This window comes from Ischnura elegans, chromosome 1 (genome assembly GCF_921293095.1).
Source record: "Ischnura elegans chromosome 1, ioIscEleg1.1, whole genome shotgun sequence".
In the NCBI taxonomy this organism is placed as follows: domain Eukaryota; kingdom Metazoa; phylum Arthropoda; class Insecta; order Odonata; family Coenagrionidae; genus Ischnura; species Ischnura elegans.
In genome coordinates, this window is record NC_060246.1 from 16,878,615 (window position 1) to 17,350,285 (window position 471,671).

At 39.4% G+C, this 471,671-nt stretch overlaps 4 protein-coding genes across 6 annotated transcripts; 3 read left to right on the forward strand and 1 right to left on the reverse strand.

Annotated features, from left to right (window-relative positions):
• Positions 1-21,641: 21,641 nt before the first annotated feature.
• Positions 21,642-253,084, reverse strand: LOC124156335 (guanine nucleotide-binding protein subunit gamma-e). 2 transcript variants are annotated; one of them, XM_046530840.1, is made up of 3 exons: positions 252,766-253,084; positions 113,861-114,084; positions 21,642-24,719 (listed from the first exon to the last, which is right to left on the reverse strand). In XM_046530840.1, exons 2-3 carry the CDS (start codon positions 113,947-113,949, stop codon positions 24,614-24,616), a joined length of 195 nt encoding a protein of 64 aa, XP_046386796.1. In that variant the 5' UTR covers positions 113,950-114,084; positions 252,766-253,084; the 3' UTR covers positions 21,642-24,613. The 2 variants fall into 2 exon arrangements, with proteins under 2 accessions (XP_046386796.1, XP_046386787.1); XM_046530831.1 differs by having other exon boundaries at positions 113,861-114,087.
• Positions 253,085-331,824: 78,740 nt separating this feature from the next.
• On the forward strand, positions 331,825-407,219 carry LOC124156344 (globin). Of its 2 annotated transcripts, none has more exons than XM_046530853.1 (4): positions 331,825-332,016; positions 384,644-385,024; positions 405,263-405,488; positions 406,704-407,219. In XM_046530853.1, exons 2-4 carry the CDS (start codon positions 384,840-384,842, stop codon positions 406,851-406,853), a joined length of 561 nt encoding a protein of 186 aa, XP_046386809.1. In that variant the 5' UTR covers positions 331,825-332,016; positions 384,644-384,839; the 3' UTR covers positions 406,854-407,219. The 2 variants fall into 2 exon arrangements, with proteins under 2 accessions (XP_046386809.1, XP_046386818.1); XM_046530862.1 differs by having other exon boundaries at positions 384,649-385,024.
• Positions 407,220-407,324: 105 nt separating this feature from the next.
• Positions 407,325-421,569, forward strand: LOC124156356. The gene is made up of 4 exons (XM_046530875.1): positions 407,325-407,400; positions 410,936-411,169; positions 419,623-419,835; positions 420,558-421,569. The coding sequence occupies exons 1-4, from the start codon at positions 407,367-407,369 to the stop codon at positions 420,839-420,841; spliced, it is 765 nt and encodes a 254-aa protein (XP_046386831.1). The 5' UTR covers positions 407,325-407,366; the 3' UTR covers positions 420,842-421,569.
• Positions 421,570-431,354: 9,785 nt separating this feature from the next.
• LOC124156361 (hemoglobin subunit gamma-like) lies at positions 431,355-471,461 on the forward strand. Its single transcript, XM_046530889.1, has 3 exons — positions 431,355-431,781; positions 468,898-469,123; positions 470,785-471,461. Exons 1-3 carry the CDS (start codon positions 431,609-431,611, stop codon positions 470,947-470,949), a joined length of 564 nt encoding a protein of 187 aa, XP_046386845.1. The 5' UTR covers positions 431,355-431,608; the 3' UTR covers positions 470,950-471,461.
• Positions 471,462-471,671: the final 210 nt, after the last annotated feature.

Genomic DNA, 471,671 nt, shown 5'->3' on the forward strand with positions numbered 1-471,671 from the left:
GGAGTGTTGTTTCGCATTTTTCTTACCTCGTACTGAAATCGTGTTTAAAGCTATAAAATCCGTTCTGCAGTGGCTTTTCGTATTTTTCTTACATCGCACTGAAATCGTGTTTACAGCAATAAATTTGAAATCTGGAGTGTAAATTCGCATTTTTCTTACATTGCACTGAAATTGTGCTTAAATTTCAATTCTGTAGTGTCGCTCTTTTTTTTTACATAGTATTGAAATCGTATTTCCAGCAATAAATTTCAATTCTGGAGTATCGATCCGCATTTTTCCTAATTTGCGGTGAAATCGTGTATTTAGCAATGAAATATTATTCTGAAGTGTCATTTCGCATTTTTTTTACATCGCACTGAAGTCGTGTGTCTGGCGCTAAATATCATTTCCGGTGTGTCATTTCGCATTTTTCTTACATCGCACTGAAAGCGTGTTTCTTGCGCTAAATATCATTTCTGGATTGTAATATCGCATTTTGCTTACATCGCACTGAAATCGTAATTGTATTTTTATATTTCAATTCTGGAGTTTCATTTCGCATATTTCGTATTTCGAAATGAAATCTTGTTTGTAGCAATGAAATTAAATTCTGGAGTGTCATTTCACTTTTTTCTTACCTGGAACTAAAATCGTGTTTCTAACAATGGAATTCAATTCTGGAGTGTCAATTCGCATTTTTCTTACATCGTGCTGATATCATGTTTCTAGCAATATAATTCAAATGTGGATTGTCATTTCAAATTTTTCTTACATCCCAATTAAAACATGTTTCTAGAGATAAAATTCAATTCTGTGGTGTTATTTCGTATTTTTCTAACCTGGGACTGAAATCGTATTTCTTGCAATGAAATTCCATTCTGGTGTATCATTTCACTTTTTTTAAGTCGCACTGAAATCATGTATTTCTAGTGCAAAATATCATTTCTGTAGTGTTATTTCGTTTTTTTCTAACCAATCGTGTTTCTGGCAATAATTTTTAAATCTGGAATGCCATTTCGCATTTTACTAGCTTCGGAATGAAATCGTATTTCTAGCTCTAAATTTCAATTCCGGCGTGTCATTTCGCATTTTTCTTACCTCGTACTGAAATCGTGTTTTTATAATAAAATTGAAATCTGGAATGTAATTTCGCTCTTTTCTTACATCGCACTGAAATCGTGTTTCTTGCGCTTAATATCATTTCTCGCATTTTTCTTACATGGCACAGTAATCGTATTTCTAATAATATATTTTTCAATTCTGGAGTTTCATATCTCATTTCGAAAGGAAATCGTGTTTCTAGCAATGAAATACAATTCTGGCGTGGCATTTCGCATTTTTTTAATTCGCACCTAAATGGTGTTTCTAGCGAAAAATACATTTCCGTAGTGTGATTTTCGCATATTTCTTGCATTTCTCTGATATCGCTTTTATGAAAAATTTAATTCTGGGGTATCATATCGTATTTTTCCTAATTCGCACTGAAATCGTGTATTCAGCAATGAAATTTAATTATGTAGTGACATTTCGCATTTTTCATACATCGCAGTGAAATCATGTCAATAGCATTAAAAATCAATATTCGAATGTCATAACGTATTATTCTTACTTTGCACTTAAATCGTGTTTATAGCATCAAAAAGTAATTTTAGAGTGTCATTTCAAATACTTACATTGCACTTAAATCTAATTTATATCAATATAATCGAACTCCGGAGTGTTATTTCGCATTTGTCGTATATCGCACTTAAATCGTGTTTATATCATCAAAATGCATATTGGAGTGTCATTTCGCATTATTTTTACATACCACTTTAGCCTGGTTTGTATCAATATAATCCAATTCCGGAGTGTTATTTCGCATTTATCTTACCTCGTTCTGAAATCGTGGTTAAAGCAATGAAATTCATTCTGGAGTGGCGTTTCTCATTTTTCTTACATAGAACTGTAATCGTTTTTCTAATAATAAAATTTAAATCTGGAGCGTCATTTTGCATTTTTATTACATCGCACTGAAATCGTGTTTCGTGCGCTAAATATCATTTCTGGAGTGTCATTTCGCATTTTGCTTACATCGCACTGTAATCGTATTTCTAATATTATATTTCAATTCTGGAGTTTCATTTCGCATTTTTCGTTTTTCGAAATGAAGTCGTGTTTCTAGAAATGAAAGTCATATCTGGTGTGTCATTTCGCATTTTTCTTACTTCGAACTTAAGCCGTATTTCTAGCAATGGAAGTGAAATCTGGAGTGACATTTCGCATTTATGTTTAATCGCGCTGAAATCGTGATTATAGCAATAATATCATTCTGGTTGTCTTTTCGAATTTTTCTTACACCACACTGAAATCATGTTTCTAGAAATAAAATTCAATTCTGTGTTTTAATTCGTATTTTTCTAACCTAGGACTGAAATCGTGTTTGTAGCAATGAAATTTAATTCTAGAGTTTATTTAGCATTTTTCTTACTTCGAACTGAGATCCTGTTTCTTGCAAAAATATGCAAATCTGGTGTGTCATTTTGAATTTATATTACATCGCACTGAAATCGTGTTCCGTCCGCTAATTATCATTTCTGGAGTGTCATTTCTCATTTTTCTTACATCGCACTGTAATCGTACTTCTAATAATATATTTCAATTCTGGAGTTTCATTTCGCATTTTTCGTATTTCGAAATGAAATCTTGTTTCTAGCAATGAAATTCAAATCTGGACTGTCATATCGCATTTTTCTTACTTTGAACTAAAATCGTGTTGATCATGCAATGGAATTGAATTCTGGAGTGCCATTTTGCATTTTTCTTAAATCGCGCTGAAATCGTGTTTCTAAAACTTGAATTCAATTCTGGATTGTCATTTCGAATTTTTCTTACATCGCACTGATATCGAGTTTCTAGATAAAAAATTCAATTCTGTGGTGTTATTTCGTAGTTTTCTAACCTAGGACTGAAATCGTGTTTAAAGCAATAAAATTCAAATCAGGATTGTCATTTCGCATTTTTCTTACATAGAACTTAAATATTGTTTGTAGCACTAAATTTTTATTCTGGGGCCGTATTCTGCAACTCCAAACCGATTGGTGCGGCACCGATTCGTCGGGTGCGACGTCACACCGACTCCCGGCAAGAAGTTGTGCGATTCTGTACGAACCCGATCGGTGTGGCACCGACGTGAGGACGGGAGATTTTCGGTAGCTGTACCGACAGCAAAAAAGTGTCGGTACGGCCACCGACTAGTGGATTTCATGAACGAAGTGGGTGCGCATTGTACGTTTTATTTTGTTTTTACCTCTTCACCGAGTAAATGATGAGGTTTGCTGCAATGTTATCTTTTTCTGCCCCTTCGAATACGCCTCTGTAATTCACTGTGTCATCATCTATATTGATTACCTTGACAAAAATATAATACATTGGTTAATAAACATGAGGTTTGCTAACATATAATGACTTTCTCTCATTTATGTTACCACTTTCACTCGCTTGTAATAAGCTTTATTTCTCTCTATCACCATTTATTTAATTGTTCCTTTGACATAAAAAATATATTTTTGATTAAATATGAGTTTTGCCGCAATGTTATCACCTTATCTCACTCTGAAAGGGCAACTATTATTTCACTCAATCATCATTTGGCGTTTCTCTCGGCATAGAAATAAGATCTTTCTATTTAAGTATGAAGTTTCCCACTACGATATCAGTTTCTTTCATTTGTAATTAGCAACTATATTTCATTTTATCGTCAGCCATTGATTCCCTCTACGATAAAAGAAGATATTTGTTAATAAGTATGAGGTTTGCCGCAATATTATCATTTTTTCTCACTTGGAATGCGAAACTTATACATATGTATTTCACCCAATCACAATTTCTTTACTTCCTCGTCATTACACTTCTTTTGATTACACCCAGCTCCATATTTTTATAACAATTTCCTAACTTGTGCCTCTAATATGACATTTACATTTGCTTTTGAATCCTACGTTCACGTTCCATGGTATGTGATTTTCGTCTGCTACGGTGCCAATGGCATAACCTTCCGTTGATAACATTTAGACGGAACTTACTTAATGACAACTATATTACCAAATCATGAATAAATAGGAATATACGGAACCAATATTTAAAAGAAACTACGATCTCAAGGATAGATTCAATAATTCATTCCAGCAACAACAATCTCCATCACATACAAACTACAAACTTTATTGTGATGTTGTAATATTGTTTCCTTCGATTCTGTAGGTACAGCATTACTACCACACATTATGTAAGCATTGTTAACAAGTTATCCAATATCGATTATCTTAATCTAGCAATAAGTCGTAATTTTCGCAAATAAAAAGATTGAGAATGACGACAACAAACTGTGCCAATAAGTCTTCACTTGTTTTTACCCTTCTTTCTTTGGTGGAGACACGTTAGATGACTTTTAACTTCGGATATATTCGGATTTTCCCCGCTTGAGAAGGAGGGGGAACCGCACCGACTGGTTTGATACCGACGACCATACTGAATCGCTGAATTTGCCGTCGTCGGTATGGAAACCGTTGTCGGTGCGGAATGATGTGCTGTCGGTGGGCTGGGAAGGGAAACCGACCGATGCGGTACCGACGAAATACAGAATACGGCCCCTGGAGTGTAATTTTGCATTTTTCTTACATCGCACTGAAATCGTGTTTCTAGCAATGAAATTCAATTATGTAGTGTAATTTCGCATTTTTTACATTGCACTGAAATCTTGTTTATAGCATTAAAATTCAATTCTGAAGAGTCAATTCGCATATTTTTTACGTCGCACTGAATATCGTAGTCGTGCTTTTAGCAATGAAATTATTTTCTGGAGTGTCATTCGCTTTTCTCTTACATCGCAATTAATTCGTGGCAATAGCATTAAATTCACTTCTGGAGTGTTATTTCGCATTTTTCTTGCATAGCACTGAAATCATGTTTCTCGCAGTAAAGTTATATTCTGAGGTGTCATTTCGCATTTTTCTAACGTCGGACTGAAGTCGTGTTTCTAGCAATGAAATTCAATTCTTGAATGTCATTTCGCATTTTTCTAGCTTCGGACTGAAATCGTGATTCTAGCACGAAATTTCAATTCCGGAGTGTCATTTCGCATTTTTCTAGCTTCGGACTGAAATCGTGATTCTAGCACGAAATTTCAATTCCGGAGTGTCATTTCGCATTTTTCTTACATCGACTTGAAATCGTGTTTTTAGCAATTAAATTAAATTCTGGATTGTCATTTCGTATTTTTCTTAATTTGCACTGAAATCAAGTTTCTAGCATTAAAATTTAATTCTGGAGTGTCATTTTGCATTTTTAATATTCCGCGCTGAAATCGTGTTTTTTGCATTAAAATTCGATTCAGGAGTGTGGTCTCTCATTTTTCTTACATAGTACTGAAATTGTGTTTTTGGTAGCTATTAAATTATTATGGTGTGTCAATTCAATTTTTTTTACATCTTACTGAAATCGCTTCAAGAAATAAAATTCAATTCTGAGATGTCATTTCGTATTTTTCTAACCTCGGACTGAAATCGTGTTTATAGTATTAAAATTCAATTCTGGAGTGTCAAATCGCATATTTCTTACATTGCACTGAAATCGTGTTTATAGCAATGACATTCAATTCTGGAGCGTGATTTCGCATTTATCTTGCAACGCACTTAAATCGCATTTCTAGCAATTAAATGCAATTTTTGAGTGTCATTTTGTATTTTTCTTACATGGCACTTAAATGTTGTTTATAGAAAAAAATTCAATTCTGGAGTGTCATTTCGCATTATTTTAACATCGCACTCAAATATGGGTTATATCAATATAATGCAGTTCTGGAGTGTCACTTGTCATTTTTCATATATCGCACTGAAATCGTATTTATAGCACGAAAGTTGAATTCTGGAAGGTTATGTCGCATTTTTCTTACATCGCACTGAAATCGTGTTTCTAACAATAAAATTCAATTCTGGAGTTTTTTTCGCATTATTGTAACCTCTGATTTAAATCGTGTTCATAGCAATAAAATTCTATTCTTGATTGTCATTTCGCATTTATCTTTCTTCGGACGAAATCGTGTTTCTATCACTAAATTTCAATTCCTGATTGTCATATCAACAATTAACTCAATCTAACAATAAAAATTCAATTCTTGGGTGTTATTTCGCATTTTTGTAACCTTGGACTGAAATCGTTTTTATAGCAATGAAATTCAATTCTGGAGTGTCATTTCGCATTTTTCTTACTTCGAACTAAAATCGTGTTTCTAGCAATGGAATTGAATTCTGTGGTGTCATTTTCATTTTTCTTAAATCGCGCTAAAATCGTGATTCTAGCAATATAATTCAATTCTGGATTGTCATTTCGTATTTTTCTTACATCGCACTGAAATCGAGTTTCTAGAAATGAAATTCAATTCTGTGGTGTTATTTCGTATTTTTCTAACCTAGGACTGAAATCGTGTCTAAAGCAATAAAATTCAAAGCAGTATCGTCATTTCGCATATTTCTTACATAGCACTTAAATCTTATTTGGAGCACTTAATTTTAATTCTGGAGTGTGATTTTGCATTTTTCTTACATCGCACTGAAATCGTGTTTCTAGCAATGGAATTCAATTCTCTAGTATAATTTCGCATTGTATTTACATCGCTGTGAAATCGTGTTTATAGCATTAAAATTCAATTTTGGATTGTCAATTCGCATATTTTTTACGTCGCACTGAAATCGTGTTTTTAGCAATAAAATTCATTTCTGGATTGTCAGTCGCTTTTCTCTTACATCGCCATTAATTCGTGGTAATAGCATAAAATTCAATTCCGTAGTGTCATTTCGCATTCTTTTGCATAGGACTGAAATCATGTTTTTTGCTGTAAATTTATATTCCGAAGTGTTATTTCGCATTTTTCTAACGTCGGACTGAAGTCGTGTTTCTAGCAATAAAATTCAATTCTTGAGTGTCATTTCGCATTTTTCTAGCTTCGGACTGAAATCGTGATTCTAGCACTAAATTTCAATTCCGGGGTGTCATTTCGCATTTTTCTAACATCGCACTGAAATCGTGTTTCTAGCAATTAAATTAAATTCTGGAGTGTCATTTCGTATTTATCTTAATTCGCACTGAAATCGAGTTTCTAGCATTAAAATGTAATTCTGTAATGTCAATTTGCATTTTTTTTACATCTGACAGAGATCAATTTATATCATTAATATTCAATTCTGGAGTGTCATATCGCAATTTTCTTGCTTTGGAGCGAAATCTTTTTTCTCTAACTAAATTTCAATTCTGTAGTGACATTTCGCTTTTTTTTACATAGCATTGAAATCGTATGTTTAGCAATAATTTCAATTCTGAAGTGTAATTTTGCATTTTTAATATTTCACGCTGAAATCGTTTTTTTTTGCATTAAAATTCGATTCTGGAATGTCATTTCTCATTATTTTTAAGTCTTACTGAAATCGGTTTCAAGAAATAAAATTCAATTCCGGGATGTCATCTCGTATTTTTCTAACGTCGTACTGATATCGTGTTAACAGCAATAACATTCAACTCTGAAGTGTCATTTCGCATTTTTCTTGCAACGCACTCAAATCGTGTTTCTAGCAATTAAATGCAATTGTTGAGTGTCATTTCGTATTTTTCTTACATTGCACTTAAATTTGTTTATAGAATTGAAATTCAATTCTGGAGTGTCATTTCGCATTATTTTAACATCGCACTTAAATATGGTTTAAATCAATATAATCCAATTCTGGAGTGTCATTTGGCATTTTTCTTACATCGCACTGATATCGTGCTATAGCAAGAAAATCAAATTCTGGATTGTCATTTCGCATTTTTTTTACATCGCACTGAAATCGTGTTTCTAGTAATTAAATTCAATTTTGGAGTCGTTTTCGCTTTTTTTCAGTTCTAACTGAAATCGTGTTTCTTGCAATAAAATTGAATTCTGGTGTGTCATTTTGCATTTTTCTTGCTTTTTTCTGAAATCGTTTTCATAGCATTAAAATAAAGTTCTGGGGTGTCATTTTAAATTTTTCTTACTTTGTACTGAAATCGTGTTTATGGGAATAAAAAAATCTGAAGTGTCGTTTTGCATATTTCATAATTTGTACTGAAATCGTGTTTGTAGCAATAAAATATTTCTAGAAAGTCATTACGCATTTTTCTAACCTTGTACTTAAATTATGTTTATAGTAATAAAATTAACCTCTGGAGTGTCATTTTGCATTTTTGATACTATGTACTAAAAACCGTGTTTATAGCGATAAAAAAATTTCAGGAATGTCATTTCGTACTTTTCTTACTTTGTACTGAATCCGTGTTTATAGCAATGAAATTAATTTTTGGAGCGTCATTTCGCATTTTTTTACCTTGTTCTGCAATCGCGTTTACGGCAATAAAATTCAATTCTGGAGTGTCATTTCGCATTTTTCTTTCTCTGTATTGAAGTCGTGTGTATAGCAAATAAGTTTTTTTTTCTGCGGTGTAATTTTGTATTTTTCTTAGTTTGTACTCAAATCGTGTTTAAAGTAATGAAATTTATTTCTGGAGTGTCAAATCGCATTTTCTCTTACTTTGTTTTGAAACCTTATTTCTAGGAAGACAATGCATTTCTGGAGTGTCATTTCGTATTTTTTTTCTGTGTACTGAAATCGTGTATATTGCAATAAAATTCATTTCCGGAGTGTCTTTTAACATTTTTCTTACTTTTTCCGGAAATCGTTTTAATAGCAATAATGTGCAGATTTTTTTGAGTGTTACTTTACAAAATATAATTTTATACATGCTCACAAAATTGATCCGCAGATTGAAGTCGATACATTATTAGGGCACACCAAATGTAAATGATTTTAACGCAAGTTGCGGGAAGTGAATTTCTTAATTCTTTCTGTGGATAGGAAATTATTTTAAATAGTGATTTGAAAAATTGTATAGTAATATTTATACAATATTCAACCACAAATAGCTTAATCTTTAGAAAACGGAAGATTGAAATGATTAGAAGGAAAGTTGTGAGAACTTCTTTCAGCAATCTTCGTGCGAAAACGCAATATTTTTAATTTGTGACTATGAAAAGTATAAAATTTTTAATATTGACACGAATTTTTAGTTTCGCAAAAGTTCTTGAAATTATTAGGACAAAAAATTTAATTTTTTTAAACGAAAAATGTGGAATGTTAATTAAGAATTCGGATTGAGGATGTGAAGAATTTTAACATGTGACTTTAAAAAATATGACGTTTTTTATATGTTCATTGAATTGTTGTGTAAAAGTGAATGTTGTGGGTAATTTAAATGTTGAAATGTTTTGTTTTTTGTTGATTTGTTGCTATGTACATGGGGATATGTATTGTATGAAAAATGGTATTTTGAGGGCTTTTTAAGTTTTTTAGTACGTAAAATTTTGTTTTGCATTTAGGTTTATGCTTGTATGATTAAACCTATCAACCAAGCTATTACTTTGCATTTTATATTTTTGTCTTAATGTACTTCCTGACTTTATGTTACCACCTGACTTCATGGTCGACGTGTAACAGTTGACGTGATAATAATTCAAGCTAAGGAAGAATTTGCTAAATTATTAGGATATCAGAATTTATAATGATTAGAACGAAAAGGTTAACAAGTTATTTCAGTATTCTTCTACCATATAGGCAGATTTTCAAATAGTGACTATAGTATAACATTTTTAGTATGCACGCAGCGTTTAACCGCAATAAGAAATCGCTAAATTTAATGGACACACAATATTTCAATAATTTAAACGAAAGCTGTTAGGAGTTATTCCTATTCATATATTTAAACTTAAAAAATATAGAATTTTTAATTGCACATAAAATTCGAACGCAGGAAAAATTTTCTAAAATATAAGGACATCAGAATTTTATTGATTTGAACTAAAAGGTTAACGACCTATTTAGGCATTCTTCTGGCAGGAAGGCCGAATTTTTAAATTGTGACTTTAAAACATTGAACATTTTTAATGTGCAAACAACATTCTATTGCAGTGAGAAATCGCTAAATTATAAGGACCTACACTAATTCAATAATTTGAAAGTAAGCTGTGAGGAGTTATTCCTTTACAGATTTTTAAACCTTGACTTTAAAAAATATAGTATTTTTAATATGCACACAAAATTCGAACAAAGTAAGAAATATTTTATTTATTAGGCAACATCAAATTTAAAAAAATATTATCACAAGTTGTGAGAAGTTGTTTCTTATTAGAATTTTTAAATGTTAACTTTAGAAAATATGTTTTTAAAGTATGGCCACAAAATTGATCCGCATGAGGAAATCGCTAAATTATTAAGTGACATCAAATTTCAATGATTTTAAAGAAATTTGCCAGAAGTTAATTTCGTAATTATTCTTGAGGATAGGAAATAATTTTTAAATTGTGAGTTTAAAAATTATATTTAATACGATTCACAAAAATTCAACCAAAATAAGAAATCGCTAAATTAATGCGAAACACCAAATTTAAATGATTTTAACGAAATTTGTGAGAAGTGATTTCAGCAATATTCCCTTGGATGCGCAGAGTTTTTAAATTGTGACTATGAAAAGTATAACATTTTTAGCATACATAGAAAATTCAAGGGCAGGAAAAATGCACAAATTATTAGGATGCAAAAATTTCACTGATTCGAACGAAAGTTGTGAAATGGTATTTCAGCATAGAGTCTGTGTAATCGAAGAATTTTTAAAGTGGACGTTAAAAAATATAATGTTGTAATATGTACACAAAATCAACCGCAGTAAGAAACCGCTTCATTGATAGGACACTCCAAGTTTAATTGATTTGCACACAATTTTCGAGAAGTTATTTAAGAATTTTTTTGAGGATATGCAAATTTAAATATGTGACTTTTAAAAATATAACGTTTTTTATATGCACACATAATTCAACCGCAGGAAGAATTTGCTAAATTATTATGACATCATAAATTCAATGATTAGAACGAAAATGTTAACAAGTTATTTCAGATATGTCGAATTTTAAAGTGTGACTTTAAATAATATAACATTTTTAATATGCATACAACATTCAACCGAATCAAGAAAACGCTAAGGGCAATCAATATCTCAATGATGTAACCGTAAGTTGTGAGGAGTTATCTCTATGCAGATTTTTAAACTGTGACTTTAAAAAATATAGTATTAATTATATGCACATAAAATTCGAATGCAGGAAGAATTTGCTAAATTATAAGGTCATTAGAATTTCAACAATTTGAACGAAAAAGTTAACAAGCAATTTAGGCAATCATCCTTCAGTTAGGCTGAATTTTTAAATTTTGAATTTAAAAGGGATCACATTTTTAATACGCACACCACAATAAACCGCAGTAAGAAATCGCTGCATTATTAGGACAGACAATATTTCAATTATTCAAACGAATGTTGTGAGGAGTTTTTTCTATGCAGATATTTAAACCGTGACTTTAAAAAATATAGTACTTTTTAACATTCACATAATATTCGAACGCAGGAAGAATTTGCTAAACTATAAAGACATCAGAATTTCGTTGATTTGAACGAAAATATTAACAAGCTATTTAGGCATTGAGGATGCATTCAATGGTGTCAGGCTCAACTTTGTGGAAGTTGAAGTTCACAAATGAAAAAACGACTTCGTTTTCTTCCACTAATTTATTTTGACGGTACGACATGTTTCGACCTTGAGCGGTCATTTACGAGTACCTTTACGAGTACTCGTAAATGACCGCTCAAGGTCGAAACATGTCGTACCGTCAAAATAAATTAGTGGAAGAAAACGAAGTCGTTTTTTCATTGAGGATGCAGTTAGGCCGAATTTTTAAATTGTAACTTCGCAAAATTTATCATTATTAATATGCATGCAACGTTCAACTGCAATAAAAAATCGCTAAATTATTAGGGCACAACTCATATAAATTATTTGAACGCAGGGGTTGAGAAGTTATTTCTACGCAGAATTTTGAAATTGCGACTTAAAAAAATTAACTTTATAATATGCACACTAATTTAACAGTAGGAGGAAATCGCCAAATTACATGGACACTCCAAATGTACAGGATTTGAACAAAAGTTGTGATAAGTTACTTCCACATTCCACCTGTGGATACGTAGAATTCTTAAAGTGTGGCTTTAAAAAATATAGCATTCTTAATATGCACACAACATTCAACCGCATAAAGAAATTGCTAAATGATAAGGAAACAAACTATTTCAATCATTTAAACGAAAGTTGTGAGGAGGTTTTCCTATGCAGCTTTTTAAACATTGACTTTTAAAAAATATAGTATTTCTAATTTGTAATTCTAAGTATTTCTAATTGAACGGAAAGGTTAAGTACCTATTTAGGCATTGTTCCTGCAGTTAGGCCGAATTTTTAAATTGTGACTTCAAAAAATTGAACGTATAATTTTTAAATTATGACTTTAAAAAATATAACATTTTTAATATGCAGACGAAATTCAACCATGGCATGAATTCGCTTAATTATTAGGACTCTCCAAGTTTAAATTATTTGAATGAAAGTTGTGAATAGTTATTTCTTCACAGAATTTTTAAAGTAAGACTAAATAAATATTGTTTTATAATATGCAAACTCAATTCAACCGCCATCATTGATTTGAACGGAAATGTTAAGTACCTATTTATGCATTGTTCCTGCAGTTAGGCCGAATTTTTAAATTGTGACTTTAAAAAATTGAACATTTTTAATATGCACAGAACATTATATTGCAATAAGAAATCGCTAAATTATAGGGACCCCCAGTATTTCAATGACGTAAATGAAAGTGGTGAGCAGTTATTCCTATGATGATTTTTAAATCTTGACTTTAAAAATATAGTATTACTAATATGCACATAAAATTCGAACAAAGTAAGAAATATCTCATTTATTAGGTCACACCAAATCTTAAAAATATCAACACAAGTAATTGTAAGAACACACAGGGTTTCGTTGATTTAAGAGAAAGTTGTGAGGAGTTATTCCTACGCAGATTTTTAAACATTGACTTTAAAAAATACAGTACTTTAAATATGCACGTAAAATTCGAGCGCAGTGAGAAATCGCTTATTAATTAGCGGACACCTAATTTTAAAAATATAAACACTAGTTGTGAGAAGTTATTTCTACGGAATATTTTCAAGTAGTGAATTTAGAAAATGTTATCTTACAATATGCCCAGAGAATTGATCCATGAGCAAATGGCTAAATTATTAGGGCACGCAAAATTTAAATGATATTAGCGTAATTTGTCGGAAGTTAATGTCATAATTCTTCTTGTGGATATGAAATAATTTTAAATGGTGAGTTTAAAATTTATAATCAATATGACTCAAAAAAATTCAACCAAAATAAGAAATCGCTGAATCAATACGAAACAAAAAATTTAAATGCTATGAACTTCCTTTGGATTATAATTTAGAGAGTTCTCACTAAAATGGAAATTATGTGTTTCCGTGCGAAAATTTATGTACTAATCAATGAAAGTAAATGTGTTATTTTAATGGACAGAGTTCTTACGGAGTGTAATTTTAGTGCGTTGTAGTTATAATGTTGTATGTAATGTGACATTTTGGAAGCGTCAGAGTAATTCAATTCTCTATGCCGAGGGGGAGAATGCTTCAGTAACATCCAATATAATACCTGCTCATCAATGAAAAGCGGCATTTAATCAAGTTTTATAGAGATCTTACCTCGAAGATTATTTCGCTTGTTTCCTTGCCAAGATTTTATGTTAAATGATATTTTTGAACCGTTGAAGAAAAAATATTTTCATATTTTTAGAAATTTAACGTGCTCATCAATGACGTTTGATATGCATCTATGATTTTAAGAACACTCATCTTCAGTGCAAATTTCGAGAGTTTTGCTGGAAATATTTTTACGTTAAGTGAAAGTTTTGAAGCGTGGTATAGTTAATAATTTTGATTTTTAACGGGAAGAATGTTTGAGCAACCTCGGACTTATTCCTTGATCATCAATTTGCTGTGAAAAAATATTTTTAACTTTTAAAATATTTTCTTTACCCGGTAGAAAATTTTGCGTACGTAAAAATACTGTTTTGTGGCTTGTTAAAAATTTTTATCTGAACGGGAAGAACGTTAGAATTAATTGTAGGGTATTACGTGCTCATTAATGAGATTTGGTTACGTTCAAATTCAATGTAAGTTGTAGTCGCCATCTTACTCCGTAAAAATACTTTTATGCGCGAATGAAAAGTGCATAATTAGAGAAGTGGAGTTTATACATTCTAAGAATTATTTGATTTTTATATCCACATCCGTAAGAATTATTTGAGGGTTTGGCAGCAACTTTGGATATATTCCTTGCTATGCAAAAATAATTTTAACTTTTAAGATATATTCTTAACCCGGTGGAAATATTTGTGTTTGTAAAAATATTGCTTTATGCTTTATTGAAGTTTTTTTTATCAGAAAATAGGCTTAATTTCGGCAGGAGAATTTTTTCTTCTACATGGGCAGTTGGAATACTTTCACTCCCGCATAAAAAATATATTTCTTATCCCATTCCCTCCCAGAAAACTTTGTGCTCGCGATTGTGAAGATATTTGAGTACGTTGCTCTTATGTTCGTCTTCAGTAATCCATTGAAATATTTTATTGATACACCAACTTGTTCCTTTAGAACGATAAATAGCCGCGTAGCTACAGAGGGTGGTAACGGGATGAGAATTATGTTCAATTTCTACAAGTGACCTTGATAGAAAGGATGAATCTTCAGGGCATGAACATCTTTGGATGAAAGAAAGTGAAAATCATTTATACAATGTCATTTACTCTTAACTTTTATGATTTTTTCATGTTATTTACTGACGCTTGGCGGCCATATTGAAGTTCTGTTTCGCACTCGTATTTCACCCGTGTTTTTCTCTCCGTCAGTTATTTATATTTCTCCGTCAGTCGCCATACGACTTCGACTGGCTTTAATAATGAAGTGACATGAGTATTAGCATTTTGCAAGCTTCTACAACATTTTTTCGTCAATTTGACAGCAAAAAGGAGTGCGGGTTTTTTTCTAGAGCCTCTTATGCTCAGGATGGTAGGATGTAGCCACATGGATACGGTGGTCGCAAATGCGTTCTATTCGCCATTTCTAAAATTTCTTTCGCCCCTTCACTTGAATTTTTAATTTTTTTGCTTCTGCACACTTTCAACTTTTCTAACTGGTGAAAAATGATACTAGCCTGTTCACCTTTCATTTCAATCGTTTTATCCGGGGCGCGGGTATTTTGTATGTGAGAAATAAATGCGTTTCCTCCTCGTGAAATATATTCTTCAAACCCGCACACCTTCCCATGGATCAAATTTAAGCTATTTTCTCGATGGAAAAAGTTTTAAATTTGATCAGTGGTTCGATTCCCGGTCGAAGCGAAAACTTTCCACTTTTTTCGGCCATCACTTTCCTTCTCTCCGCTGTGTCTACGTCATATATTTGTGTTTATTTTCTTATTTTTGTTTCAACTTTTATTTGTGCTTGTGTGTCTATATTCGCTCATAGCTACCTGTGGAACGTGAAATGTATGTACAGACTGTCCCATTGATCGTGTGTTATTTTTTACCTTTAACTTTAATCACTTCGCCTCGAGCTGTGTTCATGAAAACTGGCATACTCCTCGGAAAAGGTCATATTTTTAGCCAAGTTTTACAATTTTGAACTTTTGGCCTCACAATGTGGGTGCACTTCAAAATCTAAAATTTTCCTCATGGGGTTTCAGTGTTTAAATGTCAAAGTAGAAATAAGTCCTAAATTAATTGACAATTATCTGAATTCTTAGGTTTTCGGACACGAGAAAAACGAAAAAAAAAACTCTTTTACATACAAAAATTCAATAAGTACGTACCTATATTGGGGAATGCCGATCCCAGCGAGAAGAAATCAGAAATAGAAAGAAAACATAGAAGGAGACGAAATAGAGAGGAAACTAGAAAAAACATGATGACACGGTGGTGGCACGGAGATAGATAGGCCGGAAACTCATGGATAAAATTTCTTACAGACCGGAAATCGTACCATGGACGACCTTTTTTCTAGATGGACGCTCAGACGAGCAAGCTACCGAGATTACTTTTATTACATTCCGGCGGAGGGTTTTTTTATGCAACCAATTCCACCCAATGTCGCCTAATAATGTATTAGCTAAGAGATGGCTGAGAGGAATGATTTCCGCCACCAGAGAAGAAATACACAGAAGAAGAAATTAAAGATAGACACATTCGCTGCGGCTTAGGATAGATTTTTAGCACATGAGTTTCGTAAAACGTCGATCCCAGCGTGAAGAAATCAAGCATACGTAGATAGCTGTAACAATTCTCCTTGACGACGGAAGTAAACAATGGGAGTCAAATTATACAGGGCAACAATTCTGGTTGACGACGCGAAAATAAACAAAAAGGGAGTCATGTAATGAAAATGGTGGCGCTCGGTCATACGCATCGTCGCCTCCCATTTTTGTCACTTACCAATTTTGTTACTCATCAATTGTGTTTGCAAAGTGTGTGTAATTTGAGTTGTGGTGTGATGGTACGTGTCGTAACTGCCGCTTTTCATCTTGAGTAATTACACAGGGAATTTGTGTCTATAATTTGTGTTAATTTGATTTGTGACGTAAAAGTACGTGTCGTTGGTTCCGATTTCCCTTCGTAAATAATAACCCAGGACAACTTTATTAGTAATTTGTACTTATTTTATAATTTGTGAAGTAATAGTGAAAATCACGTAGCATAACAGGGAACAAGATAGGAGACAGCATTATATTCCCAATAATTTCAAAGCTATTTACTTTGATAATTAAGGTAATCGATACACTTATAAAGTAGGTATTCGTTTAATTTTATGCCACAAAACCATATTTCCATAGAAATGTGAGTCTGCAAATGTAAACATCAATAGTTGAGTCACATTTCTTAGTAACACACGAGTTACCGCAATAATAGTTGTCATTAATTATATCGAGTCATGGTAATTATCAAAATGAGCATATCCGAGTGGGTACGTAAGGCAGAGAAAGATTGAAACTCTTCTCTCGGAGTGGAGTAAGTGTAAAGGCTCGAAAAAGTGTTAAAAAAATGCAGTTTCCCACTTATTCCCTAGGACGAAATTTTACTTTCCCTATTCTTGTTTGATATTCTAAGAGCACTCCAGTGGATAGAGGAAAAATAAAAATTTGTTTACTCCTCTATCCGAAAAATGCACAAATGAGGATACTCATATGCAAATACCGTGATTCATCGCCATAGTAAATAAATAAATTTTTACCCTGAAAAATGTTTTCCTTCTCCTTGATCTTTGTAATATTGAAAATGAATACCTCCCGTGAGGATAAAAACATCCTCCTCACTGCAAATTATTTCGACCTTCTATTGCACGGCCTTCAGTGACGCACAGCAGTAGCCAAAGTGAAATATGATCAAAGGACATGCATCTCAATTCACGAGGATTGAAGAGTACACATCATCAATATCACCACTCAATTCGTTGGGAATCTTTTTTGTTGCACTGCGATTCGCCGCTTTCAGTACCCAGTAGTCGGCGATGGCGTAAAAGAGCATACTCTCATCCTCGTGACTACCCTTGACCACTTCAGACATGATTTCCACGTTCTGGACTAAAACCAATACCTATTTCGCGTCATTTGTCCCATGCATAAGAAAAAAAATGATTCGGCGTGTTGCGGGTTGTCGACCCCACAAAACTGCTTTCGGGGGTAAGATAAAATGCCATTTTAGCCGACCTATTTGGTCTATAATATCAATGAAAGACCAATGTTATATCACACTGTAAAAAAATGAGTGCTTGTTAAAACCAAATTGAAATTATTTACATTTTTTTTTCGTTTTTAGTCACAAATCTCGAAATTTCAAGACAAAATGGCGAACTGAAGGATATGTAGTATCTTTGTTCTGAAGATTTTCTAGAGAAAAGTATATCCGGCACGTTCTTTGTATTCACACTTGCCGCTGAAATAAAAAATAATCAAATTCACAAACAAAATTTTAAAACATGCGAAAGAATTTTTTCTCCTGAAAAAATTGAAAATTTATTTTGGTGTCATTTCATTTTAGTAATACTACTTATGTAGTTGATAATCAACTGGAGTATATCTCTCTTGAAATTAGCAGTCCATATTCAAAATTATTAGCGACTGTTGTATACAGACCACCAAAGACAAACGGATTGCCCGAACTCGAAAGTTTTCTTGGAAACACTTTTCCTAGTTATGTAAATCGAGTAGTCATGGGTGACTTCAACATCAATCTTTTAAAAGAAACAGCTGATAAAGATGGCCTCCTTAACCTATTACAAGTGTGTGGTTTGAATATTGTACCAACTATGCCAACCTGTCATACGAAGAGCTGCAGCTCTCTTCTAGATATTATCTGTGTTGATGACCTTAATAAAATTACGTCATCTGGTCAAACACCGGATCCGCCACTCTCATGCCACGACCAAGTCTTTGTTACTTACAAAATGTTAATTCCATCATTCACGCCAAAAATTATAACCTTCAGAGACCTCAAAATTTTGACGAGGAAAAGTTCATCACCGATCTATGCCAGATTAACTGGTCTTCTATCAGCAGACTGATTTCTGTGGACGACAAAGTTAACGAGTTAAACTCCCTCCTACTCAACACACTGGACTCGCATGCTCCAATCCGAAGTGTACGTGTCACCCATCCCCCGACACCATGGCTCACACCGGAAATTAAACTGAAGATAAAAGAAAGAAATATTACTCGAGCAATGTTTCGGCGATATAAAGTTCCGGCTACTCTCACTAGATACAAAACCCTACGTAACCAAGTGAAGAGTATGATACGCAATGCAAAAAAAAAATTATTTCAAACGCACTCTAGGAAAAAAGGGCGATCCTAAATCTATGTGGAAATCCATTTGTAATCTCGGAATCTTACCTCCTAAAACCAATAACAATATCTTAAATATCCATCCAGATGTCCTCAATAATCAGTTTGTCAAAAGTGAACCGCAAATCTCCCTCGAACCACATATCCCACGTCCAGCAAATCATAATCAGTTCTTCTTCTCACATGTCTCATCGTCCTCAGTTTTTAGCGCGTGCAAAAGAATCACCTCCAATGCCAAAGGACACGATAAAATTCCCATTTCTTGCATTAAGAAGGCTCTACCTGTCATTTTGCCCTCGCTCCTAAACATAATAGATGCCTCACTTCAAACGGCACACTATCCTGCGACCTGGAAGCACTCCCTTATACACCCAATTGCTAAATGCCCCCAGCCCTCTACACCTGACGACTTCAGACCGATAGGAATTTTATGTGCCTTTGCCAAGATATTTGAGCGGATTGAATTTCAGCAATTAAGCTCATATACATCCACTGCTAACTTACTAAACCCCTTGCAGTCTGGCTTCCGTGGTCGACATATCACTCAAACTGCACTCCTAAAAATTACCGAGGACATTCGCGAGGCAATGGACAAACGCCAGGTGACGATCTTAGTATTATTCGATTTCACCAAGGCGTTCGACTCCGTTTGCCATGAATTGCTCCTCCGCAAGCTGAGTACCCTAAATTTCTCAAAGAGTGCTGTTGACTGGTTTAGATCTTGCCTCAGCGGTCGCACTCAAGCAGTGGTGGTCAGTTGCAACCTACAGTCAAACTGGATTCCTAATACCGTGGGGATGGTACAAGGCACAGTTCTTAGCCCAGTTCTTTTTTCTCTCTTTATAAACGACCTCCCTGATGTCCTCATGCATTGCGACTACCACCTTTACGCCGACGATTTTCAAATTTATCGTCATTCATCGCCGTCCAATATTATTAATTCAATCGCACTTATCAATGAGGACATCAAGAGAATTAACAGTTGGGCGCAGGCCAATCATTTGGTTCTTAATGACAAGAAAACAAAAGCAATAATTATAGGGAGCAATTGCTTCTTTTCCCAATTAGACCATGAAAATCTACCAAAAATAAGAATCGGCAGCCACAATATACCTTATGAGGAAACAGTAAAAAACCTCGGAGTCATATTCGATCGAACCCTTAGCTGGAAGCCTCAAACCCATTATGCAAGGCATACATTTTTGGGATCATTGCATCAACTTCTCAGAGCCAGAGAAATACTTACACCCGACATACGAATTTATTTAGTTAAAACACTAGTCTTCCCTCACTTGGATTATTGTACAGCCTTATTCACTAACCAAGACGACGCAAACAATAATATACTCCAATTGGCCATGAATTCAGCTGTAAGATTTATTTACGATTTAAAAAAATGGGACCATATTAGTAACTATTACAACCGCCTTAACTGACTTAAGTATAAAGAGCGTCGCACCCTTCACATAATAACTCTAGCCTTTAGTGTCTTAACGACCGGTTACCCGCCATACTTGTACGAGAAATTTGTTAGAAAATCTGAGGTTCATAATATACCTACCCGTAATCATACCATTGACCTCCATATTCCAAAACATAACACGCCTCATATGAACAAATCATTTATAGTAACCGCCTCACGAATATGGAACTCTCTCTCAGCACAAATAAGAAGCAGTACAAATATCAATAGGTTTAAACATAGCGCTTATGGGTTTCTAAAGAATGCCTCCTTAACCCCAAGTTCTTTTGTTTATATACACTTTCTTATGTTCATATTTCTTGTTTATATTCACTTTCTTATGTTCATATTTCTTGTTCATATTTCTTTTGTTTGTCACCTTAAATTTTGTAATTAGTGTGTTGTATCTGAATGCGATTATTTATTTCTTTTTTTTGTCGAAAATATTGTATTTTTTTTCATGCACTAGGCGATATGCACTGTTCACATTTGACTGTATATATATATTTATTTACTTTTTGTCTTTTATTTATCTATCTCAATGTGAAATGTAGAAAGCTGTACTTATATTTTCTCATGGGCCCCAGTGCCTACGAAAATAAACAATATCGTTATTATTATTATGTGTTAATTTTCTAATTTATTATAATTTAATAATTTTATTATAATTATAATAAAATAATTTAATTTTCTAATTATACTGTGTTAATTTTCATTGCATTCATTTTTGTAATTTGCTGGTGACTTAATTCTGGTGACAATAGACGTTGGAGACCAACTTAAGCTCCCTCCAATGTGCTTTTTACCAGCTTTTACGATCAAAATTTTGGTAGTAAACTAATTATTATTACTACTATATTAATAAAAAAATAAATACTTTGTAATAAAGAAATGGAACTAAATATGGAAATAATTTTATGGACAGGGTTACAGAGACGGTGATTACAATTCGGTCGTCGAAGGGTGCCAATAATTAGAACTTTCAGACAACAACGTTTTTTTTTCAGGAATTGGATACACACCAACATTTATTGGCCCAAAAAAGAAGTTAGGTACACAAATTATTTACAAATGGTCCACAGCAATTGATTGTGGTAGTACAATGAGACAATAGAGGCAACAAATTAACTCACCGCACCGTGAGCACAAATATTAATTATTAGTAATCATGCCATCATTATTATTAATATTGGAAGAGGGGATAACAATAAAACCAAATGTTTATCGAGAGTACAACAATTTTCAGGAGAAAAAGATTACGAAGGATCAACAACGCAACATTCAGGATGGCTTTGATTTTGGATGAGGTACAGATACTGACCAAGAGATTGTAGATTACATGAACTACTAAACCAGGAAGTCGATAATTGATCCGTTTAAGCACTCAGAATCACACAATAGGAAATTAAAGATATAGAGGACAATGTGGAAGGGTTCAAAGTAAATGAAAACAATAAGTCTAACAAGTTAATAGGATTCATTTTAATAATTAATGTTAAGATGATAAGTGAATGACTAGATTTCTCACTGCTTTGATAAAAAGAAATGACTAGATGTATCGCATAAAGCCAGCATTAAGGTGCTTGTATTATAACAATATTATTCTTATTGATGAGATCCTATGTATTATTATCAATGGATGTGAGTTCTGAGAAGAAGATTTGTCATGAATTGGAGTCAACCATTCTAAGACACATTAGTATCAAAAAACACCACTTACTATTTTTTTAACGCATCTCAAACGCGCTACGCAGCTTCTTAATTTTTGCGATCATATGAATGATCCGTATCCACCTTCTGACTCGTTCTTCTTGGTAAAAAAACAGCATTTTCTCGGGTAATGATTTGTACAAATTTCCATGACGTGATTGCAACGCATTGTGACGAGAGACGCCAGAGGTCACTACTGTCGATGATAGAGGGTTAGTTTCCCGGATCAGACGGAAATCATCGGGAGGGCGCGTCACTGTAGTCCTCGATAAAAATCACGCGTAGTTTAAACTTGCTTGTTTTATTGCGTCTCGACCACAAATGGTTTCTCGAGAGGGCGTTGGTGCATTAAAAAAGTGAAGCCAGCTGTTGGTTGTTTATCATTGCGGCTGCCATAGAGATACACCGAGCTATCTACGCTTTTGCCGTTAGGGAGCGAGTCAAATAAATGGTAAATCTTTTGCCAAAGCATTCAGAAGGTGTTTTACAGTGATACATTTGTCAACGTGATGGATCAATGTAACCCACCACTCATCCAGCTAACTTTGTTTTCGCAGGTGTTCAATAAGGATAGTCGTACCGCATTTAAAGAAATATTGAATTTGGTCGTCATATGGTACCATCATAGTTCGTATATTTATGCTTCAGCTGAGATAGAACAATATGGCGGACCCCTAGCTTAATCTTTTGACAGCAGTAGTTATTGGCAGCGCCCTCTTCCGAAACATCTACAGTCTCAACAATTATCTGACTCGGTTATCCGTAGAAATGTACTGGGTATGTAAAAGTGATTCAAAGTGACTGAAGACACGAACAATTTTGCGAGTCTAAAAAAACACTAGAAATCCTTCGCTTCACTCAAGCTGTAATTTATTTGGGTGGTTGTTTGTCATCGTCACGGCTTCTTTGAAATAATTTGACATCCATTGAAAGTCACGCCGATCGATCAATTACAATGATATGATTCATGAAATTTTTTAAAGCTATCGTATTCTCCCAAACTTGAAAACGATACTAACGTCCCCTTAAGCAGAACCGATATGGTAAAACCTGTCTAAGGAATTGCATTAAACGACGGCTCAGGGAGAGCATCCGAAAAAAAACAACGCTAACTCTTCGCGACTTCTAACCGTCACCTTTTGAAGTTGCCATCGCACGAAACACTACAAAAATTCAGTTGAAAATTATCATTGTAAACGCTCATTATTTCAAAACGTCGATGAATTTCGAATATCTGCGTGAATGAAGATGAGTTTTGGAAGAAAACGTCCACGATCGCGCAGCTTCAGCTTTATCAATTCTTTGATGGCTGAAATCCTTCCCAAACTATGGATTAATTCGCTAATTGTAACGGCACAAAAATTTCATTGTCAGTTTTCTAAGTTTGCATTATCGTTCCCTTTTATTATTCAAGACTATTTCATTTAAGAACCGTTGCTTTAATGGCTACGCTCACTTCTGAGTTTTAAGCGTTCTTAAAAAAATAATTTCATGGAATCAAATGTCTCTATCGCACAAGAAATGGAATGGAACATAGATATAATTGATTTTCAAATTTTTTTTTGCTTTTTTGGGTGTTCTTTTTTTATAGTGAGCCTCAAAAAGAGGTTTTAATGATGATGATGACGATGCTTATGAATATGACAAAGTGGTTTTTGAGATTGAATCCACAAACAAGACGGATTCAGGAGAAACAACCATCCGCCGAAAACAAGGAAAGTACTTGGAGGCCCCTGCCGCCCCTCGTGCAAGTGAGCACAAACACTCTCCACAATCCCACTTCTGACAGCGGCGGGTATATTGCTCTGTTGATCGCTTGGGGGCGGCATTAGATTTCTCAAACGACTCCTCCGCGTCGATGTATCGCGTCGAATGCACCCGCTGCACCCGCCAACCTGCGAGATATCGCAAGAGGTGCGCCGATCACAGGTCGAAAGGCCAGTTCGAAACGCCGCAGGAGAGACTCAAAGCCCCTGGCGGAGCACAGATCTATCCAGGCGACGCCTTCAACTGTCTCTCTACCAATTCGAAAACGACAGATTGTGTCACACCACTCCCCCCATTTTATGATCATCCCCACTGGCACTAGATCACAGTCGTTTTGAGACGCTGGCGATGATGGTGGTGGTAGTTGCGCTGCTGATCGGGAGATGTCATTCGCCGCATCTGTTGCATCCATTTTTCGGGAGCGGGCAGAGGTGACGTGAGGGCGGACGCAGAGGCGGCGCGGCGGTGCGGCAGGGTCTGTCTCTCTCGACGATGTTCGAAGGATGTCGTCTCGAGTTGGGAGTATCGGTGGAGTGATTTTCGAGGTTTGATGGCGAAGAAGAGGATGACGGGAAGGGAAGGAGGGAGGGTGGGGTGAGGGGGAGGGGGCTGGCGTCTCTCTTTCGTTCTTCTTTCCTTTCTCTCCACCCCTCTCAAATTGATGACGACCCGCGCGAGGGCGGAAGGGGTGGAAGCTTCCCTCACCTGCCGGGGGCGGCGCTGGCGGGGGTCGTAGCGCCCTCTAGGTCCACCAAGCTCTCCTCTTGCCCCCGCCGCTGCCCCCCGCTGCCCCCGCCTGCCCCTTACATGATGACGCACTTGCCCTTCTCCGCCCAGGGGTTGTTCTTCTTGTCGGGCGCGTGGATCAGAGGGTCGTTTTTCTCGTTCTCCTCCACGTATTCCCGCATCCTGCAGAAAAAAAACGAGAGCGGATGTCAGTAAAAAAAAGAGCAACACTAATTCAAGATGAGTGAGTGATGGAAGCTATTTATTTGAAGCATCTGAATTATGCGGTTTGATTTGATGCTCCCATACTTGGAGTCAAAACATGGAGGCAAAAGCACAATAAATTTTTAAAAAATACTAGCAACAGTCCAGATATAACCTATGTAGACGAAAAAAACTGGAAAAGTTATTACAAATACATAGCTGTCACAAATAGCCCCCGCAATATAAAAAAAAATCAATAAAGAAAAAGATACGAAAATGGAATAATCTGCCTGACGCTATGAAAAAATGTGGAAAATTACCTCAGTTACCCAAAAATATAACAAATTATAATATCAGGCACAGGAATAATATTAGCTAACTCAATTGTGAACCTGAGTAAATTACAACTACCAAAATTTACATTTATACAGGGCGTTTCAGGAAGAATCTGCAATACTTCAGGATTTGAAAGAGGAGACAATTTGAAGTATTTTTCGTCCTGTAAACATGTGGTCGCAACTACTTAGTTACTGAGCCATGGAAACGCAAAAATATTTTGCATGCACTTTGCAGTTACCATGAGAACGGTTTTTCTTTGACATCCAGCCTTATCCACTTTTAATTAAACACTCTGGATTTTTAAGGACATTAAATAATTAAGGTTAGAAGAAAATGTGTTATTATAATAGTCTCAAACAATTAATCGCAAAATGGGTGATATTGCAAAATCATATCGTTGATACCTGCTCAAAGCTTTTGTTTAATTAAGGTCAAAGATTGATGGCTACAGTGTATAAAAAGTCATTTGAATCAACTTATGACATTAGACTCGGCTGCTCCCGTTTAGAATTCACACACGTTCAAAATGCCTCTAAAAACTCGAGTGTGAGCCACAAAGAACAAAAAAGCCAAAGTTTTAGGATTTAATATCTTCCGTCAACATAGCGTGGAGTATTCTGGGGTATTACACGAGAAATCTGATAATTTGATGCAAATGATGATGGTCCACAGGGTATAGACTCATTTTAAGGTCACTAACAGATGGTATCACATTCATAATGACCTCTGATATGTCATCCTCCTAGAAGAATGCCCAAGGCCCTGATGTTGTCAAATATTTGAATTCGAAACATTGGCTGAAATTAGTTGCATTTAGCCTTATGAATGCCCTAGTCTCGATATATTGAGAGTGTTATTAATATGAGATATCGAGATGAATGATGACGTAATCCAAAAGCATTCTACAAGCTATTTCCGAAATCGCCATTAACCGTTTAGAGACCGAATTAACTTACCAACTGATTTTTATCATTTCTTGCATGCCTATCCAATTTATTTCACAACTAATTAAGAGATATCATGAAAGAAAAACAGAAAACATTTTAAAAAAAAATGCATTTCAAGCATGTTCCCAAATGGGCACACGCCAAAAAATTGGCCATTGCTTGAAAAACAAATATACACTTGACCAAAAAACTAAGTTTAACAACGTAATATATATTTTGATCTTTTGAATAAATGAGCATTTGTGACTTGAGAGCGAGTGTATGAGAAAATATCGAATAAACCGCATACTCACTGCAGAGGTGATGAAAATAACCAATTTTGAAAAGGTATAGTTAACGACCAATGTATACACAAGTCATGCGATTCACTTAAAAAATACTTATATACTTTATTTACGTAAGAAAAGCTACAAAAGTAATCACGGATACGAAATATAATTTTCATGAATTTTTAAATGTCAGTTCCCAAATGGGAACATTTGACTGTAAACGGTTAACCTTGTTGAATCGATATCAAGTTTACTTGATGACGTACAATATAGTTTTCATGCGGCTATATACGACGGTACCTCCTTCGGAAGAGACATCAACAGCTTAAAATCGTGTTTTACTCTTTGAAGCCTGAGGTATTTCCTTGTGCGGGTTGCGAGAAGCCCAGAGTTTTTGTTGTTTTTTATAAAATTATTTCCTAATCCGAAAAAGTATAATCAGGAGTCGCTAAATGACAGCACCTTCCATACAAGAACACCATATAGCTAAAGAAAGAGGTTAAATGGTTCAAAATAGACTTATCCGTGAAAATATGCACCCTGATGTATACTCGGGCTTGGGCTTCAAAGCGTTAAAGAAATGAGAACGTAATTTCCAAATGTACGAGGTGTGTTCAGATAGTAACGGGAACTAAATTCCTCGCGAGTTTTGAGAATTCCGATTGTCAATTTTTATAATCATGTCCCTGAAACATGATAAAAATTTCGGTTGCATAAATTGCTTTTCTTTGTCCGAGGAATCCAAAAATAATACCGCCCCAGCCTTCTTAGTTCGCTAGAAATGGCTGCGTGTGAATTTTTCCAATTTCCAAAAATAAAGAGAACCTTAAAATGGCCGTTGTTTTACAAGCATAGATGACACTGTAAGAGCTAAAGGCTATCCCAAATATCGAGTTAGAAAAGCGTTTTGAGTATTGAAAGAAGGGCTGGCAGAAGGGAATAATATTATGTAATGGATACTATTTTGTAGGCATTAATGTAGACGAAAAACTATTTAAAATAATGAAATTCCCGTTATTTTCTGAACACTTCTCGTACTTATAGTACCGTAGTAATTAAAGCGACGAGATGTCTGTTCCGTTGGAGGAGGCTCGCAAATTATCATTGGAGATAGTCATCAAGTGAACTGGAAAGAAAAGGGCCGTTTAACTTGATTATTGGCCCTTTCGAACCCGCCCCGAACAATGACTGATGATGTAATTTCCTCCTGAGATACTTTCCAAGCCCTCTTTTCAGAAGAGGCATTCCATTTCGAAGAATTATTATCAGACACAGGTACATTCATTACGTTCGACCTGAGCTCGAGATATTGTGAGTTATGAATATAAGTCCAGGAGAACGATGCAGCCGGGATCGGGTTGGTGTGGTGGCTAGAGTATCGTTTTCCCACCCCGGGGGCTTGGGTTCAAATCCCGGCGGTGGTAGAGAATTTTCAAACTATGACCTGACCGATCCCTGCTTGAATGTTATGTCGAGGACATAAAAAGCGCTATACTCCGTCCGTCGGATGGAACGTTAAGCCGTGGTCTCCGGGATTTTCTCCACCCTTCCTTCCGTACTCTTCCCTGAACAAATATAAACAATGAAGCACAAACGGATCACTCTCACTTCCACGTCGACTACGGACATTTCTGAAAACCGGTTAAAAAGTAATCTAAGCAGAAACCAAAATCAAGGTCTAAAGGTGTTGAATGATTTATATATAGACTTTGCGTGACTTTGCGTTTATTAATTAAACAGTCATCGACGTGACACAAGCGAGAAAAGAAACAGTTAAACTCCAAGAACACCAACTTATTTACTGGTTACCAACCAGACCGCACCGACAATTAACAATCGATAGTATCGATCAAAGATATCGATACACCCAGTATCACAAATACATAGGAAATACATACATCACCAAATTTATGCATTCATATTTTCCAACAAAAGGAACTAAGCCTTCTCTGTGCAGTCCCCTTGAATGTATGCAATGAGAGGAATAAACTACATTTGAATGACTGTATTATACGTACAGTGGTATTTAGAGAAGGTTACTGGAAGCTGAGGTCATTTTCGCCATTAGGGAAGGGTGCGGAAGGAGGGGTGGAGACAAACCCAGGGACCACGGCTTAACGTCCCATCCGACGGACGGAGTGTTGCGCATTAAGTGCCCTCCACACAACACTCATGCAGGTATCGGGCAGACTCAGAAAATACTCTGCCACCGCCGGGATTTGAAGCCCAGCCCACGGTGTGGGAAGCCGACACTCTAGCTACCACACCAACCCGATCCCGGCTGTATCATTCTCTTGGACTTATATCCGTAACACTCACAATGTTTCGAGGTTAGGTCTAACGTGATCAATGTACTGATTATGTTTCAAAATGGAGTGCCTCTTCAGAAAAGAGGACTTGGAAAGTTCCCTGGAGGGAATTACTGTAGTCATATTTTCATATCGATGAATGATCCTTGACAATTTAATATCGATAATCTTGAGGAAAAGCAATGAAAAATCATATTTTAGACGGAACATATAATCTGAAATAAAATTTTTGGTTACAGTTCATTTTAAATATCTTTTCGACCGAGAGTTAAATACAAATTTTTTGGGGGGGGTCAGGGCGCAGGGCGAGTGACTTCCAGGAAAAAAACAAAATGCGATAGGCGGGTCATAGACTCCTGGAAATTCAGTCGCTTTCAGACGTCTGTGGTGTATGCTTCGCGAGTATGTTAGCTGTGTTGCCAGGTGGGAAGAGGGTTTTTGACGCAGTCCTTCGTTTCTATGCATTGACAAAGTCTTTTGAGGAAACATGGCAACGCCAGGGGTGTCATACTGGTTAACAAAAGACACAATAGTCAAATAACAATTTTTTCAATTTTGCTACCTCAAAATTTCTAATCTTCTCATTCGTAGCCAAAATGAAAAATTTTGTAATAAAATTTAAATAATAAATTGTAATAAAAAAGATTAATATATCACTTCTAAAAAAATTATGGGAAGTCCGTTCCGGCACTGCTAATTTTGCGATGACGTCACTGGGCAACGGCCGCCTCTTTATCTCTGCCCATCGCACACCCTTGATGTCTTAGGTCCCACCTCCTGCCGCGACGCCACTCGAAACATTCCGAGCTTGCACGAACGGGCCAGTCGCGAAGATATTTGAAAATGATCATAGTAACCCTCATTGTTGCTTATTTCTCCGTGAAATTCGGAGCGCTCCTACCGTGAGGCCCCTTGCACACACACCGATTTTGGACGGCCGGTAAAATATCGGCCGTCCACATTCCAATAGCGAATAATGGGATAGCGTGGGAGCTTGCACACGTACTGACCACGCGCCGGCACCGCCAAATTGCCGGTTAGCTGCCGGCCATTGTCACTGTGGAACGCCGCGCCGACGCCGGCTCAAAAACATAGCAAGTTATCGTTTGACCGGTAAAAATCCGGCGTGTGTGCAAGCATCGCTTCGCCGACAAAATATCGGCCGGTATTTTACCGGTCGTCCAAAATCACTGTGTGTGCAAGGGGTCTGAGCTACGCGAGTAGCGACAACTGTAAACACAGTTAAATGTGCGGCGGATGGCAACACAAATGATGCCCACTGGATATATTCTGTTATTCAGTAACATTCGTGGATACGAGAAGGGTAACACGGTACAGGAACGTCGATTGTTCCTTCCCTGCGGCGACGTAATGAGAAACTCAGCCGCTTGGAAAGGTAATATCATCCCGGTTAATTCCCGAAATGAGGGATTGCAAATCACCTCCGTGGCCCAGCCTTGCCGTCGCGTCGGCTCTCTCATCTCCAAAAGCATTTGTTTCGTACGAAATGAGTACCGACGTAATTCGAGCATCAACCAAGTTCATTTTTTCCAGAAGGTCCAGCTCCCTGAAATCTGCCAAATAGTCCAAAAATAGTTTCGAAAAGAATCAACTCCACATGATAACGCTGACCTCATTGATGGTAAAGTTAGGAACAAAATCTCAAGATTTTTTAGCAAGACAATTGATGCATACGTCCATCAAACGTAAACAATAGGTTGCAGAACCTTAACGGATTAGTCATTAAATAGGAAATTTAATTGTATTTAAATTTTTTTTCAGTTAGCTTTTATGACAAAATGATGAATTTGACAGTATGTGGCACTGTTAAGTTAAGGTTACGTAATCGAGTAGCATACCCTCCACGATGACTCGAAATGCATAGGCCCTATAGCATTTCAAAATAAATGTACAACTGCTTTCCAGCATTTTTTTCCATTGCACCATATAATTCATTATAAAAGGGTAGGTAAACTGGTTCCTTTAAAAAAAATTCCATTCATCAGTATATAAATATCAATACTTTGTGTTGTTTTTTTTAAAGGCGACCAGTAGAATGGAAACGAAGTCATAAAATCGAATGAGCAGCCTGAAGTGGATCATAACAACCCTTATCTTAATAGTCTTCAAAGTCGAGCGAGAGGTCTGCAACGGTAGTAGAAGTAACCACGTTACGTTTCGAGAAAAATGCAACCTATTTCCTGTAATTTAGAAAATGACTGCAATCCATATCCGAACGTCTGTGGCCATGACTGAATATATAGTGGTTGCCATGGCACCCACTAGAGATGTCCTAGGGGCGCAAAAGTAGCCTTGGAAGATCAAGCAATGTGAAATTTATGACTTTTAATTCTTATGATGGTTGTTATCCTTTGTGATATTTAAAATATCATGTAATAATGGCATATAATCATTCATTCATGCACGCATGTCTGTATATTTACGTTTTATAACTATTAAAGGATTTAGATTGGTATTTATTATTGCATATACTATCATTTAACTGCTCCGTTGTCATATAAACATAAAGGTCTCTGTGAGTGGGTCCTAGAGACAAAAAGCTTACGCTTTCTGAAGTCTTATTTTTATATTTATTCCACTTACTGAGTTTTGGAGGACTCACCCAAACATGAAGCACCAATAATGAGGTACCCATTTTGACGTAATAGTTTATTTTAAAATTGCATCGATTTGGTAAAATTAGCTATGAGATTTAAGTCTTGTACCCTCGTGTGATTCTTTTCTATGTTGGTAGCCCTGAAGACGGAATTCATCAAATTCCGAAACGTTGGAAAAGCATGATTTTTTTAATCTCCCGAACTGACGACATACTCTCGATATTTTTAATTAATATATAAATCGAGACGTCGAGGAAGATACTGTGCAGTGCTTGTTGAAGGGATATTTTGTTACTGTTAAATGTAAATAAAAAACCTACTAGTGTCCCAAGTTAGAGTACTTAAGGTTTAACATGGAACAGGTATTAGAAAACAAAGGTGTCCCAAGTAAGGGGGAGATATTCTTAACTTGGGACAACACAAAAAAGAAACAAAAATAAAGAAAAAAGAATGGTGTGTTAAAAATTCCTTATTTTCAAAGTGCAAGGGCTCTTCAGATTTTTGGTTTACATTTACAGCTGGTGGTTATTTCTAACAATATTTTTATTTATGTTAAACACAAAATCTGTCCTAAGAATGGGCTACTGACTTTGCTGAAAATTTAAACTTTTTCCTTGGAAACCAAAGTTAAGAAGCACACAAAAGTTGTATCTTAAAATAAATAGGTATGTGTTATTAATATGGGACATTTTCTTCACAAACATTTCGATAACAGGCTAAATTTATAAGGGGGAAGGGCGCCAACTAGTACTTTGGGAACCCACTCCTAAAACACGCCTGTCTTGAGGCCAATAATAAAATGTCCGCGCCGCAAGATCTCTTCCGTCGCCGTGGAAACGCAGCCTCCGAAGTGAGTGCGACGACGTAAGTAAAGGGGCCAGATGAAGATGGGATCGAGGGTGGTATGGAGACCGGAAGCAAACAGAAAAAAAGAAACAGAGGAGGAACGAAAATGAATGCGCACCACTCAGATGATGATGATGTGTCCCGAAATAGCAGAAGGGGGCCTAGAGGAGGGATTCACGCCCTAAACACACCTCCTTCCCTCGGAGACGCAACCACTTTTGGCGAGAGGCGATCCAGGGGCCAATTCATTCATTTCGATCATCGGGAGGCCGATCACAGAGCGAAGGATCTGACGCCGATCACGAGGCATACGGCGGCGTTGATTCCGCTTCCTCCGTCGCTAAGGGTCACCGTCGCTAGGGCTAACATCATCCAGCCATTAGACGAAAAGACAACAATGGTAGCCAGGCACGTGTCCGGGAGGGCGGGGGGTGGGGCATTGTGGTCTTCAGCCTCCCCCTTCTCTCCTCTCGCAAACAGTAACCTCACCTGATCGAAGATCTGTAATAATTACACGATGAGGGTGTGTGGACAGGATGTAATCCCATCGACTTTTGTTACAAATGCGATGTTTACATCGTTGATGCTCCAAGCACAGGACAAATCATTCGGTGACATGCCGAGGTAAACTTAATACTGACGCAAGATCGATGGTACTCGCTTACTCTTACTCATTACACAGGATCTTTCGATTATTTACGAGATTTTTATTAGGTCGCTCCTTGCGCCCTTAGCGCCATTTTGTTGTGCAACCACGGTCAATCTGCAGTTTTTTTGCGTGAATTTAAGCATAAATAATTATAAAATTAAAAGTTTGGGAGGGTATCCTCTAAAATCTGGGAGAAAGGACGATTTGACTCTCCATAGTAAAATAAACGGGGCGAAATAACGTGAAACACCCTAAAAGGGATACAGTCGTGGCTCAGTTTGCATATCCACGGATCCAAGAGCAAAAGACGCCATTGAAGCAAATTACGAAAGGTTGACTTTACGAGATTAATATTCCGCGATTAATACCGAGTTCGGAGGGATTAAAAATTCATGAACTGACGAAAATGACGAGACAACTGTTTGAACGATGGGGAAGTAATAATAAGGGTAGGGAAGAAGAGGAGACTTATGAAACATTTAAGGAAAAACGGATAAAATTAAGCAGACGTATCCTGAGGTATGATGGCCTTAAGAAGACAATATTCGAGGGATAAGCGGATAGCAAGAGTGGAAAAAGAAAAACCTAGAATAAAATATTTATAGCAGGTAATGAAGGAAACGAAAACGAAGAGAAACTTAAATATGGAAAGATAAACTGAGGCAGTGAGTGGAGAGCTGCGTCAAACCCATCTTTCAAGATCTTTGAGCAGTGACGGTGACAATGAACAAGAATTACACAGATATAATTACATAGACAGATTTTTCATAGAAAATAACTTTCAAAATAATGTCAATTTTATATTTCAATGTTTTTTTACGTAAAAAATAATCCTTGGAAATGATAATATGTTGGTGAATATTTATGGGGTGTAATCAAAACAAAATGCTAAGAGGACATTCGCAGATCAGGTTCCATTCGTATTGATTTTGCGGCAGTGCGTAATTGACCCAAACAATTGAGGTCAATCGCACTTGTTTAATTGTTTGCGATAAATAATGAGAAGGAGGGATTTAAAGGCAATGAATTCGGCAAAGGGTTCAATTATTATTTAAAGTATTAAATGGAAACGTTTAGTTTGCGCGACTCATCGATTTTTCATAGACTTTAGTGAGGACTAGGAACTTGCGAGCATCGATATAGATCGAATTGTTGTTGAGAGTGTAGTGGCAGGGATGTAGGTCGAATGCTGCCGTCGCAGCGTTTATTGATCGGTGGGTTGAATGCCGCAGTGAAGGGTCATTAAACTACAACGAGGGCAATTATGATGGTCAACTTGGGGAATGTTATAAAGTGTATGTTATAATTCGCGAAAGTTTGAACATGTGTTCTCATGTTTGTAATCTAGCCACAAACTAGTAACAGGAAATCGACTTTCCATGTTACACCTTCCGGAAATTTCACTGAAAAATCCATATTTATCAATCCAAAAATCGTCCTAATTTAGTAACTTTGATCTAATTGTCGTATTTATTACACGTTTTACATGGAATTACCTCCTCTCTCCAGTTTTATCATTGGTTTCTTATTAACGAGTCCCAAAGATACAAGTGTTTGAGTTCGCTATCAATGCTTGCTGACATTTGATTTTACAGACCACATACATCTCATAAAAATAACTTTCGTAATGATGTCAATTTTATATTTCAATGTTTCCATGTAAATACTAATCCTTGGAACTGATAAAATGCTAGTGAATATTTGCGAGGGATAATCAAAACAAAATGCTAAGACGATATGCCTTTCCAAGTAAATATATAATACGAGATTAGAAAAAAATTAAAAACACACGTTTTACATAAAAAAGATTTGAATCGTTTTAAAACTACCACGAAAAAAAGTTTATTGTCCATCACTTGTCATTAGAACCGGTATGATAAAGGGATAAACGCATGGCTAAGGGTGAATGATTTTTAAAGGAGTTATCCATTCTCTTCCCCTGCTGGCCCAAACTGGGGCGCTAAATTCCGAAACAAAATAATCGTAATTTATTGAAAGAATTCGGTGGATGGAAGGGAAATATATGCTTGACTACAATACAATCTTTCCAATCCAGCCATTTTCCTATACATTTTAATTTTAAAAACTCTGATGTTGTCGCCCTCTTTTCATGAGTTGGTGACGATATTGCCGAGTTCTGGCTCGTTTACTCGTTCAGTGCGAAAATGTCCTTGAGGGAAGGAAATCACACCCTAGGGGAGGGTACACAGCAACGAATTACGTGAGCCTGATGCACAAAGCCTGAAAGTGACTGAGACGCGGTAAGCAGCTCGACAGGAGTTCGTAACGTGTTCAACTCATTGATTAATTACAATTAAAAATGTTTTAAATTTATTCTTAATTTTAATCTAAATTATCTAGAGATAACTTGTAGTACATGAAGACAATACAAAATATAACGTAACCGGTAATGCAACTTAAATGCATAATGCGTAATGCAACAAACTATTTTAGGAAAATGGGCAATAACTGTTTGGATGAATGGATATGTTAGAATTCCAAGAAGTTGTGCACGAAACAGCTCTCTATGATCAGCGAATTATCTGCGAAAGAGATAACACGGTCTGTTTCTCATCTTGAATGGGAAAAAAATCAGGCAAAGGATCGAGAAACAGAAAAATGCGCGTATCTATACCTATATATTTTTTAAAACTTTATCAGAATGTAAAATTGTGCAGAATGGCTATTGGATTTGAGATGATCGGTGGGGGGGCGCCTCGCTCAGTGAATGAGTGGGTTACGAGGGAATGGGCGGCGAGCCAAAGGACGATCGGAAATAGAAGAAGGGAAAGGATGAAAGCGAAATGATTCGGAGGCGACTTGACGGCGAATGACCCCTTCCCTCGCGCGGGAAGGAAAAAAGAGATTCCAAGTGCTGCCGCCGCGTGTCGCCTCGAGCGGACGCTCCTCCCAAGAAAGAGAATTTTCTCACTTTTGGGAAACTGCGTCCAAATGATTAAGACAAGCCAAAAATGCCAAACTTCAAATATGACGACCATAGGTGATACCGTATTTTATATTATCACTATCGTCTCACGATCAACCTGGTGGAATTTCATTTTATCGTAAATGAAAAGAAAAACCTTGTTATGTTGATACCTTGTTATTGTGATGAATGGAATGAGATGCTATGATTGTTTTATGTTAGTTAGTGGTTTCATATTCTAAATGTTTTTCTATATATATATTATGTTTACATACTATATATGCTTCATATGCTAGGGAGCTTATAATTTCTCAATACGAATGATTCAGCAAAGTAACATTTTTTGTGTAATTGTAAAAAGCACTCTGACTGAAGAACGAGTCGGTAACCCCAAAGCGGAGTGCCAACTCCAAAGGGGTAACTATGTTCCTGTAGCCATGTATTTCTTAAAATTTATATTTGTGTGGAAAAATAAACATAATTATTATTATTATTCCACTAATTTATTCTCAGGTACGACATATTTTTACGCAGCAGCGTCATCTTCGGGTATTTTTAATACGTATTTTATTACCAATCATTGTAATTTACGAAAATGCAATTGCGCTGAGCCGCGCGAACCGTTTTCCCAAGTTTTTCGGTATGCGACGTGTGCTTTCACCCATATCATTGGGTGTTTTCCATTCATGCGACTCACGCGTCCACTAGTGTCGATTCACTGAAACTGGTTATAACTCCAAAATTCTTTCGCGTAAATGTTTGTTGACTTGTGTAACAACAATCGGCGACACACACAGAATGGAACACGAAAACCGCGACACAAGTCGACCTGTGTCGACGTATATCGATGAATGGAAAGCACCTATCGAGTTCGCTCATTGGCATTCGTTTGTTTTTTGTTGTTTGGTTACTTGTGACTCTTTATTCTCTATGGAATTGTTTATTTAGACTACTAATTCGATTAAGACTTCGATTAAATCTAAGAGATAATGAAAGGCCGAGCAGGAAGACTAAGTGGTGATACGTAAATCTCTGATCACTCCCCGTGTCGTTCTACTACGAGTATTGCCTACCCGTAGTTTTTCCTCATCTCCTCAGTTTTCCGTTTCCTAACTTTTTCCCCGCCTCACTTCTGTTTTCCACCCCATCTTCAAACTTGTCAAATCTTCTTCACCTCTTCCTCAAAATTTATAAATCTGACATTTTCCTGTACGTTGAATGTCTTGTACCAGATGATGATTCTACAGACTGTCCCAAGGGTCGTGTGTCATTTTTGACCTCTAATTTTAGTAAATTCCCCTCGATAAATATTCTTGAAAATTGGCATACTTAGAGGAAAGGTTGTAAATGTTGATTAGTGTAAGCCAAATTTTACAAATTTGACCTTTTGACCTCAAAATGTGGGCACAAACCAAAATTTTTAATTTGCCTTATGGGGTTTCAATGCAAAAAAAATTCGAGATAGGAAAAAGTCTGAATTTAATTGACCAAGATGTCAATTCTTAGGTTTTCGGACATGAGGAAACAGAAAATAACACTTTTATTTACGAAAATTCAATCGTTGACCGTAGGCAGAAACGCGTCTTCGCGTCGACTCGCATTAAAATAACTGTGGGAATGTTATTTTTATTTAAATGTGTTGAGCTTCCACTCCATCTTGCCTTTATCGGTAGAATTTAAATTTTATGGAGATATCTCTCGCTCGCAAATGCTCAATTGTTTGGAAGAGGAATGCACCTGTGGTTCGTTTCGCCTCTTTCATGTTGGCGGCGGCGGCGGCGCGGCGGTCGCAACTGACTCAACAAATGAATGGGTTGCCCACGGCGACAGCTTCAGCGTGTTCCGTAAACAAACAGTGCATAGAACCAAGAGTAGGGATTAGTAGGGGGAGGGTTGCTAACACCCTATTCAGTAAACACACGTGTGGCCATCATATTAATCACGCCCCGGGGGGAATTTAAACAACATGGAGCTCGGGAGGAAAAATTAGTCACATTTCAAAACTGATACACTCTATTTTAAAATATTTTCCACTTTACTCACGCATGATAGTTCACCGAGCTTCCCTTGAATGATTTTTCTTGGTACACAAATGCACGGAATTAGTGCAACATTTCGTTGATCGTATGCAAGCCACGTGACGCAACGCCATGTTACCGTTCAGACGATCGAGGTGTGTTGGTCCAAACTAGTGACGTCATCATCCCTCTACTAATCCTTACTCTAAGGCAGCGGTTCCCAAACGTTTTCTTTCCGCGACCCATTTTAGCTCATTCTTTTTAGCCGCGACCCCCTAAAAATGGTCGTCCAAGTTTAAGTACGTTGTTCACCATATTATTAGTATCTCGCGACCCCTTTCCGAACGGCCTACGACCCCCTTGGGGGTCGCGACCCCCACTTTGGGAACCGCTGCTCTAAGGCAAAGAACCATAGAAATCATGGGGGACATATTGCGCGAGTGGAAACGAAATCGGCGAAATATGTAATTTTAAAAAGACAGCGGGAAACAAGCTAATATTGCGCGCTGATTCCATCTTTTATCGTACCCATGGCAAAGCGGGAGAATTTCTCAGCATATTCATAACATACATACTAAATTTACAGTAATTTCATTCGTCATGTCACTCACGTCACTTAGCGGCAGACATTTTCCAAATTGCTGGGACGCAGTGGCCCATGCTATTAAGCCAACGCGAGTCTTCATTTTCCTAATGTCTAAATCGCCTAAGAAATGAATTACTAGCGCTACCGCTCCTGCAATTAGACATTATTATCACGAAGTTATTTTTACGGAAATCCGATGTTTTTCTTCCATTATCTAGCATATTTTTTTTCTTAGAAAATATGAAATTGCTTGGGTATTTCGACACAGGAAAGAGTAAAAGAGAATCGCCGACGATGAGATGAATTCATCACTATATCATTAACCATCTTCGTCTCTGATCTCATATCAATAACGGTCGCCGCACAACTTTTCATGCAAACATAAATATTGAAATCAATCAGGTGCTCCAAATTCATCAGTCTGTTTGCTTTTAACGTTAGCGCCTTGAAAATGCTCCAAAAAAATATCCACAATGATTGATTTTTCAAAGCCAATATTCGAATGGAAAAATATGATGCAAAAAAAGTCAAAGAAAATATACTTAAAAAACAGCCATCGATTATAATGGTGAATCTAGTAACGAATCGCAAAAAATTCAAAGTTTTAAGTTATTTGTGTAGCTGCAATTATTTAAGTACTGAAGAGCTAGTAGTTTAGCTTTGCGTTCAAGTAAATACAAATATTTGCAGTAAAATTCAGTTATTTCCATTGATTACATGATTATTGATCAATTATAGGTACTTCCTAGTATTAAGTAATTATAATATTTTGGTAATGATTTATTTCTAGAGAATGTAGCCTCGAAACATGCATGTGGGGTGTTCGTAATGTCCACCTCGGTAATGGAATGTGAAGTACGAGGAACGTCGCGAACTGGTCATGGTTATACTGAATATAGTAAATGCCTTTCTCACCATCCACGTGGGGAAATACGATTTCCTATATCCATCCGTTCGGCAATATGTCTTCCTTATTTTATCGTTTCTGTTGAACCTACAACCAAAGTGACACTCTAAGATGGCATTCTAAAATGGCGCTCTATAATATTGAGTGCCCAGTGCCAAATGTCGTCGTCGAAATCTGACCAATGATCAATCTGAAATAGAATTGGTGTATTTGATTATTGGTGAATTTGAGCCGAAGGGAAGTCGACCGTTGCGAGCAATGGGAATGACGGTTGGTTGAGTCAGGGGGTGGGGGGGCAGGGGGGATGGACAGGACGAATTGCCCTCGCCCTATGACCTCTGCTGCTCCGCACTCTCAATGGGATCACGTCGGCTGCGCCTCCAGACAGTCTTTTGTCGCGATCGGGCCGCTCCGTGGTCCTTCATTCACTACGGTCCGCGAGAGCGACCCTAAGGATTCTTTCGACCGCCAACCATTGATTCACCACATTCAGGGCTTTCAAAAGGTCATTTCAAAGCCATTCCTGGCCACACACACACACGATAGGAGGACTTGGAAAAAAAAACCACGGGCAAAGAGAGAAATTGGCCAACTTGAGGCCATTATGCAGCAAACAGTAATTCACTTCGCAGGTCAAATGCGCGAGAGCTTACATTGTCATTGCGGCAAAAATTGCTGGGAAGTTTTCGTCTGCGATCATGATTGGCAGTGTCTGCAAAAGCACTGAGGAAATGTGACTGGGCTCAATTACTATTACTACGTAGAAAAAGTAATCAGTTTCGAGTAAACGTAGAGAATAGAAATCAATTAGGAGTAAAAATGACTGATTAAAAAAAATAATTAGTAAAATTACAGCTACAATTACAATTATTTATTACAGGATTGTCCGTTTTAGAGACCACCTGGAAACTGTTGAATATTGGAATAAAAATGTGGAATAATCGAGTCACAGAAATTGCCTATGTTGCAATTTCACGTGTGATGTATAAAATTATTACTTCTGTAACGACACAAGGGGTGTAATATTTTTTTACCCATCATAAGTAGCCTACAGCATCAGGGTGATTGAAACTAAGCAAGCAAATTAAGGTACTCAGGGACCCAAAGTTATCTGTAGGCTCAGGTAAATCAGAGAAATCAGTAAAGTAGAAATCTACGATTACGAGCGAGTAGTGATTGCAACAAAAGTGACGGTTCCTCTTTCACTGTGAGGAGAAAAATTACAAATAAAAATTACATTTCATAAAAAGTAATCGTTACAAGAAATCAGCTTACTTTTACTCCATTACTTACCAACACTGATAATTAGTCATACGCTTTCCGAAATAATGAGAAAACGAAGTAAAAAAAATCGCTGATGGCACGTCCTCTTTAGATCTCACTTGACAATATACCCTGCTTGTGAATACGGGCTTATAATGTTCAGCTCCACTTACGAATATTGCTTCTTGGCTTACATGACTGGGATTGTTTTAATTAATCTGGAGTGAACGAAGGCCGGTAGTCACTTCTTAAACCACATTACCAATGCTCTCCTGATACCAATTTATGTACTCAGATTAAGGATATAACTATATAACTTAATATACAGTGTGCGTATTTTAGGTATTGAAAATAAATTAATTCAGAGAAATCCATGAGAGATATCGCTACAAAACGCTAATAATCTAAAAAAAAAACATTCCTTCGTCATCATTGCACTACTGCAGACAATTTTTCCACTCTTCGAACGCTCCGTGGAAATAAATAACCGAAATTGTGATTGAAAAAGTTAGTCAAAATCGATTGTTCGAGCAACCTATTTTTAATCGAACTGAAAAGCTCGACTTTTCCACAAAAAAAACGAAATTTGAACGTAAAGATTGATTATTGAAAAAGATCGACGGTTCTTTTTCGAAAAATACACTTTCTATTAAAAAAATGTTAACTATAAATTCGAAAAACTCTCAAAATACATATTGGAGAGGTAGAAAAAAACCCAAAATACTATCTTTTTCAAATTCAAGCTTGAATCGTTCGTAATAAAAATTTACAAATGCACGTTCATTATAGTTTTGGGAACACCACATGCAACCATTCGGCTTCACTAAACTTTTTAAGAACTATCAACTGATTGAGAAGATTTATCGATGATCGAGGGCGTGCCTTTCCAATTTTACCGCCCTTAGAGAAAAGTATTGCACATGGGACGGATGACATTATCATAGGCCGGCAGTGACGCCGCTGAGATCAAACCAAATGGTGAAGGTCGGAGTTGAAAAAATCGCGTTTGGATCGAAACTGGAAGGCCATGGATCGATTAGCCAGCCTCGGTGGCGGCGTGGTAATATCCTCGACTTCCGAACCGAAGGTCGCGGGTTCGAGTCCCGCCTGGGTAAGTTACCCTTATCCAGGGCATGGGCGTGTGTGAATGTCCTTCATTGTTATTTGTTAATGTGCCATTATAAAGGCCGTAAATGTGCTGTTTATGGGGTAATGGAAATAAATAAATAAACAATCTCGTTTTCCTCAATCTTTGATTATCAAAACTCGATTTTTGATTTTTCCATCTCTAAACCAAAACATCCTTCAGAGCAGGGGCGCAGCTAGGAATTAAGCACTGGGAGTTTTAAGGCGCAACAGGTAATAAAGGGTCTGGGGGGAATGGAATACCCTCCAGGGTAAGCGGGAGGTCCGGATGCCCTCCCCCACAAAGATTTTAAGATAAATGGTTCAAAATGGTGAGTTTTACGACTGTGTGAATAGTTTGATGTTTTGTTTGTGTGTAATCCATCTCACTAATATTAATTAGAAAATTTGTCACTGTAAAATGTTTTGATAAAAAATTCTCTGAGTTCTGATGGAGGGGCTTATACACTAAAACCCCCCTCGCTGCGCCACTCCTACAGAGCAAGCCGCTTTGAATGCATCCAGGGATCGTGGTCACAGAGCACCTCGCAAAAAATTGCATCACAATGCATCTTAAGGGTTTCCCATCCTCCCTAAAGCCCATATCTTGCCAGCAGACTTTTTTCCCCAAAGTGAAAATGGCCCTCGTGGATCGTGTAATTCTTAGCGGTTTGCACTCACGGCCTGCTGAGTTTTTCGATTGCTCACTTCCAGGGATGATAAAAAGCGTTGAAAAATGCAGAAGTGTATTGTTGCTGAAGGAGTGTGCTTTGAAGAGAACTACAGTTTTTTAACGATACTTCTCATAAATTTTTTAAAAAGAATTTAGTCTTTTTAATTCAAATGCACACCCTGTCCAAGCTAATTTCTTCCTAGCTCGGTAAGAGCAAGGCGAGAAAAACAATGTAAATTTAGTACACAAAAATTTGGAAGACTTTTTTAAACATTGATAAAATCCGAAGATTCGAGCGTGATGAAGTGAATTTTTTCATATTGAAATTAATACTTGCAAATTTACGCGATTATAAAATTTATAAGAACATAAGTTCAAATGTTACTACAGCATGTTCAAGGTGTTGATTAAAAGGTGATGTAATTACATTGAAAGCTAGGAGGTAATAAATTTTAATTTAGGGAAAAATTGCAAGTATTATTTTTAACATTTTAAGCAATAGCTTAAAAAGAAAAAAAAACTGAAAGAAATACAAAAAACATAGAAATCGATGTGAAAACATTTCGCTACAAACTAAAAAGAAAAGAAAAAACTTGACATAAAACAACTCAAAAATTGCTTCTTATGATACTCTGATGGTTGGAGAAGGGTGCAAAATCGAATTTGAATGTCACTCTAAATCCTAATGAAAACAAGAGCAACAGAGAGTTCACTAACTCAGGAACTTTATGAATGGAATGAGATTAAGCGTGCTACCCTCTCTCGATAAATCCAAGAAACTCTTCTTCATCAAAGGGATACTGAAAGCTTGAGGATTAATTCATTAGTAAGGCGAGTGGGAAGCAAGCTATCTCTTAAGAGCAATGACGAATTCTCTTTCATCTTCAAACTAACTACCCATGCCTCGCCTTTGTTTAAAGAAACATGCACTGTCCCAAGGCCACAGCAAAGAAGGAATCAGGGTTTCAAATTCACCCCGAAATTAAATGGGAGATACAATCTTATGGGCCACTCCGATCAACCCGTCATCATCTTGAGTTTTATTTCGTGACGTAAAAATTATTTAAAACTTACGCATACAAAAGAGGATGGCCGTGAGGAAAATTTCCCACAAACCACAGATCTATGAATATAATCTTAAAATTTTCTGAGTATACAGAGAATTGCTTGGTCAACATTTCCCGGAGACAAAAAAATTTTTTATAGCGTCTCTGATATAAAATTTTCAAATTTGAGATACAAAAATTTTTGCAGAGGGTCTATCTTGTATTCCCTTGAAATATCAATACATCAAGCTGTAGTCGAGTTATCCGGCATTAAAAAAACAGCAACCGAACAGAAGTTATTCGTCCCCTTAAGTGTACCTCTTTCGCGAATTAAAGTTTGGGTGAAGGAGTCTGGGAAAGAGTTTAAGTGAGTGCTCACGGTACTAGATATTTAAAGCGCCAGGCGAATATTTATATTGGCGCCCGAAAATGACGAAAAATCCAAAGTATCTAGCGACCTCTATTGCAACAAGACATACCAACTTAACTGGACTGGTAAATTATTAATAAGATAGAATTTCACGAGGTTAAACCCGAAAAGACACACTATATACGTAATACTGTCATTCCAATCCCGGCATCTGGACAGACTTTTTACCTAGATGTTTGTGTGATACGACAACTAAACAATTTTTTCGCACAAGTATCTCGTTTTACATGAAACGCAGAGGAAATAATGAACATTTATTGTTAAAAAAAACTTAAGAACAAACATTCAGAGCGAAACGAAGAACATTATCACAGAACCTCACCTTATATTCAGATTGGACGATGAATCAAGAGAAATACTTTGCCTAATGGTTTTGTCTAGGAATTCGTTTCTTCCCCGAACAACGAACAACTTAAATAAATACGAGTAAGGGAACTATGGGGAACACGCATGAAATTTGTTCATCATGCTAGTAACTCTCACTGAATAGACAATTTTCTCGCGAGTCTAAATACCGATAGCCAATATAGCCAATACTCTCCTAGTATTCCAGAAACGTCATTAAATTCTAAATAAAAGTGCTCGAATATCGTTTGAAGTCACGTGACCTGAAACGCCTTCTGACGTCATCGGACGGTACACCATCCATTTCGCTAAGAGAGTAGAGCGGTGGAACCTTGAATGCAAGATATCAAAGTAAAAATTGCAAAGTTTTTCGCCAAATTTTCGTTTAAGCCCCTGTATAGACAGATTTTCTATCCACTTCCTCAGTCTGTCATCAGTGGATACCGTACCGTGACGTCACGATGACGCCGTCTTTTCAAGCAGCCGATGGAGATTAATTTTTAAAGACTCATAACTCAGCTACAAAACATTATTCATCCGCCAGATTTTCGGCGAGTACATTTGACGTAGGGACCTTCTTATTATAATACTTTGAGAAAATGTGCACGTTCCCCATTATCTTCAACGCGCAACTTCTTTTTTAAAGTCAATATCAAGTGCCCAAACATCCTCCGTCAGTGTATAACGAAATAATTTACCTTTCTTTGAGCATTATACTTATTTTTTTTGACTTGAAGAAAGGTACATTTCAAGCCTTGGCTGGGCTTTACGTTGATATGTTGAAGATGTGATCAGAAGTTTGGGTGAAGGTTCGTTCTATACGCGTATTGAGGTAGCTTGCGGGATAGCATGTATATGCAGAACTTTGTTTTTGAAAACTACTACACTTTGTGGTAATCGAAGATAGTGGGCAGGAATATTAATGTTCAGTCTTCAGGCGAGTCTCGTGACGATGTCCAAACACGAAGGGATCAAACGTTCGGCTCGGCAGTTAAGTGCGCCACGCAGAAGTCATCTGAATAATCATCGATGCGCTGTAACACACGTTGATTGACCCTGAAGTTGGACATAGTCACGTGAGTACTACCACCATTGGAAATAATTTTACTATGAGCGTATTCCCACGACGCGCGCTTAATGCACTTTAACTTCAGTAACTAGAACACGCACATACCGAGAAATTTCGCCCAGTAAAATTCTAATGCCAATTCGGTAAACGTTGATTTTATAACTGTCCGAACTTCTTGTAGAGAAAATTGTTTTAATTTAAAAACATTTTTAGGTTGTTGTTATTTAAAAATTGAGATTTTTTCCTTCGGGAAATGATTAAAAATTCCTCTGGAATGCTATACCTGCGATCTGTATAGGCAATAAATCACAATAAGAGAAACGCAAGTGCCGAGGACCGTATAAAATTTAAAATATACAAGGTAAGCACCGCGAATGCAAGGAACGAAGGAAAAATTGAGTGAAATTGAATGAAGAAAAGAAGTGAATGGAATAAAGCACTTTTTCTCGCTTAAATTGAGTGTAAATGTGCGTAATTTCTCTTTCACCGAAGCAAAATAGTCGAGAGAGATGTTTCCTACAAAAAAAACGAACCGAAAATGGCCAAATACGTTAAAAGGTGCTATTTCAGTCTCCTTCTAAATATATATTTAACGCTTTGAATGCATCAGAGAAGATTATGCAATAATAATTTGATTTCCCTTCCAGTTGAAAGCAGTCCCTGCCATTACCCTGGCTCTTGAGCGCCGTCCTTAAAAGCGGGACATGATTGGGTGGGCGTCTCAGGGACGGATGATCATAAAAATGCAAAGGGGTCGAGACGTAGGGTTTGATGGGAAGGGAGGGGAGGAAGCAACGAGGAGAGGAGGGGAAGGGGGAGCTCCAGGAGTTCATGAGTGAACCGCTCTTTGAACGAACGAGTCATCAGCGTGGACCGAATGACTCCCTTCCTTCAAATTTCGAGACGACTTCGCACCATCATCTTCCGATTGTTCAATCTCACGTTATGAACGTCGAACCACCTAGTTATCAATGAACAGATAGTTATACTATTTATTTTATTGTAAATCAAGGGAGACTACTAATTTTAATAATTTTTGTCTTATTATAATGAATTAAGAAAAAAATTCAATTAAGCAAAAAAAGGTGGCATTACAATGGCTTGTTAGAAAAATTTCTTTATTCAATATACATAGGGTAGACCGGGGCACGTATACGCGGATTTATTTAAACGAATTTTCTATTTTTTATGTCATAAATAAGGGAATTTTAGACATTGTGGTTTTATGAAGCAGTTAATAAAGTCAACATGTTATGCATTTAGTTGTTGGCCAATTTTCATTTTTAACCGTGAAAAATGTTTTAGGTCCAAGTCTTCCCAACGTTCTCGAGGCAGGTTGACGCAACGCTGGACCGATGCGTGACTGACGCTCAATATCCCGTGAGATTAGCCCCTAAGAGAGCAGCATTAATATTTCATGACTTGTGGCGCACTGGATATAACTCGGTTCGGAAAAGTGCGCTGCGTAAACCTGCCCCAGTTCCGTAAACGTGTTCCGGTCTACCCTACACATTCGGCTTTATTCACTTGAGTCAAGTACCTTCTGATATACAACAGTTTTTGTTTTGTTACGGGGCGGAAGAACAAATAAAGCGGATGCCTTACCAACTCGTGAACATGCAACTTACATGAGAAAAAAATGACGTATCTAAATTCAGAGCACAAGCATTCACCATTTAATTTGATAATCGTCATCGCGAATGCAACACGACATGGAAATTGAATTCGTTTCAACTCAAAGGGCATATCGGTTGGGAGCATGGGAATTCTCGGAATGAGAACTTCCTCATCTTTGAATTTTCCTTAGAATATAGTCGCGTGAATAACATTGATCATAAGTTTTTTTAACGCATCAAACGCGTTCCATTGCATAGTTTTGGTTGGTTTAGGTTTCGAAGCGTCTTGAAAACCGAACCTACCTTCAGCTGTAAATTGTGCCGTGGTAAGCCACGCACATGTAAGTACTTTAAAAAGGGTCTAGCAGGTTAATATGGTGAAAAGTGCCCCCCGATATTTTGAGAAATAAAAAATATACACTTATACACAAAAAATATACAAGGTGCATCCAAAATTATGAGTTTATCCAAAGTTTCAAACCTCAACAATGGAAAATAACCCCAGGAAAAATTGAAACACGATTTTTAGTTTTTTAACCATATCTCCAGTTTTTATTGTTGCAAAATCGTTTTCTTAATTTTAAATTGTGTATACTATTATGGTCTACAATTCTGATTTTTTTCAAAATTTTTGAACCGAAAATTAAACATTTACATAAGTTTGAAAATTTCAAAATTAAATTAAAAATTTTAGGAAACAATAGACACGCCGAAAAATATATGTTGTTACCCCTATCTTAAAGTATAATGCTAATTTTTTTCAGATTTTTAAAATTGGTGGAACAGGGTCAAAAACACGAATAACTACTTTGCGTCATTTGCTTCTATGCATTCCAGGAGGATATTTTGCAGTGCTACCAACTCCTGAAAAAAATGACTAAGATCAAGATCAATTTTTTAGTAAACTTTTACTATTTTAAAATGTTATTTTAAAATTCTGTTATCCGAGGCTAAGACGAATCCAAAAAAACAAATATCGTTAAAATTGGTACGGCCGTCCCTGAGTTATAAATGGTGTAACTAACACGATTCTCGACATTGTTTTATAAATATGGATGTCGAACTTCCTCCATATATCGCCTGAATCTGTAGAACTTATACTTACCAGAGAATGGCTGAATGAGGAATATTTTATTTCCGTCGTAACTAATCCTTTCCTTTCCATAAACCGAACTCTTCTAATGAGTCGTGATTCCGTGTCTGAGTGAAAGAATCCGCACAAGAACGGATCCAGGTGGGATATGACCTCTGTAGCAGACCCACCTTCGATATCTCGACTTGCATCCTTCAATATTTCGGGCAAAAATATTTGAAAAGGATCATAGATAAGGTAGATTCTTCTTAGTTTCCCTGTTCAGGGCATTCTACTCTGGACGCAACCTTTAGACAGTGAAAAGAGGCATCAATTTTTTAAAAATTAAAACCTTTGATTTAACAAAAGGATTAAAGCGATTGTAGCGGTCTATGCTGAGCAGAAATCCATTATCACAGAAAATAATTAAAAATTTGCCTAAATCAGCCAATTAAGTACATATTAATAATTTCTTCTAAGCCAACATGTTTCACTGCACTGCAGTATGAACAGTATTGATAACACAATCATTGTTGTTAGAAGGGTTCGTTAAGGGTATTCTGTACTCAAAACAAACCATCCTAGCAACGGTAACTATGTATTTAGTCCTGATGATACTGAAATAATATGCTGACTATAATAAATTCTTAATACGTAATGAGTTGATTTTTGTAAAGTTTAATAATTTTCTGTGATAGTGAAAAACTGATTCCTCATCTTACCCAGTGACTGCAGGGTATGTATGCCTCCCTTGTATATCCACTGCTCGTGACATATTTCGTCATCATTGATACCGAATCAGAAAACTAGTTGACATCTAAACATTATTATTTTGTGCTGCATTACATTGATACAGTCTTCCAGGAAATCTTGGAGGTTAATTAAAATCCATACGACCATTCACGAGCGATTTCGCCGGAAGAAATGTTCGAAATGAGAGACACACAAGCGACATCATAAACGCGAGTGACTCCTACCCAGCATGCCTTGCAGTAAGCTCGTTCGTCTTGTCCCTCCTTGAGACAGATGATTTCACGAAAAGTGCATTCGCGAGCACTGCATGAACGTGAGGTGAGTGGAGTGAGTCCTTTGAATCCCGCCTCCTTCTGAGATAGTCCGCCAAAGGAGAGACAAAGGTAAGATAAAGCCATATCTGGATAAGATAACAAGCCGCAAAAGCACTCGCAAAATCTGAGCATGGGAAAATTCGGCGCACGATAATTAGTGTCGGCGCATGAATTCAGTCCAAGAGGATGAGGCTCCGTAGCAACAATGAAGGTTATGCCGGGGGGCGATAACAATACCTGCTATTGTTGGCAGGTGAAGCCGGGAGTCCACCATATTGTTCTATTGTTGTGGTGAAGTAGAAATACACAGTCTTCTACCACAAATATCACCACGAAAACTCAACATTGACTCAAATAATAGTGCAAAAGTCCCTCTTTTCAGAATTTACGCGAAGAAAGTTAGTTGGTTGTGTGGCCTAAAAAAAGGTATTGATGCATACAAAAATATTGCATAAAGATATGCATATAAAAGGTATTAATCGAATCTCAAAATAAATACGATGCGTTACGATATTGAAATGAATAATTTTACGGCTCCGACACCCTGCTGTACGTCAAAATCAACGACTAACTCAACACGCGCGCTTACGGGAGACACTACAAACGCGGTAGATCACTATGGCGGCCGAATAGGTGAAAATGCTTTATCTGGCTTCACTAAAATGCATATATCTCTCCCTATCCCTTACTGGAAACCTCCATTGTGGCGACATTTAAGGGGCTCAATACCTCATCATGAGGCTTCTTTTCAGACCATCACGACGTTCCATTTCTTTGCTTAACCTTGGCCATATCACTGTTTAATTTTTCGGACGTACTATGGTAAAAGTGAAATTAACGCTTAAGGTCAAGGTAAATATACATAAAAATAACGTTTTTCCCGGATTATACAGGTATTCATGCAGTTTATAATTCAAATTTAAAGATATCAGGAAATATCTGCAGCCATATGGACATTATCATCGAATGTAACCGGCATGCAGTAGTTTATACATGTATTAATAGAAATAATTTTAAAAACAATGTTTAGAGATTTTTCGAAATTTTAACTGATTTTTGCACGGTATCATCGAAAAAAACTCATATTATGTGTTGGTATATCTATTTCACAGGGTATATTTGTTACATGTATAAGTGGTGCATTGTTGAGTTGTCATTGTCCATGGTTACAGGGTGCCCACGCAATTCCTTCCTGTAGCGGAGTGGGGGGGGGGGGGGTAGTTGGGAAGGCGAGAAAAATCCCACACTTCTAAAACTCAAAAGAAAAAGGTTACTCAAAGAGTAATCGTTATTAGTTTTTGGGGTAATCGGAGGGGTTGGTTCAAACACCAGCGCCGTCAAATTCCTTTTTAATTTGTTATGCTCAGTGAACCTAACAAGAAATGAAAAAAATATTTGTCTAGATGTTCAAAACTATAGAAAACAAACTGAAAGTACACCGATGTTTGGAAATTTTAGTGTGCATACCTATAGATGAAATATTGTTACTCTAATTGTAATATAGCTATATTATTCGCATATTAACTGTGGAAAAGAGAATAAGAAAATGAGCTTTAAACTGGGATGCAACTTCTGCTGGTTTTTCCGGGTATTCTTCCGCGTTCATCCATTTGTAGGACGATATTTCGCCAACTGGAACGTTGGCGAAATATCGTCCTACAAATGGATAAACGCGGAAGAATACCCGGAAAAACCAGCAAAATTCATCATAATCTCCGCGGAAGCCTACTTGATAACTTTGGGATGCAACTTGCTGTGCTTGTTTGAATTTTCGAATCCAGCGTTATCAAATGTTAGCTTTCACACTGAATGGATAAAAAAAACTTATTCCTTTCAATTCCTTTGAAAAAATATAAATATTTTTTTCCTCAGCATTTTTTTAAAGATGATTCAAATGACACGTTATAAAAACCTAGAAATACAAAAAGACATGGCCTATGTAATGGTTTGCCAGGGACAGAACTAATATATATTTTCATTGCCCGAATAATAATCTAATGTAGCTACCTTCAGAAAGCTGTCAGCAATAGGACACATCTATCTACAGAGTCAATACGACGGATTTTCTCCATCCTCTCCACGCCCAATAAACCTTTCAGGTGACTTAACCTATGGCCTTTTCCCGAAAGATGCTCGCTCTGCAAATGCTGTCCTGATCAATTTTCTCCGTCCACTCCCCATTGTGAAAGTGTGCCAGGGAGCAGGAAAAGGGTGCAGGCCGAAAATGTGGAAGGGTCAGAGGAGAAAGCAGCGGATTGGGTCGTCAGGGTCAACTCCCCCTCGAAAGTGGGGTGGGATGGGGGGGAGGATGTATGTACCCTTTTCCAGAATCCGTCTTTTGTGCTTTTGGGATTTCCCGCGAGAGGCCTCCAGCGGCGCACGTCCGCCTCCCAATATCCCGTGAGTGAGCGAGGGCCAATCCATCTCTCCCATTTGTACTTCGGGCCGCCGCCGCACGCAGCGCTCGTGGCGCCGGGGGGAAGGAGATAGGGAGCAAAGGATTAAGCTCGGAAAGGCGATTACGAGGAAGACGGAGCGAAGAAGCGACGTAGAATGAGAATAGGAATGGAGGTTGAAGCAGCCGACGGTCTCGATCCACAAATGAGGTAATGCATAATAGAAGGAGCACCTCCGTGAGCTAGGGCCTGAATTCTCGCCACTAACGCTTCTATTTGCCGAGGACACAGCTGCATCGTGACGGGCGGGTCTTAAGAAATGGATAATGTTATTTCAGGCAGTGCACATGAAGATAAAACTGGTTTGCAGAGGCTCTCTACCAGTACCTCGTTACCCGTAATTGAAGTTTTTTTTTTAAACAGAATTTGAGAAACAACGAGGATCACGAAATGATTGCGTATTTACAATTTCTTTACTACAAGACGATAAGGCGCAGTATCAGACAAGGCGTCATAAACATTATATTGCCAAGTAAATAAATCTCTTCGTTGCCATTTTACCCTGTTCCATGAGCGTGGCTGTAGAATAAAAAAACAACAATAGAGAAAGTCCAAATTCGTCGGAGAGGATACGTGGCGCCGTTCCATTCACTGGGACACTTTTTGACCACCAATAGTAGAAATGTAGACAATGTTGGGCAATATTTAGCCCATCAATACAATCCCATGGACCAATTTCATTAGAAAAGTGATGCAAATTCGTACCTCAACAATGGAACAATAGTACAATAGCCTGAGAGGAGCCTGACTTAACCTATGACCTTTTCACGAAAGATGAGCGATGCTCGCTCTGCAAATGCTCTTCTGATCAGACGCAAATTGTGAAAATATGATTGGCAGCGGGAAATATTTTCCAACTGATAACTTGAAGAAGAAGCACGTTAGGTTTCAAGCGTCGAATGGCCCTAACTAAGGCGGCGTTCCTAGCAAATAGGCCGCTACTAAGTTGGAAGAGCGTAAGACAGGAGACCAGGAAAGAGTGCGTGAAAGCATACGCGTGGGCGGTGCCAGTCTATGATTAAGAAGCTTAGATGTTGACGACGATATGAAAATGGAACAAGGTGCAGATTATGGCCGTAAATTTGAAGCAAAGGTGGAAATAGGGTGGTTTCCTATTATTTTTTAATTGCCTAAATCGAAAGATTATTATTCCTGGAGTACGAATTTCACACTTTTAGATTTTTAAATGACGATATCTATTTGTCGCGATTTAATGGAAAGTGAAACTTTTCAAGCGCGCGAAAACGTGACAGCTAAGTATGAATGCTGGGAAAAGCCCGTGTGATGTATTTCTGGTTTACGCCGAGCTTACGCCGTGTGAGGTGACCTTGGGGCGAGGATATGTGCGCCGCTGCGATACAGGCTGCTAGCAGGTGGCAGAGTACCCTGCTTGCAGGTAGTTCTTGGCTTAAATAAGTATTATTCATACCAGTGGCGGAATGTTGTTCGGGGGGGGGGGGGTCCAAAACCAGGGGGGAGAATTTTTGAAAAACAGGGTACTAAGTAATGGAATTTAAACCAATTTAAACACTTTAATAATCGAAAAAACTTAATTTGTTAAAAATTGTTTTTGTTAATTCATGATTTTTTAAATATTTAGTTTTCCTTTATGAAGGAAAATAATTGTGTTTTCATATTTCGGGAGGGGGGGAGGGTCCAGACACCCCGGACCCCCCCTGGCTACGCCACTGATTCATACCTTATCAAACGATGGAAATTTTCCAACCATTGCCAATTTTAATAGGTGATTATTAAGAGATGTTTCCCTGAGCTCTGAGCCACGTGCATGCATTGGTAATCTCAGACGATGAAAACTCCAATCTACTCGTGTAGAAACTAGGTCCCTGTGACGTCACGTGGAGTGGAATCGCATGGGCGCCAATCTGGCCTTTTTCACATGCGGTTAAAATTGACCATTGCCATTCGTCTAAACTGGGATTTCTAAAGCCAAATGATTTGTACATTATGAATACACTAATGGTGGGTAACGAATCTCAATCTATGCCTTTCGTTTTCTTTGATGAAGGAAACTAACCTATTCCACTCTGCCATTTCTTGAGTGTCATCGTTCAATGGGAAGAGGACGGAGGCGCTCGCCAGGAGAATCGTTTGCGAGCAAGCGATGCGAAGAATGTTGGGAAATCGGCCTCTCAAGATGCGCTATGGGAGGGGTTTGAACGGATATTTGCATGTTTGCGAAGTTAAGGGCAGCTGCGTCGGAACGGATGGAAGAGTAAACGATTGGACGCGTCTTGCTGGAGAGGGGGATTGTTGAAAGAGGCCATTGTTGGCGAGGGGGTGGATTTGGAACGGATGGAGGTGTGAGAGAGTATCCTGGGATCGCCTGTTACTCTCGAACCTGTCACCGATTAAATCGACACACTGATCACACACGATACATTCCTTTCCTTCCGATTTTCGAATGATACAAATATTACGATGGAATACACCGCAGTCGGCCACAGATGTGCTTTCACTAAACGCGGATTAATATAGGTTTTCAAAAATAGTCACTCGCGTTGCTGAATGCATAGCGATCCCAATTTCATGAGTAAATATGCTAAAAATTACGGCTGCTGACCAATATCCATATTGGTGATGATGCAATTTATCGAATGCATAACGTCGCATTATTGTATCTCGCGATTGAAAGTACCCCTTAGCAAATATTTTGAATTATCGCTCTGAAATCCGCAACGCAATTTAATCCACAATAACATTTCATTTTTCTCTAATATTGTTGTATTCACTGTAGCAATATTCGCGGTTCATTTGGTCAACTTTTTATCGCCAAGTATCAATTTATATCAATGGAAGGAATGCCATCCTTATATTTGGTGTTTCCGGAGGCATCTGCATTACTTCAAGAGGTAAAGGGGAGACAATTTCAAGCACTTTGTGTTCTATTAAAATTGGCTTCCAATTCCTTAGTTACTGAACTATGGCAACGCAAACATTTGTTTTCGAATGTACTTATCAATTACCATGAAAAAGGTTTTTCTCGAGAATCCGGCCGTTTCGACATTTTATTTAATACTATGAGTTTTAAGGACATAAAATAATTTATTTTGGACGAATTTGCCGTTATAATTATTCGAAACAATTAATATTAGAGCTTCATTAAACGCGAGTATCAACAATACGATTGCGCAATCTCTTCCATTTTGAGATTGTTTCAGAAAATTATAATCGCTCACTTTCGTACAACCTTAATTATTTAATGCCTTTATAAATCCAGAGCATTAAATAAATTTTCGGAATGCTGGATACCCAAGAAAAACCGTTGCCATGGCAACTGGAAAGTGCATCCAACCTAATGTTTGCGTTGCCATGGATCAGTAACTAAGGAGTTGCGACCACATGTCCATTGTACAAGGGATGCCTAAAATTGTCTCCCCTACCACCTCCTTAAATATTTCTGATTCCTCCTGAATCACCCTGTATGTAAAAATCGAAGTCAGCTCGTTCGTCTCGCTAAAAATCGAGAACGACTGGGCCGATTTGGCTAATTTTCGTTTTACAACTAATTTTTTAAGTCTAGGGGAAGTTTAGAAGGTGAGAATATTATTCTGCAGGGCCCATGAGGCCCTGAAATGGGACCTGAATCTTTTCCATAAAAATACATGTAAAGTTCGTTATTAATGACTGCAGGTCTTTTATTCTTTGGCATATTTAAATATTTGAAAACGTGTACATAAAGTTGGAGCATATATCATTGGAAAGAAAACAAAACACACATTCTTACTCTTGCAATCGATTTTCGTTTTCACGGTGAATTTTTAGAAAACATTCATAAAAATGCTGACATTTTAGCGTTTTCGGATTACTGTCCCCTTGACCACGGTCAGTATTTCTTATGCTGTTTGAAATCGCTTTCTAAGTTTCTTCACAAAATAAATCCTTTATCTTAGTCGTAAAAGAGTTCCAGTCACTATTTATTCACAAATTTTGTGCGCAAAAATTTTCTTCACTTAAATTAAGCTAATTTCTCTATTGACCGTTTATTTTGTATATTAAGACTCATTTATTTTTACAGTTTGACATGGCAACATATATTCCGCTAAGTGCGCGAGAAATTTCTTTTCTTTGATTATTTACGCAACGCTAAGGACCTATCTTATGTCGCCGAATTCAATGAAATGAGAGACGACCCATCTTACGTGCTAACACTAATGATGACCAGCGAGAGAGAAAGAGAGAAAATGATAGTCGTATAGGAATGGCAGAATTGCGTTCTACAGCAACAGAAAATGAAGCGGATCGGCTTAGAATACAACGAGTTCGTGCACATTAAACACAGAAACAGCGAGCAAGACAGTGGATTCGGGGGTCCCAGGGCGGGCCCCGCAAAGGATACGCTCTCGAGGACCGGGAACCAAGTCTGAGACTTATACGCCCGTGCCACTTCGAGAGGGGGAGGACAGAGGAAGGATAAGGATGGGAGGCATCGCCGCGATGAGAGCCCGACGACACCTCCAAGGGAAGGATAGGAAAGGAAGGGAAGGGACGAGGAATCCCGCGCCGTCACAAAGGCGGGCGGGCCCTACTATTGGCGAAACCAAGCTTACGCAATTAATGTGACAGCGATTTTAGTGGGTTTTCCTATGAGGAAGAAAAATCCATCGATCAAATCGCAAGACACAATGAAACTGGGCAATCCGCAGGCGCAGTGCTCCTGTGATCCTGGGACGAGAAGCATTCAAATACGATCCGGAAGCAGATTACTGTGCCGACAAATCAGAAACGTTTGGGAATTTGTTTTCTGCGATTGGAAATGATTCTAAACATCTCTTGTCCAACATTACAAAATATTACAGTTGTTTTCACATGACTTCGTTTGGCTCAACGCATATTTTGCAGATTTTTGCATATATAGATAGATGGAAGCTTACTGGGTCATCTAGTGAGTCAGTGAGTGAGTGAGAAATTGACCGCTGAAATACCAGATAGCATCTTTATGCACTTTTTAAAATCAGAAAAATGCTCTTTCCACTTCCCAATGAAATCGATTGAATTGGCCTTTTTCATTTTGGCTGGCCATTTGTGCGGTTCAATTTTCAGTCAGTTTCATTCAAATACTTTTGCTTGCATGGGACTAATAAATAAATTGTTATACCACCACTGGGGCTCCGTACTCTCTCTGCTATTCAATCAGTCGACCCGAAGTGTCTCGAATTCAGATTCGGATAGGTATGGGTTAAGCGCCATTACCCTCTCTGGAAATTTGTGGACTGTCGGTCAAGGCGAATGATTTTTTCTCTGTGAAATTCGTGCATTACGGGTGACTCAGTGAAGTTATCTCCGTGGCTAGTCCCGGTACACTTAAATTTACTTGAGGAGTAAAAACGAATCCTCTGGACTTCCGTTCTTTAATTCTCACTTTTTATGACATGCTGTTAAATTTTTTAAATCAAATTTTGGAATTAAATTTATGATAAATTAAAGATTTTAAAAATTTATTTTCTTTCATTTTAACTTAAATATATGTAAATAAACATTCCAATTTCCATCCAACTTTGCAGGGAACAGCCTCTATTCAGTGCTAACGAGTCTGCAGAAGCGCTCTCGTCCTTTTGCATTGTTTGCGCCTCCTCTATTGAGTCGAACTACGCTGTGTAGGACACGCTCCGTCGCCATCTTCCTCAAATCAGTTCCCCTCCGGCCACGTGGGCGCTACTCCCAACAATGCACAACAATCGTCTCCCCTCTTCCCTCCGCGAGAGGGGCGGCCATTTTTCTCCCTCCCGCCTTTTCAATCTGCCCTCTTCTCTCGCCTCGCGAACGAGGAGCCGCGCGTGCCGGCCCAGGGCTCCACGGAACGTGGTCTTCGAGGGGCGGCGGCGGCGGCTTGGGCATCGCTATAAAGCGAAAACAGCAGCGATTGGAGTGGGGGGATGTCGTTCATTCATCAGGGGGCGCGTGAGTGCGTCAGCCGACTGAAAAGGAAGCCTCGAGTGAATATACGCTCATTAAAATTTGCCTCCTGGGTTCGTAGACGGCATAGACGGCTTCTTCCCCGATCGGAGCCGTGAGCCCACACCTGCCCTCTTCCACGTGCGTCGTTCCTCAAGAATACTATTCTTTGTGAGAGCTTCAAGGGTTTCGCACGTGGGTTTGTGCTTCATTCGCAGCCGGTATAACATCTAATGAGAAAAAAAAGAGATAGATCGTAATCAAAAGAAGCTTGTTTCGAGGCCTTTCTTTCAGTAACTTCGAACACGCTCCCTTCTTGCCGTTGGCTTTTTTCTGCTTAGAAGACGACGGATTTGTTCACCTGCCGCTACTACTGTGGCCAAAAACAGTGCAATGGGCTGCTATGGCATTTTCGCGATGTTTCTGTAAATTGGCGATTATTAAGGCCTGGTTACACGGTACATGAGAATGTACAAGAAAATGTGAGAATGTCTGAATCTCAGAATGAACGCGAAAATGCACCGTGTAACCACGCAAAATGTAAGAATGTATGCATTTCTGAACGCCTGCTCTAATTTCATTCAGACAATCATACAATTTGAACTCAGAGTCACCTGGTGGCAGACTACAAAAACGACACATTCATTTCATCTGGCTTGTATAGGCGACTTCTTTGTTTACGTACGGCCCCGATAGTTATTTCGATATGATATGATCTTGCTTGACTTGGATATCTCACAAATTGGATATGGGTAGCGAAAGAATGGAACACAAGAAAAGGGGATGGGTAAAAGGAAGGATCAGATGGAAAGGCGCTGAATGTATGAACCGCGAGAATTGTCCAAGATTGAGATCCAAATGATAGTTAAAAGGTCATAAAAAAGCATGTGATAGGCAAAGAAATAAGATTCAAGTACTATTTACGCTGTATTTACTCAAGTTCCTGTTTTTGAATCGCGACTGACTGCAAAACGAGTCGAAATTTTAGGTGTTGCGTTGACATGCAGCGAACGTTATGGGCATCGCAGTAATAAATATTGAATTTACCTTGCCAAAAGCCTCATATTTCTCGTATATTTCTGTAGCGTGCGCCGATTCATAGGAGAAGGATGGAGAGAAATCACGACACACTCGCTTTCAAGTCTAAAATTCAACTGCCTTTATTATGTCCTGTTTATTATATCACAAGGCTTAAGGGTACGAGATATTTTGAAAATGTGCTTTTATTATGGAACACTACTATCCAACAAAATTTTAACGATATCGGCGAAAGACACTTCGTGAATATTCCTTGTTAGGGGCTCCTTGTGACGAGAGGCCGGCCGCCCATTACATTCCTTATTTTTCACCGTGGTTTAATCGTAATCAGTATTTATTCTCGTAAACAGCCACTTTTCTTATAATTTGATCCTACAATGGGTAGAATGATAGGTACATTTATAGAGTTGTTTACAAAGTGAAATAAGTAACTTGATAAAATCCTGCGGTAACCCTGATTTAAGAGTGTACTTACGTTGAGAATATCCCGTTGACAATATAGATAATGTATTTGACTCCATTCTTCATCAACCACTTATTCCTCTTATTTTTGTCCCTTCAAACACAAGCAAAAAACTTCTCCGGCGAGTAAATAGAGGTACTAGACGTGGGGGCACTTTATATGGTTTTATGGGATGCACGATTTATATGGTTTTCACACGTTTTTCTATTGAAGGTCCATGCTGCAATATACTTACTGCATTAAGCAAATGATGTAGGTGTGTAACGTAGATCACAATCTGCAATCAACTTATTTGAATTTAATCTTTCCAAAGCCCCCCAAACAATCGCCTTTATTTATTTCAACAACGCCTTGGCAACCCAATATATTCACAATCCGAAGTTTGACATTAAAGCAGCAATTATATTCGCCAAATTTGCGTTTGAGTCCCTACATAGACAGTTTTTCTATCCACTTCCTCAGTCTGTCATCAGTGGATTCCAGGCCGTGATGTAACGCGCGCACGCTCCGTCACGTGTTTTCAAACAGTCGATGAAGATTATTTTTAAAGACTCATATCTCAGCTATAAAACATTATTCATCCGCGAAATTTTCGGCAAGTACATTTTAAATAAGGATCTTATTATTCTAGTACTTTTAAAAAAGTTTGCATGTTCCCCATTGGTTTATATTTGAAGTTAAAATAATTTGTTGCGCATTAAAAAATGTACGAAAAAATGTCCGAAAAAATGTACCGTGTAACCACCTACTCGTGGATCTTGTCCATGAGAATGTACAAGAATCTGTTCAGAAAACCATTCAGAAAAATATACAGATTCTTGTACATTCTAATGTACCGTGTAACCAGGCCTATATAATGTTTTAAAACAAAGAAATATTTACCTATTTCTCGACCAATCGCTTCTTTCTAACGATTCGTAACGAAAAACCGATATGAATTTAGCCTCTTTTACTTTCCCTATATTTCAATCTTATTTCATTTACTTTTTTCAACGTCGTTCCGATCTAATTATCTGAAAAAATTCTCTTTTTCTTGATGCTAACTTTATTGTAACTATGTTTTTTCATAGTGCCTTTCATTTCCTTATACGTTTCCTACTAATCCTTTGAATTATTTTTTAAAGTTATAAATTCAGCGAGATGTTAGGATATCGTTTATTTTTATGTTAGAAATGTACCCCTTTTGCTCCCAACAAAAGGCTTTAATAAGCCTTCATGTGAGCGAAATTTTCTAATGGGCTAAGAGCAGTCCACGATAGAGAGTAATGTTTTTTTTTTTTAATCTATAACTACTAATAGTATTGCCTTCCAACCGCCAATCTCTACGAGAATGGCATATTTCTGTAACAGCTGAAATATAATGCCCGATCATAAGAAAAATAATGGTTTTCTATTTCAAACAGCACTATCACCATTTTTGAGGCTGTTATATGCAAGCACTGTTAATGCAGAAGTGAAACAACTTTTTTCAATGCATCGAGGAAAATTCGAAACATCAAATGCATATTGGTGCATTATAAAATTTTCCAAAAAATCCACTAACCAGTATGTAGAAATAAATTACAGGTAACCCCTACTCAATGTGCTGCAATCCCAAAGGTGCTCATGTGGTTAGGCTTGGGCTTGCCCTAAAAAAACTATAATTGAATATTGCAAAACCTTATCAAGTATACGTTCCTCTATGATTTACAACGAAGTTATGAGATTTACTTACAAATTTATGATTTTGAAACGAATCATCGCTCATATATCTTGCGGCAGCCTTTATAGACGATTCATTAATACGAATTTATTAAAAAGTCAAATCACAAAACAATAAAAAGAGACGATGAATCATCGCCAGAGCTCATTCAGATGACAAATGTTTGATCGAGTAATCAGGGAAGCCTGTGTTCGCCCTCAGCAGTGCCCATCACAAGCGATTTGAAGTGCCATGAATTAAAGAAAGCCATGGGCAAATTGGGGCAAAGCGCGACAGACGATCGAAAAAACCATTAATCAGGGATGCCTGCAACTGGAAAGCGGGATTAATTAATGAGTTACGCGAACTGATTAGCCCTGGGATCGTTTCCACATGGATTTAACTCAGTACTACGCAGTCATCGTCAAAGCAACCAGAAAAATAATCCCAAAACAGCTGACGCACATATTGATAGGCCACAGTCACGTTCCCCTTTCACCGCCAAGCCACGAAAAATGGCCGCAGGCAGCGTTGGCACCGATTTGAGCATCGTTTGGCATGGCAACCAATGGACCAGAAGCGGAAAAATCCGTTATTTGAAGCCGTATTTGAAGTGAAGTACGGCAATACAGCGGAGTATTCTTCGGCCGGCAACAAGATGAACTGTCACCAAATGCGCATTTAAATGTGCTTAAATAGTCGCCATTCGATGTATAATCCATATAATTTGCAGGCTTACCGTATAATAAAATAATACATGCGTATCATATCAACTCACACAAACGATTGACTAGGAATACAGAGTTTCTCATACTCTCCCATTTCTGCATTACCTACAGTGAACGTGAGATCGGTATTCGTCACTTTTAGCCGGAAGTGGAATTCTTAACCCGAGGAAGTGGTGTCTTACGTAATAAAAGTTCAGGAAGCAGCTCACTAGTCACCTGATATTATAAACAAAATTATAGCTCACTGCAATATAAAATATCAAAGCATCTTGTTCATATTGTCTTAAGATCTATTTTTTGAGCAAGTATATTGTGCTATTTATTTAGAACGAGACTATTGACAAAGATGTCAATATTTTTATTTTACAATCAAAACGTATCAAGGGGGGAAATATTCTAGAACTTTAAAAGATGCACACATCTGATATTTTCTTATCTCGTCCAAATTTCCGAGAATACATTTCGACTTATGGCAGTATGTACATATGTATTACATTGTCGGTGAAGTTCTTTACTTGCTCAATTAATAGGCTTAGTAGTATTACGGCAGAGTATTCTTCAGGCGGCAGCCGGTTAGCCTGCCACCAAATGCGCTTTTAAATGAGCTTGAAAAAGTCATCACTCGATATTGAATTAATAGGGCTTACACAATGTGCAGATTAGATACTGACAGAACTTGATGGAATACAAACACTTATCAACTTAGTAACTGGAAGAAATTTCCAGACAGTATTTGTGTTTGTTATTTTATTTTATCTTTAGGCACTAATGGGTGTTATTGTGACGAGTAGATAAAATGATCAAAAGAAATATTTCCAAATTAGGTTTGAGCAACAGAAAGATGAAAAAAGAGCCGTAAAAATTAAAATAACTCTCTTGTTTCTCTATTTCTCCCATCATTCCCCTCACTTCTTTTGGAAAAAAATGCTTTCTTGACCAAAAACTCCCAGAGGAAAGTAAGAGGAGCTATAACTTATAATAATTGGTCAAGAATTGATACATCATGTCTCTTGGTGACGTTTGGACCGAGGAATGTTTGAAAGTAGGTACTTACGAGTATGCGTACAGACTCAAAATATATAAGCTTAAATGGAGGAAAAGGTGTAGTTAGTGATGATGGACCCAGAATCGACACTTACCTATGGAGAAAAGAAAAAAATATAATTAGTTAGGATATCACAACGACCGAAAAAAGTTACATCCACGCTTAACATAATATTTGACACTATGATTCTATGATGAAAATACAAATAAATTGATTGCATTCATGTCACCTGTTTACAGTAAGAGCTATGGAGAAGATACAGACTTGACTGGAGAAAATTTAAAATAAAAAATTGAAATTTTTCTAGGCAACCATCATTCATAACTAAGAATACATACAAAAAATAATTTAGCATAGAAAACAATCAGCGAATGCCATCCGAGCGGCACAGCACTATATAATATCTCCTCGAAGAGCAATAACTCCGAACACCTTCGACAAATCATCTTCGTTTAGAGCAAAAGGTTATTCAATTCAAATTTAATTGGAATTTAGACATATTGCATTCATTTAAGCCAATCGGTGGCTCAACTAAATCTTTCTCATAGTCAAGGTTCATTCCTGAAAATTTTCTCTGAAACGCACATACGCAATACTTAGTTCGAAGAAGATTGTAGTTCAGGACGCACTGTCTCATTTCTCGCGTGGAAGCTATTGACTCACATCGAAGTGCTACAGTTCACATCTGGAGCCACAGCTGCACATATGCACAAATGTGAGCACAATGGATTGAGTGCTAGCCTTGGTCTCTTCGACTGGCGCCATCTCGAAGCGATTCAATGAGTCCTTGCGGTTAATCATTCTGTCACATCATCTCCTCGGAACCTCCCGTCTCCTAAACGCCACATGCTATCGATTATCGCCTCAAACAAATGAAATACTCAGCTTAACTACCAACCTAGATCACAAATTCCGTTATAAAGGACCATGATTAACTGCATTGAAACAATGAAGAGAAAATTAACACGGTAGATCATTTAATTACACGGTTCCAAAAACGAAAGAGTTCCTGCTCGAATATTTTTTTAATACAGAAAATAGGATGAACTCATTTTTATGCTTACACCATGAAAACTCAAAGATTCTGTTCGTAGTGGATGTTTTGGCAAACAATTTGAATCGTGCGCGCACGCATATTTGATAAATAGTGTGAATGAATTTATTTCAAATCAATTGATTTATTGTTTTCCCTTGAAAGAAATATTTCAATCAAAAATTTCTCCAACAGAATGTACGTCAGAACAACGACCGAAATTGTAAACGCAATCCATTATCTGCATCAGACGATGCTGCAAGATGTCACAAAGCGTTTTTTTAAATAATTAAATACATTATTTTAGAGATCATGTAATCATTAAAACTATGAATGCGAGGGTCGTTTTTTTCAACCTCCGACAGCTCAGCAAAAGCACCATACAAGCGACAGGCGGGTACTGTACGGATAGGGCACCACACGCTCAAGTCATTTCTGACCGTAAGTGGCTAGTTTAAGATAAGTAGCAATCTCATCAACACCACTGCCTCAATTGATTCTCCCGCAAAATGTGCACTGCGGAGCGACACTAAGTCCGGCTGTCGCTGCGACAGTCAGAAAACTCGTCCAATGGCTTCAGCATTGATTGTCTTCACATTTATGCCGATAAAAGAGAATTTTTCTTTAATGTACTGCGGCTAGACTGTGAAAAAGGGTGAAACATTACGTCCATTCCCGTTCAAAACATAAGAAGAGACATGCCGACTTCTGGAAGTGCTCTGATCCATGACAACGACCGGCGTCATCTCAGCGCTGATGCAGCTCAACTGCTCCTTGAGCCATTTCAATGGGACATTTTCGATCACCCACCGTGCAATGCCGACCTAGAGCCGTGCGACTTCAATTTTTACGCCGAAATGAAGACGTTGCTTGGAGGGGAAGCGTTTTCAAACGGGAGATGAGCTTCCGGACAAAGGCATAATTCATTGGAAATCATAGGCGGCGACATCATATGAAGAAGGCATAGTAAAGCTAGTCTACATCCACGGCCTATTCCTCGATCGCCGAGACGATTATGTAGAGAGCACACCACAATTGTACTAAAGATTTCACAATGAAATGATGTTTAATCAATAATTTCGTCTGGCCCATCGGAGCTTGAAAAAACGGCCCTCGTATGATAGGTAAAATTCTTAAAATTCGATTCCGAAGCTGCCGATTGTGTTAATCAAATCAAGGATCCACGTTCGTAATAATTGAGGAGTGGACTCCACTACTGATAGAGGGTTGATCTCTCCCCCACCCTTCCCTATCCCCTCTCATCCTCATCCCAATCACACTGTGTGAATATGCGGTATAGTGCATGGTTACCAACCTTCTCAACGTTCGTCGGTACCATCCGCAAGCATATTTCACGGCGATCAACGCTACCCCCTGACAGCATGTGTGGAAGGGAAGGGCTTCCGTCATGTTTGCGGTGGATGTATGTATTTCTAAGGCAAAATGCTGGTGCCGAGAATACACCCAGAGGAGATTGGGCCGCACCAACCACGTCACGCGCTCACGTCACCTAAAGCCGTCTCCTAGGAGCTATCTCTATGTGAGGATGTATATGCGCGCTGAAAGAGAATATCAGAAAATTTCAACAAAGAGAATTCTTCCCTAATAGAAACGAGGCATTGATGATGACGGTAGTAGAGAAATTAACGGCTTATGCTTTCGAAATGTGGTGCAACAGAAGAATTAACGAAAGCAATTTGATTGACCGAGTGAGGAATGTATAAGGAAAAGACACACTTCTGATAACTCATCGGTGACTTGCTTTCGCCATCAAGTTGATAAGATAGTGAATGGTGGACAAAGTATACGAAAGAATTTCATTAAATTAATTCGCCTGTTTCTTCCGCCTCGTCTCGCGGAAAGCAGTTTATACGCATGAGCCTGTGCCCTCTGAACCTTCCCTCTTCACTCAAAACCGCAAACCGATATCTCACAACAGCATCCTCTGCAGACCACGTATTGACAGCACTGTGCTGTGTTTCCAAATAAAAATCTGGCTTCATTAAGTGCCATCTCATTGGAAGGACACCTAATTATTCCGTAGATGATAGTCAGTCAATTTGACTTATAAATATCCAATTATACCATTTCCAGCAGCTACTTCTTGCATAATATCATTGAATATCCATTTATCAACGCAGCAAATGTAGAAAGATACTCGCCATGCTGAGGGCAATTAATATAGATTTTGGGATTTCTGCTATATATCAATGAAGATGTATCTCCTATACGGCCACGAACGTGGTTGAAAACTAAACGAAAATAATTATTTTAGTTGAATAATACGTTCCAGAGTAAAATATAGATTTTTTAAATGTAAATTATAGATTTTTCCCAGATTATTTTACGTTATTTTGTCTACCAAAATGCTCTGCAATGCCAAGTTTTCGGATTCGAATATTTAAAGTGTACTGAAACAAACATTCCGTTGAATATGGCCACGGAGTCGCGGGGATTGGCTTACATTCGCGATGTCTATTCCGCCCTCGCTTCATCGCGACTGGAAATTCTCAGCATCGTGTCTCTTCCGTTATTCGTTTTTTCGTCCTCATCCGCCAGATGGCCGCCCATCGAGTATTTATCGTGTCGCCCTCCTTGGGGGTAAAACCCTTTCCCTGTTTAGTTCTCTCAAAAATCGATGGATGGCGTGCTTTTCACCACTCACCTTCCGACACCAAAACGATGCCATCGCCATAAGACCTCCCTGGAGAGTTTATCAGCGAAAGTGGCGACTCCGACGGCGCCTCACACCCCTCCCCCCCGACATTTTTTTTAAGAGCCGACGATAAACTTGCAGTATCGGTTTCTTTTTTTTTTATTTCAACGGAGCTTTGAAAGGGTAAAAGAAATAGCTCTCAGTATGAGTAATGCTGAACCGGAGAACTTCAACATGCAGTCATCGACCTACTGGGCATGGTAAAACGTTGAGACACTTCACCTATTTAAATAATTCAAAGCAGACTTCATTGAGAAAATGACCTTCAGACTGTTACGTGGCAGTTCTTGAGGCTCTTCTGATGAGTAAGTGATTAGGCCCACATTTATATTCTTGTTCACCTCAAAAGTTAACAGTTTTTTTTCTACACACAAAATTTTTTCAAACGTCTCTTGTGGAAAAGAGCTACGCTACTCAGATGATAATGTATGGAATTCGAAGATAACTCGCTCACAAGATACTAAGGTGAACTGATATGATAGGATCACAAGCCTCTTACTTGCGCGAAAACCCGTATTTCTTTAAAACATTGTTACTTTGAAATATTATCACTGAAAATAATAATTTTGCTTAGAGCACGGCCAAGTGACGTAAATTTTGAGGGTCGAGGAAGTCAGCAGTCCTAGCCACCAAAGCAACCCGATACTTCTTTACAGGTTAAAAAAAAACCTTTCAGGCAGAAATAAAAGATAGAAAATTCAAGGATATATCATTGAAGAAAAAAATAACTTGGCGGTGCCACAACAATAACTTACTTCCAATGAACCTTAAGAGCAAACTTACGCAATCGAGTACACGTGAACAGGGAGAATGAAATGCGTGGATAGGGTGAGGAAACTTTGAGACACAGGACTTGTCAACTTGATCGTAAAATGCAAAAAGTAAAACTAATTTCGAGAAAGCTTAATCTTAGAAGACGTGATCGATAGAGTGTAATTAATAAGCTTTAGTTTACACGTGTTCCAAGCGCACGAAAATTGTTCTAATTATTCATTCCGGGATGTACATTCCGGTTCTTTGGATGCTAACATTAAATTATAAATAACGGTAGCTATTACTAAGAAGATGCATTGAAAATTGAGGCTTAATTCACTAATATTCTTGGTTTGCGTGAGCTAGCGACCGACGAAAGCAAACGGGCAAGTCCTCAATGCGCCTCAAATGGGAAAAGTGGAGTTTTGGATATGTACTAGCAGCACATCGACATGATTCACCACTAACTTCCTCACTACTAAGACGAGTGGCAAAGTATATTAAGAATTCAAACGTAACAAAAAAAAGGAGAGGAGATGTGCTTTAGAGTTAAGTGACCACTGACTCCCTCCTAGTCTTCAATTGTTTGTGAGCTGACCTTGTGGAATTTGTTCATCGCCATCATAAGTCAGAAATCCTAAGTCAAAACTCTCCTCAACTGTGCTATTCTACTGACTTTTTCTTTCTAGTTTCGTCTGTCATTGGCAATTCAGCTTCATGGGTAACAAAGTCTTTCATTACTTCAAGCTATAGTTTTCATAATTTTATGTTTTTCCCAGCCTCATATGTGTTGCTGCATATACATATAGTTAATTAAATAACTTTGTCTATTCTACACACTTTTTTTGGTACACGTCGATTGACGTCAACCCTCCCGTGTCATTTTCTGGAAGAAGTTCTATTTTGAACGAAATAAAGTATGCAACAGATATAGTTATCAACTTCTTTAATTCATCCCTCTTAATATTTTGCTTTGGAGTTTTTCTCTGAAATTACTTTCTTCCGTCATCGAATTATCGGCAGATACGTTTCTGATATTTTCATATATCCACGTAGCATTACGCCAGCTGCCTCAATAGGGTGGGAGGAGTTAGGACATGAGCAGTTTACGAAGCCAGATGAAGTAGGTGATTGTTGGAGTGACTTGACTTTAAGTTACGCCAATCAATTATTAAAACTCTTTACCATTCAGGAGCAAAACGAATTCCTATAACTATACCTTCAGCAAAATAGCTCCCTTATTTCAGTTGGAACTACAAACATATCGAGCTACTGCAATGACGACCTCTGAGTTGCTCTCAAAGATATCTTCTCTTAATATCTCAAGCAATTAAGGACTAGTACGTAGCCTCCCATTCTCTAACCGCTTCCAGCCATTTAAATATTTCAATTATAATCTAAATATTTTTCCTAAACTCAATTTTGAAATCCGAAAAGTCTAAAAAAAAAAATCAGAATGTTTTTTGAGATATGAAGTGAAACACTTTGCACTTTCCGCGTAAAAATTTATTAAACTTGACATGAAAATATACGTTCATGAATTTTTTTCAGATTCTTTTAAAGCAAAGGATCGCTCAGGAAATTTTTTCTAGGAATCTAAAAATTTCGCTCAAGGGGTTTCTGAGTATTTAATTTCGAGTGCCTAGTCCCAAATAAGAATACAGCGGAGTGCAGATTTTACAATTTCATCCCGCTATAGCCATTGAATAAAAACTCTCTGCTTCCTCTTAATTGTGAGCCTACCTGAGGACACCGACTAGGGAATATATTTTATTTTGCAGTATTGGAATGATTTCCAAAAGGAAGTCGACAGCTTCCCCTGACTTAAAGCCACTCTTATGAGATATCGCAATGAGAAAATCGACGAAACATAACCTCCGCTCCGTTGCGCCGCTGTAAAGTTAACGGAGGACGCTTAGAGAATAGGAATGAGCCCCCTGGCATTGAACTGACATCCGTGCAGCAGCGGCGACACAGTCGATAGGGATCCGATTGACGATGAGAGAGAGAGAGAGGAAGCGGAAGGCGCGCGACTCCGTGATCGCGAGGAGCCCCTGCGTCACTTCCGTTGGAGGTCGTTGCCGCGGGCGAGGGTTGTCGCTGGCACCACGGGGAGGCGCATCAATCGCCGATTGGAGGGATATGTGGGGGGCACGGGACGGTGGGCATGGAATCTCATCTACATTTCCAAGTCTCAAACACACATGCGCAACAATTTTTTACGTTTTTATTAATGTCGGTTGTGACTGGATTTGAGAAACAATTGATACTACAGTAGTTTTCCTTTTTTCATTCTGTGTACCCCCACTTCTTGAGCTATTCGCGACGAAAAAACATCAGCCTTTCTCCTTCCGCATTTGAGTTGATGACGCCAATGACTCTTATCTAGCAGGTCATCACGTTTCAGCCATAGCATGTCCCGAGGGTTTATTTTCCGTTTTCATCACTTTGGGCGATGAGCGTCTCCCTCTCAACTGGTTAATAACGATTCCGCGCTTACATGAAGTCACTAATTCGTGAAAAGTTGCAAACGTATGTGGAATACCACACGAAAAGGGGGCATATTTTTCATTTCGAGGTTTTAAACGTTTTATCGTATTTCATGACATTTCAAAGGGTTTCCATTGACTATGTCATAACAATTCCAAATTTATTTCAACGAGTGCATCTCTATTTATATTTAAATTTATAATTTGTAAAACTTGTCAAAAAACTTGTCGGATTCGGTGGCGGCGGGGATGAGTCCTCGTCATCCATACCGAAGGTCGCGGGTTCGAGTCCCGCCTGCATAGGTTGCCCCTTGCAGGACATGGGTGTGTGTGTATGTTGTTCTGCTATTAATTGCTTAAAACACCCGATGTAAAGGCCTCATTGCGCTGTTTTCGGGTGTAATTGAAATAAATAAAATAAAATAAATATATATCAATAAAAATCTGATGTGATAAAAAACATTAAATATCCGTAATGCATGTCAAAAGTGATATGAAATACAGCTCTATGGAGCCACAACTAATTTCCTGATGCGATCAAAGAAAAACGCTTGGCATTACTCTGAAGTAAAAAACTATTGTAAGGCCAACACTCCAGAGAGGACACAGCATGCTCGAAAACAATAAATTTCAATACGGAACAAGTGCACAGATAATGTAATAAAAAAATTACTGGTTCCAGCCGTGAGTTTTGTTATTGAGAGCCATGCTCAGGCCTAGGTGAAAGCGGAACTAGCTTGCAACGTCTGACAGAAACCATCAAATTAGTTGAGGAAAGACAAATTGGTTAGTCTTTCCGCAATTCTCTTTCTTCGCGAAAAAACTAAATTAGCCAAAGAGACTTGGCTGAAGGGACTCGCATAGAAATTAGTTTTCCCTTCACCGATAAAGTACTTCTATAAATTCTACGTCATACTAAAACATTTAAGGACAGCTCATTTTTCTTAGTGCATTATACGTATTCTCACTGCGGTCAACGGATAGTGAACTGACACGTGTCACAGAATGCCTAGTGAAGCATCTTTTGACCAAGCATGGAAATATCGACGCCAAATATATATTTAACGCACAATATGAAACACGAGGTTTAACGACCCTATAATTATTTATCCTGACGATTTTCCCGCACGCCCAATAAACCACAGTGTTGGTGTGCGGGAGGATGTTTTTATGGCCAATAGAGTTCATATTCCATTAAGCACCTTGAGAGAACGTAGATATAAATTTCCTCACATTAAATTATATGCTGAAATTAAGAGTTATTTAAAGTTTGGCTTCACCGAATTTACGAGGAAAATATCTAAAAAAGCAACAAACTCATGTTTTCAAAGCAGAAAGAGATTGCGAAGGCTGCGCTTGGCACCCGCCATACTGCAATGCAACGGCAATACTGTTATGTTACTGCAATGGGACCTGCATGGAAGGGGCTGCAGTCCGTTCTGTATAAGCTTGAATAATAATTGCCGCTCCTTCTCTCGCTTTTGAAATCGGTTTTCAATAATATCCGCAGCGCAGTCGTAAGTGCGAAGCGATCCATCGATTCCGAATGTCTGCAATCGGCAACGTATACACTTGCAAGGAATAGCATTGATAAGTCGAATGAAAAGTTTTATTATGGCTGTGGGAAACCCATATGAGCAAAAAAACACAAGTTCAGATTACATCCTCCTCACATTAGAATAGTCATGCATTAAGCGTAATATAAACTCAATAGTAATTGAATACAAAGGTTCGAACAAAAAAAAATAATCAACACAAAGATTCTTAAATTTCAAAAACAACAATGTAATTTTTTTTTAATATTCGTACTATTCTTCTTTAGTGAATCCGGGGTGGAGAAGCGTTTCATTGGGGGCAGGGGGGAGGTAATGAATTTCAAAACTTGAATGCTATAATAGGGAAGGAATTTAGGTACCGGTTCGTACTCGCTTAGGGTATGTGGACAAGGCTTAGGTCTGTCCGGGTTCTCCTGATGGAAACGGTAGTTCAGAGGGTGAATATGTTGTAGAGGTATTCGGGAAAATGGGTATGAAATGGGGAGAACAGAATAGACCTCATAAATTAGTTCCTTCGGGAGCCAAGAGGGAGCCACTTCAAGCCAAGAAAGTACTCAGAAATATGATCATCTCTGTAAAGATCGAAAGTTGTAAATATTACGCATTATATCATCTCCACAATTAAAACCGGAAAAATGAACAATTTGAAGTTGATTCTTCCGTGAAAAACGGATTGCTCTGAATTCTTTGACGAGAAGGGAGACTTGTGGAAATAAATTTTAATGGGCGGTGGGTTCTCATTTAGACTTTAGAATCCAATGTTATGTATATATATTCGCAATTTTTCAGATGCATATTCTGTATTTCCCAATTTAACGACGTCCACGTTAAAAATTGATTTTCTACCCTACACAGAGGAACTAAAAAGGCAAACCCTTTGACTTTTTTCCACTTGGCATTCCTTCTTTTCGTCGCCTGTGCTCGCGGCGTAACAGAAGAGTTAGCCCCAGGTAAACATCGCAAGTTTGCCCCAATGAATTTTATTTGCACACCCATTTCCTATGAATTATTTTTTCGTGAATCATATTTTTTTGCATTTGTATATTGATTTGAAAAATTTAATCATTGTAGATAGTCTTTGGGAGCCTTTTCAAGGTCCAAAGGCTAAAAGCAACTAGACTGAGAGAGAGAGACTTTGGAGTACCTCTTTGGTTTTGAAAATTTTGTTTGCGCTGACAGTCTCATAGATGACCGATATTGCAAGTTGGAATCTGGTGAATAAAATTTCATTCTCATCGCATAAAATCGTTTCAGGCTTAATTTTGTGGGATAATACTATATCCATGATTAAAACACAAATGATAATATACACACTATTTTATTTAGCACTTAACCGACCATGGTTTCGACACTTTTTGTCATTTTCAAGGAAATTTCATTTCGACACTTAGTGTCATTTCCCTCGAAAAACATTTCCTCGAAAATGACACAAAGTGTCGAAACCATGGTCGGTTAAGTGTTAAATAAAATAGTGTGGATATTATCATTTTTGTTTTAATCATGTTCATTTTCATCGTTGAAATCTCTTTAATGGGTCAAAATACCGAGCAATTGCATATCTGAGGAAAATCATTCCTTAAACATTGAAGAGAAACATGTGATTTCCGCAAAATAACTTCATTCATGATGATTTCAGGATCGGTAGCGATAGTAATTAATTTCTGAGGCGATTTGTGCATTGAAAAATAGAAGGCTCTCATTGGTTAAAAAACATGATCCAATGGGTTCCACACTATTTGGATAGATCTCTCTCCGGATGAGTGACTTAAGAGGTGAATGAAAGACATTTTATTTTGTTTTCGTTTTCCGACAGAATGCGATCTAGTGGACCTCGTAAGAGCGAGTCATCTGTTCACAATAAAAGGTATTGCTGGCCCATTACTCGCTTGGATTTCTTCTTAGAAACACCCTGCCCCAAATGTATTCGCGGCTGAAATTAGAATACACAGTATATGGTGAGTCGATTCCAAAAATTGGTAGAGCTATCGCATAGAATGAATATGAACAAACTTTGTAAAAATAAATTAAGTGAAAATTTACGAAGTGTTTTTTATGTTCATTCAACAAAGTTGAAGCCGAATCTATAGATTTCAGAGCTATCTTAATTTAATGCTGTTGTAAATTTACATTTTAAATGAGCGGGAAATTTTCGCTCATTTAAAAATAAATTTACGCGAAAAATTCCCGCTTTATCACGAGTGCGACATAGGATGGATTTGTCTCGTGATCAGCTTATTTTGTCCTCCTTAATATCGGAGGCTTTCGGGGAGAAACTGCGCTTTATTAAGCGAGCTTTTGCGGTCATTACTGGTCGCATCATCAGGAGATGAATGATTCTCGTAGCGAAAACCTAGGTTTCACATTTTGCTCCCTTTTATAAAAGAGCAAAATTTGCCCATTTTATTTTCCAATCGCGTACATCTAATATGATTCTGTGACTCATTTATTTGAGAAACAAATTATTTCGATTCAGATTTTGTGCCTTAATTGCTTAAGAAACGCACAGAATGAGGCGAGCGCCTTGGGGGAGCTATTCATTGGCCGAGGAATCAGTGCGAGAACCCCCCGACCCCTAACAGAGGCGAATGAATTAATGAAGACGAAGGTCCATCCCACCTAATCCTCCGCAAAGCCAACGCTAATACGCTCAGGGGTATATCTCTTCCCCCGTGCATCCCTCCTAAGGTTTTGTATCTCCTTCCCTATCCTTGTTGCTCTAATTTCTCCCGAGGGAGGCCGACCGCGCTCTGAGGCCACTCTCGATCGGATCGGTTGCCATTTTTTTTCGGAAGCCTCACGCCAAGGGTTTCCTTAGCAGGAAAAAAGGTGGGTTGAACTGGTCATTAACCCTTCAAAGACCGAAATAACTTAACTACTGTTTCTTATTATATTTTTGCATATCCTATGTATTTTACAACCAATTAAGAGATATTATGAAAGAGAGCCCGAACAAAAATATTTAATTGCGTTTTCAAGCATGTTCCCTAATGGGAACACGCCAAAAAATTTGCTATTGCTTGAAAAATAAATTCACTCTTGGCCAAAAAACTAAGTTTAACAAAGTAATATATATGTTTATATTTTGAATAAATGAGTATTTGTTACTGGAGAGCGAGTGTAGGGAAAAGTATCGAATAAGCCGCATACTCACTACAGAGGTGATGAAAATAACCAATTTTAAAAAGATATAATTAACGACCAATGTATACGCAAGACATGCGATTCAATTTTTAAAAAATACTTACATACTTTATTTACATAATAAAAGCTATAAAAGTGATCACAAATACGAAATATAATTTTCATTAATTTTTACAAGTCTGTTCCCAGATGGGAACAGAATTTGTAATGACCCGACACAGAATTAAAAAAAGAATGTGATCTCTTGTCTCATTAAATTGATTACATAATTAAATGTGCAAGCAGTTAGAAATCTAACTAATATAAAATAAACCAAATAAGCAAGCAGAATAGAACTACCACTATTGTTTGATTTCTATGATACAATGTATATTTTTTTCTGAAATTAAATGTGATGCTTACTAATGAATACAATCATTGTAAACGTTGCGGCCCTCCGATTAACCTTCGCTCATACAAAGAGGCCCTCGAGCCCAAACAATTGCCCACCCCTGGGTTAAGTTATCATGTAGGAGAGCAGAATGGAGAGCGGCGTCTAAACAATCGTACAATTTTTGACTCGTCATGATGTTGATCCTAAGGGTGAAATTGACCATTAAAATAGCATTTGTCTCGATTGGGATCCGACCCTGGATCTCACGATTTCCGATCAGGAATACATACTACCAGTCAGTGGGGAACCTAGGGGGAACCGGGGCACATGCCCACACCAAACCTATTAATTTTAGCAGAAAAATATTTACGTATAAAACAAATTTATTCTACTCCACGAATATGTTTCAAAAAAGCAGCTTCCCGGCGATCCATAGATTTTAAGTGCCAAAATAGCATAAAATGTGATTTCTAGAGAAAAAAAACCCTCGCATTTTTCCCAGAGAGGTTTCCACCCTCCAGACCCACCGGTTCGTGCCCCTCCTAACAAGTTGTCGTGGCTATCCAACCTACGAACAAGCTGTTTCAAACTGGGTCTAAAAGCGTTTACGCCTCGAGTCCACATAGTGGCACGTAAGAGATGTTAGTCGTGCCTACTAAAGCGGCCCACACACATGGGAACATGGTTCCCCGAACTTGGTTCGCACGAACCAAGTTCCCGTGTGTGTGGAGTGTAAACGAACCAAGTTCGTCATTTTTTGTCAGGAACTTGTGTCTTCCATCGGGATGGAAAACATTTGTTCGGTTCGCCGCCAGGGCGCACCAAGTTCGTCCTTGTGTGGATGACGCGAACCGTTGTTCGCCCATTTCGTCTGTGGAGACGCTGTGGAACGGACGGATTGTCGTATTAAATTATTAGCTTTTTGATTAAGTGCTACAATGTCTGAAGCTGTCACTGTCAATTTTATGAACCCTTCGTTTTTAACAGACTTCATTGAAGCCTACAGGGAGCATCCGCGTTTGTGGAAAGTAAAAAGTGAGGAATATAGAGACAGGAATGAGCGGGACGACGCATTAAATAATCTGTTGCTGTTGACTCGAGAGACAATTCCGGGTGCAGATCTAAATTTTATAAAAAACTGAATCGAGTCACACCGTTTTCTCTCAAAAAAACCGAACTCATCCAACACAATCACAGCAGTTGCCGACTTCGAACACGTCATCTCATCCGATTCCACGGACAAACTGACGAAATGGCGAACCGTTGCTCACATTTCCCTCCACTGTGTGTGGAGAGTGACGTCCACGAACTTGGTTCGCCGAACCAAGTTCGTGGACGTTCGTTCGTGGAACCGAGTTCGGCGAACCATGTTCCCATATGTATGGGCCGCTTAAGCCTTTGTCGTAAAAAAACCTACCTAGTCGTCGTTCAGCGACGAACGTTCAGCGAAGGACGAAGTGCTGCATGCCACAAGTGAATGTGTGCATAGTCACGCGAGGGTTCGAATCCTGGTTAAAGCAAATGATTATTTTATTGTGAATTCCCTTCTTATTGTTAGTGTAAATGTGCACCCGTGCGCGTGACCGCGCTAAAAGTCACGAGTTTCATGCTGTGCTTTTCTCGAACATGTCCTGAGGTATGATAGCCAGATGAAGGCGACAGTCGTGTTCTCTTTCCACGGATGCGAAAGCAAAATACGCCAACGAAGCAAATGTAACAGGTTTATTCATGGATATGCCAACGTTCTCGAAATATTATTCTATACTTTTGAACCTTTGCATAAATTGGAAATATAGCAGGTTTATTTGCTTCATTGGCGCCATTTCACGAGGGGAAGTTAGATCGCTGCGAAGGTCTCTGCGGTGTGATAACGATGAATTCTACTCTATTCTTCCGGGTTTTCACCATGTTAACATTGAAAGTTTCGGATACTTCCCAGCAGGCTTCTTTAGGTCGAAGTTAAGTCGCCATAGTTAACTGAAGAATGGAACAGAATTCATTTAGAAAGATGTGAGATACGAATATTAAGTTCGACTGGTTCCACTGTTCGACTATTAAGTTCGACTGTTTTGAGTCCACATTTCGTGTGTCTGGATTGCAAAGAGTGCTCCGCTATCGCCCTCTGCTCGCATCTTTTGCAGCATTTCCCATCTTCCGCCTTCCCCTCCCCGACTACCACCCGTACCCCCTCCTCCACTTCCCGCTCTTCCTCCTCCCTGCACGCGTGTAATCGATACATCTGCAGATGGGTGATATATCGGCGACGCAAGAAGGCGGAGACCGACTCCTAAGCACAACCGCGGTCGGAATCACCAATATAAAATTTTGCAAGTACCTTAAGTTTTCGAACCAATTGTTTTGGTAACTAAGTAAGAAAAAGCTTAACAATATCGGAAACCTAACTTTGAAAATTTTTACGCAAATGCATGATAAAAAAGAAATAAAATTATAGCAAAAAATAAATTTTAATCTCATTAACCCCACCCCTCATAATTTTAGACTTGACCAACCAACTCTTAGTGCGTAGGTTTCCGCGGCGTTGTTCACGATGACTGCTAATTTTCGGGTTCTCCAGCCGCGTCTGTCGTTTATGGTTGACAACAGCTTCGAAAGCCATCCTGCATCCGTCTTCAGGTCGAAGGTGAGAAGTTTTCATTTTTTGCCGTCTTATATAGCACTGTCCGATCTCCCCCTGTGCGCTGTTTGGTCAGTACTCTCTTCCACACGTTGCTGATTGGGTTGCCATTGTTCCTGTTAATATTTTGTGTTTTGTGAATTTCAATTGCTTCCCTGATTTGCCTTAGGTAGTAGCGACTCTCTTTTGCCACTATCTTCGCTTTTTTTAAATCAATTTTATGGCCCGCCTCACTCCAAGCATGCTCTGCAATGGCTGACAAGTGCAGTTATTTTTTATTTCTACTCTTAGTGGCCAAGGGCCTTGATGCAACTCGCCTGATGATGTGGACTCCTCTACGTATAATGCCCGTATATGAAACCCATCGCGTGCAATGGAGTTAAGTGAAAATTGTACAAAGCTTAATTATCATCGTGACAACGAAAAATTTGCATCAATAATGAAAGCATTGAAAACTTCAGACTTTGAAATATGGAAACTTTGGCTCCTAAATACAGTATTAGTTTTATTGAATAACGAATCGCAGTTAAAATGATATATAAACGAAGAAACAAAGGCTTCACTTGGTTGAAAAGTGCCGCTGCTGTTGGGGTCGGACAGAGGGGAAAGCTCTTCCTTACTGAGGATGCTGTGCGAAAAACGAAGCATAATTATGTCATTGTCACGAAATCCTCAAAACGTAGTCTCTTAACTGTATCCCATTTACATGGAAGGTTACAAAAAAAGGGTTTCCTGACATAGTATTTACAGTAATTGCATTTCAAATACACATGTTAACTTAGGCTCATTCGGCAGCACTTGCCTTAGCATAGGAAAAATTTTAATTTCAAAGAGAATATGCCATTTTGAAAAAAAAAATGGTTCGATGATCCTTGAGAAAAAAGTCAAATCTTGTTATTTGCATGAAAATAGAGCCACGGTCACGATAACATCTAATCGGAAAAGCCGTTCCAAAAATATAAAGTATGCAACGAGCTCGTTCACCCATTCAATTCAATTCTCCAATTTGATAGTTTCGAGTTGTAATATCGTTCTTATTTTTCCGTTTTCTGGTACGTCACCGACTTCTCGCGGCATTTCATCGACGGCTCGAACCCTTTCGCCGACAAGTTGATAACGTCACGAACTAACACCAAACTGGTTATCGCCTCTCAGATACTTCTATTCATTAATTAATTATACGGATACCACATGCGGTGTGCCTTTGTTGAGGGTTCCCTGCAAACCATTCTGGCCGGTCCGCCTCTTCTGATCCAAACCTTGTCGGGTAACTCCACTATCGCTCGCGGAAAATTATGAGCAGAGTGAGATAAGCGCGCGTCCGCCGCCTTTGGCGGATAGAATTCTAGATAAGAAGGGAGCGATAAGGAAGTGCTTCAATTAAACATACTAGCACCAAATAAAACACGTCAGGTTAAGAGTGGGAAACACGACAGCCAACACGGAGCACACCGAAATCGGCCGCTCGGAAAACAGGAATGCTTTCGGTCTTGTAAGTCGGATTTTCGAATTGAAAATGCGTTCCACCATCTAGGGCCAAATCTCTGCACCCATCACTTCTAAATGTAATCGGAATATTCTCGCGAGGTAGGGTGGAATTAGTACATTCTGCAACAATGTGGAATTTTGAACATAAAATAATGTTAATCCGACCCTGATTTCAATGTTTCAACACGTAGGTAAAACAATGGAAACCGAGTCGGGTTAAAATTTATTTTATGCAAAATTGTACCTAATTATTCCTTTTCAGAGGTTAGTTTTCCCTCTCCCTAGAAACGCTAATTCCGGTTTTCATAGTGGTAGCAACGGCCTTCCCCAGGGGCGCTGACTCCACGGGGCCTGAGGGGGCTCGAGCCCCCTCAAAAATTCGTTATGGGTGTGAGGAAAAGATGTGTCAGGCTTGTCGATTTTACCTGGAGTGTCCAGCTATCGAGATTCGAGTTAATTGAGTTCTAATGTAGATGACTCTTCTAAAATGCTTAAAAAACTTAAAACTCACTACTTATAAAATTTCCCGGGGCAAGATCCCCGCTTTGGGCCCCCCAATATTTTTTGTAAGTCGGCATCCCTGGCCTTCCCAGGATTATAATGACTATGATGTTATACCCACGAAATACAGCAAAGCAGCGTTGCTCAGATTCCTTGTATTCTGTGAAATACGGGAGCAATACCAATAAACATTGCGTCCTGGACAAAGATTAGAATGGATTTAAATTGGAATAAGGAAGGAACACTCATGAATAAAAATTAATACCAAAGGAATACCGATTAAGAGAAGTTTTGGCGTTTACTTCGTCCTGCCTCTCCTCAACGACAGCGCTAGATTCTTGCGTTCCTCTTCCTTCCTCTCCTATCTCTACCCTAATGTTGGACTCATAATCGTAGTGGTGACAATAATTTCATTTTTTCTTCCCATTCCTCTCTCTCCTGAAGTTCAGGGTGTCCTGGAAGTCATTGAAGGGAACACCCGGCCTCAGAATTCGTGTATCCTTGCGACATCCCAGAAGGATCTCGTGTCATCTGTCTCTTCCATCAGCTCGGACCAAATCGCATATCTTCTCCCAAACCATTCCTCATTGGATATGAAAAGGACTGATTCCTATAATGCTGGTTGCGTATATGAGATTTCAATTAATGCGGTACGTTCACGACCTTGACTTCAACGTTCTGTATGACATGATAAAATATAAACAACAGATGGTAATTTCCACGCCTGCATATAAAACCCCACTACCGTCCATGGTTTTGACATTCTAAGCCATTTTCAATGTCCATGAAAACCTTGAAAATTATATAGAATGTCGAAACCTTGGTCGGTTGTGGAGTTTGATATGAACGCGAGGAATTTACCATTTTTAGTTTATACTTTATCATGGGCATGTCGCATTTCCACCAAGTCAAGCCTGAAACGATTTTATACGCAATGTATGACCTTTTCCTGCTTCCGATTTCATGTAAAAAAATTCCATTGCGCTCAACTTGTACGGAAATAATTTCATCAACCATATATAGGTATCACAAATATCTTCTGAAAGCACAATTGGCGTACCAATTGTCTCCAAGTACGTCGCCATTTCACTCCAAATGATATCTTTAACAAATGTTGATACAGGAATTTTGAATTTATATAAAACTCATGCTAATTACTCCAAGAGGAAAGAAGAATGACAAATGATAAATTAAGAGAGGTATTTTGCCGAAAGGATAAGTAAGTAAGCGAATTCGGTTTTCCCCCGAACTATAAAGGACTTTGATAAATACTAGGCGGACATCGTTAGAGCATTTACTTTTTATTTGTTGACGACTGATGTCCGAACACCCTCAGACACACGCCTGCTCAGGCAGCTTGCGGGGTAGTATGTCGACGTGGATGTAATTTCAATATAGCCTCACTTAACAAGAGAGACGCTGAGAATTACTGAGAGGAAATGAACGAGGAAATCGCCCGTCTATATCATATGGGAGATGAGGAAGCACTGCTAATTTTCCACGGACGTCCTCATCACCCAGGAGTAGATCGTGAACCGGAGATATGGCCTCGAGGAATTTCAGGAAATGCAATTACATCCGACGGTAGCGGTCGCAACACGAGAGCGGGGTGGTTCGATTCCGTCCAAAACTGATCGCAATTTATCACGAAAAAATCCATTGCATTAAAACTGTACCGAAATAATTTCATCATCCATACATATTTAAAAAAAGATCTTCTGAAAGCACGATTGGCCTACCAATTGTCCCCAAGTATGTCGCAATTTCACTACAAATAACTCTGATTTCGAAAAAAAAACATCTGAGCAATGGAATAGGAAAGATAGGTTACAAAGAAAGGAAAAAACCCTTCTCATTAAAACATTCTCTCATAAGTTCAAAGTAAAAGAAAATAATCCAGTTAGTTAGCTAAATTTTACTGCCAGTCTGTCATGAGCGGTATGCGTCATAAAATTTCTTCTTCATTTTATCGTTCTCTCTTCGGGTTTTTGACGCATTGATTCATTTTCGGGGGGAGGGGGGGGGGTATAAGTTTTCCCTACATTCTAGGTGGCGCCATCTGGTCCTGCATAAATTGCAGATCACTTCCTGATACGATATTAATAGGGCGCGCGCTTATTGGCCGGATGGGGATTTTGAACGCGATTGTCGGTAGAGCCGCTTTAACGTTGAAGCTAGCGGAGCTAAGCGGTCTTTCGCTCACAAAGGAAGATGTTGAAATAGAAAATAAAACTGTTGTACCCCGCAAAACTGAATCAACTCGTCCAAAACCCAAAGGAAATACGGTCATTTAAAAACCCATCATCAACTTATTTGCGAAAGGGTTTTTGCCTCTGATTTTTCGTCAAAATGAAGACGACGGATAAAAAAAACGAAAAAATACGAGCCTCTTTTACTTTTAAAACCCAATCATAATCGAAAATTTAATAAAATTTTTGAACTAGCCAATTATTTGGGATTTTATACATAGGTGCAAAGAGTCTCCTGTTGACGCATTTTTTTCCTAATTGGTTCTTCCTTGCCCAATTCCGTTTATAATGATTGTCCACAGGGTGAATGAGGGCTCAAGGGGAGCCCTTCAAGGATACAACACACCGGAGTCGGGAACCAAGTCAGAAACTTATACGCCCGATCACCCGGGGAGGGGGTGGAGAGGAAGGAAAAAGGAAAGAGGCGCCGCCGCGATAGGAGCCCGTCGACGCCTCTGGAATAGGGATAGGTTCGGTTAGGGATGGGACGGGAAAAAACACCTTAACGCTATAGAAGCGAAAAGGGCCCAACTAAATAGCGAAACCAGGAAAAGCCGTCACTGCTCTAGCGATTTTGGAGGATTATTCTATGAGGAAGAATAATCCATCGATCAAATCGCTAGATAATGATTGTCCACAGCTTGTGTTCGGTGGAAAGTGATGCCTGCTTTCATTCTGGGGCTGTTTACGAAGGGATTTGCATTCCGAATTTTGGAATACGTTGCCAATGTCAGCATTTTACGCCTGATTCTACGGTGCCAAAGATCCACAGAGAAAAAATCATTCGCCTTGAGTTCGGATCCCGGTCAAGGCGAATGATTTTTTCTCTGTGGATCTTTCGCACGATTGTGCATTGCGGGTGACTCACGTAAAAGTTACCACCGCGGCTAGTCCCGGTATACTTTAAAACTGATTCTACGGCATTACTTTCTGCCATATAGCTTGACATTTCCTTCACACATGCCAACTGCGCGTTTATCTCCCTCTATAGATGCGCTTCAAAGACACATCGAGGGCTGATGATAATTTACGGCCATGATAAAACATAATTGGTAATGGGGTAGTTTCCTCCATCAAAGAAAACGAAATGCATTTACTGCGATTCCTTACCCACCATTAGTGTATTCATAATATACAAATTATTTGCTTTTAGAAATCCCAGTTTAGACGAATGGCAAAGGTCAATTTTAACCTCATTTGAAAAAGGCCAGATTGGCGCCCATGCGATTCCACTTCACGTGACGTCACAGGGACCTAGTTTCTATACGAGTAGATAGGAGTTTTACATTGTCTGAGATTACCAATCCATGCATGAGGCAGAGAGCTCAGGGAAACATCTCTTAATAATCACCCATTAAAATTACCTAAGATCGTAAAGTTTCCTTCGTGTGATAGGGGAATAATAATCCTTATTTAAGACAAGCGCTACCTGTTAGCAGGGTACTCTGCTACCTGCTGGCAGCCTGCGTCGTATCGGCGCTCAAAGCCTCGCCCCAAGGTCACCTCACTGGGCGACAGCTGGAACCAGAAACACGTCACACGGAGTTTTCCCAGCATTCCTAATTATCCGTCGCGTTTCCGCGCGCTTGAAAATTTTCACTTTTCTTTGATCGCAAAAAATAGATATCGTCATTTAAAAATCTAAAAGCGTGAAATACGTAATCCAGGAGTGATTATCTTTCGATTTAGGCAATAAAAAAATAATAGGAAACCACCCTATTTCCACTCTATTTAATTCACCATTCAACAACCGACCGTGGTTTCAACGCTATGTGTCATTTTCAAGGTAATTCAACCAATACTTTCTCGGTATTTATGCCCAGGCCAAGGTAGGGTGGGGGAATATGGAATTGGAGTGAGGGTAGTGGGAGGGGGAAGAGTTTAGGTGAACAAATGAATGAAGGCCCTGTTCACCTAAACTCCTTTTAGTCCACGAGCTTAGGTGAACAGGGCCTCCATTCATTTGTTCACCTAAACTATTCCCCCTCCCACTACTCTCACTCCAATTCCATATTCCTCCACCTCCTACCTTGGCCTGGGTATAAATACCGAGAGAGTGTTGGTGGGATTACCTTGAATATGTCACAAAGTGTTGAAACCACGGTCGTTCGTTGAATGGTGAATTAAATAGTGTGGAAATTACCATTTGTGTTTTTATCATGGATATGGCAATATTCCACAAAATCAAGCCTGACACGATTTTATAATTTGCGGCGTCAATTTCAGGGCTAAAGCGCTATTGCCTTCTGCGTATACGAAAATAGGGATGAGTCGTTTCAATTGCTTCTGTGCATTAAAAAATTGGATATAAAGGACGAATTAATGCCATTAAATATTACGCATCGTAATTTTCTCGCGAAATTAAAACTTAAATACGGGATATAGTGATATATTATGGATGTAATTTATATTCTCATGAAATATTTTAATGTCGGGTGGGTGGTATCGAGGTGTCTCCTGCTGCTTAATTGGCTTCACATAATTAATTAATTTGAAACAATGTGACGCTGCGGTTATGGTGCATCTGTTACATTCCCAATATGTTCACGATAGCGCGGACAGACATCAATTTTCCTCAAAGATGCGTAAAATGCAGCCAGATTAAAGCCTAATTTACCCTCCGAAGTTGTACTCGACTATAACCCACGACTCTTCAGTGAGGACAGCGACTTTTAAGCACTTCGAAGGAAGTATAATTCAGTTAAGGTGTTTGTTTGAACAAATATATGATCTATTGGCGAAGTTGATGGAGTTCGACTTCATATATTGCTAGTGCCAATCGTTGATTTAAATGCGGGCGGAAATAATGTAGTTACTGTGTAATATTTTGAAGCCTACTACGTGAACAGCGGTGATATTTACATGAATTGCAGAGAGAAAAAAAATTCCCTGGACCGGGAATCGAACCACTTACCTTTTGTTTATCGCTTCATGTAAATTTCCCCGTTTTTCGCGAGTTCTTTTTAGTCCTTTCTACCCGCGTTGCTATCCTTGATTAACTGTCAGGGCCCAACATCTAGCACCGTGACGACAATTGCCATGGAAAATTAGGACCTCGAATAGCGTAGTGGCTCGGGAAGGCAAAGGTATTTGGTTCAGTTCCCGGCAGAGGGGAATTTTTTCTCAAGGAAGTATATGTGAATAAAGTTTCTGTTCGCTTTCTATTTTTAAGATATGGATGGCAAGCCAAAATTTAATTTATCTTTACCATTCTTCATTCCCCCCTCTTAAGCTATTAGTTACTCTCTTTTGCTAGCGATACTACGGCGATCAATTTCTCTGAATGAAAGGTTATCCTTCAAAGAGGGAGAGCCTTTAATTGAGTAAAAAGAGAAATCAGACGGGAATGTCAGCACCCAAGTAATTAAAAAACTACCCAAAGACTTACATCTGGGGTACGCTCCGCTGTGGCTGTGAGGCATGAACCATGACAGCAGTGGATAAATCGAGGTTTTAGAAATGCAATGGATAAAGAGAGGGGACGAAAACTTAGTACAAGAAAATGCACCGCAGTACATTTCTTGGGTAGGACGTCCAACTATTCCTACGAATGAGTTATTAAAATTATATACAAAAATATTTCTGTGTGAGAATCTTCTAACAGCTGAGAGTACAAGTGAGGAAGCATATTCATCAGATGTGGCATATGGAGCATGTTCCTCTATGGAAGCGAGGCTTGGACGTTGACAGCAGCAGAGAAGTCGAGAGTGGGGAGGCATTCGAAATGTGGTGCAAACGAAGAATGATGAAAATAACATGGATCGACCGTGTAAGTAACGAGGAAGTTCTAAGAAGAGTGAGAGAAAAGAGAAGTCTTCTGAAAACCTCAAGGGGAAGACGCTAAAACTTTGTTGGCCACATTATAAGTGAGAAAGTAAAAGAAAGGTGCTATTTCGCTCTCGTCCGACCGCACCTTGAATATGCAGCGAGCGCATGGGATCCGGTGCAGAAAGACTTAATCCGCGAACTGAATAAAATACAAAGGAAGGCTGCGCGTTTCGTCAAAAACTGCTACGGGCGTACAGACAGTGTTACCCAGATGTTAAGCGAGTTAGGCTGGGAGCCGTTGGAGACTCGGAGGCTGCGCGCACGGCTTAGATTGCTTGAACAATTGAGAATGGATATCTTTAAGAGCGACACAGAGAACATAATATTAGAGCCACACTATATTTCCAGGTCCGATAGAAGCGATAAATTAAGAGAGATGTTTTGCCGAACGGATAGATATGGGAATTCGTTTTTCCCACGAACCATAAAGGACTTTAATAAACGCTAGTCTCAACCTCGTTAGAATACTTCTTTTTTTATAGTCGTAAACGGCTGGTGTCCTAACACCCCCTGCCACACGCCTTTTAGGCGGCTCGCGGGGTATTATGTAGATGTAGATAAGACATAATAGCCCGATGAAAACAAACGCAGAAGGGCTGGTGGAAGGGAAAAAGGGCAAGGGAAGACTTCGAATGAGTTACATAGGATTACAGATTGTAAAGGATGTATGTGAAAGAGAAGAAATGCGTCGCAATAAAAAGGTTAGCGGATAGGAGAGAGGAATGGAAAGCTTAGTCAAAAGCGATCTAAGAATTGTTGAGTATTGATCATGATGAGCCGAATCTCAAACAAACGTAAAATTGGAAATTTTGATAGTATAAAATGGTTTGAATCGGTGTAAATAACGAAGAAAACATCACAAAAAAGGTTTAAATCCGTTTCTGAACTTTGCCATTAATTGCGCTGCGTTTGAGTTGACGCCGTTGGGATGGAAACTGTCTGAGCGCACAATATAAAGAAGAACTTGCGGGAACGAGGAAGGATATAGGGGAATGAGGGCGATCCAAGAGCCCCTCAACGCGGCCACGGACCGTGAAATCACGCAATAACGCCTTCCAAAGCTACCTCTTACCTTCCTCCCACCCGCATTATCACGCATTCCGATCTCTCGACCGGAAGAGACGTCACGGGCCGTGCACCTCCAGCCCAATCACCGGAGACATCCAAGCGGTCTCCAGCCGCGGTTAATGCTGCCAGATGAGCGGTTTCCCGACAGTGTGCGGTGAAGGAGATTCAAGCTCTACGTATATATGCGGTCAAGGTGGAACGAATGTCTTCGCAACAACTTCCATCGCTATGATACGGGTGATGGAATGTTTTCGGAATTTGAATTGTTTGACTTGCTGGGATGGATTCATTTATTTATTTCGCGTCATATAATTAAATTTTTGGATAAACATGTAACATCATTTCGTCTGAAATCGGAATATCCAACATTACCATGCCCTTTAAAAAAAATATATAAAGGTTTTCATGACGTTCGGCCACAAAATAATTTGTATTGAATACAAACATGATGAATACACGGGCATACTGTTTTTCTTCCAAATGAACGATCATAATCAAGAGCCATCTGATGACCTCATAAGTTTCATATTTAAAAAAATCACGCACTTTTAACACGAGAATGGAAGAAAATTGAGGTGGACATCAGAGTTCAGAAAATAGTTTGTTTCCGTGAAAACGAACTGATATATTTAAACTTCATTTCCATGAAACTACATGATACTTAGATAATTCAATAATCTCATATCTCTATTCAAATAATGCTGCAAAATTGTGATCGAGATTTTTGGCCATTAAAAAAAAAGTCTGCAAAAATCAATTTGTGATAAAGACAACAAAGAGCAAACGTGGTTTGCTGACACAAACAGCGCGTTTATAGAATCACATCGTGGATATAAAATACAAGTACAAATACTCAAGACTCCAGTGTTCCCATTCATGGAGAATCGTTTCAAAGGGGTCACGACGTGCCTTTATGGGTGAACCTATTACGCGAGGCATAATTTTTTTATATATTTGTTCGCACCAATTACCTCTCTAGTCGCGGATAACGATCTGGGAATTCTCGGAAAGAAGGGAACTTCCCCGCTTCCCCTCACTTCACTTCACAGCCCAAATTACCCTCCACCCCTCCCTCTGTTTGAATCGTCGACGAGGCAGTCTAGAGCTTGGATTGGATGGGGGGGTGGGGTGGGAAAGAAAGGCCGTCGACCACGGATGAGAACGGAGAGTGAACCCGTCAGGAGGCTGACTCAGTCGCTCACAGTTCACCCACATCCACCCCGCGAGCTGCCTTCATTTGCGCGTGGCGGGGGACGCTAGGACACCTTACGTTAACAAATGTAATAAAAGATTAAATCTCTTGCTTAATTAATCGTTTCTTTCGGAATTGGAAATATACTGGGATTCTAACATGGTGTATTACCTTTCGCTTTTGAGGATATCTATTATCAATTGTTCAAGCAATGTAAGCCTAGCGCGCAGCCTCCGAGGCTATAGCGGCTCCCAGCCTAATTCGTTTAACATCTGTGCAACGGCTTCCGGCGAGAAAACATCCTGAAGATAATCCACAAGATGAAACGAAAGCAGCAGCTGACGGCCCCGAAAAGGACCGACAAAGAGAGCCCTATTACAGGAAAGGCGAGAGCACACGCTATCCTTCCTTACGTCGCTGGTACTACGGAAAAGATCGCGAGAGCCCTCCAGAAACATAACATCATGGCCAGGTTCAAATGCGTCACCAAAATGGCGAATATCCTCATCAAAACGAAAGACCACCACCCTAAAGGCATCTGTGGAGGAGTATACTAGATTAAATGCAGCTTCGGTGATTCCAACATCGGCCAAACTTCAAGAGCACTGAAATGCCGAGTCCAAGAATACAGAAGGGCCGTAAGAAATAGACAATTCAGCCAGTGGACCTACCCACACTACTGACTTCGATAACGCCTCTCTATTAAATAAAGAAGGCTCATCAGGGAGGCAATTGAAATCGCCAAAACACCCAAGAACTTCAACCGTGAAGACAGCTACACTCTCTCCAGCGCATGGAAACGGGTCTTCAAATATCTTAACCATTCAGGGCACACCTACACAAAATAGGCGCCAAACAGGGTGTATATAAAGACGACCAAATTTCTGCAGCGACACTTCAGTGGACCAGAGGAAGCCATAGATAGTCATTTCGCGATAGACGACAGGGCCGACAGAAAGTAACGTATGTCATTGCTAATTCGGGAGCAGAGGTCGTTTTTATTGTCAGTCATAAATAGTGGGTGTCGTTGAGGTTGCTGAGTTTCAAATAGCAATCCTTAGTATATTTTCACCAAGTGGATAATACACGGAAGAGGCCCAGTCAATCTGTTAGAAGCTCGATTTATGCTGTCTATTAAATGTGTAAGCAACAATTCTGTGTTAATATATATATGTAGCACAAACATTCCTCACACCGAGAAATCTAAGCATAGATTGTTCAGAATGCACTTAGGTACAATTGATTTTGCGAGTGCTATAGATGCATACAATACTACTCGTTTAAAAATATTTTAGTCCGTAACTTTATGACTAAATTAATATTTAATGGAGACATTTATAAAAAAGATCCACTTAAATTTATATTTGTGATCAAATTGCATTATCTCAGCATTAATTGGAGCATTCATACATGATGCCGATTTAAAACTTCCGCGATTAGCAGCTGTTCCATGTCCGGTTGGGCGATTTATGGAGTAAGCCGGAACACCTCGCTACTCGCCTAGCAGTTTGCTAGGGGGCTTAGGTTGGTTGGAGTGTGCACAACAACAGCTCCGTAGGAAGCCCTTATGCCTGTTCTACACGATCGTCTCATCCGGCAAATAGCTCATCCGGCTTAGCTCAGCCAGATAGCTCAGCAGCAGCTTATTCTTTACGGTTAGATTTAATCGACCACTCGCCATCTGAAGACAAGGATTGCAACTAAAAAAAATGAAATCGGGTGGCGTAGCAATTTTTGTGGAGCGTGGTTTTTTTTCTCGTGGTTTAATATTTAAAAAATTGGAAGGAGGCGAAATCGGAGTGTTTCAAGATGAATTTCCATCTTGAGATAGAAATATATTAATTCTGAAGGTTTGATAGAAAGTTCGTTGCCATGAGAAATTCGTAGAAATGTATTTTGTGCGTTATAACCCATTTAACCACATGTTACTCTTGTTTTAGCCTTTTAATGGCATATTTATGAAGATATCCGAGGGAATATGCCGATTATAATCCGATGGCCCGAATAGTGTAGTTTCCTTCATCAAAGAAAACGAAAGGCATAGATTGCGATTCGTTACCTACCATTATTGTATTCATAACATATAAATAATTTGGTTTTAGAAAGCCTAGTTTAGACGAATGTTAATGATCAATTTTAACCGCATTTGAAAAAGGCCAGATTGGCGCCCATGCGATGCCACTCCACGTTACGTCACAGGGACCTAGTTTCTATACGAGTAGATAGGAGTTTTACATGGTCTGAGATTACCAATGCATGCACGAGGCACAGAGCTCAGGGAAACATCTCTTAATAATCACACATTAAAAATACCTAAGTTCGGAAAGTTTCCTTCGTTTGATAGGGGAATAATAATCCTTATTTAAGCCAAGCGCTACCTGATAGCTGGGTGGTCTGCTACCTGCTAGCAGCCTGCATCGTAGCGGCGCTCGTAGTCTCGCACCGAGGTGGCCTCACACGGCGGCATCCGGAACTAGAACGGACGTCACACGGCCAATTCCCAGCATTCATACTTAGCCGTCGCGTTTTCGCGCGCTGGAGAATTTTCACTTTTCATTTAATCGCGATAAATAGATAAAAATCTAAAATTTTAAATCTGAAAGCTTGAAATACGTACTCCAGGAGCAATAATCTTTCGATTTAAGCAATAAAAAAATAATTGGAAACTACCCTATTCAATGAGGCGGCGACGCTTGCGGAGGGTGGCTGCTCTTCAACATCTGAGCCATCCGTCAGGATCACCCCGTACGTCCGTATTAACACCACTGTCTCCTCTGCTTTCCAATTCCTTTTCCAGCTCACCTCCTTGATCAATTCAACTTCTCGAGCCAGTGGCGTAGCCAGGAATTTCGTTCCGGGGGGTTCAAAAGCACGGGGGAAAATATTTGAAAAACAGGGTAGGAAGTAATGGATTTTAAACTAATTTTGACGCTTATCATAATCAAAATACTTCATATTCCAAAGAAATCTTTTGCAAATTCATAAATTTTCAATATTTTGTCTTTTATGATGCGGAGTAACTGTGTTTTATATTTCGGGTGGCGGGGGGGAGTCCGGACCCCCCGGAACCGTAGAATGCAACCACGCCTAGCGAAGACACGCGCCAAATGATCGCGGGGATAAAACAATAATGCAGCGCATTGGCGGATTCAAGGGAGGGGGGCACGTGTCCCCCCCCAAAACGCTTGAAAAAGAGACAAGATATTTTATACGGTTATCATTACGTTCGTTTTATTTTGTGGATTACGGGGCCTTTAATTTAACAACTTAAATATCTTAAAACTTTAATACTATAACTATAAAACTTTTATATCACAATAAAGAGAATAATTTCTACAGTAATTGTTTTATTATTTTTTTTAGTTTTAAACTCAAATATGAGAAGACCTGTCAGACACCTGAGCAGAAAAATATCCTGGATCCGCTTCTGACATAGCGTTTAACTTAAGCTGGGTGGCGTAGCCTACATGATCCGGCCCAATTTGACTTCATAGAGGAGGCCCAATTCCATCCCACATAAGGGGATGGAATCTGTGGCCACTTCGGTCGCATTCTCATCGTTTTTCAATTATATCCGTGGCGCGGTGATGAGTGCAATGCGAATCACTTTTTTCCAATATTTTGCAATATAGCATATTAAATTGCGAGAAATAGCGATGAAAAGTTATGAATCCGCTGGATCACATCGTCAGGAATATAAATCATGGTTAACAGCTCTAATTATACCTCATTTCCCCGTGCAGCTCGGATCACTTCGTCCGTCAGCGACACATAGTGGCGACTCTTGTAAACCCATTTTAATGCGCGGTGTGTGTAAACGCATTAAGGGGCCGACTCGAGGATCATCTTTCGTAATATTCGTGATCCGACCCCTCGGCCGAGAAATGGTGTCGCCTCTCCGCGGTAAGATCAACCATTAGGTCGGCTGATCCCAGCGAGCAGAACCTGCATTAGAGGGGAGCTTGCCTCGTGGGTAGCTTAGTTACCCACTACCTGCCACCCATGAGTCCACCCAACTGCTTTGTGGCCTCGGCCTTACGGGTTCCTTTAATCGGTTTTCGAAAGTGTCCGCAGCACGGGAATAAGTGCTCGGTGATACATATTTATTTATTTTATTTTTTTATATTTATTTTGTTTATTTATTTTATTTATTTATTTAATTTATTTATTTCCATTACCCCACAAAAAGCACATTTACGGCCTTTACAATGGGGAATAAGCAATTGACAATGAAGGACATTGGGGATCGGGTTGGTGTGGTGGCTAAAGTGTTGGCGTCCCACCCGGTGGGCTCGTGTTCAAATCCCGGCCGTGGCAGAGAATTTTCAGAGACTGCTCGATCCCTGCTTGAATGTTGTGTGGAGGACATTTCAAGCGCAACACTCCGTCCGTCGGATGGGACGTTAAGCCGTGGTCCCCTTGGCGCCTTTCGTTAAGAGCAGACTAATGCCAACGCCGGGTTTCTCTCCACCCTTCCTTCCACACCCTTCCCTCATGGCGCAAATGACCTCAGCTGTCAGTCGCCTCCTCCAAATACTATACCTATGAAGGACATTCACACACGCCCATGCCCTGGATAAGGGTAACTTACCCAGGCGGGACTCGAACCCGCGATCTTCGGCTTGGCAAGCGAGGACTATATATTCTTCATATTCGCATAAAAGGGCTTTCTATAGCATTGAATAGTTATGTAGCCGACAGATCAGGAATATATATTAATTTAGATTAAAATCCATAGGTATTGCTTATTACTACGAGAAATTCGGATCACTCTACCCGCAGCGACGCGAGTGACGACTTCTCAAAAATACATTTAAATGTGCGGCGGGTGACAGCACATCTACAGTGCGACTACAGTGGAGAATCCTCAGCTGCTGTGATGCTCGTGGCGCACACCATTGGGACTACGCAGAGGGCGTTCCAATCCGTTTATCAGAAGCTTGATGTATGTCGCCACTTATGTCCAACCTATTTTAATCGGATAATATCCGAAAAATCAAGCGCGATGGAGTAGAAGGTTTCCATATTGAAATAAATACTTTTAATTTTCCACGATTATAATATTGTTTACGACCTATCAGGGGCGCAGATAGGAATTAAGGCTGGGAGAGTAGGGGGGGGGGGGGTTAGGTGCAACTAATACCGGGGTGTGTGGGGGTATGGAATACCCACCAGGATGAGCGGTATATGCGAGATTAATAAATTGCGGAATTTTAAGATAAATGGTTCAAAATTGTGAGTTTTACGGCTTTATGAGGGGTATTTTAATAATACTTACACTATTCTATTAGTAATATCAATCCAATTAAGTAAAATGGATTAAACTTAAAAATTTCTCTGAGGTCTGGGGGAGGGGTGTTAGCCTCAAAAAAACCCCCTTCGCTGCGCCCCTGCGACCTGGGTTTCAATGGTTACGAGTAACATTGACAACTAAGGTCGTAATACATTTCATGATTGCAGACAACTGCGACCATTTATTTCAATATCATTTTAATTGGTTTTCAAAATTTTCCGCAGGGGAGTGATGAGAACGGCATTCACCTGGTTGTCTCCAAAACTATAAAAATAAACAAATACTCTTGGCAGTTTATTTTCAAATCCAGGAGAAGAATAGTTCAAATACGTAGGAGTGGGTGAGATGGATTGAGGGAATTGTATGTCTTAACTGAGAGGGGGATTTGGAGAAGGTCATTTTGATTGGTTGTGTGCTGAGAGCCATGGCAATAAAAAGGTCATTTTCTACGGCTATTTCCTCATTCTCGATTCTGAAACATGGACGCAACAGTTAAATCGGCCGTATCTTTAATATTTAGGGAAAATCGCGAAGTTTCTCATACTTCATCATCATTTTAATTCTGCCTTCTACAACTCCGAGTATTGTATCAACATTTTTTAAAGTCGTGGTCTTCCGCCGATGTTCTTATGCCACTCTAATTTTTTGGGTATTCATCACTCTCTCTAATATTATATCATCACGGATATTTCGCTAGCTTCGTCTATTTTTTCCTTGCAGTCAATTGAAAGAAGCCTGAATTAGACAGCGGGAGATTTCGCGAAATATTCTCGGCTACGTTGAATTAAAGTGAGGGATTTATCTTGAAAAAAAATGTCCACGACACATTCTCTCCTTGCACGAGTTTGAAATTTCGGCATGGTGGTACGTGGATTGTGTTCGCCTCCCCCTCCCCTCCAACCCCCGCCGAGGACGCGGTCTATCCGTTCCCCCCAGGCCTCATTCAGACGGCATCTCCGCCCCCTCCCCCGCCTCCGTATCGATTGGACTTTGGGGGTTGGTTGCCCGGAGGGGGTGGGGGAAGGAGAGGGGAGGGTCTCTGCGGCGTCGAGTGTAGAGGGGGGGGGGGAGGCGGGAGGGGAGGGAGGGTGGGCAAGTGAGTTGGCAGCGACTACACAGGGGTGGGCATTTCCATTCGCTTCGATGATTCGAGTCATATACATATGATTTGGTTCATGCCGACGAATCTTTCAAATCGTTCACAATGAACCACCCCTGCGAAGCAAATGAACACGCGAACTGTACACAAGTACCAAAATGGACAGTGGGGATCAAATGGTGGCACGATACAAAAAAGTGAATCGTAATAAATCCATCGAAGATTGCGCTTCGTTTTGCTGTAGGTGGCGTGGATGGCGAATCGCACGAATTTCACATGTAACGCGAAATTTTTAATTGAAATTTTTAAATTGTATTTCCAAGAAAACAATGTTGTTAGTAATGCCATTGTCTTTACTTGATTTATATTTCAATAGCTCATCTCAACCACTTAAGCCAAATTTTTTTTTACTCTTCTTTATGGCTTAATATCATAAAAATTCAACAAAAGTCATTAGCTGATTTTTGACTATCACCGCGTCGGGCCCAGAATCCTTAGTATAGGATATAACAATGGACCAACTTCTTTTCCATGTGATTAAATTTTCTTTCATGGGACAATTCTTCATGAACCACATATGATCGTCAAGAACGACGTGATCAGCATTAACTTCATGAACCATTTGATTCATTACGACCCATTCCAAATGAAATATCTACACAGAGAGTTGCTACAGGCTTAACATGGTGGAGTTCTTATGTATTATAAATTAAAACTTCAAAGCAATTCGCACGATTGGTTTAATATCACCTGACGATAATACGTAATGATTTGAAACTGGTCGTGTGAATGAAAGCAATTCTGAAAAAAAAAGATCTGAAACACGAGTTGTGATTAAATTCATTTGGCTCATGTTAATGAACCGTTCAAATTTGAACGATTCACTCATGAACGATACAACTCCCCTACCCTTAGGCACATACATACATACAGACAGACAGACAGGCATACATACATCGGAATTCGTATCCTGCTCCGCAGAGCAGACATTCACCGAAAATCCGACCACCGCACCATATAACGAGAGGAGGAGGGTGGGAAAGAGTCCTCCCCCTTGTGTTCTAACCTCTGAAAAATATTATTCTGCGTCCGATTTCTTTTTTCATTCGCGTCGAGTGCCGGTTGAAGTGGGATTTAAAGCTCCGGAAACGTCTGCTGCAGAAAATAAACGCTCTGCTACGGAACTCCTTGCGGGGACCTCAGTCAAATAATAATGAAGTATGCGTGCGCGCAATGAAAGGCACGGATTAGAAGAGAAAAAAAAGGAATTGAAAAAAAAATTAATAAATAAACGAACACATTGCCTTCGGATATAAATCTCCGTCTCAAAGGATGGAAATCGAAATTTGGGCTAGACTTGGAAATGATGGTATACAACGAATAGTCACGGATTAGAAGTGAAGAAAAGATAGCGAAAAAATATATCGATAAACTAACGAACATTCTCTTCGGATGTGATTCTCTGTTGAAAGGAATGGATATCGGATTCTCAGTTTCCAATTGATAAAAATTGGACTCAAGGCTTGGCAGTAATGTTGGGATGCATTTTCCCTTCTCGTTCTATTATAGCTCTCCAGACGAAGCCGTATTTTTCTAGGATAGGGTTCGTCTATATCTAGGCGATATCGGACGTGGCTCACCATGGTAACCCACACCACCAGCTGGCTCTTTTCACGTCATCAATGACTCTGTGCGCCACTAGACACTCGGGCGGCGGCACCACGAACTACAAATTCGCGAATGACTCCCTAGAGACCTTTCTCCCCCACTACAGACGCCAGACGCACTCCGCCTCATTTCTAGTATATCTCCTTCATACAACGGATGAAGCAAAGGATGGCATACCCCGTAGAAAGGCGTATTTTACCCAGGAAAAGTGTGGAGGTGCACGCGGATACGTTTTTCCTCGTAACTTTTCTATCCACGATCTGAACCATCTGGCGTTCCTCAAGTCTTCCTACAATAATGCTGTCAAAGTATGAATCGAGCTTCACACGGTTGGAATTAAAATGCACGGACGTCAATGAAGAAAAAATTTTGAAGCCTAACGGGGCACAGTGGGCTGAAATCGAAAAAAGTTTGCCAAAATCCCCCAAGTATGGACGTTGAAACTTTGCAAAGATGTTTTCAGCACATTAGTGCATGTTTTGACGCATGCCGTTTTTCATAGAATGGTTTTTCTTCACAAAAAACATGGCCTCAAAGTTGACCAAATTTCGCAATAATTGCTCATATAGATTTTTTTCGAAACTCAGCATATTAAAACTAATGGTAGAACTTTTGCAGTTATATAATGAAACAAAAAATTGGCAGTTAACGTGGGGTTCGTTACTGTTAATTGTCATCAACCGTCACGAATTGTGACGCATTGCTTTATTTGTGACCGATACAATATAAAGTGTCGGCCGCTGTACTTCCTCTTCATTATAAAAAAAAAGGATTACCGACTTTCCTCAAGATATTTACATCACATATTTAGACAAGCGTACAAGGTGATCCAAAGAGATGATCTGCGAACGCCTGCGACACGGGAATTAAGATCGATATTTAAATCGTACAGCAAAGCACAGCGATAGCGTAAGAAATGCACCATTTAGCCTTGTTTGGTGTTGTAAATACGTTGAAATGAGTAATAATGAACATTTACGCAGTTTTTAAGTTTAAAATTGTGTTATTTTGGTTAATTTAACAAATAAATTGTTACGGAGATTAAGCATAGACTATTTTGCACAGACAAAATTTTCGACGGATAAATACTTATTTTTTCCGTTTTTTATTGATTGAAAATACATTGATTCACGAAGCTATATATATATATATATATATAATTGCTTACTGCTAGTAGTTATGCATCTAAAAAAAAACCAGTGGATTCGAAGAGATTATCTATTAAGGCCGTTTTACACGGGGCACATCGCGCAGGCATTTCCTCGTTCTTGGGACGCCGCGACGGCTTGACTGACATTGCTGGTCGCTTTTTCAGGGATGTGAATAATGCAATCGCTTCGACCCAACTCATAGAGCTCTACACTACGAAGTACAATGGGAATTCGCTCATTCCACACCAAACGAAGCTGAAAAAATCACTGATGAAACTGCAGCCCAAGGGGACTGTAGTGAGAAGGCCCAATTCTATCCCAAAGAAGGCGGATTCCTCTTGCCACCTCGGTCGCATTTTAATCGGTTTAAAAAAATTTCGTTGGCAGTTCAATATTTTGCAGTACAATTTATTTAATTTGTCCATTATTTGCACTATATACTATTTATTTAATCATTCAAATACAGCCAAAACGGCCTTTACACAGAATAGAAAACTTGAGAAATAAAAATCTGCAGGTTTAACAAATATAAACAATAAGAGAACTACGAAAAGGATATTTAAAAAAAGATTCAGAAGACGGCTATTCGAAGCTGCCTCTAGAATGATCTGATGGGCATTGAAAGATCCAGGGGAGGGTGAGTAGTTGAAATGATATTGGAAGAGGTATGAAGTCTGTAAAAAAGTGATCTCTGGGAGGAGAAAGACGGAATTTAGGTTGGTGTAACAGGTGATTATTACGAAATGAGCGGGTGGGATAATGTTTATACTTGCCAGGAATAGCATTGAAAGTTATGAATTAAATATATCACATCTTCACGTGCGTACATTTCGGTTTACAGACACCAATATTTGTCCGTCAGCGACTCGAGTGGCGACTTTTGTAAACCCATTTAAATGCGCCGTGGACGACAACACATTTGAAGAGCAACTTGAGGATCCTTAGTTGCAGTATTTGTGCTGCAGCCCATGAAACGTGGACTGTATTGGTGGAACACCATCCAAAATAGTAGGCTCAGGTAGTGCAATAGTGGCAAATAATTTGCGCGTACCTTTTTGCGATATGCCCTAGCAAGAAAAAATGTAATTACCGCTATAAAATGTCAATTTTTACTTGCAATTGATGATTTCACTGATAAGAAAAAAAGTATATCAATAAGAAATAAATCTTCAAATGAATTTCAGCGACCGAAGGGAAAGAAGATATTGCTACGCACCGATATTGTTTTCGTAGAAATAAATTTTTTAGGGCCTCATTATTTTTAAAATTTCTTATCCAAAGGAGAGTGTGATGGAATACGAAGGTACATATATTGTTAATTTTAACCTTGACCATATACATGGGTCAAGGATGTGCTATTTTTGATTGTAAAAACAGGCCATTGTTCGGAAATGGAGAATGCAGGTTTCGAAAGCAGCCTAGGCATCATCTAACAAAGCATACTTTTAGACTATTAAACAGGCACAATGCTGAAATAACAGCTATTAGCTTCCTCGGCTCATCTCCGATTTGCCCGATTCACAAAGGTGGCGCCAGAGGTCGTTGGCATTTTGAGGAAGCAGGGATGAGAATCATGGAAAGAAGAGGGGATCTTTACCACCCAACCGGTCTAATTTCCTCATTTATTCCACATTTAACATTTTCAGAGTACGCAGAGTAGACCCATTTATACATTTAACACTGTTTGAAAGTGAAAACTTTACCTCAGAAGAAAATAACGTCGGAATTAGGAGTAATCGTCACTTCCGCCTGATCATTCTCTTCCCCATGACGCACTCCTTTTTTGAAACTCTTCTTGAGATTTTCAGAGAATATTGAGAAGACCGTTTGAAACACATGATTGCCCTAGATCTAAAGTATCTTAGGTTAATATAAGGTTTAATGTACCCACTTAAGACACGGACAAATAGGAAAACGGGCTTGTTAATATGCTTTGAGTTTTTTTTAGATGGTAGCTTCAGTTGGTTCTCAGGAGGGCTCTGTTTGGTCATTGATTTTGAAGAGCCTTTTCCATTAGTTGGCTAATGTACAGCCGTTTTCGCTGTCGTAGTTGTCAGAATGCTTAGTTATCTCTATAGCCTCTCGGATTAGCCTAGGATAGTAACAGCTTTCAGTACACAGCCCACCCGAGAACCAACCAATCAGAACCGATATCTAATCCCCAAAGAACCTACATAAGATGGCCAATTTTACACACCAGGTAATCCAATGACACCGAGATAACAGCGATTAACATCACCGCGAGAACATCACCATCAACAGCAATAACACACCAGAGTTACACGGCGGTCTACGCGGGGTTTTGCCAGTTTCCCTCACGTCTCGGACGAATGTCGGACCAAAAGCCATCCCGGAAGGAAAGAGTTCCAGATTTTTTATTTTTGCCATATCTGGTACATGTTCACAAACACTGTAGGTATAAATAATAACAAATTATGACATGCCCTGAAGAGGTAAGTATTCCTATTACGGGGACCATACTGTATACATGTATCATAATATTCTACCTCACTATGTAAATATCCATGTAAAACTCGCAGTATGGAAATAAAGCTTATTTTGAATTTTTTTAATGTATCGCCACTTCTGACCTAAAGACTCCAGCAGGATGGCTGGAGAAACTGTCGTCACCTATGGACAACACGACGCGAAGGAACACCCGAAAGCCGAGACCCATATTGGCAAATGTCCATTAAAATACTAAATACGACCTGTGGCTAAGTTCGAGGCGAGTGGGTGGTTTCCGGAGATACTTTTTTTGGTATTTGCTGAATAATATGGATGAATAAAATTTATACTTTGTTTTTTTTTCCACAGAATTTTCATTAAAAACAAGACCCACGGTGTCGACGGCCAGCGTCATCCTCTACTCGTCAGCTCCACCCTCACCTATCCGAAACACCCTTCGCATTGAACCACGGGGCGCATTTAGGGGGGCTTTGAATCACTGGGCGACGGGGCGCGTTTTGGGTCCGAGTCTCACTGCTTTAGTCGGCGATGAAATCTTTGCACACCTCCGATCGTCACGGAGCGGAAGGGAAGATAACAAGAGAGAGTCGAGCTGCGTACCATGGCATTCGGTGCGCTCTCATGCACTGTGATCATGTCGAAATAATCAACTCATTGCTGAACCCTTTCGCACATAAGGTGATGACGTCACAACCTCCTTCTGTGCAACCCAGCATTTCTCAATTGCTCATCGCACCATCCTCTCGTGGTTTGCTATCGATAAAACTTTTCAGGTCGATACATTCTCTCAATGAGTATTTCTCTCAAAGCGAGTTTAAGGACCGGAACTCACATGACGTCACCGACTCATGAAAATTGGGCAGTGGCTACTTTCGCGATTTTATTATTTTGAAATTAGGGATTGGAAGATATCCGGATGAGGAATAGTTTTTTCCACTGTAAATTAACTATCTGTTGCTAAGAGTGCAAGCCCATAACTATTTTTTTTCTTCTTATCATGACCTCGTTCAATACATGTTAAAATATTTCCTGGAGTTTAGGTCAACGAAAACCTAAACTCCAGGAAATATTTTAACATGCAAGCCCATAACGACATAATCACGAAAAATCTTCATCCATTCTTCATCTTCGTTCATACTCAGATCAAGGAATTGTCACCGGAGTACTAAGGGAGTTGACTTCCATGCTAAGTTGTCGTTTTGAGGTAGATGGATTTAAAACAAAGGAACGGAAAGTCTATGGGAAACTTAGTATGACTGTTGAATATAATGCCACTCTTATGAGGCTGCACGTAAATTGGTATAGGGATGTATATATTATTAAATGTTGAAGAGCGATTTCAATTGAGTCTACATTGGATGTGAACTGATAAAAACTTTGTTGTGAAGACGAAGAAAAACTTAAGTACTGAAGAAAACATCTACGATGATAAAAGTAATGCTCTTAAGCATTTCGCAAGTGACGGCCAAGAGAGCTGTTTTTATAAAAAATAATTCCAGGGTCGCGAATTCAATAAATAAGACAATAAATCCAAATACGACGGTAGACGACGATAAGAATGATATATCTAACTACATTGGAACCCGAGATGGGTTATGTATCATCCATAAAATAAGTCGATTATGCAATATTTCATCATCTTGAAGAAGAAAGATATTTCAACCCAAATTCTCACTTCACGTTGGCCAAATTGACTCATTCAAATGCATAGTCCAATCTAGCTAACATCAAAGCACTAGTAACTTTTCATATTTCCAACTGTACTAATAGGCCTGCTCATCTGCATGCCTTAGTATAACAGCCACCATGGTGGGATGATATCGACTCCCCGCAAGGTTTGCGACGGAGTCAGCCAAGTACTGCCCCTCCGAATAAAACGGGGAGGGGAAAAAGGGCAGAGACTGGCCATAATGTGAATGATTAACGAAATTTCGTACTAAATAACTCTCTCAGTGAATCAACCGGAAGGTTAGTTTGGGTGGGTGAGGGTAAAGTTCACCCCAGACTAAACCAAAGGCGTGTGAAAATCACGCAGTCAGGCTAGGAGAGTCAGTTCATTTCCCTGGGTCACCTTGCAATTGCGTGTGTGAGGATTTTTTTCTTTATTCGAGGATCTTTACAGCGCCACGTCTTTCTTTATTCAAAGACACAATTGGCAAATTTGTCTTCTTGCTCAAACACATTAAAAGAAAGGCACAAAATATCGACGGAAAAGCACAGAGAGAAGTGTACGAATCGATTCAGGTCTTTATTCGATATAATATAGAAGTTGGAGCAGTTCAATCGTTGAACCTCGAACGTAATAGAAAACTCTATGGCTTTTATTTCATCGCAGGGGGTAAACTTTGATTAAACTACGCAGGCAAATAATATAGATGCGGCTTGCAAAGGATATAGATGCGGCTTAATTTTTTTATGTTGAGATTTTTCATAGTTTCCACTTCATTTCGACAACACAAGCCAAATTAATCCGTTAATATTTAATTATATCCAGTCTATTCACACCAGAGCGCATTGAATTGAGCAGGAAGAAAGGCACGAGGCACACATGGCGATTGGAAGTGCCCCCTATCCCCATTGGAACGACCTAGTTTGGGAAAGAAGGCAAAGTCGCCAATTGCGCTTTTGAATAAAGAAAGAGTTTGCGCCATAAAGATAAGAAGGGACTGGGAGATGTGGTGGCCGAACGTACGAGGGCGTATTTCCCGCTGTTTCCCATATGCATGTACATACATCTAAGTTCCCTAACCTGAAGGGAAAAAGGCATGCTCCGGAAAAGGGAAAGAAAGGACGAAATAAAACTGGCATCGACGTCACGTTGACACGTCCGAGTCGAGCGTGATAGTCGACCGCGATTACCGCCAGAGTGTGAACGAGACTTCGTTTTAGAATGTACGCCAGCTAAAATATTTGACCCAGCGGCAAGAAGCGGAGCGTGGTGGCCAAGTGGGGAGAGAAATTGGCTGCTAGTTTAAATTCCGGGTTCAAAGCCTTCGGACACCCCCATATAAAATCCTCGAATTGCAAGGTGATTCAGGGAAGGTAACCGGTCCCTGTACCCATAATGTGTGATATTAACACGCCTTTGGCTTGGTCTGGGGTGAAATTTACCTGCACCTATCCAAATTAACCTTCCGGTTGAGTCACTAAAAGAGTTGTTTAGAATTTAAGTTCATCAATTTCATCACACGATGGCCAGCTCCTACCCTTTTCTGACCAAGGATCCCCGACTTTCGGATGGTTGGGGATTTTGGGAGTTTTCTACCCCCACATCGAGTCTTCTTCCTTCAAATGTTTCCGCATTCTTGCGATGTATTTGTCGTAGCTCAAGGTTTAGAACGTGCGATTCAAAATAATCTTCTTACATACTCCGCTGCACTCCGTACTTGGCCACATTTCTTCCGAAATAGTTTTTTTGAATACCATTCTTAAGGGATTCCCCATCAAAAAAAAACAATATTCTTGGCACCTTCTTAAGGGGAGCCTTATCTTTTGAATCGAGTGTGCGCCACTCGAAGTAAGAACGTCTTTATTTTCAGTCTAGACGGAGTTAACTTAAGTGCAAGTGTTGCACTCAAACTGTTGGAAACGGAGAATAAAACGGCCGCCATGGCGACAACTTTCTTTATTCAGGAAGTGACCTTTGCGATTTTTCCCGCCGTCTTTTGTCGCCGCTTCGCAAGACGTCTCTCGAGTGGTTCTCGTGCCCTCTTGGGTCGATGGCATACGTCCGCCCGCGGCCTTTTACCCTAATCCCCTTGGGATTCACTCTCCTCAGTCGTGTGGCTGATCCGGTAGGGTCGCCACCGTCGCACTAGCATCTCTTCGCGTCCTTCTACTACGCAGGGTGTTTACAGGAGGAATATGTAATACTACAGGAGGTGGTGCGGGAGAACATTTTAAGCATTTATTACCCTATAAACATGGGGTGGCAACTCCTTAGTTACCGAGCTATGGCAACGCAAACGTAGCGAAAAAATTTAATTCAAATTAACGCAAACGTAACGCATTGTAAAATAAGCTACCATTCTCTTTGTGGATAGAATACAATGAACGAAACACATCTCAAGGAACTCTACGTATTTATTCTCGTTCTCTTGCTCTGATTGACCCCTTAACTGACTGAAATCCGAACATTTCGGAGAATTCATTCATGTCCAGTTCCTCAACTCTGTGTCAAGCTTCCATTGTTGTAGCTAATCACCTCGGTGACTGGGGTAAATTACGACTCTCTCCCCACCCAAGGAATGCTACAAAACGATCACGACATCACTTAAGTTGCCATATCATCCTTGCAAATAATGATAGAGAAATGATGTTTACCGCATAAATAATTTTTATGCCGTCTCTGAAAATAAAGCTTTTATCGTAAAAATACACCTTTGAAAGTTGAAATGTCTACGATTATTTGGAGGCCCTTGTAAAATAAGCCACCATTCACTCTGTGGATAGAATGAAATGAACGAAACATATCTTAAAAACAAACAGCACAAGTTTCAGATCCCTTCCATCACTGCACATTACGTATTCAGCGTTTCCATGGTAACTGCAAAGTGCATCCAACGATAGGTTTGCGTTCCCAAAGCTCGGTAACTAAGGAGTTGCGACCCCATGTTTATTGGACTAATAATGCTTAAAATCGTCTCCTCTATCTCATCCTGAAATATCACAGGTTCCTCCTGAAACACCCATATATCAATAATACTTTCAGTGCGGGTGTAAATTTTGAGTTCATATTCAATGGGGAATCTATTATTTCGCTAATTCCATATTAAAAAGACTGATTATCGTACAGTTACGTCATATAATCATATTTCTGCGAAAAAACATTTTTCTTACAAAAAACTTCGTAAGCAGTCATTCGCCATTGGCGTGGAGGCAGTGCGAGGTCAAGTGCTTAAGAAGTCACCTGTATGGAGAGTGTTAAAATACGAGCCTGCTCCCTACAATTCTACCTATAAAACCTATTCTCTTCCCTCTCGTCCACCTCACTTGCTTCGCTCCCACAATCATCACCACTGATCAACATTCCTACTAGTAAGATTGGTGTGACGCATCATAGATATGGGAATTCGTTTTCCTCCCGTACCATAAAGGACTTTAACACATGCTAGTCCTGACTTCGTTAGAGCACTTCATTTTTATGTGTAATCGGCTGGTGTCCTAACACCCCCTGCCACACGCCTTTTAGGCGGCTTGCGGGGCATTATGTAGATGTAGATCTCTCCACTCAATTCTCCTGTCAGCTAATCTTTTCACCCCTAGGTATTTCTTCTTTTTCCCATCCTCCTTTACCTGTTCCACATGTACTTTATTCGAGATCTTCCTTTTTCGTTCTTACTATCACTTTTCCCTCGACGATTGCTTTCATCAATCCTTCATGTCTCAAGTTAAGGTCCATTAACACGTTGCGTACGGATGGCGAGAATTCTCGTAATTTTTCCCCCCAACGTTCCGGACAGATGACGAAGATTCTCGTCATTTAGGCGCGTCAACCTAAACAATTTTAAAGCGTACAATACGTATTCGTTAGTACGTTTTCAGTTGTTGTTCAGTATTCATAATGAATTGATGCATGATAACGTTTGATTGGATAAAGTTATATTCTAAACATTAGCTTTTTAACCATGTTTAAACCAAAGGCATTACACCCTAATAGGCACATATTTCCCAGAATCGGCGTTCCTAGGAATTTAAATACCCCGGTGCTATTTCGCCTTCTTGTGGAGGTTTTCACGAGGTTTCTCTTCTCTCCTACTCTCCTCAGGGTGAGATCATTCACTTCTTTCAATATCGATTGTCAAAGCACCTAATAAATATGTGTGACCCACATTTTTCCTTTTCTCGATCCAACACCAACTACTCGAGCTATTCACGATGAGAACTCAAAGACCATAATCCTTTCGCAGAAAGGTAAAAATCAATATTCTTCATTCGCAATCAGAACATGACCTCACGATTTTCTACGCGCAAATCATGGACGCATGCAACGCATCATACGGGTGCAATATCAACGCAGGCTTAGGCTACGAAATTTCAAATAGGCGCACTATATGATATTTCATTCATTATATACTATTTAAAATATATCTGTGAGATTAAAATAAAATTAGAAAATACTATAGTACTAGTGGATGGATAGAATACGATACCACGCTCCGATGCGACTACGATGGCTGTAAGCGGCGGGTGGTTGACGAATGAAACACCATATTTTCCTCATTTTGGTGGAGGCTCGAGCCCCGTGGGCCTTGCACCCTTATCTACGCCCCTGACGATGCCTTTTAAAAGACGTGGTGGGTTCATAAAATAACGGAAACTTAATTTTTGAATTCCTCGCAAGTTTGCAGAGTCCGATTGTCAAATTGTTTTTAAAAATGGTGTTAGTATAAATGTCTCAGAAGTATGATAAAAATTTCAGCTACATTAATTGGTTTCTTTTGCCTCGTTCACATTACGATCGTCCTAGCGATAGTTGGCCGAACTAGCCGTGTGAATACATATCCTGACAATAGTTGACGTATTTCCGAACGTCGCCACTTTACGATGGTTAGGCGCTGGGAGACCGGAAGAGGAAGCGACAAGAGAAAGACGATAAGTTCGTGTAGCTCTCTTCGCTCTATTTTTTTCCATGGATTTGTCCTAGGAAGGGCGGAAGAAAAATTATTCGGTAAATACAAGTTAAACACAGTAATATCTTGACCCTGCATATATCAACAGCTTTGCTAACCATCAATTTCCCATTCACTTTAGATGTCAGCACTAGAGGACATCACAGGTATAAAACATCGTCGTGTGAATGCACGATAGTTTCGAAAACCGCTGGAGCAATCGTAATGTGAATGAGGCATTTGTCTGTTGCAGCCGCTAAGGTTAGGCGTGTTTCTATGAGCTCGACGATTTTCGGCCAACGTTTTATAGCTTGTTCGAGAATTTTTGGTCAATAGCAACACTGTAACGATGCCCCGGCCCACACATTCGCAAGACATGGCTCATTGAGACTTTTTCCCATTTCCAAAAATCAGGAGAACCTAATACGGCTGTCGTTTTACGAGCGTAAGGGGCATTAAAATAAACCGCTGACATAACAAAATGATAATCCAAATTCGAGTCGAGTTTGTTAAAAGTTTCGAGGATTGCCAAAAGCGCAGTAACGAGAGAGTAATATTTAATTTTGAAGGCGACAACATTAATGTAGAATAATAAATTTTAAAAGTTTTTATTGTTCTTAAGCCCTCCTCGCATCATTACCTTGACCCAGTCTTGGTAATTCGCCTACTTGGAATAAAATGACTTAATGTGAAGAATGCAAAATATCGTTCGAGGCCGTAGAGTAAATTATTGAAATCTACTTGAAAGAAAAAAAATAACATTTGCCATGTTAGCACTCACTTAAAAGTGTATGAAAAGTGATAACAGAGTGTGTTTCTATTAAGTTGCACACAACAGTTCGCTGAAATGCCGTAATGCTTTCGTGGACCCTGAGGAGGTTTAAAATATTGATTAAGATTTCGCTACACCAAAGCACTACCGTGATAGCAAAAAACAAATGCCGCGCTTCGAGTTGAAATGATCAATTATTAGAACCGAGAGGAGGACAGAAATTGAGGACACATGAAAACTAGAGAAAACTCGATTGCAACACTAATAAGAGGAATTGGAATCACTCATTGCGGAAACATTTTCTCCAGAAAAAATTGTGAGATCTTCGATATCATAAGGGATGGTGAGGGACAAGCGGATGTGATTAATGGCTAACGAAGGCGTCAGATGAAAACAATGGAGCAGGTGAAGCAGCATGGCAAATGCGGAATGTGATTTTCAGTGACTCTTAAACGAAGCTATTGTAAAATACTTCTTCAGGTGCAATTTTCACTTCTCACACAAGAAAAAAACGTACATTCAATGCTGTAATATAGCTTAATTCATAATGTGAAATATAACACGCAATAATGGCTCCTTTAAGTAAACAATAATTGTTGCAGAATGCAGAATTTTCAAATGCATGCTAGGATTTGTGTGAATCATTTCATAAGAGAATAAAGAAGCATATATTTCGACTGATTCATCGGCGAACAATGAAGGGCATATAGGATGGCGCCATCTGGCGAAATGCTCTGATTTAATCCCTCTTCAGTTGCGGTAAGCGAAGGGTCAACACGGAGGAAAATTTCGGTCGAATGGACGGGAAATCTACGTGGCGGAAACGACCCTTTGGCTGTTCGACGCATGACGGGAGAAAGAAGGAAGGGAGTTCGGGACTGAGGGAGGCGAGGCAGTTGGCCTTTTGGTGGAGGCATTCGAAGCGGAGAGGCGAGCGAATATATATGCACAAGGCGGAGCACGATCAATGCTCTATAGGCACCCGAGGAGCCCAATGCGGAAGGTGATTTCAGCGGCCCTTAGACGAAACTACTGCGGTGTAAATACTTCATCTTGTGCAATCTGCACTTCTCTCACATGAACAAAAACAGGCAAAAATTTCAATGCTGTGCTATAACTTAATTCATAAATGTAAAATAAAGCGCATATGAATAACGCATTTATTAAACGTTAACTAAAGTTGAAGTAAAAATTAAGTAAGTCTTCTAGAGCAATCTGCACTTTTCACATAAGAACATAAACAGACTTAAGTTTCCATGCTAAGATATAACTTCATTCATAAATGTAAAATAAAGCACGCATGGAGGGCGACTTTTATTAAACGTTAACTAAAATTGAAGTAAAAATTAAATAAGTCTTCTAGGGAAATCTACACTTTTCACATTAGAACAAAAACAGACTTAAGTTTCAATGCGGTAATGTAACCTAATTCATAATGTAAAATAAAACACGCATGGATGGCGCCGTTATGTAAACAATGATTGTTGTTTTATGTATAATTTTCAAATGCACGCTCGGCTTAGTGTGAATCAATTCATAAGTAAATTAAGAAGACTTGAATTAAATAGATTTTCTTAAAATCTGGGTTGAAAAAAAATCGATTCCTTCCTCTCCCGTTTGAATGCTACCACTATTAATGTATAATTTCATGAGAATAGCAGGCATTGGTTGAAGCAAAAATGTTTTAACGAAATGTTGCTCATGGAAGCAGAATATAGTGAAAATAAGTTTTGAATTCATGACGACTTTGGAACCTCAGTTTAAGATAATATAGTCTGTACCTGTAGTAGTACCATACACATCATTTTACCAAATACAGTCGTTGTTACCATTACAAAAAATTAAGAAGAGAGATAAGCTAATGCCTGATTGACTGAAATGGATTTGAAAGATCATGAGGCTATTCTGGGCTTCCAGGGGAATGGGAATCCCATATGACCGAACCGGGTCCTACAAACACCCAGGGATGGATATTATGAGTGGCACCACCTAGCGAATAGAATTTCAGTCGACCTGAGGCTTTCCTCCCTATTGCATGCTGCTCCTGAATTCTATTCGGGTTCTCCCCCGTGTAGTGATCACCATATCCGCCGAGGTTTCTGAGCTCGAATCTTAAATAGCCTTTCTATACATTCTTTGAACGCAATTAATGACCCATACCTAGAATTTCGCCGACGGTAAGCGAAATATGAGCGTGACCCGGTGTAGTACCCGAATGACATTCGCCGGAAAGCAACTATTTATCGTGAATTGGAGGATATGAAAAACGCTGTTCTGAGGCAGCGGCGAGCACAAACTCTTCGCTGATACATTGCACTTTAGCTATTGGCTATTGCATTGTGAGGAAAAGTCGAATTTGCCACTACGTCTTCCTCGTGGAATACCAAGCGTTTTTGCAGTTAGCGTGGCGACTAGAGTGGGTGGCTTCCTATTCCGTGGGTATGGGTTCGAATCCCGGCGGTGGCAGAGTTATATTATACACTGCCTGATCCCCTGAGTGAGAGTCCTATGTGCAGAGGGTACTTCAAGCATAGAGCTTGGACCGTTGGTGGGGACGTTAAACCGTGGTCCCTTGGTGCCTTTAGTTAAGAGCAGGCTAATTCTATATTTACCGTTTATTTTTATTTTTTGGATAGAAAATTGTTTTTGTTCTTAGATGACATAAGTCGTAGAGCAATAAATATTTATTTCTAAATCTAATGCTCTCAGCTGCCTTTCAAATACTATTGTAACTTCTCCTGTATTTTGGTGAAAAATATAGAAATATAGTAAGTAGCAAGAAAATAATCATAATTCAACTCAGCTGTTTTGCACGCTACTACTTCAGTCTTCAGTAGTGGCCCATGATGAGAGCACAAGAAAGAGGAAATTCCTCACAAATCCGAGAGATAAAGGGTTTCGCGGCGACTGATGCTAATTAAACGCATTGAATTAAGGTGCTGATCCGTCTGTGCGCAAATAAAACAAGCGATTTTGGATTCCTTTCTGAAATTCTTGATTCCAACTCTATAATGAAAGCCTACTTTTTCTGATAATGGGTGGATCGTAAGGTAACTAGAAATATCATAAAACCGAGTTTGAATGTGCTTTGTCTAAATTACGGCAGCTATGAGCATAGGCGGATTTAGAACGGAAATTCTTGATCCCAACTCTGTAATAGGAACGTACTTTTTCTGATAATTGGTGAATCGTAAGGTACCTAGCAATACTGTGAAACAGAGTTTGAATATGTCTTGTCTAAATTACGGCAGCTGTGAGCATAGGCGGATTTAGAGGAGAACATTAATAGAATTTTCTAACTGCTTCAAATCCAGGAGTGATTTTGCTGAGACTGATCAGTTTGCTTCAGTTATGAACGACGCGTAGAATTCCCTCATAAGTAAAATATCCCTATCCGGAAACGAATGCAAGATTTTACAAGCACAAAATGAGGATCCAAGAGGACACAAGACTCTTCAATTTAGACCCATTTACGAATGGAACATTGCGCACACAGCACAATATTTCCCTATGCATAACACAGAAGCGGTAATAATGAACTAGGCGAAAAAAGAAAGGCAAAGTGTGCGAAAATAAAAGTTGACGAGAGACTTGTCAGTGTAACGTTTGATATTTAAATGCTGACATTCACGGTTGCCAGGGAGTTGTTGATGAAAAAGGATAAGGGTGATTGTTGAGGAGATAAGAAAGGGAGAAAGTTGTTTGAAGAAGTGAGGCGATAAAAAACTATAGATGGAAAAAAATAAAGCGGTTTTTGAATAAAAACAATCATCTGCCTTTACAAGAGAGAGAGCGGAGAGCTTTATCAAACCATTCTCAGGTCCCTAAAGTGGCGTTCACTACAAACGTAGAATGGTGATACTTGGCTTACTGCAAATCAGACAAATTCGTTACGCATTCTTCCGATAACAACACTAACCGCTCATCGATCGTGGAATCGATTTTAGATTACTCACAATAGTGTTCATGTCTTTATAGTTGTAGACCAGAATATTTTCTTTGCTACTCATTACAAATGTTTTGAGAAATTCAAACTCTTCTTCTAATTACGACACTAGAGTTACGCCATTTCAAGCTGTTGTAAACTAACAGGCGCTCTTTAGAGTTTTCAAATCCATAATTAAGTGGTTTTAAAAGATTTAAGACAAATAAGCGACTCTCGCTTTGATTGTTACCTTCTTAAGGCTGTGCAATGTTAGCCCTTAGCGACGCGATGTGGATAAGAACCGGAATCAATGTCCTAAGCCACCTATCCATTGCGAAGATTTAAGTTCGTGGGGTTTCCGAAGGTTTCATTCAGGATTTCAACCCGTGACCCTTTCATCAGTAGGCCAATGCTCTACTACCCACTAAGTTAACAAGCGACCGATTTCGTCCGTGAAGAGGAAGAAATATTTTTTCCTTAAAACTACCCTTGAAAAAAATTCTAGTTGTCCGAGTTTGAAGTGTTGAGGGAAGTTCCTAAATGGTTATGCTGAAATCAATTCGAAATAAATTGAAACATATTTCTAATATCCCTCAATATCGTCAGGAATTCATGCAGAGGCTAAAAAAACTATAACCGACTTTTTTGAAAAAAGGTACGGTTTATGACGTACTAATACAGAAGCTCAACTTTGAACGATATTTTCTCAAAAAATTATTCACGTACGACCACGTGGTTCCATGCAATTAAAGAACGGGCTCATATTAATGTTTTCCCTTGGTGAGAAATTTATGATAATTATAATAGCGAAAAAAGCAAACTCTGTAATTTTTTATTTCTAGGCTTATAGAAAATTTAAAATCACTGTCGGCACCGAAAACAATCGAGCATCGAGAATTTACGATAGTACAACATTTCAAAGTCAACTTTTTGAAAAAAAACTTTTAATAATTTTATCAAAGTTGAAAAACTGTTGCTAAATCAACGTCGCTATTTTCGCTACTTCAAGGCTTACAGAAAATTTAAAAGCGCTATCGGCACCGGAAACAACTCATTGAGAAATCACCGAGGTACAACACTTTCGACAGACACTACAATAGGAAAGTCGACTTTTTGCAAGGCAGTAAGAAGCAGCAGCCAGACCCTGGCTATACCCAAAGATTTGAGCTATGCAAACAACCTATTGAGCAGTTACCGAGGGACGGCCCTTTCGACACTACAACGCAAAGTCGACTTTTTGCAAGGGAGCAGGAAGCAGCAGCGGCAGCAAGACCCTGGCTATACCCAAAGATCCCAGGGTCAGACGCAGACGAAAGGGCCTCTCATTTCCCCTCCCCTCCTCTCCTTGAAACCCCCTCCCCTCCCTCTCCCAGCCCTCCCCCCTCCCGCACTAAGCCACCGCCACTCTCGCTAATGAGTGTCGCCGACTCAACCAGTCAGCCACTGGCCACTACCACTGATTTGGAGGGGGGCGTGGTTCCCCCCTTAAGAATCAACGGGCTTTGGTCACCGACCGAGGGGATATCGGGCTCATGGCCAGGAGAACCCTTTTAATATCCCTAGCGAAAAAAACACACGATGCGGGTTAGTTCATTGGATAGAAGTTCCATTTTATACCGAAAAATAAAGGAGTTGTTTGAATGCTTGGCAGAACTGAACAGTGTAAACAAATCATCGCTCGTCTTTTTTTGTACGCGGCTGGTGTCATAACACACGTAATGGCACACGCCTAATGAGACTTGCGGGGAAGCATTAAGATATACAAAAACTGGCGTAGAAATTAGTTTCCACCGAACATTCATCGGTACGACATCAAATATTGTGACGTCTCCAATAACCTCCACCCTCCGTCACAGCAACGTACACTTCGCACGTTGATACTTCCATCAGGTACATATGGCCGCGACTTTCATTTTGATTTCTTATTTCATTCGACAGTGGGCTTAAGCCAAGTCGTATTTTAGATCTTATAATCATCGTCATCACTGGTCAGCAATCCTGAGTTTTTTTTAACGTTTATTTACGGTGTTTTAGCAGCCACCGCCACACGCCAATTGAGGCATCTAGCGGAAGATTATGTAGATTTAAATTCTCAGGAAATAAACTAGCTATCTCAACGCGCAGAAGAGAATCTGCATGTCTTTAGCTAAGTCGGGGATGAGATCTTGCCTCAACGCAAAAAAACTATCATACAGGTCGTACTTCTGATCGTGATTGAGCGATTGCAAGTGAAAGTAATTTTTCCCATTTACGTGCGTATCGGGAGAAATTCTGCAGCAGTCAATTCACTTGAGGACGATGGGTGACAACTCTTCTTGAGAATTCTTGAGCACGTGAAGAGCCAATTTGAAAGACTGCAGAGAGAGGCAGAGGGGGAATTATCGCTCGTCTACAGATCGGAGGTTCCAGGGTTCGAACAAGAAAAAAAGCCTTCGTAAGAATCCGGATAAAATTCATCAAATGCATGGTGAACCAGAGAGAGGAACGGAATTAACTTAATGTGCAGAAATACGTCAACCAGAGGATAAACAACTGGTCATTTAGCCCTTTAATCACGCACTATTGAGCATTGACTAAACTATACACGGATATTAATTCCCCTCATATCACTCCATCCCCTTGAACGCGCGAAAATATCAAGCGTATGATGAAATCACACGACTCTTGCGATTAAATCTGAATGCCGATTTGGATGGGTGATGGTAGAGCTCACCCCGTTTATGAAGAGGGAGTGCGAATCCCCCACAAAGTCACTGGGCGCGCGGTGCCCTGATGAATTGAGCGCTTGGCTTCCTGATCGAATGGTCACAGGTTCAAGGCGAAACTTTCGGATTTCCCGAAGAAAAATTCTCTATTATATAGGAGGCCCAAGGGAAAGGAACTGGCTTCCATCCATACCCAGAATACTTGAAAGCCACGCGCCTGTGCGTTATCACGGGGTGAGCACTACTCACGCCCATCCCAACCAGCCCTCGACCCGGGTTTAATAATAAGATCATCATTGAGTGAGCGGTTTAGTCACGGGTGAGCTCTGCTCTCACCTGCTGCCCAATCAAACAGCACACCCCAGTGGTGGTGAGGAAGGCTTTAATTTAATGGAAGAGGGAGGGAGGGGTACGAGGCCAAAGTGGAGTGAGGAGGGGTGGGGGAAGAGCAGGTGCGAGAGGGGAGGGACCCTCACCCTCTCCCACGCCCCCCCTCCATCCCCTCCCACCGCACACTCACGCAAGGCACGGAAGACACACAGGAGAACAAAATTAAAAAAAAAACACACACGCACTAAGAGGCACGCACAATTTCCTCAAAAGCACACATATCTTTGAACACACACTCCTCTAATCATCCTCCAAATTTTTGACGCCTACTCTTTCCTCTAGACGCGTGCGGCTGAGAGGAGTCGTGAGTGTCACTGAATCACCATGGCGACCGCCTTGCGGCACGAGGCGGATAAAAAGGCACGGCGCCCCAACGGGCGACGAGGAAGAAGAAGAAGCGACGATCGATATGCGCACTCGCTAAACTCGGATCGATACTGGAATCGACGGGGCGCCTCGCCGATACACGCACCGCGTCGTGGACATTACGCGTCTTTGCACAAACACACCCTCACAGTACACATGATAGAGATAATGGGGGCGTAGATAGGGAAGGAGTGGATAGACTCACGCTTGTATGCTTTTGGAGAGGGGCCACCGCTCCATGGTCGCCTGGTACTTCATATTCTCTATCTGCTTCTTGAGCGCGTCCTTGTCCATCGTTCCGAGGATTGTGGGATCCAGGTTGACGGTGGCGCCGCGGCGCGGGCTTTATATAGGAGGAGAAGCGACGGAGGCGGTACCTGGCGGCGGAAGCGGGAAGCGCAGACCACGCCCACCGCTGCGGTGACGTCACTGCTGTCGAGAGAGAGAGAAAGAGAGAGGGAATGAGAGATAAAGAGAGAGAGAGATAGGCGTGCAGAAGGAAGTTTCGGGTGGGCGAGGGGGGGGGGGGTACGGAGGTGTGGGCATCGCGAAGGGGGCATTTTTAGGATACTTGGAGAAGGGGTGGGCATATGCCAGCCACCTCGTATTGCATCCGTCTGTTCCGGGTGAAGAGGAGTCTACAAAAGGAAGGGGTTTGCTGATAGTGGTCGAACTATGTAATTGGGATCCAAAGGAGACTATATGCCTCACTGTATGTATTCCCAGGTCAGATAGAAACTATAAATTGAGAGATACATTTTGCCGAAAGTGTGTACCAACGAACAATAAAAGACTCGAATAAATACTAGGTGGTAGGAACTCACAATCAGTAGCGAAGCCACTACAACGTAAGCATTGTTAACAACGGCTCGTGCAGCACGCATCAAATAGCTAAGCATGCAGTTCAAGCAACGAAAATATTTTACAATAATACATTTTCCGCTGCTTTTTACGGATTATTTAGAGCAATTTTCAGTGAAGTCGTGGCACCAATTAAAATATTAATTTGGAAATAACTCAAAAGTCATGGTTCAGTGCCAATTTTTTACATTCTTCACAATTTTGATGTTAAGATGAATCAGTAATTTTTCTAAACTTCCTTTTTATAATTTAGTATCCATTTATCCCTTCCAATGTATTTTCAGGGATTTTAATTTTTTTCAAAGAATTACGCTGATTTTACGATACAATTCTACGTAATAATCCGAAAATGGCTCATATACATAGAGACCAAGTCGTTTTAGGATTATTAAAATGATATTTTATGCCATTTTTATGTCATATATAGAGGCATATTTACATTCTTATGAACCTCCACAATAGTAGCTCGATGCAAGGACGAGTATTATCGGCTTTTTTTACACACTTGAACCCATAGTACACAGCCTCCATATCTTCAACCCAGTGTTGCTTGACGCAATATCGAATTGATGATGCGTCATTGAAAAAATTGAGCATTTTCCGCTCATCCAAGGATCTGTAGACATGAACCAAATTTATATTACGATGCAAAATTTAAAGTTCAAATATGTAGCTGCCGATATAATCCGGATTGAATTGCAAATGCACGAATTTTCAAATGAAATATCCTCAAATGTGATATTTGTTTTCGAAACAACATTGAATTTGAAAGGATTGAGGATTATTTAATCCTCTGAAAAGCCATTAAGGTATCGTTCAGGCGAAAATGGATGGCTGAATATCAACACCAATTGAGGAAGGAAGAACACCCTTCAGATGGCTACAAGAATTAAATACAGCGGTAGTTGGAAAATTCGCTTCTCAACAAATAATTTCGACAATATTATATAGAATACGAAGTAATTATCGTCGGAACCGCATTAAAATTTTAAGTTTCCCGATAAAAGTGGCGTATTTATTTCTCCAGCAATTATTTATTGCTTACATTCTGGCGAAAAAGGAAGAATGGGATCCTCTTAATTAGTAAGTGGCCTAGTGATCGTGGGGTGCAGGGATTAAATCTGGGTGAAGCATATATCACCAAAGAAACTATTCACGCGGTGCACGGTGGCACCGGCAAAGGAAATAACCATCTCCCCTATTCCAAGAATGCACGAAAGTCACGGACCTGACGATTAATCTAGGGGTGAGCTCTACCCCAAAGGAAGGCAAAAAAACACTTTTTACTCGAATCTCCTATGACACTCCCCGCCTTGAAAAATCAAGTAAAACTTGACTATAAGCATAATGAAAAATTAATAACGTGCCGTAAAATATTATCATATCTCAGTCCACGCAAAACATAATTCCAACTCTATCCAAAAGCGTAATATAAGGCGTCTAATAGAGATAATTATATCAGTTGTGGTACTTTTTACATATATCAATTTGAATATGAATATATATTTGAATATACCGCACTTGAGGCAGCTATCAGTATTGTCCAGAAGAAAACTTTTATGCCTGAATAGTCTAATTTAAAAAAAACCGGTTGTCATGTGTGGAAGGACAGCGTAAGCGGGCACTACCCTTACCCATGAAAAAGTAACCTTCGTGTTGCTTATCGTAGTGAACAAGAGACATCAGAAATTTATATGCATAAGGAATCGGCCATTGCGCTTCAATTGAGATGCAGATGAAAACAACCAGAACTCAGACGCCCGAGAAATGGAATTAACAAACGCAGTCACGGGATATATACATCGATAATTGGAATTTTCACGATTAATCGGAGCGTAGCGAGGAGAAAATGCAATCGCAAAATGAGCAAAACGAACCAGCTTATTACATTTTGTTTCGAAAAAGCACAAAAAAGATAAATCCATTCATTCTGCATGCTTGAATTGCAGAAACCATATTATAGAGATAATCTCCAAGAGACTGTCGGCACCAGCTGATTACGACGTTCATCTTGCAGAAAAATAAAAATTTCAGTTCATCTTCCTTGTAAAACTACATCCAATCATTTACTTAAGACATTATAGGGAAGTTTAATGTCAATAACCTTGGTATGAATTTCTTATGAATATGATAAAAAAATTTACTACATCATTAAATATAGCCCTAAGGATAAAGATTGAGGTAGCTTCGTTGATTATCGTCAGCAGGTTGGTTCCCCAAGGCCGTGACAAAATTGTACACGCCACTGAAGTAGGGACTAGTTGAAACTGCCTGGAGAGTTATTCTGTATTTAGACACCATGGAAATGCACCGTTTCCGTGGAAGTAAGTCCTTCGGTTACTTATGCGCTGCCATGGGTTAATCATTAAACTTCAAAGCAATTCCCGCATTTGGCTAATTTCGCAGTGCCAGCCGAATTTGAGACGAATTTGGAAACAGAGAATAATCTCTTACGTCTGAAACTAACTGATACCAAGTAATGGTCAAACTAGAAAGGTGACGTGACGTCAGTATTTATTGACTCACCCCATTTATTTTCTTTTAATTCGTAAAACGGAATTAAACAGCTAACGTTTTCCTCATCCAACATTTGAATCCCTCATACGGTCATTCAAACAGTTGATGATTTGCTAATGATAAATAAATACTCATGTGATGAGAAACTTGCTCTGTCCACTGCATGGGTCACCACTACCGTCACACACCTCACGAGCCGCGCTGCGCATGCGCAACCCCCAACAGATAGCTGAAAACATGCCATGAATGGGATCCTTAGTTGCTAATATAAACAGTTTGACATCAGTGGGTTCTTGGGTTAACATTGGACCAACTGCAGTAATGGAAAAGGGTAAAAATGGGCATACATATTGAAGCGACCAATTACACTCTGCAACGAAATACAAACCGCCAAATAAATCGAAAATTAACAACTTATTAAAACCAAAATAAATACAATTATTACATTTCCATTAATGGAAATAAAACTTGTCGTATGTTATAAGGTAGATGCAGAAAACTAATTGCTTTAAAAATTCTCTACATTGGAGAAAAAAATAAATATAAAAGCATAGGAAGGTCGAAAATGATCAACCGCACATTATTTTTCATCTTCTTTCTATCTGAAACGGAGCATAGGTAAAAAAAGTTAACCTCATTGTGCTATCGATGAAGATATTTTCTTTCGAAAAACAGTAATCGTGGCATATGTGCGCTGCACCGAGGCTCTTTAGCATTGATTAGAAGGTAATTCATTTTGAAATCATTCACATTGAGATGCGTTGGAATTTTTAAATGCGCGATCATGAATTTTCGTGCACAGTAAATCAGCGCTCTGTGATAATTTCACGCGCGAGAAGGCTTGCTGCACGAATGCGATCGTTACTCATTTTCGCCTCGATGGCCACGCAAAATGAGTTTTCAGATTTACGAGCAGCGAATGGAATAAATCAATCTGTGATCTGAAAGTGGACAGATGCAGAGAACATGGAGATGCTAAACACCAATAAAACGTCAGGGGACGCTGTTTTGCGAGAGCTTACTTCTTTACCCCGGTACGTTGGTAAAAAAGAGTGTAAAAAATCTAATCGTAAGAGGTTGTAAAAAACAATTGTGCTGATATTTGCAATATCAGTTGTATTCTATGTTTACTTCGATATCGCTGATGTTTTGTCCTAGTTGGTTGGCAACCAAACAATTTTATTCGTTGGCGACTAAACAATATATGCACTTAACAACAATACATTGTTGTGAAGTGCATATACGTTATGTGCATGTATGTTGATACATTGTTGTGTGATGTTCTTAAAATGAAGTATTAATCGATCAGATGAAGTCTTATCATTCATTTACACTTATCACCAGAATCTTCCAGCGGGAACCTAAGTTCACGCCAAGAAACTGCAAAATTGAGCCATCACAACCGACACAACAATATTTACGAATTGAGGAAACTATTTGTTTCTAGGTAACGATGGGCCAATTGTTAGAAGTTTTCATAACTAATGAAACAATGGGAGAGGGCGAGAATCGGGGAGTCGTGTGAAGGACTTGGTGGCGTGCAGAAGGAAAGTGACATGTGCTTCGGAAAGGTGAATCATTTGAGGACTGGTGGGTGTATAATATACACTGTATATGCGTGTGATTAAGGATCAGTGAGAGATGAGGTATTGCTCTTGTGTCTGTTTCGACTCCAAGTGGCTTAAAACAAAAACGGGAAAAAGTGATAGGCCTGTCTAGTGAGAGCCAAAAGAGAAGTGATATCTTTGTTTTACGGTGTGAAGAGTTAGTGTTAAATTGTACTACGTGAGGAAAAATTTATTTTTGACACGTCAGGAATATTTTGAATAGCAGAAAGAGAAGTAATTTTCATGCATATTTGAATTGATAAATATGATTTTAGGAATTATTTTAAGGTATTAACGTTCTGTACTCAACACAATATGAATGGTAATGTTTTTATATTCCAAAATCAAAATCACTGCTCGCCTTTCCAAACGAGGTGACTGACACTTGGCGGCCAAAACGTGAGCCTAAGGAAAAGTGATCGCGTGAATAAGTCCGATTGAGTGCAGGTGGTTTTCGTGATTTTTGACGGTATCCGTGAACATTGCGATTGATGCTATCAATATATTATGAAATGGCTTCCAATAAATATGCCATCGTAAATTAATTTTGACTTAAATTTTTACCGATTGAAGTTACGAGTAATTAGCATTCGGCAATTGCGCACTTCAGGAGGCGACAAAAACAGGCCTACAACTTCCTGAACCAGACGTGATCGTAATGTTGTTTTTGATGTTGTGTTGATGCTGACATCCTTCGCTAGCAAGATCGAAAATTTAACCTCATGAAATTTCCCACTGAATTTTTACCAATATAAAGCACATCAACGTCGGCAGATACTCCCACAGATGAATTATCACATGATATTTGATTGATAGGAAATGAAGTATTTAGTACATTCGTTCAAAGGTTGCTAGCCAACTTCAATATACAAGGTATTTTATGAGTGATCTGCAATACTTCAGGAGTTAGTAGGGGAGAAAATTTTAAATATTATTTGTCCTACAATCATTTGGTCGTCATGCCTTTGTAGCTGAGCTATGGCAACACAAAAATTGTTTTGGATGCTCTTTTCAGTTAACATGAAAACTGTTTTCTTATCTATCCAAACTTTTCAGCATTTATTTATGTACTCTGTATTTTCAGGACATATTAATTATTAATGTTGGACGAAAATTTGTGATTATAATTGTTTGAAACAATTAAAATTTGGGCTTAATTAAACGAGAGCGAGTATCAACAATACAATTGCGCAATCTTATCCATTTTGGTATTAATTGTTCCAGATAATTATAATCGCACATTTTCGTCCGACCTTAATTGTTTGATGCTCTTGAAAGTCCACTGTATCAAATAAAATTTCGAAAAGGCTGGATACCCAAAAAAAAAACAGTTTCCATGGTAACTGCCAAGTGCACCCAAAAAATGTTTGCGTTGCCATAGATGTTTATGGACACAAAATGCTTTAAATTTTCTTCTCTACTACCTCTTGAAGTATTGCAGAATCCTTCTGAAACATTGTGTATATTTTAAAACGTGAAAGACTTCGGCTATCGAGACCACCGCTAAATTCAAATAATGAAAAAACAGACGTAAACATGTAATGCATAAGGCCGTTTTCGCCCGATCGCCTCTCTGTTGGTTATTAATTAATGACGCTGCCACCATCCGTAATTGGATTCGCGGATTCACTTTTTTTATCTTCGGTTGTCATGGAAACATGCTGTTGCTAATTTCAGAGAAAAATGAGTGATGCTTCAGCTAATGTGATAATTTTGAGACAAGTACGGGAGCTAAAGGAAAATCTATGGAAATGATTACTTATTAGACTTTTATTTATCCATCTGAGGAAATAATTTCGGCTATCTATCTTGATGGAAAATAATTATAACGAACGATAAAAGAAATCGCTTCATCTATCTCAATAATTAGCACATGGAGCATCAGGGAGGGCCCTTCGTGGACCCTGAGACCCAGTTACAACGAATTATGTTGTGCACAAACCTTTTACTTGCATAAAGCTTAGAGTAAAAAGAAACTAAGTAGAAAATCCACCGTCAAAAATTAAATTAATATTTGCTGAGTATTTGACACAAATATTTTTTTATTTTATGCTTAATGTAATTTTTCTTTTAAGGGAAAGGAGATTCCAATGCAGAATTCATTAATGAGAAACTTCCATGGGTTAATAATCATCTGATTGTGAGTCAGCAGTTTACTCCTATTGTTCAAAAACGGAGTTAAGTACGTGCCGAGAGAAAAAGAGCTGCTAAAATATATAGCGTTCCGCAGATTTAATGGTATATTAAATGCTACTGGGACGAAATCGGCGGCACGCTATTGACCCGTTCATACAACTTCGGTCGAGTCCGTTATCCGTGCCGTGGGCGCCCTTAAGCACCGTCGGAACGTGCTTTGGTCACCGAGATACCATAATTAACAGTGTCCGGCGATACCTTGTGGAAATGTTTGATATCCATGAGAATAAACTATGAATGGTAAACTTCCACACAATGTTATTTCAAATACCGACCCGGTATCGACACGTAGTGTCATTATCAAGGTACAAATATACAAGGTACAATCCCTCGTCCCCCCCTTCTTCAATCATCACCCACATTTTCAGTCAAACTGTCTCCCCCCTCCCTTGCTATCCTTTCCACCCCACACTTCTCTTGCTGGACGGTATGTATAGAACGAGGAAGGCCACAATTTGTACCTTGATAATGACACTACGTGTCGAAACCGGGTCTGTATTTAAAATAAAATTGTGTGGAAGTATACCATTCACAGTTAATTCTCATAGATACCGAGATATCAGTTCGTTCACAGGTTCGTAACACTGCTATTTTTCCGTGGCGAGCGCTGCAGGTGCGGCCGAAACCGGAAGAAAGAAGTGTGAAGAGGAGAACGATATGATTATTTCGAGTCATTGGGGGCGAAAATGGATCGAGGATGCAGCTTCGGCGTGTTGGAGGTGGTTTCCAAGAAATATAAATGAAGTTGTTGATGAAGGCTTCCGCGGAGAGGTGCAGTAGGCGAAGCTTGATTTCCGGGCTGTACTTCGCATCGATTCAACTTCGTACCGAAAGTTTTACTGGCGTTGCCACAGGAGTCTTCAGGTTTGAAGTCACTTCAAATCTGGAGACGCCTGCGGCAACGCGAATCGATGCGAATAACAACCCGGAAGCCTAGCTGCGATAGGTGAAGTTATTTGCAGTGTGATGCAAATTTTTTGTCTCTTGCCATTCATTCTCCGACGAGTTTTAAACCTGCGGCACGCGAGGGCAGCTCTGGGTTACCACGGTCGTGTGAACGTAAGTTGGTTGGTTACCGAGGTCGCACGATGATACCGGGGAATATAATTGCCAAATTGACGGGAAGACGAGTAGGTGAACGTCCGGATATGTAGTCACGGTGCTTAATGAACCGAAGGGGAGTTCATGAAGGAGTTAACCGTGGCGGAAGTTATAAGGGAGGATAATACAAGGGTACAATTAGGCAATCTAATCCGGAACTCAGCGCTGTGGAAAGAATCTGAGAAAATATGAGCACGTTTTCCAACCATCTCAGAGAATAAAAATGGGTTGGAAAGGTGAAGAGAATTTATAAAAAATGAACGTTTAGTGTAACTTCTTACCCTATGGACATTTGACAAAATGCAGAAGAACAAGTGAAACAAAAAAGTGTGAATTTTAAGTGAGACCCTCGCTTCGACTAAGACGTTACCTCAAAGAGCTATAAGAACATGAAGATTTTCAGAAGCGTAACTAGGAATATGCTTTGCGGGGGATGAGGGACATAGGGGGCGACTCCTCCAACCCCTATCGGGGATTCGAGAAAATTTTTGAAAAATGGCATGCCTGGAAATGCATTTAGCATCATTTTGGTACTTAAAATTAACTTAAAGTAGATGCAGTTATTATAAATAAACACTAGGCAATAGTTTTATAATACTTTTTTCTATGAGGCTTTGGGGGGGGGGGGATATATCCGCTTCATCCCCCTCCATTGTTACGCCACAGAAGATTTTAAGCCTAAATCGGATTTAGTTAGTTCTTTTAATTCGAAAACTGCCTTCAACTGTTTCTCACAATGCTCGGCTTTGGGGAGGATTTTTATGTTCATTTAGTTAAATTATTGTACCTTTTTAAAGCATTTTATCCGAATAAAATACCAATTTCAACTCTTAACGGTATCTTCAGGTAAAGCCAGTGGTTGAAAATTCAAGTTCAGTGTATTTTATAAGCATCTTTTCATTGGTATTGTCTTTGATTTTCCCCACCAATCGTTCTCAATAATGCCGTAGGGTACTTCTGAAAAAATTATGATGTTAACTACAAATTTTCTTAAATTGTTGAGTTATCCTTCATTCAAACTCTCATTTTTCTTTACTATTAGCATTTTTAACTGAGAAATAAGCACAGGAAAAAACATCGTTTTAAATAAAACAATTTTCAGTTGTGTTTATGGCGTACGACGCACGTGTGTACACAGTTTTTCCGTGTCATTTTACTTATTGTTCTATGCGCTCGCAGTTTAAGTATATCGATAACCCTGAGTTTACTTCGTTGAGAACAATTGAAGCACGGATATGCGAAGGACGCAATGCAATGTGGATTTCGTTTTTTAACGTGAAAGGAAAGGGGGCGGGGATGAGGGGGGGCCTCCCCTCCCACCCACCTCATTCCAAGGAAACTCACGCCCCAACGAATTCGTGGAATGAACGTGACAGGAGCTGAGGGCGCAGGAAATAGTACGGTGTTTGCGTTACCAAGACAAACCGTTTTAATTAGCTGACAATTAAAGTGCTAAATTAGATAAAAAAACAAAAGACTAACTCGCTCATTCCCTTCTAAAGCAATGAGGTGGATTTTCATTTCCTAGACCTTAGAGGAATAGCAAACGTTGAAATTATTCTGCGAACTGGAGATGGATTTCGTCTCAGGCTGTTTTTATTATTGCTGTTATTTTGGGGATTGGGGGTGGGAAAAATTAATTGAGGAATTGACCTACTCATACAAGAATATTCCGGAAAACGGCATCGTATTTCAGAAATTTACACAAATGTGTAACTCGATGTTATGTTTTTTTAACGCTTCAGATATCTCGAGTTTAGGTCACATGTAATGAAAAGTGATTATTGACAACATTTCGACTTTTTTTATCCTTTCCATCGTCAGGACTACAATAAAGTCAAGCAGAAGGGACAAAAAACCTTGGTAATTACAAATACCTTTCATTTAGTACCACAGGACTGATAACACCTTAAATTTTCTTCCAAGGTATTTCATCAACTATCGTTGATAATCTTCAAATATCAGTAAATTTATAATATGTTAGAATCCCACTCGGTAATGCTTAAATTAGCTAAAAATATTTGTAAATGCACTTCAAATGAGGACCATACACCATCGTGTATATTCCATAGGTTGACAAAAAATTAATTTGTGATTTATAAGAATAATATGCACATGGATGCATATAAATATTTTATATACGTAATAAAGTTTTAAGAGCTTCTGTTCGCCTCTAGTTAATATTTGCATCCCAGAGCGTATACTCCTTGATATTTTCAGGAAAAAATTGCGAGGAATTTATCGCAACGGCTAGTTAACCAAGCTTCGGTGCTAGTGAATGGTGAAATCTGAAAGAAATTCCTTTTTTTCAGATATGAGCTCTTTCATTTTAGATTCCTTGGTATGCGATCAAAAGAGGAATAATGCTAGCCAAGAAAGCCTTTAAATTTCACAATGGCCATCCAGCATTTAACAATATTAATCCGAGTCTAGGAAGAAATTCCTGATAAGTCATCTTTAATCTATCAGTAATAAGTAAATAGAACAGTTACGATGATGAAACAACTACCTATAGCCTATCAGGTGCACCTATGAACTGCATCACTGATGACACATGCTAAGTAGGTACTAGAGGTCAATATTGATTTTCATTTTGTATTCCTTAAAGCACGAATAATACGTATAATTCGACATGATATACTTTCGTACTGCGCAAAGGCACATGAAACTTGTGGAAAAGTATAATGAGAACTATTTACAGAAAATTCTTAACCCATATTTAAAAAAAATAATTATTCTTGTTGATTTGTTTCTACGTCATTACCTGACAACGTCCAAGAACATTAAGAGATAAATAATCTACGTGTACGTCTAAACAAGTCCTGCCTTCAATAGGAGACGTTAATTAAATAAATATTACACTCAAGCAATAAAATGTTGTGACTCGAAGTGAAGTGAAATTGCAATGAAGCATGTGTTCACTAGCTGCGAATAATTCCGCGTCCAGAATACGTTTCTGAAATATAAAATTTTAATCTAAGATGATTAAATCAACAAGTTTTAAATTTTTTACAACTGGAGAACTGGAGAAGCTGGAGAAATATTAATTGCAAATCTAGAGGAAAAATGGGGGAATGACCTCATATGCTCACTACATCGCTTGATTTCTCTTTCTTAATTATCTCTGATACTTGCTCTCAGAGATAATTAAGGGAGAGAATTCATACAGAGCGGGTAGAGAGATAATCACGTCGAGCAAGTCTCAGAGATAATTAAGGAAGAGAAATCACACAACGATTGATGATATTATTGACGTAGAGAACAGAGTCACCTAACGACAAGCTTCGGTAGAAAACTGACAGTGATATCTGAGACTTTAAGGCACAAGGGAAAATAATTTCAAGAAAATAATGCGGGCCGAGATTAAAATGTTGCCAGTATTGAACATGACGCCAGTTTAGATATTGATGGCTATTGATTGGACAAAGTTACCCGGAAAAGTTATTTCACAGTTCTGTGACTCAGGTAATAGGTTCCACTGGATTAAAATGGCAAAATGACAAAATTAGATGATCAATACGGTGATTATAAAATTGAGGCGATAACAAGAATAGGGCAATGGGTGGAGCTGAAAAAATGAACCATTCTGACAAAAAACCACTCGCAATAATCGTGGGAGGGATTCATAGCTGAGTTACCTGCGAAAGCTTACGGCATTGAGTGATGAGTGCAATGCGACGTCGCGACATTAAAAACATTAAATGTCTAATACCTATGTTTTTTTTAAATTTGAGCTCTTTGAATCAATTTTCACCAAATAAATACCCCCACAAGTTCGCTAGTTCTATATTTTTTTGACCAATAAAAGGGCTTTATATCCACGAGCGACTGTTGAAATAAATTTGACGTCCGAGTCATTACGAACTAATCAATACAAAATCCGGAAACGACGGCTGGTCGTACACTGGAAGAGTATTCAGGTAGCTTCGCGATCACACTACGCAAGCGTAAACAAACAGCTTCGCGCGGCAAATCACATAACCCAGAGTCAGACGTACCCGGGTCAATCTCCAAAAAAAGTACATTTTCTACAGACAAAATTTAAAAAAAATTAATATTTGTTCATTAAGAACCAAAATTGTGTAAATACAGTTTGTCAATCATACAATCTAATGACGTAAGTGACAGATATCGTTAGTGATATTTACACTTTTTTATATTTACTTTTGTGCTGTCTACGGAAGCGATATATATGTCCACGGACATAGCAGAAGAGGAATATAGTGTGTACTCACAAGACTTTTTTTTTTAATTTGTCGTGGGAGATTCTGTAACTAGTCATAGTGTAGGTATCATTATGCACGTTACCATCTGTCATGCCCATGGACTTCAGATTTCATGAACACGATGTCCACGGACATGACGATTTCCTCTAAATTAAGTTGTAGTTGGGACTTAACATAAGTTAAGGCACTGTCCTTACTACATTGAAATTGTATTTCAAAGCTGCAAAAGACATCTCAATTGTAATTAGTAAAAGATTTTACTTTTACTAATTTTTACCTGTCCACGGACATAACTGATGATCTTTCAAAAAACTGATCCAAAATTTTTCTTCCAGCGTTAAAACATTCACTTAGCCAAGCATAAACTCAAACAAATCAATAAAGCTGACAATATCTTTCTCTACACACTGGTTTTTCAGGGCTGCCACCATCCTATGAATCCTATCCACCTATCCTATGAATAATTCCCCATTTTTCCTCCGTGCCCACGGACATTGCTTTTTTCAGTTGGATAAACGTTTTTTCTACTTTTTTGTTAAATATTATGAAATAAAGCAACCCAAAAACACTATTTTAGAATTTTAATGTTTTTTTAACTTGCTTAATCGTAGATTTTATGATAAATTATTTAGTAAAGGTTGTTAATACAAAAAACACCTCTTCGAAAATCTATATCGGACTGTACACGGATGTGACGAATCATAGTCTGTGGACATTAAATTTGGGGAATATAATTTTTTTCTTTGCTAATTTGTCACTAAAATTAGTAAATTAGTACATAAAATAATATGTCACTTTATTTTATATTTACCATTTTTGGTTTTTTTATGGCTGTCCATGGACATGATTTTGTGCGATTGTGGGAGTATGACACACCCGCGTTCACTGCAAGCGCAAACCTGCGCGGAGCTTCAGGCGTACTCAGGCCCGCGGTACACGTTCGGTTTGGGTTGGATCTGTCGCTCGCAGACGCTTGTCCTGAGACCTTCTTTTTCTCTTCACTATTCAAAATATCACGGAAAATACCTCGCGTCATCCGATATCCGTCAAAAAACGTTGACGGTTCATATTCCAAATCCATATGCAAATGGTTGTACTTGCCCATCGCCCTCCTATTCTGATAAATTGGGTTCACCCGACAAGGTATTCTCTTATCAGCTAGCATTCGACGTCTTACGGGGTAAGTACTGTCAAGTATGTGTAATTCCTCGAAATTCATATTTTATGATAACCTTGTTTTTAAAACATAGCCAACTCACGTATATGCGTAACGAATACACACGTCCACTGGCAGCGCAAGTTCGCTTGCAATGGACGAGCCTCAAAGTTAATGGACTGGCGTAGCGTAGTAGCCGCTAGTCAGTGTATCGTAAATTTAAGAAAAAATGTAACAATTGACCCAGATAGTATCTCTGAAAACATTCAGCAATTTTTAAAGAGATTTATACCTATGAATAACAGCAGATGTGTCAATTTATGTCGAAGAAGGAAATACTCTACTCTATCAAAGGAGTGTGTATTCTTTACGTAAAATGACACATTAGTAGGCATTATAGTAGGCATTGTCTCCGAGAATCCTATGTTGCCACAGACTAGTATAATCTTAGAAAATATTTTCTCTGTCCATCAAAGTACAGCTCTTGACCCTATTAAAATAAATTTGACAAAATCTTCTACGAGTGATATGAGAGCGCTAGCTTGTGTTAGAATTAGGCTGGAAGGCACAGGAGACTTAAGTTATAGGCTCAGATTGCTTGAGTAATAAAATAAGGTATCTTTCAGAACCTCATTTTGTTCCTAGGTCCGAACGAAACGTTAAAAAAAAGAAAGGTATTTGGTCGAAAGGGTAGGAATTTATTTTTTTCTCCTAAAAATAAAGAAATTAATTAAATTTTAGGTGATACTCAGTAATCAGATCACTCCATAACGATCCAATACTTTTCCTACCTTTGTCAACGGCTGGTGTACTAATTCGCCTAGTAAGGCTGCTAAAGGGCTTACATGGAGATGTAAAACGATCGCAAAAGCGAATAAACCAGCAATGGGAACAAAAACAACGAGAAAAGGTAATTTTAGAGAAAAAATACTTAGAAACTGCTACGTAACGCATGTAATTAGAGACATTGAAATTCACTCATCTTCGAGGAATTTCGGGAATCTATTCTTCTTGAAGTATATGCTCATGATAGGAAGTAATATTCACGACGGGGTGCATTTCTACGCTATTTCATCGGGCATCTTGTCAGTAACACCCAGGTTTCACGTTTAATTTAACTTGCTCTAAATACTTCTCTTTACTAAAATATTATATTTTTAGATTACGTACCACACCAAACTCATCCATTAAAATCGTTTTCAAAACCACCATTATCGGAAAAAAATATAGATTTATGCGGAAAAATAAAAGTCAATTTTGTCAACAATAAGGTGCAGGACACAATTTTTAGGCAAAATCAGTTCACTAAATTTTCATTAAAGTTTGGGATTTAGACTTCGAGTAAAAGGCTGGCCGTTAATTTTGATCTCGTTGTTTTTGTTAATTTAACAGCACCGCGGTAAAATTATCAGGTTATTGCAGCTAACCTCTATACAAGAGATTTTTTTAATTAATGTCATTAGTTTTATTTGATGATGCTCATTTACAGCTTCATTACAGCAAGACACGAAATAATATATCGCTCATTCGGAATGCCACTACTGCCTGGCCCTCTTGTACGCGTCGAAAGAAGCAAATGAAGCATGAAACCGGCCGCAAAAGGACAAAAAAATGGACACTTTAGAGGTTAAAAGAACGCCTCTCCCATAAATGCCGACCGATTCCATTTCACTGCACCTCCAAGAACATAAAATATTAAAATGCGCGCCATGAAACATCCGAACCCTCTCGATTTCGACGGATACTGCATACTAAAAGACTCGGTGTGTGCTCATCAAAGCATATACACCCCATTCCAGCATATAATGAAATTCCCTCGAATAAATATATAAACAAAATGAATGAATGAAGGGCGAGGACGTTAATCGCATTAGAAGAAGGCCTTTGAAGGGCGAAGTAAAAAAAAATGAAACGCGATCGGGCGTTTCCTGGATGAGTGGGCGATCGACTGGTTTCGAAAGATGAGACTCTATCCTCCCACTCCTCCCAATTCGTGAATTCCTCCCCCCCCCCCCTTATTTTATTTTCATATTTAATATGCCGGCCACACATCCGGGAAAGGGTGGGAGCGAGTTTTTTTGGGGGTGAGGGGAGGAAATGCAAATAGGAAATAAATCGCAGCTGGCCCCCCAACCACACGCATTGCAAACGAGATCATCGGCTCTCGGCTTCATTTATCGTAATTCCAGAGACTTTAAAAATATATTTTCCAAATAAACTTCTTATACTCGTTACAGGAACGTCCACATCACACCATATTACGAGATGTATTCATTAAGTAATGGCCGTTAGGTCACAGGAAGAAATATACTCATATCAAACAGATTTTATTGGCACTTTTAGTTGGCTACAAACCTACTTTATATCTCTAAATAATTGCCGTTCACATCAAGAATTTGTCGTACCGCCTTAGAGTTGAACCAATTGGACTAAGCCACAGGCTCACACTGCTGTCAAACCAATAAGAAAACTCAAGATTTTAGTTGGATTATCTTTGGCCACCCACCGTACATTCCTTACCTCGCACCTAGCGCCTACTTCCTCTTCTTGCAAAAGGGTGGTTTCCTATTATTTTTTTATTGCCTAAATCGAAAGATTATTACTCATGGAGTATGCATTTCACGCTCTCAGATTTTCGAATGACGATATCTATTTTTTGCGATTAAACGAAAAGTGAAAATTTTCAAGCGCGCGAAAACGCGACGGCTAATTAGGAATGCTGGGAAAACTCCGTGTGACGTGTTTCTGGTTCCAGCTGTCGCCCAGTGAGGTGACCTTGGGGCGAGGCTTTGAGCGCCGATACGACGCAGGCTGCCAGCAGGTAGCAGAGTACCCTGCTAACAGGTAGCGCTTGGCTTAAATAAGGATTATTATTACCATATCAAACGAAGGAAACTTTCCGAAGTTAGGTAATTTTAATGGTTGATTATTAAGAGATGTTTACCTGGGCTCTGTGCCTCATGCATGCATTGGTGATCTCAGAAAATGTAAAACTCCTATCTACTCGTATAGAACCTGTGACGTACCGTGGAGTGGAATCGCATGGGCGCCAATCTGGCCTTTTTCAAATGAGGATATGGTTGACCATTAACATTCGTCTAAACTGGGATTTCTAAAACCAAATAATTTGGATATTATGAATTCACTAATGTTGGTTAAGGAATCGCAATAAATGCATTTCGTTTTCTTTGATGAAGGAAACTACCCTATTGAAACGGTGGCTCGGTGGACATCATTTCGAAACCGAAGAGGAACTCAAGAACTGCGTTGTCAATTGGTTCAACTATTAGGTGGCGAGCTTCTGTGCAGAGGGATTAAAGAATCTGGTGCAGCGGTACGAAAAATGCTAAGAAGTAAACGGCGATCATGTAGATAGGTAAAATAGATTTCTAGCTAAGTGAAAGTGCCAATTAAACGTGTTTCTCATGACTACATATTTCCCTGAGACGATACGGCCCTTACTTTTTATGAATATGTCTCGTATAAGCAGCTAAGATGGCTCAACTTCATATAGTGTAGAGGATATCTTCTGGGATCCTTTGTGCTTGTTCTATTTAAGAAGAACAAATCACCGAGGTGTTTGTATGATTTGTTCCTTAGCTGTCCAAATGTCTCTACCATGTCCACTACGTCTGATCCTAATTCATTATGTTTCTCAGGGCATCGCACCCCTGTTTATAGTAAACTATTTCTGGTACAGCTTGTCGTATATGGAATAAGTTGTAAACTGATGTCAAAATCGCATATTTTTATCCTAACTAAAATATTATGATTATTTACTTTCTTGGGAATAGCATATCTGTTAAAAAATTAATACTAATACATATTATGATAATTTACTGTCTAGGGAATAAAATAAGTTGCTCTTATTCTGTTTCAAATTTGTTTTCTTGTTTTTATGGTTAATTTTTTTGCTGTGGAATTTTTTATTTGTTTAGTTAAGAATGCGAGGGTTTTGATTGTGTTTGAATGAAATATAATACGTATTTTTGTATAGCTTTGTGCATAGATTTTTTAAACTTATGTTTCATGCATTTTTTATGTTTAGTTGTTTTATGAAAATAGAAAAAATGTTATGATTAGAAAATTCAAAAAATATAAAATTTATCATTATTGTAATTAAATTATTTGTAATTAATGCACCTGCAAACTGTATTATATTCATTTTTGCTCTTGTAAATTTTTTCCTGAACAATAAATATTTTCATATCTATCTACATCATCCTAGTTAGGCATATTCTTGAATATTCACTATAATTTGGTTTCTTTTCAATCATAATTATGACTTAGGCCTAAAAGGGATTTCAAATTAATTTCCAAGATTTGTGGTCTTTTTAAGGCTGGGATTGTGAGGGAAAGTGGTGAACTCAAAAATATTTTGAAACTACTCAATATCCATAATCTACCTGCACGCAGGAAACAAATAGATAGGAATAATATTATTACACTCATTGTTAAATAATCAAAATAAATGTTCTTATCTATTATCTTTAATTAATGTAAGGGTTCACTCAGTTCAGTTCACTCTAGATCTCACCACATTTTTCATATTCCACACGTGGGATAGAATAACATGGATCAAATGACAATTTTTAGAATAATGAGGGATTTCAATTGACTTGTTAAATCTGTTGATTATCACAAAATGCATTTAAAAAATTAGCACATGGAATTGTCTAATTTTCTTAAATTTTTCTAATGCAACTATGTATAATGTAACGATTTGTAAAAGGAAATTAGTCTGTATAATAAATATTATTATTATTGTTGACAGTAGAATCACAGTAAGTATCTATCACAGTAAAACTCTCAGCGCAGAAATCATGGGCACTAGATTTGGGGAACAAAGTGGCTCATTCTTTCAAGTTTGCGATATTTAGATTGCAATATTTTATTTTATTTACATTTAGATTGCGAATTTTCCATTTCAGACTAAAATATTTAATTCCACCTAAGATATTTGTTTAGAGTTGTTAAGGACTCTTATAATTGTATTGGTATCAATAGCAAGAACAAAACTGTGGAAACAGATAAAGATAGTAACTGTTAAAAATTGAATTGGGAACCCTCAATTTACAACTCTAATCCTGAGTTGTTATAAATATAAAAATTCCAAAAAATAAGGTAGAATTTTAGCTTGAGAAACATATTTCAATAATATTTTCTACTGTAGTTTAAAAAGCAGCCGTTTTTGGGATTCCTCTTGCGAAATATGAAATTCGGTTCTCCTTAGCTAAAAAAAAAAGATTTTAATGCAGCTATATGTTAGTACAAATTAAATACAGATCTTTGCTATGCATGCAATGAGTTTTGGTTACGTAACTCCAGCAAATAGAGCTGTCATCGTCTCCGCAGTATGAAGGAAAACCAGATTAGGCGTCATAGTAACTCGTTCCTGGTAGCGTTGTAATACGTAAGTTTGAAGTAAAAAATTTGCATTCAATTTGTACCGATTGGAATTTTACCGTCAGAGTTTGTGTCTTCACTCGTAACTAAAATTCATATCATGTATGGTGAAAATTTGTATCTATCTAGCACTAAGGTTTGGCTGCGTTAATGTAAGTCGTGATACAATGCAAGTAATTAATGATGGATTACCACAGTTGTTGGTTTGCTGGAACACCCTGAGAAACAAGTACTATTTACTTTAAAACCTGAATAAATGATATTAAAATAGATTTATTAATCTAAAAGTTGACTTTAGATGAAGTAGAATTAAACAAGGAAAATAACGGTGCGATAATTTCTTCCGTGTCCCAAGTCGTTTCTTATTAATTCGTTTCCAAACTCGAATAAAAATAATTTATGCGTCGATAGTATTCTCCCTGAAGGGTATGCTAACTTCGCACTTTTTTTCATCATTCATCTCAGAAGTGATACAGACGTTAGGAATAAATTAAGGGACTTTAAAATAACAAATTAGTAACCTTCGTAATCTTTGAAACTTACGAACTTAGTAACGAACGAATCTTGTAGAGCAATATCTTGTCGTAGCATGGTAACCTGCCTCGAATACCGCGATAGTTTTTTTTCAGTTTTTTACTTTTTTTGTTGGCGGCACCACTTAGTGGACTCAGGTGTATCCGTACACTCAAAGTTTTCCTCCTCAGGGGAAGATGGAGGGAGAGGATTTTTTTGATGGAGGAAGGGGGAACAGTGGGGGTGGGTGAGATAGGGGCTGAAATTCAGTCCCTGTGGAGTCCGACCTTGTAAGTGTGTCCCAAGTTGAGCGTGCCTAAGTGGGGAAAGACGGGCTATAGTGATGTTAATGAGGCTCTTGAGAACACCGGAAAGCTGCCCATTGGTCAAGAACGTTGAGGGGTTTCCTTGAAAGGACCAAGAACATCGATGAGACAGATTAAATTAATTAAAAATATCTATAAGTCCCTATCGCTCGATTTTGTCTTAGTGTCATGAAAAACTGTAAGAAAGTTAAATTACAGCCTGTGCTCGCTCACTAAATTTTTTATTTTGGTCGGCTTCGATAAAATAAAGAGACCCGTGTTTTCCATTTTTGACATTTCACCTGCTTTTCGAGGCATTTGTAGCGTTTAAATCGACGACCTTTTTGCAGACAAGTTGATGACGTTGACGATGCGTCCTGGTAGAGCGGGTCAAAAACTTTCTCAGCTACTCCTGAGCTTCACGCATCGTCTTCACAAGGTTCGTTGTCGTATTTACTCTTTTTTTAACGATGCATTTCCCAATGAAATGTTCACCAAGAACGAGAAATAGAATGAAAAGAAGTTGATGACGTCATCTACTGATAACAAGTTGGCTGTGGCAACAATGTAGGTTTTTTATTAAGGTTAAGTTTATGAGACAATGCCTGAATGAGGAAGAATATTTTTTCGCCGTATTACACCAATCCCTTCCAAAAACAAAATTCTGAGAATCAATTGCAATGCTGCGTTATAATAAACTATCCTTTATCATAAGTAATGGAAATTTAAAACAACGCTTAGAAATGTAGCCGTTTAAATCACCATCAGAAGAGCGCTGCCCGTGAAAAAATTTATTATTATTTTTGTATCTATTCTGAGTGATTTTCTTGACTTCTACGACCAATGCAAAGCATGCAAGAATCGGAGCGATTTCAACTTCTACTGACTGATATCCAAGTTGGACAAATGTGAACCACTGCATCTAATGCATTGATTTCAGAAACGCCCGAGGGCTGCGTCGATGGCAAGGCAAATTTAAACAGGAGAGATTTCCGGCTTTTGCCAAATCAACTAAGATTAAAATTATAAACAGTCGCAAATGATTTTCCACTCCAAGTTGCTTATTTATTTTTGGAATTTTATTTTCATAAAAATTTAAAATCCGCAAGGAAGGAGAGGAATCAATATTTTTACAACATTTAATTTTGAGAATTGAATGAATCACCTTTTTTTTACATTTCAATCTAGTAATATATTAAGTTTGGGGTTTCAATTTTGGCTCCACTCCTCGGCTACTGAGCAGTGCAACGTTTGTATTCCCCCGAGGCGAATACTCGAAGACGCTCTCCCTCCCTAAGGGGGTAACCGAATGCAGCGGCGCCACCGTCGCAAACAATCGCGCAGCGGAAACGCAAACGCACTCACCCAAAGGGACGGGGATAAACTGGCGAGCGACCCTGCGGTCACCACGTTGGTCAAGGTGTGCGATCATTGGGGAGTGTGTGCAGCTGACGGAATGCTGTCGAGGTTGGTCTCATGTGAGGAGATCGAGGAAGCGAGAAAGATTCTGGAGGATGGGTCCACGGTGAACGCTTGGAATTACCGGGGTCACCCCAAGAAGGGTTAGGAGAAGACGTGGGCCTTGTATTTTTTGTTGATTACATGTCACTAAAACATATTTAAAAAAGCAGCCACGGGTGGCCATTTACAATGAATTTGAATAACAAGCCGAGATACATCATCAACACTGGTCCACAACCCTTAGATTGGTTTGACGCAGCTCTCCAATCAATAGGGTAGTTTCCTTCACCAAAGAAAACGAAAGGCATTGATTGCGATTCCTTACCCACCATTAGTGTATTCCTAATATACAAATTATTTGGTTTTAGAAATCCCAGTTTAGACGAATGGCAACGGTCAATTTTAACCTCATTTGAAAAAGGCCAGATTGGCGCCCATGCGATTCCACTCCACGTGACGTCACAGGGACCTAGTTTCTACACGAGTAGATAGGAGTTTTACATCGTCTGAGATTACTAATGCATGCATGAGGCACAGAGCTCAGGGAAACATCTCTTAATAATCACACATTAAAAATACCTGAGTTCGGAAAGTTTCCTTCGTTTGATAAGGGAATAATAATCCCTATTTAAGCCAAGCGTTACCTGATAGCAGGGTACACAGCTACCTGCTAGCAGCATGCGTCGTATCATCGCTCAAGCCTCGCCCCAAGGTCACCTCAAACGCCAACAGCTGGAACCAGAAATACGTCAGACGGACTTTTCCCATCATTCCTACTTAGCCGTCGCGTTTCCGCGCGCTTGAAATTTTTCACTTTTCTTTTGATCGCGAAAAATAGATATCGTCATTCGAAAATCTGAGAGCGTGAAATGCGCACTCCAGGAGTAATAATTTCGATTATGGCAATAAAAAATAATAAGAAAACACCCTACTCTCCTGTCAACTAATATTTTCACACCAACTTATTTATTGTCTTTCACATCCTGCTTTACTTACTCCATACATTTTATACGAGCTCTTGATTTTCCATTTATGCCATCTACTTGCCCCGCAACGATTGTATTCGTCATGGCGTCAGGCCATGCCTCATGATATGGTACAGAGTGTTGTTCTGTCTTCTTATCGAGGTTTACTCGAGGCTTCTCTTCTCTCCCACTAGACTTGGGACTTATTCATTCCTCACTCGATCGAAACATTTGATCCTCGACAAAGGGGTCACATATAGATGGCTAAGTTCTAACAATACGTGTCTCAAAAATAGCAACTTTTCAGGAGATCGCAAGAAAAGCGATTTATATTTTTAATTGTACACTGAAATTAAAGACCAAAAATTCATTAAACTGAAGAATAAGCATACATTTGCAAACATAGAGTTGTTTTTTGATTGAATTTTAACTTTTTGATTTCATTACACTTTATTTAAGATACCTATCTCAAACCGGCCAAATTTTGAGAAACGTATTTGTTATACCTTAGGCATCGATATAGTAACTGTAAAAACATGAGTGAAGAGATAAATGAGTGAAAACATGAGTGAAATCAATCCTAGCACTGTTATAAAATAATGAAAAACATTATATGAAAACATTATGCTCTGAAGAAAATTTTAAAAGTGAAATTTATTACATCTTGACCTAAGACTAAGTATAATTATGTTTGAAAAGAGTAGCCACAATCAAAGCCGGAATTCGTCACAGCAACACAACAGAGTCAAAGGCGAGTTGGGTCACACGCAACAGCGGGTCAGGGGTCAGCGAGAATTGGGCCGGTTCTAGTGCTAAAGCGGGGTGGAAGGAATTGATGGTGAGCAGATAAAAAGAATCAGAGATTGGCTATACTTGATTTGAAACATCATTTCAGTGTCACTTTTATTATCACCATCAGAAAGTTAGCAATGCAGAGATTGACTTTCACACAGCTCACCACTCTACTCTCCAATATGCTAACCTTTTCATATTTACGAATTTATTGAAAATAATTTTCATCTCTTATATACCTTAAGTAACCTACCCTATCTATGTAACTAATTCGGGGCCGTCCCCGGCTCCTATTCCCTTCCACCTGCCTTTCGAAGATTGTCTTCATCAGGCCATTATATCTCATGATGAGGCTGATCAAGCTGCTATGTCTTCTTATGCGAATTTTTAGAAGACTTATTTTCACCTTTCGATCTCAGAACTCGGTAAATCATGGCTATTCCTTGGTAGCACCGCATTTCGAATTCACCGTCACCTTGTCTGCTGCAGTCGACGGCCAAGTCTCGCTCCCATAGAGAAGCATACTCCATGCGTAGAAACTGATGAGTTGATTCTTTACTTCTATGCTTGTATTCTCAGCTCTGAGAAGATTTGAAGAAGATTTTTTTCGTAGAATGCTTCGCAGGAGCTGTTCACTCTCATAGCTGCTGTAGTGCTGCCATGATAGATGCGGGGGTAATCACCACATTACCATCGTTACAAAATTCTGTAATTCTGTGGAATGATTTATATTATATCTCAGTCACAATGTGGAACGCATTGGTAAAAAAAATAGAAATTTATAGAGAAAGACAGCCACTGTCAGTCAGTATCGTCCTTTAATTAAAATATTTTAAACAACAGCTCAATAACTCCGAACTAAAAACGCATTCTCGCAAGCACTAATATGATTTCGGCCCTCGTATTTGATTGATCTCAGATTTCAATTTGCGAGAACAACTTTTTTTCTCAATCCTGCTTTTGCATTCAGGTAGAATATGAAAGTGCTCACATCCACTTGATGGAAGTGGAAATGATTTATTTTTATATTTTACCTCCTAAAATAATTAGTTTATGTTACAATCCATCACTATGATTTCGTTTCCAAAGATACTGAAGAGATTAAAAAAAAATGCAAAAGCAGTGGTGGAATTCAGTCAAATATTTTTCTGGCGCCCTCAGACATTTGGATGGATGAAATATCAAAAGGATGTTGAAAGCCAAAAAAGTGATTCATAATCGTCAGTGATAATAATTGAGGGGAAACGATATGAATGAGGTTGAAACAAATTATAATTCACTAGCAATTTTCCACAAATTCTTAAATGCAAGACCGGTTTCATTAAATTTTGTACTATCTACCACCTAAAGTTAATACAAAATGTGAAATAAGATTCGATGCTTACCCGGCGAATTACGTGTATAAAATTTTCTCGGGATTCCTACCGGGTTAAAAACTCCATTTTTGCCGACGTTTCGAGCTACGACTATGGGTTCATCTTCAGGGCTACTGAATGTCGTTTTGTTTGCTTTTATTTTGGTTGCCATGCCACATTGTTACAAAATGTATTGAAACAGGTCGCGAAGTAAAGCATTTGTGGACAATCGCCACCGACTTTAAAATTTTAGTAATGTTATAATTTTACGAGATTAAGCCACAAATAATTCTCTAGTTTCATGAGTTGAAACAATATTCAACTTTTAACTGAAAGCAACGCCGTGATCATTTTCACCATGACTTGAATATTTTCCAAGACTGCTCACAGGTTCTTCGATTCGTCTCTGCTCTTCCCCTCCCTCTCGTTTTCCATGACTTGTCTCCATTGTGAAATAATCCCCAGCTTTAAGTTCCATTCCAGACGATGAAATTCTCCACCGAGTCGGCTCGTGAGTGAGGCAAGCCGTTTCAGAGAATGCGATGACAATGGAAGAGGCTCGTTCCTCAGCTTCAGCGTTTAACTATCACAGCGGTAATTTGTGAGACAATTTTGGTACTTGATGCACTGAAAACAAAACTAACTAATGAAAATATCTAAACGTCGCACGAGCAAATCGCGTGAATGGAAACTGTTGTTATTCCGAGCCAAGGTCGACTCCCATGCATTTTGAATGTCAAAGTTCGCAAACTCCGAACGCGAGGATAGTGTTTTTTTTAGTGCAGTTTCTACTGTTAAATACGACCCCAGCAGTGGTGTAAATATAGTGGTTGAGGGGATGGATCCCCCTCCCCAAGTCTCAGAGAAATAAAAAAATCTTTGAAACAATTGTCTAGTTTTGATGTACAGCAAGTTAAATCTGCTAAAATTAAATGTTAAGTGCCAAATGATGTAAAATATATTTCCAGTATATCATTTTTTTTCAATTTCCGGTAATCCCCGTTGTTTTGGGGGGAGGGTCGCACCCCAGGTCCTACCATCCCCCCTTAAGCATATTCGTAGTTATGCCTCTGGATTCCAGCAATTTACTCCAACCGCAGTCCCTTCGTAACAATGAGCTGGGAAATGTATTCTAAGCTGCATGATTTTCCTAGATCTCTTTGGTTTACGTTTTGAATAGCATTAGGGGGCGCGTAACTTCTTGGATCCGCTCTGGGATATCAGCATTCCATTACACAAAGCTTACTGGGTTATAATCGAGTTTATTTATCAATAAAGATAAAATAACTTTCCCAGTAGGTACCTTGCTGGCTTTGAAGTGCAATTTAAGAAGGTCTTCCGAACAACATTCGTCCATAGTAATGCGTTCTCTACCAAGAAGTAAGTTGTTTCGCTTAATATCATAAAAAGAAGGAAAATATTTAAAAAAATACTTCCAAAGTTATTAGCTCAGTAACTTAACCCGAAGGTTGGTCAGAATAAGCAAATGTAGAGCTCAACGCTGACTAGCCCAGAGGAGTTTTCTCTTCCCTTGGTCGGGAAGCGGAATCGATTACTTTTGTGGGACGCCTAACACCGCAAGGATTTAATGTTAAAATGAAATTATGAACGCAGGACCCAGTGGGGTAGCCACGGAATTTCGTTCGGGGGTGGTTCACAATCAGGGGGAATTTTTTTTTTTAAACAGGGTACTAAGTATAGAGCGTTTTTAACTAATTTTAACACTTTTCACAATCAAAAAGACTTCTTTAGCCAAAGAAATATTTTGTAAATTCATGATTTTTCAATATTTTATTTTCTTTTAAGAAGGAAAGTAATTGTGTTTTTATATTTCGGGGAAGGGGAGGGTCCGGACACCTGGACCTTCTCCCTCGCCACGCCACAGGTAGGAACCTTCAATCAGTTGCCATAAGCGATGCCCAATAGTGCTACACACTCTCAACTAATGAAATGATTTATAACCCTGCAGAGTGCGCGCGTCTTTACGAAATTAAACCACGGCTTAGCATCCCATCCGAAACACGGACTGCTGTTCTTGAAGTTTCCTCCACTAGTTACTCAACCAGGGATCGGGATGTCTCTGAAAAATCTCTATCGCCATCGGAATTCGAACCCGGGCCCACATGGTGGGAAGCTAACACTCTAGCCACCACACCATCCCATGCCCCCGTAATAGAGACAAGTTTTAATGATGGACAAGTTCCCATGAAACGTAATAAATATTTATTATATATGAGGGAGTGGAAATCCAAGGGGCACAAGTGCTTTTTTTTCTAAACAGAGTTAGTTACAGATTTTTGTTACAAAAAACAAACGAGATGAACTAGATATTTAATAGTGCATTTGATTTTCCACACTGCGTCATCATATAAAAGAGACTCAGTCATATCCCTTAGCAACCAACTTTTTGTACATTTCTTTTATCAATTTCTTCACCCAACTCTGTTTAGAAAGAAAATCTCTGGTATCCCTTGGCTTTTCAGCCCCTCATATGTAATGGCCCATAAAAACATATCATTCAACTAGCATGCCGCGTCCGTTAAACGTAGGCTAGGCGTTGTACTTTTGATAACTTCGTGGCTCATTCAAGGATTATAGTTTAGGCCAAAGTCACCAGTGTAAATCCATCTCAGCTACTAATAGGCTTGAAAGTTGGCCTGCGGTTGGCAGCACCATCGCAGGGCAAAAGACAAATGAAGGCGAGTGCGCGGTGAGGCGTCAGACTCCGAACTGGAGACAACAAGAGCCACTCTCTCGCGTGCGAGGGAGAAAGGAGCCTCTTACCAAACCGACTGGCCGTGATTCGCATCTAGGGGAGGTCCTTGTCCCCCCCCCCCTTCCTCCCATCTCCCCTCTCCCCCCCCCCCCGCCTGAACATCGATCGGGCGCCACAGACATACATACACTCTGAAAGTGCGACGATAGCGCACGTGCCGCCGAGTGCGAGAGACGATAGTGGGGATCCTCGCCGCCGGATGGCGACACCGCTGCCTCCAGTCGCCGCCCGGGGGGGCACTGTCCCACAGCCACGCGTGTGTATGTATAACGGCACACGGTGCGAAACAGATGCGTGTCTCGGATTCAAGGCACGCCTCGCGCATTTGCGCCTGATATTATGGACACTAAACATGTTTACACAAGTGCTACAATTTTTAAGTATTGGTGCTCCGCCGCCATATACCGTTTCATCTTCAAAATCTTGTTTTCAGACGCTAATGTGACTTTTTTCAGAGCGTGCACGAATTATGTGAAAGTGTAAGTTCAAAACGTTGAAAAATTTTGCTGTAAACAGGAAGGTGTGTACCGCGAGGAAATTTTCGTCAAGTTAAGAAAATTGTCACCATAATTCTGCAATGCGTCTGTTACCCTGACGAAAGAACCGAGCCCAAGAAAAAAAAACTATGCATCAATATTAACTTACCTCGTGAACGTTATCAAAGAATGTATATTTCTCTCGGGGAATCGAAATATATGTTCAAAGTTTGAATTGCTGAATTACTCACATTTTAACTAGCATCAATCCATTGATTCCAGACCTCAAACTTATATTCGATCCAAAATCCAACTTAGGGAAAACTATGCCTATCTAGAAAACTATAATTATTATCACCAACGAAATGTGGGGAAATTACAGAAAATAATTTATTTTTTCAAATGTTCAATAAACGTACATTTTTTGCTCTAAATTTGATTTGAGCGATGACGGACGTTCATCATTCAATACTTAAAACATAAAAAATGCAAATGTTAAGTAAGATGCTCCAAAAGCCTTAACAAGTTACACTTATCCATTTTACACTGACCCGGAATTTGCTGCAATGGTTTGCGAAATGGAAAGGTCTGCAGGGACCAAACACAGCCTCTCAATCGGTAAACCTTTGCACTCACTCACTCACACACACACGCCAAGCTGAAACTGCCGGGATAATAAGCTCAAGAAGAGCGGTCAAGATAGGAAAGTGAGAAGGAAGCACTTACAGTTAAACACCGACCCGGGTTTGCTGCAATGGTTTTCGAAGATAGAAAAGAAAGGACTACAGTGACCATACACAGCCTCTCAACCGGCCAGCCTTGGCACTCACTCACACAGGGGCGCAGCTAGGAATTAAGGCTAGGGGGGGTTTCAGGTGCAACTAATACTGGGGGGCTTGGGGTATTGCATACCCGCCAGGGTAAGCGGGAGGTGCGGAGGCCCTCCACCAGAAAATAAATTAAGATAAACGGTTCAAAATAGTGATTTTTACGGCCTCCTGAGGGATATTATATTAATCCTCACACTATTCTATAAGCAATATTAATCCAATTAAGTAATAAAATAGATTTAACTTAAAAATTTCTATGAGCTCTGGGGAAGGTTTATCACCCAAAACCCCCCCCCCCCCCCTCGCTGCGCCACTGCACTCACACACAATCACACGTAGACACCAAGACAAACTAGCTAAAACTATCGGGAGAAAAATCTCAAGAAGAGCGGGTCAAAATGTAGTATAATAGGAAAGTGAGATGCGGATAGCGCTATTTCGGTCTCCAAGGGGCCCTTTTCAACGCGGAAAAGAAATCTTCACGGCGACACAAGGCCGAAGTCATAAAAAAATTCAACATTAAGAATTCACAATTTCAATTTCAATAGATGTATCACCTTAGTATTGGTTTTAGTTTAAACCTGGGGAAGTATAGTCCGCTGTAATATTGTACTTAAATAATCATCAAGATAGAATACAATGGCAATTGACTTCCGAGATCATAAGATGTGGTCGTATGGCCGTAAAGAATTCGAATGACAAGTCATTCAAGTCACAATAAAGCGTATTCTTAAGCAGGAGCACATGGCATTTTTAGCTTTGTGATCAGGGGAAAAAACATATTATAACATTAATAGCGAAATACTAATAAGGCTAATTGATCCTAATAATCCAAATATGAATAAAGAAAACTTTGTATGGAAAAATAATTTTCTTAGGAGAATAATACTGAGCCATATTGTGGCCGAGAACTTCACGAAAATACGAACTGCGGCAAACAAAGTCAACGTCTCTGAATACAGCAGAAGCGCTGAGATCGCCAGCAAACTCTTTTCACAATCGGAACTGTTCTCTGTTCTCTTCTGTCACGTTGAGAACGCTTAAGCTGATCAGAGATTAGTAAGCAGTCTTCGCTTCGCTGGAGAAGCAAGGTAAGTAAGCATTCAGAAATCGGCTGAGAGGAAATCGATGGGAAGATGGATCTTAAAGGGCCCTTCGAGAAGCACAGGCGATCAGGTAAATGAAACACATTAAAGAAATGTACGGCAAAAAAAGAACTATGATTCATCATTGGCTCAGGTAACTATGTACAAAACATAAAATATACTGCAAAAAATTAGATCGTCGTCAAAAAAAAACAAAATATACAGTTTAGCTTAGGCTTGTCGTGTAATGGTATTTTTTAGTATTAAATATACCCTGCGATGAATGGAGTTCATACAACAACACTGAAAACATGATAAAATTCGTGATAAATAATTCACAATTTTAATTTCAATAAATGTATAACATTAGCATTAGTTCTCGTTTAAAGCTTAGAAAACGCAGTGCGCTGTAAAATTTTACTTCAATAATTATCAAGATTGAATACACTGGCCATTCATCTCCACTGAATAGATACTTTCAGTCGATTTTTTAGTTCCTTACCCTCATCAGACTCAAAAGAATTAGGAGTGCAATTGAAAATATTTCTTACACATATTTGTGTAAATTTCACAATGCATATATTGTCTATATTTTGTACATACTGAGCAATTTTTAGGGGGAATAATTACCAGTATTAAATAATATAAGTTCTAACATTCTTCTTCTTTCTCTGCAGCTCAATTACTGTCCTCCTTACTTACTTCCTAACTAGTCGCCTCCAATTCACTCGATCCTGTGCATCCCTTTCAGTCAAACCTTTCTCCCTCAAATCATTCCCGACACAGTCTCGACACATTTTCTTCCCTACTATCTTCAAATTTCGAATTATTTTCCCCTAATAACTTCTTAAAATATCACCGAAATATTGCACCCTTTCCTTTTGCGCCTTCCTTGAGATCTCAACCACTCCTACTATTTCCCTCACTTTCTATTAGTGAGCGCATTGTAGCTCGGAAAATTTCTCCAACATACATACAGGGGTTTGCTAAAACGATAATATTTCACTCATTTTTTAAACATAGACCTACCATCTAAGTGATGAGTTCTCGGGATCACCACCGGGTCAGGAACTCCACAACTGCCAACGTTTCGATGTCCGACTCGGTCATCGTCCTCAGGGCTGTGAGTCACGCCGAAACGTCGGCAGTTATGGAGATCCTGACCCGGTGGCGATCCCGAGAACTCTTCACTAAGTCCATTCGCCAGGAAAGCACGAAATCTTTCTCTACCTTCCATCTACATTTCATTTCAAATTACTTCTACTAAATACAGATAGCTGACTTGTTTTCATCGACTTCATAAATGATTGAGATTGAAACATCATTGACCATCAGTAATCGTTTTATCTGTAAGTATCACACTTTTTGGATTTTGGTACTGATCCGAGAACATAACTGTGGTCTGGACCCAAAAATGAGTCTTAGGAAATTTTTAAGTTGTCTCGTCACAGAACCAAAAGATCGTAAGAACTTTTTCTATAATCTTCTTCTCAGGAACTCATGGCTAATACCAGATTTATTTCAGATTCTCCGAAATCGGCTTAAGTTCTCTTTAAAGAGATTATTTCATAACCCCAGTATGCATGCAAAAACATTAATAAGATGGGGAATAAATATTTATATAAAAGTCCAGCATTCTTCGAATGAAAATGGTGTTAAATTTCAAATATTTATTTTAGACATATTCCCTCTGGAATTTTAAGCTGGTGATAGAACACGTCTACGAAAGTTATAAAAAGTGGTTCATAATATATTATAATACTATGTAATATAGTTAATTTAAAAGAAAATGGATGCATTTTTAGCTAAAATTATGACTTTCAGGCAAACTCGAGGGGTAAAAGAGAATCAATTGAAATACTTAAAATTTTCAATCATTTATACAGCTGATGAAAACATGTCAGCTATCTGTATTGAGTAAAAGTAATTTTAAAGAAACCACTAGACCAAACGTAATTCTCAGAATATGTACGAAGGTTGTACCAGAAGTAAGGTTTCCATATTTTTTACAAATACAAAACTTTTTTAATTGTTAATAATTTTCACGTCGTTGAAAAGCTTACACTCTTTCCTATTTTTCCACGAATCTCCATTTTTTTCGTCACACTTTTAAAGACGGTGCTCCAGCTTTTCTATCCCTAAGTTGAAGAAGTCTCCCGCCAACCCGTTGAGGAAGCGTGTGAACTCTGGTCGGACTTGAAGCTTGAACTCATCGTCGCTCTTGAAGCGTTTGCCACAAAAGGGTTTTGTTTCGATGAGGTAATGAAACACCCACGCTTCATCTCTCGTGACGATACTGTCTACCGGAGAGATAGTTGCACTACCTGAGGGCCCTTTATATATATTTACCTGAGGATAAAATATAACGAATTCTTGCCACAGTCGTGCGGAAAGCGTTAGAAAGATTTTAAAATAATTAGTTTGGGATCCGCTAGAGACTCAGTAGCTACGTGCTAGGCAAAGATTGCACGCTATTGAATGAGCGATTGAAAATGGATATCTTGAAGAGCGACGCGGAGAACATCATAATAGAACCCCACTACGTTTCCAGGTTTGAAAGAAACGATAAATTACGAGAAATATTTCACCGAACGAATAGCAGTGAGAATTCGTTTTTCCCTGAACGAAAAAAGACTTTAAATAGGCGTATTTTAGAGAATTTCCTTTTTATGGGTGAACGGTTTGTGTCCCAAAATTCCCCGCCAGACAGCTATTTAGTTGGCCCGCAGGCTAGCATGTAGATGAAGATGAAATTAGACAGTGTCTAAAACCTATTCCTTCCATTGAGATATTAATTTGCTCACTTTCATGACGATCAAATGAATTGTGTAGCAATGCATAAAAGAAAATAACTCCTCATTTCTTTAGTTCGCAAAAAGATATTCAGATTCTAGACTTCTTATCATCATACTTTGGCGTGGGGGGCTTGAGATAGTTTTTTTTTTAAGAAGCAGCGGACATAATTTTCCATCGAGGCTTTTAAGCCCCATGCTTTCGTAGAAACGTCCCCAGGAAAGCCGTTGAGCACCAGCCGATGGCTCTAAAGACAAGTGCCTTTGGAACGGCGCTCCAGACGTGGAGTTTCATTCTCCGAGGGTCCGATAAAATTATCCCCTTAGCGGCTTTTAGAGCGGAATTTTGGAAAATGTCGACGAAGATTATTGAGTTAAGACGCTGACTTTGGAAGGGGACGAATTTAGAGTCAACGTTTACACCATGCTTTTGAGCCCAAAGATTAATTCTTTGGTCTTCTTAGCTCGTGTCATGTGACATATTCTTTTTTATTTGACTTCATTTTGGTGACAATGTGCGCATCAAAGGAAATTCGGTGCCTAGCCTTCAGAAATTCCGTCGTTTTATCTCTGATGAGAGCTCTCCGTGTCAAATATGGCTTAAGACCTTCTCCAGGGTTTGTCGGAATGATTTTATGCTTCACAGTGCCTGTGGTCCACTGCAACATGAAGCATTTGAAATAGCCACTACCACATTAACCTTTTCTTCTTCGCCAACACGCTTTGATTACTTGAGAAAGTAGATAAAGATATCTTATCGAGCCACACGGAGAATTTCACATCACTTATACATACTTTTCCAGGTCCTCATAAATAATAAAATGAGAGTAATATTTTGCCGAACGATTAGCCGTATGAATTCGTTTTTCAACTCAAGAATAACAGACTTTAGCAAATAATACGCTGAACTCGGTAGTGAAATCACTTCACCGTGCCCGTCTTAATTTTTTTGTCCACGGCTGGTTTCCCAATAGTCGTGCTTTCGCAGACGTGACCTCAGAATAGCGCGTATCGCACGAAAATAATGTGTTTTTGACAACAAGGAAAAAATCAGGATCTTAATGACATCTATCTTTAAGTTCATAAATCGCTAACTTTTCCATTTCCATATTTTATATTCTCGCCTCATAGTCGAGGTGCGGCCTGACAATTGAGTGCTAGCTCTTTATCTCTTTCATCCTGCATTAGTTCTTGCTGAAAATCCTTTCCTCGCGCATTCCAAAGGCGGCTTCCAGGGTAGTACGCAGATGTAGATTTAGAAACCCTTCATCTCTTCTGTCTACATACTAAAGTTCCGACACGACATGTGCACAGCGAGGAGCTTAGAGGCGTCGGCACCCCTGGAAATAGACGATGAATATGGAGAGAACACCTGAGCTGAAGTCGCCGAGGAATTCACATTAGAAGCGTAGTAGTGGGATCAATTCCATGGATGCTATATTAAGGGCGTAGGTTCGAGTCCCGCTTTAGTGTGTTAATCACCTGTTCATCTACATACAACAGCGTAAGCTGACTTGCACAAGCTGAAAGCCCTCCTGCAAGTTAAGAAGATCCTGTGGTTAGTGAGAGAGCTTCTTCCCACCGTAAAAATGGGCTTTGTCCCACATTTAAAAGGGAAATTTAACAAGAAGTAGGATAGGTATTAAAAAAATAACTTCTACCGTTCTTAAACCGTTACTTTCTTCCAAAGGAAGAAAAATACAGCCCCATAAGTAAACTACAGTCCATTCAAAAAGCTCCTTCAGAAGCCTATTGCAAGGAGAGTGAAATGTGTTGAAATGACAGGTCAAAATTACGCGTAAAGTTAAAGGAAAACTAGTGTACAAGAGTACTTGACATGCGAAAGTCTTATGGGAGAGTAAATAATACAGTGTGTCCCAAAAAGAATGACCCGATTTTAACTTGTAATAATATTGAAACAAATATCACTAGGCAAGCGAAACAGCGCCAGATGTGATCGGCATTGTTTAGAATTTTTGAAAAATCCGCTGAATGTCACTACGAGTGCTGATGTGGAGCGTGCAACCCTTAGATCATTGGTCTAACAATTAGGTCTAACAATAAGGCGCAGCCAGTCTCGCTGAAGATGACGTACAGGACCGCGAGAACAGACTTTATACTCTTGGCCTCCTAGGTCCCCTGACATAACACCATGCGATTTTTTCCTTTTGGGAAATGTTAAACGGCGTGTTTACGTTCCTCCCTTACCTCGTGACATTGATGAACTAAAAACAAGAATATCAGCTGCTGTAGCTTCAGTGACAGAAGACACCTTACGCTCAGTTTGGGATGAATTCAGCTATCGGCTAGATGTCGTCCGCGCAGCCAATGGAGGACATATTGAACTTTTATGATGGCTTTTTATAAAACTTTTTTGTCTTTTGTGAGTAATTTAGTATACAATATGTTGATGTTAAGCCCTTCTTCCTAATAAATAATCTTATTTAAAATCGGGTCATTCTTTTTGGGACACACTGTAGTTTGGATATGAATAATATAAGTAGTTAGTTACAGTAGGTACGTGAGGAAATCTCAAATCCCATATTACCCCCATTATTTCATGCTCTGTCTAAGTGTGAACAAGAGAGATTTTCAATTTCTGCGCATGCGATCAAATTGAGATGGATCACATAATGCATCTCGTTGACTATATCTGGCCATAGAATTTGAGTTTCTGTTTTTTATTTCGATTTTAACTTTAACTTGCATTAAAGAATGTATTTACGAAGAAGTAGAAGAAACAAAATCTTAATTTTATCCACCTATGAGTAAAGGAATTGCCAACTTATTCCATTTTTATTTCACATTTTTGAAGTCTAAAGTTCCATGCAGACCCACTCGAACGCATTCACTCCTCCATGTGCCCATTCCCAGATTGTCACTAATCAAACGTTCCATCCTCTTCCGCCTCTCTTCCCTCATAAATTCCCTTCCAGATCACATTGACCCGTTCTCCTTTCCAAACCACTCCTTTACAAACCGCGCTCTTTCCTACCTTAATAGAAACTCTTAAGGTCAATAAGTTTACTTAAATGTATTGTTATTTATTTAAATTTATTATGTTTTATTGTGTTTGTGCTTTTTAAGTATGTTATCTGTGCCACTATAAAATGGCAAACTATGCTGTACGTGGACAATTTGATAAATAAATAAATGAAAGTGCGGCGGAATTCGTTTCGCAAGTTTTCGCTGCACTTCCTTCCGGCGCGTTTTCCAAAGACGCGATTCGTTTTCGTCCAGGTGGGGATACACTCGCGGGTCAAGCCTGCCCAGACACCGCTCCCCGACGAGGACGCCGTGAATAATGCATGAGGCGCCCGGCCGCCTTCGGAAACCCATTCATCCACTCAGCCATAGATGCCTTAAACCGAGCGTGTTGGCGGTCGGGATGGCGCTGTAAAAACCCAAAACCACGCCCATTTCACCTGAAGAGCCTCCTCATTCCTGAGTCCAGACCATAAAGGTTACCAGGAGAGAGAAAGAGAGAGGGTTTTGAGGGTCTGACGTGAAGTCGGAAGAAGCCATATTGATCGACCGCGTTTGTTGACATAGCACTGAATGAAACAAGTACTTTGCGGGCAGACAAGCCCATGAATGCAAATGAACACTAAATGTGAAATTTACCATGAATAAAAACTCCTAAGCATTATTACTGAGCAGGATCAGAACCCGAATCTCCCGCGGTGAGCTAAAACACTGCATAAAGCTACTTTGCAGGCAGAGAAGCGAATGATTGCATTTAAACACTAAAGTTGAAAATTTCCATGAATAAAAATTTTTACCTTAGCCTGGATTCGAACCCGGATCTCCCGCAGTGAGCTAAACAGTTGCACCACTAAGCACTCTTCTTTCAAGGCGAATCATTAGTCAGGGTTTTACTGAATAATGTGTTGACGTAACAAGTCTACACTACGGCACAGTAGACGGAGGTCATTCTCGGTGAGTCAATGTTGGAGATGAGTCACTCTTCTTTGTCACTCTTCTGAGACAGACGTTTTCCAAAGTACTACATGGAAAAAGAAAATTTCTGCGTAGTCAGGCGCACGAGTGCAATGTTCTATATACCGCGAAAAACCCATTTAACTTTGCTGGGATTCGAACCCGGAACTCCCGATTGCCGGTCAAATAGGTTACCTGTTACCCCACAAAACACTCTTCTTCTTCTAAGGCGAATCCGAGACCGGGTTTTACTGAACAAGGTGCTGATTACACAAGGCTACAGTGTCACACAAGATGCGGAGGTCGTGATGAGTCACTGTCGGAGAATAAACCCCACCTTGTCATTATTCTGTGACGGACGTTTTTCAAAGTACTGCATAGAAAAAGTAACTTTGAGCACGGTCGCGCCCACGGGTGGAAAGGTATGTACACCGAGGATGAAATTCGCCGTGAAAAAATCATTTAGCTTCCCCGGGATTCGAACAAACCTGATTGCCGGTCAGGTATGCTATCAGTTATACCACCAAGTAATCTTTTTCCAAGGTGAATTTCAGACTGGGATTTACTGAACAAGGTGCTGATGGCTCAAGTCCACACTGTGGAATAAGAGGCGGAGGTCGTGCTTACTAAGCCCCTGATGGAGATGAAATGTTTTCATTACTACACAAATAAAAGTAACACAAATTACAAACGCGATCGTCCAGGGTAATTACCCAAGAAGAAAAATTGGGAGTGACAACACGTACCATTACTTAAAAAATTAACACAAATTAGAGACGAAAACGTCCTGGGTGATTAAAGAAAATTTGGGAGCGACTATGTGTAAGACAGAACGCCAATATTTCCGTTACATCACTCCTTTCTCCTTTATTTCCGCGTCGACAGAGAGAATTGTTGTTCACCATTATGACCCTCATTGTTTTCCTCCGTCGTCAGGGAGAATTGTTACAGAGAGAAACACGCCTACTTTCGTCACACTTCAGGCTGTGTAACTGGTGGTTGTCGGTGGTGTAATTGTTTTGAGTACCCGAATAAAAAATTGGAAGACTGGAGTTCGCATCTCAGCTAAACCCCAAAGTAGTTTTTCATGGCGATATTCACCCTGAATGCATATTCGCATTTGTTGAATTTCCGGTAAGCGCGCGTGTTAAATAATAAATCATCACTTTAGCTGTGATCCTAAGCTGCCAAAATATTCTCAATCCCGTTTAATTTTCTGCAGTTTTTATTTATCATGAGAGCTTACGTATTTCTCCCGAGTTCTAAATGGCGGGAATGGCGTTATCCTCTTTTCCCTGGCTTCATCAGCCAACATATGGTTGGAGGAATAGCTGGAATGCAAGAATTGCTGGGTCCGAGGGAAAAGATTTAAAAAATATACAAATAATTCCTACGGATAAGAATAGGAATTCACTTTCCGAAATTAAGTGCTGCATGGATTTTAATTTCCAATCACAAAAAACGCGCACTTTTTTGTGAAAGGCTGGCATTCTAAAATCCAAAAATACTCCACAAGGATTTTGAGGCGGATTTCGCGGTATTTTTGTAGATAAAGATGTAATTCATAAACGAAAAATGAATCCTTTAATTCAATGTGACATCCACTCCAAAATTATATCATAAAATAGCTCGACTTACAAGTAATAGCACCTTAAGCATGCTTTTTAAAGCAATGTGAAATTGTCAAAGGACAAGAGGAAGGGAAGAACGGTGAATAATGGGCTTGGATGAGTTATACATATGGAACTGGTGTTGAAGAATGTAAGAGAGAAGAATTTCGTAAGCGCGAAAGTATAGACCAATAAAAGAACTGGACAACCACTTCGGTATTTCGTTGCTAAGGGTTATTTATCAACAGATAACATTAGCAACGAGAGATAACATAATACAAGGCATGTCCAGATTGTAAGTACATTTCTAAAAATAATACAGTAATTGATACCTTCAGGTCGCAACACTTTTTGCATACGAATGAATATATCTTTCACTACCACCTTGACTGACATAGCGGATGGTTGGCGGTGGAAAGTTTCATTTTCCAAATCGACCAAAACCACGCATATTTTCGTGTTAATTTTAATATTTATTCCGCGCTAAGCTTTTCAATGAGCGTCGTAATTGACGAAAGGGTACTGGAAATTCACACTAAGTGCTCGGGGCGACTGGTTTGTTGCTAATTTGTTTGCTATAAACCAAACTTAATGAGAATCAGAATAACATCCCTCCAGTATAGACCTGCGTCTAATCAACTTTAGGATTGTTGACTGATAATGATAAAACAAGAATAAAATCAAATTATGGTAGATCCAACATGTCTATATTCGATAGAAATTAGAACTTCCACAACCACTACACCAGAAGATTTGAGGATTTGCATTCTATGCAACAAAATTTTTAATTGTGTTCCCAGGATCCCAAAGTCATGAGGGTAAAACTATATAATGTAATCCCGTACCACATTAAAAAAGTGACATCTTTGAATGCCTTCAAGGGACTGTTACATAACTTTCTCCTGGAGAAATGTCTCATTAGAGTTGAGGACTTATTTATGAGAGTGATTCTGTGTAAATCTGTTTTTCATACCTCTCATTACATCTTTAGATATGTGATGTGTTGTAGACATTCCTGGACATCTCTAGAGCAAATAAATAGACACATATTATCAACGGATAAAGTACTAATGGAGCGGAATAAGCAAAAAATAATATTTTCATTTAATAAAAAGATACAAACACCACAAAATAGAGCCATTAAATAAAATAAAACAAAGATATGTTAAATTTATAAACTCACTATTAACACTCACCAAATATTTATAACAGGACGAGTTTCAAAAATATTATTCAACCAAGTTATGGACATATTTCAAACATTTTATTGTCGCTTGGATACCCATTATTAATAGGGTGGTTTCTTATTATTTTTTATTGCCTGAATCAAACGATTATTACTCCAGGAGTATGTATTTCACGCTTTTAGATTTATAAATGACGATATCTATTTTTCGCGATGAAATGAAAAGTAAAGCCCGCGTGATGTAATTCTGGTTCCCGCTGCCGCCGTGTGAGGTGACCTTGACGCGAGGCTTTGAGCGCCGCTACGATGCAGGGTGCTAGCCGGTGGCAGAGTAACCACCTAGCAGGTAGGGCTTGGCTTAAATAAGGATTAATAATACCATTATCCAAAGGAAACTTTCCAACCATAGGCAATTTTAAAAGGGTGATTATTATGAGATGTTTCCCTGCGCTCTGTGCTCCATGCATGGATTGGTAATCTCAGACGATGTAAAACTCCTATCTACTCGTATAGAATCTAGGTCCCTGTGACGTCACGTGGAGAGGCATCGCATGGGCGCCAATTTGGCCTTTTTCAAATGAGAATAAAAATTGACCATTGCCATTCGTCTAAACCGGTATTTCTAAAACGAAATAACTTGTATATTATGAATACACTAATGGTGGGTAACGAATCGCAATCAATGCCTTTCTTTTTCTTTGATGACGGAAACTACCCTATTGTCATATGAATTTCTTCCCACAATTTCTTATGTACTGTACCGTATTTCAAAAATGCAAAACTGCTAGATTCTAGAAAAAGTGACAAGAAAAAACTAATGCATTATTGCTTATTACTAAATACCTCGGTAACACGGTAAACATTTAATACACCTTTTGGGTTTCCATTGCATATCGGAGGAAAGGAAGACCTAATGCCAAACTCAAGAAGGATGTTTAGGTTACAGGCCAGCCTAATTTGCACACGATTACTTGTAAAAATACCTTAAGCAGTAGAAAAACTAAATTTATAATATTTTACTTAAAATATCATGCATACAATGTAGATTGAGTGCATAAGAACAAATGACGATTTCACTGCAAGAGTAAATTTTCACTTCTTTTTTAAATAGATTTAAGAGCCATATTTCGTTGAAATAGACTGATGGAAAGAATTTCTAAATTTAGAAGCGACAACTTAACTGAATGCACGTTCCCATAAAATAAGATTTTTTAATTGATTAAAATAAAAATTGGCCATTTGATACTAAAATGACTGCCTCAAACAATTATGAGATAAGCAAATAAACTTCACATTAATTTCCATGACCATTAAAGTCAGAATACTCTATTGAAAGATAGCATAATTTATTCCAACATTAAGAATGTTGTCACGAACTCGGTAATTTTGAGGCAGCCTATGCTAGATGATATTAGTTCTAAATCACTCCGACAGTAACGTCACAAAAATTTAGAATAACTTGCTAAATTTGCTAAATATGTTAGTGTTATAAATATTTACCTTGCCATTGGTACAAAATGTGTTATCCTAATCATGCACTATTTCAAAGTCTGTGAAAAAATGTTTAGAAAATGCATATTCTTGGCATCTCACCAAAGAGAGCAAGAAAAAATATTGCGGTAATCATTAGATTTCATGAGTTATAAATACAATTTTAGTAAGTAGTTTTTACGTACGTACTGACACAGTTAAGAGTCAGTTATGGTATCACTACACGAGCTATATGTATCTTTAAGTGAAAGCATAATGTATTATTAGATGGTAGACATAAACAGGTTCTCCTTAAAGGATTCCTAAAATTACTCTATATTTGCTATCGAAATGTAACTTTTTGTATGGAGTAGTACATTTTAAAAAATTAATTTAGGATAATTATTTTTGATTCAACAATATTTATCATCTGAGAAAAATAAGAAAAAGAAGAGTATATACTTTTGATTTCACAAGAGTAACATCCTGCTGACTAAATGATGAGCCACACTTTAGGCATTTCCTGAACTTACATCAAACTGTAAAGATATCCAAGACGTTGAATATATGCTGAAGATATCTGGTACAAATACAATGTTGGACGGGTGCTGAGAGAAGAGGGAAGTCCTGAGAGAAGAGTGCTTGAATAATCCGGGAGGCGACAGAGGGATTCTTTGAGGGGAGAAAACGAACGCCATCAAGTGTAAGGAGGGGGAAAGAAGCAACCGTCCATCCAATGCAATATATAGGGGAAAGTCAGTCGGTACTGCTACGGCGCGCCGTTGCCAGGTGTTTGTTTATCTCTTCGGACACAACGTTGCTCCGCCCCCACCCTCTATTTGCTGGTGGGAGGGGGGCAATTGTGCGGGCTGGAGTGTGAGACAAGGCTGCCCCCTGTCGCCCTTCCTTTTTTTAATCTATTAAAATGACGGAAGCTTAGAAAGAGTTCGATGAGGATATAGATTTTGGCTGGTCGATGTTTAAGTTCATGTCTTGGTTTGCTGCTGACCAGATAATAAGATATTCGTGAACCACTCTGTCTCCCTACTTTTTTTTTTCCTTTTTAACTCACAAAAACACCTACACCTTTTCATTCTTCTATAAACTCTATTATCTTCCCTCTCCAATGGCCAATAACATATCCTCATCGAATCTTTAAATGTAATCTTGAGCCTTTCGCACTGAAATTGGTGTGTGGTCTGATCATTAACTGTCGACATGCAATTAAAATTGACCGTCGGCAGTTACATTCGATAATTATTTATAATTCATTGTAATACGGCAGGCAATTTATGCAACACGCATTGCACAAAAGTAAAGCGTGCAATTTAAATCCACGGGGATAAAAATATCATCTTCCGCGGTAGCATACACGTTCAACACTCTCAGGAGCTAAGCGGTCCCCCGCAAAGCACAATGGGATTGCGGGTTACATACATTCACGGCTAAAAGTTAATTCCTACGCTCATAGCTCAAACAAAACGTTATTTTACTTACATCTAGAATTGAATTATTTTTACAAAGCCACTTATACCTAGAACCTAAAAAATTATTTGAGCTATCTGATGCTATAACAAGAGCAAGAAATTGAATAATCACATATTAGAAGGTGTAATGTTTTCTGTTTCTTTGGATAATGGTCGACTTTGCTCAGATAATTTGTAAAACGGTTTCTGTAGTTCAGAGCTGTACCAGCAACCTTGATTTTATGATTTTTAAAATTATTTTTCTTAAATGCAGAAGTTTGGATTGGTTGCTCACTCGGTCGGTGTGAGTTTCCACTGTGGCTCTCCCAACACTAGTGCATTGTTGTCTGGTTGCGTAGCGACACACTTGAATAATGTTTACACATGGGAACGAGTCGGTGGCCTCAAAAAGGAGTTTCTCCGAAGGAGCACCGATATTCCGCAATGCATGCCGTGCTGAATTTTAGTTTAGTTGTGTGCGGAATGTACTTCTTACTATCTTATGCGTTAGCGGAATCACGAAGTTACATTACAAACCGCCCACCAAAGCGTGAGCCACTTAGAAACCCTCTTCTGATGTGTCCAGGACAATCTCCTCATATTGTCCCCTGATGATTAAGAAGATTTTTAAGCGATTTCTGGTGGGCAGTGTGAGAGGCAACAGTCTACTTCTATCACATGACTAATATCAACAAATTCAGTATTTTTCACTTCATGAACATTCTAAACAGTCCTAGATATGGCCGAAAGCGCTACGACAAAAATTAAATAAATTGTATCCATGATACATATTTCTATGAAGGAATGTTGCATAGTTTGCATCGGTTTCCATGACAGATGACAACGGATTATCGGATCAACATGCATGTAAGCGATATGAGATTATAAGTTGCAATGATTCTCTTTTCAATATTGCATAAAATCCGAGAGAATGGATATCGAAGTTTTTATGCCGGCATGTGGAAATTTTTAGCCCCGTACTACAGACTATGTAATCATTTGAGAAAGGCTCATGATTCCACGGCGTACATTTGAAATATCCTTTCCATAACTATATGGCGATACCTTGAAATTTCACAAAAGAATTTCGGCTTCATTTGGCCTTCAAAATCTAACACGTGTTTAAGCAATTGTTTTATCGTGTTGTTTTTTAATCCATAATAATTCTATTGCATTAATAAACAGCCTCTTAGCCTAAACAGAATTGTATTAATAAATAGTATTTAGTATTCAATTCAATTATTAACTGACGTTTAAAACGAGTATTTTGAGGAAATTTTAGGGACGTCAGTAAATGTAACCGTTACTAAAAAAGGTATTTTGATGTAAAAGGGAGGTTAGAAATTGCATCAAAAACGTGTAGAAGTAATTCGTATAGAACTTAGCTAATACATCTCATTTTACTATGAGCTAAGAAAGACAAGCAAAATGGCTGAGGGTGAGGCCTAACAGCTGTTGCTGTCACTAAGCATTGCCTATTATCATCAAGAAGAAATAACGTCAGGTATCGATCTATAATGTGAAAAACCACTCATTTTTGTTTAGTATCTCCTCTATGTAAATCACATTTCCCGATGAATCATCAAAGATTGCTGTCAAGGATACCGGAAATCATGTATTTACTTTTTCTGAATTAAAAAAATCATAATTTTGTATAAAAAACGAGCAAAATCCGGCAGGGGTCACAATAACTGTCTTTGATTTAGACAGTAGATAATAGAATACTAATCAAAAGAGTAAAAGCTGCAGAAACGTTCTCTAACTTCAATTTGACTGGAAATGGTATGAAATTTAAATTTCTCACTCAATTACTAAATCTAATCGATTTCAATTTAATCATTGAAACAGATTGTTAAGGAGATGTGATATTTTATATTTAAAAGAAAAATATTTAAAAGAAAAGGAAACTGAAAATCATATAAGAAAAGTGACTGATTGAGAAAATTGATAAGGAATCGTTTATTCAGCTATCTCTCAAAACATTCACAGCCCTTTAACTTAATTGAAAGTACTTTTAGAAAATCAAATTATGAAACCATTTCCCTTCATCAAAAGCTTAGCTTATTACCCACCAGAAAAGGGGCCTTTAGGCTCTGGTCAAACAAATTAAAAGGCACATATGTGTCTTACATATATTTGACGTCTAACGCTATCGGATGAATGGTGCTGAAATATAAGGACAAATTAAGTGACTGGAATACGTTCGTTTTTTACTCTTTAGACCTAGATGTTAGGTGATACGCATATGTCAATTTGGTAGAAATTTGAGTTAATGGACGGCTCTGTTCGCTCTCCACTCTATGAAAGCAGAGAGTCTCTTCTTCCCATGAGTCCCAGGGGGTCAGTTCAAAGTCACTCAAATCTCCCAACCTCTATCACTCATGATGTTTATAGTCCACGCCGTTCATTTTCTTAATAGAAACTGCAATCTTCCTAATTGAAAGGCTGAACCTTATTTCCTCGTGCCGCTTAATCCATCGGCGCAATATGTCTACCTCGCTAAGTTAGACAGCTGGTTAAATGTTAAGGTAAACGTCCTTTATAATCCAGAGTTGCTTCTAAGAAACTTGCATTTTGAATATCAATGTCATATGAGGGGGTTAGAAGCCAAGCAAGGAGTACAATTAATTTTTTCCTAAACAGAGCTAGGTACAGAAATTAATAGAATAAATATACAAAAACTTGGTTGCCAAGGGATACGAGTAATTATACGTTCTGTGCTGACATTGAGTGGAAAATCAAATGCACTACTAAACATCTAGTTGGTCTCATTTGTTTTCCATACCTAATTTCTGTACCTATCTCTATTAAGAAAAAGAATCGCTTGCAACCCTTGGGTTCTCACTCACTAAATTATTTTAAAAAAGTGTACATCTAGCAAGGATGGATCTGAACCACGAGTTATTTTTTTATCGTAGAGCTGATAGGTCAAATATCTATGTCCAAAAATATTTACGATCGAGTTGAAAATGTGAGCGGTTTTAAATGAAAAATCTTCAGATTAGAGTTTTCTCTTAGGTAATCTTGGCTTTCTGAAAGAAGGACGATGCAATTCGAGATGGGATTCATGCGTGACCGTGCGTGTGCGTAGCGCGGGAGTTAGAGAGATTACGGGAGCGATTGCGGCTGGCGTGACTGGCGGCGGATCACAGTGACGCATAACAAGGGTGATATATGCAGAGGCTCAATTGTTCAGAAGCTTGGATAATCGGAAAAAGTGATCAGAAAAGATTTTTGGCCTTCGAGACGTGGTTGTGGTGGAGGATGATGAAGATAAATTGGACGGATAGGGTTAGAAATGAAGTGTTATAAAGAAGAATAGGAGGAGAATGGACAATATGGATCACTATGGATTAAGGAGACCATGATGCATTGGACACACATAGTGGGATAAGCATAAAAAAAAAGTTTTGAAGGAATCTTTCCGGACCATAAATCAAAAATGCAATGACCGAAAATAATTAAAACTTTTAGAAAAGATCCGCACAACGGTAGACTTCCGGGTACCGTCCGCGTTGTCATTTAGACGATGACGTTTCACCTACAAAACAGTAAATGAAACATCGCCATAAAAATGAAAGCGCGGAAGGAACCCGGAAGTATACCGCACTGCTAACGGTGTTTAAGTTAACTTAAACACCGTGAAAACCTACATCAGAAATTTTTAGAAAAGATGTAGTTTTTGCCACAGGCAATTTTGAGACGGATTCCAAGATGTAAGATGTAACAGGTAAATGAAGTCTGACTGTAGAAAACTATATCGATAAATAAGTACAACACGTAACTCAACAACAACACGTGTCTCGAAAATAGCAATTTTTCAGGAGAGCAAAATAACGATATATTTTTTATTGTATATAATTTCAATTGAAATTGAAAACCAAAAATACATATAGCTGAAGAAGACGTATACATTTGCAAACAAAGAGTCTTTTTTTGCTTGAATATTATTTTTTAATAACAGTATTAGCAATATTAACTCGGACCGGCCAAATTTTTAGATATGTGTTGTTAGAACTTAGCCATCGATATGCAAAAGGTGGTTCTTTAAAGTTTACGGAAAGAGCAATGTCTGTGGTGCGGCGGCCAGAAGACCACACCTTTGAAATTGCAAAGTCAAACAATTCCCTGAAATCTATTTGAAATTAAAGATGGACCAAAATATTGGCCATATTTGATACCATGAATTTTTATTGGAACTTTGGACCATTTCTGTGAATAAATTTTTAAATTGCATCCCGAAGTTCCATTTCTCATTAAAATATTTCATTTCTGTGATCTCTAAAGTCACAGTATTGCGATTTTAAAAGTAATTTTAGCACCTAACGAGCCATTGAAATGGCATAATAAGCGATTGTTATCCATTCATTGCCATTTTGAAATTCAATCAGCATTGGTGAAAATATTTTTGGAGAAAAGCGACTGAGTCAACGAAAATGTTGGAAAAGTGATGGCTATTTTTATGCCATTTTCAAAGCACGCCCTCCGAATACCTCGAGAAAGTAAATTCGATCGATGTCAACAAGCACACGAGTCGAAATTTTCGCCAAGTACCAACCCAACTAATGAGGATCTTCACCGCCAGATGGAAGCATGGAGAAAGAAGCAGGTGGCGCCGCGCGAGCGGAGAATGCGGTAACGACGAAGGAGCTTCAATTATAAAATCGCATGGCGGGCGAAACGATCGCCTTATGGACGCCGTTTCGATGTCAGAACACGTACATATGACATTAGTAGTTCTACAGTGAGGACTACAAAGAGGTAGTTTACCCCGTAGAAGCTTGATTAACGTTGACATTCATGGACGTAGGCGTATTTAGGGGGAGGAGGCACGTGCCCCCCAGACTCTTAAAAAATAACCAAGCTAATTGAGACTTTATCATTACGTTCGTTTTATTTTATGCAATACGGAGCCTAAATCATTTAATTTGATATTAATAACTTTCTAATCTAAATAAAGAGAATATTTTATACAGTATAGTTGTATTTTATTTTTAATCTCAAACATGAGAAGACTTATCAAAATCTTGTGCCCCCTCCCCAGAAAAACCCTGGATCTGCTCCTGTTCATGGAGAATTTTAATCGGATTACAAACGTGTCCGCGAAGCGGTAATGAGTTTTGTGCGATCCATTAATTCTCAATATTTGCAAGTTCGGTGCTGACTGTCCTTTGCAAATATTGTAATTCATATACATTCTTACGGATATATGTTCAATCAACGGATTTGGGCATATAATTTCAATGTGCACACATTGTATTTTATAAAATTTAACGCAAATTCAAAGGAAATCAATATTTGCAAGTTCGGTGCTGTCTATCCTTTGCAAATATTGAAATTCATATATATTCTTACGGATATATGTTCAATCAAAGGATTTGGGCATATAATTTCAATGTGCATTCTTGTATTTTATAAAATTTAACGCAAATACAAAGGAAATCAATATTTGCAAGTTCGGTGCTGTCTGTCCTTTGCAAATATTGAAATTCATGTATATTCTTACGGATATATGTTCAATCAAAGGATTTGGGCATATAATTTCAATGTGCACACATTATATTTTATAAAATTTAACGCAGATACAAAGGAAAGCAGCATAATTCGAGAAAACAGTACTACCAACGGACGAACAAAGAGCTAAACACAGATGAAGTTGTTAAAATTTTCGCGGTCCATATACTTATTGTCTATGCACTGCAGAAAAAATAAGTCAAATATTTTTTCATGGCGAACTTCATCCTTTGGTGTATTTATCTAATTGTCAATAGTTAAAAATTTTGTGTTAACCCGCGGCTTGTGGCTTAAAAGTCGTCAACGTTTCTTCCCCTTTGCTGTGGACCTCTTCAGGACTAATGTGCTTTGCAAGGGTTGTGCATCTGTTAATAGATCACAGCCGGCCTCAGTGGCGATGGGGTAAAGTCATTGCCTGCCAAACCGTAGGACGCGGGTTCGAATCCCACCTGGATAGGTGTTCCCTAACCAGGGCATGGATGTTTGTTTCTTGTTTTGTTAATTCCTCCGTTGTAAAAGACCTTGTGCTGTTTACGGGGAAGTTGAAAATAAATAAATACATATATTCACGGTGGAGGAGGGAAATGTAGAGGGGGTTTGGAATGGAACATTCAGGTATTTTCTTTATTAATAGATATTACTGGGGGACATGCATTTATAATCATCTGTCCTTGGTCCCTGTTGAAAATTGTGGGGTGTTTACAAATTTCCAGGGCTTACCAAAAAATGCTCGATTTGTACCTTTTAAATGAATTAGACAGGGAGTCCCGAGAGACCTAGAGACTAATTGCTAAGGTTGGATAGTTCGAGAAATTAAGAATTAATATTTTTCATAGTGACACGGTGGACATTACAATGGTGTACCTCACAATTTATCCAGGTCCGACGTTGAAATACGAGAAAAAATATTCTGAGCAGATAGATAAAGAAATTCGTTTTCCCCCGAAAGATGGATGACCTCTACAAACCGATATAGGTGGGGTAGGTAGCCAAGTTCTTCAATGCATAACTTATTCTATTTTATTTCAAACAACCGGTATCCGGACACCGCAGATCACACGTCTATTGAGTCACCATGTGGGTAGTATAGGGATATGGGCGAAAAAAATAGCTGGGGAATAACGAGAAAATTTCACCGAAAAGTTAAAAGCTTAAAAGATGATATATCATATTTCAGGAAGGCTGACATATCTAGTGAAATAAATGCTGAATATAGGGACTTAAGTAATTAACCAGGTTAATACATGTTTATTTGTAAATTTGTTAATATTTGTTCAACTTACACTATCAATTTCGAAAATCAGCTATCATTAAAGCAGGGTAACCGTGTTGCCTACGATATCACCGATAAATTTGGTGGGAAAAAATTTAAAGTGACACTTAGGTGTGGGGAAAAAATGAAACAGCTGCACGTGGCCATTGGAGATTACAGAAAGCACATATCTTCTACGGAGACTAAATTGATCGAATAAAACCTGTCTATTCAACGCAAAAATGTGTTGTAGCTGCAGCACGCCAATCGAACGAAAAAATAAATTTATGTCATCTCGGAAATTATTTCAAAATTGCTGTTTTCTAATTCAATTCAAGGTAAATGCAATGCTTCATGGAAATAGCACCAGAAAAAGCTGTTAAGTTTGAATAAGCTGCTATGGGGATGAGTTATAAGCAACAATTAGCATGTCAGCTCTCCTGCAGGTTTTTTCCCCGCGCTGTTTCGTTGTAACTAAAGACAATGTTTCAAAATAGTTCCATATCTCCTGCCAAGTTCCAAGTTAACCAATTGATCAGGTAAACCACCTTAAGAAGAGAAGTGGAAATTTCATGAAACATTGCAGTCAGTTCTAAGAAAACAGAACGGGAGAGAACTTAAAAGAAGAGCTGAAATTACTCCAGCCTGTGGAGCCTTATTATCTAACACAGCAGTTAACATTCGTACGCTTTTATCAAAAATATACTGATGTGAGGTGAGTAATGAAATAAAAGTCATTAGAAAGATATATGTGCCGTTGTCATCTAGCTGTACCTCATTGTGAGTTAATTGTAAATCGTATTTGAATTACGTTGGTTTAAAGCGCTTCAGTCACCAAAAATATCGCGAAAAGTGAGAACTTAAGAATCATTTCATTCAATAATAATCAGAAATCATTAATCATCATAAGGTAATATAAACACTAAAATGCTTTCTATTTTTCTCCTAGTTTTATAATTGAATTCTAAACCCCGAGGATAATATTAGACGTGTCCAAATGTTTTCGGGGAAGAAATACAAAGTTTCATTGACTACCACTCAAGAAAAAGAAATCTGTAAAGGCTAGTGGTCGACGACTACATTCCTTGTATTTTATGTACTACTAATTCTATGTCTTCAAGTACCAGTCCTTCCCATTCATTTACATCGAAGAAAAACTTGCTCACAGTCCCTCATAGACCGTGGCTGTCACTGCTTCGAATATGCAGCTAATTAGAATTTCGTGAGAGAGCAACACGAAATAAACCTATTGTGATGCAGGGGTATAATTAAGCCGTAGAGGGGTAATTTGCTTCGTGAGAGATTTCCGTCGAAAAAATTCGGAGGCCAAGCGAATAGAGCTGTGCTTCGAATACCCTCTGGAATATTTTAATCGCCCCCCGCAGGAACAAGCCGCAGGCACAACTTCAGTGAGTTCCACAACGCCGTTCGTTTTCATCGAATTGGTGTGCAGTTGGTGATTTCATCTCAACGAACACAGACCTACTGAATATGCCGGTGTTGTTAGGCTTAAAACCGCTGATAGGGAATATTTCATCGAGTGTACTGACTTCACAGTAAAGTAAATTTAAATCCGCAATTTGATTTCGTGGAAAGCCTTAAAATTAAGAAGACTTACTATTCCCTTTCAAACCGGCATCCTTTTTTTTCGGGACGTGACATTCGTTCAAACTTAGGATTTGACTTAAAATTTTAAGAGGAGTCAAGACATCAACAATTTCCTGGGTCTCAAATTTGAAGACTACTAGTTTCTCGGGTGAAAATGTTTTATTATTTTTAAGGTGAAAACTACAGTCTTAATTTAAAAATTTTGATCACCTGGGGTATAGAATAAAAGAGTAACTACGTCTCAAGACTAAAGTTCGATTGAATTGAAATTGAGAATTGAAAATTAAAAAAATCAAAGCATGCTGCTGCAAGAAATGAACAAAATTATAAAAATATAACTGGTGGCAGGGAAAAAATACTGATTACACTATGAAAACACATTTAAAAAACAGGAGTAGGTAATTATGAAGGTGATGTTCAACAATAAGAATCATCGCTACGGTTCAGGGACTGAAGATAGCAATGAATGGATTGAGTAAGTGAAGACAGCGTCGAACCAAGATGGTTGGCATCACCAGTGGAAAATGATAAATTTCATTCAGCATCAAAATACACGATTGAAGAAAGATACCAGTCACACATATCAGTCGACAAAATGCAGAATATTTTATGACTATAAAAAATTAAATCTTAAGTAAAATGAAAAAACTACGATTGTCTGAGTGGGTTGATGTCTTACCTTGAAGCTAGAGGTAATCTATAATGTTACACTTATCACTGGCTGCAGTCAATTTTCCCCCAGTGAAGCGCCAGTATTCGAACCCGCGCCCTCCTGAATGGGAAGCAACCTAACAACTCTCTTTCAGAAATCATCTCTACACTGATAATTTATCTAAATCTACATACTACCCCGCAAGTCGCCTAATAAGGCATGTGGCAGGTGGTGTTAGGACACCAGCCGTCTACATTTAAAAAGCAAATGCCCAAAAAATTACGAATAACATTTATTTAAGACCTTTATGATTCGGGAGAAAAACGAACTCCCGTATCTATCCGTTCGGCGAAATATCTCTCTTAATTTTTCACTTCTGTCGGGCCTGGAAATATAGCGGGGCTCTGAGATGTTTTTCTCCGTGACGCTCCTAAAGATATCCATTCTCAATTGTTAAAGCGATATAATCCTGACCGATACTCCGACGCTTATCAGTGGCTGCAGTAAATTCTTCCCTCCGTGGAACGTCAGGATTCGAACTCGCCCCCATCCTAATGGGAAGCAACCACTCTTCCATCGATCGCGCATGCCTCCCTGCCAATATGACCCTCATTAAGGAGGGTTCGTTCCCTGAGGGCCACGCCCCCTTCCCGATTGGGCAAAGTCTTCCTTCCTTTAGTGCCCCTCTCCACTTCGCACTCGTCGTCTGTGCAGTCGCCCTCTCTCTCTCTTTCGGAGGCGCCACTCACGGCCAAGAGCCCTCTCGGCGACGAAGGGCCCCCACGGGGGTCTCCCACGAGAGCCCTCCACGGGCCCCGCACACTTGTTTGATGACCCGCTCCCCCTCTCCTCTCTCTCCCCCCCCCAACTGCTGCTCCACATCGAAGCGCTCTCTCTGCCCGAAAATTTGATCGGCCGACTTCGGAAGAGAGCGAGGAATTAAAAGAGACATGGCCAGGGAAATTAGTACTTGGCCGATCGCTAAATCTCTCCAACGTCAAAATCTCAAGTCTTGAACATTCGTTGAAATACAATGAAGTTATCATACTAATGGAGCTTTTCCTGTTTTCATAAACTATTATTGTTTTCTTGAATTGTAAATATAAAATTTGATTTTAATTTTTTTTCAATTATATATACATGTACAAGGATTGTATGAATATTTAAATTGTAGGCTTATACCATAAACGGAATTGTCAATAACTATGTAAATTTATTAAGAACATACAATAATAGCTCAAGGATATACAGTGCATAAACATTGTAAATCATAGTATTGTTATAATTAAAATAAAGATTAAGGAGGGGTAAATTCAGTAAAACCCTCAAGAAAGGTATCCCGCCCATCCCTGATTAGGGAGGCCGGTGCGAAGAGGATGGAGAAACGCACAGCTTGAAATACGGAGCGAAGATACCCTCGGTAGAGGGACAAGCTTTATTTAATGGTCTTCACACCTTGTCAATGCGTGACAGAATATCTGCCAAGGTTTCTCTGGCTAAGATCGCCACCATCATGAGGGCACAAAATGACGTTTTGGAAATGCCCATATTAGTATAGACTAAGAGGCTACGGAGATTAATTTGGAGAGTAATGACGTCAACCGTGACACTGGTTTTGCCTCTAGTCACACCTGTAGAGTCAGCCTGAATTTAACTAAGGATAAGAAGCACCTAGCAATAATCATCGTAAAAAACAAAAACGAATAACAATAATGAATTTTTCTGTCAAAAGTTTAATTAATGGACGTTAAAACACGATCACGTAACAAAAAATGAAGTTTTCTCAGTCTTCATACCAGGTCAATGCGTAACTGTCAAAGCTTCTCTGGATAAGACAGCCACAATATTTAGGGCAGAAATATCATTTTTTAAATGCCCAGATTACTTCTCCGGACTTCGAGATATTCGTGTAGACCACCCAAAATTGCTGCGGAGATTAAGTTGGAGAGTTATGACCGGTTTTGTTTCGAGTTTTACCCTGGGAGGAACCTGAATTTAACTGTGGATAAGAAGCATCTAGTAACAATCAACATAGAAAAAATAAGATTATAAAAATGAATTTACTCGTAAGTTTAGCCCGTGACTTCAGGCTTAACTGTGTAAAACCTTTTCATATGGAAACGGAAAGAATAACATTTGCTTGGTGCACTGATGTACATTTGATGAAGCATGACTTGTTTTGATACCATAGTTACATCGCCAACGTCAACCTGACGAGGTAGTTATGTTTTGAACCCGGGTTGAGCTTTTTCAAGTATATAAGTGATCCTAACAAAGTTAATTCTTTCAATATCCCTAAATAAAATCCCTGTAGACGGTGGCCTATTCACCGAGCCTTCGTCACATTTCGTCAGCCTTAGCATAAATATGAACTCATTTCCGTTTTTTTTTAGCATATCCGCCTGAGAGGGCAAGGGAAGAGCGGTAGAGAGAAACAGTTTCCTATTTGAATGCCTTAAAATACTACTCCATTGTCATCGTCATAGTAATTATTATTATTATTATTTTTTGTTTTCGTGGGGTTTCACAGGGTGCTGAGCGCGAATGTTCTTTTTTGCATCATTCACTTGAGGAAGGGGTCAGTCATCAAATGGGGTCGTTTGTTCGCTGAGGTTTATTTCATCTTTTTTATCTCCTAATTATCTACTACCCCATAAACATTCCAACACGGTATTATCTAGTTGTTAGGCTCTCACCCAAAAGGCCCGGCTTGGATTCCCGGTACTCATCCCGGTCCCATTTTTTTAGGGGTTAGGTGGAAGACGGGATTTTCTAGTCCCAATCTCGCCCAATTAAGTTGATTAATGTTACTATTATCATTTTAAGAAGTCATCGCCTTAGTGTATATCGTTATTTGGATTCGTGGGCTTTTACAGGGATTAGCAAGCGAATGTATTTTTTTTTGCATTAGTCACGTGAGAAGGGGTCACCAAACTGGGTTCGTTTTTTTCGCTGAGATTAATTTCATCTTTTTTTCTCCTAATAATCCATCAACATTATTTTCCACGTCGTGTACCCCAAAAAGAAGCACGAGAAAACGATCGCTCCAGGGAGCTGCGTTCATTATTTAGAGTTTGATTTTTTGCTTCACGGTTGAATGGAGACGGTGGATGGCGTGGGGGTGAACGACAATGGGTGCGCATCAACCCTCCTTAGCATCCAAAACACGCTTTCAAGCAGAACCACGCTCACACATCCAACGAACAATCGCTCTGCTTGGCGCTTCAATAAGCGATGTCACAATGGATCATACACGTGTTTCTAGGAGTTCCAGGTTTCTATGCCATGCGTCAACTCGCTTCATTTATCGAGAGAACACACCTGAGGCCGGTCCACTAATTTTTGTTCTCCATTGATTATGCCTGAGTTTGAAAATAAAGGCGGTACGTCCTATTTTTTTAATCCGACGTTTACTTCTCGAGACATTCGCGCAATAAATGCGACGGCCATACATTTAGCGGTCTATATATGATTCAATACTATAGGAACGGTTTACAACGGCCTATGACGGCCCTTTCACAAATAAGTTGATGACGTCACGAACTCATGCCTTGCAGATCGATGCTTCCCGGCTAATCCTCTGCCTTTTGCAAGGACCTCACGTGGTTCGCCATTGTTAACACTCTTGTGATCGCTTCCTTTTCATGATAAAAGGTTCACCATGAACTAGTAAATGAACCAGAACTCTGATGACGTCAACAACTCATGGAAAGTGGACTGCAACTTTCTCGTTTTCTTATTTTAAACTTAATTAGAGAATGGCTGAATGGGGACTTTTTTACGTTCACTCCGTAGACAAATATTTACAAGCGCACTATCTATTCGATTTTATTTTATTTGCTAAATACTGGTGCTCTAACATTCCTTGCATGGCGCCCATTGTGGCGGCTTGCGGGAAGGATGTTTGTGAAGATAAAAAATCATTATACCACATCGTCGATCCAATTAAAGAAAGCCAGCACCTCCTCGCACACTACCTAATTCGATCCTTTATTTACACTTGGAATTGATTGCCGGGGAGCTTTTAATGGTCTGAAATTGTCATCATTCTAATATCCACATTATATTCTGGGACGCAATCCCCACATCAACGGCTCTTTAGCTCCTGGGCGTCCAGATGGGATTCCCGTGCTCCATGCAAATCTCAAGTGACCACTCGTCTCCCTCCGAAAGATGAAGGAGAAGAGGCTAACTCAGCCGACATGCTAATTCGGGGCAGGAACCATTTGAAAGCTCACTCACCTCGACACCCAAGGAGAAAAGAAGGCGAAGCTTAAGCTTAGAAGACGCCAGAATCAGAGGAGTAAAAAGAGTGTTTAATAGCAAATGAAAGATTTGTAGAGAAAATTGGACGTAGTTTTCATTACTTTCATCGAGTCAAAGGCGAGTTGTAACAATGGAGGTTCCTGGTGAGGGCATACTCCTCCTACCGTTGGTAGGTGAAACTAGGGGGCGTGGGATTTCTGCCTGTCCGACATATGTTCCACTTCAGGTAAAGAAGAAATACCAGTGGTTCTTATGATGTAAATGCCAACCAAAACTCAAAAGTACCTTCAGAATGCTTAGGTAGACTATCGTTACATCAAAATTGACGATTCAGTTAACACTCACGCTTACGGGAAACACAAGAAAAACAGTTGATCCACATGGCTGTCTGAGTAATGCACAGCGGTTAACAGGATTCATCTAGCTTTAGTTTTGACTACCTACGAAACTCTTTAGGATCCTCTAAGCTTGTAAATCTACTTTCGTAGATCGCATCCTTTACGTACTCCATTCGCCCTAAGAGCAAATATAAACAAAATTTCTCAAGATGGCTGCGCAGTATAACCACTTGCTTAGTCCAAATTGCAAGGCGCAACTCCAACATTATAATGGTAAATGGACCAGATTACCTGAGGAAATACCTAAAAATAGATGTTCTCAATCCTAGATATTCTGATTAATTTTTTGTGAGCATTGAATTTAGTTAAGACAAAATTTCCAATCTAAATAAACAACACGAAAACAAGCACCAACGTCTTGGTCAGCCAATCAGAACCAATTATTAATCACGTGATTAGAAATTTTAATTTATAAATAATATACGGTTGTCGCGGGTGGATGAGGAACCCCGATGTGATAACGTTTACAATTTTCGAAGCCAACAATCAAACTCGCCATTTGCTTTCAATGAATTTGAACATCCCAAGCCATTCGGTTCATGGAGGGATAATATTCGTCCCTTCTTTCTTAAGGGCCGTACGGGGCACGTCATTGTGCAATATGACGTATGTACGAAGGCGCAATCACTAAAGCTTTCTGTAAAGCGGTGAATTGCTAGAACACATGCGAAAATGCGTGGATGCGAGATGGAAAATTAGCCCCTGCACTAATTCCAAGCTCCAATTCTCGCAATTACAACAAGCTTTCAGAGCAAGCCAGCGCAATGACGTGCCACGTGTAAAACGGCTTTAATGGTCGGCTACATGCTCGATGAGACGTATTAAAGAAAAATATTACTTTCCTGATCCTGAATCAAGCCGCACTCGATTGCCGCGTTCGTATATTGAGTGCTCACTCGAGTCCCGAAGTTTACTAAGAATATACTCCATAATTGATACGTCGAGTCCCAACTAAAATTGAGTCGACAAGTCCCAAGATGTTGCCCCGCTTTTTTGAAATGAGATATCTAACGTCCACTTGTGACTCCAGTTAAGCTAGTTTTTGATGAGCCATGAGTTATGAGACTTTAGTTTGCTGTATAGTTATACAGATTTTACCACTGAAAGTTACCACAATTACTCTCGATGAAGTGAGTTGAAAATGAGTAAGTTTTTAAAAATACGAATCTAAAAACAAAATGAACTTCATTTTGAGATCTGAACCTCTGAGAAAGATTGAGGACTCAATTTTTAGTCAGGTTCTGGAATGTGGAATCAAACTGTCGAACACGAAGCTTAACGCTTAATTAAACTCGAATGAGCTAAAGTTACGTAACTCCTCGCATACGGTCTTGTTAACCCAGAATCAAAACCTTCAAAGTAATAATTGTCACAGGATTAGAAATAAATGTGAGTTTTAGCAATAAGAAACTGAAACAGTTTAAAGCATTTTATATTGTTTATACATTAGATATATTGTTAGTTTTACAATAAATTGTTTGACAGATAATTTTCAAGTGCTGTTATACACTCACGACGATACGTAGAGGGGTATTTTTCAAGACGCAAACATTCGCGTCGGGTCAAAACGCTAAATCATGATACATAATGCATACATCCGGTCACAAGAATGGCATGGAATGAAAGAGAAAAGTAGTTACGTTATGAGATTATATGGGACGTAGATTTCTGAAATATTTAGCTGAATGTAAGTCTTATTCATCTATAAAAAAAACCTCTAGGATCACATAGACCCGAGAAATCGCGACAACTAAGGTAAAAGTAATTAGATTTTGATAAAACTTTGCTCACATATTCTTTGAAAGACGCACTTTCAAGAATCCAAAGAATGTGGATTACCAAGTTCCATTTTGAGATATTAGACGGTAAAATTAGAATAATGTAATATTAAAAGGAGAAATACGGTTTTCTTTAGCTAGCGAAGCTGTTTGTAACAAGACGCTGTTGAGGCGGCATTCATTAGCAGCAAAATTTGTTCAAGAATCTAAATATGTACGGGAAAGTATAAGTTCATGATGAAATAAGAAAGATATTTGCGAAAAACTGCCTGAAACTGGCAAGATGGCCTCCGGGATCTATTGTACTGGCATCGCAAAACGAAGACCCGCACACCGACTTCGCCTAATTATGCGCGTATAATTAGTTTGCCGTCTTTGATATTCATCTTACATATCTTTTGTTGATAAATAAACATATTTATTTAGGATTTACCACTTAAGTTGTGAATATTTAGTCAAAAGTGTCGTCAACAGTATACTGTGCAAAGTTTCAGCATTGTTGAAAGAAGCATTGTTGAAACTAGTCAAGTTGGCTACTCTAAATTAACTTTAAAATAATAATTTTTGACGTTTGCATTATGCTGAGGTGCATGATTGCACTCAAATTTCATTACTAATTATGTCTCCTATTGTTTAAATTTTTTGGCGATTATTTTGCGTAAATAATAGGTAGCTCGAGTACTTCACTTGACTTCAGTCGATACCGCTCTATCTACCCTAAGGGTTAATTCCTCTCACACATTGAGACGCCATGCTGGCGATTCTGCTTTCTACGTGGCCTCCGACTCATTCCCTCACACGCATTTTTCATCCTTTATTATTCGCATCTGAAGAACATTAGGTTTCGAGAGGAGTGAAACTCCCCTCTCATCCTACACCTACCTACCCTAGAGTCATCTAGTGAGGGGAATGGCAGTGAGGCCGCACAATGAACCGTGTGGAGGAGGGGGGTGGTGGGGGCTTGCGGTCTCCTTAGTGATTCGCGGCTTTGGCGCCAGGGGGTACACCTTACAACCGCCCCTTTACCTAAATAGGTGCCACTGAAGACGATGAGAACCATCTGCCCGAAGGAAGGGATGGCCCATCGCGTGCATCATTAAAGACGCTGAAACGAGGATCACCCAACAGCCTCGATACACATTGTACCAGCGTTCAAGACACCGTCAATTGCGAATACATACGAACACGACCAGATAACTCGTGTTACACAGCATCCTACAACTGGTTTTTTTAATAGATTGATAATTCAGCTCCTTTATGCTAAAGGATAGTGAAATAAGGTCTGGAAATGAAGAAAGGGCCGCAATGCGACAGCTGGGTTTCATGAAATAGTGACAAAAAGTACTGAAAATGTAAGAATAAACTTTGTAAGGTTCACAAATATATTTGAAAAAAGCTCGAACTGGGTTTCATAACATGGTTACATCGTCACATAACAAAGTTTAACGTTTTATTTTCCATAATGGAAAGGTTTCACACAATTAAGCATGCAGTCCTAAGTTATACGATAAAAAGTGATCGAACATATCTATATAAATACGTTCAACGCCTTAATGTGCCATCTTTAGGTGCGGCAATAGGTGTACTTTTTTTGGTGATGGGATTCAAATTTTACAACGGTGAGCAAATGAGATAGGGAGCAGATGTAATGGGGGCAGGGCAGGCAGGAGGATGGGTTTTATGATCGATTACAATTCTTCCCAAGGAAAATAGTACGGTATTCTTTTCGGGATCTGAACTAGGCTTAATTTCTGCCGACGTTTCGAGTAACGACTTGCTTCACTTTTTCAATGTGTGTTTATCTCGCCGTGTCAGATTTTGTTTGGGCTTTTTTTTATCGTTTACGAGATCTAATATTCATTTTCTATTTATAATTTCCCAATTTTCAAAGGCGTCGTCCTTTTTCCTCCAAAACGCAGAATATTTGGCTTGAAAGAGCGCGTGTGATCGTCTCCTATGATCGTTTTCAAATATCTTTGCGAACGGCCCAGTCGTGCCAAGTCGGAATGTTTCGAGCGGCGTCGCGGAAGGAGGTGGGACCTGCAACAATAGAGATGTGGGATGGGGAGAGAGAGGGACGCGAGGATTGCCATGTTTCCTCATAGGACTTTGTCAGTGCATGGAAACAAAAGACAATGTCAAAACCCTCTTCCCACTTGGCAACACAGCTGACTCACTCACGATGTGTACACCACTTAGGTATGAAATCGACTGAGTTTCCCCGGAGTATTGAATTTTGGTTGGTATTCAGGAAGTCACATGCCCTCGGCCCTCACCCAAAAAAAATAAAACCTGGGCCTGCCTCTCGGTCGTAAAGATATTTCCAATGAACTCTTGATAGTGTTTGGTTACATGGCATTTTTTTGTCTTTCACGCACCCTCGCTTGTATGCTAAAATTCCTCGCAGTTTTACCTAGCTACAATGAAGCACTACTCTCACGTAATATTTCAATCTCTATTGTGCGAATATTCTGTCGATAGCACTTCTCAATAGGTTTTTTAAAGAGATGGGAAGGTTGGTGGACGCCTTTCGGAAAGCACTTTGCTGAGTTTAACTGTATGGAGATGAAGCATTCGACAGCTAAGGCCATTTTCGCCGAGAGGGAAGAATACTGAAGAAAGGGATGAGTGCCCTGACGGTAAAAATGTCGATTTTTAATCGAAATGAAAATCTCGGTTTTTCAACAAAAATCGTAAAGCGGGGATTACACGTACGAGTCGACTCGTTGGTACTAGCCGACTCGGACGTGTATCATATCAACTTCCGGCCGAGTTCACTATCGATTGCTGTGGTTCTCGATGCTCGGACGAGGTAGCCGCCATCCTAGTAGCTATCCGAGGGTTCTCGATTAGATCGAAAAAATCGCACTGGTCCGACAGCAGTGGATCGCTGTTTAAAAATGGAGAACGTTGAGAGAAGTGTAAGCGTGTACGCAAGAGGAGGGAATTTGAGTTCCCCGAGGGGACCGTTTACCGAGGCAGACACCATAAAGTTTATCGAGGAATATCAAAGGCATGAATGCCTTTGGTTTTTACTATTTAATCCAATCACTTGAGGATGGTTGTCAAATTGATGTCCTCTATACTGACATTTCTAAAGCGTGTGATAGAGTAAATCACATCACTCTGATACACAAATAGAAATCTCTTGGATTAGTGGACTCCATTGGTTTCATAGTTATGCATATTACTGTAAGTAAAAATTGAATCCTCTTTCTCACAGCCATTTATTGTAAACTCCTCACCGAATACTCAAGACATGAAACAAGCGAATGAAAGGAAGATTAATTCTTCCTCCACAAGGAACGCAAATCACGGGCGAGAAGAAGCAGAAGAAATTTGTACACGATTTTTACCCTACAGTATTAAAATATTCGTGAATTGTACATGTAATGGATAGAGTTAGAACATGCATGTCATGACATCCTATTGTAGTTCTAAACCCCTTTCTCTCCTTCCAATTGGAAATTTTGGACTATCATTCTTCCCTTGATTTATGGACGACATTTGTCCTTTACGCATCGACTTACTGAAGATTGCCTAACTGCCAAAAAAAATGTGTTGCCCTATGTTTCTCCCTCATGAACCGTAATGCTACGAGAATCTAAAAATATAAAAAATTCAATAGCGGATATTTCTAGCTACATACAGCTTTTCGAAACAAATAAGTAAGAAATATGCTAGCAAATTTAGCACAGAAAGCAAATAAAAGCCCGTTCTTCCGTTCACTTTAACATGGAGCATCCATTAAAAAAGTATTTCTAACTTTTTAACTACAAGCGAACTTTTAGTTCATCCACTATATCTATTTACGAATTAAGTAACAGCTTCTTTTGACGCGTGGAAATATTTAATGAAAATATCCATCATCGTATGCGAACGGATTACACGTATCCTATATACTCCTTCTTTCCTGATGAAATCGGCGTCTTTATTTTATATATCTAGCCAATGCCCGTTGAATCCGTATATGCTCCCCCGCAATATTCATATATTTCTTGAAACAATCGCTATATAATCGACGACACTCCGTAAATTTCTTCTATAACAGCGCGACTCTCCTTCGGTCAATAGACATCGCCTCAAACGAATAATTGGTTATATGCTTGATACAAAAATACCGCCAACGACAAGACTTCACTTGCGATAACGTGCAATCGACAGCGCTAGACGTGTAGACACAACAGTGAATCCAAGTGGAGTCGAAACTCACATTCGATTCAATATAAATCGATCGACTACGAGTTAACTCGTGTGTGTAATCCTCGCTTAATTTGAACCAAAGGATCAATTAATCGAACAAATCGACCGCTATTCAAAAAACAGTCAATTTAAAACATATGTTTATTATTCATTCTAAAAGCACTCAAAATACACATTTGAGTAGTGGAAAAATCTACCTAGAAAAATACTTAAATTATATTGGAAAAAATTTACAAATGCACGCATATTAAAGTCCTGGAAACACCGCTTGAAACAACTGGGTTTACTGTAACTAAAATAATTCAGAAAGGTCAACTGATTTAAATACTTTCTTGATGATCGAGGGCATTTATTTCCAATTTTACCGGTCTATAAATAATAAAGAGATAAATCTTCCGCGCGGGACGGATGACGACTGACGGATGACGCTGGTAGTGACTTTTCTCGATCATTGTTTATTAAAATACGATTTCGATTTTAATTTAAATCAATTTTTTTCACCACTGGTGGAGAGAGGCCCGGCATCGGCATCAACCTGCTCTTAACTACTGGCGTCAAGGGGTCAAAGGCTTAACGTCCTATCTGACGGACGGAGTGCTGCCCTTGAAGTGCCCTCCTCCAAGCGCACAAGAAGGGATCATGAAATTTATGAGAATCCTCCGCCACCGCCGGGGTAAGAACCCGGGCTCACGGGGTAAGAAGCCACCACCTCAGTTTGCAAAATAAAAGAATCTCCTTTCCAGCATGAAAATTCAGACTAATGTCCATTGAAAAAGTGAAAATGTAAACAGAGTATGATCAAGTGGTACGGAATATTTCACATATCCACACCAAGCAAAAAGGAGTTTCTCAACAAGAGATATTGGATTCAGTGATTCCCCTAACTACCCCATCTATGTCAATGAATAACTCAGTGCTTTGAATCGTAAAGTGTATGCTAAGGCGAGAGAGCTTAAAAAGAACGGTAAACTTAAATACTTATGGATAAGAGGGGGGGAAATATTTGCAAGGGAATGTGATGGGAGTGAGCGAATTCTTTTACGCACCGAAGGCGATCTCCATGCCCTTCAATGACCACTTTGACCACTCGTAACCACTTTGTTTGTGGTGATTATCATGTGATAGCAATTTCTGAATCCTGGTTGAAACCATCTGTGCCCACTGAATATGTTAATTTGGATAATTATATATTGTTACGAAACGACAGGTTGGAACGAAGTGGTGGTGTGTCTGTATATATCACAGAGAATCTCAATGGAAAGATACTGTCCTGTGTCAATGAAAACTTCAAGCTGGAATTTATGTTTGTTGAAATAACATGTCCTCTTGGAAAGATTTTACTCGGTGTTGTATACAGACCTCCTAAGGTTGGTTACTTGAGTGAATGTTTTGAATGTACGCTGGCAGGCTTCCTTCCGTCATATAATAAGATACTTATATGTGGTGACTTAAACTCGGATCTTTTAAAGATTACGAATGACAGTAGCTACATAAGAGACCTATGTTTCAGGTTCAATCTGTCTTTAGTACCATCTCATCCAACTCATCATCGGCTCACACAAGTACTCTATTAGATATATTTACTATAGATGACCTTTCCAAAAATTAAGGAACATGACGAATATCCAGTTCCTTTCTTATCTGACCATGATTTAATATACATAAAATTTAATCTTAAGGTGCCAAAAATGAAAGAGAAGGTAATTTGCTACCGCAATTTCAGTAAATTTGTTCTCCGTAATTTTCAAGAAGAATTTGATAATATGCCATGGGCAGACTCCATGTCCACCAATTCTGTAGATACCAAGGTATCAACCCCTATGATTAATTTAAATCAATTATTAGATATTCATGCCCCACTAAAAAGTTTTACTCCGAAACGAAACCAACCTCCATTGATAACCCCGGAAATAAAAAATATTATCAATAAAAGGGCCATAATTCGCCGCAGTTACACAAGGAGTAAATCTAAAAAACTTTTTCTGGAGTATAAAAAACTGAGAAATGAATTAATTAATGAATTAGTTAATCAATTCAAAATGAAAATGTTTGTTTATTTACTCGAAAAATATGATTGTAATTAAAATACTGTAATATATTTGTCATTAATACTGTTAAATTGTATTTTCACTTTTTCTATGTTGTTCACTGCAGAGACTTAACTGTAAAATTTGATATGTTCCATAGGACAAGGTCCTAGAACAATAAATTTATTATTATTATTATTCTTACTCATTAACTTCATAACTTTGAAAATCGTGAGCTAAATATGAAAATTTATGCAATTTAATTTAGGATATTAAGCATTTTCCCACGTTTTGTTATAATCGTTTTCTTGTTTTTCCTTCCGGGAAAAATCTTGAAATTCAAATTTCGACCACTTTCTGATTATCTAAGGTTTATATTCGCTGTCGCTAGGAGACAAATCTGATATTTATTGACCATCAATTATTAATTATATAATGCCTCATGCGCATCACGTTTTTCGTTTAAGATATCTAAACTGTTCTTCTAAAACTCATTTTACTTTATCATCGACCATATTTTGAAACTTTCAGTAATTTAAGGGGCCGTAGGCAGTTATTTTCTTCTTTTTAACAAAACATGGTTTTTATAAAAATGTCATTTTTATTCTTTAATATTATTTAATATTACGTGAGCTGATACATCCGTAATTGGAAATATGCCATCCATATCCTGCACTAGATTAAGAAACTGGAGGAAGTCGAGATGAATTTTTCAACATTCATAAATAATTTTATCGCTCACTTTCAAATATTTTTCCGAATGCAATTAAATGTTCTGGTCTCACGTTGCAGAAAGCTTCGTGCAAAGATTTTTATCATTTATGCTTCTAACAATAAGTATTAAACTTAGAATGACCTGACTCAGAACGCACAGGGCATGCGATACACTCATATTAGAAACTGAAAGGGTTTGATTTACACTTGCATGATCCAAAAAAAAATTCTTTAAGCAAATGTGTGTGATAAATTATGCTATGCCATCATAGAAGATATTCAGCGAGGTTAAGTAAAATATGGCACTCAGAATGCAGACATTCCAATCGTTAGATTTTTAAGCAACATTTTCCCTATCTATTTCAGCCAACTGTTGCGCCAATTTCATGTAAATAAAGTGTGTACACTTAAACACGACAGCACTTATTTGCTATTAACCCAAACAAAAGAATTATGACAGGTCCACATTTTTTCTATCATAACCTTGCGGTATGAGGAATATTATACAATTTCTTTTTCTCAAAATGACATTTAATCATCAATCAATCAGTAATCAACGTTGTCCCTATGGTGATTCTATATTCCTCCATTAGATCATGCGCAACAAAGCGAATTTTCAAATGTGATTACCAGAAAATTTACCTCCAAATATCTCTTTTTTGAGGACGTCAGTTCATGAAGTGAAATATAAATAGCATATGTTGGTAATAATATTTATATGTCATGTAATTAGCTTCTCAGATGAGCCTCCTTCAAGATTTCTACTCAACCAACATTCGTTTGCCAATAACTAAAGATATGATATGATTTTATTTTTAATCTATATAGTAGAGGAAAAGAGATCATAGCAAGGAAGCCTATTTTTTTAATTATGGCAATGTGGAATGGTTTACGTTACATCACAATACGATTTTTCTCTTTTGTTGACAATATTGGAATTTTCCCCTTAACTTTGGCGGTATAGAAAGGGTGAATTTGTTTGAATTTCAGTTTTTTTCTTTTATTCTATTCATGGATCGATTCTAAAATTTTTAAAAGTGATGAAAAGTTATTTTCTCATGGACCTCTCTGGTGCTCACGAAAATTAATCAAATTCTTATTGTTTCTATTTATTAAATTTTATTCAGCTTTTACCGAGTTTTTTTAATGTAAAGAGTGCGGGTTCCCACCAAAGCAGCTCTTTACAGTTCAAAACAAAATTCTTTCAGTTTTATTTCTGGAAGATCGGGTTGAGATGTTGGCTGGATTGCTGGCTTCCCGCCCGATTCGGCCTGGTTCTTGGCTCGGCGGAGGCAGAGTTTTTACAGATGCTGCCTGATCTATGCTTGTGAGCTTTAAAGAGGACACCTACAGTACAACGCTCCGTCCACCGCATGGACCGTTAAGCACTGTTCCCCTTCGCACCTTTCGTTTATAGTAGGCTGCTGATCCCGACGGCGGGTTTTCCTCCACCCTTCCTCCCCTATGGATCCCTCATGGTGCAAATCGGCTCGGCAGTCGATCGATTCCTTCAAATATTGGTATAACAATATGTTACTAAGCATTATTTGTGGAAAAATAGTATTCCTTTCATGCTTGGAATCCAATGATGCAGAAATGGAAAGTAGTGTCAAAGACGATGTTTGAAATCAAAAGGCCATTCATTCATAACCTAATAATGCTCTCCGAAGATTTTTTTTGGGTCGTTAATGCCATTATCATGTACCTGTCTAACATGTTTTCATTTCAACTGCATTGTATCCCATTGCCTAGGTTTTATTATGCCAGTTTTATTTGAACTGAGAATTTTTCTCGTCAAGTCGTAGGGTGATATTTTTGCAATTTGATGTACGTATTTGTATTAAGGTTTAGCATTGTAAAAATATTTTGCATTTTTTTTATGATACCAGTAGAGAGATGACAATAGGCTCTACAAAAACCTGTTCCATATTATTTTTTTATTTCTATTGCAAATTTTTGGTGCTTGGTCACTTTCCCCCTTATTGTCCTTTTGACGTTATGTGAGAAAGGTACAGCAATATTAACTATGCGATAAGCACTTTTTTTCTTTTTTTAAGTATTACGGGACTAGCCACGGTGATATCTTTACGGGAGTCACACGCAATGCGCAACTTGTGCTAAAAATCTACAGAGAAAAAAAATCATTCGCCTTGACCGGGATTTGAACCCGGATCCCCCGATTTCCTGTCGAGTGGTTCAGTTAGTTAAGCTACCGATGCGTCATTCCTCTAATTTATTTATAATCTACATATTTCCACTATTTAGTAGCTTAACTGGCTAAAGTACTCGACCGGAAATCGGGGTATCCGGGTAAGAATCCCGGTCTAGGCGAATGTTTTTTCTCTGAGGATTTTTCACAATATTTTTCTTGTTAAAAACATACTGCCTGGCCAATAAATAATAATGGTTTTATCTGTTTTGGATCGGTAAATCATAATATAGTGTATATCAACCGTTTTATGCACAATTTGGGGTGGTATTCATTGATTCATTATTTTTTTTCTTATCTCCTTAATTAGACCAAGTAGAACGAAAAGAATACTTATTTTCGAATTTATATAAAATTAACGCGTGATCCTTTCCAAGGATGAACCTCCACGGAAGTCTCTTCATCCGTCTCCAACTCGTCCGTTCTATGCAACGACGAAACGGAGCCGCCAACCACCTGAACGACACAAAGCCCCCTGGCGGCACCACGAGGCAATTCCGAGTCAGTTGAAGCATAGGCGACCCGCCCACCCCTCTCTTTCTCTCTCTCTTCCTTCCTTCCTTTCTTTCTTTCTTTGGCCCGACGATCGATTATTGTTCTGCCGATAAGTATTTCTTGCCGACAACTCCAACGCAGCGATAAAAATAAACCCAATGGCTGCTGCCGCCAACGGCAAGCGTTTTTATCACGCCAATGCGCGTTTGTCCAATGGCAAAAAACTCTCTTTCTCCTCATGGAGGAATCAGCGGCGAAGGTTGGATGGCGGAAGTCGTGGGAAAGCCTCGAGGGGAAATAAAAATGGTTTATTCAGGTGAGATGCGTCGGAACCATTTCATCATTAAAGGGTAAAATACGAAGAATCAAGCGTGATGGGGTGGAAGTTTTCCATATTGATGTAAATACTTGCAACGTGACATGATTATAAAATTTATTACGGCCTAGGTTTCAGTGTTACAGCATCATATTCAAGTGACCTTTGAAACCTAGTGCACGATAAATTTTGTAGTCTTGGAAAATTACAAGTATTTATATCATTATTATGAATGAAATAAATATACTTTGCGGATTCCCCTTAAAAAAATTTATTATACAATCGATGAACTTCGTAAATATTTATTAGCTTTATTAAGTGGAACCTCCAAATGTACCTTTCGGTTAAAGGAAATATGCATAAACAAGAGAACATCGGCGCATGGGAGTAAGTGAGACTGAAATGGCAAAAAAAACCTAGATGGGTCTGATTGGCGGACTACGACGAAAGCCTTAACAAGCAAATATTGAATTTAAATTGAGATGAAATCATGTTTAACAGGTGCATGACAGTGGTATACAACTGCCCCCAAAAAATTCTTCGGAAAGTATTAGTTTTGAAATATGGACTTCAGAATGCCAACATTCTGTTGGACGTTAACCTCCGTTTTGGCATCATCCATCACAGCTCTCTGAGATTCAAGTGATGGGATTATAAATGAATTTTGAATCAGATGGCGACATCATCCTGCGATTTCGAAAGTTTTTAACGGTTTAGCGATACAGTTAAACATGATTGTTGGATCGTGGTGGACATTAATTCCACCGGTATAAGCATCTGGCTGTTGAGACGCTTAAGAATAGACAGCAATTAGCGAAAAGCATTCATTGAGGAGTTGCCAACGATCATCCAGAAAATTAATGCTATTTTTAAAATCTACGGGTTAATATTCGTAACTTAAATTGTATATTATTTATCACGGAAATGAAAACATCCTGCAGAATAATTAAAGTAAGAAAATAAAATCATTTGCATGCATAGGTGTAAGGAAAAATAAATTGTCGCTTAATAAGCACTAAATAGTTTCATAAATTTGTCCAAGCAGAAATATCAACTAGTTCTGCCAGTGCCTTGGATTTAAAAAAGAATGAAAGGAGGGAAATTATTATCCGTAAAAATAAAACGGAAATTTTAAGGCATTGCCGTGAAATAGGAAGAAATAAAAGCGGTATAAAAGCCATCTCTGAATTTAATTTCTACGTATGCTTGGGATATCGACACTTCTAGTGGATTTATGGGCATTCCATTAGCAATCGAACATGAATACGACTTACCTTCCACGAATTTAGACCAAATTTTCACAATGTGCTATATGTTTCCATTTGGCTTATTAATTTTTTGAACATGACAATCCGTTGCCAAGTTACATTGGTGTGAAAATTTCAACTTCTCGTAAATAAAAGCTCAAAATTTCCCACCCCGGTATCGAAGCAAAGGATAAATTTCTTCAAAAGTCCCTTTTTTTTAAACAAATAAGACTGTAGCGTGCAAAGGATATCCCAATAATTTGGTCCAAATCCGTGGAAGTGATGCAAACTCAATGACCGAGTATACATGGAATGGCTCAATACCCACCAGAAGCGACGATAGCCCAAACGTATGTAGCCATTATAATTCTGAAATGGTTTCACTACGGCTTCTATTTCCTCCGTTCCGCGGCAAAACTTTAACTTTCCTGCATCGTTTGTCTGGTAATTTTCCATTTTCCTCCCATTTTCACTATTGTAGGTAACGCTTTTCTCGTATAACATACACGATATTCTTAAATGTCTGCTCTACAAAAACCTGTTTTTTCCTCGACTTAACCTATTATAACCCAATGTCGATTATAAGAAACATAAAAAATATAAGAAACTTCCTGCTCTATTCAGGAAAGATTTAAACTACGTGTTCTTTTGAGCTGTAAAGTTTAATTGCGAAATATGCAGCTGCCTCAATAATTATGATTGAGTAGAAAATCTTCAAAATTTAAAAATGAGAAGTCTTGAAATTTAATTGAAGAGTAGTTCTTGGTTGGAATGGGTTAATGCGAAATGACCGGCCTTATCACCTTGGAGATATCAATTTGTTGGCAATAAGTTGGCAATACCTGATTGGTGAATCTCGACGTCTGTTTGCCACTTTGTGAGCATTTGGACGAGAGTATACTTTCATCAATGCATCGTCGGATGGGAATCGGCGCGGATTTGTTACCAAGTTGGATCGTGTGATATCGGCCGATGGGATGTTTCAAAAAGATAACGGAGACTGGCGACTGGTGATATTATGCCAAAGCTTTCAGGCACCCTCCTCCCCCCCCCCCCCCCCCAGTGCTGGAATCAAATTCAGTTGCACACAGGATAAAGGGCCACGCTGAGAGATGGCATTTCATCTCTCAAATGTTTCGAGCGCCTCTCCTTCATCCATAACGCATGTCATTATGCAGTCGATCGCAGGGAAGCCATGACACTCGTTAACCTCACTCGCCGCAGTTCCGAAAGGCAGACGACGGCTGAGCATATCTTCGCTGATGAGTCTTTGATTTGTAGGGAGAGACTGCAGTTCTCGGAGAATAATGTCGATTGAGTGATCAGAGGGGACGTTCTGAGACCGCTGTAATGATGAGGTCGATAACACACGCCCGTAATCGTAATTCTTGATAAATTATTCAGTAGGTATAACAGATCTAGAAGTATGATTGAATCCCTACGTAATTCCATACCCGCATTTTGGTAATTTCATGCTCTGTGTTAATTGTACAGTTAGAGTAGTTATATTATTCATAAATTCATACCCCTGAGGTTGTATTAATGATACTTATTTACTTTATTCCATTTATTCAAAAGGAATTTTTACTAAAAGGATATCATATCGTGGTAAAATGATAATGAAATTAAATTAATAAATTGCTTACTTTCTTAAGATCAAAGAAAAGGGACGAAATCTTTTATCGATGTCTCCATATTTCCCTCTAAATGGTCAAATCCTCAACCATTTGCATTCGATATTTTTAGCGGCGCATAAATTGTAATATTTAGCAAGTACAACACAGGACTATAGTATAAGTACATATCTGTACTTCAAATCTTCATATATTTGTCAGAGAACATGCCGAGGAAAAACTGCGGAAACTTCAGACAGACTTTGAGAAAGAATCCCCTTGTAATTTGCAATGCTTCCAATTGCGCTATATTATTAACCAATTAAAAACTGAAACAGGTAAAATAAAGCTCCTCTGTAAGACTGTTAAATGGGTCCGGAAAAAATGTTGAGCAACTCGCATCGTGACATCTTAACCATTTATGCCTAAAATGTTGAAACGGATAAGTTGGGGAAAGAGTAAAAGGAAAAGTAATGCTGGCCGAAAAAAATGGCGACTCTAAAAAAAGTCGAATTTCCCGACGCTAAGTTCACCAAAGTTCATGCAAAGGGTTGAAGAAGCATAGCCCATAGGAAGAGATAGTTTTCTTCAAAGAATGGATCAAATTTTTCCGAAAATTTAAAAATTGGCGCATTTGTCCCGCTCAACCCCTTGAATTTGGTATTTTTTATTGACGTAATAATTGTAATGTTTATCCTGTACTTTAAATCTTTACAGTATTTAATCAGAGGACATACCAGGGAAAAATAAGGAAACTTCAGACAGACCTTGAGAAAAAAGCCCCTTTTCGTCTGCCAAGCTTCCAAGTACTTTTCATGGAATTACATAAGGCATACTCCATTTGGGGATTTAACTAGCTTGCGGCATACATGAAAGGAGTCACATGTTTGTGCACACTTAGCGCGGAAATTCCAGGGAGGAAAAATCATATGCCTCGACCGGGATTCAAACCAGATTCCTACGAATTCCGAAATTTCTCGACCGCTTTAAATACCCACGCCTCTTATTCCACAGCGCAGCGTTAAGAAGAAGAAAAACTCGGCAGAGGACGAAAATGCCTCGACAGCTGAATTGATAGAGCAATCGGCGCGAATTCGGGCGAATCCGGTATGGATCCCGGGTAAGGCAAATGATTTTTGATCTGAGGTTTCCGCGGCGTTTCTTCATATGATTCTCGGCTTCCGGGCTTTCCTCCGTGTTGAGTTGTCCATAGGTGACGACAGTTTCTCCAGCCAGAAGAATGGCAACTATGTACAACTCAACGCGGAGGAACGCCCCGAAGCTAAGACTTGTATGCAAATGATTTTTCCTCAGTGGTTTTTTTCGCAATTTCTTTTTCATTACACCTCCATTTAATATTTCTGTATCACGGAGAGTGACAGTACAAAACTGTGACAAGTTGCGCTACCTCCACACTGAAAGTCGAGCGCTCTGGTCGTACGGCACACATCAAGAAGTGCAGACTGCCTTACTAAAAATTCAAGGACGAGAGAGGCTTTGTGATCGTGAAAAGAATACAAGACACGGCCGTTGACCTGAAAGGGCAGGACGACATAATATTGTCCCGGATTTGGGAGAGCGCTTAAAAAAAATCAATATCTCCCGGCAAGAAGAAAATGAGCGGCGTTTTCGATTGCTCGTTTGGAGTTGCCCGCGCGATCGAAAAGTCTGCGTTGAAAAGCCTATTTGGGCGGCGAGGAAGGAGGCGATCCAACCCCCCCTATATGGCAAGCAGCCCCTGGGACACGGTGTGTTGTCCTGTGGGACCAATGAGGCAGGCGAGCGGGCGGGCGCGCGCCCCTGGTTAATGGGGCAGCCGATTAGCCGCCCCTGAGGGAAGGAACGTACGAAATGGAAGAGAGAGAGGGTGGTAGTGGAGGTGGGATGGATTCAGTCGAGGGAGAGATCTCGGAGCGGCGATAAAACGGAGGCGGCGTGACACAAATTGATCGATGCGAATAACAGCGCTCTCGCCACTCCACTCCTACTGCCTGCGAGCACAATGCCTTCCACGGCGGCCACGGTCTCTTGCTGCTTCACTTGTGCGTGATGCCCTTCCTTCGGAATCCCAAAAAGACACACTTGGCGATATTGAAGACGTACAGGAAAATAAACTCGATTGTTTCTGGCTTTACTTTGTGAAAATCCATTCTTAATAATTCTTCATAGCAACCAGATAAACAAGAGCAAAATAACTGTTATTATAACAGTTTCTGTACCTGATGATGTCGCCTCTGCGACGAAACCGGTCGTATTAATTAAATCGTGTGGAAAAGTACAATAACGTTTTATTATACAGGAAAATGTCAACATCAAGTAAAGGGTTGCACAACCATTGCCCGCATACAAACACATATTTTCGTTTAGGAATCAATCTATTTTTTCCTAGTATTTATATTTGACAGCTTAACCCATGATAATCCAATGTTGCTTCTAAGCAACATCCAAAAATGTAGATATACATTATTTATTCTGTTTAGGAAATATCTAAAATACGCATTATTTTGTGGTGTTAGTTGTAATGACGAAATATTCAGCTGCCACGATAATTGTGATTGATTGCAACATTTTCAAGTTTTCATAATGAAAAATCTTGAAATTTGAATTCTCCCAAAAGTAGCTTTGGATTAAAAAAAAAATATATATATATATAATCTATACTCCAAGAATCATTTAATCATTAATTAAATGAGGCCAACATAAGAGGAAAAAAAATTCACGTCATTTTACCACAACATCAATAAAATTAAATAAAAAACATACTTTCAAATTGCAATAATCTTTAATGGTTAAAAAGTTCAATCAATCAATGCGATTTTTAACACTGCTTATCTTTTACGAGTGTGTCGACATAATGTCAATATTTTCTTAAGCTCCTAGGAGCCGCAGGAAATTAGCCAGCGAGCCGCATGCGGCCCTGGGGCAGCGGATTGAAGACCCTTAACGTAAGAGCAAATACCAACCCCGCTCAACCCCTTGCATTTCGTTTTATTATTTAGATTCATTCAATTTTTTAAATATCACATTGAAATGTTCCGCAAGTATAGTGCAGGCTTTTATCAACGTTTTCCAGTATTTCAAATAATTTTTCATGTTTCACATCTGAGGAAATATCGAGGAAACATTTTGCAAGCTTTAACTCTTTAAAAGAATGCTTTAAGAAAGCGTACAATATTGGCAAGCTTTTATTAAAGAAGATCTGAAAATTACTGGAGGAAGGCTTGTGAGGAAAAAGCATATCTCCCACACGACCGGACTTCTATGATGATGGATTTCTCTCTAAAAACTTTATGGCTATCATGTCGGGATTTCCGGGTCAATCAGGGTATATTTGCATATTTCTCCAATATAAAAATATACACGTGAGAAAAAAAGTGAAAACGGAGATTTTTAAAATTTGAGATAAATGCAAGTGTTGAAAACTGTCTACTCCAAATACCCTGAAAATTTCAAGACGATGTCATTAAGATTTGATGCTTTCCCGGCGAATAATGTGGGTTAATTCTTCTTGGGATTCCTACCGGGTTAAATTCTTCATATTAGCCAATGTTTCAAGCTCCGAATCAGGGCTCATGCTCAGGGCTTATTTATTTTGGTTGCCAAGTATCATTGTTAATATTGTAACCAGCCCGTTCAATGGGTCCTCCCTTCCCCTGATGCCTACGTCCCAAGGAAGTGGTTATTTGCAAGAAATAAAAAAAAAGGAAAATTTTGAAATCCCAGATGGGTGTTGGGGTTCGCCCACGAGTAAAATACACTGCTGATTCGGATGGAAATGACGGTTAGCCACCTTACAATACAGAAATAACAATTTATTATAACATCAAAAAAAATTGTTGAACAATGAAAGGACCAAGTTATAACAACCAAAGAGAAATTAAAAAAAATCGTTGAACAATGAAAGGACCAAGTTATAACAACCAAAGAGAAATAAAAAAAATCGTTGAACAATGAAAGGACCAAGTTATAACAACCCAAAGATTAAAAAAATACCTTTTCCCACACACGAACAGTGTTCCCCGTATACGAGGAGGGGGGTCTTCACTGGGGGGGGGATGGATTGCAGATACTTTACGTTCTGTCCTTGACGTTACTGCGTCCGTATGGCTCCGCGGTGTCGAACTTCCTTTCCTTGGTTTCAATTATTTCACTCACCACTCACTACAACATCGTTGCACTCTTTTTTCTGTCCTGAGTCCTCACCCGCCGCACCTTTTTATGCCGTCCCTAGGGACGGCGGCGTGCGAAAACCAGCCATGCTATCGAATCATCCGATTCGATAGCCCGCGAGTTCAAAACAAAGCATACAACATAAAATAAAATGGTTGGTGGCTAACCGTTACAATATTAATTTTGTTTTGTTTTATTTAACGTTGGCTAATATGGAGGATTTAACCCGGTGGGAACCCCGATAAGAGTTTACCCACATGATAGCATTAGTTTGATTCGAGTAATATATCATATAAAAAACCACAAACGGTCGAGACGGAGGCGCTTATGCTTTCGCTTGAGGAGACGAATGGCTCACCCTCGGCTGGCCTTATTTCGTGTCGCATTTGATAATTGGGCGGTAACGTTTAATACTTAGACTTGATGACGCTAGTTGTCAACGTTTATTTTAAAAATTGATATTTTGCCTTCAACCATTTAATCATTTCCTCAGATATAATAGTATAATCTTTCAGATAAATACAAATGTTGAACAAGGCGAAAAAATGAAAAAAATATAGTAAAAAAAATAATACTTAATGTATTCTCTATTAGTTCCAATTCTTAATGTATTATGTGTGTACTGAATTGCCTCTGAACCTAAGAAAATTTTAGATTTAAGCTTCTGTTTCTCACAAACATCATTTTATACTGACAACGATACATATGGGCTATTTTGTTCATGCTCTTTTGTGAACTGGCTGGTTGGGATGAGTAAGGGCTCGTAGATCTTTACGCGCCAAACCGGCGGGTATATCAACGTGGAAAAAAGGCCTAATCTTTCTCCAGGAAACTGTGACTTTAACTTGAGAGTTTTGAACCTTAAAGTGAATCAAAGTAGTTGAGTGTGACCTTTACTTAAACCCCAGTGAGTATATACCGTATAATAACCACAGCGAAATGTAGTTTTTAATGAATACTACTATCATCAAAATGTATTTTTATATTCCACTCATTTCCAGTTACCGGGCGCTTCCGATAATCTGGCCTTGTTAAAGTGGCATGTGCATCGAATCACCGAAACCGCGACGTGCTATATTACATATTCAGCCGTTGCAGGTTTCATATACTCCGAGGCAAATACTGTGGAAGAGTGCACCTATCAGCATGAATATATTATTTAGAGCGTCGGAAGCGTTCTCCACTGCATGTCGCCTTCTTTTATTCAATTCAATCGACCTGGGCTTGTTTCCGCATATCAATCTGAATCAACGGTGCCTTAAAAACGCAAGGAACCAGCGTTATTGCTTGAGTAGAGGTTTTTACTACAGATGACACTTGTTTCTTTGCTAAAAATTTTTAGGATAAACATAGTGGTGTCACTGAATTAATTTGGAATATAGGATGGGAAAGTCTAGCCGGTCCAAGGGAAAAATTTATATTTGACACTTTTGCGGAAATTTCAAGTCGAATACTTATTGCCTGATGTTCAAGATATTTATAAAGAGCTTAACTACGAAGCATATTCATAAAGTAATGCACGTTTGCTTACATTTAAAAACTGGCGCTTCAGAACACAGTTTTACTCCCACAGCGCCATCTACTGATTCATTAAGAAGCTATAGAAGCATTTGTTTTGTTTTAAAAGTCATTTGCTTGTCTGTGCATGCAAACAACAATGTCCGCGACAATCGTTGATCCCGCCAACTGTGAAGTGCGTTCTGTCATGCGATTCTTGTATGCAAGAGGATTGTCGTTGGGAACTCTTTGACCAACCACTGTAAAGTCTTAACCATGCACCTGGCGACTATTTCCTCTTCTTGCACTTGAAACAGCGGCTCGGAGCACGTTTCGAATCCGAAAAGGCGGAAGGAAAACTCAGACACGGCGTTGTCAATTAGTCCAACTCTCAGGCGGCGAGCATCCACGCAGAGGGGTTAAAGAAGCAGGTGCAGTGGTACGAAAAATACTTAGAAGTCAACGGCGACTAAGCGGAGAAGTGAAGTAGGCTTGTAGCTAAGTAAAAGTGCCAATTAAATGTGTTTCTCATCAGTAGATTTTTTCCTGCGACCAAACCACCCTTACTTTATGAATATTTCTCGTGTCATGGCTGAAACGATCACTTGGATATGATTCGGGAAATAGATTGTGGAACCGATAGATGTGACATGTCGTTTTTTCCAAGGAAAATAAGGGACAATAATACTTTCCACAGTTTAGTTCTAGAATTTCAAGACTCGCACTGGGTAAATTATGCTCTGCATGCAAAGTTAATGACTAATTATACTTTTAACTCTCCGTTGGTCGCGTGGCGTCTACAGTCTAAAGTTTTTCGGGTTATCCACCGGTTGATGTTCTCATGTCTCACGACGTTTCGAGCAGCGACTTGCTGTTCATCCTCAGGGGATCTTATGAATGCCGTTCTTCGCACCTCTGCCACCAGCGGAAAGACTGGTTTCACACTTCTGCCGGACACATGGCTACTGGGACCGCCTTGTCAAGGAAGCCATTCATATCCGCATCAACCGCAACAACATTAACAGAGACACTGGGTTCCAAATCAGCAATGCTTGGAGACCACCAGGCAGTGTGAGGAAGATTTTCCTATTCTTAACGTCTTTCCAGCTTCTGCTACTATGACGTCTTCGGACATCTGCGAATTCCTCTGATTCGTTGTTTTTCCCGCTTACTCGCGAGCAGACAGTCGTCTTCACCTATACTTGCCATCGGCCGCTTGTACCTGTCTTGCGGACCGACCTTAATCTGTCCAAGCCACTTGATGTCCTTGTGCTTGACTCCTTTGCGTTGTTATAGAACTTCTTGGCCCTTTCGGGTACAAGTTCTTGCAACGTCTACATGGAGGTGTCCCGGTGCATTTTGGCGATGCCTTCGTATCTTGTTTTTCCCAGAATGCAGCGTAAACTGGCATTCTGGACAACTTGCAGCCTCAAATGGAGACCATCATCATCATCATCACTGGTCAACAATCCTAGGATTGGTTTGACGCAGCTCTCCACTCAGTTCTCCTATCAGCTAATCTTTTCACACCTACGTATTTCTTCTCTTTCACATCTCTCTTTACTTGTTCCATATATTTTGTTCGGGGTCTTCCTTTTCCATTCTTGCCTTCCACTTGTCCCTCGACGATTGTCTTAATTAAGACCAATATCCTCTTTATTCAACAAAAATGGCGGGAAAAGCACAACACGCGAGAATCGATCAGGTTACACCTGAACATAGATGGGGTGTATACATACGTGTCAAATTTTTAAGAACGGAATTCAAAAAATACCCTAAGGATGAACAGCAAGTCGCTGCTCGAAACGTCGGGAGACATGGAGAACATCAACCGGTGGATAACCCGATAAACTTTTCTGCGATTACTACGTTAACTTTTCTTTTATCTACGACCGACTATTAGTTTTATTTTTATGGTAGCAGGCTCGTGTTCATAGCACTCTCCTGGTCTAGTCCGGTGAACAAGGGCGTTTCTAAGTGCTTGCTAGTCTAAATTACTGGTGTGAAATCACCCCGTGCCACAGACCCAAGTGTTGGCTTGCACGGTGCCACGTAGATGTTGATGTGGCTCTGGCCAAATATTCGTTTGAGGAAGAAATGATGAAACGTGATGCATTCGCCGCCAAGATAATGCTTCGCCTTATCTATCCTTCAAATTACCGCGCATACAAAAGTATTGAACGGAGATAACGACGAAAAATATCGATGTCTCTATCTCCATCTTAGTGTACTTTTTGATTCCTACATCAGTACTCGTATTGCGTCGCCTCTGAAGCTTTATACCGCGGTTTACGGCAGGTTTTTCGTCTTTCCGAGAATCTACAATAATTTTCATGTCAGCAATGCGTAAATGTTTCTTTGGTTTGACAGAAAAAGGTATTATTATCTCTCATTCTCAACTCCAAAGTTGGTTTAGAGGTAAGGCTTGAGCTCACCCCGGAGTAAGCCACGAACGTATGAAATCCACACACATTCAGGGAAGTCCCTTCCTCTGGGCCCCCTCGTATTACAAGGGATTTCGATTGCTAACGGCGTATTTTGATTATAGGGCGTTTTACCCAAAGTCATGTCACAAGCCATTGCCCATTTCTTGCATGAATTTTTTCCCCGATTCACTTCATCGTATTCTTTCCTTATTTCCCGATTAATGACAGAATAATGTAGGTGTTATCCAATCGATTGCTTGGGCGCTATGGGAAAATTGTCGATACGAGTCTGCGAAATTGATGATATCGACTTGATTTTGCCATGGACAGCCGTGCGATCTTATGAAAAATTGAAAATTACCGTAAATATTTGAGCCTGAGATTGCATAGATAGTAATTTCCCCATTTATTCACCAATGATGAAAATTTAATTCCGCGAATTTTAAGATAATGCTTCGCCTTATCTATAATTCAATTATCGCGCATGCAGGAGTATTGATCGGCGATAACGACGAAAAATATCGATAATTTCTTTATCTCCGTCTCAATGTATTTTTTTAATTCCTCCGTCAGTACACCTGTTGCGTAACCTCTGAAGCTGAATACCGCGGTTTACGGAAGTTTTTATGTCTTTCCCAGAATCTACAATGATATTCATGTCAGCAATTCGTAAATTTTTCTTTTCTGTGCTTTGAAAGGTATTATTACCTCTCACTCTCAACTCCAAAGTTGGTTTAGAGGTGAGGGTTGAGCTCACCCCGGAGTATGCCGCGAGCGTACGAAATTCACACACATTCAGGAAAGTTCCTTCCTCTGGGCCACCTCGTACCACATGGAATTTCGACAGCTAACGACGTATTTTGATTATAGGGCGTTTTACCCAAAGTCGTGTTACAAACCATTGCCCATTTCTTGCATGGCTTTTTTCCCTGCTAAACTTCACCGTTTTCTTTCCAATTTTCCCCATAAATGACTCAATAATGAACGTGTTTTCAAATCGATTCCTAGGGGCGCTATGGGAAAAATTTCGATATACGTCAACGAAATTGGATATTGACTTGATTTTGCCACGGACAGCCGTGAAACCTTATAAAAAATTATTGAAAATTACTCTAAATATTTGAGCCAGCGATTGCATAGATAGTAATTTCCCCATTTATTTCACCAATGCCGAAAATTTAATGCCGCGAATCTTAAGAAGTCGACTGAAGTAAACGCTTTTGTCGAGTTATTTATTGCAGAACTACGGAAACAAAATCAAAGGCTCCGTTTCGGGTTGCCTACTTCCCCAGCATAGTTCCGTCTAAGGACACCGAACTGAAGTCCTCTAGTCCATGAAAAGTAGACATGCAACCTGTGTACTGCGGCTTCGACACCAATGTTCATAATAAATCAGGCCTTTCAAACAAAAAATTCGCTCAATCCGACGGATAAAATAAATGGTCAATTTAGCTCCGTTTGGTGCGGTAGCTAAACTGTTGGCCAGCAACCCCGTGGGCCTGAGTTCCAATCCCGGTGGTGGCAGAAAATTTTCCGATATTTCCCCACCCCCTTATCGAGTGCTTTGAGGAGGGCACTTCCAAGTATAGAACTTCGTCCGCCGGATAGGACGTTAAGCCGTGGCCCGTTGGCGCCTACCGTTGAGAACAACGCTATGCCGAAACCTGGTTTCCCGTCACTCTTCTTTATCCACCTTTCCTAATAGCGCAAGTGACCTAAGATGTCGCTCGCCACTTCCAAGCACCAGAGGCCTCTGGATGGCAGTTCTCTACACTACTCCCTCAGAGGGTCGAGTCATTCCATTCACTTCAACTGTGGGAATTGAGAAATCCGCCATCTTAGTTCTTCCGTCTCTATAGAGTCTTACGGGGGAAAGTGATAAAGTATGGTATTTGGATGAGGCGACCGACAGCTGAGGTCATTTGCTCCGTGGCATTTTTTAGTGTCCCCCCCCCCAAAAAATTTCTGGTACCCCCCCCCCAGAAATTCTTCGAACTTCCTCGAACTTCCTCCGAACTTATCCGCAGAACTTCTCCCGCCAAGAACTTTTCGCGCTAAGGTTTTTTCGCGCAAAGGATTTTTCGCGCAAAGGGGCCCTGTAGCAAAGTGTCCTGTCTCGCAAAATCCTGTCTCTGGAAAATCCTGTCTCTGAAAATCCTGTCTCTGAAAACCCTGCCTCTGGAAACAGCCTCTGAAACAGCCTCCGAAACAGCCTCCGAACCAGCCCCGAACCAGCCTACCTGCAATGCAAGACTTATATAGGACTACTGCGGAGAAATACTTCTCCTTGGCAAGCAAGGGGAAATCGGTGCTAAGGCCTTAGTATTGCACTTGGAGTGAGAAGTTTTACCATTGTCCTATCACAATTCTCTCTCCCTCCAACACCTCACCCCAGTATCTCCCTCCCTTCCATGTGTTCCAATGAACTGATTCCTCTGATGTCTCCAACCCAGAAGTTGAGGGGAAAATTCTGGGTGCTGGGCGGTTGTCTCAAAACCAGGGAAGGCTGATTTTGTGGAGCGGCCGTGCTATGCAGAGTGGCGCCGTAGTTGAATTCGCCTGCCTACCCCTCCACTCCCTGGAAGAATCCCTCCCCTCTCATCCTGTCTTGTCCTGCTTAGGCAAGGCCCTCTTTTGATCGTGACCTGCTGGGAGACACATGTCTTGTGAGGCATGAGATTTTTTAGAGCAATTTTCTGCTGGTATTTAGCTGGTAATGTTTCCTTTGGGATCATGAATTTACTATCATTGTTTTCTGTAATACTTCTGATTTTTTGAATACTCTACTTTGAATAGATATCGTACGGTAATAACTCGTAAATTGTTTTTGGCTACCTTTTTCTTGTGAGCTGTTTTTCTTGTTTGTGGAGTCTTACCCTGATCCAGCATGTGACCGACGGTTGGAGTATTTCCCTTGTCTGGACTTACGTGAAAAATCAACCAGATTTTACGACGTAACGTTACATATTGGTAGCAGAGCGTGGTTCGATTTCCTGTCCTTTCGTCGAGGTCTCCGAGTGCTGGACAATGGTGACAATTCTCCACTATTTCTCCACTTTTTGCAGTTTCTGGTTGTTTCTCCTCTTAAAAGTGAGTTATTTTATGTTCCATTAAGTGCTTTTTGGTTCGTGTGGGATTACGTGACTAGTGTTGCCGACTTTTCCTCGTGGTCATATGCCATTTGACATTAATGTTCGTAATGCTCGTAATGTTCTTGATATTTTGGATAGCAGCTAGTTATTCTCGCACTATTTTTGGTGATTGGACTCTTCCAGCAGAGATAGATAGTTTTAAATCTCGCTCTTTCTCTCTCTTTTTCTCGTTGTCGTCACTTCACTTTTCAAAATGCCTGGAGGTATTGACAACCCGTACGAAAAAACTTATTTAACCACGGGCGAGGATCGTAAGGCCAGGGGTACGGCTAATGTGTCCGTAGGAAGTGAAGTTTCTAATAATGAACAGGAATCTTCTTTAGAAGTGGTTCCACCTCGCCCAACGCACGAGGAAAGCAGTGATGTTCACGTCTCTCACGAAATGTCTGCTTCTCAGACATTGCCAGTTTCTGAAGGGTTAGTAATTGTCAAACAATTACTCAGTGATTTTCCGCCATTTGAAGTGTCAAACAGTGAGAATTGGTTTAATTTCATGTTAAAAGTTAATGAAATCGTTTCTTTGTCTTTGGTTCCTCTGTCAACGTTATTGTACCTTGTAGTATCTAAACTACCTGCCAGCTCTCGTCATTTTTGGTTGTCTATGTTAAACTTGAATCTCGCATGGTCTCAAATCACAGAAAAAGTTTGGGCTAGAATTGTTAGTGACAGAGAGTTTGATCGCTTGATCACTACGAAAGTTAAGAGATTTCAGTTCCCTCGCGAAACGCCCCACGATTTCGTGTGTTCTGTGCGTAATGCCACTCAGGTGCTGGGTTTGCAGTATTCCGAGTCTTCTATTGTGCGACTCATTATTCAAGGGTTAAATCCTTTAACAAAATCTGCAATTATGTTCTCAAATCAGCCTAACACATTTGTAGAATTGGACTCTGTTATCACGCAGGCTTCTAAACATTTAATGGACTGTGCTGAATATTCCAACACTTTCCATCGTATCTCTAGGAATCCGTCTTCTGTTGCCTCTTCCAGTGCGCCTAGGGAAGTTTCTTTTCCTATTAATTGTTCTTACTGTCATAAACCTGGCCACAAAGTGAACGAGTGTCGCAAAAGACGACGATTTACTCAGCCTGCCGTGAGTTTGATGAGTGTCCGTGACAAGTGTTCGACTCGATTGCCAATATTATCTATTAATCTTCATTCTATGCCATGCCAGGCTCTAATTGACACTGGGTGTTCAGTTTCACTGTGTGATGAAGATTTCTTTGCTTCTCTGAAATGTTGCCGGAGAAAAATTATTCGTCAAAATGTTGACGTCGATTTAATCACGGTGTCGGGGCAGCCTTTTCATATTAATTCCTCTGTCTCACTCAAGGTTCAAATAGGCAAGTTTTCTTGGAACCACGTGTTTTATCTAGCTAAAATCCCGTTTCCCGTGTTACTGGGTGTGGATTTCATTTGTAATTCAAAGATGATTATTCGTCCGGCGAACGTCAGTTTTGAAATTGCCCCGAATTCTCTTTTTTCTTTTACGGACAATTGCGAAGCGTTTAAATCGGCGCCAGTTAGTAACTCGTCCGAATCACATGTTCTGTCATCCACTGAAATCACGTTGTGTGATAAGTTGAAGGGCTTATTGTCAAAATTTCCTGATGTGATTTCTCAAGAATTGGGGGTCACATCTGTTATGACATACGAAATTGAACTGCTAGATTCAACTCCGATTCGATCCCATCCTTATTCGTTGTCACCTCCAAAGGCTAATTTAATGAAGAAGCACATCCAATCTTTACTTGATAAGAAAGTGATTGAGGTTTCCAATTCAAACTGGTGTTCGCCAGCTTTTCTAGTGCCTAAAAAGGATGGATCTGAAAGATTAGTGGTTGATTACCGTAAGTTGAACAAAGTTGTTAAATCAGACGGTTATCCAACACCTTCTGTTGAACATGCATTCCAATATCTTGCTGATGCTAAATATTTCACTGTTCTTGATCTCAATTCTGCCTTTCATCAAATACCATTATCTGAGAATTCTAAGAAATTAACTGCTTTTGTGACGCCGTTCGGAGTGTACCAGAATAATAGATTGCCATTTGGTTTTGTAAATTCTCCTCAAATATTCACTCGTCTCATTAATGAAGTATTGGGCGATTTGAAATATTCATGTGTCTATCCATATATTGATGACTTGTGTATCTATTCCAAGTCTGCTGAAGACCATGTATCTCATGTTAATGCTGTCCTCAACAAACTACGCAGTGCCGGTTTGACGGTGTGCGAGGACAAGGTTAAGCTTGGTGTGGAATCACTCACTTTTCTGGGCCATCTCATCACAAATGGAACCTTGCAAGTTGATCCTGAGAGAGTGAGACCAATTGAACAATTCCCAGTTCCCAGAAATGTGAAGGAAGTGGCCAGATTCATTGGACTTTGTGGGTTTTACTGCAAGTTTATTCCAAGGTATTCTGAAATTTCTATGCCACTGAATCGCTTGAAACGTAAAAATGTTCCTTTTCAATGGACAGCCGTTGAAAATGAGGCTTTCTGCCAGTTGAAGAAAGCTCTCACCAATCCACCAGTATTATCTTTCCCTCGATTTGACGAGGAATTTCATTTATTTGTCGATGCCAGTAATTTGGCGGTTGGTGCCGTTCTGAATCACAAAGTAAATGGTGATTTTGTCCCTGTGGCTTTCGCTAGTAAGGCACTCTTGGAACATGAACGTAAATTTCCTTCTTATGAATTGGAGTGTCACGCAATTCATTTTGGAATTCAAAAATTCAGTGTTTACTTACAAGTAAAACCATTTCACTTGTACACTGATAATGGTGCCTTGACATGGCTTTTCTCTCATCCTAAGCAGTTGGGCAAATTAGGGAGGATGGTTCTTAAATTATCCTCTTATAAATTCACTGTGCATCATGTTCGAGGATCATCTAATTCTGTCGCAGATTGTCTTTCTCGCATTCAGCCATCCTCATCTACTAATAGTCAATCAGATGTGGAATCTAACACTCATAAGGAGTCAGCTGTTCCTTATTCTTGTGTGTTACATAAATTGCCTTTGTCATTTGTCGACATTCGAAAACACCAAGAAACTGATCTCGTTCTAAAGGATATTTTCAATCAGATTAATAATAATTCCTTGAACGACAAAAACTATTTTCTGAAGGGACAGCTATTATGTTATGGGAATTCTAAAATTAAGCGAGGAAGAGCTGTTTTGCCTACGGTCTTGAGGCCTATGATTTTTCAATATTTTCACTGCTCTAGTATGTCTGCTCACTTGGGCATGGCTAAAACTTATGATAAGATTAACAGACACTTTTGGTGGAAGGATATGAAAAAAGAGGTTTATGACATGGTCAGAAAATGCCATCTGTGTCAAACTTGTAAACCCAGAAATGCTCCACCTCCTGGCATGCTATCGTCGCACAGTCCTTCTGAAGTTTGGGAAAGACTTTATATTGATTTTGTGGGACCTTTACCTTTGACTAAAGGTGGACACCAATATATACTTTCTCTTATTGATGGTTTTTCTAAATTCTGTTTTCTTGAGCCAGTTCGTAAGGCTACTGCTGGTTCGGTTGTTTCAATACTCACTCAAAGAGTATTCCCGAAATTCGGTTTTCCTAAATATTTGGTGTCTGATAATGCACAAGTTTTTAAATCTCATGCCGTTAAGGAGATGTGTTTGCAACTGGGGGTTAAGCAAATTTTTGTTTCTCCATACTATCCCTGTTCTACTCAGGTAGAGAGATTGCATAGAAATCTAAAATCTGCACTTGCTATTTTGTGCAATAATGCTCACCATATGTGGGACACTATGCTGGCTGACTTAAATTTTGCCCTGAACACTGCCTTACATGAGAGCAGTGGATATTCTCCTGCCAAAATAATTTTCGGCAGAGAACTTAAGCATCCTTTAATTAATCAGTGGGACATTCCAAAATCTTTATTCGAGAATGATCTCAGCGATAATGACAGACAAGCATGTCTGAATCATGTTATTGCTAATTTAAAAAAGGCCAGAAATAGGCATAAAGAATTCTATGATAAATCTCACTCCCAAATCACTTTCTGTGTGGGAGATCTTGTTCTCTGCAAAAACCATCCTGTCAGTTCTAAAGGTGAACAGAAAATGGCAAAACTGGAACCTCTGTGGAACGGACCTTTCGTCCTTAAAAAGTATCTCTCTCCTGTAACAGTTATTCTGGAAGTTTCTCCTGGGAAAGAGAAAATTTGTCATGTTTCTCATTTAAAGGCATATCATGATGGCATTGCTAATTCCAGTAATTAAAAGGAATGAAATATCATTGATTTTTTTTAATTTTTTTTTATTTTTCTCAATGAATGCTAATGTTTGCTTTCTCAAATACTATTTGATGCTTGATTTCGGTGTTGAATTTCTCTTGATTCCTAATAATATTGTTTTGAATAATGAATAATAAGTCTATTTCTATGCTTGTAATTGAAATTGTTCTGAAATATTGTATTGTACTTGCTTATTCTCATCTGCTTAATTCACTCATGTAATTTAGTGTTGGTCTACTGTGATCGTGAGATGGGGTAAGGTGGAGGAATTATGGGTGCTTGGAGGGAGAGGACGGGAGAATAACTTGGGGATGAATCCCCGAGATGGCTCGTTTCCAGATAAGCTGTGGAGGTGGCCCCAGTTATTAAGATTCAATTGTGTTTTGTGTCACCTTTCCTCCACCAAGACTTTATGGACATTCTCACAATTCTTGACAGTGATAAGTGTTGTGATTTTGCAGTGTTCGATATTCTATCGATGGCTGAGTGATTGAATTGATCAGCTGATCTTAAGACTGCCTACTGTGTTTTAGTGTGGCTTTGGCGTTGAGTTGCGACCTTCATCGCCCGACAAGTATGAACTTTCATCTTGTCGCAACCAGCATGTAGCTCTCATTTCTATTGTTAAATGAAGAGTGAAATTTAGAGTGATTTCTTTTGTTGATGCAATTTGCAGTTCTCATTTTGTTAGCATCGCCTATGATTCTTTTTTGACTTGTTTAATTAATACTGAGAGATATATATACACATCTTGATTAAATTTAGTCAGTACTTGTTCAATAGCTGACATGAATACCATATGCCTTGTAAATATTAATAATTATTGGAAAATCGAGGAATTTAGTGCAATCTATTGTCATTTATGTAAATCTTGTTGAATTTTGGAGGATTCTTTATTGATAATTAATTATGGACTGATAATATTTACAAACATGGAGGGTTTAAAGGGAGAAATACTAATGCCAATGTATATTAATTAAGTGAGACACATATTATGCTGAATATTTTTGCTGCTATTTTGATAACTAATAATTATTTAGTGAATAACCGTATATTTGAATAACCTTGTATTTAATGTTTATATAAATTGGGATATATATATTTTATTGGTCAACCCTAACTTTCTCTTGGGTTGCAATATGAATTTTGGGTAGAAGTTAAAACCCATTTTTGTCAATCGTTGATTTTTGATAAGGTGGTTGAACCCAACTAATGGGACAACCCAGGGTTCTCATGAACCCAACTGCTTAACCAACCCAATCTTGCCCATTTACTAAGTGGTTGGTTATTGTATTGCCTTACTTGGTTTTAAAAAACCACAAAATATCTCTGATGAGAGAAGGAACATTTGAGTTTGGTAAAGATATCCTGGTGTTATACCAATAAAAATCTTCCCAGTTCCTTCTAGTCGCTGATGATAATTATTTGTAATTTTGATTCACTGTACACCGAAACAAGCATCACATTATGACATATTGATTATTAATTTTATTTTCTTGCTATGTAATACTAAATAATTTACTCTATATCAATTCAGCAATATTTCTTGTCTCACTCTTGTAATTATGTCATGTTACTCACTTAAGAATTCTGTTGAATTCCAAACATCACTCCTGAGGTTATTTTTTACAGAGTGATAAAAATGTATGTTCTTGTCAAAACTATTTTTGAGTGATATTTCTTGAAAACTATTGTCTCAATCAATAAACTTTTTATATTCAGTTCAATTCTAACCACTGAATAATGGTTTTTGTGAAATTCATGGGGGTTAAACAGTGGGGGTTCATCCAGTGAAAACCAGTGGACCTGTGATGCCTCGATAAGTTTTCTAGGCATTAATCAGTTCTTGGTGGACGTGTCTTGGTCCCCAAGTTCAAGCAATTTTTGTGGTCATTTTCCCACAGAGGATGTGGCATTTTTTAGTGTCCCCCCCCCCCAAAAATTTCTGGTACCCCCCCCCCCAGAAATTCTTCGAACTTCCTCGAACTTCCTCCGAACTTATCCGCAGAACTTCTCCCGCCAAGAACTTTTCGCGCTAAGGTTTTTTCGCGCAAAGGATTTTTCGCGCAAAGGGGCCCTGTAGCAAAGTGTCCTGTCTCGCAAAATCCTGTCTCTGGAAAATCCTGTCTCTGAAAATCCTGTCTCTGAAAACCCTGCCTCTGGAAACAGCCTCTGAAACAGCCTCCGAAACAGCCTCCGAACCAGCCCCGAACCAGCCTACCTGCAATGCAAGACTTATATAGGACTACTGCGGAGAAATACTTCTCCTTGGCAAGCAAGGGGAAATCGGTGCTAAGGCCTTAGTATTGCACTTGGAGTGAGAAGTTTTACCATTGTCCTATCACAATTCTCTCTCCCTCCAACACCTCACCCCAGTATCTCCCTCCCTTCCATGTGTTCCAATGAACTGATTCCTCTGATGTCTCCAACCCAGAAGTTGAGGGGAAAATTCTGGGTGCTGGGCGGTTGTCTCAAAACCAGGGAAGGCTGATTTTGTGGAGCGGCCGTGCTATGCAGAGTGGCGCCGTAGTTGAATTCGCCTGCCTACCCCTCCACTCCCTGGAAGAATCCCTCCCCTCTCATCCTGTCTTGTCCTGCTTAGGCAAGGCCCTCTTTTGATCGTGACCTGCTGGGAGACACATGTCTTGTGAGGCATGAGATTTTTTAGAGCAATTTTCTGCTGGTATTTAGCTGGTAATGTTTCCTTTGGGATCATGAATTTACTATCATTGTTTTCTGTAATACTTCTGATTTTTTGAATACTCTACTTTGAATAGATATCGTACGGTAATAACTCGTAAATTGTTTTTGGCTACCTTTTTCTTGTGAGCTGTTTTTCTTGTTTGTGGAGTCTTACCCTGATCCAGCATGTGACCGACGGTTGGAGTATTTCCCTTGTCTGGACTTACGTGAAAAATCAACCAGATTTTACGACGTAACGTTACAGCTCCATGAGGGAAGGGTGTGAAAGGAAGAGTGGAGAGAAACCCGGCGTCGCGTCGGCGTTAGCCTGCTCTTAACGAAAGGCACCAAGGGGACCACGGCTTAACGTCCCATCCGACGGACGGAGTGTTGCGCTTGAAAAGTCCTCCACACAACATTCAAGCAGGGATCGGGCAGTCTCTGAAAATTCTCTGCCACTGCCGGGATATGAACCCGAGCCCGCCGGGTGGGAAGCCAACACTCTAGTCACCTCACCAACCCGATCCCCCCAACCCAGTTTTTTTCATAAATACGCGATTCCCGTCGCATTTTCGGTTATTATAATTTATAATATATTCAGTCTTGATGTAGTAGGAACATTTTACTATCAATTTGTAAATTTAAAATCGTGAAAAATAACAAATAATCGCGCTTCAGTCATGTTTTGATTCTTTTCACAGGACATTTTTCTGGATATGAAAGTCTCATATTTAAGTCTGAAAAAGGGTAAATCATTGTGTATGTAGTGTATTATATAGTAAACTATATAGTGTATTATCAACAATCCAGAGGACTCAGCCAAACACCTCCTCAACACACTGAGCAACAATTTTTTTACGAGGGACATCCGGAAGGTAAGAGTACTGAATTTTTTCATTTAATGAGAGAGAAATTATTATTATTTTTAATTGCATGATATTGAAGATTTTGTGTGTTAAATATTTTTATCTTAGTCTCCTTCCGCTCTATGAAGCTTTTAAGCAGTGGCGAAGATGTTTTCATTACTCCTTATAGAATTCCACTTCATCCACTCGAAGGCCTCTTTTTTCGCCTCGTCATCGTTGAAAATTTTTTTCTGCCAATGTGAGTCTTCAGGAAGATGGGAATATGAAGGGGCCACGTCAGGGAAGTATACAGGAATGTTTAAAAGTTCCCAACCCGATCAATGAAATAAATCCTCCCGCGGCAATGAACCTTATCACATCGCGCACTTGTCGGGATTTCTTATCGACGCATTTCACAGAAGCGGACACTGCGACGCAAGTTTCGATACTAACGAAGGTCGCCGGTGTCCCTTGTGTTGAGAAACAACCCCCCAAAACCATTCAGTTTTGCCAGCTTCTGAAAAACATTTTCACGGCGCGAGAGCTCAGTAATACAACGGCATCCTAACTTCATTATTATATAGTTAGCATTTCTTAGACGTATTTCACAGAAGCGGCCACTACGACTTAAGTTTCGGTATTAATGAAGGCCGCCTGATCTCGTGTTTAGAGACAACCCCCACAACCGCTCTGCTCTGCCAACTACTGAAAATAATTTCCACGGCGCGAGAGCTTAATAGTTCTACGGCGTCCTATCTTAATTATTAGATAGTTAAAATTTCTAACTTAATTATTTTATAGTTTATCGAGTTTATAATTTTATGTGTAATCATTGTTACATTGTTACTACGCAATGGATTTCGTTTGTAAAAAAAAGCATTCAATCTGGCTTTGATGACAATACAGTGAGTGAACACTGCTGTCAGATTTGTATTTCAAGTTGAGTTTTGGCGTTCTTATTTAGGGCTTAAATTTTTAAACTAAGTTCTAAGAACCCTTAGTACTCTTACTTTATGGATATGTCTCGTATTTATGTCAAAATTAAAAAAAAGTCAAAGGTAAATTTTCTGATCATGTATATTAATTACCCGGCTGGTTTGAGGCAGGGTAAAGTCCTCGCCTGCCAGACCAAAGGTTGCAGGTTCGCGTTCCGCTCCGGTTCCCTTGCCCATACCTAGAGTAACGATGCTACGATTGTGATAGTCCATAGTTGTTGATTGTTGTAATTCCCTCATGTAAAGGCCTTTAATGTGCTGTAATCGGGGAGATGTAGATGAATAATGCCGGCCTCGGTGGCGGCGGGGTAAAGAACCGGCCTGCCTAACAGGAGGTCGCGGGTTCGAGTCCCGCCTGAGTAAGTTTCCCTTATTCAGGACATGGCTGTTAGTCCACGTGCAATTGTTGAAATGATTATCACCCCCCGATGTAAAAGGCCAATGTGTGCTGTTTACGGTGGAATAGAAATAAATAAATGAATAAATAATCGATTTCCACAAAATGTCATAAGTGTAGCACTGATACGAGTTAACAACTTTTGCTCGGTTGTAGTACAAATCGCTCAGAGGGAATATGAGTGGTCGAACGAGATATATCCCATATTATTTGGTGGCGCGGCGCTCCTCGCTTGCGGGACTTCTTCACCTTGCAGTCCGCCACTCTCACGTGCGCAGCAGCACACGACAGAAATCCCATTAGGAGGGAAACCCCGCGCGTACATGTAGCGGCGGTCGACACGCGGACGGCTCAGTGTCCGGGGAAAACGCGCGCCCTCGAATACAAGCCCATCTCCAGCACCTCACCAGAATTACGTAACCAACACTCGCTCCAATCAAGGAATTAACCGTGATCTACCCAGCGGAGCACTTTCAAGGAGTCATACGCAAGTACCAATGTAGTGCGATAATTCCACAGAGGACATTATAAAGACTGTCCCGTTAATCATGTGTGTGTCATTTCTGACGTGTAATTCTAGTCACTTTCCCGCGAGCTATATTCATGAATATTGGCTCATATATACTCATCGGAAAAGATCTTATGTTTTTCGAAAAATCATTCGCCTTGACCGCGATCCCGGTCAAGGCGAATGCTTTTTCCTCTGTGGATTTTTCGCACAATTTGTGCACTGCGGGTGACTCCGTAAAAGTTATCACCGTGGCTATAGTCCCGGTATACTTAAACATCTTATGTTTAGTTGAGAGTCTATGCAAAATTTTTACAATTTTGACCTTTTTGACATTACAAAGTGGGTCCAAACCAAAACCTAAAATTTGCCTTATGGGATTTCCATGTTCAACTGTTTGAGATAGAAAAAAGTTTGATTTTCATTGGTAAAGATGTTAATGCTTAGGGTTTCGGGAACGAGAAAAACGAAAAAAAAACTTTTATTTACGAAAATTCAGCCGTTAACCCAGGAGGTCACGCTCAAGATCATAGGGTTGTCAAAAAGAATAGCATACCAAAAAATACTCACAATATTCTTTTAATGAACATGAAACTCTATGAAAGCATTTTGATGAGGGTCCAGTGTCGAAAGGAACGTCAATTCCGATTGAGTTGAAATCAAGTTCGGGAAGTAACAAGTAATTTTACTCCAGGAGGCGTTGCTCCCACAGAGAAAATAAATTCCAATTTGATTCTAGTACAAATTTTATTTTCTTCATTCCAGTACTCGTGTACTAGGTTACCCATTTCCACCCACTGTAGCCATATGGCTATATTCTACATTATTCTGAGCACATGAGACTCTTGAAGAAAACTCGTCCTCCCTTTTGCTGTCAAATTGTCATGAATATTACGCTGAAGCTTGAAATAGCTTAATTCACTGATTAGTTTATCTGTGAAGCCGGTATAAATATGGCCACAGACGGAAAAAGAAGAGTGCGAAACGGGAATTCAATATGGACGGCAAATATCTGTCAATTACACTCAAGTATCATGAAAGTACACACGAAATGGCATCGTATACATCATTTTAACTTCCCTTCATCCAAAACATGCTTTCCCTGAATATTCATCCTTTTTTCATAGTCAATAGTGGAAAATGCACAACACTAGAGTATGTATCTCATTAACACTCATCGTAGTCATATACACACGGGTCATTCTCAAGATAAAAGTTGACATTATATAACCAATATATTTCACTGGATTACTGAGGACGACCATAAGAGCAACGTAATAGAATATCTTCACAAACTCAATCTTAAAGGATTTCTGGGCGGGGGTTAAACAGAATAATAAGGTCATTTCCCAAGTACTGTCATATTAATCCAAACATTCGGGTACCCGAATTAAATTGAATAAATACATTTGTCACGACACTTCTTTTGTTTCCACCACAGCTGTGTTACACCTGCAAGGAATGAACTAGCTCTTTCCAGCTCTCTTCAGAGTGGCTTCAGAATGGCCGCACTCCGCGGGAAATAAATGGTTCCCTCGTGTAGACATGCCCATCTAGGCCTAATCCTTTTCGCCGCCGCGCAAATGGCGTAAGTTAAGATGGGCCATTTGAAATCCCCGCTCCGTCAAGCTCCAAACACGGGGTCTCGAAGGCTTCTCGTTCGCAATTACAGCCGTAATCATACCCTCAGTAAGTTAGAGACCGGAACATTATTGGTAAAACGTGTAGGGGAAGGTGAGAGAAGATGTCTCTCATCTCATTAGTCCCTATTTTTGCATTTTAAAACTGTTTGTTTTTTTAACAATTTTGTCGGAAAATCGGCTCTTCCTAAAGAACGGAAAAAACGAACCCTTGGAAAAGTAAAGCTCAAACGGAATGAGTGTAACATGACGCCAGGAAGATTCTAAAAACCGATGATTTGTTCATTATTTATCGATTAAAAAAAGCAAGAATACGTAAATAATCTACTTTTCAATTTTTTTTCCATTGTTTATCATCTCAAATTCAGCGGAAGCAGAAAAAAAGTGGTGACATGCTAAACAAATGAGTGAAAGACAGGTCGCGGTGGGTCGAAAAGTTTTATTTCATAAAAGTAAAGGATGCGCTCAATGTACTACGAATATTTCAGGATGGTGGAGTAATTTTTAAACAAGTGAGGCGTGAAAACGAAATCAGACGACTGGGAGTGATTTGCTCTCCTGATAACAAAAGAAGAAGAATTCTGATAAGAAAAAAATTAATAATTTTTACAGCAGGCCATTAAAATGCACCACCTCCTCTCTGAACCTTCCACGCTACCACCCAGCCAGAGGAACTCATTCGTGCCTAGAATTGCGCACGCCTTCCTAAATTCCGAGCGCACCGATGCAACCTCTATCGTTCGTCCACTCCGGCGACCTCTGGAAGCGGGTCTCGGAAATGAAAAGCACTAGTGAATAGCGGGAGCACAGCACAGGACGGACGGGGAACAGGTCGCGCGAGGGTGAGGAAAGAAAAAAAATAAGAGAGACAAGTGAAAAGCGTTCGCAAACAGAGCGCACGCCTCCGAAGAAAAGACGAAAAATGAAAGTGGGGGGGGGGGGGGCGATCTGCGTAATGGCGACGCAGCGGAGGGATCGTCGTCATGGTGACACGCTGCTGGATAGGGCCAATGAAGCCTTGTTTACACGTCTGCAAGTTGACTACCATAGCGTACATCCTCCGAGATGTGCTTATAAAGCGGGACACCACCTAACCCCACTTCTATTTAAACTTCCTACGCGAAACGCTGTAAATTAAAATTCAAATACGATTCTGTGGCACATTTCAAAAAGTTTAACTTTCATATCAAATGAAAAGTGCTGGAGATTTATAAAAGTGAAGTACAGTCATTTTCCCATGGGACAGGTACTCACGAAAATAAATGTAATTTTTATTATTTTGTCTATTCCCGTGCCTCATTTTATGGGTCGAATGAATTTCATTTTAAATTTTATGCGCTAGGGAAAATATTAGTATTAATTGAGAGGGGATGTTAGGCAACCAATAAAAAGTAAAATATTTCGTTTCTTTCTACAGTATTCTTATATCAGGGGTTGCGAAACACAAAAATATATCTGTTAGCAAGGCTCGTTCAATGGGCCATTTCTCTCCAATTGAAAACAAAAAGTGACAATTTTACGCAAACTTGTTTTCTAGACAAATGTTTCTCGGGTTTGCATCCAGGTTAAAGCTTTTATGTAACCTGGATGCAAACCCGAGAAACATTTGTCAGAAGTATTCACCAGGAAAAACTTAAATCGTTTATTGTTTTCTAGAGATAAAAAACAACCAGACGAATTGCACGAATCGCAAATGAAAATCATTCCAATGGACGAGTTCCTCTGAACGATGTGTCAATATATTGAATAAAAATTATATAATATACTTCATGAGCCACAATTTACATTTACTTGATAGCTATGATAATTATTATGTAAAAATTTCGTAAGGAAATGTTATCAATTCTTCGTTAAAACTTTCGCGGGTGGTCACCATGGTAGTTAAAAACATTTTAGGTTATGTCGCCGCGTCAATTTTTGGGTGGCCCCAAAGTTTCCCGTTTGATCCCAAAGTGGCTAGATCTATTATATAATTCACCAATAGAAAGTAGAAATTAAAATATAGTGGAGAAGGTTTAAAAAAGACGATTTCTTCCTCTAAAAACAGGAAAAAATGCACTAAAAAGTGAAATAAATAAGCTATTCATCACTTGGAGATTAAACAGTGGTTGCCAATCCTTATTTACCTGTCAGGCTCGTCTCTACGCATCTCTAAGATACCCAATTAGCGACCACACTTTGTTCACCGAATCGTGAAAAGGTTATGTTTTTGTTTTTAGTGCATTTTATACTGTCTCGGGAGAAGGCGTATTTATATTTATGGCCTGCTAAGGCTATGAGGAATTAAGGTTTTTGCTATGAAAGGTAGCATAAAATGTTATCAATACAAGATTGTAGTACAATACAAGTACAATACTATTTAGTTATCACGTGTATTAGTATTGTGTGCATGTAGATTACTGGAATATCAAAATTGAATGCATACGATAAGAAAAAATATTTCACTGAATTCAACGAAAGAAATTCATTTGTCATGTATTTATAACACCAGTCCTGTATAAACAGTGTATGATGGTAGCCCCAAAACAATTTCACAAGGGGTACCTATATATTCCACCATTCCTATAGGGTTTTCTGTTGTAATTTAATTGCATATGAGTGGAATAAAGTTGTATTATTATTATTATTATTATTATTACAAAAAAATGTTTTCTTTTATTTATATAAGCAACTATCAACTTGATTAAAAATTACGTTAATGAAATTTTCACATAATACAAATCGGTCAATATTTGCGCGCGTTGCAAGAAAAAGAAATTTACATTTGATAAAATATTGAACTGAAATAGGGTACGTACGCAGCACGTTTCTTCAATGCAGCGCTGTATGAACGTTGTCAGCGGAGGAGACATCGAGAGAGGAGGCACTCGAAAGGTGGAGAATGTAAACGAAGAATGATGAAGATAAGATCGATCGATCGATTTAGTAATTAGGAATATCTCTGAGGTGTGGGAGAAAGAGAAGTCTTCTAAAAACTTTAAGGAGGAGACGGGATAGTTCAGTTAGCCACACACTGACGCATGATGACCTGGTAGAGGCAATTGTCGTAGGAGAGGTGAATGGGAAGAAAGGCAAAGGTAGACCCACCCCGAATAAGTTAAATATGACAGATTAACCCCTTCTAGCCCAGATCTGCTTCTGGAAGAAATCAAATTACAAGATTTTTGATAATAAAAACTTGAACATTTTGACCTCAATCATAATTATTGTGGCAAGTATATAAATATTTCGACATTAAAACTTACACCACAGAGTAATACGTAGTTTAGATATTTCCTAAATAGAGCTTAAAATTTAAACATTTTTGATGTTGCTTAGGAGCAACATTGGGTTATAATGGACTAAAGGTTTAAAAGAGAAAAAATAATAAGTAGATGTGAAAAGGATAGGAGTCAGGAGATCAGAGTGGTGAGTTGCGTCAAACCAATCTTCGGGCGTTGACTTAAAATGATAAGCCACAAAGGAGTGATTCATCGACCGGTCGAGCGGTCATCTGAACATGGAAGCAAGGGCAGTTGCCTGGAAATCCCTCACCTTAAATCTCAATAATTTTCATTCATACCATAGTTTTACTCTGAATATACTCAAGCAAAAAATGTAGTATCCGTATAATTCCTACTGCTATGTGGGTCATTGTGATAACAGATTGTGAGACGTAGTGTGATGTTACAGATTCAGCCAACCACATCTTGAAATTGGTGTGATGTGTACCGGGGATTAAACTCCTCTCGGGGTTATATCCCTGAGACCTACGGCTCAGCAAGTCTCTGACCTCTTTTTGCTCTCAGCATCCTCAAAGACTAAGTGAAGCTTTTTGCAAAGATAAAGCGAATCGACCCGTTAACCAATTTTATTTTTTCTGTCGATTGTGATAGAGATTAAAAGGTAGAGGGATCTGAGTGTTTTCCGTTCTTAAATTAGTCGCGAGATTTTCCAGGAAAATGTTTATGTTTCTGCTTTGCATGCCAAATAAAGCTCAAAACTTGCTACAATACCCGAAGCATATTCTTATACGTGGGATGGTTACGGTGAAAATCATAGCCATAGCATCTTCACTGGAGTAATGCTTAAAATGGTCAATCGGGAATCTAGGGAAATGCTAATTCTTTAAAGGATAGACTCCCAAAATAAAACAATTTGTCTCCTTTCCGAGTACCTACGGGCTGACGCTTGTCCCTTTTACAATTACTGGCGCCAAAACAATGCTCATCCTCGTTCAACTCCAACCCCACTCCGCTGAGCATAGAGGCAGCAGGGGTACATAATGTGTGGCGATTTTGTATCATACTATTAATGAGTAGAGATACGTGAAAATCGCACTTTCAATAATAGTTTATCGCATTTTGTAGCGTCTATTTTTTATTTTCATAATGAGGTAGATGACGATAAAGTATAGTGAAACACAGTTATATGGCAATATACAGAATATTTTTAATAACTATGTTGTAGAACAATAATAAATTAAGGAATAAGACATATAGGGGTGTAGCTTGCCCGCAACCACTTGTAGTTCGCGGCCACGCAGAGTCCCGGCTAAGTAGTAGCTGGCCAGTCGCTCACATGCTTTAAGCGGTGAGTGTCGGCGGACCATTTACACAGCGCTCGGCACAAAATGTACGAATTTTGCCGTCGAAAAGGCAAATTTGTGTAATAATATCATAAAATTCCAGTCATCGCATCTATGTCGCATTTATTTGCGTACATCGCATCTATATCGCATTTGCGATTTTGACGCATCTCTATTAATGAGCCACCCCAAAGGTGCCTCGCATTGAAAGGCACGTAGGATTCCTCATAGGGGAAAGGATGCATTCGGAAAGGAAGAATCTCGCGCTTTAGTTTGAAGGAGACGCAAGCGCCAGCGAGACATTGCAGTTACTGTTTCCCGCAAAGTCGAGCCCATTTCCAATAAATAAAAGAATGAACGTCCCATTTGCTGGCGATTGTGACGAAAGCTGCAATATTTGGCCTCCACGAAGCAAGAGTACTCCAGTATTCCTGACACAAATATAACAATAGAGGATTCTCAAGACGGCCACTAGATTTGATGTCATTTAACAAAAGTTGCCACTATCATCGATGACGGCAGAGTGATCCGAATTGCGGAAAATAACTTTGTTGCCAAGGGACCCAAATGAGTATTTGTTCTGTACTAACATCGAGTGGAAAATCAAATGCACTACTATATATTTAGCTGATCTCGTTTGTTTTTTTACCTAATTTCTGTAACTTACTCTGGTTAGAAAGGAAAATCACTCTTAACCCTTGGCTTCTCACCCCCTCATATGTTATTAGGGATAATAAGTGCAATTCAGGATCTAATTGAATCAAATTCGTAAATTTTCATTTATATTCTCCGCGAGTACAAATATTGGGAATAAATGGATCGCTCTCCATTCAACGCCACGCTGCGGTAATTTTTTGAAAACTGATTGAAATGCGCTCAGATAGGAATCATGACTGAAGTATCAAGAGAGTGGATAGGAGCCTCGCCTACTAGTACCTGCCCATAGCTCCTTGCAATCTAGCCTAGACTGATCGAAGAAGTCCCTCCCTTGCTCTGGAGAGGTTCCTCGAACTCCCCCGTGAGATAAGGGAGAGTTGCTGCGAACGGCCGCCACGCGGCGCTGGTGGCGGTCGCGAGCCGAGTGTGGGAAGGCGAAGGCAAATGTTGACTCGAGGCTCCCTTTGAGCGCGGCTCCTTGCATCCCAGATGAAGAAGACACAGCCGCGCCTCAGACGACCACGGGGGGCGGAGCATGAGGTACCTCGCGAAATGGAATTTTATGGGGGGGGATCCCATATCTGTCGGCTGGTTCAGGGGTCTACCAGAGCTGCAGGTGAGATCAGTTTTCCTATGCTCCCTCCTGAGAAGACCTACACTCTCAAGTGGCGTGAAGTAGGATAAAAGTTCAGCTTTATTCATTGTTTACTTTGTCTGTGGCAATTGCTAAGGCATTGGCGTACCCAGCGAGGGGCAGGAGGGGGCAGCTGCCCCCCCCCCCCCCTAGAAGCAAAAATCGCAAATGTGTTTAAGGAAAATAATATTTTTTCAAGCAAATAATTTAAAAAACTAATAAAGAGCTGTTAAAGTTTCCTTAAAATGTTGATTTCATTCACCTTTTCCATCCTTTAAATCTTACCTACAACTTGAACAACCATGCCTTTCCCCTCCCCCCAGTTTTCATCCTGGGTACGCCCTTGTGCTAAGGTTGTACGCGTTTTTATGAGCACGATATTGTCGACTCATACTTCATTGTTTTATCGTGGCCAAAAACAATTTTATAACAATTCCCAAGCCCCTATATTCACTAGAAATGGCGCCAATTAAATTGTTGCTATTTCTAAAGCTACAGAGAACCTTAAAGTGCAGTCGTTTAAAAGCATAGTTGACATTAAAAGAAATAGCTCACAGAGCTAAAGGCTATGAGGTTTTGAGGACTGGAACAAGGGCTGGCACGAATAAATAACACTTAAAGGGAATTGTTTTGAAGGCGACAACATTAATGTAGATTAACGTACATGAATAAACGATTTAAAAAACCAAAATTTCCGTTATTTACTGAACACACCAAGTCTCCCAAAATTTTCCCAAAGGATTTTACTGTTATTGCGATCACACGTTTAAAGAGAGAGAGAGAGGATACCAGGCGTCGTCAAGCGACCCACCTATCAAATCCCGGAAGTGACGCAATTCCCTTCGTCCGCGGCTGTCATCTGCACACACACCTTTTGCACGCCATGCGACCGTCACATGTTAGGCGCAGCGCCCCTCGGAGGAGGTGGCGACGGTTGGAAAGCTGACGGACGAAAACATCCGAAATGGATTCGCTGCGTCCGACCGAAAAACAAAAGAGAGTAAACTCCGCTCCGATGACTCACTCACAGTGACGAGAGTTTAAGGGAACTCGCAATACCGATGGCGAAATGGATTGCTGCAAGACATCACGATTTAGAAAATTGTTACTTATACTTGGCCATGGTTCCTTTGAATACATCTGCATGTTTTAAAGCTTAGGTCGTGCACTCATTTCGAGGCATTGTTCATTCCAACGTCGAGTGAAATGAAAAACAGACTAAAAAGTTACGTATATCCCAGATGTACCAAATGCATTCCTATGTAACACAAAAAATTAAGATATCGCGTATTAGGGGAAAATGGTCCATTATCGTCGAATGTAAACAGCATGCATTACTTTGTTAATGAATATAACAATACATAATTCAAACATTTTTAACATATCTTTTCACGACGTCATCGGTGAAATACAAAATATGCGTTAGCAAAGTCGATATGGTACACTGTTATGGTAAGTGCAGAGTTGCACCGAGTTTTTTATTTAAAAGAAATAAGGAGTATAAAAGCTTCCATATTTATTTATGTGAAACATTTTCTGCCAAGGTAGTTTTCCCCTTATGCTTCTCGTTCAGTTCATTTAAAAAACCGAGATTAAGAGGATAAATCACCCCAGCTCGATCGGCCAAATTTTCCGTGACGCATAATTTCCTTAAAACTCAAACTATCATTTTTACATTTTCTTGGCGTAAATTTTAATCCCTCGCCCAAAATTATCTGTATATTAAATCTTAATATTTATTAAAGGATTTTCTTGAAGGTAAATTATTAACGTCACATAATGTAAATAATATCACAAAATGTTAACCTAGGAAAGCATAGGCTTCAAGAGGTGAAAGCGTTTTCTTACCTGGGAAGCCGAATTACCAACGATGGACCACGCAAGAAAAACATAGAGGAATAGCGCAGGCGAAGAGGGCTCTCAACAAAAAGAAGAATCTTCTTGCAGCTGAGAATAAAAGCATAGGAGTGAGGAAACAATTCATCGGTAACTACACATGGAGTATGCTTCTCTATGGAGACGTTGACAGCAGCAGAAAAGTCAATAGTGGAATGCTAAATGTGAAATGTGGTGCTACCGAAGAATGATAAAGAAAAAATGGATCGACCGTGTAAGTAACAAGGAAGTGCTAAGAAGAGTGGGAGAAAAGAAAAGCCATAAGCAGAAGACGGGACAACTTAGTTGGCCACATTTTGAGGCACGATGGCCTGATGAAGACAAAGACGATGGTCTGTTGAAGGACAAGTGGAAGGGAAGAAGGGCAAGGGACGGCCCCGAATGGGTTACTCAGGACCAGGGGCACAGCTAAGAAATAAGGCTAGGGGTTTTACGCGCAACTAATACTTAGGGATGTGGGGGTGTGCGGGGGCCCTCCTCCAGAAAAATTTTACGAATAATGGTTCAAAATGGCGAGTTTTACGGCTTCCTGAGGGACATTTGATTAATCCTAACACTATTATATAAGTAATACTGATCCAATTAGGTAAAATGGATTAAACTTAAAAATTTCTCTCGGCTCTGGGGGGGGTTTTATCGCCCAAAACCCCCCCTCTCGCAGCACCGCATAGGACAGGTTATAAAGGATGTAAAAAATAAGAAATAAATCACTATGAAAAGGCTGGAAGATAGGAGAGAGAAATGGATAGCTGCGTCAAACCAATCTTAGGAAAGTTGACTAATGATGATGATGAATGTAAATGCTGACAAAGATTTTCCGCTCGTATCTTCAAGATAAAAAAAACTGTAAATTGCACTAGTAATGCGCCTCAAATGAAATGAAAGTAGGACCGATCAACAGCGTCCTATTTGGTCTTGCAAATTCAAGTTAAATGATTGTAGAAAACCGAAATATCGATTCCCACATAACGTTCATCGAGAGTATTTGAAGTAACAACTCAAGGGTGCTAGCAAATGTGCTCACCATACCATGTTCAGAATCTCCGACGAAAACTTGCAACATGAACAAATTTATCTCCTTTTAATCGTAGCCCTCGACGGAACATCACCTAATTTAAAAATCTAATCCATATTAAAAATTTTATAGCATATTTCAATAATTTCATAGCATTTATAACCTCAGTGGAACATTGACAATTTTAACACTTGTACTATAGAATTTGAATTATGAATGGAATTATATAAGGAAAATTATACTATAAAATTTATTATTTCAAATAAATGTCTTTCATTCAAATGCAACCGTATATCAATCGTTAATAAATATATAAGATAACTTTAATGCAAATTTTAATATATATTTAATTCACAATAAATGCCATTTCAGTTTTTCAAAGTAAATGGTACTTTAGTCAAAAAAGAATTGCTCTTGGAAAAAATGAAAAAAAATATCGGTTTATTAGGAAAAGGATATCACCTGCTATCGACTGATTCTTGATAAGACACCTGAATTATGACTATCGCGATTAATCCAATAAATCGATTCACCTCTTATCAATTAATCGAACTTCCTGCGCAGGTTAGCGGAAAAATGTATCCGAGAGATCTGCATTGAAAGCATTTTCATGCAAAATTACACCAAAATCCACAACATAAAAGAGAAATAGGCTTTATCGCATTTTTTCCCGACAATCGTAATTTGTTGGCTCAGCGTATTCAAATTCTAATTTTACAAGGCTATCAAGACACGAACTCTAACTGGTATTAGTCAATTTTCTCCGTAAAGCACTTGATACAGAATTTAAGCCCGCGGTCTGATATTTAGTAAATAATGTTATAAACATTTTAATAGAAAATAGAGAAATTACTTAGGGGAAAATATAGGGAAAAATATTAGGAGTTGAAATGTCCGTGTATTGCATAATAGGCGTCCTTGAACTGAGAAATATCTTAGTATACTCCCTGAAACCCATTACATAGTTTTTTGTATGTTCTACCGTCCTAGCAGCAATAAAGACGTTTAAAACATCGCACTATAACTAAAGACGGAAATTAAATTCAAAATGCCTTGTTACTTGGACAAGTCTGGCAGAATTCACGCAATAAATAACATTATAAAGGAAATATGTATTTTATGGATAACTGCACGTTGTACGAGGAGCTAGGCGTCGTTCCTGTAGTTTAAATAGGATTTTCTACGTAATCAGCAGAATAACCTGTGTGAGGATCTACCATACTGTTGGATATTAAAAAGACGAGGTGGGTAACTGCTCACGCAATGGTACTTACGAACGTAAATTGGGAATTTCATCGTTATTTTAAACCATGTACTAGTTCGTCAAATAAAAATTTAATAGAAAAATTTACTTTGATGGGTTACTTATAGCAAGACCAACTAGGTATACTTTTCCATGTCATATCACTCCCGGTCGCGTTTCCTTACGTCTTACGTGCCAAGGAATTAAGTTATTATCTTGAAATTTTCAGGTTATTCCAAGAGTAGACCTTTGTTATAACTTTCGAGGACTTCAAATATGAAATTATGGTATCAGTATTTTCTCTGATAAAAATTTCCATACAATAAAAAACGAAAATATTAAAAGGGTCTACTCTCAATAACGTAAGAATTTAAAAGTCAAAAAGTTAATTTTTAACAAGTAATAACTAATAAGCCATTGGAATAATAAGCAAAACACGATCCGTTTATCGGGATTGATAATGCCACGAATACCAAAATAGAGGATTCTCTAATCTGCCACTGAATGTTGCGTTACCCATCGCGTATTTAAATGGATTCATTAAAGTTTCCACTCGCGCGGCTTATGGGCAGAACGACCCGAATTTCACTCTGGGGAAATAATCAGCAAATTGGTCTGCACACCAAAATTTATATTCATGATTACATGATCTATCGAATTCATCACTGTTGAATGCTAATCCTTGCCGAGTGCAAATACTTAATTGCAAATATTGAGCGTGAATGGATCGCTCTGCACCCACGGAAGAAAAAAGCAAAGTACTGTTCCACAAGAATTTTAATGCTCTATACTAGTTTCAACGGTTCATCGTCATTCTCAAGACAAACAGAAGGATAAAATGCAACATCGAGCCTTATACAGGATGTTTCAAGAGGAATCTGCAATACCTCAGGAGGTAAAGGGGAGACAATTGTAAGGATTTTTTGTCCGCTAAACATGGGGTCGTACCTCCTTAGTTACTGGGTTATGGCAACGCAATTATTTCTTTGGGTTACCATAACCATTGCTATGGTGTCCAGTCTTTTCAACATTTTATTTCATATTCTGTATTTTTAAGGACATTAAAATGATAAAGGTCGGTGAAAAATCTGTTATTACAATTGTCTGAAACAATTAGTCTCAAAATGGGTGAAATAGAAAAATCGTATCGCTGATAACTGCTCAAGGCTTTTGTTTAAATAAGATCAAAGATTAATGGCTAACGTGCATAAAAAGATTCATTTGACTCAACTTATGGATGACATTAGACTGGGCTGCTCCCGTTTAGAATTCACACACGTTAAAAATGTCTCCAAAAACTCGTGTATGCCACAAGAAACAAAAAAGCATATACTTACTCTACCAAAGTTTTAGAGCTTAACATCTTCCATCATTAGATCGTGGAGTATTCAGAGGTAGGGGAGACCCGGGCAAAGTGGCCACTCTAAGGGAATTTTATTTTTATATTTTTCAAATGTTAATTTGAAAAGACAATATTACGTGTATAAGTAGCCTATTATTTTACTTATCTGTTGGTATAAAGGTGTAGTACTATAAGTAGCTCCTTTTATTTTTTATTTATTTTTTTTTAAACTTTACCAAATGGCCACTTTGCCCACACGGGTAGGGCAAAGTGGCCACATGTGGCCACTTTGCCCGGCATTGTTTTAATAAATAGTAAACAGATTTATATCAATATTAGAAATGTATTACTTTGCAATTCGGCAAATAACATGGAAATGGCACAAAATTATTACATGAAAAAATGGCAAAAAATAAATTTAACAAAGTAACTTGTTTCTGTTGTTCCTACAGACAATATTCACACACGAAATAATCGTCCTCCTCCTCACATCCAGCGCAAGCTTCGTGGGCCCAGCGGCTGCAACCAGAGCATTTTATCCATCCTTCACGACCCTTTGAACATGAATACAATTCATTGCAGTAGAGACAATCAGTGTCACTTTCATTGCTGTCAGATTGTTCATCAAATTGTAGTTGACGTGTCACCTTAACTCCACACTTTCCTTTTTGATATTTCTGTCCTGCTTTGCTTACTGTGCTTGCAGTCTTCATTTTCCTTTTTTTCGTCTTTCCTCTTTCTTCTTTCTCTTTCCTCTTCTCTTCCCTTGCTACTCGCCTCATCTCTTTTGCCTTTTCTTTTTCTTCTTTTTCCTTTCTTGCTTGTTCTAATTCCAATTTATATGGGTTTGAGGTCAGCACAGCAGCAGTTCCTTTTTTCCTTCTCGTTTCCTTTTTAACAACTGTTGTTTTTGGTAAAGGGATTATTTCTTTTGGGCTTACAGCGAAGGAAGGTCCTGTTTGTGAGCTGGAAGAGGTCCCAGGTTGTGGACTGGAGGGTGGATCTGGCTGGGGTCTCGAAGATGGTTCAGGTTGTAGATATTCTTGCCCAGCCTCAGTTTGATCTTGTGGGTCTTCCAGAAGTAGGCCTTCTTCTTCCACGTCTTCTTCAGCTGCCTCAAGTACGGGGTCTTCAGTCTGACGTGCTTCAAGCCCTTCTTGATTTGGTCTAGGCTGTTGAAGTGGCACATCAGTGCATTCGGCAGCAACGTAATCAGCTTCTGTGAAGACATCTTGGTCTAGCGGCACAATGCCGCACTTGCGAAATCCATTTATTGCTGTGGCTGGAGTTGCTGCTTTTAAGAAAGCTTCCCCAAGAAGTCGGCTAACTTGAAACTGGGTAATAACCCTTCCCGGATTGTTTTTTAGATATTTTTCAATAGCTTGAACATAGAATGCGTTAAAAGGGCCCATAAACGAGACCTCAAGAGGCTGCATTTTATGGCTACAGTGAGGCGGTAAACAAACCACGGTAGTGTGCTTCTTTCTCGCTTTTTCAATAAATGCCAGGTTTTTTGCATGGGTAGAATGACCATCTAATATTAACAACACTGGGTCGGCAGCTGATGGTTTGGCATGAGCAAGGAAATGGTCAAACCACTGAAGAAAAATATCGCTCTGCATCCAACCAGATGCAGTGGCATGCAATAATTGTTCCTGGTGGAGCTCCATCTTGGAGCTCTGCTTTCATTCGAAGTCTTGGAAAAATAACGAATGGAGGAATGAAGTTTCCGCCAGCTGACATACACACAACAAAGGTCGACAGCTGGCCTCTTTCTGCTGATGTCAGAGCTCCAACTTGTCTCCTACCCTTGAGAGCGAGAATCTTATAACTCTTTGATTGAACTGTTACGAGCCCAGTTTCATCCACATTAAAAACCCTGTGGGCAGGGTGGAAATATTTCTCTTGAATGCCCTTAAGAATATTAAAAAACTTTGTCATGTTATGTTTATTGAATGCCTGAGCCCTAGCAGCAGAGGTCTGCTCTGGTTTCCTTAAACTAATATTGGGGTGCCGATGTCTGAATCCAGCAACCCAATCTAAGCCAGCCATTTTGGTTTCTCTGTTAAAATTGTTCGGAATGCCATTTTTTTCAGCTAGGCTGTATGCTAAAGAGCGAAGATCTGAAATCGTGACACCAAAGAAACGAACCTCCAAATCCAATATGTGCCGTACCAGTTCTGCTTCTTGTTCTTCTGTGAAAACAGCACGGTACTTCCCCAGCACCTTTATGTTGCCCTAGGCATCAGCATTCTTACCAAGGACCCTCCTCTTCAGAGTGTTTCTTGGAACTGAGAACGTTTTGGCCGCAGTTGAATAGGGCATTCCATCATTTGTGACCGCTTCTATAGCTCTCTGCATCGCACCCGCATCCCATGATTGCTGCTCGCTTTTCCTCTTATATTTGTGGACCATTTCAAAACTTAAAACAAAAGTATCTATGTAGGCCTACCGATAGGCTATAATAATAAGCTATTACCTATTATACGAGCAAAAAATATGAGTCAAATTATACTAAAACCTGTTTTATACTTAATAATAATTAGTATTACAATTATAATCCACAAAAAGACTTCTGCCGGGCAAAGTGGCCATGATGGCCACTTTGCCCTTGGCCACTTTGCCCGAAGCGACGCCATTAATTAAAATCCCTCTACCCCCGCATCTACTGAAACCTACACAGTTGATTGAGATGTTAAACTGAGCGTAAATTTGGCGGCGGTGAAAGGTGGCGGTGTAGCAGAGAAAGGAAGAGAAAGCAGAGAAGGGGAAGCGCCTACGAGAGGAGAAGAGAGCGGGAGGAGGGGAATACGGCGGAACTCAGGATCCACGCGGGTGAAGTTCATGGCGGTGGTTCAGTGAGTGGTGGTGGTAGATATAAATGGAATTGTGATATCATGGTGGCTTATGATGTTGGTTTTATGCTCTAAGTTTCAAAATATAGAGTTTGTTTCGAATTGTATTGGAATTATTTGTTTATAAAGCAGCGAAGATTTTAAAAAGTTACAACACTTTTGTCCAACGCATCTAAAAATTCCATGCTAAGATCATACTTATGTCCGGAATTCAATTTGGTGATATGAAATATTTTATTGGAAGTATTTCAATCTTGCACTTCTCATATGTCCGTCGACACGAGTTCGAAATGTATAGCCTCTTTGACCGATGTAAACCTCAGCGCACTCATCACGACCCAGAGATCCACTTTTACCTTCAGGAGGCACTTTGTATTTTGAGTGAAAAATCGCTTTACCAAGGGAGATCAGGAGGAAAAATAAAACTCTGTATTTGTCTTTCGGAAGGAGATTTCAGAATTCGTAGGAAAGGGAACCTAGGAAGGGTAATTTGGAATAACGTTATAGGGCTGTGCTTTGGGAACAGGTAGAAACATTAGTTTAGGGGGACGATGCTATTTTGCGGACTTCTTTAGCTAATATTTTTCTGACAAAGAGTTCACTGTAACCGTAACTCAAACATACCTATTTTATTACATTGAGCTCTTGGTCGAAGCTTTGTTCAGTCATAGGGATTGAAAGTACACCGCGTAACATGGAGTGCTAGATCTCTTGTGAGAGTAGGGATATTTTGACTCAGCGGGGATAAGTACGTCCGTACAAAGTACATATCCGGTAAATTGCGAAATTATGTCCGCCTTCATTTTAAAGTAAATCGTCAAATTTTGGAAGTGGTTTGATTAAACTCTACAGTAAAATTGACGGAGTTGGTGCGGAGAGCATTAAATGGATTACTCCTTCATCAATCATACTTTAGAACTCGGAGGTTAATCAATCCATTCCCCTACGACTGACGATTTCCCTTAAAAAGAAGGGAAAAATTTTTCCGCAATTCAACGAAAAAATACCTTTACGGATGTACCTATCTCCGCTTAGTCAAAACATCCCTACTCTCACAAGATCGCCGTGAAACTTGATTGAAAATTTCTCCACCATCTAGAAATTAGGGGGATATCCAGAGGGGACCTTTTCCAGAATTTTCCCGAATCTTAAATAAAAAAATACGTGCGAGGAATTACTGGGGAGAAATTTTCAAATACGATGTAATGAAAATGTTGAACTTGGTGTGATTTATATAGGCTGAAAATTTGCAAACGAGAGCATAAGTTGAAATCGAGTAATGTGTAATCAAAAAGCATGGATCTAGAGGCCTAATAGTACATTTCATGCGACCAGAAACCGAACACACTGTGCTTTCTTCATCTAGTAAAGTAATAAGATTATACAGAAGAGGCCCCAGTTCGTCCCGTTTAATGATTGCTGTTTCCTCGTTGGACACATTTTAATCGGATTTCAACAATGTCCGCAGCACGGCGTTGAGTGCAGACCGATCCATTTATTAACAATATTTACTATGTAATTTTAACAATCGCGAGGAACATCAATGAGAGGTTATTAACTTGTTACATTCGTATCAGGAATATAGATTTCGCTAATTATCATGACAATATTATTCTACCAATTAAGTTAGGTTTCCATGGAGTACTTAGGAAGCATTCTGGCATCCTCACCTTCCCTCATCAACTTTCTTCTTCAATTCACAATAATGCCTACTCCCTTTCATTCTAGCTAAAACTCCTTTTCTCTTCATTCCTCTTTTATCCAACATTCTTCAGAATGCATTATTTTTCAAAATTTAAACATCAACCCACTTCTGAGAGCCAAGAGGCACTTCCAGTCCCATTATACGCAATCAGTAAGATATTTTCAAGACTGTGGCTTTGTTGACGAACTTTCAAGCTGAATTAGAAATATTTTTTCAAATGTAATATTAGCAATCCTTCGTCAGCACAATGTGAAAGGATTTTTAGAGTTGCGGAAATTCTATATGCAGACTGGAGAGGACGGATGTCCCATAAATTAAAAAAATAAAATTGTTACTACAGTTTAGTCACTTATTAGTTAAAATTAAATAAAATATTGCTCAAATTCTTTGTATTTATTTTCTTGCAACTGTTAAAAAATATTTTTATGCTTAAAAAAATAATTTTTAAGAAACTAAAAAAATTACTATAATTTCAATCAGTTATAATTTGTTAAAAGAGACGTTGCAATATTTCTACTGAGTAAATTTTAGGACGACGCGTTTCGGAGTAACAGCAACATTCTCAAGTGCTCGTTGTTGTAAAAAGGAAACGCGTAGAGTTAAAAAAAAATGAGTACATAATAAGAAATAACAAAAGGAAATATTACAACCAGTGGTGGATACATATGGGGGGCGAAGGGGGGCATGACCCCCCTTGCGGGGCTGCCCGTATTGCCGAACATTGCAGAACCACAATTGTAACTTTTTTAATATCATAAGATAGCATTGTGTTGTATATGCTTATAATCAGTTAAAATAAAACTGTCTTAAATTTTGCATGTAATTTCATTATTTTTCATTAAAATTTCATTTCATTTCATAAAAGTATAGGTGGCTTAAAATATCTTTTGTACCCCCACTTAAGTGCTTTCTGTATCCGTTACTGATTACAACCTATCATTTAACTAATATTAATAACTTGCGCCACATATCAAACAAGACATTCAATCAATTACTATTACAGAATAGTAACTTAAAGCTATTACTTATTACTTTTCCACGACATTTATTTTAATCAGTTAATTGTTTTTACCCATCACGGTCTTGTGGGTGAACCATTTCATTCTGCATCCTCATCTGTATCCAATTCGTGACTTTCCCATTCTCACTCACCCACTTCCGTGACTTCCCACCCTAAGCCACATTCACGTCGGACAGATTCGAAAAAGTGAAAACACGATCGCATTCATTTATTATCTCGCATGGGAATCTGGGTTACAGCACCCGAAGACTCCGCGGCACCTCTGCAGACACATCCGCCTTCACTCACGAAATCCAACTCGACTCGCGAATCCGATGCGAAGCGCCCTCTTTAACGAGTGGATGGCATTAAAGAAAAAGGCGACGGAATGACACGGCTGAGGCCACGTTCGCGCGATGCTCCCGTCACTCCTTCCGTATTCTTGCGTGCAGAATAATCCACAATAGAGTATTTTTTCCCTTTCTGGAAACATATTTTAAAAATCTATACCAGCTTAATTTCAAACCTTGCGTACTCAGGAGTTATCGTTAATTTATCATTATTTATCAAAATCTAAGAAATTACAAATCTTATGTCCCCAGGAGTTATCGTTAATTTATCATTATTTATCAAAATCCACGAAATTGCAATTGCGCTGAAACACACGACCTCCATGTTTTTCTTTTGGTTACGTCAGCTTTCTCGCAGAGTAATACATTACGCGAATTTTAGTCTTTGGAATTAGTTTATTATTATTTTCTTTGTTTGGTAACCAGCTATTCTCAGTTCTCCTTGAAATTCTCTAAGAGTTAACGATTAAGACTGATATAGATTGTTCCATAAACCTTCTTGGAGTAACGAAATATGTCGAAAAATTGATTATGATTGAAGAAAGTACTTTAAAAAAGAATATTCCATGAAAGAAGATTTTGAGGGAGTACTGTTTTGTTCCGCGGTGTTTTACCACGAGTATATCTACCCCGGGAAGGCTTTTTTTTGGCATTCCAATCAACGAAGAAAGTAGATGATTGCGACGCGAAGGCTTGTTGCTGCGAAGATCATTTCTACGTTAGTGCAATAATTTAACTTATAATTTAATATGCATGCAAGATGACATCACAATTTGGAGAACTAATGGTCGGGTGCTCAGCCATCATGGTCAACGAAGCGGAAACAATGAAAAATAAAACTTAAGGCATTAACTAAACTAAAAATTATCTTGATTTTTTCATGGAAAATTTTGAGACCACTTTCAACCCTATGCAATACATTTTATAGGAATGCTCCGATAACATAATTAGTACAAAAACAAGTTGATGTGATTAAATCTGGACCTCTCCCTGCGGAGAAGTGAGAAGGAGGAATTCAGTGAGACAAAAAGGGTGCTTTGTAGATCGAGTGAGCAATGTGGAATCCTCAAGGAAAGTAAGAGAGAAGAGAACTTTTTGAATTTGAGCGGGGAAACTAAAACGGACACAGCATGAGACATATTTTCCTGATTTACAATCGTCGCAGAGCAAGAGAAAGAAAGAACGGCAGAGGAATGCCAGAGATGAGATGCCTAGCATAAGTGCGGCAGGATGTAAAACAGAAGAATTATGAGCGGTATTAAAGATTTGCTAAAACGAGAATTGAGTGGAAAGTTACGAGATGGAAATCTTTAGATTGTTGATTGTTGATGATGTACGGATGGTAAAATAGAGGATTTGGCTGTCGGCCAACACGTGTTTTGTTTTAGATGGGTTTGCAAAAGTCACAACTCACGATGCTGGAAGTAGCGCCACGCAAATTTCACGGAGTAGTAACCAAAATGAAAACATGATTCGATGTAATATTGCGAATTTATGGTTTTTAATCCCATTCTTCGAGGGTAGAAATGACCCATCAGGGTTGCCCTTATATTTAAAGTTTTCGAATTTCTTTTGGGATGCCACCCAGTTTTGTTCTATTTGGTGAGAAAATAAATCATGAAAACTATTCTTGGGATCGGATACCGGGAAAACGTGACGCATCCCACTTTTTTGAAGTTTTGAGTTTTGAAATTCTGGTATTTTTGGGAGTATTTCGGACATAACTGAAGATGATGCCACTCTCGGATTAATCTATCACACTTTTGTCTTCTACAACGTCTCTTTAGACATTTGCAGTGTATCACCTAAAATATCTTTCATATCAGTCCTTGGGTTCCCGGGATATCGCACTGAAAGTGAGCGCGCGCCACCCCAGTCAGACGATTTGGGTGGCACGCGGGTTGCATACTCTCAACATTTGCTGATCATTTTCACTCATCGTAAAAGCATAAAATTCTTTAGATAAACTTTAAACTTCGTCAATATAACCTTGAATGCTATGTTTATCACTTTTTAATACCCCTTTGCAAATTTTTAGCATAAATTAATCACTTAGCGCCGAGCGTGTGAAATTTGCGGATTTGCTAATTAAAAAGCGCGCAGTTTGGCAGCATGAATAAAAATTCCGAAAGACGGACTGGGACCTCTTCCATGCATTCCCCTTCATGAATACTAAAATAGAAGATACTATAGTCGGCCACTAGATGCCTAGTCATCCAGCGAGGGTTTAAGTTGGTTTACAAAAGTCTTCAATTGCGTCGATGACTGCAAGCAAAACCGATTTTCTCTGGGAAGTGGACAATAATTAGGCCTGTAGACCAAGCATCTACCCTTGATATATTTTCTGCGGCCATTGTCCATGCCTCACTACATTAGAGAAGCATACTTCAAATGCTGATGAAGTCGTCTCGGGTAATCAGCCGGATCAGGATGGATATTACTGCCAACGTTTCGAATTCGCCCTGATGACGATGGCATAGGAGACCGTTGAAACGTTGGCAATAATGTCCATCCTGACCCGGCTGATTCCCCGAGAAGACTTCATCAGCAAGATTCGCCGGGAAAGCACCTAATCCTTCATCATACTTCAAATGTAAGTTCTGATTAATTGTTTCCTTACCTCTATGTTTTTTTTCTTGCTATAGGTAGATCTTTCTTTCGGTGGAACCCTTTCCTCGCCTGGGCTATTCTGCTGTTAATTTCTTTCTTCCCGAAACATTTTGACAGGGAATTGTGAAATTCACAGCTTTCCTATTCTAATCTTTGCGAGTATACAATCCGCTCATAGCCGAGTTGAGGGCATTTTTGAAATCTGATGAAAAGGCGCGCATTTCGGTAGCCAAAGTCAAACTTGTATGGTCCAAAGAGGGGCATTCCCTAACGTAGTCATGGCACGGATGCGTGTTGGAGAATGCGGCTCGGAGAGGGGTCCTAAACCATTATCAAGTAGTGGCAAGGCAAACCCCTCTTCACTGCGCCTCCAAGAGCGCCGCATTCTCGAGAGGTGCTCAGGGTTGGAAGGGGCGGGAGTCAACGTCGCGTCAGTTATCCCTGCCTCATTTCGTACGCAAAGGAGAACCAAGTCATCAGCCGAGGGAGGAAAGGGATGAGACCACCAGGGGATCTGCCGGCGTTGATGGCGCCTCCAAAGGGAATCCCGATTAAAATTAAGAGATATTTCCCCCCGAGGATTTTCGGAAATTCATTCCTCCAAGAATCAAGAAACTTGGGAGCACTGCGGCGCTTCTTCCGAGCGGCCACAAAAACAGTATAAACGTAGCACAGTCGTAAACCTCTCTTCATACGGACACCTCAAAATAGCGGGCACCTCCCATGAGCAGATAGCATTTAATGTCCTGGAAGCAGAACATTGAATAAAATGGAATGTAAAAAACTTTATAATTTCGCATAATTTATATGGAATAATTAAGGTGTTTTTTTAAATTTCAATATGTTAAGCCTATTCAATGAAGTCAGCCCAAATCTACGAATTACAGGACATTGAGCCTTACGAAAGCTGCACCACCAAAACGCGAACACTAATTACAATCGACGCGGAGAGCAAATGAAACAAAAATATAATTTCGTAAAGATTGCATAAAATAACGGACAACCATTCAAAGAAATTCAGTGAAGATTTCTTTTTCAAAAATAAAATAAACGCTACCATTGAAAGCACACTGTTTGCAAAGAACTTATCCTGAAAAAGAACAGCGAGCGATATGAGAGAAACATCTTGTTGGCCTACTGGTTAGTTGACCTCTCCTTTTCTATTGCCACGTATTCCTTATTGCTGTGGAACTATCATCGGGGGGTTACACTGAATACGGACGGGAAAAGGTTGCTTGGGAGGAGAAAGAAAAGGAAAAGAGAATTATTTACATTTAAGGAAAAAAAGACGGCGTCTGAATTTCTTATGTTTAATCACTTGACGCAGTTGCAGCACTTGGAAACGGCGCCAAAAATGCTCACACAATATCTTGCACTAAATAGTGAGCATCTCTCGATAGCTGACAATTTTCCCGCTCCCTTAAAGGTACATATATTTACGTCCCTATTATAGAGGTTTGACTCTTGTGCATTTGACTGCATGTAGTCCTTCATCGAGCTACTGGATGTAATTTGCAAAATGGAAGAAATAAATGTCGATTACTCAACCAGCTTACAGATTTTCATGTTTCGATGAAGGAATATTCGATAGACACAATAAGCAAATCCTGCATGTCACCGATAATCAGCTCAGCTATGAAAACTTCCATTGAATGGAGGTACGGAAGGAGATTGATGCATAACAGCGCGGAAAAAAATTCAATCGCACCTCTTGATATGAACGCTTAATATTTTTCAACGGAATCTCCTTGACTTGGATCCTAAAATAGGTTTTATTAATAGAATTCGGTAGATGAAAGGGAGAAATAAGATATGACGAAAAAGCAGGCATTCCCATTCAACCATTCTCACTTAGGTCTAAAATAAGAAAAAGAGAAGGTTACCGCTGCCCACTTTCCATCAATTGGAATCGTCACTAGAGCTCTAATTCATTTACTAGTCGTCCTGGGACAGCCTTTCACTACGAGGAGGGTGAAAAGCAAAAATCCCACGCGGCCAATCCACAAGGGCGAGGAGTAGTTTTGGAATTTGGAGAAATGCGAAGTGTTTTCATTTATAATTTTCAGATGCTCTTTGGTTGGCGACCGAATATATTCACTCTGAGAAACAACACTCTTCCGATATGATGTTAATTAAATGAAGTCTCTCAGTTTAATTAATATTTTTCATTTACACTCAACCATTGTCTTCTATAAGTTCGCGTTAAGAAAGTAGCACTAAGCATGAGTTCGTGATGTCATAAACTTGCGTGTGCAAGACCGTCGATTTTCCACGGCGAATATCTCGAAAAGGAAGATTCTAACGGAAGCAAGTCACTAAAGTCATGGAAATTGCGATGAATTATTTTCTGCGAGGTGCCTGGAAAGTAGCTATCCCACCTCACCCTGATAGTGTGCTATCCAGTGCTTAGTTTCGGCTCGAACGTGTCGGAACGGCGTTTCAGCACCTCTCAGGGAAAATTGGGCACTATATAATTCGGTGCTGCAAAGTGAGAAAATTTATGATAAATATATCATTGTGCTTCGGAAGTGTTGTTCCTAATTCAAGTCCGACCCAAGGCAGTTTACTTAAGTGAAAGGTTAAAGTGAAGTTCATACGATTTGTCTTCATTTCGCTACCTTGGTTTGACAAGGTTCTAACTGACATTTTTGCGAAGTTTGGTGTTTTCACTCAAGATAACTAAGTTTATGTTTCTCTATGTGTTGCACCGGTTTTTATTCCTCTGTGTAAAATAAAAGCAGATTTAGAACAGTGACAAAGTTCCAACTGCAAGGAGAAAAAACTAATATTTGATGTGACAAGGTTCTGACTGCATTTTACTTATTTTATTACCCATATAAACATGTAAAAAAATAAAATAAATAACATATTTTCTTAAGGTAATAATTACTAGTGTATCTAGTGGATCACTAGTGTATGTGCCAAAAATAAAAAATAAATTCCTATTAATAATAGAAATAGAGCAGTTTAAAACTTTGACAAGGTTTTTCTCAAAACCAGCTGATGGTCAGTTAGAACCTTGTCAAACCAAGGTAGCGATTTGTTAGTACCGGATATAAAAAAGTTTTTAACATGCCATCGTTTTTTTGTATTCGGGAAAACATGAATCCTCAATGTTGTAACTCATATGACAAGTTTTAAAAATTCGGAAGTTAAGGGGAGGAGTTGATATTTTAAATATATGTGGATTAAATGTGTGGTTAGCGTTCCGCTACTCACAATTTTAGAAATTTAGCACTGGTGCTATCACACCTCCATACTTCAGTCAGGTTTACGCTCTACCCTCACCTACCCAAACAAATCTTCGTGCAAAATCCACCGAGTTAGACCGAGTTTGCTTTCGTGAGTGTAAGACATATGTCCTCTTTACTCCACGTGAAATTCCAAACTTGGTTTAGCAAACTCTCCCCCAGGCATCGCCACCTGATTAGGAACGTAATTCTACTGCGAGGGTGTCGAGCCGTATTCCACCCAGGAGGCGCCGCTCGCGAATAATCATCACGTGTCCGCGCTCATAATATAATGGAAGGATTTCTTGGAGGTGCGAAGCGGGAGGGTCCGGCGGACGGAGCGGATGAAGGATTGAAACAAAGCCCCACAAAAAAACTGCCGAGGCGAGTTTCGATCGAAACGTCGACGCCGTGGCACGCGAGAAGGAAAAAACGAAGAGAGGAGAAGAATATTATCAAAAAGGTTTAAAGAGTTTGGGTAGCGTGGGTTGGGAAGCAGAGCAGGGTCGGATTAAGGACGTTACGGTGGAGGCGGATTACTCATATTATATTTTAAAAAATCACGTAGAATGCTCTACTTTGTTATAAATTGTTTCACTAAAGGCTCTTTCAGTCACTTCCGCGTTGAATGACTCATCCAAAGTGCCATAGATGCCATTTCATTATTATTTTTACCAGCCACCATAATGCAATGAAGGGTGCCGATGATATCTCAAGGGATTTGGACTATTTTCTCTCAATGTATTTTAAAATTTATGCGAGGAAAAATGTCTCCAAACTTCTCATGCCAATTTTCTTTATTTTTTCTCTTTTTCTTAAATTAGTTTAACTTTTACTATCATTTCAGATATCGAATTGTTTATCAAGAGCATACAACGCTGAATTTCCACTTCCCATTAATCTTGTTCCGTACCGATTTCCATTTATTGCATTGTTTGTAACTGATGTCAATATGTACTTTAGAGTGGGTTTTTCATTACCCGTTCAATTAAAATTAATATATTACGCTACATCTTTATCCGCGGCGCCTTGATGGTATACAATACATCTCAACAATTATACTTCTGAGGTCTATTTTGCGTAGACTTTGAAATAATCATCAGTCATTTTTTTAAAGAATGCTTTTTCAGCAAGCGTAGTTAAAAATTTTATTGGAGAGCCACTTTAAAGATTGACATGCTTTCGGTTTTTTCAAGAAATTTTGGGCTTAGATAGGGTGGGCTAAGGTCTTCGTTTTGGGGCAGGCGGTACCTCACCTCATTTCGGAAAATCATGTAAAATGTTTTGCTCTGTTATCACCTGTGTCACTAAGGATTTCGTGCTCCTCCAGCGGCGGCCCTTATTCACACAATGGAAGGAGTTGTGCAATTCCGGCGCAACTATTTCCGAACCGATTCAGGTGTTATATCGTGGAAGTTCGACATGCAATGTAAGGTAAATGCACTCTTCCACAATAATTGAATTCGTACGACGCGTTTCGGCCGAGGAGGTTGTAAATATCTTGGTTGTACCGTAATTTTTAGATTTCCATTGGCTATAATAAAATTAAATACCAGTATAAGTGCAGGTAAACAACTACTTTACTCTCGTGAAATTTTATTTTCAGCTGAGGCGGTTGTGAACGTAACCGTGGTGATTGATTATAATTTTTCCCTGGGAAAAGATGTTTGAGTCATTACTTCGCGAAGCCTACCAATGAAGCGAGAAAAAAGTTTTGAAGTGTGCGTTCATAGCTTATATTAATGTATAAGCGAGTTATGACCAAAAATTTTCACCAAATAGTTAGCATTGAACCTTATGGGATTGTCAATGTTTTGGTCAAAGTGGGCGTGGCTATCCTACCCAAGCACCCCTATTCCTGCCACACTTCGCCCCACGCTTGAAACCAGTGGTGCCCCCTCCACATATTTACAACCTCGGTTTCGGCTAACAGAGCTATCATCTGGTACAAGACATTGTGGTACATGAGAGCATCACATTTATACCTTTGAGGAATGGATGGGAGAGGATTTGATAAGTTTGAGGAAGGGGTGAATAACAGAGGAACAGTGGGGAGACAGTGAGAAAACGGACAACTAGAGATATACGGGAAACACAGGGGTGGAAAGTGGGAAAGTGGACTCTTAGTCATGACTGGCCATCGCTAGCCCCTTCGATGCTGTGAGCATTACTTTACATCCTGTCTGACTTTCCCTCGGCGCTTTTGCCGCATGTGACGGGTAGGTTTCTGGATGGTGGGCCGCAGCGGAAGGGCTCCTCATAATGCCTCTGTGATCCGCAACGCGCCGCACGAATTAAATTATTGTGGAAAAGTGTAACTAACTTTCATTTCAAAATGCAACTATTTCCCATAATTTTGTTCGAAAATGTTCCTGTATTTATCTACTTTTAAGTTTCTTCTAAACCTTCTAATGAAGTAAACAATGAATTTAGCTGAAAATATTATCATACTTCAGGGGCATGTATACCTACAAAATAAAAGCATTTCCAACATCCGACTCCTCAAATTCGCGAGAAAAAATTTTGTTCCCGATTTCTCCTGAACCACCTCGTACATGACCTGGAATTGTAAAGGTGATGGCGTAAGTTACTAAGGATCAATACGTCTCCAAAATTGACATCTCAACCATCTTATAAGTATCCTCTGTATCGAAGTCTCCCCTCCGGCCTGGATATTCTAAAGCACAGTTTATGTAAATAAAAGCGGTCAAGGCGGCTGCGCAGAAATCCAAATCCAAGCCCAATAATGTAGCCCCCGGCCTCAGCGTTGCTATGGGTAACGCTGTGGATAGAATCAGCCAAGCAGACTCGCAGGGATGGGATCACGTGATCTATTACAACCTATGATTAAAAAATAATTCGTGTGTTCATAATTTGGGTAATTTATATGTACTTTTTCCACTAATTGATCTTTAACTTTGCGGTTCTTATGTAGCAGAAATGATTTGACCGTAATTTGATAATTCAGTGGTAAATAGCTAAAAAAATATTCCTATGATGTGCGTGAATTGTATCTTTAATATAACGACATAAAGAACACTAGATTTACTGGGAAAACTATTAGTATGCAGCAGAAGAGAAGAAGTCTAGAGTAACATCAAAATAAGGAAACTAAAACAGAAAAAGCTGGATAATTCTGTTATTCGGGAAGCAGGATAAATAGCGATGGGAGAAGCAGGAAAAATATTACCGGCAGAATGGCCCCGACGTCGAGAGTATTTCGCCTAAAGAAAGATCCACTTATAGCGGGAAATTTAAGCATAGAAGTAAGGAAAAAAGGTTATCAGAACATACATTTGGAGCATGCCTATATGGAACTGATGCATGGACAATGACAGTTGCAGAGAAATTAAGGGTAGAGGCCCTCGGAATGTTGTGCTACAGAAGAACGATGAGGATCAAATGGATCGGCCGATTAAGTAATGAGGGAGTCCTAAGTAGAGTAGGAGAGAAGAGTTATAAGTCTCATGAAAACCTGGCTAAGAAGAAAGAACAACCTTATATGCCCAAATTGGAGACATGATGGTCTGATGATGACAATCGCCAGGAACAAGCGAATCGCAAGAAGAGAGAAGTAAAACCTTGAAGGATATATTACATGGAAGAATAGGGTGGTTTCCTATTATTTATTTTATTGCCTAAATTGAAATATTATTACTCCTGGAGTACATATTTCACGCTGTCAGATTTTTAAATAACGATATCCATTTTACGCGATTAAATGAAAAGTGAAAATTTTCAAGTGCCCTAAGCCGGCTAAGTATGAATGCTGGGAAAAGCCCGTGTGACGTCTGGCTGCTTCTATGTGAGGCCACCTGAGTGCGAGGATATGAACGCCGCTACGATGCAGGCTGCTTGCTGCCGAGCATGGTGGTAGCGTAGACTACCCTGCTAGCAGGTAGCGCTCGGCTTAAATAAGGATTATTAATACCCAATCAAACAAAGGAAACTTTCCAACCATAGGCAATTTTAATACATAATTATTAAGAGATGTTCCCCTGAGCTCTGTGCCTCTTGCATTCATTGGTATTCTCAGACGATGTAAAACTCCTATCTACTCGTACAGAATCTAGGTCCCTGAGACGTCACGTGGAGTGGCATCGCATGGGCGCCAATCCGGCCTTTTTCAAATGAGGTTAGAATTGACCATTGCTATTCGTCTAAACTGGGATTTGTAAAACCAAATAATTTGTGTATTATGAATAAACTAATGGTGGGTAACGAATCGCAATCAATGCCTTTCCTTTTATTTGGTGAAGGAAACTATCCTACTATGCGAAGGAGAAGAAAAACGTAGGTATGAAAAGATTAGATGGTAGGAGAACTGAGCGGAGAGCTGCGTAAACCAATCCTAGGAATGTGTTGACCAGTGATGATGATGAAAGATAATTATTTATGATATATGATTACTGCCATCTGATGTTCAGCTTCAAAAAAAGTGAACCTGAAAACAATGAATGCGCAAGGAGGTTGTTGGTGCTGGGGCTTCGAGAGCGGCAGGGAGAAGGCCAGTGAGTTGCAAGTGCTCTCTAAACGGGAAGGAGACGGGCAGCGCCCCTAGCGACACCTCGTCCAAACAAAGACAAGAGACTGTGAAGGAGAGAGGGCCCTCGGCGAATCCGGGCGGCCCCTCGCGGCGACGAGTTTGACGAGTCGATTGCTTCGGGCAAGAGCAGCAGTAGCGGTGAGAGTAAGAAGAAAGTCGACTCAACTCATCACGCACCGTCCACGCCGCGTTAGTGGAAGCAATCCAAAATATCCTAGTTTTATTTTGAAGATAGAGAACCACTCACAGAAGTGTTGCCTTTTTATTGTGGCCAGGAAGGAAAAATTGTTTTTAATCAAAGATTGTAATAGCAGATCACGTGATCCCATTCCTGCGAGTCTGCTTGGCTGATTCCACTGCGAGCTCGGATATGGAGAATTTTCCATCTTATCCATACAATCTAGGAATTCACCGTTTTACACGACGCCACTTTGATCGCCCGTCGTACATACGCCAGATTACGCAATGACGTGCCGGCCAAAAAAACGGCCTTTACAAAGTAAAATGCTGAGGCTGGTGGCTTCATTATTGGGCTTAGATTTTTATTCCAGCGCAGACACCTTAACAGCTTTTATTTACATTAACAGTGCCTTGGACTATACAAGCTAGAGAGGAAACTTCCATGGAAAAAAAACAAAAAACAATAGGTGTGAGCAGTGGCATTTCAGATGCTAGGAGTACCGAAAAAATTACCGGGAAAGAATGGAGGTCTTGGAGAAGAGGCAGTGGAGGAGAATGCTGGAGATAAAATGGAGAGATATTTATGAAGAATGGATATTTATGATTATGTTCAATGAATACTGCTATTGATTTGATTTTAATGTTGAATCTGATGTTTACGTGTAATGACGAGGGATGGAAGGTTGCCAAGGAGTTGTTGGAAGGTGGGAGGGTGATTGTTGAGAAGGAAGCCAATTAAAGAGGATCTTGAAGAAAGGAGACTAGAAAAGATATTGTAATATTAAAGAAATAAAAAGGTTTTGGAAGGGAAAATTGTCTGATCTCACAGGAGGTATGTAGAAAAATAGGAGAAGAAAGGACACTATGGATCGCTGTACGCCAAAGAAGAATACGGTGAATTGGCCACGTAAATGGGACTCAGCAGTTACGTGAGAAACAAAATAGAAAGATAAATTGATGGAAAAATCCCTTGCGGAAGACTAAGGGCAAGTATTTAGAACAGATCAAGAAGAATTCGGGAAGAATTGCCTTAAGGACGTAATAGAATATGCATGGGATACAGAGCAATGGAGGACTGCAATCAATCTTAGGATTGCGATACTCCGTTTGAAATGATCAACGAAGGTATCGTATCGCCCACAAATTTTATTAACAGATTACTACACGTGTTTCAATAGTTACACAATTATCATCAGGTACTAACGAGTACTACGCTGTTTATAAAATTCGTGGGCAATATGATGTCTTCGTTGGTCATCAGATATGTTGTTCGATGGCATCCCTCCGCAAAAAGTTGACTTTACTCTGTTTGATTATATTGACATGAGCCAGCGTAGAGCGTAGTGCTACTGAGTGATAGAGGTGGTAGTAGTTGTCAGAAACAGCTACATAATTTCGGCCATAGGCAAAGAGCGATTCGCTGTGAATCTGATATGCCCCCAATTTGACGTAAAGATTTTTTTAAGTAGGACTAAATTAGTAAAATGACGATGTTAATAAACGTTTTCATTATTTCATAAAATGGTCATTCAGTATGATTAAAAACATCTCGACACATCCCTTTAGAAAAGCGACCGAGAAAATAATTTCAGCTGACTTAAATGGCAATCGTTGTGTCGTTCCCTCCTCATCCAAAATCGCAATTATTAAATGAATCGGGAAATGAAAGGGAGAGATAGATATTGCCGAAAAAAATCTTCCCTATGTGGTAGCATTTCACGATAGTTAAAAAAAACCATTACGGTAGCACCCTTTTTTTCATGAGCTGGTGACGTCTTTGGAGTACTGGGTGATTCACTCTTCAGTGATAACCTTTGGGTATGGATAAGCATCGCTCAAAAGGGTGTGAACAACAAATAAACCGCGCGAGGGTCATGCATAAGGCCGAGGAGCAGCTTAGAGGCAGTGAAAGAATCTCGTGACGTCTTCAACTTACTTGTGAAAGGTTGAAAGCCGTCGATAGCATATCGTGAATATCTCGAGAAGTACTAGAGGGTTCGAAAAACGGTAAAATACCTCTCTCTTTACGTTTTTCACTCTATAAGAAGCAACAATAGAAGAAAATTGTAGAACGAGCCCTTTATAAGTGAAGTTGCAAATTTGCTTCTTCATTATTCCATGTAATTGTCAGCCATTACGTTTCACAATATCTCGTCACTAAGCTATGAAAAATGAAGCAATGCACTCAGAATAACAGTCACCCGAGACGTCAATTCTTTTCATTGGAAATGCAAGTATTAATCCATCCCCATCTCTTCGTATGCAATCGACTGCTCATTTTTTTATGCCCAGACGTCCTCGTGTGCTCCGCCGGGGGCTCCTTCACATCATATCTGTGGTGCAGATTGATGCCATGAATTCTGGAAGCGCTTCACTTCCCAGCCAGTCAGCCACCGGCGTCAAAACTATTTCGCCGGGTATCGCCATTTGTGACGCGTCGCACATAATAGACATGAAATCGATCCGCCCGGGTTGTGTTCCTCATTCGATGCATTGCACCCAACGGACCAATGCGGCGCTGTTACATATATATCCACCCCCACCCACCCCCTCTCCGCACGCAGCCGAAGGAAGCCTTCGACTCGCGACGGCTAATTGAATTCCGCGCGACTCCGCTCGAGGCGAGCGACGGTGGCGCCGCACCCTCGGTGGTGGCGGCCCTCGGAATCTGGACGGAACTACATGGGGGTGAGGGGGGATACCTACCCTTCCTCCCTCACCCCACCCCACCTTCGGGGGAGGGGTTTATAATATGTTCGCCTCGAAAAGAAACGTGGAATAGTTTCTGAGAAGTGAAGTGGAGCTCCCGACGAGTCCAGATTATCGTTCCTCGGGAACACCTGAGCGTAAAAAGTTTATCGGGCGTTCGGGCGGAACTACTTTCCTTTCCAAACACACGGTCGGCCATCGCCGAAGGGGTAAAACACTCGAAACCTATTTAGGGAACTAAAAGAAATCTTCAACATGTTGCTGTTTGACAATTGTACACATAATTATTTGCATTTTGTTTTTTCATACCATTCATCTGCATACCTATACATATAGAAGAGGATGTCTGTTTGTTTGTCCGCTATGTATTTCCATACGGCAACAATAATTGCTACCAGCTTTAGCTAGTGGGAGCATTACGTGCTCCAAAAGCCCGTAGTGTTACTTCTGGTTTCGTCCGACGCGTCCCTCGTGTCGTTTTCCTATTACCGTTTGATAAGTCACGTCATACAACTTCCGCTGCTGGACATCCTGAAGAGTAGGCACACCTCTTGACCCGCTCAAAGAGAAAGCTTGTGAGATGTGTGTGTTACCGTGTCATTTTTTCGCGGCTCGTATCGGGTCGGACGGGGAACACCAAAATACTCCGTCCCATTCCTTCCAAACCTTTCCCTTTCCCAGAGGCGTCGTCGGGCTCCTATCGCGGCGGCGCCTCTTTCCTTTTTCCTTCCCATCCAACCCCCTCCCCGGGTGATCGGGCGGATCAGCACGATTGCTGGGTCGCGGCCCCGGTGCGTTGTACCTTCGCAGGGCTACCCTGATCCCTCACATCTTGTCTTGCCCGATTACCGTTAAATTATATCGCTGCTCTTTAATAAGTTCCCCATCAGCGATGCAAGTTCATACGCCTTGAATGAGTGATCTCTCTACCCGCCCCGTCTTGCCCTCTCTGAATCGTTAGGCGAATATCTTAGAAAGTTCCGAGCTCCTTGGTCCGCTCCCCTTCTCACTTATGTCCGCTCACCAGATTGCAGGTGGAATGAGAGAGTCATTCAGCTAAAAGGTTGGTAGCCATAAAGGGAAAGGAAATAGGTGCATGAATTCTGAGAGGGAGAGATATTATTGGAGAATTGGGGACTATTTCTCGTTGCAAAATTCGGAAAATGAGTCGCGCATATCACTCCCTTGGACTGCCAACACCAGTGGCGTAGCCACGGGGATAGTTTCCGGGTTACAGCCCCCCTTTCAGCCTTTAAAAGAGGCGTCAAAAACGATTAATATGGCCTCAATTAAAAAAATTTCAACAAATACCGATTCAAAATGATTGTTTTTGAGTCCTAAAAATCACGTTTTCAACATTAAAAAAAACCCTTAAGTTTCCGGGGGAGGTGGCCCTGAAGTGTTTTCCAAACATCCTGGAAGGGCCTCGAAATCTCCTGCAAACCTTCCCCTCCATTTCAAAGTCCTGGCTACGCCACTGCCTTACACCGATGTATTCATCCGCAGGGTAGCTAATAAAGAAACATAATAAAAGATGCAATGAGTTGTATGTTCCACAAATTTTTAATAGACCGACCCAGGTTTCGACATGTACACTATGTCATTTTCAAAGGTGTACAAGTGTACATGTCAAAACCTGGGTCGGTCTATGACACTTTTGTGGAATATACAACTAAATGCATCTTTTAGTACGTTTCCTGTCACCAAGTTCCACTAAATATCGCCATCAAGCATTAAGTTAATTAGCTGTTTAAGATTTGAAGAGCAGGAAAGGAAGGGCCAGAACAAAAAACATCGAATAAATTATTGGGGAAGAGGCTAAGACATATTTCGAAAACTTAAGGTCAAATGATACTTCTATTATACAGGGTGTCCCATTTATCTTGACCATCCGAAATAACTTTTTGTCCAGATGCAAATTCAAAAATGTGTCAAGCAAATGTTCATTAGCCGTCAGGAGGAAATTAATCAGCATGATTGCCTTCCTTGTAGATTTGTTATTTACAAAGATATGAACAGGAGTTGTTATAGGAGAGGAAATGAATTGCCGAATAAAAATTATAGGGTGCCATTTAAAAAAGACATACTGCTGTTCATATCTTTGTAAATAACAAAGCTACAAGGAAGGAAATCATGCTGATTAATGTCCCCCTGACGGCTAATGAACATTTGCTTGACACAATTTTGAATTTGCATATGGACAAAAAGTTATTTCGGGTGGTCATGAGAAATGAGACACCCTGTGTAAGGCTAATTAAAAAATTACTTATTCCAAAAACGAATGTATGGGATAGATATAAAAGAACGAAATTGTGTCTTCAGATTCAGGCAGGGGAAGCCCTTGACAGGGAAATAAAGAAGATAGACATTGCAAAAAATCGATGAAAGTCGATGACAGTAAATTGAAGCTGATTTCTGCAAGGCACACACGAGGAGGGGTCGGCAGGTAGGGCTGGTAGGCAGGCCCGGATGGAGGTTCCGGATGGGGTTCCGGCATTAGAGTATCCGGCTTTTAGAGTCGGTGATATTTTTCCATCCTTTGGCCGCAGGACTTGGCGCGAATTTCTTCCGCGTTTAGTCCTGCGGATGGGATTTTTTCAAGGAAAATATTTACATGGGTGCACTTAAAAAAATTCCCAATTTGACAAATAATAGCATGCTTATCTAAATTCTTGTCACTCGTGGTATTTTAAAAAGTAGCGTTACAGGAGCACAATGTCACATGTGGAAGTTTCGAGTCAGCATTTCAAATACGTAAGTTTACGGCGGCAGACATCTTCAAATTTTACGACTCAATTTGAGTTTAGACTCAGCGTATCCACTGTGGAGAGTCATGGTGAGCTTTGGTACTCGAGTGGGGTCTCAAAATATCAACTTGACAACTAAGTTGAGCGCGAGTCAGGATCAAGACTTGAGTAACGTTCTAGAATACGGCATCAAATCACGATTATTATCATCACCAACGGTTTTAGTTATTTACATAGTTGATTTTAGAGAAAAATAATCACAATTTATAAAAAATCACAATTTGAAGGCAATTGCAAGGGGGGAAAACAAAAATGAAATCGCTGTAACAAATGAAATGCTTAACATACTGATAACCGCCCTGAAGGCCAGATTCAACAATTTAGATTTAGCGTGAAAACCTTCTCTTCGCAAAAACACATTAATGTTCCAACTTTCATGGCGATCGTATGAATGGAGTGGGAAGCGTAAAGAGGTATTTGTGACCAAAAAGCCATGGAGAAATGTACAACTCGACAAGGAATAGAACAACGGATCTCCTGCTTTTTGACAAGATGCTAAGGCCACCAAGCCACCGATATTGCATTAATTTTGTGATCATACAAATAATAAATAATTGCAACGAGGCTGCATAGCAGTAAATAATTAAGATCCAACTCACTGATAGTTAAAATAAGCTTTGTCAAAAAAAGTGACTCATAGAGATAAATTTTTCTTCATTGAATATTCTCAAAACTGAGGGCACAAAAAAATTAAATCTAGGCTGCACAGTAGATCCATTTTTAATCTCCTCGAGCCTTCCAGAATCATTAAGGCCGAGAATATATCCCACGTACAACTTTAAAAGCTGAAGAAAAAGAAGTGAGCTTCGATTAAAAAAAATGTTGACTTCCTCCCCGTGTCTCGAGATTGTAACCTAAATGCAACCCCACCTCCCCTTACATTCCACTCCACTCACTGAAACAATGGAAAACTGCAGATGGAGACTTATTATACGAAAAGTTCTGATGGAAAATTATACTGTAAGAATGTAAGAAGGCAATGGTGGCATGCAAGTTCCCCCTAATATACACAATAAGAGTTTTTTTTAATGCTCTCCCATTTGGCGTAAACGTACGAAAGATGGAGAAAAATTGATTGGAGTGAGCAATGACAGCTTTTACATAAATTATAGGCTGGGGTCCAACGGAGACAACAACGCATTACGGCTATATTGCTGGAGCAATTAAAGAAGTGAAGCCTTTCACAGCAACACGTAGATTAGGTATCTTAGTTCCTCACCATCTCTCTTTAGGTCCGAGAGAAACGAAAGAATTATGAAGGATGTTTTTCTGAAAGAATAGGTATAGATTTTCGTTTCCCTTCGAACAATCAATAACTTTAATAATGAATCTGAGTTTACCGCGGTGAATGACTTGAATGAATTCTTCTCGCAGGGGCGGTCTGGCCATGACGGCTGGTCGGCAATCGCTGAGGGCCCCGAGCTTACAGGGCCCCCACAACCCCCGGATCTATCGTGAAGCGTATGTGAAAAGTGTAATTAAAACAGACTCAGATTACTTCAAAGTCAGTTTTTTTTAAATAATAAAATTCTATATTGTCATAAGTTGCTTCATCTACAACGTACTCAGGTAAAAAGATTATATAAAAATAAAAAAAGGTATCAGAAGATAGAAGAGAAGCTGATGCTTTTTTGAACGGGTTATTCGAAAAGGATATTTTTGAGGCTTTAATATTTCAGTGCAGTTTCATGGCACAAATTGACGAAACAATCGATAAAAGAACCATAGTGTATTATTAAATTTTACAAGATGTATAATTCTCACTTTTCATGGTATATTTTGTACGAAATTTCTATTTTTTTATAAACTTTTATATGGTTATTAAGAGACAGAATAGCGTCAAAATCCACTTATGGGCCTGCAATTTCCCAAACATTTCCAGGGGCCGAATCCCTAATCCCCCGTGAACCTCCCCTGAATCCACAGGTAAAGGGTGCCCATCATGACCCAGCCGAGGGCCTAAGTCCAGACCCCAGACCACTCCTGTCTTCTCAGGCTTCCAACCGGGTCAGGGTCTTTATGTTGTGGGCCTAGCAGGATCTGCACGCTGGAAGTCCGAGAAGAATTCATTCAAATAACTTTAAGAATTGCTAGTTTGGTCACAGTAGTCTAATCACTCCCATGCACACCTCTGTCTGCAACTGTAAAGGCCTGTTTACACGATACATTGACACGTTCGAGTTAATGTCTGTTTGCATGAATGATTTTTGTGGACTAGAACGGAACATGTACGAATGCATGAACCAAATTAGAAAAGGTTCTATTTTCTGTACATGCATTTGCACAAGTTGGATGGTTACACGGTGCATTTTGGCGTTTATTCTCGCGTTCATACATTTAGACATTAACCCGTACGTGTTAATGTACCGTGTAAACAGGCCTTAAAAATTTGTAAACGGTTGGTGTCCTTACACCCCCGGCCACACGCCTTTACTGAAGCGGCTGGCGAGGTAGTATGTAGTTGTAGACGTTTATACACTACACTGGCCCGAAAGAAAAGGGAGGATATTAACCCATTATAACCTCATGTGGCTTCATGAGTGACATAAAAATGTATATCATTCTCAGCTCTATTCAGTAAAGATTCATAATACGAATTCTTCTTTGCTTCAAATTTTAATGGCAAAATATGTAGCTGCAACAATAATTATGAACAAGTAAAAATTTTCACATTTTTACGCAAAATGTATTGAAATTTAATTTCTCCCAGAAGCAGCTCTGGGTTAGAAAGGGTTAAATCCTTTCCAGTAATACCTAGGGACGAAGAATATCGCTATAATTGCCATTCAAACGTGAGCAAAGTGGCAGAGCAAAAACTCTCCTTACCTTCACCCTCCCACAGCAATGGATGGCGTCCAATTGATAAACAAAGAGGTATCTGACGAAACATTGATTGCGCTGCGCGAGCATATACATTAATTTGGCTAATATTTCAGTTCTAACATCTTGGACACTATGTATCGAAAAAGTATTATAACAATCGAGTAAAAGCAAAAAGAATCATGCAAGTGATGCACAGTGAATTATGTACACAAAATAAACGTTTACATGAAAACGAGAGATGAATGTTGCCATTTTACCATCAGTTTCATAGTCGAATAATCAATTATGATCTAAAATCGGCTTCTAAACTTGGGGGAAATACTCATGAGCCATGATGTAATATTTTTTATCTAAAGCAAATATTTACTCGTTCAAACAAAAGGAGCATCGAGTCTCAGACTGCGTGGTATTTCATGATCTGTGTATTTCCTCCGGGAAACATCTATTTTTTTCACGTTGAAGGGTCACTCTCGATTGGAGCGGGTGATTTCTTTAACAGAGGCCTCGGGTTTATTCCAAAGTCTAACGTGTGATTACAGCGTGGGCTTAAAGCATGAAAATGGAAGATGGATGGTAAATTTGAAGATTGTCTCCAGTGTCAAGCACTTTACATTTTAAGCAAACGATTATCATAAGGCAGTATCTTTATTATTTAAATAAAGGTGATTATAAAAGAGAATCTTTGTACTAGTCGTGAAATTTAAAGGTGATGGCGCAAATTTTAAAATCTAATAGTTCAGCAAATCCAGAAAATATACAACTGATTGGGCCGAAATGTTCTTGATAGAGAAGTTCTTGTTCAGTTTATTTTCAACTTTCCAATTAAAAATTGAATGAAATAGAAAATTCGAAAGCAACAAATGTTTTTAATAACTTGGTAAATGAGTTTCAGGATTTTCACTTTAATTCCGACGTTCACATGGTTGCCACGCTTCAAATAATTTTTGTAGTTTTTTTTCTAACAGGTTCCGGAGAACATCTCAACTCTCCTTGAATGCCTGACGACCTTCACACAATCAATAAACATTTAAAGGAACATGAAATGCTTGGTTCAGATGGGTGAGGGTAGAGCTCAACCTTGATTAAGCAATAGAGACGTGAATTTCACACATCCTCAATCATTTCCTTTCCCGGGAACCATCTCACATATTGAGAATTTCTGGTTGGCGGGGTCCGAAGAATTTAGCCGGGATTTGAACCCAGGTCCCCACACGTTTTACCCCCGAACCATAAAGGACTTTAATAAACGCTAGTCCAAACATCGTTAGAGCCCTTCATTTTTTTTTAATAGCTGTAAACGGCTGGTGTCCTAACACCCCCTGCCACACGCCTTTTAAGCGGCTTGCGGGGTATTATGTAGATCTAGATCAGCTATTATGGAAATAAAATTTCCAATATAAATAGACAGCATGTAAACGAATTTTTATGAACAAATTCTATCGCCGCAATTAGCCTATCAAATCCATCACCGATTACCTCACCTGTGCTGAATATCTGATAATCCCATCTCATGGTAAAACATTTCAATCATAGTCGCGTGCGCAAAAGCCGAACATCGGATTTGATTAAATTAATTTTGACGAGATTCAGCCGAATAAATGGTAATTCCATTACAGTTTACCGTTTTACGCAGTTGTAAGCGTCTACATTGAAATGAAAGACAGTAGCACTTTTCCACAACTATTTAATGCGTAAGACGCGTTTCGGCTCACTGGTACAAGACCTCTGTTAAAAGACCGTGTTGTACCACATGATTGTTCTGTGAGCCAAAACGGGTCGTACGTATTAAATAATTGTGGAAAAGTGTAACTGCCTTTTATATCAATATGTCGAACTTCCGCCATATCACGGCCGAATCGGCCGAACTTGTAAGCGTGCACATACGAGCCGATGTTGTGTAGGGGTTGGGGGAACTTTTTCGTGGGAATTGGCGAGGCGGAATATGAAAAAAAACACGAGAGGGGCGTGTAGCGCAAAACTATTCCGACCGCGCGCCGCTCGCCAAACTCTGCTCGTAGTTCAGGATGAGTGGAGGGGGGAGTGAGGGGAGGGGGAAGTGAGGGGAGGGGGAAGGACGGACGATGTCGAATCGTTCCCCTCTTCTGGGCACGAACATTACCGGTATACGATGTGCGTGGTACAGTGGCACATTTCAACTGAGGCATTCCTTCAAACACACGCTCTGCGATGCTCACCTCATGTCTCACAATCTCAGGATGAACTTCGGGATTTCGGCGCTCAAAGAGGACCATATCGATGGCTAAGTTCTAACAACAAGTATCTCAAATTTTGGTCGGTATGAGATTATACAGCTAGTACTGTTGATAAAAAATAAAATCCAATCAAAAAACTACTCTTGTTTTGCAAATGTGTGCTTCTTTTTCAGTTTTATGTATTTTTGGTTTTTAATTTCAATTAAAATTATACAAATTAAAAAAATAAATAGTTTTTTTTGCTCTCCTGAAAAGTTGCTATTTTTGAGATACGTGTTGTTAAAACTTAGCTATCGATATGTAGGGTGGAGATAAATCATTACACGAAATTTTAACTCCAAATATCTGATGTCAGTAGGAACTTAAATTACCAATGACGTTTAAGTCGAAAACGCGGTATTTTTAACAACAGAAACTTTGAGCCGAGTGATCCGATTGGACGCGAGTTTGCCCTGTTGCCGGATGCTCTTGACAAAGGCAAAGCCAAATGCTGGTCAAGCATTCGAAGAAGTACTGCAAATTTCTAGTACTTTTAAAACCTACCAAAATTCCTCTAAATTTCGCAGCAGGGATGTACACGACTTTGAATTTGTTTTAGCGGTAGCAGCTGAATGGAAAGCTATTAGCCAAGCCCTAAAGAAAGCCGTATACAATCGTGGTAGGCTTCTGCTTGCAGTGGCTACCCATGGGCTGGCCAGAAGCTCTGCGCCTCGCTCCGGGAGTCCCAGCGAGCTGCTACGGCTGCCCCCAGGCTTCCAGCTGTCACAACCCGCGCTTCTGGAAATATCTAGGATATAGGAATTTTGAGGAATTTGCGAATAGCAACGACTCCTTGATTCATGAATTGTCCAGAGCATCCGGCAACAGCGCAAACTCGCGGCCAATCGGAGCGCTTGGCTCAAAGTTTCTGTAGTTTAAAAATGGTGCGTTTTCGACCTAAACATCATTATTAATTAGGGTTCCCACTGGCATCACCTATCCAGGGTTCATTTTTAGTGACATAATTTCTCTCATCCCTGAATAGATAGTGAAGTTAAACAAATAAAATTGTATCGGTATTCTGATTGGGTGAGGACTGGCATGTCTGCTGACGTTTCGATACAATAGGTACTTCTCCGTGGAATGAATACATTCCGAGCCCCTGTATTAAAAAAAACAGTCTAAAGCACCCAGGATAGAATATGAACGCATCACATGAACACCCGGTATCAACCCTGAGGACGACGGAGAGAACTCGAACTTTCTCCGAAGACGAAGTAATTTCCCCCAAATCTAAAAACTTACCAAAAACTCCTTAGCCTTCCGAAATACCTCCCTTTTTTCCAATTCGTTCATTCAACTCTCTATACTCACTCAGTTACACTCAGTATTTTCCCCTCCTTTTCTATCTCCCTTGTTTTCATCCGCCTCGAGTATTTTCCTGAGTGCTAACACCACTTTGATTGTACTCCAGCAGGTGTTAATGAACAGAAAGGACCTAACGACAGTATACTAATGTAAGAGTTTAAAGAAAAGACTAGTGAAAGGTCCGATCTGGTGTATAGCGCTATACGGTGCGAAAATGTGGGCACTTAAGAAGGAAGACGAGATAAGACTGGAGGTGTCCGAGATGTGGGCCTGGAATAGAATGGAGAAAATAAGGCGGACCAAGAATAGGAGGAACGACGAAGTGCTGGACATGGTGGGTGAGGAGAGAGGGCTTAAATATGAGATACGGAGGAGATAGAAGGTATGCATGGGGAGAGTACTGAAAGGGGTGGGGAAGTTGAAAACAGTGTTGGAGGGTAGAATGTTGGGTAAACGAGGGAGAGGAAGGAAGAGAATAAGATTTTTAGACGGGATGAAAAGTAGTAAGCCTTATTATGAATTGAAGAGGGAAGTATATGAGGAGAGGGGGGACTTCCGGGGTGCTTCGTGAATTCTCCATGCAAACCGACCTTTATCAGTAGAATTCTTTAATAAAAGCTATCTAAGGTTGAATTTACGCGACACACTTTTTCTGCACTACGATATTATATATTTTTATTATAGATCTTTATCACGTGAAAATTTGTCAAAAAAAAGACCATAAAATTTGTGGGTTTTGATCTGAAAATAAAGTGGAACAAATACCAATTCTCTCCACTTTGTCAGTAAAAATTTAGTCGAAGCAGTTAAAATTATTAATATCTTTAAGAACTTCTAATTAAAACTTATAACAGACAACTGAGCTTACAGTGAGCAGCCTAAAGGCATTTTCCACCGCTGGTGATCGTTCTCACAACTGCTCACGACAGTGGGGTAGCCAGGAATTTCGTTAGGGGGGGGGGGTTCAAAATCATGAGGAAAGTATTTGTAAAACAGGATACTAAGTAGAAGGTTTTGAATTAATTTTAAAAATATTTCATTATTAAAAAAACTTTATTTGTCAAAGAAATCTTTCAGAAATTTCCTAGAAAGCTTGAAGAAATCTTTTGTAAATTTATGATTTTTAAATATTTTGTTACCTTTTATGAAGTAAATTAATTGTGTTTTTATATTTCGAGGGGAGTTCCGGACCCCCTGGACTTCCCCCCTGACTACGCCACTGGCTCACGATAGCAAAACAGTTCACAGAGCCGCCAACAGTTTCGAGGACGAGGGCTCAAGGGGAGGAAGCATCGCAACGGTAAACTAGAGAAGTGGAAAACTATGCAGCGAGGAATCAGGGCTCTCCGTCAAGTAACATCAACCATACCAATAACCTACAGCTGAATTACTCTGAGTTCGCTTAATTTCATCACGCTCTTACCATTCTGCTCATGCGAAAGCTTGCGAATATAACGATGACTGAGGATTTCTCAGTCGGCCGCTGAGTGTACTGTCACCCACCGCTCATTTAAATGCGTTTACATAAATTGCCACTCGAGTTGCTAACGGCAGAGCTTTCCGAATTTCATGAAGAGCCAATCTATAATGAGGTCTATCCACGGAAATGCATATTTATCAGGGCCGGATTTAGGATGTGGGTGGGCCGGGGTTCATATTGGTGGGAGGCCCGCTGCTTCAAGGTGTTGCAATTTTTAACGTAATAAAAAAAGATGCAAGTAACACAATTTTCATCAAATTTATTAGCAATTATCCAAATATGACGAACGGGTACAGTGTTTTTTGATCAGCAGCGTTAACCATTTATTAACGCCAATGTTGATGACTAGATGTTAACCAAAAATGAACCCATCTTCACTTCGAATCCTCAGGTACGTGATGGTTATTTTTCTGTTTTCCGGTTTTGTGAGATTTACCTCTATATTGGCGGTAGATTCATGTTTGGTGGCGGGCCCTGGGCCCCATTTTATCAGTCCGAGTATTCATGATGATGTAGTTAATCGAATTTGTAACTTCTCTATGCTACTCCTTGCAAGTACAAAAACTCAACTGAAAACATTGGGATGGAAGTGTGTCTGCATGCGATATAACGAGTGGATCGGTCTGCGGTCGTCACCGCGCTATGGATATTTTTTGTGTACCAAATAAAAAGGGAAAGAATAGCATAAATATAACTTCTACGGGATGGCCTCCTCTCAATAGAGATAGTAAATGTATTGCATCATGAATTGCCTCTTCGATTGCGCATACCAGAGGAGGCAATGTTTCGGACACATGGCAGGCATAATATGGCCAACGCGGCCCATAAGGGTAGAAAATCGAATTCATAGCCGCAGTGAACAATTCGATTCGCGGATTATTAAGCCGGTGCGGTGGGCAGTTTTCGAATTCAGGTGGGAAGAGACTACTATCTGCCCTTGAAAAGAGTCGAACACGCACGAGTTTTTAATTTCAAATCTCGGTGATTACTTGATCGATTGCTATGAGATAAAATGGAATTGAAAAGCATTTGATAACTTGTTTTTTCATGATGTCATCAAATACTGAGTAATCGATGATTTTATTCCACTTCGAACGCCATTTCAATACCTCCACTGTAAAAAAGCCCAACAATCGACCACCGAATCAAATCCGCTCATTTAGCAGCCCTTGTAGTATTAGATTAGCGGATTCGATTCGGTGGGCGATTTTTGAGCGCTCGTGCAGTGGAGGTATCGAATTGTTTTATATTTAATTCATCTTCGTCACCCAGAAAAAGCGCATTTAAGGAGTGCGAAAAATCCACAGAGAAAATATCATTCGCCTTGACCAGGATTCGAGCCCGGATCCACCAATTTCCGATCGAGTGCTTAGTTACCGAGGCGTCATTCTTCCCTGTGGATATATCTGAGGGGTATATCGGACAAGGTGGTATGGACTGCTGAGCATATGTTGCCACGAGCAGTCCAGGGTCGCAGCCGATACGGGTTCATTTATAAAGAAAAAATCATTCGCCTTGACCAGGATTCGAACCTGGATCGGCTGCGGCCTGGACTGCTTATGGCATCATATGGTCAGCAGTCCATACCACCTTGACCGGTATAGTCCTCTTTCCACAGAAGAGAATGACACCTCGGTAGCTTAACTGGGTAAGGCACTCTACCAGAAATAGGGGATCCGGGTTCGAATTCTGGTCGAGGCGAATGATGTTTTTCTTTGTAAATTTATCGAACCATTTGTGCCCTGCGGGTGACTCCTTAAAGATACCACCGTGGCTAGTCCCGGTACTCTTAAATTTAAAAAATGCGCATTTAATATCTTTGCAACGGGGGAATTTAACGAACAACAACACAAGACGATCACAAACGCCCATGCCCTGGGTAAATGCCTACCTTGGCGGGACTCGAACCCGCGACCATGAGTATGGCAGGCGAGAGGGCTTTAACCCGCCGCCACCATTGCCGACTATTTATTTTTCTTTGCGGGTCCCTTTCACTCTTTACTGTGACTAGAAGTTGGGGGTTATTCAATTTTTTTAAAGATTTGACAAATTTTAAATTTGGCAATGTGAATTATGATCATGTGCCCATCATAGTGGAATTTCCTATTCGACAATGCAAACATGAAAGCAGGAAATGCTAATTTTCCCCATCTTTGGACAAGTATGAGTTACTTCTTTGCTAAACAAAATCAGAAATAAGAAGATTTTTCTTAGGAACCAGATTGTGAGCGGAAGATCTTTACATCTAATTCTGTTGGCTCAAAGTGGATGTTAATTTTCAATAACAGCATTTTTTCTCCAAAACGAACAATGTGTTAGCATAGAAACACGCATTTATACTTCGCACAATCGATAGTCTCCAATGCACTTCCCATTTCCGGATTGTGCTTTTCTTTTTTGCTCTACCCATGAAGAATGAGAAAACGGCCAAAGTGAGTGATAGGTATGGAACTTAAAATGTGACATATGAATGATGAAATTTATCGTACAGTGCAACACCAGTCCCAAAAAATTATGTGACACCGAAACTCGCCAAACAGAACGTAGGATTCTTAACAAGCCAGGATTTGAACAAGGAACCCTTGAATTTGGTATTGGTGCTATCTCTCTAAAAGTTATTCCGGGCCCTTCGGATGTCTTTGTTTTTTTATCGGTCAGGAATTGGACCGTCCTCAATCGCAAATGCTCTTCGGAGGAAAGAGGTGTGAGGGCACCCTGGGAAAGGCTGTGTGAAATCAAATCACTGTGACTTAATATGGGGTTGGCTCTAGCCTAACCTATTCAAACCAAACTTATAGCTAAATCACTGAGTAAGTGACTTCGTAACCATAAGTGACTTCATTGGATTCCAGAATCTCTGAAGACGATGGGCGAGTTGTCCATCGAAACGTTGGAAGGAGAAATGGAGGACCTGACCCGGCGCGAAACTCGAGAAAACTTCAGTGCGACTTCGTAACCAGTCGCAAAAATATGTTAAAACGCACCTATAAAAAAATGTACAATTAAGTTTGCAAAAAATACACGCAGAGGCTTCAATGACTATGGAAAGAACATATTTTTCTCTCCGAAAATTTAACGGAAAACGTAATTTTTCCACGTCTTCGTTCGAACGATACCCCATGAATTTAATCGTAAGCTTTTTCTCACTCAAAATGTTGGTTTGTTAATTGGTCAGGACCCTTGGAATAAATTTGAGTGATTCTGGGTCGAAATCGTAGGATGAAAGGGAGTTTTACTCCTTAGTGCGGACACCTGGCTAGTCTGAGGCAGTGGCGCAGCGAGGGGGGGTTTTGAGGATAAAACCCCCCCCCCCAGAGCTCGGAGAATTTTTTAAGTTTAATCCATTTTACTTAATTAGATTGATACTACTAATAAAATAGCGTAAGGATTAATAAAATATCCCTCAGAAAGCCGTAAAACTCACCATTTTGAACCATTTAATTTATAATTCCTATTTACTAATAATAATTTACTAACCTCGCGCCTACCGCTTATCCTGGAGGGTATACCAAACCACCACACACCCCGGTATTAGTTGCACCTAAACCTCCCCCAGCCTTAATTCCTAGCTGCGCCCCTGGTCTGCGGTCGTAAAAAAACACTATTACCAGTATTACTTTTTTCTCACCATATTTACCGACAAAAACAGTAGCTGAAAAAAATGAGATTCGCTCGCTCAGTGTGTCAAATGGGAGTGTGCATTGTTCCCCCGAAGCATTATGCTCTCCAATAATGCCAGGTGTGACTCAGAAGGGAAATCACTCCAACAACAGTGTGTAAAGTTTTAATTGATTAACTGAGGGTAGACGTCACCGAGGAAAAAGTCAAGGGCGCAATATACACATATTCATGGTAGATGGTGCTGTTTATCATTCACTGCTTTCGCTCATCGAGGTTTTTTATAACAATGGGTGTCCCAAGTTTTCAACTGAGATAAGAACCAGTCACCCTCAGACCAACGTCCTACTCACAATGTCACCACGCTTCACGGTTGCTTTAAATCCGACTGAAACATCAGATATCTGGGTGAGATTGCGAGACAAATTCAGATCAGAAATGTTACACAGCGGTGCGGAGAACTTCTCCTCAAAACCTCAACATACTTCTAGAGACAGAAACGGTAGAGAGATATTTTTCCGAAAGGATAGGTTTAGGAATTCCTTTTTCCCCTGAAGCATTATGTCCTCCAATAAATGCCAGGTGTGACTCAGAAGAGAAATCACTCCAACACGCATCTTTATTTACTTTTTGGAAGCGACTGGTACCATAACGTTTCCAGGCATACACCTACTTAGGTGGATTGCGGGGCAGTATGCAGATCAGGGACGTATATGAGAGCCCTCCCCTCCTCCGCAATGAGGAAATCAAGATAAATATAATAGACTACAATCTGAATTAGTTTGACGAATTATGCGCGAGGCAACGGAATACAATGATACTCCGATATACATAAAATTATTACATTATTTTAATGGGCTAAAGGCCAGCCGATAGGAGGGAGGAATGAAGTACTTCGTAAAACCAATAAAAAATTATGAATCATGATGATGATATCATTCTAATATTATTTCTACCGATTATATAATATTCGTACAAATTAAGCATAAAATGTCACGGTGTGAATGTAAGGGAGATGGTCCGTTCATCCCCATAATACACCCTTAAGGTAGGAGCAGATCTTGTAGTAAAACTGTCTTAAGAAGACGTTTTCTCCAGGAGCTGCAACACCAGCCAAACACTGCGTTATTGTTTTGTTATTATTTTTGTTCCTTGGGAGCACAGGGGAGGAAGGGAAGCATTGAATGGCAATCGTGGGCACGAGCGTGTCCCAAAGGGAGGGATGGATGGGGTTGAGCGGGGACGGGGGGGCGCACACCACGTGCGCGGGGTCAAATGGGGCACGAGGGAGGGTCGAATGGAGGAGAGAGACTACTCACCCAACAACAACCAACGGTCGAACGGCGGAGACGACGCTGGCAGACGGTCTTCGAGGGACTTGTGTAGCTGCAGCGGGCTCCGCACGTAGTATTGGAAGCGGCTGTGGTAGTATTACTTCGCAGCGGCGTGCGCTGTAGTGGTCGTAGTATTCCGTGGAGTCGTCGAGCACGTGCGTGTTCCGAAGAGAGAGAGGGAGGGAGCACAACACGCGAGTAAGAAAGAGAGCACACGCAGAACACGAGTAGAGAGAGACAGAGAGAGAGAGAGCGACGCGGTCAAACAGCTGACGATCGGAGAGCGGAGTGCGGAGGCGACCGAGGGAGGCCCGAGGGGATATTGTACGTTGAGTGAGGGGAGTGAGTGGGGTGGTGGTGGAGGGGGGTGATAGGGGGTGGGGGTAGAGGGAGGGGAGGGGAAAGATGATGGTGGTCGCGCGCGGAGGGAGTAGAAATGCGCTGGCGGAGAAAGTATTCGGGGAGAGAGAGGGGTGGGGGTAGAGGAGGGGAGAGGGAACAGGTGGACGGGGAGGGGGAGAGTGGTAAGAATAAGATAAAGGGAGGGAGGAAGGAGGTTGTAGCAAAAAAATAAAAGGAACGTTTATCCTTCCTAAAAATCTAGTTTCAATTCGATCGCGCTCAAATTCTTCGGGAGCATTAGTTGCAAACGGGAGGAAAAATCAAGTCAACCTGCTAAGAGTGTTAAAATTTTGTTCGCAACCAACAAATTTATGCAATGAGAGATTGAAATGATTTAAGCTACGATTAATCACGTAACGTGAAGCAAAATCTTGAACTGACAACGCGAAATACACAAAAAACACAGATGTTGTTTTTATTGCCTACGTCTACTTTAAAGTTAATAACGAATATCGTATTACATAAAGTAATTGTATTTTATACGGGACATGCGATGAAGATCATATTCAAACGCCCATTATGAATTAAAATATACCACAGTGGATTAGAAAAAGATTAAAATTTATCACTAAGTATTATTTATTTCCTGGTAACAGTTGGTCATTATTTTCAACAATGAAAAATTAAAATTTCTGTGGTCAAATTTGGCGCACTTCATTGCTAACGAGAGAAAATAAGGCTTACCCTTTTTAAAAGTTACAAAAAGGTAAGAAGAGCCTAGAAAGACTCCGTTATGAGTCCTAAAAGACCATGAAAAACTTAACGGGGATCGATAGAGAAATTTCTCTATATACTGTTTTAAATTTCTCTCCCTTCTGATATTGGGTGTTAAGTCCCACAGCAAGACATACGAATCACTGAAATATGCTGGCTTAAAATTTAAGCTGCGATTTATTTTCTTTATTGCCGTTTGTTCAATACCTAAATACCTGTAATTAACATAGATTCAAAGAAGAGAAAATTGAGGGATATTGCGATTTTTCTTTTCTGATCAATTTATTTTTGGTATAATATTTATTTACTGAGAACTGAATTTCGTAAAGAAATAATATCTGGGATATGCAGGCGAGATATTCATGTGCAATTTACGTCTTTTATTTAAGCGTTATTTAAAAATATAAAAGAATTACATGATAGTCATGGCGAGACGCAAGAAAGAGAAACCAAACGTACAATCTTTAAAAGAATAAACTTGTTTGTCCCCTGCCATTGAAAATATCTTAAATTGTATGTAAGTTTTGGTGCATTCGATTTAGTACTCAAATGTCCATAAAACTTTGATCGAAGAAATATTGAATGAACTTTTTGTAGCGTACTCTTATGTGCTAGGCTGGCCTACGTAAGTATTTTACTTGCATCTCCCATTTGACCTCTCAAGACACATCTACACCGCTATGTGAGTCTCCTCTTCCTTTCTCTTTCAAAAAGTGCAACATCAAAAGAAGCAACCATTCTTTCAACAACCTCTTAATGACTTCACAATTTTATAAAAGGATGTTTACTGTCACTCATAATTCAAGGTGATAAAAAAAATAATAAAAGTTATCTCGTTTTCGTTTACTACGGTTATTTGCTCGGAGGCTAAAAATACGCATTAAAATATAGCTGCGTTAATTAACCGCGATACTGATAGGATTTCTATTATCATTTTTTTCTAACGCGGTGATGACCGAATATACAATCCTGATATAGGTGCCCAGTTCGACAGTGTCATCTGAGATCCCTGTCCTCAATTTTCAAGTGACCTTGAAACCAAGATAACTTAATATTTGGCAATACAAAAAACAGCCTGATTTAAAAGTAAAAAATATCGATAATTGCAACAAATATTATCCAAACGAAAAATTAATGTCATGAGACATTTTAAAAATAAATTAGGCGTTACAATTCCAATCCCTGATGGTATAATCTCCACGGATAAGAATCCCTTCTGCTCGAAAATGAACAACGAACCAACTACCGACTAGTAATAAGTAATCTTTATTTCCCCGCTATAAATCAACGTGAATTTCATGGAGTAGCATGAATTCTGACGGGGTGGATGTGTTTACAAATGGAAGAGCGGTGGTTGAAGTCCGTCGCGGAGGGGAGGTACCCAAGTGGATAAGGGTGAGGAGAGAGAGAGAGAGCGATAGCGAACAGAAGAGGAAGTCACGCGAACGGAGAGGGAAAAGGGATCGACCGATTGCGGGAAGAGCCCTTCATTTGTTTGCTTCCCTTCATTCTTCTGCGACGACTTCCACTCGGTGGTTGGCATTTGTTTCTTGCCAAAAGTTGACTTAAAGAGATTCGAAACCGAGAAACGAAGGGAATGTCATGAAAATCCCTCAATGCGCTTTCCTCCACAATGCTCGTTAACCATTTTTTTCTTGTCGATTGTGGTACACTGTGAATAACAAAAAGATCGATATTTTTCCGTTTTTTGGTCCGTTGCCGTAAGATATTCGCGACGACCTAAACCTTTAAAGTGAATTTTGCTATATCCCACTCATTGTGAGGAAAAAGTTTACTTTTTAGTATCAACATTTTCTCAAATCAAAAGTTTTCCTCTTTTTTGATCCGTTTTCTTAAGATATTCGCGACGGCCAGGTTCTTAAAAAGTAAACACATGTTGTATTTCTTGTATGTTACTGTAAAGCACAACAAAGTTAACTTTTTAATATATCATTTCATAATTCCACAAAATTAACCATTGATTTCGTCCTAAAACTTATCATGGATTGGCTGATGACGCCATGCATTCGTGACGTCATCAGCGTCACCGTTTCTTACCTACTCTTTTCTTCTCTACGTCTTGTGCGTAGTCATCGCGTGGTTCATTGTTTTTTATACTATTTTGAGGGAATCCGTCACTCAGTGGAAATTTCTCCCCGAACAAGAGACTCAGCTTGAAAGAGCTGATGATGTCACCAACTCAAGTGGATAGTGGCGACTTTCAAGTTTTCTCATTTTAAACTCGAGAGAAAATGGCTAAATATGTTAAATGAATTGAGATTTCGTGTCGGAGTGAACGATCGCATTGTCCTTCAATGACTGGCGTTAGAGAATATTGGGATTTTTTTTCTATTTTTTCAATTAAGATTGCTTTGAAATTAGATTGTTTTGTACGGGTTTTTGAGACGAATCTGATCTAAGCGCAGGAAAACTTGTCATGTTCTATTTGGAGTGTTGGTGAGAATATTATGTAAAAGGATCGGTCGATAATACATTGTATTAAATTAGAAAAAATGTCCATGATAACTAGAATTTAAATGTTGCTGTGACGATATGACTGACGTACATAATGTTGTTCCTTGAGAATCATAATTGAAATAAAATTTAGTCACGTCCCCGCCCTTCTGAGTAAGTAGGCAGACAGCGCTTCAACAGAGATCCTCACAAGTTAATTACTAGGCCACTAACGCTTATTGTTGTCTTTTAAATTCATGAGAAGAATTTATTTGAAAATATAATTTTAGAATTTACCCCATCCTGCTTGCCATCGTTTTCATTTTTGACATCAAATGCCAAAAGCGAAACATTTCTTGAACAAAAATAGTACTTTTCAGTCGTTCAGTCACGGCAAAGAGATCCGTAACAGTTTTACATTTCATAGCGTGACACCGAAGAGCGAAATCGCTTAGGTAATAATCGCATATGACACATACAGAGCCATAGTTTTTCCTTGCCGATCACCCGATCACTTAGTGATAGTAATTATAGCTGCTTGTACCTTGTAGTTTTATTTCCGTGCAATCCTGTCCATGGAATAGATTAAATTCCGAAACGTTTGCACTGGATAAAATGTTGTAAAGCACAGGTAATTTTTGTTTCTTTTTCATCTATGCATAATAACACCGTGACTCGAGATAGTTCATGTGTTACGTAAATGGGAGTTCGAGAAGAATGATGCTAAAATAATCACACGTTCCTTGACCTAGATTCCGGCCAAAGTCCCATGACTGCGCGCCGAGCGCTTTTAAAACCACAAAATCCCAAGGCGTCGTTTTCTCCAATGGGTACAATTATCGGTGGCTTTAGGGCACATCGGTGTAAGCACGGCCGTCGGATGTTCAATGTTAATGTTCGAGGTAACGACGCCTTGGAAAACTTAATTGATGAAAACATAGGGTGATAAGTAAGAAGATCCCGGACTAGGGCGTTCGTTTATTCTGTTTTTTTTTGCGTCGCTAACATTTACACCTACAGCAAACATTGGCGAACCATATGTACGTAGATTATGCAGCAATAGCAGCGAGATTCGCTAATTTCGGAGAAATCTTAAGTCAGAAACCAATGATACTAGCTAAAATAAACGCTTAGGTCAGGGAAAATAATTTACCCGGATGAAACATTAACAATTCCCATGCACATTCACTAATCTCCACATATTTATATTTATCGTTCGCTTCTACGCGACGGTTGCCCAAAGAAATATTCCATCGGTGATTTTTAAGTTTAAGACTAATTGAACATCAAATTTCATAATTAGTTGTGGTAGACTGGTATAAGTACAGCACTACCTACTGGTAATTTACGCATATGAGAGGAGGAAATACTCTTGCTTTAATTTTTAAGCTCCATTGATGTCAAAATGATAATTAATGAGACGCATATAATCTTGGGCTTTCCCGGCGTATCAGGTGCAGAAATTTTTCTCGGGTTTTCCACCGATCGATGCCGTCCATGTCTCCTTACGTTTCGAGAAGCGACTTGCTGATCATCTTCAGGGGATCGACCGGATGATTCTTCCGATTCCGAATGATCTTCGGAAGATCCCCTGAGGATGATCAGCAAGTCGCTGCTCGAAACGTCGGGGGACATGGACGACATCGACCGGTGGAAAAACCGAGAAACTTTTCTAATGAGATGCGGATTGCGAATAATTAAAAAATCACCTTTCGTTGACAAGTTACAGCTGCTTCTAAAATTTCGAGCGTAATTTGCATGATATAAAGTGATTTTACTTATTTATTACTAGTTATAAGCTAAAAAATCGATATTTTTATAGGATGAGCTGTCTGTGTAATTTTTTTAATCTTGATTAATACACTATAGCGAGCGTTTCGCCAGTTTTTTTTCCGTAGAAAGGGCATTTATATTATAGTTTTAATTAACATTTCTTCTTGCTTTCACCAGAATCACCGTGGGCCATAATGTAAACTTCTGATTTTCCAATTCCATCTCCGTAAAATTTGGCACTGAATACCCTATTTTAAGTCCACAACGATGGAATACTACCAGAGGAAGATATTTGAGAATTTTCACGAGAATGACTTATAATCCGTATCTCCATGGAACTTATTTTCCCTGATTGAGTATATGGTTTTGCGTAGCCATATACTCCAAGGACACGTGTTCAATTTCCGCATGAGGCTTTCGGATTTCACTCAATTAGCAACTTTTTTCGCATCGATATCAAATGCTGTTCCGTAAGATTTTTCGTCCTCTTTTGACAGTACCAGATACAGAAATTAGAGCCAAATGATTTTAAACCTTCTTCCTTTAAAAGCACACACTCATGAGCAAAACACCATGGAATATTTGTCCACATACCAACCAAAAGGTCTAAGGTTCATTACCCGGCTAACGCTTTCGGAGAGCTCCGCACTGATACGTGCCTAGAATTAAATTTTTTGATTAATCTCATGGCATGAGTTAAATTACATAAGTTTTTGTCAAAATGACATTTAAATTGTTTTAGCAATAAAATTTATTCCTATGCTTAGACTAGTATTGAAATGTGGATTTTTAAGTTCCATTTTCAGAAAACTTAGCAATCTTTTCTTATAAGGTATAATTTGAAGAGTATGTTTTGAGATTTTAATGAAAATAACATGTATGTACTTTGTATGAACTTTTCTCGGATTCGTCACCGGGTTCGAGAAATTGAAGGCAGCCGACGTGTTGCTCTTCAACTCGTCGCCCACTCTAAAGGCGCACCCTAAAGCTGGAGTGACGGTTGAATATCGGCGTCAGGAGGGACGGGATTGGTCAAGTCCCTATTCTTGACTTGTTGGACCGTTGATCAGCGAAGGTGATCTGAAAACCTTTCAGGATCCTATTCAAAGTACTGTTGATCGAGTAATTGGTATCTTGGTTATAATTCCTCCTCTCCATAAATATACATATCGCGTTTTATTTATTCAATCCCAAAATAATCGGATCGCCATAACATTTCGGTATCATCGAAATTACTTTTGAGGTCTCGACTAATTGTAAGTGAATAAATGCATTGATTTAAATCATAATAGCATAATTTGAAGAAGACTTTGATAAACACGAAAAGTACAATGGCCAGATAGTAGTTGAAAATCAAAAATAAAATAAAACAAAGATATTATTGTACAGAAAAATGGAGGAGACGATATATTTCAAACTGATTACGTGATACTGATTAGCCAGAGAGTGTTCCTTTAGCAAAGACTTTAAAGTAGCAGGTATGCGGTTCATTTGTCAATGAGTTTTTGCAATTCAGCGTGACATTTGACCTCTATATTTTTTCCGTAGACACAACGATGTCTTTTAAGATTTCTAGTATATTACTACTTTTCCTTTTCTATTCTTGACCTTGTTCAATTAACTTTTTATGATGTTTCTTGGAGTTTAGGTCTAATGAAACCAAGTTATAGCCAACGTTTCGATTTATGTAAAATCATCCTCAGGGCTATGAAAGTGAAAACATGAACAATATAAAATACAAAGATAACAACGATATACAATATTTTTACATAAAAATGTTACGATCACGTTTTTTATACAGTAATATAATTTAAAGTATACACACATATATATATATATAAGAACAGAATAGAATACACAAAAAAATTTTTGACATACCTCTTAACTTTGTACATATTTATTGATGTTGTGTTACTAAGGTATTGCCACACATAAGATAAGTATTTTAAGATTTCTGTCCTTTTTGTTGACAAATAAAATCATAATATGAATTTTATTCGATCTGAAAGAACATTTTTACGAGAAAGAACACTCATCCACCATTTCAAAGCAATTATAACTGTAATATAAGTCGTTCCCAATGAAAAAGGATTTGTTGTGGGGACAAGCCTGGTTACATCTATCCAAAATGTATTCTTCAGAATTCATCCATAACTCTGTCATTATTGATTTATGATAAAAAGTTTGAAAAATATGGAAAGGGCAAAGGTCAGATGTCAGCTGAAAATCAACTTAGAAGATACTAAGATATCAGTGTGCAGCAAAAGAGAGAAGACTAGAACAAAAACTAAGCTATGAAAAAAAAACTTGAAGAGATGCAAGAGTTTTGCTACCTAAGGAGATGGACTACCAACGACGGACGAAGCAAGAAAGAAATCGTCGATTTATGGGCACAGGCGATAAAGGTCATTATATGAAAAGAAGAATCTTCTGAAATCTGAAAATACAAGTATAGAAGCGAGTAAGTGATTCATCAGATACTACATGTGAAACATGTTTCTCTATTGAAGCGAGGATTGCACGTTTAAGTCAAGAGTGGAGATATTCGAAATGTGGCGCTACCGAGGACTTATGAAGATAATAATGGATCGAATTATTAAGTAATGAGGAAGTGCTAAGAAGAAAGGGAGAAAAGAGAAGTCTTCGATGTACCTTAAGGATAAGATTGGACAACTTAGCTGGCCGCTTAATAAGGCCTGATGAAAGCAATCGTAGAAGGACAGGTGGACTGGTAAAAGGGCAAGGAATGGAGAGTTCCGTCAAAACAATCGCAAAATTGTTGACTTATGATGATAATCATGACGTACGACTTCGCATCTCGCATTCACCTTATTGAGAGTATGCAAAACTCCTATACGACCGGTCTCTATTGGCGACGGATCACTCACTTAAGACTTGAACTTACTAACACCTTGAAATTTTCTGGCCACACAATGCAGACCCTGCACAATATATTCATTTATCTCAGCTTTGAAAAATTTACATCATTTTATTAAAATTTATTTTACGAGCGTGATGCGCCCGCTCCCAGCGGGCTTCCCCCGCCCTTTTCAATGCAGGTCGACAGAGGGATAGGCGCGTTTCTAATTTTAAAATGTAGAAAAAAGGCAGGGTCTTATGTACAAATTTAATTGGAATTTTCATGTACAAATTGAGGTCAGAGGACCTCATTAAACATAACATTGGAAGTTATTACACTATCCTCTGTTAATACTTGTTTAGCGTTTTCGTTAATATTTACACAAATATTTTGAAAAGATCTTACCCTAGAGAATGCTACATGAAAGAATACAGGGTCAGGCAGGAATAAGCCAGCTCTTTGCAAAGTCTGACCCTGAGCCTTGTTAATAGTCATCGTAGAGGAAACCTTAATGGGAAATTGTCTGCGAGTCAAATTAAAAGGCATGGTGGGATCCGACGGCGTTAACTGTATTCTTGGGATGAGGACAATCTTGCCGGAATCGATTACTTTTTAAATGGATTATTATTATTTTTTTAATTTTTAAAAACCAATTTTAGGAAACAATAGCAATATTTAGGAAGTAAAATATGCCGTCGCATGGTCTCTGATAAATTCTGTGCATTTTGGTACCTCATTTGTAGAGTTTGATTGCGTATAAGTTGAGAAAAAGGTATCTATACAGTAGAAATAATATAGAGGATTATTGAGGTGCAGGCAACGTCAATGATGTGAAATCTCTATATGGTATAAAAATTTATGGATAAAAGCGTCACCAAAATATGACCGGTAAAGAGGGAGGTATGCTTCCTCGTCATGCGCTCGTAAGGGAATACCGGGGGAGTGTGGGTGTCGTGGCGGGAGGTGAAATCGCTGGAGACACGGGGTCGACAAGGAGAGAGAGAGAGAGAGAATGGAGGTTCTGACGGGCGGAAGTGATACACGCGACAGGGAGAGGAGACACACTTTGGCCGTTGTTGGGACTAGTCACTTGTTCAATGAGCTCTCGTCCTTGTGATCATACACCCACTGAGGTGGTGCCAGCGAGGAGAGGCGTGGGCTTTGTAAAGAAGGAAGGAGGGAGACAGATCGACGGCCGCGATACGAGAAATTCGCGATGCTCAACTGTCATTCGCCCGGTCCTGAGAGCCCTCGCAACGATCTCCCCCTTACCCACGTTCAAATGGCCAGATACGAATATTTGAATAAAAGATTCTCCGGTCGGCCACTAGAAGCGCTCTCACCCACCGTGAGTTTAAATGGTACTTAATACGCGCCGAGTGAACCGACCTTGGCATCATGATTACAGAGCTGAAAGTTCAAATGTGTCAGGCGAATATGAAGGAACAGTATACTGAATGAAATGGTAACAATAATTGCACCGTTCACTGGTTTATTAATATTAAGGACGCATTTCGACGTTTGGCGTCATCATCAATTCAAATAGAAATTACAAGTTAACTTGTAAAATAACTTGTAATTTCTATTTGACCTGATGATGACGCTAGTCGTCGAAATGCGATGTTATTATTAGTAAATAAGTGGACAGTACTAGTTTTATCATTTTATTCCACAGCTGTAAGATAGAATTAAGGCACTCACCATGAGCAGCCGATTCTGACAATAAGAAATGTTTACATGTTTAATATAGCCATTTGAAATATTTTCCCATCAAATTCAATGCTCCTAATATGTATGAGAGTTTTGGTAAAAGTAAATTTCCAAGTATTTCGTATTCATTTGCTTACTTTACTTTCATTTTCAACAGGAATATAGAAGAAAGGTTTTTCGATATTGTTCTTAGATTTTATTAACTACGCATCCACCTTGTGAACTCTCACTAATTCATTACTTTTGAGGCTAAAAATAAGTTGACCCCACTGACTGAGTCATTCTAGGGGCCGAAATTTGACGCCTCATCCCGATCAATGTGGAGACGTTTGGCCGCCATTCCAACGAGCCTTCTTTCCTCGTGTGAATTTGGTTCGTCGCCCTGGGGCTTCAACCCCTCCCTCTCCACACCCCCTCACGAATTCTCCTGGCCCTCGAAACCCCGATATCGGGCGAAAAAAAAAGGGGGAGGAAAACTCAGGAGGCGCGAGGCCCACGAAACACTTTGTCCCCTCACGCCTTTTCTTTCCTCATTCAATTTCATGCATGCGGAGGCGTGAAACACAACTAGTCACACCAACATTTCGGAGTTGAAATTGGCGTATTTATTGAGTTGTTAGGACGTCACTCAGTGCGTGTAGACGTGTCTACAACTGGCGCCTTGACACATACGCGCAATGACCTATAGAGGCGCAAAGGTAACCATAGAATCGTAAATAAACAAACTAGATTCAAATGTGTCTTCCCTCCTAAAAACCTTAAGATCTAAAATAAATTCTGTTACCGCGTGGTCAGACTAAAAAAATGCAATTTTCTCATGAAATAGGATTGATCTGCAGAAAAAAACGAGAAAATTTATCATAAAAACATTTTATTTAAAATTTATTAGGACACATAATAATTTATTTAGAAAATTCATAATGCATAATTCATGACCGCATGTATAAGAGACTACATACATGGGATCGCTCATGTAATTTTGCAGCCCACGTGAAAAAATCCTAAACTCGTCTCAGAGAACGTTTAAACTAGGAATATTTGGATTCTGCGCACGAAACCACGATTAAAATGGTAAAAATTCCAGAACAGGTAATTTATCAAATTGGCTAGAGCATAAAAATATTGAAGGCGAGGTATTCAACGGGGAAAAAGATTTGTTGTCCGCGGTTCTGGTGCTAAACCACAGGCGTGCAAATTGCAGTCATCCTCTGAAACGTCATTGGTTGTGATGTTGTGACTTTTTTAAATAAATATTTTTTTCTCCTGATATTCAGACACATTTTCATCAGACTTCCATGCATTCTCGACTCTCTCTCACTCAACTCCTCACAACAATAACCTGATATTTTCTAAAAACAAAATCTTGCCAACGCATTAAGAAAACAAACATTCAATAATTATTAAAAATAAAGCATTTCATTCGATCCATCACATAGCATAGCTAAGAAAAATATGAAATAAAACAATCAGAAATACTTGACAAATTTGAGAATTGAAATTCCTCTGGGACGAATTAATAGTCTTTGTCCCCTCCTAGACCTTCGGCCTTCTGGACATACGAATATAGGACGTGAGAATTCATGACGTAACTCGCCATCTATTCTGGAAATAAATACAAAACAGGCTCAGAATCAGTTTCATAGCGGCAACCATTGAACACTCCCACCTATAGCGTCAATGGATCCTTCTGATGTTAAAAAAGATCATTCAACAATCTATGTCTATGAAAGAGAATGTCTGTTCGCCTGCTCCGAGTGCATTTCCATACAGATGCACGGATTACGATCAAAGTTAGTATATAAGTGTTTCTCATGCTACCGAAGCCGTGAGTGCTACTTCCGGTTGTGTGCGATGCGTCCTTAGCTTCGTTTTCACATTACCGTTCGTTACGTCATGTCATTTAACTTCTGAGTTTGGACATCCTGACAGGTAGGCACACCTATTGACAATATCACAAGAAATACATAACTCAAAGGATACTACAATCATTAATCCTCTCTTTGCGATGGTATGGGTTCACACGCATTTTTTGATCCGCTCACATACGGACACACATAGCGATCAACGTTGTGGAGCTGGGTATATTATGCTGATCTCGTTCACGGCACATTGGAAATCGTTTTTTCAATTGTTTGCTTTTCAGCGTCTTGCGCTCACCGCCTAACTGTAATGTTGAGTCAATGGTGGGATATATTTCAATAAACCCATCACGTATTATATCCAAGAAAAATAGGATACAAAACAACTAGAAACATTAAGTAAATAAAGCCAAAAAAAAGTTGTTGGCCGACGTTACACAGTCCGTTTTTCGACTCCGCGTCAAGTGTTTTAATATTTGAGAGTGCCCTGGGGCATCTCCCGGAAATGAATTCGGAACCCTTAGATCATTACCCAATCACTATATACTAGAGAGCAAAGACGATGACGTGTATTCACGATAAACTAGGTAACCTGAAAGAATGCCGATAGAATAAATTAAGTCATTCGTATCATTACAACCAGTGGTAGATCCAGGATAGGGACGAGTGAGTGCCAAGGGGGGTGAGGGGAGGGTAACCTCCCAGCAGTTTAGGTGGTTCGAAAAAATTGCTATTCTTTCTAGTGTAAATTGGATACCCTAAGGGGGGGGTTTAGCCCCCTCCTGCCCCTCTCTGGATCTGCCACTGGAGATATTAAAAGCGTGTAAAATAAAATTTAGGGCTAATTAGTATTTCAATTCGTAAAATTAGATAAATATATCGGAAAAAAATAACTTAATATAAATACTTTTGTACAAAGTGGCAACCTCCAAAAATTTTGATGTTATCAAGCGTGTTTTTCTAGCGTGTCTACTAACTAGCGTGTGTTTTTTTATGGGGGGCTATAACCCCCCCATAAATCCGCAACTGACTACAAATCATTACTTTTTATATTGCAGCCCTCCATTTCTCCCCAATCCCAGGAAGTTTCTTTAGTTCTCCGTGGTTATTCTCCTTCCTCTTTCATTTCTTTTTATGCTCCAAGTACTTATCATTCTGGCCGTCCCCGGAGAACTTTCCTTCAATTTTTCTCTCCATGATGTTCCTTGCGTAATTGCTATGCCTCAGGGCATTGCCCATCTATCGTGTCCTTCTTTGGCGTGTGGTGCTTTACAGTCCCTCTCTTCTTCTATTTTACGGTCGACAACTTCGTTTCTCACCCAATCCATCAAATAATCATCAGCACCCATCTCCAGTACTGAGTCTCCAAGGCATCCGGTCTACTCGGATCAGTGTTTCCAATGCTGCATGTTTCTGATGCGTGGAGTGCCCGCATGAATGTTTTCACGTGCTCTTTCATCGTCTCCAATTTTATTTTCTTGAGCCGAGCAATGACCTCCTTGTCATGAATGCCGGGGTTGTGTGACTCTTAGATTTCTGTGCTAGCACACCTCCTATCCTGCTCTACGTGAATGATGGTTCCACGCGCTCTAATATCTCTCCGTTAATTCACTCGGAAGCTGGCCACTGCTTTCTCTTTCCCGCATACAAGTATCTTGGCTTTCTTCTGATCGAATTTCACGAAGTACTCCTGAAAACCTTCTTGAATCACGAGCAGTGAGTTCCGTTGAATTCTCCCTTTTTAAAGTTGCCATCACCAATCGCAGAGTGATGATTTTGCCGATAGAATAAATGGTGTGATTTGAGCAAGACGTAAATTTTGATCGAGCAATCCACATATCATGACGAATGAGAGGTGCAGATCAACAACTGACCGTCTCCCGGGAAGGGGGTCATGCAAGGAAGGGGAGGGGGAAAGGCTGACCCTTGAAACCAATTTCCAACCCCTAATTGCTTCGGACGACCGGATTTCAGGGGATGGATGATTTGGGGGGGGGGTTGGATTAGGTGGGCCAGTCAGTCAGTCGGGAGAGTGAAGCGACGAAGGTGTCGGGTGATTTGAGGCCCTGAGGGTGAGGGGGGGGGGGGGGGAGAGAGGGGCTATTCGAGACAAAAATCGCTCTCCCAATGGACACAATACGATGAAATGACGGTCGCCTTGCGCCCTTAAAAAGAGCATCAGTGTGAAACTCCCCACTTGTCCTTCAACGATTGTCTACATCAGACCATCATATGGAGGGCTAAGAAACATATTGGTGTAAGTCAAGAAGCAAAGTTTTTCAATAATTACATGGTAATTCGCATAGAAGGTGGATCTCTGCTGAGGGCCCCCAGTATTTGCTGCTACCCCTAGCGATCCCAAGTGTTACTATGACTTGCACCGTCGTATTTATAGACTATTTTTGAGTTGGTTGCCATGGATATCTCAAAATCAACAAAATTGACTTGCACCAATCTATTTCTCAGCCCTCCGTATCTCAAGACGTCTCCGCTTAGTTACTCTAATCTTCTTCTCAAGTTTTTCGATAAATATTTCTCTCATAATCTTCTCAAAACTTCCACATTACCCACACGATTTGTATATACATTTCATTGCCATAATTCTTCCACGACGCCAGATTTAGAACACTTCCTACGTTGGTTTTTTTCCGATGCTGTCATCGTGTGGTATTTGAAGGAGACGATCAACACCTTAGGTCATTTGCGAAATGAAGAAAGGGTAGAGATGTAACGGTGGAGAGAAACCCGGCGTCGGCATAATATTTTCCAAACGAAAGAAGCCAAGGGTAAAACGGCTTCATGTCCTTTCTCACGGGCTGAATTTTGCGCTGGAATTGCCCTCTAAAACATGACTCAAGAAGTAATCTGGCGACCCCTATCAGGTTTCCTTCAGCGCCAGGGTTTGAACTCTGCCCCACGGGGTGTTTAGCAAGCATCTACTCACTACTAGAACTAAACCCCCAGCTGTCATCGTCCATGTCTCTTAACTCTAAGGGAGGAAACTCGGAAGGTGAGTCCGAATGGATTCCTTCCTTGCTTCAATGTCCAACTACGAATAGATTCCACTTTTTGAAGAATTCCCTCATATCTTGGGGTATTCTACTGATTTTTTCCTTGCTGCTACGTCCACCGCTGGCTACTAGGCAACCCAAGTGGAAGACATCTTTCGCATCCAAAAATATTTGCTTTTCTGGTTAAACTTTCGTCTTTTCATACTTAATAGAATGTCGTGCCATTTCTCACGATCTTCCACTAAGGCTGCGATCGCCGCCAAACTATTTGATTTTAAATGCACTACCATGACCCATTTCGTAAGTTTGCCATTGATTGTGATGGCAGATTTTTATCAAAAAAACTTTGAATAGAGAATAGAATTTATATTTTTTGGCGACAAGCTTATGCCTACGTGTCTCAAATAAGTTTTGAAAGAAAATAAAATTCGTGTTCCGCCTCATAGCGAGGCATTGGCGTCGGCCACTTGTGAGGAAGAGTGCGCTAGGGGCACAAAGGGAGGTCGCGACAATGCAGCCGACACAACAATGGATGGCACCCCTGGCTTCGTCACCGGCGGTGGCTTCTCCTCGAGCACCTCTCCGACCCTATAGTCGTCCCAGTCGATAATTCTTTTCATGAATATCATTTTCGTTTCTTTCTTGACCGACGACGGCGCTATTCAGGAGGAAAAGACGCCACAGACCAGTCTAGATCAGATCCAGATGGCCATACTAGACATGTTCTTTTACTGGTGCTGATCAGACTATAATCTGCGCATTTTTTGATTACTTAAACCGATTGGCCAAGCGAACGTAAAAGATTGGAGGAATCGAATTATTTAGGGAAACCTAACTCATTATAATTTATTTATTTATATCAACACCAAAAACGGCAAGTTGTGAAACTTGCCGGAAAAAAGGTTAGATAGGCTTAAGGTCACTAAATATACTCAATGGCCAGGCAGATGCAGGTGTATGGCAGTCTAGCTTGAAAATGACGTTGAAAACGTCGAAACCGGTCGCAAAACATTAAAAATTGTGTGGAAAGAACAAAGTGACTTCATTTTATTTTATCATGTATAACATCCACAAATGTATTTGAGAATGACGCCTCAGCGTCGAAACGCGTCGTACCAATAAATAATTTTCCAGTGAAAAGTTACCAGGGTTGTGTAGTTTCATTTCAACATGGATTTTCACAAAGTAAAGGCCGAATCGATTGAATTCACTTCCTCAAAGTTAATTCACCAATCATCAACTTCATTACGAACGTACAGCATTGGAAAATTTAGTTAGGGAAACCTGGCTTATTATAAATTAGACGTGAAACTAACTAAAAATAATTTCAAAATGGCTAATGACCTACAGTTATGCTACAGAAGACCCTCGCGCCGTGATCTTTTATGGAAATAAGGGCTGAAAATCGATAAAAAGCAAGACTTCATAGTCATTCCCGGTGCATTTTGCCGAGTCACGGTCCTGAGGGACGAAAATATCGTTCATATTTCGCGTCTGCAATCACTTAGCCTCAAATGGACTCCTAAGAGCGCGTGGGTTGGGGGGGGGGGAGCTTTGGCCACCCAGACGCAGCGCCACACAGCGATGTGGGGGAGAGGCCAGAATAACACTCGCGTCCTCTGCTTGCTCACCTCGACAAGAGAAAATTTCATATTCAATGAAATAAAAGAAAATTTTTTTTTTCTATCTACCCTATTGCCGTGCTTACACCCCTAGAGGAAACTTATGGCATTACGCAATGGAAGATATCGGAACAGGATGACTCTAAAAACCGGTTTAATGTGTGGAAGGGTAGCACAAGCGAACTCATTTCTATAATTTTAATTTCCTACTTTGAAAATCGTTATTTATGTCGTTTTAATCGTTATGGGGCCAATTATTATTTCAATGAATTAAAAATTTCCAGCTGTAATAAGGTGCAGGGAGTTTTAATAACAAAAAATATGTAGCCCAACGGAAGGCACTGTCTCTTCACTCGTCCAGTGGCTCAGGATTTGATAAGGGGAGGGAGTGTTCCATCTGCGTTCGATTATTACTGCATGACTAAGTCAGGTGTGTAGGAGAACTTGGGAGGAAAGTATTTGTAAAGAACACTTGGCTAGAGATTATAGTATTTTTATACCAATGGCGGCGTACATGGAATAAATAATCACTTAAGTGAAATAAACGAGGAAATCAGCGTAGGATCCGGTCGATTTAAAACCTAAACTACTGGAGTTGATGGTTTCAGGCGTCACTTCGTGGAATTTAATCATAATGAATGAAAATTGAACTTTGTTTTTCCACATAAGTAACAGTCGGAACCGCGGTCGTGATTAAATAAATATTTATGTGGAAAAAAAGTTCAATTTTCATTCACTTAACTATACTGTCGCGGTTTTTTGGAGACGTTAGCACTGGCGTGGGGACATTCCAGATCCCGAAATTGTTCATTTAATTTTTTGAATAACTACAGATATTCTCTCAAAACAACCATGAATTTTTGAAAGTTTAATTTCAGTTGTATATCCTTCGATTTTGATATTTTAAATATTTAATGGTTTTTTTTCATATTTTTTTAGAAAAGAAAAAAACCTCGCATTTTTTGTGAAAACGTGAAATCATATTTAGTTTTCTCTTCACTCAGGTCCTGGGAACTCATAATTCTATTATTATTAAATGCAAAAAATGCACTATAACAAATGCAAAATAAAGTAATATACACCACTTTACTTCGCAATGGTAATTACCTCAATGCAAAAAAACGACGTGTCTACAAAGCAATGAGTGGCGCGGGGATATTCCGGGTCCCCAGATCACTTTGCACAATGTTTACACTTCACAAGGGTGAGGTAGACTGACAAAAACCAGTTTGGTGGGAAGTAGACTTGAAGCTACTAAGTAAGTGGCTACGCGACGTTGCCAAATCTCCCTGGAAGTAAACAACAAATTTCTCAGCCTGGTGATACGCCATCACCCCGCGCCACTAGTCAAGGGTTACATTAAAGTGAAATTTAAGAGCGCGCAGTGCCGGGTTCATTTTTTTTATGCTCTTTGCATCCGAGTTTTGTGAACTCAAATGCAAGATGAAATCACGGGATGAAACGTATCATGGATATAAATATGGAATTGATGAATAAGCTAAGATTTAAAGCTTTCTAGTCGATTCGACTCAACTCAGCAAAAATATTGATACAGCGTATTAGGCGTGTAGCTATTAGTTCTTAGAGTAGCGATATATGGTGTCTAGTACTCGTAAAGATTTGTCTTTAACGCCTCAGGGCTTTTAAGTTTTATTTTTCGTTAATAACTCCGCATAATTTGGGCTTATATTATCTTATGAACCGACGTTAATGATGAAGAGGACTTTTGTGAGATTCTAGGCTTCTCATCGGTTTCGTCTTCCATTTTGGATAGGGGTGCTAAGGCATGATCAACCGATGCAAGGGGTTAAAGGAGGTCAATTAAAAAAGGGGCGGGGAAGGAAATGACCATCTGAGTGAATGGAGCAGATATAAGCACCACTCCCACACCCCAACCCCCCTCCACTGGTACTCCCTTTAAGATGACGCATCACTTTCACTCGACCGGGCGCCTTTCGTATTATTCTTGTCGAATAACTCGTTCAAAACTCAAGCCATGATCATAACAATGGAGGATTCTCCATGCAAACGTACATAGCATAGCAACCCTACACCTACATAACATCTACATAATACCCGGAGGATTGTGTTGGTGTGGTGGCTAGAGTGTTGGCTTTCCACCCGGTAGGCTCGTGTTCAAATCCCGGCGGTGGCAGAGAATTTTCAGAGATTGTGCGATTCCTACTTGAATGTTGTATGGAGGACATTTCAAGTAAAACAAACCGTCCGTCGGATGGGACCAGTGGCGTAACAATGGTGGGGGATGAGGGGATAGGTCCCCCCTCAAAGCCTCGTGGAAAAAATATCTAAACCTATTGTCTAGATTTGATGTATAATGACTGAATCTGCTTAAATTTAAATTTTAAATGCGAAAATGATATAAAATGCATTTACAGAAATGCCATTTTTCAAACATTTTCCAGGACTCACCGTTGCTTGGGGGTGGGGGTCGCCGCCCAAGCCCTCCCATCCCCACCCCCAAAGCATATTCCTAGTCCCGCCACAGGATGGGACGTTAAGCCGTGGTCCCTTTGCGCCTTTTCTTTAAGGCACTAATGCGATGTAGGATATGCATGGAAGGATGCAGCTTCTGGCATCGCCAGTTAGTTATTTTTTCATCGCCAGCAGCAACATCCTTTCATGCATAAAAAAATATGACCAAAAATGAAAGTCCGCCAATTGTTTAATACCTATGGTAAAAAATAACTAAAATACCCTTTAAACTTTACCATAAAAGATATGAACAACTGTCTCATTCACCAATATGACTATGGCTACATGATCTCATTAACTTTATATGCTTAGTATGTGACTGATTTCTAATATTTCGCAAGGGAATGGACTCTACGCTATTTTTTCGAAATTTTTGCGATTTTGACCACATGTACACAATCAATGGACGAGAAAAATCAGCAAACCAGCTTGCATCACCGCATGAACAGGCCTATACAGAGTAAGTTGTGCAAGGTCACCTTGCTTCCTGCCTTAATAAAGGCACTCTTTTAACTTTCGGGGCTGAGTTTTTTTTTCTATTTGAGCGTGGTTTATTTCGAATATTTCGCAATGAAATGGACTACAACTTTTTGTTCAAAAATTTCGCACTTTTGACCACATTCACACGATCAATGGGCGGGAAAAATTAGAAAACCAAGATGAATCATCAAATGAACAAGATATCTGAGTATTTAATGCAGGTTCGCCTTGCTTCCTGCTTTGATAAAGGCACTTTTTCTGACTTTCGGGCCAGAGTTTTAGTTTTTTTGTCGATTCGAACCTGGGATGCGCGTTGTGGCGTTCCCGGGTCGCGTCTGAACTTCACTCGGGACAAACAGAAAGGCACGGACGGACGAGAGCAAAATAAATTTGGCGGAGAGAGAGAGGGAGTGCGTGCGATGTCGCAGCGGCGACAGCAGGTGGGTCGTCCCTGCGCGCGGGAAAACGCAAACGCATCCGTTGTTTTTTTTTCTTTCTTTTTAAGGGTGCGTTTGGTGTGTCGTGTGGGAACGATGTGTGTGTGTGGGAAAATAGCAGATCGCTTTCGTGGGTCGGCGAGTGCTTTCCGTCCTCATCTCTAGGCGGAGACGTGTAAGCGCTCCAAGAGAATCGAATGCGGCCGCGTGGGCGCAATTACTCCGTCGAATGCATTCGACACTCCGCGCCTTCGCCAAAAAAAAAACGAAAACGGTCCATCGCGCGCCGCCGCCTCGTGTATCGAGGAGGAAATTAGCGCTTTAAAAGCGCTGTTTATTTGTCAGCCGCAGTGTGCTCTTCTCCAGAGAACAGTTCAGGCCGTTGCGCGCAAAAGTGTTCCTTTGTTTTTTCGGTCGCCTAATAGGAGCACCATTCAAAGACGACAAATGAATGCACGGTATTACAAATATGACAATAGAGTGCTCTACAGTCGGCCGCTAAATAATGCACCCCCATATATGTACGCTACAGTGAGTGTATGTATAAAAATATTGTAGTACGTTTGAAAATTATGTCGAAACAAAATTATATCGAAAGAATCTTGATTTCATCCCATGAGTGAAGGAAAAATCATTGACGAATACTTTTTTCATGATATTGTAAACAAAGGTAATTGTTTAGCATTAATTGAAATAATGCACAGTACAGAACCAGAAAAAGGACATTTTACGCAGGAGAAGTCAAGAAAAACTATTGCAAGAGCGCCTCATTAAACGAATGAATATAAACAATGAGTACTCGAGAATGATGCCAGTAGCATCGAAACTCGTCGTGCCAGAAAATAAATTCAGTGAAAATTTACGAAGTGTGTTTACATATATTCATTCAACATGCATTTTCACAAAGATTTTCCGAAACTATAGATTTCCCCACAATAAATGTTAAGGAAAACATATATTGGAAAGACTTAAATCTGTAATTGTCGAAAGTAAAGTTCTAGTACGATGAAATACTCTCAGTATTATCAAAAATGTAAAATAGTTTCTTAAATACAATTCAATTTTGATAACCAAAACGAATTATGCGAGTGAATTACATCCATCCAGCCAGCTGACGGGCAAAGCGATCTGAATTTCAGAGAAATATTATCTAAGTACTTACAGAGATTTTAACCATATATACTTATGCTGATGGAGACTTTCGCGGGGTGGTGCAGCATGCTTAGCAAGGTTTCCGGGTTGACCTCCGCGTCGATTCATCTTCAAGACGACAGTTTCGCCGGCGTTGCAGCTAGCGTCTTCAGGTACGAAGTATCGGATGCAGGTTTTCTTCGTACCTGAAGACGCTAGCTGCGACGCCGGCGAAACTGTCGTCTTGAAGATGAATCGACGCGGAGGTCAACCCGGAAACCTTGCTATACATATATACTTATTCACAACAGAATAAGAGTGATCACATTTAATATCATCTACGCATTAAATATATAATCTAAAGGTTTCTGAAACAAAAGCTTATGTGAAAACAATTTCTGGAAGAGGTTATCGTCAATATTCACCAGCGAAAACCTCACCGCTGAAAGCTCAATGCAACAAAAAAAATCATACATGGCAGGTTCTGCCGAAAATCACAACTCATCAATTATCTAAATGCGCGCGGTGTAATTTTACTCCTCATGAAATACAGCCAAAAATGTGCTTTCAGGCATATTTTTATTTTGAAGAAGATTTTCTCAGTTTCCAAGAAGACAATCAATGCAAAACACCCGAGTAGGTCTCACAGCTCTAAAAAAAATGGTTGTCAGTCAAAGAATGGGTGCTCGCTCACTTTTAACACGCCAACGAACGAAAATGTGTCATCGACTGTGAAAAAAATTATAAAATCTTAATTTTTCATTATAAAATAAACTCAAAACATGAACGCACCATTCCATTGCATTTCAAAACCATCTGCGGCAGCTATCGTAGACATTTGTTCCTTAAATACAATATTTACGAAGGCACATGATGCTAAGTTGACATGAATTGAAGAATTGGAAATTTCTCAAGCGTAAATAATCAATAACGAACCCTTTTTCTGCGAAATATTATTTTATAAGTCATTTCTACAAAAATGGTAAAATTTTCAGGGATAATAAAACGTTGAAGCTTGTTGAACGCTTTATAACTTCGAACTCATCTTTGCTCAATTTCGTCAGAGGAATTTGTACTTGTATTCAGACTATTAATATCTATTAATGGTTCGCAACGACGCGTCGTGGAACTTGTCACGACGTTTGTTCCATGCAGTTCAAGTACAAAATTAACAATGAAGTGCAAGAAAAAATAGAAACACCTAACTGAATATCCGACAGGCTTGCATTCAGTGAGTTATGTCTACATCGGCGGTTCCCAAAATTTTTCCTTTCTGCGACTCATTTTAGCCCATATGTTTTAGCCGCGACCCCCTAAATATTGTTTTCTAAGTTTAAGTACATAGTTCAACATAGTATTCGTATACATTTCGCGACCCCCAGTTTGGGAACCGCTAATTTAATCCTCGACGTAGTCATACTTTCACACAAAGGGACAAAGAGTTTCATATTCACTACGAATAGCACTGAAATATAGGGTGGACAAATTTCTAACCTACTGCGCTAACGGCGGTGAAGTTCCCTTGGGAAAAAATTCCCCCGGACTAGGAATCGAACCATGGACCTTTGGCTAACCGGACAACTGCGTAGAGCCCTACGCTTTCCTGGATCTTTGATTTCCCAAGGAAATTTTGGATGCCAGCGCAAGAGAATATGGGCTTCAAAGAAGCCACAAGAGGTGATGATCCCCATATCTGCCCTTAACGCCGCACATGGCAGTAAGTTAAGCTCTTATTTCCAAAATCCACAGGAAAAACGTTTAAATTCAATGAAGTAGAGGCGAAAATAGTTAAATCATCATTCGTTTAAAATATTTGATAATTTTTGCAACGCTTTTCATTGCTGCTAAATGTACTATCCCAACTCAACTCGATATCTTTGGCGTCATGAGGTGAAGTGGAGTTATTTAAAATAGCGTATTTTCACACGTTTGTGACATTTGTTGGATATTCAAAAGCAAATGAAAGTTTAGAAAAGCAAATTTTTTCATGTATGCACAGAGTTGAGAAAAATTGGGTCACGATATTTGAACCCTGGATAGCTGATGCCAGTAGGTGCCTAAATTAATAAAGATGTTTCGGACTAAAACGCACAATTTTTAAAGTACAGTAACTTTGAGACGCGAGTTTGCCCTGTTGCCGGATGCGTTGGATACACCACAATCTCCTGCAGGCAAAGCATTCGAAGTCATGAGTCGTCCAGAGAACCGGCAACAGAGCAAACTCGCGGACAATCGGAACGCTTGGCTCAAAGTTTCTCCAGTTTAAAAATAGGGTGCGTTTTCGACAAAAGTATCATTGGTAATTTTGGTTCATACTGGCATCCAGGGTTAAAATTTCGTGACATAATTTCTCTCCACCCAGTGTAATCATCCTACGAAATATAAGGGCCTGAAAATGCGGGTTTCGATTGAATTGATGCTTGCGAGCGATGATAAAAGCAAGTGCTTCATCGGATAACGGGAGCGAAAACGTACGTATTGACCTCTAATAGCTGTTAAGGGTGAGTTATTCAGGTGGTTTACTTGCTTTGCTGTTTTTTCGAGGGGACACGAGTGGAATATCATTATAATCGTAGTTGTGCGCACATACGCACACATATACATATGCTTGTCGGTCGCGCAAATAAAGAGTGAAAACTTCAAAGGGACGAACGAGTTATACGGATGAGGAGGGATTTTGGTTCTCTGTAGAGGCCTACGTACGAGTTTCGTCCTCAAAGCCACGAGAGATGAGAGATTCAAACGAAAGGGAGAGATGAAGTAAGAAGAGTCGGAATAGTGGACGCGGGTTGGTCACGACGAAATGCATCTCGTTTTTTTAAAGAACGGCTGGAAGCTTTATGGAACTCGGCGAGGTTATCATGAGAACGAATTATATGGAAAAAGGAGAAAGGCTCACGATGGAAGTCAATGGGTGACGGACTCTAACGCGTGGCTTTTAAAATGAAAAGTGAGGCCGTCATCAATGATCACAAGTAAAAGTGCTTGATCCGTCGCAGTTCGTGCATGCACGGCGGTGGGTTCAGCTCTTATGTGCAAATGGATTTGCTGTGGAATTTCAGAGTTCTGCTACTCTGGTAGTATACTGGAGAATAATAGCAAATATTCCTCTGAGGTCAAAAAATATAGCATTAAGTAGCCAAGAACATCCCTAAATTTAAGAAAAGTCTCCTAGCCAATATCAGCGTTAGTGTTGAGACTAGGAAGGAATTCTTGATACATTTTTAATGGAGTTTGTTGACGCATACATGTGAAATATGGACACTAAGGAAAGGTGACATGTCTCAATAAATTACTATGTGGAAATAGCAAAGTTGTTGATCCTTCTATTCCTGCGATTATGGATTTCCACCAAGTTACTCCCGCTACTATTAATTAATTTAGAATGGTATAAGGCCAAAACACTGAGCACATACGAGGTCGTTCGATAAGTCTTTCGAAAAAGGTAGAAAAACCAATTATTGTGGGTCAGTTTTTTTTTCAGCATAGTCTTCCTCAACTTCCATAAATTATTCCATGACTCTTTAAGCCCACCAAAAAGTATAGTTTCGGAATATCCTCAAAATAGGCATTTGTTTGGGCACACGACATGATGTCATATTGTTGAAACGTCTATTGCGTTCAAAATAAAATAAAAACATAGAAAAGTACTAAATATATTTTTTGCACTTTGAATTACTGCCATGGCAATAATTCAAAGTGCAAAATATATAAATATATAAAGAGCACTGGCTACCAATATCTATCTGTAACAATATCTAACTGGCTGATTTATACAAATCCCTATAAGCCTATAAATTTATACAAAGCCCTAACTATACAAGGTGTGATCTGAGCTTTAGAGATTTAAAGAAAAAAAATCATTCATGAAATAAATCCAAAAATTCCCTTCTTGTATGGTTAAATAAAAATGGATAAAATTGCTAATTATGCGTTGGTAGTAAAGAAAAAAGCTTAATGCAATAGTGCTTCTAAATATATTAGACATCGTAAGGAGGCAATTACGTAACTTCTTCAAATTCAAATCCTACACTCCCGTTTGCTCCTTACCTTTTGATCTTCCGCATGAGTTGGAGAGAGAGGAAAGCTCTCGAGTCCGCCGTCAGTAGGTACCGTGCTCCTTATGTCACCAGTCCATGTAAGAAGACCAAGCATTTATAGTTCACCAAGTTCCTTCCGCTTAGCGAGACCTCTGTGGTGAAAGAGAAGAGAAGCTAAAGGCCTTCTGGTTCCGTTGATAGTTCTCAGATAAAAATCAAAGAGAGTAATGTAGGAAGCTGAGCAGAAAGCAAAAGCCGTGACGAACATTAAAAAATCCTGCTTCAACGTTAATAGAATGAGAGAGAATGCATTGCTTCAGTACTCATATCCTTAAGAAGAATAGACAGTTCTTGAATCAAATAAAGAAAGCTAATAACAATATAACTCGTAAGGAGAAAAAAATTAGCATAGTAGCACAAAGGAAAGAAAATTATCTAAAGTCAAATTTTATCCTTTTACAAAAAATATTACTCGTAATATGGATACAAATTTAATTTTACGTTGGTATTTAATAAATGAAAACTTCTCTCGTACCTTAACACACGAATAAATCGTCTCATTGACGATTACAAAAAAATTTAAAGTTGATATACTTTTAATATCATAAGAAATCTTACCCCACAGATTGCTCCCTACAACCTGGAATGAATTTTGTAAGGCGGTTGCCCAATAGGGAAATAGGATAGAATGGTTATATTTGTGGATCTTTGCTTGACTTGGAATATGGAAAATAAATACTAGAATTACTTAGAATTCGAAAGAATTTAGTGACAAAACAAAACAATTTAGCAAAATATATGTTAATTTTCACACAATTGTTCTCTTGCCCGATTTAAAACGAAATGATTGAGGGACAGCTTTAATTTTTTTTTATCTTGAACAAGAATTAAAATTGTTATCCTCAAATGGACGAGTCAATTGCAATATTTTAAATAAATTTATCAAAATCCCGACTCTTCATCTTCTTCACGAGTACATTTTTTTTTAAATATTCACACAATTTTAACAACTGGTGAACGGACGGTATCGTCTGAATCAGTCACGACCTACGGTCACTGAATGTTTTGATATCGACTGGAACATCGATTCAAATGTTTTATGTGGACGATACGCATATATCATACTCTACGCGACGCAACGACGCAACGCAAATTTTTCGATGATATTTACGATCGCTTCCACGCAATTTCTCGGATTATTTTGGTGTCCATCGTAACTAATGTATCAGCTGCGAACGGATAACATTATGGCCTTTCGAACGACCAATGCCTTTGCAGCCCCTCTTGCTATCGATCTTGAGTTCGCGCTCTTTATGAATAAAGAATTATTTACAAGAACCATCCACACGAGAACTCACGAGTCAAACCTTGGGCCTTTCTTTGCACCCTTCACACGGATGTCTTACAAAACTCACGTTGCGTCTCTTTTCACCAAAGTTCGAATATGGACAACCATGTTAAACAAACAAATATATGTAATAACTCTACTGATAAATTATAAAAGGCATCTGCTGTTAAACCAAAAGTGACTCGTCATGACTATAGTGTGAAAATAGTGTTAAAATACCCGACTGTAAAAAAAATTGGTAGACTGCGCAATTTTTTTTACGTTACCTACTACGGCAAATCATTGATTTTCTGTATTACATTTCATGTACTTCTAAATAAATAAAAAAATAAATAAAAAATGATATAAAATTGTCAATCATTAGAATTTTCATATTCATTATAAGCTTTCTGCAAAAATGAGTGTCATATCTCAAGCACTTGAAAGAAAACCTCAAAAATTCGAGTCCAGCGTGGAAGAATTTGAAATTCGGTGTCACGGATGAATGATGAAGATTAAATGAACCAATCGTGTGATTAATATGGAACATTTAGAATAGCGGGAGAGAGGTCTTCTGAATCTTAGAGATGAAGGTTAGAAAACGTGTGAGATTTAAGGAGTGATTGAGATAACTGTCGAAAGTGCAGCGGAAGTGTCAACGGTAAAGAAAGGCGTAGAATGAGATCCACTGAGCAGATTTATAAAAAAGTTAAATAAAAAAGTATGTAACTATTAAAATACTTAGTGACAGGAAAAGTGATTACATAGCTGCGTAAAACAAATCCATTCACTGCTGACAGTTCATCTATACTTACATTCTAAAATTAGATAGAAAGGTATTTATTGTTCAAGGACTTATGTCCCCTAAGAACAAACCCAATTTACTTGTACGAAATCATCAAGTAGATTATATAAACATAAAATCATGAAATCAGCTCACTTGGTCGCTGTGAGCGACAAACTACCCGGAAAATATAACAAAAGAGTTCCATTAAAAAAGTAAAAAAAAAGAAAAGAAATAAAAACATATCATGCACAATTATCCAGCGACAAATTACAGAAAGCAGAACCAATGAGGAAGAAATTTTGAAAGTTTTTATTTTAAAAATTATGGAGGAAAATGGATTGGGGTTGTTTAGGAATTTCAAAGTAATTAAAAAAAGAGGAAAAGGCGAGAATATTTTCAAACTAGTTCATCTTCACGATGGCCATACAACCTCGACAAACCCGATTTTTATCCCTTTTGTTATAAAAATTGGGTGGTTTCCTATTACTTTTTTTTTGCCTAAATTGAAAGATTATTACTCCTGGAGTACGTATTCCACGTTTTTAGATTTTTAAATGATGATATCTATCTTTTGTCATTCAATGAAAAGTGAACATTTTCAAGCGCGCGAAAACGCGACGGCTATGTATGAATGCTGGGTAAACTCCGTGTGACGTCGTTCTGGTTCCCGTTGCCGCGAGTGAGGTGACCTAGGGGCGAGGATGATAGAAGGTAGTAGAGTACCCTGCTAGCTGGTAGCGCTTGTCTTAATTAAGGATTATTATTACCTTATCACACGAAGGAAACTTTCCGACCGTAAGCAGTTTAAATAGGTGGTTATTAAGACATGTTTCCCTGAGCTCTGTACCTCATGCATGCATTGGTAATCTCAGACGATGTAAAATTCCTATCTACTCGTATAGAAACTAGGTCCTTGTGACGTCACGTGGAGCGGAATCGCATTGGCACCAATCTGGCCTTTTTCAAATGAGGATAAAATTGACCATTGCCATTCGTCTAAACCGGTATTTCTAAAACCAAATAATTTTTATATTATGAATAAACTAATGGTGGGTAACGAATCGCAATCAATGCCTTTCGTTTTCTTTGATGAAAGAAACTACCCTACTGTACTTGAATCCAAACACCTTAGAAAAATTACCTCAATGACATGTATGCCTCTGGAGGTGTTTCGCGTCACAACCCAAACTTCGGGAAAGAGGACGAAAGATACGCCAGAGGAGAGGATCGGTTTGTGCTCAGCAGGAGATGGACAACACTCGATGCTCTTTTGGTGATGAGGACGCTGAAATAAAGGAACACGAAGTGTAATCAGATAGTAGCCAGGCACAAGATGGACACCAGATCACATGATCCCATGATCTCATAGTAAATCTACATACTATCGATGGCTAAGTTCTAACAACGCGTATCTCAAAATTTGGCGGGTTTTAGACAGGTATCTTCAACAAAGTGTACCTAATGACATTAAAAAAAGTAAAATTCAAGCAAAAAACAACTCTTTGTTTGCAAATGCATGCTTATTTTTGAGTTTTTATGAATTTTTGTTTTTTTTTAATTTCGGTGTACAAGTAAAAAATTCATATCGTTTCTTATGCTCCCCTGAAAAGTTGCTATTTTTGAGATACACGTTGCTAGAACTTAGCCATCGATATACACGCTACACTGCAAGCCGCCTCAACAGGTGTGTGGCGGGGGGTGTTAAGGCACCATCTATTGAAAAATTAAAAAGAGATTCTTCGACGATATTCCGTCTTGTATCAATTGAAGTCCTTTATTGATCGGGGAAAACGAATTCATATACCTATCCTTTTGGAAAAACATTTATCTTAGTTTATCGTTTCTGTCGGACATGGAAATATAGATAGGTTCTAAATTCATGCTTGTGCATGTCGCTCTGAAATAGATATATTCTGATCTTGGGCAATTTAAGCCTATCACGTAGCATCCGTATCTGTCGCGGCTCCAAGGCTGATTCTTTTTAAATTTTTCTAACGTTTTCTGTACACCAGTAGAAGTTTTAGGCGAAACGTGCAGCTTTCCTCAGTATTTTATTCAGTTCACGAATTAAATATTTCTGCGCCGGAACCAATATGCTCGCAGCACATTCAAGATGTGGTCTGAAGAGAGCAAAAATAGCATCACTCCCTCACTTTTTCATCCGGAAATCTTCCCACAACACGCTTGACGAATTTTAGCTTCTCTAGGTCTCTACGACAAATATTCCTTATATGTATTCGCTCCACAATAGGTTCAAAGTCATCATAACACCCAGATACTTCACTCCATGTATTGCCTGATTGTTTATAACACCATCCACCACAAGTACATGGGGATATTTGGAAGATCTACGCAAGAAAGGTACCACCGTTTATTTGATGACCGTGTAGGAATAGGAAACTATTCTTCCATAACATTTGGTTCGTAACTAGGGTAAAAACCAGTGCCAGTTTAAGCGGTAAGCAAACTACACGGTCTTGCAGGGCGCCAAGCAAAAGTTGGGCCTAAGAGCTGATTTTTAACGCTAGAATGCCGGGAAATTGGCATACCCCAAGAATGCTGGGGGGGTGTCATTTTGACACCCATGTTCTTATAGCCGTGTTATGTTGCAGATTATTTTTTTCTCAATCGATAGTATTAAAGCGTCATCTTCATTGTAATATTTGTTTTTGGTTCCAAAAAATAATGTTTTTTCTGTGTCGTCGTGTGTAGTGTATGTGAAAGTTTGTAGTGCATAAAAAAATAAGTGTCGTCGCGATAAAATTTGGCTGGTTTCAAGGAAAATCATTCGCAAATAGAGCGGAATTTACTTATCTCACGAGCTAATAAATTTTCGAAAAAATGATAAACAGCTGATATTTGTTGAAATTATGTGAAACATAAGCAATCATGAAGGTGTACTACGCTAAAATACTAATTTTGCTAGTAATAATCAAACTGCATCCCACGAAGCACCTAAACCAAACGAAGAAATGACAAAATATACTGGGTGTCAAAATGACACCCTCCGGCATTCGCAATGTAAATTTGATTTTTTTAGGTCGGAAAAGAGAGAGGGGGGTATCCCTGTCGTCTTATTGAGACTTATAACTTATTAAAAGTCACGAAATATTTTACTCTTCAACAATCTTTAAAGGCCAGCTTTGAAAAAAATGTTCGCGTAGGGTGTCAAAATGACACCCTTCGGCATTCTAGTGTTAAGCTATAAAAATATCACCTTCAACATAGAAGAGCACGTTATCAGTTTACGCTGATATTTCGATCCCGATCCTTATTCAAAAAGTATTTGCAATTATTTTAAAATGTACCCTATTATCTCTCAGAATATTTTTGAGGGGGGAGGAATTTTGCTCGCTTTCCCTAGAGTAATGTCTAGAATCGACCCTGATAAAATCCAATTGGCATCATTGAGTGCTAGTAAAGAATTTCTGCTGTTGAGCAAATGGAGAAGTGAGAGTGGTGGATTGTTATTCTTTTGTCTTTTGATGAAGCTGGTGAGTGACGACGGGAAGATCCTTTTTGTGCGCTCTCAAACGCCACAAGTTGACCGCAAAGAGAATTCCGAGCTCGACATAAAACCAAAGGGGACTTGACCGCATCCAACTGGAAACGCAGCGAAAAGCTTTATCGACGAATTAGTCCCTTATAATCCCTGGCTCCGTGGTTAGCATCAGGCGGCCATCATCAAACCAAGAACATTTTGAAGAAGAGCTACTCTGAGTGAAGTCCTCTTTGATGAGCAATGATATGCATAATTTTGACCTTAGCCATTTGTAACGGCATCTTTTCCGTACAAAAATTATCTCTCTTTTTCAGAAAGCAACAAACTGACTCACGCATTTCGCTTAGTTTCTTATTAGTTACAATGAAACAAAATCCAAGTACTGTTCCACAAACTTTTATTTGCTGTCGACTATAGTCTGTTTACCGTAGGGTGGCACACCGGCCCGCGAACTACCAGAACCGCGAGCAAAGAGGGGAAGGAAATTACCGATCAAGAAAACTGTATAGTATGCGATAACATTGTTTTATATTAGTTATTCAAACTTATTTCTAAGCACTATTAAAATAATGTTGTATCAAGATTAGGACATTATGAGAAATAAAAAACATTTAACAAATCGTACAGTTTAGCGGCCAAAAAATAACTTTCTACCATTTCGTTATTTATGATCGGAGCACTACGTGTTTTATATCTTTCTTCTTAGTTTTTAGTACCCTTTGCTCGCGGTGCAGGTAGTTCGCGGGCCCGAGCGCCACCCTACGGTATACAGACTATAGTAGACAGCAAATAAAAGTTTGTGGAGCAGTACTGGTTTTTTTTCACCATGAATATCTCATCGTTCCACCAAGTCACGCCAAAATCAGCTGATTCCATTTTCTTAGTACTTACTTATGCCGAATCTGGAAATGTTCTTGGAATATCATAATTTCCAAGTTAGAGAGGAAAATCCTAAAAAGAAACTAAGTGTTGCATAATTTCGACTCCCAGAGAGACTTTTGTTCATTCATGGAGTACAACAGGGCACAAATATATTTTCCTTACAAATCAATTCTGTTTTACCCGATTTTACATTAAATGATTGATCTACAGCTTCGATGTATTAACTTGAAAGCGAAATAAAATTTCAGTCTTAGAATTTATGAAAACTATCGGTTAATCTATTCATGCAACGAATAATTTTCAATCATAAAAATTTATTAATTAGCCTTTAAACATCGATGTATCATTGAATTTATTGCATACATAAGCATTATGTCCCCAGGACTAACAGAGAAGTTTATGATTCAACGTGTACAAAATGAAAACGATATGCAATTGTTCAATCGTTAATAAATTGCACAAAATATGTTGTTGTGATAAATCTATACACCTGGATATCACCGAACATGTATCACTCATTTTAAAATCTTGAACTAAGGAGGTATTGAAATAATTTTGGACGGAATTGATTAATAGGTGTTGCTTTACGTAAATATTGCGGAAAGGAATCCTATTAATGATTGCTTCAACAAGGAAGGAGTTTTCTTAGCATAGTTTTTTCTGTGACTTTGGATCTAAAGTGATTCTAGGGGGGTTCAGAACTACTTCCTGTAGCACAAAAACGTAACAATATTCATTTTCTGAACACATAAAATTCACATGGGCTCATGGCGTCGATTGAGTTCATGCGTTGCCTTGAAGAAGTGTTTGAACTTCGGAAACTGCAGACGCGAGCGAATCTTCGGAGTCAAAAGATGAGTCGATCGTCAATTGTTTTTTATGTTCATGAACTCTCTAGAGGTAGTGCCATTGAATTTTCCACCCTACTCGATTATCGCCGTTCGATGCACAGGAAGGGATGGAGTTTAGGAAAGTATGTCAGCAAAAATTGCAAATATACTGTGTTGATAAATATACTGTGTTGATAAATATACTGTGTTGATAAATCGATATTATATCTAGGTAAAATATTTAGATATATTACCGATCACCAAACGTTTATCACTCATTTCAGCATCTTGAGTTAAGGAGTTATTGAAATAATTTCGGTCGGAACTGATAAACAGATGTTGCTTTACTTAAATATCGTGCGAAGGAATTCCATTACTTGATTGCTTCAGCAAAAGATTAGCTGTTTTATGTGATTAGGGATATAAAGTAATTGTAGGAGGACCACGAAGTTCTTTGACGGACGTCTCTAGCCAATAAAAAGAAATCTGCTGGATGACCTGGTGGACGGAACAACTTCGTCTTCCTCTTGATGTGATGTCGTACAATATTCAGAGCGTTGGCCTCTCATGCGTAGCTCTCTAGCCCGTTGAAATATATATTCCCAGTATCTCTAATTGCTGTCCAATATTTTATATTATATGCCCATGAACATTTTCTTCGCCCTCTTTCGGGCGCCTTCAACTATCCCTTCCAAGATCTGAGGATTTCGTACTTTTTCCCACTCAGAACGTGGACGAGATATGAGATTTTTTCTTCCCAACAAACTTCCTTAGAGAGCGATCAAGGCCTGCTCTTCTCAGAACCTCAGCGTTTGAAACTCTCTTGAGGAGCCGTCCTGAGAACCACATTTCAGTGGCTTCCAGTCTTTTTATTAATGTTTTCTTAATCGCTTAAGTTTCCACTCCATACAATTAGATAGTTATTACATAGCATTGCGCCGCTTTTTTCTGATAGTCAAAGGAGTGTCTTTAAGGATCAATGTATTATTTAGCTGCCGGAATGTTGTTTTAGCAATGCCACATCGAATTTTAATTTCTTTGCCACAATTTAGTGATGAGTTAATCATGGCAAATAAGTTTAAGGCAACCAACGAGGGCGGATCCTGGATTTTTTCGGGGGGTCTGACAGCCAAAGGGTATTCTCATATTTGGGATTAAAAAAACAGCATTCAACAATTACTCTACAAAATTTACTCTTAATTTTAATACAATAGTTCTTAATATGTAAAAGTTTTTAACTTTTATGATAAAATATAAAATAATTATAATAATAGTTGTATTAAAAATCTCGTCTATTTCTTAACACTTTGAGTGCCGGCCGCTAATTTGAAAGCCCTACCGGCCATTTTTACAAAATTCGCAATTTTTTTTAAACACTAGCATCAAAAATATATTTATATCGATGTTTATTTCAATAAAAATGGACTTTGTTCTTCTTTATGAATGAGTTGAATAACATTTATTGCTAAATTTCAAATATGTATTTTAGCAATGAATACCTAATGTTTTTTAAAATAAAAAAAGTTGCAACAAATGATGTAGCGCCATTAAAATGCATAATATTTTTTATTTCGCTCAATTTGAACTATTTAAACCATGGAAATCATAACAAAAAGCATTGTTGCAAGCATAGTATTCAAAATTCTGGATGACAAAAAGGGTCACTGCACCCTCAACGAACGGTTCTTTCCTCCAAAGAATTTTCACACAAAGTAGGCTGAGATGAGAGTGTCGGTGGCTGCAGAAGACTTTTCGTCCTCAAGACTATTAAAACAACTTCTTTTTCCATCAAGCAGTTGATTTTTGAAATAACAGAACCACTAACCAGTAAACTGGAAAAGTACCACGGGCGAAATATTACGCCCCTTCACGCAAACAAAGTCAGTGAAATGGAAAGACGTAATATTACGTCCATGGCACGCAAAGTGTTAAGTACTTGCACTCGTGCCCCCCCCCCCCCCAAACCCGCCTATGGCAACCTATATAAAATAAAAGATCTCCTCGGCCAAATCCACACTATTTTTAGGGCTAATTTCACTACGTCCCGCGTTAATTTTTGTCTACGAACGAAAAAATTGGCATATAGGTACTGATGTTTTACGCTAATCGCTCCGAAAAAATATTTTTTTGTTAATTTTTTCGATAAACCGGCCTTAAGTGTTGGAAGACGAGCAATCCGAGAATAGCGCCACGTGACAAAACGGTGGATTGCAATGGGGAAACCTTAGCAGCGAGCCGTCACTGAAAATACAAAAATGGAAAGTGAATGCGGTGGCACTGGAGGATGCAAGGTGGATTGCAGCGCAAAAGAAACAACACCGACGCGACGCGAGAGAGGGTGGAAAAAATTCGATCAATACGGAGAAGAATTAAGAATATATAATAGATGAAGAAAGATGGACTTGAAAATATTAGATGCGGAGTGTGTTCGTTAAAATGCAGCGATTGCAATAGTGTCTACGTGGGAGGCAGGCAGGAAGAAGCTTCGGTGTGAGGAAGAAAAAGTATTAAAGTGCTTACAGAAACACAAAAGATGATAAAAGTAATTTTGCTAGGCAATTAAAATGTAAGTACCATAGAATTTAAATTTAAAATGAATATTTCAAAATTATGAAATCCGGGCCGTTTTATTTAAAATAGAAGTGGTGTAAGCAATTGTTTTACATCCAAGGAACTTATAAAATACTGTCGCGTCTTCTCGTAGACAACTCGGTAAGGGACGGCTCAACAGAGTCTTGGAATAGCGCTGAGGGATTCCGTTCTCTCAGCGGTACAGTATCGGTTAAATAAAAGACGCTAAGTTTTCCCGAAGAGAGTTGTATTCAATACTTAAGACGATGTGGCAAGAGTTAATCTCCTCCCTTTGGTAAGCTTCGGGTCTAACGAAGAGAGACTTCCCTCCACGGTCCTTGGGGCCTCACGTTACGCGTATACGAACTTTCGACGAAATGACAAAGAACCAATGATGTATGGAACTTTTATTGAATTGCGGTATCCGGACGCACACCTAAACCCTCTAGAATATTCCACAGTCTCTCCATAGCCGTATATGGTCATTTCCAGTGCTCCAGTCCCTCACCACTTGACCAAGATGACGAAGCTATGCGGTTTGCGATCGACAGGAAGGATCTGCATGGTGTGAATCAGCACTGCGAGGGAAGTTAAAAAGTAATGCAACACATTTATTTTTCTAAAACTGTTTTTTAATTTGTCAATCAAATACACCATGTTATTCCCCTATCTTTTAGCTACACAACACTATTATTCAACATATTCTCCATGCTATGCTACGGCTTGACGCCATCTTGAAGGGAAGGCCTGCGTGCCTGCACGGTACCATTTCTCTGGTCAATGTCGCACTCAAAGTCGTACTGCATTTGTTAAAGTTAATAGTAATTGTTTTAACGAAATATCAAATTAAATCAACAAGGGAAAGTGTTAAAGTTTATAAATAAGCTAAGGGTGGTCAAGGGTAAAAAGTTGTTGATAAGTTACCAAAGCAGATGAATAAATAAGTTAAAGGAGACAAAAACATCGTGTATAATTAAGAAGAATAATTGAGTTACAATAGCATTAATAACTTCTTCATCATCCCCGTCGCGGCGGTTATGAAAAACGCGCCGCTCGACGACTTACCATGCTTTTGTCCACTACCAGATCACATGGTGAAAGCGCCTATGAATATGTGTAATACTCTGCTTTTCCACCAAAAGAAACTCAACCACTGCCCGATGTTTGAGGCGTGGTACTTCAGTTACAGACGCCATTTTAACAGCTCCGAATAGCGCGGATACCGTAGACCTTGAATATAGTCGGTTGGCGGTTACATATCGGAAGTCAAAGCAACAATACGAGACGAAGCGGGAATGTTTGAAAATGTTCCACGAGAAATTCCAAGGTTTTTTCAACCGAAATTGGCCGTGAAAATTAATGTGCTGCATTACTTAATGAACCCATCTCGTAGATAGGCGGATGGAATGCTTTAGAAGAGTGATTCGAATTGAAATGAAGTCGAATTACAATGAATGCGCGAAAATCAAATGAATAAACGATTGGGGGCATAAGGATGCAGTGGCGGCGCGTGCGTACACGCATGTTAGCAAGTGCACACCCAAAGATGAATGAATTATAAAAGAAAACTATTCCTTTGCAACGAGAAGGATAAAAATTCTGTCTACATATGCAAGAAACATGAAGCTCCGAACGCTACAGCTATAACCTTTTCGAATTCACCGCTTTACAAGTGTGCGATCCCGTGGCATCGCACCGGTCGCTTATTCGGTTTATGCGATCGCTTGTGGGTGCTCTGGCGGGACGAAGTAAGCGGGGGGGTATGCACTGTTCAAATGGGTGATGGGAGCAGACTTAAAACGATGCGAGTGCGCACGCGCATAGTTTTGGTGAGTGACTCGCAGGTAGTGTAGTGGTGTAGCCGCCACCTACACTACCTGCGCCCAGGATCCTAGTCCGTCTACAGAGTCATCTGTATGGCCGTTTTCTACACCACTTCCTCATAGGGTGTAAGGAAAGGAGAATGAATTTCACCTACCGTCAGTTGTAAAGGTGTGTTTAGAATAATTATTTTCATGCATGCTAAAATTATTTCTGTTCATGCAATTTTAAGGGTAGAATACACCAGTGATATGTTTTGCTTGCTATGTATTCTATTACGACGAAATATGATGCTCATGGATTAGTATTAACATAATATAATTAAGTCATCCTATATCGGCTCAAATGTACACCCTAGATAAATTACCACCAGCCGCCACTGTAAGGATGTCTCCTCTCGTGTCTTTACGTCGTATAGCGCCTTGGAAGGCCAGTCGAATTTCCCACTGAGTGATTGTTGACATTATTGCCGACTTTCCGGGAACCGAGTCGGCTCCCATTGTTTCTCACGATAATGACCGTGCCAAAGGTGCTTTTCCAATCTGTAACAGTGATTAAAACTCACCCCTAACAACCAGTTAACTAAGATGTTTTAAATCATTGGCGCATATGTTTCCATTGTCTATGTAACGTAATGTTTATGTGAAAAGAAACTTTAAATTATTAAAGCGACAGCGCACCAAGATTTAACCAACCATCAATTGAACAAATATTAATATAAGCATATATTCAATATTTTTATTATCTTTGGTCAATTTTAAGTGCTTTTTGTACCTTTTTCTTACTTGAAAGAGCATTTAGACAAGCCCTGAAGAGGAATATTCCAAAACAGGGCCCTTTCTGTTAATATGTTTAAAATAACGTCCAATACTATGCAAATATCCATATACTATGGCAGCATAGGAAATGAACCTTTATTGACTTGACGGACCTGATATCAGCCCTGAAGATGGGAGCCGCCTCGGATCCTGAAGCGTCGGCAGAAATAATTTCAACATCACCCGGTGGGAAACCCGAATAGCCTTCCGAAAGTGATTTTAAAAATTAGCGTTGAAATGAGAACGCAAGAAATTTTAAAACGATACAAGGCGAATGGACATGCTGGAGTAGTGCAAGGCCACAATAAAGGAAATAATAGACATTTGAAATAACAGAGAATAAAATCCGATGAATTTGGAAAAATGGAATTAAAAGGATATTATCGAGGTACGAAGTCTAGAAAATGAAGGAAAATGTATTGGGTTGGGGAGAAGTCAGAAGAAAATAAACTGGGGGCAATGTTCAACGAGTTGGATGAACCAAATTTCAAAAAGGGGAATAAAGAGTGAACGCGGGGTATCCCTGCAATGGAATGAGAAATCGGAGAAGATAATTAAGCGGCGGAATTCTAGAGTAAGAAGACTTACGCACGTTAGGCTAATTTTTCCTTGATCCAAGAGAGAGCATGCCGTAGAGAAATCATTTCGTGGATGAGCCTCACTGCTCACTCTCCCGCCAGATGCCCTCGCAATCGCACGCCTCCGTGGATGAAGGGGCTTTTATCCTCATTTAACCCCGTCCGTTATTTTCCCTTCGCTGACAGCGCCGTCGCACCCTGAGCAGTGTATCGGCGCATCCGGGAACAGCGAGAAGGGCACAGCAGATGCTGAAAGAATTTCATTAAAACTTAGGGCCGACGGACGCGCAACAATGGGCTGAAGAGCGGCAACAGGGCGCGAGCGCAACAATGCGAGCGGGCGGCAACAATGCAACGGCGCCCGTTGTCAGCTTCCGAATGCAGGCTAGGCTTCTCCGTGGGCCAAAATAATATTAACAATGAGAAAAAAACTACGGGGGTGCTGAGGGGGAGGAGGGGCAACGGGGAGTGGGCGAATCCGAAAGTCGACTCGCTGCAACCCGGAAGGCATGTAAGGGAAGTTTCTCAAAGATTCAGTTCATCTTCCTCACTTCAAACTCGAGCTTCAAGTCACTCGTGAATCGTTATCTTACTCCCTCAAGACGTTGCTGTCCGCAATGCACCAGAAACTGTATGGAAAACTCGACCCCGCTTTGTCACTTTCGCTGGAATTTATACGATTGGGTCTGCATCCACATTCCACCCCACCAGCCACGACAATGGACGTGTAACGTGGGTATTAGGACACCATCCGTTGACGAAAAAGGAATGAAAAAAGAAAATGAAATGCGCTTGCTGTGTTCCACCTTGCATATATTTAAGTCCTTTATTGATCGGGGGAAAACGAATTCCTTATTCTATCCGGCAATATATGTATCATAATTTATCGTTCTGTCAGACCTAGAAATGTAGAGAGGTTCTAAGATGATTTTCTCTGTGGCGCTAAGATAGATATCTATTCTTCATTGCTCCAGCAACCTAGGCCTAGCCCGTAGTCTCCTAGACTCTAGCGGCATAATTGGTGTAAACTACGTGTGACACTCTCGTAGCAGTTTTTGACGAATAGAGCAAGCGCACTGAATGATTGAGCGAATATTTGATGATAACCACTAATTTCATTACGTCATTCCATCACCCTTAAGGTTGCCTTTGCGCTCTTTAAAATGCTTGAATTCCATTTAATACGTAAAATAACACGATGACCTGAGATATGGGTACCAAAGTGGATTCTCTCCATGGGTTTGTTGTAGGAGACACAAGTTGCGTCCATTACATTAACTTGTTCGCACTTTTATTTGAGTTCTTAGCGGTGAATCATGAAAAATTAAGGTTAAATAACTCTAAAATTTCGCGGTCCACGTCCATCAATATTAATGCGCGATAGGTCACACTATCGATGTAAACAATAACCCGAAAATTCTCGCCGGAGGTTTTGTGGTAACCCGAGTTAGGATTAAAAGATGGCCAACGTTTCCAAATAAATATGGTGTTTAAGGCACGCACGCAAATAATAGACATTTTCCGGAATGTCACGAGAAGAGAAAAATTGGAAACGAAAGGAGCATATCGTTTGAAATGTGGCTAAGTGTATGTGGGTGAAGTTGAACGCATAATAAGGACTAGAGTCAAGGAGCACAAAAGCGGCTGGGCCACGCCAATAAATAAGCGGTCGCCATGGCGCGATAGGTCACACCATGGACGTAAACAATTACCCGAAAATCCTCGCCAGAGAAAAACATTTCAAAACCTGAATCTTCCGGGAGGTCTTAGAAATTAAAAAGCATAGGAACAACTTAAACGGAGAAAACAGAAGGGACGGAAGATTGCTGACATGGCTTCGAGTCATTTCTTGAAAAAATGACGTCTGGAAAACTCTCTGCCGGCACCCATCACCCATGAATTTACGCTCAATAAAGGTGACACGGGACATATGCCCCAATGAGGTCTCCGGCTAAGGAGAGGAAACGTTGGCCATTTTTAAATCTTGACGCGGGGTACCCCAAAAGCCGCCAATATTGACGAAAATGAGGGTTTTTTGAAGGCTAATGAAAGTGTATTTACCCTAGATAACGGCTTTATGGGTACTCAGAATGTATACGGTAGAGGAAAAATTCGACTCTCGTCATTTTAAAAGAAATGTACCCTATTTTTAACATTAAATTGCGTTTGAAGATCAATTACGGGATGATTAAACGGCCTTCTCACCACAATGGCTTACCTGTATAATGATAGACGCCGTCAATTTGCATGAGACTTAATAGAATACCCTCCTGACATCGTTGGAGAAATATAGTAAAGAGCGAGTGTGAGTTGCAGGTTTCATAGTCTCTTCAGTGATGGCCTCGATGCCACTGTAGGATGTCATTTAATATCGAAAATACTTGCATTACCGGTAAATATTTCTCGGATTTTACACCAAGTAAGATTCTCCATATTTCTCTCCAACGTTTCAATGAGCGACTCTCCCATCATTCTCAGGGATTTTAGGAATACTACGCCATTCCGTTTGTGCAATGGCTTCATCTCAAATTTTCCCTGCCTTGTTCTCTCACTGTTTCCTGATTGGCTACCAGTCCTCTCTGACTCCCAGGAGGTGATTCCATATTCTGTTTATTATGTAGCCCCTGTCTTTCTTGATCGTGATACCATACTGTCGCATGTGTCGTAGATTCTTTCACTGCGTTCCTAGAACCCTTAAGAGCGACATGAAAGCTTCGTCTATTCCCATTCACTCATATCTATAACTGAGTTTCCGTTCGTTTGGCACGTAAAGATACATTTTGTGACCTGCCAAAGGATACATTTTTGGGATCTTTGATTTCTGAAAAAAGTTGCTTCATGGCCTATAAATGATATCTTTATGTCGAGTAAGTTTACCTCCAATTTCACTAGAAATAATTGGTGCTTGATAGGTATTTTCTTAAAATAATCGATCGATTGGCTGAATTTTATGAACAACCATTTGAACAGCATTATAATTTTTAGTATCGCTTGTATCTCATGTAGTTTTTTTATCGCTTTGCTGGCGTTCTCCATCAGATAAGAGGTTTCATGTCTAGCATCTGATCATGCCGTGTCAGGCATCTCTATTGAAGCGGGTGCTAAGAAATTGACTCTTTAAAATGATACTATTGCGTTGAAACCCAGGGAGGACAATATAACACTGTGGAAGAGTACTGCGTGATATCATTGCATAACACGGAAAAATTCAACAAAGTAAGCCCGTGGACGATATATTTTACTTTTACAAGGAAAGGACGTTCTGTTGGACAAGATTGCGCGTGCCTAAGGTATTAGGGCGACAACAAAAATCAATGCTTGATTTTTATCCAGGGGATCCCCTAAAAGTTACCAATGGCCTAAAAATGAAATAAGTCTAATTTCACTTCAATATAATTGCGTTCAGCTTTGTCTCATAGAGAGTAAATAAAAGAAGAAGATTTTTTAGCATAACATCGAAGTATTTCATCCGTAAAATGAAAACTGTTTACTGTTGAACATTAAGTATTATGTAATTAAATCGGAAATTTTATTGCCATAAAGTTTTATTCTAGGCATATTGTTGATTATTTAAACAAACCTACACCTAAACAATACTGTGCGAGCCACCTCTAGGATGTTTGGCTGGCGGTGATCAATCACCAACATGCAAGATGATCGCAATATGCATTCCGCAAGGTATAAAATATCACGCACATATTTATTTAATGCATATGCATTACATGCATATTTATTTAAAGGCAGAAATTTCCAACAGTTGTGAATTCCTTCAGAAAATCAATGGAATATTTGAACAATGAAAAAAATTAAATAAATAAATTATTTTCTTCGTGTGATCATGTCTATCATAATACGACAAATTTGGTTGTGATCAGCATTTTTCAAGGTAGTGGTGCGCGTGTTGCATAGCCTCAAGGATAATACGGGAAAATGGTGAGGCGGGTTGGATTCATCAGGAACTCCAGGATGCAGTTTCAAAGGCCGAAGAATCTCCGCGAAACAAAATTTTCACGAAGACTGAGCCGTGAGGGCTTTCATTTATTTCTATTATTGGCCACTTTCCTCCAACTAAATAATGCACTACGTGGAAAGTATGGAGGATCTCTTGTGATAGATGTGGCCAAACTAAAGGTCCCAAATACAAAGGAAACCCAGTCAAAATGGCGTCCACGGAAACTTACTGAGAAAATATTCCCATAAAATATAAATTGACTTCAGAAAAATACCGGATAAGTCCACAATAGACACGATAAGAAATTAAGAATTAAGAAAAATCATGGATGTTGTAACAATTCTCCGTGACGACGGGAGAAAAAAATGGGAGTCAAATAATAATGGACGACGACTCTCGTTGACGACGGGAAAAACAAACAAAAAAAGGGAGTCATTTATTGAAAATGGTGGCGCTCGGTCACACGCGTCGCCGCTCCCGATTTTCCGTTCTGAATGCTTATCAATCGTTTTCGCCTATTGTGTGTATTTTGATTTGTGAAGTAATAGTACGTGTTGCCGATCCCGAATTTCCTTCATGGTTAATAACCCAGGATATTTGTGTCTATAATTTGTGTGTAATTTTTTGTTAAGTAAAAGTGGACGTTATGAATATGGTTAATAATCTCAAAGATGGCGATGGTTTGGACTCTTCCAAAGAATGGAGGAAGAAAAAATTCCAAAAGGTGTTTTCAAATGGATACTGGAATACAGAAGGCAATGATACTGATTAATGATCCAAGAAGTCATGTTGGGAGGGAGTAAGGAAGGAAATGGATAGGACAGGGTTAGATGAATTATTTCCCACATAGCACAAAATATCATCTAGATATCTAGAGCATGTCTACAATGTCTTGGATATCTTAAATATCAACTTAATGTCTAGAAAATATCTTCAATGTCTTGGAAATTTAAATATCTACTAGATGTCTACAAAATGTCTTCAATGTGTTGGATATTTTAAATATCTGCTAAATATCTAGAAAATGTCTTTAATTTCTTGGATATTAGAATATCTACTTGATGTCTAGATTATGTCTTTTTTTATCGGAGACTCTTATTGTATATTTCCAGTACGATTAGCCAAAAAAACACGCGAACTTAGAAAAAAAAAGTGTAACTGCTATGAAAGTATGGCTACTGCTCAGCCTTCCAAAATACCGGAAATTTAGATACTGAAAGTAATTTAACAAAAAGATTATTTAAAGAAATGATACATATTTAAAAACATTTGTGACAAAAGAGCAGACATCGACAATTTAAGCATAATGTATTATCATTTAATTAATAAAAATTGATAGGTAACTATGACCTGCTTTATCTTGATTACCATCACAAAGCAAATCCAATTCAGTGGAATAAAAGGTACGTCCAAATTATGGTCTCTTCTATTTCATTAATTTGCAACAATTTTTTTTACTATCGTAACTAACAATTTCATGCCTTTTATTTGTCCCAGTTAAGTACTCATTCATTCATAGCCCCGACGAAGGTGCTTAAATACGTTGGCAAAAACTTGCATTAAAAATTATTGATGCGTGCATACGATTGCAGAGAATACGGATTGGACGATGAACTGGTGTGGAATATGAGAGATCAACGAAAAGAAGGAAATAAGCAAAGTTCTGCATGTTTTTCTTTTCTAAAGATGCATCACACGACATTCATCATAGTGAAGTAATAAAAAAATATTTTTTCTACAGTATTATCGTAAAGCGTTATATCATATCTTGAGTAACGCCACTTACCTACCTAGAAAAAATTATGGAATGTGAATGGCGGTATCTTCAGCAATGCATTTTTCTCACCTTCAAAGTCTTAGCGGCAACAACATATTAGGCATCGCTGTGCTCCATACAAATTGAGAAAAAGCGTGGTTAGGTAAGTCTCTCATGAGCCCTTAGTCAAATGAAAATGTAATATGCGATAATTAATATTTTGGAAGATGGATAATTTGTTAGGCTAGGGAAAATTACTATGAATAGGGATGCCCCAAGAAAAAATATAAACTACGCTCGGATAATAATAGATAAGGATGCGAATATTTTTTACTGACCGGGAATCGATCCTGGATTCCCAGATATAATTAAGATGCATCAACAAATATCAGATTTATTTTCTTTTTACAATTGTAAAGGACTTAGATAATTATAAAATAGATATAAATGCATACGCATTTAAGGTAGGTAACAACCTTTTTAGGCACATCGTACTCACAGAAACAAATCTCTTTTAAGCATTAGAAAATCCAAACCCACCATATATCGTTTCGCTAACAGTTTTACGTAACAAAGGAATTTTCCGACCCCTTCATAACACTCCGTGAGCGAGTTGATGGGATCACATAAAAGCTATTTTGGACGTGTCATTCGACCAAGAATGAGTCTCAGAAAAAGTATGCAACAATCTTCATTACTCCATGTAAATTAACAGCACAGCAAACACGACTGGGTATTATACGAAAATATCGATAGCCGTGTCTCCAGTAATGAATGCAATGAATTCTGAAAAAAACTGTCTCAATTCTATCTATCAAAACTATCGCTAGGTAATTGACGCCATTACATGGTCTAGGACAATGTTTTTTTTTGTTTCGAGGGTAATATGCAGGCACCCATTGAGTGGCATGGGAAGACATCCATTAGCTTTATATGCAGCATGCCTTTGCCCTGGCCACGGATCCTGCAGAACGAGGTCGAAGTATGCACGTAGTTGGAGTGCTTCTCTCCGGAGTGTTTAATTCATTTAAAGAGTAACGGAGAGGTCGACGGAGGGAGACGGGGGTGGGCGTAGTCACGTGACCCAGGAGGGAGGGAGGGAGGGTTGGTATGCGGTGGCTTAAATAGCCAGTCCTCTGCGGGGCTTCCCGCCATCCACCTACAACACTATAGTCCCTTGCACGCTTCACGTTTACCATTGTCCTTATGGATAACACTGTTGTCAGATCTACGAAGATTCATCTCTCTCTCTCTCTTATTGTTAGTGGTCCCCTTGAACACACATTTTTTCTCCACCCCCCATAGATTTAAAACGCATCGATAATGCATAAATAAAAGATGGAAGACGAGCCTAGTTCTGCATATTTTTTCTAAAGATGCATCACACCTTATTTCAATCTTATAAGTGAAATTAATGTATTTTGAGGGGCAAAACAATGTCGTATGCGATCCAAGTAATTTGTCGTCGAAGTCGAACTCTCTTCCGAATATATATTGTGTGAGAAAATAAGCAAGAATTTGCGCGTTTCCCCATGTCGTAAAAGGGAGCGAAATTTTGCATGTCCTTCTCAAGATGGCCAGATGCGCAATCGAGGCAGTGTGTTGATCTTCATACGTCGCTGGGTCAACCCTAAAAATAATTATGCATTAAAACCTCAATAGGTAGTATAGAGATAGGTGAAAAACTCTACAAGTGAGACTCATTGCTAGGTCACATCATTTTTACCCTTGAAAACCCATTTTTTACCCCATTTTTACCCCTTTACCCTTGTTTTACCCTCTATAAGTAAGACATTTTTTGACCGACTTCAGGTGGGAAAATATGTACTCGCTGTCCAACTCAATACGGAATGACGCGAAACCTATCGACACTTCCACTGCACAGGCGCTCAACAATCGCCCGCCGAATCAAATCCATCTAGGAGCCCAACAATACGAATGTATCTGGCAGTAGTCCGAGCGTAAACGCTCACCTCCGAAGCTTGGAGAATTGGAGTTCAGCGTTTATGCTCCGGCTACTGCCAGCTGAGCGGATTCGTATTGCTGTGCTCCTAGATGAGCAGATTTGATTCGGTGGGCGATTGTTGAGCGCCTGTGCAGTGAAGGTATCGCCATGTCACACTCAAACTTTAGATTTGTATACGAGGGTGTATCTAAAAGTATTTAAATAACTTATTTACATTGTTGGATACATCGTTTGAAATGCCGTGGCTTCAGCTATTTTTCGATCTAATCACCTTGGCGCTCGATAACTTTTCACATCCGCACGATGAACTTTTGAATCCCGCATTTCGAAGATCTAGGCGTTGTCATCCTCTTGCACCTCGTTGTCCGTCAGGAACTCCATCCCTCCTTGGTGCTTCTTTAGGACGAGAAAAGTGTGGAAAACACTGGGTGATAGAGTCACAAACATCATCTCCCTCCTCTTCAAAATGGCGCAAAAATTCTTCCACGCGCTGTCCCCGGTGGTCTTCGGTGAGCTGTTTGGGCACCCACCTTGCATTGGTCGTTTTCGCCGCCGGAAAGGAACTTATGGCACCACTTGCGAACGTTTTTAACACCCAATAGATTGTTCACTGCAAACTTCGACGAATTAGCGATTAATGTCGATAGGTGCCACCTTTTTCCCGGTCAAAAATCGTATGACCGACCGGATTTCAAACTTGGACGGAGACGTGTGGGGCAACTCCATGGAGACGGCTGCTATGATAACAATAAGCGGTCGACAATGCTTCGCGATGGTTGCGAGTGGTAGAGTAGGAACCAAGGAACAGGAGACCTCTCTTATAAGTTTACCCTCGTACATTTTAGTTAGCGTTGACTTGAAGGGGACATGCTCTTCACAATATTAACTCACTTATCAATTCATAACACGCACTTCGACGGAAGTTATAAGAGAAAGTCGCATATGTGATATTTTTTCGAAAATTTTTATAAGTTTACATTGTTATATCTTCGATTCCAGTGAATCGTGGCATGCTACTGAAGAGCCATTTCAAAAAGGTAACGAAACAAATTTGATGAGAATTATGGGATCGAAAAAATATTTAAAATACTGCAAGAGAATCTCAAAAGGCAGAAACAGATTTCTTTAAATAATAATTGTAAACATTTTAAATTTTATAGATAATTACACACGTAATAAGTACCTATATGTATAAATGTGCATTCCCAGCACTCCCCTTCCCCTGCCTTCTTATTTGTACCTCTATAAGTGATGGAGGCATGCGCGTACCCAGCGATGGGCAGGAGGGGGCAACTGCCCCCCCTAGAAGCAAAAATCGCAAATGTCTTTACGGAAAATAATGTTTTTTCAAGCAAATAATTAAAGAATTTAAAAAATTATAAATAGCTGTTACAGTTTCCTTAAAATTTTGGTTTCATTCACCTTTTCCATGCTTAAATCTTACCTATAAATAGAACAACCACGGCTTGGTCCTGGTTATGCCCTTGGATAGAGGTACAAATTTGTGAGTGAGAAACTGGGTAAGTGAGAAACCTCTGTAAGCTAGAAATTTCGCTTATCTATTTTCGTTGTCTATTTTCATCTAAAATGCCTGCTTTCGATCTTCAATGAATATATATTTACTATGCTTTCGTTATCGCCATTAAAACTGAACTTTTCCAATTTTAAAAGAACATTCAATGCGATCGTATTATATATTTCCTTGAATTTAAGCATTGTAAAGGGGAATCCTTACACGTATTTTGGTATCATCTGATATTACCTATGTGTTGTTTCTGAAATTAAAATTTACCAAAACGTACCATTTTAGAGTCTTGAGGGTGCACGATTAATAGGGTCCATGACGTTGGATGGAATATAATCATTTTAATCAATTGACTTTATTCCAAAAAAAAAAAAGAAAAAAGTCGCGTTCTCTTCCCCTACATGCTACACCGCAAACCGCTTCAATAGGCTGCGGCGGGGCGTGTTAGAAAAATAAAGGGAAATGGTCTAATGAAATAACGCCTAGTGTTCATTAGAGTCCTTCATTGTTCGGGGGAAAAACCAATTTTCATATCTATCCGTTCGGCAAAATATCTCTCTTAATTTATCGTTTCTTCAGTACCTGGAAATATAGTGGGGTTCTTATACGATTCTCTCCGTGTCGCTCCAAAAGATAGCTATCTATTCTCCATTGCACAAGCAATCTAGGCTTAGCGCCCTGCCTCCGAGTCTCTAGCGGATCCCAGCCATATTCGTTTAGCATCAGATTACGCAGATTCTGCGTAACGCTGTCTGTTTGCCCATAGCAGTTTTTGTCGAATCGCGCAGCTTTCCTTTGTATCACGTATAAGGTCTGTAGATGTTTTATCGTTACAAATGGAAGCGATGAGAATCATGAGGTACTAGGATAAATTCTTCCCACAAACCCTTCAAGAAGTCATTATTCGAAAATCCCTATCAAATTGTCAATCTTTGAACATGATGGGTAAAATTTCATTTTGGCTAACACTTTGTTTTAAATGGCTGTACTTATTAAAATCCAGAGTGCTGTAATTAATTCCCCTACGATGAAGGTCGAAGGAATTCTTGGTTAAGATTATTGAAATGAGAGAACTTCGATCCGAAAATATATATTCGAAGTGATGGTCAAATCAAACCAGCGAAGAACGTGCAGGGATTTTCGTCGCCGTTAGCAAGAATATTACAATACTTATCATGTTAACTAGCTCAATGTAAAAGCATTCTTCTAATAATTGCCTACTATTCCGCATCTATAAACCGGCAACTTGTTCAAATCAGTGGAGTGGACTTATGTCAAAGCGAACGTTTTTTTAATTTTGCGGTTAGAATCGTAACTTACATCATTTTTAAGCTAAATGATCATTTCTCTGTTTTTTTATCCATAGGATTCATTGGTAATCTATGAAAATTAAAATACTAAAATTATCATAGAAACTTACATTTCGTCGATCGCAGTTGTAATGCGCGAGGTGAATCACTCGTAACCACGGAAACAATTCATATCTACAGTAAATAACCCACATCACGCGGTTTCATTGATGTCCTCGACCACTTCTACTGCGCAGCCAGCATAAGCTCTCTTTACCTATATATTTCCCCTGAGAAGCAGATAACCTTACCATATCTTCAACGCAACAATAATTCCTCTGCCAACGGCTGTTGTCTTGCGATGGGCCCTTTCGCCAATTTTTTTAGTGCGATATATTTTGAAAAATAAATATATCCGTATATTTCCGTTTTCCGATCCGACGTTTAATTCTCGACATATTACCGTAGAAAAACCGACGATACTTCGTACATTTTCGTACGTAATTTGATGACGTCACGAGCACCTGCCGATCTAGTCATCGCTTCTCAGCTGCTACTCGGCCATGTGCAAGGGTCTCGCGTGGTTCGTGGGCGATCCCATCAATCAATAAAAGGTTCTCCCTGGACGAGTAAATGAACCACAACTCTAATGGTACCACCAACTCATTAAAAATGAGCAGTGACCACTTTCACGTTTTCTTTATTTATAAATTACAGATAGAATGGTTGAATGGTGGAAGATTTCCACGCCTTAACTTTTCTCTCCTTTCCATATTTATCTTTTAGTGTCGTCATCGTTTCATGAATTGAGGGGTTGAGAAGCCAAACATGTGACAAAGGCAAACAAGTGACTTTTTTTACAGAGCTCGGTGCAGAAATCAAAATAAAGAAATATACAAAAACTTGGTAGCCAAGGATACGAGTGAGTCTTTGTTCTGTACTAACATCGAGTGGAAAATCAAATGTACTACTAAATATATAGTTGATCTCGTTTGTTTTCTGTACATTACTCTGTTTAGAAAAAAAATCACTTGAACCCCTTGGCTTCTCCCTGTTGAAGTTTTAGTGTTAAAATCAAGTTGAATTCCTAAGTTTATAGTTTGATCCAGAGATGACGCTGCGACGCCGATTTTGTAGTTATATGTACGTTACTAAGAGAGTTAACAAACAGAGGGAACCTAGAAAAGGAAAAGACTAGCATCTGCAGCTAAAACAGAGTTATTGTAATGTTTCTTTAACAAATTAATGTGCTCAAGAATGTCCCCCCCTCAATTGCGATATGGGATCTCAGTGAATTTAGTTTTTTTTCCTTCCTAAATTGCGACGTCCCGCACACATTCGCCTGGTTGTGATACAATGAGCTATTTTACGGAGGCTACAAAGATAAGTCGCCGCTCACAGCTGAGGGTCTCGTCGAGGCCCACTGTCCCCTTGGAGGGAAGCGAACTCCTCCCCAATATTCCCCCTCCCCTCACCCCTAGCGACAGAGCAACAATGGGAAGGGGAGTGGGGAGGGGATGGAGGCGCCCAGCGACCATTCCCTCGCAATAAATCAAATTAAAGGAGGGGGAGGGGTCGTGCTTTCCCATCATCCCCTCCACCCTCTTCGAGTAATAAGGAGGCGTTCATTCTCTACCCCTCCCTCTCATCCCCTTCCCTTACCCTTAGAAGGCCAACACCTGACCACCCCCCTTGCGCCTGCAAGGTGGCTGTCCATGAACTGGCTCTCCATGCGACTCAAAGGATATTAAGCCAAACTCATTAACTACATGCCCACATCTCAAGAGTATAAATATCAAAACAAGAGTGCTCAAGGAGGTTGCGAAGTACCCAATACCCAGTAGAGGCCGAGGTGGATTTGGGGGGGGGGGAAGGTCACAGGGGTCATGAATCCCCCACCCAAATTTTATCAAATTTGTTTAATTTTTATTAGGTACTTAAAATAGTTTTTTATCCTGGTAAAGGAGTAAAGGGAGAGTAGGCACCTATCTATATGCAAATGCATGGTACAAGTGTGAGAAATTTGAGTTGTATTTGAAGAATCAACTTGAAATTATGAAAGTGAACTTGCTTATTTTAGTTGCTATGTAATGTCAACGATATAAATTTGTTGATTTAATCTTGCTATTAACAATAAAAATGGAACACTGAATCAATCGGTCAAAACTTTAAATCCCTCTGTCGGGTAGGAGAGTGGATTTAACATTTTTGGAGGTCCCACCGAGATTCAGTTTGCAGAGCGTTGTTTCGTGATAAGTACCTTAAGTGACCAATCGTCAACGTTCAAGTGTGCAGCCAGAGTGTGGGAGAATCTGCATAATGGAGAAGCTTATTAGAGGAAGAAACGCGTTGAAGATACAGCTTACTAGGATGGTGACTGACATCGAGAAGCTCCTTGACCTCAAGGATGAAGAACCTGATCACCTTGCCTTGGAAGCCGAGCTCACCCTGGTGAACGACGTTGTGAGGGAATGGGAGGAGATATGCCACACCATCCGTAAGGAATTAGAGGAATCAGAAGCATCCGAAGAGGTCTTGGCAGATGAAATGCAAGCAACAATGAATGTGCGAAGACGATTCACCGTAGTTCAACGGAAGTGTGAGAGAATAATCTATCCTATTTAGCCTTCAGCGACCAACGACCTCAACGGAAATGGGCAACATCAGTAACTGCAGGATCATTAGCAAAAGAAGCTTCAAACTCCCCAAGATTGAGCTCCAGAAGTTTGACGGGAAGTCGAAGTAATGGCTTGGATGGTGGTCTCATTTCCGAAAGATTCATGACAACGATTCACCCACGGATTCAGATAAGGTGGAGTATCTATCACAGGCTATGGAGAAGGGGACAGAAGCTAAGGAGTTGGTGAAAAATTATCCAGCCGATGCCAAAAACTACCCCAATGTCATAAGTGCCATAAAAGAACGTTTCGGAAGGAAAGATTTGTTGCTACAAGTTTACATTCGAGAGCTCTTGAAATTGGTCATCACGAATACAAATGGAAAAGAAGAAGTGAACCTTTCGTCATACTACTTCAAACTCAGTTCTCATCTGCGATCACTGGAAGCTTTGGAGTTAGGGAAAGTGGATCCGGAGACGTTTATCTTCCCACTTGTGGAGTCAGGCCTTAGTGAAGTAATTCTTCGTGCTCGGCATAGAAGCTCATTTAGCAAAACTGAAGGCAACCAACTCGAGGTGCAAATGGAATTTATGAGAGTGGAGGAACGAAGTGTCCGGTAGACCGACCTGGCTAAAGCAGGATTCCACTCCAGTGAACCTGTTACCTCTCAATCTACGAAAGGAGGAAGGACAAAAAAGGGAAACTGGAAGTCCAAGAAGGAAGATGATATTCCTACAGCAGCAGGTCTAGTAGCCAGTCCTGCTCCTCAACAATATTCTTGAAAAGGTTGGCTGGGATGACGTGGTTGGTGAAGAGATAGAGAAAACTTTCCGGTCATGGTATGCTACTCTCTACCTACTCAAGTCGATAAGGATTTCACGCTACTGTCAACTTCACCCCGATTCCAAGAAAGAGATTCACATTTTCTGCGACGCAAGTGGACAGGCATACGCCACTGTTATCTACCTCCGATCTGAATACGAAGCAGAAGTCGAAGTCAAACTTCTCAGTGCCAAATCGCGTCTTGCTCCAGTCAAGAAGTCAACAATCAACAGATTAGAGTTAGCAGCATTGTTGGGAGCCAGGATAGCAAGACCGGTGAAGGAAGTGCTGGGAAAGGACATCCCTCTTCAGTATTGGAGTGATTCAACTACAGTTCTGGCTTGGATCAAAAGAGGTAACGAGTGGGAGAAGGTCGAACCGCGTCAAGGAAATTCTCGACACCACCACTACCAGTCAATGGAATCATGTGCCTGGAGAAGACAACCCAGCAGATCTGCCTTCACGAGGGTGTATTCCGGCAAAATTGGTGGAATCAAAGTGGTGGGAAGGACCTAAATGGTTAACATTGAGTTGGGAACATTGGCCATGTCATACATCAGCTGAAATTGACGAGGATGAAATCAACAAGGAACAGAAGAAGACGACAGTATCAATGATCTCTACTTCATTTCCGGCTCCAAGATTTTCCTCTTATCAGAAAAATGTAACAGTCTGGGCATGGGTCAATCGCTTCTCTTACAATTGTCGTAACAGACAAGGATTACTTCACCCATCATATCAACGAAGGAACTTCGACTGGCAGAGAAGACAGTATTGAAGGATATTCAATGTCAAGCCTATGGTCAAGGAGGAGTTCCTAAAAACTTAGTCACGGTGATGGGGACCGATGGATTGCTGAGAATTAAGTCAAAATTAATACACCGGGAAGATACAACTAATTTCATCTCTCCCATTCTCTTACCACAGCATCATCCGTTAGTTGAAGGACTTATTCGGGATATTCACCTCTTCAACTGTCATGCAGGGATTCAGACTACTATGGGGAAACTGAGGGAGAAACATTGGGTACCCAGTGCTAGGAAGACTGTTACTAGAATCATTCACCAATGTCCGGTTTGTAGGAGGCACGAAGCAAAAGCGTTTGAGGTTGAGACGGCAACACTCCCAGTTGCTCATGTGCAAGACAGTGAAGTATTTCAGACCACGGGAGTAGATCTGGCTGGTCCACTTATCATTCGAGATGGACAGAAGGCTTGGATCGTGATCTACACTTGTGCGGTCTATAGATGTGTATCACTGGATGTCATTACGGGATTATCAACTTAGACATTTCTCAACTCTCTGGAACGTTTTGTGGCCAACTACGGAAGACCAAATACTGTCTACAGCGACAACGGCACTAACTTCATTGGTGCAAAGAACATATTCGACAAACTGGATTGGGAGGAGATCGCTAAAATAAGTCAAGTCAAGAAATTGCAGTGGATACTAAACTGTGAAGCAGCACCATGGTGGGGTGGATTCTGGGAACGACTCATAAGGAGTGTCAAGGGCCTCATGAAGAGGATGATCGGCAAGAGCAAGTTGTCATTTGATGAGTTACGCACCTGTATCGCAAGCGTGGCTGCCACCATCAATGATCGTCCACTTACAACCATAACCGAAGATGGAAATGATCTTGTGTCTCTCTCTCCATCCATGTTTTTAGGACGTACAATGCCTGGAGGTTTCCCTGAAGGAAATTTTGCCCCAGACTGGAACAGAGCTACCGAAAAATGCAGAATCTTCAAACCCAGCAAAAGGATCGTTTTCGAAAAGAGTACCTGTCCCTTCTCATCCAGAAGAAGAAGAAAGTTAACATTCGACCCACTGCTGTGGGAGATGTGGTACTCGTTGGATGTGACAACAAGAAGAGATTCCAGTGGCCCCTTGGGAAAATTGAGGAGCTCTACTGTGGAAAAGATGGAATCGTGAGGTCTGCAAAAATCAAGATTTATAGCGGTAAGGGGATTATCTACATCAATCATCCCTTACAACGTTGGTACCCGCTGGAGATTTCTCAACAAGAAGGTGCAGCAATGTCGACGACAACACCTGTATTAGAAGAAACCTCGTCGACTTCAATGGAAAAGCCTGTCAAGAAGGCAGAGAACAAAGAGGAGTTCATCATTACTCGTGGTGGAAGATAAGTGAAAAAGCCGAGTCTCTACTCTTCCTGGTTTGGAGGAATCATCAAATGAACTTCTTATACAAATATTTAATTCATTAAGCTATTCTTTTGTGGATATAATTCCCAACTAATTGTAAATAAGGTTAGGAATTAGTGGGAGGGTGAAGAATCAACTTGAAATTATGAAAGTGAACTTGTTTATTTTAGTTGCTATGTAATGTCAAGGATATAAATTTGTTAAGTAAAATCTGATTCTTTCCCGGCGAATATATTCATAAAAGGCTATTCGGGCTTCCAGCCGGGTGGTCTCCCTCCATTCTGCCGACGTTTCGGAACACGAGTCGGGTTCCATCTTCAGGGCTAATGGTGAGTGGATGAAGTTTGCCAGCTTATAAACTCTTCAATTGGTTGTGAGGTCTAACGTGATTGGCCGGGAGGCAGCCAATCTTATTTTCTTAAGTGCCGGTTTCCATACATTACTCAGTGAATACCCAGTGTTATGGTTGAGGGTGTTAGTTGTCAGCCGGATCTCGATGGATTCCTTTACCAGTCTTTTCCAGAAATCAGTCTCGCGGCATGGAATTTTCACGTGGTCCAACTTCACCCTATGATCGGATTCAATGGCGTGTTCTACAACCGCGGAATTTTCCGGTTGGCAGAGCCTAAGGTGTCTCTTGTGTTCTTTGATCCTGGTATTAATGGTTCTTCCCGTTTCCCCAACGTACACCTGCCCACACTCACAAGGAATTTGGTAGACCCCTGGAGTTTCAAAACCACAAGGATCCTTTGCTTTAACAAGTAGATCTCTTAGTTTGGAGCATGGTTGGAAAGCGGTGTCAATACTGTGTTTTTGGAGGATCCTTGAAATTTTCCCGGACACCGTATAGACACATAGAGAATTTTGGGTATAGCGATGGGCTTCGGTCTTTCTTCCTCCTTTAAAGAGCCTTGGTTTTTAATGCTCCTTTTTAGGGCCGAGTGTATCTCCTCATTACTGTAGCCATTTTGCCTGGAGGTGGTCTTCAGATGTCTTATCTCTTTTGGTGGGCTTTCTTGGTCTGCTATGGCTTTGGCTCGACAGAAAAGGGTGGATAAAACTGCTCTCCGTTGGGCGGGGTGGTGATGACTTCGTCCATTCAAATAGAGGTCCGTGTTGGTCGGCTTGCGGTAGACGCTGTGACCGAGCGTGCCGTCATTCCTTCTATGGATAAGGACATCCAGAAACGGGATTCGATTGTCTTTCTCGATTTCCTTCGTGAATTCCATGTTTGCATGTCGACTGTTCATATGGCTCAGGAAATGTTGTAAACTCTCCATCCCATGGAGAAAAATGATGAAGGTATCGTCGACATAGCGATAGAAGCATATGGGCTTGAGGGTTGCAGATGAAAGTGCTTCTTCTTCGAAAGCCTCCATGAAAAAGTTGGCTATCACGGGAGATAGTGGAGAACCCATAGCAACTCCATCTGTTTCTTCGTAGAAGGTGTCGTTGTACTTGAAGTAAGTCGTCGTAAGGGTGTGATGAAAGAGAAGCACTGTGTCATGGTCAAATTTGGCCTTCAATAGCTCCATCGTATTCATGATTGGCACACAAGTAAAAAGAGATACGACATCAAAGCTGACCATTATGTCCGTGCTCTCCAATTGCATATCAGCAATTGTTTTCACAAAGTTAGATGAGTTTTGGATGTGATGGTCGCCATGGCCAATGTGCTCGGATAGGATACCCGCGAGGTATTTGGCTAGTTGGTAGGTGGGCACCCCAATGGAACTAACGATAGGCCTTAATGGTACATTGGCTTTATGGATTTTTGGAACACCGTAAAGCTTCGGTGGAGCCGGCGCCGGTGGATAAAGTCCCTTGGCAGCCTCAATAGGAACCCCTGATTTCTTAATTAGTGCTATCGTCTTCCTGGTGATAGAATCAGTGAGATCCCGTGATAGCCTTCGGTAAGCTGGGTCTTGTATCACCATTAACCCTGAAGATGGAACCCGACTCGTGTTCCGAAACATCGGCAGAATGGAGGGAGACCACCCGGCTGGAAGCCCAAATAGCCTTTTTTGAATATAAATTTGTTGATTTAATCTTGCTATTAACAATAAAAAATGGAACACGGAATCAATCGGTCAAAACTTTAAATCCCTCTGTCAGGTAGGCGAGTGGATTTCACATTATTTATTGTAGAGCCTAGCACTCCCTACTCAGTGGCGTAGCGAGGGGGAGGAACCGGGGGGTCAGGACCCGCCAACCCCCCCCCTCCCCCCCAATTATAAAAGCACACTTACTTTGCATCACAAAAAGAAAACCAAATATTAAAAAATCATGAATTTACAAAAGATATCTATGAAAAATGAAGTTTTTTCAATTATGAAAAGTGTTAAAATTAGTTTAAAACCCATCACTTAGTACCCCTGGGTTTGGACCTTCCTGAACGAAATTCCTAGCTATGCCACTGTCCATACTGTAAAAACGCAACTCTCTCATGGGGGGTATTCCATTCTCCTCGCACCCAGGCCATGACCCCCACCCCAAATGTGATGCTGAATCCACCCTTGGGTTGAGAACGACATTAACCCTATATAATCTGAGGTTTCAGGCAAGATGGAGTGGAAACAGAACATAATGAAGAAGCAGGAGCAATTTCCACAATTTTTCAAAATTGTGGAAATTATTCCTGCTTCTTCATTATGACATTAACCCTCTTAGTGCTATCCTTATTCCTGGGGCGCTGGCAAGAAACACAGAGGGTATTCTAATAAAATGTAGCAGCCAGGAAATAAAACAATACAAAGCTATTTTATTACATGTCCATAAGCGATTTTTTAATATCGAGGTTAAACTGATTAATAATGGAAAAATATTTTTACCTTTACTGAAATATTATACATCAATATAATAAGTTATAGCAAATAAAACAATGTAAGTACTACGTAAGAGCCCATATATCTGCCCGCCGCACTTTACACCCTAGCAGCAAAAGCAGATATATAGGCCCACCGCACTAAAAGGGTTAAAACCCTCAATTATAGCCTTAATGCAGGAGGTGTAATTATTTATTTACCTATAACTTTCAATATTCAGATATATTTTATCAGAATTATAATGCATAAGTAACATTTCCATGTTTCTCCATTGCATTGCCTCCTGACAAGAACTTCATCTCGCTTTTAATTGGCACTACCTCTTTGAGGCATCCACTTCTGGGAAACCAGTTGGATACAAAATACTTAAATGTATCCCTGGCTTATTGTGTTATGGTGTCTTAAACATCATGTTTATGTTTTCAGCTTTTCAGCTCAAGACTACAAGAATGGATAATGAGACAGAACTGAAAACATTGGCTTATTCATTCCATTCACTGGGAAAGTGTTAAATCACAAAAATCAGAGTTTCAAAGACCATGTGTTTTGCCATGATAGATCTTATTGCTAGTCACACATTCTTTCTCATAATTGCAATATCACTTGATGGGTAGTGATTACATATTACAAGAGTTCTTTGGCTATGTCAGACTAAATGCTTGAGCTAAAATAGCATCAAATATCAAAGACTGTGGAATCGCAACATGTATTAAGTAGCTTTTATTGTCCAACAAGATCCCTGAAAAACCTTTTGTCTTGGTGAAAGGTGGTATCTTATTTTGCTAGAAATTAAATTTGATAAGTATTAGCAGTAATTTATAATTGTTCAAAAATTTTATTTTGATGGAATTTTTTCGAAGCACAAGAAGTTTCACTTTAATGTATAAAATGAGAAATTTATATTGACATGTAGTGGTGCAATGATGGGAGTAATGATGACTTTATGATCTTCCTCAGTACGATAATTCACCCAATCAGTTTCAACAACTACTGAGCCATCATTAGGGAAAAATCTAAAATTTTTGGGGATGATTGCCACATGCATTGGGTGTGTGAGAAAAGTAATGAGACTGGCAACACTGAGGGCGATCTGGCAACGTTGAGTCTACCAGCCTGTGATAGACCAATTTGTTCATCCATACCACTTCCTCAGTCCAATCATCTCCTTACAGCTAACACATTATTATTGATCGTGCCATCAGTGAAGTTGTGTTTTCGTTGTGTGTTATAAAAATGGAGCATCAGAATTCAGAGTGTGCATCCTCAAGTGTGACTTTTGAAAAGTTGAAACTGGCCTATGGAGAACATAGCTTATCAAGACCATAAGTTTTCCGCTGATGCAAATCATTTTTAGAAGGCCAAGAATGCATTGAAGATGAACCTCGCTTTGGGAGAGCTTCAACTTCAAAAACTAATGATAGTGTAAAACGTGTGAGGGCTCTTTTGAGATCAAACCGTCGAAGAACGATATGAATGAATAGTTAAATTTAAACACTTTCACCGTGCATCAAATTTTGACTGACGATTTGAACATGGGAAAGATTTGTGCCAATAGTGATTCGTGTGAGACCAGGCATTGCAGACAAGTGGATGCTTCACCTTGACAATACCCCGTGTCACACGGCCATTTCTATTGGTGAATTTTTGACCTCTAAACACATTGCTGTTGTTCCTCAACCCCCAATTCACCTGATTTAAGTCCTTGTGACTCTTTTCCTTTTCCCAAAACAGAAACATGTCCTAAAAGAACAGCTTTTTGGAACTCTGAAGAACATTCAAAACACTTTGACCGACCAGTTAAAAGCCATGCCAATTAAAGACTTACAGCACTGCTCCCAAGAATGAGAACGACGACTCCACTGATGTATAGCTGCCCAGGGGAACTACTTTGAAGGGGATCACTTTAAAAAAAAGATTTAGCTAGTCCAAAATCAGTCTCATTACTTCTCTAACTCACCGCATATACAGGGCCGGTATTAAGATGTGTGTGGCCCAGGGCCCATTTTGGTGAGAGCACCAGTCTTTCAAAGTGTTGCAATTTGCACTACCTAAACCAAACTGACAATGAGCTCTTCATCTTCCTAAATACATAAGCAGCTGCATGCTCAACTCACGTTTTCGATGACACTACTAGGCATACCACTGGTTGCGATCAGAGCTACATAAATAATGCCAACGGATTGTGTTTTGTATCTGCAGGGTTAGCCATTTATTAACGTCAACGTTGACGACTAAATTTTAACCAAAAAACAACCCAGCTTCAATTCGAATACCCTCATACATGATGGTTTCTTTTTTCAGTTTTTCTGATTTTGTGAGATATACCTCTACATTGGCGAAAGGCTTATGCTTGGTGGGTGGCCTAGGGCCCCCCTTTCAAGTTACCACCTTTTCCATTTTTTCAGAAATTGCAGGTGGCCAACCACCGCCACCCTCTGCTCCCACCAGTTAAATCAACAACTGGGTGGTCCGTCATGGTGGTCATGAGGGTACACAGAAGTCATTAAAAATCAAAAGAAAACCATTTAAAGCCATAGCACCTGGGACATTTTGACTAGGGATGGTCGAATCGGATACCTCGGATCCAAATATCCGCGGATATTGCCCTTCATCGGATCCAAAGTTGCGGAAGACATCGGATCTGGATCCGAAATATTAAATAATAGCTTCAGTGAATGCAACACCCCATCAGGGTGGAAAGAGTTCCGATTCTATCTTCGAATGCGCCGTCATATGCGATTCTTGTCCTACTCATGAACCGTTTTGTTTGAAAGCTCTCGCAGAGGTTACGTAGGAGAATTTCAGCCGTGGAAAATAAAAATAGCAAAATACGACTGGCACATAGTGTTACTCTTCCCAAGAGATTGAACAATCATCGGGGGAATCTTAGCGTCAGGATTTTGAAAATGTATTTGAATCCGAAAATATCCGATCTGAAAGATTCGGCTCCGAAAATCAAGGATCCCATCCGAATCCGGATCAAAAAAAAATCCTGGATCCATCCATCCCTGATTTTGACTCTTAGCAAATCACTCGTACTAGATGAGAGGGGAGAGGGGATGTGTTGATAATATGTGCTCTCAAAACTTTTGTTATTTGTATTTTGCATCTGAAATACAATTTCTTAACACACTCATTGCGGATAACTTTAACTCAAGGCATCTGTTCCCTTATGCTTCTTAACCAGCCATTTGTCTCTATGTCTTCTATGAGACCCTGCAATTGTGCCCAGCTTCTCAGCGTATCTTTCGCAGTGATTGGAAACATGTCGTTTACTTATAGCAGAATTTTTGCCTCCATACTGCATATGATATTATTTAAAAAAATTAGTCCCATGTGGCGGCATATTTTAATCATTTTTCTCAGCAATGAGTCTGTTTAACCCTCTCGCTGCTGTTCAATCTCCGAAAACCTACTCCTCACATGCGGCGAAAATGTGAAAATGCGTTTCGTGGGCCCATGGAGAAGGTACTTCCAGGATGGTTGTGTACACCCTCCGAAGGGTCGCTAATCTGCGACTCTATCCTCGACCAGCTCACCCACGCAGGACCGTCTCCTCGACCCTCCCAGCAGGGGGCCTCCCTCCCGAAAAGTGACCACTCTGACTGCAATTTGAAACTCAATTAACCAATCCGATCATCAAAAAATGATTGTTTTCATCGCACTCCTGCTAATCAAGCAATCAAGTACGTCTTTGAGCCGTGTTTCTGTGGTGAAAAATAACGATTTAGTTAACTTTGCTTAAAACGTGGCTGCGGACAACCGGAAAATGGCTATTTTAGCAAAGTTAACAAAATCGTTATTTTTCATTGCAGAAACACGGTTCAAAGACGTGATTGATTGCTTGATTGGCAGGAGTGCGATGAAAACAATCATTTTTTGATGATCGGATTAATTGATTGATTTTCAAATTGCAGTCAGAGCGGTCACTTTTCGGGAGGGAGGCCCCCGCTGGTAGGGTCGAGGAGACGGTCCTGCGTGAGTGAGCTGGTCGAGGATTCCAGGTCCCGGATTAGCAACCTTTCGGAGTGCTTCGGCGAAAGTGCTGACCGCATGGCAGGGACGAAGAAAAAGTACGTCCACAGCAGTGAAAGGGTTAAGTTGGTATTTTGGAAGTAAAATTAAATAAGTAGTGAGGATCAGTTTAAATTACACTACCATTGAAAGTAAAAGGCGTTAGATAGGATATTGCAACACCTCATGTGTACATCTAAACGTTATATTTGTCAGTATTTAATGAACATCCTATAATCAACAAATTTTTGTGAAGTACAGGGCTATCAAAACAACACCTGCTTTGACTTCAGTGCACCAGTAATACGATTGCTTCCCAAGACGGCTGTTTTAGTATAATTTAACTCATTGAAATCACCAACTGGTAGTTTAATTTGGATAGGGGAGCATAGTCCTTTCACCATACTAAGCCACTGTCATGTGGATTTTATATATGTATTCTGGAAAGAGGGGCAAGGTCCTTCCCTAGGACTTGAACATAGATCCCTTAGGTGATTAGCCCATCATTACCTGCTGGGTCACCATGGATGACATTGAAAGATGTAATTTGCCTGTTTCCACGTTTGAAACTTATGTTCCTTTAAAGGAAATACAAGATTTAAAAAAAATACATGTGTTTGTTTGTTCGCATTTTCAGAAATACATATCAGGTTTTGGCGAAAAACTTCTTCAGAAATGTTTTCATTAAAAAAAAGTACATTTTCATGCATGAATCTTCCTTATTTCATGAGCAATTAGGCCAGCTGCCTATTGCATTTGAGAAGTGAGAATATTAGCATTTCTCAAGGAATTCTTAAGGTGCTTAACCAGAGAGATTGACAATCTGAAACTTGACACCTCAACAAGAAATTTGTAGATCTAATTAGGAAACTAGAGGAGAGTCTGAGATAACCCTATTGATGTCAGACCTAGATGATGTGAAATTTTTCCCCAAAGTAATGACTTTTATCAACTCAGGTAATCAACCCTTTGAAAATGGTGTCACCCAATGGAGGACTGAAACAACTCGCCCTTTTTCAATCATCAACTACAAGAATCTGGATGCTGATTGGGAATTCACTCCAGGAAGTGAACCCTTAGGGTCAAAACAGCTAGTAAAGGCCTAAACAATGAGGGGGGATGTTATCAGGAAGGGGTCTCACCTGCTTCATTGACAAAGCAGAAGATACTGAGAGAATTAGTTAAGGATGTAAAGGTGGAACAGCAGAGAAGGGTGGTGAAAGCTTGTTGATTTTCGATGAAAGAGATTTCAAAAGTAAGTGTTGACATTTTGTTTTAAACAACCACTTTGAAATCTTGAGCAAAGATCCAACGAAGAACGTCCAAAGAAAAGAAGAAACTAAAATTGCACCATTCTCAACTCTTCTCCGTGCTAGAGTGCAATATTTATTGACCACTATAAATTCATTGCCTTCAAGATTATATATATAGCTGGCCTAATCTGTATAGGAAACACACTGCACTTAGACCAGGAATATCAAGAATAAACACACCCTCCAAGGTAGCAACTTTGTGAAAACTTAGACCTAAGGGTCTCCTCCTCCGAGTTTACGACCAAAGACAGCATCATTTTACCGAAAAACTACAAAGACTAAACCTGCCACCCAATGCCAAGCTCAAGTCCTTCAGTATTCAGAATATATTCTGTGCCATACCTACTCAAGAAGCCCTTGGATTGACCAAAGACATTTTGAAGCTGGCAGAAGAACTGCCTAGACTCATGATGATTTCTGTAGATTGTAGCCATTTCCTGTTCGAAAGAATGCAATACCAATAGAAGGAGGGCCTGGTTATGGGGTCACGTCATTCCCCAACACCGACTGTAATATGTATCAATGGAAAAATTAGAGAAGAAACAATTTTCCATTTTACAAGTTACCAAGCTCAAAACGCTTTATAATGAAAACATCATCCTTCTTCTTTCTATCCATTGCTTCAACACAATGACTTACATATTCATTACCATACCTATACCTGAAACCCACTATAAAAAGATACTTCAGACTCATAGTACCATAAATGCAATGAACAGGGATTACAATGTTGGCACGATCGACATACTCCAAGAAAGGAAGAAGCATTTGATAGGCTGGAGCATGTCCTACACACCACTAGATAGCAAGAATGGAAGGGAGAAGTGCAAAATTCTGTTTTTTTCATAGGTTATCCTACCGAATAGTAAAATTCATATCAAAAGGCCAATACAATGTTGCCTTCCACCAATCCATCACCAAAATCTCTTGCCAATTCACTTTCTAGGAACAAATTTAAAATATAAGTATAATGAAAAAGAGTAGAGTCAACAGGTTATTCTGTCAGTTTGGATACAGTAAGGTAGGCAAAACAGATCGTCATTTGACCATCCACATTAAAGTACTCAGGAGGTGTACAGAAATTAAAAAAAAAGATCTGTAGTTGCCAAGCATCTGATTGAATCCGGACATAAGTAAACTTGCATGCACATTCATCACACAGTCAGAAAAGCCATGTTACGCCATCTACCTCAGCAATAGTCACCAGATCCCCATCTCATTATATTTACTACCCATTACACTGAAATGTTGCCTTCCCAACATTATTCCAAGTTGCTGGAGATTATTGTGGAAACCCTTCCTCATAGACATAAAGAATTGGTGGTATGTGCTGAAGAAGTATGTTTATGAAATGTTGATGAGTAAATGAAATTTCCTTTTTGCACTGTCTACTAGTATTGTAGTGCCATTATACTATTATTGAGCTAATAATATTGTTAAGGGCCCCGCGTACTGACAACTTTTGCAAAGCAACTATTTAGTTGCTTAATGAAACATACAGGATCGACTGTGGCCCCGCGCACAGGCGACTTTATAGTTGCCGCAACTAAAAAGTTGCCTGTGCGCAGGACCACATTCAATGCCGTGTGTTTCATTGGGACTTCCAAAAAGCAACTAAATAGTTGCTTTGTAAAAGTTGCCAGTACGTGAGGGCCCTTACTCTTATCATTGGCTTTTATTGCTTTCTGTTAATTGCATATTTATTTATTTTTCTTTCATATTTTGATGCTGTATCTGGCCCTTTAACAAATGTAAACAGTAGTATGTAAAGGGTTTAAAACAATAATGTAAGGCACAAATTGCAGGGCACATTCCTCACTTGTGGACTAAAACAGTACTAGCAGTGCCCACCTACATGCTCTGCATACTGGCTGACCTTGCTGGGCTACCATTTGTTATCTTGTTGTTTGTCATGGCCAAATCATGAGAATCATCATTGCTCATTAGCAAAAATCATGGTCGTGGCATGGCAAATTGTGGCATTCGAGTGTCTGGCTCTCCTTTGCTAGAGTTTTGCAAAGGAATAACACTGCAGTGGAGAGGCAGGAATTAATTGTGGCTTGGTATTGTTTATCTCCCATTTTGTGAGCAGGCGGTTTTTGGTCCACTTTTGTACATATTTGCCTGCACCTTTACACAATGTTGAGCTAAAGCTCTGGGACAAGGTCTATACTGTGTGTACGTCAAATGCGAACTGCGAGATGTATTTTCAATAGCATGCATTGAGTCATGCAAACAAAAGTTTACTTGTCTCATGGCGTGCACTTATGGGCGAGAATTTTTTGTTTGCATTCAATGCCACCGACCACTTCGACTCCAACCATGAATTAACTTCCTGCCACAGTGAACATAGATCATCCAAGCTTTGCTCTATCTTCGGTCGGTGAACTGCATGTAATTTTTGCATTCTGATGTGAGCTATCCACTCCGACTCCAATCCACGAATTCACCTCCTGCCACTCTTGACACACGCCATTGCAGTAGTGAGGCAGTGGCCCATGAAGTTTACCCAAAACGCAGGCAGACTGAGATGCTGCAAACTTAATATACATTGATAATATGAACATGGTTCCAAAAATGCTTGTTTCCATGTTACACCTCATTGTTTGCCTGCTTCTCAGTAACAATTCAGAGACAGATGGATAGGTAGAAGAGAAGCAAGTGTCTTGCCTCCATGCTCTCCAGAACTAAACCTATTAGACTTTTATTTGTGGTTGGAATTTGAGAGATTTTTTGTATTAAAAGTAAAACCCAGTACATAAAAGATGTTTAGGGTCTCTGCTAGCCCGTACTATTGAAGGCAGCAAAGCTACATGCAATGCTACACAGACACATCAGGGCATCTGAGATTCTCTGAATAGTCAAATTGATGCATGTTTAAACGATGGAGGACATAATGAACATCTCCTGTGAAAAAGAGTGGCATATGGTTTGCAAGTGCGTACTGTTCTAGTAGTTTTTCCCCTGATTACTGCATTGGAGACAATGAGGTGCAACATACGTAGATACAAATCGTTTCTGCTCCAATGCTCCAATGTCTTCATCTATGAGTCAGGAATGGGTCTTGAAATTTGTGCCATAAAGTTTAGTTAGACCCTGCGTAACTATATAGGTTGGGACACTCAGGAATTTAATGGCAACAAATTTTCCCATGTATGTAAAAGAATTTATAATCTACTCCTATATAACAAAACAAATTCAAAGAATCTGTAAAATATTTAAACAAAGAGCAGCATCAGAAGAACAATACACAGTCTCCAATGCAGCCATCCAAGCTTAGCAGATGCAGTCACTGTAGAGAATATTCCACCTGTTCTGTTTGAAGATGTGCCTTTAGCTGTGTGATAAAGCAAGTACTCCATGCATGATGGAGATGAACTCACTAACCTTTAGAGTGTGGAAACGTTTTTGTATGTTTTGCACGCTGACTGCGGTATTAACCCAAAATTGTTATTGCAACCTGGATATCTTGCACTTGGGCACTTCTCCTAACCATTAAGATCGCTAAGGGGCTTAACTCTACCAGACCATCCCTCATGACAGGGGGTGCCTCCTATGTAGGGGGCTCTTCTGCACTGGCTGGCAGCTAAAATCATGAACTCCCGCAACCCAAGGGTTAAAATGTTAATTCTGTTGGCTTCTCAATAACTGATTAGCTAAACAAAATGTAACAAAGTTACTCCCTCAACGAGCGATGTTTCGCAGAACGAGTGATGAGGAGACATCATGGCATCACAAGGAGGTTACTGCCTGCATCTCGCTATCAGTATATGTTTAGGGCTCGTTCAGCTAGCATCTCACTGTCGCTTGCGAAAGTTGTATCCGGTCAAATTATTGTGTATTTTTTAGTACAGAGTTTAAATATTCTTATACGTTTATCTCCAAAGAAAATGTCAGAAGAAGACAGGTGCAAGAGAAAAAACCCACTATAGAAGTCAAACATCAAATCATTGAGAATTGGGATCGAGGTATGAGCGTGGCTGACCTAGCACACACGTACAATCAGTCTACATCTACGATTTGCACCATCCTCAAAAACAAGTATAAGGTTAAGGAGATTGATGCTTCAAAGGGTGCCACAAGAATTTCTACGCAAAGGCCACATATTCTCGATGATGCTGAAAGATTGCTTCTCATATGGATCAATGAGAAGCAACTGCAGTGCGGCACTATTAACGAAAATATAATTTGTAAGAAGGCAAGATTACTTTTTGCTGAACTCATGAAGAAGACACCAGGATCATCAATGGATGAAGAACATGTAAGCAGAACAAAGCAAGCTATGGGTGGTTCGAAAAGTTTAAGACAAGAACAGGTATCCACAGCACTATGAGGCATGGAGAAGCAGCAAGCTCAGACATTAAGGCAGCCGAGAACTTCATTGGCTTATTCAAGAACCTTGTGAATTCTGAGGGTTATCTGCCTCAGCAGGTTTTTAATTATGATGAGATGGGTCTCTTCTGGAAGAAGATGCCGAGGCAAACTTATATTACAGCAGAAGAGAAGGCAGTGCTGGGCCACAAGCCAATGAAAGACCATCTCATGTTGTTGTTTTGTGCAAATGCCAGTGTCAATTTGAAAATCAAACTGCTGCTTGTTTACCATTTGGACAAACCACGAGCCTTCAAGAAGTTTAAAGTCCAGAAGAGCAGGCTAAATGTCATGTGGAGGTCCAACAGTAAGCCTTCAGTGACACATTACCTTTTTATAGAATGGATCAATGAAGTGTTTGGTCCATCTGTAAAAAAATATATGTTTGAGATGAATTTGCCACTCCATGCCTTGCTTGTTATGGACTATGCTACTGCACATCCTCCTGGGCTAGAAGAGGACCTCCTTGAAGAATTTAAATTCATCAAGATCCAGTTCCTACCTCCTAACACCACTCCTTTGCTGCAGCCCATGGATCAGCAGGTCATTTCAAATTTTAAAAAGCGCTAAACTAAAACTCTCTTCGAGCGCTGCTTTGAGGTAACTGAAAAGGCACTTGCTCAAACAATCTCAGTCTCAGAGAGTTTTGGAAAGACCACTTTCACATCATTGCCTGCCTCAAGATGATTGACAAGGCATGGGAGGGGGTCACCAAGAGAACCCTCATTTCTGCATGGAAGAAGCTTTGCCCGGACAGCATTCTTGAACTCAACTCTGAGGAGTTTGAGCAAGTGCCTGCTGAGCCGGTAGTCTACGAGATTGTCTCTCTGACCAAGATTATGGTGCTAGAGGTGGACAGCAATGACATCGATGAGCTAGATAAAGACCATAGTCAGGAACTGACCATCAAAGAGCTTATGGAGCTGTATTCTGTGTCACAGCGAGAAGTTGGGGAGAGGATTTCGTCAGGGGAGGAGGAGATAACTGCCTCAGCAGAGCAACAACCTTCCAGCAAAATAAGGGAGATGCTGAAGGCATAGGAAACTGTTACATTGTACGTTGAGAAGCATCACCCTAAAAAGGCAGTAGCTATGCATACTGCAAATTTATTTAACGATAATGCTGTGTCTCATTTTCTCAAACTTTTGAAGTGCAGGCAAAAACAAATCTCTCTAGACAACTTTCAGGTAAAAAAGGATGTTTCATAAACAATAAATTACATTATTATACATGTTTTGAGCATATTTTTTGGAATGGAATGCATTATCCTATTTCACATTGATTCCTGAGGAAAAAATTGTTTTGCCTAACAAGTGCATTACGAGCGAGATTTGGGAACAAATTATACTCATTAAGCGAGGTCCCACTGTAGCGGCTATAAAGGGTTGGAGAAAAAAGATATGAAAAAAATGAAGTTTATCACTTTGCTGCAGATACCGATGTAAAAATCATGAAAGTTTTTCAAGGGTATTAACCCTTGGGAGTTTGTGATTTTTATGGCTTGCTCTTCTTCTGTGTGATAATGCAAGCGGAGATTTTAAGATTGAGTCATTGTCGGTATACCATTCGGACAATTCCACGAGCGTACAAAAGGAAGAGCAATCAAGAGCAAATTGCTTGTTACATGGCGAACATATTTGAAGGCCAGGCAGACCTAGTGATTTTTGTTGGGCGGGTCATGAAGTTTTTGCACCAAGTGTGAAAGAATATTAGCAAGAAAAGAATTTGTCAATGAAATGCCTCCTTATATCAGAACCCTCGTGCTCACCCTCCAGATTTGGAGGAGGGTTTAGTTGATGAGTTCAGCTTCATTTGCATTCAATTCCAGCCACCTAACACAACCCCTTTATTGCTACCAATGGTCCACCAGATCATTTCTAATTACAAGAAATTTTGCACTAAAGCCTATATTAAAAAATGTTTTGAAGTAAAAAAGATACAATAAAATTTTTTAGATGAAATTGTTTCCATGGGACAAAGAATGGGCTTGGAGGTGGACAGTGAGGATATTAAAGACCTAGTGGAAGACCACTGTACTGAACTTACAACAGTAGAGGTTGCAGAAAAAAGGACATTACCAATGAGTAAGTAAATCAAGATTTAAATGTCCATCTGTAAGAGACAGAAACAGCAGACTCAACTTCCGTTCCCATCCTTTCCAAGCTCCCAACCTATCACCTACACTCTCCTTCATATTCCTTCCCGAGTCATGAGTTTCTGTCTCTGCAAAGAGTTGGGTCGCTTTACTCCCTCGTATCCTGTGGCGGTTTCCATCCTCCCGTGGGAAACTGCAGAGCTGGGTGAAAGAAAAAGACGATGGCAGAGGATGGAGAGGGAGGAGGAGGGGAGGTCAGCGGAGGGGGCCGTTGGGAGGCGAACGTTGCGGAGTCAGACGTGTGATGGCGAATAATGTAAACGGTGAATAAAATCGTCTCTCCGCAGTCTATGAGTTTCCTTCCAAAAATCCCTGCCAATTGATCTGCGACACCCCTTCAAACATCGGGGGTCTTACACATCTACAAATGCTACAGCCTCTACATCACTTTTGGCTTCTTTCGTAAAAACACCTCTGCACCTTCAAAATTCATAACTCAAGTGTTAGTGAATGGAGTGGAACTAAATGCACTAATTGATACTCGAGAGTTCTCTTTGTTTCTCGAATAAACGCTTTGCGGAGAGATGCCGAATAACCATAAAGCCATACTGCGGTAAAATAACTATGGCTAATTCTTTCTTTCGTTTTGTTACAGGATGTGGTAAGATGTACACACAGATACAGACCTATACACATGCAAATACTGAGGTATTTTTCATGAAAAATCTCTGCGCTGACTTCCTGATCGGGAGCGTTCTTTTGAAGAGCCAATCTTCTGTAGAAATAGAATTCCATGGTGACAACCACCTCTTAAAATCTGTTCACTAACTACTGCTCGAGTTCCAGCAGCATCACTGTTTGCCAATCTCTCACTAGACTGCAAACCTGTCATCAACAAATCCAGATGTCAAACAGAAGCTGAAAAAATATTCATTGCAGCTGAAGTGGATAAATTGCTCAAAGAAGAGGTAATGGAACCTATTAACTCACCATAGCCTGCTCAAGGTTTTGTAGAGAGAAAATCACAAACCTAAAATAGTAGTTGATTACTCTCAAACTATTAACAAATTACAATGCTTGATGCCAACCCTCTCCCAGCAAAAGAAGAGTTGATACAGGATGTATCACATTGGAAAATATTTAGCACCATTGAAGAGTGCCTACCACCAAAGTACCTACTCTAGAATCAGATAAGGCATATATTAACGTACTGATGTTGAAGCTGCTGGAAAACTTAATCAGTTCCGGAGAATTCCTTCCAGGGTAACTAATGGTGTCCCAGCTTTCCAGAGAAACATCAACAGAATTATCATTGAAGAAAGGTTCTAAGGTACTTTCCCTAATCTGGATGATGTAAAAGTTTGCGGCCATGACCAACAGGAACATGACCAAAATTTGGAAAGATTTTAGAGTGCAGTTGAAAAGTATAGCCTGGCACTAAACAAATATAAATGTAATAGTTCAACTAAATCTGTGAAACTATTATGGTATCTGATCGAAGATAGAGTTATAAAACCTGATCCATATAGTTTTGCTTTTTTGATGAACTTACCTATCCCAAATGACATGTTTGCTCACTATTGCCAATGGATTTCTGAATTTTCAGCAAAGAACCAACCACCTTTTCCAGGGGCGGATCCAAGATTTCTTTCTGGGAGGGGCACAAGCAAGGCCGTATCCAGGATTTTGTTCAGGGGGGGGCACAAGGATACCTCGTCATACAAAACGAACGAAATGATAATGGGACCATATTAAAAATCTTGCATATTTTTTAGGGTCTAGGGGGGGGCACGTGCCCCCGTGCCCCCCCCCCCTGGATCCGCCTATGACCTTTTCCTTTAAAAGGGCCATTTCCACTCTCTGAAGAAGCTGTGAAAACATTCAATTCACTCAAGAAAAATGTAGGAGAGGCATATCTCTGCAACTGAGGAAAATACACCTTTTCAAGTTGAAACTGATGCTTCAGAGTTTACCAACCCCAGTCAAGCCGAACATCCCAAAGCCTTTTTCTCAAGGACACTGAAACAGCTGAGCAAAGATATTTCTCTGTCAAGAAGAGAGCTTATGCCATTGTGGAATCACTGAGGAACTGGAGACACTACCTTATCGGGAGACATTTTGAGGTCACCTCTGACCAGAGATGCGTGGCCTGTACGTTTGATCAGTATCACTAAAGTAAAATAAAGAATGAAAAAATTATGAGACGGCCACATGAATTAGCTAACTAAAAATTCAATATCGTTTACCGTCCAGGCAAAAAAACACAACTACAGGAGCAATGTGGAGGATTATAGCAAGTAAGCATTCAGAAGCAAGAACGAATCTAAAATAACTACATGATGCTTTATGTCATCTGGGAGTCACGAGAATGCACCTTTGGGTTATAGCTAAACTTAAGGACCAATTAGTCAGAGCAAAGGATCCCTGTAGCCTCGCAGCACCCGGAATACACCAGATTCCCTGTGAATGCGGAGATGTTTACTTGGGAGAAACTGGTCGGACAATCGCAATGAGAATAAAAGAACATCAGAGGAATTTAAGGCTATGTCAACCTGAAAAATCTGTGGTGTACGAACACAGCCTCCATGAAAACCATTCTATCTATTGGTAAGATGTGAAGATTATATCCCGAGAGAAGAAATATTGGGAAAGAATTTACTAAGGAGGCCATAGCAATCCAACTATCGGTATACATTATCAATAGAGATGGCAGTTACTCCCTGAGCAACAACTGGAAACCCATCCTGCGGAGATTACGTCCGATCAAAACCAAGGACCAATCAGAGGGATTTCAACCTGAGACCCTGGCACCAAGACGACCACTTTCCAAGCCACGAAATTCAGCCCTGATGATGGAGTACGACTCGTACCCTGAAACGTCGGCAGCCATGGAGGAGATTAACCTGGTGGAGAACCCAAGCAACCTTCACTCCCATAACTTGGCATTTTAGCGGTGATATGCAGTTATGATAATAATAATATTGTTTATTAATGAGAAATAAAACCCATTGCAAGATAAAAAAAAAAAAAAATAAACTAACATAATAATTTAAAAGAAAGACAAGATAAACACCAGTGGCGTGGCCAGGGGGTGTCCAGGGGGTCTGGACACACCCCCAAAATATATAAACATACATACTTTTCTTCATAAAAGAAAACAAAATATTGAAAAATCATGAATTTACAAAATTCTCCTTTTACAAATGAATTTTTTTTCGATAGTGAAAAGTGTTAAAATTGGTTTAAAACCGATTACTTAATAGCCTGTTTTTCAAAAAATTTTCCCCCTGGTTTTGGACCACCTGAACGAAATTCCTGGCTACGCCACTAATAAACACTATAGCATAAGAGTGTAAAATCACAGATAAATGAGGAAACTAAAGACAAGATACACTTCACTACATAATAGTACACAATCACAACTCAATACGAAGGACCATTAAAGAAAATGGAGATATGATGTGAACACAAATTCACCCAGACTCAAAAAAAAAGGGGATCGGGTTGGTGTGGTGGCTAGAGTGTTGGCTTCACACCTGGCGGGCTCGGGTTAAAATCCCGGCAGTGGCAGAGAATTTTCAGAGACTGCCATATCTCTGCTTGAATGTTGTGTGGAGGACATTTCAAGCACAACACACCGTCCGTCGGATGGGACGTTAAGCCGTGGTCCCCTTGGCACCTTTCGTTAAGAGCAGGTTAATGCCGACGCCGGGTTTCTCTCTACCATTCCTTCCATACCCTTCCCTCATGGCGCAAATGACCTCAGCTGTCGGTCACCTCCTCCAAATACCGTACCATCAAAAAAAAGGAAATTTGGAAAAAAGCTATAATTAGGAAACTTAGTAAATTTACCTAGCTATTATTTAACAAAGTTCTCACAAGTATTTATTGGTGCTGCAAAAATTCCAAGTCAAAATTTAGCTATCCCTCACTGCACGAAAAATAGGCAAGAAAAAAGAATAGTTTCTTAAAAATGAAATTGTGTACAGCGAAGTGTTTCGCGATGAAACGATTAGAACTCTGAGCAATATAAGAGATAACAATTTTGAGCATTTGACATGATTATTTACAATACATAATAAAAAAATAATGGAAAATTGCAGGTGGAGGGAGGCTAAATTAATACATGCCATTAACTCATTGGGATCACCATCTTATCCCTTTGAATTATTAATCCTATATCCTATGACATGTATCATATTCCTGAAAAATGGCTGCTCTGACGAAAAGGTCTAGAAATTTCGGTCTCATAGTCTTAAAATCGTGAGTTTTCCATACAAATGATGTTTTTCTTTAAAACTTCTGAAGACTAAGTCTTACTGCATTTTTGTGACTTTTTGAGTGATGCTTAATGTAAAACGACGGGGATGAATTTTTTAATGGTTTATGAATGGTTTTGGAATGGTTTTGATGAATTCATCACCACATAACATGTTTTGAGAGGTTAAAGATGGTAGTCTGTAAAAAAATAAGCTGCATGGTAAGTATATCTAGTTCGCCCTGGGGGAATTAATATTTTTCAACTAGCGTAAGGATTCATAACGTTAATTATTTTTCATCCGGCATTGTTTTGAACAGACTTTTCAATTTTTGCAATACGGTCTTGGGTCCCTCGGTTGGGGCTAATGATGGGGCCCTCCTTACCGAAGGATTCGAAGGTCTTTCCTCTGGAAATTTTTAGTAAGTTACATACCCGGATATAGATTTTAATGCTATTCTGGCTCTCAAAGTTAATAAAAAATAGTAATTCCGCAAGAAAAAATACTATGAAATGTGAGAATTTCACAGAATATAAAATTTAAAAATGAATTATGGTTCTATTATCTATTATTCAGCGAATTTGTTCCATGAAACTGCAATAAAATCTAAAAAAAAACTCTAAAATAACCTTTTCGAATAACCTTTTCAAAAAAGCATCAGGTTCTTTTTTAATTTCTGACTCCTTAACTTGTTTTTTTATATTTTTTAAAAACTGAGTATGGTCTAAATAAAGCAACTAATGAAAACTTAGGATTGCAAATACAACTTTAGTTCGAGTAATCTGAGTCTCTTTCACTACGCCTTTCATATCCGCTTCACAATAGGCGCAAGCGTAGCGGGGGTCCCCTAAGCTCGGTGCCCTCGGCGATTGCCGACCAGCCGACTTGGCCACTCCGCCCCTACTGACGGAACAGCATGCGCCTATACATGTATAGGTAAAATATATGCTATCACTTACAAAGGAATGTCGAATTGGCATTAATTCCATCGTCATACCCCTTGCGCTCCGTGATAATTGCATCTCCCTTCAACCCTTTTTCGGCCTTCACCCGAGCGCTTCCGCTCAATTTTCTCAGGACGAAAGTTTCAACGTCAACGTAGGTAACTCGTCTCAATGGAAAAGAAGTGCGAAGGGCAGCCCTAGAGGAATCGTTCCGAATCAAATATTTTAGAATGCTTGTGAGCCTCTTAATCTGTTGTAGCTATCCTAATGACGTTAACGTTTTCGGGCTGCGTCCGGGTATTTTTTTAAATAATCCACAACAGTTTAGCCGGTTATCCTTCTTGTGTCCTCAGGTGAAGGATGGCAAGAAGATCGTGGTCCTCTCTTTCATAGGGAATTTTGTCGCCAAAATCGGAAATTTTCTTCGGCCAATCAGGTAACGCCACAAATTTGCGCGGAATAATTCTTTTCCGTGCGCTGTGAAGCGGATACCAATCTTCGCTGTTGAAGTCTTTGAAGCCTTTTCGCTATCTCAATAGCTTCTCTTATTATTCTGGGGAAATACTTCTCGTTAGAAAGTAATACCCTTTGAAATTAATACCTTTTGCTAATAGTTTAGCGTCGTCGAATAAAATCGTACGTCCTGGTTCGATCCAGGCGTGCTCAACGATGGCCGTTGCTTTAAAACTTCTCAATTCTGGTCACTCTCCGCTGTTCAGTCACCCGTTTATTCAGCGTTCTGCATGTTTTGCCGATGTACCATTTACCTCAAGAGAATGGTAACTACACGCCTTCGGAAAGTAACGGTGAAATTTTATCTTTGGGCCCGGGTAGGATGTCAGCTATCTTAGTGACGCCGGTGAACCTGGTCACAACGAAACTGCTGTGGATATTTCAGCAACATACGCGAACGCAGCCAGAAAATTTTGACGTCATCCATTCGTTGCCGCGGAAACCTGCGAGCAAACCTTTCTCATAATTTTCACGCGAAACCGAAATCTCATTTCATTAAAATATGATTGGAAATAATTGCTCTTCAATTAAATATTAGGTAAAGGAATGAAGTTTGATTGAAGGTTACAATTAACATGTTCCATGTATCCGGCATAAGAGGCTACTTACTCTTCCCTTTGCAAACATGTTCTTCTCCTTCATGATTATTATTCTTCTATAATATGTAAATGGAAGAATAATAAGAGATACGAAAGGTTAGCTGCAAGTGAGCGGAAACAATCGCTTTCCATCATCCCCAAATTTTTTCTAGAATAGTGGAATGAGGAAGATTTTTGAAGCAACTTATTTCTCCCTTTCATCCATCGCTTTATTTCAATGAATTGCGAATTCGGGTTTGAGTGAAGGACCGTATTGAAACCATCGCATGTAAACACCACGTAAAATTTCCATTGTCGTCTTCTACACTACTGACGTGTTAATGCTATGACTGATTGTACTTAATGCATGCTTAATGGCATTAGTTCAACCTTCATTGATGAAAAGAAGAAACTTAACGAGTAGGTTAGCTCCGCAGTGAAGAGAAGTTTGGTAACAACGAGAAGAATGTTGCTTTTTTAGGCCCTTAAATAGGCATTGTCAGCAGAGAATGTCACTTGCAGGTAAAATAATCATTTTTAAATATGCGTGTAAATGAAAATGCAGCTTGCGGAGCAGACGAAAAGGAAAGAGCAAAACGGGTGGGAGTTCATACACGGGCCCCAAGAAATATATACAAGTTACGCGTCTTGGAGAAAAACCAATGACCTATCTGCTGAGCTACAACACAGCCGGAGAAATGCTCGAACCAAGCTAAAAGCAATTTTTGAAAGGGTGCCAAGAGTCAGCACGCATCTACTGCAGCGACAGTTTTTTATATTCTTGTTTTCAGATCGGAGATAATATCCCGACATTCATCGCAAGAATTGAAAGGATGGTTAATAAATGGATGAAATTAGGAGAAAATATCTCAGGATTCATGAGTCAAAAAAATACTTTAGACAATCTCAGCGGACTTAAATCTTTTACTTTCGGCCAGGCAAAGTCTCCCTGTTGAAGAAAAGAAATTGAATAACTTGATGAACCGATAAACAACCAAGGAAGGAATAATCAAATCGGTGGAGAATCCGAGCACTAGTAGATCAAGTTCAGCGATGCAGCTGGAAAGGCGCAAAATTGCGAGGAAAGAAACTAAACACTTTGATTACGGAAGAGCGGGGAATATTTCAAAAAGGCGCTAAAAACATTAGTTTTTTCTACCATTACAAGAAAACAGAGAATTTTATGGAGAATGGTAGGTTCAGAAATGGTCGAGAAGAAAGGATATTTAAAAACAAAAGCAAGCCACGTGGTAATATAACAGCTAGCACAATCAGAATGGTATTTGGAAAGTACAGACTATGTCTAGGTATAAAAAAATGCTGAAGGAATCGAATAATTGCCCATCATGAAGGAGAAGAACATGCTTGCAAAGGAATGAGTAAGTAGTTTCTTATGCCGGAGATATGGAACACGTTACTTGTAAACACTCAATCAAACTTCATTCCTTGACCTTGTATTTAATTAAAGAGCAATTATTTCCAATCATATCCAAATCAATATTCAGTCCATACAGCCTTAGACTATTAAATACAGATAAAAATTCCAAATAATAGCCGACAAGGAATATGTAATGAATGAACTTCCCCACTAACAATAAGATGAGGTGGATTTGAGGCTCAATAATGAACGCCGATTACAGACGTTCCTTTTATCATGGAGTGTCAAAAAGTTACGTCTTCCACCCATCACTCCACCACCGTAATAAATGCTGACGCTAAGACGCTCATTCGAGGCTTGACGTTGGATCCGACACAGCCAAACAGCTCAGCAGCCGTCAGTTATCGCCTGTGCCCCCTTCTCATATAGTATTTATGCCCGTTCGCATCAGAAGCCTGTTTACCGATGCGCATGTCTTACTTCACCACATTGATCAACCGCGCTTTCCACGTTTCCCATATGTTTTTGTCAAATGTATCGTATGTTTGGATTTAATCCGAGACTGTCTTGGTATTTTGAAGGCACTTCCGAGTTTTCGTGAGTTTTTTCAGAGTTTTCAACCAAGTTAAAACAATATGTCGGACGGTCTGAAATCCCACGCCCCCTCGCTTAACCTACCCTCTCTAACAGTGGCGTAACTAGGAATATGCTTCGGGGGCGGGGGGGTTTGGGGGGGGGGGGGGGGCTACCCCCCAGAAAACCGGGAGTTCAGGAAAAATTTTGGAAAATAACATGCCTGAAAATGCATTTTAGATCATTTTGACACTTAAAATTTTACTTCAACCCTTTCCAACCCAGAGCTGCAGCTGGGAGAGATTAAATTTCAATATTTTTCATTTTGAAAACTAGAAAATTTTGCACTCAACCATAATTATCGTGGGAGCGAAATATTTCGACATTACAATTTACATTATAAAATAATGCGCACTTAAGATATTTCCAAAATATAGCAGAAAATTTATACATTTTTGATGTTGCTTACTTAGAAGCAACATTGGGTTATAAGTTAAGCAGATGCAGTTATTATACATCCGATTCTGACAACATTTTAAAATGATTGTTTGTTTTCTCTGAGGCTTTGGCGGGGTGGATGCATCCTCTCATCCCCCCCCCCCCATAGTTACGCCACTGATCTGTAAGAGGAATAGCTAAAGCCCCCTCCATGAACATCTCTGCCATTTTGCATTGCAAGGAGTTTTTATGGAAAAGTTCAAAGATTCATCCGAGAAGTGCAACCGGGACCCTTCGGCCAGTAATCGAACCCTTTGCCCACCAGGTCACCTCGCTCTAGGGTCAGGCGGGGGGTTTAAGGGGGTCTTCAGCCCTCCTTGTGGCGGCTGAGGCGGCAATACGTCCGCTGAGGAGACCACTAACCTAGGCGCACCTATCCTCTGACATGGCATTATTATTCTATATAGTTGAATTTCATAAGGTCTGCCAGGGAATCATGCCGAAGAAAAAAACTTGAGTCAATCCCCTTTGCAGCATAACGGCATTTAGTGATAAGTACACGAAAATATTCAGAGCATAAAACTGAGGCATGAAAATCACAGAAGAGGGAACTATCGCCATTATCTTTTTTAAAAAGCAACGCCAAAGAAGCATTATTAGACATTAGACTGCCGGGCCCCTGGATTGCTACAAGGGCGTATCCAGGATCAAAACTAGGGGGGGGGGGGGGTAAGCCATGGTTGTTCAAGTTGCCGGTAAGATTTAAGCATGGAAATGGTGAATGGAATCAACATTTTAAGGAAACTGTAACAGCTCTTTATTAGTTTTTAAAATTATTTGCTTGAAAAAATATTATTTTCCTTTAAGACATTTGCGGTTTTTGCTTCTAGGGGGGGCAGCTGCCCCCTCCTGCCCCTCGCTGGGTACGCCCGCTGTCCGATTGGTAAAAAACAAAGATAGCTTTACATTTTAGAAACGAAATTAATAGATTTTTTTATTAAATTAATAGTTTTCCGATGCGTGCGAATAAACAAAAAAATTAACAGTGAAGGCAAATCGCATTTCACAAAAGTATACCCGAAGCTACGTGGTAACCTACAGCGTTCGTCGCAGCGACTTTTCCGATCGACCAGGTGGCCAGAGTGACGGCACAAACCTAACAATTGAGTGGTGGCGCCCGTCATCCTCATGACACAGCGACGAAGAGAGAGAGAGAGAGAGAGCGGGGATCCTCCTTGTCCACTTGAGCGCCCTCCTCGCGGCGACGGCAGAAAATAAATGAAAATAAACCTCGAGGCTGGATATTTTTTTTCCCAGCTTCCCATTGTCTTGTCTTCGGATGAAGAGAGAAGCAACCTGGGCTCTTTTGAGGGCAATTTATTTTCACTTCCCATCGAGTGAAGAGCGGCCGCGGCGTTTAATCGCGAGTGCGCCTGCGCGACCAGCGACGAGTACACGCAGTGGACATCCACAGGGGAGGGGGGGGAGAGAAGGGGGTGATGCTGAGTTGATAATGGAGGAGAGGAAGGGATGCTGCGCGGCGCGGAGGGCAATTGTTTGTCAGCTAACGTGCAGTGGAGGTACGAGAGGCGCGGCGGCCATCTGCAGAGCACGACCGGCCGGGAGGACCCTCAGACGTCCAATAGGCCCATCGCTGGACCCCGGAGGGTGTGGGCCCTGATTGCAACGGCGGAGGGAGGCCCACGTCGAGGGAAGGACCCCCCCCCCCAACTCCTGGTCAGTGCATCTGCATATGCGTATTTCTCTATAGTAGCTGCGCCTCGACTCCCTCAATTGTTTCTCGCCGCAGTGTAGAGGAGGATAGGCCGTCAGCCAAGCACTCGGCCTTCCGCTAGTGGCTAGCGAATCAAAACGACACGCGCTACACGAGCACGTGTGTCTGCGCGGGGCTGGGAGGTAGGAAGGAGAGGGGGTGGGGGGGACGCGTGACCGGACGACGCGAGTCTCCCGTTCGGAGAGAGACGGCCAGCACGCGTGTTTGCGCGCTGCGATATCGGTGCGAGTGGTGCGGAGCGGATGACCGCGGAGAGGTTGGCTGAAGCGCACGCAGTCGGGACGAAGATTGCACTCATGTACAGTGGAATAAAGAGGCGAGGAAACATTATAAAAGATACACTGAGGCGTACGTTCCACCAAAGTTAACTTTTGTGGAGCATACAACTCAGGGGGATGGGGTTGATGTGGTGGCTATAGTGTTGACTTCTCACCAGGTGTGCTCGGGTTCAAATCCCGGCGGTGGCAGAGAATTTTCCGAGACTGCCCGATCCCTGCTTGAATGGAGAACATTTCAAGCGCAACACTCCGTCCGTCGGATGGGACGTTAAGCCGTGGTCTCCATGGAGCCTGTCGTAAATAGCAGGCTAATGCCGACGCCGGGTTTCTCTCCACCCTTCCTTGCCTACCCTTCCCTCATGGCGCAAATGATCTCAGCTGTCGGTCGCCTCCTCCAAATACCATACAACTCAATGTACCTTTTATTATGTTTCCTGTCACCAAGTTCCACCAAATATCGCCATCCAGCCTTGAGCTGATAAATAGGGGAGGATTTGCAATACTATTAGTTCAGGTTATCGTATGGCTCAAGCAGAGACGACGCAGCAGTTATACGAATCACACCCGCCTGTTCCCAGTGTTAAACTGACTTTACTTTAGCTTCCTCAATCAGTATCATCCCTTTACACTTCGCGTCAAAAACCTCCTCGTTCCTTTTCCTCTCTGTCCATCTCACATTCTCAATTCTCCTAAACATCCAAATCTTGAACGCCATCACATTATTCGCATCTGAGTTTTCGGGTTAAAAAGGACTGCGCTCCGTTGCGGATCATCCCAAATCTTTTATTAACACTTCAACACAATAGTAGACACATCTACAGCTTCTTTTTAATTAATGCTACGTTTCCGGCGATGTTCTCCAGCTGATATGCTCAATTCAGGGTCCATGTCTAACTCCTCTAGCGTGCAGCCTAAATTCTTAATGTGTTCCACATGCTCAAGTTCGTCACCATCTACAGTTATATCACTCATCACGTTTACACAGAAAAATAGTTCTTGGAACTCCACTATCAGCAATGAAATTTATTGAATCGTCTGCATGCTCACTGGAATTACACTCCTTTCAATTTGTACGTGGGGACGAGGTGTGTTCTGTCAATATGAAGGAATAGGCTGTCTCCAATCGCAGAGTATTCCCGAGTAGGGCTTACGCGCAAGTGTTTTTGAGGAATAGTTTTTCCACTAGGTGACCTATTTTCTTTCCCAGTTCCATGAGCTAAGGAATTCTCATATGCTTTGAAAAAGAAGGGCTATACGAATTCAGATACGTGGACCCTTGCAAATTTATTTATCCAGAGAGGAGTCCTAACCTTCCCGGCTCGTGTAACTATCACTAAAACTACAGGCTTCGATTTCTAGACGCAACATTATCAACTCAATTCCTCCGGCAGTCTAATTTATTATGATTTTTCACTTGTCATCATCCTTTAATTGACTTTCATGTACGCGTCGTCACTTAAATATCGCCAACAGTTTATCTTTTAGGCCGCAGTGATTATAAAAACAGATGTGAATAAGTCACACACACAGTTTCAAAATATTTGTTCGTATAGGCAAATGTATGGCTGGTGCAAATCGTTCACTATCTAGGCGAGCAATCACCATCGTCATCATCACTGGTCAACAATCCTAAGATTGGTTTGACACAGCTCTCCATTCAATTCTCCAAACAGCTAATCTTTTCACACCAACAAATTTCTTCTCTTTCACGTCCTTCTTTACCAGTCCCGTATATATTACTAGCATTCTACCTTTTCCGTTCTTGCCATCTACTTTTCCCTCGCCCATTGCCTTGAATAGGCCATCATTTCTTATAAGGTTGTTCTGTCTTCTAATCAAGGGTTCCACGAGGCTTACCTTCTCTCCAACTGTTCTTATGACTTCCTCATTACTAACTCGGTTGATCCATTTGATCTTCATCATTTGTATGTAGCACCACATTTCGAATGCCTCTATCATTGATTTCTCCTCGGCTGTCATTGTCCATGCCTCACTTCTGATAAACTGGTTTGATAAACTGTTTTCCTGTTTCCATGCTTAAATTTCCCGCTGTAAGTAAATCTTTCTTTCGGTGGGAAAGTGAGCAAAGGCTTATATAGAATCGATAACGCCGAAAACCCAGCAAATTCCTCTACTTTACCGTCCCGGTCCTCATTCCTTCAAGTCTTCCACCTCTACAACTTGAAAAAAGCAAATATCGCCAGCTGCCACCATTTCCATGATTAAACCACCAGCAGTTACCTGTAACACCACACACCAAATAAGGAACCACAGCAAACGCCCAAAAATACGCCTAACGCCTATAAAATAAGCTCCAATAAACAAATTTTAATAATGAAAAAAGCAATTCAAACTTATGAAATCTTTTCAGGCTTAACGTGATGGAAATGCGATGTATCCATGGCAAATTATAAACAACATATGGCAATTTCCGCTCTTAAATATATAACTCCATGGTTTCGACACTCTATGACCCCTTGTAAATGACACAGAGAGTCGAAAACATGGTCGGTAGTGGAGTTTATCATATAATGTGTGGAAATCACCATTTGTTGTTTATATTTTTTTTATCGGACGATTCAAACGCTTCGATTTGTGCACACGAGTGGTCGTCCCTCAGCGAATGCGATTCCCCCGTCCTCACGATTACCCGAAGGCTCCCTCGACAGAGCAGAGGGTGGCCTTCAATTGGGTCAATTTGAAGTAATTCGCGTCACTTTATCCGTGGCGATTAGAGACGGCGCTGACCAATTCGGGCACTAGGGGGGGACTGTCCATCTCGGAACGCAGCCAAACTCATTGTAAAAATTAAGAAGCAAGAGGAACGGAAGCAAGCATTGTTTCTAGCCAATTCTGCGTATCGTATTAGTGTAAGCATGTCGAACCCACGGCTTCGTTGGAACAGGGAAATTCTTAATCATCAATGAAAGATAAAAATATGAGAAAATGGAATGTAGTAGCGAGCAAAATATTCTGCCCAAAACTTAAGCCATGAGCTTAAATTTGTTTAAGTTTGAATACACACTTTTCCACGTAAAATTTCACACTGGGAGCTGAATGTTGGGTCGACTTTCAGAGGTGTAGGAAATAAAAAAAATCGCGTAAATTCCTGTCTCAATATGATTCCGGACTGATAGCACGTAAGATTTCCACGGGAGCCATCGGAGATCCAAAGAAAAAAGGTACTCGGCATCCTCTGAAGCTCATGGTCAGGGATCGGGAGCAAAGTGGATGTAATTAACAGCAAATAAGGTTTTTGGTACTCTCATCTTCGTTTCCTGAATTTTATGAAGAAAGCTTCACAGTTTCACATATTCACAAGGCTGCAATGCAGGAAAAAGATATACACAAGTTCAGGGACATTCGTGCACTTCTCCACACTTAAAATAAGCCGCTAAAACATTATTTCGAGCGTCTTATTCTATGATACTATTGTAGCAATACGAACAACATGAAGCATGATAGAACATATTTAGCCAAATGATTCCTCACGAAGTTGATCAGCGATAAATTCACTCGCAATCGATGTCAAACACTTTTAACAGTTTCTCGGAAGTTATTGACTCGAGTTAGAATTTTGTGGTGGAATTTAGATAACACGCAAAATCGCGCTATCGACATGAATATTTAAATGGGTTCCTGGAAATTATTGGGAATATTAGATGCCATAACTCATGGATATATAAAGACGTTTGAAAGGGTCGATTGAAGTCAATTGATTGAGTCGCCTGAGCCTCAATTCGTAGATTTTCCCGTCATTCGAATGCTCATGCGTATGAAATTAAGGAAGTTTCTGCTCGGATAAGTCCGTTAATGATCGCGTCATGCATCCAGTGCATTGAAACCCGCAATTTTAAGATCGCACTTTAAAATTTTGAAAGCACATATGATTGGAGAGAAATAGTGGAAGATATTTCCATGTTAAGAACTGAATTTATTGATGGTGACAGCCAGAAGGAGATCTTCACCAATTACTGTTCACCGTTTATTATGAAAAAGACTAGGGACCCGTATTTTTTCGGATCTCGATCCGTAGCCTACTTTCTAAGCTGTTAGCAACAAAACATCGATGGCCTTTAGCATTTCACATATATTGATGACGTCAACAACTCACGCCAAGCGAGTCACCCTTTCTTTGCTGCTCCTCGATCCTGTACACGGATCGCGCGTGGCTCATTGTTGTTTACACTCTTGTAAGCGATTCAGTCCCCCAATGAAAGGTTCTCCCTGAACGAGTAAATGAGCCAGAACTCTGTAGAAGTCACCAACTCTTGAAAATTGGGCGGCAACTTCCGCGTTTTTTTTTCATTTTTCGCTCACGAGGAAACGGCTGAATGGGGAAAACTTTAATTTCATCAACTCGATTAATTTAATTGACTACGATATCGGTTCTTAGTAAACGACCCCATTATAGCAGCTCGTGTGCATAGGGAAAAATCTCCGAAAGTCTTGTATTGTCGCCGAAGAGTGTGCTCTCCATAGTAAGCAAATGAAAAGGGCCCATTGGCACGCTGCGTAAGCCCAAGCTGATGGGCATTGGCTTTGATAAGGACCACTTTATATCGCAGCGCCATAAACTCGAAAGATATATAATTATGCGAGTCTTTTCCGTGGTTTTTTTATTTCGTAGGTAGCTTCGCATAAGATTCTAATCATTGATGAATACATTTATGTTCTTCTGCATTTTTTCCCCAAAAACTCCTATTTTTTCACATCCTACCACAAACCCATACGACTCCGAAGACTGTGGCGTCAAATTATTGACCGATCCCAGAATTATACCACTTATAATAATTCAACTCATAGTTGTCTCTGTATTTGTTGCCGATCCTTAACTACAACATATTTCTTTCGTTCATCCCTAGATGATATCATCAAGATTTAATCGATTTAAGCTGATGTGCCACACTCAAACATGCCATTTCATATGAAAAATCTCAACTTGGGCTAGATTTGAGCTTCAGATCTTGGCATATCTTGATACTTTCTTTCAGACCGAGTAGTCCACATTTGGTTGAGCTGTCAGACGAATAAATCACTTACGAGAAGCAACCGTCATACACCAACTACATTTAAAAAAATTAATTCATTGATTCAACTCAGAGTCACTACCATGAATAAATACTATCCAGTTTACCACTATATCTGTTGCCACTCACCATCCATTCAAATGGATTTACAAAATTTGCCACTCAATTCGCAAACGACAGAGGGAACCGAATTTCACTGGAAAATTAGCGACCATTAGAGCTGTTGACCGAAATGCATATTCACGATAATATAATCAGTGCTATACCTCTTGAGCGCATGCACTCTGTTGCAAGAATTGAGCGGAGAGAGATTGATTGATCTTACACTCATTGCTACGATGCGGACATTCGTGGCGTCCGATTAGAATACGCCATAAGTGACAACATTACAACCAAATTAGTATTGTGCAGAGTTCTCAGGGGTTGCCATATAATAATATGGTGAGGGAGTAGTGTTGAGAAAGCTATCCAGAGGACTCTGATACGGGATGGCCTGGGGCCTCCTCTGTGAGATCCCTTTGGACACCACGTCATCAATCGTCATGGATACCATCTTACATATGAGTATAACTATGCGGCACACTCCCACTAAAAATCGGGTTTCGATCATTCTCCCATAAGTGACGTTGAATGGTGTGACTAAGAAAGCTCAAGCGATAGACTCCAAAGTTCAAGGAAGCAATCATAATTGGCGATTGGGTCAACAGGCGAACGCATTTCACAGCCACCGATCAATTCCTCGCACAGTTTCGCAATTAAACACGCTCATTACTCAGTTCCAATATACTCAATCTCCGTTCATGAATTATGCAACATTACCAGTGCAGTCAATTTATAACATTTCGCTGGGAGAACATGCAAGAAATATTTATTGCAGTACCCTGAAGAAGCTGGGATTCGTCAAGCATGTTTATGGAAGTTTTTCGGATGAAAAATTGAAAAAGATGTGCTACGTCTTACTCGTAAGGATGCAAATCGAATACACCGCAAATGTGTATGGTCCAGTGCAGAATTTTAATCCGTAACCTTAATAGTAGGCAAGGGAAAGCTGGAAATAATCGTAAAAACTGCTATGAGCGAACTGAGAGCGAAGCATAGATTTCATCACGTAAATAGGCCTGGGAGCTGCTAGTGACTCGGAGGTTGTGTATGTAAAAATTAGATTGCTGGATTTTTTAAGAACAGATATCTTTCAGAGAGAAATAGAGGAAGTCAGTCCAGGAACGCATCATATTACCACGCCCTACAGAAGCAGTACATTAAGGGAGATATTTTTCTGTACGGTTAGGCACGGGAGTCCATCTTTCGCCCGAAAAATAAAGGACTTTGATGAATGCTAAATGGGACTCAGTTTTAAAATCACTACAGCGCGCACCTATTCTTGCAAACGACTGATGTATTAACACCGTCGATTTTTGTGACGAAAAACGGAAAAATACGGTTCTCTTTATTTTTCAAACTCAAACGCAGTCGAAATGAAAATAAAGTTGACGAAGAACCTATTATCATTGCCTCCTGCATTGAAATTTGGAATATATTAATGCAGAGTAAGAGAAGGGGGACAGTGCTATTCCCTGGAAAATCGTAATGCCTGGATTAACTATTATTATTGTTTGGGGTTGTATGATGGTTTCACACCTTTGGCTTTCTCAATAAAACGTCATTTCTCTAGGGATCCTTTTCAAAGAGAAAAAAATACTTGGAAGCAATCAATCCATGCAATGCCCAAATCTAATCATTCTTCAAGGTGCTTCATATCAGTTATCTTCCGTGGATTTCACAATCTATGCCAACATTATATCCTGTAATGGGCTAGTAACAGATGTTTTCACATTCCATGATATCCTCGTAATAATACCTTATTTATAGCCTAGGTAATCAGTATCTTGCGAATATACATGAAGAACAAATATACCAAAGGTCCATTTGTATTAATGTATATATTAAAATTAGTAGAAGAGTTTTTAGCTCAGATGAGTTTCGAATATGGCTTCTAACAATACCAAAACTCGCAATAGTTGAGTATTTTCACGTCGCATCGGGATAGAAAATACCTTTCATAGTATATAAAGGCCCCTAAGCCTCAAGCTTTTCAGCATTTCAACTCTTTCCCGTTTTGAAATCTTAAATATAATAATATTGCATCGTCACGATGTTGGCATTGTAAGCGTTTCAAAATTTCAAGTTATTTTTCAGTGGACAACCACGCATCTGAAGAAATCGGCCAAGGAAAGTAGCCGAATTTGCAAGGCCAAACGGAGCGATGGCCTTGTCGGGTCAGAGGGTTCAAACTTCTTTGATGAGGCAATTGGAGGTGGAGATCGCGCCAGGAGGAAAGGGTAGAGGAGGAAGAGCGGAGAGAAATCCGGCGTCGGCCATAGGCTGCTTCTAAAAAAACCTCCAATGAGACCTCAATTTACTGTCCCATCCGACGGAATACAATTGAATAGGAAATGAAATTTATTATTCCGGGACAAGCGTGCCCCTTATAATAATAATAATATATTTATTTATTTTCTGTGGCAAAGCCACCTTAGAAAAACAATACATTTACATTATAATATATCAGTCGGCACTAGTGAATACAAATAATAATATTATAGATGTGCACATTTACATTACATATGATATTAATGAATAGTGTTCAAGAATATACAAAGGTGGGAAAGACTTTTACAAAGACAAAGTTTTATAAAGATATTTCCAGTATTTATATTTAAAAGATTCTAATGATTTCACTTGGGTTAAGTTCGTTGGCAGAGAATGCCATAATTTTATTGCACTTACAACAAAAGATTTTCCATATACATAACTTTTGTGTGGTGGAAAGTAAAAATAAACTTGTCGTCTAATTTTTAATGAGGATTCAGTAGTCTGTCTTATGGGAAACATATAATACAGATAAGCTGGCATATGATTACGTATTAATTTAAAAATGAACAATCCCAGGAAATATTTTCTCCTAAGAGTAACTGGTAGCCATCCAAGTTCCCGAAGGTGGGGACTGATGTGTTCAAACTTCCGTTTACCATAAATAAATCTGGCACATGAATGCATTAGCCGTTGGAGCTTAAGGTTTAGTTCCTCAGTAAGGTCATAATAAACTAAGCAGCAATAATCTAGATGAGGAAATATCAACGTGGAAATAAGTTTCTTTCTGGTGTCCATAGGAAGTAAATGTTTATATATTTTCAAATGATATAGTGTGGAATTTATTCTGTTTGAAATTTGGGATACGTTATCTTTCCAGGAAATATTATTACTAATAGTGACACCAAGATTACGAGCATTCTGGGAATAAATAATTTCATGATTATCAACCTTTATTTTTGGTATTTGGTCCAAATCAATACGCTGAAGCATACGTGTGCCTCCCATAATTAGGGCTTTAGTTTTGGCACCATTTAAAATGAAATTATTTGATGCAGCCCAAGAATGCAGTTTTAGCACGTCAGAATTCACTTTGCTTACGGCCTCTGCAATTTCTTGGGGTTTACAGTGGTAGTAAATCTGTAAGTCGTCTGCATAAAGCATATATCTACAATATTTCAGTTGCTGAGGCAAATCTAGAATGTAAATTGAGAAAAGAAGTGGCCCAAGTACCGAACCCTGGGGAACTCCAAGTGTGACAGAATTCCATTCTGACAATTTCCCGTCATGTCCCTTGACTGCTTGTTTCCTACCATGAAGGTAAGACAGAAACCAGTTCAGCACGCTACAAGATAATTTCAGTGACTTAAGTTTTAAAAGAAGCTTAGTATGATCGACACGATCGAAGGCCTTGCTGAAGTCAAAAAAAACAATAATAGTGACCCCTTAGGAACATACGTAATTGTACACCTTAGAGATAACGAGTAGCACAGAAAATAAGAAGATTTATATAATGCATCGATATCACAGAATCCGAGATATTTTTACCAAAATATTTAACAGGAAGGCAAATGTATGAATACACATATAAATATCTGATCTTTTAACAGTGTAGCAAAATATTTAGTTCACTTTTAGTAATATTTCATGGTGTTTCTTCTGAGTTGACTGACATTTTCAAATTTCTTAGGTCGTCTGACATTTGAATCCAACAAATATTCTATTCGCAAAAAGTGATAAGGAAAGACCAATCGCAAACAGATTTTCGATAGTGTGGTAGGTATATAAAGTTCTTCCATGGGCAGTGTTGGACGTTTAACGACGACGGATGGAGTTCTGTACTTGAATAAGCCTCCACACAGCACGATCGGGAAGTTTCTGAAGAGTATCCACCGCCGCCGGGATTTGAACCCAGGCCCATTGTGTGGGAAGGTGGCACTCCCGCCAGCCCGATTCCCTTTCGGGTTCAAACTTCCCCCAAAATGTCCGAGAAGATAGTTTTAAGTTTACCCTTACACAAAAAATGCATTCCCTACCCATGCAAACTCACCTAAAACTTTAGTGAAGAGTTCTCGGGATCGCCACCGGGTCAGGAACTGCATAACTGCCGACGTTCGACGTTTCGACGTCGGACATCGAAACGTCGGCAGTTATGCAGTTCCTGACCCGGCGGCGATGCCGAGAACTCTTCACTAAGTCTATTCGCCGGGAAAGCGCGAAATATTTCTTCTCCCCTAAATATGTATCCAGCTAAGACCCGGATCCTTTGAAATACGAAAGCTGAGCTATTGCCAACTTCCTGCCCTCTTCCTGGAGATCAGCGATTCTTTTGTCGTGCATATCAAGTTACTACTAATGAGAACAGAAATAAGACATTATGCAGCGACGCAGCAGTCGATTTGTGATCTTATCGGAAGGCGACCCAAATCGCTCGCCCTCTTAAGTCAGCAATAATGAAGGAGGAGCTAATCTGGATCTTCACCCTCCCCTCCCTCTCCCCCTCATTGGCGATAGCAACGCTCGTTGTTTGCACTGCAACATCCAAACATGCGATTAGAGAAGTTGGATTCCGATTTCGATCCCATATCGCATGCTTGTTCAAGTGCGCCGAATCTCAACAGAAGAAAACGTATCCGAGTTTTGGTATTCTTCAGCCTGATATAAACAGTCCTTGGACGTGCATAAAATACCATTATAATGGCGAGCACATGGTATTATTAGGAGTAGGAAATCCTGCATCACATCCAGCATCCTAGCTGATATTATTGCTCACATATTTCTAGTTTCATTCTTGTTCCTCGTAGGCTCCATACTTACTATAATAGTACTTTGACTATCAGATTAAATCACCAATGAAAGCGCTGGTTCATGAGCTCCTTTGGTTGAGACGTAGTGGGATTGGTAGATTAAAAGAGATTTTCAATTTTAAGATGGTATTTTATTTTTCATAATATTCATAGAAAACGATTGTTATAATGAAAACATAGCACGTTTTAATATTTTCGATTTAAGTACCGAAAAAAATCGTATCTGCACCGTATTGAAAACAAATGACGCACGATATTGGACGAAAGTCACAGGAATTTTAATGTCCACCTGCAAGTTAACTATGCAAATAAATTTTTTATCTAATAACTTATCCTAATTCTACGCTAAAAATTAAATTCTCGTTGAAATAGTGCACATCTCGCGAAGTGTTTCACAAATTCATCTACCGTCCGGTTTCATTAATCGTCATTGCCATCCTCACCCGGTTGGAAGAGCTAAAATTGCCGTCAAACTTCGTTTTTCAGATCTCATGTAACAGTATTTGTAAAATGATTAAGTCATGCTCACATAATATAATTTAAAGTGATTTGTGAAGTAAATTGATTACCGTGGTTAATTGAAGCTCAAATTTTGTTATGTGCGGCCCAGACAATCCGTTCACGAATTTGTGTAGGAGGAAAATATAGCAGCAAACTAAATTACAACCAACATAATAAATTATGCGCGTTGTAACACAATTAACAAAGAAAAATACATAACGTTCAGGCAGCATATACGCAGTTACCATTCGTAACTAACCGTAATCATCCGAGGTTAACGCTGGTGTCGAAACTAATGGATTCTAATGAGTGGTTTTTCCCTTGACGAAGCATAAGGCTATGTATACATAGCTTTCTGCTTCTCTACCTCTGCTATTCGAACTTTACAGCTGTCCCAAAACGGTTGTCATTATCACATAAAAATTTTAATCGTCTCACATGACGTGGCCGATTAGGTCTTCTAAAAGTTTTCAAAAGACTCATAAGACTCAAAAGACCCTCACTCATCTTGGGGCTTCTACATCATTCACACAATCGGATCTATTTGATTATTCTTTTGTAGCAACAGATGACCATCAATTTTGGTCTTGAATTCACTGCTGCTATCATCATGCATGACTCACTCCCGTCAATGGGTGGACATTAAAATTTACCATTTCGCAAGTGCGAAAATGAGTTGCTTCCTTGCTAAAACTATTTTATTTCCAGCTTAGAGTACATCCCTCTTTTACAGTATGCCTAAGCTCCAACATGAAGAAATCCAAATCCCAACTTATTCACTAGCTCGTTCACTCATCAGTTTACACTGGAGTTTAAAGCAAATACATGAGGAGGCTATTCTTTCTTTAACAAAACTACATGAAAACGCTTTCATTAGTATTTAGCTTAAGTTTCCATTCCACATATCTTTTTTTTCTCCAGTCGAAGTTGGTCTAGACCTAATTATGCCAACAAACGTAATAATACACTTTTTCGTTATCTTATATTATTAAAAAAGTTATATGGAATAACTTACTCGATATCTTAATTATGATAGAGAGCTGCATATAATGACTTTTATGAATGCATTGATTGATGCTATAGCAAGGTCTGTAGAGGCGTCTTCTCCGTGAATGAATGTAAAGAGATAATTCACCAAGGCTACATCAAATACGTCTATATCTACATCGTAACGATATTCTCACTTAAAGACCAAGGTTTGTTGAATTTCATTCGCAATCCATTATACAAAAAATCATCACTTGCTGCTCTTTTGAGTTCATGAGAGATTTACTGTTTACATGGATAAAATTTCTCTGTAAAGAGTGTCACGGAGATAGAATTTGGCATAAATCAAAACAAAGAAGACGTGATGTGACTCATAGAATGATTTTTTAGGGCGAAGAGGCCGCCTCTCAGTTTCGTAATCACCTTAAAGAAACAAAAAAAAAGCTATTCGGAGAGTCACTTGAAACTGGTCGGACGCAAAAAACATCGATAAGTGAGTTATCAGTGCAGGGAGGGGCGATGAGAAATTTAGCAGAGCCATACCGGCGGCACAATCGACGATGGCGATGGAAAGAGAATTATAAAATCGTATGAAAGAAAACGGCTACTAAAACCGAAAATATTTCATTGAAACGAAGGTTGCAAAAACAAAAGGAATTGCAGTTCTACGTAAGCCAATGAGCACGCATGAAAATATGACGCCAATAAAAATTACATCATTCCATGCAATCGGTTTCAAGTTACATACATACCTTCCGCTAAGAATACAAATACGCATAAGCAAAGTGGCTGTAGCATTTTTACGGCTAACCAATTACGATGAACGATTTCGGGAAAAGCATTAAATTTCATCCATTGAGGGTAAAAATGACTCACTTTCATCTCAGTAAATGTTGAGGTTTATGATAAAGGCAGAGCTCATAGATTAGAACTTCGGCATATCCCTCTCAGAAATAATATTCATTTCAATACTCACGGAAAAAAGTAAACAGCGCTCCATGATGAGCTTCTTTATAAAATGCTTGCACCGACGGGGATGGGAGGAAAAATCTCAGTTAAGGATGAGGACTTCAAACCTGCTAACTACAGTGAGGAGACTGCGACCAATTTTGGACATTAAGGTTCATCTATGGTTGTAAGACGAACTCGCACACCCACACAAGTTCTCTCTCTTGACTATGATTTATCGGAATGAAAATTTGAAACTGAGTTAAGCAGATAAGAAACGTAATTCAGACGAACAAAAACCCAGTGGAGGACTGGGCACAAAAGGGAACTACAAGCGCTGGGAATAAACGTTCCCGAATTGCGTGTGGCTAATTTCTCACCGAAATGAACTCTCGCCTCTACTCGAAGTGAAGGACGCAATGGAGTCGTTCATCATCTACTCTTTATCGTCGATTGAGAAAGACATTGAAAAAAAGAGAGACTCAATACTTTCCGTTTTTCGATCCGAAGGGAATTTCTCGAGGTTTTTGTGACGAAAAATCAACGTTCTTGACACTTTGTCAGATGCGTCGATGACGTCATTTACTGTAGTCACCGTTTCTCAACTACTTCTAGTTCTTGTGTATGGCAATCGCGTGGTGTGTCGTTGTTTAAATTCTTGTAAGCGATTCCTTCCTTCAATCAAAGGTTGTTCCTGATCTATTACTTTAACCAAAACTCAAGGCTACATCCTTAAGTCGTTTATCTATGACTATGGGATCCTTAGTAACAATTACGGCCCTAGTGGCGGCTGGGTACAGTCCTTACCTGCCAATCTGAAAGCCGCAGGTTCGATTCCCGCCTTGGTAGGTTACCCCTGAAATAGGTATGGGTGCTTGTGGTCGTCAATATTTATTTGTCATTTGCCCCCAATGTGAAGGCCAAATAGTAATGTTTCCGGGCTGATGAATATAAACAAAAAGAAATAAATAAAATAACCTTCTTATCAAGTAACTTATCTTATCTAGCACTTATCAAGGAATCTAGGAAAATTGGTTCATTTGGGACCATCTTCTAAAATATACCATATTTCCTAGTCCGATGGTAACGAGATATGCTAAGCAGAAGATACGTATTTTCATTTGTTTTTTCTCGCACATTGAAGGGTTTTTAGGACTGCCAGGTCGCACTAAAGCAGTCATAGACAATATCGATGGCTAAGTTCTAACAACACGTATCTCAAATTCGGCCAGTTTGAGACAGGCATCTCAAACAAGGTGTAATAACATTAAAAAATAAAGTAAAAGCAAAAAACAGCTCTTTGTTTGCAAATTAATGCTTCTTTTTCAGTTTTATGAACTTTTGGTTCTTAATTTCAGTGTGCCAGTAAAAAATATAAATCGTTTATTTTCTCTCCTCAAAAGTTGCTATTTTTGAGATACGTGTTGTTAGAACTTAACCATCGATATGTTAAATGTGAATTTTAATTTTTTTTTATTCTATATTATTGATTATATATATTAATCTAATACCGGTATCAACCAATAGCCAACAATCTTTCCGCTTCGAAGCACTTTCTGACCGTCGACATATCGATGCAGAGCTAAAATGGACCACTACTTTAGCGGGTTCCTTCCTCCCAAAAACGCCTCAGATTATCTCATGACCCAGACTCAATTCTATGAATGTCACAGCTTCACAATGAATCACGCCAAGGCATCCTTCACTCCCCCAGAACCCGAAATATCTATTCGATTGCCTGATACGAATGCAGCGACAAGTGGAGTTCGGAGATCTGATCGAGTTGTTCTGGGTCCAATAGCCGCCTTGGCTCGAGACAAATTACATTATCTCGGCGTCGCTAGAGTCTCGGAGACTGCGTGCTGAGCTCAAGACTGCCTAAAGCCTGAATCACACGATCATTTTTTTCGTCGCGAAAGCGATCACTATCGCGATCACTTTTCCCGTCGCGAAAAGCGATCGCTCTAGTGATCATTTTTCTGAATCACACGGTCACTCCCGCCGTCGCTTTTCGCATCACTTCGATATCACAGCTCGTTGTCATAGGACCCGCGTCACGAAAATATATAGGTGTTTGTTTATCTATGTCTTTCCCACAATTGTCAAACGCTGCGCTACAATCACACCATACGGTCATGCGTTCTGATTGACTGATATGGGGTTTTAGGGACGGTTTTAGCGACGGAAAAAGCGACCAGACGAGTGATGAAAAATAGCGATGGGAATCCTCATCGCGATCGCGAAAAACAATTGCCGGCGACGATCATTTGCGAGTGATCACTCTTGTGATCGCGATAGTGATCACTTTCGCGACAAAAATAAATTATCGTATGATTCAGGCTTAAGCAATTAAGAGATGGTATCTTTCAGAATGATACTGGGAAAATCATTTTAGAATCAGATTATATTTCCTATGGTCAGACGGAAAGAATATATACTGAGCTGAACATTAGTATTTGTAATTATTTTTTCTCTCGAACATCCAAGGACTTTTATAACTGCCGGGTCGCACTAAAGCAGTTATAAACAATGCCTAAAATGCGGACTTAAATTTTTTGATTCTCTTAAAGTTTACATGTCGCTACTCCTTTATATGCTGACAAACGCCTGTGGATGAGAATATGAGACTTTATGATAAATGTGGCGGAACGGAGAGCTATGCTAAACCAATCTCAGGATTGCTGATGGCAATGGCGATGATAAGTATACCTAAATTCAGTCAGAAATATAAATCCAGTTAGAAACAGAACAGAACGGTAAATAAATGTTGCCGCATCGCGGAGAAAAGCAATAAACTTAATTGTCAACATGACTGAGGAGACGATGAGATTATTACCAGCCCACGAGAGATAAGCGATGTAATTAATGTGATATAACTGCTAGAGCCGTCTCTTGGCGCTATAATTATCATTCCATGCTTCAACTTTCGAAGTGCAGAGGCTATAAACAGTGCGACAGACACCATGGGACACCACAAGAATAGCTTTTTCAAGCCATTTCTCTATAGCAGAGAGGAACAAAAAACTAGAGAACAAATGTATTTTTAATGATTGTGCTTGTAATTAATGTTGATGCAGTAGATTTTTAGGAAAGTTGTTAGGCTTCTTTTCTAGTTTTTCTAAACTGTTTCTGAAGTTGATTCATCGTTAAAAATGAATATGGTGGTGCATTGTCCTTATATTCAGGTCATTAACATATGTTCTTAAATCATCAATGACTACCGATGCATCATTCCAGGAGAATTTTCTAGATGTAACCGGTTTAAAAAATTTTAAATGGCACATGCGAGGTCTTAGTTGACCCTTCTGATTATAACACTGATATCCGTATCTTCTTTTTTATAAGTAGTCGTAACTTGGATTCTGGATGCATCGATGGCTACGGTCATTTTGCACTACTCAATTAATTATTTTGATTCGACGAGAAAAAAATTGCTTTGAGTGTGAAGCGAGCATAAAGGATCCAGCGCAGAATGATTTTATCCGCGAACAAAAAAGTAAAAAGGGAAGCTGCGCAATTAGTAAAAAATTGCTGCGGGTTTACATAAAGCGTAACACAGACGTTAAACGAATTAGAGTAGAAGCCGCTAGAGACTCGCAAGCTTAGCTCTAGGCTTAGACTGATTGAGCGATTGAAAAAAGATATCTTTCAGAGTGGAACGGAGTACATCATATTATATCCTCATAAGTATTTCTAAGGGCAGCATTTACGATAAATTAAGAGAGATTTTTTGCCGGGCGGATAGACACAAGAATTTTCGTTTTTCCCCAGAGCAATAAAGCAATTTAATATATGCTGGGCGGAACTTCGCTAGATCATTTACTTTTTATTTTTTGACTGCTATGTCCTAGCACCCCCCGCCACAAGCCTAATGATGGGGCTGGCGGGGTAGGTAATATGTAGACGTAGATTAACAAAAAGGCGAGATAGACCCAACAGTAACTAGGAATGACGCTGGTTGGGAGATCCAATAACGCCAGTGATTTGCAAACGGCATCAGTGAGCAGACAAATTCAATGCCGTGGCGAAGTCTCCCACTCCTATGCCGACATCCGATGCATTGTGGGACTCCGTCGATGGCGGGTGACGCAACAATGCGGCTCGGAGGTTGTCCGGAGACGCGGCTGACGGACAGGGGGCTGGGTGGGGGGAGTGGACAATGGTTGACACCGATTCTCTAGTCACCACCCGCAAAGCCTTTGGGAAGGAAAAAATGGGGAAAAATGCTAAAAAAAAAAACACTCCCCTTATAGCCGCAGAATGCACGTGTAGTGATGGCAAAATGTCGGTCAAAATCGATTTTTAATGGAAATGAAAAGTTCGACTTTTTGACAAAAATCGAAATTTGAACCTACAGATCGAAAAATCGAAAAAATTGACGGTTCTTTAAAATAATAAAAAAAAACAGTTCTCACACGAGTATGTTAATTATTTATTTTAAAAACACTCAAAATATGTACACATTTGAGTAGTAGAAAAAAATAGCTAAGAATACGATAATTGCTCGTACATGTACAAATTATTAGCAGCAAATAATTACAGCTGCGCACGCATTAAAGTTTTGGGACCACCGCTTGTAACCATTCGGCTTCACTAAAATTTTTATGAAAGATCCACTGATTTCGATCCTTCCTTGATGATCGAAGGCGTGCCATCCCAATGTTAACGTAATTAGAGAAAAGTCTCTCACATGAGACGAATTACGTTATCATATATCGGTATTGACACTGCTGGGATCCAACGAAATGGTCAAGATCGAAGTTGATGAATCGAGTTTGGATCGAAATTCGAAAACCACGGCTCGATCGTGATTTCCTTGATCTTTCACTATTATACCTCGATTTTCGATTTTATTCGAAATGGATTTTTCTATCACCATGCACGTGGGGTCGAGTGCTCTAAATATTTGACCTATCTCGCAAGTCGCCTAAATAGGCGTACGGTAGAATGTGGTGGGACACCAACCTTTAACCTACTTACGTATTAAAAGAAAGTAAAGTCGAAGAGCATTGATGACTGGAGTTACGGTGAACTGAGACTTGATTTAAGGGGATTTGACTGCGACCACTCATTAATTTATACACCAAAACTAATTCCAATCACTATCTTTTTGGCTATGTATCTCTCTAATTTTATCGTTCCTTTTGAAATGGAAATATTACGCAATTTTAAAATGATTTTCTCCGAGTCACTCCGAAAATGTATCTGTTATCAATTGCTCAATCAACGTAGCCTGGTACGTTGTCTTCGAGTCTCATGCGGCTATGCGGCATGCCAATCCAGGACCAGCTATGACAATCCAGCAGCTACCGACCTTGTAGTCCTTCGCTTTCGTTTGTGCAGCCAGGCTACGATTGAAACAGAATGCCCACCTGGCTGCTTGCACAAAGCAACGCTCCGTGCCTTCAACCACGAATTTCATCTTTTGGTTGAACCGCAGTAGTTTTTCCTCGACCGTAATCTATTTCCCTGACAATTCCAGGTCATAAGTTGAGTCACATAGCCAAATTTGCTTTTTACAGCTTAACCTTTCATCCTTTAAGGTCCCAAAATATGACATTTATGTCCCAAAATGTTTGATATTCTCTAAAAAATTAGATGAGAAGGTGCATGATTTTAAGAATTGATTCTATTGAAGAATAGGTTTCCCGTTTTAAATTCTTTTTGTGATATCCTTTGAATGTTGTACTTTCCACATTGTTAAGAACTTTCGCTTGAAATGCTGTTTAATGAAGTGGAAATTTGATACTTTGTAACAAATCAATGAAAAGGCCGATAATAAGAGGACTTTCAGATCATCCTTCATGTGTGCCTAGCCTGTGGGTTTAGAATGAAAAACTCCGCATTCGTGCTTATATTTTCACAAAATTAGTGTGTTTATGTCATGGGATACAGGTGTCCTTACGGATCACGGGGGAGCAAGAAATGGTGTTATTTCCCAGACTGTATCTGAGAAACAATTAGAGATGCAATTTTTGGTATCTACGCATCAATATCACCCTTAATACGTGTTTTGCTTTGCAATCTAACGGCTGCAATCCTTTTGGACCTTATAGGGTTAATGGCCGACTAGTTTCGATACACTATCATTTTCTGTACCATTTTGCGCTTGAAGTGGCACAGTGTATCGAAACTAATCGACGATTAAAGGTTAAGTTGTAGAAAGCAAAGTTTTTCATTTTTTCTAACTTAAAGTGGAATTCATACTAGGTTGAGACCTCAAAAATTTAGTGCATACAATGCCTTCCATAACTGACTAGCAAAACCCCTTAAATTCCACATCCCATCGCAAAGATTAAATCAGTCACTTTTCAATTCAAGAAAGGTTCATTAGAAGAATAAAGTTTTGGACCTTCTGAAGGAAGAAACTAACACGCCCACGTCCGCATTGAGCCGCTCTCACTCTCACTTGCTCCCCCTCCCCTCTCGCATTTCTCCGGACAACTCCTTCATCTTGACCAAACAACAATCAACTTCCCGGGGGAAAAAAACGGGCCATTGTTTTTTTTTTGGCTTCCTCCTACCCCTAAGCAAAGTTAGCGCGGCGCCAGGGGCGCCTCTGGCGGATGTACGGGGAAGGTGCAGATGACGCCGTCTCCCTCCACCACAAAAAATGTGACTCGCACTGCGTTGACAGAGCCACAGGAATGCAAGGTCTCCTTCACGGCGAATACGCGCGTGAGATGAAAGCAGTCCGAAGAGTAGACAGACCACCCAAGGTGGATGTACAATAGCCAATTGATGAGGATAACATTGAAATACCTAGCCTAAATACCCATCACCGTGGAAAATCGAAAATTTTAAACTACTTAACGGCTATAACTGATGTTTTCAGACTTCTGTGTTAGTTCCGATACGGAAAATGAAAAATAAACTTCTTTAGGTTCACTTATCTATTTGAGAAAGCACCGGTTCATCACCCATGGGCGTACCCAGCGAGGGACATTTTTGCTTCTAGGGGGGATAGATGCCCCCCCGCCTCCCCTAGAAGCAAAAATCGGAAAAGTCTTTAAGCAAAATCAGTACTAAATTGAAACGAAAGAATTCAATAAATTTTCTTTAAACCCACGAAAAATGATATGCATAAGTATAAGATATGTAACTAAAATAAAACTTTTTTTTCAAGGAAATAATCTCATCAACTAATATCACAACTTGGTTTGCTCCAAGTTATGATCTTGGGTACGCTCTTGTCATCACCTACTACACCTTTCTCCCTACCATTGCTGATCGAAGACCCATCTAATCAGGGAAATCCACCCAATCTAAGGTCGCTCCTTCCATCCCTCTATCCTTAACTTCCAACTCTTTTCCGAGAGACAGATGTCCTTACTGTCGCATCGGACTCGATACAAAAGGAGATGCACGCATCATAGATGCACCAGACGACGTAACAATGGCATGAAATCCGGGTCGTGTTTTTTCAATTTGAATAGTGAACCTAACAAAGTTTATTTTTTTCAGTTTCCATACTTAAATGCTTATAAGTTTTCTAGAATATATAGAAATTATGATATCTCTCCTCGGCAGGCGTTTGATTAAATAGAAAAATAAATTCAATCGAAATTAAAAACATGTAAAAAAACGCTATCATCAGAGTCGGCCGTATTTCTTCGACACGAAAAGGAAGGAGGTGGGGCATCACGTGATCTGGGTGTTTCCAAATTTGGCCGCATGCGCACAACCCGTTAATTTTTAGTTTTAATATTCATTTTTTAAGAGGCCACCCACAGTAGACGCCCTAGGTAACAGGGTAGTACAGATTTTGGGATCTTGTGATCATTTTAAGCGGCCTTTCATCCCTTCTACGATCCGTCTCGTGCTCAAAGTATCCGCACCAGAATGTTGCAAACTGAGATCGAAAATAAATACGCCGTTTGAGATTCATTTGCTCGACTCACCTCGGATCCCACAATCGCAAATGACTTTCTTCCGTGGGAGCATGACAATGCAAACATATCTTAAAAAGCCGGACGCAAAACAAGCGGAGAACGTAATCGGAAAACTAACGCCAGACCTAAACATAAAAGAGCACTCGAGAATACGACGCAGTATTAAGTCCAACCGCCATTTAATTCCACAATAATGAGACCAGCGATGAAAAAGGGCTCGCATACGAAGAGAGTTCATCCGACACCGGAAATCACAGGTGGAAATCATCTGCACAGCGAAAATCTACGCCAAGAAAATCCATGTAAATTAAAGAAAGGTAAAGAAAATTTGTTGCTTTCAACAAAAATATTGAATTTATTACAGTTACAGAATGCAATACAGGTTCTCTTTTCTGGGTTGCAAGAAAGAAGAACCTGTACTGAAGTAAGCCTTATAGCAATTGTGCATTAATCGCTAACGTCTCTATTTTTTTCACACGAAAGGGATAGAAGAAGGTGAAAGTTTCATAGAGTAACAATAAAAACCATTCACCCCTGAATGAAATGTAAACGTATAGGGAATTGACGCTTTTACTTCAAAACAACAGAAGGCGAATGAAGGAATCGTTGGCGACGGGGAATGGTAAATGGAAAGAGAGGAAAGACGGCAGTGTTTGGAGTGCTAAGTGGCGTCAGGAAAGGGGGAGGGATGGGGGTTGAAGTGGGGTGGAGGGGATGGGAAAGAGGGAGACTTTTCTTGGAAGGAATGACGATCGGTGGCGCGTCCACATCAAAACACACGACGAAGGGTAGACAACACATTGATCCTCAATGGCAAGTGACTGCAGCGAAAAGAAAACACTATTGCTCTTGCACAATCCGAGATTTCAATGACGGACAGAAGCCGCAGACATCTCAAACCTCATCAATGAATGCAATGTCTCAATACGCAAAAATTCCACGGAAGAATTCTTATCGCCCGGATTCTAAACGGTCGCATTCAATTACACTACATGTTAATCAAATCAATTTAATGCGATCTTTAAAATGCACTGAGAATTATGTTTGCAAATGACACTGTACAATATGAAAGGTACGGAAATTACCAGCATTTGGGAAAATTTAACCGTTGAATAATTAAAGACGACACTCATTGCCAAACGCCGCTTATCTGCTCCAATAGTATTAGAATGGAGACACGGAAATAGTTTGTGAAAACATTCGTACAGGCAGTGGCTGTACTCCACTGATAAGAGACTTGGAAAATCGGGAACTCCGACCAAAGCTTTCGAGACCTGGTGCCGGAGGAGGATGCTGCAGATCAAATGGAGGTATAGGGAGAGACAGGATGAAGTGTATCGAATAATAGCAGAAGAAAGGGAATGGTGGAGCTCAGGGATGCCGACTTAGAAAAAATATTGGGGGGCCCAACCCGGGGATCTTTTTCCGGGAAATTTTATAAGTAGTGAGTTACAAGTTTTTTAAGCATTTTAGAAGAGTCATCTACTTTATAACCCTGATAACTCGAATCTCGTTATGTAGACACTCCGGGGAAAATCGACAAGCCTGACGCATTTTTTCCTCGCACCCACAACGAATTTTTGAGGGGGCTCGGGCCCCCTCAGGCCCCATGGAGTCGGTACCAGTGGTGGAGCTGCATACGTCGGAGAGAAGGCCCCTCTGGATAGGTCACGTCATAAGACATAGCGATTACGTGAGAAATATGAATAATGAAAGGAGAATTAGGGAATAATTAAAGGAAGAAGAGATAAGTACTTGCTGCAGAAAAAAAGGAGCCCAGGATAAAGGACGTCGAGGAACTGAAATAAAAACTTACCAGGGAGAAACGGAGGGCCACAGAACACACATCCTATGATTGTACTACAACGTAAATATGCATACATGAAGAATGTGAGCTCCATACCCTCTAAATGTGATGCAGGAATAGCTCTTCTTATAGTTATACGTCCGTTGCGGCACACTGTGACTTCTTTGTCCTCTACACAGAAGTCATCTAAAGCTGGTCACGATGATGGATTCATCAATGATATTTTATTTATCGATCAATTTATTATATTTATCAATTATTTCCAACCTACCGAAAGATCTACTCATGATAACTGCCTTAGTCTTTCAACGAGCATGACTGCAAACATTATATCGACTTACACTCAAGAATGACACCACTTACGCGATGCGACATATAACAATAACAGCCGACGGTTATTAAATCCCCAGTAGCTGTCGCAAGAGGAAATGAAGCGCAAGATAATCAGCCGAAGATCGTAAACTCACCAGCAGCAATTTGGAGAGTGAATTAAACGAGGTTTTTAAGCACATATTAATGAGGTACCAACAGCAACAACACAATGGAGGAGCATAAAACGGATAACGGCCGCACTGGCATAAAACGGACTTCAAAACCGAGAGGGCATAAAGCGTTTTATGCGCGCAGACATAGCGAAGCCGGAAGCGACCAGAGCTATTATCCGTGTGGCGCGCGAGGCTGGCGGTGCCACCCCACAGCTGGACAGTCGGCCGGTGCGAGGGGCGAGTCTTTAATGAGCCGGACATTGCGCGCCGTAAAAGAACGCTCGGCTACCTATCGATTAGGCTTTATGGCTCATTGTTGACTTCTCGTTTGCATAAAAAATTGATCCATTCAAGAGAAGCACTCCGTGAGAAGCAAGGCAAACTCGCAACAAATGTTGTGCCACTCGAAGAAGCCCGTAAAGAAGATTGCGAAGGGAAAGCATAGGCAAGGCACCTGAGGTTAAATGTCTGATTCCCTTCCCGCGAATATTTCAAATAACGATTGCATAGGCTATGCCCCATCGATTCCCTTCAGTAATTAAAGTCTCCAATCCTGGCGGCATACAACGACTCCAAAGCTAAAGCTGATTTATCTAATACAGGTGTACGTTTTTGCAGTGGATATCGGCTATTTCCAAACTGTTATGTCAATATGTGATTGATAAAATTAAGAGACCCTCTTTAAGTGGTGTCAAGAACTGACCGGGAATCTTATTCCCAGGAAATTATCGACAAAATTCTTAAAAATATTATATATTGCAATGATATCACTTCAATTCATTTACATATTGCACCAAAACTCCATAAATTGCACACAAAGTGACAACGAAGAAAAAACTACAAAAAAGTGATCCAAACCTGTCAAAACGAACTCAACATTAAATTCACGGGATAACTTGGTTGATAAGTTATCAACTTTCCGCGCGTAGAGTTAAATTCCACCGCTTTTAGCATGGTTTAGCAATATTATTGATTGACGAGATTACTCATAGGCTAATGTGTCACCCATCTTTTTGTCTTTTACCGGCTCATACCCAATTCCAGTTTCTTACGCCAACAAATCTCGCACACCATGCGTGAACCGCTTGTATTTTCTCAACGTATTCAGTCACCCATAAATGTCAGCAGATGTGATTTCGCACGTGGCATCATCGCCTCCGCTTGCAAGTGACATACACGGCACTAAATATGAGCTATAAATAACCTATCGTTCAATCTCCGAAGTAAATAAATAACAAAGGGAAACTGCACGGTTCTTCAAAACTGCAACGAAGGAATAGAGATTGTTACACCGCTTTTGCATGAATGAGGCTAGGAGCAGCAATAGACTCGGAGGCTGAGTGCCATGATTAGATATTTTGAGAACTTTAAAGCAGATATCTTTCAAAGCGACGCGAGTAACATCATCTTAGAACCGAAATTTACTTCTAAGTTCGACAGGAATGATAAAATGAGAGAGATCATGTAAGGTTATTCGGGCATTACACCGGGTCAGGTTCTCCATCACGATCGACGTATCGATGAACGAGTCGTCCATCACGGCCTGACCCGAACCTGGCGCGGTTAAAGTCCCGAATAACTTTCCAAAATAAGGGAGATGTTGTCGTGTGCCACAAAGTACCCACGAAGTTAGAACGTAGTATTATCTCAGATGTTGGGATCTTTTCATACCTCAGAGGTGGTCGCAACGACATCCTCAACAAGACAATATTATGTAGGGATGGACGGATCCAGTTTTTTTCTCGGATCCGGATTCGGATCGGATCCTTGATTTTTGGAGCCAGATCTTTCGGATCGAATATTTTCGAATCCAAATGCATTTTCAAATTCCTGACGCTGAGATTCCCCCGATGATTGTTCAATCTCTTGGGAAGAGTCACACTATGTGCCAGTCGTATTTTGCCTTTTTTATTTTCCACAGGTGAAATTCTCCTACATAACCTCTGCGAGAGCTTTCAAACAAAACGGTTCATGAGTAGGACAAGAATCGAATGCGACGGCGCATTCGAAGATAGAGTCGGAACTCTTTACACCTTTATGGGGTGTTGCATTCACTGAAGCTATTATTTAAAATTTCGGATCCAGATCTGATGTCCTCCGCGACTTTGGATCCGATGTATCCGATGAAGGGCAATATCCGCGGATATTTAGATCCGAGGTATCCGATCCGACCATCGCTAATATTATGCCGAACGGATAGGTTTAATATTTCGCTTTCTCCCCAGAAAAATAAAGGACTTCAATAGACTAGACGGAACCCAGCAGTCAAATATCGCCAACCGGCCCTTATTTTATACACCAAAGGATGAAGTTCGCCTTGAAAAAATATTTGACTTAGCCGGGATTCGAACCCGGATCTCCTGATTGCCGGTTCGCTCTGAGTGTTCGCTCTGAGAAAATGGCTTGGTGGTGTAACTGGTTCACACGCCTGACCGGCAATCGGGAGATCCAGGTTCGAATCCCGGCTAAGTCAAATATTTTTTCAAGGCGAACTTCATCGTTTGGTGTATTTAACTTAGCACCCGTGCGCGTGACTGCGTACAAAGTCACCTGTTCCTGCAGTCCCTTATTTTATGTTGAGAACGGCTAGTGTGATAACACCGCCCACCAAACGCATATCAAGGAGGCTTGCGGGGTATTACGTCGACGCAGACGTAATTAAGCCTAACAGGGTAAAAATTAAAGCTATAACCATTAAATTGGCTCGAATCAATGTCAGTGTGAACACCTCAAACTAAATATGGCCTACTTTCCTCGTTCTACTTTGCTCCAAGATTCACGCCTTCGCGCAAAATGTTTTTATTTCCCTATTGCTTCAAGAACAAAAAAAAATTCGTCCAATAATACTAAGGGAGAGAGAGTCAAGCACGTGTTTGTGAGGGATCCTCGAGAGAGACTTGTGAAAGCGCCCTGTGGCGCCAGCGACAGCGCCTTTCGCCGGTGAAGGGGAGGAGGTGGAGGCGAGGATCTCCTGAGCCCCCAGTCACGTGGGCACTTCTGCCCGTGTAATGGGAATTTCACCCTCACTCCTGAATATACCCCCTCGCCATGCTGGGGACATGTTTCTCCTTTCAGATGGATAGAACTTGGGGCATCACAATTCAGGAGCGCGGCTGAGAATTAGGGCTTGGGGGGGTTTTATGCGCAGCTAATATTTAAGGGTGTGAGGGTATTGCATACCCGCCAGGGAAAGCTGTAGTTGCTGGAGCCCTCCTCCAGAAAAATGTTAAGATTAATGGTTCAAAATGGTGAGTTATACAGATTTCTGAGGGATATTCGATTAATCCTAACACTATCCTATAATTAATACTAATCCAATTAAATAAAACGGATAAAAATTTCTCTGAGCTCTGGGGGGGTTTGATCCCCCAAACCCCCCCCTCGCTACGCCACTGTCACAATTTACACTGAGGGAATGCCACGGAAAATAGAAATGAGGGAGAAACATAACAATTTGAATGCGATAGTATTGTAGGTTACAAGCAATACTGCTTATGTTGGTCTTGAAAAAGTATTTTAATACGAAGTTGATCCGAAAATACTCAAAATTCTGGAAATATTTATTCTGAAATGCAGCAATGGAATGATAATATTTAAAACGCTTGAAAGAATGAACATCCTTAATAAGGAAATGGGTCAAAGAAGATTGTGAAATACTAAAATGGGGTATTAGACCAATTCTTCCCTCATTGTCAGGCTCAAACAAGCCTGAAAGCATACACCCAAGTAAGGAAAAATGCTGAAGTAGGAACCAAAAGTAAAAGTAATGGGAAGGAAATTGATATTCTACGATACGTTGATGACATTTCCATGTTTGCATGTATACATGGTATGCAAATTATGCATTATGAGATGGAAAGAATTTTTAAGATCAGTAAGGTTGACTAAAAGTGATGGTAATTAATGTCCAAGACCGCAGGGAACCTGTACAGATATGCCTACATGTAGAACATATACATAAATATTATTCAGCTATAAATCTAGTGAAATAGTAGAGAGGGAAATATCCAAAGATAGATTAAAAAGAGATAAAATCTAGCAGCAATAACTTTTCATGGTAAAAATATTCAAATGACCTATAAACACGTTAATAAGCAGAATAAATAAAAAATGAGAGCTGTGAACGTTTATTAGTGGAGTTATAAAATACAAAAATATATCCAGTGATTGTTTCTCTCTTAATGAAGCTAATTAGCACTATTTTGTCAGAATTCTAATGGCGGTTTGTTTAAAAAAATAATTGGACGAATAATTACGTTTCGCGAAGTGAGTTTGCGTCGAAAATACTATAAACTTTATTCATTCTTTTCAACTCTGTATAATTTCATCTTCAGTTCCCAAAATTGTTTATTTGAGGAGATCTATTTAAACGTCTTAATATATAAATTGTTTACATGAGAAACTCTATTTAAAGTTTTTTTTTAATAAATCCACCCTCATAACCCAATTCATATAAAAGTAATTTAAAAACAGTTTAAAAAATAATGGAATGAATAATTACGTTTTCTCGAAGTGAGATTGTGTGGAAAATACAATGAAAAATTATTCATTCTGTTTAACACTGTATAATTTTATCTTCGGTTCCATAAAAATAGTTTATTTGATAATCTTTATTTAAAGTTTTTTTAAATAAATTATTTACTTGAAAAGCTCCATTAAAAGTTATTTTTAAAATATATCCTCCCTCATAACCCGGTTCATGCAAATTTATCTTCGGTTTCTCAAAACTTATTTATTTGCGAAGCTGTATTCAAAGTTTTTATATAAAAATTCAAATAGCTGCTCTCCGCTGCTTTCGCTTCCCTGCCATCGCCCCGCAGAGAAAAAGCTGTTAGCGGAGGGTCAGGGTCGTCGCATTGAGGAAAGTGTACTCATTGTCGGTTCCGCGGTCACAAGCACTCCTCGCGCTCCAAATAAGCCTCGAGACGAAGGCGCCCTTTCGTTCCGCGCAGAGTGCGACCTCTCGCCGAGAGAGGCGCTGTTTGTCTGTCAGACAGAAGACGAACGCCACTTGCGTCTCTCTTCATAACTGTCCCACGACACTCCACGAATACTACTACAGTAGAGGAGGATTCTCAAATCCAGCAACTTGATGGGCTGTCAACCCACCGCGCATTTAATATGGGTTAAAATCGCAACAAGCGTTTTTCACGCGATATTATGAATCGTGTACAGGCGATGAGGAGACTTGAATATCACGGGGAAATTATTAGGGCTGCTAACAGAGATTTATATTCGTGATGATAAAATTATGGCAAAAACATTTTTAATAAATACAAGGTATAATAAAAAACAAACTTTTTTATATTTCCACACATTGTTTATTAAGTATTCTACCGGTTTCCACATTTTCAGGTCATTCATTCAGAACAATCGATTTCCTTTTGACAATGACCAGTAATGGTGGAAATAGGTAGGCTTTTTAATAAATATTTTTGATTCCATCGTGTAACCATATCAAGAAGTGAGCTCGCAAACCATTGACTTAAATTATAAAAAATTAGTTTTTTCCACTTATATATTTAATATTAAATTAATTGCGACCTAAGTTTCGATTAGGATCTTCATCTAAAAGGTACATTAGTGATGGAAAACAGTTATTTTTTTGTCACTAACATTTGGGGAATGTAGAATCGGGAAGGAAAGAGTAAATTTTTGGCTAGGAGGGATTATGGGTCTTGACTTCCAGCAAGTGCTCAAGAAATATTCGGAAGTAGTGTCGAGTTTTAGATAACACTCACGTAGCACCATTCCATGGACGAATTCCCAGGCGCAGCAAAAAAACTGCAGACTATCAAGTTCACGACCAAATGTGATGGCTATCAAAAGAAAACTATAAGCAAATATTAATGCAAAATTAACGGATGTCGCTTTTAAAGCTAGATAGACCGGCGTTGGTCACGTATCTAGACCCGTTTTTACTCGACGGTCGCTATGATGTAAAATTAGTCACCCAATTTTGCACAAAAATATTCTTCATTTCGTGTGAAATTACGCTTATTTATCTCAATAATAGATGTGAAATATTCAATTTACAATATCTTGACGGTTAAAGATTTAAATAATAAGGTGCGGTTTTAAAAAAAGTATAGAATGCTCATTTAGCGATTATATCAATGCTGTGTACGGGACGTAAAAAAATGATATTAGAACACTTTTCAAGTGCGTATTTGGGACAGCTAAGCAAAAGCCGATTATAATTTGTTGAAAACGATTAAATCTGAGAAGTATAAAATATTTAAAAGATTGCAAATTGATTGAATCGGAGAAAAACTGAATGTTCAGAAAAATATTGAAGATAAACGGCAAAAAATTCAAACGTTATGATTTCGAGATTGGTGGAAAACCATGAAAATGACTGATTTGGTCTTTGTAGTGTTTATGCTTGAATAACTCAATTCTTAAACTAACCTCCTTGCAGATTTGTTCACCGGACACGAAAAAGGAGGTGCGGCGGACCCCCAATCCCTTCCCAAGGGCTCCTCCACTCTCCCGCAGCATCACAACAATGACATGGACGTCTCCATCGCGACAGAGCAACAGCCCTGTCTGCTCGCCCGGCTGCAGTTTAATTAGCAGCACACCTCGGCACCCCCTCCAATTAATTATCACTCGCCACGGGTCCTCCTCCACCCCAAGGGCCTCCTCCCCTTCTCACACTCGAAGTTGGTACAAGCCGCAGTAACATCCGCATTCACGGGGCGACATCCCACACCTTAGACCCCCAAATCCTCTCTCCATTGAATGGATGGAATTCGCCCAAATTTCAAGCTGTTTCGCATCCCTCAAGGCACGGTCGACCATTCCGGGCGGAAAACCACTAAATAAAAGACAAAAATACGAGGTAAAGCGTCGATAAACAGTCTTAAATGTCAATGCACAAAGTAATCGAAAAGCAAACGTCGAAAATAGTTTTTAAAACACGTACATAACAGTCATAAGTGTAGAAAATAGCAAAAAGAACTTAAGTTTAAAGATAACCAACAAAGAGATATATGTTTTCAAGTGATGAAATCCTACGCAGGAAAACACTGTGAAAATACGATAATTTACCCATTTTGAACACATAAATTGCCCACCCGAGGTCCAAATTCAAGTTGAAATTCTGTATGAGTACTATATTATTACATTGCTACGACAGATAACTCTATTGATAGTGGTGATAATCTCTTCACTATTTAAGTAACAGACATAATACGATTATGAAGACAATTATTATATTTCAATTTTTATTAAATCAACGTATCTTTTTAAAAGTTCAAACCATATTATTTTACCGAGAATAAAACTGCTTGGTTAGAATGACAAATCAAAAGGTAGCGATTAATTTACTCGTATTAAATATACCGACGCGACACTAAAATTCAAGAATTTCTGAATGAGTACTATATTATTAGATAGCTATAATGGAATACTCTATTGATAATCGTAAGTATTTCTTGACCAATAAAATTTATATGTATCACTTTACACCACAGAATATTTATAAGTATTTACACTCAACTAATCGTCTTAAAAAAAATTACTGAGAAGTTCCTCAGCGAAAAATGTTTGTTGCTAAAAAGATAAATTAGAAGCTATCGATTATTATAAGTTTAAGTATAGCGAAGAGTTCGAAAAGTTTCAGTTATATGCGTCAACTCACAAAAAATCTCCAGGTAACTGTATTTATAGCCCAAGGCCTTAAATAAGCGGTATTAATAACTCGTGGTAATTTGGCAATAATTCGTCTCTGAAGTCTGTGAGCTTAGAAGAATGCATTAATGAGTCCGAATCTGGGTAACACAAGGCATAAAATTACTTGGGGATGATAGTATTTGTCAAAATTACTACAGTACCAAGGTGAAGCTTAGAGGAGTACGTGACGTTCGGTATGCTCGCGAAGGAAGAAAGTAAATAGGAAAATGAACATTTTTCTGCTAAATTCTGTATACGTGCCATGCTCTAAATGGTGCTACCATCCAGCGGCATTATCGTTGCAGAGGCGACAACAAGGCAAATAAGTTTTAAAAACAGTGGGTACAGGATGGGTTTCATGCGTGGTATAGTTTCATTGATTGTTTTTTCATTATTACGACATGTGTTCCATTACTGATAATGTAGTATAAAATTTTCAAAAAGCCATGAAGACTCAAACAATTTTGTAAAAATAAAAAATAAAATCGGCAACTGGCATTGTTTACTTTTTAAAGTTACTGAAACACATCCAACACCTAAAAAATACAAACGATTCGATCGATAGTGAGTAAAAAGTTGCCCACGCAGCGAGAGAAACTTGACAAGGAGTACTCCAGTGTTTTTTTTCCATGGAAACCCTTTTTTCCGATAATTGGCCAAGGAGAATCAACTATTGTAGAGGTAGGTATGACGAATGTCAAACATTGGGAGAGGCAGGATTCTGCCAAGAAAATTCACTCAAACTCTAAAAATCCCAGTTTACATGCAAAACGAATCAATGAATCATTCTTTAAAACTCACTGCTGTGAGATAGTCTAAACTATTAAAAGGCAGCATTGAAAAGAGCACATATTGATGGGATATTGAAAGGAAGGAAGTAATGGTGAGAACCAAATGTAACCGTCTGCGGTCGCCTAATACAGGTTTCACAGTATAACACTTTATGGTTGAACTATTTAACAGTGCCTTCTGTCATTTACGTTAAAAAATCACACGTTTTTTAAAAGAAGAATAAAATCCATTCTTATGATAGTAGGCCAAAATATGATATGCATGTGATGTCTTCCTGCTCCACTGAACATCTCAGGAGTCCTAGAATATGTAAATAAAACTTTATATTAATTTAGCTGGTGATAAAAAACAAGAGGACTGATACCGTCTGTTTGGGAGAATGTCATTGAACTTCCTGATCACGAGTTGTTTTTGCAGTATTAATGAATATCTCATGTTGCGAGTAATGTAAACCTTATACCTTACTTCCTATTTCATACCATTATCACCTCATTCCTTCTTTTAACATGTCCTACAGGGTTACTTTGCACTTCTATTTAGTACAGTGTCTTTTGAAAAAAGATCTGAGGTTTTCTCGGCGTATGATGATGTTGAAGTTGTTTCGGGTTTCCCACCGGGTGAGGTTCTCCATCTCTGCCATCGAAACGTCGGCAGAGATCAGAGTCGGCAATCACACCCGGGGCGAAACCCGAAACAACTTCAATATCTTTTGAACAAGTCAAATATTATTAATCTCATCGCTACTTCTAATGCATACACCTCCACGAAAAAACAATCCTCGGATAATTAACATATTGAGGGCATCTATGAAATCGAGATGATCGCGCAAATGATGTACGGTTTACAATGGATAAAGACAAAAAGACCGCCGCCGACGTCGTACCCCGCAGAAATGGCTTCCTTCGCCAGCCATGAAGAGGGAACTGTTATTCGCAGTGTCCGCCTTGCACGCTTGTTTGATCTCATGAATCATTTCCTCTGGGCGCTGGTTAGGCCCACCATGTTGGGCAAATTTCGAGGTGGAAGCCGCAGTGAGTGCCAACAGCAGTTTTATACTTCTTCTATTGCTATTAGAAAATTACGCAGATTTACATACACAACGAAAACTATTATCATTGCATGACTCTTCCTGTGATCACAAATGCTTCCTCCAATTGACAAAAAGAACTGAAATTCGATATTCCCATCCATCCAAGACATATTTATTTCTCTGAACATATTTTATCACTCGGATGCCAAGTGATAAAATATACATCAACACATCATCTCTTGAAGAATATAGAAACTGAGCCGTGGAAGCAAGACTTCAAAAGTTAAGGGGGAAAAAAGGTCAGCATCATTTAGTTATCCAGCAAAATTCTCTTCGCTGGATGCTTCGGTTTCCCAGAGTTCAGGCTTAACCCCTTGGCGCTGTAATGACGAGTCTAGCTCGTCATGAACTTTCGATGCCAAACCGCGCAATGACGAGTGTATCTCGTCATCGGATTTTCATAATTTTAGCACTATTTTGAGGAACAATATAACTATTTTGAATGCTTAAAAATGTTACAACATACATATTATGCATAAATAATTCATATTTTATTTCTCGGTTCTACGTTGATTACAAATAACGACATAGCATTTCATTGCCTACCACTTGAAAAAGGACCACTGAAAAAATAAAAAGAGAATAGGAGCACGATATTCGGAAAATAAATCGAAGGGGTTAAGCGGGAGCGAGGCCATGGCAAAAAATTGAATTAATCCTACCGAAAAAAAAACAAAGATGTAAATGCTAACTTCTTCAAGATAAATTAGAGATTACGGTCGGAAAGTGATAGAAATACTTGTTTAATTCTTGAAGGTTTTTTTTTGTAAACTTTTTCAAAAGCTCATTAGGATTGAGTTATTTAGATTTTGCATTTTTGGCTTTATCTCGCACTTATGGTCGCCATTCTTTCCCCCGGAAGTCGAGAGAGAGGAATGAAAGCTTACGCGGTAACCGAATCCGCGACATCATCGGCGGCACAAAAAAAAACAAGACGTCCCATTAGCGCCCAACGATTTAACAGTCGTCCCAGCTAGAGTGGTCGAGCCTCTGCCGCGCGATTAACTTCGCATCTGTCACCGCTACGAACCGCCTCCATCCAAGCGGTCACGCTTCGACCTCAAGGCGAGGGCGGGGGGAGAAGAGAGTGAACGCACTAAGGACCCAGCCATTTATTCACACTATATCCGCCGACCCATAAGGAATCAATGGCGCGGAGGCCGCGAGAGCGTAGCACGTCCCTCCGCCATTGTCATGGCGACCGCGAGCGACAGGACACAGCCTTTCGAGAGAAGCCTTCTCCTCTTTAGATACTCCTTCGCTTCTCGTCATGCAAGCGCGCCTCTTCTCATTAGCATTGGCTCGGCGTCCCACAACGCTCGTGCAAACACTAATCGGCCCACGCCATAAAACCGGCGGCATCCGTCTCCGCATCACAAACACACACAACCGAGAAGCGACTCCACAGAGAGAGAGAGAGAGAGAGAGGAATTTTTCGCGATGGCAACGATGACTCAAAGTGAAAATGGAATTCTTCGATAGCTTGTGAGCCAACTTTGAGGAACTTTGCACTCGTGGCGTAAAATCATATCATTAGTTGAAAAACCGCAGATAACCATTGTTAAACATAAAATGGTGGGGATTACCTTCAAGAAAATGTCGGAAGGTATTCTTAGAAAATCAACGGGTGTGTGGCGAAAACTTAAATATGACTTCACAACTATTAAAGCATTGTTTTACTGTCTAAAGTAAGTTCTATATAATGACCATTTCACCTGCCTGACGTGCGTCATTAAGTGTGTGATTTATCAAAAAAAATATCCAGCCTCTTTTTGTTCACTCAATCACATGGAAGAAGTGGGAGTTTTGTGTTGGGGGGTCAAGCAATCTTGTAAGGGGTTTAGGGGATATGGAGCATTCCCCAGTGAAACAGTGAAGGGGGTATTCCATAATCCTAAAGGGTTCTTTTTGTTGAAAATTTCTTGGAAAATTTGTGTACATTAGTCTCTAAAAACAACATTTTAAGTACTATCTAAGACTAAAATTTATTTAAACTTTTCATATTTTTGTCCTCATTGTACTTGAATTTACAGGCATCGTACTTTTTTCGGGCAAATCACGATTAAAACTGGGGGGCCACGTTATCCCTGGCACCCCCAAAACTCCGTCCATGCTAATTTATCGTCTTCTTTTCATCCTGTGTCACCGCACCTTTCCCGTAAAATTGAATTTTGGGCGCCTGTACTCTTTTCTTTCTCGATTCCTCAGATTCCGCATAATTCTACTCCAAGGTATGCAGCAGTACAATCGAGGGCATAATTCTCCCCGCTTTCAGCATCCAGTCAATGAGGGTTCCCAGGATCCTCAGTCAGTTTCTTTTTTCCATCAGAAGAAGCCTTGCATTCGCTTTTCTTCTGAACAGCCCTTAAAATGTTTCTTCGCAACAAAACCTTATTTTATTCTCACTGATTTTTCTCTCTACTTTCTTTTTCCTTCATCTTATTATTTTTTAGTATTGTTTGACCTTTGCTTGCACCTTTGCGGTAACTTGTTTATTCAAAGGAATGGTTCGCGAGTTCTCTTCGCTGATGGTGACAAAAATAAAGTTCTTTATATTCCACATAGTATTTACTAAAAATTATACCGGTTTCTCACTTTTCAGATCATAATCATGAAAAGTCAAAGAATAAAAAAATGTTACACCAGGCCCGTTAAACCTTGATGATGTCGTCAAAAGGTAGAAACCGGTCGAGTTTTAATAAACACTGAGTGAAATATTACAAAGTTTATTTATAATAGTATCCTATTATTTAATATTTCTTTAACCTAGCATTGAAATGATGTACTAATTAAAAGATCGTTGGATAGGTTTAGCTTTCTGTGGGGTCTTTCACCTCATGGGCATATTTTTTTATCACGTGTGTCATTCTGATCGACTAGAGTGTATGCGGAAATTCTGTTGCGTGCTGATATTAAGTCACCCCCTGCCAAACACCCAAAGGTGTATTTGCATTTAATCTACATCCGTTTGTCAACTATCGAGCGAGAAGCCATTCTGCCGAGCAGGCAGGCCAATAATTCGATAATATTTACGATTTCAATCGGTATCATTATAATTTTATTTATTTATTTTAATTAATAAATCTAAATTAATTTCATTTTTAATATTTAATTTTAACTATAATATCGTTAAACTTTTTCAATCCGTACCATTATGAGAAGCCAAGCTATTGGAGCCCTCAGCTGTTTGAAAAATGGCAGCAGCCTTTCGCTGAGCCCGCCTCTCACAGTTGGGGACCTCTACTTCTTCTTCGATCGCTCCATTCGTGAGGAATGCCAATTTGGACATTAAAATTTGAAAGCTCTTACATATTTTATTAACGGTTGATCTGGAAGTTTTACGAGTAATTTCTACCTACGCCAATATCGGCATTGCGATAACTGGTGGCCATGAATGACACGAGGAGAATAATCTGAAAATTTCATGGCTCTACCTTGAGAAGTTTATAGACTGCGCATTGATGAACGAACGATTCAGTCATTCAGCACACTTTGCCTTCCGTAAGAGATAGTTGTGGCAGAGCCCTGAATTAGCTCCGATTCGTCAAGCGTTTAGTGGGAAGGTTTTCGGACGACAAAGTGGAAAAGAAGTTCTACTTCACAGTCGTTAGGCCGCGCCTACAATACTCGGTGAGCTTAAGGGAGAAAGATAAAATCCAGCGGAGAAAGGTCCAATCCAGGAACTACATCAAATACGAAAGAAAGTTACGCTCAAGGTAGCATGGAGGCGTAGCAATTAGAATTTAATATCTTTTAGTGCGACGTAAAAAAATGATTTTAGAATCCGACTATATTTCAAGGTCCGACAGAAACGATAAAATAAGAAAGGTATTTGGTCGACCGGATAGGGATAGGAATTCGTTTATGCCCGAAAAGTAACAACTTAACACTAAAATTTCATTGATACTATGTGGGACTCAGCAGTCAAACACCTCCACGGCGCAATTTCTTTTCATTTCTTTCCGTACACGGCAGGACGTCTTACATCCCATGCCACACGCCTATTAAGGCGGCTTGTGTAGTGACCTAGATATTTCTAAAAATTCAGCTGTAAATGTAAAATGCAATATCGACTGATATAAATTCCTTTTACGATTGTAGAATTTAAAGAACTAACCACTACTAAATCAATATCTATAATAAATGGTTAGACGCATAACTCACTAAAAAAACTAAAACTAATAGAAAACCTGTGATGAAAATGTCAACTTCTCTCATCCCTATCACTCCCGCGAAAGAAGAATCGAAGAAAGTAACTTAATTGAAAATTTCATCATGCAAATTAGGAACGATACTGATGGGAATCATATTGTGTTTTTGTAATTGCTGAACACTTGGTCGATTATTTTCTCTGAGCAAATGAGGCAAATTCGGAGCATGCATGTTGACCCATAACGCAAAGGGCTGCAATTTTTTTTTGAGGGATAAACGTGACAAAATTTTAAGGATAAGAGAAAAATTTAAATCTTTGCCAACGGTGACAAAACAATCATTTTTCCTAGTCCTTCATTAAATTTTAGCCATGTTTCTGATTTGGAGGTGAATGTTTACATGTAAGTAGTTGACAAAGTGGTGGTGGCGGGTGTGATGGTTAATTTGATTGGAAACTTAAAATTAATGACGAATCTATCAGCTGTTCGATAAGAAATTGTGAAATAAAGTGACGCTATAACGAAATCCTGATCTCTCCCAAGTCACAACAAATTTTCAAAAAATATATTTGATCTCGGCCACTCCCAGGCCGGAGAATAACTCGCCTAAACGATTCCCTTCCTCAACGACTCTATTCCTTCTTCCTCCATAGAAAACCGTATATTAACGCCATCGTGAACAGAAAGAAGTTGTATGACACTTGAGAATGTTACGAGAGAATGAGACGTGAGTGTTGAAACAGGTCGAGGTCCACCGAATAAGGAGTTGAGTGGAATTTACAAAGATTAAACACTTATTGTCTACTGCACTTCACTCACATCCATGAATAAGGAATTTTTCTGACGGTAGGAGTTGAAAGGATAAAAAATTTGCTTTTTCCACATGGTGCTTTATTTTTTCCTTCAAAATATATCATATTAATGATATTTTTCCTACATATACGGGGAAAAATAAATCACCAGGTGGGAAAAGTAAAGTTTTTATTCCTCCAGCTTCTACGATAAAGGATTTCCACAAAGTCAGAGCCGCTACTATTACTAATTTTCGCGACGGATTAAATGACGAGGAGAATTTTGATCCATTTCCGCAGAGGATTTGTCCTCGAGTTTTGACCCACGCGGCCACCACTTGCTTTGAAAACACAATCTCGAAGTCGTTCAATTTTGGGTCAATTCTGAGTTAATTTTTTATACCCGAGTGAAGAAAAATATAACTATAAGCCAATGCTCGAGGCCATCCTCTAAAAAAAACGGACAGAAATGATCTGAACGGAAGCTAAGCTAGCAGAGGAACGTAATTAGCTTTGGATGAGTCACCCGTGTGATGCTAAGGAACAAAATCCTTAGAAAATTAGAATTTTGCTGATGTTTCTTTTTGCATCGAAGCCATACGATTGAATACCTGCCGATCAATCATTTTCCATAACAAAACAAGTTAGGAAGCTTTCTAATGCTCTCTTGGACTCTAGCTTAGGCACTCCTTTGAATATCACGCGCATGCCTATCACGCAACACTCTTTCGGAATAGTCTCAAGGCTAAAGAAGAAGATGAGAATGGAAGTTCTTAGCCGGCAAACGATGTTAATGAAGATACCCCTGGTTCTAAACAATACAAGGGCAGCGGCTGCTGCCAACATTTCAATGACCACCTACACCATTGTAATCACGGATAATCTGACGACTCTCATCAATTATTACGATAGCATGTGTGCCGCGGGGGGAGGCGTTCTAGGGGGCTTCAGTCCCCCCGGATTTCCCTGGCTGCGACTACCCGCGATGCATCCGCTCAGGAGACCACTAGCCCAGGGGAACATATCCTCTGACACTACATTTTTTAATGTAGTTACATTTTAAAACGTCTGCCGGTATCCAACGATTAATGTAACTTTCAGCATTATTCATATCAAATATTTAGCCGAATTAATAAAGTATATGGTTCTCCGATGAGAGCGAATTGGCAACAAAATATCAGATTCGGCAACCCTCATTCCACCCTAGCTATCCTTAATTGTTGGAACAACATAAATGTTCTTCATCGCAGATAGATACCGTTAACTACTATCAGCGCAGAAATTGAATGCACTCGAGTTTGGAAAATAATAGCTATATGACCGAATGGGGCAATGAAAAATTAAAATACATTATAATTTTCCTTTTGTTTGCGTTGTTTTATTCTTAAATTAAACTTAAGAACTGCATCTTAAATAGTATACATCCGAGTTGTAGCCAGTGGCGGATTAACGGAATACATTTAGAATTCAGAATGGAAAATGAAATTTATTATTCCGGGAAAAGTTTGTCCCTTAGGAACACATATGATTATAAGATAATTAGAGCCAAAAATATTACATACAATATGAAGGTTTAAATGAAACATCGATGTCACAGAATGTGACTTAATGTATGAAAAAATAAAAAAGTATATTTATTTAGTTTCTTTTTTATTTTTGGCCGTGATTGTCGTCCCCCCATTATTTTCGCTAAACCTGAAAATTGACTCTTTACGGTGGATCTCCAATAAAAATTCTTATCTCATCAGCTTAGGAAACAATGTTCTACGCTTATTGATGAATATTCAAAACCTACTCGTCTACGCATATCAGACCCCAGAAGATAATGGCTGGCCGGTTTTGGATACCACCACAGCCCAGTGGAAAGGCAAGAACCGCCGTAAAGTGGTCCCAAATCGAAAATTGCCGGACTTAAGTCCAAAAGAGCAATTTTTTGAGATAGCTTTTTGAAAATTTGAAAAAAATACGCACAAATGGCTGGTGTTCAATAAATGGTAAGCCATTTCTCATAGTTATTACTAATTACATATACACAGAGACTCAAACACGATCAAGTTTTTAAAGAAGACTTCATCAAAACTCCATTTAGCTGTAAGTATACATTTATTCTAGGAGTTTGGTTTCCGATGAAGTGGTGTTGCGGCTGTGTTCTAGTGAAAACCAAACTGGCTGTCAATATGCATTTATTAGAGGAAGGGCGCTACTGGAAATACCCGCTAAATACAGTCAGCGGCAGCTTGAGGTCATGAAACCTTTTCCAGGAACCCTCCTCGGGGAGTGGAGGTAGACAGTGGATACGAAACCCTCGGGCGGGCTCGCTAGGTTACACTCCTGGGCAGAGGTCTGGAAGCGTTAGCTTATCAGCTCTGCACCGCAGAAGGGGGAGAACAGGAAGGAGAAGGGAAGGAGGCGCCGCCGCGATAGGAGCCCGACGACGCCTACTGGGAGGGGATAGGGAAGGAAGGCAAGGGACGAGGAATCCCCCACCGTCACAAAGGCGGGCGGGTCCTACCACTTGCGGAACCTGGAAAATCTTTACTGTGACAGCGATTTTAGAGGATTATCCTATGAGGAAGAATAATATAACGATCAAATCGCTAGATAGTGGAGGCAGACAAAGAGAATGAGGGCTTAAGGGGAGCCCTTCATGGATACAACACACCGGGGCCGGGAACCAAGTCAGAGACTTATACGCCCAATCAACCGGGGAGGGGGAGGAGAGGAAGGAAAAAGGAAAGAGGCGCCGCCGCGATAGGTGCCCGACGACGCACCTGGGATAAGGATAGGAGCGGAAGGAACGGGACGGGGAAAAACAGCCTAACGCTACAGAGGCGAAAAGGGCCTAACTAAATGGAGGCAGACATTGTGGTTCGCGTTGAGGGAGGAGAGGGTCAGGGGACAGAAGGGAATCTAAAATGCTGTCCTCCCACGATAAAAATGCATGGTACCCGCAGAATCCCCATTCTTTCTCAAGAGTTGAAATATTTTCATAAGCATGATAGAAACTACAAAATGGTAATGTCCACACTTTAATATTTCCTTGAAAATGACATAGAATTTCGAAACTACGGTCGGTAGTTTAGTTTGGTATTGAAGCGTGGAAATTGCCACTAGAAGTTTTTATCAGGGATACATCGCACTTACACCAAGTCGAGACTGAAACGATTTTAGACTTCCATAATGTGCAACGTGATTCATTGATTTATCCAAAGAAAAACCAATTTACCGCATAAAATCAACTGATTTGGATGTTACGTTTTGGTGGAACGATGAAATTTTCATGGTGAATCAAAACCGAGTATTGTTCCACAAACGTTATTCTTGATAATGACGGTATAGACGTCGAAACTAGTTGACAGCTAGTATTAAAAACTTTGTGGAACAGTACTGGGTTTTGTTTCACCATGAAAATTTACCGCAGTTACGCGTGCAATGATCCACTCTCTAATCAAAAACCCAATACAAATCTACGTTGCATAGTACTTATATATCAGCTATTAATCCCATAGGTTGAAAAAGTTGAATTCAACAAGTTGATGTCCACACCATCAACCTAAATGAATCGCGGTATTTCGATGCCCCGGGACACACGATAGGGAAATGGAGTTTATTTTCGGCACCGCATACTTTTTTCAGATGTTTTCACTTAATAATCTAGAATTATTTTTATTTTTTTACTCTGACGAAGTATCCCATTGACGTTTTTACGAATGAGGATTATTTATTCTACTTCAAGTAAAAATTTTCCCGAAAAAAGGTTCTGTAATTTTGCGACGTAAAATTACTCAAATATTCTCAAAAATTCTGAAACTTGCGCAAAGTGATATAATGTACTCTGTCAATAAATTTTAATGCATTTTATTTATTTTATTTTTGGAAATTTGGTTGTGTTCGAGCCTCTATTTGAGTATTTAGGCAATGGGTAAACGTATGAAAAATTACGCACTATTTCTTTATCACCGATCATTTGTGCCAATTTTTTCAAAGTTTCAATAAGCTATCTTTAATATCCCGGACATTTTTTCCGGCGAATTTGGACTAGGACCCCCCCTCCCAAGACAACGACCTTAATCCGCCCCTGGTTGTAACGAAAAAAGTGCCAGTATTTGATGGTGTTTGAGTGGAGCACCGAATAACTAGTTACCCATAACTCGGCAATGCATCATTTTATCGCCATCAGACTTAATAGGAACTCAACTTATTTACAAATTCTGCTGGTTTCATTCACAAGGCTGTTTATCATTCACGTAAAATGTGGGCAAAACAGGACTGAGGAGTCGTAGAGCTTCGTCCCACCGCGTTCTCTCAACCCACTTCGCCCATCCCGAGAGTTTCTCCTTGAAGGGGAGGGTCCTGCAACTGAAGAGCTGCGAACGCCACAATAAACCTCTCAATCCGAAAACCCACTCAGGAATTCCATTTCAAATCGCTCGTTAATCTTCTGCTTAGTCCACTTCGATAGTTTCCATTGAGTGACGAATACCAGAGAAGAATTCGTGGAAAATAGCTAGCGGAATGGGCAGTGAAAGAAAGCAAAACAGATGACCTCATACCGAGTGCGCATGCGCCGTAGCTTATGGCCGATAATATCTGAAACGATGCCTGTAATGATACATGCTTCGGATTCTAATAGGTATTTCCAAAATATACCAGACCTATTTTAATCGTGACAGCCCTTCACTTCTTCATTCAACTATCAATCAATCATTGCTGTTACAATCAACTAATACGAAAAATAAGAATGATAATGTGCAAATCTTCTCGTAATGGAAAAAAAATTGATGAGATCAGTGGAACTTAGTAGAAATGTTTATCATTCATATTGGAGTAATCAAAACTTAGTATTTCCTCAGAAATTTTTCTTTAATACGCGCAACGCGTTCCATCACACTGAAGCATAGTCATGTGCGCCGCCATAAAGCAAGTCAGGGGTGATCGTTGAATAGATGTGGGGTTAACGGAGGGATGTAGAGCAGGTCGGAATTATATTAAATTATGTTATAAAAGTGGCTTTTCACGTCAACAGTTTTTCTTAAATAATGTATTCATGGTATTTGTTAAAATTTAAATGCCTTTGGAATGCTTCACGAAAGTACCAAGTTACAGTTAAACATACTGAAAAACTAAATTATGTACGTACTTTGTAGGCACATAATGTAGTTTGTGTGACTTGTTGTGAATTGTTGTGTACAGTGATTTTAGCCCCATAATTTTTCCATCCTCCCCCCTACTCACATTCCCCACAGGAGTTGCGTGTCCTCAATTTCGCAGAAACGGATCCCTGACCTTAAAGGTCATCTTCCAACCCATCCCATCTCACTCCATTGACATCTCGTCCATATACCTACGCACATACGTATATACCTACACACTGCACTAGGGCAGCGTAGATTACTATGCCACAACGGCAAAAAACGGGTATAGTCTTATTGCATATGTTAGGACGAGAGAATATCTGGTGAAGCAGCACATTGGCAGAGGTTGAAGGGGTTTGAGAGAGGGATTTCCATCCCTACCTTCCCTCGTGGGTCCTTCGAGGAATAAATGAGAGAGTTGTGTGCCACATAGCATTGATCCAACCCTCGGAAAAACACATTCAGCGAATTTATGCCACAACAAAGTGGCGAAGTTATTCCCGAAGACATATTTGCAAGGCAAAACTCAAAAATTCTGCGACAAAACTTGCGCTTCGACATTCAGGAGGACGAGAATTTTTTTTCTGAATTTCCATTTGGGCGGAAAAATTATTTCCAAAAGGAACGCTCGATCGGGATTCCATCAAGTGAGGCGCGCTTCTCTCTCTCTCAAAAAAGCCAAAGAAGAGAATTCCTGAGAATATAGTTTCCCTCTCTTGCGTTTCAGCTGCCACTGCTCCCACGACCTTCTGTCATTCCATATTCCCTCCGAATTCCGCCTTCGAAAAACATTGTGCATGTTTAATTCTATCGAAAAATGGCCACCAGTCATCGTAGTATCGATATTGACGTAGGTATCAATTACTCGGAAAACAGACATATCAGTCACTAATAAAATATGTGATAGCTTTCAAATGTTATTGTCCAAATTGACATTCCTCACGAATTGGACATTCGAAGAAGAAGTAGAGGTTCCCAATAGAGAGAGGCGGGCATAGCGAGAGGCTGCTGTCACTTTTCCTTCAGCTCACGGCTCCGATATAATGGCGGCTTAAAATAATACGACCGAAATCATATCGAATTTCTGGCCTACCTGCTAGCCGTAATGGCTTCTCGTTGGATAATAGACATACATTTCTAGATTTAAAGTAAAAATAAAATAATTATCAGGCATAAAATAGGCCTTAAAAGATAAGTAATTGGGATAGGTCCTTGCCGAAGTACTCCAGAGGATATGAAAAAGAAAAACATAATTGAGTGGGTTGGAAGCCGAGGAGTACAAGCGATTTTTTTTCTCAACAAAGTTAGGTGAAGTTAATTGTTATAATAAGTATACAAAAACCTGGTTGCCAAGGGAAACGAGTGAGTCTTTGCTCTGTGCGGACATCGAGTGGAAAATCAAATGCACTACTAAGTATCTAATTGATCTCGTTTGTTTTCTATACCTAATTTCTGTGCCTAACTCTGCATAGAAAAGAGAAATCACTTGTACCCCTTGACTTCCAACCCACTCAATTAATGTAAAAATTGTGAGAAGTTTTAAACTAAAATACAGAAGCAGTCGACCATACATTATGACTTCAATTCCTCAACCAAGGTCATAAGTTCCACTCATATTTTTACAAAAGTGAAAAAAAGCATGATGTAGCATTTATTATTACAAAAATTCCTCAAATATGGATTTCAAAGAAATAGATCGCATTTTCTCGCTGAGATACAGGTAATACGGGAAGCAGAGCATTTCTTATAGAGTAATTATACCTAAACTCGACAAACAACTTGAATTAAAAGGCTGATACACATTCAATAGACCTTCCTTCAATCACTCCATATATTTTTAAACATCTATCGCTTAAAAACGACGAAAAAACGTCAGGATAATTATCACCTCCTCTTCAAGAAAAATGAAAAATAGCGTATACATAATCGAATAGGAGTTGAAAGTGCTCAACCAATAAAATAGCCTCTCTCAATAAAGAGGCAGAAAAGACAACCGCGCGCGGCACTACGCGGAACTACCTCCCTGACCTCCTCGGTCAGCCGAGAGCACTGCGTCGCCATGACTACAAGACCCTTAACTGAGGAGGAATAGCGCTTGCATCATCGTTATCGGCGGGGGTTCGTCAACAAGCGATGCGGCAATCCACCCTTATTCCTCATTGCGACACACGCATGGCATCTCTGTCTCGCGTTGAAATCGGAAGTTACTGCGACCTCGCGAGGCTAGGCTGGAGACGAAATGTTTATGAAGTCTCGCTCACAGAACAGCTTAACTTGGCGCAAGTTGACTTGTATCAATCGTGAAATGGATGCAAGATTACTATGAGTGGCTCATGTGGTCGTCGATGGGCATTATTATTTTCACTCCTACTGGACCTACCTTCTAGAGACATTTGATATTTATTTCAATTATCGACCATTCCAAATCATGCTACGACAATTAAAGATGCTGTGAACTAGTCGCCGCAAATCTTAAGTTCTCCATTAATACGCCACGTTAAGTTGTTGTGGAAGAAGCTTAACGTCTTTTTCACCCTGCACTTTTTGAAAGGGTTAGAAAGTGGAGAAAGAAAGGGGGGTGGCTCACGCAGACCCTAAATCGCTACCGTACGGAAGGCAATAATTTGTTGTCACCTAATAATATGATAAAGAAAAAAAAATAAGTTGCCGTCTAACTCTTAATGAGTAGGGACTTCGGTAGAGTTCTCGTTCATTTACAAGTCGTTCAGGAAGAACCTTTAACTGAGGGAAGGATTCATTCAGAAAAGTGAAGAGGAATGAAGTATGCGAGGTCGGGGAAAAGTTGAGACGCGGTGACCTGCTCTTCACCAAATCGTGACGTCACCAACTTATATGCGGACTGGTAAATGCCGTTGATATTTCATAGGGAACAGCTAGAGAGGCATGCGACGGAAGGAATGAATGGTAATGTACGAATTTCATTGATTTTCTCACTCTCGCAATCGAAAATTAAATAAAATTAGCGAACGATCCATTTAGATTGTCTTGAAATGATGAAACCTCCAACACAATTAGGACAGATTAGGCGCGGAAGAAACGGGAAAATTGATTTTCATCGAGAAAGGGATGACCAAACCATGAGTAAGTGAAGCTCCAAAGGCTGTTTATTCTCTATATACGGTGATCAACAGAGTAATAGGAATTAACTCGACCTCGCGGGCTTGCGCTCCAGAGGCCGTGTCTACAAGTCGGAGCACATTTTCTTCCGCACCCTCAGAAGGCGCTGGATTTAAGGTAAGGTTGATGGAATGAGACTCTCGATGTGATAGGCACTAATGCTTGATTTCGGCCGGAACACGCCCGAACGGCGTTCCGGCACCTCTCAGGATAAATTGGGTACTAATAATAATAATTCGAAAGTACCGTAAATAAAAGGAAAAGTTTTAAAAATTACATCGTTTTTTATACTTGGTAAAACATGATTCCTCATTGTATTTTTTTCAAATTTAAAAATATCAAAAGTTTTAGTTTATTTGATAATCGAGTGTGGATGAAATGTGTGTATTTGGGTACGTGCTCCGATACCTAATATTTTATAAATTGAGCACTAATAGGGACAACTAATCTCCCAGGATCAGGGATTTGTATAGTATTTCGCTGAATTCCCGTATTCAACATTAAAGTAGGATCACGCCATAGATTTCTCCAAGTACGGGTTATGATTGGGAATTCAACAAGTGACCGCGTATGGAAACGGAAAATTTAAAAATTCTCACTTCCACTGGAACAGTTCAGTTCCATCGTGTCATTGCCATTGTCTCGAGTAATTAATGCCTGATAAAATATTTCAGGGTCTCCCGGAGACTGTGTGAGTATGCAGGTTTTGGGGTACGCCGGGTCACAATCTCCATTTTGCCGACGTTTCAACACTCCAGTAGAGTGTCGACTTCAGGGTAGGGGCGAGCAGAGAACGACTCACCTCTGATCTCAAGACGACACTCAACTAGAGTGTGGATGCGTCGGCAAAATGGAGATTGTGACCCGATGTATCCGAGAACCTGCACACAAATGAATGACTCTTGGAACGTTTCAATTGAAGATCCAATAGCTCTCTGACTGCGTTCATTCGGATTCACAGATTAACCCCCAAGGAGAGGTATGATAACTCACCTTGGATAGGCGCAGAGGCACGTGAAATTTCACACATTTAGCCTAGAGGTCGTGTTCTTTTACCTTGGTCACTTCGCACCAAGAGTGTACGGTATAAATCGATATGTTAACCAAGTTTGATAAACCGGTCAATATTTACCGGCCTATTTACAAAATACTCATAGGTACCCGGTAATATTTCTCATACCAACAAATTGGACAGCAATGTTCAGCCAACAAAAACGGTCAAGAGAAAAAAAAATCCTCCTGGACCGGGAATGGAACCACGGACCCTCCGCCGTTCCACCATTCTACCTGTCTTTCAATGAGTTTTTTTCATCAGACCATCGTGGTTTATAGTAACTAGTTTACAGTAACTCAGTCTACTTCTCAAGGTTTTAAAACGACTTCTATTACCAACAAATTGTGGTTGTAATAGAGCCTAGCGGGTTGTCTTAATTCGTCAAATGTGACGGCGGACCGAAAAAATTACTCCTCCCACATAAAGCACGATGCCACGAAAAGTGTAGAAGTAATTTCAGCCTGAGGAATACTTTCTCATGTTTCTGAGTATCTGTCTCCGTGGAAGCATTGATCAAATAGTCGCCTAATCACAAGTTTTTATCCAGTTGACCTCAGCGGAAAATATGGTGTCTCACGGATAGCACAGAATAGCGTGTCCAACCCTTTTTTTTTGACTAAGAAAAAAGGAACAGCAAGATGATATGGCATCCACTTCTAGGAAATATCCATTTGACCTCTCCGACAGACGAGGTCAGGTGCCTAAAAGCACGGTGGAAGAAAAGGAAAGTGGTGTGATGGGTTTAATGCTCTAGGAAAATAGCCCCAGTCACGATATGTTGGACACCAAGTCCTGGATCTACCGTAATGAGTGCCCGGAGCCCATAATCACGATTAGAGAAGCATTTATAAGTAGGAGAAAATAAGGTAGGTCGCAAGAAGGTTAACAGAAACGCGGAAGCGATAGTTTATTATCTTTCGAAATAACAAACTACTACATTTGTCACCACAGAGGAGGCAAGTTCAAGGAGAGTCATGGTGGCCGACACAAAATTACGTTGACGTGCATCTAAAGCAAAAGATGCTTTTTATGAATCAGAGTTGAGTTCCACGCGGGAATGGAGTCCCCTGAAATGAGACTAAAAATATATAGGAAGTTTTCCTCCATCAATAACTGTCCGTTTCACCAAAGAAATTCGAGTACCACATTTAATAAACACCCAGTTACTATGATCACCCAAAAGGATAGTTACCAAATGCAGAATTTTCGAGCATTATCGTGGTGGGGGCTGTCGATTATAAAAATCTACTTGGGGCATAGTAAAGAATAAATTCCACTCCTGGTAGAACAAAACTTACGGTTAGATTAATTGATGACATGGTACTTGAAAATAAGTTTTCCTACATTGCTCACGATAGTGTTGAAGGTATCGCTCACAGGTATCTGACTTAAAGCGACGACGAACAGCGTATGCAGGTATGGAAAAAACGCAGACATGGGTGCAAAAACACCTGTGAAATTTTCTCTTTAGGGTAATCCCAGTGTCACTTCTAACAAAGTGATGTTTGGTGTATCCTAAATGCACGTAGACGTTCCGGGCCGTCAAAATGTCACGCTATTGCTGACTTGATACGAGCCTTAGACCTTTTAGAAACATAATTGACTTGTAAACGCCACCTTAAAAATCCATCCTATCCATTTATTGTCTCCTTCTTCATTTATCCTCCGTTTTTTTGGGTGTTAGGCAGCATTAATTAATATAATCTGAGTGTACAGGTTAGGAAAATGAAATTCAAAAATGCTTGCCGACGTTTCGATATTATCTTATATCTTCATCAGGGTTAAGAATAATGTTTACAAAAAAGTAATACATGAAGGCATGAACGATTTTTGCAATGATTTTTTACAGCAATAACATAAAAACGATAAAAAGAATGCTATTGTGCATAAATGAGAAAGAAAAGATAAGAATTTTGACATATCTTATTTGCACTATGTTTATTGATTGTAGCTAGGCTAGTAAAATATCATTGTAACCATCAATGTTTCCCCTTTAAGCGTGTCAAGAGGTGTGCTTACCTGGCAGGATGACCATCCAAAGAAGATGTAGGGTAGTGAGGGGCAAATGTCCGTTTGGGGCAAGATTCCTTTTCCGAAATATTCCTCTAAATACCGGGATGATGCCACTTGTAGTCAATAAGTTTTATTTACGTGACCGAATGTAGCAGAAGGGTGCTTTCAGTGAAAGACAGCGAACGACAGAACGTGGGTGTCTCTTATTTTTCATTTTCACGCGACTTTTATCTAAATTGCAGGACCGCGTGATTCTTATATGTGCTTCAGGAGTTTATTTAGCTACTACGTTTGTGTAGCGATCCTTTGCATGCATCATTTGCCACGAAAATTCATGCAGTTAGCAGGTTCGCAGCTCACCATGTGGTTGTGCTACGGCGCATTAGGTGTAGCAAGTGCTGCTGGGGTAAGAGTCCTGGGGCAAGTGTCCGCATGAGGACTCCTGCCCCACGGGCGCTGACTCCTGCCCCAATTTATTCCATTGCTTCATGTATAACCTCGTAGTTTCTGTAATAAATATCACATGAACTTTGCTGATGAATGCATTGCGAGAAAATGCGGAAATCATGGAGAAAAACCGATCGGAAAGAATTTGGACAACGCATTTTGGAGGTAGCTTCACTGAGGAGGAACAATGGAGAATCCGTAAGTTCTATTACAGCTGGTATAGAAATTGATGAATTGTCTCTGCGTAAATATTGCTTAATATCAGAATTATACGTGCGTTTCATTCATAGACATGCATAATACAGCCACACGTCTCTCCTGAGAGCATTAGACCAATATCCAAAAGCATTGCATGCGCATACGAGGCGCATAAACTCAAAGCAAAACTCTGAAATCCTTACGAGTTCCCCCCACACCGAGAAACTATTCATGAAAATAACTAAAAATAAGGTTAAGGGTTGCGATGCTAAGCGGCGGTTGGTGGACGGTAAACTGGACATTAACTTCACCGGAAAAACTGATTATCACACTGGAGTTTGCGGAAAATTGTGCTCATATCCGTCAATTGTTGATTGGATAGTGTGTAATGAATGTAAAACATGTAGGAAAGAACTTTGCACCTCATATTATCGAAAGGGACAGTACACATGCGAAAACTTTGATTAGGACTCTTGCTCCATTAGAGGAGGACACTTGCCCCGCAGGAGGGGCAAGCTTTCAATTTGTTTTCCTCTTTCTTTTTGATGAATAACGGCAGTTATTTATTTTTTTCTTATGAAGTGGAAGTTAAGTATTGTAGTGTGTACATGTAACTGCGAAAAAATTGTGTAAAAATAAAAATTATTGTTCGACCCTGAATGCATGATTTTAAAATTGTTTGTTAGGTGCGTACTCTTGCCCCTCATTCCCCCATGATGTGACGTAAACAACGTCAATAACAAAACGACGCAAAGGACATGTCAGACACAGCCAGAAGTAGCACTACGGTATTTGGGAGCAAGAGATGCACCTAAAAACAGTTGTGAAAAGAAGCTTGTTTAAAGTGTTATGATTTCTGTGCGCAATTATATAATCTATTTTTATTATTAATACTTTTCCTCTTCTATTCTTGACCTTGTTTAATAACTTTTTGTGATATTTCATGGAGTATAGGTCAATGTAAACCAAGTTATAGCCAACGTTTCGATTTATTTAAAATCATCCTCAGGGCTATGAAAGAGAAAACATGAAAATTGATGGTAACTAGGTGTGGCAATACCTTAGTAACACAACATCAATAAATATGTACAAAGTTAAGAGGTATGTCAAATTCTTTTGTGTTGTCTAATCTGTTCTCATACAGGGTTTGTCCGGAAAGTAAAAGGACTGATTTTCTTCCACCGCGACTGTACTTCGGAGCGTGTTTGCACCGACTGAATTTGGTAGAGGGTGTTTCTAGCTAACGAACGAGCGGCTGGTCAGTTGTCTGCGAGCACCTGGAGAGTCAGGACAGACTTTTTTGCGCGACGTGTTTCTGTGAGTGGTGCAAACCAAAAATGAAGCGTTCGTTACAGCAGAGGTACGCGATTGAATTCTGAGTGAAACTCGGTAAATATGCGACAGAGACGTTTGTTATGATCAAGTAGTCTTACCCAGGTGTTGCTTTAGCAAGAAGTGGTGCGTTTCGGTGGCACTAGGCCTTTTTGGAGGGCCGGGAAGAGGTCGCTGATGAAGACGGTGCTGGAAGACCTGTGACTACGGCAAACACCGACATTTTGACTCGTGTGCACAAAGTTTTGAACTCAGACCGTCGACTAAGCATTCGTTTAATTGCCCAGATGTTACATTTATCAAAATCTGTGGTTCATGACATTGTGACGGAGCATTTGAACATGCGCAAGATGAGTGCGCGAAGATGGTCCCAAAAGTGCTCACTGACGACTAGAAATTGCGGCTCACATCGCCTTTCATGTGAACAGCTAATTAACCAATGCCGGCATCCTAACGCTTCCGCAGCCGCCCTACAGCCCAGATGTGGCCCCCCAGACTTTTTTTTGTGTCCTTGTGTGAAATGGCCGATGAAAGGCAAGCATTTTGAGACGACATAGGGGATCCAATCAGCATGCACCTCGGCTCTCGAGGCCATTTCGGAGAATGTCTTCTGTGACGCCTTCAATGCTTGGAAATCGCGCTGGCAGCGATGTATCGACGCAGAAGGAGCCTATTTTGAAAATGTTTAAAGAATTGTAACAGTTGGCTCAATAATTTTTTTTAAATCGACTCAGTCCTATTACTTTCCGGACAAACCCTGTATATATATGTGTATACTTTAAATTATATTACTGCATAAAAAACGCGATCGTAACATTTTTATGTAAAAATATTGTATATCGTTGTCATCTTTGTATTTTATATTGTTCATGTTTTCTCTTTCATAGCCCTGAGGATGATTTTAAATAAATCGAAAAGTTGGCTATAACTTGGTTTACATTGACCTATACCCCATGAAATATCATAAAAAGTAATCTATTTAAAAAAATACTTTGGTATTTTGTTTGGATATAAATGATCCCGCGGTAGGGGGATGTCTGAGATGATGATGCTGGTCGCAATCCGTTCAGCCGTACGGAAATGCATAGCGGACAGACAAACAGACATCCTCTATAAGTCGGTCCAAGTCAGGCCGTATTTTTTACCTTTAATTTCTGGATTTTTTCCATTTACAACGGCACCATTTTCCTCGTTCTTTTTCTGCTGTGTTCCTATCCCTTTCTTTTAAACCCTATGAATTTTTATTACATACATAGTCAATAGCAATCAGGTATTGACCACCATCCACTGTTCCATGCAAGCTTACTAAATTATTGATTTGGATATCACGATATAATTGAGGGGGTGATAAGCAAAGGGATACAAGAGATTTTTTTCTAACCATAGTGAGGCACAGAAATTAGGTAGGGAATACAAACGAGATCAACCAGATATTTGAAAGCGTATTTGATTTTCCACTCGAAGTCAGCACAGAACAGAGACTCACTCGTACCCTTTGGCCACTAAGTTTTTGTATTTCTTTCAGTCAATTTCAGTACCTACTCGACTCTGTTTTGAAAGAAAATCAGTTGCACCCATTGGCTCCTCAGCCCCTCAATTGACACTGTTACTTTTGTCTTAAAAGAGGTCTTTCTCTCCCTCCTTAGGGCAGATCTCGCTGGCACGCGCGGATAGCGGCACCCTTCTTCCCGCCTCAGGTAGCCGTACCCGAGAGCCGTTTGTGTGTGTGTGTGGTTGTGCGTGTGAGCGGTAGGGGGAGCAGGCGCGCGCGCGCAGCTCCTGAATCGGGTGAGGCGGGGGTGAGGGATCCCCGTACTAAGAGTAGTGAGTGGCGGTGTCCGCATGGGCGCCATTCTCAGTTTGCTGTTCGGCGCGGGTGACGGAGGGCCAGAGACCATGGACGGCCCCACCGTGGACCTGCCCGACGAGGAGACGGGACTCACGCCGAGGCAAAAGCGCGCCGTCGCCGTCACCTGGGACCTCGTCAAGAAGGACATGAAGGGAAACGGAGTCGAACTCCTCTGCAGGTGAGATCCTCCTCTCTCCCCCACTACACAGCTAACTACCATGCGACCGTTTTAGCGAAAAAAAATGTTCATTCGTTTTACAACTTGGAAATTATAATGTTTGTTTCATTTGTGCCGCAAATCGTGGAATGAAAAATTCATTGTTATTACTGCATGGATCATTCCACCTCAATTCAATAAACGTTGGCCTGTGGGGGTCTCAGATATTCATGAAAATTCTGCATGAATATCACTTCTATTCAAACTAAGTACCTCGAGGCCGTTTTGTGAAAAGAAAAATTTCGTTTTAATCCAATATAACCCAATGTTGTTTCTAAGTAACATCAAAAATTTATACACATTCAGCTCTATCTAGGAAAGATTTAACCCTTTGCGGTCCAACGTCGAGGCTAACGCGACAGATCTAATAGATCCAACAAGTTTAGCTCGACATCACAATGCGCTGCGATCATACAAGGGCTCAAGGGATTATACATTATTTCAAGAGATATCACACATCGAAAATTTTCCAAGAAAAACACTCTTTGCTAGAAAATGGACACTAATAAAACCAGTGAATTTTTAGTTTGAAAAATAAAATAAGGACATTTAAAGGGAATAAATCTTGTAAATTATTTCTTTTTACTAAAAATTATTTTGAAAAAATACGAAAAATTAGACCGGAAAGGGTTAAACTACGTGTTATTCTGTGCTATGAAGTTTAATGCTGAAATATGTAGCCGCCACAATAATTATGATTGAGCAGAAACTTTTCATATTTTAAAAATGAGAAGCCTTGAAATTTAGTTTCTCCTAAAAGTAACTCTGGGTTCCATAGAAAGGGCTAAAGTGCAAGCTAATAATTTTTTTCAATGATTGATAGATTATTTTAATACTAAGACGTTGGCTAAAACAAAAAAGATGTGAACATTGATCAAATGCTTTTTCCTATGATTCTTTATTTAAATGTTTAAAAAATTCAGTCTTACTCGCTGCTTCATAATGTGTAAAGAAAAACTACTAGACAGATTTTCAACTAATTTAGCTAGGAGCCGCTAGAGAAACTTGGGAGGCTACGCGCTATATAGGCTTATAGATCGCTTGAGCAATTAAAATAGATATCTTTCAGAGCGACGTGGAGTAAATTATCTTAGAACCTCACAATATATTTCCAGGGCAAAAAGATTTAATTAAGAGAGATATTTCGCCGAATGGATAGGATCTCTTTTTCCCTCCGAATAATAAACAAATGCTACGCGGAACGCGAACGAGAATACTCCAACGTGAATCTCCTTTAATTTGATAACACCCCCGCGATACACATATTGAGACGATTGGCGGGGTAGTATGGAGATGAATTTTATTTCAGACTTAAAAACGCTTCTCCTTACATTTTTTGGCTAGCATAGCTGAGGGTCATCTCAAAGAGAAAATACCTCCCCGACTCGTTTTTGTTTTATCTCTTAAAAACACCTGGAACCGGCATATGTGACATATTTGTTTCCCGAAGTGATAAAAAAATCCATTGCTAACACCACAATGAGACATGGTTATTTGAACCTCTCAACATCGGATTACCACTAACCAAAGAACTTTCTGTGTTAATGGAATAAGGCCATGGAATAGAAGTCATCGCGAAACAAGATATTCGTTTCCCAAAGAAGATATATTCATTATATTTTAGCATTGGATGGTTAATAATTATGATTTAATTAAATTATGCATTAACATGTAGTGCTTTATTATGTTTGGCCGTAACATCCGCATCTGCATCTATTGAACTCTTCTACTTAGTTTGTTTTTTGAGCTCTGAATACACAGTGTTGCTTTTCTGTTCATAGCTGGCGCGTTTGAGTACAAGAGCAATGAATTCACTTCCATTGCAGTGCAATCCCTCGCATGTATGTCCACTCGATAATCTAGAAGACCCATAGACGGCACACTCGGCAAAAAAATTAAATCACACGCGAGCTAACCAAACAATACTACACCCTTGTAGCTGCTGTAACTCTCGCACAATGTGGTGTAGCTCATTTTTCAGGCGTCTGAAAAGTGTTCCCCCTCCAAAACGTTCATTTTGAGGAGAAAACAAGTGGGAACTTTTTTTACGCCCGATGCTGTTGACACGTGGGGCGTTAGTAATAAAATATCCCACTAGGGAAAGTAGAATTTTGCAACACTTAAGGTCTTTTAAGGGAAAAAATTTAATTTTACGTCCTTTGCGAACGACTATCTCGTTTAATTTGTCCTATCTTCAGCCGTTTCTGAGATATTGTAGGGCACAATGCCAAACTTATTACCAAACTGAAAAGTTGAAAGGAAAGGTAGTAGCATTTTTCCACAAAAATAATTATTATAGAAAAATGCAACAATATTTATTTTCATACGACGAACTTCCACTATATCACGCCTGAAAAGTGGGACTAATTCACGAGTGTTTCAGAAAAAAACTATTCAGGCCATATTACACATTGCCCTAGAAAACAACCCCAATCAATCTAAACCCAGAGGTCCATTTGGATAGGTGAAGGTAGAGCTCATTTCGGTCCAGCCGCAGGTTTGTGAGGCTCTCTCATTCAGGGTAGTGGGGCTGGTTCCCTTCCCTTGGTCATCCACTTGAAGAAATTTCCCTTTCTTTCCCGGAGTTTCTCTCGTATCCAAGTGCTTCCACCGAGATTCGAACTCGGGAAACTTTGATGATAGATCGAATGATACGCCGGATATACAACCACGCTCGAACTCATCCAATGGAAATCACCTATTTTCACGATCTCAATTTTTAGCAACTGATTTATCTGCTTGATGGACAACGTTTTTGGGAAACAATGGTAAACAAGTTGCTCCGTAAGGGCAAATAGTATGAAAAAAGTGACGTCACATACGAATAGCTATAGTTTTACGTATGACAATGCTATCAATGGATTGGTGTATGGCAGCATTTCTCCCTATTCCTTCCCTCTGGATCTTTTTCATTTTCAAGCCGTCCCAAGCGTGAGGTACAAATTCTACTGACCAGGGGCGCAGCTAAGAATTAAGACTAGGGGGGGTTTTAGGCGCAACTAATACTTACGGGTGTGGGGTATTGCACACCCACCAGGGTAAGCAGGAGTTGCCCAGAAAAATGTTATGAATAATGGCAGTGAAGTTTTCTCGGGTTCCGCTTCAGGTCAGATCCTACATTTCTCCTTCCAACGTTTCGATGGACAACTCGCCCATCGTCATCAGGGATTCAGGATTGGATTCATCAGGGATTGGATTCCTGAATCCCTGATGACGATGGGCGAGTTGTCCATCGAAACGTTGGAAGCAGAAATGGAGGACTTGACCCGGTGCGAAACCAGAGAAAACTTCACTGCAATTGTTCGCCGGGAAAAAACAAAAATTATGTTATGAATAATGGTTCAAAATGGCGAGATTTACGGCTTTCTGAGGGATATTTGATTAATCCTAACACTATTCTATAAGTAATACTGATCCAAATAAGTAAAATGGATTAAACCTAAAAGAATTCTGAGCTCTGGAGGGGGGGGGGTTTATCCCCCAAAACCCCCCCCCTCGCTGCGCCACTACTGCTGACAGTGAAACACACGCTTTCGATCAATTTTAAGCGCGTCAACGTTCGCAGAAGCGAGTGATAAGCTTTGTGGAAAAATTTCAACACTCAATAACAGATAGATTCATGAATTGGAACATAATGTGTGTGATTGTAGCTCAAAAAGTCCACTGATTGATGATTCTGGAATTCACTAAGTTGTGTTAGCACGGGAAGAATTCTTTTTTCAAAACGCTAGTCGTTTAAATAAATATATTTATACTACGCTCCATCGCCAAAATCGACACATAAGAAACTCTATGTATTCAGTATCTTACACTAGAATTAAATACTTTGTCATCATTCCATTTATTGAACGAGTCGACATGTTTACAAACATGTCAGCATCAGCAGGATGAATTCACGATCCGTGCAATACACTCTATACACAGGTAGTTGCTCGGCCGAGGGATAGCACTTTCATACTTTCTACTTTTTAATAAAAGTCAATTTACCATGAGGTAACGAGCAATGAGAAAACCAAAGGAATATGGATATTCCCCAGCATGGAAATTTTTGCGTTACTTTAAGCAGAGGTATTTGGAATGATAAAGAGTTAGATGTTAAGGCTTCTTGGCTGGATAAATACTGCTTACACCACTTCATTTTTTATGAAAAGCGACCCTGTTTTCGATGAATAATCATCATCCACAGGCTTATATTGTCATATATTATTGTAAACTACGTTAATATTAATAATACAAATGCAAAATAATTTAGGCGTGATGATAATAATTATTCTTCGAAATCAGGGTTGCTTTATTTAAAAAAAGAAGTGATGTAACTTATAGTTATCCGGCCAAGAAACTTTATAACAGAATATCACAGAGTTAAAAATGAGTTAGCGAATTTAGTTAGATGGCAGTTGATAGCTATTGATTTTTACATAATACGCTTAAGTTAAGATTAATTTATAATATTTAATAACTAATCCGCTACCTAGAGGGGAAATAATTTTCTGAAGATTTAGATAATATGCGCTGAAAGGCTTTAATGGCGATTTGGTCGTTCCACTGGCATCGAAGACCACGCTTCGATTCCCGGTCACGGTGAATTTTCATGTGGGGCCCCATGTTAACATCCTGGCTACGTTGCTGTGGTGAGGTAAACGGAAAAGAGACGAGTTCCGTGTTTTACGGGAAGGGGATCGGAGGAAGAGCTTTGGGAGACTTTTTCGACGAGCGACACGCTAATCGTCTCCAGGGATCCAGGAATCTAAGTGATTGGTCCGTGTTGATCGACCCAAGAATTGATTTCCTGAATCCCTGAAGACGATGAGCTCGTCGAAACAAACGTTGGAAGGAGATATGGAAATATTCACCCGGGGTGAAACACAAGGGGTCTTCACTAAACGAGGAAGATTTTTTATTTCACCTTAGCTTCTCTCTTTCCCCTTCATCTACGCGAATATTTCCATGAATTGCTATTTCGGGTCTGAGTGGACAATCCCCTTAGGTTGGCAAGAATGGGTGCCGTGATGAGATACTTCATTCACGGGATACGATAAAAACAGCGGCATGGAAGGTTACAAAGGCTTTAAAATACTCTTAAACAATTCGTGTTACACCTGAATGCATCACACGCCTGACCTTGTATACGAGTAAGGATTCCGACGAGAACAGGATTTTTCAGGAGCTAACACTGAATGATCTAAAATTGCCTTCGCCTGAATCTCACGATAAACTTGTAATTTCACAATGTTTTTTTGCTTCGTGAACCTTTGGTTTTAGCTATGGTAAGAATTTTTTTCTGAACAAAATGGAAACGTTTTATCTAAGGAAGAATACGCATACGTAAAAGAAAAATAACCCCCAAGTCCCGAAAATTTTTACTATATATACTTATTTATATAAGTAATTGACGATCGCGATGGATACGTTAGAAGGAGCAAACTTGATTGGTCGATGGCAGATCCTCTTGAGAGCAACAATTAAACTAGGATCACCCCAATGATGAGAATGAACATATTGGCCTGGATGCTGGCTATAATTCAGGATTTCCTATATTGCTAACTCCGAATCATTTTATTTGACCTTGCACATGTCCGTAGAGACTTGCGCTGGATGAAGTATCGTATGGTTCCGACTTTAGAAGAACGGATAACTGTAATTATGAGTATTCATTCAGTCGCTAACTCAACTTCATAATTCGGCACTTACATGGAGTAAAGACTAACTTAACCTTACATAAGATGTTTGCCTTAGGAATGCGGATATTGTTTTCACCGCTTGACCTTTATTTTGGATTAATTATCCATCACAACCTTTTAATTTTTTAGCATGTTTTCCCAATTTTTTTGCGGCAATCCTTCTGCTAAGTACTGACTTTATTTTAATTACTGGGATCGGGATGGTGTGCTGGCTTCCCACCTTGTGGACCCAGGTTCAAATATCGGCTCCCCAAACCCTTCGCGAATGCTTTATGGAGAGGATACCGAGTACAGCACTCATCGGACTAGCCGTGGTTCCATTAGCTCCTTCCGTTTAGAGCAGTCTAATCCTGACACCGGGTCTTTCTCCACCCTTACCTCCCAAACCTTCTTTACTGCGAAAATTTCGCCAGCTGTCGGTTACCTTTAAGCACCATGCGTTATTTTCATTTCTAACCGTTCGCGAGTTCTAGCACTCGATGTCAGTGTGCTTGTGCTGTAATCCTGAGCTGTATGCATGCTTGGAGTGAACTCAAACCCCTTCCAAACATGATCTCGTGTCATGGACATTGAACATGCTAAAACCATTAAGTTCATCAAAGCCGCATTGAGTGATGGTGTAAACTCACCCCCTGCCGATCAACCTAGATGCATCGCTCGCAGGGTTAAGTGGACACTAGAGAATCTCCCTCTTGCGTATGTTTCCGCTGCGACGCTCATGATGAATGCAAGATTGCGGCTTCTCCAGCCGCGTTTGATTTTGAGAGAGCAGATATAGTGGTAACAGAGAGCCGTCACTTTCCAAGGCAGATCGGGGAACCCTTTGAAATCCGCAAGACGCATAACATAAACAGAGAGGATGATACCCAATCAGCAACGTGCGGAAGAGAGTGCTGAGCAATCAGCGCTCAGCGGAAGGGCGGCCAGCAATAATCCGACGAAAAATCATTGCATACACACCTCCTAATCAAATTACTCGTCTAAGAGTCTTTTCTATGTCTTAACCTCCTTCAGATCTCAGGCCTTTAATAACTGTTTTCTGCTTTCAATTTTCCAAAAGGAAAAAAATGATAAAAAATAAAAAAGCAGAACATGATCATTAAATTCGCTAATGCGAATTAATCATTAAAATACAAAAAAATAAAAAAATCAAATATTGCCAATAGTTTGCTTTATAAAAGAAAATAAATGTACAACATTTAATAATAAAAGAAATCGAAATAATTACAATCTTTGTAATCTACGTATGTTTATGTAACCTATGAATGTTAATGTTTTATCAACTTATAATTCAATTAGTTTTAAAGTTTCATTTTCACGAAAACAGCACGACAGGCAGCATACATGCGCAAATCATTTTATTGTACCTAATTGGTTGAGGTGAGGAAGGAGTCACCGGAACAGTTACATGTTCGCGCCTTCGGCGCTGTGACATATCGTGACGAAAAAGGCTTCTCACCTTCTACCTGAAGACGATAGCAGGATGACATTCGAAAAAGTAGTCATTCACAAGCAACAAACGCGGCTTGAGAACCCGGAATCTTACATTCATCCTAGAATCCCCTCTTTCCTAGGACTTCAAATTTGAGGGTCCTGGCTCGAGTCGAGGTCAAGAGAACGTTCTCTCTTGAGGTTAATTTGAGGGCGACTATGTAATGGGCCCGCCTAGGATTGGCTTGACTGCGATCATTGGCGATAAGTCTTAATCTCAACGCTATACCCGCATGGTGACCACGCTCACCAAGCACAAGAGGGCGTCTAGAGATACACAATGAGTGCAATAGCATGATGTCCACTGAAGTGAAAGTAGAAAATTTTAAGCGAATGATTCCTGACTAAAGTATAAAGAAAATTTTCATTAAAATCATTGTGAATTTAACTAGAAAAAAATGTCATTATAAATTTTTTTAACATTAAGTTTGGAAAAAACAACCATTAAAATACATGGATAAAGTAAACATGTAATGATAAATAATCAAAAAGACAAAAACAAATAATAAATAGAAATTCAGTGTTCCGTTGAGTATAATTTTAATGCTGGAATTTTAAGAAAGCGAAACGATAAGTGGGCTTACGTACTTACTTACAAAAAGCGGCAGCGTAAATATTTAAATATTACTTTTAAAAACAGCTAACCTATTTCCACATCTCTCTTCAAATAAATATTATTACATTTCCATCCCACTGTTTCTCAGTCTATTTCCTTTATTTTCTCAACCATTTCTAATACATTACGTCCGCCATTGTAGCATATTTATCACATTAATTCCCAATTTCTTACTTTTAAAAATAGAATTTCCCTAGTTTATGTAGAAAAAATCTTCATCGATGAGACGAAGCGATTCTCTGCATCGATACCTATGCGGTTGATTGCAATTATAAAATACCTATGCTATGAAATATTAATTTAAAAATTCTTCACTTAAACCACCTTCATGCTATAAATATATACTAGGATTTGTTTTAACCCAGCTCTCTACATAATTCGCCTATTGGCAAGTCACTTAACACTAATTTTCACAAACTTAACACTTAACTAAATTCAGTTTAACATACTCTAATATACAGGGTGTCCCATTTATCTTGACCACCCGAAATAACTTTTTGTCCAGATGCAAATCCAAAAATGTGTCACGCAAATGTTCATTAGCCGTCAGGGGGACATTAATCAGCATGATTGCCTTCCTTGCAGCTTTATTATTTACAAAGATATGAGCAGGGAGAGTTATAGGAGAGGAAACGAATTGCCGAATAAAAAATATAGGGTGCCATTTAAAAAAGACATACCGCTGTTCATATCTTTGTAAATAACAAAGCTACAAGGAAGGCAATCATGCTGATTAATGTCACCCTGACGGCTAATGAACATTTTCTTGACAAATTTTTTAATTTGCATCTGGACAAAAAGTTATTTCGGGTGGTCAAGATAAATGGGACACCCTGTATACTCACCTGTATAACTCATCCGAGGCCTCTTTCAGCCATTCTTACCTTCCGCTTGCCCTTCTACGATATTTTTCACCAGGTCTCTCAGGTGTCTCAGTACCTAAGTGACCGATTAAGTGGTCCTGCCTACTTCCCTTGGTTTTAAAATGATTTCTCTCCTTCTCTCCTTTAAAGTTCCACATCACCCACACGATCTATCCATTTTTATCATCATCATTTTACCTTATCACCACGATTAGAAAGGTTCAAACAATGATTTCTGTGCTTCTGTCATCGTCTCACTACCATCAAGATGCATGCTAATAATACATACAAAACTAAATTAATTGTTTCCCTGTTTCCTAAGCTAATATTACCAGCTGATAAAAGACTCCTCGTTTTGAGGCACTCTTCCCTAGAACCTTTATACTAATTAGTTCCTTCCTGCTTCGGTCATCGATGGTCACTCGGCTGCCCAACTAGCAGGACTCCTTCATCTCCTCGGTTTCCTATATTCAGTTTGTCCTTCGCCACTTCTCTTTTACTACAGAACAATATTTGTTCTTTACTTTTTCCTCATTGATTTTAGTCTCACATCTAGCGATTATATTTTCAATATTTATTCCCGAGCTCTCTCAATCTCCGCTACGTCTACTATGCCATCGAAAAATCGCGGCATGGTAATTTTTTCACCAATGATTTCATCGATAGCTCACTCAATTAACACGGCAAAATTACGGGGAGCAGAACAGACCCTTGTTTCACTTAATTTTCATCTCCAAAGCTGGTTCCGGATTTAATGATAGATATTCGGGTTGAATGTAAACTAGCAGGCCACCCGGCGTTTCTCGAGAAGGATAGTACGCACAGAAGTGGAAAACTTGGAATTCATAGTAGCACAGCATGATTTTTAGATTTTCTTTTTTTATCGTGTCCAGATGTGTGCCTGCCCGGCAGGATACCCGATCGCAGAAGTTGTATGACGTGTTGTAACAAACGGTAATGAGAAAAGGACGCAAAGGACGCGACGGACACAACCAGAAGTAACACCTGCATACATGTACAAATTTTGGTCGCAATCTTTATAAGAGCATCATAAATGAATAAATTAAACTTCTTGCCCTAGGGTGAGCACACAGAAACAGTTATATACGAAAAATAATAGGATGGACATTATAGTTACTTCGAATTTTCGATGGGACGCAGCCCATCTTTCTCAAGTGAGATTTTCTTCCTTTTCTCACTTGAGAAAGATGGGCTGAGTTCACGAAAAATTTCCGCGTTTGCAAATGCGAGAATAAATGCCGGTTTTCCAGGGTATACGCGGCCGACTACCGAATCAAGCAGCCGTGAAACAAAATACCGATGTGACACGTACCGGGTCAATGAGGGAGAAGCTCGCCGGGTGGCCCGAGGGCATCAAATTCCAGAGGGAGGAAGGGGGGGGGGGGAAGAACGGAGACGAAAGTTAAAGGAAAGATCCGAGCAAAAGTTTAAAGGCGATGTGCGAGAAGCGATCGACGGACTGAAGCAGTTCACGTGAAGAGCCAACGACAGTGAAACGCAGCGTCTTCTCGCGCACGACCTCTCTCCACTCATTTGATTGAGGAGGCGGATTGCGACGTTCATTTGGTTCCAACTCTTAGGTTACAATTGCATCTATGGGTTAATTTCCGGGCCTTCGTGCCCTTGTCTACTTAAAAATTCCTTATGGTATACTCTGCTGGGGCAATGCATATTTTCACTCGTATAAATGTGCAGTAGTTTAAACAAAGAATCCTTGTCATATATTGTTAACCTCTGCCTTCCATCGACACGAGAGAGCTTCGTACATGGAAGTGCAAAAAATGTTCAAGGGCACGAAGAATTTCGTGGAAGAATTTCCCTCCACGATTCTCCGGCGCGAAAGGGTTATAACTATGATGGCCAAACTTTCCGTAATTGGTCTGGAAGTCAAGTTACCGCACGTTGAATGCTTTTGAATGGGAGGATTTATTCTCAGCGTTTGTGTGTTTCCTAATCATACGTAAGATCGATATCGGGTGCTCGAAAATTATGTCTTTCTTTCCCCATGATCTCCACTAAAACGCATACTTCCGGATTATTACTTGAACCCATGTTATTTTTTCATAACGACGCGAATTTCCGTCGTTGCTTCTTTAATTGGCTACGACCCCGCTTCTTTGTACGTCTTCGTTCGCAAGTCATTTTTATCCAATAAATCGATATTTTACACTTTATTCCGTCCTCTTCATATCTTTTGATCGATTCCTTTCGAAACTGGTCGCACCACGCGGGGACTACACACCTATAAAATAATCGGTCTGATATGCTTTTCATTTAATTTCCTTAGGCGTCTCTTTGCATGAAAGCACGTTTGAAAGACTGACTTATATCATAGTTGTTTTCCTTGGAACATCAATTAAGCGGGCATTCATAGCTCCTTTCTTCCAATAACCACGGCAAGATATTTTGCAGTGCTTCGCCATTTAATAGCCAGCCTTCCAATCTGTAGCCCACGGCCAGCCCCCGGCGTCCGCGGCTTCACGTACGTTCCCTTACTGTCCGATTAGTTCCCATACCGGCCGTCAAACGCTAGTAGTGCACTCGCCCGGTCGTTCCGGGCGTATAACATGGGTTGATATGGCTGTGAGGTAACTCGATGGACTATATTTATAAATTTTTGTAAGCCGTGCTTCGCGCATGTACTCACTCTTACGCGCTTCAGTTTTTAAGAATATGAATTAGCTTTATTCGTGAAAACTGGCGCAGTAGCTTCCGTAAACGGTCATAAAATAGCCTACGGAATCGGGTGTTTGAATTCTTGCTCCCACGGGGATAAATAATTTAGGTGTGTTTTTTGTAGATCCCATTTCTGCGAGACATTTAAGACAAAAAGGACGATGGTGTGAAGATAATGTACCCACCTGAAAATGACATCGGTCCATATTCGATCGAAATTATTTAGCAGTGGAAGCAAAACTGCGAAGTGTTTACGGAAAATATCGGCCCACGGCTAGTGTCAGTGCCATGGCAATAGACCGGAACCACCGGCCTCTATCCTCGGAGGCCAAAGACCAATTGATTTCTCCTTAATTTCTTGTGAACAAAAAAATAGAAGGGATGAATATTAACCCATGCATGAGCTAGAGTTTAGGTAAGTCGCCAGATTCTCTTTCAATAACTTTAATCAACCTGGCCCAAGTGAGGCCCACAATCCGGCCCCCTCTTCCCCTGAGGCAGGGATCTTTTACAGGGTGTTCGGTATTTGGAAAAAGTAATACACATCAGCTAAGATATTTGGGTACGCTGACCAATTTTGTTTCACTTTGAAGCCGATGGTGTCAAGCAATGAGTACAGCCAAGTTGATGCGCTATTTGATGTACGTCAAATTTTACAACGGCTACAGGCGGTATTTATTCCCGAAAAGTCTTTCGTATAAGTTGCAACAGGTGTTAAAACAATCTTTCAGTTCCTCACGCAACTTTCTGCCCCACTAATATAAGGTTTCGGTTATTTACGGAAAGAATAACTACTATTTTTCCTCTTTATCTTACTCTAGCTGCAAAAACAACGAATGAGGAAAATGATTTGTGTCCACGGAAATATAGGTCCGAGTCATTAATCCGAATGAGTCTCTCAAGAGGTATTTCTACGATATCATACGGAAATACTTATATTATTAATATCTCATTTGTAATTATGTCTCACAACACAACATCTCCAGAAGATATATTAAGGCATAAGGAGCTAAGAATAATAATGTCAGTAATTTGGGTTCTGGATACGAAAACGGATACGGTATTTCTCACTAATCCATACTTGGGAATAAATGAGAAAATATATTGATAAACAAATAGAAAAAAGGTTATTTTATAATCTACCCGATGAAAATTAAATACTTCTATCCAAGCCGTTCCGTAAAAACATATTTTTTTCAAGATGTTTTTAAGAAAATATCAATATGTGTCAAAACACACTAGTTCACATTTTCTCAAAAAGTTGAATTTCTTTTAAAAAGTCAATTTATCGGGTAAGAGTATTCGGAGAATCGCCCAGGATTGTTTTTGAGGCTCCGTTAACCTCGTGTTTCATTCGATGGGATCGGCAATTAACAACCATTCCGTCAGGGTGTGTGGCCTACTCTAAGGAGAGTCACAATCATCACAACTTCACGGGTGTTTCTCTTCCGTTAGTATGGATGAGTGGATCAGGGCTGTTTGTCCCATTCTCAGGCGAGCATTGACCACTTCTTCCCTCCTGACACTCCAGACGGCCACGGTGATGCGACCGGTTCCATATCCTTATCATCAGTCGCGTCACATTTAGGAACGCTATTTGCAGTGCGGCGTCACATAGACACCATTCAGTAATGGTTAAAGAAAATTCCTTCACATAGAAATTACTGTTTTAGCTACACAAAATTATTCATAAAATATGTCATTTCATGTATGAAAAACTAATTTATGCATGATGATGAATGCGATATTTGTATTAATAAAAGACTACAGCTACACAAAATTATTCATAAAATATGTCATTTCATGTATGAAAAACTAATTTATGCATGATGATGAATGCGATATTTGTATTAATAAAAGACTTAGTACTACTTTTTTGACGTTTATATCACATCGAAATTATATCAACATGTTTTATATGAACAGTGATCGCAAACATTTTCTCAATGCTCGAAGTAAGTTAAATTTGTAATATTATTACATTTGTTTTTCTTCATTCTATTCTTTTCCGACCACAGACGTAACATTTCTTTGGGGAAGCGAAATTTTCTTTGGTTCCTTTTCTTCTCTCTTCTTCTTCTTCTCTCGATATCCTTCCGGAAACTTTAGCACGTGCCCTAACAAAATTCATTCCCTTACGTTTCATTATTAAGTTCGATATTGTCTGTACTTTGCCACATTTCTTGCCGACCCATGATTTCCTCTCGAAATTTGGACCTAGAACTAAGAGCAATGAGACTTGATTCCATTCGTTCGTTCCTCGCCTCGCGTGAATTGAAAGTGAAAGACTCCTTTCTTTCGGAGGGGGGGTGCATTTGGGACGACGAGAGTCAGGCGAGCGGAGGGTCGAGTTCACAACCTCCGAGACGTGATCTCAATTGTAAGAACGCCGCCGAGGCCAGGACCACAGGAAAGAATACCATCGCTCCATTAGATTTGTCCTCTGACCTCGTTTTTCGTACAAGAACTCAACGTCATTCAACACCCTCAATTGATATCTAGATCCGCTACCTTCCTTATACTACTACTTCTCTTAGTTTACAAAATGTGCTTAAACTTAACGGATTAAAATGAAGGCAGAAGTTCTCGAATATACGGCTTCCCGAAAATAAACTTCCCATTGGCTGTAATCACATTTTAAAAATTTACTCATGAACAAAAGGGTGTATTGAACAACAGAGTTGTTTAGAGAGCTAGGTTTTACAGTGCATTTTTTTGAGAAATTTGATAAATTTAATCATTTGACAAGGAAATGTATACCTAATTCAGTCATTTTAAATTATCACAAAAATATTAAATGCTCCAAATTCACCTCTGGTTCACGAGGTAAAAGGTTTAAAAATGTTCTTCGATTTCGGGTGGACTAGTTACGAGTGAATACTCTTATTTTTTTAAAGCACTATATTGAACCTGTTACCCTACCTCTCTGTCAAATGTGAAGTACTCACCCTAGCCTATACGAGGGGAATGAGGAGAGGATTACAGATATTAGTGGGCCCTGTTAAGACTAAGAGGATTGAAAGATTGGTGCAGCCATATGCATGATTGCTCCAAGGTTTTCAATTCTAGCGGTGAGGCGATTGGGGAACGAGGGAGGCAAGTATTTCTAATCTGAAACATTCATCAAAATCTGAATCGTTGGAAAAAGCGTGGATGGGGGTGGGAAACGAGGCAGATGGGGAGGAGGGATGGAACGAGGCGCGGCAGTTGATAACCCGGTCGAGTGAAGTAGTCGTTGAACCGACGAAAAAGGAGGGGCATGAATTGCGTAGAAAGATGTAGATTACATTATTTGAAGTGCAGGTGGGGGATGCAGTGAAAAGAAGCGGGAAAGCGAGAAATGCTTTTGTAAGTGATTGTCAAAATCCCATTGGATAATTTAGTAAAATCTGCTAAGTACTGTACTTAGATGTATATTTTTGCACCTAATTCCACATTCCATAACCACTTACGAAATGATGACATGGAAAATTCAGGTCCTCTTGGCATTCCGAAGCTACCCTCGCTGGAGAGATTAATATATGTTGAATTCTATTACTAAGTAATAATGATCACCGTAATTATCACTAGCTAGCATAAATTATGAAGCATGGGCCAAAAAACGTACTACTTCGAATACGTCCATGTTCTTTCAACACTAAGAGTTGGAACAATGTTTTTAACTTTTCTAAATTAATTTCCTTCCTAATTCACGAAGTTTCCACGGCTTTCTAACAGAAGGCTGTAGATAGGCACCCACAACACTTCCATACCGTAGTCTGCTAACATCTAATCTAAAGGGAATATACGCGGCTATGATACCTTTAAATTAATCCTTGGCATGGACATAAAGTTGGTTTCTGGAGTTATGAGCATTGAACAGGTTCTGCAATGGGGTCGATGGCATGGGGTAGGTAAAGTTTGGTTTCGGGTGGTGAACCTTGTGAGTGGATTGGTGTTTTTAAGGATAAAATAAGAGCTTTGGTGGCCGTCGGAAGGCTAAGAAGAGGAAATTAGTGAATATATTTCCAGGACTGAGGTTATTAGGAAGAAGAGGAAAAAGACTTTCAAGTATTCAATGACTGCACGCCAGGGAAGCAAGAGGTGGGAAGTCAGAGGTTAGTGGGATATTTGTTGGGGTGATTTTTTGGGTCTATAGTATTTGTGAATGATTTTCTTATACAGACGGTGGTCAGAATATCCTCCGCGAAGAGGAGGTAGGCATAGGTTTTTAAGAAAAATTTCAGGGAGTCAGTGTTATTGCAGATTCTATGGCCTAATTTTTGAAAGAGAGTGATTGAGGGCTTGTTAAGTGTGTGACGGATGACAGCCAGTATAGTGCTGATATTTCCATTTATTGGTGGGTTTATTATGGTTTGAAGTGTTGAGTTTTTGATTTCCTAAGGAAATCCAACCATCTAGAAATGTCATTCAAGAGGAGGAGTGATAGGAGGTTAAAGAGTTCGAAGAAGTCACGTGAATACCAGAATGAAGGAGAAAAAAAACGAAATATTGGATACAGAATGTAATTTATCAAAAACATTATTTGAGGAAATGGTTTATGTATTCAAGCACACAAAAAGTTGTAGTGAAAGAACTGACGTAGATGGTCTAAGCTACATAATTTGATCCAATTAATCAAAATGGCCGTAAATATAAAAATATAAGCATATTTATTTTGTTATTGACCACTTGTTTCAATTTTAATAACCATGAAATCTTGAGTTTGGGTTCTTTAAGGTAAAATAACACTTGCGCCGACGTTAAGGAAATTTATTTCGTAGATATGGTCGAAGCGAAAAGGACGCATCGACCAAAAACCATCAAGGCATTGGAGGGGGGGACAAAGACTTTTCCTGGGGTGCTTGGCTTCCCAATTATCGAACTTTTTGCGTGCAGAAGGCTCTCGCTAGGCCCAGCAACAATCCCTGCGGAAAGACATAAGGTTTCCTCAGGTGCTTCCGTCAGTGAGGACGATCTACGAAGATAAAGCGAAACTTATAAGCTTGGCGAAGGAAACTTAAGCCTTAAGTCAAACTTTTAACAAACGTTTCTAGACTAGACGTGGTAAAAACCGAAGTTTCATTTCACAGCCCTGTACAATTATTGAATGTAACTCATCGGTCCATAACAGACAAAGCTACGATATTTTTTCTGTAAGGGTGGCATATTTTATCTCTCAAAAATTAGCTCTGTTTCTCCAAAAAAGAATAATCAGTCATGATAAAAACTATAAAAAAAAGAAAAAAGATCCACTTTTTCTTCGAGTACGGTTGCTTCCAATGAGATATTCATACATTTATAAGGGCCTGCGACGTTGTTTTTATTAGAGAAGTTGAAATTTTGGTTTTTCGTTAAGTTTGCCTTCTCCCTTGAACTTACAAAAACTCGTGTGATCTTGACGACAAATAAACTAGCATTATTCGTATGCTTTTGTATGCAAGACCTAGAGAGTTCACTTTATTTTCTACTCCATGAATCGACTCCAATTCTGCTTATTCAATGCCAACTAATGTGCTTTCGTGGAAACTATCTCAAGAAAATATTAAAAATTTCTAGTCAAAATCCCATTGGATAATTTTGTAAAATCTGCTAAGTAATGTACTTAGATGTTTTTTTACCTATTTCCATAACCAATAACCACTTATGAAATGATGGCATGGAAAAATTCATATCTTCTTGGCATTCCGAAGCTACTCTCGCTGGAGATTAATATAAGTTGAATTCTACTAATAAGTAATAATGACTACCACAATTATCACTATCTAGCACAAATTATGAAGAATGGGCCAAAAAAAGTATTACTTCGAATACATTCATGTACTTCAAACACTAAGATTTGGAACAATGTTTTAACTTTTCAACATTATTTCCCTCCTAATTTACGAAGTTTCCACGGCTTTCTAGCCGAAGGCTGTAGATAGGCACCCTAAACACTTCCATGCCGTATTCTGCTAACATCTAAAGGGAATATAAGCGGCTTTCAAATCTTTAAGTTAATCCTTTGCGTGGACGTAAAGTAGGGCTTTTTTAGCTCACCTAACTCGCTCAAGCATTGTTAAGCACCTTTAATGAAGAGAAATTTTCGTTTCATGGTAAGTCACTCAGATCATTTCTTTAGAGGGGCATTTTAATTACACCCAAGTCTAAGCTTTTTTAAGAGTCCACAGCTGCTTCTTTCCCACCCTTTTCACAACACCAGTTCGCCAATATCCTCAACCTCATTCCAATTTTATCGAAGGCCTCACCCAATTCAGCAATTTCCTCTATATCTGCTCTGTCTAGAGTGAAATAACGGGGCGAAATGCACACCAAAATTAAGGAATATGTTTTTATGCACCGACACCTGCGGAGGTGGTAGCCGTTGGGGCCCTCTGCTCACACCCACAATCTTAATTCACAGAAATAATTCCGTTGATGGTGGAAGGGAAAGATATTTGACGACGAAATCGTCACTCAAAAATAAATAACGCGAAGGTTGCCACTTTATTTTGTTGGCAGTGATGTCATCAGGATCCTGATTCATTTGGCGGTGACGTCATCAGGGTCCTGATTCATTCACTATTGAAGGGTGAACCTTTAATAGAGGTAAGACATCGCTCACAAGTGTGTGAGCACCGAAGACTATGAGTAGTCCCATGAAAAAGGCCCATGAGTAACTGAAACACGGTGACCCGCTCAGCTAACTCGTCCACGAAAGATTCGTTTGTGAAATGGAATTTACCAGCCAAACTTTGCTAAGCCAGCAGGCTTTGCAAAAACAGTTATAAGTAAACAAACAACTGAAAACAGAACGAAACCAAATAATAGAAAAAATTGATTATGGGGCGGTTACAATAAGACGGAACGCATCATTAATCTATAATAATCATTGTCATTCATGTTTGGGCGTGGACGAATTCTTGTCAATCATTATCACAACCTTCACTTTCTCATATTAAAAAGTTGCAGGCGTAACTTCGTGTAACTCTAGGATTATGAATGATGGAAAAATAAAACTAATCAACACGACCCAGTCGAATAAACTGTTCATTATGGAAATTATGGAGTGCTATTTTTCACTCGTCAGATCACAAAATACGCGGCTAGAAAGTGAGATCTGGTACGGAAAGTTATAATCCGTGAAATGAATGAGAAGCATTTGCTAAAGAGCGATTAGCTTAAAAACGCCAAGAGCGAACAGAGAGCGGTTTTTACATCAATAGGGCTGAGAGGCGCTAAGAATTTATGGGAGGCACGGGATAGGCCTTGATTGTTTAATTTAGAGGATTAATCTTTCAGTGTCATAAGGAACATACCTTAAAACCACACTTATTTCCAGGACTGACGAAAACGATAATAAGAGATATGTTTTGCTGAACGTATATTCATAGGAATCAGTTATTTCCTTGAATATTAAAGGATTCAAATAAATTGTGGGCCATAGCCAAATCTTGCTACCAACGCGCACCTTAATTTATTTAGAACATCCATCGAAGAAGAGTATCGTTGTAAAACGTTCCGCGGCACACCTGGTGAGGCAGCTTGAGGGGCAGCATGCTGACAGTTTTTACAACTTTATTTATTTTCATCTATCAACAACTTACACGTTTATAAGTTTCTCATAAAAAAACTCTGCATATTTCAGCAGCATGAATTCTATCCGCGACATAAACGGTACAATAAAAGAGATATTTTGCCGAACAGGAAAATCGTATTGTATGTATGTCATTGTATCGTTTTCCCCTCAGAAAATAAAGGAACTTATTATACGCTAGGGGGAAATCAGCAGTCAGATCACTCCGAAGCTCACCTGTATTTTTTTAAAAGAGCTCGTGTATTTTCACCCCCCACCTTTACCCCACTATACACATGCCTATTGATGTTTGTTGCGAGGTGGTACGTAGATGGGGATAAAAAACTTGCGTCAGGAGACTTACTCCGAAAATTTTGTAGAAAGACATGAAACTTGACCTCTTAAGCGACAATAGATTTTTATTAGAACATAATTGGATAGCTCGCCGGTAGGATTTCACGACCGATTCCCGCCTTATACACGTATATAGTTTATTCTTCTTAGCTTAAACTTCCGCGCTATTCCATCATGCACGGTCTCATGATGCCAACAGTAGGGATATTTTCACTTGCCAAAAGTACTTTCCTTGCTGTGAATTGCAATTTTATTTAATTCGCACTTCCAAATTGGTGGCGGTGGGGTAAAGTCCTCGCCTGCCAATCCGTAGGTCGCGGGTTCGAATCCCGCCTGGGTATAGGTAGTCCCCGTCCAAGGCATGGATGTTTGTGATGTCCTATTGTTAATGTTGCAGCCCACGCTGTAAAGGCCATTCTGTGCTGTTTGCGGGAAAGTGAAAAATAAAAAAAATAATAGTAATTATTACATTCGATCCACGAAGTAGGTAGTCGAGAAGAATGTTCTATGAATGTAAGCTATTCTATTTAACTTCCTTTTCTATTTTTTTTCGTTCATTTTTCTAGCAATGGCCCAGCGACAGAGTATTTTTTCATATTTTGCCATTTATGAATTATTTAACCTTATTTTTTTTTGACGAATGTTGATTCCTATACCAGGTACTTAAAATCACGTAGCCAATCCATGGTTGTATAGGTTAGTGATCGGTGATAGCAAATTTTAATTACTTATTTATATTGCTGTATCGTACATTTAAAACATATTTCACGATCTAATTTTCCTCACAAAAATTCTTTCTTGCGCTATTCTGGTGTCCTAATAGCTTTCGCCACCAGTCTATTGTGTCAGGTTTCGGGGTACTATGCAGGTACGAGTATGTATTTATCGACCAAATGGAAGCATTTTTTTGTTTTCCAATTGCCCACTTCAGAGAGTCACCTAACTTCATCTTTCATCGCACAGATTCTTCAAGGAGCACCCGGAGTACCAGAAGAACTTCAAGGCGTTCGCCTCGGTCCCGCTGGACGAGTTGCACGGCAACAAGAAGTTCCAGGCTCACGCCAACAGCGTCATGTACGCCGTCACGAGCATCGTGGACAACCTAGAGGACCCCGGATGCCTCGTGGAGATGTTGCGGAAGCTGGGTCAGAACCACGGACGACGGCATATCCCCGAGAGGGCCTTCTTGGTAAGCCGCCTCCTGGCCAATGCCACTTTGCAGTATACCCTGCTTTCAAAACATTTACATAGACTTAATGAACGTATATTGAATAGAGTTGTTGACATTTGGTGCACCTACGTATTGCCGAGTAATGTGAAACGTAGTAAACGGGGCATTTAAAACATTTTCTGAAGGGAATTTTAATGAAAGATAACTATGAAGGTATTGTATGCATTCCATTTTTGTGTAGCCATTAGTATGAACTTGAGAGAGTCTTGTATTCTGGTCTCGCCGACGAGAGGTTTTATTGAATATTTTTATACGTCATGCGAAAGACTATTACACCGTTTCCAGGTATGGAATGGCATTTTGTAGGAGAGTAATAATTGCATACTAAATTACCGATCCCGTCAGCGTGGCCCACGTCCATCATCAGCAAACGTAAAGAGGAAGTTGTCGTGATGCGGCTGAGAATTGCGTACAACGCCTTGGACCACAGCCAAATACTGACGACCAAATATGTAGTTGATTGATCAGTTGTTGCACTAGAAGTCAAATGTCCGAGACCTGAAGTCATCAAAGAATTCTTTAACAAGTCCTTTATTGTTCGTGGAAAAAATAAATTCCTATACCGCATCCTTCCGGGAAATATATATATCTTAATTTATTGTTTATACAAATGGCTACATAAAAATTGATTACATACATTGCCTAAATAGTTTTTTCACCAAATACCGTTCAGAAAATTTTTTGTTTGCCCCTGCTACTACGATGGGTTTCACATTACTCAGCAATACACTAGTGCACCTATAGCTAACAACACTATTCAAAATACGTTCATTAAGCCTGTTTAAAATTTTTGAAATCGGCGTTAATTACTTTTCAATGTATGAATACTTAACTAATGGTCGGATTCAAAATGTTACCATTTATGATGAGATGAGTTGTTTACGAACTTATTTGAAAGTTATTCAAATCACTTTAATAAACAAAAATGACATTCTTGGCATTAATGACAAAATTGCATACCGTTGCTAAATATAAAAATAATTACACAGTTTGCAAAAAAATTGCCTCGCAAAACCAAATCGAAATCACTCTAATCGATGGTATTTCTTCAATTGAACAAAAAATGTGATTTCACGCTCGCTAACTCTGATTGCGAGTCGACGAGAAAGAAAAATTCGAAGTACATCGACTATTTTCTGGTATTACGGCTAATGTACTCTTTTAAATTTGCAGGATTTGAAAGAAGTCTTGATGCAGCTCCTGAAAGACAAGCTAAGCAATCACCTATCCCCTTACGCCGAGGAGGCGTGGGACAAGACTCTCAACACAGCCTTCACTGTGGTCTTCGAGGGCCTCAACGACCCAGAGGGGACGAACGCATAAGGGGCCTTTGGGCCACGCAATTGAGCCAATATGACCAGTGCACCGATGAGTGAACAATTATTGAGGAGTGACAATCTACTTGTTATTTTTTATCGATGACCAATCCGTCGCTAAGAGGAAAGACTCACAATCTACTAGTTGCTCTTCAATTTCATATTCTGGAGACCAAGCATCTCAAAGTATGCAACTCCAGTTCCACGTGGGATTATTATTATCCTTAGTTCTTCAGCAAAGAGAACTCGATGCCTTACATCCTCAATAGTCCTACATTTTACTACTGTGATTTTATAAGCACGATTCCCCAAAATCAATGTTCATTGTAATATTAATACCAAAATGGAAAATATATATATTTTTATGAAAACATTTCCATAAAAACTCATTTTACACAACCCTGTACCGTAGAAGGTTGCAGGCCCTAATCATCTGAACATTTGAATTTATTTATTTATTTACTAAGGTCTCCAGGTTATTGCTATTGTTAGGTTTTTGGATGGTGAACTTGGCGGAGTGATGCACAAATATTTCTCCATTTGTCACAGCCCACGTGAGTACCAAAACATTCTTTTAAAACGTAGTATTTTATGACGAATCCCCTTAAAATGAAGCCACAATTGCGCAATGGCAATGAAAAGAAGGGAACACACGAAGGTTAAAAAAAAACAAGTGACACAACATACGATTAGACACCTTATTGAGTTTTTATTATTTGTATATACTTATAAACAATCGTAATTCGCTGAGCGGTATCATGTGATAAGTGTAAATGTGTGTATAGTTTTATTACCATGAGCATGGAGTGAAAAAATAGCGACTTAATCAATGAAATGAGTTTCTCTTTCCAAACGTTAAAAAAAATAATTCCTTCAATGATATGAACGTGGTGCATCATTAATGATTTAACTTGATAAGGGTTTCATCATCGTATTTTCCGGATAGCTCGCCCAGTTACTTTTCAGACAATATTTATGATACCGTCCGAAAACTTAGCTTTTATAGATGATATGACTGCAGGTATTTTCGCCATTGAACTGCGCAGCATTGTGAAAGTCATGCTTGACATCTTCCGTAGAATTAATGGTTAATATTTTGCGAGATTCAACTTCCATTCAAAATGAAAACGGCTCGAAAAACGATCGCGTATCTCTCATACTTTTTCAGCCGCCATTACCATGAAAGAGCCCACCGGAGCGATTCATGTGACCTTGTGCAGCTCCCTTAACCTTGCCCTCGAAATAGGTCGACTCTACTACCGCAAGTTCTTACGGATTAGCCGAGAATCGTTTCGAATTACCATCAGTTTGGAAAGGATGCACGAAATGTATCCGTGTGTATGTGTGGGGTACATGTTTCCAAACGAACGTCATAATTCATTGTGAAAACTAATGTAACAGTCGAGTGTTATCAAATTCATTAAATTATTTCCATACCACCGAAATCAGCTGTATACAGCTTATTACATCGGGATTTTTAACATGTCAACAGTATAACAAACACAAACAACCATTCCCTGGATAGGGGTAACTTACTCAGGTGGGACTCGAACCTGCAACCTCCTGTTTGGCAAGCGAGGACTTTACCCAGTCGCCACCGAGGCCGGAATTACGGATGTTCATCAAATTTAGGATTTTTCACCAATTAAACTTACTAATCAATCATATAAATGGGCGAAAGCGCTCCGACAACACTGAAATTAATGGTATATTTGGTTCTTTCATTGGGAATGTGTACATCGTTTAGATCGGCGTCGACAGATGACAACAGACAACCAAATCAACAAGCAGATGAGTGATGCGACATTCTTTCATTAGATAACTCGTCCTCAGAAATTAAGATAAGTCCGAGGGAATGGATACCGAAATTTTGATGCGGGTGATTAGCATTATGCTGGGGTGGGTTGGGGTTTGGGCTGGGTCGGGTTGTGTTTGTATAATCGGCACTAATTCCCAGTCGTTTCACCGTGCATACTCAAAAAATAATTTTCTCAGCTCTATATTTAATAATTTTCCTCTGACGGTACGCGAATGTGCACATGAACTCTTATTTTATTTCATGTTGTTGAGCGTTAGTTGATTTGACCGTCTGTTGTTAACTGCTCTGAAAGCCAATGTAAAAGATGTACCATTTCCTCTGGGATAAGTGCATGTGTACCATTAATTTAACTGTGGTCGAAGCACTTTTTTGTCCATATCTAGTACTTTTTGGAAAATTTGGCGAAAATCGACGAAAATTGGCCATTTGACTCGACTGTCTCTAAAACAAATTGCAAGCACTCAAGTCGGAAAAAACAACGAGGGATGGACAAAAGAAATTTCTAAATTCAACTTGAACCTTTAAGTTTTGAGTTTTTTTGTAAAAAAAGCAGCGGATTAGAATATTAAAATGTCTGACTCAACCACGAGAATTTATAACAAGCGGCCGATTCATCGAATCCAATATATCGAAGTTTGAATACACTTAAAAGATGATGAATTGCCGTAGGAGGATCAGTTTCAAACATTAATTGACTGTGCTCAAGTCTCGACCATGGGTAGTACTCCACGGATTGTATGAGGCCAATTGGATAACCAGAATGAAGGCTTTCCTGGGTCATCAGAAGCACGACCGCCATTCCGATTGTTTTCATCTTCGGTGAAGTACAGAGTTGATACTTGTTCCTAGAAAGACCAGCCAGCCGCCGAACAATTTAATTAGCTCATAGCAAGGCGTGCAGTGCAATAGTCAATTTCTAGTCCGGTCGCCTATTCTAGTAACGGAAATACACCGGTAAAGTTGTAAACCTAGCTTAACTAGTTTAGAAAGTTTAGCCAGCAAATATATCAAATCCCAGTTTAAAGTATACCGGGAATAGCCACGGTGAGAACTTATACGGGAGTCACCCGCAATGCACAATGGTGCGAGAGATCCACAGAGAAAAAATCATTCGCCTTGACCGGGATTCGAACCGATGGGGGGAATCCGAGTTCGAATACTGGTCAAGGCGGATGATTTTTTCCCTGTGGATCTTTCGCACGATGATATCAAATCCTATTTCTCCCTACTAGAAAACATTGCATGAGTTCATGGACCGCAATTAATGTCTTTCAGGATAGGTTCGAGGAATATTACTGCAAATTTTGCACTCGCTAGGATCCCAAACAGATCAAATCTAGTGTGTTAGAGTCTAATGGTGCTCTCAAAGAGTTTTTTTTTCGGCCTGGGGAAAGGGGAAGGCGAATCTAGTGTCGGCGCGACAGGAGGAAACGCCGGCGCCCGCTGATCTCGAGAGGTGAGACTTTCCCTGATGCGAGTCAAGTGATGGAGGAGAGAGAGGCTCATATATCGATCTTTCAAACCGCAAGTCGAGGGAGAGAGGAGTCGCCACTGAACTCAATACAATGGAATGACGGCACCCTCCCTCGCCGAGTGAAACCAAGAAATAGCGCATTCGGCCATCTTGAGGGGGACCACGAACTCCGTTCAAATGCACGGGAATTCTCCCAACTCGGAACTTTTTCCTCACTTTGATACTTTGTTCATTTCAACTGAACTGGATGAGGCTTAAAGCATTTAAGCGCTCTAACTGACCTTGGGAGTAGGGAGGGAAAAATAGGTGCATTGCTGCACTAACAAAATACAAATATATTACAGAGTTATTGAACTTAAATATTGATGTAGAAAAATTATATTATGATCAGAACTGGTTATGAAGATTGAATAGTTAAAATTAAACTCGTCGATAGTCACAGAGGAGGATAACATTCGGCAAGTTTCAGAAAAGAGTAATTCAGATACTTATTGAAATTGAATATTGATGCAGAAAAATGATATCCTAGCATGACTCGCAATGAACTGTATTTGGAACTATAAAACACAAGGAGCCTAATTTGATAGTTAAAGTACTCTGCGCTCGTTCGGATTATACACATATTCCCACTCACAGTGTACGATATTCGACCATTTTGAGGTGTGATCGGGGTTCAGACAACCCCGTCCGCACGGCATATCTTTATAGTAATTCCATAGTATCGAATTCATTGGAGGGTGTCAAACTGCGGGTATAGATTGTCTTCTGTTCTTCTTCCCCCTTTTCCTCTCCCCAGCGCTCCCGCCGACGGACAGGCCCTCCTCCGCAGCACATAAGAAAGGCCCACCGTTGGCCATACTGGTGGGTCTTCTGATGCTGTGGAATCCTGCGATGGCGACCCTGGACCTCACCCTGACCAACCTGCAGATGGTGGCCGATCGAATGCCCGAGGACGAGTGTCGCCGACTGGTGGCGGCCTTGCACATCAACACCTTCGAGTATCCGGGAGACGGAGCCGTGGACGCCAGAGGCAAATAGCCATGAGTACACGCGCCCGCCCATCCCCACCCACACGATCGAACTTAAAGTTGCTTTAAGAGAACGCACATCACTGCCGCTCCAACCTTGTTTTTTAAACCACGGATTGGTTTTTTTTTACTTAGCCAATCAACTTTCATTGTACATGTCATGAAATGACTGTGGCGTGAAGAAAAAATCTTTTACTACAGGGTTTTACGTGTATATACAGAGGAATTCCAAATGAACTCCAGTCAAAATAATGCTAATGCTTAGCTCGAGGTGATACCACAGTGATCCAACAAAGCTCAAGGAAAAATTTAATAGAAGCAACTATCTTATTTAGATCATGACCACATGTGAAATAACAAAATTATGGAACCCGAATCGTCGTCAAGTGTAATTGAATGCAGCAACTACATATACCATGAAAAATACATACTATGGTGGTGACCCCTCTGCTTGCACTCAAATACCATTTCCAAACTCACCCGAATTCCATACAAGTGTGCTCGGCCCACGAACTATTCTCAATGAATAATTTCACCGGTCATTTAGTAACAAACATTAAGTTGCGGTTGATATGAACAAATTAGTAGAACTGGCAGTAGTATTAATTTGGGTTCTGGGCGCGTCGACGACTATGGCCATTTCGCACCACTCAATTCTATGGTTTTAATGAAAAAAAAGGTGACTGATAAAAAAGGTTATTTCATTTCATTCGCAACACGAAGAAAAAATTAAATATTTCTATAACAGCCCTTACGCTAAAACTCGGGAGTTCATAATTTATTAAAAAGTTGAGTTTCTTTCAAAAGAGTAATTAATCCAGTGAGAATATTTGTAAACTTCGGGCTTCATGCGTTGGGAATGGTACTTATCACATTCCGTCAGCATTTGCACTTAAAGGAGAGTCACAGTGGCCACACCAAGGTGCTTGTTTCGCTTCGGTAGAAAGGTATAATATATGGTACATAACACAAGAGATAAAATGTAACACACTACTTACACACATCTGAGACTACGATTTCAAAGTTCCTACAACGTATAGTGTCTCAAGCTACTCTTCTGTGTGTCTTTACTTAGTTAGTCTGCCAGGTACCTCGTTCTGGTTTTAATAATGTCATAATCAGTTCATCAAAACAACATAAAAGGTGAAATTAACAATTTTCGATTAAAAAAGGAAAAAATATAAAAACATTGAGTAAAAACTCTTGAATTAAAAAAAGACACACTGATAAACCTACTTCAAATGATTAAAAGATTACCGTATTACCATGGTTTAAAAAAAATCAATAGTTGGATCATTGTTTGTTATTCCCCGTAAATTTGTCACATGTTCCTTAGAAATAAAGTATCCGCTCACACGGACACTACCACGTAAACACATGCGTAAAAATACTTCATAATTCACTGCAAACTGTTTTAAGCAACAGCTCAACGGCAACAACTAGCGTCGCGAACACACCGACGTGGATTCATACGTAAGAGAGAGATGAGGCGGACTCTTTTCAACACTCGCCTCTATCTCAAATATCTAAAAATGACCTTAGTATGACTTAACAGCGCAAAATTTCTTTGTATTTTAGGTACTGTTAAATTCTGATAAGGGTCTACATATATATTTTCTGATGATACATATGTTTATACTGAGTGATGGGCCTAGTAAAAAAAATATTCCGGATCGAGCAGAACTGATGCCTTCTCTTAAAAGCAAGGCTTCTTAGGCTCCGATTACAAACCGCTTACCGATTAAATTATTATTACCGCTTAAATGATTACAAACCGCTTGCATGCAATGGTCGAATAAAAAAGGGTGCATGCAAGACGGTTTGTAATCATTCGAATCATTTTATAGTAATTTTTATAGCAGTATTTTTATAGTTTTATTTTAATAATAGTTTTTATATTACTATTTCATTTTATAGCATATATTTTGTTTGTAATAATTCATTGTAATCATTCTAAGCAATTTTCTCCATGGTAGTATAAATCGGAGAGACGATTTAACTGTAAAATGTAGCTCCTAAGCTCCCTACCAAGAGCTGACATCGGAAGAATGATAAGACATAAGTGTCCTAATAAAAATAAATTCTGCACAATTAGCGGATTACCAATCCAATGTTATGGATCCAGATTGCCCAACCGGAATTATTTGCGGTCCAATGAATAGGAAAAAGCAGCCATCAATGTATCCATTGAGTCCAACTCAGTAAGGACTCCGTTGTGCCTCGGCTCAAAGACTCCCGTTCTCATAGTTACCCAATTACAGAATTTTACGATCTCCAATTAATTTATGGTCAAATTGACATCAAACGGTTCCGCTAAAATTCCGATTTTGTGTCAAAACCAATTATTTCGTTAATTATAATAAAGAGCAACTATATATTTACAAAGTATAAAAGCACTTTCAAGCACTCAGAACCTATGAAGAACTACAAACCCTGGCGGCGATCATTAAATACAAAAAAATTTAGAATTTTTGACAGTATCTTTGTAAATGATACCCTTTATACACGAGAGAACTCTTATGAAAGTGCATGTTCGATATTGATCAAAAAACATTTTTTGATCAATATCGAACTGTGGAAAGTCGCCGTACCGTGGTATTTCTCTGACTTATGACAAAAGTCATTCGAAATAATCATCCACAACTTATAATCATCCATAGTGAGCGTTTATCACATGAGATTAGAAGAGGGAGATACAGCAGATTGTACTCATAAGACAATCGGTACGCTTGTTTTAGATTCACGATGATTGCACAGCCCTTCCTCTCCTCCACGATTCCAAACATCTTTTAAAACAATTTCCTTCCTTTGCACACAATCGTCCTTACTTCCTCTCTTACCTCGCTGCTATGCTCCTCCTAGAGTCCCCCCAACACCAACAAAGCGTGAGAGTCATAGATGTGGAGGTAAGTCTTCGGTTTTGGGTCTTTCAACATTAGTTCCTTATTGAAATAAAATACACAACCCTGGTAACTTTTCACTGGAAAATTATTTATTGGTACGACGCGTTTCAACGCTGAGGCGTCATTCTCAAGTTCGCTCTTCAAGTTACTGGAGAATGACCTCGAAACGCACCCATAAAAAATTTGTATTTTATTTCAACATGGATTTTCACAAAGTAAAAGCCGAATCGGTTGAATTCATTAGCTCCTTATATTTAAGAAACAAAGTTTACCTGAAAATGAAGTCGAAATTAATGATTAAATATTTCAACGTCGAATGATATGCTCATAGGCTTGGCCTGTGCAACAATGTGTCTATGTTTAAGGCCGATGCGGTTCCGTTGTGGACCTTTCAGCCGCACTAGCCGTAAGTACTTGGCTCTTGGAAGAGAAGTTGGCCCATAGGAAGTAATAGGTGACGTCACTTAAGCAAACGGAATAATAACGAACGCTTAATAAACCGCAAAGTGAAATGAAATCCGGCCACGGTTCAGCACGCTGACTGGAGGAAATACACAGATGAGGCCGTCCTATAGGAGCTTGATAAATTCTGCCTCTTCGCTCTTATAGTAACAGGTTTTCAAAAATGTCTGCAGGGCGGTGATAAGAGCAGAGTCTTCCATTAATTCTTAATATTAAAATGCAGCATTTTCACTCGCGATGAATTGCGCTGAAAAGTTATGAATCCAATAAATTATAACATCATTAACATTAATTTCGGTTAACAGTTCTAGTTATCTCCTTAGAATTCCGATCGCCCTACCGTCACCGTCGTGAGTGGTAGCCTGTATAGTAATCCCATTTAAAAAAGGAACATGGACAATGACAGGACATCTAGTGGACTACTTGAGAATATTCTACTTTAATATTCGTGGCAATTGCATTGTCACTGGGATTCTAGGGTAATTGGTTTGGGAGGCAGTGCACAGGAACGTAGAGATACCCCCAGGGACAGAAGTCATAATTACTAAACCTAGGCCTCGCGTTCCCTGCCGTGTCAAAGGTTTAACCGGCTCAAATACCCCTATCCAAGGCGCTCGAGATGACGTCATTGGCTCAACAATGCTCAATTTATGACGATCTAGTGGTCAACCACTAGTCTTGACTAGACTCTGCGGGCATGGAAGACAAATTGGACGCCACATAATTTACCATAACCCTGCTAAACCTATATTTAAGTCAGCATCTGACCACACGCCTAACGTCATAATTTTTCGTAAAAGTTTGGGAGGAATTATAGCAACCCTTTTACAATATGGTGAATAGAGTCCTCGAAGAGGGCTTACTTCCCCGGTTCACAAAATTAACTGCTATCGCAATGCTGCTTACAGTAGGTGAAGATGTACAGCATGCCAATGTAGATCCATTTCATTCCTTCACCCTTATCACAAAGTAAAAACTAAAGCTCTCACCACACGGATATGAACAGTAATGGAGAGAATCATTCACTCAGACAAAAATTACAGAGATGACGATGAGAGCAACGTGACAAATGATGTCTATGCATGTGCACACGCTATAAGATTAACTACCAGAGCGACTGCATGACCACTCTAAGTAACACCTTCGAGTGCCTCTCACTGCCCAAATAATATTTTACGCTCTTAAATAATGGCCCATCCTAAAATATTTGAAAAAAATCCTAGGATCACTGACAACCACCATTTAGCTAGGCAGAAGGAAAACAGAAGAAGAGCTAACCCCGCAGTGGGTTTGGGCCCAGTTTTAAAAAAAACCCAGTGACTCTTACACAAAGATGATACTTGCCTCAACCCCGAAGACATGATCGCGTCTAGCGGAACAAGGAATCCTACTAAGGTGACCGATGCGAAAAAACTCTAAACATCTATTTATAACGGCGTTAGCAATAATTTATAGATATGGGTTGTGGTAATCATAGAAGTATCTGGAGAAATAAACGCCGTGTCCCCACAATCCAATACATGCGAGTGACCGAATAAAAATTGTGTATAAATAAAATGAAATTAAAGAAGTCGATTGGTGAAGTGAATCCATTCAGCAGCAATTAAGGTGCGCACAAACTTTTGACATTTGCTGGAGCTAAGTGCAGCGCTAATCACTCGCAAAGAAGGACAAGTAGTAAAAATAGTCCCGTAAACACTAGGCGTTCCTCCGAGCATCAGGAGAACTATCCTTGGAGGGCCACAAGAGACGCTGATCGGGGATTTATGAAGGAGTGTGGTGGGGAGAAGGAGGAGAGGAGATGAGCCAACCAACCCGAGGGAATCATCCGTGCCCACCGGGAGAGAACCATTCAATAATCAAAAGATGACGTGAATAGGGACAATGAGAATTGATGAGGCGCAGAAGAGAAAGATGAAGATCAAGCTTCCTCCCCAAAAAAATACGCAATAAGAAACACACGTAAACTGGGATTTCGAGAGGCAAAAGAATATCAAACACTCAAGGGATTAAGCTTGGCCAAAAACAGTGCTGATTGGAAAGGTACTTCGACGCAAAAGGCCATTTCCTACCACCCCTCCCTTATTACCACTAATTCTATTCCTCTGCCATCAATTCTAACTTCGTTTATAAGTTCATTGGATCGGTTTTTTCAGAGCCTTCATGACGAATAAAACAACGCGTCTAAATTGCAAAAATGTTGGGAAAAGCCGCTGAGCCGTCAGCATTAGCACTCACGAGCATAATATGTGCTGGTTGAATGGTGATATTTCGTTATCCTCAGCAAATACTTTAATTGAAGATGAGATATTTCGTCATCTTTAGTAAGCCATGTAATAAAAGGGCAAGAAATTAACATTTAGCCGCAAAGCTCTAAATGAAGAAAATAAAGGTAAAAAATGCTTTTATTAAAACACAATTTTACCTAAACAGTACATTGCACCAATAAGTAAAAAAATCTACTTTTCATCCCTTGGAGATAAGCGCGGGTACTTATCAGGTTTGTTGGGAAATAAGGGTAAAAGAACCTCATTGGTAAGTAAGGATTGGCGCGCAATATTATTATCTGAACCTGATCAACACTCACTCCTTATTTTCCATGCGATGAAATATTTTTTAAATTTTTTTTACTGTATTATCATTATTACTATTTGTATCATCATTACTATTTTGGAAAAACTGTGTTTTTTATAAAAACTTCCTTGTTTTAATTCTATTTTTCACTTTTTAGCAGTGAATCATAAAATCAAAAAGATAAAATCAATCATAAAAGCAGTGAATCATAAAATTAAACAAGAGCTATTAAAGAAATATCAGCCAAAGAAAATATATCTAAGGTCACCTACTGAAAATGTCTAAAACTTATCATTCCATACGTAAATTTTGATAATTAATTTGGATAAGAACACAATGGAACAAAATTTCAAATACCAAATCAGTGAATATTGTCATCAGAATCAAGTAAGAGCAAAATTTCAAGTCGATCCGTCAGTGGATTCGGGGGTCCCAGGGCGGGCCCCGCGAGGATACAACTCGAGAGCCGAGAACCAAGTCGGAGACATACGCCTGTACCTCTCGAGAGGGGGAGGACAGAAAGGAAAAAGGAACGGAGGCATCGCCGCGATGAGAGCCCGACGACGCCTCCAGGGGAAGGACGGGGAAGGAAGGGAGAGGACGAGGAATCCTGCACCGTCACAAGGCGGGCAGGTCCTACCATCAGCGAAACCAAGCTTACGCAATTAATATGCTACCAATTTTAGTAGATTTTCCTATGAGGAAGAAAAATCTATCGATCAAATCGGTAGATAGTCGATCCGTCAGTGGAAGTGGGTTAGAAACAAATGAAAAGATTGAACTTACCTGAACATCTTGAAATTTTGAAAGCTAAAGGAAGCAACAGCAACGCCATACTGGTCTATGGACTTTTATCTCCCTCCTCCACTCCTCTTTGATTCACGCACTTCTATCCACCACCAACTCTCACGACCAAATCTGAGCGGGACTCGCGTCTCTGACGTTGATAAACCAATCACCCCCACTTCACCTTCCCCCAACTCCTCTCCCTCGCCCATATAGTAGTAGTAAGTAGAAGTGGTTGATTTATAGGGTGAGTCGGCGGCTAAGACCTTTCTGCACCATTTACACGCTGAAAAAGAGAAAAAAATGATACTAAAAAAACAAGTCCGATCTCCTGATGAAATTGGCTAAAAATTAAAAAGAATATCAACTGTATTTGATTAAAAAGGCCAGTTGAGCAAAAAATCTGACGATTTGAGTTACGTGTTCGGGACTGTCTCCTAGCACTTCAGCCTTCTCGTCTACATCCTGACTGGCATGTACGCAGATAAATTATATTTCAATATGTGTGCCTCGTAATTATACATATGCAACTTATTTGTGATTAGTTTTTTTGTTACAACGACATTTAAATTCTTGTTACAACAAAAATATCTTATCATTACCTTACTATAAGGACCAGCATGACCATAAAAACCCATCAAAAGAAATGATGATTTTAAAATGAAATTTGCAGAAATCGAAGCATTTAGAGTCCAAATCATTGAAACCAATCGATAAAATACTATTGAAAGAATTCATTGTGGAAGATTAATAAAAATGATATTTCCTTCGTTTATCGGTGGAATTTCCTTATGGAGCTCTTCATACTACCATGAAATTTAATCATTAGCAATAAATTGTATGATTACGCCCTCAAAAAGTTTTCTCTGAACGCAATACGACTACAAACAAAGGATATGTTATTTCGTTCCATAGGCCATGGTCAAAACTCAAATAAAACTCATTTATCATTCTATTCATCTGAAATTTCGCGACCTACAGTTTTATAACACGCATTGTAATAGTGGGGCAAGAAAGTTTCGTGGTCGCTAGTGAGATATTTCTTAATGTATGTCATACCAAGAAGTGAGGTTCATTTGGATCCATAGCTTCTCCAATATATCAATATTTGTAATCTTTCCGTTCCGCATAGTCTTTAATCTTCGATGGACGAACTTTTATAGCTGGTGGGCACCCTGAATCACGAAAATTATCACATATCTTTGATTACAACACAGCATCGCATAAATGTGGCCGTAGTTATCTCCATTCTCTTTGGTATAAGTAGCTTTGAAGAACTAAAATATGCTAAACACAGTGCGTTCCTTCAATTTTCCTCATCCCGAATCTTCCAAACACCGGTCAGGTATACTACTACAAGTACCACCCAGCCCTCTTCCTGCAATTTGCTATCCTTTAAATACAAACACCTCAGGCATGTGTAAAATATCCAGAAAATACTGATATGCAAGATTATTACTTGTTACTATTGAAATTAATTATTCTCGATAGTTCAGTTACCATATTTCATGTAATTTCAACTGAAATGTGCTCGAAATTAGAAGATTTAACGGCTTAAAGTGCTCCACAACCGACTTTTTAGGGATTGCAAAACGTCCGTCCTCTCAGAGTATGAAAGTCGATAAGGAGCCATAAAAATCGGTGTCCCAGCAAAGGGAGCATGCATCGTACAGGAATTTAGTATCCACGTCAGGAAGGAGTGTTAATGACAGCATTGGTGTCCGTTGCAGAGCGTTTGCTGGAGGGAGAGGAAGAGGCGCCGTGCCTGGATCGTCTACTGCGGTGGAACTCGTCGGGGGGGAGGGGGGAGACGCACGACGCGCTGGCGAGGCGCCTGCGCCAAATGGGACACGGAGACCTCGCCGACAGGCTCTCGGCCGACGTCCACGAGGCTCTCGCCGACGCCCTGCGCACCGCCAACCAAGAGGAACCACCACCCCCAGGTACCACACCACCCCCCTCGATTCCACGCAAGGTGTAATTCACCATGACCATTTCGACATTTCGCCCAGCCGGGATTCGACCCCGCATCTCCCAATTGCCGGGCACGCTTACAACCGAGTCCCAGATAGTCCGCATTTTTCCCCTCTCATTTGATGCTTTTTCCATCCATCGCAGCACCGTTGTCCCCGCCCTTATCTCCTGTGTTCAAAACCCTTTCTGTAAATTTATGTTGCATGATTACTGATGATGCTACACGGCGTAGGGTGGATGGAAAAAAAACCCGAATCATATAATTCTTTTTTCTATTCTAATTCCTATTCCTATTTCACTTCCAAATTGTTGTATAGCCATAATTTAAGGTATATTTACAGATTAAACTTTGCGTAAGGCACTCAATGAGTAAAAAAATAACATCAAATAACCCTTCCCATGGTTATAACGTAGGTTTCCGCGGCAATGGTTTGATCTCTGCATTTCTTCAGGATTTTCTTCCGCGTCAGCTTGTTTGTAGACAACAGTTTTCACCTTCGACCTGAAGACGCTGGCAGGATAGCCAGCGAAACTGTTGTCTACAAACAAGCTGACGCGCAAGAAAACCCTGAAGAAATGCATAGATCAAACCTTTCCCATTCTTGTTATATTTAAAAATCGTTAGTTGAATTTTCTCAAATACTCCGTCTCAGAATGAGCTAAAGCGTGCTTTCTTTCCTGTGCCTCGCAGCCCTTCCAGCGGCGCCGAAGGAGGAGGAGGAGGGAATGGGGGGCGACCCATTCTCCAGGGAGCGCAAGGAGGCGGAGGCGGAGGAGAATTCGTGGGGGCCGGGGGACTCGCTGCTGCTGATGGGGGCCGCCGTGCTGTCCGCCGCGGCCGCCGTCCTGGGGATCGCGGCGCTCTCGAGGCGATGCTCCGGCCAGTGGTGGCCCCGCCCCCAGGGAGAAGACGGAGGAGGAGAGGCAGCCGCCCAGCAACCCCTACTCACGCCCCCACCGTCCTCACCACGCTGATGTCATCCCCACGGACACACAGAATAATAATAAACTCATCTCCAACCTACAATGAAAGCAATGCCCGCACCATGTGTTCTCACGCCCAACGAAAATCTGAACATCACACGATGATTGGCCTCGTAAAAATCCGAGGGTGCTGGGGAGTGCACGATTTCAATGACAGAATCCGTCCTTGCCCAAATTACACTATCCATGGGACTACTACAATGCAAGGGTTGTTTGGGTTTGTTGTTATGCTTTCACGTGAGATTGCATGTTTTTCACAAACCAAAATGGAAAAGTTGATGTGAACAACTTATGATGACAATTTTAATGTCATAGGGAGTCAACCTCACTATTCAGACGCATTTAGTTCCAAATAGGAGCAAAAATGAAGCCAGTGCCGTATCAAAAAATGGTATAACGCATACGTGCTAGAATAATAACTGGAATGCAAGTAATGATGCATTATTTCTAGCTTGCTAGCTCTGAATCACACGACACTCGATAGTACAATCGGATTTTTGCAAGGTCAAGACTCGCCTAATGGATATTTTCATACTTTCACACTGAATACACCTTCATTCACAAGAGGGTGGTTCTAGGGAGAACGATTGTAGTGATAAGTTGATGCCTTTCCATCACACTCCAAGAGGTACAATCGCGCACACAAGTAAACGATCGCAGTGATCGCACCAATGAATATCAGTACTATTTACTGTTGAAATAAAACGCAATTGCATTTTTCCAGTTATTTTAATTCGTACGACTCGTTTCGGCTCTCGGAGAGCCATCATCTGGTTCAAGACGTGTATCAGATAATGTCTCTGTGAGCCAAACCGAGTCGTATTCATAAAAATAATGGCGGAAAACTGCACATACCTTTCATTGCAATGAGTCGAACTTTGACTTCATCACGCCTGCATCGGTGGAATACAATCTCACGTCGCCGATTCTACAAACCTAAGCAATTTTTTTCAACCCCTCGAGGAAATCCTCCACAAAGGTCTGGAAAATTAAGTAAAGAAAAAATAAGTACATACGCACTTATGCATATGCTCGTATATCGACCATTTTGCTTTTGCTTTTCGCTCCCCAACGATACAATGAAACATGTAAAAACACTGTGGAGGCTGTTCCTGTGAGGCACAGTGTCACATGCTTTTCAGTGCGGGAGGAAAAGATCGAATTCAGTTGTCATTTCATGGTATGCTTGGAGAATGTAAAGGAACTTAGCAAATTGATACTAATAGAATCAAACCTATCGAGAAATCACGGGCGCCCAAGATAGGTGGGCAGATTTCAGGGTTCAGAGGTATCTAATCTACATTTATCCAAGATATTCCGAATTTTCTACGATTTTGATTAGCCTTGAGAGGAAAAAATACTCGTTTTTCAATGCAAAATGGCTGAGAATGAGTCTTATGTCAATAAAAGAAAGCATAGACGGAGGTTCTCATGCCTATAGCGATACTTTACTCAAATAGACTTCACAAGCTCATTATTGAATGGCAATAGAACATCAATTACATATATACAAGTATTAACCAGCATAACTACCCGACAATCGCAAGATGCCGGTTCGATTGCAAGTTAATAAAAATCGCACTTAGCTGATGAATTTCATCCTTTGCTGCGTATACCAAGAATGCAATCAGGCGACCATATCTCAAGAATAATACTAGTCGGGGGGCATTACTCGTGAAATATATTATAATTCCCGAGGGAAAGTCACTTTCCAATAAGCACGTAGGACTGCCACCAGTGGATAGCAGCCAATATTCCCCTCGGGAGCCACAAGGAGCACGCGACGGCGAAGAGAGAATAGCAAATCCCACTCGCTCCTAATCGCTTGTGCCCGCATGCTATGTCCGTCCAGCGATTGCCACCCAACGATGCCTCTCCAATACGTATTTTCGGCGTCGAAGCCCACGACGAAGAACGCCGGATACCCGCATTGAATATCAAATTATACTCTGGCGGTAGACCGCAGCCACGACCTCGGCTGCTTCGAAAACCTCAGCGGTGAACGGAAAAATTTTGACTCCATCGCACAGTGGTCCCAATCGCTATTCTAGCGGGACAAAAGTCAGTTTTGCAACTTTTAAAAATAAAGTCACCGTAGGTGTAGCGATATTCGCAATGAAATGCTTCATCATGATTAGTAACTTTTACAACGTTTATATATGTTATAGCAGTGTTATGCAGCTGCAAAGTCACGCGTTGAGGATTCCTACCGTCCGCCTACACCCAGACGGTGGCTGACTCGCTAGCAATAACACGTACCTGCTAGATAGCAATAACGCAAGGAATGACAATTTCTAACGGGATCTTATAGCCATCGGTATATAGAATTATTAAGAGTGATTTTTCTTCAGATATAATTGCTTTAAAATACTAGATTTCAAATGACAATCTCTCAAGTCTTTAAACCTCGCTTTTTTATCGACTTCAATTGTTTAACTTGACTTATAAAAAATATATGTCGAGATAGGATTGCGAAACCTTCACAGACATGTGGAAACGTCCTTATACTTATAGACATTTTTATCACATTTTGCGTCGACTTGCGCTTTTTGACAATAATGCCCTTTTTGTTCTATGAAGTTACAAACGAGAGCCGAAGGGGCCCCGGCCTGATGCATTTCCTCGGACGACGCCTGGAATATCGGGATAAATTACGCTAGTGAAGAAATATTTTTAATTTTAACTATAGCAGTTTTGTACGGTATACATTTTTATTAATATTTATGGTATAGTTATTACATGGCTTACAATTATTTACATTTTTATATCGATAGGGAAAATCATGTCGCATTCAGAGCGATTCAAGGTACCGGCGGTAAATCGCATGGAATTGTTGTAATTGCTGAGGAAGGAAAGACTATAGATGATTTATTAAATGCGTAGAACCTAAATTAGGATTTGAAAGTTGAAATGAAGATACCTCAAAGGACATCAGGAAAATTGTGACGCTATTTAAAAGTGATTTTGATAAAAAGTGGAAACTACTCCAGAAAATACGACAGATTTTGTTAGATGTGTACAATATCTTTTGAAGGGTATGTCGAAAGTAGAACCTTGTTTTGCAAGCCAATTCCAATTCAAATACCATTCAATTCCATATTCATCATTAGAAGTTTTGTCCTTTTCCATGGAAAAAACCTACCAAGGAAAAGTGCGTAAACATCAGAAGAGAGGCCAACCAGAGACGGTGCAATATTTATCCCTCATAAAAGATAAATTTGAACTCAAAGTTGTCTCACTATCCCCCATCACAAGAACTGACCATTACTGATACTTCGGCCCAGGTCAAATTACTGGCTCTAGTGAATAACACTATTTTGGCTCAGGGAGATGTTGTCGCCGCTTTCCTTCGGTCTGGTAATGAATTCAAACTAACGATGATATTTAAGTGGGGTTAAGTTGGGAGTAGTGAGAACAAGCAATATAAACAAAGATTTGTATTTCGGAAGGAATCAGGTCCAGTGGACGATTCCTATGCTTTCCATTTCTACGTTGCATCTTCAGCTAAAATCAAATGATAATAAAAATCTTATGGCAGAATACCAGGCCATCTTCGATCAGGTATTGTAGACCCATTAAATTATTTCTGGACGATGAAAGTTAGGAGATAACTGTGAAAAAAGTGCAAAAGATAGAGGCGCAGATCTCTCCACTGATGCCCTTGGTCATCGAAATAAACGAGAAGAAATTGTACAAGTATCAGAATTTTGACGTTTAAAGAATCCTGACATTTCATCAGGCATTACTGGAGTAGAGGTGGAATTATTTCAATGGTTTGGAACAATTCTTAGCGCACTTTCGTATGGTTTCTCCATAAGTACAAGTGAATTTGAGAAGTATGCTCAAAAAACAGAAAAAATATACATGCGTCATACTCATGGTATTATATGCCTTTCACGGTACATGAAATCTAATTCATGAGACAAAAGTAATTGATTGCCCCCATTGCATTGCATTAGTTCCCATTGGAATGCTTTCCGAAGAGGCCCAAGAAGCAAGCATATTCATAAATTTAAAGAAAATCACGCGCTAAAAGACTCGACAAAGGGCACAATGAGAGATGTTTTTAACCTAGGGGAGACCGGGGCACGTTGGCCATAGGGGCAGGATGGCCCAGTCGAGTTAATTCATACAATAGACACTGAATCGTGCTAGGAATCTATCAGAAGGTTGGTAGCACACTTCCCCTTTCTCCACAACATCATTATGACTGGCGGAGCAGTTTTTGACAAGTTGTAGCGATTAATTGTATTTGCGCGTGTTTCAGTAAAATTCTACTCCCAGGTTAAATGTGTGTTTTGATCAATTTGGGCCCAATAGTTGAGTACTATAATTAAAGCTCATAGTTTAAGGATAACTTCTGTGTGGCATACAATCTAAATTGCTGCAGTGAGTTTTGTAACGAATAGAGTTTATTGTAAACATGGCGATGGAGCAGGTTGGCCCAGCGACGACGGGGCACGTTGGCCACCCGGGCCAACATGCCCCGTCCTATGCATTTTTTCGTCAAAAATGGCCTAATTTTGAATAGACGGTCACTTCCATCATGAATTGAGCTGCCATTCAGGTATAAATGACTTAATATTGTTTCAAATCGGTTACAATGCATGCTTGCCAACAAGAGTGTGGGGAAGTACCTTTTGTTACCTTTTTGGACCAACACATACGTTTATTAGGGTATTTATCGTAGCATGACATTAGCATTACATGTCATATTATCTGACTTTATCATGTCATACGTTCCTCCTTCTCCAAAGCTAGATTTACATTTTTCTGGTTAGCATATATGTCACCGTTTATACAAATTTGCTTAAGCAGTTCATCCGAGAAAAATAAAAAAAAAAGTCGAGTGGACTTACGCATTTGATTACCTCTTCAGTAGGAAGAATTGGATTACAATTTAAATTGAGCTCGAAAGCTGGATTACCCCTTCCTCACTTACATGGATTATTTTCTGTTACATTTGAGGGTAAGCTTGCATCAATAGTCAACTCCAGAGGTGCCGCTGGGTCTAAGACTAGTCGTCTTTGGGTTGGGTTGCGTCTCAACTTATCACACACAAAGACTCAATTAAATTCACAGAGGCTACTAAAATATAAGCGCAGTGGTGAAGACAGACATCTATTTGAACGTAACATAGTATCGCAATGTAACGCATGTCTACTGGAGCTAAAAAAAAATAAAATACGCGCCACCGACATAGGAAGATGAAGATTCACTGTGCCTAAAGTGTGCCTTTTTCGACGGTCAGCCTGGAGCACAATGTATTTAGCGCACAAATTGTAAGCGTTGTGCTCATTAGACATGTGCGAACAATGAAATCCGCGTACTATTTCACAAGAGCAATAATTGTGCTGATCCTTTGTATCTGGACAGTAACAAAAGTCAACCGATTGGTATTAGCACGCCAGAAATCCTAATAATTTAAAGCTTTCCCGTTGTTTTAGTAAAATGGTTACATGTATTGAAATATATTTCTTGATAACTATTAGTTTTATTTTGATTTCCTAAAATCATACTAGTTCAGCTTATCAAAAAATACATGGGCCAACGTGCCCCAGCCGCTGGGCCAACTTGCCCCGATGTAGGGGCAGATTGGCCTGGCCTGTCATATGCCCAGTATTTATTTATTTTTTTAATTTTTAACTCATATATTCATGTATTAGAAAGACTCTTCTATAATTTAGCAATAATTTCATAAAGTTAACTATGCATAAATAAAAAATATTTAAAAATGTAAAAAAATCGGGCCAACGTGCCCCGGTCTCCCCTACTATTAGTCATATCTGATCCTTATGTTTCGAGTATCAGTTCGTTGCACCCAAGGCGTTGTTATTCCCTCTCGATGGATGTCAGACAGCTTCTCAGGGAACCAATATTACCTGTACCTAATGAAATGAGTAATGTTAAAGAGATAGAGGATGTGGAGTCGGTAAATGTCGGAGATGAAGGTAGTTGGGAGAATAATAATGATGAAGGTGACTAATATATCGCTGGTCACACTCTGTGAAAAACGATTTAATGTGTAAATACTGTGTTTAGGAGTATATTTTAACGTCATTAGTTCATTTAATTAAGAAAAGCGCATTATTATAGATTTTTAAAATGATAAAATGATGAATTAAAGTTTTGAGTAACACGAAATTATTTTGTAAATAAATTTTTTTTCATAAAAACCACCTTGAAAAGACCTATGATAGTGTTATTTTGTGTTTCTGTATATAATTTGGCAATTCTGAATGTTTTCACGACAAAAGCTCTAACTTTTTTGGGAAAAATAATTTTGTCCCGCTAGATTCGCAATTGGGACCACTGTGCATCGGCGCGAAACCCTTATGTAAGGCCCCTTTCAGACGTGACGGCTTTTCGCCGGCCGCCGTCCACGGCACGGCACAATGCCTTTAAATAACCATAGTTAGCAATGGGTGTCTTCAGACGAGTCGAATCACGCCGTGGACGACACGACGCCGTGGACGGCCGCCGTGGTATCCACGGCTCCCATTTCAATCCGGCCCGGCGTACGCCGTCCACGGCGTGAAATAAACACTGTGGTGTATTGGACTGTTCAGACGCGTCGATTTATGCCGTCCGCCGTGTAATTCTATAGAATTCAGAGTAGCGTGATCGGCGAAGAAATGCGGACATGAATAATATTTCATCGTTCCCATATTTTAAATTGTGTTTTTGAACGAGATGGGAGATTTTATAGTGGACGTTGACGCTTTTCTACCAAATCCAAGTCATGCAATTACGTGTGCGATATGTCCAACAGCTATCAACCTATCTAGAGCTAAACATTTATTTAAATGGAGAAATAGAGAAAAAAGGCTAAAATATGTGTATTCTATTAAGTAAATAATAAGACTAACGATGTACGCAAAAATAGTCTATATGACTTTATGTACATATCAATTGTAAATTACACCGAGTCTAGACATTCCATATGATCGGGGAGCTGTCGCGGACTGCGCGCGCGGCAAAAACATCGATTTTTATTTTTAGTTGATTCTAATGGTCGTATTTGATTTCTTTTGATGGACACTCTAAAACGTTTGATGTAATTTAATGTAAATATCTTGAGATAGCGCGGTGATCCTTTTCTTATAATCCCAAATAAACCCAAAATTTCGACGAAAAACAGTCCTACAATTTGTATCGTATCGACGATAAATATCGATAATTATAACGAAGAAATTAGGTTATATGAAATGTAAATTGAAGGTGGCACTAAATAAATTATATCTTATACTTAATTAACTCGCTAAAAAATTCACTTTCCAACGTCCGTCGAGCACGGTATTCCCCGTGGACAGCTGAAAGCTCCGAACTGTGCCACACGTTCGAAAAATCGATCTTAATTTCGGCGTCGCGGGTGGTCGCTTTCTCCTTTTGGTATCACTCTCTATAGGTTTTGTTGCATATGTGGTGTAAATATCTCGAGGTAACTCGGTGATCCTTTTTTTATAATCCTACATGGACATAAAAGTGGAGCCTGAGGAAAAGAGGAGCCTAGTAATTTAAACTTTTTTAAAGGAACTCTACCAAGCATGCATAACCTCAAGGATGCGGAAACAGTTAACTACCAAATCGAGGTATTGAATATTCTGGAGAGGATATAGCAGTTGCGAGCAGTTTCTTCTCCTCTAGCAGGATCAATTCATTCTCCGACATCACTTAATTCTACGCCGTCAAATCAGTCAACTTATTCTGTGAGAGAAGTGGTATAGTGTTTTGGGATTTGGGATGCAGCGAAAGGTTTCAACTTTATCAATATTTTATGTATTTTTTAAAAATTCTTTGTATTTTTTTCTTCCTGTTTGATTTTTTTAATTATTTGAAAGTACTGGAAAGAATTTCTGATAGCTAATGTTTTGAGAAGTAAACAATAAAAAATTCTAAAATCGGACTGAATGAAAAAATCACTATGATGCACTCCCCAGCTCACATGAAAGTGTTAAGATCCATTACATTATCTTTCTTTAGTAATGAAATTTTATGTTTCCTTTGTCTAAAAACAATTTTATGAAAAATAATGCTTAAATAAATAATTTTAAAAAGAAATTAAATAATAATAACCTATCAAATGAGTTACTCATTGGCTAGTTACAGATTTCATATTTGTATCGAGGTTCCCTAAACTAAATTTTATATATGAGCAGCATAGATAAAATTTATATCAGCAGTATAGATAAACAATTAAAATAATAATTTATATTATTATTTAAAAATTCGCTCCTATTCATGATAACGACTCAAGAACTATTGAATAAATGTCGCTGATGGCCGTGCCGATTGCTTGCCGTACTGTTCTCTGTATTTAACGGCGCGCCGCGCCGTGGACGGCGACCGGCGGAAAGTCGTCTCGTCTGAAAGCTGCCTGAATTTCACGGCGCAGTGCCGTGGACGGCGGCCGGCGAAAAGCCGTTGCGTCTGAAAGGGGCCTAAGGTATCATTTCTCTGAGAAATACTTCGACGAAGCGACCGACAACAGAGGTCATTTCCGCCACAGTTGAAGGGCACGGAATGACGGATGGGGAGAATCCCGAATTCAGCAGATGAAAGGGAAAAAAAAAGTTACACCCAAAGAAGTCTTCCTTGTTCAGCCTCTTTCTCCTCTAAGATACAAGCAGCTGTAGTTATTTTCCACACTATATTATTCGCTCAACCGGTTTCAACGTTCACACGTCATTATCAAGAGCTGTCTCTCTTGATAATGACAGAGTCAGCTGTTGATTATGACTTATTCACGTTGAAACCTGTTGAGCGAATAGAATATTCTGAAAATTACTACAGCTGTTTGTATCTTATTACAATGAATTCCCACAAAGTGAACACATCGATATGACAATAGGGTACTTCCTATTATTTTTTATTGCCTAAATCGAAAGATTATTACTCCTGGAGTACGTATTACACGCTTTTAGATTTTTAAATGACGATATCTGTTTTTAGCGATTAAATGAAAAGTGAAAATTTTCAAGCGCGCGAAAACGCGACGGGTAAGTAAGTGTATGAATGCCGGGAAAACTGCCGTGTGACGTCGTTCTGGTTCCCGCTGCCGCAAGTGAGGTGACCTTGGGGCGAGGCTCTTAGCGCTGATACGACGCAGGATGCTAGTAGGTAGCAGAGTACCATGCTAGCTCGTAGGCTTGGCTTAAATAAGGATCATTAATACCTTATCAAACGAGGAAAACTTTCCGACCTTAGCCAGTTTTAATAGGTGATTATTTAAACATGTTTCCCTGAGCTCTGTGCCTCATGCATGCATTGGTAACCTCAGACGATGTAAAACTCCTATCTGCTCGTATAGAAACTAGGTCCCTGTGACGTCACGTGGAGTGGCATCCCATGGGCGCCAATCTGGCCTTTTTCAAATGAGGATAAAATTGACCATTGCCAAATTCTAAAACCAAATAATTTGTATATTATGAATACACTAATGGTGGGTAACGAATCGCAACCAATGAGTTTCGTTTTCTTTGATGAAGGAACCTACCCTATATCTCCAAATTTTGAAATGAAAATAATATGAAGGTTGCCGCCTTCTTTTTATGAGTTGATGACGTCATTTAGATTCTTGGCTCATTAACTCGTTTTAAGAGACCCTCTTTGAGACTGAAAGTATCGCTCGCTAGTGCATTCATGACAACGAAGCATGCGAGACCGAGGATTAACGAAGAAGAGATGAACCGCTCAGTAAAAAGTCCGCAACGTAATCAACTACTCTGCGAAAGGGTTAAGCGCCCGTCATTTTTCGTCGCCAATAGCTTGAGAAGTATGGCCGATGGATCGAAATATGAAAAAAAACTTCGAATCTCTTCACTGTTACAACGTCATCACAATTGAATTAAACAAAAAGCTCCTTATCTCTAACTTGAAATTCATTTTATCGTCAATGAAAAGAATCATTTTGTTACATTAAACTAATTGTTTTAGGTAAAATTAGTTTCGACGCAGCTGCATCATCTTTAAGTGCAAAGAGCTTGAGATGTGTTTGATTTTATTCTTTGTGCCTGAAGATGACGCCGCTGCCTCAAAACTAGTTGTACCTGAAAATAAATTGGTGGAATATAACGAAAAATTTCTTTTCTAATACGAAAAAATTTGCTAACGAGTCCATTTCCAGACACATGGGTGCAGGGACATCAACCACCCTGTGTGTATTGCAAAGACTGATTACTTAACTGATTACTACTAAAGCTCATTTGCTCGATGTATTGGTGGGGTTGCGTTTGATGACATGCAACTTGTGCTGTCAAGGTTTTGTTTACGTACGCAGGAAGGGGGGATAGTTTGAAAAGATGTTGCTACTCTTTTGGCAAAAAAAATCTGTTGCACTTGTAAAAAGAAATAAATTTCGTCGAAAGACTGCTACGCGTAATGGACGTTACGGGATCAAACGACGAAAACTTCGCGAATATAGCGTCCGTCCGCCCCTCCCCTCACCGCAGCCGCCCCCTCTCCATAATACCAGTGATCTCGACGGCCGAGAGCGTAAACAGAGGCATCGAAGAGGCAGTAGGCGGCAACAGGTCAGTCGCGACGGATGCACCGACGAAGAACACTGGACAACCTGAGAAACGCAGTGACAACTCCCACAACATTCAAGAGGAGACGACAAGAGTGTGGTCGACGCATCGATAAGAAACCGCATTTCTCGCAAGAGATTACGCCTCCACTTAAATCGGCGCATTGTGAAAGCGTGTGATAGTCATTTATTGCAGGATCAGAAGCGGGTGTGTTCAGGGCAACAGTGCGATGGGTGCCGTGTTGAGCGCGGCGGCGGGTTGGCTGTGGGTGCGGGAGGAGGCGGCTGACGGCCCGCCGCACCCGGTCACCGGACTCACGCCGGGGCAGGTGCGGGCGGTGCAGCGGACGTTCGACTTGGCGAGGCCCAACCTCAAAGGATTCGGAGTGGAGCTCTTCATGGAGTGAGTGAACGCATGTGCACCCGACACTCGCTATACAATCCAAAATTTTCATTTTCTGTATCGTCATAGGCTTTTCTCAGGCTCACGCAAAATTTTTACATGAGAAACGCAATTTATTTGTATTTGAGTATCTGTCTTTGAGAGCATTCGATCAAGTACCAACTTAGGAAACCCTTTGGCTTATGAACAACACATTTTAATGAAGCCAGCATTTAAAACTACAGATACCAAACCTTGGTTAAATTTGTTGTCGATTTTAACTGTGTAACTATTGTACAAGGGAAATTTTTCTCAATTCTACAATATGCGGGCCTAATAACTGTGGCGTCGAAGATTTTCATTCTTGGCAGCGTTATAATCCGATGACCACAGCGTTACTACTATGTAATTGTCTGTAACGTCAGGCGGTGTATTTTATCTGTTACGATTGATATTTATACTGACGAAAATGAGTGTTTTAGGCCGACGATCTTCCTTGGCAAAGGGTAAATTCGTGGAGTATTGTAGCCGCGTTTACCAGGGTCGCTGCTGCCTCCACGGTCACGGAGTGGGGAAAGTCGACTTTGCAGGGATTCTTTAGCATATAAAAATTCTATTGCATAGAGGCTTTTACTCCAAACGTCAATACGACATAGGATCAATCTTCATGATAATTAAATTAGTAACGGTACCGCAAACATTTTTAATTGACCATTTTACCAATCGAATTCCCATAAGCACGCCTTTAAGGCATCTACGAATTTTAACGTTAGTGCAACAATTAACAAAAATGATAGAACATTATATTAAACTCCTTCATCTTATAATCATGCAGAAACTATTGATAAGATCAGCGAGATTAATATTTGCTGACAGATTTTAAGCTTGCAGGCGAAATTTGATACTTATTCCTCAGCGAGAGAATAATCACTCCATTAAATCTTGATAAATATTATTCGAAAACCTAATTTAGAAGTGATCGAGGTATTTGAAATTTCGGCTGTCTAATTAATCGTCATACTAAACCATATCCTTTAATCTCTCACAGAAATTATTAAGTTGCAGCCAATAGGATACCGAACATAATGCCATGTAGCTAAAAACATTTTCAGATACGTCACCAGTGTTGTTGATGGATCGACGGACCTCATAAATCAAGACGTGAGTGTTGCTTATCACTCTTCCCACGCCAAGGCAATGCAAGGTCCACTATTAACGGCAGTTGGCTATTTCGTATGCCTACAGCATTCGAGAAATACAATAAGACATAAGAAAACAGACAACAAACGACAGGATAAGTGCATCTATTTCCCTTCGAGATTAATGCTGTACGCGGAAGCTATTTGGTTTTTGACATCTCAGATAAGTCAAATCAAATACACAGTTCAAGCATTGCCCCATTGCGAGATTCATCTCAATGGTCACGAACACAATTTTGCAAGATATATTCAATCGAAGTTCTCCCAAAAAGCCCCCAACCAGCTCCGACCAGTCGCAGTAGTCATTCGGTATTTGTGGTCGGCGCCAACGAACGAAATACTGAAATAAATTAAGGCCGCCAAGTAACGAAGGATGTGTAATTTACATGGTAAGTCCAAAACTTGCTTATCTGGTAGTAATTCATCCATTGACTTGAAGAAGATGATCCTTTAAATAATATCTTTACTAATATTTAAAATCAAAAAATTACGTGGGCAATAATATCTGGTAAGTTCCTTTCGGCAAATGCTGCGTGTGAAACATTTTCGACTCCCTCCTACTGGTAGCATTTTCAATCCTCACTCTCTCGTTGAGGATTCATTCTCTTGAAAGCGCTCCCTGTAGGAGTGAAACGTTGAGCCGAAAATGTTTAAAACATAGCATTTCCCGAAAGGAACTTACCAGATGGATAAAAGAAACTGCGAAAATCTTCAGACAAAAACGGCAATGATACTCCAAGTAAAGGAATGCAGGTAGAATATAAATATCGTAAGGTGTGCCGTCGTTATCAGTTAAGATATCCATTGTTCGTATACCAGACGAATCACGATAAAATGAAAACGGGTACCACATCACCACATTACTTTTGAATTTAATAAAATAGTGTAGCTGAAATCAAAGTAAAAAATTGAAATATTTGCCATTTTATTCCCATGAAAACGGCGCTAAAATCGAAAGAGCTTTGGTTTACAAGAAAATTCTTTGATTTGTCCACAACATCCTCTTAACCATCATGGTTGACTTTTAGCATCATTGGATGCGATTCATGAAAACAAAACTATTTTCTAACAAAACGCACTGAAAGTATTCTTTTAATAAATTTGTCACATCGTAACTACGGTAAGATGTGTCAGTTGATCCACACCCAAAAATCACCATTCTGGGTGGTTCTTTTCTTTCCAAGACAAAATAATAAGAATTATAATTGTTTTTGAGTGTATGAAAAAAGAGGACTTTAGTAAGTGATTTTTATTACATATTCATCCATTCCGCGAAGCTTGAAACTTAAAATGTTAGAAGACAAAAGATCTCTGTCCTAATGATGAGACAATTTGCCTAAGAATATTGCATGAATGCGTTCCCACAGTGTTACGTGCGTGCGGCGACTGATATAAGCTAGGGAGGGAAGAGGATCGCTTTTTGTGTGAAACCATTCCTTCGAGTCGGAATCCACGACTCCTCGTCGTATTAAGGGCCACAATTCAGGCGGAAATTACGAAGGCAGAGAGGGAGGAGGGGGGAGCGAGGGATAATGACGGGTTAAGGGGATGAACCGATTATATACGTGTGGGCGAAGGGGAGGGGAGGGAAGGTGGTGGGGGGGGGACAAAACCATCTCAGTTTCCTAAATAATCGCCTCACTCAGTCCCTCGAAGAGAAAACGTAAACACAAGAGCCCCCAAGGTGACTCCGCAGGAAACAAAGACGACGCCAAAATTGAAACACCACAATTCAATACCACTCTTGGAAAGGAATTAAGTTAGCAAATAAAATAATTGTGATTTGATTCAATTTAAATCCATTTTGAAAAAATACTGGTAATTTTCCACGATTATATAAAATTCATTACGACCTAGGTTTCAATGATCATCTTCAAACGATGTCGATAGCTCCACTGCACAAACGCTCAACAATTGCCCAACGAATCGAATCCGCTCATCTAGTAGCCCTAGTAGAACTAGATGAGCGGATTTGATTAAGTGGGCGATTGTTGAGCGTTTGTGCAGTGGAAGTATCGATGCATTAACACTAGCACCTACATATTTCAATATTTAAAAAAAAATCCATTGCATCACTACTAAATCTTCGGATTTTATTCCATTTAAATTCAGCAACTACTTCCTCTTCGTTAGTGTTTAATATAATTTAAATAGAAGTTTCAAATGAAAGTAACAGCATCCACCATCACCACCGTTGAAATAACCCAACCAAACCCATTTCGTATCACGTGTTCTGTGATTCTACCATTTCCATATCGGTCCGAGAATCGCTTTTGTTTACTCAGCTCATTCCAAGGAAGAACACGATACGCGAGAGAGGTTATAATGAAATAAGCAATCCTTTATTTACACAGATAAACTATCCGCGGATCAAGGATCTAGGCTATTGGTCTCCAAACCTTTCAGTCAAATGGGTGCATTAACCGTCAAACAGCAGTTCATTGGCCGAATAAACATAAAATATCCATGTAAAAAAAATCATATCTTTTTTAATTATGCAATTAATATGATAATAATATTTAATATTCTCAAACCATCCTTCGAGAGTCAGTTTCCTAAGAGACGGACTAAAAAGACGAGACTTTGACTCCCAAATCGGTGTAACATTACCTTTCCTTTCACAACCTACTTCCTCTCTCCTCCACCCTGCGTAGTTCCCCACTTTTGCCTCTTCCAGCCCCTTCCCTGGCGGCCATGAGTTACTTCTAGATCAACGTTCCAAGCTGGCCTCCTGCTGACGTCCATTCCAGCCACCAGGAGTCTCCACAGCCCGCTAACCACGATCCCCCTTCCACTGAAGTCCATCGTCATTTCTGCCCTCTCTCCTCTTCCTTCTCTCTATCGTTTAACCATTCCCTTGACCCCCACAAACTGACCATGGACACACTTCCTTTGGCCAAAAAAAGAGGTCCCTACGTCCCATTATTTTATTCAGTTACTATTTAACAACACATTAACAGTTGTGTAATAAATAACTAGCTGGCGTTATATCACCTTATTGAAGATAAACAGAGGTACAATAGCAAGTGGCGAATAAGTTTTATAAATGTATTATTCAGTAGGAAAAAAATAACGCACTTCTGCATGCCCTATTTTGAATTCGGCGTAAAAAAACGTTACGCCAACGTAAGCGGAGGCTGATCATTGTAGGGTACGCGTGAGTTTCCCTAAAAAGACTCACACCAGGCCAGCAGGTCCTACTTAAGAGAATTCTGATTTGGACTATATCATTTTGAATGCGAGCATCTTGCTTCTTTAGTCTGGAGTTGGGGCGAGCACCAGCCCCACTGCCTGAGGTCATATTCCGGAACATGTTTCGCTCAGAGAAATATACCCAATTATTGTTCATTAAGTCACAAACTTGGCAAAGGAAAATTTGATCGGGATTAAATGGATAACTAATTCATGCGAGAGGGAACACGATGGTGTATCAGAGCCAACGGGAATCACTCCCAAAAACGGGGAGTGCCAAAACTATCCGATAACTTTGGAAAGAAACTAACCACCGCGGAGAAAATCTAAGGACCAGATTAAAATAAAAATTATACGCTAATGAAAAAAAAAGAGTCTGACAGTAAAACCTGCCGCAATGGCTTCCTCTGTAAGTGGCCACTTTCCTCCAGACCCACGTCTTCACTTTTCAGTAACACCAGTGTTGATTTCCACTCCCTTCAACTTCCCCCTCTGAAGACACTCAGGAACTGGGCACAAATGCTGATTTAAACAAGTAGAAGGAGAGCTCAGCCCAGAAAGCCAAAGATATATATGTAAAATAGTAAGGACGGGGGACGTAATAAATAAAGCAATAATAACAATTTTCTGTGAAAGACACAAAGTTATTACCGATTGTTATAACTATGCATAACTTTCACTAAGTAACACCTGAAACTATTTAATTCATTACAGAATTTAAGAGTGAAACGCTCATATGTCACACCCGAGTCCAGGACTGGAATTGGGAATTCCACTGAAAATGGATGATAATACGATAAAAAATATCCTCCACGCTGAAAATTATAATGAAAGCAGTTCTTCTCTAACCTGCGTATTATTCGTAAAATTTCACTTTGAAAATTGTAAAGTAATCTTGCGCTCTTAACGACCCATCGCCATGTTTGCTGAGCGTGAAGTTAGAGTCCAGTAAACAATACGTTTACGTAGTGCCAGTAGACTATTTGTCCCAGTTTTAGAAAAACCTACGCATCTTTTAGTACCTTTTCTCAGTACAATTTATTCTCTAGATAACTAGCGAACGAGATAGTTGATTTAATTTATCTTACATTTTAATTTTGTGGATTACCAACTCCGCGCCGAGAAATTTTCAATGCCAAAGAAGAAATACGCGACCATGAATTACTCCACCTTCAGAATGTTCCCAGAACGCGCCTTTACAAAGTGGGAGTCAGCCATTGCGCAATTCATACGCCGTAAAATCTTTAAAACTATTCACAACTGTTTTTTACACACTATACAAGTTATGAATCAGTATCCTCGTAGCAGTTTGTTATCCTTGTCGCTGTTTATTGCGGAGCGAATCTGCTTACTCGCATTCTGACGTCGTTAGGGCGTTCTTGCAGCGCGAAAGAATTTAGTAATTTTCGCGAACTTCGAAGCTCTGAAGCAACAAGGATATTGAGGATTACGAAGTAATATTTTGCACACTTTAATAATTTTAACTTAATTATCTATGCATGTAAAAAAAGACTATTTTAATTTTATGAGAGCACCCCATTGCCTCCAGCGATGATATCTAACCAGGCGTACAGTGGGACGAGGTAAATCGGGGATCGGGTTTCCGTGGTAGCTAAAATGCGGGCCCGAATCCCAACTCCGATTTTTCCGTGAGTGTCCGATCCCTACTTGAGTGCTTCATGGAGAGCATTTCAAGGAGAACACACCGTCCGTTGCATAGGACGCTAACAATATTGTTTGTTTGACATTATTGTCATAGTGAATTATCACCTTAGATTCTTGTAATTAGTCTGCTATATCAAAGTGTAATTTTTTTCCTTTGTTGAAAATATTGTTCCGCTGAATTATTTTCATGCAATTGGCGATCTGCACAGGATGCATTTGCCTGATATATATTTCTTTATTTTTCTATATTTATGTACCAATGATGAAAATGTTAAAAGTTGTACATTTATTTTCTCATTCTGGATCTCAGTGCTGACGAAAATAAACGAAATTATTATTATTAGTATCAGCTGTGGTGTCCCCGGCGTCTTTCGTTAAGAGCACGAAGATGCCAGCGAGATACTATGTTTCCATCAAGTATTAGGTTTCATGGCTGCGAATCCGAGGATTGGAGCCGTTTATGAGATCGGGCAACTTGAACCACACGCCCAATACTTTCAGTAACATTCGGTTGAACAATGAAGCCTTTTGAATATTTATGATTCCCACCAAGTTCATTTAAAGTCCGTTAGGTGGAGAGGCGTAACATAAAGTGAGTACCGAAAACGAAGGGGACTACAAAGGAGAAGTCACCGTCCCGCAAAAGTTCGATTTAATATTGCCACTTTAATCATTGTTGGCCCATTTTAATCGGTTTCCAAAAATATCCACAGCGCTGCGATGGTTGCATAGCAATCCATTTCTTTCCAATATTTGCCACAGATTATACTCGAGAGGAATAGCATTGAAATGTTGTGAATTCCATATATTACGACAGCTCGAATATAAATTTAGGTTTACGGCCTTAATTATACCTCGTTTCGCCCTGAAATTCGATTAGCTCCATCGTCAGCGAAGCAAATGGAGGCTTTATGTACCCATTTAAATGCGCGGCGGATGATAACACATCAAATGGGAGGCTGGAGACTCTTCTATTGAAGTACTGCTGATTAGAAAATAAGCAACGGAGGACACTGCAGCACTACAGCCAATAGTTTCTCCCGTGTCTCTTCATGGAGACACAGGAGGGAAAGCTGGGGAAGCGCCGAAAACAACTAACCAATCGAAAGCAGATAGCCAAGCAGTTGCGCATTTGGCCACCTTGAGAAGGACCTTCTGAGTCCCGCTCCATTGAATATTCACGGGAAATCACGCTACTTTGAATTGTTTTCTTTCAGCTCATTCATTTCGGAGGAGGTTGCGGCTTCGAACATGAATTGTTTGACTACCAGACGACAGTTTCTCCACCCTAAAAGTCACAATCTTTAAATCGAATCAGCGCGTTATCTCATTTACAATACATGGTACTCGGACATGTTTGGAGTGCACGAACGTACTTCACGCTGGCTTCAACTGCGCGCATGCAAAGCGACCAGCATTCAATTGTTTTCGGTTCGCTGGGGAGCGCGTGCACGCAGAAAAAGGACAGGGAATAGTGTGTGGAGACGAAAGACGCAGCAGCGAGGAAGTTCAACCGACGGATAACAAAATGACTGCGGATAAAAGGGTCCCATGAAGTCATTCTTTTCGCATCAAAGACACCGCGCACCTATTCTTCCTTGGCTTCGTCGTCGTCGCTTCCGACGACTTATGGTCTACGTTGCTTCCTTGACATCGCTGCGAATACATCTACATACTATCTCGGAAGCCGCCTCAATAAGCGCGTGGCAGGGGCTGTTAGGACACAAGGCGTTGACAAAAAATGAAAACAATTAGAAAAAGGTAATGCGCGTACAATGCTCCGTCAGGCATTAAAAAAATTCCTTTATTGTTCGGTGAAAAACGAATTGCCATGACTGTCCATTCGGTAAAATATCTCTCTTAGCCCTTTAATTTCCAAGGAACATATATGTTCTATTTTTTTTTTAATTATCTCAAAATTAAATGAGAAAGTGTATGATACTAAGAATTGGTTCCATTGAAGAATAGGCTATTGACTTCTAGTTTTAAATTCTTTCTGTGATATACTTTAGATATTTTAGTTTCCACACTGTTGAGAACTTTCACTTGAAATGCTCTTTACGAAGTCGAAATTTGATATTTTACAACAAATCAATGAGAAGTTCAATTATATCATGACTTTCGGTTTATCCTTTTTACCTAGCCTTTGGAGAGAGCATGAAAAACCCGCATTTGTGCGTAAAATTTCACAAAATTTATGTTTTTATGTCATGGCACATAGGCGTCTCTATGGACCATAAGGGAACGATAATTGGTATTATTTCATGTCCCACACTATATCTCAGAAACTATTCGAGATATCGCTTTCATTTAAATGTTTTTGGAATCTACGCGCTAGTATTAGCCTTAGATTGCATGACAAAACACGTTTTAACGGCTGAAATCTTTATGGACCAAGGAGGTTGTAAATATACTGGAGGGGGCATAACTGGTTCCGAGCGTTGAGCGCCGTGTGGCAGGAATGGGGGTGCTTGGGTAGGAAAGCCACGCCCACTTTGACCAGAACATTGATAATCACATAAGAGTCAATGCTATTACTATTTGGCGAAATATTCGGTCATCATCGTTGTTACCTTAAAATACACTATCGCAGACGAACACAGTAAACGTTTTTTCTATCATTATGGGAAGGCTTCGTGAAAATATGCCTTGAATATCTTTTCCCAAGGAAAAATTATTGTCAATCACCACGGTCCCGCAGTGTAACTAGCCGAGCCAAAAATAACATTTTACAAGTGTAAAATACCCATTATCCTGCACTTCTACTGGTAATTAATAAGATTACAGCCAATGGAAATCTTACGATAGCGGACCGGTCGCAATAATAGTACGAAAGTATGTTCACGACGACATATTATCACCACGATATGACTATATGGACAGTTTAATATGCATAGTAATATGACGAAGGATCGGAAAACTTCGACGACAATCAAGAAGTAAATGTTGCATTTTTATATTATAAATCAGAGGCGATTTAAGGAATAGAATACTTAATTATATACGTAAACTGTTTGAGACTAAGTCCGAAAATGGTCAATCCAAGATTGCAGAATTCAGACCACACTTAAAACTCAAATACAGCGTAGCCTACGAGTCTCTAGCGCCATCTATCGAGGCATTTTGTGACGAGTCGCGCAGTAATCCTTTGTATTTCATCAAGTACACGGATTAAGTTTTTGCGCTCTTGATACCATGAGCTTGACCTGGGCTAGTGCTCTAGGACATACTATATACACCCCTTAACGCAAAGGCGGGAAAAATACATTGGGATCGCGATATGAGGCATTTCTGCGAACGAAGGAGGCGAGGGGGGCATCTCAGATTCCTCCAATCAGAATGGCCCAGCGACTTATGCCCTCACAAATGAAAAAACGACTTCGTTTTCTTCCACTAATTTATTTTGACGGTACGACGTGTTTCGACCTTGAGCGGTCATTTACGAGTAGGGTACTCGTAAATGACCGCTCAAGGTCGAAACATGTCGTACCGTCAAAATAAATTAGTGGAAGAAAACGAAGTCGTTTTTTCATCTGTGAAATTCAACTTCCACAAAGTTGAGCCTGACTCCATTGAACGGACTTATGCCCTGTTTAATACTTGATGCGCAAAGCCACCGTAACAGCGCATGGAGTGGTCACAAAGAAAAGTCCATTTCAGATTCCTGTCATTCTGTTTTCCTATTACATTTTTACTTATTTTTTAATTTTACTTTTTACATCACATAGCGAAATTTTTACAGAAATCGAACCGATCAACGGTACGAGAGAGAAGAAAAGACTCAAGTTTCTCATGTAAGTTTTCTCAACGTTTATTTTCGCAGTACATTATGTTTCAGGGTTCCGTCCGCGTTGTCATTTTGATGGCGACGTTTCACCTAATGAGCTGTAGGCGTATTCAGGCTAGGGTGAAGTGGAGAGCGCTTCTAGGACGTCGTCCTCCCCATGCCATGCTTAGCGGATGGGGGACCGATCAAGCAACGAACATGCACGCGCTCTCAGCCTAGCGATACCGCAAAAATACCGGACAAGAAGTGCCATGCGCTTCAGCCTGGTTTGAAGACGCCAGCAGCACAGTAGCTGAAACGTCAGTATCAAAATGACGTGGACGGAATTTGAAAATCGACCTTACTGCGAAATGACTCAAGTTTTCCAACATGCAGTTTGGTTAGGATGAAAGGTGAGGGTAGGGCTCCCCCCAGATTAGGCCGTGTTAATACACGTCTTCAGCGTAGGGAGGACTGACAGCGGTTGCCAGGTAGCACCGCGACGATTTTTGTTTGGCTACATTCGCGGGGTTCACGTGGATTGGAACCCAGAATCATAGGGCCACCATTTTTTTGCCTTCTGCTCACGACTGAAAAAGACGGCAGTGATGACCATTATTTTAAAGGACTCCTCTCAAGGAATTAAGTTGGCATCCGAGCTGTTTCGTGTTCATCCTTGGAATATCACGACCAGCTGCCGGTGATCACCCGCTCCACCGCTTTGCAACGCCAAGAGATTTTTAAAACGCTACAACCATGGTTTTTCTCAGCAGTAAAAAACGCCCTAATGAAGAAGAGTTTCCATAGACGAGGAATCATCCTTCGGCATCTTTACGACTTATTTTCCTCCTTCCTGCCATTTCCTCAGCGATGACGGCCTAAGTCAGTAAAGCCGAGGGGTAATCTGCGAACAAAGCAGCAAACCACGCGACTGAACGGCCTTCTACCGAAAAGCGACAAGAAAATAATGCTCGAAGGCACTTAGTAACAAGTTCAAGACTATTCACTGCTATCATTTCCCCATTTGTAATTGCGTACTTATGTAATAACGTCTTGGGGGACAGCTGTCAGCATCAATTAAAAAATGAACTAAAAACAGCAAAAAAACAAAAATCATTCTTGATTGATGATAATCACTTATTCAAGCCGTAATACGCAGAAAATGACGCATAAATTTATTGTGAGAAGCCAACGTTGTGAGTCCACCCTCTCTACATGCTTTCATGGATCCTCTTAGAAAGTAACTCCATACAATTCGTTTGGAGTGACTTTCTAAGACAGACAGAATTATATGCATCAAGCGTTTGTAATGCAAACAGCTTGTCAGTGAATCATGCCGTGTACTCAATTGCTGAAAATTCAACGCCAATGCCTGGCGTGACAATACTGAGAGGAAATTATTCCAACGGCCAATTAACCCAAGGAGTAGGACAGAAAACTTGTCTGATATGCTAACATTTGAACTTTAACTCCAGCCTAAGCGAATATTTAGCATAGGCACAACCAAGAATATGGCATATCCTTTTAACGTCAACATACCGCGCAGACATTAAATTTTTTTTCTGATTTTCACCGCTCAGTGAAGGACCACAGGACCAAGGTACCGTTTTACTTAAAAGCATGAAACGGAGGATAAGAGAAGGAAATTCGGAGAATACACTAACCTACCTATTCAATCCATATTCAATTCAACCTATACCAAATACCTATTCAATCGAGGCCAAATTTACCAGCGTCCCGGAAATAACATGTTTTCAATGTGTACTCAAGAAAAAACTGAACACAAAAACCCTTGATTAAATCTGCACTGATGAGCACAAGAATCTGCCATTGATTTCGTGATAATAGCCGTTCTGTGATTTTTATCGTACTAAATAGAAAGTAAAGTATGTATTAGTACGCACCTCCTTGGATTATGACTTACTTTTGTAGATAAGTCTCACAATAATGATAACGCAAGACAGGAAGGTACTTCCTCTATAACGCAGAAGGAGTAACGGTCAATTTGAGCGTTCAATTGGTTGAGCAAAGGAAATTTTTTTTCTAAATTATACACAATTCCAAGGTAGTATATGGCGTTACACTCAGGGGAGACTGTGGCAAGATGACGAATGACTTATTTCTACCTCACGGTACTAAATAGCTTTTCTTCGCATATTATAGGGTATACGGAGCGACAAATAATTTTTGTTCTGCCTTTTGTTATATTCAACAACTTAATCACACAGAAAGTTTCATGTCTGATACACACATAATAAAATTCCAAAAATATCCCTAGCTGGGAATGGGGTCATAATATACATAACAGTGACATTGAAACGGTGAGAATTGGAAGGCAAAAATTCTAAGCAAGGAACTTTTAATTAAACGAAAACTATTGCACAATTATTAGAGATAGTAGGTTTCAACGGGCATTTTTTAAAAATATTTTCATTTTGAAAGAAGTTCAGAGACTTTACTGGGTTTGTTGTGGTAACTCTTTTAATACCTGCCTAAGTTCTGGTGTTAGATAGTAAACGTTTGCGACCAGAATTCGTGAAAAGAGCATTTCCTGAAACCGATTGATATGGTATTGATAATCCCTCGATATAGAACAAAAGATAAGTGCTTCCGTTGCTTTGGAAGTATTTGAATCTTTATTTATAAACTCCATATTGACACATAAAAACCTGACCTCATGGCACGAACAAGCTGAAACCGAGAATATCACTACTCCCATTACAGCACCCACGGCTAATCCAAAAGAAACTATGAATGAAAACAAGGCAAAACAATATGAAGCACCAAGGCCGTCAACGTACCTACTGTGCTTCTGATCAGTACAAAACAAAGCAAACAAATCCTCTTTCAGAAAAAAAACCATTGCCTGAGAAGGGACTTCATGGGATAAGGCGGAAAACACTAAAAAATAACGTAAATTAAATTAGAAATGATGGAGATATTAGTTCGGAATGATACTGCGACATTGGGATAAAAAGTTGTGGACACAGGAATAAATGGACTCCATAATATTCAACAGTAATGCGCTATGCTCCAAGTTGCATGAGACTCATGTCAAACCTTCTTCCGTGGTCTGTATGCAATGTTAAAAACGTCACTATCATGACTCATTATTGGCCGAATATGCGTTAAAATTGTGATCGATTTCCATATTAAAGAACAATGTTTTTTAGAGATTATAATTGAATTTTAGCAATTTTTCTTGAACGTGATATTAAATCATATTTCTTTAAAAAAATGTCATAAAAATTTCAATTATCAGTAGAAACACGTACAAATGTATTTTAATCGAATTGAGCTTCGCAACATTCTGAACGTTCGTCTTGCCCTGTACCGCCCGCGCCGCAGGATAACAGTTCATAATGGTATCAACTGAATTATTATACATTTATAAAACTGAAGTATTATATCAGTTACAACGATTTGTAAACTGTATTCTACACCACATTATAAAAAATTGCCCATATGGCATTAAAGTACAACATAATACCAAAGTAATACTATATTCAAAGAAAACTAAATTTTCTCCATAAATGAAAATATTAAAAACGCATGACTGTTAACCTCGTCATCTTGCACAGAGCTCTCCAACTAATAATGTATTGATAAATACTTTAACAAGTACAATTTGCTAAAATAAGCTACTGTAGTTTTTCAATAGAACGACTTTTCTACCACCATGTAACACTGCAGCATAATTACTTTAAAAAATGACGTAAAATATTTGGTTATCATTAAATGAAGTAAATGTGCACTCCCCTAATACACGTGCGCCATTTAAACGCTCTCCCGAGATTCGAATCCGTCCGATGCTAAACGAAAGGGTTGGCTTCCAATTGTAGCACATAAAAGTGCATTTTTGTGGAAAATATTGCAGCTGGTTCGAGATGCATGAGGTAGAACTCGTTTGCTACAAATTCAAAACAAAATACTGGTTCACCAAAACGAATTTGAGATTTTATTGGAATAGGGTTAATTTTAATGGTATCCAAGTTTACTTAATGCGATATTCTCAAGCAACATTAGTAACACCGAAATTACTTTAAAAAGATTTCATACACAGATAACTTTGGATTTGCAAGCTTCCTCAGACGCTTGGTTCGTAACTACAAGGCTGTGGGTAGGTAATCTATGGTGTTGTGCACATAGGAATACGCTGAATAAATAATTACAAGGCTGATTTCTATACATATGGTGAATTTTTATGTTGACAGAACCGAACCAGGGTAAACTTAAATGACAGGAAATTCCACCACACGATCATAACTATAACATTCGGAAAACTGGAAATTTATTTATCTCATTTAATATTCGATAAAATCTATCGTTAAAAGAACTTGAAATATAGGCACCTGCCTAACAAACTATATGAAGAAGATCATAACATTTCAGCTATATAACAAATAATGACAGAATTGTTTTAACTAGTATTCAGTGATTCGAGCATGAATTCTTCGACAGCAAGAAGACGAGAATTTCAAATCACTATCTACATCTTTAATTCATTAAATGCATCGATATTGGATACATAATCCTGTAATATTGCATGTCGGTGGCGGATAAAAAGGTCATTATTAACCATTTATAATACACGAGAAAGCAACACAAATTAAGTGAGTGTATCAGCAAGAGAATTATTTTCACACACATCAATCTGAAAACCGATATAACTTTTAAAAACAATACAATCGCTAATAAATATTCATCTAGCACCAAAATGTCAAGTTCAATTGGAACTTGATTTTAACTCGAAATACTGGCAATATTTTGATGACCATGGGTTATACACTGCTATATCATTGTAACAGAAATTTGTAAATTATGTAGTTACCCACACAGCACACGGACACCTTTCGGACATCCGGTGATTGTCCGCCAAGTGGCCTATGGACATCCTACGGACAGCCGAATTCATACAAAATGATGTCCGCTGCAAGTCCGCATGTCAGTAAAAAAGGTGGCCTATGGACGACCTGAAATTGTCCGCTCTGGACACCTTGAGGACACGTTTAGGTTAGGATTGCATTTTGTTCGATACAAATAAATAATAGGTCCAGACAAGAATTTAAATAAATAAGGCATCAATTCCATGCACAATATTTATTTGGCTTCTTAAAATAATACAATGCAAGAAACTACATACATATTATTAAATTTTCTTCTTCCCCTGCAACCGCTCCTTGGCGTGCCTTAGCCAGTTTTGGATGGCAACCTCCACATCTTTTTCAGCGGTCATGCTCTCCTGCACTGCTCCTGTAATAATGAAGTATATAAACATTTCATTGTAGCAAGAAATTGTATCTTGTACGTAACAAGCAGATTACATAAGACAGGACGCTACAGTCTTATTAGTCACGTGTTTAACATTCTTAAGGTTTCAAAATTAGGAAACCTGTCCATTACAGGCTGAATACATTTTACAAACTTTTCTTTAACTTTTTCTTGTTCTTAAATAAGAAAAGATTTTGAGTAAAAATATTAATATGTTAGTAATGTATACATTATGATTAAGAACATTTTTCATAGAACAATTGTTGAACTAGATTTTAATCCCAAATATGAGAAGACTGTTTGCCTGTTAGACCCTGGTGCACCATCTAGAAAAAAATTCTTTGATCCATCCTTGCCAGACAGCTAAGTAGAGGTCTCGAAAAAGATATTGGAAAAAGCATTCAAATGGAGGATAATATTTCTGAACAATTGGTCTCTGCTTGAAGATTATGACTACACTAGAGTGAATTGTGTTACATAAGCTGGAGCTAAGGAAGACTAATGCAGAGGAGCTGAATATGATATAGGAGTAAAGGAAACTAGAAAATTTAAAGGAGGAATTTTAAGTGGACTAGATCTCTTGGGATTAGTGTGAAAACAGCCACACTGATTTGGCACACAAACCACTTAGCTGCATTGGCCGAGATGCAACTTAAAAAAATAGAAACTTTGAAAAACTAGCAAAAACTTGCTGTAGTTAAGGCCATTCCATGATTTAGATCTCCGAATTCTTCCAATCTTAATAATTAAAATAGATCTTCTAATGTAGTCTGGTATCGAGGCAAAAGTGAAAACCTAGCTCACTGGCAATATTCACATTTCGACAGAGACATAACAGGTGAATAGCAGCTAAAGCCTGCTGTGAGCTACTGAAATTTCTAAAGCTCCTACAACAACACCTACTTCAAAACATCTTAGTTAGCTAGAGCTACTAGAAAATAGTAGCTTCTGTAGTACTGTGCAACTACCATCCCTGTTGAATAAGTTATCCCATTCTTAAGTTCTACAGGTGTTATACATCGAACTTTTATAGAGCATGAGATCCTTTTCAACCATGTTTTTGGTAATTATACCTCCCATATGCAGAACAAAAATTGTTTTCAAATGTTTGAATTACATGGTAGTGGAATCTGCATCTGAAAATAATACATAACAATACAATTTTCTCTACCTTTAGCATGGAAGGGTGAACCTTGTATTACAAGATGTTCAATAATTATTTAAATTTACTTTATATGAGCTCCCTTAACAGGAGCAACTTGCGAAAAAAGTATCCAGACCAAAATTATTCCTCCTTGCCCAAACCTATATAATAATCAAACGAATACTTACACCTCTCTCTCATGCCTTGCTTTAGCATGTTCCAGCCAACTCTTCACTGTAACTTCCACACTAGAATTGGTGGCTGTATCGTCCTGGTTCAGAGCAACATCTGTAAAGAATGAAGACAAATAAGTATACAGACAATTATAAGAAGAGAGACATACAAACTTATAAATAGAAATAGGAACTAAATAAAATACAGATAAGGTATTTTTATTCAACTCCACTACATGAAAGCTATAGTCAGTAAATGCCTCCAGGTAAATATATCAGGTTCACGATACTCTACACCAAAATGTGTACCGATGGCTGTACGAAAAGATGCACAAGTTCTATTTTCTGGGTATAAGATTTCATGCAGCAGTTTGAGCAAATAAATGAACCATGTAACATAGCCGTAAGGTTTGTTTACACAATATATCACTTATAATTAGACCTTGTTTAGATTCATCCCAAGTTTCTTACAGTCGTCCTATAGTTTCCACTAAATTAAATGCATGGATGACTAATAGCACAGTTACTTAGTTTGTAGTTAAATTAGTTTATAATTTAGTAGGTTAGCAAAGTTGGGCAGAAAAAATATATTAAACGCTATAAAAGTTACGTCGGCATTGTAATTTTTTAATCCCTAAGCCTTATCTTTACTGACATAATAGATCATTTATTTATTTAGGACCTAAAATCTTTAATTATTAACCTAGTTCCATCAAACAGATAAAGAGTATAAAAACTTTTTGTAAAAAGGCTAAACATTGGTGGTTATCCTATCATAACCTTAATCGCCATATCCTACCATAACCCTTCGACCTGAAGACGCTGGCAGGATAGCCAGCGAAACTGTTGTCAACCAACAATCTGACGCGGAAGAAAACCCTGGAGAAATGCAGAGATCAAACCATCGCCGCGGAAACCTACGCTCTAACATCCTATCATAACATTAATGTTCTTTTTCGATGCGTGCGTGAATATACATATCAAAAGAAATCACACGGTGTACTCCGATTTCAAAGAATTAATAATTTACGTGAAACCTATTAATCATATATGCGTGTTGCAAAATCCCCCGGTTACACGTAAGTACAATTCCTAGTTATATATATATATATATTTTAATATCACGAGATGTGGGTCAATTCCTAGTTATATTTATTGCCAAGAACCCTACTTGATTTGATTTAGGAACGGAACCAAACGGACCGTTCGGACAACAAATTCAGCCGTAGCCTACGTTATCAAAACAACAGGTTCTATTTTATACGCTAGCACTTACATTATTTCCTATACGTTCTCGCGTACAGAGACTATAGTACAAGAACTTCCACTTTAAATTATATCATGTAAACAAGGAACATAAGCGAAAATTTCACCATGAACAACGGAAAAAGACGCTACCTTTAGTTGCCAAGTAACGGTTTTACCGAGACGGTCATGTTGTTCCAAGCAGAGCCATATTTTTCCTCGAGATGTTACAGGCTGAGTTATAAGAAATATAAGTAGCATGCGGAAACACTATACTGCCGACAGTGAACGCCAAGAAAAAATTATTTGGATGTCACATCAAACTTACTTGGAATACATGTAGCTGCATCTTTGTAACCGCCAAACCACCATGCTGTCTCCGGTGTTCCATTCCGGTTCCTCTGTTGGAAAGGAGGAACGGAGGAATGTGGAGAACCATGGGAAAATCTGTATCGCGGAGTAGCGGTAGATTCAAAATTCGTTCGCCACCAAAAAAACTAGAATTTCAATATAAAGTAAAGGTACGGCAGTACTTACCTTCTATTGCCTATCCTTAAATTGGACAATTACAATGTCTAATCTGGGAATGAGGCCATCGATGCCGTGATAATTTTAGGAGAATTCTTACCATTAAAAATTAAAATGAATTTAAAGCGTTATGTTTCATTAAAATACTTTCCAATCAATCGCCTCTGAGATTTTTTAATCCCTAGAGAGTAAATATTAATTAATCAATAAGTTGAAATAGTTCATTTAACCTGCAGGAATGGAATGTCCCCGAGACGGCTACGCGACGTCGGCAGGACATTGGTACATAATATAAAATTTCAGTAAAAATCGATAAATTCCATTATTCCTGTTGTTAATTTTTGTAAAAGTTGCTAAATTTAAGTAATTTTTATAATCATGAAAGAGTACGGGTTTATTGTTCATCCAACGCTTCTCAACCGTACAACATGCGGAAATTTTTAATTTTTTGAAAATTGCTAAAATTGTTGCTAAATTTGTTAAAACTTTAAAAATTGTTATAAATAATGTAGAGAGTCATAAGTTCGTTCAATTGTTGTTGTTTAACCCGTAAGGCATGTAGAAATTTTTAACGCTCGTAAATGTTACTTAAATTGTTGCTAACTTTGTTTAAACTTAATTAATTGTTATAAACAATGTAAAACTTAAAAATAGCGTACATTTGTTGTTCTTAAACTATAGAAGCGGTAAAAATGTCAAATTTTTTTTTTCGTTAAATAGTTTATAATTTCCTCCCAGAGTCCACACTCCAACAAGAGGATTACACTTGGTTACCTAAAATAATCCTCAAAATAACTCTTCCTCCACGAAAAATTTCCTCTTCCTCGATCGGGAGGAAGTATTCTGGCTTCAGAAACGAGAGAGAGTTTTTTTTCTTTCTCCCTTCTCCTATACTCCCTACTCGGAGGAGGATCTCGAGACTTTCTCTCGGAGTTCCTCCTTGAGGAGGTGAGTGTTTTAAGAGGAAACCAAAACTCCGAAACCCTGCATAATGGGACACTAGCTGGACGTCCGCTGGACATCCAAGATAGGACAGTGTGCGGACGGATGGCCAGGACAGCCGGCGGATGTCCTCTGGCTGTCCTGAAAATCCGCGGACACTGAGAGGACGCGACGGACGCGCAGCGGACGTCCTCTGGCAACGATGTGCTGTGTGGGTATAATAACAATGAAATACGTGTTGAAACCAACACTGGCAGCACAAATTTTCCGTGAAATTGAGTAAAATAAATCCACGTTTCAAAACAGTCTCATTGAATTATAGATTGCCATACACGCCATTCAAGATGCAAATTTCACCTTTCAGGAGAGAAAAAGGAATACCAAAGAAAAGGCAAATCCTATGGGCACTCCAGATACCGCGCCACTCAATTCATCTCAACAACGCAAAGGAGACAAAACCACAACAGAGACTAGTGCCGATAACCTCCGTCAGATGGCATTTGCATCGGAGCCACCTCGTCCCTCTCGCGGCCGCTGACACAACTATAAAGGAAGCCGTCCTCTCACTTATGGCGGTATTTTTGTTTAAAAACTATTGCACTTATTTACTAAAGAGACCAAATGAGTCCGCTTTTCGTTGGCTGTCACTTGAAATTTCGAGTAGCTAAAACTTTTTAGATTATCGACCAAATGTTTCAATTACGAAGCCTAAATTTCCCTCAGGTCTAGTTTCGCTGGGGCGTCCCGCTTCCGAGTTCGGTCGTCGGGGTTGGACGCCGCGGCAGGGTGGTTTCCTTCGAGCGTCCCGGTCGCAAGACGCCAGAGGGGCCGACAACATTTGTTTGAGCACAAAATTCATTTCAGTAGTTGTTTGCCTGTCTAGAGGTAGGCTAGGAGCATAGTGGAAACGGACGACGATTAACTCCTGCTACCTTGTGCCTTCGCAATTAACTGTGGGGATATTTTTTTTTTCTATTTTTAAAGCTATGATTTTCATGGAATGGTCAACTTCATTGTCTTTTATTTATTGTTTTCTATGTCTTCAATTATTTCCAATCCCTCTCTTACTCTCTCTCACTCTCTTCAAAATTTTCAGCCAGACTTGAAGTACCACTACCTGCCTTCCTCAATTTCGTACACTTCTCGGTGTTATCGGAGTCTGGAAAAAGCGCTCTTGAATCGCCTGAATTTTGTCTCTTCTTCGTAATTATTGATAGAGGTATTGCTGAGATTCTTAGACCAAATGGCACAATATCGATGCCTTCTTCCTGATGCGAGGGCTCGGAAATCAGAATCATCTCCTGAATCTCTCTCAGTAGTAATGATTTGTGTCCTGAAAAGAACTGCATTCATAAACCTTATCAGAATTTGAATTTGCAGTTCACATTTCACATCTCAAATTAATGCCGTGATAAAATATTAATTAGTCAACTAATGAAGGAATGCTTTTTTTTTAGGTGTCCTCCTACAGGCGAAACCTTTCGGTCACTAAGCTTTGCTTTTCGATTGTTCATACAGTTATGTAAGTGTGATAAGCTTTTCTTTGGATTTTTGGGAGAGATGGAACTTTCCAAATTGTTTGTGCCCCATTGACGGAAAACAAGCTAGTATATTCTGCCCAAAAGCTAGTGGATCATTCGAAGAATACTTTTCTATTGTGTTGCTAGCCATGATTGACGCCAATTGTAAGTTGACACCATAGATGCCGGATCATATGGAAAAGAAGGGGACAGTGGAATATTCAATAAATGAAATATGGGAAAATAAGTTCTATCTGGAAAATTTTTCCCGCCAGATGAAAGACTTCCCGTGTGTCATAAGCTTTCGCCCCTTGTTATCGTTGAAGATTACACAATGTTATGGGTTTAGATTACACAAACACATAATGAAGCCATACAACATAGTAATATCTCAGGCGGACAGAGCGTTTTTCGTGTGTTTTATCCACCAATATCGATGACTCCTGAATTAAGCGAAACATTGATCATAACACCATGCTGTCTGAATAATTTATTGAGGGGTGGTTATTTAGAAAAGTAACAGCGGCCACAATATGAGTACAATGCTAATCCACCCACTAACAAACATCGGCCCTTGGGGAAGAACAGGGGCTCCATTGGATGAGAATGTTTTTAAGGGAGAGACATTTTAATGAATTTTTTCCCGGATTTATTATCGAAGTGGCCCATTTATAAAGCGTTCGAGCATGATTTCAATGGAATCTGTGGATTATAAGAAGAATTTGGATGAATTTTTTCTGAAAGAGGAGAAATATTCTAGCGGATATTTCGCATTGTTGCCTGAATACAGTCAAAAGTGTGTTAGATTGGTGTATGAAAGAAGGGAAAGAAGGTTTAATCGTCCAAAATCGAAGTCAAATTTATTGTTTTTTTTCTGTAAAATTATAAATTCCTTAATAATTATTTCTTTTTGATTTAAGTACAAATAAAATTAGGTATTTAAATTATATTTTTGCAGTAATTTTACATATTTTTCAAAAAACTTATCGTGCGCCGACCAGGGGGTCCAACTACGGTCGCGCCGAAATTATTTCACACATTGTTTGAATGCCAAACTTGTATGCCTTGCTTAGCAGCCACACTTTAAATTTGACATCAGAGGAATTGAAAGTAGACATTGTCATCTTACTGATAACAGGCTTTATCTCTTCGAAGTCCATTCGGAAATTTTGGAGAACGAAGTCTTAATACCCGCAATGATCTTATTACTATTGTATACGGCGGAACAGGTTTTTTGAAATCCAAAAGTATATATATCTTTTGTTATCATATGAACTTGCCGACAGAAGATAAATTCGAAAATTTCCATGAATATTTCAAATTGTTATACGACAATTTCAATGAAATTTTCTAATATGTTACATCCTCACATATTTCTACACAATAAACAATAGTTCCTTATTATGGACCGAATAGCCCTAAGCAGCACATGCATGGAAAACTTTTACGGTTTGTCGCGGATTCAAGCTCCCATAAGTAGATCGGTGGTCCCTATCCAGGAAATGGGAGTTAGCGCTGCGCATTGTTAGCGTTGTAAAGGCCGTCATGTAATGATTACGGTGAAACTTGAAATGAATACATAAAAAGTCATAGCATTGATATATCACGAGATTGGGAGAAAGTTACGGTCTCATGCAAAGAGACTGAGGGACCTAGTTTCCTTTGTATCCTTTCAAGAAGTGCAAGCTGCGAAGCATCCTCTGCAACAGGAGTTTGAGTTTAGCAGTGCTGTAGTTTTGGAAATGCAAAGTAGAGTACCTTCAAATTTCAGACCATAAAATATGTATTTTCATATTTTTTTTCGAGCTTTTTCTAATTTCAAGGCTGACAGACCTAAACACAGGTGGAACTGCCACAATTAGAGAAAACGGGCTTGGGAAATGTCCTCTAAAACCATTTCCAATGCCGAAAAGAAGGAGAAGCTCGTTTTCTTTGAAAGTCACGCGTGAACTTTATGTCGTGAAGTGGCATGGTAATAGCATCGTTACCATTGCATCCAACAGCCATAGCGGGAGTCCAGTGGACAGAATTGGTGTTGTTTTGGGAAAAAGACCTAGAATTCAATTATGCTTCACAAATTCGTTAAGTAAATACAGTAAATATATGGGAGAGTGGATAGATCTGATGAACTCCTTGGAGTCAGCTAGAGGGAAAAAAGTGGTAGTTTGCCTTTGGGCTAGATGCGGTCTACCAAAATGCTTGGAGAGTGCTCAAAGGAAGTATGACTGAAGAATTTTCGTATTGTGACTTCAGAAGAAGTATTGTGTAGGTAAACTGTGGACTATACGGTTACTTACCTACACCAAGTACTGCACGAGGAGCTGTGGTAGCAAAATTGTCCCTTGAAGTTAGGCTTTTTGTTAATGTAGATGAACATGTCAGACGGTATTGTCCTCAATGTCATTGTCCTGAATGCCACCAGAGGACAAGGGTTATGTGCACAAAATACAAATTTGGCCTTCATATTCACTGCTGGTATGAATTCCATGGGAGAAAAAAATTCAGGAAACAATCACTTTTCCAGTATTTAGGTTCAATAAGTATCTCATGTCTTTTCATCCCCGTATTTCATGAGTGTTAGACGAAAAAAAATTAGTTAAAATAATTTAAAATGCATAAATTTTTGTTTTGAAATATGGATAGTGAAATTCAATATAAACTTGAAAAAAAAAACCGTCTTATATTTCCGTTCATTCAAAAATAAAAAGCTAATTGCCCAACGCCACCTGAGGGTGACACACTTCCTGTCTCAAAACCAAAGTAAAAATTCATAAAAAATAACTAACTACCTAATAGAGATGTTTTTAGCTAAAAATGACCATATTAATATACTACAACCACTGAGCATGGGAACTGACGGGTTAAAGCGAGCGCTGAGCGTATGCATGACAAGAGTATAAAATAACTGCAGAACGACAACGGAAGAGAGAACGCTGGAACCGAGTTCCAGAAATACCTGGCCGATCAAGGAATCCTTCATAGAGAGAGCACACCAGAGACTACGCAGCAAAATGGACTTGCAGAGCGGACATATCAAACACTGTGTTGCGTGATTAGGTGCATGTTGATACAGTCAGGGATGTCTGGGATTTTCTGGGCAGAGGCTTTGCGAACAGCGTGTTACGTTAGGAATAGGAGCCTAACATCCTCACCGAGTTTCTCATCACCATTGGAGATATGGATGGGAAGAAAACTAAGGATGAGCGACACCGAACGTCTACGGGTATTCGGGTGGTGCCAGGCTTGGGCGTGGGTGCCGAAATCCCAACAGCAGGGAAAATTTGTTACAAGAGCCAAAAAGTGCGTAGAGTTGGGCTATAAAGAAGGCGTGGAAGGTTATCGTCTGTGCGACTTATCCGGCAAGATATAATTCAAGCCTTGTGTCAGGAGTAAGATAAAAATTATAGAAAATACAGAATCTGTCGTTAATCCACCTCAACTAGAGCAGGAGATGAAACAGCACACACCCGCCATTTCCATAAAATACATTCAAACCATTGACCGATTTCCTCTCCCAAGTCAGCCCCTTCAACTTTAGAAGCTGCAGTTGTAAATTCATTAAATGACTATAGAAATCCCCCAACTAGTAACCCTAGTAATGATTCAGTAGAGAACACCAAAATTTCATTCACTGGGTCATTCCACGCCAAATCATCACAGAAAAGTGGAATTTTTAACCCGACCGTGTAAGATTTACTTGAAATTTGGTAGGAAGTTGAAGCACATGATACTGTGCTCATACACAAAATTTTACCCCTCAGCCGTACACGGTATTCATACAGCAGGATTGCAAACATGACAAAAAAGGCAAAATTTTCCCTCGCATGCTCTACAAAAATAAATCGTAACATAGCTAATAATTGTGGTAGAAACTTCCTGTTGGCCTCATTTTAAAGCTAAAGGAACATGGTTTCTGCAAAAAATGTTAGATTTTAAGATACCGATATTTTTTATTCCGAGGTCACACCATGTGACCTTTGACCTCGAGTATCTAAAAAAATTCATCTTAAATTTTATTCGGAAAAAAATACGTTAAACAATTAAATGCATTCTATCTTTGGTATAAATTTCATTTTGGGATGGCATTGGGAACAGGAGTAAAAAATTATTGAATTATGACTGAAAATAATATATAATATAATATAATGAAAAAGTTGTACAGAAGTTCTAAACAGGCTGTGTACAATGTACATATTTTCATACATTTATATGCTTTTGTATATTAAAGCATACATGAGTACATTGTATACAATATACTCAATTTCCATTTTGGATGTGTACACTGTACAATGTCATTTTACGTACATTTGCATAAAAATGAACTCACTGTATATGCATATATTGTGTCTCCATAAAATGTATACAATGTACGGTAGTGCATATTGTGTACAAAGCATACATTGCATACAAATTGTGATAAGCCAAATTTTTATACAACATACACATTTTTTATACCATTTGTGCATTCACACCATAACCTGGAAATCCTTTGTACATTGTGTACAAATTGTACGCTAAATTTTCATTTGACATTTTATGCTCTTCCTGTATAAAACATCAATCACACAAGTTCAAAATTCTCTAGCTCTCTCTCTTTCTGTAAGTGCACTACTAGTCAGGTAAGCAAGCTCAAGTCTTGCACGAGCTTCTGTGGAGTTCACGTGTGTTTCAAGGGACTACTTACATTAGTGTGTATAATAATTGACAACTTAAATAAGTGTGTGGTAATGGATAAGAAGTATATAGACACACAGTGCTGCAACCGTTTTGACATTAAAGGGCATAATGCAGCAGAAAACAATTGAGGAAAGTGCTACCATGGATGGTAGGAAAACTATCGCATGTCAATTGTGAACAAATGATTTGTGACAACTGTAGCAAGAAATTAACATATTTGATTATGCTCCTCATGAAGAACCAAGCATATCAGTTGATGAAGAAAGTGATATGGAATTGAGCACATTCAGGACTGAATCTGCTATATAAACATTATATGAAAGTCTGAGTAGTATTGGTGCATCACCTAACAAGAGGAAGAGAATAAAGGAAGAGCCATACTGCAGAAAGAAAGCTATTAAAATTGCAAAAGTCGTAAAAGAGAAGATTTTTCCGATTCCAGCTGAAGAATCAGTGCCTAACAATCATAGTTGTGATGACATTTGCAACAACTAAAAGAAAATTTTGAAGAAACTACTATGAAAAGAGAGAAAGTAACAATTTTGACCCGTCTTCCTAAACTCTTGAGTATCAAAAGAATCGAGCAAGAATTTCCACTAGCAAGTAACCACATGACATGAAAAGCAAAGCAATTAGTAAAAGAACGTGGGATTTTGTCAACACCAAATCCTAAACCAGGAAGGAGCATGGATCCAGATGTTTCCGAGACTGTGAAGAGCATTTACGCCAATGATGATGTCAGCAGAATTATTCCTGGCAAAAAAGACTTTGTGTGTGTTAAAATGGGTGGTGTGAAAAAACAAATACAAAAGAGGCTAATTTTAAACAACCTTGCAGAAGTGTACATTCATTTCAAACAGACAGAACAGTACAAAATTTGCCTCTCTACGCCCTAAGAATTGGGGTGTGTGCAGGCCAATACAAAAACAGGAAAAACAAATTTCAAACCTGGTATAACACCAGGTTGAATTTGGGATTCCAGCCGAGTGGCACTTCTTTGCCACATCTCATGGCTAGAATTCATGTGATGGATTGGGTGGAACTCTGAAGAGGCTAGCCACTAGTGCAAGCTTACAACGTATCTATAATAATCAAATTATGACTCCAAGACAATCGTTTGTCTGGGCAACAGGCAATATTAAGAATAAGAACTTCGTTTATGTGTGTCAAAAAGAAATAATGGAAACTGGGAGGATGCTACACACTCGACTTGAAAAAAAGACCAATACCTGGAACTCAAACATTTCATACTTTCATTCCAGGAACAAGGAATGAATTAATAATAGTGATGGGTCGGTTCGATTCCTCGATTCTCGACCAAGAACCGGAATCGAAAACGAGTACCTGTCAAAGTGAAAAATCGATTCCGATTCCAGTAGTACTTCAAACCACAAATTTTTATACGACCGCGTTTCCAACAGTCATTCGAATTTTTGCGCCACGTAATCGTAATAACAAAACAAATATCTTGCGATGCGCTAGTACTCGAACATTCGAATCGAGTCGAGTACTTGGTACTCAACGCGAGCGTTTCGAGTAGCATCACGAATGTCGAATCGAGTAGTTAAGGTTACAGAGCTTTCGAGGCTAGTAGGTCCAGCAGTCTGGCGACAGGAAGCGCTATCATGAAACTCATGTAATAATGCAGTTTTAAAAGCCGATAAGTCATTCTAATGCCTTGGCCTGGTAGTTTCAGCTTGCCGAATACACTATAGTTGTCGACGTGGGCGCCTTTACGTCAGCCGCGGCGGCCGATCGTCTTCCTACCCGGCGCACACTGGTCCGAAATCGGAAAAAGCTGGAATAAAGTCCAAAATGACCTTTTTGGGGATAGAGACATGAAACTTAGCGTAAATACTCATAAATCATTACCAGGTATATATTTATACATAAATACGACCATTTAGTGAGATGCAGTGGCCCAAACATGACCAATTTTTCAATGCCACGCGAGATATCGTTTTTCCTCAAAAAATATTTCAATTTATTCAGGTGGTTCTGCGTTGGTGTGAGTTTTATGGAATAAAAAACGCAATATTCCTTTGACCCGGTGCTTTGCCTATACTTTCAATTACTTTTGAAGAATACAAGGATCAAGAACTTTGCTATTTCCACATAATATTTTATTAGCACCGACCATGGTTTCGTTACAGAGTAACATTATCAAGGTGAAGATTTAGGTAAATTGACAGAATATATATATAGCAGGAGTCGTTGGTTAGGGGGAGGTAAGGATTGGGGTTGGAGCTGGGTTTGGCGTCACTGTAGGTGGGGTGGGTGGAGGGGTGGATGAGTAAGGGGGAAAGTGGAGGAGGGGGGAGCGAGAAGGGTAAAGGTGGTCGTTAACAAGGTATGAGTCCCTGTGGCTTAAAATTTCCAATTCTTCTAAAGCGTCTAATCTCCGTCCTTTCTTCTCAAAATGCAGAATGGTAGGGATGAAGTCACTAATGTGCCCCATGTCATTAAGGTGTTTTGCAAATTGGGAGTGATCCTTCCCCTGTCTATGACACATCTGATGCTCGGCTGCCCGGATGGAAAAACTCCTCCCTGTTTGGCCGATGTAAATCGCGTCACAGTCGGCGCAATTTAGGCGATATACTCCGCTCCGTTCCTCCGGGATATCCCTATCCTTTGGTGACCCCAGCATGCTCCTTAATGTGCTGTGGTTGTAAAAGGCTGGCCTTATTTTTTCTTTGGGAAGTAATCTTTGCACTCTCAATGACAAATTCCCAAGGAAGGGAATCCGGCACCATTTAGGAGATCCCTCCGGGGGATTATGCGTTTTATATAATAGTCGTCTTGCCATCTGAGTTCTTTTTCGTCGTAAGATGGTATCCACTAATTTTTCTTTGTAGCCATTGTCGACAGCAATGTCCTTTATGGTACGGAGTTCATTCGCTATGTTACTTTCCGACATAGGAATGTGGAGCTCTCGTGGATGATAGTGTCGGAAAAGCATTCTTTCCTGTAGATGGAAAGGTCGAACTTATGGTTTATGATTCTTATGGAGAGATCCAAGTAATTCAATACGCCTTCCTTCTCAGTTTCCATGGTGAATTTGATATGTTTATCCTGAGAATTGAGCACTGTCAGAAATTGTGATAACTGTCTTAACGTACCTTGCCACACACAAAACACATCATCTACATATCGGTACCATTTTACTATGTTTTTGAGTAGGGGATTTTCACTACAGAACAGGGCTCTCTCGAAATTGTCCATATAAATTTCTGCTAGAATGGGGGACAAAGGTGACCCCATGGCGAAGCCATCTAATTGTTTATAGTGCTTGCCGTTGAAGAAAAAAAAAACTGTTTTGATTAGTGCACAAATTCAGAAGGTCACACAATTCACTAGTCACTGGGTACGGTGTTCCTGCCTTGATGAGGGTTAGTTCTGCTAATAGGGAAGTGCACTAATTTTTTTTTATTGCTGAATTTGAAAGTTTAGCCTAAAAAAGAAACATTAGTATAGTCACTTTTATTTTCTGCATCTGGGGTATGCACTTTAAAACGTTTTGAAAGTCGGAAAATTTCATGTTGCGCTGAAACACAGTGCCTCCATCTTGATTGAGATGTGACGTCACAAGGCAGTAGTCACCAGTGGAGTATCGCTGTATTCCGTCGCCTTCTTTAGCGCGGCGAGAGTTTCCGGGAATCGGTGGAGTTTGCTTCCTAAAAATGTCGTCTAGTACCGAAAACATGAATTCAAAATAGAATTATAAATGATTTTTTGTTCCAAATTTCATCTCGACGTCGAAACAAAAGCCTGGAGAAGATATTCATTCCCGTGCCTTAAGCACAAGCTATACGGAATAAATGGTTCAAGGCTGCTCCTGACTCTTACCTATCGATGATATTCTGTTTTGAAGATCATTTGAAGGTATTGTAAGATCAAATTGATATTTATATTATAATAATTTACTTAATAGGTACCTCAGTCACATCAGAAAGTGTGTTGAGTCAAAATATAGCAGCTTCCGCGTAGACCTACGTAATTTATAAACTGAAAGTAGTTCGGTTAAAGAATTATGGCGCGACTGTTTTTTTACACGACCGGGCAAAATACGTACTTTGCCCATGATATGTGCATATATGATAACAAACGATTTTTGTTAAAGTTAATCTTTATTTGTTGAAATTAGTACATTTATAGGTGATACAGATATAAAGGTACACGGCAGGTCGCGCGGCGTAATTTGTATTCCACTGGTGACGGGTTCATCTTGCTGATCTAAAAAATTAGCTACAATACCTCGGACTTTGAAAACTCGCAATATAGGCAGTCAAAGTACATTGTAAGAATACACGAGACCATTATAGCCCAGAATGTACGTACAATGTCGAAATCCTTGGTTTTCAAAGATTGACGTATTTTATACGCCAGCGCGCCCGGTCCAGGGTTATCAACTTTTATTTCATCCTATTTGTTAGTTGAAATTATATTTCAGAATGGTTGTTTTAGCACAGCTACTGAGGTAAACTGGTAGGTACTGAGTACAAGGTACTGAGGTATGTACTGAGTAAGTAAACTCCCTTTGGAGTAATGTGAATTACAAGTGTTCGAGATATATGGCATTTTATATTCGCTTTGTGTTCTTATTAATTATGCCTGTACGCATATTGTTGCTTGCCGCGAGCCTTTAATGGTATGTGCTCTTGCAAGAGTGGTTTTCATTTTTAATGTGGAAGTTGGTCAGTATAAGCAAAGAAAAAATTAACATCTTAGCGCACACCAACCCTTGTAGTCATCGTATCTCGGCGTTTGTAATGACACTGCTAAAATACCTAAACGCCATAATGACGATAAAAAAAATTGTCACATGTCAATGATTGCTGAAATTATAATTAATGATAAACTAGACGCCGTATGATCACAATGAAGGCAACAAAAAATAATGCCTAGACGCAGGCTTGAACCACTGTCCTTCGGGTTACATATCTCCTTCGACTCGTTCACACTACCACTACCCCAACCGACCCATTGAATTATGGTGGATATTTTAAATTTATATATAACGTGTAAAAAGTAACGCATGAAAATTAATTAATTACAGCCTAACTAACGCCCTAATTGAAAAAGATGCAGCAAGGTACGCGGTCTCCCCTTGTTAGCCTTAACGTCTCGCATTTCTATGGAGCGTTGAACCTGTCCTCCTTATTCAAAAATTCAGTAACCATAAATACATCAAAGTTTGGTATACCATTTATAAATCGTTGGAATTTTCCTTCTCCCAACCAAGATTATCTTTTCTTGAACCCATCCTGGACAGCGAACCATTGCAACAACCAGCCAGCTCGGAAATAAGGCTAACATCCCATGATTCTAGTAGCGAAGGGCGAATGTTCCGGCCGGCGTGAATACATACGCAACGAATAAGTCTTGCAGTAAACGTCTGAAATAGGTTTATTAGTTTGACTCGGTTCTTACAAAAAAAGTTTTGGCATGATAAACGGCATTGTGCCAAAATATACCCAGCGAAAAATAAATGCCATCATGCATTTATTAAAGATTCAATGTGCTATTCGTACTACTCTTTCCAAACTTGAAGTTGACACGTAAATGAATATTAATATATTACGCAATGATGAAGTCGTTTACTCAAAAGAGAAGCAGCCACATATATAATCTGAAGATATTTTATGACAGCAAAAAACGGATACCCTCAAATTCTGTAATTTTTCTATGCAATAATAGTGGTAGAACTAAACGGTGTAGAAGCTGCCTTCTGCTACTGCCTTGTGACGTCACGGCCAATATTCAACATGGACACCCGTTTTCGCGGCCTTTGAATTTTTCTATATTTCAGACGGTCATCTCGAATCAACTATTCACTATTAGGATTTAAACTGTGGTTTTACGACATTATGTTATTCTGAACTCTAATTTAAAAAATGTGTTTGGTGCATTTGAAACACTAGTGCACTTCCCTATTCCAAAGCTTCCTTCCTGGGGATGCTCGGGAATAGATTAACTACATCGAACGACACTAATAAACACTTATGTTGTAGCACTTGTTGTGAGAGCTGGTTTGCCAGTTCATATGAATTTTTCACACTATAATATGAACTGGCAGATTCATTTATTCTTGTATTCTTGATCCTTGTATTCGTGCTATTATGGATTTCCACCAAGTTACGCCCTCTACGATTAATTACTTTTGAAGATTTTAGCTCTCATCTGTCTGCTTTTACAACGCAAAATGGCCGACCCGTTTTTCACGTGAAATTTGACATAAAGTAGACATTATCTTTCGTTTACGAAAAATATAATTCGGAAAATTTGAATTACAATATAAAGTAGAGATTTCTAAAGAGCACTAATTAGAAATCTCGGAAAAAAAAGTTTTCAACGAAGGAAATAAGAGCGATTTTTCAATCGCGCGTCAAGGCTGAGCTACACGCCGCGGAACTCTGAGGCTCGGTAACTGAGGCCGAATTTTCAAGTTATTAAAACATTAGTCTTGAAAATCGTCATTTAAAAATTGCATAATCGTCTTCATTGACTTAAAACATTAAACTGAGGATGTTAAAAAGGATTATGTATAGATCGACTAGACCATTAAGCACATTACTCCAGTGAAAATACTAAAGATTGGATATTTTTCGGAACCACCCCTCGCATAAGAAATATGGCTCGGGTATTGAAGTAAAGTGAAGAGATTAAGTCGGCATGCTTATGATAGAGAGAAAAATGAACTGTTTTCGTGAAAGGCGACAACCGATACCCTTTTTCCCTTTCCACCTTCACCGAGGTGAGACGCGCGGAAGGGGGAGTTTTCACAACACAAGGCACTTTTAGCCTTTTTTATTACTGCGTCCGTCCGATGTGATACTCATTTGTAGCATTTAGTTTCTTTCTTGAACTTAAAAACAGCAAGAGATTTTAAGGTTGATTAAATGACGTGCGAAGTATAGAATTTTTTTGGCTCTACAAAGCTAAAGATTAGATCTATAGTTTGTTCGCTTCGTCCACTTGAGTTCCAGGAAGATTCAAGATACAAAAAAATCGTTGATATAATTTTTAATAAAAATTCCAAAGTCTCCGAAGTCTTGCAATTTTGGTAGGAAAGTACTTGCCCAGTCACACAAGTGTGTAGCAAAAGGACATTTTCTGCAGGCAGCAATACTGTAACATGGAGACGTCAAAAGCTGCTGGCTGAGCATGTAGAATAAATGGTTTTTCTGCTTGAGAATTTAAAAGGGCCAAATATTACATGATTCATATACGTTGTATGTAATCTTTATTATAGCTGTGAAAATTACTGTACTCAGGGCTCTCCCTTGTAGTTTGGATACATATATATGGTCGACATATTACTTGGGGTTAATTAATTTCAATTGTCCCTACGGAACTGTTGAAGACACATTAATTTTCATTTATCTCCTTCTTCTGACAATAACCATCAACCATCCTCATTGTATTTTCCTCCTTACATTAGGCTAGACATTCATCATAGAAAATTGGAGTAGAATATATTGTAGTATTCATTGCTGTATATGCCTGGTTCAGAAATTATCATACTCGACTCGATACTCGCGAGTAATTTTCAACTCGACTCGAGATCAAAAAGTGCTACTTGGAAATCCCTATTATATTCCGAAGGAGCAAATGCAGACGAGGGAGCCTGTGACAGGTATATGTTCAAGATACAGTGATGCATTTGGAAAAGTACCCAAAGTCACCATAGCAACACTGTTGAAGCTGAAGTGGAAGCTTACTTATCAGAGATGAATGCACCACCAAATTCCTTCCCTGGGAAATACTGGAAGACTTGCATCTCCTACCCAAGGCTGAAAGTATTAGCGAAGAGGTTTCTTGCCATACCGCCATCCCCTGTGTTCAGTGAAAGACATTTAGTTCAGCAGGAAAAATATTTGAAGTAAAATGCAACAGACTTCATCCTGACAGAGTGAAGATACTTTGCTTTCTGAGAAAAAATTTAAAGCCTGTAAAAGGAGACTAAATTTGTGAGACATTATTGATAATGATGAGATATTATCAATAAAAGATAGATATTAAAGGAGATACTTTTATTTTAAATCTAAACATGAGTTCTAATATTCTTAAGTAATACCTATATCATGTAACAACACTTTTCAGGTATGTTCCGTTTTGAAATTTAGCTATTATATTTAATTACATAGTGATGATATGAAAGATGCTTCTGTCAACTGACTCTTTCACAGAGTAATATTTTTATAAGTGGTTTTCTTGTTGCCTGGAATTAAATGATATTTTTCTTGAAGCCTATGGCATCAGAATCGATGGAATCGGTATCCGTAGAATCGGAATCGAAATGTCAGAATCGGAATCGGAATCGATAAAATTTTGGAATCGACCCATCACTAATTAATAATAAAGAAGTTTTCAACAGACACCACCAGTGATGTGCATGAAATAAATATTCCACAAGAAACATTGTCTCTAGAAGAAATAAAAAGGTTTTGTGACTTGTGTCTATAGTGTTGCGTGGTGGTTAGGTTTTGTCATGAGTGTGAATGTAGCATCACAGGAAGTTTTGGTCTATTTCTTACATCCCAAAGGACCATCACCATCATATGTGTATCCTCACCAGCCATGCATTCTTAATATTCCAAGTGAACAAGTTTTCGCTAAGGTCGATCCATGTACTGCAACTGGGCGAACTTACAAATTAACAGCTTTCGACACTCTGAGTTCAGAAGAAGCACTTCAGAGGAGGAGGAACTAATTAGTTTTTGATTATATTGCTTCCTGGGTGTTGTATAGAGCATTAAATTTTATTCTATTCATAATTCAATTCTATTCAGGTAATTTCTATACATAAATGCTAAGTTTTTCCGCTGAATGTGAAGTATGATGTTTTCACGATTTTTTTCTCCTGTTCCGAAAGCCATCCCAAAATGAAATATATACCAAAGATAGAATGCATTTAACTGTTTAACATATTTTTTCCGAATAAAATTTAAGATACATTTTTTTTAGATACTCGAGGTCAAAGGTCGCATGGTGTGACCTCGGAATAAAAAATATCGGTATCTTAAAATCTAACATTTTTTGCAGAAACCATATTCTTTTAGCTTTAAAATGAGACCAACAGGAAGTTTCTACCACAATTATTAGCTAAGTTACGATTTATTTTTGTAGAGCATGCGAGGGAAAATTTTGCATTTTTTGTCATGTTTGCAATCCTGCTGTATGAATACCGAGTATGTCTGAGGGGTAAAATTTTGTGTATGAGCACAGTTTCATGTGCTTCAACTTCCTACCAAATTTCAAGCAAATCTGAGACGGTCAGGTTGGGAGCTGTGATTATTTGGCAGGGAATGACCCCACTAAAGAAGCCACTCTAGCCCTTCTAACAGCATATGAAATTAGAGATATCAGTAACGACAAGACACAGAGAAATAAATATTTTTGGCAAAAGGTGGCAGAGGATGTAAACTCTTCTAGCACCTTAACCTATAAGGTGAGCGATTTCTCAATATTAATTAATAACATTTAATTCGTGTAATATGAAAAGACCTTAAGTGTGATAGATTGATGTCTGATTGATGGATAATGGCTATTCATCAAGAAGAAAATTCACTTTTTTTATTAAGAAATCAAAGATGAAACACCTTACTGAGACGAATTATAACCTATAACTTTCAGCTGAATAGTGATCAGGTGAGATGGAAGTTTGGTGCCATAAAAAAATCATACAACAAAAAGAAGGACCATAAAAGGAGAAGTGGCAATGATCGCAAAGATTACTATGAATTTGAAGAATAGCCAGTATAATAGGGGACAAATCTGCTGGTAATACTGTTTTACTTACAGCTCTCACCTAAAAATTTCCAATAATTCAGACGGAAAAGAAAAAGCTCTAGGAATTGATAAAGACTCTCAGCCAGGATGTTCCTTTGCAAGTCAAGAAACACTCCCTTCAGCAATTGCCCCTAATAAATCTGAGGAATCCCTGAGACATAGAGTGAGGTAAATTACAGGTGAAAGTCGGAAAGTTGCCATAGACGAGAAGTTGGAGGCATTTAGAGATCGCTGCGGGTTTCGCCAGTATATACCACATCAACCCGCCAAATATGGAATTAAAATATTTGCTCTCTGCGATGCTAAAATGCATTAAACGTCCAACTTAGAGGTTTACGTTGGAAAACAACTCGAAGGGCCGTATTAAACTGAGAGTAGAGCACTTGCCGTGATTGAACGCTTGTGTAAGCCAATTTATTACACTAACCGTTACGTTACCATGGACAACTGGATCACTAGAATTGAGCTTCTTGAGAGCCTGTGCCCACTGAAGTCAGCTGATAGATATTCAGCAATCAGAAAAAATAAGCACGGCTTACCACCAGAATTCGTTCAAGAAAAGGGACGCAAAGTGAAATCATGTCTGTTTGGTTTTAAGAGAAATTATACAAAAGTTTCGTTCGTGCCAAGAAAAGGAAAAATGTTCTCTTGATTTCAAGCATGCACAATGACCAAGTGGATGCATTAACAACGCATGCAACTCGGGGCGGATCCAGGATTTCTTTCTGGGGGGGAGGGGGGCACAAGCAAGGCCATATACAGGATTTTGTTCTGAGAGGGGCACAAGGATACCTCGTAATACTAAACGAACGCAACGATAATGGGACCGCATAAAAAATCTTGCATATTCCTTAACGGTCTGGGGGGCACTTGCCTCCGTGCCTCCCCTAAAATCTCCTATTCATGCAACTAAAAAAACCTGATATATTTTGACCTACAACGACACAAAAGGTGGAGTAGATGTAGTGGATAGGTTGTGCTAGACCAAGAAGTCGTTGGCAAATGGTTGTGTAGAAGAAAGGTTTGTACGGCGTAAATTTATTGAAGGAAATGCATTATCCCTGATTGAAAAACGCCTTAGGAATCGTGCATTATGGAAAAAATACCACGAATCACTCGTTTGCGGATAAATGAACTACTGACCACTACGCCATCAGAACTACCTCCTAATCCTACTAGATTGGGCGCTGTAAATAGTGACAGTAAGAGATATCGTAAAACGCGATACTCTAGTAAAATATGGAACTCATTTCTCTGCCTTGAACACGTAACCTTGCTATTCGACAGGTGATATGCCAAAATGCAGAAGCTTTCTTTTGACATTGATATTTCTGAAATATTCCTAATTATGTACGACTGAATGTCTTTTTTAATTTCTGGCATGTAATGTAAATGAAACCTATTGCTAATTATCAATACCTTGTATCGGATTTTTTGGTGCACTAATTAAAAAATATTAATGTACAAATATTTCTTTCTGTTAACTTTCAAATGAATAAATTTTCAAAAACATTGACTTTGCAGTGAAATTGTGAAATAAATATTTATAATTACAAATGCAATTACGTTATTTAAACCTAATTCAAGGAAATACTCAATCTTAAAAACATAGGAGACCACATCGGTCCAGGAGACCAACGTCACCACTCATGAACCAAAAAATTCACGTCACCACTCTAAGGTTAAATCGGTAAGCAAAGTGCGTGGCCGGGTAGGTCGCCAAGCAAAAAAGGGCGCCTAAGCGCTGGTTTTTAAGCCCTAAAAATATCACATTCATTACATAAGAGCAAGCAAGTCATAAGTTTGCGCTGATATTTAAGTCTCAACCCTCATTCCTAAGGTACTTGTATTTATCATAAAATGTATCCTTAGACAATCCCAATACTACCTCTCAGGTTATTTTTAAGGTGTGGGCTCCGGGATGTTGTCCGCTTACTCTAGAAAATGTCTAAAACCGGCCCTGGCAGTGCAGTGGTATTATCTTCCTAGTACTCATCTTTCCTGTGCATTTTTTTCTTCAAAGGCTCTTCTCTGCCCATCCAGAGTACCAGAAGATGTTCAAGTCGTTCGCCGGAGTGGCGAGAAGCGACCTTCCGCAAGACAAACGCTTCCAGGCACACGCCACTACCGTCGCGTACTCCATTCAAAACATTGTCGAGAACTTGCACGACCCCGAGTGCCTCGTCGAGCTGCTACACAAAGTCGGATGCAACCACGGACGCAGGAACATCGAACCCAAAGCCTTCCAGGTGAGATTCAACAAAGGCGTCACAGAAAGGTGGAGCTTTTTTTTTTAAAGTACAAATTTCACACACCCTTCATGATTCTATAAATCCTAGTTGTTCTGTCTCAATCTCCTGCCGCGAATACGTAATTTACAGGTTTCAATCCCAGTCATGGCCAATGACTTTTCCTCAATTGAATATTCGCACTATAACTGCACTTGAGAATGAATCCGTTTAGGTGTTTCCTGAGAAAGCCTTCAGAGATTATCAGGAGACTTCTTCAACTACGTGCAAAAGATCATAAACTAGGTCTAGAGACAAAAGCATTATATTCTGAGTAGTAAAGAAAGAAATTATTTCATAAACCCATCAGCATTTACAATAAATACTCCTCAAAGTAAAATAATTTAATGGCACATGTGGATTTCACAATTTCATAAGTGTCCAAAAACTCAATGTGAAATATAAAAATCAGCCTAGATGAAAACTTCTGGAAATAATTCCATTTGGCCGATAACCGAACATCACCTCCAATGGCGTAATCAAAAATCATAAACTCTCGTATTGAATGTTTCAAGGATGATCTTATGTCCCAGCAAGATAATTCGGCTGGCCCTTAGATGAGGAGGAAGAAATCTGCTACAAACCTTTAAATAGTGTTTTGGTCGTAATGAGTGTCATAAAGTATGTCACCATTTGAGCAACAATTCATATCGAGACTCAGATATGGACAGAGAAATTTATTTTCTACTTTTTAATTGACGAGAAAAAAGTTGTTTTTAAATTTTTTTTTAATAATATTATTTTCTAATTTTTAAATTCAAATTTAAGATTTATAAAATATTTATTTTTTTATTAAATTTTTCTGAAACATGCGCTTGCATGCTGCAAAACATTCAACATGTCACACAACAAATTCGCTGAAATGTGATTGCAGCGGCACCGGTGGCAAAATGTGAAATTAATTTTCCATACAAAATTTATTTTATAAAATTTTTAAAATAGTTGAAATCTAGTCATATTCATGACAGAAAGCATATAAATATGCATTTTCATCAAGATCGGAGCTAGATATAAAGTTTCAATGCTCTAGCTAGTAGTTAAGTATGTTAAAGTTGAGTTGCAAAATTCCACCGTAACAAGCAGACAGACAAAGAGACACGAAAGTAAGTTAAGAAAAACGTTGTAAGAAACGCAATACGGTGGAGCAATATTTGGACTGATGGCTGGGATGCATGTGATGGATAGATACGTCTTCACCACGAAGTAATTTCATAATGAAACCCCAAATAGCACGCATTGCATGATCACTCAGTGATTCAACCGGATGGGTGGTTCCGATAGGTGAGGGCAGAGCTCACCGCAGACCAAACCATGTGAATATTGCGTGTGAATGTCACACATTTCAGTTCTTTCGCAGGACCACCTCGCATTCCGAGGATTTTTATTAGAGTATTCCGAAGGCTTAACGCGATATTTGAACCCGGGTCCTCTTACTCGGCAACCAAGCGTTCAACCCTCTTAACCTATCATGTCCCCGTCCTACTCCATGCATTTGGTAAAATAATTCCCGCAGAATACAAATGAAGCCATAGCGCGCCAAACAGAAGCGTAGATATAAGGCATTCAACTGTATGAACATACTAACATGTATCAACTGATGACAAATGCTTTTTCTCCCACAGAACCTGAGAAATGTGGTCATCACAACCCTGAAGAAGCTGCTTGGAAAGAAACTCACCCCATTCGCGGAAGAGTCGTGGAAAAAAACTCTCGACGTAGCAAATTCTGTGATATACAAGGGATTGGATGAAGGAAAGTTGGAGGCAAAACCCCAGGCGCATTCTTGAATATTATGACAGGCGAACACAGACGATCAGAAAGGCAACAATGTCGACCAAATCACAGGAATACGAACACTTCATCAAGCATCGACAGCATAGTGATGAAAACGTACTTAAGTTACAACAGTTTTTGTCAACTATTTTCAATTGATATGTTTGGGGAAAGCAGTAGGGGGCAGCCCTAAACCGGAGTAACATGATGAGATTAACCATTAACAATTAACCATTTTTAATACTTCATTTTAGCAGCTAATTTAGTTTTTTTGCATAAAATATTACTATGCACTGTACTATCCTTTGGTCGACACATTTTTGTCGTGATTCATTTATTACCACTACTCAGTGTGTTGAAATTGTTGCAAAAACGTCATCTCACCCCCCACACCCGGGGAAGGACTGTTTTGAATGGTTTATAACATTTTTTATGGAGATAGAGAAGCAGATATTTTAACAATTAATGTAAAAATTGTATGTACGATTTCCTAAATGGAATATTATGAAACTATCACGTAAAAATGGTTAAAGTGGAATTATTTACACTGTGAAAAATTGTTCTTTAACAGAGGAATCAACCAAAAATATTTACTGCAATGACGAGCGATACTTGTAAGTGGAAGCAGACCTAAGGGTCGACGTCAGTCCCATCATCCGAAAGCTACTTTGTACTTATACTATTAATAGTGATGTACTCTATGATATCATGACATCGCGGGAACATTGGTGGCCAA

Excerpts from the sequence above, each read along its gene's own strand:
- LOC124156335 (XM_046530840.1), bottom strand. The coding sequence starts at position 113,949 with ATGGACAAGGACGCGCTCAAGAAGCAGATAGAGAATATGAAGTACCAG. Across the intron at positions 24,720-113,860 it reads CTCTCCAAAAGCATACAAGC|GATGCGGGAATACGTGGAGG; the intron begins GTGAGTCTATCC and ends TTTTTTCTGCAG.
- LOC124156344 (XM_046530853.1), top strand. The coding sequence starts at position 384,840 with ATGGGCGCCATTCTCAGTTTGCTGTTCGGCGCGGGTGACGGAGGGCCA. Across the intron at positions 385,025-405,262 it reads GGAGTCGAACTCCTCTGCAG|ATTCTTCAAGGAGCACCCGG; the intron begins GTGAGATCCTCC and ends TTCATCGCACAG. Across the intron at positions 405,489-406,703 it reads TCCCCGAGAGGGCCTTCTTG|GATTTGAAAGAAGTCTTGAT; the intron begins GTAAGCCGCCTC and ends TTAAATTTGCAG.
- LOC124156356 (XM_046530875.1), top strand. The coding sequence starts at position 407,367 with ATGCACAAATATTTCTCCATTTGTCACAGCCCAC. Across the intron at positions 407,401-410,935 it reads CTCCATTTGTCACAGCCCAC|CGCTCCCGCCGACGGACAGG; the intron begins GTGAGTACCAAA and ends TCCTCTCCCCAG. Across the intron at positions 411,170-419,622 it reads CGGAGCCGTGGACGCCAGAG|AGCGTTTGCTGGAGGGAGAG; the intron begins GCAAATAGCCAT and ends TGTCCGTTGCAG.
- LOC124156361 (XM_046530889.1), top strand. The coding sequence starts at position 431,609 with ATGGGTGCCGTGTTGAGCGCGGCGGCGGGTTGGCTGTGGGTGCGGGAG. Across the intron at positions 431,782-468,897 it reads GGAGTGGAGCTCTTCATGGA|GCTCTTCTCTGCCCATCCAG; the intron begins GTGAGTGAACGC and ends TTTTCTTCAAAG. Across the intron at positions 469,124-470,784 it reads TCGAACCCAAAGCCTTCCAG|AACCTGAGAAATGTGGTCAT; the intron begins GTGAGATTCAAC and ends TTTCTCCCACAG.